At 40.4% G+C, this 576,716-nt stretch overlaps 2 protein-coding genes and 1 pseudogene across 13 annotated transcripts; 1 reads left to right on the top strand and 2 right to left on the bottom strand.

The window, feature by feature from the left end:
• Positions 1-6,365: 6,365 nt before the first annotated feature.
• Positions 6,366-215,399, bottom strand: LOC134349352 (actin filament-associated protein 1-like 1). 3 transcript variants are annotated; one of them, XM_063053532.1, is made up of 20 exons: positions 215,280-215,399; positions 116,119-116,247; positions 111,605-111,682; positions 91,731-91,825; positions 90,529-90,640; positions 82,348-82,446; positions 78,166-78,377; positions 73,593-73,772; positions 65,389-65,469; positions 60,565-60,658; positions 54,771-54,920; positions 43,463-43,674; positions 40,603-40,748; positions 38,263-38,344; positions 25,746-25,857; positions 22,865-23,029; positions 19,769-19,822; positions 17,166-17,356; positions 9,764-9,877; positions 6,366-9,036 (listed from the first exon to the last, which is right to left on the bottom strand). In XM_063053532.1, the coding sequence occupies exons 1-20, from the start codon at positions 215,293-215,295 to the stop codon at positions 9,010-9,012; spliced, it is 2,349 nt and encodes a 782-aa protein (XP_062909602.1). In that variant the 5' UTR covers positions 215,296-215,399; the 3' UTR covers positions 6,366-9,009. The 3 variants fall into 3 exon arrangements, with proteins under 3 accessions (XP_062909602.1, XP_062909600.1, XP_062909603.1); XM_063053530.1 differs by lacking the exon at positions 215,280-215,399 and adding an exon at positions 123,531-123,675; XM_063053533.1 differs by lacking the exon at positions 215,280-215,399 and adding an exon at positions 117,670-117,804.
• An 18,107-nt stretch (positions 215,400-233,506) lies between these two features.
• Positions 233,507-564,794, bottom strand: ablim3 (actin binding LIM protein family, member 3). Of its 10 annotated transcripts, none has more exons than XM_063053520.1 (23): positions 563,889-564,794; positions 477,651-477,791; positions 407,794-407,977; positions 386,376-386,491; positions 363,407-363,533; positions 358,044-358,137; positions 317,562-317,649; positions 302,633-302,691; positions 299,741-299,815; positions 296,025-296,180; positions 294,865-294,894; positions 289,930-290,059; positions 280,667-280,756; positions 278,276-278,329; positions 267,856-267,975; positions 263,493-263,569; positions 255,599-255,746; positions 246,266-246,295; positions 244,446-244,504; positions 238,255-238,315; positions 237,398-237,454; positions 235,219-235,299; positions 233,507-234,263 (listed from the first exon to the last, which is right to left on the bottom strand). In XM_063053520.1, the coding sequence occupies exons 1-22, from the start codon at positions 563,899-563,901 to the stop codon at positions 235,253-235,255; spliced, it is 1,956 nt and encodes a 651-aa protein (XP_062909590.1). In that variant the 5' UTR covers positions 563,902-564,794; the 3' UTR covers positions 233,507-234,263; positions 235,219-235,252. The 10 variants fall into 10 exon arrangements, with proteins under 10 accessions (XP_062909590.1, XP_062909591.1, XP_062909593.1 ...); XM_063053521.1 differs by having other exon boundaries at positions 477,651-477,788; XM_063053523.1 differs by lacking the exon at positions 280,667-280,756.
• Positions 468,261-468,362, top strand: LOC134349987 (U6atac minor spliceosomal RNA; annotated as a pseudogene).
• Positions 564,795-576,716: the final 11,922 nt, after the last annotated feature.

The following is a 576,716-nucleotide window of genomic DNA, read 5'->3' as shown; positions in this document are numbered from 1 at the left end:
TGACAAGCTTAATCTCTTAGCCTCAGGACGTTTGTAAGACAAAATGTCTCATGTTAAGGATGCAGTGAATGATAACAAATGGTGAAATGCAAACAGTTTGCTAAGTAATTTTCAGGAGGATGAAAAACACTTACTCGCATATATGATATTGGGGTATTATAACATGTGGATGGTTTATCAATTCTGAGTGATGATCTTTACATGTAATTCTGGATGGTAGTTACTCGCAGAATGTTTGATGGCCAAGCTCAATTCTCTACCGCACTTTTGCTATGATTTCTGGGAGGGAAAATGGATTTTTGCTGAGTAGGCCATCCCGGCCCATTAAGCCACACCACCCCAGCAACCACTGACAATCCCAATTAAACCTAACCTAACCACAGGAAAATTTACAATGATCAATTAACCTACGCGGTATATCGTTGGACTGTGGGAGGAAACCGGAGCACCCGGGAAAACCCATGCATTCCACAGGGAGGACATACAGAGACTCCTTACAGAATGGCACCTGGACTGAACTTTAAACTCTGGTACTCCCGTGATGCCCCTTTCTCCTCTTCTGCCACGGGTACTTCGACCAGATTGTGGACATTAATAAAAGATGACTTAGAAAATTCTAGAAATGCTCAGCAAGAGTGAAAAAACCAACTGTTAATGTTTCAGATTGAAGACCCTTCATCTTTGTTTCCCTTTCCACAGACGATGGGTATTTCCAGCCATTTGTGTTTGTTTGAGAATTATAGAATATTTTTGCTTTTCATGAGGTAACTCGATTCAGATAAGAGACAGAATTTTGCAGATTGCAGAGTAACCATTCTCAACTGAAAAAAATTTGGGAGCTAGTTTTATACTTTTGAATTTTCTTTGACATGCGGCATTTGTAAATGAATTTCACTGTTAAAGACTCATCCAGATAAACGTTTTGGCACCCGATGATGAAAAAAAAAATCGATCAGCCAAAAGAAATAAACAGTGTATGTGTTCACAAGTGTAGAAATAGTCGTGATTTACATGATGTAAATGAACAGTTTAGCACGAGTTACTGGATTGTGATCTTGATAGATTATAAATTAGACAGCAATAATGCAAGGATAATGTTTCCTTCTGGTCTCTGCATTAGTATTATTTTGATTTCACGTTGCTTGAGTTTGCCCCTCTGATTCAAAGATTGAGCACATATTTAAAGTGGAGGAATCACCTGCTGCAAGTCATCCACTTGCATTGCAATGAGCTGGAAATTCAAAAAAGGTGATCTAATGGAATTGTGATATTCCACACCTGGCCTCCAGTTCAGGCTTGGCTGAAACAAGGTGCAAATCTTCAATCAAATTGTATGTGTATGCACACACACATGCACTCCAGAATGGTTTTATTTGAGCCTTGTTAGCTCAAAAGCAAAATATACTTCTCGCCATGTGAAGCTAACTAATATAGTACAAATTACAAATTGAAGCTAGGCAGCTTGCAAATTCCTTTCTGATCTTACAAATTTTCATTGTTCTGCTTGTATGGCCTACTCTTCACATCCCCTTAAATTGTCCTAGATAACAGAGGCTTGCGATGTTCTAAAGCACGAAGCAGCATAGGAAGTAATTCTGGAGTTTACTCATTGGCATTTTAAGAGAATAATGCCTGCAGCCCACAAGCAGCATTTTACAAAAGACAAGATTTTTTTTTCACGTTACTGCTTGTGGAATGGAGACATTAGGATCCCATTGTTCAAAATAGTGAAAAGGAGAATTGTCAGCATGTTGCCTGGGATGTAACATTTCAGTTATGAGGAGAGACTAGATTGGCTGTTTCTTTTCCCTTGGAACTGAGGGATATTTGATCAATGTATACAAAATTATGAGGTGCATAGATAGGGCAGATAGTAAGAAACTTCTGCCCCTGGTAGCGGTGTCTATGAACATGATGCAAAGGTTTAGAGGGGACTTGAAGATTTTTTCCCCCACACATAGGGTGGGTGCAATCTGGAATTTGTTGCCTGAGGAAATCTTGGAGGCACATATGGTTTTAACATTTGATCAGCATTTGGGCTAGGATGTTAATTGCCAAGTAGGAAATGCACCACATGCTGTGAAATGGAATTGGTATAGGTTGGTATGGACCTAGTGGATCAAGGGGTTTATTTCTGTGTTTTATGATTACAACGGAAGGGCCACAGCACCTTTTGCCTCCCATTTACATAAGATATAAAATAGATCGTCAGTATAAAAATGGAATTCAAATATAGAGCTTGAGCAAAGGTATGAATAATTTTGATTACAATTTAATCTTTCGTCACTTTTGAGGCAATGCACTTCATATGTTCATAATTTGGTTCTTTATCTTGTTCCTGGTTATCAACCATTTTACCAGGGAAAAGTTTCCATTTATTTACTTTAACAAAACTCACTATAGCTTTGAACACTTATATTAAATTTTGAAACTAATGTGAAATGCATTAACTTGCAGAATATTTATAAAATCTGGGGTTCTTAAGAATAAATTTAATGAATGAAACTCAAGACTCTTCATTTGGGGAGAAAGTACTTGTCTACTTACCAATGCGACAGGCTATTGAAAACAAATTATAATGCATTAATGCTTACTCAAATGTATTTTCTTGGTGTGGTATCTCTGGATCTTCATTTCGCCGATGGCTGTTATTATTGGATAAAAATCCGGGCACTGTATTGAAAGATCTCTGACTAAATTTGATACCTGAGCTGATGAACTAATATCAGTTTACAAATCATGGAAATGTACACTGAAGCATTTTAGATCGTGCCTGGTAGCTTAGTCTCTAGCTGAAGCTATGCCAGGTTTGGTAAAACTTAATAAGCTAACAATTGTTACAATAATGTTTCCAAGAATAGGCACATTTCATCTGGAAAGTTAAGATAATGTGTGTTACAGGACTTATGTATGTTCATTTTACACGTGCAGACATCCAAAGATACGGATGTTTTTATATAACCGATGAATTTCTTCCACTTAGTGCAGTCACTGACCCGGTGATTAGCTCACACCTAGTATAGCAATCATATTGCTGCCATGTTTTGACCATCATAATGTAGCATTGAGCTTGAGGTCTCTGTGAAACTTTTGGATATAGCATTAACTACATAGTTTTAACTATCACATAGCTACCTAACACCAATATTGTTTTATTGAGAATTCCAACATCAACATACTAATGAATGCTTTTACTTGAATCGTAGTTTTAGTTTAGTTAACCAAGCAGCTTGTTGTTCTATATTTACTATATGTAAATTAGTTAAGTGAATGTGTCTATTTTAATTGGAATGGACAGCCAAGAAGATATGGTCATCCAGTGCAACTATGGAAGTCCCAGTTGTGACGACTACTCCTACCACTGGACCCAGACTTCCGAGGGCAAGACAGTGGAACTGCCCCAGTGCAAACACAGAATACTCTGCAGATGCTGGGGTCAAAGCAATACTCACAACACGCTGGAGGAACGCAGCAGGTCGGGCAGCACCCGTGGAAACGATCAGTCAACGTTTCAGGCCGGAACCCTTCATCAGGACTGAAGAGGGAAGGGGCAGAGGCCCTATAAAGAAGGTGGGGGGAGGGTGGGAAGGAGAAGGCTGGAATGTTCCAGGTGAAAAACCAGTAAGGGGAAAGATAAAGGGGTGGGGGAGGGGATAGGCAGGAAAGGTGAAGAAGGAATAGGGGAAAACAGAATGTCGAGCACCTCCACTCCGTCCTCACTACAGGCAGGATCTCCCGGTTGCCACCCACTCTAACTCTGCTTCACATTCCCATTCGGATATGTCCATACATGGCCTCCTCTACTGCCATGATGAGGCTAAACTCAGGTTGGAGGAGCAACACCTCATATACCGTCTAGGTAGTCTCCAGCCCCTTGGTATGAACATAGAATTCTCCAACTTCTGGTAATTGCCTCCCCCTCCCATCCCCTATCCCTATTTCACTCTGCTCCCTCCCCCAGCTGCCTACCACCTCCCTCTTGGTTCCGCCTCCTTCTACTACCCATTGTGCTTTCCCCTATTCCTTCTTCACCTTTCCTGCCTATCCCCTCCCTGCTTCCCCTCTCCCACCTCTTTGTCTTTCCCCTTACTGGTTTTTCACCTGGAACTCACCAGCCTTCTCCTTCCCAGCCTCCCCCCACCTTCCTTATAGGGCCACTGCCCCTTCCCTCTTCAGTCCTGACGAAGGGTTCCGGCCCGAAATGTTGACAGATCGTTTCCACGGATGCTGCCCGACCTGCTGCACTGCCCCAGTGCAATAGCTCTTCCACTTAAAAAACTCTCCCACAGATTTCTTTGTGCAGTTCACATCATCTAAATCAAGCTCTGTGGCAATGGAGGCAGGTAGAGGATAACCACAGGCTTTCATAGCTGCAATCTTGCATGTAGGCAGCCTGCAGAGCTTGGTTGATCTACGCTGAGGCTGGAGCAACAGAGGAGTTTAGTGCATCCCAGGTGACTGCACAGCTCTTTTTAGAATCAGCACTGCTTGCTCTCAGATGAGGAAGGGGACTAGAAAAGGTGTCCTAAATCTTGCTTGTTGCAGAACAACTGGTCAGCAAAGCTGCAGCTGGCAGTTTACCCCACACAACAGAAGAACTGCAAAAATCTGTTGTCGTGGGTTACGACGGACAACCAATCAATCAATCATGGTAACCTATTCTACAACTGCAGTGAAGAATTGTTCTTTAAGCCCTGAATTGCTTCCTACTGGCAATGATGTGGCAACTGTAAATATCCTGTTTTAGAATCATTCTTAGTGCAAAATGTTGCAGTTCTTTTTAACACTTTACCTTATTTCACACATTTGTTTTTAGAGAGCTGCTTGGGTATTAGTGACATATTTAACAGATATTTAGTCTATTAAAATAGAGCAAATATAATTTTTGTGCAACTAAATCTTTACCCATTCATCCCATTTTACCTTTTTAATACAGTTTGAGCACCCCTTATCTGAAATTCTAAAGTCCGAAAACCTCTGAAATCTGAAAGGTTTTTGAGTGTTGACATGATGTCACAAACGGAACTCTCCCCAAGGCACTGGGAAGGTTCCCAGGCGATGTCCAGGTCTCTGTGCACCGCAGACAGTTCTGCAAAGTGACCTCACATCCAGTTAGTGAAGAATTGAAAAACACCACATAAAGCAAAAATGAAGATCTCACTCGTGTACTGAAAGAGTGGATTCGTCAGCGTTGGAGTGTACATATGCCACAACGATGAGCTGATTATGAAACAAGCAAACTGAAAATTCAAGGTAATTGTGAATATTCAGCAGGCTGGTTGCAGAAATTTAAGAAAAGGCACGGTATTAAGGTTTGTGGTGATAAAGTGTCTGCTGATAATGAAGAAGCAGAAAAATTCATTGGTGAGTTTGCCAAGATCATCGCTGAACATGCTGAATGGCCACATCAGTACATATGCGTGATGAACAAGTGTAAAAGAAAGACTGTTTACTGGTAGCATATTAATTCACAGTCGGGAATGATGGTGATGCCAAACAGCCACAGACTGTACACCTGGGTGGCCGAGGTAGTGATAGCTTACCTTTCTGATGGTTCAATGTACACATTATTGTTTCATGCACAAAATTATTAAAAATATTGTATAAAATTACCTTCAGGGTATATGTATAAGCTGTATATGCAATGTAAATGGATTTCATGTTTAGACTTGGGTTCCATTCCCAAGGTATTTCATTACATAGATAAAGATATTCCAAAATTGGAAAAAATATCTGAAATACTTCTGGCCCCAAGCATCTTGGATAAGGGGCTCTCAACCTGTAATAATCTGGACCATACAGTTTATTTTAATATTCTCTGCCTCACTTGTCCTTTGTGGGAAACTATTCCAAACATCATTAACACACCCCCAAGTACATGTGGCTGATCCAACTTGATCAAATTAGCAAGACGGGGATGGATCCATCTTGGGTACTAGCCTACAAAGCACCCAGGACATCTTCAAGGAGCGGTGTCTCAGAAAGGCAGCGGCCATTATTAAGGACCCCCAGCACCCAAGGGGGTGTTCACTGTTACTATCAGGTAGGAGGTACAGAAGCCTGAAGACACACACTCAGCGATTCAGGAACAGCTTCTTCCCCTCTGCCATCTGATGCTTAAATGAACATTGAACCCGTGAACACTACCATACTTTAAAAATATATATTATTTCTGTTTACACATGATTTTTTATCTATTCAATATACATATACTGTAATTTATTTGTTTTTTTCCTTCTTCTATATTATGTATTGCATTGAACTGTTGCTGCTAAGTTAACAAATTTCACGACACATACCGATGATAATAAACCTAATTCTGATTCTGATACATTCACAACTTACACTCGACAATGATGATCCTTGATACAAAACTTTTTTTTTTATTTTTTATGGTTTGGAGAGGGAATGTGTATAATTAACAGTTGGACATAGATCATGTTATGAGAAATGAGAAATATTCATTAATCCTTAAATACATGTGGAATCTATCCCTTAAAGTGCTTACAAGTTAAACAGTATTTTGTTGCAAGTTAAAAATTACTGTCAATCAAATTATACATGATTTCATTGTCCTTGGTTGGACAGAAAACAAAAATCCTGCAACATTGCCCTCTAATTCTGTAAATGTACACAGTAAAGCAATAATAAGAACAAGGACTGAATAAAAAAGATCAAACACTCAAAGCTCTAGGCTTTTTGAGAGTATCATTTGGAAAGTTCTGAGTCGAGAGTTAGAAGGAGAAATACGGTAAGTTTTTGAAACAGTCACAGTGAAAATACAGATGGATTCCACCTGTTTGTTAGCTGTTTTTGGATTTTTTAAATAAATACTCAATTCACTCATCAACACTGAAATAAACAAGGTTTAGTTTGTTTAAAAATACCTTGTGGAGAGGGGAGGAAGTCATTATTCATTTAATTCACGAATTACAATTCCCAGGAATTATGCATTCCAACACATATGAAGGCTGCAATGTAGTCTTGAATACAGTGGCATCTTAACAGCATTCAGCTTCTATCTATTCAATAAGATTAAAGCTAAAGTGTTTGGCAGTGAATATGAACAGCTAGATCTTGCTCAAAGTTCATTCTCAGTTTGACATTTTTTAATTTGTAAATTATCATCATTCTAAGTTCAAAGTGACTCCTGGCATTTATTGAACTGTGGATTTAAAGAAAATCTTCTTCATCCAGTTTAGTCCAAAGTGCAAACTTTAGTCGAACAGTTTTGGAAAGCATTCGAAGCAATGTAGCACTATGACTATTACACAGTGTAAAAGGATCTAGTCTCCGTTTAACTTTGGTTAGTTAGCTTTAACAATCTCCATCCCATGACTTCCCTATCACCAATATTATTTAAGTGGTGAATTCCAATGTCAAGGTATTGTCAAAATGTTTTTGATTGAATTTTGATCTTTGTTTTATGGGACTACTGTTAAGATGGTGATGGAAATAAAAGGTGTTATTGTCTTTATTAATTGTATTTGTTGTGATTGCAAGACTCTGCTGGACATTAAGAACTTAAAACCACTGCAGATCTACCCCATCACTGAGTTGCTCGTTGGCGGAGATACTAGGGGAGCTGGACCTGGTGTGGATCATGCTGTGGCTGTGTCAGAGGCATCAGTATATGAAGGCGGTGTGCAGTCTCACAGCGAGTGATTGTCTTAGTCGCTTATCTTGTGATTGCAAGACCCTGTTGGACGTTGGTAATGTGGAATGCTGCAAGTCCAATTCGCTGTTTTATTAGTGAACGGTTGGGGTGGACAGCGGTGGAGCTGCATGGTATCGGTCGTAGTGGTGAGTAGGCCTCAGACTGTGACGTCGCCTGTTTGCAGGAGAATGGCATTGGTGTTGGTACACACCACTAGAGGTGGTGCTGCCCCTCAGTGTTCGTTCGGCAGAAGACAAGATGTATTGTGTTCGACTGCAGACTGCTGCAACATTCATGGACTTGGGGAACTGGACTATATTTTTTTGTGTGTGACTGTATTTTACTGCTGTTTTATTTGTGCTATATGTGCCTTGTGCCGTGAACGACTGTTGGTATTGTGATTTGCACCTTGGCCTCAGAGTAACACTGTTTCATTTGGCTGTATTCATGTGTATTCACGTATGATTGAATGACAATTAAGCTTGAACTTGCTTTAGTGACCTATGCTTCTTGTTGTTCTATATTGATATAACTTAATTATATAGACCATTTTAAGTGAATTTTACTCTATTTTCATCAGAATACAGCAAATGCAGAGGTGATGGGATATCAATATAGTGAAAGTAAGCAGGTACAACTTGGTCAGTAAGTGTAGAATAGGATGCATATTCAGATGCCTGGAATGAAATTGGCCCTTCGTTTTCCATACAGCTGCATACTGACCATCAGAAAGGTATCCCCCCACCCCTTTAGTTAGTGGCAGAGCAGACTCGATGGACTGAATGGCCTAATTCTGCTCCTTTGTCTTATGGTCCCCCAGAGTATCATGGATTGCAAAGAATTGGCTTTGCTGTGGGAATTGGCATGGAGAAATATTATGAAGAGATAGTCGTGCAAGGTTGTGCTTTAATAACGGCAAGTGGCTTTTACTTCAGCCCAAGATTTGTTAAAGTAAATTGATTTTGACCATCAATTGAGAAATGCTGCTCTGGAGAATGGAAAAGGAAATGAAGTCACAATTTAAATAATCAGTGTTTCTGCAATCTAGTTTAAAGATGAATTACAGTGTTGTTGCTGGAAGATAAGGTCAGTTTGTCTTTTTACAGGCATGAGAAGCTAAAAGAATTCATGCTTTTTAAATATAACAACCAGGAAGTTAAGACAAACCATTATTACCCATCTGATTGCATTTACTTTCTTTATCTGTCCATCTGATTTGCAACTTCTGTTTGAACAGGAGGACACACCAATTTCCCATTTCTGAAAACTGACATGCTTTGATAAAATCCTGAATCTGTTACATATTTTCCAACTTAATAAATAACTTCATGTTCCGTCTTCAATGGATTATTTCATGTTCCTGTCTTTTTCTCCCATTCCTAAAGTAAAAACAGAAAAGAAACCTGACATTAGAGTTTGTTTTCAATCTTCATGAAAAAGAAACTGATTCATACTTTAATCTGTTTTTACAACTGAGTAATTTATACAGTGTTAGTCTGAATAGCTTTGCTACTTTATGTTCCTCCAGGGTTCCACTTTGATTTAATTATGATACCAATTTGGGAATGATCTTCTCCCTCTTTAATTTTGCATGCAATGTATTAACAAGTCACATATACATGCACAACAGGAATCATTACAAATGAATTCAAGCAAATGGGGAGTGATGCAGAAGGCGAAGAATTTAACAGTGCTCAAAACACATTTAGGGGAATGTTATGAAGTTCATTATTTCTGTTTTCTGTGGGGAATGGAAATCTTTACAAGACTTTGATTATTCACAGCCAGAAGTTAACTCTCAGATGAGTGTTAGTACCAACTCCTGGAACTGAAGGAAGCATACTCATCTTGAACATCAATACTGGAGCAGTCTTCTCCATTACAGAAAAATGTATAATAGAATTAAATTCATGCTACATTTATGAAGCAGAACTCACTTTCGCAGGATGATGTATTTTATATATGCCTCTTTCCACTAAACTCTGAGCAATGGTAAAGCAACAAATTAATTTAAAACTTGGGTGGAAAACGAGGAATCACATTAACATACTTCTAAGTGTCAGTTCACTATCGATTAGGATCAAGCAAAGAAAACAAAGTTGATACCTTAGCTTTCTGTAAAACACACACTTTACTGGAGGGTATAGTGGTGGGAGTTTTTCTCTTTTCTGATGCACAGTTTACTGGAACGAAATGATGCTTTGTGTAACTGTTTTCAGTCTATGAAAAATACAGGACATTATTTTGTTAAGTGAACAACTCATCCACACAATCTCAAAGCAGAGCTCTATAACCTACGTTCTATATACCTTCACAAACAAGAGAAAATCTGCAGATGCTGGAAATCAAGGGGTTTCTTCTCTTATGTTACTGCAAAAGTTAACAAAATGGTTTCTTTGTTATATTATAATAAAAATGGCTTTTCTGTAATAATAACTGCAATGTAAGGAGTTTTCTCTCTCTCTCTGCTTGTTTGGGTTATATTATTGATAAGAGAGGGAACGGACCAATTGGGATAGATGTTATTCTTTCTTGTGTGTCTGTAAGCTATTGTTTTCGCGGGGTTTTGGGGCAGAAGGTACGATGGGGACAGAGAGAGGAGATGCGATGCTGTAAGCTGGCTGACGGAACGGACCCTGAGCGGGAGTCCGAGGCCCAGGGTCTTTGGTGAGGAGAGGAGACGAAGGCAGACTCGTGTGGAGCCTCTGGTCGACCACTGTGGTTGGTTCCAGGTGGCGGGTCGAGGAGGTCAGAGGGGATCGAATGGTGGAAAGAAGACTCAGTTAATTGAGCTCCAACTGTTGTGCACAAAGTGGTTGAACTTTGATAAGTTTGGTGCCTTTTACTTTCCTTTTATATTAGTTCCAGTAAGATCTATAAGGTGTAATTATTTAATCACATATGGTATATTGTCTGTTATTTGACGGGGTGGAGTACATCACACAGCATCCACACAAACTTGATTACCCAGTTTGGCGGTGCTGAAGGCTGCTCCCCTGGATGGAAGCGAGCTGAGCGAGCCTGAGGCTTACCAGGGGGCTACACACACAACACACACAAAGTGCTGGAGGAACTCAATAGGCCAGACAGCATCTATGGAATACAGTTAATGTTTTAGGCTGAGACCCTTCATTAGAAAAAGAGACGAAGAGTCAGAGTAAGAATGTGGGGGTAGGGACAGAAGAGACACAAGGTGATAGGTGAAACTGGGAGGGGGGCGGGATGAAGTAAAGAGCTGGGAAGTTGATTGGTGAAAGAGATACAAGGCTGGAAAAGAGGGAATCTGATAGAAGAGGGCAGAAGGCCTTAGAAGAAAGAAAAGGGGGAGGAGCGCCAGTGGGAGGTGATGGGCAGGAAGGAGGTAAGGTGAGAGAGGGAATACTGTAACACTCAATGTGGCTAAAATGTTGCATCGCTTCACTGGAGTAACAGAATTTGACAATGGAGATTTGGGGACGATTGGTCAAAGAAAAATGGAATAGAGGACTTTGGCGAAGGAATGTCAGAACTTGGGGCCATTCATTCAACATCAGTTTGTTTATTGCAATAAATGATAAAAATGTAAAACACAGCTATCAGAGATGACCAGTAAATTTCTACCCTGCAGGAACTTATTTGATTTGACTCAAAACTCGAGGTGTGTTTCCTCCACCGAAAATCTCATTGCAAATGTTTTTCCATCATCGTCTACCAGGGAGAGGGAGATTTGTAAGGGCCACCACTGAAATACTCCGTACAGTTTTGGTTACCACACCAAAAGGAGGACTTGATTGCAATGTAGAGAGTGCAGGGCAAATTCACCAGGATGTTGGCTGGGATGTAGTGTTTCATTATGAGAAGAGGTTATGGAGGCTGTGTTTGTTTTCTCTGGGGATAGGGTGTGGAAACACAACCTGATTTGAGGTATACAAAATGATGAGGGGTAAAGACAGGACAGATAGTAGGAAAAAGAAGATGAGGGTAAATGGCAAGAACTTTAGGACGTTCTGAAGAAGATTTTTGTCACCATAATTGTGCTTGGATTCTTGAACTCAGTGCCTGAATGTGTATGGAAACAGGTACTCTCACAGCATTTTAGTACCTAGCGGGGCTCTAGAATTACTAAGGTGTAGAAGGCTGGTAAATGGAATTTGTTTTGGATGGCATGAAGATAGTGGGCTGAAGGGCCTGATCCTGTGCTCCATAATCCTCACTTCGTGACTTGACAGTACCATGTGTTTGTAGAATAAAGTTTTGCAATTTTTTTCTTGTTTTCACCTGCAAGTGCTGACTTTCATTTCTGTATATTGTTGAAAGTTCTCATGGACTTCATATGAGGCCAGGTGTGAAATGGGGTAATGTATTCGTGATCTTAAAATAAAAACTTCTAGAGACATTGCAGCTAAATGAGAAAGAGAGCTCATGTGAAATTCAGACAAGGACAATCCAAATCACTGACTGGACTTCTTTTCTGCTTTAGTCTAACTAACTTCAATGTCTCATCTTGGCTCCAGTTAAGATCATGTAAATGAGTGTAACAGAGGTCAAGTGTTGGATCCAAATCTGTCCAGGGGCTCATTTTGTAGAACATATTTTAGCAATCACGCTGTTGGAGAATATCTGCTATAGACGTAGCCTTTTGCATTTTGTAGAATAGAATATAGAATATAGATTATTCAGTGACTTTTTGAGATACAGTACTGTGCAAAAATCTCAGGCATGTATATACAGTTAGGGTGTCTATGACCTTTCCATATACTGTAGTAATTCTATGTATTGCACTATACTGCTGCCACAAAAAAAGCAAATTTCATGACATACATGAGTGATGATAATCCTGAGTCTGATATGAGTCTCTATTGTGGACTGAGATTGGGAAGGGACAGGGAGAGGGGAATCATGGTTGAGAAAAGGGGAAGGGAGAGGGGAGGGAGCAGGGTGCACCAGAGACATTCTGCAAGGACCAATTGCTTGGAATCAAATGACGCCCTTGCTTGGAGTCCCGGCCCTAGATCCTGTTCCCTAGGAGGGGTCCTGACTCTGTGTAAAGCCACGGCCCTATGTCTTGTTCCCAAGGAGGGGTCCCGGCTCTGTGTTCTGTGTTCCTGTGTTCCAAGTTCCAGGTGCCGTGTTCCAGTCCTGTCCAAGTCAAGGCTTCATGTTCTCATCCAGTATAGGAGCTCCCCCGTCCAGTCCAGGAGTCCCTCGGAAGTTCACCTCGGCAGTTCCCTTGGCAGTCATCCCGGCCCTGCGTCCTAGAAAGGGTCCCGACCCTGTGCTCCAAGGAGGAGTCCCAGCTCTGTACTGAAGAGCCTAATCAAGCTGAGTCCAAGAGTCAAGCCAAAGCTAGTCCAAGAGCCACATCCTGCCCTGGAGTACCTCATCCAGTCCATGTCCAAGGCTCTGAGCGTCCAGTCCATGTCCAAGGCTCTGTGTTCCTGTGTTCCAAGACCAAGTCCTGGTGCCGTGTTCCAGCCCTGTCCAAACATGAGCTTCATGTCCTCATCTAGTTCTGGTGCCTCGCCCAGCCTGGTGCAGGAGATTCCTCGTCCTGTGCTGGAGTACCTCGACCTGTCCTGTAGCCACATCCTGTCCTTGCCTAGACCTGGGTTCTGGTTCTGAGGCCCAACCAAGACCCAGGTTCCAGGTCCTTGTCCAGGCTCTGGTTCTGGAGTTCCGTGTTCCTAGTCCAGGCTCCTCGTTCCAAGTTCCCTGTCCGGGTCCCGTGTCTCTAGTCCAAGATCACCTGGTCCTGAATTTTAGCCTCGTTCAGGGCCTGTGTCAATATCCAGTGTTGTTTCTTCCTTATTCACCTCGCTATCTCGATAAACCTAGTCCTCTTCCTAGTACTTCAGTGCCTGTGTCTTGCATTTGGGTCCGCCATCAACGCCCCCTATATAACAGAACAGTCCAGCCATACATGGACCCAGCGACGCAGACACTGTCGTTTAACTGTCGCCATCCTGGGTTCCCTCCTGTTGAAGACCCTCCCACTTGCCTGGATCATCCATAGTCCAGGAAAGACTGTTAGGTCACCAGAAGGCTCCCATGGGGGGGCGGGGGGAGTGTACTGTCATAGTCCAGTCCGTGAAGTCTGATTCCGGTTCACAGTATGGTCCGTCGATTCCTTATTCCGGGTTTTCCTGTTTTCCCTTGTTCCATTGGGTGCCTTAATTGAGGCACTTGATTCTCGTTTTGGGCTGGCACCTCTCAAACCAAGGATTCCCTGTTGGACTGTTCCCTTCCCCTTCCTTCTGAAGCCTTGTCAAGTTCAACCGCTGGAGTGAGACTGGAGCCTTGCCAAGATAAGGAACTATCTTTTTGTGTCCCTGTGTTTAGTGTCTGTGTCAAAGAAGAGTCCTTGCCCTAGATCCTGTTCCCTAGGAGGGCTCCTGACTCTGTGTAAAGCGCTGGCCCTATGTCCTGTTCCCAAGGAGGGGTCCCGGCTCTGTCCTGTGCTCTGTGTTCCAAGTCCCAGGTGCTGTGTTCCAGTCCTGTCCAAGTCAAGGCTTCATGTTCTTGTCCGGTCCAGGAATCCCTCATCCAGTCTAGGAGTCCTTTGGCAGTTTACCTCGACAGTTCCGTTGGCAGTCGTCCCGGCCCTGCGTCCTAGAAAGGGTCCTGGCCCTGCACTCCAAGGAGGAGTCCTGGCTCCATACCCAAGAGCCTAACCAAGCCGAGTCAAAGAACTGAGCTAAACCTAGTCCAAGAGCCTTGTCCTGCCCTGGAATACCTCGTCCAGTCCATGTCCAAGTCTCTGTATTCCTGTGTTCCAAGACTAAGTCCAGGTGCCATGCTCCAGCCCTGTTCAAATCTGAGTTTTGTGTCCTCATCTAGTTCTGGTTCCTCGCCCAGCCTGGTGCTGGAGATTCCTCATCCTGTGCTGGGGTACCTCGTCCTGTCCTGTAGCCACGTCCTGTCCTTGTCAAGATCCTAGTCCCGATTCCTTGCCTAGACTCGGGTTCTGGTTCCAAGTCAAGACACAGGTTCCGAGTCTCAAACAAGTCTCAGGTTCCGGGTTCTTGTCCAGGCTCTGATTCCGGAGTTCCGTGTTCCTAGTCACGGCTCCTTGTTCCTAGTTCCCCGTCCAGGTCCCGTGTTTCTAGTCCAAGTCCTAGCCCAGGCCCTGAATCCTAGTCTCGTCCAGGGCCTGTGTCAATGTCCAGCGTTGTTTCTTCCTTCTTCACCTCGCTATCTCGATAAACCTAGTCCTGTTCCTAGTACTTCAGTGCCTGTGTCTTGCATTTGGGTCCGCCATCAACGTCCCCCATTTAACAGAGGAAGGTTTTTCACTCAGAGAGTGGTTGGTGTGTGGAATGCACTGCCTGAGTCAGTGGTGGAGGCAGATATGCTAATGAAATTTAAGAGTCTACTAGACAGGTATATGGGTGAATTTAAGGTGGGGGGTTATAATGGAGTCAGGGTTTAAGGGTTAGCACAACATTGTGGGCCGAAGGGCCTGTACTGTGCTCTACTATTCTAAGTTCTATTTGTGTCAGTAACTTGAGTTCAATCCTGTACTGTATGTGTAGAACTTGTACATTCTTCCTGCGATCACGTGCATTTCCCCAGGGTTATCTAGGCTCCTCCCACTTCCCAAAGATATGCAAGTTTGTAGGTTAATTACCCCGAGTGTGTGGGTAGGTGGTAGAATCTGGAGAGGGTTACTGGAAATATGGGATTAGTGTAAGACTGCAGCAAATGAATACATGTTTGGTCACAGAGCTTGCTTCTGTACAATATGACTTTAATGGAATAAGGAAACACTGGACGCACTTAGCAAAGACTTGCTTTTGCCTTCACTGTAGAAAATGTACAATGTACCAAATAAAAACAATTTAATAAGAGTGGGACTCTTTAAGTATTCAAGTGTTTAAAATAAGTTATCAATTTAGTACAGATAAAGTACGAGAGAAATTTATGTACATTCCACTTTAAAAAGGTGATATTATGGAAGCTCAAGTGGGCTTGGGTACAAGTGCCTTTTCCTGGAACTTGTGGAATGTTTCTGATCAATACACCTGTTATCAAAGGAGATAGCCATCGAATAATATGTGGTCCTTGGCTCAACTCATCCGTGCTGACCATGGTGTTGATCAAGCTAGTCCCAAATCCCTTGCAACCCTTATCCAAATGTCTCTGGAGAAGGGTGATTGTGGATGGTGTTTTAATTGGCCTCCATTCAGGGAAGAAGTGGAGAGCCCTCAGAACATCCTTGTGAGGAGTGAAAGTGTATAGAGATTGCACAACCTTTGTAAAAATGAGGCATGGGAAAAATGGGTGCAGAATATAGATCTGGTCTGTTGTCCCTTATTGCCGAATGATTGTAGCTCAATGGCAAGAAACCAGAACATTCATTTTAAAGGAACTGCAGCAAAAAAAAAACACTACCTGAATTCCCAGGTATCCATAAAGTATCAGAGCATCATTTATAGTACCCCCTTTAGTACTACACAAACCCATTAAAACTACATGTCCAAAGTCTGAGAAAACTCTTCAAAAGAAGGTTGTGAATCAATGGAATTCTTTAGCCTAGAGGGCTCTGCTTATATATTCAGGAATGAAATGGATATAGTTTTGATTTAAGGGAAAGGTGCCAGGCATTGATTTGTAAAGAAAGGGCATCATATCATTTGCCTCGATTCAATGCTAGTATATCAAGCCTATCTCTTTAGGCAAAAATAAAATTTGAGTTGTAATGTTCCTGGAAGCTTCCAGTTGCACATAAAAGGACTTGCTTTAAATAATAAATTATAGTATGTTTTACCTTGAGTAATTTTTAATGTATTGCATTGTACTGCTGCCACAAAACAACAGATTTCATGACATACGTCATTGACGATAAACCAGTTTCTGATTAAATTTCCTGTAAATGCCTCAAAACACTTCATATGATGAATTACAAAGAAAAGTTTAATGATAGTGGTTATACAAACAATTTGGAGAAACTATTTGTTTACATACCATAGGAATTAATGGTTGCCTGAATCATCTGTTTCAGCTGCTCCGAATGAAAGCCATTGCCCAGAAGACTATTATAGCTTATGCTGATGTGCAATACAGAAGTATGTGTGCTCATGCAGGAAATAACTGGGGCAGTGAAATTAACAAGATGCACAGGTTTTAGCTGCTCTTTGTACCTCAAAGTGGTTAAACAAATTCATGATACTACACACTACTAGAGTAACTGAACACACATCTTCATTTAAACCAACAACTCCTACTGTGTTATCAATAGCGTAATGGAAATTTAGATGCCCATCTGAAGAGGCATCTGGGATATTGACTAACTTATCCTCTGAAAGACCCATTTCCAAAAATGCAACACTGCAATGGTGTTTGAACCCAATTGTGACTTGGGCATTGGACTGGGTCCTAACTTTACAACCTTCTGATCGAAAAAGGAACACTCTAAACCAAACTGGAGGTGTTATACTCATTAAACATTAAATTTGGCTGTTGTAATTTTCAGAACTTATCTCCTTATAAGTAATTGTAATCGTAAGAATTGTAATTGTTTCTCAGGTACCTGTGGAGCACTTGACTCAGCTTTGGAGTCAACAGATAAACTAATTTCTGCGCCCCGTGCAATTGTTTTCTTCAGATTCTCCTTTACTTGTGTTAAATGGAGCTCCAAGTTCACTCGCTCAGTCTCTTTAAGTTTGCATTTTTCTTCCAGTATTCGTATTTTCTCCTCCAGGACAGATTGGGATTTTTTACCTATGGAAAAATTACATACATTAACGCATGTATTTTCTAGTTGATGTTTTTAACATTATTTTAATAAAGGATTTCCAATCACTTGGGCCCAGGAATCCAACAGCACCTGAAAATACCTTCTGAGGCAATGCTATAGGGTGGATATACGTCAGTTTGACATGAAGTGATTTCTAAAGTGCTCAAGGTTCAAAAGATTGCCCGTGTTAGTACTGGTAAACTTTGATATGGATGCACACTGTGCATAGGACCAAATTCTTGTCTTTACAATCTCCTTTCAAATGGAAACTCTGAAGAATTGGTGCTTAACATACTGGGGCTTCTTCTGTGGCTGCCTTCCCTTGCACTAGGGGAGTAGAGAGGCAGTGGTTGGCTAGGTACTTACACCGTTTATGTGTGAGAGAGAATAAGCTATAAGGGTGCTGAGAGATAAGGAGAAGGAACTAGGACTACTGGAATTACTTCCCAGCTGAATGTCTCATTATTAGAAAAACATATGAGGCAAGTTTCACCACATATATATTGACTATTGGAGGTGGATATGTGGGCTACGTATGACATGGTTTGGACCTTTAAAATCCTAGGATACAAGAAAATGGGAATTTAATGAAAAACACTATTTTGTTGGTCTCTTTGCTGCTAGAACCCTTGATAGTAGCCCAGGTAGGTTTGGGTCCTTGCAGTACAAGGTCTTAGTCCTTCAAGTAAGGTCCTTGTAGTGTCACACACACAAAAGGCTGGAGGAACTCAGCAGGTCAGACAGCATGGAGGGAAATGATCAGTCATCGTTTTGGGCCAGAACCTTTATTAGGACTGAAATGGAAGGGACAGAAACCAGGATAAAAATGTAGAGGGAAGGGAGGAGTATAATCTGGCAGGAAATAAAAACTGAGTCTAAGTGGGGGGAGTGGAGGTAGGTGGGTGAGGGAGAGAGGGACAAAGGGAAATGCTGGAAGGTGATAGGTAGAAGAAGTAATGGATTGAAGAAGGTGTTTTTGGAAGATAAAAATATCTAGATCATCTCAAAATTTCAATCATGATTGAATTACTGTGCATGTGCCAAATGCACACTGTACCCAGTTATGCTTCATAAATGTTCTACTAAAGTTGAAATGCCCTAAATTGGACCAATTGCATTTGACGCAAAACATTAACGTTAGGCTTGGTCGCAGCAATTAAAAATGGGTATGCCTGGGCTTCAATACTTTCAGTCCAAAGTTAATGCCTTGCTTTTAAAAAAAATCTTCCTGCTGGTATTCTTTCCTTTTCCATCAAAATCCTAAATGGGATCAAGTGATAATGTCACCAGACACTGCACATCACCATCTTGCTCTACAGGCAACACTTCCTCAGCCTCAACATCTCTCCGTGATAGAAGTTATGTTATTGCCACCAGGAAGATAATTGAGAGTTGTACCTATAAAATTGTTGGCTAGTTATTAGTAAATCTGTCTATGATTTTGTTACCATCAATACACACTTGTAAATACACACCAGATGTTCAAATACAATTATTCCCACAGATAACAGTATGGTACATTTTACTTACTTGCAACTTAATGCCAGGTTACATGGACAAGATTTTGTTCTTGTCATCATTCCAAATGATACCTAATGTAACATATTCAGGTAATACATGAATTTGTATGCTACCTTGATTTACCAGCAACCAATTCGCAACTACCATTGAAGGGGCCAGCAGATGGCATGATCCTGATTTCTGCCAAGGACACTTTTCAGATTGCCAGGAAATTTGCAACATTTGTATGGTTATTTTCCATTTCAAACAAAATATACAATGGAAGCTTCTTCATAATGATTGCTGGGAAGAGCTTGGTGAAATGGATTGTAATTCACTTGTCCCTTCATTTTGTGACGCTGTATACTGGTGCTACAACATAAAGGAACTCTGGGGATTCTCAGACTTTCTCTAGTATATATTAACTCCACTGGCTGTCTGGTACCTTGATTTTATTGAAAATTTCACTGAGTAAGCAGATTTATGTTTTGGAAGATTGGTACATTTTGTTTTGTTAAGCAAGGGAGGCTAAGAGGTGCTGTTATGGAGACGTAACAGGTTTAGATAGGGTAGGTAGTCAGTATCTATTTCCCATGGTAGATACAGTCTAAAACTAGAGGACATAGGTTCAATGTGAGAAGGAGGAGGCTTAAAGGGGATCTGAGGGGTAAATTTTTTCACACTAAGCATAGCTGTATCTGGAATGAGCTACCAGATGAGGTGGGACAGGCAGGGGCAGTGACCACAGTTAAAAGGCATCAGGGTAGGCACTCAAATGAGCAAGGGACAGAGGAATGTGGAATGCAGGTGATAAGTACAAATAGACACAGAAACAGTGGCTGAAGGGCCTGGTTCTATGTGTACAACTCTGTGAACGAATGATTCTATTTGCATACCTTTTTTTGTTTTTTCCAGTGACGTACATGATGATACTGCTGCATCTTCATTAGCTGAAATACACAAAAGACTATTGTATGCTTAAAAGACATTGGCACAGGGATCAAGCAGCATTGCATGGGACAGTACTGGAATGGGAAAGCAATGTAAAATAACTTCCATCCAAACTACAAGGATGATCCTGAGCTTACAGTTAACTATCACTTGTATTCAATAATAATAATAGTAATAATTGGCATCGGTTAGTCTCATGAGACCACGGATTTGCGCCTTGGAAGGTTTCCAGGGCGCAGGCCTGGGCAGGGTTATATGGAAGACCAGCAATTGCCCATGCTGCAAGCCTCCCCTCCCCTCTCCACGCCACCAATGTAGTCCAAGGGAAGGGCATTAGGACCCATACAGCTTGGTACCGGTGTCGTTGCAGAGCAATGTGTGGTTAAGTGCCTTGCTCAAGTACACAACACACTGCCTCAGCCAAGGCTCAAACTAGCGACCTTCAGATCACTAGACGAACGCCTTAACCACTTGGCCACGCACCAACACTGTATTCAATAACAACACAAACATTAACACTAAGATCTTCTATTACATTGAATTTACAACACAGTCATAGGCCATTCACCCCAACCTGCCAATACCAGCTTATGTTTCATTTGAGTTCTCACATTGTTTCTCATCTGAATCTATCCTTTTCTTTCTTATGTGCCTGTCTGTCCTCTGCTTAAATGAACCAACCGCCACCTGGGGTACTGAGATCCACATTCTCACCTCACCACCCCACCCTTCTCGAGTAAAGAAATTTCTTCTAAATTTCCCATTGTATTTCTTGGTAACCCTCTTGTACTGATGGCTTCTAGTTATGCTTTTCCCTATATGTGAAATAAATTCTCTCTTTAATTGGTTTGTCAAAGCGTTCATAATTTTACATATTCTTTCAGGTTCTCTCAGTCTTGTAAAAAGGGCCCCAGTCCGTTCACCTTTTTGCGATCTAGCTTTCTGCCACTAGGTGGCAATAGAAGCTTTAGGAAAAAGCAATTGAAACCGAACGGTTTGTCCGAACATTATACCTTTTTCATCTTCTGTGTACCTCATTGCAAAAAAGTGTGAGCTGATAACATTGGGGATCTGAATAGGGAAAGTGAACTCCTTGACCAATCCACTTCAAGGAATATGACAAATCTTGCAATTAGAGTGGGTGAGTTCAGTGTCTAAGGAGGTACAGATTTTTAAATTTCTAAAATCTCCAAAATAAAAACCACAGTGAATGTGTTTCCATTGGTATTTCCAGTGACAATATTTCTATTTACTAATCCAGGGATACTGACGTTGATTGTGGTGGTGTGGGAGATGGGTTATCTGAGATCAGTTGACTTAAAACAAGTCAGAGGTTGAACATGCCTCCTTCTCATCTCTCTCCCATCCCCCATCTCCTTCTCCACAGGATGATTTCTTAACAAATTATTGGAGAGCTTATCATATTTTTTTTTTCTTTCCTGTTGTATCAGGCCACTTCCTTCCTGGAACAAAACTAAAGCTACAGAAACTAATTGCATACAAATCTACTCGCCATCTCCATATGAAATGTTTTGGAAGATAATTGTCTTCTACGATAGGCATTAAATAAATATGATACACTCTGTTGTGACTGTGTACGAAGTCACCACAGAGACACTGAAGCTGGAGGATATAGAAGTCTTTATCCAGCAAAACAAACAGGCATCATACTGGAGACACTCTCAGAAGTGGAGGCTCCCTGTTGCAATATTGCCTGATATTTTTATATGCTAAGGGGCAAAGATAATGGCAGGACAATTCTATAGTCACAATGCTTCCTTTGAATTACATATAATTTTCAGACACCTAAATCTTCCCACGTATACTCCAGACAGCCAAAATGAACGTTAATCACTGATGTCTCTGAGCTGCATGCATGCATATGTGGGGATGTTGTGGGGATGGAACTGGACTCTCTGACGGTGGTGTCTGAAAAGAGGATGCTGTCCAAGTTGCATGCCATCTTGGACAATGTCTCCCATCCACTACATAATGTACTGGGTGGGCACAGGAGTACATTCAGCCAGAGACTCATTCCACCGAGATACAGCACAGAGCGTCATAGGAAGTCATTCCTGCCTGTGGCCATCAAACTTTACAACTCCTCCCTTGGAGGGTCAGACACCCTGAGCCAATAGGCTGGTCCTGGACTTATTTCCTGGCATAATTTACATATTACTATTTAATTACTTATGATTTTATTACTATTTAATTATTTATGGTGCAACTGTAATGAAAACCAATTTCCCTCGGGATCAATAAAGTATGACTATGACTATATGCAGACATCTCAGGTCAGTGAGTGTTTCTTGCTTCACAGTCACCCTAGTTTGCAACTTCAAGAACACTATTGTTCTGGGCATTTTAAACTCAATCTATCGTTCACATTCAGATCTGAAGTCTGGTTGCTATTGAAATTAATATTTGCTATATACCATAACTCCAGAATGTACCCTAAAACACTGGTCTACATGGTTTCAATTCCAGCTTTACAATTAAGTTCGGCTGAAGCTTATTTCTAACTAAATCTTTGACTCAATGCAGCAGAATAAGAACATTGATTTTTTTTTTGAAAAAGAATAATCCTATGCATAATGTTTACTACTTTCACTGTTACCTACTCAGGCTGTTACAATGATGCAGCAGGTGGTACTGCTATCTCACAGTTCCAGCTATCCAGGTTTGGTGCTATCTGTGTGGAGTAATCAATTTTTCTTTGTGACAGTGTGGGTTTCCTCCAGGTATATTGATTTCCTGTCATCACTTTAAAAAAAAACTGCTGGTTGCTGGGTCAATTACTTACTCTAAATTACCTCTCGTGATGACATGTGAGAGAAGAATCAAAGCGTAGCTGATGGCCATGTGAGTGAGCATAGGCTTCTGGGATACAAGCAGGGGAAATAGGTTTGTTCATAGACTCAATGAACCAAATGGCCATCTTTGTTGTAATACTAAAAAATATAATTCACTAAGTGAATGATACCAGTACTCACCTAACACCGAATAAGCAAGCATTTGAGAAAGTATGTTTTAAGCTGTACCTATGCATTCTTTCAGAGCCCTGCGGAGATCCTTCTTTTCTTTTCGGAGCTGCATCAGTTCTTTACGAATTGAATCCTTCTGATTCTCGAGTGATTCCTGTTCGGACAGCCATCTCTTTGCATCCTCCTCTGCTCGAGTCTTCCCATATTTAGACTGATTTGCATCTAAGAAAGAAGAATGGATTAAAGCTACAGGTGGGCCAAGTTTCAGTTAAAGGATTTTGATTGCAAAGTGCATTGTGATTCTGAGTTGCCAAGGACGATACTTCTGCTTAGATTCTGATCCCTAATATGATTTGTATTCTGTTTAGTTAATTTGATGACATTTTAACATTATTGGATAGCTGGTGGTGAGGGGAGTGGGGAGAGGGGATGCACATCAGCAAGAGAAGAATTTAGAAAAATATTACAGAAAAAGAAATCTCCTTCAAAACTGTGAAAAAATATTGTACATTGACAATTCTCCCCAAAGATACATTAATTTAGTAGCAGTTAATAATAGGGGAGCAATCAGATACTGTAGATCTGCAATTTTAGCTAGTCAGATATCAAAGATAGCTATCTCGCATTCTAACAAAACATTGAATGAGCAAATTCGTTACTGTTCAACGAGCTATTAACAAAGTAGGAAGTAATAGGTAAGACATATACATTGAACATCTGCTGACATTATATATTAATCAGGTGAACTCAGTTTGTTTCTTTAAACATTAAACAAATGACCTAAATAATAGCTTTGCTTTTAGTATTACTTAGAGATTCAAATACCTCTCGGAGGATATTTTTCACTTCGATGCAGTACTGTATTAAACAGGTTTATGAAGCTAATTTATCCCAAAGTCAAGTTGCAAACTGTGCAACCACTATATGTAAATGAAATATTCCTTCCTAAATTAATAATAATGCCATTCACTCACAGATTGGAATTAAATTAATTTAGGATCTCGAGTTATTTGAGACAAATGTTTATGTGCATTGCTAGATTTCTGGGAAAGCAAAGATGCATATTAACAAACTTAAAAATATTACTTATTTTGTATCTGAAATGCCAGCTGAGCTACTGTGCAGGTAACAGTGAAGTCTAACCACTGAGTTGGCTTCATAATAAAAAACCTTTACTACTATTATTGTTATGGAAAGCAACAAATTACGAGCTCCCTTATGAAGTAATTATAATATCTCATATGACACACCACAGCTTACAGGGGCTGTAAATATAACATTAATTGTGCTGTTTATCTACTCAAGTTTTGCTGTTAAATGGTTATTAACAGCTCATAAAAGTGAAATTCCTTTCTGTGCACTGGCATTGGCCCTTTGTGTCCATTTTGATATTCTCACTGGCAAAGGAAAATACAAGTCCCAGGGACTTTGAGAAGATTTATTCCTCCATTTTCCCGTTAGCCTTGAATTTCTGAGTGTGGTAGATATTTCCCTCTACAGAAAGCAAGCTCACCAGCTGTATGACTAGCTACTACCGAGACATGGATGTTAACACAAGCCTGGTGTGAGCCTGTCTTTAATCTCAGCACCTTGTCATCATGTGATGATGGCTGTGTGGCCACAGGAAATGAATGTGGCTGTGTACAGCTCTTGGTTCAAATATTTCAGTCCCATATTAAATGCCAATATTTTCTCAGTGACAGTTGCTTTTGAGTGACGAGAGCAAAGACCCAGCTCTCATGTTTTTACAAATGGTTTTACTTGTATTGAAACATTTTCTCTTATTTTTACAAGGGTTTGCTTTGGGTATCTAGTACCTCAGTTGATTCAGATGTGAGTTTAGATCACCACAGTACCCTCCGATACATCCAAGGCATACAAAAGGAATGCTACTTACCTTTCGGAGGAGAGAGAAAGCAGGAGGTTTACACAGAGTTTACCTCAGGCATCCTCACCAGTTGGCAGTAAAAATAAGGATCTGGACAAGAACCAATTACATAGCTCTTCCAAAGCCTTGGTGCATGCACAATAGAATGAAAGAATCCCTCTATTGCATGATTCTCCAAGCATTCAACCCAATGGAAATTAATTCAAGTCTAGCTAAATAATTAGGCACATAAATCTAGAAGTGACACAAAATAATATTGGGCTACTTCAAATTTCATCCCAGTAAAACAATTTTTTTAAATTAACACTATTCTCTTGTAATAAATGGTATCTCCTGGTTCCACAGGAATGGTCATAATAATCAGTAGAAGAGTCACAAGAAGAGCCTTATCTCTTCCTGCATATTATCAGGTTTAAGGCATTGTCCAGAAATCTAGCCACACCCGGCTGGCAAAGTGCTGTTTCACCACAGCCCTGGGAATATGGAAGTTCCTTTAGTTGGAAGCCAAGCTCCACTCCTCTTGAATTTTAAACAACCATCACTGCCATTGCTGTTTACAATATTACTACAGGGTGTACTGTTTCTGCTCAAGAAGAATTTAATTTTCTTTACTATTTTCAACTCCACTAATGTAGACCCATTTATATATTAAATCTCTATTAAAAAGGATCGAGCAAACTGAAATTCCTTTTGCTTTAACTGTAGCTAATACCCTCATACAACAGAACATGTATTTTTGGCAGAAAACATTTTAAATTAAAAGCTTAATTAACATTGTCTTAATTTCCTTCATGTCAGTTGTGATAACAGAGACTTATCCTGCTGAAGCTTCTATTTACTTGACATTCTGGAGCTATCAATGGCAGTGGGAATTTCTTCATTTGAGAACAACTCAGGCAATGAACCAATGATCCAATGAATTAACTCAATACATTTAAAACTTTAAGTACAGTCAGTTGGTATAGAGTTATTTTTACATATTTCTAACGGAAAGTGCCAAAATTTAATAAGACTGCAAAGGGATAAGTGAGAACAAAACTGTGTGCTTACTTGAACCCTGACGTTTAACTTTGTTTTGAGAATTTGTTTTATTTGAGGCATCATTTGATGTGAAAGCTTGGCGAGTTACTTGCGAGGTGAAAGGCTGCTTCTGTTCTTCAATCTGAATAACACAAGACACAATTGTGAAGCAACAATCCCCTTCAAGCTGCAGAGTTGACACTTGTTAACTACTGAGGCATAGCTGGTTTCGTCAAGATCCATGCAATGTATTACCAAGAAGTACCAAAACGCTCGATTGGCGCAATCTGACTTCCACTGAGATCCGAATGGAGTTCCTACTCCTTGCTGTGTCCTTGTGTGTTCACCACAGGTGCTCCAATTTCCTCCCACATCCCAAAGATATACTGGCTAGTAGGTTAATTGACTATTGTAAATTGCCGACTGTGTAGGTTAGGTAAGGATTGATGAATACGTAAAAGAACATGGGCTACAGGAAAATAAGTGAGGGAACAGAACTGATAGAAATTTTGAGAGCCAGCACAGGCTGGATGGCCTTCTATGATGTCATAAGAAATGTAGAAGGATAATTGGAGAAAAATTGCTTTTGCCACATGGTCCCAATGCTGGTCTGGACCCTCTGTACTTTGCTTGTCTCAGACATCTACTGAAAGAAGAGGCAAAGCTGGGGAAAAGAAACCATTTTTTTTGCGGGGGGGGAGAGTCTACTCTTCTCTTTTCACCTTGTTGTTAATGTAATCAAAAGAATTTACCACAATAAGTGGGGCAGCAGGTCTGGAAGGAAAAGCAGTTAACATTTCATGTGGAAGACTCTATAGGCTGATTTATACTTTTGCGTAGCGCTACACCGTAGCGAGCATGCGTAGTTGTGTCTGCGTCGCTCTGCAATTCACCGCCAAAATGCTAGTTGGTGGTGGCGTTTCTATGCCACTGTGTTGAGTTTCTTTGTGAGAGACATGGACGAGGAAATGCATTTCAAATATTTTCGGATGTTGGCAGGTAGATTTGACGATTTGGTTCATCGTCTCCAACCATTTATTTCACATCAGTTTACAGACATGGCGGAGAAAAGCAACCAGAAATGCGTATGAGGAAATGTGATGCTACCAAGCTGACCAATCACAGTTGTTGCGGTCTGCGTCGCCGGACGTGTAGTTACATTTTTGGGGAGGTGCACGTCACCTAATGCGTAGGGTACGCAGTACCTATGGCGTAAATTTGACGCACAAGTATAAATCAGCCTTTAGCCACAACCAATCAATGCTCTTTCTCGTCTCGCAGTTTTTTCCCAATCTGTTGAGCCCTTCCAGCATCTGTTTTTTTTTGCTTCAGATTTTCAGTATCTGCAAAGTTTTGATTTTGAAAGGAAATTTGCCATCTGGCTACTTTCATGACTGTATTAGCATCTGTAGCACCTGGGATAAGAAAAAATAGGAGTTGGTGTTGGTACAGTATTCAATTGCTATTTATCATTTTCAAGACCATGTAGAGAAATGGGAGGTTGGGGTTTAGTTAAATACCTAAATATCTGACCAAGTGTCACTGCCTTTGAGAGGGAAAATGCAAGTGCAGTATGTTCTGATACCCTGTGGGATCTTGCCATGCACAATTGGCGGTCATATTTCCTTCAATTCCAAAAGCTGTCACACTTCTGAAAGTGTTGCTTTGGTTAGATATAATAAGATGCAATATGAAGAGTCTTTAATTCTTTCTTTTGGGATCTGTCTGAGAGAGGAAACCAAGTAAAGACCCATTTGTTACATATTACATTTTTTCAAAATACTTTCCATCTGTTTGAATGCTTATTAAACATGTCCACACACCAGTAATAATCAAAAGCTAAAGGAATGCAAAAACAGGATGTTTTGTTCTATTCAGATAAAAAAAGAAACTCACTATGGTGTATAAGTGGAGAGGGGTAGGCTTTACAAGATTTCCTCTTTATAGGTTATCACCCTATTGACAAGAAACTTTCGTCGACTAAGTATTATGCATTTGTGAATCTATTGTGTATTACTGTGCCTACTGGGTCTTTTCAGCATTGCAGCTTCAGGAACTCACTGAATATATGCATGGTGGGGGAAAGAACCATTGATCCCATGAGAGTCCAGCAATCACATCCTTGCTAGTCTACCACAATTAAGAAAAACAAAGGCAAAGCAGGTTTATGAAACAGATCTTGTGAGGAAAGGCATTGAAAGCAGCTGTTTTCTTTTCAAAAGGCTCAATTCCCACTGTATTATTGCCCCTCCCCCATCTCCCCCCCCCCCACCCAACCCACCCTTCCCTCAGTCTGGGAAGTACTCTCTGGAGACAAAAGTGGGAAAAGCATTTGTTCCTGTGAAAGTTTATGGGAATAGCTTCTCAGATCAGAGGTGGACCTGTGGTAGTCATAAATTATATGAGGCTCATAGGAAACTGGAGGCCTGCAAAGGTTAAATAGTCTGGCTTTTATGTCACACCTGTCAATAGCTTCCATGCTCATGCTTAAAGTTTGTTGGAAGAACACAAGTTTTAAAGACTGCTATAAATTTAATATGAAAATAGATAAGTAGTGAGATCTGTCAATGGCATATCTGAAATAGAATCAAAGAGTGGACGGAATCAAAGAGAAACAGAAAAAGGCTACTGAAAGTAGTGGATATAGCCGAGTCCATTACAGACTGAGGCCTCCTCGGAGTACATTGGCGTGGAGTGTTGCCACAAGAAAGCAGCATCTATCATCAGAGACCCTCAGCATTCATGCCATGCCCTCTGCTCACTACTACCATTGAGTAGAAGGTGCAAAGTTCCAAGTAAATTTATTATCAAAGTACATATATATCACTATATACTATCTTGAGATTCATTTTGTCAAGGTCAGAAGCCTTCAGCCCCACATCACCATGTTCAAAAACAGTTATTATCCTATAACTAGCAGGCTCCTGAACTTGCATGGATAATTTCATTTAACACTACTCTGAACTAATTCTACAATCTACAGATTCACTTTCAAGGACTCTTTATGACTCATGTTCTCAGTATTATTTTTATTTGCAGCCTACCTTTGCCCATAAGTGTTTATCAGTCTGCCTGTTTTTTGTAAAATCCTATTATTTCTTTTTTTCCCTTGTAAATTCCTGCAAGAAAACGAATCTCAAAGTAACAAATATAGACTTTGATAAAAAAGAATTGGTTTGAACTTTGAATGATTGAGAACGTAAGATCATCCTAAGAGTGATAATTTCTTGTGCAGTCACTATAAAATCTGTTTAATTTCTATTTTTTAAATGATAACCATTTCTCTTCAGAACTTTGAGTTAAATTTTAATCACCCACCTTGTCCCCAGCCAATGAAATTGGCCTGTGGGTGCAGATATTAAAAAAAAATTATCTGCTCTCTGGGCATGAATTTTTTAACCTCTCTGCTCCACAATATTTTACTTCTTCAATTTTTGAAGCTGGTTCACACCCTGATGTAAATGGTTGTTGGCACCCCATTGCTAATTTCAGAAAAGCATTTGAATGTACAGTATGACAGATCAGTTAATTCAGAAAGGGAACAATGATGAGGTTGAATGATGTGACGTAAAGCTGTATCAGGAAAATCTAGAACCTAAAGAAAAAATGCCCGGCTTTCCTTTGTTCTTTCTTCTGAGAGGAATGTGTTAAAGCATAATAGTTGGCCAAGGTGTTCCCCTCTGTCATCCTCCACGAGCTTGCCCTGGCCACAGCAGTATGGAAAACAATGTTCTGTGAGTTTTTAATTACCATTGTGTTGAGATGTAGTTGAGATTGAGTTTGTCAGTGGCTGCTGGAGGAAACATCTGTGAAAGTTTTCAGCAGCAGACCACTTTCTCATTCACCAGGAAACTAATGTGAAGTTGCTACAAAGTAAAGGGAAATTGCATTTAACATACGGGTGTGGGGATGACTGAGGCCTGTCTTCATATTTCTTAAAAGGCTTCATAAGCTAAAATTTTACATTCATTGGGGTTTTGGATTAAGTCACATTAGCTGACAACAACTCACTGGTATCGTGTAAAAGGGGTGTATGAGGTCTCCAGGGAGAGATGAGCACCTCTGGTGAAAGGGCTTGTCATGTCCATTCCAGACTGGCTCACTCACTTTTGGCCCCCACTGGACACTAGGATCTCAGCTGTGGCTCCAAATAGCTGTTTGCAGGTGACAGTGGCCACAGCGCAGTAGACAGCTTTAGCAGGCATGCTAAACCAGCTGAGGGTAGCCGGAAGCCTCACATCCCAGTGAGATAGAGACATGCATGTCCCAGCATACAAAGTCAGCTGGGCTGGGTGGATGAGATCTACAGTGAGATCCATTGGCCAGGAAGGTGGTTCTGCAATGCTCCGTGGAGAGCGGAGGGCACGATGAGGCACAGAACAGTGGTCATCCACTGCAACCAAGGAAGACCTCAGCTTGTGACACTTTTTTGTACCAATGAAAACTGACTCCTGAGATCGAGAGAGTCGAACAGACCCAGTGAACGGCTTTTCCACTTTAAAAACTCTGTCATCATCAGACACGATGGATAACCACCTCATTATGTAAAAATCACAGTTTGACTTTTAGTAGTTTCATAGCAATTATGTGAAGGTGTCCAAGAATCCCTGCGATGGCAATGAGATGTTAGAAAGAAACTGAAGTGAATTCAATTGCTACATAAGGGCACATGAATCAGCAGTCACAGCAAGCCGTTCTACCCCCTGAGCCTGCCCGGCCATTTAATAAGATCATATTACTTCAACTCCCAAGGTTCCAAGGTTGTCAAGCTGAGGAGTGGTAGTGGGGATAAGCTCCCACTACCTAAAAGTGCTCCTCACGGCGTGCGCCTCAAGTAGCCTCCGACAACCAAGTCCAACTCCTGGCCTTCTCGTGTGGCTTAGCCTCTAAGCCCTGCAGAACTATTTCTACTGACCAGAGAAGGGGCGAATGCGGGTCCTGGTGCCTTAAAATCAGTGCTTCAGGTAGATGGAGCTCGTCAGCTTGGGAAGGCAGTCCATCTAAGAGAGGGAAAACTCTGATTTCAAACCTCCGCTGCCTTGCGGCCGTACCCACTCATGGGAAAGGCTTCGGGAGTAAACCCTGAGGACAAATCCAGAGCTGGAGTCCCTAAGACAGTCCGATGTTGCTTTCAACCTCGCTCTGGCAACTCCTGCGACGACACTATCGGCCCTTGCCCTTCCCTTGGACAACATCAGTGTTGTGGAGAGGGGAGACTTGCTGCTAGGGCAACTGTTGGTCTTCCATACAACCTTGCCCAGGACTGTGCCCTGGAGAGACTGAAGGCCAGACTTTCCAGGCGCAGGTCCATGGTCTCGCGAGACTAACGGATGCCATCCAGATTACTTCAACTCTCATTCCATTCGACCTTGATGACCTTTCATTCTCTTGCTTATTAAGAATCTGTCTACCTCTGTCTTAATCATTTTACAGATTACACTTCCATTGTCCTTTGAGAAAGAGTCCCAGACACTCATGACCCTCTAAGGAAATACTTTGTCTCATTTCCATAGACGACCCTTATTTTTATATATTGATTCATTGATTGAGATGCTCAGGTAAGTAGAAACCTTATTTGTCCACCTTTATTGCTGCAGGAAATAGAGAGCAGCTATTTTTAAAAAGCAGTTATGAGAAATTGTCTCATTTGTAAATATAGCGCTCACACTTTTTGGAGCCTTCAACCAAATCACTTAAATTGCGTAGAAAACATTGAAGTCTCAGTACTGATCTCATTTATTACACCTTGTTAAGTGAATAAAGACCTACTTATTGCCTATTACTCACCCCATCTTCTATCCATGCTAAAACTGGTTAAATGTATATTTTTCCTTTTATAAAACCACATTGACATTGTTTGTTACATTAATTTTTCTAGTCCCTTATTATAACACCTTTTATTATGGCTTCCTACAGGGATGTCTTAACTACTTGCATTGAATGATATCTCCACAGGTCCTTCTCTGGGATAAGGTTTTAATGTGTTAGAAAAAGTACCAGATGAAATCTTGTTTAAAGTATGTGTTGATAATATAAAACCCATATAGTTAAAAATGGGTTTAATCAGAACCACCACAAAAAGATTAAAATTAGCTCACTGTACTGTATTGTACATGAACCTTTGCTCTCCTGCCCCACATCTCAGAGAGTTCTGCTCCCACCATGCCACTGAGCTCTTCTTCCGCTGCCTCCGTCTCTTGGCCTACTTCTTCGGCAAGGACTCTCCAGCCTGCACTGATGATCTCTTCTCCCATCTTCAACCCTCCTCCTCTTCCTGGACACCCCGCTCTGAATCTTTTCATAGTTAACTGCCAATGGACCATCAACTGTCTCGAGCTCACCACTCCTCTCTCTAATTCCAACCTCACTCCTTCCGAACACACTGCTCTCTGCATTAATCCCGATCTCACCATCAAACCCACAGATAAGGGGGATGCTGTAGTAGTCTGGAGCACTGACCTCCACCATGCTGAGTCCCAGTGACAACTGCCAGACACTTCCTCTTACTTACCTCTTGAACACAACCCCACTAAGGAGCACCAGTCCAGGTAGACCTATTGTTTCTGCTTGTTCCTGCCCTACTGAACTTGTATCTGTATACCTCGACTCAATTTTATTCCCCCTGGTCCAGTCCCTTCCTACCTACATCTGTGATCTTTTCAATGATTTCAAGTTCCCTGGCCCTGATCATTTTATTTTCACCATGGATATCCAGTCCCTATACACCTCCATCTCCCCCACCTGGAAGGCCTCAAAGCTCTCTGTTTCTTTCTGGACACCAGACCCAACCAGTTCCCCTCCACCACCACTCCCCTCTGTTTGATGCACAACTTGTCCTCACTCTTAATAATTTCTCCTTTGGCTCCTCCCACTACCTTCAAACAGAAGGTGTAGCCATGCACACTAGCATGGGTCCCAGCTATGCCTGCCTGTTTGTCAGCTATGTGGAACAGTCTATGTTCCAAGCTTACAGTGGTATCGCTCCCCAACTTTTCCTTTACTACATCGATGACTGCAGTGGTGCTGCTTCTTGCACCCACGCCGAGCTCGTCAACTTCATCAACTTTGCCTCCACTTCCACTCTGCCCTCAAATTTACCTGGTCCATTTCCGACACCTCCCTCCCTCTCTGTCTCTATCTCTGAAGACAGCTTACCTACTGATACCTATTATAAACTTACTGATCCTCACAGCTGCCTGGTCTATACCTCTTCTCACCCTGTTATTGTAAAAATGCAACTCTCTTCTCTCAATTCCTCCATCTCTACTGTACCTGGTCTCAGGATGAGGCATTTCATTCTAGAACTAAGGAGATACCCTCCATCTTCAAAGAAAGGGGCTTACCTTCCTCCATTATCAACGCTGCCCTCAGCCAAACCTTTTCCATTTCGCACGCCTACCCTCACTTCATCCTCCCGCCACCCCACTTGTCTTCACCTACCACCCCACCAGCCTCTGTGTTCAGCGCATAATTCTCTGTAACTTTCACCATCTCCAGCGAGATCCCATCACCAAGCACATAATTTCCTCCCCCTCACTTTCTGCTTTCTGCTCCCTACGTGACTCTCTTGTCCATTCTTTCCTACTCCCTGATAAACTTCCCGGCATTTATCCTTGCAAGCGGAAAAAAGTACTATACTTGCCCCTACATCTCCCCCTTCACTACCATTCAGGGCCCCAAACAGTACTTCCAGGTGAGTCGACACTTCACCTGTGAGTCTGTAGGGGTTATCTACTGTATCTGGTGCTCCCGGTGTGGCCTCCTGTATATCGCTGAGACCTGATACAGATTGGGAGACCGCTTTGCTGAGTGCTTACAAGCTGTCTGCCAGAAAAAGAGGTATCTCCCAGTGGGACACCCATTTTAATTCCACTTCCCATTCCCATTTCGACAAACCAGTCCATGGCCTCCTCTACTGTCGCAATAAGGCCACACTCAGGTTGGAGGAGCAACACTTACATTTCATCTGGGTAGCCTCCAACTTGATGGCATGAACATCAATTTCTCAAACTTCTGGTAACGCCTCCCCTCCTCTTCTCCATTCCACATTCCCATTTCCCTCTCTCCCCTTATCTCCTTACTTGCCTATGACCTCCCTCTGGTGCTCCTCCCTTTTTTCTTTCTTCCATGTTCTCTATCCTCTCCTATCAGACTCCCCCTTTTCCAGTCCTGTATCTCTTTCACCAATCAACTTCCCAGTTCTTTACTTCACCCCTCCCCCCCTCCTGATTTCACCTATCACCTTGTGGTTCTTCTTTCCCTGCGCCCTCTTTCTTACTTTGACTGCTTATCTTTTTTTCCCGTCCCAATGAAGGGTCTCAGGCTGGAACGTCAACTGTACTCTTTTCCATAGATGCTGCCTGGCCTGCTGAATTCCTTCAGCATTTTGTGTGTGTTGCTTGGATTTCCAGCATCTCTACATGAATATTTTATTGGGAAATTCATTCATTAGTGATTCTCTAACATGACATCAATATTCACTTACGTGGAGAGAGAATGTGTGTGGGCATGTGGCCAAGTGGTCCAAGTGGTTAAGGCATTCGACTGGCGAGCTGAAGGTCGTGAGTTCAAGCCCCAGTCAAGGCAGCGTGTTGTGTTCTTGAGCAAGGCACTTAATCACACATTGCTCTGCAATGACACTGGTGCCAAGCTGTATGGTCCTAATGCCCTTCCCTTGGACAACATCGGTGTCGTGGAGAGGGGAGACTTGCAGCATGGGCAACTGCTGGTCTTCCATACAATCTTGCCCAGGCCTGTGCCCTGGAGAGTGAGACTTTCCAGGTGCAGATCCATGCTCTCGCAAGACTAACGGAGAGAGAATAACCTTTTCAGAATGGCAGGCGGTGACTAGTGGGGTACCGCAAGGCTCAGTGCTGGGACCCCAGTTGTTTACAATATATATTAATGACTTGGATGAGGGAATTAAATGCAGCATCTCCAAGTTTGCGGATGACACGAAGCTGGGTGGCAGTGTTAGCAGTGAGGAGGATGCTAAGAGGATGCAGGGTGACTTGGATAGGTTGGGTGAGTGGGCAAATTCATGGCAAATGCAATTTAATGTGGATAAATGTGAAGTTATCCACTTTGGTGGCAAAAATAGGAAAACAGATTATTATCTGAATGGTGGCCGATTAGGAAAAGGGGAGGTGCAACGAGACCTGGGTGTCATTATACACCAGTCATTGAAAGTGGGCATGCAGGTACAGCAGGTGGTGAAAAAGGCGAATGGTATGCTGGCATTTATAGCGAGAGGATTCGAGTACAGGGGCAGGGAGGTACTACTGCAGTTGTACAAGGCCTTGGTGAGACCACACCTGGAGTATTGTGTGCAGTTTTGGTCCCCTAATCTGAGGAAAGACATCTTTGCCATAGAGGGAGTACAAAGAAGGTTCACCAGATTGATTCCTGGGATGGCAGGACTTTCATATGAAGAAAGACTGGATGAACTGGGCTTGTACTCGTTGGAATTTAGAAGATTGAGGGGGGATCTGATTGAAACGTATAAGATCCTAAAGGGATTGGACAGGCTAGATGCAGGAAGATTGTTCCCGATGTTGGGGAAGTCCAGAACGAGGGGCCACTGTTTGAGGATAGAGAGGAAGCCTTTTAGGACCGAGATTAGGAAAAACTTCTTCACACAGAGAGTGGTGAATCTGTGGAATTCTCTGCCACAGGAAACTGTTGAGGCCAGTTCATTGGCTATATTTAAGAGGGAGTTAGATATGGCCCTTGTGGCTACGGGGGTCAGGGGGTATGGAGGGAAGGCTGGGGCGGGGTTCTGAGTTGGATGATCAGCCATGATCATAATAAATGGCGGTGCAGGCTCGAAGGGCCGAATGGCCTACTCCTGCACCTATTTTCTATGTTTCTATGTTTCATAAAGGAGAATACATAAAGAATTTCAGTATGTATATTGTATGCATTTCTCTGACATTAAAGGTGCCTATTGAAACCTACTGAGTTCAATGCAATTGCTTTGATCTCAGAGATTAAAAGGCTGGTTGTAATTGAATGTTGTGTCACTTGCATCCACAGAAAAGGTCTTTAAAAGGATTACTTAAAAAAATCAACTTTGCAAGTAACTGAGCTTATAATCAGCCAGTGATGATGTATTCCGTAGAAGGACACCTTTTAGTCTGAATGCAATAGGAGATAATACAGTGTAAATCAAGGCAATAGATGGGAAAAACTTATTCCGTAATAAAGTTTACCTTCTCCAGTGCAGTCAACTGACAGAATCGAGTTCCCTACATTCATTAATGGGAACAGCATCACTTAGGTTTCGAGCAACTTCCACTAAAAACATAAAAACTGTCACACCTGCAGCTCCAATATTCTGTGTCCATTTAATCAAAGCCATTCTTAATTCAGTAACTTCCTGTTTCTTATATAGTTTTGCCATCTGGAACAATGCTCTTTTGATGTGGAAATTTAAATGGAAAATTAAACATCCTGTTCTGAACCAGAACAGGACCTTACGTTAGGCTCAATTACAATTTTTCAAATCTTTCTATGCTTACATAGAAATGAGCTATTTGGAAATGAGCTTATATAGAGATCAGCTATTTATCCTGGTGACAGCTTTACATTAATGTAGCTCTATTGTTTTACTGTTTAATGTAAATACCCCAAAGATATCACAATCTCTTATGGAAAGCAGATGAACCTGAATGCACTATGAGTTAGTTATTATTTTATAACCCATCTGTGAATTTACAAACTTTAGCACAAATAAGTGCCCTACTGCAACAAAGCCTGGGGAACTGTTTTATTCTGGGTACAAATTAAGAAGGTGACTGTGGCACAATGCTGGTCAGACACGCTCAGCGAGACCTACACAATCTTGATGTTGTGACTTCCTTTGAGTTGAATTGGCACACTGTGCAATTAATTTCTGTGCTTGGCATTCTGGAAGGAAGAGGACTGCAGAACCTTAAAGGGCAGGACGGAATAGACAGTGGATGTCAATGGGTGGCAAACAAAGAGATTAGTTTAAATAAAAACTGTTGAGATTATGCATGTCAGCAGGTTCGATTCTGGGTTACTGTGAATAATAAGGCGAATTCTTCATATGGAGGGAGAAATTTAGGGCAGTAATAGAAGAACAAAACATGGAATGTTTTGAATGGTGGATGTAAATGTATTTGAGTTTTGGAGATTAAAATCTTTTTTTGGAAAAGAGGAAACAAACATATACATCAAGAAGGCAGGTGCTTAAAGCTAAGACTTGGAAATTCTTCAAGTAAGTGGTTATATGAGCTACAACTAGGTAATTTTTGTGATGAGTAACTAAGCAACAGTGCTTGTTCTTCATCTCACTGATAACTGCCTTAGTATTTCGAGATCAAGCATGTTCTAATCAGTTATTAAGATCTAGCTGGGTGCCCCCTGCAAGCATCTACAAGCCATGAGAGCAAGCAAAGCAAGAAAAGCAGAGGGCTGTAAATCATTCATGAAAACATGTGCTAAAGTGGCACTGCACAATGGCTTTCCTTGGCACAGATGATACAAGTGCTCATGCAAATGAATAAAGTGATACACATCTTACCCATTTTCTTTCATACGCTTTCACCAGTCTACACTTTGTATTTTATTTATATACTTTGACAGGTCAAACGCACAACAGCAAATAAACTTGTCCAAATTAGATATAATGGCTGGACCTCAAAGCAGACTGCATCTGCTGTTATAAAACTGCTCAGCTTGGGTGAACTGTTTGGAAGCTTGGCTTGGCAGTAATAGTGGAAATATTGAACAATTTATTACAACTCCGATGACCCCAACTAATGCCTGCACAGTGACAGATGTAACTGCTGTGTGGCCAGACTGTTTCAACAAATGCACGTTATCCACATACTGTACGTAGATCCACGTGAAAGATTCAATAATTTGCCCACAAGCCCTGAAAGGTTTTTAACATATTGAGCAAAAGATTTTGCATACAATTTTATCCTGTGGCATGCTCTAAGATTATAGTAAGGACAAAGCAGACACCATTTTAAAACTAATGTACGTTAAGTACTACAATAGACGTGTGACTATGGCAGAGAGACAAAAGTGAAATAATAACACTAGATTTTTAAAAATAGCTGGTACTGACTTTCTTCCGAGCAAATAAAAATAAATTTTAAGAGCTGATCACATTGATTATTTATCACATCATTTAAAACTCTCATTTTTGAATGTATGGAATCCAAAATTTTCACCTATATTTTTAGTACGAAGCCAGTTTGCCTCAGCATTGCCTTGTTAGATTCAGTTCAATGTGGGCTATAGGCAACAACTTTGCATCTTGTGGAGGAGTGCAAGGTCCCTTATTGGATTTTTTTGGACCCGTGCATTAACTATGCACATATATACTGTACCTGTACTTCAGAAGTTGGAATCTGATTTGTCCCACTACCATGTAGTACATTGTTGGCTCCAAACACAAAATTCAGAACATTGGTAATTTTAAAAATATCTGCTAGAGATAATCTTCTGCATCATATGTTTGATTTCTATCTGAGTGCATCTTTAGGGTACTGCTTACCACTAAACAGCTCACCTGTACTTTTTCATATGGAACGTCATCATATGTTCTGGAATCACACAGATAAAGTGCTGAGTTATTTGAGGAAGTAGCCCACCTGCGTAATGAAGTAAAATAGATCCATTTAATAAATGTGATCATATTCCACTCTGAGAAACAAAAGCATGCCAGTATATTTTGTCATCCAGAGGCTAAGGAGGAAAGTTCTTTTTGCTTCTAATTACTACCTAGAATTGTTTTAGTTTACAAGTGGCACCTTCTTTAAATAGCTTATTTGCAGTCACAGTCCAAATCCACAAATTATAGTCCATGTAAGTGGGCCTTTATGAACTGAGTAGACCGCAGTAGCATAGCACGATGTTATTACAGCTTGGTGTGTCAGAGTTCGGAATTTAATTTCTGGCACCATCTGTAACAAGTTTGTGTGTTCTTCCTCTGACTGTGTAGCTTTCCTCCAGGTGCTCCGGTTTCCTCCATAGTGAAAAGATGTACCGGTTAGTAGGTTAACTGGTCAATGTAAATTGTCCCGTAGACTTAAATAGGTGGGTTGTAGGAGAATGCAGCACGTTGGGCTGGAAGAGTCTGTTCCACGCAGTACCTCTAAATAAACAAATGTGATATGATTTTGATACACTCTTGTACATGCTTCTGGTGTGAGTTAAGACTTGCTTTATACTTACGACTGTGGGCCTAAGTACAGCTCTAATACCATTTTTAAGCTTGTTGGTGACCCCACTGCCGTTGGCTGAATCAAAGGTGGTGATTAATCAGCATGCAAGAGGAAGTTTAAAAATCTGGCTGAATGGAGCCAAAACAACAACCTCTCATTCAATGCCACCGAAACCAGTTAATTATTGACTACAGGAGGAGGAAACTGGAGGTCCATGAGCTAGTCCTCATCAGGGGTCAGAGGTGGAGAGGGTTAGTAATTCGGGGTTACTAACTCAAAGGATCTGCCCTGGGTCCATTATAAATGCCATTATAAAGGATACATGGCAGTGCCTCTACTTTCTTAGAAGCTTGCAAAGATTTGGCATGTCATCTAAAACTTTGACAAATTTCTATAGACGCACAGCGGAGAATGTACTGACTGGTTGCATCATGACCTGGCATTACCCTTGAACAGAAAAGCCCACAAAAGGTTGTGCATATAGCGCAGTCCATCGCAGGTAAAGCCCTCCCCACCATTGAGCACGTCTACAAGGAACACTGTCACGGGAAAGCAGCATCCATCATCAAGGAGCCCCACTATTCAAGCCGTGTTCTCTTCTTGCTGCTGCAATCAGGAAGGAGGTACAGGAGCCTCGGGACCCACACCTCCAAATTCATGAACAGTTATTACCCCTCAACCATCAGGCTCCTCAGCCAGAGTGGACAACTTCAAATCTATGGAATCAGTTTCAGGGACTCTACAAATCATGTTCTCAGTATTATTTATATATTATTATTATTTTCTTTTTCTTTTTTTAAATTGCAAAATTTGTTGCCTTTTGCACATTTGTTGTTCGTCTGTGTTTGAGTTTAGTTTTCCTAATGTGTTTCTTTCCATTTACTGCGAATACCTGCAAGGGTAGAATATGGTGACATATATGAACTTTGATTATACGAACTTTGCTGCCTTCAGTTAATTGCTGTACCTCTTATTCAAAGAGTAACATGAAAAAGCAAGACTGACATGATATACATGTAGAACCTTCAGGAGGCTGTTGGGAAGGAGAGGTATTAAATGGCACTACCCCAGCGTAGTCGTTAGTGCAACACTATTTCAGCTTGGGGTGTTCCAGAGTTTGGGGTTAAATCCAGAGCTGTTCTGTAGGTAGGTTAAAGGGTCATTGTGAATTGTCCCGTGATTAGGTTAGGGTTTATCTGAAATATGAGAAAATCTGCAGAAGCTGGAAAACCAAGCAACACACACAAAATGCTGGAGGAACTCAGCAGGCCAGGCAGTATCCATGGAAAAGAGCAAACAGTCGACATTTTGGGGCTGGGACCCTTCATCAAGACAGACTGTTTACATTGACTGTTTACTCTTTTCCATAGATGCTCCCCGGCCTACTGAGTTCCTCCAGCATTTTGTGTGTGTTGCTCGGGGTTAATCTGGTCTGGCGGTGGTTTGCAGGGGCGGCAAGAGTTGAAGGACCTACTCCGTGCTGTATTGCTGAATTAAGAATAAACAAATAACAGCAGCTCATAAAATTGGCTAAATTCCTTCAGAGCTTTTCTATTTTAATACTGGTTTCCATTTTTAGATGGAGTAAAGCGCGGTTTGTCCTTCTAATATAACATAAAACTGCCAACAGCAACAAAAGAACAGTTTTCTTTTTTCATTTTGTACATTATGGATAGAGTTCTCACCAGAAGGAATGTCTGACTGCATCCACAATGTTGGCTATTGTTTCCACGTCCACATAGTCGTAATGCAGAGCCTCTGGTTTTGTGGTGGAGCCTGTCTCAGCCAGCAGGAGCCCCAGCCACCTACCCATCTCTTCGGAAGAGCTAGTCTGTATACGACATAAAAGATGAAAAACAAACAACACTTCAGCACAAGTTATTAAATTCATATGGCAAAATGAATCTTACAATATCAATTGGAAACTTTATTCATATTTATCAACCAAATCACCAGTGCCTGAGGTACATTATTTCATATTGATTTTAACTTCAACTTCCACTAGAAATTATTTTGTCCCATTGTGCTCCTTTATCGATAGAAGCACATTACTTTTACAAAGCGCTCTCAGACACTGATTGAACTCATAACATGAAATTATTTTAAATCACAAAATATTAAGGATTTAAATATTATTTAAAACCTAAAACATAATTTCATATTTTACTACAGATTATTCTTGAAAATACACTTGAAAATCACATTTGGATCATATAATCATCAACAAAAAAATTAATATTATTTTGTTTTATTTTGACAATTTTATGATTTTTTTTTTGTTTCCTGAAGGGTGTTGACTTTTTAAATATTTTACCTGAAATGTTATTGTTTATGAGTGAACACTGACAGTAAACATCAGAAGCTATTCAAGCACAAATGAGCCCTTACTGTCCAATAACAGGCTCTTTCTTGTACATTGGTCCTCTATCAAGTCTGCATTTTCTCATTTTCCTATTGTTTGTTTGGCATTTTGGAAAAGAGAGCAAGTATTGAAAGTTGACCTTAGAGCTCTTCAAAGTTATGAAGAGGTTCAAGCAGAAAAGGTTATGAACCTGATTGACACCTTTAAAATTACACAACGGAATTGTTGTGAGATGCGGCAATGATTGTCTTGGACAAGCAGTGGTAATATTCATAATACCAGAGCCTAAGTGTTGGAGTGGGCTGGGTGATTGGGGATCCGGGGGAAGGAGTGAGGGTTTACATTTCAGATAAAATGTCCTACTTCTTCTGGAGGTGTGGCTCCCCTTCTGCCGTAGTGGTGCCCTCACACACATTTTCCCCATTTCCACTTGTCTGCTCTAACCCTGAGGAAAAGAGTCGAGCAACAGCAATTTGGAGATGAAGATCATAGGGATCGTTTAAGATGAAGTCAAAGGAAACCTGTGTGAAGCACAAACTCAGGAGGTAGATCTGCTGGGTCGAATGGCCTGATTTTTGTGCAGTAATGTGTCATGTTGTTTTAATTCTAAACAGCCTGAGTCATTCTTCACCTCCTCTTTACACTTCTAGCAAAGATAGCAATTAGGATCAGGAGATCCATTGTAATTAGGAGATGTTAAAATCAATTGTAGCATTACTTGCAATATTCTGGTTGAATTCAGCTAATGTAAAAACATGTAATCAAATCTGAATTTGTTCATTCTGGAACAAAAGACCCCATCAGTTCCTCTCCATGAATACTCTTATCCACTTGACAGAGCTTGTCCTTGCCCGCGGTGACTTCAGTTTCGATTCCTCCCACTTCCTACACATCAAAGGGCCAACCCGCGCCCCAGCTAGACTTGATGTTTTGTTGGTCACGTGGAATAGCTCTCTTGCAAACCTACTGAAGTACTTGCCTGTACCACAGCTTTCTCCTCTAAATCAACAACTGCATCAGTGCTGCCTCCTGCAGAAATCTTCAGTTTTATCACCTTTGCCACCCGTTTTCAAAATCACCTGCACAATCTCTGACACTTCTCTTCCTTTTCTGAATTTCTGTGTATCCATTTCAGGAGATAGGCTTGTTGCTGATGTCTTAAATAAACCGACGGAATCCCACAGATACTTCAAATATACCTCCTCCCACCCTGACTTCTATAAGGATTGCATTCAAATTTCCTTTTCTCTGCTGCATCTGTTCTCATGAGTATGTCCTACCTCTTCTGGAAGTGTGGCTTCCCCTCTGTCTTAGTGGAGCCCTCCACTTGCCTGCCATCACCGTCCCCCCCGTCCGAGGAAAAGAGTCAAACAACAGCAATTTACTGAGCACTTGCACCCTGTCTCAACAGCCATCTCAAGCTTCCAATTGCATGTCATTTTAACTCTCCATCCCCATCCCACACTCACCTGTCTGTCCTCAGCCTTCTGCACTTCTACTAAGAGTCCATATAAAAGCATCTCTTTTCCCAACTGGGTTGCTTAGAACTCAATGCTATGAATATAGAACTATCCAATTTCAGGTAATCCATACCCTACTGTTCTTCGACCAGACAAAACCACCCGTCTACCCAGATTTCATCTCCCTTTGATTCATCCCTCTCTTCCCCTCCCACCACTTGGTTCCATCTGCCCATCAAACCTCCACGTCTGGTTTCAGTTATCACCTACCAGCCTCTAACACAAGCCCAATGTACTGGTATACACTAGCAATCTTTTCTCTTCCTATCAGTCCTGATGCAGGGTCTCAACTGGAATCTTGACTTCTTCCTACTTCCTATACAGGTGCAATGTGACCTGCTGAGTTCTTCCAGCCTTCTGTTTCTGTTCTATATTCCAGTATTCATAGTCTCCTTTGACTTCTAATCAAATCTAGAATATTTCTGGTCTGTGCAGCTCCTCTGAATGCTATGTTCACTTCACGGGAATGTTGCATTAACTGACTGAGCCTCTCACAGAGCAATTCTCCTAAATTCAGGCGAGCTGAAATGGATGATAATAAACACGAGAGGTAGAATGTTCACTTTAGCTAATCGTATTTTTAAAGCTTATTTTTTAGAAGCGTAACTAGCAAATGGCTGCTTCAGAATTAAAAAACGAATTGCAATTCATAATAAACTGCACCTCTAGAACACAAATGTCCTGTCCACTTCGAAGGATCCGGAAAGCGAAGGGATGCTTTGGCCCAAATCCAGGAACCACTTCACAATCCTGCAGCACAATAGAATTTACATGCGTCCGTAGATCTGTCCTGTCCTTGTGTAAGTAGAGCGCGTTAGCTTTCAGCCGACACCAACGCTCTCTCCAATAGTTATTAACCATTACATTGAGGTAACCTAGAAAAGGGTTAAGAGCAAATGGCATAAACTAGATTGTTGTAAACACTTTCCATATAATAACAGTTTGAGCACAATGGCCAGATTATGGAGAGAGAGGGGGGGATACGTTCCCCTCACAAGATCAAGCTTGTGCTGTATGCAATCCAGCTGCACATTAAATTTCATAAACTTAATCTCGTTGGCCACTGTTTTAGGTATCAGCAACATTTCAGGATCTGAGATTGACTAAAGCACACTTTTGAACCACAAATCTGCCAACTTATTCTCAGAAAATTTCAATGTTCTTTTTTTAATAACAAAAATGAACAAAATAATCTCACAGTTTTTTTCCTATGTTATTATTAATTAATGGATTCCTGGAGAAATATATACTGTAAACAGGTCCTCTATTCACCAAATCCTTGCCAACCAAGGATGAGAACCTGCTGAGAAACACATACCGCTGTTGCCTTGTAGCAGTCATCAACAAATGAGATTCCTTCATGTATTCTTCTTTGAGAGAAAATGCCTATCCCACACTTCCCATTGTGATAGAGATGAAAACCACACACAAAAAAAAAACCCGCTGATGCTTGAAATCCAAAATAAAAACAAAAAATGCTGGACCTAATCAGCAGGTCAGGCCGCATCCAGGGGAAGAGAAACAGTTATCATTTTGGGTCAAAGACCTTTTCATCAGGTCTTCAACCTGAAAAGTTAACACTGTTTTTCTTTGCACAGATGTGTCCTAACCTGTGGGATGCAGCTGAATTTAGATAACTGCATTCAAAGCCTAGTTTGCATTACTCTGTGGAGCCACAACACTAGTTGCTGGCCTCTCAGTCAGCAGGTCATATGTTCATGTTACATTCTGGAAACATAATTTCTAAACCATGCTGACAGTTCTGTATGGAATTGCCATAATTCTACATTACTGGGGCTGCTGCCTTTGAGTAATATATTAAAACGAGGGCCTGCTTGCTCTCTCAGATGGACACACAAGATTCTACAATTCCAGAGGATACTCCCAAAAGGGCAGCTTTAGGAAATCAATGCTTATAAAAATAATGCCTCAGCAAAAATCCTTAAATCACATATGGTGAGTTACAGTGTGAAGCTTTCGTAGTTTTACTGTGAGTTAAAAAAAAAGGTTTTGTTGGTGATCTTTTGATCCAATTTCTGTCAGCTATTTAAGAAGGTGCACCACACATCTTAATGATAACATCATGCATCAAAAAATGATAAAAAAAAAGTAATAAGGTGAATTTTGACAAACTCAAACAAGTTCCAGATGACTAGAACTCCATGAGAAATGGGTGCAAAGGCTCTAATACCGGAATAAAATATATAGCATTTGCAGTTTATAAATAAAAAAAGGGCACAATAGTTTTTTTTAAAATTGAAATTAATTGGCTTTCATTTCATATTTGATAAAATTGTCTCTGATTATAGTGTCTGTAGTTAGTTTCTGTTGGGATGGAGTGGGGCTTATCAAGTTCCTATAGAAGGGATGTCTCTCATCTATCCAAGGCCCTGGCCAGAATTTAAAGATGCATGGGCGTGTGGGTGTGAGAGAAAAAGCCCAAATGTGAATCATTAGACAATAAATAAATGTATAAGATCACACTTGGTGTGGCAGCCTAAGGGAAATACTCATGGGGAGGTCATACCCAATGGAACTGACCTCATAGTAAACTACAAGAGAACAAAACCTGTGTGGTGGCTAGAAAAGGAAATAAATAAATTTTTAAAAATCCACACCAATGTTTATTTTGGCAGTATCTGAGGTGCTATTACATCTGACAATAATTAATTCTGCTCCCCTATACCAAACCTACCACTGTAACTCAGTTGAAAGGCAAGTCTACACATTGCTAAAGTTTATACAGGGTTATTTGTTTGTGGGTTTCATAATACTTGTGTCATTTTAACTTATGAACCCCCAAAGTCTAGTTACCTGCACCCCTTAAGTGTTAAATTAGTCCTGCCACTCAGTAAACCTCTCTATACAGCATGACTATAAAGTTATCTGTTTTAATTACTCACACACCCATTTAATTTTTATATTCATTGTAAAAGCAAAGGAGAAACACACAATCTAACCAGATGGTGCAGATGTCCTTGATAAGTGTCTGGCTGATGGAGATACATGAAACAGATCAGACATGTGGCAGGCAGACACACATTCTAACCTCTGCTGGAATTTAGAATTGGAACTGTACTGGCCTGTGATTGAGTGCGTGTTGATATACAACTGGGGTGTGATTCTTTCCCTGATGGGTGGTGTTGGACTTAACAGCAAGTTTATCAGTGGAATTACCTCCATTGCCAGAAAATAAAGTGTTCCTTTTGGGAGTGGTAGGAAATTAATGCAAATCTGCAAATATTTCTTGATCACAGGTTGGTATTTCTGCATAATGCCGATAATTTATGTGAGTATTGTTTTTCTAAACTCCTATTTTTGAGAGTTAGAGTTATAGACAGATACAGCAGGGGATCAGGACCTTTGGTCTGCTAACTCCTTGCCGATTATCAAGCTTTTATTTATACTAATCCAGTATTAATCCCACTTTATAGAATGTCTCCGACATTCTCCTCAACTCCTCCCAAACTCCACCTCTCACCCCACACATGAGGGGCCAATTAACCTACCAACCTGCACACTTTGGGAGCACTTGAAAGAAATCCACACAGTCACAGGGAGAACGTGCGAACTCCACACAGACATCTACTGAGGTCAGGACTGAGCCCAGATCTCTGGTGCTAAGAGCTAGTAGCTTCACTACCCATGCCCCAGTGCTCCCCACAATTGTGTCTTCTGTTAGTCATTCATATGTTGTGAAGAGTTCCAACCAAATCTTTTCTGTGGGGCTAATACCCAACATAAACTTATTATTTATGGCATCTACTTAGCTAAATTCACACAGCATGCCTGTGCATAGTGAAAATTAATATTTTAGCTTTTGATACCAAGTAGGAGTTGATTAATTCAAAAATCATACTTGGTATCAAATACTAAAATATAAAACTTTACTCAATTTTAGGTCACAATAAACTATATACATACAAGATGGCTAAAGTAGAAATGAGATCAAAATAGGTAATCGAGAGCAAATAGTTAATGAATTAATTGATTGGTTAATCAATCTGCAATTAATATACATAAGTTTTGATTAGAACACTGCACATTCTTCCGAACCCAGCCTTGCCTTTTCAAAGTTTTCCTAAATCTGACAATTACACTTCCCATGATAGTCATCATTGTGTATACCTTGTTGGCTGAAAGGCCTGCTTCTACTCTGTATGACTCCATTGCAAATGAGTCGTTCATCTGTACAGGAACATTTAGCAGTAACTGGAAGCTCTTTTCTCTGCATGATCTGCAAGCACCCCCCCCCCCCCCAACTTCTCCCAAAAAGAACTATCTCCAGGGCCTCAACTCTGAATTAGTTGGTAGCACATGTACCACTGAATTGCAAGGTTCTGGGTTCAATACCCTCTCCAGTGACATGAGGGCAAAAATTAGTTTGAAGCTCCAGGTCAGAACTGTGCCTGTACAGTTTTGATTACACTGAGGCAGGCTGGGAAGCTAATCCCATTGACTAAAGGGAAAAGAAGCAGGAGGCCCATGAGCCAATCCTTATTAAGGGAACAGAGGTTAAGGGGGTCAGTAGCTTTAAATTCCTTGGCATGAACACATCAGAGAATCTGTCCTGGGACCAGCACATTAAGTATCATTACAAGAAAGGCACGATAGCCCTTCTATTTTCTTAGAAGTTTGCATAGATTTGGCATGACACCAAATCTTTGACAAAATTCAGTAGATGCACAGTGGAGAGTATGCTATCTGGTTGTATCACAGCCTAATATGGAAACACCAATGTCTAGGGATGGAAAAATGCTAGAGAAAGTGGTGGACAAAGCCCAGTCCATCACAACAAAACCCTCTCCGCCTTCATTTACATGGAGCGCTGCCACAAGAAAGCAACATACACCATTAAAGACCCTCAGCATTCTGGCCATGCTCTCCTCTCACTACTACCAACGGGCAAGAGGTGCCAAATCTTCCTACAAGATTCAGGAACAGTTGTTCCCCTGCAACCATCAGGCTTGAACCGGAGTGGATGATTTCTCTGAACTGATTCTGTGACCCAGTGCAGGAGCTCCCAATCTTCTTTTATGTTATGGATGAACACTGTTAAGCCAGGGGTGGGCAACCCTGACCTAGAGAGTCACTTAGAAGTACTTTTTACAACTGAGAACTCATGTTCTTAGTATTATTTTTTATTAGCATAGCTTTTCTTCTTTTGCGCCATTGGTTGTTAGTCTTTGTCTGATTATGTAGAGCTTTACTTCTTTTCTATTACATTTCTTTTTCGCCTGTAAATGCCCACAAGACAATGAATCTCAAGGTAGTATATGGTAACATGCACACACTTTGATAATAAATTTACACTGAATTTTGAACACCGACCCTGGTTTTGGAGCCAATAATTATACCTCAATTTTACAGACCTACAGTAAAAGAAACATTACTTGGTCAATGTCATGCTGTGAAAGTTTGCTGTATGTAAATTGCCTCCTACACTTCATTCATTAGAATAGTGCACCACTTCAAAGAAATTACTCCTTTGGCTACGTGGTTGGGATAACATGAAGGGCCCTCAGTGTTTATGCAAGATAGCACTTCTCTTAAGCACAAGGAAATCTGTAGATGCTGGAAATCCAAAGCAACACGTGCAGAATGCTGGAGGAACTCAGCAGGTCAGCCAGTGTCTGAGGAAATGAATAGCTAGTCGACGTTTCTTCAGCTCTGAGGAAAGAGGAAAGATGCTAGAATAAAAAGGTGCGGGGAGGGGTGGGGAGGAGAAGGCGGCGGCTCACTGGAAGGTGACTTCTCTTCTCTGCCATTTTCATAGTGAATGAGAAGTGTAATTAATCCCGAGACAAGTCAGTAGACCCTAATTGTCTCAGCTGATGGTCAAGTTCTGAGCTGCAATAACCCACAAAGTGCCTTGTATTAATATGCATCTTCAGAAATTGCCTTCTTTAAAAACATAACATTTTGTATCAACATCAGTATCGTGTGACTTGTACCACTAGTGTGTTCATCTTGGATTTAAACACAATGCTTAATGAGTCCCAAAAAACAAATCTTTTGAGTAAAGAAACACATAGGAGCTCCATTAAATACATAATTCCATTTAGATTAGTATTAGCCATGAACTGGACTCAATACCCAAAATAATATCCTATCCATCAAGTTGTTGTTTATAAAATTATAAGCAGTAAAATATAACATTATAAACGATAGCTGCAAAAAATGTTATTATAAATCCTAGATGAGATAACAAAAGTCATATAACAGCATGGAATATCGTCACATGCTAAGGCATTATTTTCAATATTGAATAGTGATCATAGTTTTTTTAAGATAGTTCTCTTGGGACCTGCACATCATGTAGTTACAATAACTACCTATCTCTGCTGAATGTTTTTGTAGAGATGGACTACTTGCTAGGAATGGAATCAGGCCTTCTAGTCCACACAGTTTGCACCAACCAGCAACTACCCACTTAAGCTAACCTCATTTTTATACTAAACCACACATTCCAATCAGCTCCCCCCAGAGTCTCCTACACACTTACACAGTAGGAACAACTTACTGTGGCCAGTTAACCGACCGATCAGCATGAGTTTGGGAAGGAGGGGATACTGGAACATCGGAAGGAAGCCCATGTTTTCATATGGACCACGTGCAAACATCACACAGAGAAGCACTAGTGGGCAGGACTGAACAAGTACGATGCCTAGAGAAGGGCTCAGAGGACAGATGTTTGCAATCAGATTTTAAACAGAATATTTAAAGATACTGTATATTCAAACTATCAGAAGCTAAATGGCACAAAGAAAGATTTTGCAACAAGCTTTTTTCCCTGGAAGGAAAGGTATACGCACAATAGAAACTGACTTTTTTTGCCTTATGTAGGTGGACAGACAGTTTCTACATTTTCCGGTGATCCTATTGGTTGTTTTTTCTTGTTTAATGTCCCCTTCCTCCAGAAATTTAATGGTTGCTGGAATGAGTTAGAAATACCCAGTTGTGATACTTCAGGAGTACTTCCGGGACCTCCATGGATTTGACTTAGTGTTTCCAGCAATTCACAATTAATGGCCCTCAGGTGAACTCAGGGTCCCTAAAAGCATCCAGGCATCTCTCAATCTCTGGCGTCTGTGCTGGTCGCAAACATCCCAAGGTGTATCCAAGCATCGTGAGTAGTCCGAGCTGGTCATTCATATGATCACAGGTAAAAGATGAATGGAACATGTTGTAGAAACTACTATTCTCCTTTACCAAGGTGAGAAGTGAAGATTGATTACAGCAAATAAGATTTGGTTGCAACTATTAATTTGTATGATCATTGACTGTTTGGCTACACACAGCTCTAATACCATCTATAAATTCATGTTTGATACCATTGTTGTTGGTCGTATGGCAGGTGGTGATGAGTGTACAGGAGTGAGATAGAACATCTGGTTGAGTGGTGCGGTAAACAACAGCCTCATACTCAATGTCAGCATGACTAAGGGACTACTCATTAACTTCAGAAAGGAGAAGTTGAGAGACCACATGACAGTTCTCAATGGTGGATCAGAGGTGGAGAGAGCAAGCACCTTCTAATTCATGGGTGTTAACAATGACTTATCATAAACTCTAGACACAGAACGTACTGTAGATGCAATCATGAAGAAGGTGCGTGGGCACCTCTTCTTTCTTAGAGGCTTAGGAATATTTGACATATCACCAAATACTCTAACAAATGTCTATAGATGCCCGTCTGAAAGTATCCTGTGTGGTTACATCATGGCCTGAATTCTGATTCAGCAGTATGCAAGAGGCTGCAGAGGATAGTGGACACAGCCCAGTCCATCCCAGACATAGCCCTTTTCTCCAAAACAGACACTACCTTAAAAATGTGGCAAGGATCCTCACCATCTGGGTCATGCCGCCTTCTTGCTCCTCCCACAGGCAGGTGGTACAGAAGCCTGAAGAGCAACACCATCACGTTCAAGAACAACTACTTCCCCACAAATATCAGGTTCTTGAACTGACCTGTACACCCTTAATTCTATTTCAGCAATGGAACAGCACAGGCCTCCTCTTGCTCTACTATTGACTTGTCTCTGATTGTATTTTTGTTTTTTTACATTAGAGACTTGTTTTTTTCTCTCTCTTTTCACTGTTTTGTATAGTTTAAATATAATTTATGCTCTGTCTATACCTCTGTGCCAAAGATGCTGCTGAAAGGAAGTTTTACATTGTACACCTCATTGTGCGTGTGCACATGAATATAAACTCAACTGACTGACTTACTCTACAACAATAAATCTTATCTGGTCTCACCTCACTGAACATGCCTTGAATGGAAAATTCTACAAAGGGTAAAGCCTAGTCTATCATGGATAAAGCCCTGCCCACCACTGAGCACATCTATATGTCACAGGAAAGCAGCATCCATCATCAGGGACCCCCACCACCCAGGCCATGCTCTCTTCTCACTGCTGCCATCAGGAAGAAGGTACAAGAGCCTCAGGATTCACACCACCAGGTACATGAATAGTTGTTACTCCTCAAACATCAGGCTTCTGAACCAAAGGGGATAACTTCACTTGCCCCATCATTTAAATGTCCCCATAACCTATGGACTCACTTTCAATGACTCTTCATCTCATGTTCTCGGTATTTATTGCTTATTTATTATTACTATTTCTTTCTTTTTGTAACTGCACAGTTTTTTGCCCTTTGCACACCGGTTAAACACCCAAGTTGGCGTGGTATTCCATTGATTCTGTTACAGTTATTTTTCTGTAATGGATTTACTGAGTATGCCCGCAAGAAAATGAATCTCCAGGTTGAATATGGTAACATATATGTACTTTGAACTTTGAAATGTTTTAGGCCAAACATCCTTCATCAGAGTGGCTCCAACATTTCTGCTTTTGCTTGTTTTGACGTGATTTTTTTTTTGGCTTATCTACTTTAAGACGAAGAACCAAAATATTTCAGGGAAGCAAAAGCTGAAAATAAGAATACAAAAGAAGGCATGCAGAAAAGAAGGAAATGTAGTATTATAAAATCAGATATTTGCTAGCAAATGTACTCTTCTGAACTTCAGACTGAGTTTGAAACACTTTGACTATTTACGGTCATGCAACATAAGGATTTTACTTTGGCTCATTATTGTAAACATAAGGATGTAAAAATATGGGTGTGGTTTAAATCAGAGAGAGTGACACAGGTCACATCTGGTGCTCTCCATTCAATTTTGATAATGACATGGCTGGCAAATCGTAGGATTATTGGTGGAAATCAGGAGAAGAATCAAACAGTAGATTTATAAACTGATAGCTCTGAGTTACAGTAAGATTGTTTGGTCTGTGTCTTGACTCTCTGGAGGAGTAAACAAGAAGAGACAGATAGAGATCTTCACAATTTTCTTGGATATCAAAACTTTGATCAGGAAAGCTTTTCTGCCAAACACATGACTTAAGGATGTAAGATGCACATTTAGTTCAATGATAACATAAACACAATGGCAAAATTTCATTGTAAGTTATAGAAGTGTGGAAAAAACTTGCAAGAAAAACATGATTAGTGTTGAACATTCATGCTTTAAGCGTGAGTGGCATGGTAGCATAGAAGTTAGCTCCACACTTTACAGCAGTCAGTGCAACATTTTACAGCAGTAAGTTTGGGTTTTGATTCCAGCCACTGTCTGCAAAGAGTTTGTATGTTCTGTACATTTTCCCCATGACCGCGTGGATTTTCTCCTGGTGCTCTGGTTTCCTCCCACATACCATAAGTGTAGCTGTCCAGTACAATCTTTGCTGATTTGATTTGTCACAAAACAATGCATTTCACTGTACGTTTTGATGCACATGCGACAAATAAAGCTGATCTTTATCTTTATACATGATTAAATCCCTCCCAATAACGTGGCTTGGTTCCAGTAACACGAAAGAAAATTGACGGGAAGCTTGGAAGGATGGATTAAAGGAAACAATATTTCTTACTTGATCATATCTTCAGTGTAAAGACACCAACATTGGAAATGCATTCATGTGAAGTAAACAAAAAGCTTTGTAGAAAACCTCTATTGGCTTGGTGTAGGGACAAAGAGTTTCCAGTGGGAGCTCACACATTCTCTACAAAGGACATTGTAGGGTCTGGAAGAGGTTCCCAAAGGTTGACTTCTAATTTCTGGGAAATCTATGTGTTAACATTGAAATACCAATATCCGGGATGGTCTCATCTCTCAGAGACAAAAAATTCTGGCTTCCTTAGATCTCTTCATAATGGAATGATACTCATTGGTAAAGAGTCAAATTATTATAATTTCTTGTAGTCAAGCTTGCAATTCCTCGAGTGATGATTTCCCCAGGGTTACCAATGCCAAAGCTATGCCTAAATAATTTGAGATTCTGGGTAAGGTAATGATGTTGATAGGTAATGGCTAGCTTGATTCGTGTAGACTCACTGTTCTCATAGGCCAAGTGGATACAGGTCAATGGCGTTGGGCAGGAGCTGTCACATTGAGGGGCCAGGAGGAGTAGTAATTTATACACGTACTGGACCACCTCAGACAGATATCTAGCTCCCCTTCTTACAAAGTACTGAATGGCTTCAGTGACCATGCCAGTGTATTCCAGACTTTTGTACCTGTACAGTGCAATGCAGAAGTACAAAATAGACAGGAGGTCAGACCAAGGCACATTAAACCTTTTGTTTCCTCTCTCGTCCTGCTAGGCAATCTCTTAGGATCAAGGATGACTTGATAGTTTGTGAGGCAGACTACTCCTCAGGCTATCTACACTGAACTTTTGTGTGCTCCTACCCAGTTCCTCAGTGCCAGTTCCTGCTGTCATCTATGCCGAGCTGACATAGCCTATTGCAGAGCCCTCAAAGTACAGGAGAGATGATTCACACACATACTGAGATGCAAACAGCGTACGTAGATGCCTTCTGACTTCACACACGGGAACACAGATACACAATCTTATCCACACATTTCCTCCCGCACCTTCCTCACACCTAATCTACTCACTCTGTACATCTATACCTCCTCCCCTAAATGCCTTCCTCATCCCTCCTCTAGCTTGGCACCCCTTACTCACTCACCTACTTCCTTCTTCTCTGACATTTTCATTACTAATTCTACAGAACCACTTTCTATAGGTCCAACACTCATTTTGTTAACTCTTCTTTCTTTAACATCTTTTAAATTTCCAGCTTGCTTTGTCTTATACTCAGCCTTTTCACTCATTTGTTTTCCCATTCTGCACTGCCAGTTTTCTTTGGCAACGATATGCTTTTTCGTTGTTTGATACAATCTTTAAACACTAAAGGTGGTTCCACCTTTGAATTATCCTTTCCCATTGGAAAGCATTGTATGAATAACCTCAATTATATCTATGGCCCAGTTTGAAGTCAAGGGGCAGTTCCTCACTGCACTTCATTGAGGATCTGGATGCACTTTATACCTGGCCCCTCAGTTTCATGCCAGCCTTATTCATATATCTAACCTTGGCTCCGGTCATTGAACCTGGATAGAAAAGGCAGTAAACTTCTTTATTTTCCCCAATATAAATAAAAAAAATTCATGTTTGTGAAGATAAATGTTTTGTTTTAAAAGACGCGAAAATCTGCAGATACGGTAAATCCAAGCAACACACACAAAATGCTGGAGGAAGTCAGCAGACCAGGCAGCATCTATGGCAAAGAGAACAGTCGACATTTCAGGCCGAGACCCTTTGGCAGCACATTGCTGCATCCTGCTGAAGAGTTTTGGCCCGAAATGTCGACTGTACTCTTTTCCATAGATGCTGCCTGGTCTGCTGAGTTCTTCCATTATTTTGTGTGTGTTTTTTAAAAGAGGCATTATTTAAATTTCACTCAATTTTATTTTATCTGGCAAATAGGACTTATGGATTTGCAGTGGAAACATTCTCAGGACGAGGGGTACCTTGTGTGAAAATTAGCCTATCACGTCAAACACAAATAATAAAGCATCAGGCATGTTTATTAAAGTAGTGACAAGCAGATGAATACTAACCACAGCATGGGATGTCCTCCTCAGTTGAAGAAGTCTGCTCTTCTGAAACCTGTTTCTTCTTCGCCAAACTCATGATGCGGGTAATCTTCCTCCCTGCAGCCTTGCTGACTGTGCCTTTTAGCTCAGCCAAGCCACTTCTCTTCCCTTTCCCTATTTGATCATGAACAACGAAAGACATTACTTGCAGGAAGCAGAGGGAATGTGACATGATTCCTCGTGGAATGCTGGGGAGGATCATTTGCAAGTCAGGGAGTGACTGTTGAATAGCTCAGTCCCAGCTCCCCCTTCAGAATATGACAGACATTTAAAGAACATCATGAAAGCATCCCATACATCTGTGGCAGAGTCTGGATTGTGTCAAGCAGATGTTATTCCTTTTAAAGTAAAAAAAAACATTTTATCTGGTTTACATGTTAGTATTTTTCACATTAATAATGAAGAGTTTTGCAGATTTCAACAGAGCATTTATAATATATCAAGCACAATTAGGGAGGGGACAACAGTGTAAAAAAGATTAATGAACATGATGGATAATACTTAAAATGAATAAGGAAGACATCTACGGACATAAATTTGATTGGCCCCTGCAATGGTTGCTGGGGTTGATTAATGCATGCTGCTTCAGTGTAACATATAGCAACATGGCAACCATGTTGCTTGTGAATTATAAGTTTCATAAGATAGAAGGAGAAGGCCAAAGAAATAATGCTGTCATTCAAAATGTTTATGCCAAATTCCTGAACTCAACTGCACTTTCCTAAATTGGCTTCATTTGTCACGTGTACATTCAAACATAGCGCGAACTGCATTGCTTGTGTCAATGACCAACAATGATGCACTGGGAGCAGTCTGCAAGTGTCACCCCACTTCTGGCATCAATATAGCAACTTACTAATCCTAACCCATACGCCTTTGTCATGTGGGAGGAAACCACAGCGCCCGGTTGAAACCCACGTTTTCATGGGGGGAATGTACAAACTCCTTACAGACAGCAATGGAAATTGAACCCCGAATATCCAGTTGCTGGTGCTACAAAGCATTACGCTAACCACTATGCTACCATGCTGCCAATTTGGCAGACATTTTACAGTCGAGGTTGATCTTGGAAACACTGAAGAGTGGTGCAACAGGAAAGAAATTGGACTGCACTGGAAGTCTTGAACGAGGAGAGGGCAGGTCCTGGGAGCTGGGAGCTATGCACATTTTACACAAAGCAGAGCGCGCAGATAGACCAGGAAGTTAGTGGCAGGAGTTGCATCTAAGGACTGGGATGCAATATTCCAAGAATTTTGATCATGATACATAAGTGTACGCCTCTTCAAAGAAGACACAGATTTACCCACGCCCTGTCATTCACCTATCATTAAGCTTGTTTCTTTTAGAGGCTTTAGTACCACTAAATGTCTCAGCTAAGTTAAAGTCTGTCCCGGTTTCTGTAGCATAAGCCCCCCTCCCGGATAGGACGCCAGTCTATTGTGAGGTTAACCCCCAGCATTTTCAGCTGGATGGACTGGAGCAGTGTGTGGTTAAGTGCCCTGCTCAAAGGCACAACACACTGCCTTGGCTAAGACTCGAACCCACGATCTTCAGATCGTGAGCCCAACGCCCTAACTACTTGGCCACGCGCCACAAATGTCTTAGTGCTGTAGCATAATGATCACGGCAGTGGTGCAAAGGAGATTTCAAGATGACTCAGGATTCTAGAAATTTCTTCTCAAAGTCTTTTCCTGCAGTCATATTGCTCCTGCTGTGGGCAAGAGCTCTGCCTTTATGACTGAGCATAAAGCAGAGGATAGTGTGAGAGTTTCACCGGAGGACACAAGGAGAGTTGGGATCGATTTGTGAAGCACAAATTGTGTCTGACTAAATTAAGAATTTTTAATAGCTCTAGTAACAAGATTGATGATGAGTGCAGTGTTGCTAATATAATCCATATGGATTTTAACAAGGCATTTGAATTAAAATCTTCTTAGTTGTAGAAAGCAAAGAGTAATGGTTGACAGATATTTCAAGGCCTACTGCACTGTGCACAGCAAAGTTCTGCAGGGCTCAGGACCAGGCCTCTTGCTTTTTGTAGACTAATGATATGGACTTAAATGCATGGACCATGGTTAAGAAGTTGTTAATAATAACAAAATTAGCAGTGTGATTGACAGGGAGGATGCAAGTTCTAGGCTACAGTAAATTATAACTGGTCAGATGGACTCAAAAGCAGCAAAAAGACCTAGAGGAAAGTAGTAAACACAGAAACACTCCAATTGGGTGGTAATTATGGAAAGATAAACAGAATATTTGGTCAAAGGTCAACAGAACTCTGTTTCACTTTCCATAGCTGCTGTCTGACCCACTAAGTCCCAGCAGTTTCCAGTTTTGGCTCAGATTTCTATTATCCGCATTTTGATTTTCAGTTTGGAGAAGTTTGAGGTAATGTATCTGGAAAGAAAAATCAAAGCATTGTGAATACACAATAAATGGTAGAATAATAAGTATAATGGAACCGGGCACCTTAGGTTGCATGACAATGATCCCTGAAGTAGCATAACAGGCGGTTGTCAAGAAAGCACAGGAGAATATTGCCTTTGATAGTCGGGGCATAAAACGTGACAGTAGAAGGATCATTTTAAGACTGTATAAATATTGGTTAAACCACAGCTTGAGTACCACAAACAGCTCTGGCAACCACACTACAGAAAGGATGTGAGAACACCAATCTCCATATAGTGGAAACTTCTAACGATTTTGCTAGGTTTGGAGAGTTATAGTTATGAAGAGTGACAATGTAGGCTTGGGTTACTCTTGTTGCCGTTTGGCACGATTTTTCTTGTGTGTGTGTGTGTGTGTGTGGGGGGGGGAGGGGTTTCTTGATCATGTTGCCATTCTTCCTTCTTGCTGTTTGGTGTAATTTGTTAGTTTTTTGATGTTTTTCCTTGAATAACTTCTATCGTTTTCTTTGTTTAGTGGTTATCTGGAGAAAATAAATCTCTGAGTTGCATACTGCATACATACTTTGATAATAAATGAATCTTTGAACCCTTTTTTCCCCCCATGCCATTGACCAGAAGGATTTCCACTGATACTTGAATATTGCCTGCTAGTCCAGGAGGTGATTGACTTTGTGTTCAAAAAGATCCCTGGGTTCAGCTATAAAACCTGGAGTGCTATGTGTATGAATTTTCACTCACTGATCCTTCAGGAAGCCCTCAACCTTGGCAAGACCCGCTCCTTAAGTTGACAGCAACCATCATGTCCTGTATACCATGTGAACTAAAAGCAATGCAATGAGGCAGAGATCGGCTATTGACGCCTGCAGCAATCCAGATACTAACTTCAGGACTTTCTACCTAATGCCTCAGTGACTCTGCTTGCAACGGCCATGTGGCTGGACATCAGTGTGAAGAAGGTGACCACTTTCTGAAACAATACCAAGGAGAACTTTGGATGTGTTGATACCCAGACAACTGGAGGTAGGAGCATTGTATTTGGAAGGCAGTAATTGGGACTTTCCAGCTCCAGATCATGCTGCTGTCTCAAAAGAATCAGCAGTAAAGCTCTCCCTATAAACAGCACTGAGAAGCAGCATTTACTCAAACTTGCTGCATTACTTTTAAATGGAATTGTCTGTGCTTTGAAAATGATACCCACTGAAAATGACTTGTAAACCAATGAATAATTTCATTGTAGGGGCAGAGATCAAAGTTCAAAGTGCATTTAATATCAAAGTATGTATACAATATTCAACCAAGATTCATCTTCCTGCACGCAGCCACAAAACAAAGAATCATAGAATCTATTTAAAGAAAAACCCACATAACCAGACCATCAAACACATGGCAAAAAGAACAATTTGGGCAAGCTCAAAAAAGTGAGCAAATAACTCACAGAAAATTAAACATCAAATCACAGAGTCTTCAAAAGTGAAGTCACAGCCACAAGCTGCTGATGCAAGTGAAGCTGGTCCAGTAGCTGATGGCCGCGGTCACAGCCACCGAGTCAGTCAGTTCAGTGCAGTGTCGATGCTGGCTGTAGGCCACAGCCACAGATTCAGTTCTGCACCTCAATCAGATTGTGCAAACAGTAAAGCGCGTTCAGCGCTGAGGACATTAAACATCAAACCACAGCCTAATGTTAGTCTACAGACATGAGCTGCTGAGGTGATCGAAGCTCACAGCATGGGACCTAAGACTCTTGCACCTTCTGCTGACAACAATGAGAGGGAGACCGGTTGAACGCAGACACACTGCACTGAACACCCATTCACTTTCCGCTTTCGTCCTTGTCGATTTTAATCCCGCTTAATGTTTTAATTGGCAGGGAGTAATGGAGCCAACCACGGGTTCGTCTTCCACCATTAGGGACTGCTGCAGCGTATAGCCATAACTGCACCCACATGCCGAATCCCCCAGGAGATCACAGAAGAGCCAGGTCTTTCAGTTGGCATAAAAATATATTCAACGCAGAGAAATTACAGGCTGCAATCAATCGCAGTTCAGAAGAATAAGCAGAAGAATGTATAGTTAGAAGAGTATCCAGTATTTTTGTAAGCTGTCTGCAAGATATCGCCATTGGTCACTGAAGTCATCTCCTGTGTGTGGTGCACACAAGGCATTATGGATCTCCAATTTAGCTTTGTCATCAATAATTGGTCCTTGAATGTGGTTTGACATTCGTCTAATATGCTGCATGGGAGACACAATTTGCGCTGACTACTAAAGGACCCAATCCTATTTCATGATCAATTGTATTTTTAAAATCAATCACAGTGATTAAAGAACATGCTCTATGTGATTGAATTTCTGAGCAAATACAGACATTTTTTCAACATGGCTCATCAGTAATGTATGCCTTATGTCATCTGGATCTACTGTAATTAACACTTGAATGTCAAGCTGGTAACATTATTAATGTAACAGAGAAACCTGATGATAGCATTGATTTGTAATGCTTTCATCTTCAAATTTTAATGGTACGCAGCCTTTTGTTTTTATGAAGGCTGCCCCAGAGGTGGTCTTCTTTTGAAACTGGCTTTGGTCTGATATATATAATATCCAATTATATGAAATAATGGACATCAGACTTGGATCTAATCAACAAATAAAACTAGTACAAGGAAGCCATAAGACCATAAAACGTAGTATATGAGCAAAATTAAACAATTTGGTCTATTGGGTCTGCTCCACCATTTGATCATGCCTGATTTATTTTCTCTCTCAACCCCATTCTCCTGTCTTCTCCCCTTAACCTTTGACACCCTTATTAATCAAGAAACCATCAACCTCCACTTTAAATATACCCAAAGAAGCTTTAACTTCTTGAAATCCTAATTTTACTTTGCTCCCCTGCACATTTTATTTTATTAGTAAAGAACAGGCTTGTTTTAGAAGTGCTGCCCTGAGGTATGAATAAAACAGATGACTTGAAAATGGTAGAACGGAGAACTTGCTGGTATATATCCAGGAATATCCAGAAAGGTGGGACAAGCAATTATTAGCTTAACAAGTAGTGAGCACGACCATCCCGGACTGGCACTGTGTAAATTTTCTACAGCCACTATCCTCAATGTCTCTGTTTATTCCAACATTAAAAAAAAAATAGGAATGGGGAAAATCTTTAGGACAAATTAGGCAAAAAACTAGAACCGAGTGAAGTGATATTTGACTCTTGTGTTTGGATACACTTCACTAGCATTGACACCAGAATGAAATGGAGAATACCTTTCCCTTCACAGATTGCTTAAAAAAGATCTACTAGAGCTGGTATGTAAGATGATTGTTTACATATCAATATAGAGGCTTACCATGTTCTCTACTCTCTCGGCCATTAACTGGAGATCCGCAGTCTCCTGTTACTATGCTTTCGCCATCTGAAGCCTGTTTTTCATTTGATAATCTCTGTCAAAAAGCATGGAAATGAAGCTTAATCTTTTTTTTCCCCAAAGTAACAGAAAACTTTGCACTTATTTTCACAAACATATGCCACAACCATTTTAATTTGAGTGGAGTACCAGCAGAACCAGGACTGAAAATTCCTGTGGTTTTCTAATCTTACTTCAAAAAAGCAGTGAAATACTAATCTTAAGCTTTTAGTTTTGCTTGGGTTTTCACAAAAACAAGCATCTTCTAGAGTAAACAGGTTAGATTCATATCTCAGTTTTTCATATGCAGCTGAACTTTCAGAATACTTGAGCTCTCAGTGAATAGCCTAAAAATCAAAATAACTGCTGACGCTAGACATCCAAAATAAAAGCAGAAAATACTGGAAATACTCAGCAAATGAGACTGAATCTACAGGAACAGAAAAGAGTTAACACTTTAGGTTACAAAGGTTGCGACACAAAGGTTGTTGGTGTTGTAGATAGTGTAGAGGATTGTCGAAAATTGCAGAGAGACATTGATAGGATGCAGAAGTGGGCTGAGAAATGGTAGATGGAGTTCAACCCGGAGAAGTGTGAGGTGGTACACTTTGGAAAGACAAACTCCAAGGCAGAGTACAAAGTAAATGGCAGGATACTTGGTAGTGTGGAGGAGCAGAGGGATCTCGGGGTACATGTCCACAGATCCCTGAAAGTTGCCTCACAGGTGGATAGGGTAGTTAAGAAAGCTTATGGGGTGTTAGCTTTCATAGGTCGAGGGATAGAGTTTAAGAGTCGCGATGTAATGATGCAGCTCTATAAAATTCTGGTTGGCCACACTTGGAGTACTGTGTCCAGTTCTAGTCACCTCACTATAGGAAGGATGTGGAAGCATTGTAAAGGGTACAGAGGAGCTTCACCTGGATGCTGCCTGGTTTAGAGAGTATGGATTATGATCAGAGATTAAGGGAGCTAGGGCTTTACTCTTTGGCGAGAAGGAGGATGAGAGGAGACATGATAGAGGTATACAAGATATTAAGAGGAATCGATAGAGTGGATAGCCAGCGCCTCTTCCCCAGGGCACCACTGCTCAATACAAGAGGACATGGTTTTAAGGTAAGGTGTGGGAAGTTCAAGGGGGATATTAGAGGAAGGTTTTTTACTCAGAGAGTGGTTGGTGTGTGGAATGCACTGCCTGAGTCAGTGGTGGAGGCAGATACACTAGTGAAGTTTAAGAGACTACTAGACAGGTATATGGAGAAATTTAAGGTGGGGGCTTATATGGGAGGCAGGGTTTGAGGGTCGGCACAACATTGTGGGCTGAAGGGCCTGTACTGTGCTGTACTATTCTATGTTCTATGTTTAGGTTGAAAACTCTTCATCAGAACTAGGAAGGAGACAAAAGCAACTTGTTAAACTGCAGGAAGGGTGGGGTGGGGTGAGTCTTTGAGAGGGTAAAACAGGAGTGGCCATGGAGATACTGTAAGTTGTAATCAGGGTTATATGGTCAATGAGTGAATGGGAGCAGTTAGAGAGTGAGATCATAGATGTAAGAATGAAGGAGTTATGAAGTGCAGAGCAGGGAGTCATATCTACATGATTCTGTTAGTTATGTTTTTCACTTTCCAAGAATAAAAGGAAAAAGAAAACAAACAAGCTGAGTTGATATCACAGATGGATGTCTGATTCAGGCAGAGAACCTCCGGCACCCTGAAGTTGGAGGATTCAAAACTGAGTCCAGAAGGCTATAACGTAACCAGACACAAGATAACATGCCATTCCAAAAGCCTGCATTGGGCCTCATTGTGACAGTTGAGGAGCCACAGAGTGATAGCTCAGAGTGGAAATGGGATGGAGAATTAAAGAGTCAGGCAATGGAAAACTTGGGTTGCCTCTGCACGTTGAGTAAAGATGCTCTATAAAATGATTACCAAATCTGTATTTGGTTTCCTCAATTGCGCGGTCACCCCTGCTGGATTTTAGTCCCTTGGGTAAGCCTCAGGTTCTATTGAAACTCTAGCAGTTGGTGAAACTGTGACCATAATGGTCAATGATATGCTGTACGTTGACCATATAGTGTCTCTTTAACAGAGCACTACACTCTGTAAAACAGAATATGCAGGCTGTCTATTCATCAACCATGTCTGGAAAACATCATTTTTGTTTACGTATAACTGGTTACTCTCAGCTTTTCCTACAGTCTTGCTGTTCTATGAATGCTTTTATTGTTTTATAGACATATGCATTTTTTTGAAAGAAATTAATTAATTCTCCCAGTTCAGCACGCATTCTAGAATCCCACGAAGAACCTGAGCAAATGTACTCTTTCGATTCTGTTGATGTTACCTGTCAATCAGCTATAAAATAAAATGGAAGGGATGAAGTCAAAAAGGTTTTATTTCCCTCCTGTATCCTTCATTCCAACAGTAAATCTACAGCTACAACTTGATCTGAACAAAATCAAATTTAATAACCAAAATTGTACCAGGCGATGTACCTTAACACCAATAAAGCAAAGGTCTGTGAAACTTAAACCTTCTTTGTTACTTCATGAGGTGAATCCTGTTGCATTGCCCTGCCATGTTCACAATATTGCTTTTCTTTATCTTTTAAGTGTCAACCAGGCATTCCATCCCGAAGCTAAGCCTATCTTTGTTGGGAATCTCTGGGAACAAGGAGTAGCAATACCTGTTGGACCGTTCTCTCCCTCCAGCGGGCAAGGCTGAAAGAAATTTCCTTCATGCAAAGCTGCTGCTAAATCTGTATGATGAGCTGTTCTGCATTTACCCACTGAGCCCTATGTGTGTATTTTGAAATTTTAGAAGTAAGCTTCCCAAATGTAAACTTATTTAAATTTACCCGCGTAAGTTTATTTATTCTGATACAGGTTTCCCCCGCCATCCGAAGGTAGAGCGTTCCTATGAAAAGGTTCGTAAGCCGGAATGGCATAAAGCGAAGAAGCAATTACCATTTATTTTTAAGGGAAAATTTTGTGAGCGTTTGCAGACCTAAAAGTAACCTACCAAATTATGCCAAATAACAGATAAAACCTAAAATAACAGTAACATATAGTAAAAGCAGGAATGATATGATAAATACACAGCCTATATAAAGTAGAAATACTTTTCCACAGTCTATATAAAGTAGAAATACTTTTCCACAGTCATTGCCTGAACTGTTCTCCGTAGCGAAAATCTCACCCAAACGCCGTCGGCAAAAACACGGCGCAAGTGCTCTCCAGTAACCTTTAAGCTATGAAGCTGCCAAATCATACCAAATAACACGTAAAAATACACAGCTGATATAAAGTAGAAATAATGTATGTACAGTGTAGTATCGCTTGCCGGAATTGGGAAAGCGCAGAGCACATTGATGATAGTGTGTTAGACTTGTCGGAGTTTGGGTGGTGCAGTGGCCCCCCACCCTCCAGGCTGCCAAGCGATACATTGCCCCAAAGCGGTACAGCGGTAGCCGGGAGGCATCCAGCACATCTTTAAGAAAAAAGCCAAAATAAACATGCTAATTAATTAGGTGCCTCCTGGCACGTAACTGTTGGCCTAGATCAGTACCAATTGCCGATTGCGTTGCCTCTGATCTGGGTTGACAATTACGTGTCGGGTGGCACCTAATTAATTAGCATGTTTATTTCAGCTTTTTTCTTAAAGATGTGCTGTGTGTCTTCCGGCTACTGCTGCATTCTCCACGAATCGGTATCTGTCCGCAGCCTGGGTGTTGGGGTGGTGGGACACTGGGGTGTCATCTTGTCATCTGTTTCCATGAGGGCAGGCAGCTCATCCTCTCCTATGACTGCCCGCCTTGATATCGAAGGTCGAGGTTCGTCGTCTGCTGTGGCTGATGTGGAAGGTTTGCTTGACTGCTGAGCCTTGCGTAGTTTTAGATCATACAGTTCCTTGTAAGCACTCAAACCATCCTGCAAATATCCCCTAAACCGACGTACCCTTTCAAAATTAAAGTCGTACTTTATCATTACTCATTCGGTTTCGATTGTTACCCTTTCCTCTTCTAACTGCATCAGCTCTTCATCTATCAGTTCTTGGTCATGGGATGCCAAAACCTCTTCAACATCATCTTCGTCAGCTTCCACAAGCCAAACTCACTTAGTCCTTACTTGGTTCACCACGATCAAAACGCTTAATTATGTCTAGTTTTACGCTAAGTGTAACACCCTTACGAGCTCTTTCAGGCTTTTCCAATACTATAGAACTCATCTTGCAAACGGCTGCTCACAGACACGTGTTAAAGCAATGCCGGCGAGAATGCAGTTCCGAATCCAGGGGAGAGCGGCTGCTTGGGGTGTGCGCTGCCTTTTTATTGCACATTGATTTTTTTCGCGCGCTGCTTTTTTCATAACAGTGAAAACACCTTCTGTTAGCAAAAACAGGGTACTAAGGTCGGTCTTTCGTAACAGTGAGGTTTCGTAAAGCGAACGTTCCAAAAGCGGGGGCACCTGTATTTATAATTTAGCCATTATATTTTAAAATCAATATTTTATTTTAAATATAAACAGAAACTATTGGAAACACTTACCTTGTTAGGCAGCATCAGTGGGGTGAGAAACAGATTCAAAGTTTTGAATTAAAGATCCCTCAGTTAATGTGGAAAAGCTGAAAAAAGTGTGATTTAAATTGCAGAGAGGTGAAAAAAGCTGAGGGAATGTCTGTGATAGGGTGCAGACCAAAGTTGTCAAGATAACAATTACATTAAGCATGATATCCATTAGTTCAAGCTTAAATATATCCTATAGCTTACCTTTTCCAGTTCTAATTTTGGTAGAAGAGGAGACGTTGATCCTTCTATTCCAGTGACGTGGCTGCACACCTCCTTAATTATCTAAGTAAAAAAATGCAACATATCAGAGATTTGGCATATTATTTTGTTTTATATCTCACCTATTTAAGTCTAACAGAAATTTACCTTTAACTACAGCTGAGAGTGTTCGAGCTCCCATTGACAGGAACACCAAATGGAAAACACAGAAAAAAATATTAAACTTCTTTGGCAGTTTAAATTAGGACACCATATGAATTGACAACACCAACGCATAATATGGAGATAAGTGTATTAGGGCAACTAGCAGAGCAGTTGAGGTAAGAGTACAAACACTGAGACAGATAATTGTATAAAACGTCAGGGGACAGCAAAGATATATCATTTTATTATGTTGAACAATGAACAGTTGGGCTACACCATCACACTATGCAAAGTTTAGACTTGAGCAGGTTTGAGTTGTTTGTGCATACGTTATATCACTTTATTAAGATGGGCTTTCACTTTTTTCTTTGGTGACTTAGGGCCTCTCTGTGGTCAGAACTGCTGAGGTTATGTCTGGATCTGTTGTTCTGCTTCATGCATTTGTCAAAAGATTTAACACAGAAATCCACGTGTGAAACAATTGAAGAATAACTGTAGAAGGATTTCACAACATCCCACAGTCCTGCTGAGGGAACACACCATCCAAAATGCTCATGGGTGGGGGTGGTGGGGTAAGCTTTTTCTAACTAAAACAACCTATTACCCTGATTCACTAGGAGAAGCTGTGAATAATCAGAGGAAAACCGAAGTGGAAATTTCAAACAAATCTGATATCAGACAAAAATAATCAGAAGTATAATCCGTACCAATAAAAACAAGATTCACTCCAGAGAGGTTGTCAATTTTCTTTCTCAGTTTCTTTCAGCTAAGGTTCAGACTGCCAGAAATCAAATCTCCAAGACAAAGGCTTTTAATTTGGATGATCCATGGAAATACCAACGGACTTAGTCAGAATATAAATGTGAACACACAAACGTGTGTGCAAATCTAATAGTTACTCTTTTGAGTAATTCTTTTCAGTGCTCTCCATTAAGTTTGCTTTGCCATTATTTCGTCAAAGAACAGCCTTCAATGAACTTGTTTAAATTAAAATTTAATCTGACATTTAGAATTCCAGTAAAAGTAATATACATTGTGTATTCAACATTAAATAATGTAGTGATAGGCTCCCAAAGTCATTCCTTTGTTAACATCAGCAACTTGATTTGGAAGTTCTAGACGTGAATGGCACAACCAGTCTTGTGTTATGTCATACTACAATCTGGAAGCTTGACAGCACATTTAAAGACTAATATTCCAGTATGTATCTGAAGGAATGCTATGTCCTCAGAGGCATAGGCACTTTCAGGTGAAATGTAAAGCTGAGGTCCTGATTGGTATTTAAGTGGTAGAGATGTGCTGGCACCATTTTGAAAATGGGAAGGGAAATTATCCAGAGAGTCCATGCAAGTACTTGTTCAACAATCACCCTTTTTAAAATAGATTGTTTAGTCATTATCACATTATTGTTTTTAAGAGTGAATTGATTGAAAAGGACTGTCACATACTCTGAATCAGAACAGTGTCGTTAACCTCCATGGTTGTCAAGTGCTTTGGAAAGTCTTCAAGGAAAGAGAATTTTATTTAATTTTTATTTTAGCGATACAGCCCGGAACAGGCCCTTCTAGTCCAATGAATTGCAACGCCCAGCAATCTATCTACCTAACGCTAGCCTAATTACAGGACAATTTACAATGATGAATTAACTTACTAACCGGTACATCTTTGGACTGTGGTAGGAAACCAGAGCACACAGAGAAAGCACACGCAGTCATGGGGAGAACATACAAACTGCTTACAGACAGCACTGGCAATCAACTCCAAAACTCCAACAATAATAGTGTCGGCTAACCACTACACTGCTTAGGCGCCTATGTGAAACCCAATGGTTTATCTTGATCCATTTGTCTTAGTTAATATCACATTTAGTTTTTTGGTCTATTATTAAACATTAAACATTCCAATTAGGCATTTTAATCACACATTCTATTAATAATATTTTATCATTGCAATATAAAAGATTGAAACCCCATGTCAATTTCATGAATATCTCAGGAGGGTGTGCAATACTAAGTTAAGGTAAGGGTAGGTTCTTATTTTTTTCTGCAAAGCTTTTAAGTCATAACAAGTGAACTCAGACCCGTGTCATGCTCTGCCTGTGCAATGTGGAACTCAGGGAGTTTGCCAGAGTTCCCAATGGCTGCATGTGTAGGAAGTATATTCAGCTGCAGCTCCTGACACACTACATGATGACCTTGCACTAAACATGACTTCACTTTGGAGCACCCATGATTGTAAGGAAAGAGCCAAATGTGATTCTTCTTTGGTATATGCTAAAATAAAATGGAAGTCTGTAAGACAAAATGGTGTTTGCTTGGAGTGAAATTGTTTTGAGAAAGTACAAGAGAGCCAGTTTACAGCAATGTTTTGAGAAAGTCAAGGAGGTTAAAGTTTGCACCCATAATAGTGAAAAATAGTGAAAAACATGTTTGTCTGGGATGGAAGTTAGAAGAGATAAGTGGGGAAGGGGTGCAGTTGGTACCATAAGGGATGGAAAAGTACCAGTGTAAGGGGTTTTGAAGGGTATAAAAAGGGCACTTACCTTGTCTTAGATGTCTGGTCATGGCTGGTGCTAGTGCTAAGAATTGAAGAGGATAGGGCAAGTTCGTCGAGTCAGAGTTGGAGAGAGCAAGAAAACAAGCTGTGTGTAAGATGGTTGGATTTGTTGCTCTCCTCCGACATTGCAGAGGTCAGCTTGTTTAGTGGATAAGTATCACTTTGATTTGTGTATTGCATTTGTGCTAGATCCAGTAAACTGTTTTCTTGTGGCTCTGAATACATCAGTTCAGTGGTTGCAAATGCATATGCAAATACCCTGAGCTGAATGAGGAAAGAACACAGAACGAATATTAAAATAATTTTCATTAAATAATCAGTGTAGTCAGCTGGACTCAACATAACAGGCGCTATCTTTTGCGAACAACAGGACATACCTGAGGATGAGACTGAGACTGAAGTTCTGGGGTCTATGGCTTTGTAGCAGTGGCTAATGTATTGCCTGTGTGTTGCCCTCCCAGATGTTGGAGGGCGCCGGTGGGCTTGGCTTTGCTGGAAGAGGATAGTTTGAGGGGTTTCCATCAGAATAGTGGACAGGTTTAGATGAGGATGAGGAGATTTTGAATCAGCGGCATGGAAACAGGATTGACGATGTGAAGCAAAGACCTCAGAGTTTTGAAGTCAATGGAGAGGATGGGAAGCACTTTCGGGGAATGTCGAGTAGAAGGTTGGACACAGGTACTGAACATTTGGTTATAAGGGGAAACCCTGACTGGCATCAGGGGCCTCTGGTGTGAGTGGAGGGCTCGGGAGGAAATATAACAAAAGCACAGGAAAGGCAGTCCGATTGGGAATTGGGGTGGGACAGCTGATGGAAGCCTGGGTACTGATAGCTGCATTACCTGAAAATATTATTGGAATGAATGTGCTGCAGGGACAGATGGTGCAGACAAAATTGCATGTGATATTTGTCAGCAAGTTAAAAGACGAGCACTCCCTGAGAAGCTGACTACCCATATTAAAAAGGGGGCTGGTCCGGCCCAGGTATGGCAGATTGATTACACTGGACCCTCACCATAGCAGCAACAATTTAGATATTTGCTTACCATGGTTGACACCAAGTCTGTTAATGGCAATTCTTCATTTAAAAGTTGACCAAGATCATATTCCGAAGGGATTGCAGAAGTTAATTAGTTATTATGGGGACCCTCAAGAAATACAACTGGATAATAGGTCTCATTTCTCAGGACAAACTGTGAAAGACTCAGCTGCCAATAAAGGCATTCATCGGGTATATCAAATACCTCATTACCCTCAGCATCAGGGCTGACTGACAGAATTAATGACCTTTAAAACAACAGATTTGTTTATTGACACCAACTCACACTTTACAGGGGTGGCATATTATCCCAAGCCTTGTATAACCTGAACAACCTCAAGGATAGCTGATGACCAAGATGATCAAATGTACCCCAGAACCAGAGGAGGGAACAGACTCTGGAGAAGGGGCCACCATGGTAGGAAATAAAGTACAAGTGCACATTTCATATTCTTCATTTTGCAAGGAGGAGATTGTAGCAAATGGAGACAGTAATACTTACTAGATATCAGTACAAGGGAAAAACTATCTGGTGTGTTTAAACAAGGAGAAATTGACCAAAGAAGAATGACTTAAATCTTGGTAAGGCTGATAATAACATATACTCTGTTTTCTCCCGAGAAAAACAACAGCCGTAGAATTAGTCTTGTCAACAGCATGGACCCTCTCCTGAGTAGAGGTCACCGTGTGGACATGCGAGAAGAATACACAAAGACCAGATATAGAAGAAAACGCATTTTGTCACAATACACACCCTCATGAAATTTAATCATGATTAATTGCAATTCGGCTTACATTATTCAAAATAATGTGTGGTACTGGGGAACAAATAATGGACGTGAACTAATCATATTAGTTTGTGTTTATAGTGCAGTTTATTTTAACTTATTGCTTAGATAGGATTTGTATTATAATCCCATAGTTTAACTATGCTATAATAATTCTGGTTAATTTGTACTTATCGTAATTTTTGTGTAGTACACCAATGAGCAATCAAGGAGTGGAGTGCAAGGAAAAAATTAAATGTGATTCCTCCTTGGTATATGTTAAAATAAAATGGAAGTCTTCAAGACAAAATGGTGTTCGCTTGGGGTGGGATTGTTTTGAGGAAGCACAAGAGAACTAGTTCACAGCAACTTTTTAAGAAAGTCAAGGAAGTACAAGTCTGTAGCCATAATATTGGAAAAAGGTGAAAAGCATGTTTGTCTGGGCTGGAGGTCATAAGGGATAAGGAGGATGCAGCTGGTACCACCAAGGGGTGGAAAATACTAGTGTAGGGGGTTTGAAGGGTATAAAAAGGGGCACTTCCTTTGTGCAACTGGGAGAGTTTTGCGTTAGGCTAGGTCACAGCTGGCACTAGTGCTGAGAAGATAGGAGAAAGTACATTGAATCAGAGTTAAAGGGAGAGAAAAAAGGCTCGTGTGAGGTTGTCAGATCTGTAGCTCCCCTCTAACATTGCAGAAATCGGCTTGTTTAGTGGATGATAAGCATTATTTTGATTTCTGTACTACTATTACTGTAGATATTTGTTTTCCTTTCTGTATTGCATTTGTGCTACTTCGAATAAAGTGTTTTCTTGTGGCTTTGAATACATCCGTTCAGATTGAGAACAACATCTCCATGATCTCCATCAGCACAGATGCACTACAAGGCTGTGTGCTTAGCCCCCTGCTCTACTCGCTTTACACTTATGACTGTGTGGCTAAGCACAGCTCCAGTGCCATATTCAAATTTGCTAACAACACCACTGTCGTAAGTTGAATCGAAAGTGGTGATAAATCAGCAAATAGGAGGGAAATTGAAAATCTGTCTGAGTGGTACCACAACAACCTCTTACTCAATGTCAGCAAGAACAAGGAGCTGACTATTGACTTCAGGGGGAGGAAACCAGAGGTCCAGGACCTGGTCCTCACTGGAGGATCAGAGGTGGGGAGGGTCAGCAACCTCAAATTTCTCTGTGTTATTATTTCTGGGGACCTGTCCTGGGCCCAGCACTTAAGTATAATTACAAGGAAAGCAGAGCAGCACCTCTGCTTCCTTCAGAGTTTGCAAAGATTTGGCATGACATCTACAACTTCCATAGATGAGTAGTGGAGAGTGTATTGACAGGCTACATCACAGTTTGGTATGGAAACACTGATGCCCGAAATGGAAAATCCTACAAAAAGTAGTGGATATGGCCCAGTTCATCAAAGGTAAAGACCGCCACTACTAATAATTATATTTACATGCAGCGTCGTCACAGGAAAGTAGCATCCATTATCAGGGACTCCCACCGCCTTGGACATGCTCTCTTCTCAATGCTGCCACCAGGAAGAAGGTACAGGAGCTTCAGGAGCCATACCACTAGGTTCAGGAACAGTTATTATCCCTCAGTCATCAGGCTTCTGAACTACAGGGGATAACCTCACTTAGCTTCACTTGCCCCATCATCAATGTTCCCACAAAGTGCGGACTCACCTGCTTCGCTTCAGTGGGGCCTGGGTCCTAATGTGAGGCACGATCTGCTGTTTGGTCAATCTAAACCCTGGCCCAGATGGACTGGAAAGGTAGGGTTTTGGGACCAGAGGCAAGATTCTGGCCTATTTTGCTCACTCTCCTGTGATATTCACTCCTCTCTCCATGATGCCAAGGCTGTGAGACTGCCCCGGTTGCCGTGATTTGCCCTGCTAATATGATGAAGTCAGACTGAGGCTTGGGCTTACTCTGGGGAATCGGATCTAAGGGCTCAATTTGGTTCGCAATGCTATCGCTCACGCCTATTGTTTGCATTTGTGTTTTTTCCTCTTTTGCTGTGCATTGGGTGTTGGTCTTTTTTTAAATTAGTTTCTTTCTAGTTTCTCACTTTGTAGTTGTCCGTAAGCAGACAAATCTCAAGGTTGTATAATTTATACATTCTTTGATAATAAGTGTACTTTGAATCATTGAATCTTGAATCTTTGAAATAAGGATTATGGGGAAAAGACAGGTAGGTGGAGCTGAGTCCACAACAGATCAGCCATGATCGTATTGAATGGCAGAACAGGTTCAATAGACGAGATGCCCACTCCTTGGCCTACTCCTGCTCGTATTTCCTACGTTCTTATATTTAAATATAGTTGCCTTTTGTTCTAGTATTTTCTGTTTTATTCAGGGGCAGGTATGTCATGGGCTGGGAGCAACAGAGAATAATGAATATATTCCTTTACATCAAGTGGACATTACGGTTGCTGATTAAAATGGATCCACACTTAAACTGTTAATTAATTTCTTTCTTTTAATAGGCAATAATCAACATTTTTGCTAAAATTGCTGACTGCAGAATATTACGCGAACGCTCAAAGCATGTGTCTTAGAATGGTGGCAACAGTAATTTAAGCTTGATAAAGTGACATGAATTTTATTTGTTCATGTGACATTTAGTGGTGTATTTATTGTACTCATTTTCATTTTGTCATGGATCATTTAATTAGATTCGCACATTGAACTTTTGAAATCAGCTGAAACATCAGCAAAGTAAAAAGTCACTGTTGCCCATTGAGGATTATTCTAATCTGAAGTCATTAGAAAGTGAAAGAGGTAGGGAAATGGATGCTTCAGTCACTATCTTTTGGGCAAGGAATTGCTTCAGTTATTCATTTCCAAACAAAATATATGCAGCTCTTAAACACTGAACATTGACATACGGAAGAAAACTGCTACATGAAGAGTCATTGTCAAAGAATATGACAGCACAGAGACAGGCCCTTTGGCCCATCTAGTCCATGCCAACTGGATCTTTTCCTAGTGCCATCGACCCACACCTGGATCACATCCCTCCATACGCCTCACATCCATGTATGTATCCAACTTCTCTTAAAAGTTGAAATCAACCCCACACCCAGACTTCCACTGGTAGCTCATTCCACACTTGCATCATCCTCTTCCAGAAGAATTTCACCTTCAGGTTTCCCTTAAACATTTCACCCTTTGCCCTTAACCTATGATCTCCAGTACCAGTCTTACCCAAACTCAGTGGAAAAAACCTTCTTGTATTTACTCTATCTACATGCGCCATCATTTTGCATACCTCTATAAAATCTCCCCACATTCTCTTCAACGCTCCAGGAAAAAAAATCTTTCTCAACCTTTCCTTAAAACTCAGGTTCTTAATTCCCAGCAACATCCTTGTAAATCTTATCTGTACTCTTTCAATCTTATTGATATCTTTCTTGTAGGCGACCTGAACTGCACACACTACTCCAAATTTGGCCTCATCGATGTCTTACACAACTTCAACATCCCAATTCTTGTGTAGAGATCCCTCCTTGTCATGATCACTAGTAATGTAATAGTGGATTAGACATGCTTTAGCCAATCAGAAGCATCCTCTGATGATTCAAACTCTATTGACCACGTGAGGGCATATTGAAGAGTCAAAGATTTGGTAGTCCTAATTTGCATACATACTATAAATTGTTGCCAGTACCTTTAACCATTCCTCTGCTTGTTCCTTGCTTTGTACTGCTAATACAAGGGCTTCAGTTCCTGGCTGCGAGAATCTTAGTTCATGTTTTTTGCGTCGACCATCTTTAGGCACATAAATAACATGGCACGTGTTCAGTGGCAGCTCCATGTGAGGCTGATGGTCCTTGGAGCTTTTGTAACACTGAGGAAAGGGAAATGTACATTATTTCTTCTTTGAAGGAAACCCTTCAGCATAAAAACAACACATTTTCCTCAACATATGCACCAAATTAACTATTAATGAATAACATGACTTAATGGTGTGCTTTTTGGTTATTTAATACAGCAGCAATTGCCAAGTATGCCAAATATATTCATGCATCCCATCAGTTTTCCCAAGATGATGTCTGGAAAAAGCTGTAGGAAGTTTCCCATTAACAGAGTATTACCTTCAGACACTAAGTTATATCCTCTGAACTGACGATGCAACAATACTACTTATTTCGAACAGAGGTAATGCCATGTGTGACCGTCAATGTGATTTTAACGTTATTCAAAATATTTAAAAACCTTGTAACAAATGCTAAGAGATAGAATAATATTACCTTATTGATGTGTTCAAACAAAGAAGAGTTTTATTTGCTGACTTTATGATTTAATTGGAGTATATTTATACTTAACAGAAGTGTCTAACTTATTTTATTAAAATAATCTTTATTCATAATAAAACTATATACAAGAATAAACCATGCAAAGACTTTTCATTTGCAGATAATGTATACGTAGTGTTAGCACTAGACACTAGAATACTACAGCACAGTACAGGCCCTTTGGCCCTCTATGTTGTGCCGACCCATATATTCCTAAAAACAAAAGAAGTACTAAACCCACACTACCCCGTAATCCTCTATTTTTCTTTCATCCATGTGCCTGTCCAAGAGGCTCTTAAATACCCCCTAATGTTTTAGCCTCCACCACCATCCCTGGCAAGTCATTCCAGGCACCCACAACCCTCTGTGTAAAAAAACTTACCCCTGATGTCTCCCCTAAACTTCCCTCCCTTAACTTTGTACATATGCCCTCTGGTCTTTGCTATTCGTGCCCTGGGAAACAGGTACTGGCTATCCACCCTGTCTATGCCTCTCATAATCTTGTAGACCTCTATCAGGTCCCCTCTCATTCTTCTACGATCCAAAGAGAAAAGTCCCAGCTCTGATAACCTTGCCTCATAAGACTTGATTTCCAATCCAGGCAACATCCTGGTAAATCTCCTCTGCACCCTCTCCATAGCTTCCACATCCTTCCTATAATGAGGTGACCAGAACTGAACACAATCCACTTATTAATGAAGCATAGCATCACATGGGCCTTCTTAACTATCCTATCAACCTGTGCGGCGGCCTTGAGGGATGTATGGATTTGAAACCCAAGGTCCCTCTGTTCATCCACACTCTTAAGTAACCGACCATTAACCCTGTTCTCAACTTACATTTTTAAAACTGATTTTTAAAACCCTCCAAACTAATCAACAAGCTTCAAAACCCGGGTCTCTGTACCATCCTCAGCAAAAGGATTCTTGACTTCCTTATCAGGAGGCCACAGTCAGTATGAGTTAGTGATAACATCTTCTCTTCACTGACAATCAACACAGGTTTACCTCAAGCACGAGTGCTTAGCCCGCTGCTCTAATCTGCCAACATTTCATGCCTGTGTTGCTAGGCACAGCTTAAATGCCATCTATACATTTGCCAGCATAAACATGCTGTTTTTGGCAGAATGTCAGATGGCAATGAGGAGGCATATAGGAGCAAAATAGATTCACTGGTCAAGTAGTGTTGCAATAATGACCTTACACTCAATGTCATCAAGACCAAGAATTGATTGTAGGCTTCAGGAAGGGGAAGTCAGAACACCCACCAATCCTCATTGAGTGGTCAGTGGTGGAAAAGGTGAGCAGTTTCAAATTCCTGGGTGACATCTCAGAGGATCTATCCAGGGTCCACCATACTGATGCACATCAGCGCTAATGCACCATTAGGAGTTTGAGGAGATTTAGTATGTTATCAAAGACTTTAGCAAATTTCTACAGATGTACTGTGGAGAGCATTCTGACTATTTGCATCACTGTCTGATGTGGAGGTGCAATGTACAGGATTCTTAGATGCCTCAGAGGGTTGTAAACTCAGCCAGCTCCATCACGGGCTCAAGCATCCCCACCATCAAGGACATCTTTCAAAGGCAGTGCCTCAAGATGGTGGCATCTATCGTGAAGGAACCTCACCATCCGGGACATGCCCCCTTCTCATTACTATGATCAGTGAGGATGTGCAGGAGCCTGAGAAAGCTAAACTCCATGTTTTAGAAGCAGCCTCTTCCTCTCTGCCGACAGAATTCTGAATGGTCAATAAATCCATAAACACAGCCTTGCTATTCCTCTTTTGCATATTTATGTATTTTTATTGTAACATGGTCCTTTGTGATGCCTGCATTGTACTGCTGTGACAAAACAACATATTTCACAAATTGTATCAGTGACAATAATTCGAATTGCACTTTTGCCACTCAAGTTGATTTTCAATTTTTTTTATACAGAGAGATCAGGACTAAATACTAAATAATGCATTTTACTGTCGTAATGGAATACACATGAGTGAAAATTGTAAACAAAATTCAAAGATTTTAAGGTTGATAGGTTAATTTGATCTAAAGATTAATTCTTGTTATGTTCACCTTCAACCTAGAACAAAGTATACTTCGTTGTCTTAACATGACTGGGTCTGACTATATTATCTCATTAGCTTCCACTGCCTAACTAGTCAGATTAACAGTCACTTGATTAGCTATTTTACTTTCATGTTAAACACAATTTTGCTTTGAAGCTTTGCAAATTGCTGCCCCATACACCAATGTTTTTCTTGTTTTCCTTTTCTTCCCTATTTCTGTATTTAGTGAAGTCGTAGTAGAATGGTTTTGGAGGAACAAGTGGAGTTGACCTGTATGCATTAAAAGTTTGTTAACTAGGGGTATCTAAAAATATACTTCTGTACCGTACTACTAAACATATTACAGTAGTTGTATCTATCGTTGCAATCCAAAATTAAATCTGCTAACTATTGTCACCTATACTAAAATTATACGTTAACTAAAGCAATGTTCAGAAGCCACAAATTTTGTGTTCTTTCAAGAGAAGCAGAATCAAGAATCAGGTTTGATATCACTGTCTTCTATGATGTGAAATCTGCTGATTTGTGAAGCCAGAAAATTACTATAAATTACAAAATAAATAAATAGTGCAAAAAGAAGGAATAATGAGGTAGTGTTCATGGAGTGTTCATAGTGTTCAAAAATCTGATGGCAGAGGGGAAGAAATTGTTTCTGAATGGCGTGCGATTCTTCAGATCTCCTCAGTAATGGTATTTGACACCCAGAACTTAAAGCTGCTCATTCTTTCCACTGCCGATGCCCTCAGTAAGGACTGGTGCGTCTTCTCCCGACTTCTCCTTCCTGAAGTTCACAATCAATTCCTCTGTATCGCTGACGCTGAGTGTGAATTTGCTGTGCAACACTACTCAATCTCACTCCTGTATGCCTCCTCATCGCTATCTGAGATTTTACTGACAACAGTGGTGTCATCTGCAGACTGCTTCCCCACACAGTCATGAATGTAGAGAGAGCAGACAAATGGTTTCACTTTCAAAATAAAAATATTGCTTTGACACGTCTAGCTGAAATTAGATTTAGGCAATCTTGTTATTACGATCTGAGTTCTATCTAAATCTTAAAGGCCTATATTGGCATATAACTTGGGGTTGTATTCAGTGCTATTGGTGCATTATATCGAGCCTGTTTCCTTCTGAGCATAACCATGTAGTTCTTCTGTGGCACTGCTGACAGATCCAACAGTGAACTGATTCATTATTACATCTGCATCCTAATTGACTGCTCCATCATCACCTCCAATTAAATTCATATGTTCAGGAAGTGCATGTTTTTACAGTTATGCGATCTTTGAAACTTGTTCAAAACCTAATAAGGTAAAAATGATGTATTTTCAGAACACAGGGTTTAAAAATGCACATAGGTTATTTATCTACAGTAATATTCCTGAACGCAAACACGAGAAAATCTGCAGATGCTGGAAATTCAAGCAACACACACACAAAAAATGCTGGTGAATGCAGCAGGTCAGGCAGCATCTATAGGAAGAGGTACAGTTGACGTTTCGGGCTGAGACCCTTCGTCACGACTAACTGAAAGAAGAGATAAATCGCTTCTTTCTATCTCTTCTTTCAGTTAGTCCTGACGAAGGGTCTCGGCCTGAAACATCAACTGTACCTCTTCCTAGAGATGCTGCCTGGCCTGCTGCATTCATCAGCATTTTTTTTTGTAATATTCCTGATGTTAGCAATCTTCCTCTTAAGTAATATAGACTGTACTTTAAATTACATTTCAATTATTTTTCCCTGAAAAATAAAGGCATTTGGCTGCTTTAACCTCAAAAGAACATTTGATAATGACTCAGTAGTTAAGTGGTTAAAATGCAAAAATGTGCTTCCATGGTAAGGTGTCCCATTAAAAGTTTGACGTCATCTTACCAGTAGTCGGTTTTCCTTAATGACACAGAGCTGCTTGGCCCACTGCCCAAAGCGTTTCTTTCTCAGCAGGAAGGCACAGATGCTGCAATCTTTCACCAAGTCCATGGAAGCTTCCTCTGATGGCCATTGGTGGGTTAGTTGTTGGCCTTTTCCGTCTTCCTCTTCATCATCATAAGATTCATACGAGCTGCTCATTACATCTGAGTCATTGTCTAGGTGAAGTAATTGGGGCATTTTGTTACAACCTATTAGGAACTCAGTAACACTGAAATGGCATGAAGAACTTCATGTTCTGTTCACATTCTGGATTTTTATTAACCACATTCTGATCAAATAAAACAGAAAATGATGGAAATATCCAGCAGGCCAGGCACCGATCACAGAGAGAGAAACAGCTAAAATTTCTGATTAATGACTTTTCTTTAGTACCAGAAAAAGTTAGTTGTAAAATCAGTTTGAAGTGATGCAGAAGGACACCGGAGAAGAGAGAACAAAAGAGAAAATCTTTTATAAGCTGGAGACCAGGAGAGAATGAATAAGTGATGGATTAACTTATTGAAAACCGGAAGGGAAACAGAATTGGAGATGTCAAGATGAAAGAAACCAATAGGAATCTAGTCACTAACACTAACGAGTCCTGATGAAGGGTCTCAGCCTGAAACATCAACTGTACCTCTTCCTAGAGATGCTGCCTGGCCTGCTGCGTTCACCAGCAACTTTTATGTGTGTTGCTAGTCACTAACACTGCTACTTTTCTGTTCTTCTTTATTCCTTTTACATATTTGGGACTCTTACTCTTTTAACCCATCTTATTTAACCATTGATGAACCATACTATGGATTACCATAGTACATTCCAGAGTCATTTTATTCTATTACTGTCAAATGAACCCAATTCTTCATTCCATCTGTACTGAAGGAAATGGTTACACCAATTATACGTACTTAGTTAATTTCTTAGTTTTATTTACTTCTCTTGCTTAGATGAATGAATAATGCTATAAACAATATCAAAGTTCAAAGCAATTTTATTATCAAAATAGATAGATGTCACCATATACAACCCTGAGGTTCATTTTCTTGCAGGCATGCACAACAAATCCAAGAAACACAATAAAGTTAATGAAAGACCACACCCAACAGGACGGACAAACAACCAGTGTGCAAAAGACAACAAACTGTGCAAATAGAAAAGAGAAAAAATATGATAATAAATAAATAAGCAAAAAATGTTGAGAGCATGAGATGCAGAATCCTTGAAAGTGAGTCCATAAGTTGTGGGAACACTTCAGTGATGGGGTGAGTGAGGTTTGGTATTGGTAAAAGTGACTTTGAATTGTCAAGACAACAAATGAATAGAAATATACAGTACATCTGGGAATGTAATTTACAGATATTATCTAGCTTGACTGCTAAGGCAAATAGTCTCTCAAAGTTTGCACGTGATTAATGTCCACTGAGGGAATATACTGGGAATGGCGTAGATAGGATCATGACCCAGAAGAGCGCTTAGAAGAGTAAGAAGAAAATGAACAAGAGTATGAATCAAGTTCTTGTTATGAGCCCGCTGACTGCAACACCAGTTATCCTGCACAGAACAGGGTAGAATCAGGCTGAAAAAAACCAAAAACCCTGTCCACAGGGTCCCCACTCACAGCTTTAATCCATCTTTTACTTCAGACACCTTGATGCCTCTTCTCAGCAATTTTAATCTTTTGGAAAATTGTAGTTATTTATAATTTTTTAGTTTGATAAATATTAGTACCAATCATCACGCTCCAACACCACCTCCACAGCAAATGTACAGATGCAAAGACCGGCAAGGCCGCATCTAGAGCAATGCATCCAAGTACCTGGAGTATTGCAGTTAAATTCTAGCATCCTATTACAGGAAGAATGTGGAGTCTATTGACAGGGTGCAGAAAAAATTTACCAGGATGCTGCCTGGATTAGAAGGCATGTGCGATGCGTAGAATTTGGACAAACTAGCATTGTTTTCTCCTGAGTGACAGAAGCTGAGCAGAGACCTGACTAAAGTTTATGAGATTTTGAGAGGCATATTTAGAGAAGACAGCCAGTGTCTTTGTCCCCAGGGTTAAAATGTCAATCACTAGGGGTGAGAGGAGGAAAGTTCAAAGGAAATATGAGGGCAAGTTTTTTTTTTAAAAAAAGAGTATGGTGGGTGCCTGGAATATACTACCAGGAGTGGTGGTGTTAACAGAATCAACAGAGGAGTTTACAACATGAATATGCACAGAATAACCACGTGGCCAAGTGGTTAAGGCATTGGACTAGCTACCTGAAGGTCGTGAGTTTGAGCCCCAGCCGAGGGAACGTGTTGTGTTCTTGAGCAAGGCACTTAATCACACATTGCTTTGCGACGACACTGGTGCCAAGCTGTATGGGTCCTAATGCCCTTCCCTTGACAACATTGGTGTCGTGGAGAGGGGAGACTTGCAGCATGGGCAACTGCTGGTCTTCCATACAACCTTGCCCAGGCCTGCGCCTTGGAGAGTGAAGACTTTCCAGGCGCAGATCCATGGTCTCGCAAGACTAATGGATGCCTAAAATGCACAGAATGGAGCATAAAGACCATGAGCAGTTAGAAGGGATTGGACGTCATTAGCCTGATTAGTTTGTGAGCTATTAGGCCTGTTCCACTGCTGTACTGTTTAACAGGTCAATAGCAGATGCCATTTGTTTGGCTCTTCTCTGAAATAGCTCTGAAATATCTGGTCAAAGAAGAGGCAAATGTCAGGATGCTCTTCATTGATTACAGCTCAGCATTCAGCACTATCATCCCCTCGAAGCTCATCACTACTGACCGAGACTTGGGCCTCAGTGCCTCACTATGCAACTGAATCCTACATTTCCTCACTGGAAAACCCTATTTAGTGTGGATTGGAAACAAGATTTCCACACTTACCATCAGCACAAGTACACCACACCCATTTCCACTTCCCTCCTTCCCACTGTGTTCCTCTGTAAATGTTTTTGACAGTGGCCAAATTTTAGGAAGGGCCAAAGCTTTGTAAATTTAATGAATGCTCATCAACAATGTCACAGAGACAAAAAAACATATCAGTTAATTCTGTTCTGATGCTTAAAGCTCTGAATTTCAAAACTAGCACATTTTAGTCACAAGTTGGATCATCTTACAGAATAGTTTCATTGGAAAGACTTTCTTGGTAGCAGATTTTTGAAGGCAACACTCACAACACGCTGGAGGAACTCAGCAGGTCGGGCAGCATCCGTGGAAAAGATCAGTCGACGTTTCGGGCCGGAACTCTTCGTCAGGACCTGCTGCCCGACCTGCTGAGTTCCTCCAGTGTGTTGTGAGTGTTGCTTTGACCCCAGCATCTGCAGATTATTTTGTTTTTAAGATTTTCGAAGGCTTTAGCTTCAAGCACTAATTTTGCGACTCTCTACTGTATGTGGAATCTGAGTTTATGCTCTCCGTTATAAGAATGGGAATATTTGGTTCGAATAAATGTGCAGCCAATCTACGTCACTGGCATCTTTTGGACTAAACACTTCCTTTTCACTAATACCTATCCCCTCCGCTGGTCAGAATTCTGAATTGGCAACACAGTGTTTGGCTAAGATGAGGTTTGACCTATTGGCTGAGATAAAAATTCTTTATGGATGGAGCTGAATGAAGTGAAAACTTCCTTCTAATACATCAGAAATGAGTTATAGAGTGTAATATAGGTCACTTCCAGGTTGCAACCATGTTCTGTTCAGGGTGAACTGTTTGTAATCTGGACGGTACTCAGGTCTGAAGTTGTGGACCGAGTTCTCAGGGAGAAGTGGCCAAGAAATCCATCTTGTCGGTCTCCCAAACTTATATTCACACGTTCTGTAATGGATGTGCACCAGTCAGATGCTTGAAACCTGGGGAAGACCTCTGCTCTGAAACACAGCTTTACTTATGCCGGGGCTATACCATGCAAATGAACAATAAAGAAGGAGCAAACACTGAAAAGATGAAAAGACTCAGTCAGTCAAGCAGTGTTTGTAGAAAGAGAAGGAAGAGCCCCTGATCTGAATTGTTGACTGGTTTCCCTTTCCACAGCTGCTGCTTCACTGGCTGTGCACTTCCAGTATTTCTTTTCTTTGTTTCAGCTTCCTGCATCTACAAATTCACTTGTTTTCAGTTGAAGAGGAATGATTGTCTAATTACATGAATGCTTGTGTTCTCCCATAATCCTGGTGATTGGGTAATTACTGTCAGCATCTTCATAATATCCATCCTCAATAGAATTTGGTGGACTGGAACTGTCTAGAAAAGAAGGAAAATACAGTAAGCTAGAAAAAGAACTTTCAATTTTTTAAAAACTTAAAATATTTTCCAACCAGATTAAACAACAGAAAAGAAAAGTTATAAAGTGCCTTTTGCAACCCAAGATCTCCCATGTTTTGCAGTCAATGAGGTTATTCTGAACTGCAGACTTTCTTGGAATATGTGCATAGCAAAGTTCCACAAACTACAATATTATAAACTCCTACACCAAATTTATTTGGTTTTAAATTTGCCTGCAATCTTTATTTCTGAATACCAGATCAAATAATTCATGAAATGCACTGGATTTTTCCAATTTCCTCAACATCAGTCCCCAAGGGAGCACTTCAAAATTACCTCCATCGTTACTCATTGTCTCTTAACCGCCTCCTCAGATCAAGTTGACTTTTTGCCAGAGTGTATACATACGAGTCACATATGAATATGTTGAAAACAGTCAGACTGCATTAGCTTGTTTGGTTTTGATAAGCTATTCTATACCACTGGGGATGAGAGGAAATCACAGTACAGCAAATTAATCTCCTGAACTGGTATCTAGATCCACATTCTTATAATTATCAAGCCACTGGCTGAAAATCAAGAGTAGGAATGATTCTCTTGCCTGAGTGAAAAGCAGTTTTTTTCCTTCAGTTGAGATGAGCTAAGTATCACAGACTGGGAATTAAATTTTCATCTTGTTGTGGCTCAGTCACAATGTATAAGCAATTTTAACCATGAAGTCAATTCCTCTGTTCATGGTTCTATCCAATTTATACCTTAATGAACATTATGTCATAAAAGGAACTTGCTTTTTTAGCTGCAATTAATAATTCTAATTTTTGGAGTATCATGTAGTAAATGCGCATTTTGATTTGGCTACCTGACAATTGCCTAACTTGAATATAGCTTTTAACCAGTATGAGGCATTGCAAAAACAAGGAATTACTGGCTTGAGATTTTATTGCAGAATCCTAGCTAGCAAACAATGAAACAAATTACTTGCTCTTGCCTTGAAATAAGGATCAATTTTTGTGATAGATACTTCCCTACCTACTTGCTACTGTGCTTCTTAATGTCTATTTATCCCATTCTAGGGTAGCGGGGTGTAGATATGTCTCCACCAAAGGAGGTGTAAGGTGCTCCTTTCCTCAGCTAGCCTGCAACTGACCCTTGGATAAGGTGTAGCACCTGCTTAGCTCCCCCCCCCCCACCCCAATCAGGGTCATGTGAAGCTATGGGAGCAGGTTGTGGATGGTCGTATGAGCAGCTGGTGCATATCACAAGTCCTGGTTATGTGACCACTGACGCCAGACAGACCATCTCTGAAGAGTATTGATAGTGGCTTTGGTCACCAGTCTTTTAAAGACACTGCCCAGAAGGCGGCAAAGGCAAACTACTTCTGTCGAAAAATTTGCCAAGAACAATCATGGTCATGGAAAGACCATGATCACTTATGTCATACGAGATGGCACATAACAAATGAATGAATGATCCTACCCTGCAAACAAAAATTTAAGTTGAAAGTTCCCTTTTCCAGCTTGGCACATTTTGCCAATTGAAACATAACGGAGTACAAATTCTAAAAGCAGCATGAATAGTTTTACCATAGTAACCTGCTATTAAATTCTCATCTCAGATCTCATCTGGGTCCAGCACATCATCCCTTCAAGCTTTACTGTTATTAGCATATCATTTGTGAAATGCTGCAAATACTTGAGATTACATTGATTACACAAACACATTATAAACAGTATTTTTAAGGCAGACAATAATATTAGAAAGACAGAATTTTCAGATGGGGAGATTTTTTATGCCGACGAAACAAAATGATTCTCTTGCCAATAAGAACGGCATTGTAAAATCAATGTGTGTATGTGGTTGCTATCTTATTCTCTCTCCATGAGCAACTTGAATTAAATTCTTCATTCTGTCGTGAATTTATTCATTTAAAATCACAAGTGCTTCTTTTGTGATATCTGAAGACACATTCCATTAAAATAGATATAGTATACTGAACTTAGAAGGCTGTTATAATAAGAAATTATTTAAACCACGACTCACTCTATCATTTGCTTTGGATTATATATACACACACACATACAAAATCTATGTGTTTTCTGAGATGTTAAGCTAGAAAACTTGAAAATCAGGTATCTGACATGAAGGTCACATGAATCATCCGAATTCAATATCACTGAATTTCAGCTTGAGTTACTGCACCTAACCAATATTGACAAGAAAGAATACACAAAGCTCCAAAGGGCAAGGGAAGGATTCCTTCACACAGGTAACTGTTTTCCCCAAACACTACAATGCCAATATTTCACTTCCTAAATATTTTATATAGTTAACATAATAGAAAACAGGGCAAAATAGTCTGCACCATTTAATACTGTTATAGCTCTTGCATTTTAATCCAGCATATTTAAAATTATTTAGTGGATTAATAGGTCTAAAAACCCTCAAAAATCACATTAAAGCTTTTTTGAAAATAACTTTTCAGCAGGCTATATCAACAAGTCGTTCCAATGTGTTTATCTAGTTCTTGTTGTATTTCGTGTGCGGGGGGGGGTTTGGGGTTGATGCTCTTGTTGCATTTTTGTTATTTTTTTGTGCAAGGTGGAATTTGGGGGTGGATGTTCTTATCATGCTTCATGTGGGCGGAGTGGGGGGAGGTGTTGATGATCATGTTACTGTTCTTTTTTTGTGCGGGGGAAGGAGGTAGGTTTGCTGCTTCTCTCTGAACTGGCTTTCATGGTTTTTCTTTGTTCCGTGGCTATCTGAAGAAGAAGAATCTCAGACGTGCATAGATACTTTGATAATAAATGAACATTTGAACCTTTGATTTAGTGTTCAGTAGCGAGTGAGAGAGTGACATCTTGCAGGGTGGGAGCCATTTGTACACTGCAAGTCTCATCGGGAGTGAGTTTTAGTTGAGCCAATGAATGGAGCGGAGCGACTGTTGTTGGCGTGGGCCAGTGTTAGAGTGGTCTGGCTTTGGCTCAACAGGCTTGCGCAAGCACAGGCAGACGTCCTAATTAAGTTTCTACTAAGTTCTTTTTCTGTAAGTACATAGCTAGTGTGTTGAGAACGGGTTCAGAGCTAGTGGTATGTATCTTGAGTGAGAAGCGAAATCTTTGGGAGACCACCAGTCTCCCTGACAACTATATCTGCACCAAGTGCACCGAAATGCAGCATCTTAAAGACCGTGTTAGGGAACTGGAGTTGCAGCTTGATGACCTTCGGCTCATACAGGAAAATGAGGTGATAAATATGAACTACAGGGAGGCAATCATCCCTAAGTTGCAGGAGGTAGGTACCTGGGTAACTGTCGGGAGAAGGAAAGAGAATAGGCAGCCACTGCAGAGTACTCCCGTAGACGTTCCCTTCAGTAATAAGTATACCACTTTGGACACTATTGAGGGGAAATGAACTACTAGGGAAAAGCCAAAACAAGAAGGCCTCTGGCACTCAGAAGGGAAGATGGGAGAAGAGGCGAGTGGTAGTAATAGGGGATTCATTGGTTAGGGGAAGAGAAAGGAAGCTTTGTGGACAAGAACAAAATTCCTGGATGGGTTGTTGCCTCCCAGGTGCCAGGGTCAGGGACATCTTGGACTGAGTCCACAGCATTCTTTATTGGAAGGGCAGGCAGTTAGAAGTCATGGTCCATGTTGGTACCAATGATACAAGTGGGAAGAGTGACGAGGTCCTGCCAAGTGAATTCAAGGAGTCAGGTGCTAACTTAAAGGACAGGACATCAAGTGTTGTGATCTCAGGATAGCTATCCATGCCACGTGCTGGTGTGACCAGAAAAAGGAAGATCGTACAGTTTAACATGCATTCAAGAGTTCAAGTACACTTATTATCAAAGAATGTATAAATTATATACCTTGAGATTTGTTTGCTTACAGGTAGCCACAAAGCAAGAAAGCCAAAAAATTCAATTAAAACAAGACCATAAAAGAGGGAAAAACACACACACACGCATCTTTCAAACAATAGAAGTAAACAACAGCATTCCAAACTGGATTGAGCCCTTAGATTCGCTCCCCGGGGCAGCCGGCGTAGGCCCAATTATGAGGGGTATAGAAAGGGTAAATGCAAGAATGCTTTTTCCACTGAGGTTGGGTGAGACTACAACTAGAGGTCATGGGTTAAGGGTGAAAGGTGAAATGTTTAAGAGGAACAGTGAGAGTGTGAAATGAGCTGCTTGTGCAAGTGGTGGATGTGTGGTCAATTTCAACGTTTAAGAGAAATTCAGATAGGTGCATAGATGAGAGAGGTATGGAGGGCTATAGTCCAGGTGCATGTTGATAGGACTAGGCAGATTAATGGTTTAGTACAGACTAGAAGGGCTGAAAGGCCTGTTTCTGTGCTGTCGTGTTCTGTGACTCTATTTGCCACTATTCAAATGGCTGTTTTGAACAAAAGCCTGAATCACTGGTTAGTGGTTTACTATCTGTGCAGAGAGATTCTGTTAAAGTTCAGAAACTGACAACACAGTGAAGCCAGACTTCAATTTTCCAATATTAGAAATGATGCAGTGGTAAGGACAAACCAGGGCAGCCTGATCATATAACTGAGTCATATAACTAACTTACATTTCCTCTTCATAGAGTACTAGAGTTGTCAGTTCCTTGGGCAGTGCAGCAGTTAGCCATGTGTCAAACTGCACTCAGGGTAAATGGATCCACCAAAATACAGAGTTTTAAAGGAATTCCAACTACATCTTCTCCTTGTTGGTAGTATCACAATTTCAAACCCGGCATTGTTCATTCTATTATACTTGAGGATATTCAGAGGTAGTAAATATAGTTACCAGGTCTGTTTTCTTCGGACCGTTGGAAGCAGAGGGGAGACCTGATAGAAATTTTAAGATTATGAAAGGCATCAATAGGGTTTGAATGTCACTTGACTGTTCAAGAAGGAAGGGAGGCAAAAGACAGGAAGTTATAGTCTGGATAAGTCTAACTTCAGTGGTTGTAAGATTTTTGAGTCTGTTACTAAGAATGAGGTTTCGGATATGGTTTTGCTAAGGAGAACCTTGCCCGACAAATCTGTTGGAATTATTTGAGGAAGTAATAAGTAGGACAGATAAATGGGAGTCACGGGATGTTGCTTACTTGGATTTTCAGAAGGCCTTTGACAAAGTACCACATATAAGGCAGCTAAACAAGATGAGGGTGAATGTTATTACAGGAAAGGTACAAACATGGATAAAAGACTGGCTGACTGGTCGAAGGCAAAGAATGGGAATAAAGGGGGCGTTTTCTGGTTGGCTGTCTGTTCCTACATGCTGGTGTTGGGTCCACTACTTTCCACGATATATGTTAATGAACTGGAGGATAGAATTGGTGGCTTTGCAGCCAAAAAAAACATAGGTAGGCGAAGGAACAGGTGGTGTTGAGGAAGCAGGGAGTCTGCAGAAGGACTTGGACAGATTGGGAGAATGGGCAAAAAAGTGACAGATGGAATGCAACAAAAGGAAGTTCATGATCCTTCGTAGAAGGAATAAAGGTGCAGACTGTCTATGAAGGCTGTCAGTCATCCAGGTCATTGTACATCAAGCAGTAGTAAATTAAGGCAACTGGACTTGCTGTGCTGTCTGGAAGACATTTCGCCATTCATCCTAGAGGCCTCTTCAGTTCTAATCCATGGTGGGTAGTTTCCTGGCTCATAAATTCTGTGAACTGTTTAAAGGTATAGCAATTGCATGAGGGTCATTAAGAGCCACAGAGATAATAAGAGGCTCATTAGTCTTTGCCAAAATGGAGGTGTGAACTGTTGTGGAAATGCCAGGGTAGAGATGTTAGGACTGCACTGTATGTAGCTGATAGGTGGTGTCGTACCCAACTCTCTCTCTTCATGGATGGGTTTTCCAAATTGACAAAGATGGCTTCTTTAAAAGAGGGGTTAAGAGGGGAAAGACCTATTTATATTTGATTAATTTAAATGCAAATTAACTCCACCTGTGTTTTGATTACATTTGAATCATTCTCCCAAGTTGCACTATGTCAGAAAAGAAGCTGGCGAAGGATTCTTAACATGAAACATTAGCTCTGTTTCTTTCATTTCAGCTGCTACCTAACCAACTGACTACTTTCATCATTTTTATTTCAGATTTCTAGCATCTGCAGATCTTTGCTTTCAGATCATAAATATTGATACCGGTATGGCTAAGAATTCATAGAATATTGGGCCACTGTGTGGAATATGCTTATCTCAAACCTGCATACATTTAAATGTGACTGCCCTAAGAAGAAGAAATAAAGGACGCTCCCTTGTCCAAGTAACACCTACAACTGAAAAGAAATATTAGGAACAGGCCACACACATAAAAGTTGCTGGTGAAAGGCAGCATCTAAAGGAAGAAGTACAGTCGACGTTTCGGGCCGAGACCCTTCGTCAGGACTAACTGAAAGAAAAGCCAGTAAGAGATTTGAAAGTGGGAGGGGGAGGGGGAGATCCAAAATGATAGGAGAAGACAGGAGGGGGAGGGATGGAGCCAAGAGCTGGACAGGTGATTGGCAAAAGGGATATGAGAGGATCATGGGACAGGAAGCCTAGGGAGAAAGAAAGGGGGAGGGGTGAAGCCCAGAGGATGGGCAAGGAGTTTAGTGAGAGGGACAGAGGGAGAAAAAGGAGAGAGAGAAAAATAATATATATATAATAAATAACGGATGGGGTATGAGGGGGAGGAGGGGCATTAACAGAAGTTAGAGAAGTCAATGTTCATGCCATCAGATTGGAGGCTACCCAGACGGAATATAAGGTGTTGTTTCTCCAACCTGAGTGTGGCTTCATCTTGACAGTAGAGGAGGCTGTGGATAGACATATCAGAATGGGAATGGGATGTGGAATTAAAATGTTTGGCCACTAGGAGATCCTGCTTTCTCTGGCAGACAGACCGTAGGTGTTCAGCGAAACGGTCTCCCAGTCTGCACCGGGTCTCGCCAATATATAAGAAGGCTGCATCAGGAGCACCAGACGCAGTATATCGCCCCAGCCGACTCACAGGTGAAGTGTCGCCTCACCTGGAAGGACTGTTTGGGGCCCTGAATGGTGGTGAGGGAAGAAGTGTAAGGACATGTGTAACACTTGTTCCACTTACAAGGATAAGTGCCGGGAGGGAGATCGGTGGGGAAGGATGGAGGGGGACGAATGGACAAGGGAGTCGCATAGGGAGCGATCCCTGCGGAAAGCAGGAGGTGGGGGAGGGAAAGATGTGCTTAGTGGTTGGATCCCGTTGGAGGTGGCGGAAGGTATGGAGAATTATATGTTGGATCCGGAGGCTGGTGGGGTGGTAGGTGAGGACCAGGGGAACCCTATCTCTCGTTCGGTGGCAGGAGGATGGGGTGAGAGCAGATGTGCGTGAAATGGGAGAGATGCGTTTGAGAGCAGAGTTGATGGTGGAGGAAAGGAAGCCCCTTTCTTTAAAAAAGGAGGAATCTCCTTCGTCCTGGAATGAGATCAACCTGATGGCATGAACATTGACTTCTCTAACTTCCGTTAATGCCCCTCCTCCCCCTCGTACCCCATCCGTTATTTATTTATTTATTTATTATATATATATTCTTTTTCTCTCTCTCCTTTTTCTCCCTCTGTCCCTCTCACTAAACTCCTTGCCCATCCTCTGGGCTTCACCCTTACCCCTTTCTTTCTCCCTAGGCTTCCCGTCCCATGGCCCTCTCATATCCCTTTTGCCAAACAACTGTCCAGCTCTTGGCTCCATCCCTCCCCCTCCTGTCTTCTCCTATCATTTCGGATCTCCCCCTCCCCTTCCCACTTTCAAATCTCTTACTAGCTCTTCTTTCAGTTAGTCCTGACAAAGGGTCACGGCCTGAAACGTCAACCGTACCTCTTCCTATAGATGCTGCCTGGCCTGCTGTGTTCACTAGCAACTTTTATGTGTGTTGCTTGAAATTCCAGCATCTGCAGATTTACTTGTGTTTGCGATCGGGAACTTGCCAGCAGTTTTATCAATAGCTTAAAATTTGAATCCCAATCTTTCTGCTTTATAAAGGTTGTTTGATTAGCTCATTGTATAAAAATATTTAGATGTGTCCTCCTCAAGGTACTTACTGCGAGAAGTAATGTACTCTGGAGCTTTCCCTGGACTTAAAGGCACAGCTTCTTCATAATAATCCTCAGGTGGAGGAGTTGTGGGGAGAGGGGGTGGTATATCAGATACTCCCTGAATACGAGAGAAACTTGTATTAGCCATCAGAATCTCATTAATCAAATTTCAATACAGCAAGGATCCACAAATACAAATGAGATAGTGGCCAAATAACTTGTTAAAATGAAACAAAAACGGAAAATGTTGGAAACACTCAACAGGTAGGGTAGCATCTGTGGAAGGAGAAACAGAGGTAAATTCTTCACAACAGGGTCAGAGGTTCTTCACAATCATTCTGAGTGTTTGCAACTGTTTTTGTTTTAGATTTTCAGCAACTGCAGTCTTTTAAAAAGCTCTCAGTTTGTTAAAAAATATAATAATTGAAATGGCAAGACACCGGGGAATACAAACAAGGAACAATTTGTATTCAGTTGAGTGGCCAGTGTTGTCTTCGTGTAACATCTCAAACTAAAGTCCATTGAACATTGATAAAATTTGGTCAATGTCAGCCACCAAATAAAATAGATGATAAGCTGCCAAAAATTAGATTAAGTCCTGAAATTCAATACGACACAAAAGATTTTCAACTTATTACATCACTCTGTGGTCAAGTACTTCATATTGCTTTTCAGTTCTACACTTCTTTTTGAGTTCTCAGCTGCTCAAGGGTGTGTTTGGAAGTTGCCATGTTTACAGGACTCAATCGCAGGAGAATGAGCCAACTGAGGGGGTCAAGTCACACTGCAACTTCAACACTCAACCAGATGGTGCCTTAAGCTTTGATTAGTTCTGCGGCTTAAAAAAAGCACTCATCAGCAGTAACTTTACACTCCCTAATAAATAAAAACATTGCTCATTAATTAAAAAGATCTGGAACAGTTAACATTCCTTCATTTACCATAGCTGGCCAAGAAAAATTAGCTGATGTGAGCTAATATAAATAAAATGTCAACTTCTGCACAGAAGAGTACAGCACCTCACGGGCTGCTCAGTCCTTTGTCTACTCAGGCACTTCTTTTTCATCTGTGGAAGCATCCTTGGTTACCACATTCAGTTACCTCAGAACCCATAAACTAGATTGAAAGCAAACCAACCCCAATAGTAAAGGACTACTCAAGAAGGGTTTCTACAGAAGAAATCAAATATCCAAATATACAAGACTCACTGATTTGGAATGTGGCGTTTCAGGTAGTGGCAATTCAATACAGCCTCCATCCTTATAATCCTCCTGCATGTCCTTAAGGCCATGTAATTCACAATCTGCAACAACACGAATGAGATTTATACTTCAGTAGTTACAATTATACAATGGATAGGAAGCATTTTTATTTACGCTCAGGGTTATTTGAATAAACTTGATAGAGCATGTGCTAAAGAAGTACTGGAATGGGAGTCAATTGCTGAAAAATAGCTTGGTGATGATTCCCTAGTACTGACGCTGCTGAAAATTTGTAATAGATTTGACATCCTACACTTTTTTTTTACTTTCTTTGTTCCCTTTGGAACACTTATTTACAGATGGTGAAAAGCATTCTTTTCTGTAGTACTTTATAACTTCCTTGCCTACATTTTCTTCTCTGTATGTGGTCCCATGTGCAGCATCTATAGGATGTTAAATTATGTCCCACAGATGAAGCACATACAGTTTGTCTGAATAGTACACCAGAGGGAAATTTGAACTGTTTGTTTTTTTTTTGAAACGGCCGCATTCATCATCATGATTTTGATACCAATATCTGGAAAATTGTGCTTAACACAGTTTGTGCAGTGGAGTCCTTGAAGCAGGAGAGTATTTAAAAGGCTGGAATCATTTTCAGTACTGCCATTTGATACTACACTGGGAATTTGAAGTGTGTTTTTGGATCAATAAAATGATATTATCTGAATGATCATCTATGATAATGTGAAAAAATCCAATCAAGAGTTAGACCCTGGCATAAACAACAATTGGTGTAGAAACATAGTACCTCTCAGACGATTTTATGTTTGAATCTGGAGAAAATTAGAAGTAACCTTTATGATTCTTCATTTAAATTTGAACAGATTTGGGGACCTTTTATTCGATATTTTCATTTAATGTAATATTTACCCTTCTTGTTTTTTCTTCACTGTTTTAATGGAGGTCGGGATTGAGGACGTGATTTTAAGTTTAACTCTGTTTGGTTTCAAGTTAGCCCATTGCTTTGCTTTGCTTTTAGTTAGTTGCACGGTGGGTTTTTTTTTTGGGGTTTTTTTTTTTCTTTTTTTTTCCATTGATATATATAAAATCTAGTATACTATTATGTTATCTTGGTTTCTTATGCTTAAATTACATTGTTTGTAGTATTTTCTTTTTGGTATTGTTATCTTTTGGAATTTTATTATACTTTAACATTGTATTAATGTTTATATGGCTTACCTTTTTTGTATACTTACTCAATAAAAAGATTTAAAAAGAAACATAGTACCAAAGAATAAAGTTGAATTTACTACAATTATATAGGGTCTTAGCAAGACCATGCTTGCTAATTTATTACCAGTGCCAATGCTACAGGTATGGTCTTGCTAAGGCCCTACGTAATTGCAGTAAGCACAAGATCACGGAAGGGTCCTTTGGCTCATGATTGGTTTACTATTGTCACATGTACTGATGTACAGTGAAAATATTTGTTTTGTATGCCATCCATACAGGTTATTTCAAAAAATAAGGACATTGGGGTATAACAAATGTGAAAAGCAGTAACAGAATGCAGAATACAGTGTTATCGTTGCAGTTACAGAGAAAGTGCAGTACAGGTAGATAATAAGGTGCAAGAGCCATGACAAGGTAAATTGTGGCATTAAGAGTTCATCTTTAACATTCAAGTGGTCTGTTCAAGAGTCTTCTGACAGTAGGATGAAAGCTGTCCTTGAAACGAGTGGCTTTCAAGCTTTTGTATCTTCTGCCTGATGAAATGGGAGAGAACAGCAAATACCCAGGGTTGAAAAGGTCTTTGATGATGATGACTGTTTCTGAGACAGCAAGATGTAGACCAAGTTCACGGAAGGGAAGCTGCTTCTCACGATAAATTGAGTTGTGTCCCCAACTCTGCAACTTCCTGTGGTCTTGGACCAGGCAGTTACCATGCTAAGTTATAAAGCATCTGAATGGGATGCATCCATAAAAATTGGTCAAGTTCAATATGGATGAGCTGAATTTCCTTAGCTTTCTGAGGAAATCGAGGTACTAGCGTGCTTTCTTGGCCATAGCATCTACATGCTTGGACCAGGACATGCAATCAGTAATGTTTACACCTAGGAATTTTTAGCATAAAATCCTTACCTAAAAAGTTATTCAAGGAGTGCAATGAAGATTTACTAGAATAGTTCCTTGGATGATAGATCTATATGCGAGAAATTGAGTAGATTTCCTTAAAGTTTAGTGGAATGATCAGTGATCTCTCTGGAAGACAGTCCTCAGAGGGGTTGATGGGGCGACCTGTAGAATATTTTCTGTGGCTGTGCAGGCTAGAACTAGGTTCACCAGCTTAAAATAAAGGGTAGGTCATCTAGGAGAGAAAAGTTCACAAATTTCTCCATGCCCCTTGGTGTGCAAGATTCCAAAGATTCACCACCCTTTGAGTGAAAGATTAGTTAATGCATTTAAATCTGAGGTAGATATAATTCTGGATATTGGAAGAATCAATGGATATGGTGGACATGGAAAGATAATGACCTTGAACTAGAAGATCAGTCATAATCTTACTCAATAGCAGAGCAGCACTGAAGGACAAAATGATTTATGCCTGCTCCCATTTCTCATTTTCTTATAACCACATACTTTTTCTACCATTGGTTGTATTACTGTTGTTATGAGTCTTAATACCTCTGTTGGCCATTCACTAAAATTTATTTTGGGCTCAGTTATGTTGAGTCTGACCTACTGGCCAGAGTTATCAAAGAATCATGAAGCCACACAGAATGGAAACAGGTCCTTCAGCCCAAACGGTTCGTGTCGACCGAGAATCCCAACTAACCTGGTCCTATTTGCCTGCATTTTGCCCACATCTCTCTCAAACTTTCCCATCCATACATGTTGAGGAAACTTTTAAAAGTTGTATCTGTCTCAACCACTTCCTCTGGCAGCTCATTCCATCTACTGACCACTCTCTGGGTTCAAAAACAAATTGCCCAAACTTTATGACCTCTAGTTCTCTTGAAACTAGCTATCACCAGCGCCTGACCGTTGTTACCAGTAATCTCTGCTGTAGTCTCATGAAGCTCGCAGGTTCTCTGTACTCTTTTCTTGGCCAATGAGGCTGCAGCAGGTTGTTTTGTGCAGAGGCCTCTTCCCCCGTACACCTATGACAGACTTTGACAGAAGGCAAATCTGGGAGCCAAGCTTTACTATCTGTCAAAGCCAATGAATGATTTTAACAGCCTGAAGTACTCCTAACATTTACAGTCCATTTGCAGGTAAAAATATTAAAATCTAAGTAAATGATTAAAAGAACAGATCAATTTTGAACATGTAAACAATAAAACGGCTAAACCGAGTAATTACTATCATTAGCTTCCTACATCTCCGAACCTCCTGGCCAAGAAATTCACAATAAAATCAAGCATCTCGGCTTCTGTGCCAGGTCAAATTAGCACTAGGAGATTCTGCAGTAAACTGGGAAATCTTAGCTGGGCTGGTCTCTGCTATTGGATTCCACGTGGAATCCAATGGGATGTGTCACTTGATTAAATATTGGACTTCTGAGTTTGACAGCACATATGCAGAAGAGCTTAAGTCACTGCAGCTGAAAGTTATATGGCCAATTAAGAACTACTGGTTTCCACTGCCAAAATTCTCCATTTTATTCATCAAATTATTCAAAAGTTGATCTGTCTGAACATATATACACATGCGCACGTTTGAGACATTTCCCTCACTTACCACTATGAAAATTTCCTGAGTGCTGATCTTTCCCAGGAAGGAAGCAAAAACCATTCACCACATCTAAATTCTGGTGCTGGAGAAATTTCAGCTGAAGTGTGCTCAAGAACAAGTAGCTAAATGGTAACATTTTTTTAAAATGAGCTTTTATTTCAGCATGAAGCTATTATAAACATTATTTGCAAACACTTCACTGTGAATAACATCTGCTTTTAGCAACCAGGGGTATTCAGCTCTACATGCATACCTTCCAACACAATATGGGTAATGCTGTGAGTAACATGTAAATGTCTCGTTAATGATATAAGTTGATGAATAACAATATTTTAAATTACAACATGCAAATCCCCGTCACGTGAATCCCAGAAGCCAGATGTTGTGAATGCGGCTGAGTCAATGGTGCTGGTATCAGTACCAACACAAATTAGTTTCTTTGAAGCTTTGTTTATGTATCTTCACCATTCACCTCTGTTTTTCATGTGAAGTTCTGTGACTGCAAGGAAGCCCAGGACAAAGAACAGACATCAGAGGCAAGAATACACAAAGCACGTAATCCCGAAACTGATCTCCGCTGTGGAAATTTGAACTTCTTTAAACCAAACAGAATTGGAAAGAAAATTCTGACAGGCAGATTTAAACCAATTGTGAGCAACTGAAATGTTTTTTTAAATTAATGTAGTTCTGGATTAAAGATTGAGGAGAGTTCTGTCATGGATAATCTTGCACAACGACTTTTTTTATTTATCTTATCAAATATCAAGTTTATGTGAAAGTTTTTTGGATCAGTGAGGTTTTTGCTGCTGGCTTAGTTAAGGAATTTTGGCAGTAGTTTTAAAATGAGCTGATCTATCTGACATTCTGTTAGACTCCTGCAATAACACATTTCTTTGATCTACTTATTTGGGCTCTATCATATTAAAAAAAATCATGACATATGTGAGTGATGATAAACCTGATTCTGATATGGGTCTCCATTGTGGGAAGGGGGCAGGGAGAGGGGATCATGATTGAGAAAAGAGGAAAGGAAAGGGAAGGAGGCAGAAATCACCAGAGAGACAATCTGTAACGACCAATAAACCAATTGTTTGGAATCAAATGACCTTGACTGGTGTTTCAGTGCTAAGAATGTCTGCACCCATGTCACACTCCCCCGCCCCACCCTGCTTCTGGCACTCCTTCTCTGCCACCTGTCCGCACACCCCTCTCGCAGTGCTCCACCCTCACAATTTCCAACACCCTTTGCTCCAGTAAGATTTACAAACACGCTCTCTGCTCCACGTTGGCAAATGCAGTACTGTGCAAAAGTCTTATGCACTCTAGCTATATATACAGTATGTGTCTAAGATTTTTGCACAGTACTATATATGTATATTATGCAAAATGACGGCGGAGCTACAATGGCACTTAACAGGGACTCCTTGGAGCTCATCTGCGGAAACAGCCTAATTTCTTCGTTTGAAGTCTCTCTTTGTCCTTTTCAGGGTGGATGGGATTCTGTTGAAGGCCCTGACCTAGACTCACACTCAGACTTCAGTTCTTTGCAGTGGTGGGACCTGTTTCTGGGGGTCACAACCGACTACTTTTCAAAATCCCAAGGCTTTTCAAAATCCCAAGGAGATAGACTAGAAGACAAGCACGCCTTTGGGGTGCTTGTCATGTGGATGATTAGTTTTTTTGTTGTACTACAGATCATGGTCTTTCTTGTGGGTTTTGTCATTGCTTGCTTGGAGGGTGGAAGGTGCTGATGCGTTTTGATGTAGTAAGTAGAGGAGGAGAGCAGTGTTGCCTTGTTGCTGTTTACATGTGGGGGGGGAGTAGGGAGGATTTGGGGTTCTAATGTTTTTACTGTCACTCATTCTTCGGTGCACTCTTCTGTTTTTGTTGATATCTGTGAAGAACAAGAATTTCAGGATGTATATTGCATACATTTACCCTGATGTTAAATAGAACTATTGAAAAAGAGACAAAAAAAATGAGGTAGTGTTCATAGGTTCATTATCCATTCAGAAATCTGATACCAGAGGGAGAAAGCTGTGTCTGAAGCATTGAATGTATCTTTAGGCTCCTGTACCTCCACCTTGATGGTAGCAATGAGAAGAGGGCATGGCCTGTGTGATGAGGGTCCTTAATCATGGATGCTGTCTTTTTGAGGCATGGCCTTTTGAAGGTGTACTAGATGCTGGGGAAACTAGCGCCCATAATGGGATTGGCTGAGTTTACAACTTTCTGCAGCTTTTTTTGATCTTGTGCAGTGGCTCCACCATACCAGATGGTAATACAACTGGTTAGAATGTTCTCCACCCTACATCTGCAGAAATTTGCAAGCATCTTCGCTGACATACCACATCTCCTCAAATTAGTTATGAAATATAGCTGTTGTTGTGCCTTCTTTGTAACTACATCAATATGTTACGCCCAGGATGGATCTTCAGGCAGTGACGCCCAAAATCTTGAAACTGCTTACCTTTTCCATTTCTGATCCCTTCGTAAGGACTGGTGTATGTTCCCTTGACTTCTCCCTACTGAAGTCCACAATCAATTCCTTGGTCCTTCTGACACTGAGTGCAAAGTTGTTGCTGTGACACACTCAACCAACTGATCTATCTTGCTCTTCTCCATTTCCTTGTCACCATCTGAAATTCTGTCAACAATAGTTGTATCGTCGGCAAATTTATAGATGGCCTTTGGGCCGTGCCTGGCCACACAATCGTGGGTGTAGAGAGAATGGAGCAGTGAGCTAAGCACACATCCTTGAGGTGTGCCAGTGTTGACTGTCAGCAAGTGGACGTTATTTGCAATCCACACTGACCCTGGTCTCCCAGTGAGGAAGTCAAGGATGCAGTTGCAGAGGGAGGTACAGAGATGCACGCTTTGTAGTTTCTTGATTAGAACTGGGGACATGATTGTGTTTAACGCTGAGCTGTAGTCAATAAGCAACAGCCTGACGTAGGTTCTACTATTGTCCAGATGATCCAAGGCCGAATGGAGAGGCAGTGAAATTGCATCCACTGTAGACCTATTGTGACGATGGGCAAATTGCAGTGGGTCTGGGTCCTTGCTTGGGCAGGAATTGATTCTAACCATGACCAACCTCTGAAAGCATTTCATTTAATTTCCACAGTTGGTGCAATAAGTGTAACACTTTAGTCAATATTATTAGAAAGCTCAACGTGATTAACAAAATGAACGCAAAGGGCCAGAAGGAGCACAGGTATCTTGAAAATTTCACTTGCAGCCTGCAAGCACTGAGCTTGTGATGGGTATTCACTTTCGATGGCCCAAGAGGCTTATTGATAAACTCAGCTTTCTAGCCCAGCTGCATAACCTTTCCAAAGGGTCAGAGTTGTTGGTGATAAAGTTAAACTTTTAACAGATAGTCTATGCTCAGCTTTTTGTTGTAAACAAGGTAGTTTTTAAAGTAAATTGCAAGTAGCAATCAGTTTGTACTTGGAGATATAGGTTTATAAAGTAAAGTGACCAGTAGAGTTGTATCCATCAGCCAATCGTAAGACAATGGGGTTAAGTCACTTAGCACAAAAAACATGGCTACAAGTTTGGATGTTAGTGTACTCAGGTGGTCAGACCTCACAGCATTAATTGTGGAGGTTTGGGCTCTCTATTGCCATAAGTTTTTAAGACAATCTGTGTGAGTTACTTGTTCCAGCAAAGGTATCTGGAAAATATAATATGTAGATGATGTTGTCAAAAAGAAAATAGTATAAATACCAAACAACAGGAATTCTGCAGATGCTGGAAATTCAAGCAACATACATCAAAGTTGCTGGTGAACGCAGCAGGCCAAGCAGCATCTATAGGAAGAGGCGCAGTCAACATTTCAGGCCGAGACCCTTCGTCAGGACTAACTGAAGGAAGAGTGAGTAAGGGATTTGAAAGCTGGAGGGGGAGGGGGAGATGCAAAATGATAGGAGAAGACAGGAAGGGGAGGGATAGAGCCGAGAGCTGGACAGGTGATAGGCAAAAGGGGATACGAGAGGATCATGGGACAGGAGGCCTAGGGAGAAAGACGGGGGGGGGGCGACCCAGAGGATGGGCAAGAGGTATATTCAGAGGGACAGAGGGAGAAAAAGGAGAGTGAGAGAAAGAATGTGTGCATAAAAATGAGTAACAGCTGGGGTACGAGGGGGAGGTGGGGCCTAGCGGAAGTTAGAGAAGTCAATGTTCATGCCATCAGGTTGGAGGCTACCCAGACGGAATATAAGGTGTTGTTCCTCCAACCTGAGTGTGGCTTCATCTTTACAGTAGAGGAGGCCGTGGATAGACATGTCAGAATGGGAATGGGATGTGGAATTAAAATGTGTGGCCACTGGGAGATCCTGCTTTCTCTGGCGGACAGAGTGTAGATGTTCAGCAAAGCGGTCTCCCAGTCTGCGTCGGGTCTCACCAATATATAAAAGGCCACATCGGGAGCACCGGACGCAGTATATCACCCCAGTCGACTCACAGGTGAAGTGATGCCTCACCTGGAAGGACTGATTGGGGCCCTGAATGGTGGTAAGGGAGGAAGTGTAAGGGCATGTGTAGCACTTGTTCCGCTTACACGGATAAGTGCCAGGAGGGAGATCAGTGGGGAGGGATGGGGGGGACGAATGGACAAGGGAGTTGTGTAGGGAGCGATCCCTGCGGAATGCAGAGAGGGGGGGGAGGGAAAGATGTGCTTAGTGGTGGGATCCCATTGGAGGTGGCGGAAGTTACGGAGAATAATATGTTGGACCCGGAGGCTGGTGGGGTGGTAGTTGAGGACCAGGGGAACCCTATTCCTAGTGGGGTGGTGGGAGGATGGAGTGAGAGCAGATGTACGTGAAATGGAGGAGATGCGTTTAAGAGCAGAGTTGATAGTGGAGGAAGGGAAGCCTCTTTCTTTAAAAAATGAAGACATCTCCCTCGTCCTAGAATGAAAAGCCTCATCCTGAGAGCAGATGCGGCGGAGACGGAGGAATTGCGAGAAGGGGATGGCGTTTTTGCAAGAGACAGGGTGAGAAGAGGAATAGTCCAGATAGCTGTGAGAGTCAGTAGGCTTATAGTAGATATCAGTGGATAAGCTGTCTCCAGAGACAGAGACAGAAAGATCTAGAAAGGGGAGGGAGGTGTCGGAAATAGACCAGGTAAACTTGAGGGCAGGGTGAAAGTTGGAGGCAAAGTTAATAAAGTCAACGAGTTCTGCATGCGTGCAGGAAGCAGCGCCAATGCAGTCGTCGATATAGCGAAGGAAAAGTGGGGGACAGATACCAGAATAGGCATGGAACATAGATTGTTCCACAAACCCAACAAAAAGGCAGGCATAGCTAGGACCCATACGGGTGCCCATAGCTACACCTTTAGTTTGGAGGAAATGGGAGGAGCAAAAGGAGAAATTATTAAGAGTAAGGACTAATTCCGCTAGACGGAGCAGAGTGGTGGTAGAGGGGAACTGATTAGGTCTGGAATCCAAAAAGAAGCGTAGAGCTTTGAGACCTTCCTGATGGGGGATGGAAGTATATAAGGACTGGACATCCATAGTGAAAATAAAGCGGTGGGGGCCAGGGAACTTAAAATCATCGAAAAGTTTAAGAGCGTGAGAAGTGTCACGAACATAGGTCGGAAGGGATTGAACAAGGGGTGATAAAACAGTGTCGAGGTATGCAGAAACGAGTTCGGTGGGGCAGGAGCAAGCTGAGACAATAGGTCAGCCAGGACAGGCAGGTTTGTGGATCTTGGGTAGGAGGTAGAAACGGGAAGTGCGAGGTGTGGGAACTATAAGGTTGGTAGCAGTGGATGGGAGATCCCCTGAGCGGATAAAGTCGTTGATAGTGTGGGAGACAATGGCCTGGTTCTCCTTGGTGGGGTCACGATCGAGGGGTAAATAAGAGGAGGTATCCGCGAGTTGTCGCTGTGCCTCGGCAAGGTAGAGGTCAGTACGCCAGACTACAACAGCACCCCCTTTATCAGCGGGTTTAATAATAAGGTTAGGATTAGTGTGGAGGGAGTGGAGAGCAGAGCGTTCCGAAGGAGTGAGGTTGGAATGGGGACAAGGTGCGGTGAAGTCGAGACGGTTGATGTCCCGTCGGCAGTTGGCAATAAAGAGATCCAGAGCAGGCAGAAGACCAGAGCGGGGTGTCCATGAAGAAGAGGAGGGTTGAAGACGGGAGAAGGGGTCATCGGTGGGGGTGGAAGAGTCCTTGCCGAAGAAGTAGGCTCGGAGACGGAGACGGCGGAAGAAAAGTTCCGCATTGTGGCGAACACGGAACTCGCTGAGGTGTGGGCGAAGGGGGACAAACGTGAGGCCCTTACTGAGAACAGAGCGTTCTGCCTCCGACAGTTGAAGGTCGGAGGGGATGGTAAAGACCCGGCACGGATGAGAGCTGGGATCAGAGGGGGGAGGGGGGAGGCTGGGGGTGTCAATGGAGAGGGGAGGGTTGGGGTGAGAGGAAGATGGAGCCTCTGAGGGCCCAGGAGCTGACGGTGGGATCCTAGGAATAGGGTTCCCCTGGTCCTCACCTACCACCCCACCAGCCTCCGGGTCCAACATATTATTCTCCGTAACTTCCGCCACCTCCAACGGGATCCCACCACTAAGCACATCTTTCCCTCCCCGCCTCTCTCTGCATTCCGCAGGGATCGCTCCCTACACAACTCCCTTGTCCATTCGTCCCCCCCATCCCTCCCCACTGATCTCCCTCCTGGCACTTATCCGTGTAAGCGGAACAAGTGCTACACATGCCCTTACACTTCCTCCCTTACCACCATTCAGGGCCCCAAACAGTCCTTCCAGGTGAGGCATCACTTCACCTGTGAGTCGACTGGGGTGATATACTGCGTCCGGTGCTCCCGATGTGGCCTTTTATATATTGGTGAGACCCGACGCAGACTGGGAGACCGCTTTGCTGAACATCTACGCTCTGTCCGCCAGAGAAAGCAGGATCTCCCAGTGGCCACACATTTTAATTCCACATCCCATTCCCATTCTGACATGTCTATCCACGGCCTCCTCTACTGTAAAGATGAAGCCACACTCAGGTTGGAGGAACAACACCTTATATTCCGTCTGGGTAGCCTCCAACCTGATGGCATGAACATTGACTTCTCTAACTTCCGCTAGGCCCCACCTCCCCCTCGTACCCCAGCTGTTACTCATTTTTATGCACACATTCTTTCTCTCACTCTCCTTTTTCTCCCTCTGTCCCTCTGAATATACCTCTTGCCCATCCTCTGGGTCGCCCCCCCCCCCGTCTTTCTCCCTAGGCCTCCTGTCCCATGATTCTCTCGTATCCCCTTTTGCCTATCACCTGTCCAGCTCTCGGCTCTATCCCTCCCCCTCCTGTCTTCTCCTATCATTTTGCATCTCCCCCTCCCCCTCCAGCTTTCAAATCCCTTACTCACTCTTCCTTCAGTTAGTCCTGACGAAGGGTCTTGGCCTGAAACATCGACTGCGCCTCTTCCTATAGATGCTGCTTGGCCTGCTGCGTTCACCAGCAACTTTGATGTATGTTGCTAGTATAAATAGCATCCCAGTTTTGGATTTTTAGGAATGATGAGAAGGAAGGAGGAAGGGGGAAAAGTTACTGAAAGTTGGAGAAATCAATGTTTCCTGAGAGTGGCTTCATTGCGGCTGAAGAGGACACCATAGACTGACATGTTGGAATGGGAATGGGATTGGAATTTCAATTCAACCATTTCAATTCCAATTCCCATTCTCTTTCCGACTTGTCGGTCCATGGCCTCCTATTTTGCCACATCAAGGCCACTCTCAGGTTGGAGGAGCAATACTCAATCTAGGTAGCATGAACTTTGATTTCTCCAACTTCCAGTAATTTTCCCCCCTTCCTCTTCCTCCTCCTTAATTTCCCCACTCTGCTCCCCCTTACCTCTTTCCTCACTTGCCTTTCACCTCTCTCTGATGTCCCTCCTCCTTTCCTTTATCCCATTGTCCACTCTCCTCTATCATATTCCTTCTTCTCCAGCCTCTTACCTTTCCATCTATCACCTCTCAGCTTCTTACTTGATCCCCATCCCTCCCCCACCCACCTAGCTTCACCTGTCACTTTCCAGCTTGTACTCCTTCCACTCCCCCCACTTTCTTATTCTGGCATCTTCTCCTTTCCTTTCCTGCCCTGATGAAGGGTCTTGGCCGGAAACATTGATTGCTTATTCGTTTCCATTGATGCTGTCTGACCTACTGATTTCCTCCAGCAATTTGTGGGTGTTGCTTTAGATTTCCAGCATCTGCAGAATCTCGTGTTTAGTTTCTCCTCATTGGTACGGAGGTGTGACCAACCATTCAAGCATTGGGTATTGGCAGCTAAGCTTCACCACATGATAGGTGGATACAATACTATGTAACTTCCCTGTAGTGAAGGTACTCATAGATATCTATATTGGGTAGGGCTTAAAACCTTCTTTGCAATTTAGGGCTTTATGGACAGGGTGCCAATACCATCACAAGCTACTGAGGGATGAGGCAAAGGAGGAATTTGAAAGTTGGGAGAATCTTAAAATAAAGCTGTTGGTAAATGAGAAGCCAGTGCAGGTGTACGGCCGCTAGGGTGATGTGTGAACAGAACTTTGTTTGAAATTGGACAAGGGCCACAGAGTTTTGGATAATTATATTTAGAATAGACCAGGGGTCAGCCAAGAATGTGTTGGATAAGTTTAGCTAGAGGTTACAAAGGAATGGAAAATGGCAAAATAGTAGAGCTGATAGGTAGGAGTCACACTGGGGACTATAACGGAAGTAGAGGCAGATAGTCCAGTCGAGCGTGAAGTTGAAAATTACCTTCAGTGCCAAACATGACAGAAAGGTTGCAACAGCGAACAAGAGGAAAAGGTTGCAACAGTGTGCTTCAGCTTCAGAAAATCCCTGGGATAGGATGGAAACACTGGCTTCGATCTTCCCAATGTTTAGTTGGTACACACAGTGTCCATCCATTCTGGATGTTGATTATGCCTTGTGACAGATCAGGGAATGTGAAAGGGGCAAGTGAGATGACATGAGATAGAGATGAATGTGCTGACTATATACCTGAAATCTCGCATGCCTTAGTTGACGTTACTGAGTAACAGGAGGAGCGATAGGAGTGACCCTACCTGGATAATAGAGCAGGGCTGAGAAGAGCAATCTTTGCTGCTGGTTCTCTGACTTCAAGTGGATACACGAGAACAGAACTAGGCAGGTACATTCCTGCCCAACAAGGCAATAGTGGAAAGGCACTGTAGGAGTACAACTGTGTCAAAAACTGCAGCCATTTTAAGAAGCATGCTTATGGAAGTTTACTGCAATCACTGTCATTTGTCATTAACTTTGCTATGTGCTGGTTATCACAAACAAGGGAAAATCTGCAGATGCTGGAAATCCAAGCAAGACACACAAAATGCTGGAGGAACTCAGCAGGCCAGGCAGCATCATTAGAAAAGAGTAAACAGTCGATGTTTCAGGCTGAGACCCTTCATCAGGTCAGTGTGTTGCTAAGTGCTGGTTATGAAATGGTGGTGTAATAGCTAAGTTAATGGATTTGCAATCAGAGTTGTGGGCCTTTGATTCAGAGACACTGGCAGTTGGAGAACTTAAATTCAAGTAGATGGAAATTTAAAAATAAAATCTCAGTAATGGTAATCAAGAATATGTTGGATTACCATAAAGAACTATTTAGTCCCTTCAAAGAAGGGAACCAACCATATTTATCCCCCAACTGATTTACATATAGTGTTGAATCTATCAAAATGGTCGATTCTTAATACTCCTGAAGTCGGGTCGATTCAGGGTGGACAATAATTGCATAGATTGTTAGCAAGAGGCATATTTTTGGGGGATGTGACAAAGCACATTAAGGAAGAGTAGTAGATGTAGTGTATATGGATTTCAACAAGGCATTTGATAAGGTACCTCATGCAAGGCTTATTGAGAAAGTAAGGAGGCGTGGGATCCAAGGGGACATTGCTTTGTGGATCCAGAACTGGCTTGCCCACAGAAGACAGAGTGGTTGTAGACGGGTTATATTCTGCATGGAGGTCGGTCACCAATGGTGTGCCTCAGGGATCTGTTCTGGGACCCTTACTCTTGGTGATTTTTATAAATGACCTGGATGAGGAAGTGGAGGGATGGGTTAGTAAATTTGCTGATGACAAAGGTTGGAGGTGTTGTGGACAGTGTGGAAGGCTGCCAGAGGTTACAGCAGGACATTGATGGGATGCAAAATTGTGCTGAGAAGTGGCAGATGGAGTTCAAACCAGATAAGTGTGAAGTGGTTCATTTTGGTAGGTCAAATATGATGGCAGAATATAGTATTAATGGCAAAACTCTTAGTAGTGTGGACGACCAGAGGGATCTTGGGGTCTGAGTCCATAGGATGCTCAAAGCAGCTGCGCAGGTTGACTCTACGGTTAAGAAGGCATACGGTGTATTGGCCTTCATCAATCGTGGAATTGAATTTAGGAGCTAAGAGGTAATGTTGCAGCTATATAGGACCCTGCTCAGACCCCACTTGGTGTACTGTGCTCAGTTCTGGTCGCCTCACTACTGGAAAGATGTGGAAACCATAGAAAGGGTGCAGAGGAGATTTACAAGGATGTTGCCTGGATTGGGGAGCGTCCCTTATGAAAACAGGTTAAGTGCCTTTTCTCCTTGGAGCGACAGAGGATGAGAGGTGACCTGATAGAAGTGTATAAGATGATGAGAGGCATTGATAGTGTGGATAGTCAGGGGTTTTTTCCCAGGGCTGAAATGGTTGCCACAAGAGGACACAAATTTAAGGTGCTGGGGAGTAGGTACAGAGGAGATGTCAGGGGTAAGTTTTTTTTACACAGAGAGTGGTGAGTGCATGGAATGGGCTGCCGGCAATGGTGGTTGAGGTGGATACGATAGGCTCTTTTAAGAGACATTTGGATAGGTACCTGGAGCTTGGAAAAATAGAAGGCTAAGGGTAAGGCCAGTAATTTCTAAGGTAGGGACATGTTCGGCACAACGTTGTGGGCTGAAGGGCCTGTATTGTGCTGTAGGTTTTCTATGTTTCTATTCCAACAGTGAATTAAAAAAACAGGACTGTTATAGAGATAGAAGCTTGATCAAATGAAGTTCTGGAAATGGTGGGGGGCATAGGACATATTTAGAAACTCTGGAGAATAGAGACTGGGCAGTAGGCAGCAAAGGTGAGGAGTGAAAGGCTTTTTTTTTCAATGAAAGGTTTTACAAAAGGAAAATATAGGTGGAGAGAGGCTATTAAAAAAAGAACATTAACATGAGGAGAAGAAAAAGAATTTGAGTCGTCAGTTCAAAAGAAAGAACAGATAGATATCTTGGTTAGAGATTGGATTGCAGTTCTTTTTTTGGCACACCAAAGCATTTTGGCCCCCCCACCCCCACATCAGAAACTGCTTCAAAATATATTGGAGAAAAGTGTATTCATCATTCACAAGGACATATCAAACGCAATCTGAACGATTTGTTGATAAACCTCTTAGATGGATGAACTCATGCAGAGCCACCTTAAAGAGTTCCTGTCCAGCATAGTGAAACCAGCACATCTCAAACAAGACACTTGCTTGACTCATCATGGACAACATTGCAGACTAAAGAGGAAAGGGAACAACCTTCCAACAGCCGCAAAAATGATGCCTTGATGGAGCACAAGGATTTATAATTCACCTGCAAGAGTGTGAAATGGGAAAGGCAGAAGAGCGTGGAACATTTTCCCCGTTGTGATTTTCTGACATTCTTGAGCAAAAGCTTGATTTATTTGAGATGGTGAGTGATGCTATTCATTAAAATGATTGGCTTATTGTAGTAGAGCACATGATGGTGATGTGGTCTGACTGATGCAATAGCTACCAAGTTATTCTGGCAAAGGTTGTTAACGATCTTCAATCTGACGTTGATTCAACTTGGAATTCTTTTCATCTGCTTGTTTCTCCACTACAAAATTTATCACGACAAACTCTGAAGAGGATCTCTTATGAGAGGATGAGGAGATGAAGTAACAATCTCTGTCACAGGAGACCAACTTGAAGTTCTAAAGAAAGCAATAAATTATTAAAGAAACTGAAATACATCATTGGCTCTATGATGCCTGCTTCCTTTGGAATTGAAAATGACAGCAATACGTGAGAAAGTATTGCCAAGTGATTCTGTTTGCAAATGACAGTGTGACTATATTGATCATACTTAATTGTGCAAGCTGAGGAAAACATAGCATTGGTTCTTGTCACTGTTCTTATCCATTGTGTACCTTAAATGGTCAACAAGTACTGCCATTTCAAAGGAATATCACTTGGAGTTCTCAGAGTGCTTTTCTGGATAAATGAGATATCTCATCAACATAACCTCCTGTATCAAATTTCCACCTCAGTATGGATTAGCTTGGAGCCCACTTTTTATCTTTTCCCATAACAGAGTGACTAACGGCACCTGTTGCAGCCCCCAGTCCTTCCTTAACCAACTTTATGTTGTGAAAACAACTAACAAGGGAATATTTGTCCCATGCTGAGATGACGACATACGTCAATTGTATTAATTAGCCGTCACATCAAAATTAGTTTGGAATTGATGGCTGCTGGCTCACCCTGCATCACCATTGATAAAACTATTTCAAATTTGGTTCTTCACAGATTACAACCGTCACCATTAAAGTGAGTTCTTTATTAATGAATGATAGCAAGAGGATTTGAGACAAGGATAGTGGTAAACATTTCAATCTACAGATTACAATCTGTTGAAGATTTTCAATAAAATCATTACAACATAGTAATTCACATGCAGTCCATTTTTTCCTTATTTTACCCCCATGAACTACAATTTGTTTTGAATTTTGTTTTGTATGGATTTCATTCTCTTATTAATCTGTGATATCTCCAATTTTAAGGTTCATTCTATTATGTCTGTAATTACCGACTGATTTCTTTTTAAATTGAAGATGAGTTGTACTGAGCAACACACAAAATGCTGGAGGAACTCAGCAAGTCAGGGCAACAGCTACGGAGGGGAATAAACAGTTGATTGTTCGTGCCGAGACCCTTTATCAAGACTCTTCAATAAGGTCTCAGCCCAAAATGCCAAATGGTTATTTCCCTCTGTAGGTGCTGCATGACCTGCTGAATAGCTCTGTCATTTTGTGTGATGCTCTAGATTTCCAGTATTTGCAGAAACTCTTCTGTTAAAGAGCTGTACCGAGATAGTTTTCATTGTTAATGCCTCTAGTTATATTGAATTTATCTTCTGACATTCTAGTTGATGAATGGAATTTGTTCATTTATGGACTCTTCATTCCCTGTAGTTCACGTTTGTTGAAGTATTCTTAATGGGACACGAATGGAAAATATAAATGTCCAGTTTGAAATAACTGCAAACATGCACAATGTTAACTAAAATTGAAGAAGCATGAATGATATTCAGAGGGTTCTTTATAATCTCCAGGGCTGCAGTGCAGTGCAAACAAACCATAGAAATAAAATATTTTGTTTTCTACAATGAAGTCAATGGCTACTCAACAACAATAAAGCTATTTTTCCATTAAATATCAGATAAAAAGATTGAAGTCTTAGACTGGGACAAGTTTAGAAGTTGGAGCTATTTGAATTAGATTGAGAATTACATGACTAATGTCCTAAAATGGACAGGCAGTGGTAATGGGGATGAGTGGCAGGGGGCAGGATGGTTTGAGTGAATGCCATCAGAGGGACTTTTTCCACCAATTCTTTATTCAAGCTATACTTTGCTTTATTAATCAGAAGATGGTTGATTAGAAGAGTTGTTTTTTAGTGCTATGCTTTGCTATATTATGTTTCATAGTGTTACTTACAGGAGCAACTGCATTGCTGTCAGTTGGAAGACTTTAGTCCCACTCAACATCATATCTTTCTTTGATCAATCTACAGCATCCAGACTCCTCTATTTACTGATTTCTCCTCACACTAACTGTACTGTAATTTGTCATATTTTATCTCAATCAAAATGAAATAGGAATTGGTCAAAAAGCCAGGAATTTTCTTCTATTACATTTGAATACCACTTACATAGGGTTAAAAAAAGATCTGCTTTTAGTTACCTTTTCCAAAGCATCAACAAATACATCAATAAATTTGAAGTTTGACATGCCTGTATGTCGATGGTGGAGTGAGCATTTGGCTTTCTAAGAAATGTATGTCTCTGTCAGTAACTTGATTAAAGCTAAAGTATAATTTGCAGTGGACAATCAGGCTTTCAATATTGAAATAACAGAATCATTTCAATTCTTTTTTAAAAGCAATATATTTATCAAAAGTTTTCCAATCCCATTCTCTATTACTAATTCTGCATTTATAATTGGGACAGGTTTTATAAATCATCACACAATAACTACACCTTCTTACTCACAGTACTACTGTAGGAATAGAATCTTTAAAAGCATAACCCTATGCAGATTTTGCCATCAGTTTCACAAGAATAGCAACAAAAAAAAATGCTAGATGACCTCAGCAAGTCAAGCAGCATCTGTGGAGCTAAAAAGTGTAAACTGACATTTTGGGTCAAAAACCCTGCATCAGGATCGATAGGAAACCGAAGGGCTTGTTTGTATAAAGCTGTACAAGGGGCATAGTGGTTGGATGAGGTAAAGACTGATGGGTGTTGGGTAAAATAAGATAGAGGGCAAGTGATGGGCAGATGGAACCAGGAGGGGGATTAGGTTTGGTACAGATTCTGGTTAGGTTATAGGTAGAATCAGATGGGGAGGGGATGGTAGGCAGGTGGAACCAGGTGGGGAGGGGATGGGAAAGGTAAACAAAGTGAGAAGAAAACTAGATGGGCAGGTGGGGTGTGTGTGGGGAGACAATCCCAGAGCTCTGAGTTGGAACAACAAACAATTTGCTGGAGAAACTCAGCAGGTCGAGGTGCAGATCGAGTTCCTCCAGCAAACTGTTTGCTGCACCAGGTTTGAGTATTTATGATCAGTTGTGTTTCTAGGGGGTGTGGGTTACCAGAAAATGGAAAATTCTACATTTATACCTAAATTCCTACATTTAGAGCAAAGGCAAAAGCAAATTGGAAGAACAATATCTCATTTTACCCAAATGAAATGAGATGTTGTTCTTCCAATTTGCTTTTGCCTTTGCTCTAATAATGCAGTAGGCAGAGGACAGATAGATAAGTATGAGAGCGGAAGGAGAGTTAAAATGCACAAAACCGGAAGCTTGAGGTGGCTGTTGCGGTCGACCACTGGTAAACCTCTACCTTACTTGGAAGACCGAGTTTTGAGTTATTCCAAGTGAGGCAGAGGTTCACCTGCACCCCTTCCAACTCGGTCTGCCATTTAATGCCCACAGTGTGGTCTCCTCTACATTGGTGAAATAAAGCGTAGACTAAGTAATTATTCTGCAAAACCCTTGCACTCTGTCCACAGTGGCTTCCAGTTACATATTATTTTAACTCTCCTTCCCTCTCCCACACCAACTTGTCTATCCTCGGCCTGCTCTAGCCTTACAATGAGGGCAACTGTAAAATGGAAGAAAGAAATCTCATTTTTTGCTTGGGTAGTTTACAATCCAATGTATGAATAATGAATATTCCAATTTCAGGTAACCCACACGTCAGTGTTCTCCTGTCTGCCCAGCTTTCTTCTCCTATTTTGCTTCTTCCCTTCCCGCATTTGATTCCGTCTGCCCACCTCCCCACCTGTTTCCACCTATCAGCTTCCAATCTCCCTCTACCCCATCTGCCGCTCCCCCACCCTCCTCAACCTTAAACTGCCAAAATCTTTCCTCTCAATCCTGATGCAGGTTCTTGACACAAAACGTCAACATACACCTTTTATCTCACAGGTGCTGCCTTACCTGCTGAATTCTCTCAATGTTCTGATTTTTGTTTATAAGCTGTTAGCATTTAGAATAACACTTAACTATATAACTTCATGTCATATTCCACAGAGGTAGCAATTACTCATGCCGGGACATGCAGGATTTTTTTGACAACAACTTATGGACTGCTACATTTCACTGTACATTTGCAGACACAAGACATTTTATTTTACATTTTACATTTTATTTTACAATTGCAGTGCATACTGGCAGTTGTGCTTCTATTAAAACAACAAATCTGGGCCCCCATAGTTCTTAAAAGTTAGAATTAGCCTTGAACTTGCATTTGCTTACTATTAAAGCAAAACTGCTACATTACGTACCAAACTCCTCAAATAGGGATTCCACAAAACTTGTGCCATTCCGACAGTCTGAGGTATTCATGTACATGTAGCTTTTCTCTGAAACAGAGGAAAGAGATACGGCAAGATCTAATTATAACAAGTGAAAACTAAAATTTGGAAACTTTGCACTCCAATTCTCTCACTTTCTTCCACTGATTAACTATTACAAATATTGGTTTGAACAACTGTCACGATATCAGTTTCCAACTTGAAACCATATTGCTTAAGGAACCACCACTCTATAGCTTATATGCTGGCAAATCAAAATCCAACTTTTTGCTGCTTAGCTTGTGCTGTCAGGTAGAAATTTGTCATTGAAGCATCTGTCGCATACAGTGATTCAATATTTCTCACGACAATAATTAAAATCTGTGAATCTCCTGGATGGAAAAGAATTGGAGTATTCAAAGATATAAACTGTGATTTAAACAACACACATCAAAGTTGCTGGTGAACGCAGCAGGCCAGGCAGCATCTGTAGGAAGAGGTGCAGTCGACGTTTCAGGCCGAGACCCTTCGTCAGGACTAACTGAAGGAAGAGTGAGTAAGGGATTTGAAAGCTGGAGGGGGAGGGGGAGATCCAAAATGATAGGAGAAGACAGGAGGGGGAGGGATAGAGCCAAGAGCTGGACAGGTGATAGGCAAAAGGGGATACGAGAGGATCATGGGACAGGAGGTCCGGGAAGAAAGACAAGGCGGGGGGGGGGACCCGATGCAGACTGGGAGACCGCTTTGCTGAACATCTACGCTCTGTCTGCCAGAGAAAGCAGGATCTCCCAGTGGCCACACGTTTTAATTCCACATCCCATTCCCATTCTGACATGTCTATCCACGGCCTCCTCTACTGTAAAGATGAAGCCACACTCAGGTTGGAGGAGCAACACCTTATATTCTGTCTGGGTAGCCTCCAACCTGATGGCATGAACATCGACTTCTCTAACTTCCGCTAAGGCCCCACCTCCCCCTCGTACCCCATCTGTTACTTATTTTTATGCACACATTCTTCCTCTCACTCTCCTTTTTCTCCCTCTGTCCCTCTGAATATACCTCTTGCCCATCCTCTTGGTCCCCCCCCCCCCATCTTTCTTCCCGGACCTCCTGTCCCATGATCCTCTCGTATCCCCCTTTGCCTATCACCTGTCCAGCTCTTGGCTCTATCCCTCCCCCTCCTGTCTTCTCCTATCATTTTGGATCTCCCCCTCCCCCTCCTACTTTCAAATCCCTTACTCACTCTTCCTTCAGTTAGTCCTGACGAAGGGTCTCGGCCTGAAACGTCGACTAGACCTCTTCCTACAGATGCTGCCTGGCCTGCTGCGTTCACCAGCAACTTTGATGTGTGTTGCTTGAACTTCCAGCATCTGCAGAATTCCTGTTGTTAACTGTGATTTAAAATTGTGATCCAAATTTCCACCGTCTCTTAATCTTTGTTCAGTTGACCTCAACCTACTTGTGACTGTCTCTGGTGTATGAAAGAGCTGCTCCTTAATAGGTAGTACCTCTTCAATATTTTCCTTTTTGATTTTGATCAAGTTAACTTAAACAGATTCTGGAAAGAAACTAGCTCCAAGCCAGGGACATCAACACCAGGCTCAGGTTTTTGAATAAAACCGTAAGACACAGGGGCAGAATTAGTCCATTCAGCCCATCGAGTCTACTTCACCATTCCATCGCGGCTGATTTAATTTCTCTCTCAAATCCATTTTCCTGCCTTCTCCCTGTAACCTTTGATGCCTTTAATAATTAAGAACCTATCAACCTCTACTTTTAGAATATTGTTTCGTCATATGTAATTATGAACAATATTACCCCTGATTCTTATAACTTTGGAAACCTAAAGCTTTAAAATCTCCTCCTAGTGAGAATTTGTAAGTCAGAAATTGTTGCAATTTCAGATTTAATATTTTCTTTTTGGTACTAGTAGCAATATGCTATATGTCTCAAGTACGGTACTTAACTTATCATCCAAATTGCCTGTAAAGTGACAGACTTTACTGTAATACACACAGATCAAACTATTCTTTACAAACTACAGCCCAGATTAACAAACTAAAATCAAGGACTGTACCACTGGCTTCACTGTTTAAGTGGCAGTAGTATATAATATTTATGTGCCTATTGTTGGGCATAATTAAATTCCATGTGCCAATGTGTTTATTACTAGTCTACAGAATGATGAAACATACCCTAAAACACTTCTGACACTAAGTGGTGACGAATTAAATGCAGCACACTTTCAAATTTCACAATAACCCTAAAGGGGCACCCATGTGGTCAAGTCACAGCTGGGCGGCTAAACTTCAAAGCCAGTAAACCACTTGGCTCTGTGTTCCTGGAAATTGCTGGACAGCAAAATTCTGTTCTAATCACTTTGAAGATGTGAAGCAACTGTTTGCTCATTTTGCATACCCACATATGATGAAAGGAAAAATGCTGATTACTATGCCTTATCATCTGCGAACAGGCACAGCTAGAAACCTTATCATTACTTACCATCAGGCCATCTTGATGGATAACAAAATTTGTTAACTAATTGGCAATGCAGGCTTGGCAACAAATAGTTAAAAATTACAGATCTTCATAGTTAAATTTTGTAAAACAGAAATGCATAAAAATGTCTGAAAGAAACACTTTAAGTTGTGGAAACATCACTGCGAGTCTCGTAGCACAGTTTATTTTAGGTCCAAGCAATTTAAAATGGAAACGTGCTTGTGTGAAATAGGATAACAAATATTTTCAGGTGGCTCCATGTAACACCAGAAATTAAACTAGGCTTGCATTATCCTGGCACGTTGTGATGTCTACATGTAGTATAGCAGGGGACAAGCTCTTTGGCCTATGATGTTGTGGCAAACTAATTTAGCTTATGACATCAAACTTGTGGGTCTTATATTGCAAATACCATCAGCACCCAGGAGTATCGGAGGTGCCAAACAGTTATTGCAAATTGTTCTTCATTTGCAAGTGAACAAAGTGAAATAATGGCATTTGGAACAAGAAAGAAGAGAAAGAGAGAAATTGCCTTTCCACGAGAGAGCATAGGCCATGAACTTTTGCGGTTGATGTTTCTGTAGCAGGCAATCTGTTTTTTACGAGGTCGAGTTGCTAGCTCGATGCTCAACCCTGCATGGATGGAAAACGTGCATAAGAGCCGGCTGGATTCCAACTCGGGACCTTCCGCCCCAAAGACCAGCGCTGATGCCACTACGCCACCAGCCAGCATTTGGAACAAGGGCCGAGGCCTATGTCTCAGGGAAGGGAGAGGGTGGTAGTTACAGATCTATCTGAGACTAGGAAGTGTCATTCATGTTTCTGGGCCTTCTATAGAAGGGTGCAGGTCTGTGGTGATGGCTTAGGACTGGAAGGCAGGAGAATGGAGCTCGGGACAGTTCTGGGGTGGTATTGGTGCACAATGCGGTTCAGTCAAATGGAAAGCCCAGGGTCTCATTTTAAATACATGGTTGATACCCAAGTAATCACAGCTGTTCCCTGGGGTAGGCAATCTGATTTCCCTTGCAATGCTTCAAAGAAATATTGTGTGGGGAATGAGGCTCATTGATAGTGAATTGTTGTCCTGTGAACTTTCTAAGTTTATTCATAGCAGATAGAGACAGCGGAGAAATATGGATATGTATAGGCAAAAGGGATTAGTTTAATATGGTGTCATCAGCTGAATCAGTTTGCCACAACATCACTGGCCGAAGAGCCTGCTCCCCGCTATAGTGTTTTATTTTACATGTAGACATCACATCGTGCCAGGATGACTCAAGTTGGGAAGTGCCTGGTTTAATTTCTGGTGTTACATGGAACTAAGTGAAAATATTTATTATCTTATTTCACACTGGAATATATCCATTTTAAATTGTTTGGTCCTAAAATAAACAGTGCTTACAAGACCGCATTTTTAGAGTAGTACGGGTTTTGATATCTTGGGCTTAATAAAGTGAGGAATGCTCCAATTAAAGGGAGTGAATCAGGTTTGATTCCTTTCTGATTAACCTGAGGTTGGTGGGTGCTAGAACTACAGGACCGCAGTTGCTGCTGAACCAGAAGAAAAACCAGCTGTGCCTTCAGAAAGCCTCAGCCTCAACCTCCCAAGAGCACCTTAGTGCCATGGTATCACATATTTTTGCAAACTCTTATGTCTGAATGAACTTGACAATTTAGTTCAAGAGTTTTATACCACAAAAATATCATAACTCAAGAACCTGGGATTTTCACCTTGGGAGCAACCTCCCACAAGGCATACTTCCAATTAACTAGTTGTGGTCTGGCATGGATTGCATCTGTGGCAGGTTGTAGATAGTGCCCCATTCACTTATTACAGAAGGAAATCATATGGTAAGTGAGACAATCAGCTCCTAAACTGGTAAATACACATGAGCACTAAACTCATTGTTTCATAAATAAAGAAAGAGACTGGAAATATGACTCTATTCTGGTTAGAGCTCCGTCAAGTGGATTGAGTGCAAAGTCACTGAATTTCCATCACTAACCGGAGGCTGGCTGAAGCCGTTGCAGCATGCTGCTCACTGTCATAGTCTTCTCTCTGGTTGTAGCACTCAGATACTCATGGTCCAGTAATTTTAGTAAGAGATTCAGTTCTGGGATCAGCTGCTCCACCACTAGAGAAAGAAAAGCAAGTTGTACAATTAGCCCATTACAGAAGTTTGAGTGTGAACAGTAGGAACTGCTACAACTGAAACTAAACCAACAAGCATTTACAAGTTTCTCAGATGCAGACAAGTGCCTCGTAGCACTTTATCGAAACGATTATAATCTTGGAGTATGAAAAAGAGATGCGGATCCTCCAACGGAGAACTGCCAAAGGCAATAATGTTAAAAGCAGTGCAGGAGTTATGTTGGTGTCGTGCCTGAAGGAGCAGCTGAAATAATAAAGAGAAATGAGGTGACGAAGAGATAACAATTCACACAGGGTTAGAAGAAATCAACAGAAGAACTGCTAACTTAATTCATTACTGCACATTTACTGAGGGAATATTTACTTCAATGTTGTGCTGATAAGCTTTTACACTGCCCTCAATTCATAACCTCTCATTCCTCTTACTACCTATGACAGATTTGGTTCTATTACAAATGAACAGAGTGGTATTGCAGTAAGTAATCTCCCAATTTCAGGAGTACAAACTCAGCACTGAACTCATTCTGATGAATTAAACATGTACGATAATTTGACCCTTCGACAGGAAGGGTCTCGGCCCGAAATGTCGACTGTATCTCTTCCTATAGATGCTGCCTGGCCTGCTGCGTTCGCCAGCAATTTTTGTGTGTGTTGCTTGAAATTCCAGCATCTGCAGATTTCCTTGTGTTTGCGATAATTTGACAGTTTCTTTGTATTCGGTCAGAGCATGAGTTCTGCACTAAGTGAACTGCAAAGCTGAAAGCACATTTATTATCAAAGTATGTATATATCATACAACTTTGAAATTTGTCTCCTTCCAGGCAGCCATGAAACAAGAATTCCAAAAGAATCCATCAAAAGAAAACAAGAATGTGCAGAGAGAGATAAAAAAAACACAAATTTTGAAAATAATGAAAGCAAGCAACAGCGTTCAGAACGGAAGTGAGTCCATAGACATGAAGCGAGGAGCAGCTGCAGCAGGCCCAGAGCTTCAGCCCGAGTGCGGCAAAGAGTGGAGTAAACGTCGTAGAGATCAGTCTGACCTTCGTCTCCAGTCCCCACACCCTGCCTTTTCAATCCACCCGGCCCAGTTTAAGCCCAATGATCATACAAGCCATCCGTCAATCGAGCAGGTTTGAGGCGAGGCCCACTGTTTGTCCTATTTCTTATGTTCCTGTGTTCTTATTCCCCTGAATAGGGAAGCAAAATACCACTCCTGGTTCTAGTGTGAATACTTCCAAAATACCATTAATGTCCAAAACTGACCACTACAATAAACCAATGCTTTGCCGTTTAGTATTTTAATCCAATGTTTATTTACCATTTTTTTTTGTTGCCAGCTTAAAATGATCCATTGCATCTTTTTGCTTGTCATATTTAAGTAAATCTAAAATCAGCTGCTTACCAATGAAATCAAGAGTTTACCACAGCCAATGATGAAATATTTCTAGGACATTTTCCTTGCTGTGTTTCATATTCACACAACTTCCAGCCTCCACAAGCAGTGTCTCTTCCGCTCCCCCTCCTCCTCTCCCTCTTGGGCTTACCATACCTCATGGCTAGATCAGAGGCCAAAGCAAACTTAAGATAAATAAGTCAAACTATCAGCAGGGGATATTTTCTTTGTCAATAAATAACAGTGCTTCCACAGAAAGCACTCACATACTTTTTAACCACAACTTCCTGTGAACTGGAACAGCATAAGACCCACTGAATTACACAAAACCAAGTTAAAAAAAACTCATTAGTACAATATTCACTTAACATTATCATTAATTTTATATAGCATTTAAAATATAAGCTCCCCTACTAAATTGTTGTGGCCTACTGACTTCAGAAAAGCAGATAAAAGGAATATGGACAAAAATAGGTCTATCGTTAAGTGTTTCCATGTTCTTAGAACTGTTGATTTCTGGTAAATGACTTGGATGGTAAAACAAAAACATGTAAGCTGTAATACAGTGAAGAAATATGACATGTTCATGCTGTATTTCAGAGATTACACTGAACTCTAAACCACCCGAAAATCTCTTGAGTCTACTATTTCTATTGGCAATCCAGCTGATTAAAAATGAAAAAAAACCCCACTCTTTTCAAACTGTTCAGCATGCTCCTCATACTATTATTGATTAGAGAGATTCAGCTTGTTCGGGCATATTCTGGAGTTATGGTAGGCAGTAAACACTAATTTTAACAGCAGTCAGTCTTCTGATCTGAATGTGGATTACAGATGGAATATAAACTGCAGCTCTGTACATTGGACTTTCTGGAGCTGCAGGTTGGGGTCAATTGCAAACAAAGAAACACTCCACTTAGATCTCAGACACAGGCGTATGCATGAATGCAGGCTAGAGTCAGCGGGGATTAACATCCATTTTGGGTGTCTGGAGTGTGGGTGCAAAGAAGGAGGTGTCTGAAAACTACGTATAATTCAAAGGAAGCATTGTAGGTACATTGTAACTGTATTATCGTCCCGCTGTTACCTTTGATCTCTAGTATATGAAAAAATGTCATGTAATATTGGGTAGACCAGGCTTCTTCTTCCAAGAGCATCTCAAACATAATGCCTGCCACTCCTTTTTGCTAAATAAACACTTCAGTGTCTCTTTGTGCACATCACAACACAGCTCTTAACATGAGCTGTTTTACTATTTTGCCCAAATATATCACCAAGATATATTTGGTTTAGTGGAACAGATGATCTTTTAGTTCGCATATTCCCGTGTAGGATATCGAAAATTAAGTTCCTTTTCCTTTTACTGCAACTTTTTGTTCTTTGAAAATTCCTTTCATTTGGAGGGCTTCAAGGATACTTTGACTTAATCACCAATACTTCTACATAATTAATACAAAATTAATTCACTCTGTCAAGAAAGGATGGAGAAGTTTCTGAAAGGTTTTGTAGATTAAAAAGTTCAAGAAATCAGAACAGCTATTTTTATGCTCTCCTAAACCTAGATAAATGAGAGGTCTTCATTAAAATATGCAAAACTCTTACAAAGCTTGAGAGGTAGAAGCAGAGATGTTTTACCTCCTGGCTGAAGCTCATAGAGCCAAGGGCCATGGGTTCAAAATAAGAGGTTGCGCATTAAGGGATGAAATGAGAAGATATTTTGTAACCAAGTGGGTCAATGAATCTTTGGAATTCAGCACTTAACATTTGCTAAGTACGTCCAAGGTGAATGTAAAAAAAACTGTAAATTTTGGATGTTAAGAAAACAATGGATGTGGGTTAATACAGGAAAGCAGTTCTAAGGTGAAGTATCTGGACAGTGAGGGAGGCCCAAAGGGAAAAATGGACTTATTCCAACTTCTATTCTTCAAATGTTTGCAAGACTTTGTATTATTACAAGGTTACTTCAAGATTTGGTGCTTTCTGCTTTACATTAGTTTTTGAGTCTACGCACATATAAAGTTGACAACTGCAAGTATTTAACAGATTTTTAACTACCGCAACCAAGGTGGTGACACAGTCACATGTCAAAACATGCTTCTGTTTGTATTGGAGTTTAGAAACAGACTATTAACCATAAGCTCTAACTATAAACTGGGCACTCTCTGGTACTTTATAATACTTGAGTACAAACTAAACTCATGAGTTTAAAGCAGCAAAAGTCAGTCCAAAGCAGAGTGTAGGATGATTCATGGGGGCAGGTTAATAGGTTACTTGTTACACTGGAATTCAAACCTGTTGAAGGAATTAGGTCACAGTGGATTTAAGTGAACAAGCTCCCTTCTTTATCTTAGCTGTCAAGACTTAGCAGAGATTTTCAGTAATCAGTGCTGACATTTAAAAGATACGCTGCCTGAACGCAAGGCAACACAGGTGGCTCTGCCAAGCATGATTTTCTTCTTATGAACTAAACACCAAATGTTTGGTTTGTAGCTTAAGGCTGTGCACTTAATTTTGCATTGTGTCAGTTAATGTTTTTTTATTCAGAGACACTATGGAAAATACATTAGTTAACTAAGTTCTATTGCCTAACAGTTCAATTCCATACAGCTGTTTTTGTTTTGGGGTGACGCACTTGAAATTCAATTTTATTTCTAGAAAAAAGACAACTCTTACCACTTACGGTTTTTGCAATGCTATGGAAATTTAACCAGGCATTGTTGGTTAAGTTACTCTTGTAGCCTTGACATAAATTCTGTTTTTGGGGCAGATGAGATGAACTTTATCCCCATGTAAAGCTGCTTAATGGAGCTTCATAGGAGAACTTAACCAAGCTACAAATATTGTTGGACTTACTGTGGAGACCTGGTCTTCAAGTGTAGCACTGGATAAGGCTCTCTATCAAACAGGTCCTTTACATAGCCACCATTCTTCCAGCTCTCCCTTCAAAGCCAATTACAATCATGACCTTATCTCCACTGCTTTCATAACCTTCTGAAGCCCAGGCTCAAAAACCTTGACCAATGCACATCACAGTCCCCAATCACCACTCATCAACACTCTGATCCATCTCTTTCCCTTTCTGTCCATCCATGACATCACTACCATGCATCACTTACAATCACTCTCAATCCCTGACCTCTACATCAAAACTCCCTCCCTAACCCCTGATCATTTGTTTGTGTCAGCTTAGATACCACCCTTCCCTCCGCTCCCAATGCTCATCCATTTTACAGATCTCTGACTGGAGCCATAGCCACCACTATCCCAGTGAATAAACTGAGATCCACACTGAGTTGAGGGAAGGATAATGCTACATAAGTAATTTGTGCTGTACTAGTTTTCCCTTTTGAATGTAGGAACACGTGGAGATCAGGCATACTTCTGTTCTTTTCCCTTTTCCTCTGCCATTGAAGGGGAATATAATATCCAAAACACTCATCCCTCATTTCCCGTCTCCCTTTTGTCGATCAAAGTGAAAGTTGGACCTCAGCACTTACTAGACTGTGTGGTTACTGGAGGTATGTTGCCATCCCCACCCCCTTAATTACAACAGGATAATCTCATACAAACATCGAGCATGGAGGTACTGTTTGATGTCAGTACCTCTGGGACTTATCTCAGTCTGTAACCATCCCTCAGAACTTGGTGAGTGCAAAGAACAGAGAACAAATGGCCTGTGCAGAAAACCCCTGCTCTTGCAAAGTCAAGGGGCTGGGCTAGAGAGAATGCAAAGGATCAGAAGGAAGCCACAAAAAATCAGAAGTAAGGAACATGAAATTGAGTAACAACAACTTGTTAATTTTAGGCTGGTTCCAAAAAGACATATAGATGGAATGTTTTAGACTCAGTTCTTACAGAAGTAGTTTACAAGCCTGTACAGGCTGTCCCCAGATAATGAATGGGTTCTGCATTTGCAGATATTCATAAATTGGAAAATATAGAAATCCTCAATATAGTAACTATACTTACATAATGTTTTAAGGAATGGTATCAAAAGCACACAAGACTGATAAGATAGAACAATTACTAAAAGTGAAGATAGAAAACCAGTTCTGTCATTTGTATGAACAAATGCTAGACTCCTGAAATGAATATTATGAAAGTTTATTCATGTGTAGGGGTATCCATAGGTTGGGCATTCATAACCAGGGAATGGCTTGTGGTAATAATTCAGGTAGAAAGGAAAATGAAATTATTTTTCCACCAGACTTCTGATTTAACTTGTGGTTGCATACAGTTAAACATTAAGAGTGCATTGACACATTCGAATGTTTATTATTAAACTAACTTCTGAGGTCTCCTAAGAAAAATGCAGTTTCATAGATTTATTCTCCCAAAGTTTCACACATGCCACAAATAAAATTTCCCAATTTTACACATTCACATGGACTGACATCGCCCTGCTTGTGTGTTCCATTTGATAACAGTTTAAGACTGGTATTAATTTGTGAAGGGAAGTTTTAAATTATATTGATATTTAGAAATTATTGATTGATGGAGACAATCCTGCTTCAGGACAAGACAAAGATTCTGTTCTTCAAAGATAGTGACACAATAGTTTTGTATCCACATTAAGTTTAATGTGAAGTGATTTTGGGATATCTATACAAATGGAAGTCTTCTGTTTCTTCCTTATGGAAAAGCAATTATCTTCCAAATTGGTTTGGGATTACTGTACTTTCTTTTTTATATGCTGTTGGGATAGGATGTATGAGCTGAAACAGACACACCCCTGCAGATGCCAGCTGTGCTTACAATAACTGTGACTCTCATCAAAGCAGACGTGAACATGAAATAGGCCAAAATTATTGGACTCAAAGAAAACTCTGAACATGATGTTCTAATTCTGTAGTTTTAAAGCTTCAATACATTTAGACACCTAACTCCTATCAGTAGTCACATGCAGTTGGGCAAGATTTTCAATTATTAATTCAAGGTGAACTAACATCATAAAACTCCACTAAAAGTAACAAAAACAAAACAGGGTAGACATCAGTGAGTATAAGTAATTAAAACTGCTTCAAAATTACCAAAAAAACCAAGATTTTTTTTGCTGTCTGTAATTTGATAGGGTCCCAGCTCCTGCAGCTGTAAGGAGCTCACACATGAGGCTCTCTAAATGGGAGGCAAGGCATTCTAATAGGAAACAAGCAGGAGAACTGGCCAGCAGCTGCAACTGATGTGGCAAGTTGTCTCTGTATATGTATGTAGCTTATATGCAAAATTCTGCAGACTTTTGAGCCACATTTGATATACACAACACACAGCCGCACAAAAAAAAGCAGGAAATCCCCACATCACAGAATATAAATCAGGATTTGAGATAAAACTGAACTTTGGAGCAAGGTGGAATAATTCCCTTCATACAGGTAATTTCAATCCTTTTCATTCTGGTGTTAGATCATCGACTTCAGATTCAAGCCACATTCAAGGCAACTACAATATTGAATTAAAAGGTATTCATTTCAACCTATCTTAACTTCCAATGACTGCTGCATCTACCGTCAGTTATTCATAACAGTGCATGAACTGCTGAAAAGTACCAAATTCCAAGCCTTCATGACCTGGAGGCTTACTCTTTAAGTATAGTGCATAGTAGGATAACCATAAATTTACTGTTTTATAAGCATATCATTTGGGTAAGCCACACCGTAATGTAATTTAAACTTTGCCTTATCTATTTATACAAAATATGATGCAAGGCAAATCTGACAATCTCTCGATTTAAATAAAATACTTATTCTACATTAATTCTGCTTTTTAAAAACAGTTATCAACTTTATTTCCACTACAGAAAGAGAAAATAAAAACCCCAAACTGGAAAAACCTCTTTGTAGTTAAACTGAATAACCAAAAATATCAGAACTTACGATTTTCAGCAGCTTTGTAAGGATCAGACAACATATTTAATTCCAAATCTGGCAAGCAGTTCCAGTAAATGTTTTATATCCAATTGTTAAATTATCCTCTTCAGCTCCAGACCAGCTATTGCAGTCAAGACTCTCACTCAGTTGAATGAATTCTGCTGTTGTGTTTGAGCACCCCTCCTTAATCCCTCCCTCAGCGACGTGTCCTGCCTCATTTTCCACCTGTAACTTGTTGCTTTGGTTTCATTGGTTCAACACTCCTCTCTTTTATGATTGCTACCACAAGCTCAGTTAATCAGCAGGGTTACTCTACTGGCACCAGTGTGTCTCATTGCTGTTAGTATGTAACCTCCAGCTTCCTACTATGTGACAATATTGAAGCATTTACAACTCCTAAAGGATGAACTTAAGTATTTGAAAATTAAATTTCATGTTATTTTTTTAATACCTGCTTTATATCCAATAATAGGAACTGCACTTTGGTGCTGATAGTAGTACAATTAAGAATACAGTCATCAGAACTGACTAAACATTATGCTGAATGTTCTTCCCCCCCCCCCCCAGTTTCATTTTTTCCTTTTCTCTCTTGAACATTCAGACAGGATTTATTTTTTTAAAATCAGACAAAATGAGCCAGACCTTCTTAGTGCCCTGGGCTATGTAACAACTTGTATTGTTGCTCTAACTTAGATCATCGGGCTTAGCATTGACTAGAAACATGATATTCTCTGAAATTAGAAAAATACAAATTATGATTAAAAAAGGCATGTAGTTTCTTGAAAAAGTTTCAATGACTGCTCTCTTCCAAAATATATTCCTTCTCCTCCCCTCTTCTGACCTCCCACTCTCCCAACCATGTGTAGACTTGTCCTCCCTAACCACTTTTACAAACACCCCATCCTATTCCCACCAGGATCTCTGGCCTCAGTAATCACCTATCCCAGTACCATAGGAACTGGGAGGGGAATCGGTCTAAACGCACACACACTTAAAAGTTCAAGGAATCCAACATTTTTCACCCCTCCACCTCACCCTGGAGCACCAACCCTGAAACTTGGCGGTCACGAACTCCCATCTCTGACTTTACAATTCCCACCTGACCGGCTGAATACTTCCAAGCACATTTCTGCTCTGTGCGAACCGGCTGATCCAAGTTGCTGCGGCAGCTGCTGGGATATTACCCTCCACAGTCCTGGACACAGGAGGGGAAAGCTATGTTCCAGGGTTTCCAGTCCTTAGTGCTAACCAGTGACCCTTACTGGAAAAGATGTGTATGGACTTTGGGTGAAAACAAATCAGGCTATGATTGAAAAGCCCATTGGTACAGTATCACACACACATGAAATGCTCCCTTGGGTGAACACTTGAGGAATATTGGCAAGAGCAAAAGGCAGTACTACAGAACGAAGGCCAGAAATTAAAAGCCTTCCACATGAGTTCACAATTTACTTATTAAACAGTGATTCAACAGAAAACTGAGCTCTTTCAGCGTATGTTTTTAGATACTTTAATCACTTATCATTAACTGATCAGCATGGAATCACTGATTTTTTAAAAATAAAAACACTTCGATATTTAATCCTCTTCATCCTTTTACTCCAAATGTACCTGCACCATTTGTTGCTTGTTTTGCAACTTGAGAGTTTTATTATTTAAGTAACACTGTTAATATAGATTCAAAGATTCAAGATTCAAAGCACATTTATTATCAAAGAATAAGTCATACACCTTGAGATTTGTCTGCTTACAGGCAGCTACAAGGGAAGAAACCTGAATAATCCAATTTTAACAACAGAAGGTCCAACAGCCACTGTGCAGAGTAAGAGAGAGAGAAAAAAAAGCACAATCATGTAAACAATAGAAGCAAACTAAGCCAACAGCATTTAACACGGCTTAAATACGTTGCACCTCGCAATGCCCCAGCATGGCTGATCCCTCGAACCAGCCTTGCCTCCTCACTGTTTGTGGCAATGGTTCACCACAATTTGCTTCAGAAAAGATATTATAAGTAGTGTTTTTAGTTGAATCTCTTGCCTTTTGATCTACCAGTAAGCTGTCGCATGTTTTCAGATGCACTATCTTAAACCGGCAGGTTTTTTTAATGCTTGGTATTATGATATACTTGGTATTACAAAAACCAACCTTCCCTCCAATGACTAATCTAGACTCGCACTGTCCTGAGAAAGTAGCTAGCATGATCAAGGGCCTTTCACAGCTGTTTATTCTCTCTTACCCCTGCCATCAGCTAGAGAACACGTACTACCAGGCTCAAGGACAACTTCTACCTGGCTGTTATAAGACTCTCGGATGGACCTCTTCTATGATAAAAATAAACTCTTGATCTCTCAGTCCATCCCATCATTGCCCTCACACATCATTTGCCTACCTTCACTGCATTTTCTGTTTAACAACAACACCATATTCGGCATTTCTTTCCTTTCATGCTATAGGTTGAGTATCATTTATCCTAAATGCTTGGGTCTGGAACTGAGTCAGATTTCAGATTTATTTGGATTTTAGAATATTTCCTTCCATATACGTAATGAGATACCTTGGGGATGGGACTGGAGTCTAAACACAAAATCCATTTATATTACATATGTGCAGCTGGTGTGAAGCTCACAAAGTGAACAGTCCACAGTGTGATGTGATGGAGCTGGGAATGTTGGAGTTGAATGACCACCCCCGACCGTGTCTATTACTAGGTTCCAGCACTGCGATTGGCTTCATATCCACCATCAATTTCAAACAACTGCCAGATCCACAGCAACTACAAAAGGAGGGGGGTAGTTTTATATAATATTTTAATACTTTTGCACGTGAAACAATTACCTTTAATTTTCAGTTTAACCCGATAGATCTTTGCTTGTTTCATAATCAACATACTGTTATGTGGCATATGTTCACTCCATCACTGACGAATCCACTCTTTCAATGCACATTCAGGATCTTCATTTGTTGCATTATGCAGTGTTTTTCTATTTTTCACTAACTTCTGTTCATTACATATGTGAGGTCACTTCCCAGAACTGTCCGAGGTGTGCAGTGATGTGCACATTGCTTGGGAACCTTCCTAACGCTTTGTGGAATTTTCTGTTTGTGATGTCATGTTATCGCTCAAAAAATTTTGAATTTTAGAGGCTTTCAGATTTTGGATTACTGGATAAGAGGGTGCTCAGCCTGTAGCTTGATGTACTTCTCTATGGAATGAACCATTTGGAAGGCATGCAAAGAAAAGTTTTTCACTGTACATATGACAACAATAAACCATTTAAATCATGTAGTTAAGGAGTAACAGCAGTGAAGATGAATTCCTAGACTTTCAGTAATGCTACCTGTGAATTGTCTCTTGCACCTTTCTGAGCGGGGGTACAAGACTGTTTCAATTTTCCTTCATCCTCTGTATTAAAATCAAAATCAGAATCAGATTTGATGTCACTGGCACATGTGTGAAATTTGTTGTTCTGTGGCATCGGTACAATGCAATACATAATAATTTAAGGAAGAATAAATTATAATAAATATATAACATTAAATTAATGTTAAATTAAACATTAGGGTGCATTAGGAATGCAGGGTGATTTTTTTCTTGAAAATCATAATTTCCCAAAGATGTTGGTGTTTTAGTGTTAAAACTAGGTGGATCCAGAAGCAGCATTTAAAAAAAAATTACATCTCTGCTTGTCACCTCTAGACTTCTGCTAGTTTTTAGCTCCCAGGGACCACCCTAAACGTACTGCCACCCATATTTGGTCTTGCTTTTTTTCTGGACCATTCTTCAAATTCCAAGGTCTTTTAGAACTTAAGAGACAAAGGAAAGATAATTGTGCACGGATTCAGTGTTATAAGTTGGATCTGCAGTGAGTGATTAGGTGGGTGGCCTTTCCAACCTGTTGTATTGTTTTCCTTTTCCTACATGGTATCCCATTTCTAACCTGTGCTGTATACTAAACATCAATTTCCCATGACTCATGTTATGTTGAAACTCAAGGCAGGAAACTTTTCTTGCAGACACACTGCAGGTTCTAAGCTAATTCCTGCTTCTTATTCAAGTGGCATTGAATTTCCCAAGACCTTTAGAAGTACTGCTGAAGAGACTTGTGCTGCCTTGACGACCACCTAGCTATAAAACACCAAGTTAAACTACATTATTATCTATTTCTATTTGCAATCTGCAGGGAACAGTCAATTGGAGATCAATTTAAATTTCTGTGACACCTCAAGTATAACATTTCAGAACAATATTGTAAATAATTCCTGTTCTTTCTTTGCCCACATGCAATCTTTCTCTTGAAAGTCACCTTTTTCTTAAGCGCTGATTATTTCCAGATGTTGATACCGATAAATGAGATTTTTCAGAGTAGTAATTGTAAATTTTAATTTAAGAGGCACAGATATTGTTCCTAAATTGTCCACAATGCTTAAATTGGCAAATCAACCTTTACAACAATCTGTTTATTTAATCCATCCAAAGAAAGTATAATTACACCCCCAGCTGACCTTGGACTGGCTTCAGGAGAATTTAGAAGTTTGAGTTCTGCTTGGAAGGATTGCACCCTTAATATAATCAGAAATCTGCCTTGTTTAATGTAATCATAAATCCACCTTGAAGATGAATACATTTGCCTTGGTCTCCTCTCTTTCATACACAGGGCAGCTTACTCCCCTGCTGGGAAGATAATAGAACATGTGCTAACTATTAAGCAACCTCTAATAGTACACCAGGAGTGAGAACTGCTTCGACAGACTCAATATCCTTTAATTGTTTTATTGAATTAATCACCCTTAACTTTTGATGTGGCTACAGTATTCTGAAAATTATACCATCCAAAATTATTTGAATTTTAAACAAAAAGCATAACTTATTTTATTGTGCGTACCCCTTTAGGTTGAGTTTCATATCCTTAAGGTTTTGATACAGAGTAACCTACGTCAGACTGGTCTCAAGGCTCTCAATACAATTGCGTGATATTTCCCATCTACTAAATCTTATTGATTCCACCTGCAGCCTAATTGCACAGTACAAAGCATCCAACACAGCTTGCTATGGTAATTGTTCTGCCTAAGACCACAAGAAATTGCGGAGTTGTGAACACAGCCCACTACATCACATAAATTGGCCTCCCCTCCATTGGCTCCATCTACATTTCCCACAGCCTCAGGAAAACAGCCAACATATTAAGGACCCCTCCCTCCCTGGTCATTCTCTCTTTTTCCCTCGCCATCAGGCAGAGATACAAAAGCTTGAAATTATTTACTGCCAGGCTGAAAGACAGCTTCTATCCCACTGTTATCAGACTCCTGAATGGACCTTTCATACGCTAAAGATAAAGTCTTGATTTCACAGTCTAGATCTCTATGTCTACCTCCACTGCCCTTTCTCTGCAACCACAATATTATATTCTGCAACACACACAAAATGCTGGAGGAACTCAGCAGGCCAGGCAGCATCTATGGGAACGAGTAAACAGTTGACATTTTGGTCCAAGCCCCTTCATTAGACAGTGAAGGGTCTTGGTTTAAAACACTGACTGTTTATTTCTTGACTGTGTTTCTTAAATTTCTAGCATCTTGAGATTTTCTCTTGTTTATGCTTATATTCTGCATCTTGTTAAATTTTTCACTACCTTGACGTACTTATGTATGGAATGATCTGCCTATTACCAACTGTATCTCTACGACATGACTAAACTAATAACAATTGGCTGTCTTCTAATTACAGTTATGCAATTATGACATCAACTGTACTCAAATTCTTCGCCGAATTATTTACACATAATACCTCTGAGGCAAAAACTAAAAGCTGGCCCTTTATTGCCTACCTATAATAGAATGAAAATAATTCCTGATAATTTGAAGGAATAATTGCCTAGAAATTGGATTGTACCCATTTTTAGCGTATTCAAACATTCAAACTCGTAAGAAATTATGAAATTGGTCAACAGCAAATCTACAATGGTGTTAAGATGTTTCCATACAAAAATACATGTTAAAAAGAAGCACATGGATCTCATCAACGTACCCACATTCAATTGAAGACAGGTGTCGGTACTTTGCTAGACCGCAATCAGAGCAGGGCAGAAACCCATTAAGCCCCATACTCATAGCAGCAAATTACAGTTGAGAGGGAGGGTGCAGAGGAGAGGGAAAACACTCTCAGATTTCAAAAGGGACATTGATGCACTCATAAGGGCACTGTACACCAAGGCAGCAGTCCTGTGTTCTGCTCTTAGACAGGAGTGGGGCCGAGGAAGCAGTGATGGAGGTGCCACAAAAAGAGTGTGGTAGAGGTGGTTCAACTTGAACCTTCCAGGAAGGAGAATACCATAATATCACAAGAAATTTCATGACGAGGTAAGCCACAGACCACAATAAGCTACTGCTCTCTCCCATAAATCACACACACACATACCAACACATACACTGATATTCACGTCATCACTGCCAATTCACGCTTACTCCCTCTCAGCACTACAGCCAGATGTCAAGCCCCCAAAGGGCAGAATAATGCAAAGGTTATTCAATTTTTTAAAATCTTCTCCATTTAAGCTAAGATACCAAGAAATAGGAGGGAGGTTATATACATGACAGGACTTAGGTTTCTTCTTGCTGAATTTTACTCGGACAGCTAATGCACTTGGTTACATTGAAAAGAAATAATAAGATTATCTGAGCTGGCAAAGTGGAAAATTTTAATTTAAAACTTGTCCAATTCAGATATGCAATTTCATAATTGGAAATTGACCATGATTTAAACCCTGTTGGAAAAGGATCAAGATTTCTGTCAATGACTTGCAGAATTTGGATCAAAAGCGCTCTCTGCAGCTGTGAATTCAGAAGAGTTTTATGCCAAGAAGGTGTACAAGCTGTCCGGCATCACCACTGTTCTTCAAATCCTGACAGCACCCAATGCCATTTTTAAGATGAGAGTGGAGGTGTAATTTTTTTAAAATCAAACTGATTTCATCAGGCTAAATAATGAGATTGGAAACTGTGGAGAAATTTGTGTTTTAGCTGCATTGGGACTTCAGCTAGTATTTTGGAGCATCATCTTACTTCAGTAGTCCATTAACTACCATGAAAGATGCACAAAAAATTTAAATACACTAATTTTGTCATGTGCTAACCACAACCTGAATGATAAATTTTAGTATTTTTGGTTGCGGGATTTTATTTTAAACAAAAGGGTTTTTACGAAAGTGAAATATGGATTGATAGTGCTATGGTTTTTTGATAATTCTCCAATTTACAACCTAATTGGGTCTACTATATCAACATCCTGGGCAAGATGTAAAACTGCATCCAGGCGCAGGGCTACGAGCATGATGGAGTGCTTCTTAACTGGCACTGGTACTCCCAGGTGTCCCTTGGGCAAGGACTAGCACCTGTCAGCCTCCCTTACAAGGGTTACGGTGAAGACACAGGCAGCAGGGTGTTGGATGACAGCAATGGTGGGGGAACTCAGCAGGTCAACGGCAATAACGTCAACTGTGCAGGCGGAAGAATGCCATAATGGCATCAACAGCTGGGCAATTTGATCAGTGAGCGACCACTGCGCTGTGAGAAGGACGTGGAGGACCACTCACAGAATCTTTCCTCCAAGACAACCACTTTCACTCTACGATAGGACCAATGAATGACAAAACCCTTTCCGTGGGCAGTGGGACCTGCAGGCTGTATCACGGTAACAATGCTACTGGGGAAGAAGCTGACAGCACTTCAAGTACCTCTGGTCATAATGACGACTCTGGGGGAAATCCTCTTCCAGGAACCCCGGAATCTGACACAACCAGTGCTGGAACGAGACACTCAGACTTAACAAAGATTATATCAATATTGGCACTTGGAATGTTCGCACTCTAGGAAGCACAGGGAAACTTTACCTTCTCATCGCTGAAATCGGCAGAATCGGCTGCGTTATCATTGGAACAACAGAGATCAGATGGTCTGACAGAGGCCATTTTACAACAAAAAACACCTCCACAATGTACTACTCCGGGTCTGAGAAAGGAGGAAGAGCAAGTTTTGCGTTCATCTTGAAGCAAGAAATAGCTAAAGCAGTACCAGGCTACAACCCATTGAATGAACGACTAATCTACATACAATGCAAGCCCTTCCCAATCCCACTTGTTGTCAACTACTCAGCAACTAGCGATGCAGAGGAAGAAGAGCTTGAGGGACACTACAACAACCTGCAAGGCCTTATTGATGATACTTCGAAAACTGATGTTGTGCTCATTTTAGGTGATTTCAATATAAGAATAGGTCAAACATCTCTGAATAAAGAAGTCATGGGAAACAACGGTTTAGGAACACCAAATGAACGGGGGACACAGCTACACACACAAAATGCTGGTGAATGCAGCAGGCCAGGCAGCATCTATAGGAAGAGGTACAGTCAACGTTTCGGGCCGAGACCCTTCGTCAGGACACGGCTAGTTCAGTTCTGTCAAGAAAACCACCTCTGTATAATGAACACAATGTTTGATCAACACCCTTGGCGCAAATACACATGGACAGCTCCTGATGGTAAAACCAGGAACCAGATTGATTATATCCTTACCAACAAAAGATGGAGACCAAATATTCTGAAATGCAGGACATATCTGGGAGCTGACTGTGATACTGATCATCAACTGCTGTTGGCCAAGATGAAGCTCAGCGTTAAGAATGTAAAATGAACAAAACCACCAGTCAGATATGAATTCTCAGACATACCAAACTCTCTCAGCATAGAGGTTTGCAACAGTTTCGAAGCCCTGCTGAACTTAGAAGAAGAGGTCGAACCAGAAGAACTTTGGAACGCAACAAGAGATGCATTGACAACAGCAGCAGAGAAACACATTCCAAAGGACGCAAGCACAAAGCACAGAATGGATCTCTAATGAAACGCTGTATGCAGTAGAAAAGAAGAGATTGTTGAAAGATCAGAAAGGAACAACAAGTAAGGAATACAAGGAGCTGAAGCGTGAAGTACAACGATGCTGCAGGCTTGTCGAAGAGGCATACCTACAACGCATCTGCTCCAACATGGAAAATGAAGCCAACAAAAGCAACAGCAAGAAAGTTTATGCTGCAGTAAAATAACTTACTGACACCTTCACACCAAGAATTGGTGCAATCAAGAATGACGAAGGAAAAATTTGCCAGAAGATGCAGATGTGAGGGAAGGGTGGCTCGAGTACACCAAGACACTCCATGAAAATCACGAGAATGAAAACCGTGACAAAGCCATTGACTGGACAACACTAGAACATGAATCAGAGCCACTACTGTCAGAAGTAGAAAGAGCAATTGAGAAGATTAAAAAGAATAAAGCACCTGGTCCAGACAACATACCAGCAGAACTACTGAAAGCAACAGGCACCTCAATGGCCCACATCTTGCACCGCATTGTCTGTACCATCTGGAAGACTGGCATAAGTCCAACAGACTGGTGCAAATCTGTCTACATTCCAAGAAAGAGGACCTCCTGCAGTGCAGTAATTACAGAACATTTGCATTGATATCACACGCCAGCAAGGTTCTACTCATAATCATCTCTGAGAGACTAAAGAACTACGTAGATAGAGAAATTCCACTCGAACAGGCTGGCTTCAGGAGTGGCCAAGGTACCAGGGACCAGCTCTTCAACATGCGCCTAATAATGGAGAAAATGAGAGAGGTCAATACCCCCCTGTACGTCTGCTTCATAGACTACTCAAAGGTGTTTGGCTGTGTCCAATACACAAAACTGTGGACGACAATGATTCAGCTGGGCGTGGCACCACACCTAGTGGCTCTTCTAGAAACACTGTATGCTACACAATCCTCCAGCCTTTGGACCACATCTGGTGAGATTGAATCATTCTGCAGTGGGAAAGGAGTCCATCAAGGCTGTATCCTTTCTCCACACCTTTTTAACATCTATACTGAGATGATCATAAAACTGGCAATTCCAGACAACGCTGGCATTAAAATAGGAGGAAGAACCATCAGTAACTTGAGATTTGCAGATGACACAGCCCTGCTAGCCACAACAGAAGACCTACAAGCACTACTCAATAGTGTTGCACAAGTCTGCTGAATTTGGATTGCTGACAAATGGCAAAAAGACCAAGGTTATGGTGATAAGCAAAACTGCAACTCAAGCTGACATCTACATCAGAAACGACAAGATCGAACAAGTGTCCCCTTTATATACCTTGGTGCAGAACTAAGTGACATAAATGAATGCAGCAAGGAAATAAGGTGAAGGCTAGTAATGGCACGCACAAGCACTACCAAACTCTGGAACATCTGGAAAGATAGATCTGTGAGCACTGACACCAAGGTACGCCTTCTCAAGAGTCTCGTCTGGCCAGTAACCCTATGGCTGTGAAACATAGACTCTAAAAGCAGCTGATGAAAAGAAATTGACAGCATTTGAGATGTGGACATACAGACGGATCCTCAGGGTATCATACATTGAAAGGAGATCCAACAATTTCATCCTAGAAAGGACTGGCATGAAACCAGTACAGGTCCACAATCCCTGATCCGAAATTCTGAAATCCGAAAAGCTCCGAAAACTGAAGTTTTTTTCATGGAGTGTGGAGCATGTCGTAACAAGGCTTGTTTGGCACGCCAACAGCTGACGTCACACAGGTGTGACGTGGCAGCACTAGCAGAGGCCGCCAGACGTCAGTTGTGGCTCAGCGCTCATACTGGTTACACGTGCATTTGCTGTTCGCTGATATTTTGTGTTCACTTTTGACTTTGTGTTTAATTTCACTATGAAAATGTCAAAAACAGCTGCAGATACCCCCATGGGTAACAATGAGATTATGGCAGTTTGCTCAGTTAAAGAGAGATTGCTTAGATATAAACCTATGTTAATGAGACAGATGACACTTGAAGAAGTCTTTAAAAACGCCGTCTGGCGTAGTGCTGCTTCATGACTTGAGAATCCTGTTCCTGGCTCATCAGGTACTGTACCTGTAGAGTATTTAGCTTAGTTTGAACCTGTATATGTCCTAGAGTATTTACGTTCTACATTTATTCCAATAAGTCAAAAAGAGCGTGGATCGGGAAAACCTGGAAATTCTCTCTCCAGCACTTGTTGTTTGAGCATGTACAGACTTTTTTTCTTGTCATTATTCCCTAAACAATACAGTATAACAACTATTTACATAGCATTTACATTGTATTAGGTATTATAAGCAATCTAGAGATGATTTAAGGTATACGGGAGGATGTGTTTAGATCCGGAGCTCCCCCAGGTCCTAAAGTCCACCTGCTCTGAGAGAGGTTAATTATCAATATAATTATCAATTTTCTGAAATCCGAAAAATTCTGAATTCCGAAATGCAACTGGTCCCAAGGATTTCAGATAAGGGATTGTGGACCTGTACTTCTGGAAACCATTATCCAAAGGAAACTTTGCTATTTTGGACACATCTCAAGAACTGATGACACACTGGAACGCACTGTGCTTGAAGGCAGGGTAGCAGGAAGCCGCTCCCGAGGCAGACAGAGGACAACCTGGATCGACAACATCAAGGAGTGGACAGCCTCACCGCCAGAGATCCAACAGGTTTGACTGCCGACAGATCGCAGTGGAAGTAAGTGGTGGCCGAGGCTCTGGCAGAGTATGGCACATGATGATGATGTTATCAATTTATTGCATTCTAGATCATGTCAAAAAAAATAGCCATCTCTTTTCTGCTTTTCACCATCATTGCAAGAATCAACCTGATCTTCAATACAAAATCTTTCCCATTTATCTCCAAACATGGGGTAAGTTTCCACATACCCAGCTGCGCATTAAGACCAACATTCATGGCACTTTTTTTTTACCTTTGCTCATTGGACTTCCTTTCCAACATTCAGGTTTGATGTAAAACATTATTCCCTTCAACTAAATACTTGAAGACCCAACTCTTTATCCAACATTGGACTCCAGCTAGGACTTCATTCCTCTTTATAGAAAATCTATGTTCTATACTTTATATCTCAATGTCTTCTAATTTTTGACAACTTTTCCAAATAAAGTAGCTCCATCTTATTTACCATAACAAATTAGCCTCCTCTCAAGAGGCCCTCTTGACACATCTTTCTATTCAGGCCAATAGGCATCCATTAGTCTCGTGAGAACATTGATTTGTGCCTTGGAAGGTTTCCAGGGTGCAGGCCTGGGCAAGGTTGTATGGAAGACCGGCAGTTGCCCATGCTGCAAGTCTCCCCTCTCCACGCCACTGATGTTGCCCAAGGGAAGGGCACTAGGGCCGATACAGCTTGGCACCAGTATTGTCGCAGAGCAATGTGTGGTTTAGTGCCTTGCTCAAGGACACAACACGCTGCCTCAGCTGAGGCTCGAACTAGCAACCTTCAGATCACTAGACTGACGCCTTGGCCACGTGCCAACACTATTCCGGTCAGGCAGTCAGCATAATCTAAGACCCTACCCACCCTGGACACTCTCTCTTCTCCCCCTTCCCACTGGGCAGAAGATACAAAAGCCTGAAAGCTCATACCACCAGGCTCAAGGGCAGCTTCTATCCTATCATTATAAAACTATTGATCAGACCTCTTGTATGATAAGATGTAGTCTTGGCATCATAAGCCACCTTATCATGGTCTTACATCTTATTGTCAGCCTTTCTGTTCCTTCTCCGTAGTCTGCATTCAGATATTGCTTTTATCTGACACCACCTCCATGTATTGATATAATGAAATGATCTGTACAGCTGGCATGCAAAATAAAGTTTTTCACTGTGCACCAGTACTTGTAACAACAGTAAACCAATTTACCAAATTTGACAATAAAAAGGCCCCTCATTGTGTTATGCTCCTCAATTATGTTTCCCCTCAGCCTCTTCAGATGCACAGGAAATAAGTATCAGCCGCTTTCTTTGGCCAAACACTTTCTGATAAAATCTTGGCATTCAGTGTCGTTCTGAGTTGATATTTCAACCTCTGAACAACTTGAGGATTTTTATTTAATTGTATTACTTTATTTATTTAGAGATACAGTGTGGAACAGGCCCTTCCGGCCCAATGCGTAACAACGTCCAGCAACCCACCTATTTAACCCTAGACTAATCACAGGACAATTTACAATGACCAATTAACCTACCAACTGGTATATCTTTAGACTACAGGTGGAAACCAGAGCACACAGGAAGAACGTACAAACCTTCTTACAGAGTTTGCTGGAATTTAAGTTTGAACTCTGACACCTTGAGCTATAAACGCGCCGTGCTAACCTCCAGGCTACCGTATGCACCCTACACTATGCTACGCGAACACCATCATCTCACTGTTTCAAAGGGCAGTAAACCTGCCAATGATAAACACTGAGCACATGCCTGCAAAAACTGCTTCAAAATGACAGCTGAACAGATCATGAGGAGGTGGTGAAGGAAGATATGGTTTAAGCAGAAGGACTTTACTGAACAAGTGGACAGGAAAATACAATTATTTCTGACCATGTAAGTTTTGCCACTCAATAACTTCATAGGCTGGTTATGCTGCACCCTGTAATGTTCATCAGTAATAGTTGGATTTATCATTGATGAATGCCAGGAAAATTACACTGGAGTCTTAAGACATTCACTGGAGTCCCAGTACATTACAGTACCCGGTATATAGAAAAGTACAGCACAGGAACAAGCTCCTCATCCCACAATATTATGCCAAGCTTATTGAACTGGTAATTAAATACCCGATCAAACTAATCCCTTCTGTCTCTACAATCTCCATAACCACCCATTCTCCACACATTCAGTTCCTATCAAAGACACTCTATCATATTTGTTGTAATGAGACTGCTGCCTATCTTGAGCAGAAATGCTGACGCAAACCAAGTCTAGACCTGGTCTAAACCCAGGTGGAGGACCTTGAGTAGGCAAAGGACGGGAATCAATGGAACGTCTAACTTTTAACTTGTACATGCTGAAAAACAGCCCTGTCAAAACTTGTTGCTCGGATAGAGTCACGGAAAATTAGCAGAGTTCCTGGCAGTTCTTGTAACTAAACTAACTGACATCTGCCTGTTCCTGCAATGTTTCCTTTAATACGTGTGGCACTAAAAACAAACCTCATCTCATCTTTGCCTGTACAGGCATGTCACTGTCTTCCCAATGCCAACAAGTAATACTGTGGCATAGGATTCTAAAATAAATAGCCTTTGCTTCCAGGTTCTCAGTGATTGCCTTTTATTCTGTAACAGATGGTCATGCTCTCTTCTCGCTGCTGCCATCAGGAAGAAGGTACAGAAGTCTCGGGATTTACACCAACAGGTTTCGGGAGCAGTCCATGCCTCCTCAACCATCAGGCTCTTGAACCTCAGGGGTGTGTGCTTAGCCCACTGCTCTACTTTCTATATACACATGACTGTGAGGCTAGGCATAGCTCAAATACCACCTATAGATTTGCTGACGATACAACCATTGTTGGTAGAATCTCAGGTGGTGACAATAGGGTGTACAGGAGTGAGATATACCAACTAGTGGAATGGTGCCGCAGCAACAACCTGGCATTCAACGTCAGTAAGACGAAAGAGCTGATTGTGGACTTCAGGAATGGGAAGACGAAGGAACACATACCAATCCTCATAGAGGGATCAGAAGTGGAGAAAGTGAGCAATTTCAAGTTTCTGGGTGTCAAGATCTCTGAGGATCTAACCTGGTCCCAACATATTGATGCAGTTATAAAGAAGACAAAACAGCGGTTATACTTCATTAGGAATTTGAAGAGATTTGGCATGTCAACAAATACACTCAAAAACTTCTATAGATGTACCGTGGAGAGCATTCTGACAGGCTGCATCACTGTCTGGTATGGAGGGGCTACTGCACAGGACCGAAAGAAACTGCAGAAGGTTGTAAATCTAGTCAACTCCATCTTAGGTACCAGCCTACAAAGTACCCAGGACATCTTCAAGGAGCGGTGTCTCAGAAAGGAAGCATCCATTATTAAGGACCTCCAGCCCCCAGGGCATGGCCTTTTCTCACTGTTACTATCAGGTGGGAGGTACAGAAGCCTGAAGGCATACACTCAGCGATTCAGGAACAGCTTCTTCCCCTCTGCCATCCGATTCCTAAATGAACATTGAACCCTTGGACACCACTACACTTTTTTAATATACAGTATTTCTGTTTTTTGCATGTTTTTTAATCTATTCAATATACATATACTGTAATTGACTTATTTATTATTATTATTTTCATTTATTTATTTTTTTCTTCTATATTATGTACTGCATTGAACTGCTGCTGCTAAGTTAAGAAATTTCACATCATGTGCGGACGATAATAAACCTGTTTCTGATTCTGAACTTCACTTGCCCCGTCATTGAAATGTTCCCACAACCTATTGACTCACTTTCAAGGACTCTTCAGCTCATGTTCTCAATATTTATTGCTTATTTATTTATTATTATTATTTTTCTTTTTGTTGTTGTACAGTTTGTTGTTTTTTGCACACCTGTTTACCACCAAGTTGTTGTGCTCTTTCACTGATCCTATTATGGTTATTATTCTATTATGGATTTATTGAGTATGCCCACAAGAAAGAAAATAAATCTCAGGGTTGTATATGGTGACATATATGTACTTCGATAATAAATTTATCTTGTACTTTGAACTTTTGAACTTTGAATCAATGCCTTTGTAGAAGTATCTCGTTGAATACTATACTCGTGTCTTGAAATTGGAAATAACGAGTATGTAACCTGGAAAGCACTAAAACCCTTGCCAAAAATAGTTTGCAATTTTCATACATGAAAAGTTATTTTAATTAATAAACACAAGAGATTCTGCAGACATAGGAATTCCAGAGTAACATATAAAAGTGCTGGAGAAACTTAGCAGGTCAAGCAGCATCTATGGAGATGAATAAACAGTCAACGTTTTGGGCCAAGACCCTTCATCAGGAGTGGAAAATAAGAGGGGAAGGGGATGGAGTACAAGCTAGAAGGTGATAGATGAAGCCAGGTAGATTGGGGGGGGGGGTGGTGGTGGCTGAATTAAGAAGCAGGGACGTGAGAGGTGGAAAAGGTAATGGACTTGAGAAGGAGGAATCTGAAAGAAGAGGAGAATGGACCATGGGAGAAAGGGGAGGAGAAGGGGCACCAGATGAAGAGAAAAGAAGAGGTAATTTACATCTGGCTATCGCTCACCTGTGTTGATGATTGAGGAGGTGATGCTGTCACTAATCCTCACTGACTGAAAGTCGGGTATCCATTTACAGAAGGAGGTGTAAATGACTGGGTAATGTAGCTTGGTGAGCTTGGATAGGGTGATTGTGTTGAATGCTGAGCTATAGTCAATGAGTTCCTTTTATCACAATGGTCCAGAGCAGAATAAAAAGCCAGAGAAATTGCATCTGCTTTTGACCTATTGTGGTAGTAGGTAAATTGACGTGGATCCAAGTAACTTCTAAGGCAGGAGATGATTTGCACCATAATCAACCCCTCAAAGCACTTCATTACAGCTGATGTAAGCACTACTAGATATTACTCTTTGAGGCAGATCACGACACTTGGACATCAGTACAATAGATGCCAATAGAACTTCTACAGTTCTGGAGCCTTTGCCTTTATAAGGGAAAAAATGAGCTTAGCAACTCGACTCAGGATTGAAAAGAGGCAAGGAGGGCTGTGAATGCCTTATTCAGGGATGGGACCCTTGTAGCTCAAAGTAAAAGTACATATAACGCCCCATATGCTATCCTAAGATTCATTTTCTTGCAAGCATGCACAGTAGATACAAAGAAACACAATAAAATAAGTGAAAAAAATGCACGCCAAGACAGACAGACAGTGACATTGTGGACATTTTGCCAATGACATACTTATGGGCATCTTTGGATTAGTTCATCCAGGAATCCATTACTATATTCAGATAGGTACAAGTGGAGTCTACAAAATGCAGTCTCAGTAGCCAGCCAAATGTGTGAGAAGTGACAGAACAGGAGGAGGAAGATGCATGCCAGATGAAGACAGACAAGAAGTACAGTAACACATTATGATCACCCTCTTAGACACCAGCAAGGAGAATGTTAGTGTGCTACCTTTACTACAAACTAGTAGATACAAAAGACAGTTTGAATTCTTTAATTGAATTACCATCCCTTATTTCAACTTAGTGCATACATGGATTTAGGACTATTAAAGAACACATCTTAGTTCTACATTTCTCCATTGTTGAATGAGCCACTAAAAATCTTGATCTCGGCTCATAGGTGATGGCACTTCAGCAAGGAATTAAGCAACTCTTGGTGCCAAATGCTGTGGTCTATGAATTATTAGTACCATTAGGTAAGAGTAAAGTGGGGAAAAGTTTTTTATTAGAGAAGCTTCAAAAGTATTCATTGGGATGCTTTGTGCTTCATACACACAGACCCAACTTGGAGTATTGTCAACAGTTTTGGGCCCCTTATCTCAGAAAGGATGTATTGTTATTGGAGAGAGTCCAGAAGAGGTTCACGAGGATGCTTCTGGAAATGAAGGGACATATGAGGAGCATTTGGCAGCTTTGGGCCTGTACTCACTGGAATTTAGAAGAACGTGGGGGGATCTCATTGAAACCTACCAAATGTTGAAAGGACTAGATAAGGTGGATGTGGAGAGGATGTTCCCTCTGGTGGGGATATCCAGAACTAGAGGGCACAGCCTCAAAACTGAGGGGCGGCCTTTTAGAACAGAGGTAAGGAGGAATTTTTTTAGCCAAAGAGTGGCGAATCTGTGGAATGCTCTGCCACAAACTGCAGTGGAGGCCAAGTCTGTGGGTAGACTTAAGGCAGAAATTGATAGATTCCTGATTGATCGGGGCATCATGGGAGATGGTGAGAGGGCAGGTGTATGGGGTTGAATGGGATCCAAGATTAGCCATGATGAGATGGCAGAGCAGATTTGATGGGCTGAATCGTCTAATTCTGCTCCTATGTATTATGGTCTAAAAATCAGTGTATTACTGCTCTATAAATGTCTTGGATGTTTTTCTTGCGATCACAAGACCCCATTGGACATTGGTAACTATAAGTTCAGTTCACTGGTTTATTGTCGAAACTGACGTTGGAGCTGCAAGGCCTCAGTTGTAGCAAGGAACAGATCTCACACCGCAGTGTCACCTGTTGCAGCCGCCAGGAGGGGAGATGCCAGAGGCGGCATGGCACAGCATGCAAGTTGAACTGAGGACAGGGCCTCCTGTCGGTACTGCCCTCCAGTGTTCGCTTGGTGGAAGGCAAGGTGGATCCTGTGCGTGTGTATGTGTGTGTGTGTTCTCCTCGGTGGAAGACAAGGTGGGTCGAGCGTGTGTATGTGTATGTTCGCTTGGTGGAAGACAAGGTGGATTGTGTGTGTGTGTGTGTGTGTGTGTGTTCTCCTCGGTGGAAGACAAGGTGGATTTGTGCGTGTGTATGTGTGTGTTCGCTCGGTGGAAGGCAAGGTGGATTGTGTGTGTGTGCGTGCGTGTGCGTGTGCGTGTGTGTGTGTTCTCCTCGGTGGAAGACAAGGTGGATTTGTGTGTGTGTATGTGTGTGTTCGCTCGGTGGAAGGCAAGGTGGATTGTGTGTGTGTGCGTGCGTGTGCGTGTGCGTGTGTGTGTGTTCTCCTCTGTGGAAGACAAGGTGGATTTGTGCGTGTGTATGTGTGTGTTCGCTCGGTGGAAGGCAAGGTGGATTGTGTGTGTGTGCGTGTGTGTGTGTGTGTGTGTGTTCTCCTCGATGGACTTCTGAAGGCTTGTTCTTGCCAACAGTGGGACTTGGGCTGTATTACACTTTTTGTGTGACTGTATGTTTACTGCCATCTTATATGTGCCATGTGCTGCAAATGACTGTTGATCAGACACAGCACCTTGGCCCCAGAATAAGTGTTTCATTTGGCTGTGTTCATGTATGGTTAAATGACAATTAAACTTGAACTTGAACCTTTACTCCATAAAATGGGAAATTCTTGGTAAAATCCTAACCCTTAGACTTAATAAAAGATTAAGAGCTTTAAAGTATGGGGAACTTATTTTGAGATATTCTCATATATAGTAATTTAGTTTTGAAATAAGAAGGTTAATTGTCACCATTACCAAATAATCAAGTTCGATGTCTTGCATTAAAGATTTATTTCCCTTCACATACACCATGTGGTCAAAGTGAAATGCATATTCCTGGCCAAATTCACAGCCAAATACAGAAAATTAAATAATTTTAATGCAACTATTGAAAAGTTTACTTGTGTTTATTATTTCAATTTCTGTGGTCCATTAAAATCAAAATGCAAACAGTGCTTTAGAAATTAAATAAAAATAAAATAATATAGTCTGTGACATTCTCTATTCTGTGAATGGATAGGCTTTGTCGACAGTTTCAAACTATTTGACACTGCATTGCTAGTCAGGATACGGCTTGCAGATGGCCTTTCCTGTAAACCTTGGGTGTTGTTATATCTGCATTGCCTTCTGTTTCCTTTTCATGCTGTACTCACATCCATTTGGCAGCAGAGCATCTAAATCGCCAGTTTGAAAGGAACTGCATCCCAAGGTCTTGGCCTTAATCCGAAGCTTCGAAACTCATTCATAGCAAACCTTTATATTAAACTTTTCTGGGGTCAAAAAGGATAAGTTCTGTAATAAGCTAGTGTAACTCTAAGAATACAGAGACTTTTCTATGTTATTAAATCTGATTAAGATTGAAATCATTATTAAGGTTTTGAATTTTAATCACTCTTCAAATATAGGCACACTCAAAAATTCATCAAGCTAGTCGACTAAAAAGTTCTCAGCTACAGGTGATTGTATGTGTCGGAATACATTGACAATTCTAACTCAAGCAACAAGTGAGCAATGACATGGAGTGTGGGGATTTTCATTAATTATTGATCAAGTACCTTTTAGTGTGGAGCTGGAATTGGGTATCATGTCTGTAGAGTGGGCTGGGACATGAAAACTGGAGGTTTGCAGCTGTTGGTGGAATTGAAACAGAGCAGGATTTGGTTAGGAAGAAATAGCACCAATCTCCACAGGAGGCCATTTGGCCTATTTTTCTTTCACTGGCTCTTTGAAAGGGCATTCTGATACATCTTTCTCATTTGCCACATTGCTGAAAAAGTTTCCTTCTACATTTAAGAATCCACGGAAACAAAATAATTTACAATAGCAGAATGAGAAAAGGAACAATAGAGACAGACAGAGTGAGTGAGTGAGTGAGAAGGAATGGGAGAAAATACAAGAGGAAGAAGTTTCTTTCTACAGAAAATTCTCTGAGCAGGAGTAAGGCGTTGTGTTGGGGATTGGGTGCTGGATTTGGAAGAATGGGAATTTGAATTGTTCACTGACACTCAGTTGCAATGTTATGCCAGATAAGTCTGAGGAGAATTTATTCAGTAAGATTGCATTTTCAATTATGCTACAGAGTCTGAGCTCTTCTGGTCTCAGCATCCATCAGATAGCCCCTGGGCCACAATTAAGCAGTTCCAAAATTCATGCTACTTGCTTGTTCATCTTTGGAAGGAAAAATCATAGGAGCCAAATTCAGGACATAAGTCAGAGCTACTGGAGCTACACGATTAAAAAAACATCGAGGGACGCCTGTCACATGAGCTCCTCAAGACCTTCTCTTTTCAAAGTGGGACAAGCTTGAGTAATTTCAAAGTGTAAACCAGAGTGAGAACCAATATTTCAACTGTTTAATGGACTCACGTGTTATACAATTAACATAAACAATATTCTGCACTTGGATATTTTACTTACAAAATTTCCAAGAATTATTATCAAACCTTTTTCATAACATGGTTCCATTCATGGAATAAACATTGCCAAAGGTTACGGAGAGTTACACTTGCAATTATGCATTTCTTTTTGTGTCTCCCCTTCACCATATGTCCCTTTCTCCACTTGCACTTACAGCACAAGTTTACACTGCATGCACTATATAACATGCACTTTGCAAGAGTTGAGGAGTTTAGAATCTAGTGAGTTGATTTTTAATTTGTAAAGCACCTTAACAGCACTAACACAGTCAATGCTGCACCTACCAGTGGAAATCAACCCTAATATTCTACAATGCTGATTATGTTAGTTTAATTTCTCACAGTTCAGTTGAAGCAATTATGTTAGGTTACTTTTATTCTTGTTAATTCCCACAGTTAATTATTCACTGCCTTTCCACAAAATAAATGTGAATAAATGGCAGAACTGCCAAAAGGCTGATTTAACCTGGGCACGCTATTCAAGACCTTTGTGTTTAATGAAGGCAGTGAATTGTTCTCTGAGTGAGATGGATTATTATTGACTTCACAGGGTTTCCCTACTCATTTGAAGCAGACTGGTTTTATATTTGGAATATATCCACACAGTGCAATGAATTTACCTTTGTAAACAAAGAAATCCTAATTAGCTATGTTCTTTCAAAAGTCATGATAACGGAATAAATTACAGTTTATCCTTTGAAGTCAAATTGCACTCAGTTTGCACTGAAATGAGAAAGATAATGAAAACTCTTTTAAACTAACATCCGGAGAATTGTTACACAGAACTTTACAATTCCAAATCTATTTGTATCTGGAATAGCAGAACTATACTTTTTTCCTAATCCCTTTACAGCAGTAGTGGTAACAATTCACGTAACATAGGAAGAAAGACTTCCTTTGGAAAAATGATTCAAGCCAACTAGATGTCTCTGTGGGAACCCATATAATATTCCAGAGGTAATTGTATTAGATAATTCTAGCACTCTGCTGTAAGTATATACAATTAATCAAAAATATGGTTATCTATATTCTGCATCAGTTTGATGAACTTACCCTTTTGCACCTAAACTGAAGTCAAAGGACATTTAAGAACCAGGGGGCCCCTGTTCTGAACTTACATTTTCCCCAAAAGTGGATTTTATACCCCTTGGCTTCTAGAATGAAACTTAAATAAAATCAATCTACCCTTTCAATATTGCCCAATAAAATGGTTCCCACTTCCTCTGTATCTCTTGGTTGTTTTGGTTAATGCCTTCCATCATTCCCTGATATTCATAACTATTCAATACACAGAGGGTGGGGAGATCCTTCAATCCTTTAGCTCAGTCGGCTCAGATTCTTATAGAGAATGAAAGTTCTCAATATCAGCAACATGGGGATAGTGCAAGACAATAGACCAGTGAAAGATCAGCTATGATCTTGATGGTTGGTGTGGTAGGATTAAAGGGCGAGGTGACCTATTCTGGTTCCTGAATTTTAGCTTCTTATATATTGTTGAATCCAAGAATTGAATAGTTACCAACAAAATTAATATACACTGCAGTTATATTATTTGTTGCTTTTGACAGAAGATTGTATCAGGAAATTTCACACTATCCATCAACTGTCACAGAAACTTGTAAGAGAAAGCTTGGTTGAAGAAAAAGATCATCTCCACTCACAGGCCAGTTAGGTGCTGCTTGTAGTCACTCACACCACCTGTTCTTCCACAACATCCAATAAAATAAATCGGAAACCATTTCAATGAAAATAATTAAATATCAGATTAATTAATAAAGGAATCCTGTAAAAAAATATGAAGCTTAATTTTTGTCTTTTCTTCACAAGGTGCAAAACTGCTTACTATCCATTCAGCTTAATCTAAAGCTGCACTCAAACTATGTTCTTCATGGCAGTATGTCTCACTGTTCACAACTCACCAAGCGGCTTGCGTTTCGGGATCTCCAGGAGCGGCTTGGAAGACATGCGCCCTCAGGGTACGGCCCTGTGGACGACACGATTCCTCACTGACTGAAAGGTCACGGGAGATCGAAACATCGAGACGGGGGGGGGCGCAGCTGTCCGAGACCTCTGAACTCGACAATTGCGCTCTTTCGCTCTCGCTCTTTTGTGATGGCGGGAAAGAGTCTGCAGATTGTGGGAACTTGAAATAAGCAATGCTGTAGACTGCAACATCGAGACAGAGAGCTGTTAGCATCCCCTCTCACTGTGGCAGGAACGCTATCTCTCTCACTCTCCCTCGTTAATTAGAGAGAGGGCCTGTTGAGATGTCAAAGTGTTGGGATGGACAGTAATTTTTGATAGTCTACAGATCATAGTCTCTTGGGGCTTGCTGTTGCTTGCTGGGTGGTTGGGGGGCTGTTGCTTTTTACTGGGACAAGTTGGGGGAGAGGGGAAAATTGATGCTTTGCTGCTGCTTGTGTGTGGGGAGGGGCACTTTGGGGCTCTAACATTTTTCTGTCATTTGTTGTTTGGGTTTTCTTTCTCTCTGTTTCGTGGATGTCTGTGAACAGTAAGGATTTCAGGTTGTATACTGTATACATTCTCTGACATTAAATTGAACCATTTGCTAAACTGCTGAACCGTTGAGTAGGCCTCTGTGTGAAGGAGCCTGGTTGTGGCCTGAACAGTGAAGCCCCAAGCAATGCAGGGGCTCACTGGCCATTGGTCCCACGGAATGCTTAGACAGCTGGTAAAACCATGACCCCAAACCGCAGCACTCTGCACTGTGAAGCTCACAACAAGCTACTTAAACGTTGTAAGCTACTCTGACAGTCACAAACATTTGAAAATATCCAAGAGCTGCTAAAATTAAACAAGCAACACACATCAAAGTTGCTGGTGAACGCAGCAGGCCAGGCAGCATCTCTAGGAAGAGGTACAGTGTTCACCAGCAATTTTGATGTGTGTTGCTTGAATTTCCAGCATCTGCAGAATTCCTCGTGTTTGCGTAAAATTAAACAAAGTAGTTTAAACAATGTTTAAAATATTAATAGAACTACACCTAACACGTTAGCCAACCCTTAATACAATTAAGTGTATTCAATTAGAAATATAAATTACTTATAACTTTCCCTTCTCCCTTGCATATATTTTTCTTCATTGAAATGAGTAGAGTCCATATAAGTGTGTGAATGCTTATGGGGAATGGGTCACAGTTACCTAGAGTGAAATAGTCTCACAATATACAGTCACTAAGTTATCAGAATCAGATTTAACGTCACCGGTCTATGTTGCGAAGTTTATTGCTTTGTGGCAGCAGTACATTGCAATAATAAAAATAAATATATATAAAAATAAATTAATAAGTAGTGCAAAAAGAGCGGGAAAAATACTGAGGAAATGTCCATGGGTTCATTGTCCATTCTGAATCACTGGGTGTTGAGTAGCTTTCGTTGGAAAGTGATCAGGAACAGATGCATGACAGCTCTTTGCTTCCTGTTACACAATGACATAGAAGAAATAATTTTCCAGAATTTTCTTCCACGTCTCAAATGAAATGATCGTACCTGGGTACTTGGTCAATGAAGTATAGACTAAGATGAACTACTATGTGAACAACAGAGTCAGATAATGCTGTCTTTTCCACATGACCAAATAATCGGCTGACTGGACTTCAACTGGCTTCACAGCTTTAATCCTGCTGAAGGGCCTCACCCCGAAACGTTAACTGTACTCTTTTCCACAGATACTGGCCGGCCTGCTGAGTTCCTCCAGCATTTTGTGTGCGTCGCTTGGATTTCTAGCATCTGCAGATTTTCTCTTGCTTGTGATTGGACTATAATACGATGTCAGATTTTTTTCGCCTCTACATGCAAAGTACAGAAGTGATTTTGCTGTCCTGAAGTGGAGCACTAAATTACTGGATTAACAATTGTGCAGATCAAATTTCTAACTTTTGTCCTGAGTGCAGCTTTGTTTTGCTCAACCAATTCCTAAAGTGTAACCTCAACATACAACCATATATAGAAGCACAATAAACCTCTTCTACTTTGAAAGCATCACTTTCTGCAATATCCTTCCTGTACCAAAATAAAAACATCACAAATTGCATCAATATCAAAGTGTTTTGCTTGCTTGAGGAAACAACTGGAAGTGCAAAGTTATTTTTGAAATGTACTGTTTTTCATATTTGTATTTGATGGAGGAAAACCCAAGCTACTTCCACTTTCCTTTTTATTCCACATACACGTTCTGGGAATCAAAACTTTTCTTGACATGCACATGGTCCAGTCATGCAATAGTGACACACAATAAAAAGTTTCCATTCTGAAGGCAATATCATACCTTTGAATATTTGCTGGAAGTTCATGATGACTGAAAAACATCAGACCGATAATCAGGTTTACAGTAAGTAACCATCACCTAGACCGGTTATTGATGCTAAACTCATGAGCTGTACTGATTGGAGATTCACCTATATTTTCCAATTGATTCAGGATTATTATAAACACCAATGCTCCACAGGGTTGCTTTCTCAGGTCCCTACTTCACACCCTGTACACTCATGACTGTGTGGCTAAATTTTGCTCTACCTCCATCTACAAGTTTGGAGATGATAGCACCATAGTGGGTCATATTCCAAATACCGATGAGCCAGATTACAGAAAGAGATATAGAACTGATTAACGTGGTATCATGACAACAGGAATTGGTGTCATTTCATCAATGCCAGCAAAAGAGCTGGCCATTGACTTTAAGAAGGGAAGCAGTGCACATGCTGTTGTTTGTTTCAATGGTGTTGAGGCTGAGAGCTTCAGGTTCCTTCACCAAGAGGTTGTCCTGGTCCAACCACACAGATGCCACAGCCAAGAAAGCTCACCAATACCTCTCCTTCCTCAAGAGACTAAAGAAATTTGGCATGCTCCCATCAATATTTACCAATTTTATCAATGCACCATACAAACCATCCTATCTGATGTAAAATGGTGCGATATATTAAATTTAAAGCATCCGTTAGTCTTGCCAGACCATGGATCTGCACCTGGAAAGTCTTCACTCTCCAGGGCGCAGGCCTGGGCAAGGTTGTATGGAAGACCAGCAGTTGCCCTTGCTGCAAGTCTCCCCTCTCCATGACACCATTGTTGTCCAAGGAAAGGGCATTAGGACCCATACAGCTTGGCACCAGGGTCGTCGCAGAGCAATGTGTGATTAAGTGCCTTGTTCAAGGACACAACACGTTGCCTCGGCTGGGGCTCGAACTCCTGACCTTCAGGTCGCTAGTCCAATGCCTTAACCACTTGGCCACGTGATATAACAACCGCTCAATTTGCTTGGAATTTACATTGCTCTGCATGCGATTGCAAGAAACTGCTGAGAGTTGTAGAAACAGTTCAACACATCACAGAAACCAGCTTCCCCTCCATGGATTCTGTCTACCTTTCTCACTGTCTCAATAAAGCAGCCAGAATAATCACACCACACGCACACACTCTGCACATTTTCTCTTCTTTTTGATTTGGTGGAAGATACAAAAGCCTAAATGCACATGTCACCAGGCTCAAGGACAGCTCCATCCCCTCTAACAATACTATTAAGTGGCTTCCTAGAATGATAAAATGGATTCCTCACCTCACAATCTACCTCATTCTGATCTACCTCATTGTTTACCTATATAGCACTTTCTCTGAAGCTGTTACTTAATTCTGCATTATTAATCTTTTACCTTGTTCTACCTTAATGCATTGTATAATGACGATTTGTTATGAACAAGCTTTTCACTCATGACACTAATAAAATAATTCCAACTTCAACTTTAAGAACAATACTAGTTAAGCTCATTCATTATGTCTTAAGATTTTAATACCATAGTATTTAATAACTTTTTGGTTCAGTTATTTTCAAAAGAATAAAATTTCCAATATCAAAACAAGAAATGTAGGGATTGTTTTGAAATGCAAAACCTAAGTTCATGCAGATGACAGACAAGGCCTGACTTCCCTAATATTAATCCCTCATATTTAAGTCATTTGGTGGATTAGTTACTTCTCATCTCTTAACCTAGAGTGAAGTTATTCCTCTAGCTCTGTCTTCTGCAACCCCCTTTTCTGTAATATCACCACTGATATCAAGCAGTAGTGGATCAAGGCAACTGAACTCTCTGTGTTGTCTAGAAGACATTTTGCCACCCATCCAAGAGGCTGTTGCAGTTCTGATCCATAGTGGGCAGTTTTCCAGCTTATAAACTCTGAGTTGTTTAAAGGTATAGCAATTACCTGACAGTCAGTACGAGTTGCAAAGGTAATGGGAGGGTCATTAATCTTATCTTTGCATGAATGGAGATGTGAACTGTTGTGGAGACGCTGGGGTAGAGATGTTAGGACTGCATTGTAAGTAGCTGAAAAGTGGTGTGGTACCCCACTTCCTCTGTTCGGGGATGGGTTTTCAAGTTTGACAAAGATGTCTTCTTTAACCCCTCTTGACGTAGATGATTGAGAACCTTCATAGATATCACCACTGATAGCCATATTTTCACCTATCCACGTCCCCTATGATTCAGAAATTACTGAGTGAACAGCAACACCAGTTTTATGGCCAAGTCAAGTGGGTTTCGTATTCCCACAGGAATAGAATGATTAAATAGTCAAAATACTTCTTACATATTCCCTACGAGTTATCAAAGTGAATGATTTAGAGTCCATTAAATGTTACATATCTGCTTGCTTGTTCACTGATCATTTGGAGCAAGGCTGGAGCACTAGAATGTGACTGGATGAGGTCGGATGGAATGAAGTTTGCAAACTGAGCAAGGAGTGAAAAAAAGAGATAAAAAGATGTACCTGTAGTAATGTTTAAAAAGGACTATCTCATAGAATCACCATCTAACTGTAGACAGAAGGTGTCTGTGGAACTCTTCCTTATTGCTTAACACTTTAGGGCGGTCTATCTTGGCTGGAACATTATCTGTAAGGCATTGTCTCGGGACTACTTTTATAAGGCCAGCATTTTAAAAGGTGCACCATTAATTTACATCCCAGTGCAGACAACTTCATGTGTACAGACACCCCTTCTCATTATGAAGTATGACACCTTGCATACTAATATCAGTGACACCTTTTATGCGGCTGGTTCTTTTTCTGTCCCAAATTACCTGGTTAATTTTGATAAAACCTAGTTAGCTCTTATGAATCATTTGGGCACTATAATTCGGGATTCATTCCACAACAATTATTCTTTTCTCACATAAATATTCCACTTCTGTATTTTATTAAAATGATGTAGCATCACAGAGGCCCAGCCATATAAGGCAATAGCACTTAATCTGTCATGGTTTATGATTAAAAATAGGGGAACCATGGAATGCAACTATAAATCACACAAGGAAACAGTAGTTCAATGTTTATACATTCAACTTCTTTTTGAATCCCGTAAAAGGCAAACAACTGAATTCTTTTTGAGGGTGTTGTTGACATTGTTTTGCTAGTAATAGTACAAAACATGCAGTATCACATCTGTGAAAAGCTTTAATGCAAAAGCAGCTTATATAGGGGCACACTACAGGGGTTGTGCTTAATACAAAGACCACAAGTATAGTTTGTGTCCTTTAAATAAGAAAAATCCTTCAGCCTCAGAAGTAACTTACTTGTTTTAAAAATATATTTTATTTTTAAATTACCTGATTTTAAAATAGTATAATTACACAATAAACTCATCTCCCACCAAACTCACATTGCTCACCCTAACACTGAATTAACTCAATGGGTCAACTTACTCTCTCCCACCCACCCAAATTCTAGGCATTCTATTTTTCATGACTCTCTGAACCAAAGCCCATCTCTGAATCTTCCCAATTTCTGTTGTGTGTCCCACATTATCAGAGCACACAAACAAAAAATTCTTCTAGTCATGACACCTCACATGAATCTCTCAACAATAGGACATCAAACCAAATGCCCAGCGCTTCTGCACAATCTAACCAAATAACACAACTTTATAGGCAATTTTAGTTTTGTACTTTATTTGAATAAAGTTTGAAAAATTATGAAATTTGATAGCTTCAGTGTCCATAGGGTCAAGATTCAATGTCCTACATTTCAAACAGGGTGCAGGAGAAACTAATGAGTTCCAGGTATTATGAATTCATTTCCAGAGTTAATGAATGAGACAGAAATCATGACAGATCAGAGAAATGAAAGGAAAACAATGATGGAATACAGGAGCAAGAAATGTGCTTAGACCTATTTGTTCGTGAGGAGAAGGAGTATCTTTACGGACAAGTTTGATTAAATAACCCGCACCTATTATACGAACTTTGCATTTCTCTGCATTTTTGATCTAAATTACCTATAACATTTGTATTATTACTGAAGAACAAAGTAAACTTTATATCTCCAGATTTTCAAATAAGAAATGGAAGTAAAATTGTAAGTCTAGTTGGTTTATTGCAGTGATGAAGAATTCCATCTCAAATGGATGAGTAACCAATCAGAACAACCACCTAACACCAACATTCTTGATGTTAGGAACCTATGAAGTACTGTATCTTGAATTTAATTTCTTAGAGCAATACAAACATAAACATACTACTACTCATAAATCTATGCTCAGAACTTTATTTCCAGCACCATTTTTCAGCAATAAAGCTGGCATTTTTTCACATCATGAAATAAAAAAACGGAAATTGGTGGAAACACTTTACAGGTTACCCAACATCTGCAGAGAGAGCAACAGTAAAATGTTTCAGGTTTAAAGTCACATAAATTCAACATACTCCCAACTACTATCTTTCTATCTGCAGCCATAGAACCATAGAACCATAGAAACTACAGCACAGAAACAGGCTCTTTGGCCCTTCTTGGCTGTGCCTCCTGCATTGTTAAAAAAAAAGCTTGAGGAACAGCACTTCTTCCTTCTAGGCAGTACAGACTTCTGAACTCATTATCGAATTCTCCAACTTTTTGTAGCTCACTCTTTCGAAAATCAGAACTCATCATTTTGGTTTATTTTTCATTCTCTATTCATATAAAATAGCATGCTGGGTTGTCAGAAAACTCACAACACATGATGTAGAGAAACAGCTTGATGTGCTTGTAACTGTACCTATTTAGATATTTCCAATAGTGCAATTCCCTTTGTTCCAGTGTTGTGCAAAATCAGGTTCGCGGGTTCAATGAGCGGGGACAGAAGACATTCACTACCGGTAAGTAATTACAGGACAAGACCAACACAACCATTCAAGTTACACTCAGTTACAAATACTTATCCAAAGCGTGCACACGTGCCTCCTCTTACTGCAGCACACTTATAGGTTTACTGTTACCATGGCACTGGTTACAAATCCCTGTCTGTGGTGACCCAGAAAGCAAAGAGAGCACATACTTTCAGTGCACTAGAATTATACTCTACCGGCACCATGACATCATCAGCTAAACAAAAGCTACTGGGAGTGGCTACAATGATCCTTAAACAGGCCAATCCCCAGCTAGCACAGAAGAGCGGCTTTCGATGAACAGGCAAGATGGACACGAATTGTAAAAGCCATTCATCTCTCTACCATTTTCTTCCCACTAAAAACTAATCATTTTTTTCCTTTCCCTATTCTGACAAAGGGTTCTAGACCTGGAATTTTAACTGCTTTCCTCTCTATAGATGCTGCATGACCTGCTGAGCATGTCTAGCATTTTCTGTTTTTATTTCAGATTTCCAGCATCTGCAGTTTTTTGCCATTCTTACATTGAACAGTGTTTGATGACACAAATAACTGGGTTTGAAATTCCAATTGAAAGTTGGCATGAATGTTGTATTACTTATAAGCATGGCTGAATAATCAAGAGTTATTGATGAATGAACATGATATTAGAAAATGCCAATGCAACTATTATATCCTGTATACTTGGTCTGCTGGTTTTTGCTAATGCCCATCATCAAGTCTCTTTGGAATATACACATTTTAGATGCTGGCCAAGAAATTAAAAGCCACACCTAGCATAAATTGTGATGAGTGATATTAATATTGGATCTGGACTTCCAGTAATTTAGAAACAAATTTGATTTCAGTTAATTGAAGATAGAATTAATTCAATGAAGCCTCTTTGATCTCTTTTTGTAAGCATCCTAAGTAGAATATTTAAACCACTGAACTTTAAACTCCCCATTATTATGGGATTAAGTGGTGAAATAAAGATAATATTTTCTAATACCATTCAAAAATAGCAGAATATAAAACAGAACTTGGCTTCTGAGGAAGTGCTCTAGCTTGCTTGATATATATTTGGAGACAAAATCTACCATTTATATGAACCAAGGCTTCTGACAAAATAAGAGCAAGGAAATGAACACCAGCCCAATTCAATTCAAAATAAAGCAAGTTTCACTTACACTTCCCTTACTCATTCCCAGCCATTAAAAACTTTTGTAAATTTATCTATATAAACTTTTTCACTAGATCTTAATCTGAAGCTTTCAAACAGTTAGATTGAAATGAAATGTAGTAACTTCCTTCTAATTTTTACAATGGCAGTAATCTATAAAAGTTTTAAAATAAGTAACAATACTGGTTGCTCATACTCTTCCAGCCTGCAGATTTAAGAGCCTATGTGGAGTACTTAATAGTAATACACAAACCACTGTAGAATAAATGGTTTCAAAATAGTTTGCAATAAGATCATGTGACAATAGTACAGTGAAATTCTTAATTACTATGCATAATTACAATGGGTGTTGATGAATCAGCAGTCAGGAGGGAGATTGAAAATTCGGCTGAGTGGTGTCATAACAACTACTTCTCACTCAATGTCAACAAAGCCAAGGAACTTGAGCAGGGGGGAAACCAGAGATCCATGTGCCAGTCCTCATTGGAGGTTCAGAGGTGCAAGGGTTAGCTATTTTAAATTCCTGGGCATTACTATTTCTGAGGATCAGTTCTCAACCCAGCACGCAAGAGCAACTGCGAAGAAAGCATGGCTGCACCTCGACCTCCTTAGGACTCTGCAGAGAATCGGCGTGGCATCCAAAACACTGACAAACTTCTATAGATGTGTACTGGATAGTGTATTGACTGCCTGAGTCATGGTCTGATATGGAAACACCAATGAACAGAAACTCCTACAAAAGGTAGTGGATTCAGCCCAGTACATCATGGGCAAAGCCCTTTCAACCACTGAGCACATTTACATGAAATGCTGTCCTAGGAAAGAAACATCTGTTGTCCGAGATCCCCACCGCCCAGGCCTTGCTCTTTTCTCGCTGCTTCCAGGTAGCGAATGTATCAGAGCCTCAGGACTCATACCACCAGGTCCAAGTACAGTTACTATCCCACAACAATCACGCACTTGAACAAAGGGGATAGCTACACTCCCTTGCATATCCATTGAGATATTCCCACAACCAATGATCTCACCTTAAGGACTTTTAATCTGTTATCTAATGTTCTTGTTATTTATTACTATTTACTTACATTTGCATTTGCAGTGTTCATTGTCTTCTGCACTCTAGTTGATCTTTCTTTGATCCTGTTATAGTTACTATTCTATAGATTGGCTGAGTATGCCTGCAGGAAAATGAAACTCGGGGTTGTACACGATGACATATATGTACTTGGATAATAAAATTAGCTTTGAACTTTCATTGCATGATTCAACATTGTTTATAAAACTTTCATTGTTCCTGCTGTGAATATGGTTATATTTGATAGTAATGTTTTGAATCAAGCAGTCTTCAATGTAGCATGAGATTCTAAAGGAACCCAAGGACATACATTAATGTTGCTGGCTTGTTTGGACTCCATATTGGGGCTATCTTCAGTGTGGAACTGGAACTGGAACTGAGCAGAATCTCCTGTGCTTAAATGATAAAAAAACTCTGCTATTCAGTAAAATCAGCTCCCAGGAACCACTGTCCACCAGTCCCAACAACACCTTTAAAAGAATAAATTGTTCTTGGGCATCCAAGTGGGTACAAGTATCAATTACAACTGACATTTCAATGACAAACTCCACTGTCTTCATCAGGGATGGAGAGGGAAGATAGTCAGAACAAGTTGGTTGGGTCAAGGAATGTTCAGTAATAGAACCAGGTGAGGTGGGGGATGATGGGCATAAGGGAAGAGGTGAGAGAACTTAGATGCAGAGATGTGTGAGTAATAGATAAAAACAGACAAGGGAAAGAAACATTACCAGATGGTGCCAGATGAGATTGAGGGCAAGTAGAGATAGAGACTGGCAGGTGATAAGTGGAACCAGATAAGGGAAAGTGATGGAGCCAGATGTGGGAGAGGATATGAAGGCTTGGTCAAGCAATCCTGGTGTTTAGATGTGATGGGACAAATGGAAGTGGAAAAGGTGAACAAAGGGAGAGAGGACCCAGTGGACCAGTTGAAGTGAGAAAGGAACACAGGAAGTGTGGGCTAACTGAAATTAAAAAATTCAATATTTATACCAGTTGGTTGGACTGTAGACTATCCAACTCAAACATGAGGTGATGTTCTTCTAGTTTACATTTGGACTCACTGGCACAGTGGAGACAGACAGGTCAGTGTGGCAGTGGGAAGGGAAATTGAAGTGACTTGCAACTGGAAGCTCAAGATGACCATTGATGACATGACCATAGAGGAGAGTAGCCTACATGGACTTCAAATGCAAGTCTTTAACTAACCTCTTTGAACTATTTGATGTCATAACAGAGACAGAATAATGCAACTTACATAGATTTTCAATTGATTTTATTAAGGTAGCACACACTAAACAGATGACAGATATGCCATGGAACATCTAATTGAATGGATAAGCACATCATTTTAAATCAGAAAGCAGAAAAAAGACATTCAGCAGGGCAAAACACGTAAAATTGAGATATTGAAATAAAAAATTATGACAAAACTGGATAAAATTGAACTGAAGAGGTAATAAATGATGAAAATAATAAATTATAGGAGACATTAATAAGCAGTGGGTCACAAGCCCAGAATGCATTGCTGCAGCAGGGCCTGGGTCCTGATGCGGGGAATGGTCTAATGTTAGGACGATTTAAACACCGGCCCAGATAGACTGAAAAGGGAGGGTGTCGGGACTGGAGGTGAGGGTCGGGACAATTCCATTCACTCTTCAGCGATGCTTACTCCTCTCTCCGTGATATTGGTGCTGTGAGGCGGAGTTAAGATGGTGCTAAATGGCAACTCCTTTGCTTGCATCTTCGGAAACAGCTCTATTTCCATCTTTAATATCCTTATTTTTCCCTCTCAAGGTTCTTCTGAAGACCCTGACCTGGAGTTACACACTGACTTCGGTTCTTTGCGGGAATGGGACCCGTTCTCGGGATATCAGGACCGGCCATTGTTCAGCACACCAAGGCTAGGCCTGAGTGGTGGCCTGGTGTTTTGAAGCCTAAGCTATCGGGGCTCTGAAGACGGGTGGATTGAGAGTCGGTGTCACAGCAGGAGACTCGTGTGTTGTCGGGAAGGCTGGAAAATCTTTTGCTGTGGGCCCAAAGACCCGAGATCTTTGCGATCTTCAGGCACAGAGCTCGTAAAAAGCGACTAAATGGACTTTTTAACATCCTAAACCAGCGGGCTGTTGTTATGTCTCCCGTTCACTGTGAAAATGGGGAACACCTCCCTCTCCCTTATTAGGGAGAGAGAGAACGTGTGGGTTGCCGAATGCCGGATGAATTGCGATAGCCCCTGAGGTAACTGCAAGGTCTGTGTCTTTGTAATCGCTTAGCTCATGCTTATGCTCGGTAGTGGGTGCGCTTTTTATTTTTGCCGGTGAGGGGAGGGGGTATTATTGCTCGCCACCGCTTACACGCTGGGGAGGAGCTGGGGGGGACTTTGGGGTTCTCACATTTAACTGTCGTTCCTTCTTTGGGGCACTTCTCTGTTTTCGTGGATGTTTTGCGAAGAAAAAGCATTTCAGGATGTATATATACATACAAAATATATACATTTCTCTGACATTAAATTGAACCTTTGAACGTCGTGGTGAATTGCCGCACTGTGTGATGAACTGAGAGTGATGCTGCTCCGTCTGCTCTGGGCTCTGGGTCTATGGACTCGATTTGGTTTGGAATGCTTTTGTTTGCTTTTATTGTTTGCATGATTTGTGTTTTTTTTCTCTTTCTCTGCATATGGAATGTTGGTCTTTTTTTTGAAGTGGGTTCTTACAAGTTTCTTGCTCTGTAGCTGCCTGCAAGCAGACAAATCTCAAAGCTGTATAATTTATATATTCTTTGATATTAAATGCACTTTGAATGTAGTTTAGACATTCAGTCATAATTAATTTGAAACATGCATACTATAGAGCATAGAACAGTAGAGTACATTTCTGGTTCTTTTCATCCATGACGTTGCACTAATCTTTTAACCTATTCTAAGCTCTTCCTCCCACAAAGCCCTCTTGTATTAGCCATTTCTGCCTTGGGAAAAATATTTCTGGCTGTCCACTTTCTTATCATCTTATACACTTCTATCAAGACACATCTCCTCCTCCTTTGCTCCAAAGAGAAAAGCCTTAGCTCAGTCTTTCCTCATAACACACGCTCTCTAATCCAGGCAGCTGCTCTCTAATTCAGGCAGCATCCTGGTAAATCTCTGCCCCCTCTCTAAAGCTTCTACATCCTTTCCAAAATGAAGGGACCAGGAATAAACACAATATTCCAAGTGTATTCTAATCAGAGTTTTATAGAGCTTCAACAATCCCTCCCAGCTCTTGAACTCAGTCCTCTGACTAATGAAGGCCAACACACAATATATCCTCTTAACTAAAGCTGCATGAAAACTTTGAGGTATCTGTAAAAGTGGATCTGCTGCTCCTGTAAACTGCTAGTATTCCTGCCACTAACCTTGCACTTTGCCTTCAAGTTCTACTTTGCAAAGTTCTATTTCACACTTTTCTGGACTGTTCTTCATCTGCTACTTCTCAATAATTAGGCATGCTGTGGGATAAACTTTTATAAACAGAAAACAAATGATTTTTTTTCAGCATGGCATCACAAATAACATGATTTTCCTTTCAAGACTTATGTCTAATGTATAGAAATATCCACTGACACACTGATACCCAATAGTGTACAATGTATGCCTAAAAGCCACTTCCATTTGTATTTGTGTATGGATGGCCCTCAACATACTTGATTTACCTAAAAATAAAGGGAGCCCTTCTGAGTAGACCCCAACTCTAGAGTCCATTATAAGCAAGCAGTTTGTGACCCTGACCCCATCTGCCCATTGTATGTCCATTTTTTTTAACTCCCAGCTGAATCAACCCAACTGTTGAAGTTCTGATCCTAGATTCCCCATTACTGACTTGCCCCACGTGTCTGCATCTGGCACAATCATCTGAACCCACCTGTTTCTTCTGTGCTCTCAGCACTGGTGTAGTGTATTGAGGTAAGGTTTGGAAATGGGTAAGTTTGCAAGACCTATTACTTTGAGTTTAACAATATAGGCTTGGTCATTATGATGATAGAAAAAAACATAAACACGAGGAAATCTGCAGATGCTGGAAATTCAAGCAACACACACAAAATGCTGGTGGAACGCAGCAGGCCAGGAAGCATCTATAGGAAGAAGCACAGTCAACGTTTCGGGCCGAGGCCCTTCATCAGGACATTAGTTTGCTGCATAGCACACATTTAAAGTAGCCTTCCAGGTACCAAAGAATGTCAAGGCCTAAGAATCAGGAGCAAGTGCAGTGATGCAGTCAGAAACCCTGGTTCAATCCTGACCTTGGTTGTTGGCTGTGAGGAATTTGCCCATTCTCTCTGTGTCTGTATGGGTTTCCCCTGGGTGCTCCAGATTCCTCCCACAGCCCAAAGATATGCCAGTTGATAGACTGATTGGTCATTATAAGTAGACCCTCCTGTTGGTTGATTGGTAGAAGCTGGGCAAGTTGATGAAAATGTGGGGAGAATAAAAACTGGGAGGGAGGAGAAGATGGCGGCGTGACGCAGTGTGCGCGGCCGTTCCGAATGAATATCCATTATGTGTAACTAGAGGGCTGTGCACAATCTGGATTTGATGGAGACAGCCGTGAGAAGTGCAGAGGAACATCTGGAGAAACTTCTGAAATGCCTGCTTTGCTGCCGCTGCTACTGTGCGATCGAGAATCTCCGGAGACGAAGGCCCCAAATCCTCAGCTTTGCGTATCGCCTGTTGATGGGGCCGGGGTTGAAGCGCTCGGCAGAGATGGTGCTCGGTGCTCAGTGTCGAATAGGTGGTCGGAGGCTCAGAGTTTTTCAGACGGACTTGGAGTTGGACTGTAGTCGGATGCTTCCAGGATGCTGCACCGGCAAGTTGGCGGTGCTGGAGGTTTACCGTCTGTGTGAGATGATGGGACTTTTGAAAGACTTTGAGACTTTTACTGTGCCATGGTCTGTTCTTATCAAATTACGGTATTGCTTTGCACTGTTGTAACTAAATGTTATAATTATGTGGTTTTTGTTAGTTTTTAAGTTGGTTTGTCATGTGTTTTTCGTGATATCATTCTGGAAAAACATTTTATCATTTCTTAATGCATGCATTACTAAATGACAATAAAAGGGGACTGAGTGTCCTCATAATCATAATCATAACTGGGATTACAAGATCAATATGGATGGCTGGTTGATGGTTGGTGCAGACCCAATGGGCTGTAGGGTCTGTTTCAGTGTTATTTCTCTGTGTTTCTAAACCAGGGGTCCCTGACCTGGGGTTCACTGACCCCTCGGTTCATGGTAAAGCTCCATGGAATAAAGAAGGCTCTAACCCAAGTATGCCAAGGAGCAAAAGGATCTTGCAGCATCAAAATACAAGTTACTAAAATTACCTCATAATTAAAAAAAAACAGAACTCAATTCTTCTCGGCATTATTGAAAAGAAGAGAAGTTGTCAATTTTTATCGTATGATTTTTAGACAACATATGGAATTATGCTTATAATTTGGTCACTGTGTGATAAAAGGTGTACACAGAAACCAGAGAAGGTGCAAAAATATATTTACAAGAACGGCTCTAGAAAGGTGAGATTGTATCCATCAGAGTCTCTCTTCCCTTGAAAGAAAAGGATTAGCATATTAAAACTCAGAATTCTAAACCACAATAGCCTTAATGCATATGATGGCTACACCTCCTTTAAGTAATATTCATCATCTGTCTGTGGGATCACTCCCTAGCCCCTTCTACCATTTTGAACCTTCCCTGGTTTCTCTATACACCATTTATTACACAGCAGACATCCCACCTCTCCCGGAAGATCCAGGAGTCTCCCGCATATCGATAGTGGCTCTCTGATGCCCGGAAATTATATACAATATCCCAGAAATAGATTTTTTTTGAGAGGGAGAGGGAGAGCGAGCATCCTGATTGGTCTCTCTTCATGCTAAGAGTGGTCCCCAACCACTGGGCCATGAGGAAACAATATGATTTGGTGATATGAAACGATATGAGTCATTTGTACCTTTCCTCATTCCCTGTCACACGCTGTTGAACTAGAACGCACGCGAGGTCATTATGCACGTGTCATCCATGTCAGCGCGGGAAGAAGATCAACTCCTCGAGCTTGTAAATGATAGCAGGCTGAAAAGTATGTTTGACATAACATCTCTGCCGGCATTCTGGATCAAAGTCAAGGCTAAATATCCTGAGATAGCCACGAAAGCACCGAAAATGTTGCTTCCATTTCCAACAACATATTGCTGCAAAGTGGAGTTTTCTGCAATGAATGCAACGAAAACTAAACTGCGGAATAGACTGGATATAAGGAACCCCCTTTGAGTATCGCTGTCTCCCCTCACCCCTCGATGGGACCGTCTTGTTGCAGGAAAACAACCCCAGGGCTCGCAGTGATTCAGTGATATTGGTGTGTTGCAATGATTTTTTATGTTCATACAGGGAAAATATGAGCTGTGTGTTTAATATCCAAACGTTACTTAAAATGTTATGATGCTATTGACTTATCACCTATATTCCGGTCGTGATTAACAGCCCTTCGGTTGGCCGGTCCGCAAGAATATTGTCAATACTAAACCGGTCTGCGGTGCAGAAACGATTGCGGACCCCTGTTAAGTAGACCTATCAGTTTTCTCTGTGGGCGGGCTTTACAGTCGACCTCAAAAATAATGACAGTGTTGCTCGCTACACTGTTTGCAACAGTGACTTTTCTATTGCCCATGGTGGGTTAAAATGTAAAAGACATGCTGAGGTGAGTTTAACAGGTGTCATTACAGCATAGCTAACGTTATTTAAACTAGCTGGCTGGCTGCCAAGGAGCTACGCTATTGATGTCCTACGTGATGAGGCCAAACTCCCTGTAGACTTGCTTAAAGTTGTAATAGAATAAACATAATAATATAATAAAAGTACATATTTTAATGTCACATTTGCTGCATATACCCAACTGGGTTTACAGATTAGACAAAATCACTAAACAAAGTATTACATACACCCTTGGAGGTCAACGGGCCGGGTTGGGGGCGTGGAATATGGTGTTGCGGGGAGGTGGGGGTGCTACCTCCCTGAAATGGTGGTGATACCTCCCTGAAATGAGTTTTTGCAGGGTGGGATGTCTGACACAGTGACCATTAGTAGCACACACACATACACCTGTAGATGGAAGAGCATTGCTTTTATTGTGACATAATCCTTTATCAATAAGTGCATCTGTTGTGCTATATGTTGGCAATTTTAAAACTTGCAACACTTCCATATGCTTCTGTTACAATGCAGCATTATACATGGAAACAAGCAACACACACAAAATGCTGGTGGAACCTCGATGAGGGCTCTCGGCCTGTAACGTCAATTGTTTAACTCTCTTCCATTGATGCTGCCTCTCCTGCTAAGTTCCTCTAGCATCTTGTGTGTGTGGCTCTGGATTTCCAGCATCTGCAGATTTTCACATGGAAACAAAACAAATGGTGTGAATTTTTTAAGGCTCTTGCTGCTTTTATACCAGAAAAAATGGTTAAAATTATATGCTTGTGTATTTTCAATGTACTATCCAATTCAGAAATGACTTCCTCATGTTTCTAGATGCTGAATCCAAGAATGTTGCTTTCAGAGTTTGCAGTTTGACGTTATTCTTTTGATAAAAGTGGCAGAAAAGTCCCATATATCAGAAAGACCAGCTCCTTCCATATCTGATCATCACCCTTTGTGCTTTGCTTCCAATAAACACTGGGTATTAAATCGTTCAAATGAATCAAGGTAAATTTGAATCTCCAAGAAATGCAATTTTAGTCAATATCATAACTGCAGGGCACAATTATTCCATGAAGTCATTTCATCCATATAAATACTATTAATCATTTTAAACCGACGGTTAGTTTTGACATTCATTATTTTAAGTGGAACTGAAAACAATACATTATTGTTTTGTCTGGTTGCAGAGTAATGAACAATGCAATATTTCATATTACTGGCTGTTAACTTGGTCATTAAAGCTAATGCGTCTGTTTGCCTTGACAAAACAAATGCAAGATTCTGCAAATTCTGCGCACTGCCATTTCCCTTGATCCTTGATACTGTCAATCATATATTTTGCAGCCAAACCAATAATCCTGAATGGAACCACTCTATGCTGCTTCAAAATGCTAAGTAGCAAATAGTTTTCAAAACATTTAAGTAAGCTCAATTGAATTAAATATATTAATCAGCTACAACACATCTGTGTTCTACATAGCTTTTCCTATAGCAGCTATATTTCATTAGGAATTTGCGGAGATTAGGTTTGTCAACTAAAACACTTGAAAACTTCTACAGATGTACTGTGGAGAGCTTTCTGACAGTCTGCATCACAGTCTGGTATAGAGGTGCTGGTTGCGGGGTGGGGGGGGGGGACTAATGCACAGGACAGAAAGAAGCTACCCAAAGTTGTAAAGTTAGTCAGCTCCACCTTGGGTATTAGCTTCCGTAGTATCCAAGATACCTTCAATGAGCGGTGCCTCAGAAAGGTGGTGTCCATTATTAAGGACCTCCATTACTCAGGAAATGCCCTCTTCTCATTGTTACCATCAGGAAGGAGATACAGAATCTCCTCAGCAATTCAGGAACAGCTTCTTCAACTCTGCCATCTAATTCCTAAATAGACATTAAACCCATGAATGCTTTTGTTGTTGAGTCTGACTCTTTGTGACCTCATGGAGCATAGGGTCCATAGGGGTTCTCATGGCAAGATATGGAAGTAGATTGCCAGGCCTTTCTTCCACGCAGATGCTGCTGCTGTCTAGGTTGGGACCCAGCTGGGTTTGAACTCAGGACTTCTGCCTTGAAGTCCAGTGCTGATGCCACTACACCACCAGCCAGACCCCAAGAACGCTACTTCACTTTTTAAATATTATTTATGTTTTTGCACTATTTTTAATTTAACTATTTAATATACATGTATATACTTACTGAAATTGATTTTTTAAATTTTTTTCTGTATTATGTATTGCATTGTACTGCTGCTGCTTTTTCACAACATATGCTGGTGATATTTAACCTGCTTCCGACTCTGATTCTCAATTGAAATGAATGGACTCACTATTCAGACTCTGGGTTTGAATTGGTGCACATTCAGGTATAGAAGAAATATAGAATTCGTCTACCTGGTGGTGGCAAACTGCAACAAATCTGTGCTCTTCCATAGGTCTCCATAAAGACCAACAGAAGGTACAGACTATTTCCTAAATGGGGATCAAATTCAGAAATCATAAGTGCAAAGGGATTTAGGAATCTGAGTACAGGATTCCCTAAAGATTAACTTTCAGGTTCAGTCAGTAGTAGGAAAGGCAAATGCAATGTTAGCATTCAATCTGAAAAAATCAAAATATAAAAGCAAGGATGTAATGCTGAGGCTTTATAAGACATTGGTTAGACTGTACTTGGCAGGAGGTGAGCAACTTTGGGCCTCTTAACTAAGAAGGGATGTGCTGGCTTTGGAGAGGGTCCAGAGGAGGCTCAAGAGAATGATTCCGAGAATGAAAAACTTAATGTATCAGGAGCGTTTGATGCCTGTGACTGTACTCGCTGTAGTTAAAGAGGTGGTGGGAGAATCTCAGTTACTGAAAAGCCTAGAAACAGTGGATGTGGAGAGGATGTTTCCTATGGTGGGGTAGTCTAGGACCAGAGGGCACAGACTTAGAACAGAAGGATGTTACTTTAAAACAGAGATGGGGAGGAATTTCTTTAGCCAGAAGAGTGGTGACTCTGTGGAATTCATTGCCACAGGCAGTTGTGGAGGCCAAGTCATTGGGTATGTTTAAAGTATAGGTTAATAGGTTCTTGATGACTAAAATTGTCAAAGAAGAAGAGAAGAGAATGGGGCTAATAAATCAGCCATGATGGAACAGTGGAGCAGACTTGATGGTCCAAATGTTATAATTCTGCCTCAATGTCTTATGGTCCTATGGACATTGGTTTAGATATTTGAGGCTCCTTAAGTAATTGCACCATGAACTTAAATTCTGTGCATACATACTGCTCCATTGTGGCAAACCTATCGTGCTTCTGTGGTAGTATTTTGCACGTGACATCGATTGCCCTTTGCCATCACTCTGTTCACCAGTGGGTTTAGTGCTATGTGCAAGAGGACCAAATCCAATATCTGAAATTTCACAAAGAACCTGATCAATATACATCCAGAGTGAAAGTTCTGCTCCAATTTTTAAACTAACATTCTACTTTTAAGAGTGCTGATGTTTAATACACTAAAAAACATGAATACCGCTAAATCAAACAGTTTTATTTTATATGAGGTACAAATTAAATTCTGCTGTTCAATCTCAAAGAATCTAATGAATTAAATATTCACCTGCGGCAGGATTGCATCCTTATAGTTTTACTAGGAACATCCCATTTATTGGTACAAGGCAATTGCTTAAGGGTGTTTTAAGTTAATTGATGTGATTGACAGTAGGATTGTTAACATTCTCAGACTGCCACGAGCAAACTCCCATTTGGAAAAATGTAATTAAAAAACAATAATTCAAGCTGGAGTAATCTGGACATGGAGGAAGCAATGGCAAACAGAGGTGGGATGAGCGATCTGCAGCTGTGCAGTCCCACCCACCCGAAAGTTCTTTCTCTCTCCCAGTGAGCAGATGAACATGATCCTCACACACATGATCAACGCCCACACTGGCTCCATCGGGCAGGATAGAGCTGTAATAAAATATCAGTCAAAAGTATCTCTGTTCATTTTGCTTTCATATTTGGGAAAGTTCTGTTATTATCCCCTCCCCCCCACCAAATCTCCTAGAATTTACAGTGCCAAGAAAAAGTATTTGGCCCCAAAAACTATTTTCACATTTTACTGTCTCATTTAAAAAATACTGTAGAATGTCTTGAGCTAGTATACAAAACATTGAACACTGTGCATCATGTCAAGTCAAAAGAAAATTTCCAAAACCTGTTGACAGTCTGTTAAAAATTAAAAACCAAAATTGTGAGGCTGAAAAAGTATTCATCCCCTTTACAATTACTACACTAACTTTCCTCAGGTGCAATACTGTATATTACCTCACCTACCGCCCAATTTGTTGATGTAGAATGTTGGAGGATCAGCTGTTTTCAATGAATTCATAAAATTCATTGATCTCTCTCATAAGACCATTCATAAGACCCCTCTCTCTGTAAGGTTCAATAGTATGGTAGATTTTCAACAGACCAAACCAAAATGAAGACCAAAGAGCTTTCAAGACAAGTCAGGGAAACAATAATAGAGAAAAACAAATCTGGGGAAGGGTTACAAGACCATCTCAAAGGCACTGAACATACCTCGGAGATATGTGAAAAAGTGGAAAAAATATGAAACCACAGCCACCTGCCTCGGTCAAGCTGCCCCTGCAAACTTAATCGCCAAAGAATAGCACTTGTAAGAGAGGCCACTGTGACACCAAAATTTACTCTGAGTGACTTGCAGAAGTCAGTGGCTGCAATTGGAGGTCAAATTCATGGCTCCACAATCTCTAATGACTTACACAAGAAGGGTATTCATGAAAGAGTGGCTAGGAAGAAGCACTGCCTCAAAAGAAAGCATATCCTTGCCCATAGCAGCTTGCAAAGCGCCATTTAGAAGATAATGTAAAGATGTGGAAGGAAGTCTTGTGGTTGGATGAGAGTAAAGTGGAATATTTCAGCCTCAATACTAGGCAGTACGTGTAGTGTGAGTCTAATAATGTGCATCACCCCGGTAAAGTATGGTGGAGGTAGCATTATGCTGTGGGGAAGCTTTTCAGCAGCAGGGACTGGAAATCTGGTCAGGATTGATGGGAAGATGAATGCTGCTAAATACAGAGAGATCCCGAATAAAAACCTGCTAGCCTCTGTCAGAAAGTTTAAACTGGATAGGAGGTTCATCCTTCAGCAGGACAATGACCCAAAACACATCACCAAAGCAACAATGGAGTGACTTCAAATGAAGAAATTTGATGTCTTTGAGAGGCCCAGTCAAAGTCCTGACCGTAACCCAACTGAATATCTCTGGCAAGATCTCAGGATTGCTGTCCACCGCCACTCTCCAACTAACCCGGTACAGCTTGAGCAATTTTGCAAGGAAAAATGGGCAAATCTTGCTCCATCATGTTGTGCAAAGCTAATGGGGACTTATCCAGAAAAGACTACTGGCTGTGATAGCTGTGAGAGGCGGTTTAGCTAAGTACTGAGCAAATGGAGATGAATACATTTGACCTACTGACATTTCAGTTTGTGATATTTTAGTTCTTCATGCTTTACAACTTTCCTTCCTTTTGGGCTCTACTCTGAAAAAGAAAGTGTGCAATTCACAAATAAAAATTCTCAGTTAAATTGATCAAAATCCCTGGTTGTAATACTCATTTATGTGAACAAAGGGTTGGGGACCGAATACTTTTCTAAGGCACTGTATAGCTTCTATGTTTGGTGATATTACTCTTAAGCCTCATTACTTTAAGGATTTTTTCCCCCCAAAGCTAATTCTGCAAACACCAACCTTAGAACATCAGTGCCCCCACAAAAGTCTACTACTTCCTTTGATCCTGGTATAATTAAAGAACACTTCTAGAATTACAGAACATTAAGATATTCTCTTCAGTCAGGTTGACTCATTTAATGGAAACCTGATGATACAGTGATTCAGTAATTTGTGACATTTGAGCTAGGGGCAGATAACAGAACTACTGCTTCTCAGCTCCAATGGCTTAGTTTCGATTGTGCACCCCCCCCCCGCCCCCCCAGTGTTGCCTGCACGTTGTTTAGACATTTTCCTGGGTGGCTTTCCTCTGGATGCTCCAGTTTCCTCCCATATCTCAGGGCAAACAGACTGGTAGCTACAATGGTTACACAATGTGTAACAAAATGGCGACAAATTTTAATTTCACGTCCCATTCCTGTTCTGATATGCCTATCCATGGCCTCCTCTACTGTAAAGATGAAGTCACACTCAGGTTGGAGGAACAACACCTTATATTCCGTCTGGGTAGCCTCCAACCTGATGGCATGAACACTGACTTCTCAAACTTCCACTAATGCCCCACCTCCCCGTCGTACCCCATCCGTTATTTATTTATATACACACATTCTTTCTCTCTCTCTCTCCTTTTTCTCCCTCTGTCCCTCTCACTATACCCCTTGCCCATCCTCTGGGTTTTCCCCCCCCCTCCCCCTTTACTTTCTCCCTGGGCCTCCTGTTTCATGATCCTCTCATATCCCTTTTGCCTATCACCTGTCCAGCTCTTGGCTCCATCCCTCCCCCTCCTGTCTTCTCCTATCATTTCGGATCTCTGCTCCCCCTCCCACTTTCAAATCTCTTACTAGCTCTTCTTTCAGTTAGTCCTGACGAAGGGTCTCGGCCCGAAACGTCGACTGTACCTCTTCCTAGAGCTGCTGCCTGGCCTGCTGGGTTCACCAGCGACTTTTATGTGTGTTGCTTGAAACTCCAGCATCTACAGATTTCCTTGTGGTGGCTTAAGTAGTTACCATAAATTGCCACTCCTCCAAGAGGACCACAACCTTGTCATGGTTTGGGGGCTTGCATGCCTCAATGACCCAGGGAGCTATGTTGGCTTTTTGCTTTGGCTCTTACCCATGCTAAAATGGTCAAAGGGTAGAGGCCAGACTAAGAGTGAACCACAAGTCCTCCACGGGGTTCAGTTAAAGGCTAACAACCCAGACTGGTCAAACAAAACTGTTCCGGAAACAGCAATGAAGAATCCCTCTCTATCTGTGTGCAATGGTATTCCTGAGTCTCTAGCTGGGACGTGCATGGCTGAAGTATTGAAAACTGAGAGGAAACTGCTAGCACGATGAAGAAAGCCCTGAACACCAGCAGGACCAGAGACAGGCTAAGTCAGACAGAGATGGAAGACCTTCATTGCTGTCCTAAATGCAAGTGGTGTAACGGGCCGTAAGTAAATACAAATTGCCTCTAGTGTGATAGAATCTCAGCTGGAGGTGAGGAATTGATGAGAACGAGGTGAGAATAAAATTGGAGTAGGCTGATATTAGGGCAGTTGGTTGGCCTTTTATTAGTGTGCTGTTTCTTTTTTCAATGTTACCTGAATAACACAACTGCCAAGGAGGAGAACAAAGATGAGAAAATCTTCAGACGCTGGAAATCCAAGCAACACGCACAAAATGCAGGAGGAACTCAGCAGGCCAGGCAGCATCTATGGAAAAGAGCACAGTCGATGTTTTGTGCCAAGACCCTTCTTCAGGACAGATGAAGGATCCTGATGAAGGGTCTCAGTCTGAAACGTTGACTGTTCACTTTTCTTCATTGTTGCTGCATGGCCTGTTTCCCTCCATCATTTTGTGTGTGCAGTGGCACATATTTCTGTTTCATCATAGAGATGGAGAGAAGAGACGGAAAACTAATGTGAAAAAGCTGAAAGCTGGCTCCAAACCACAACATAATAAATGTTTCATGGCACTAATGTTTTCGATGCATGGAAATGTTGATTTGTCTTAAGGTGATTATAAATTAGAATTATGGATAATGAAAATATAATGAAAAACTCTTTAGGAATATTATATAACATTGGCCAATTGCACCAATGTCTTAGGCAGCAGTTTCATTAATTAGCTACTTTCTTTCACTCTAATATGTCTTTAAAGTAATCCAAGCCCATTCAAACAACTGAAATATAGAAGAAAGCATTTCTTTTATAAAATATACCCGGGACACAAGAAAAAAAAGCATTCACGTGATCAATAGGGCATGAAAGGTTGAAATCATGCAGACAAAAGCCACAAAGCCATTGGAAGAACCGATTCCTTCTTCTTTTGCAAATACTCACAGCTTTGATTGTGAATGATTTTGACTGTGTAATTAAACCAGATCATCTTCAAAAAATATGATTCAGAACATTCTATGCATTAGTTGAATTTTGTAAAGCAATTTGGGGAAATGCAATTCTGGGTCAATTACTAATTGATGCCATAAATTCTCAGAATCAACATAAATCAGTTATCAAACACCTAAACATTTCTCAGAGAGGTAAAATTTAAATATATTTGTTTAGTCAGCAACTGGTCCCCAGTTTGGGCAGAGCAGTGGCTAGTGCAATGCTTTACAGTGTGCCAGCTAAAAGATTGGGCTTTGATTGCTGCCACTGTCTGTCAGGAGATTGCATGTTCTCCCCATGTCTATGTGGGTAGCCTCCAGGAGCTCCAGTTTCCCCCACATTCCAAACAGGTACAGGTTAGGGTTAATGAGTTGTGGACATGCTCTATTAGTGCCAGAACCAAGACGGTATTTTTGCAGGCTGCCTTGCACAATCCTCGCTCAATTAATTTGATGCAAACTGCGCATTTCGCTGTATGTTTTGATGTACATGCGATAAATAAAGCTAATCTTTTATTTTGTCGAGTATTTTACTACAGCTGTATTAGGTAGTTAGCTCTTTGTGATATATCAAGGTTGTGAAGTCTTGCTATGTAAGCGCAAATTCATTTCCCTTTAAGTGGTTTTGGTTCTCAGGGCTTTCAATGCCAGATGATAAGATACTATATACTGAAATCCATTGAAATACAAAAACACTAGGGTCTGGGTGGGAGAGAGGGTGTGATTTGTTGATCTTCCTGTCATAGGAAATATCCAGCAATTCAACACAATAAAGACATGAATAATGAGAGAAGGAAAATCATTTCAGCCAGAACCTTTTTTTTACAAAATATATATTTATTCTGGAGCTTTGTGTAGTGCTCTTTGAATTTTAACCAATATGATAATTTTGTAAGTCACTCTGCTCTGTGAACTTGCACTCAATCAATTGGATTAACAGGCTCAGTTCTCACTGTGGTACATGAGAAATGGGGTACGGACGATCAGAAGCCTGAAATTTCTGCAAAGTCCTTCAGTACTAGAAACACAGTCATTCAACTTTCTGCTAAATCCACTCTTCAGCTCATATATCTGCAAAGACCCAGCTTCAGCCTGACTGGTGTGCATGGGACTTGTCCAACAGAAGTGCAGTGAAGATACTTGTGTCCCCTGGCTGAATCAGCTGTCAAAAAACTCCAAAGTTTGTGAGAGAGTATCGATGACATTCAAAGGCATTCAAGAAATATTTAGAAAAGCACTCAAAACTTAATGAAACATTTAAAATTTGAAAACATTAAACACTAAGAAAGCCTTCAGAACAATTAAATTGATTTGAGTTAACTGACCTGTGCAAAAAGATTGTGACTGATATAATTGTGATCTTAACTCTGTCTTCCCATCTACCTCAGTAACCTTTCACACTTTTACTTACTAATATTGTAATGTATACTCTTATTGAACAGTGGAGTCTCGAAGGGGCTTACGCCCGGCTCCTTCTCCTTGTTTATATATTCGTACAAATTAATTTACATGCAGCACATCACAACTGTGGGCATCAATTCCATCTGGCAAAGTTCCACACAGCTTCTATTTGATCTACTGTAGGTCCAGCTCTACGGGTATTTCTATTTAATAGACTATTAACAGGCCTTATGAATAAATGTAAAGCAATGGAAAACAATGATAATTTAAAAATGACTAAGTAAACAGAGAAAAACAGAAACCCAAACAAGTTTAAACTGCCCGTTTATCTGAAACATTTCTCCCTTGCTACCTGTCACAGGTTCAATAGGCTGTCCTTCCAGATTAACAGCTGTGAAGCTACAGAGTGTTTGCTTTACCCCAAACTCAGCAGTAATCAGCTATGTAGTAGCTCAGGGCATCCATGTTTGTGTCTGGTCAGGTAGAAGCCTGAAACTTGTTCACGGTCACGGTGTTAATGTTAGCAGTTCCATGCAGAACCGGTAGCCTTTTTGTATGAATTTAATGCCAACAATTATTCTACTAAACAGGAGAATAGTATTCTTATTGAACACAGTTACAGTTTAACATTATGCTTCAATGAGTTTTATCAATCAAAAGACTGTAGAATCAAACTCAGCAGTTGGAATGTTTAAATGGACTGGAATCTCAAGACTGACAGAAAAAGTGTCAGCGTTCCAACTCAATCACTAACACTTGACCGGGTTAGAAACTCCATTTGTAAGGACTTTTGCTAAGGATCTGATGCACTTTATAGAACATTGTAATCGAACAGACCGTCCACCTTTGCCCACACTCACACCTCTAGAACAAGCATATTAATAAGCAGCACAGGGGCTCAGAACCTGGGGTTGTATCTTGAAGTCACCAACAAAGTTACTGTATTGAAAATTAAGAAACTGGTGACTATGGAATTCTGAAGCAATAGAAAGCAACGGAACTTCAAAATATGTTGGCATTGCCAGTATTTTCTGTATTTAAGATTTTAGTACATTTTGTACCCTGTGGGAGGTGGAGAATTTTGGAACAAAATATGAAGATAATATTACAGGAAGGAACACCATAAATGCTTTCTGTGGGGAAAATTTTAAAGCATAGAAGGCATAATTACCTTTTGGAAAATTCAGTTTAAAATAAATTGCAGACATGAATTGTTTTGTACCACCAGAGTGAAACCTGCTTAGATTCTGGCAATAGCTGACTTCTGAACCAGGTACAGGCTGGGACTGGTTTGGGCAACACATCGTATAGCTTCAAGCAGGTATCTGCCTGCACTCACCCACAAATAACCCCGATGCACGCATACCGTTCCTTGGTAGCAGAAGTGTCCGATTACAACAAAAACGTGAAATTGGATGTTTTAATGAGCTTAGGCTACATTAGAGAAGCCCCAAGTCAGAAAAATGCACCCTATTTTATTTAAACCATCCAACTATGAAATAGTATCATCATGCCATGACCAGAGGATTAGTGTTATTACTAATGAAACTGAGATTCACCTGCTGAGTCATTTAATTGCTTTGATGTAGATTTGCCTCTCCAGCCAAGAGAATCAAAATTTTGATATAGGCCTGGTTTCCATTTCAAGGTCATGAGGTTTACAGCCAAATCTAATTGTGCTGCCGAGTCTTCTCCGCTTCAGCAGAGCTGATTGCAGACAAATGTTGTTTTCAGGCTCACACTGAAATTTACCCCAAATTCAGGAATCAGTCTTTCTTCACTCATATTTTGTTAAAAGATCAAGAAAATATTTTCTGATCTGCTATATATCCACAAGGAATCGATTCTATTACTTTTTATTATACTATTTCACTACGCAAAACTTACTGGGGATTATTCTTAGTTATTTATTGAGATACAGTCCAGAATAGGCCCTTCTGGTCCTTCCAGCCCTGCCACCCAGCCATCCCCTTATGTAACCCTGAACTAATCACAGGACGGTGTTGGCGCGTGGCCAAGTGGTTAAGGCATTCGTCTAGTGATCTGAAGGTCGCTAGTTCGAGCCTTGGCTGAGGCAACGTGTTGTGTCCTTGAGCAAAGCACTTAACTACACGTTGCTCTGCGACGACACTGGTGCCAAGCTGTATGGGCCCTAGTGCCCTTCCCTTGGACAACATCGATGGTGTGGAGAGGGGAGACAACTGCCGGTCTTCCATACAAACTTGCCCAGGCCTGCACCCTGGAAACCTTCCAAATCCATGGTCTCACAAGACTAATGGATGCCTAAATCACAGGACAATTTACAATGACCAATTAACCTACCAACTGGTATGTTTTTGGACTGGGGGAGGAAACCGGAGCACCTGGAGGAAACTCACGTGCAGAGTTGAACCTGTACTGTAAAGCATTGTGCTAACCACTATGCTCTGGAAAAACTATCTAATTCATACTTACGCAACACACATCAAAGTTGCTGGTGAACGCAGCAGGCCAGGCAGCATCTCTAGGAAGAGGTACAGTCGACGTTTCAGGCCGAGACTCTTCATCAGGACTAACTTCGTCAGTTAGTCCTGACGAAGGGTCTCAGCCTGAAACGTCGACTGTACCTATTCCTAGAGATGCTGCCTGGCCTGCTGCATTCACCAGCAACTTTGATGTGTGTTGCTTGAATTTCCAGCATCTGCAGTATTCCTGTTGTTTCAATTCATACTTAACAGCACTGATACTGACATCCTATTATTATTTTTTATGACCTGTACATGGGGTTTATAACATTAATAGAATTAAAATAAGTTAATATACTTGCCTTTAAAAAAAACTGTATTTTCATCAGCTCTGGTCTATGCCTATCCAAGATTTACAGACATACAGATACATGAATGTATGGTTGCTGCCAAGTTACCTAGAAGCCACTTATAGAAAACTACCCCAGAAAGTCTATCTTGCTTTTAGGAGCAAAGACTGAAAGTGGGATAATTGTATTTAATACAAAGTGATTTAATATTGCTAAGTTTAAAAGCACTTCCATATAGCAATTCAGATGATCATTTAATCCTAACATAAATAAAATCTGCCAGCTTGCAAATACTATGTAAAAGATACTTTTCTCATATTTCTAGGAATAGGAAAAGACCAGAGTAAGATTGACAGCAACTAAAATTTAAGTCAGGGAGTAGATAATGCAAATCTCCAAGACTTCTGAATTTTCTAACTCTAGTCTCTTATGAGTCCTGAATTTTTATTCTTCATATTCAGCTGAAGATTTGCTGGAATTTCCTCATAAAACTCTTAAACCCTCTTTATACTTTATACTTTATTGTCGCCAAACAATTGATACGAGAACGTACAATCATCACAGCGATATTTGATTCTGTGCTTCCCGCTCCTTGGATTACAAATCGATAGTAAATATTAAAAAATTAAATTATAAATCATAAATAGAAAATAGAAAGATGAAAAGTAAGGTTGGGCAAAAAAACCGAGAGGCAGGTCTGGATATTTGGAGGGTACGGCCCAGATCCGGGTCAGGATCTGTTCAGCAGTCTTGTCGCAGTTGGAACGAAGCTGTTCCCAAATCTGGCCGTACGAGAAATGCTCTCTTTTTCATTAATCTTTTAGTGTCCTCCTAGTGTCTTCTAATGTGGCTCAGAGTCAATTTTTGTTTGATAACACTCAAGTAATTCAGCTTGCAACTGCATTACAATGAGAAAGATGTTCCATACTGTGGATGAAAGTGATTGCTGTTGTCTTGATGAATGAAAAGTTCCCGTGCAGCATGGATTGGAATATTTAGCTGTCTGTTGCTGCTGAAGCACACTCCAAAACACTTGTGGCTGTAGATTAACTAGGAGAATGTAGTGTTTGCACAGAGTCAATGTTACATCCTACCAAGATGTTTCTTCTACGTAAATATAATGAAGTAGTTGTCTCTGTGGCCTCAGTTACAGCTTTTCAGTACTAAAAGTAGCATGGTGATTACTAAATTGGCAATTTTATTCTGTTTGCAGCTCATCAAGGAGATGTTTCATGGGCTTCATGAATGGAGCATTTTATTCTTTATAAATCAAGCTCTTGGTATTGTAAATTTACTAGCTGGTACTCCCTCTACATTCCTTTAGACCAACAATATTAACGGCCAGACAGAATAGACTGAGGATGTGAAATCATTCAACTGACCAGCCTGTACAAGGTTTCTTTGATTTTGTTCAAGTTTGGGGAGTAACTAATTAAAAAAAACAAAGATCTCCTTAGTCTTCTAAGAAATACTTTCCACAAATATATAGTTCAGTGTTCCAAACTGACCATTTTAGCACAATGACATCATCAGTGAACCATTTCATAGAACAAAGATAACAGATCACTGCACATTCCATCTCTAAACTCCGAACTGCTCTTCACTTAATTAGGCTGCTGGTTGAAAGACAATGAACTTGTGTTTGCAGACTGCACGCAGACAAGCTGCAACTGTACACACAGTAGTATTGGTCTCCTTGTCTGAACTGAGCGTTGTGTGATGCGAATTCACTGCCAAAAAGCCCAGACATAATTGTAGCTGCTACTGAGTGGTAACATTGTTTGTTTTAAATTTCCATTGTCCTCTACAGCAACAAGTGTAACAATACAGACAGCATTTCAAGCAAAAACATTCTCTTCTTGTAAAGGTGAACTTGACTTTTACAGCTTCACCATTTAAGTAGCCTGATAAAAGTTTGGCTCGTGATGGATTTAAACCTGGTGAACCACAAGTACAATTATGCACTGTGACAGTGATCAGTTTCATTTTAATATTGTTGGCAGGCTTTCAATAGTGTTTGCATCATGTGTCAAAAGATTTTGTCACTGATTAGGATACAGGGTTGTAGAAGCAGGCCGCTGCCTCAGGTGGAAGAAATGAATCAATGTCAATGCTTCTTTAAGGGAATTCCCAGTTAGAGGCAGGTTCGATTTTGTCATTTAAAAAAAAATTGGATAGGTATATGGACAGGAAAGGAATGGAGGGTTATGGGCTGAGTGCAGGTAGATGGGACTAGGTGAGAGTAAGCGTTCGGCATGGACTAGAAGGGCCGAGATGGTCCGCTTCCGTGCTGTAATTGTTATATGGTTATATGGTTATCACACTTTCACTTTCTGTGTAAAGCCAAATCATGATAAATTTAGTGAGACGAAACCTACTCCAAAAACCTTAATTTCCCCATTTACTGAGCAGCTTTTGAAAACTCAAGTAACTAAACAAAGTACATTAACTAACAAAAATAATAGACAAAGCTAAAGAACTGCAATAGGCAAGAAAAAATGGAATGACAAATTATTTCTGAATGCATGATAGACTGCTCCTTTTGAATTTTCTACTTCTCTGCAGTAAATAATGTTGATTTTTCAAATGCACTCTAATTAAATGTATAACTGTCTTAAATACATTTACAATCTACTTAGTCTGTTCAGGCCCTCCTCAAATGAGATTCACTTCACAAGTCTGCACAAAATGCCAGCGGGAGGAGAGAGAGTATCGCACTGCGCGTGCGCAGCCCTCCGGTGAAAATGATATCATATCTGTTAAATGGGGGCCGTGGACAATTCTGATTTGATGGAGAGGGACGTGAAGGCACAGAAGAACATCTGGAGAAATTTCTGAAACGCTCGTTCGCTGTTGTCATTACTGCGTGGCCGGGAATCTTTCGGAGGGTAGGCTTCAAAATCCCCAGCTTTGCCTGCTGTTGGCGACCGAGGTTGAGGTCGAATCGTTCGGACAGAGATGGTGCTCAGTTCTTGGTGTCGGACAGCTGATCAGAGCTCGAAGTTTTCGGGTGACTCAGAGTCGGACTGTGGTCGGCATGGCAGGGAGAGTTCTTCCTTCTCCCATCTGCGTGAGATGTGGGACATTTGAGAGACTTTGAACTTTTACTGTGCTCATGGACTTCTTCATCAAGTTATGGTATCGTTGCACTGTTGTAACTATATGTTATAATTATGTGGTTTTGTCAGTTTTTTTAGTCTTGCTCTGTCCTGTGTTTTGTGATATCACACCGGAGGAAATATTGTACCATTTCTTAATGCATGCATTACTAAATGACAATAAAAGAGGACTACGTGTCTTCATAATCTAAAAACTAAATCACCTTTAGCCTGCCTGTAGTTCACATTGATAAAAGGGAAAATGAAACTTTAAAAAAGCTATTATTTTGTACACTTTTCATACATTGATTTTTGTTGCATTTACCATTTGTTTTAAAGTAACTTAAGATACTTCAAACTTAAAATTCAAATTTAAAATTTAAAACTACATTTTAAATTTGCAGTTTGAAATGATCTCCGCAAATGGAGGTTACTAACCATCAGGGATTACGGTTTTCTGCACAGATTTCCTATTGCTAAGTTGTTATGATACGAGTTCATATTGTCCAGATCTATACCAAGTTCCATAATAGTTTTCTTCTAACCATGAACTGTGGCACAAGGACTGGCAAAATGTCTCCACGAGTTATCTAGTTATCATTTGTCACTAAAACTATATAGTACACACTGGGAGGGATGACACTAGGAAAGGCTATATCATGTTGAATGAGAATTTCATACATTCTTAAACTGTGGAGGAGCCAGTCGTTGAAAGAGATTAAAGTAGAGCTCTTTCACTCCTGAGCTCTACGTTCGAATCCCAAAGTGGCAGACTTGAAAATGTTACTTTACCTTGAAGATTACCCACAGTTATAAATAAAATGAATTTGGACAATCACAACCCAGCTCACAGAGGATGAGGCCAAAGGTCAGGACTAACGAAAGGTCCCGGCCTGAAGCGCCAACTGTACCTCTTTCTATAGATGCTGCCTGACCTGCTGCGTTCACCAGCAGTTTTTGTGTGTGTTGCTTGAATTTCCAGCATCTGCAGATTTCCTCGTGTCTGTGTAATTCAGTACTAACTTGGGATTCTTGCCCAAGGAGTCATGATTAGGAAGTGAAAGTGTCACATTCCTTCAGTGGCTTATGATGAAGTACAGCACCAAGGAGAATTGTGAATTTTCATTACCCCTCCCCAATGTCCAATCAATATATTATTAAATATATGAAAAATCTTCTCCTTTCTGCATTATCGTTCCACAGAGATTCTAACCAGTATGACAAAAAAGAGAAGATGATCAATTAAGCATGAATTTATAAGCCCAAAGAGGAAAGTCAAGGCTGAAGTACAGAGGAACAATTTGGGTAAAATGAGGCAAATTTTGTCTGAAGAGGTCAGATAGTTTCACAAAGGTTATGATGACTTACCAGGCAAAAGTAATACAATCCAATTTGCAAAATAGCTGGAACTCTGTAAAGGACACCTAACAACCACCCTGTTCAGACTTTAATAAAATCACCTAATGCAATAAGTGGAATGAATATGCAAAGAAAAATGATTTGAGTAGTATTTTGCTGTGAATAATTTAAAATAACAGCATCTGAATTATTCAAGAGCTATAAAATAAAAGTACATTATTAATGCTTCTTAGAAATGCTACAGATTAATAAACTAGCCAAAATCATGCAATACAAAGAATCATGTAAATAAGTCAATGAACATTAAGGACCAGCCAATATTGGTTAGATGTATTTAATTCATATTTTCAATCAAAAGACCAAGCACTCAACTTTACCAAAATCTGAGATACTTTTATAAAGACAATTCTTATTTCTTCTTAGAACAATAGGCATCAATATCATTACAGAGCCACTCTAAATAAGGATGCAGGTGTTAGAATTAGTATTCGCATAACTTTTAGTCAGAGCTCTTATTCTAATGAATGGATAGCTAGAACATTAAAATAGGAACTGGGTGCTTAATCAACACCTTGGTTTTGATTCTAATTATGGGAATATTCCTTTATGAACATTCAATTCACCTACTGTTCCAATTACTTGAATAGACTCAAAATTTCATGTGGAATCTTATTTTACTTTGAGGTCTACTGGTTGTATATCTGCTCATTTATAAAATAAGTAATGCTGGTCATGAACCTTCTTCAGTTACCATGCAACAGGTTTCTGGAGCTTGAGATGAAGACCACAAATAAAAACAAATTGGGATAGAAAGTTTGGTTTGAGATAACTTGGAAGCTTTGACTATAATGTTGACCACATCATTCAACTATTTGTCTGTAAAATATAGGAAATCACTTTACTGATCCCTAAATAAAGTATAATTATAATTTCATAGAACCATAGAACCATAGAAACTACAGCACAGAAACAGACCTTTTGGACCTCCTTGGCTGTGCCGAACCATTTTCTGCCTAGTCCCACTGACCTGCACACGGACCATATCCCTCCATACACCTCCCATCCATGTATCTGTCCAATTTATTCTTAAATGTTAAAAAAGAACCTGCATTTACCACCTCGTCTGGCAGCTCATTCCATACTCCCACCACTCTCTGTGTGAAGAAGCCCCCCTTAATGTTCCCTTTAAACTTTTCCCCCCTCACCCTTAACCCATGTCCTCTGGTTTTTTTCTCCCCTTACCTCAGTGGAAAAAGCCTGCTTGCATTCACTCTATCAATACCCACCATAATTTTATATACCTCTATCAAATCTCCCCTCATTCTTCTACGCTCCAGGGAATAAAGTCCTAACCTATTCAACTTTTCTCTGTAACTGAGTTTCTCAAGTCCCGGCGACATCCTTGTAAACCTTCTCTGCACTCTTTCAACCTTACTTAAATCCTTCCTGTAATTTGGTGACCAAAACTGAACACAATACTCCAGATTCGGCCTCAAATTTCAGATACTATCAAATATTTTAAAACTGGATTGTTTTTTTCTTTTGGTAGGCAGTAAAGTGCAAATATCTTGGTTAGTAGTCAAATATCTTTTGTTCTGAAGTTTGAATCTATTTGTTCATGAGTAAATACATTAATCTTGGCTAATATGTTATTGAACATAAATCTTTCCAGGATGATTTTCCAGAAACCCCATTGAACTGATTAGAATTACAGACTTGAGAAAACAGGTTTTCATCATTCAAGTACGTCGTCATGAACAGAACTTTGCACATTTCTTAACTTTAGATATTTTTGTAAATTTAGCTCTCTTTTGGGAGTTCATTTACAGTTTGGTCAACAGTATTACTTTGCTATCAGCTTTCCAGCGAACCAAGTGGTCGAGAGGGTGGTGCACTCAAGAAAGGCTAGTAGTTCTGACGTTCAAATCTGTGTTTGGATATTCCTGAAATTCAGATACATTTCCTTCAAAAGCATTCATTATGTAAGACAGCAAATAGTAGAACATTTCTGATCCATCAGGGAGAAAGAATAGTTTCAGAGAAACAACTTCCATAAAAATTCCCAGAAAAAAAATCTTGTAAAATTTGATTTTAAACAAACACATCATTAGAACTTCTCCGGTAACTTTTGTTATGGTAAGATGGAATTTGGAACATGGCTGCAAGAATTGTCAGCTAATTTGGACTCTCCTATTAAAGGAACTTGCTTAAATAAACTCTGCCACAATGCAGGTATAACCATCTGTTTATAGCACCTCTGCTGTGCTTTGTACTTTGAGATATTAAAATGAACTTCACTTTTCCACGTCAGACCAATTCAAAGATCCTATTGGCTCGTAGTACAAGTATGGAGATAATCCATTGTCCTGGTTATGACTTCTTCCTTTAATCTGTGAAACAACACACATCTATTACTATTGATAGGATATTGTTTTCAGTAAAATGAATTCCTGATTACTCTACGTAACCTCAAAAAGATCCCTGGCAATAAGGAACATTGGCATATTCTGAAAATATGCCGTAGTACCTAAATGCATATTGGTTCTGCCCTCACTCTTTCAGGAAGGCAAGTATGGTCATTGGTAATATTTTATCAGGATATGGGTGAACTGTCACCATAATCCCACTCCAGACACAAAATTACTCCTAGAGTTCATTGTCCCAGCATCCTACTGGATTCATCATCATTGCCCTAGCTATAAACTTGAGTTGGGTCATCACTATCTGTGAAAACAGTCAGAAATAAATAATCCATGAAAGCTTTGGTGCAGCTGCCCACTCTTCCAGCTGGAGTTTGTTAATTAGGATGCGTGCTGAACTGCTGAACCACTTTAGTTTGCGAAATTTCCCCAAGTTGTATTGCAGGCTATACAACAGTTATATTTATTGCAAATATAGAAACTGGTGGTGCTGTGGATAGCAAGGAGAATTGGCAAAGGATACAGCAGGATATATGAAGGGTGATTGATAAGTTTGTGGCCTAAGGTAGAAGGAGATGAGTTATTAACTTCAAACTTTCTGCATAATCAAAGAGTTGTAACAAGAACTGTATAAATCATCTCCTTCTACCTTAGGCCATGAACTTATCAATCACCCCTGCTGTGGACACTTTCTGGGTCTAAGATCCGTATGCTCCATGACCGCTAGACTAAGTGTGTAAATGTAGGAAGGGACTATGTTGAAAAATAAATGTGCTAGGTTTTCTAAAATTGACTCCTTCTATCTTAGGCCACGAACTTATCAATCACCCCTTGTAGATCATCTGGAAATTTAGGCTGCGAAATGACAGCGGAGTTTGACATGTTGGAAGATCAAATGCAAGAGGAAAGTATATAGTGAATGGCAGGAACCTTGGGAGCATTGCTATAGAAACATAGAAAATCTACAGCACATTACAGTCCCTTTGGCCCACAATGTTGTGCCGACCATGTAACCTACTCTAGAAACTGACTAGAATTTCTTTTACCGCATAGCCCTCTATTTTTCTAAGCTCCATGTACCTATCCAAGAGTCTTTTAAAAGACCCTATTGTATCTGCCTCTACCACCATCACTGGCAGTGCATTCCACATACCCACCACTCTGTGTGAAAAACTTACCTCTGACAATCCCCTTGTACCTACTTCCAAGCACCTTAAAAATTTCCCCTCTCATGTTAGCCATTTCAACCCTGGGAAAAAGCCTCTGACTATCCACACGATCAATGCCTCTCATCACCTTATACACCTCTATCAGGTCACCTCTCATCCTCCATCGCTCCAAGGAGAAAAGGCCAAGTTCATTCAACCTATTCTCATAAGGCTTGCTCCTCAATCCAGGCAACATCCTTGTAAATCTCTTCTGCACTCTCTCCATAGTATCTACATCCTTCCCGTAACGAGGTGACCAGGAGTCCAGTACTCCAAGTGCGGTCTAAATAAGGTTTTATATAGTTGTAACATTACCTCACAGCTCTCGAACTCATTCCCAAGGTTGATGAATGCCAACACACAATATGCCTTCTTAACAACACTGTCAACCTGTGCAGCAGCTTTGAGTGTCCCATGGACATGGACCCAAAGATTTGGCAGATCTTCAACACTGCCAATTAATATATTAATATTATATTTTGCCTTCAAATTTGACCTACTGAAATGAACCACTTCACACTTATCTGGGTTGAACTCCATCTACCACTTCTCAGACCAGTTCTGCATCCTATTGATGTCCCACTCTAACTTCTGACAATCCTCCAGACTATCCATAACACCCCCAACCTTTGTGTCACCAGCAAATTTACTAACCCATCCTTCTACTTCTTCATCCAAGTCATTTATAAAAATCACAAAGAGGAGGGATCCCAGAACAGATCACTGCAGAACATCACTGGTCACCGTCCTCCATGCAGAATACGAACTATCCACAACCACCCTTTGTCTTCTGTGGTCAAGCTAATTCTGGATCCACAAAGCAAGGTCTCCTTGGATCCCATGCCTCATTACTTTCTGAATCAGCCTCGTGGGGGAAAACTTATCAAATGCCTTACTCAAATCCATATACACTAAATCCATTGCTCTACTTTCATCAGTGTGTTTTGTTACATCCTCAAAGAATTTAATCAGGTTCGTAAGGCATGACCTGCCCTTGACAAAGCCATGCTGAGTATCCCTAATCAGATTATGCCTCTCCAAATGCTCATAAATCCTGCCTCTCAGAATCTTCTCCAACAACTTGCCCAGAGGAATCTTGGATGTGGATCAGTTGCTGAAGGCAGAGTCTGGTATGCTTACCTTGTTGGTCAATGCATTGAATATAAAAATCAAGAAGTTACATTGCAGCTGTTTAGTTTAGGAGTATTGAGTCCAGTTCTGGTCGCCACATTATAGGAAGCATGCGCAAGCTTTGGAGAGAATGCTGAAGAAGACGATCAGGATATTACCTGAATTGGAAAGTATCAGCTATAAAGTTGAGGTTGAACAAACTTGGATTGTGTTCACTGGACTACTGGATGTTTAAGGGCGATCTGATAGAAGTATACAAAATTATTGGGAGAAATAAATATTGTAGACAATCAGAGTCTTTTTTTTCCCCCTCGGGTATAATGGTCACCTTCCAGAGGTGTAGAGTCGTAGAAAAGTACAGCATGGACACAGGCCTTCGACCCATCCAGTCTATGACAAACCACTTCACCTGCCTACTCCCATTGACCTGCACCGAGAGCATAGACCTATCATTCATGTACCTATGCAAACTTCTCTTAAATGTTGAAATCTAGCTTACATGCACCACTTGTGCTGGCAGCTCATTCCACACTCTCACGGCTCATAATTTTGTATACCTCTAACAAATCTCCCCTCAATCTTTTACGTTACAAGGAATAAAATCTGAATCTGTTCAATCTTTCCCTATAACTTAGGTCCTCCAGAGTTGGCAACATCCTGCAATTTTTCTCGGTACTCTTTCAACCTTATTTACATCTTTCCTGTAGGTAGGTGGCCAAGAGTGCACACAATACTCCAAATTAGGGCACACCAATGTCTCGTACAACTTCAACATAACATCCCATCTCCTGAACTTAAAGAGTACCATAGGTTTAAGGTGAGAGGAGAAAATTTAAAGATGATTTCTGAGGCAAGTCTTTTTTTCCTTACACAAAGAATGGCAGGTACCTGGGAAGCACTGCCAAGGGAGGTGATTGAAATAGCTCTGATAGTAATGTTATTGAGGCAGTTAAGACAGACATTTGGACAGGCAGGGAATAGACGGATACAGACAATGAGTGACAGATTAGTTAGACTGATCAATTTACTCAGTGAGATGAAGAACCTGTTCCTGCATTGTACCGTTCTATATTCTATGAACTGTACAACACATTTAATGCCTTCTAATGTGTCTTAATATTCTGCATTGACTGTGGAGGTGCATCCTCCATAACCTTAGATAATTGAGAGTTACATGAGGTTAGATCTGGAACAGGATTCACAAGCTGATTCATTAAAATGGTAGGAAGAAAGGCAAATATAGGTTATGATTTAAGGAGTGGACGGAGCTAAGGATGGCGTCAGACAGCGACTTTTCCCAGCTCATCAGTGAAACGGTTAAATGCTTTCTATTATAATGTCTCTATTTTCCTTTTCAGCGTGGCTGGAGCCTTGTTGGGATCTTTGATCTACAGTGGTACTCAAACTGTGGTTCTGTATGGTGATATGTTCCTGTTCTTGGAGCTCGCTGATTGGTAGTGTTTCGATATGTCCAGGTGTGGCCAGAAGTCAGGCGCCTTTGGGGTGCGGCCTTTCGTGGCCCTGTGGATATGAGTTCTCGCCAGTGTTGTGAATTGAAGCATCGTGGGAGCTGGAACATCGAAGAGAGTGTGCCTCGCTGTCGGAGGGCTCTGGACTGAGTGATTGATCACCCTCTCTCTCGATGGTCAGGGAGAGTTTGCTGCAGATTCTCGAGGTCGGCAATTGGAAGTCAAAAGCTTCAGACTGACCGTAACATCGAAACAGCGACCGCTTGTCTCCACTTTCACTTTGGAATGAGCAATATCTGTCTCTCCCTTGTTAGTGAGAAAGAGTGCCTGTGGGTTGTTGAAATGTTGGAGTGAAAAGTTAGTTTTTGATGGACTATGGGGCTTTGCTGTTGCTGGCATGGTGGGTAGCAAGTATGCTGATGCTTTATGCTAGAATGAGTAGGGGCGGGGGAGGAGTAAATCGTTGATGGGAGGGTGCAGGGGGCTTTGGAGTTCTTACGTTCTTTCTCTCATTCACTTTAGTGTCAAGGATGTCTGTGGAGAGTAAGGATTTCAGATTATGTATTGTATACATTCTCTGATATTAAATGGAATTCACATTGACTTTAAATGGAAATTTAAGTAATTGTAACTTAGTTTAATTTTACTTTTCTTTCTTGTAGCTGTTCAAGCAACAATCATATGAGTGAGCTTGTCAACATTGTACCAAGTCCAACCTCGTCAGAAAACTACAACAGATTCACCAGTGCAAATTCTGGAGCATTCCAGCAGGTTCTTCTTCCATGGTTTGACTCCAGCAGTGGAATCCAGCTGTGAACCTGCATTCACAAAGGAGACCAGAAATATCTAATGTTTGCCCAACTGGGTGCCAATAGTTCATTGGCTAATTCCAACAAAATTCACTGGCTAATTCCAACAAAACCTGGACCTCGACTTCAGACAAAAAACACAAAACGAAGTGAAAAGAGAAAATGCTGGAAGCAGTTAAGATTTTTAATTGGAAACGTTAATTTTGTTCCTTTTTTCACACATGCTACCTGTCCTGCTGAGTGTTGACAGCATTTTCCATTTTTATTTCAGAATTTCAGCAGTTTCAGTATTTTTGTATGAAAATCAAGTCGCTCTTCAGCAGACTGTAAAGATTACTCAAGTTTGCATTAATGTCACTTGCAAGTGTAATAGTTGAGCAGGTTACAGTATTTTGTTTTGGGACAGCGCAAAGGGCAGAAAATTAAACCACACAAAGATGAAAAGTGATGACGATAAAAAATGTGTTTAAATAATTATATAGCAATTTCAACTCAAATCATGTTGGTGAATTAAATCTAGCAGGATCTGATAATTTTCACAGGGTGGTGTACTCATCTCACTAAATACTGATGTGTGGAGCAGAATGGATTTTAAAATTCTCAGCCATGTTCAGTCAACTGATTTGGTGGCGAGTGAATATGCAGGCAGGTGTTGGGCGGGCTGTATAATTAAACCAATAAAAGATTTATCTTTAGTAATCCTGAATTTAAAAATGGTGATTAATAATTGGTTCCTTAAGGTTGTTATAGCCAGGGATGTTAATGGAGACAAGCTCCCACTACCTATTACATGCTCCCAATGACGTGCGCCTCAAGTAGACTCTGATGACCAAGTCCAGCTCCTGGCCTTCAAGTGTGGCTTAGCTACTAAGCCTGGTGGGACCATTTCTACTGACAGGAGAAGGGGCAAAGATAGGTTACTGGAGCCTTAAAAACAGTCACTTCGGGCAGATGGGGCTCATGAGCTGTGGTTGGCAGCTCAACTACGAGAAGGAAAACTCTGATCTCAAATTTCCGCTACCTTGTGTCTGTACCCTCTCATGGGAAAGGCTTCAGGAGTAAACCCATAAAAAGTCCAGAGCTGGAGTCCCTAAGGCAGTCCAACATTGAATTCAATGTTGACTGAAAACTCCTGCGATGCTCCTGGTACCAAACTGTATTGGTCTCTGCTGTTCCTTTGGGTTCATCAGATGCGTGGAGAGGGGAAGCTTGCTACATGGGCAACAACTTGCTCTCCATATTGTACTGCCCAGGCTTAGACCATAAGGCCATAAGACATAGGAGCAGAATTAGGCCATATGGCCCATCGAGTCTGCTCTGCCATTCAATCATGGCTGATCCATTTTTTTCTCCTTCTCAACTCCAGTTCCCAGCCTGTAACCCTGTAACCTTTGATGCCATGTCCAATCAAGAACCTATCAATCTCTGCTTTAAATACACCCAATGACCTGGTCTCCACAGCTGCACGTGGCAACAAATTCCACAAATTCACTACCCTTTTGCTAAAGAAATTTCTCTGCATCTCTGTTTTGAAAGAGTATCCTCTATCCAGAGGCTGTGCACCTTGTCCTAGACTCTCCCACCGAGGGAAATATCATTTCCACATCTACTCTGTCTAGGCCTTTCAACATTCGAAAGGTTTCAATGAGATCCCCCCTCATCCTTCGGAATTCTAGCGAGTACAGACCTGAAGCCATCAAATTTTCCTTGTATGATAACCCTTTCATTCCTGGAATCATCCTTGTGAATCTTCTCTAGATTCTCTCCAATGCCAGCACATCTTTTCTTAGATGAGGGGACCAAAACTGTTCACAATACTCAAGGTGAGGCCTCGCCAGTGCCTTATAAAGCCTCAGACTCACATTCTTGCTTTTGTATTCTGGACCCTTGAAATAAATGCTAACATGGCAGTTGCCTTCCTCATCACCGACTCGACCTGGAAGTTAACCTTTAGGGTGTTCTGCACAAGGACTCCCAAGTCCCTTTGCATCTCAGATTTTTGGAGTTTCTCCCCGTTTAGAAAATAGTCTGCACATTTATTTCTACTATCAAAGTGTATGGCCATGCACTTTACAACATTGTACGAGGGGTGATTGATAACTTTGTGGCCTAAGGTAGAAGGAGATGAGTTATTAACTTCAAACTTTCTGCACAATCACTCAAAGCGTTGAACTGCATGTGTATGTAATGAGAACTGTATAACCCATCGCCTTCTACTGTAGGCCACGAACTTATCAATCACCACTGGGGTGGACACTTTCTGAAGGTCCAATATCTGTATGCTTCACAACCGCTGGACTAAGTGTATAAATGTAGGAGGGGACTATGTTGAAAAATAAATGTGCTAGGTTTTCTAAAATTGACTCCTTCTACCTTAGGCCACGAACTTATCAATCACCCCTTGTATTTCATTTGCCACTTTCTTGTCCATTCTCCTAATCTGTTTAAGTCCTTCTTTATCCTACCTTTTTCCTCAACACTACCTGTCCCTCCACCAATCTTCATATCATCTGCAAACTTGGCAACAAAGCCATATATTCCATACAGCATAAAAAGAATTGGTCCCAACACCAACCCTTGTGGAACACCACTAGTCACTGGCAGCCAACCAGAAAAGGATCCTTTTCTTCCCACTCACTGCCAATCAGCCAATGCTCTAACCATGTTAGTAACTTTCCTGTAATACTATGGGCTCTTAACTTGGTAAGCAGCCTCACGTGTGGCACCTTGTCAAAGTCCAAATATACAACATCCACTGCATCCCTTTTATATATCCTACTTGTAATCTCCTCAAAGAATACCAACAGGTTCGTCAGGCAGTATTTTCCCTGAAGGAAACCATGCTGATCTGTGCTATCTTGTCCCGTGTCAACAAGTACTCCATCACCTCATCCTTAAAAGTTGACTCTAACATCTTCCCAATCACTGAGGTCATACTAACTGGTCTATAATTTCCTTTCTGCTGCCTTCCTCATTTCTTAAAGAGTGGATTGACATTTGTAATTTTCCAGACCTCTGGAACGATGCCACAGTCCAATGATTTTTGAAAGATCATTTCTAATGCCACCACAATCTCTAACACTACCTTTTTCAGAACCCTAGGGTGTAGTTTATCTGGTCCAGGTGACTTATGTACCTTTAGGTCTTTTAGCTTTTTGAGCACCTTCTCTCTTGTAATAGTAACTGCACTCACTTCTCTTCCTTCACACATTACAACATCAGACATACTGCTACTGTCTTCCACAGTGAAGACTGAGGCAAAATACTCATTTAGTTAATCAGCCATCTCCTTGTCCCTCATTATTATTTCTCCTGCCTCATTTTCTAGCAGTCCAATGTCCATTCTCATTTCTGTTTTATTTTTAACATACTTGAAAAAAATGTTACTATCCACTTTGATATTATTTGCCAGCTTGCTTTCATAGTTATTCTTTTCCCTTCTAAAGATTCTTTCAGTTGCTCTCTATAGGTTTTTAAAACTTCCAAATCCTCTATCTTCCCACTAATTCTTGCTTTGTTGTATGCCTTTTCTTTTGCTTTTACAATAGCTTTGACTTCCCTTGTCAGCCATGGTTGTACTATTTTACCATTTGAGTATTTCTTCATTTTTGGAATACATATGTCCTGCACCTTCCTCCTTTTTCCCAGAAACTCAAGCCATTGCTGCTCTGCTGACAACCCTGCCAGCAGCTTCTTTCAATTTACTTTGGCCAGCTTCTCTCTCATACCATTGTAATTTCTCTTACTCCACTGAAAAACTGCTACATCAGACTTTACCTTCTCCCTATCAAATTTCAAGTTGAACTCAATCATATTGTGATCAATGGTTCCTAAGGGATTTTTTTTTACCTGAAGCTCCCTAATCACCCCTAGTTCATTACATAACACCAAATCCAGTATAGCTGATCCCCTAGTAGTCTCAATGACAAACTGCTGTAAAAAGCCATCTCTTAGGCATTCAACAAACTCACTCTCTTGAGATCTATTACCAACCTGATTTTCCCAATCGACCTGCATGTTAACATCTTCCATGACTACCATAACATTGCCCTTTTGATTCGCCTTTTCTATTTCCTGTTGTAGCTGTGGTCCATGTCCCACTACTGTTTGGAGGCCTGTATATAAATGCCTTCAATGTCCTTTTATCCTTGCAGTTTCTTAACTCAACCCACAAGGATTCAACATCTTCCGATCCTATGTCACATCTTTCTACTGATTTGATGCCATTCTTTACCAGTAGAGCCACACCAACCCCTCTGCCTACCTTCCTATCCCTCCGATATAATGTGTAACCTTGGACATTCAGCTTCGAACTACAACCATCCTTCAGCCATGATTCAGTGATGGCCACCACATCATACCTGGCAATCTGTAGTAGTGCAACAAGATCACCCACCTTATTTCTTATACTACGCACATTTAGATACAACACCTTGGGTACTGTATTTGCAATCCTTCCTGATTCTGCATCCCTAATGTTTTGACACTCAGCCTATTGGCTGCAGCAAAGTCCCATCACCTGTCTGCCCTTCCCGACAGTCTGGCTGCATGCTATCTTTACTTTATTGGCATTCGTCCTATCCTGAGTCCCTTTAATCTGGATCCCACCCCCCCCCCCCGCCAAATTAGTTTAAAGCCTCCCCAAAAGCACTCACAAACCTTCCTGAGAGAATATTTGTTCCCCTTGGGTTCATGTGCAACCTGTTACTTTTGAACAGGTCATACCTCTCTCAGAAGAGATCCCAATAATCCAAGAACCCGAAGCCCTGCTCCCTGCACCAGCTTCTCAGCCTCACATTTATGTGCCAAATCATCCTGTTTCTACCCTCACTGGCAATCCAGAAATTACTACCCACGAAGTCCTGCTTCTCAGCTTTCCACCTAGCCCTCTAAATTCTCTTTTCAGGACCTCATTGCTTTTCCTTCCTATGTCATTGGTACCAATATGCTCCCCCTACCTCTCCAAAATGTTGTGGACCCGATCTGAGATATCCCTGACCCTGGCACCTGGGAGGCAACACACCATCTGGGTGTCCTGTTCACGTCCACAGGATCTCCTGTCTGTTCCCCTCACTATTGAGTCCCCTATCACTACCACTCCCTTCTTCCCTCTCTTTCCCTTTTGCACCACGGACCCATGCTCAGTGCCTGTAACCTGGTTGCCATGGTATTCTCCCAGGAAGTCATTCCCACAAAAGTATCCAAAGCGGGATACTTGTTTTTGAGGGGAATGGCCACAGGGCTGCTCTACTCTGACTGCCTATTTCCATTTCTCCTGACAGTCACCCAGCTACTTGTCTCCTGCAACTTCGGATCTAGACAGCTAGGACATGGCCAGCTCTGACTGACGGAGGCCTCAAAGCCTCAGACGGAGATGAAAAATACCCAATAATCCATAAATCATCTTCAATTGGCACCCTCAGACTAACTGAAAACCAGTAATCTTACAAATGGCAGAATGTGAAAAGCAGTTAGGTATAATATACATCAACTTGTGATTCGTTAAGCATTGCAGTGATGGACCCTCTATTAATATGATTTTATATTTAACTTATCCTCATTTTGTAATTTCTGTGTCGAGTTTAAAAAGAAGAGGGAAAAAGTAGAAGCGGAGAATGCCATCACACAGGAAAAGACCATGTAACCCACGAAGTTTGGAGGAGTTGTTCTTTAGAATGATATGCAGTTTGGAAAAAGTTCAGAATATGGGAATGTGATCAAGCTGGGATTATGAGAGTACCATCACAAGATGACGCTGTGATAGTGTAAGAGACTTTCAGGAGAAGAAATAAATCATTCGCAGAGTTGTAGTCATAAGTCATAACTATAACAGTTTGTTATTTTATCTGATTCATTTAATGTTATGTTATGTTATTTTATTGATGGACAGTAGAATTGCTTCTGGAATAATCTTTCAGCGCATCATTTCTGGTAAAACAGAAACGAAAGGACCAGGAAGTGAATTATGCAACAGAATTTTTAATGCCAGTAAGGAAGAGAAATGATTCCTTACAAATGAGTCAGAAACAAAAGGATGGAAGATGGTTATGGTATACTGTTTTTCAGTCAGTCCTACTCCTAATGCATGGCTGATCTGATCTTTGACCTCAACTCCACTTCCTGTCTGCTTCTCATAGCCCTGGATTTCCCTAAGATACAAAAAGTTTATCATAACTCATCATCTGCAACTTTTAAAATAGGCAGTGCCAAACAGTCAAAGTCTCTAAGAAAAATATTCTATCCTCAAATTTGTGATTAACTCCTAATCTGAAGACAATATCCTCTTGCTCTAAACTCCATCACTGGGAGAAACTCCCCTAGAGTATCACAACCCTGAGATTTTATCAATTTCAACAGGAAATTATCACTGATGGAAATTCCTGCACTTAATGGCCATTACTAATTACCCTTGAATGGAGGAAGTAGTGTGAATCTGTAACCAGATATATTTGGCTTGATAGGGTTAGAATAGCAGATTCATCTCTTGAAAGATAGTGATGACCAGATAGATTTTAGGACAATCCGGTAGTTTTGCGGACTCCATTAATAAGATTAGACTTAATTCTAAATTTAACTACTCAAATGTAATCTTCACCCCAGTTGTCATGATGGCATTTGAAATCATGTCTCTGAATCAATACACATTTTTGCTGTTAGTCTAGTAACTTAAACCAGTTAGCCTCTCAAGCTTCTCAACTCTTAAAAGTGTGGGCCTAATCCTCACAATTTTCTCTAGAGGCGAACCCTTCATCCTAGCGAGCAATCTACAAATAAAATCTTCACTGCACGATCTTCAAATATATTTCCCCTTAATTTAAACAAACAAAATACGATGCAGATAAATATCACATACAGTTACAGCGAGCATCCTTACTCTTCTACTCAATTTTTCAAGTAATAAAGCACAACATATTATTTTTAATGGTTTTTTTGCATCTGTATTTACTCAGAGACAGACACAGAGTCTATAGAAGTGAGGCAAAACAGCAGTGAGGTCACGGACACAAATTAGGGTGGACCAATCTCAGGGCCAGACGAGGCGTTCCCTTGGACCTTGTGGGAGGCTCATGTATAAATTGCAGGATGCTAGCAGAGATATTTGAAATGTCCTTAACCATGGGTGAGGTGCCAGAGAATTGGAGGATACCTAATGTTCTGCTACTTAAGAAAAGCTCTAAGAATAAGCCAGGAAACTGGTGAGCCTGATATCAGTAGTGTGTAAATTATTGGAAGGTATTCTTAGGGACCAGGTATACAAGTATTTGGATAGACAGGGACTGATTAGGTATAGTAAACATGGCTTTGTCCAGCATAGGTCGTGTCTAACCAGTCTTATGGAGAGTTTTTTTGAGGAAGTCACTAGGAAAGTTGATGAAAGCAAAGAAGTGGATGTCTCTGACATGGATGTTAGCAAGGCCTTTGACAAGCACCCGCATGGGAGGTTGGCCAAGAAGTTTCAGTCGCTTGATATCCAAGATAAAGTAGTAAACTGGATTAGACATTGGCTTTGTGGGAGAAGCCAGAGAGCAGAAGCAGATGGTTGTCTCTCTGACTGGAAGCCTGCAACTAGTGGCGTGCTTCAGGGATCAGTGCTGGGCCCGTTGTTGTTATCATCTGCATCAACAATCTGGATGACCTTGTGGTAAACTGCATCAGCAAATTGTAAACACAAAATAATCTGCAGATGCTGGGGTCAAAGCAACACTCACAACACGCTGGAGGAACTCAGCAGGTTGGGCAGCATCCGTGGAAAAGATTAGTCGACGTTTTGGGCCGGAACCCTTCGTCAGGAACCTACCAGCCTTCTCCTTCCCATCCTCCCCCCACCTTCTTTATAGGGTCTCTGCCCCTTCCCCCTACAGTCCTGACGAAGGGTTCCGGCCCGAAACGTCGACCGATCTTTTCCACGGATGCTGCCCGACCTGCTGAGTTCCTCCAGCGCGTTGTGAGTGTTGCATCAGCAAATTTGTGGATGACACAAAGTTTGTGGGTGTAGTGGACAGTAAGGAATGCTATAAAAGCTTGCAGCGGGATCTGGACCAACTGGTAAAATGGACTGAAAAATGACAGATGGAATTCAATGCAGACAAGTATGAGGTGTTGCACTTTGGGAAGACAAACCAGGGTAGGACTTACACGGTGAAAAGTAGGGCACTGAGGAGTGCGGTAGAACAAAGGGATCTGGGAATACAATTCTTTGACAGTGGTATCACAGGTAGATAAGGACGTAAAGAGAACTTTTGGCAGATTGGACTTCATAAATCAGAAGTATTGAGTACAGGAGTTACGTTGAGGTTGTATGAAACATTGGTGAGGCCCAATTTGGAGTACTGCATTGTGTGCAGTTCTGGTCACCTCCCCACAGGAAAGACATCAATAAGATTGAAAGGGTACAGAGAAAATTTACAAGGACGTTGCTAGGAATTGAAGATCTGTGTTATAGGGAAAGATTGAATAGGTTTATTCTCTAGAGCACAGGAGAATGAGGGGAGTTTTTTTTTGAGGTATACAAAATTATGAAGGTATAGATAGGGCAAGTGCAATCATGCATTTTCCACTGGGGTTGGGTGAGATAAGAACTAGAAATCATGGGTTAAGGGTGAAAGGTTTGAAGTAAATTTATTGTCAAAGTACATTTACGTCACCATGTACAACCCAGAGATTAATTTTCTTGCGGGCATACACAGCAAGTCCAAGAAACGCAATAGAATCGATGAAAGAACACACCAAAAGGACAGACAAATAACAAATGTGCAAAAGAACTCTGCAAATACAAAAAGAAAATAAATAAATAAGCAATAAATAACAAGAATAGGAAATGAAGAGTCCTTGGAAGTGAGTCCATAGGTTGTGGGAATAGTTCAGTGATGGGATGAGTGAAGTTGAGAGAAGCTTATCCCCACTGAGTCAAGAGCCTAATGATTGAAGGGTAATAACTGTTCCTGAACCTAGTGCTGTGGGTCGCAGGGCCCTTGTTCCTGATGGCAGCAGCGAGAAGACAGTACAGCCTGGATGATGGTGGACCCTGATAATGGAAGGTGAAAAATTTAGGGGAAACATGGCGGGAACATCTTCACTCAGATGGTGATGAGAGTGTGGAATCAGCTCCCAGCAGAAGTGGAACATGTGAGGTCGATTGCAACACTTAAGAGAAAATTGGATAGGCACATCGATGGGCAGTGTATGCAGGGCTAAGGTTCAGGTACAGGTTGATGGGCCTATGCAGATTAATAGTTCAGCATGGAATAGAAGGGCTCAAGGACCTGTTTCTGCGTGGTAGTGTTCTATGACTCTATTCCATTCATCTTTCTGAATATTTGCATCCTAACATTTCGTATTTTTTGTGCAATTGCATCTAGAATTTCTCTAAATGTTTAAATATTATCTTAAGGCTGTTTTATAGGAATCCTATTTTCTATTCAGAGTGGATAATCTCACATTTCTAAATAACACACATCTTCAAGAGGTAACTACAACTATGGAAAGCCGTCTTTCTAGTACAAATTGTGTTACACATATTCAACATTTCTTCCTCCTCGACACCACGTTGTTCTTACTGTGAAATATTCCGCCAAGAATGATAGAATTAATTGTCTACTCATCCTATGACTCAAATTCATGAATGCAGAGTGTGTAAATTTTCCACATTATGCATACTTCGACCTTGGCATCAAGAATAAATTGCTTAATGAAATCCCTTAATCCTGTTCATAATCTGTTGAATTAAAAAGTCATTGCAGCATAATACTGGAGCAAAATTGGAGTGATTTTTCAGCGTCCAGTTATTTTTCATTCTTTACCCCACCAATATTGCAAGGTATTTGTTGTATCTCCCAATTCAAGACCTAATATAACCAGAAGAGTTATTGTCTGAAAGTTGATTTTGGTTTTATCATGGTTTCCCCCAGAATGCTTAAAATCTGGAGATGCTCATCATCCAAGTATAAATTAAGTCTCCCTAGCAACCAGGTAGCATGAACTTCATGAGTATTTCATCTTCTAAAATCAAAGTTGAGATTGACAGATATTACATTAAGATAGCCCAGACACTTGTTTTCTCCTTTGTCTCACACACTAAGTCTTTGATGGATGAGATGCTGCAATGAAGACATGATTACCTTGCTTAATGAAACATTCTTTATCGTGCTGAAGTAAATGTGACTGCTGTTTCTAGACTGCCGGACAGGAAGCACTTATTTAGGAGCAGAACATTCCCAAAGCCTGTCCTTCACCCAGATTTTGAGAAGGGAAATTTGCGCAAATATGCTCTGTGAGGAAGGAACTAAGATGATGTCAATCAAAGAAAGCGGATGCTTTAGTAAAGGATACTGGGGAAGCTGCAATGCTTTGGATCTCAGCAGAGGAAGCAATTCAGGATTGTGGTCACACCCACATCCAATGGGTCTTGTACCGATATTAAAGAATGCTTCTGCACAGAATGCTTGAAGGGCTACTATTCCAAGGAATATCACAGATAAAGCAAGAGGATGAAATTCAGTTTTAGAGATCCGATAAGTGTTTAAACACGAATTCTTTATGAATGTATTACTTAATAACACTCTAATTTACCACTAGGGTTCAGAAAATGTGGATGTTCTGTCGAAAAACACCTGGTTTTTCCACAAACATGAGAAAAATTGTAGTCTCTGGCATAACATATCCTGTGCTACAGCATAGGAATTCAGGATGGCCTATACAGGAAAGCCACCAGATGTAGGAAGAAAGATGTTTCCCTGTAAAGAAGAAGTCAAAATGTAGGTCAACTCACACTGCTGGTTCAAACCTCCATCAGTAATTGCACAGCAACATTATTTGCTGCAGTGTTACCTGAATGAGATAATGTAATCCATATAGACCAATGACCACAAAGAACACCAGTCAGGAATGATACAGGGTATGTAACCTCCCAGGCCTGCTCTGCTTTTCAGTGACAATATGGCTGCTTTGAACCTCATCTCCATGTTCCCAATTCTCTGTCTGCCATTTCCTTGTTTAATACTTTTCCCTAATATCTCCTTGATATCCTCACAGTTCCTGCTTTTTGAATAAGAACATTAAAAAATTCTATCTCTACTCATGCAGAATTCCTTTTTTGATTCCATTCTTTAATGACTTTCTATTTGAAGATGATGACATATTGTTCCAGGTTACCTGCTCTAAATCCAGCCAAAGGAATGATTTTCTTGCTTAGTCATTTTAACCAGATCACCTCTTCATTCTGCTTTATTTGGGGGAAATAAACCTAAACCATAGGATGATCTCTCTGTGTTGCCTTCCACCTAATATACCTTTACCCCAATGGCCGGTACCCAACACTGGACATGGAATTCAATTACATTTTGAATAAGGTTCAAGATAACTGAATGATTGCTTTTTCATTTCTGTATATCAACACTGAGATAACAAGCCAACCCTCTAATTGTGTAGCAAGCAATCAAAAATAGCTTTATTAAGCAAGTTCCTTTGCTCTTAATAATTTGTGTAGTAGGATTTCAAAAAATACTCTTTAGTCTAGCCTCTCACTATTTAGAAAGAACTCCAGCTTTGACTGGAAGAGTGACACACCTGCCTCTGTAGGACTCAGCCTTCCACAGATTTCCCTCCCCACACACAGTTAATCTGCTTATGTTCCTTTGTAACTTCATAATTCCATCCACCTATTATAGTCCCTCCTAATTCCATGTCACCTACAAACACAACCACAATAAATATAAACAAACCACAGGGTCTGACACTTAACATTTTAGGTTAGCCAGGATAAGGTCAAGAATTGTGCATTTGTGAACTTACGATGCACAAAATAAAGCAAAAATTAATCATTCTATGCACCTTGGAAGAATCCAGCCTTCTTCTTGTGGAAATGTTGTTGTATACCAAAACAACCAGAAAATTCCACCTGTAATAAAATCTAGCTCAATCAAACCGTTTAACTTCACATCCCTTACCCAACTGCTTCATCCACTTTAGCTTCTCTTGTCCTAAATAGTTTCTTTTAGGTCCTTGGACAATTTATGAAAGCTTTGTGGAATTACTTTAATTCATTCCACATTTACTCAAGAGTTATATTAATAATGTTTTTGCATCAATTGAGCCAATAAGTCATTCATGTCTTACTAACTTGGAGTTTCTTGAGGAGGTGATGTAGGTGCTGGATAAAGGTAGAGTAGTGAATATTGCCTCTATGGATTTTAGTAGGTCCCTCATGATAGGATTATCAGAACATTAAGAATCATTAGACCATCTTGACCATTGATGTTTAGAATTGGTTTGCCCATAGAAGACTGAGTATTGGTCAATGGCTCTTACTCTGGTTGGAGATCTGTGACTTGGTAAAAAAAAATAGATTTGTGCATTAGTACGTTTGCAGAGGACACAAAGACTGGTGGCATTGTGGCTAGTGTAGAAGGTTGCTAATGAATATAACGAGATATAGATCAATTGCAGATATGGGTGGAGAAGCAGTAGATGGAGATTCATCTGGACAAGTGTGAGGTGTTGCACTTTGGGAAATCTAATGCAAATGGAAATTGCACAGTCAATGGCAGGACACTTAAGAGCAATGATGTCCTGAGGGGCCTCGTGGTCCTGGTCCATAAATCCCTGAAAGTGCCGTAGAGTGGTAAAGGCAGTGTATGGCATGGATGCCTTTATTGGTAAAGGCACTGAGTTCAAGATTCAGAAAATTATGTTGCAACTGCATAAATTCTGGTTAAGCCACATGTGGAATATTACATTCATTTCTGGTTGCCTCATTGCAGGAGGTAGAGACTTTGGAAAGGATGCGGAAGAGGTTTACCAGATACTGCTCGGACTAGAGGGCATGTGCTGCAACGAGAGGTTGGGCAAACTGGAGTCGCTTTCTCTGAAGTGATAGAGGCTGAGAGGAGACTGATAGAAGTTCCTAAAATTATTTAAAGCCTATAAAGAGTAGACACCTAGTATCTTTTACCCCAGAGTCAAAATATCTAATAAGACAGGGCATGCATTTAAGTTGAGAGGGGAAAGTTCAAAGGAAATGTGTGGAGAAGTTTCTATAAAATTGAGAGTGGTGGGTGCTTGAAATACATTGCCGGGGTGGTGGTGATGGTAAATGTAATTGAGGCACTTAAGGGGCTCTTAGACAGGAACACGTATGTACAGAGAACGGAGGGATATGGACAATGTGCAGGCAATGGGGATTGGCGTAATTAGGCATCATTCGCTTAATTGGTTTGGTATTACATTATGGGTCAAAAGGCTAGTTTGTCTGCTGTATTGTACTCTGTTTTATGTTCTATATTCACTTATTCATAGAGTTATAAAGAAGTACATCACAGAAACAGATCCTTTTGTCCAGCATGTTCATGACAATCTTTGTGCCCATCCATACTTATTTCATTTACTCATATCAGATCATCGGTATCCTTATATGCCTTGCCTACTTAAGTGCCTGTTTCTTAAATGTATCGACTCCACTACTTCCTTTGCAATGTATTCCAGATATCAACTCTGTGTAAAAATACTTGTCCCTCAAATTCCCTTTAACACTCCTTCCTCTCAATTTAAACCTATCTTCTCTTCTTCTTGATATCCCTGCAATGGGTAAAATATTTGTACTGTCTATGCATCCTATAACTTTACATACAATACCTCTATTAGATTACCACTCAACTTCATTCACTTCAATATTTTCTCCGTTACAAGAGAAAACAGCCATAAAATAGGAAATATTAATGAAGAAGTGAAGAAATTGGCTGTCTGTAAGTTAGCTTCCCTGAATTCTTCATTTGAATCCAAAATAATTTTAGGGTTTTAGGCTGTTATCCTGTGACACACAATGCAGCTCTGTCAAAATGCTTCTTATTTGTTCTTCCCATTTATTTTCTACAAACACCACTCACTGTTTTGATTCACTGATAAATCTAAATTAAAGCAAATCTGTATTATCTAACATCAAGATCAGATGCTTTGCAATTCCTTCCTTTCTTACACTGATTAATAATTTTGCTATATAGAGATTTTTTTGCATGCAATCCAAATGCTTATGCTAGGAATGAAAGTCCCAGAATAGAAGCACTCATTCCTGTCTGCTGCTGTCTCTGTCACTTCCTGGCTAGCATGGTGTGATACAAGTCCATACTGGATGTAACTTGTGCCATCAGCTCACGTATACAAATTGACAAACAAAACCTATCAACCTATGCTTCTTCGGCTATTTTTGCTTCAAAGTTGTTGAGGCAGGATGGTACCCCTGTAAAAGAACAGTGCAGGAAATACTCAGCCGGTTAGGCAGCAGAAGCAGATTAACTTTCAGGTTAATTCATGTCAGAGATCATTGAATGAGCTGATTTTAGAAAGCTGTAATCCAGTCAATCATAAGACAGGTAGCTGATCCTTGGAAGTTATGAACCAGCAAATCAGGTTTATTATTACTGACATGTCATGAGATTTGTTGTTTTGCACCTGCACTGCAGTACAATACAAAAATAAACTATAATGTAATGTAATAAAATATTAAATAAGTAATGCAAAAAAGAACAAGAATAGTGAGGTAGTGTTCACAAGCCCATTGGCCATTCAGAAATCTTATGGGAGAGGGGAAGAAGCTGTTCCTAAAAAGTTGACTGTGTTCCTTCAGGCTCCTGCACCTTCTCTCTGATGGTAGCAATGAGAAGAGGGCCTGTCCTGGGTGGTGGGGCTCCCTAATGATGAATAATTGATACCGCCTGTTAGAGGCATTGCCTTTTGAAGATGTCGTTAGCGGTGGGGAGGCTATGTTAAAATTGCATCTTTCGTGTATTCCAAGGATAAGGATGTCACAGTAAGACAGAGTAAGAATTACAGAGATCGTGATGGTGAAACTGTCAAATTCAGAGGAGGGAATCTACAGAGTTTTGCAAACACTTTGTGGAGAGAGTGCCCAAGACTTTTGCACAGTACGGTAGTAGTTTTATGTATTGCACTGTATGGCTGCTACGAAAAAAACATTTCATGGCATACTTGAGCGATGATAACCTGATTCTGATATGGGTCTCTATTATAGACTGAGAATGGGAAGGGGGCACTGAGAGAGGTTGGGAAAAGGGGAAGGGAGAGGGGAGGGAGCAGGAAACACCAGGGAGACACTCTGTAATGATGAATAAATCAATTGTTTAGAATCAAATGACCTTCCCTGGTGTGTCAGGGCTGGGTGTGTCTGCACCCACACCACGCCTCTACCCTGACATCCCTTCTCTGCCATCTGTCCCACACCCCTCTCACGGCACTCCACCATTGCCATTCCCAACATCCATTGCTCCCACCAGATTTAAAAACTCACTCTCGACTCCACGTTGACAAATATTGTACAGTGCAAAGTCTTAGGTATATTATATATAACCATGCCTAAGAGTTTTGCCCTGTACTGTAAAAGCAAGAGAGAGGAGTGAGACAGAAGTTGGTAAGTGGAAATCAGTGAAGGAAAGAAGATAGGGAAACAAAACTAGCTGGGGGAAGAGACAGTAAAGGTGAACCATGGGAGAGGTATGTGGGTGATGGGCAGATGGAAATGAAGTGGGAGGGAGAAAGGGGTGAGAAGATTTGGGATGCAAAATGTAAACAAAGGGAAAGTGAACCTCAGTGGACAGGTGGGAGGGGAAAAGAATCATAGAAAAGTCAGTGATCGCACCATTGGGCTGCAGGCTCCCCAAGCAGAATGTGAAGCTCTGTTCTTCTAATTTGTATTTGGCCTCAGAGTAGAAAAGGTCAAGAACAGATAGAGAGTGGGAAGGGAAGCAACCAGAAGCTCAAAATGTCTGATGTTTTCGCAGAGAAGCTGCAAGCTGTCTTCAGTTGCCTAGTTGCTAGGTCTTGCCAACATAGAGGAGGTGTGTCACAACCACCAATAGTACAGACAGGTCAGATTGGCCAGTTGCTCAATGGCCCAACTGGCCCGAATGTGTAAGGCCAGATACTTTTCCAACCATTCTTTGCATATAAAGTACTGTATAAAAGTCGTAGGATACATAAAAATATTCTGTAAAGTGAAGATGCTTTTATAAATAATAAAATAAAAAGTTTCTAAACATTAAAAAAATTGTAAAGAGCAGTAGACAGTAAAAAAATGATATCAAATCAATATTTGGTATGACCATCATTTGTCTTTATAACTGCATCAATTAGGTATACTGTCATGGAGTTTTATAAGAAAATTGGCTGGTAGGTTGTTCCAAGCATCTTAGAGAACTTGCCACAGTTCTTCTGCAAACTCTCGCTTGATCTGGTCTCTCCAGGTAATCCCAGACGGCCTTGATAATGTTGAGATCAGAGATCTGTGGAGGCCATACCATTTGCTGCAGAACTCCTTGTTGTTTTGCTGAAGTTAGTTCTTTATGACCTTGGCCACGTGCTTGGGGTCATTGACCTGCTGTAGAATGAAGTTAGGACTGATTGGACCCCTTCTTGATGGTATTGATCACCAACTCCATTTTCAGAAATGCAATCCCAAACCTACAGGGACCCTATACCATGCTTCATTGTTGGCTGCAGCTATTTAACCATGCAGCACTCTCCAGCTCTTCTACAGATAAACTGCCTCCTTTTTCAGCCAAAAGTTTCAAATTTAGACCCATCAGTCCAGAGCGTTTGCTGCCATTGCTCAGCAGTCCAGTCCTCGTGTTTTTGTGTGTACTCGGCTTTGAATCTACTTCGGAGGAATGACTTTTTGGCAGCAACTCATCCATGAAGACCACTTCTGACGAGATTTCTCCAGACTGTATAGAGGTCTACTTGTTTTCCAGTGGTTTCTGTGAGTTCAGAGTTGATAGAAGTGCTGGATTTCTTCTGATTTAGTAGGGTTGTCAGTTTGATGTATCTCTCGTCTCGTTTTCCATGGCCAACCACTGCATTTCTGGTCCTCAACATTGTCCGTTTCTGTGCTTCTTCAGAAGAGCTTAAACAGCACATCTTGAAATTCCTGTCTGCCACGAAATATCTGCTTGTTAGAGACCTTGCTAATGCAAGATGACCACCTTGTGTCTTGTTGCTATGCTCGCTCTTGCCATGGCGTAAGAATTGGTGATTTGAAGGTCAAACTGCCACATCTGCCACACACTCAACTTTTAGTTTAGTTGTCCTACATCAAGTTTGATTCCTTCTACACCCGTTTTTGTTTCAGTTAATCAATTAAATTTATTCATCTCATTATGTCTTTGATCATGAACATTCTGTTTGTTGCTTTCGTTTAATCATGCACTGGGTCTATAATGTAATCAAGTTCTTATTTAAAAAGTGTCTATAATTTAATCTGTTACTTTATTTAACAAAATATTACAAATTCTCTCTAACATTTAATATTTTGAAAAATGAATACTTGGAAATCTAAAGTTTTCTCTTTTCTACTGACATATGAATGTAGAAGACAAAAAAAGCATTAAAACAAAATTTATATAAAAAATCTAGGGTGCCTAAGACTTTTGCACAGTACTGTATGAGATACCAATATTAATTACCCCAATGGTTGTATAGGTCTGCACATTGAACATCTAATTTGAGCTTGGAATATTGGACAGCCGGACATGTTATGCCACATGGAAGGGAAGCTGAGGATATACCTGGCAGCTATGTAGCCAAATCTGATGGGCGTGGGATGCTCAGCAATAAATTAATGATTCCTCTGAACCACCTGCAGTTTATCCTTATGGTGCTTTGGAAGCAAATAGAAAAACAAGGAGAAACCTATTGAAGTTGCAAGGCCTGTATATTCTTGTAAGAAATAACACTGAACTGGGGCTCTTCCTTCAATCACTGATCTCCCCATTACAAAGAAATATCAATGCAGCATCTAGGCCAGGCTATAATCAGTGATTTCATAAATAATCATTAGATAAAGAGTGAAGATCCTCACTGATGACTCACACTGTTCAATTTTATTCAAAACTCCTCAGATAATAAAGCTGTATGTGGCCATGGGCAGTTCAACCTTGGCAACTTTCACACATGGGCTGATATGCAGTAAGTGATATTTAATCCTTACAAGTGCCTGGAAATGATCCATCTCCTTTTCAAAGAACATCAAACCACCTTCTCAAAATATTGCCAACACAAAGTCCCCTTTCATCTACATCTCAGGGGTTACTACGACTGGCAATAACAGGAGAAGTCATGTAACTGCTATGGTTGGAAGAACAGATTATCTTGAGGTGAGTAATTCATCTATTGACTCTATGGAGCCATTTTACTATCCCCAACCAGCACAGGTCAACAGCATGATGGAATACTTTACACTTTCTTGAGTAGCTATAGCTCCAGTAATATCAATAAATTTGACAGTATCCATGAAAAAACCACTATGATTGACACCTAATTTGCCACAATAAATGTTATTTCTCTCAGAAACAGTACACCATGGCAATACTGTTACATCTACACAATGCATTGCAATCACTCAAACACTTCTCCAAAGGCACTACTCAATCCCAAGACTTCTACTACCAGAATCAAAGGGAGCACCTGCAAGTTGTTCTCCAGCTCAAATGTTATCCTGACTTGGAAACATTGAAATTCTTTCATTATCACCACAACTACTTATCTTTACTATAAAGTCTACAATAGATCAAGAAGGAGGATTTCCATTACCCACCATTTGAAGGGCAACATGATGGGCAACGAACACTTGCATCCTGCTAATTAACAAACAATACTTATATGGCAAAGAAGCTAATTTTGGCAATGGAAAGATTCTGCATTTGATGGAAATTATGATTTAAAAAAGTTGAAAACGCTGGTAGTACTCAGTACAGAGAAGGCAAATCAGACTTAACACTTTATTTCAATGACTTTTGATCAGAACAGTTGAAAGATCAATGTTTTCACAATTGCCACTGTTTCCCACTCCACACATGTTGTTGAACAATTGAGTATTTCTACTTTTTTCCAGGATTTGATGAGCATCCGTCATACTGCGCTGTTTTTTGGTTCAAGGATAATCAATTCATTCACTTACATACCTACTTAGAATACCCATGAAATAATTCCTGAATTTTGGTTGCTATTGTTATATATTTAGGATTTTTGAGATTTTATGTGAAGCAGTCTAGTGAATACTTGTTACTTACTGCACACCATTCTGGAAAAACGTTATTACAATGATTACTGGACTCTGTCCCAAATTATTGTTCTTTGTTTATAAAGTTGGTTGAAAGTATACTTTTACAAAAATAAATCTCAGATATGAATGAAAAAAGATGCTTTCATTCAGGCATGACAGGAAAATAAATTAAACATTACCAAAAAAATACAAACAAGAGAAAATATGCAGATGCTGGGAGTCTAAGCAACACGCACAAAATGCTGGAGGAACTCAGCAGGCCAGGCAGCATCTATTAATATAGTTAACATTTCAAGCCAAGACCCTTCAGCAGGACTGGAGAAAAAAAGACGAGGAGTAGAGTTAAAAGATGGGGAGGGGGGGGAGTGGTGAAGTAAAGAGCTGGGAAGTTGATTGGTGAAAGAGATTCAGGGCTGGAGAGGGGGGAGTCTAATAGCAGAGGACAGAAGATCATGAAAGAAAGAAAAAGGGGGTAGGAGCACCAGAGGGAGGCGATGGGTAGGCAAGGAGATAAGGTGAGAGAGCGAAAAGGGAATGGTGAAGTGAGGGGGGCATTACCGGAAGTTTAAGAAATCGATGTTCATGCCATCAGGTTGGAGGCTACCCAGATGGAATATAAGGTGTTGTTCCTTCAAACGGAGTGTTCCTCATCACGACAGCGAGGAGGCCATGGATTAACATATCGGAATGGGAATGGGAAGTGGAATTAAAATGGGTGGTGGCCACTGTGAGATCCCTCTTCTTCTGGCGGATGAAGTGTAGATGCTCAGTGAAGTGGTCTCCCAATCTACGTTGTGGCTCATCAATATATAGGAGGCCACACCGGGAGCACTGGACACAGTACATGAACCCAAAAGAGTCACAAGTAGTACACCTGCCCCATATACCTCCTCCCTCACTACCATTAAGGGCCCCAAACAGTCCTTCCAAGTGAGGCGACATTTCATCTGTGAGTCCTTTGGGGTCATCTACTGTATGCGATGCTCCCGGTGTGGCCTCCTGTATATCGGTGAGACCCTATGTAGATTGGGAGACTATTTTGCTCAGCATCTACGCTCCATCCGTCAGAAGAAGCAAGATCTCCCAATGGCCACTCATTTTAATTCCACTTCCCGTTTCCATTCCAACATTCTCCGTGGAGGAGAAGATGGCGGTGCAATACAGCTTGCAGCAGCCACTCTGGTGAATGATATCTGTTATCTGTCAAGTAGGGTGCCGTGCACAATCCTAATTTGATGGAGACAGACGTGACAGCACGGAGGAACATCTGGTGAAACTTCTGAAATGCCTGGTTCGCTGCCGCTGCTACTGTGTGATTCAGAATCTCCGGAGGGCAAGGCCCCAAGTCCTCGGCTTTGCTTGTTGCTTGGCGACCGGGGCGGGGTTGAAGCACTCGGCAGAGATGCTACTCGGTGTCGGAGGGCTGGTCGGAGGCTCGAGGTTTTCAGATGGACTCAGAGTCCGCTGCGGTCGGGTGCTTCCAATGCATTGGCAAGTTTGCGGCGCTTGGAGGTTCATGGCAGGGAGAGTTTCTCCCTTCTACCGTCTGCGTGAGATGATGGGGCTATCGGGACTTTGAGACTTTTTTTACCGTGCCCGTGGTCTGCTCTTTATCAAATTACAGTATTGCTTTGCACTGATGTAACTGTATGTTATAATTATGTGGTTTTGTCAGTTTCAGCCTTGGTTTGTCCTGTGTTTCTCTGACATCTTTCTGGAGGAACATTGTATCATTTTTTTAATGCATGTATTTCTAAATGATAATAAACGAGGACTGAGTGTCCTCATAATCTAATCTAATCTAATCTAACATGTCAGTCCCTGGCCTCCTCTACTGTCACGATGAGGCCACACTCAGAGAGAAAGAACACCACCTTATATTCCGTCTGTGTAACCTCCAACCCGAAGGCGTGAACATCGATTTCTTGAACTTCTGGCAATACCCCCTTTTCCCCTTCACCATTCCCCAACCCCTTTTCCCTCTCTCACCTTATCTACTTGCCTCCCCTTCGCTTCCCTCTGGTGCTCCTCACCGCTTTTCTTTCTACCATGGCCTTCTGTCCTCTCCTTTTAGATTCCCCCTCTCCAGGCCTTATCTCTTTCAACTTCCCAGCTCTTTGCTTCATCCCTCCCCCCACCTTTTAACTCTACTCTTTGGCTTTTTCTCCCCAGTCCTGCTGAAGGGTCTCAGCCCGAAATGTCGACTATACTCTTTTCCACAGATGTTGCCTGGCCTGCTCAGTCTCTCCAGCATCTTGCGTGTGTTACAAAAAAATACATTTCTATTATCAGTCACTGATAGTCACATAAATTCTTTTTGGCCTATCCAGTGTACTCCACATTACAGTTATATTTTGGGTATCACAATATTTTTACATGCATTAAAAACTGAAAGTTCAAAGTATAAAGTAAATTTATTATCAAAGTACATATATGTCACCATATACAACCCTGAGATTCATTTTCTTGCGGGCATCCACTATAGGAAAATAACCATAACAGAATCAATGAAGGACCACACGAACTTGGTCATTAAACTAGTGTGCAAAAGACAAGAAATGCAAATACAAAAAGAAAGAAAGAATAATAATAAATAAAAATGCAACAAATATTGAAAACATAAGATGATGAGTTCTTTAAATTGAGTCCATAGAATGTGGGAACATTTCAAAGAAGGGCCAATGAAGTTGAGTGAAGTTACCCCCTTTTATGATCTCTTAGGAGATACTAAAAATAAAATACAAGGAGATATTAAAAATTAAATACATTTTACTTAGGGGACACAGTGTATTATTAGATTATGAGGACACACAGTCCTCTTTTATTGTCATTTAGTAATGCATGCATTAAGAAATCATACAATGTTCCTCCAGAATGATATCACAGAAACACAAGACAAACCAAGACTGAAAAACTGACAAGAACCACATAATTATAACATAGAGTTACAACAGTGCAAAGCAATATTTAGATTATTTAGATTATGAGAACACTCAGTCCTCTTTTATTGTCATTTAGAAATGCATACATACATTAAGAAATGATACAATGTTTCTCCGGAGTGATGTCACAGAAAACGGGACAAACCAAAGACTAACACTGACAGAACCACATAATTATAACACATAGTTACAACAGTGCAAAGCAATACCATAATTTGATGAAGAACAAACCATGGGCATGGTAAATAAAGTCTCAAAAGTCCCCGAGTCGATTGACTCCTGAGTTCCCAATAGCAGGCGGCAAAAGGGAGAAACTCCCTGCCATAAACCTCCAGGCACCGTCAACTTGCCGATGCCTTGGAGCAGCTGACCACAGCCACTTCCATCCATCCATCCGAAAACTTCCAGCTTCCAACCAGCCTCTCTGATACAGCCTCCCAAGTGCCATCCTCTGCCGAGCGCCTTCAACCTCGCCCTGGCCACTAAAACATGCAAAGCCGAGGATTTCGGGGCCTTTTGCTCCGGAGATTCTGGTTACCACACAGTAGCAGTAGCAGCAAAGCGGGCATTTCAGAAGTTTTCCTGATGTTCCTCCATACTCTCACGTCTGTCTCCATCAAATCAGAATTATGCACGGTCCCCTACTTGACAGATAACAGACATCACCACCGAAGTGGCCGTGCGCGCTGCTGGCCTGTCGCCATCTTCTCCTCCTACCGTAATTTGATAAAGAACAGACTATGGGCACGGTAAAAAAAAGTCTCAAAGTCTCTCGAAAGTCCCATCTTCTCACGCAGACGGTAGAAGGAAGAAAAACTCTCCCTGCCATGAGCTTCCAGCACTGCAAACTTGCCGATGCAGCACCCTGGAAGCACCCGACCACAGCCGACTCTTGAGTCTGTCCGAAAACTTAGAACCTCCGACCAGCCCTCTGACACCAAGCACCATCTCTGCCGAGCGCTTTGACCCTGGCCCCGTCAACAGGCAATAGACAAAGCCGAGGATTTGGGGCCTTCCCCTCCAGAGATTCTCGATCGCGCAGTAGCAGCAGCAGTGAAGCGGGCATTTCAGAAGTTTCTCCAGATGTTCCTCTGTGCTTCTCACGTCTGTCTCCATCAAGTTAGGATTGTGCACGGTACCTACTTACAAATACAATATCATTTCGGAGCGGCCGTGCACGCTGCGTCGCACCACCATCTTCCCTCCCCTCCTGTATTGGGAAATCTGCTCAATTCCTCTACAGCACAGCATGGAAATATCTCTAACTGGAACTTCCAGCGGTACTTTTTGTAGAAGATGCAATCTGCCTCAGCCAGAAGCACGTCCAGACCTTGCTTGAAGGAACTCAGTTGAATATGGTTCAACCTCATACGAAGTCCACCATTCTCTGAGAAAAGAATCAGCTCCTAGACCAAACCTAAACATGGCCCAATACTACTTCAAATGATGACCCATGATCCTCTGCCAGCCTATTCAATCGGAGCATAATATCTTCACTTTCGCATCCCACAAACCTATATCTAATCAACCCCTTGGCTATATGGGAACATATTTTTTATATTAGAGATGACTATGTTCACCAGTAACTTCATATTTGTTTTTAGTTGATTACAAGAGCTCCAAATGTGTGCATTCCTGAGGCTTCGTCTCCCGTGAGTAACGACTAAAATGTTTTGTATTGGAAATTAGCCTGGTGATTCTCTTTGTCACACATTGTGCAAGCAGCCCAGAAAAGAACATCACATTCTAAGTGAGGCCCAATTCATGTTTTATATACTTCGTTTTGGATGATAAAATGTTCAGTGGATACACCACAATCCATTCTATGTGCTGGTTCACAGCAATCTCTGACTTTGATACTTTACCCTGAAGGGTATACATTGCTCAGGGTTTGTATAGGTAAACACAGCACTTTTCGGATTAAGTATTATTCGCTAGTCATTGCTGCGTATATTATCCTGACCTTAGGTGCTGTCTGTTTGGAATGTGGCCATTCTCCGTGTGACCATGTGAGTTTCAGAATGCTTTGGTTTTCTCTCACAAAGCAAAGATGCATTGGTTGGTAGGGTAATTGTCCATTGTAGACTGCCCCTTGTGCGTAGATGAATGATAGAATTTGGGGGGGGGGGTTATTAGAATAAAAATCAGTGTAGGATTAGTGTAAATGGGTGCTTGACAGTAAGCACGGACTTTGTGGGCTGTATGACTTAATCACTAAATTACATATGCTATTGACTTTCTTAATAGACATTTACCACACTTAAAACAAATGTAGCTCTTATGTTAAAGCATGTTAAATGTAAATAGTTAGAATCTCTGAATCAATTTCCATGATCTCCTGCAGTAAGCATGGCAGGTCTATGGAATCCGTGGAGAACAGAAATGTTGTTGCTGCAGATTTCCTGCCACAGTTACAAGAGACACTGAGAATCTCACTCTCCCATTACACCCACCTCATCTCACTTACACTCATCATATTCAAGTTCTAAGTAGATTTATTATCAAAGTACATATGTCACCATAAACAACCCTGAGATTCGTTTTCTTGCACGCGTACTCAATAAATCCATAGTATAATAACCATAACAGAATCAATGAAAAATCGCATCAACTGAGCGTTCAACCAGCGTGCAAAAGACAACAAACTGTGCAAATACAAGAAAGGAGTAATAATAATGTATTAAATATCAAGAACATGAGAAGAAGAGTCCTTGAAAGTGAGTTCATAGGTTGTGGGACATTTCAATGATGAGGCGAATGAAGTTACCCCTCTGGTTCAAGAGCCTGATGGTTGAAGTGATTCAGGTCTAAGGAAAGGCAATTCCAAACCACAAGTCGCCAGCTGCAAGACACACGCACCTAATAGTCTGAACCTCAATTACTCATCAAGGCCAATATAAATTAGGAATCTGAGACTGCGCTGCAGAGCTGTCCATCAAAGAGAACTATAGCAAGCCAAGGACGCTGCTTCCTACTCAAAGGTTTCTAGCAAAGCTGACAAATAATCTCATTACCCAGGCTAGCACTAACCTGAGTGAGTCAGAAATATAGAGAACTCTACATATATATATGTACACATACTCACCTACATTACTGATTCCTCCTCTGTGATGTTATACAATAAAATACAGCATATACATAATTACATCATAGATCCACTGAGAATAAGAAATATTGAATGATCAACCAAATGTAACGAGGATGAATTTTAAAAAAATAATTCTTACTAAGTAAACAGTTAATATTTCAGTGAATGCATCCTTCTTCAAGAAAGCTTCCAGTTTATACCAAATTTATTTTGAATCCCATGGAGCATGTGGAAACCTTCCAATACCCAGGCGGCTCTCTTTTTTTTTTCTCTTTCTTTCTTTTTAGGTAGGACCATATATGGGAGGGGGGAGGGTTAAGGGGGGGTGGGTAGATTTTATCTTTTCATGTATTTTTTTTGAAAATTTAATAAAAATTATATTAAAAAAAGAAAGCTTCCAGTTAGCACCTTTGTTGTCTTGTTGCCTCTATCATATAAAGTTCAAGCATATTTTCGTCATAACCAGCCTGCACAAGGAATAACCATACTGACATTGTTTGACAATGGTCAAGAACTTGCCTTTCAGTTGTAGTTCAATTTTATACAAAATACTGCTCTAAATTATATCATATAATATTACATTCCATTCTATTATCCTTTTATGGCATATTAGAGATTAGTATTTTGCTTTTCCTTGTATCAACAACAGAGTTGACTGTTAGGTGAGTGGAAGTGACTGTAACATTCAAGGTGGGGCTCAAGTCCAGTACAATGATGAAAAACACTTGGCTAAACTTCCAGCATTCTCTGCAATTTGTTAATTGTTGTTTTCTCTCATCTCTAGGCTCTGTAGAACCTATTTCTTCCAGATGTCTTTTCCTGCCCAACTTAACACAATTTAGTGTTATTTTCATCTTTACTCACATACATTTTCTTAAAAAATGCTCACCACATGAACCTACTTTCAACACTTTCCCCACATTCACTGACAACAGACATCATACATTTGGCTCCTGGCACCTCAGGGAACGGTGCCGGTGAAGTGACAAGTCACCAGAGTAGCACAATAGAAAACTGAATTTAAACCAAATCATAAGCAGCTGTGGAATTTAAAGACAAATAATTAATGTGAAATTAATAAAACCGAATGCATCAACTGTAATGGTAACACAAAATATCCAGTGTTGTAAACACCTATATGGTCCAGTAATATACTTCAAGAGAGGAAGTCGCCAGTTTCCTTAGATATACATTGCCGAATAGGCCCTTCAAGCTGCACCACCCAGCAAACTCCAACAGCAGCGATTTCAAAGTTCAAAGTAAAGTTTATTACCAAAGTACATATGTCACCATATACAGCCCTGAGACTCATTTTCCTGCAGGCATACTCAGCAAATCAACAGAATCATAACTATATACAGGATCAATGAAAGACAACAAACTGTGCAAATGGAAATATAAATAAATAGTAATGAATAAACTTGAAACATGAGATAAAGAATCCTTAAAGTGAGATCATTGGTTGTGGAAATGTTTCAATAATAGGGCAAGTGAAGTTGAGTGAAGTTATCCTCTTTTATTCAAGAGCCTGATGGGTGAGTGATAGTAGCTGTTGAACCTGGTGGTGCGAGTCCTGAGGCTCTTGTACCTTCTATCTGATGGCAGCAGTGAGAAGGAAGCATGTCCTGTGCGGTGAGATTTCTGATGATGCTGCCCTTTGACGGCGTTTCATGTAGATGTGCTCAGTGGTTGGGAGGGCTTTACCCGTGAGGTACTGGGCTGAATCCACTACACTTTGTAGGACTTTCCATTCAGAGGCACTGGTGTTCCCATACCAGATGTGACGCAGCCAGTCAATACACTCTCCACTACACATCTATAGAAGTTTGTCAGTGTTTTAGATGTCATGCCGATTCTCCGCAGAGTCCCAAGGAAATAGAGGTTCTGCCATGCTTTCTTCACAATTGCACTCATGTGCTGGGTCCAGGAAAGGTCCTCTGAAATAGTAACACCCAGGATTTTAAAGGTGCAAACCCTCTCCACTCCTGATCCTCCAATCAGGATTGGCTTATGGACCTCGGGTTTCCCTCTCCTGAAGAGTACAATCAGTTCCTTGGTCTTGCTGACATTGAGTGTTGTTATGACACCACTCAGGAAAATTTTCAATCTTCCTCCTGTATACTGATTTGTCACCACTTTTGATTCAGCCTACAGCAGTGGTGATATCAGCAAACTTAAATGTGGCATTGGACTGTGCTTAGCCACACTGTCATAAGTGTAAAGCAAACAGAGCAGGGGGTTTAGCCCTGTGGTACACCTGTGCTGATGGAGATAGTGGAGATGATGTTGCTAATCCGAGCTACTGGGGGCTACAAGTAAGGATATCTAGGATCCAATTGCACAAGGAGGTTTTGAGGCCACGGTCTTTGGTGTTTATTGATTAGGTTTGAGGGGATGATGGTATTGAATGCTAAACTGTAGTCAGTAAAGAGCATCCCAATGTACGCAACTTTGCTGTCCTGGTGTTCCAGGATTGAGTCAAGAGCTAATGAGATGCCATCTGTTGTGGACCTGTTGCTGTGGTAGGCAAAATGCAGCAGATCCAAGTCACCTCTCAGACAGAAGTAGATAAGTTTCATTACCAACCTCTCAAAACACTTCATCACCGTCGATGAACTCTAATCTAATCGCAGGACAATTTACAATGACTTATTAACCTACTCGGCAGGTCTTTGGACTGTGAGAGGAAACCGGAAGACCCGGAGAAAACCCACGCATTCCACGGAGAAGTAGGGCAAAGACTCCTCTCAGAGGACACCAGGATTCAGCTCCGAGGCTCCGAAGTGTAATAGTGTCACGCTCCCCGCTACGCTACTTTGGCAGTGACCTCAAGCCTCCCACTGTATTGATCTAAATATTGGTCCATCAGCAGTTCGGGATAGGTAATAAATGCCTTCTCAACAATGAACTAGGAGCGTCAGTTTAGAGTAGCGGTTCCGCACTGCATCCCCAAATAAGTAAATAAATTAAAACTATCACGGGGATTGTTAGATTTCCATGTGAAATTCTGCTCTGTCTGAATGTCACAACAGAACAAAACTAACTCTCCCCCAACCCCCATACACTTAACTATTCTAGTTTATTTCACTCATGCCTACTGCCAGCATACCACTAAACATGAACATCTGGATGGGTGAGCAACCCTCTGCAAATGGGACCTGGCTCAGCTGGCCGGGGTTGTGCCGCGGCCGCACCTGGGTGTTGGTCAGCAAATGAGAGATCAACTCGGGGCGCTGAGGATGATATCATCAGCAGCAGCGATATCCCACTCGTACTTGCAAGCAAGGTTCAAGTATTTGTCACTGTAATGAGATCTCAACATGTCAGTTCAACAGATCAACCCCAAATGTCATTATCGCTGTTTTCACTGGCAAAGTGAAGGCGAGGGCTTTTGCTTCGTAAGTGAGTCAAAATCGTGGCATGCAGGGGACGACGGGGAGATGCTTATCTACTAGCCAAATAAAATATACAGATTGCTACAGTAGTCAGTTACAGCATCAGACATGCATTTTCTGGACCTTTGATTGTATTTCTTTTGTTTATCCTTCTATTCGACTTTACAGGAATCGGGAAATGGAAATAAATAACATACTTTCCGAGAGGGCCAGAGGAGACCAGTTTTGAAAACAGACTTTTTATCATTTCCCTATCGTGAACTCTGAGGCATCAAGAGAGAACTCGAGAGAAAGATGGTATATAAATCTGTGCTTTCGGATGGACCCCAGGTGTTACACAGCAACGGCATCTGGAATCAAATCGATTTCCACCGTGAGCTCCTGAAGATGCAGTGTAACAGGAATGGGAATTACAATCATCCGGTCCTCTTTAAGGTAAATTGCACGCAAGATGTCTAGGTGCACACATTTTAGTGTCTGGAGAACTTAACAACAGGGTACCCTCCATTTCACGAAGTCGGCGCAGCTTCTGATTTCAAGACCAGTCAACCGTAGCACAGTGATTACTTAAAAATTGCTGCACATGTGCGCTTTGAATTAAATGTTCAGTCTGGTTCTAACTGCTTCAAAACACAAGAGTACTTGAAAGTTAAACTTACCACTCTTTTTCTCCATGGTCAGTTAAGGGTCACAAATGAAAGAGCATGAAGACGGCAGTCACCAGGACACAGCAAAGAGCAACGCCGCCTCCGTCCTATCGGGGACACCCGCTTGCTCGGACTCCAGGACAATGAGCATCCCGCTAGTTTCTTTGGTCTCCCCAGTGCCACGGTTAGAAAGAAACAACCGCCCAGGGTCCTAGCGCCCTCTACCAATCAAATAGATACAAGGACAGCTGCTACTCAAGATTAAGATTTGAAATATTCGGGTTTTATTTTATATTCAGTTGGGAGGTATGCCCCACTCCCAGTTATTTGTATTTAGTTAATTCTGGATTTTCTGTTAAAATAGGAAAGTGTATCACAGTGCATGTTTTCTATCACAATGCAGCTACTTTGGATAACTATATCCCTAGCTAAATACATTTGCAGCTTGTGTTGAGTGTTGGCCTACCCACTGCTTCACACATTGTCTTTGTTCAGGACACCTGATCCAGAGAGGAGAATGAGACAGTGCAAATAAAGCAATTAAGAGTGGGAGCTTGTAAAGGGATATGAGCAGACTCCAGCGACTGTCAGAGAACTGCATAAGCATTGGGTGATGGGATCTGTGTACAAACGTTTTGATGTGTTAGTTCACCCTATCATTAGGGATCAGTACACAGACTGGTGACATTCCTGTGGTTGTCCATATTTCCACACACTGGGCGTAGGCGGTCACCTCCCCCAGGTTACCACAGCCCAGTGCTTCCTTGCTCACTCCCTTGTCCTTTCTGAAGCAGGATGGTTGATTCCCAACAGGAGCCACAATGAAAAAGTTTGGTTGAAGCAGATGTTTGTCCCTGAAGAATTGGATCTGCCATATAATTATTGCAAATTACTATTGTTAAAAAATGTTTCTCCCATTTTATTTATCTTGTCCATAAATCAAATATATTTTATAAGATTCATCCTGGAATTTAGGTAGTTTTAGGAATGATAATAAATTATGCCTAAATGATAATAAATATAAATAATAAACATAAATGATAAATGAAACAAATTGTACATTTTTTTGTGTTCTGTTGCTGAGCAGCAGTGAACCATCTGATTGGCCTATCAGCACTCTTTTTGGGAACTAGTTGACTTGATCAGCATTTCTGATCTGGCCATTGTTCATGAATGCACTTAATAAAAAAAATGCCTGTTTGTTCAAAGTTATTTATCACTATTCACATTTTTACTAATGCTTAATTGACCAGCCACTACAGCACAGTACAAGCCCTTCGGCCCACAATGCTACACCAATCTTTTAACTTACTCCAAGATCAATCTAACCCATCTCTCCATTTTTCTATCATCCATGTGCCTGTTTAAGAGAGTTTCTTAAATGCCTGTAATGTATCTGCCTCTACCACCATCCCTGGCAAGGCATTCCACGTGCTCACCACTATCTGTGTAAAGAACTTACCTCTGACACCACCGCCCCCAGAGTTTTCTCCAATTACCTTAAAATTAAGCCCTCCGGTATTAGTTATTTTCATGCCGGGAAAAACTCTGCGGCTATCCACTCAATCTATACCTCTTGTGATTTTGAACACTTTTATCAAGTCACCTCTCATCCTACTTCATTCCAAAGAGAAAAGCCCTAGCTCACTCAATCTATAGTATTTATAAGACATGCTCTCTAATCCAGGCATGCTCTCTAATCCAACATAGTTTCTAAACTTATACTCAATGGCCACTGAATGTCAGTTCGTGATCTGCTGCTGCACTCCAGGGTTCAATGTGTTGTTCATTCAAAGATGCTGTTCTGCACAACATTGTTGAAATACATGGTTATTTGAGTCACTGTTTCCTTCCTGTCAGCTTGAACCAGTCTGGTCATTCTCCTCTGACCTCTCTCAATAATAAGGCATTTTCACTCAGAGAGCTACTCATCAGATGTGTTTTGTTTTTCCACACCACTTTCTGCAAAGACTGGAGACTGTTCTGTGTGAAAATCCCAGGAGAACAGCAGATTCTGAGATACTCAAACCACCCCGTCTGGCACCGACAGTCATTCCCAGTCAAAGTCACTTAGATCGTATTTCTTCTCCCATCCTGATATTTAGTCTGAACAACTGAACCTTTTGACCATGGCTGCATGCTTCTATGTATTGAATTGCCGCCACTTGATTGGCTGATTAGATATTTGCATTAACGAGCAGGTGCACAAGTGTAGCTAGTAAAGTGGCTGCTGAGTGTAGAACTTATTAAGTTGGTGTCATAACAACAGCCTTTCCCTCAGTGTCAGCAAAACAGAAGAGCTGGTTTCTGGAAGTGGGGGTGGTGCAGATGCTCTTGTCTACATCAACAGTGCTGATGGTGCGAGTTTCACATAGCTGGGAGTGAATACTGCCAATACCCCGTCCTGGTCCAATCTATTAGACACCAGGAAAGCTCACTGATGCCTCTGTTTCCTCAGGTGCAAAGTAAATTTGGCATGTTTCCATCTATCTTACCAGCTTTTATGGACAAACGCATAGAAAGCATGACAGAAAACAGCCTCCCCTCCAACTTCTTGTTGGAGCCAACATAATCAAAGATCAGAATCAGAATCAGGTTTATTATCATCGACATGGGTCATGGAATTTGTTAACTTAGCAGCAGCAGTTCAAAGCAATGCATGATAATATAGAAAGAAAAAAAATAAGTAAATCAATTACAGTAAGTATATACATGTATATTAAATAGATTAAAATAGTGTAAAGCAGAAATAATATATATTAAAATGTAAGTCCATTCACTTCAGTTGAGAATCAGAATCAGGTTTAATATCACTGGCATATGTCATGAAATTTGTTAATTTAGTGGCAGCAGTACAATATAATACATGAAAATATAGAAAAAAATAAATAAGTAACTCAATTACAATAAGTATTTAGATGTATATTAAATAAATTAAAAATAGGAAAAATGTAAATAATATTTAACAAAAGTGAGTTATTGAAAAAATGGGTTCAATATCCATTTTGGAATCAGATGGCAGAGGGGAAGAAGCTGTTCCTGAATTGCTGGCCTTCTGTGTGCCTTCTGACTTCTGTACCTCCTTCCTGACACTAACAATGAGAAGAGGGCAAATCCAGGGTGATGGGGGTCCTTAATAATGGACGCCGCCTTTCTGAGGCACCGCTTCTTAAAGATTTCTTGGATACTATGGAAGCTAGTACCCAATATGGAACTGACTAAATTTTCAACTTTCTGTAGCTTCTTTCTTACCTGTGCAGTAGTTCCCCCCCCCCGACCACACCAGACAGTGATACAGCCTATCAGAAGGCTCTCCACAGTACATTTATAGAAGTTTTTGATTATCTTAGGTGACAAACCAAATCTCTTTGAACTCCTAATGAAATATAGCTGCTGTCTTGCCTTCTTCATAGCTGTATCAATTTGTTGGGACCAGGTTAGATCCTCAGTGATCTTCACACCCAGGAACTTGGAATTGCTCACTCTCTCCACTTCTGATCCCTCTTTGAGGATTGGTTCATGTTCCCTCATCTTACCCTTCCTGAAGTCCACAATCATCTCTTTCATCTTACTGACACTGAGTGCAAGGTTGTTGCTATGACACCACTCAATTAGCTGGTATATCTCACTCCTGTACGCCCTCTCGTCTCCATCTGGGATTCTGTCCACAACGGTTGTATCATCAGCAAATTTATAGATGGCATTTCAGCTATGTGTAGCCACATAGTCATGAGTAGAGAGAGAGTAAAGCAGTGGGCTGTTCATAACCCCCTGAAGTGTACCAGTATTGATCATCAGTGAGGAGAAGATATTATCACCAATCCAAACAGATTATGGTGTTCAGGCTAGGAAGCTGAGGATCCAATTGCAGATGGGGGTACAGAGGCCCACGTTCTGTAGCTTGTCGATCAGGACCGTGGGGCTGATGTGATGGTGTTAAATGTTGAGTTTCCTGACATAGGTAATGTCCAGGCGATCTAAGCCGTGTGGAGAGCCGTTGAGGTTGCGTCTGCCATGGGCCTATTGTGGCGATAGGCAAATTGAAGTGGGTCTAGGTCTTTGCTGTGGCAGGAGTTCATTCTAGTCATGACCAACCTCTCAAAGCATTTCAATCGCCGTAGATGTGAGTGCTACAGGACGATGGTCATTAAGGCAACTCACTCTACTCTTCTTAGGCACTGGTATAATTGTTGCCTCTTTGAAGCATGTGGGACCTTCTAGCTGTAGCAGTGAGAGGTTGAAAATGTCCTTGAATACTCTCGCCAGTTGTTTGGCACAAGTTTTCAGAGCCTTATGAGATACTCCATCAGGGCCTGTTGCCTTGGAAGGGTTCATCCTCCTTAAAGACAGCCTGACAACAGCCTCCAAGACAGAGACCAGAGGGATCCCATGAAATTCAGACATTCTCTCTTTTCCCCTCTCCCATTTCCCACCAGGATTAATACAGCATCTACCCTGTTGTTATATGACTATTGAATGTTTCCCTAGAATGATAAGATGGACTTTTGACCTCACTGAAATGTTCCCATGACCTATGGACTCACTTTCAAGGACTCTTCACCTCATGTTCTCAATATTTATCGCCTACATATTTATTATATTACTTTTTTTTGTATTTGCGCAGTTTGTTGTCTTTTGCTCACTGATTGAATGCCCAAGTTGGTGTGGTCTTTCACTGATTCTAATACAGTTATTATTCTATTATAGATGTATTGAGTATGCCTGCAAGAAAATGAATCTCAGGGTTGTATATGGTGACATATATATACTTTGATAATAAATTTACTTTGAACTTTTGAACTTTGAATGTGCATTATCCTTTCATTTCCAATTTAAGAGCTTCTTGACTGCCTCTGTCATCTTTACCTACATCAACCTCACAGGCACCACAGTCCACTTCAAACAAAATTTGTCCCACACATCTCCTTTGAACTTAACCATTCTTACATTAAATGCATGCCCACTGGTATTAGACATTTCTCACTGGGGAAAATGTACTTACTGGCTGTCTACTCTATCTGTGCCTCTCATAATCTTATAAACTACTATCAGATCCCCCCTTAGCCTCTGCTGCTTTAAAGAAAACAATCCAGCTTTGTGCAACCTCTCCTTAACGAACAGATCTTCTAATCTAGGCAGCATCCTGGTAAACCTCTTCTGCACCCTCTCCAAAGCCTTGACATCCTTCATAAAATGGGGCAACCAGAACTGAATGCAATCCCCTAGAATGGTATAACAAACAAAACTTGCCAACTCTTGAACTCAATTTTGAGTAATAAAAGTAAACATGCTATATGCCTTCTTTACCATCCTATCAACCTGTGTAGCCATTTTCAGGGAGCCATGAATGGGACAAATATCCTTCTTGACATTCACAAAGTACTTACTATCCCTTTAGATACGATCTCCCAAAGTGCAACACCTCACATTTTACCCTATCATTCACCCTGATGGGTTAAACTCCATCAGCTATTTCTCCACCCAGATCCACAACCTATCCTGCTGTATTCATTTCCAGTCTTCCATACTATTTACAACACCACCTTGCTTCATATTGTCTCCAAAACTACTAACCCACTCATCTGTGTTTTCATCCTGGTCATTTATATATATCAAGCAGCAGATGTCCTAGGTCAGATTCCTGTAGAACACCACTAGTCACAGACCTCCACCTGGAATAAAATCAAATACTACCCTGTCTTCTATGAGCAAGCCAGTTCTGAATCCAATAGCCAATTCACTAATTCATCATGTATCCCATACATCTTAATCTTTTGTATGAGCCTCCCATGAGAGATCTTGTCAACCATTTCATTAAAATCCACATAGGCAGCATCCACAGGTCTACCTTCATTAATTAGCTTCATCACCTTCCCAAAAAGCTCAGTCAAGTTAGTAAGACATGATTGGCCCTCATTGAGCCATTCTGACTACCCCCAATTAAGCTTTGGGTTTCCAATTGATCATTATTCCTATCCTTAGGAATCCTCTTCGGTAACTTCTCTATTACTGACGTGAGACTTATCAGCCTATAGTTACCAGGACTACCCTTTACCCCTTGCAAGGCTCACTGAGAAAGTAAGGAGGCATGGGATCCAAGGGGACATTGCTTTGTGGATCCAGAACTGGCTTGCCCATAGAAGGCAAAGAGTGGTTGTAGACGGGTCACATTCTGCATGGAGGTCGGTCACCAGTGGTGTGCCTTAGGGATCCGTTCTGGGACTCCTGCTCTTAGTGATTTTCTATAAATGATCTAGATGAGGAAGTGGAAGGATAGGTTAGTATAGGGATAAGCTGATGACACAAAGGTTGCGGGTGTTGGAAATAGTGTGGAGGGCTGTAAGAGGGCTTGCAGAATATAGTATTAATGGTAAGACTCTTGGCAATGTGGAGGATCAGAGGGATCTTGGGGTTGGAGTCCATAGGACACTCAAAGCTGCTGCACGGGTTGACTCTGTGGTTAAAAAGCATATGGTGCATTGGCCTTCATCAATCATGGAACTGAGTTTAGGAGCCAAGAGGTAATGTTACAGCTATACAGGACCCTGGTCAGACCCCAGTTGGAGTGTTGTGCTCAGTTCTGGTCGTCCCACTATAGGAAGGATGTGGAAACCATAGAAAGGATGCAGAGGAGGTTTACAAGGATGTTGCCTGGATTGGGGAGTATGCCTTATGAGAATAGGTTGAGTGAACTCGGCCTTGGAACTACGGAGGCTGAGACGTGACCTGATAGGGGTGTACAAGATGATAAGAGGCATTGATCATGTGGATAGTCGGAGGCTTTTTCCCAGGGCTGAAACGACTAGCACGAGAAGGCACAGTTTTAAGGTGCTTGGAAGTAGGTTCAGAGGAGATGTCAGGGGTAAGTTTTAAAAAAAAAACGCAGAGAGTGGTGAGTGCGTGGAATGGGCTGCCAGTGATGGTGGTGGAGGTGGATACAATAGGGTGTTTTAAGAGACTCCTGGACAGGTACATGGAGCTCAGAAAAATAGAGGGCTATGGGTAACCCTGGGTAATTTCTTAGGTCAGGACATGTTCAGCACAGCTTTGTGGGCCAAAGGGCCTGTATTGTGCTGTAGGCTTTCTATGTTTCTAGTTTCCTTTTTGAATAATGGAACAACATTAGCTACTCGCCGGTCCTCCAGGACCTTGCCTGTGGCTGGAGAGGACACAAAGATATTGGTCATGGTCACAGCAATCCCATTTCTGATCTCTCCCAATAGCTTGTGTGTATGCTATCAGGCCCTGGGGACTTATCCACCGTATATTTTTAAAGAGACCAAACAATAACTCCCTGTTTATTTAGAGATACGGTGTGGAACAAGCCTTTCCAACTCACGGAGCCGTGCAGCACAGCAACCCACTGATCTAACCGTACCCTAATCATAGGACAGTTTACAATGACCAATTAACCTACTAACCGGTATGTTTTTGGACTGTGGGAGGAAACCAGAGCACCCAAAGGAAACCCAAGTGCACACGGGAAGAACATGCAAACTTTCTTACAGAGGATGCTGGAAGTGAACTCCGAACTCCGATGGCCCAAGTTGTAATAGTGTCGCACTAGCCACTATGCTATTGTGGCACCCCAAGTTAATCATTCTTTATCAAAATTCCAGAGCAAATTAGTATGCTCCACACTGATCTTGCCATCCTCAATGTCCTTTTCCTTGCTTAATTCTGGTGGAATGTACTCATTTAGGACCTCACCACATCCTCTGCCTCCAAGCACATAATGCCCACCCCCCTCATCCTTTAGTGGTCCCACCCACTCTATAGTTATCCTCCTGTTCTTGATGTACAGAATACCTTGAGATTCTCTTTAATCCTACTTGCCAAAGACATCTCATGACCTTCTGGCTTTCCTAATTCACCTTCTTTCATTCGTTTTTGGGTTTCTTATAATCCTCAAGGGCTCTACTTGATTTTTGCTTCCTAAATCTTATGTATATTTCCTTTTCCTTCTTGACTAAACTCGCCACCTTTCAACTACATCCCATCCTTTCACATCCTTCTCTGTTTTTGCTAAATTATCAAAACGCTGGAACACTAAGCATCCTTTACTGCCTTCCCTCAACCAAGTGTCTGTAATGGCCACATGTACTAATCTATACTCTAAGGTCATCACGCTTACCTGTAATACCCCTAGCTTTAAAACCCACACACTGCAACCCAGTCATCCCATTCTGTCAGTTACCTGCCTGTCCCTACTGGTCATGTCATCCACCTTCCTCTCAATCCCTCCACATTCTGACCTGGTGCTCTGGTTTCCATTTGCCTGCCAGACTAAATCTCCTGAGCAGCACCAATGAACCTCCTAGCTAGGACGTTCGTTCTCCTCCTGTTAAGGTAAAACCAGTTCCATTTGTACATACGGGTCACTCCTGCCCCAGAAGAGGTTTCACTGATGTTAGTACTTGAAACCTTGCCCCCTACATGAGTCCCTCAGCCATCCATTTGTTCCATCCTTCTATTCCTGCCCTGGCTAGCACGTAGCACCATGAGTAATCAAGAGATTGCTATCTTTGAATTTCTGCTTTTCCGCCTCTTTCCCAACTCCCTGTGCAAAATCTCTTCCCATTTCCACCTACGTCAATTATGCCAATGTGCACCATGACCTCTGGTTGCTCACACTCCCACTTGAGACCGTTTTGCAGCTGCTCTTATACATCTTTCTGGTGCCTTTTCATAGCCACAGAATTACCTGTCTGTCTTGCTAAGTACAGAGCATTGCATCACTATTGCTCTGCCTGGCTTTAGCCTTCCCTGCTGAGCCTCAGAGCTCATCGCAGTGCCAGTGACTTGCTGCAGCCTCTATGCCCCGATACCCAGCAGAATCCAAAGGGATATACTTGTTCCTGAGAGGAATGGCCACAGGTGAACCCTGCAGCGACTGCCTACTCTGCTCATTTCTCCTCGTGCTCACCTTAGGCTTAGACCTTAAGACATAGAAGCAGGATTAGCCATTCAGCCCATCGAGTCTGCTCCACCATTTCATCATGGCTGATCCTGGATCCCACTCAACCCCATTCACCTGTCTTCTCACCATATCCCTTGATGCCCTGACCGATCAGGAAACGCTCAGCTTTTGCCTTAAATATACCTATCGACTTGGCCTCTACTGCAGTCTGTAGCAGAGCATTTCACAGATTCACTACTCTCTGGCTAAAAAAAATTCCTCCTTACCTCTGTTCTAAAAGGTTGCCCCTCAGTTTTGAGGCTGTGCCCCTTAGTTCTGGATACCCCACCATAGGAAACATCCTCTCCGCATCCACCCTATCCAGTCCTTGCACCTTGAGTGAACAACAAAATAAAACCATACTTATGACTTCTCATTGAAGCCTTTTTTAAGAGCTGTTCTCACTTCCCAAGCATAGGCAACTTACTCAGCCTCTTGAGTTAGTTGCCAGCTTCCTTTCTTCCTACCTTCCTTCCCTCCATCCCTCATTCCTCCTTCCTTCCCTCATTCCTTTCCTCTCTCTTTCCTTCCTACCCTTTCTGCCCACCCCCTTCCTTCCTTCAGTACCTCGTCCCTTCCTTCCAAGGCTCCAGTGGTATCTCACAAAAGACCCCAGCAAATTTCTACAGATGCATTGTGGAGAGCATTCTAACCGGTTGCATCACGATCTTGTGTGGAGGCACGAATGCACAGCATCAGAAAATACTGCAGAGTGTTGTTAATTCAGTCAACTCCACCATGGCATTCGCCTCACCTCCACTGATACATCTTAATATGGCGATGCCTCTAAAAGGCAGTATCCATCATTAAGGACCCTAATCACCCAGAACATGCCCTCTTCTCACTATTACCATAAGGGAAGAGGTACAGAAGTCTGAAGTCACACACTCAGCATCTTAGGACAGCGTCTTCCCCTCCACCATCAGATTTCTGAACAGTCCATAAACCCATGACTACCTCATTCTAAAAGTGAGCAGCCAGAAGTCTTGGCACATATTGGTACCAAAGAGTAAGCAATCGTTGTTTCGGGCCGAGACCCTTCATCAGGTCTGGTGGCTGAATCATGGGTTTAAGAAGGGTCCTGATAAAGCATCTCGACCCAAAATGTTGACTGTTTATTCTTTTCCACAGATGTGCCTGTCCTGCTGAGTTCCTCTAGCATTTTATGTATGTTGTGTAAGAACAAGATGATTCACCAGATGAAAGTGTGGCAGAGGAACTGGTGTAGGAGGCAGGGGTTCGGATCTCTGGATCATTGGGATCTCTTCTGGGGTAGGTACAACCTGTATAAAAGGGGCAGATTACACCAGAACCTAAGGGGGACCAATATCCTTGTGGGCAAGTTTTCTAGAGCTGTTTGGGAGAGTTTAAATTAACTTGGCAGGGGTATGGGAATGGGAATAATAGGGCTGAGGATGGGTTAGTTGGTTGACAAACAGAGGCAGTGTGTAGTGAGACTGCAGGTGAGGAGAGGCTGATGATAGGGTAACATTTCAGTCAATGTGATGAGTTGCAGTGCAAAAAGGGGACAAAATCAAAAAGGGTGATGAATACAGGACTGAAAGTTCTATATTTGAATGTATGCAGTACACAGAATAACTTGTACAGAGATGAACTTGTAGCACAATAATGGATTGGCATGTATGATGTTGAGAGCATCACTGAATTGTGGCTGAAAGAAGATTATAGCTGGGAACTTAACATCCAAGGATACACATTATATTGAAGGGACAGGCAGGCAAGCAGAGGGGGTGGGGTGGCTCTGTTGGTAAAAAATGAAACTGAATCATTAGAAATGGGTGATATAGGATTGGAAAGTATAGAATCATTATGGATTGAGCTAAGAAACTGCAAAGGTGAAAAGACCTTGATTAGAGTTGTGTGCAGACCTCTGAACAGTAGCAAAGATGAGGTCTACAAATTACAATAGGAGATAGAAATGCATATTAAAAGGGAAAAGTTAAAATAATCATGGGGGATTTTAATATGTAGATAGATTGTGAAAATTAGCTTGGTACTGGATCCCAAGAGGGGGAGTTTGTAGAATGCCTGTGAGATGGCTTTTTAGAGCAACTTGTCATTGACCCCACTAGGGGATCAGCAATTCTGGATTGGGTCTTGTCTAACTGGAACTGGAATTGTTTAGAGAGCTTAAGGTAAAGGAACCCTTAGAAGGCAGTGATCATAATATGATAGAATTCACCCTGCAATTTGAGAAGCTAAAATCAGACGTATCAGTATTACAGTAGAGTCAAGGGAATTATAGAGGCATGAGAGAGGTGCTGGCCAAAATTGATTGGAAGGGAACACGAGCAGGGTTGATGGTGGAGTAGCAATGGCTGGAGGCTCTGGGAGCAATTCAGAAGGTGCAGGAAAGATCCACCCCAAAGAAATAGTATTCTAAAGGCAGGATGAAGCAACTGTGGTTGAAAGAGAAGTCAAAGCCAACATAAAAGCCAGAGAGGGCATATAACAGAGCAAAAATTAGTGAGAAGTTAGAGGATTCGGAAGCTTTTGAAAAACTAACAGAAGGCAACTAAAAAAAGTCCTAAAGGAGGAAAAGATGGAATATGAAGGTAAGCTAGCCAATAATATTAAAGAGAATACCAAAAGTCTCTTTAGATATATAAAGTGTAAAAGAGAGGAGAGAGTGTATATTGGACGGCAGGAAAATTATGTTGGAGAGGTAGCAATGGGGGACCCTTAGGAACCAGTGATCTTAATATGACTGAGGTCAAAGTTACAGGGAAGTAGTCACCCTGTAGTTGCAGGAGGCGAGTAGCTGGGTGAGGATCAGGAGAAATGGATATAGGCAGTTAGAGCAGAGCACCCATGTGGCCATGTTCCTCGAAAACAAATATACTGGTTTGGATATTTTTGTGGGTGATGACCTTTTGGGAGAATGCCACGGTGACTGGGTTACAGGCACTGAGCATTTTTGTGCAGAAGGGAAAGAGAGAGAAGAAGGAAGTGGTAGTGATAGGGGACTTAATAGTGAGGGGAACAGACAGGAGATTCTGTGGATGTGGATGAGACACCCAGATGGTGTGTTGCCTCTCAGGTGCCAGGGTCAGGGATGTCTCAGATTGGGTCCACAACATTTTGGAGATGGAGGGGGTGCAGCCAGATGTCTTGGTACATATTGGTACCAATGACATAGAAAGGAAAAGCAATGAGGTCATGAAAAACGAATTTAGAGAGCTTAGTAGAAAGCCGAGAAGCAGGACTCCCAGGTAGTAATTTCTGGATTGTTGCCTGTGCCACACGCCAGTGAGGGTAGAAAGAGGATGATTTGGCAGATAGATGCGTGGCTGAGAAGCTGGTGCAGGGGACAGGGCTTCAGGTTCTTGGATAATTGAGATCTCTTCTGGGGGAGGTATGACCTGTCGAAAGTGATGGGTTGCACCTGAACCAGAGGGGGACCAATATTCTCACAGGCAGGTTTGTTAGAGCTGTTGGGGAGGGTTTAAACTAACTTGGCAGAGGGTTGGAAACTCGAGTGAAGAGACTCAGGATAGGATGGATGGTAAAAAAGTAAGATAGCATGGAATCACATTGTCAGGAAGGGCAGGCAGGTGATGGGACTTAATTGTAGCCAGCAGGCTGAGTACCAAAACATTAGGGATGCAGAATCAGAAAGGATAGCAAACACGGTACTCAAGGTGTTGTATCTAACTGCGCGTAGTATAAGAAATAAGATGGATGATCTTGTTGCAATATTATAGAATCGTGGCTGAAGGATGGTGAACATCCAAGGTTACACATTATATTGGAGGGATAGGAAGGTAGGCAGAGGGGGTGGTGTGGCTCTACTGGTGAGGAATGGCATCAAATCAGTAGAAAGATGTGATATAGGATCAGAAGATGTTGTATCGTTGTGGGTTGAGCTAAGAAGCTGCAAGAATAAAAGGATGTTGAAGTGCTCAAAAAGCTGAAAGACTGAAAGGTATATAAGTCACTAGGACCAGAAGAACTGCAGCCTAGGATTTCGAAAAAAGTAGCGTTAGAAATTGTGGTGGCATTAGAAATGATCTTTCAAAAGTCATGGTGCCTGAGGACTGGAAAATTGCAAATGTTACTCCACTCTTTAAGAAAGGAGGAAGGCTGCAGAAAGAAAATTATAGACCAGTTTGTCTGACCTCAGTGGTTGGGAAGATGTTAGAGTCAATTGTTAAGGAGAGATGATGGAGTGCTTGGTGACACAGGACAAGATAGTACAAGTCAGCATGGTTTCATTAAGGGAAAATCCTGCCTGATGAACCTGTTGGAATTCTTTGAGGAGATTACAAGTAGGATAGGTAAAGGGGATGCAATGGATGTTGTATATTTGGACTTTCAGAAGGCTTTTGACAAGGTGCCAAACATGAGGTGGCTTACCAAGTTAAGAGTCCATGGGATTACAGGAAAGTTACTAACATGTTAGAGCATTGGCTGATTGGTAGGAAGCAGCGAGTGGGAATAAAAGGATCCTTTTCTGCTGGGCTGCCAGTGACTAGTGGTGTTCCGCAGGGGTCAATGTTGGGACCACTTCTTTTTATGCTCTATGTAAATGATTTAGATGATGGAATAGATGGCTTAGTTGCGACGTTTGCAGATGATACAAAGATTGGTGGAGGGGCAGGTAGTGTTGAGGAAACAGGTAGAATGCAGAAGGACTTAGACAGATTAGGAGAATGCACAAGAAAGTGACAAATGAAATACAATGTTGGAAAATGCATGGTCATGCACTTTGGTAGTAGAAATAAAAGTGCAGACTATTTTCTAAATGGGGACAAAATCCAGGAATCTGAGATGCAGAGGGACTTGTGAGTCCTTGTGCAGCACACCCTGAAGTTTAACTTTCAGTCTGAGTCAGTGGTGAGGATGGCAAATGCCATGTTCGCATTCATTTCAAGAGGTCTGGAATGCAAGAGCAAGGACATGCTGCTGAGGCTTTATAAGGCACTGGTGAGGCCTCACCTTGAGTACTGTGAACAGTTTGGGCCCCTCGTCTTAAAAAAGATATGCTGACATTAGAGAGGGTCCAGGGGAGGTTCACAAGAATGATTTCAGGAATGAAGGGGTTATCATAAGAGGAACGCTTGATGTCTCTGGGTCTGTACTCGCTGGAATTCAGAAGAATGGGGGGGAGGGCGCGGAATCTCATTGAAACCTTTCGAATGTTGAAAGGCCTAGACAGAGTAGATGTGGAAAGGATGTTTCCCATGGTGGGAGAGTCTAGGACAAGAGGGCATAGCCACAGGATAGAGGGGCGCTCTTTCAATACAGAGATGTAGAGACATTTCTTTAGCTAGAGAGTGGTGAATTTGTGGAATTTGTTGCCGCATGCAGCTGTGGAGGCCAGGTCGTTGGGTGCATTTAAGTCAAAAATTGATAAGTTCTTGATTGGAGATGGCATCAAAGGTTATGAGGAGAAGACTGGGAACTGGGGTTGAGGAGGAGAAAAAAATGGATCAGCCATGATTGAATGGCAGAGCAGAATCAATGGGCCAGATGGCCTAATTTTGCTCCTTTGTCTTATGACCGTATGAACAAGGGAAAGGCAAATGTACTGAATAAAAACCTTTGCGTCACTCTTCACTGTGGAACACAGGAGCAGTATGACAGAAGTTCAAGTGTCAGGGGACATAAGTGAGTGGCCATTACTAGGGAGACGGTGCTTGGGAAACTGAAAGGTCTGAAGATATATAAGTCACCTGGACCTGATGGTCTACACCCCAGGCTTCTGAAGGACTTAGCTGAAGAGATTGTGGAGGCATTAGTACTGATCTTTGAAGAATCATGGTTCCAGAGGAATGGAAAATTGCAAATCTTTCCTGACAAATCCGTTGGAGTTCTTTGAAAAAATAACAAGCAGGATAAACAAAGATAGACAATTGGTCGATGTTGTATACTTTGATTTTCAGAAGGCCTTTGACAAGGTGCCACACATGAAGCTGCTTAACAAGAGCCGATGGTATTAGAGGAGAGATACTATCATGGATAGAGCATTGGCTGGTTGGCAGGAGGCAAAGAGTGAGGATAAAGGGACTCTTTTCTGGTTGACTGATGGCGATTAATGTTGTTCCACAGGGTGGGGACTGCTTCTTTTTACATTATATGTCAATGAATTGGATGAAGGATTCGATGGCTTTGTGGCCAGGTTTGCAGATGATACAAGGATAGATGGAGAGTCAGGTAGTTTTGAGGAGGTAGAGAGGCTATAACAGAACTTAGATAAATTAGGACAGGCAAAGAACTGGCAGCTGGAATAGGGTGTCGGGAAGCATATGGCCGTATACTTTGGTAAAAGAAATTAAAGTGTTAACTACTTTCTAAAAAATGGAAAGAAAATACAAAAACTGAAGCGGAAAGGGTCTTGGAAGTCATCATGCAGAATTCCCTAAAGGTTAATTTGCAAGTTGAGTCAGTGGCGATGAGCGCAAATGCAATGTTAGTATTCATTTCAAGAGGACTAGAATATCATAGCAAAGATGTAATGTTGAGGCTTTATAAGGCATTGGTGAGGCTTCACTTGGAGTACCGTGAACAGTTTTGAGCCCCTTCTCTAAGAAAGGATGTGCTGACATTGGAGAGTGTTCAAAAGAGATTCAAAAAAATGATTCCAGGATTGAAAGGCTTATCATATGAAGAATGTTTGACGCTTCTAGGCCTGTACTCACTGGAATTCAGAAGACTGGGGGTTGAAGGTGGTATCTCATTGAAACCTATCGAATGTTGAAAGGTCTCAACAGAGTGGATGCGGAGAAGATGTTTCCTAAGGTGGGAAGTCTAAGATCAGAGTCACAGCCTCAGAATAGAGGGATGTCCACTTAGAAAGGAGATGAGGAGGAATTTCTTTAGCCAGAGAGTTGTGAATCTGTGGAATTCATTGCCTCAGGTGGCTGTGGAGGCCAGGTCTTTGGGTATATTGAAGGCAGAGGTTGATAGATTCTTGATTAGTCAGGGCATGAAAGGATACAGGGAGAAGGCAGGAGAGGGAAATAGATCAGCCATATGAAATGGGCCAAATGGCCTGATTCTGGTCCTATACCTTCTCCTTTGCTCCTTCATTCCTCTCCTCCTTCCCCTGGTTTGCCACCTCTTTCCCTTTTTTCCATGGTTCACCATCCTGTACTATCAGATTCCCTCATTTTCAGCCCTTTGTCTCTGCCACTTATTACCCCACAAGGTTCTTACATCAACCACACTTCGTGCACCCTCCACCACCTACTTTTGGTGTCTCCTCACCTTGATTCACTTATTAACTTCCAACTCATGCTCCTTTCCCTGCACTCCCCTGTCCCCGCATCCACTCTCTTATTCTGGTTTCTGACCTCTTTCTTACAGCCCTGATGTTGGGTCTCTTGCCTGTGCTACATACCTCAAGGAGATCTTGTGACTTTCTTGTGAGAATGATGTAATGGTCTTTTGGAGGTCACCTGATGTAATTTTCCCGCCGATGTGAGGTCACATTATGACATGTTCACCATGGTTATAAAAGGGAAGATCCCTGGTGACGCAGTTTGTTTTCCAGCTAGAACGTTAGTCAGAGTCTCCGTTCCGTTGCGTATTTGCTTTATGACGCAGTTTCATTTTTAAAACGGAATGTTACGTTCCAGCACTAACATAACGGAAGGTTATGTTAGTGCTGGATTGGCAGTTTACCCATTTCTGCCAGATTTGTTGATGTACCTTTTCAGTAATATTGGAGAGTGAAGACCTTATCGAAGTACAGGACCTGAAGGATTAAGAGAAATTGGTATCGTTCCACAGTTTAACAAAGGATCGACCTTATTGAGTCTTTGTTGAAGAAGTAGCGACCTGCATCGAAGATAACTCCTGCCAAAAGGGAAAGGTAGTTCATGTAGGATTTGCTCGCCAGAAGAAAGGGCAGTTGTTTTAAGCCGTTTATTTCCTTCGTTGTGAATCTTTTGGACAGAACCAGCAGGAAAGTCACGTCTATGAAGAAATCCTTCTCCAGAGAAGTCTCTCCCAATTGAATGTATAAATCTGGTGGACTTTCGAATTCACCATTTTAAGAACTGTATTTGACTTTACCGCTTTAAGAACTGTTTTCACATTTATCGCTTTAAGAACCAGTACCCAGAGACGATTTGTTGAATGGCCGCATAGCGGTTAACTTCCAGTTAAGTTTTTTGTTTGTTTTTTTTATTGTTTATCCGTGTTTAATAGATGTTTGGTTGTTTTTATATAACCTGACTCGATTGATATTCATTGTGGCCAGTTAAGTAACACCTGAAATCTTGACTCTTTAAGTGTCTCCAACAATTTTTCCTCCAGCACTTTTGTGTGCTGCTTCTTATTTCCAGCATCTGCAGACTTCCTTGTATTTCAGGTTTTGATTTGCGAGCTTTACAATCATTGTGATCTAGTTAACAGATTTTCCCATGGCACTCACTCCTTCCTCTACATGTATTAATTAATCATTTTCAACCAATGCATTTGTCAAGTCATTTATTGAGCTCCTATTTATACTGTGATGCCGATTTACTATATTCTTTACTAAGATTTTATTTTTTGTTGCAATAAAAATCTAATGGAATATTCTTCTACATTGGGTTGTTGGCACTATTTACTTTGCACCACATATTAGCATCATGCCTTATCATTTTTGCATTAATTCTGTATTTGAAATTATACCCATTAATCAATAAATAAATCAGATTAAACCAAAGCAAAAACAACAAAAATATCATTCATTTAAATAATTTCATTTTTTAAACACACTGCACTATTCAGATGATTGATTGTGTTGTATGTATATTGCATTCTAAAACAAAATGATTTCATGATCAGTTTAGTAATGAAATCAGTTCAAGTAAAGAGAAAAGGTTTTCATTCAACACTTTGCTCAGCAATGTGTTAAACTTCATCTTTGTTTTCCATAATCGTTTCAGGGCTGATGAAGAAGACTCTGAAGGAGGATGTTCCTACAACTCAAAAAGATAATCAGTTATTTCTAAGTTCATGTATCCTTCCCAACTTTCAAAACAAAAGCTCCATTATATTTTGTATCCCACTGGCTCAACTTCCAGCAGGTGGAGTGTTTCAATGGTCCCTGGAATTCTAGGGAACTGCCCAGATATCCTTCTTCAGCATTGATGTCCTACCTGTTTAACAGAACAAAAGCTGAGTATAATAAAAAGCAGAGCAAATTCCTGACCCAAATCTGCCTTTGATCTGGGCTGGAATACTGACCTCCCAATCTCTATGATGTAGTTACCAGCTAAGTTCTTACACAACATTACTGAAGTGAAACAAAGACAGATCAGTTTAAGTCAATTTTCCATCATTTATTTATCAAACAAAATGCAACAATTATCAATGAACAAACATATATGGGACTCTATATCAGCTGAGAAAAAAAGGTTAATAATCATTAAAGTAAAAGTAATCATTTACAGGTGTGTTTGTCTGTGACATTATCAAAACTCCCATTTAGGACAACAGCTACTTCAGTAATATATTTAGTTGACAGTTTTCTGTTCTATGGAGCTTTGACATTCAGCAATTCTATTTGTATATTAACTAAAAAGTTCAAAGATAAAACAATGCATAGAGAATTGATATGAAAAATCTCATCTGAGTAAGAGAAGGAAATCAAACAAAAAATAAATGATAAGAGATAGATAGCAAATAATCTTAGTTTATTCAAAAATCCAAGTTTTGAATATACTGTGTATCAGGGCCACTGTAATTTTACTCCCAAAAACTCTTGATGATTAGTGGATTATATCACAAAATTTGCAAAATATGGAAATATGAGCCCACAGCTGATAGACATTTGCAGAACATCCATAGATACATGTAACTTTCTTAACATTATATGATTGTAAAACACTACTAACAGATTGTGTGAATAAATGCTTGTATACTTGGGTAGATCATTTTCCTTTCTTTAACAGGATACTTATATTTGTTTAAAAGAGCCTTGCTTGCTTTTTCAGTTCATTTCTTTTCCATAATGCAAGTCGATCAAACTCTGCGAGTGTCATTCCAAACACCCGGTAGAAATCTTCTGGTGACAAATGACGCTGTGAATAAAACAAAGACCTATAAATCTGTTGACAATTGTAGTGCCTTCTACACGTTGTTAATGTTTAACATAGCTGTTTTGCACTAACATAATATATTGTGTACTCAACATATTAGGAAGTAGATACTTAACCTAATTCTAATCATCTACATTTGTAATAAGTCATCAGTTCTTTTCTGTTCTGAATTGCATAGAACTGATATTGCAGAAGCTCTTTATCTCTGTTATTAGCCAATGAAATGTGAGAATATGGAGGCTACCAGCTCTCTACAAAATAATAAATTACAAAGCACTTTATAGACCAGAATCTTTAACTGATCTGTTCAAAGAAAGTGATTTAGAAAAGCTATGACAAAATGATGCACCTACCCAGTCTGAACATCATTTGGATGATCAGAATGCGGATAGAAATATGGACGTTAAAAGCATTAAATATTATTCTGAAGCATGTTACGAAAATGTTCAATGGAATGTGATACACAGAACAAACTTCCATGAAACATACTGTTTAAGAAACACAAATAGAAGAACATAAAGACATTACTCTGCATTACTTTATCCCAGTACAGCTACTAATGCAAAGAAGCTGGGAGAATCAATTCAAATGCTACCATTGGAAGTGAGGTATTGTGGAACTAGCTTGAGGGAATTTGATACATGTTCATTCTGTACAAATAAGTAATCCATGGGCTTTTTAATGGAAATATTAAACAACAGTATAAATTAGTTTATGAGTAGAATCCTGCCATAAAAACATTTTGGTTCCATACTTAACTTGAAGGTAACAATTCAAGCAGCTTTCCTTATTTCACTTTTACATATTGATGTAAAATATTTTTAGCCCATACGGTTTTCTGTTTGTTGTGGCATGGCTGTGCACCTGGTTACATAGAACTATACAGAAACAGTGGCTTACTGAAGTAACACAGCCTTAATTGGTCCACATCACATACCTCTAATCTTGTCCTGTCAACATCTTTTGGCAATTTATTTCGACCTCTGGTGGTTACCATTAGCAGATGAAATGGATAAATCTAGTAAGTAAACAACAAAATCAATGGTACTCAATCATTTTAAGTCTACTTGTCTTGGAATTTCAACAAGAACTACATAAATTGAATTTATGTAGACAACAGTGGAAAGTGGTCTCTAAGAACGCTTGACCCATTTGTATAAATGGAGCCAATGTCAGCAATTCCTTTATGTTTCCATCACAGAAGTCCTAAAGTGAACAATGTAATTCTTCAGTGCTATAGTGCGCTACAAGGAATAATAATAATAATAATAATAATAATATTAATAACTTACTAATCGAGCACCTTTCATGCAATGAAGTTTAAAGTACTTTACGATAGGATAGAGTGCAAAAGTCAAAATAAAATTAAATAATAAATAACAATAAAAATAAGCATGAAAATACAACTAATTTCATTACTTAGCCTAATAGGTTAGATTTACCACAGTACATAATTATCTATTTAAATGTTTATTTTGCTTTTATATCATCTGAATGTGTACTTAAGAATGTATAAATAATTGTAGTTTTATACATATAAAAAAATGGAAAAGGTTATATGTGTGAAAAAAGTACATGATAATTGTGAACTCCTTATCCAAATAAAAATAAAATAAAATAAAATAAAAAAAAAGAAAATAAAAGTCAAAAAGCTGTTAGTTAAAAGCAAGGTTAAGTGAATAGGTTGTGAGCTGGTGTTTACAAGTCTGCATCCTCTATAGTTTTAGGTATTGAATTCTACAGCTTAGGAGTACAGTTCAAAAAAAGCTGATCTGCCAATTATCTATTGAGGAAGATAGTTTAAATTTAAGAGACCAGTGGAAGAAGACTTGAGAGCACGAGCAGGATTACAAAACAAAACTGATTCTGTGATGTACTCTCTTTAAGTGTGAAGCATCAATATTTTAGCAGAAGAAACATTTACCTAGAAAACATTTGGTTGGAGATAAAAAAAAATGATCTTGTGACATAGGTACAAGAATTAAACCTAGGTGCTAAGATCCAGTTCAGTAAACATCAGGGACATTAGGGGCCAAATGATTATCTTCTAAGTGTACATTCAATTATTTTAGGCAGTAAGCACCAAAAATGTCCTTAAAGCTTAAACACTTTGCTATAATTTAGGTAGCGTGCTGAGTATCAACCTTGAATAATATAATTCCATCACAATTTCAAATATAAAATTAAGGTTTGTTTTGATAAATCAAAGCGATGAATTTAATTTGGATGTATTTTCATGGAGAATAATACATCATCAGCACTAATTCTCTACCAGCAATGCAAGTCTCTATAATGACCAGTTTCATTATTCCAAGTATTAATAAGATAATGGACTATTAATGGCCATAAAACTATAGATGTTCACCATCATCGCTCTGCAAAACTGAAAGCAACTCTGCGATTTCTGTGCATGTGTATTACGGTGTAGAAAGCCTGAAGATTATTTCAGTAATTCATTGCCTCCTTGCATGTCATTTTGTTTACAAAATTCTCCCATGCAATCAAGAAAAAAAATGACAGGATTTTTAGGTATTTATGGAAACAAAATTCATACTTTGTTTTTCTCTGTTGAGTTTTTAATGGGTAACTGAAACATAATTGTTGCCAATCAAACTATCTGATTCTAAAAGTACAGAACTCCCCTCATGCACATTTCAAAATGTGAGTGCACTTAATTCTTTTATTTGTTTATTTATGATATTTCTGACTCGGATCACATGTGCAGAGTAACATTTTTATTCATCACTCTGAAGATAATTTGAAGCATTAATTAAAATGTGTGCTCTGCTCATTGGTATATGCTCAATGGAATATTTTAACGTGATTCATTACTTAGCCAACTTGAAGATATTTCAGCTACTGGAGTTCAGACATCCTTTAGACACTACATAGCATCAATATAAAGATGTATACGAGAAACACCATCATTGTAAACTTCTCTTATGTGATCTTAGGAAGTTGTATAATATTATCATACAAGCTAATTTCTTTTCCTTGGAACAATATAAATACATATCTACAGATAATATAGAAGACATTGGTAAATGGTCAAGTGCTCCTTATAGGTACAGTGCTGGAATCAAGCAGCTCCTGAGCAAAGCATTTCTTTTTCTCACTCATTGTTGCTGCACTCCAAGGCCACAGGTTCAAAGCTGCAGTTCTCACCTTGTATTCTGTAAAAGAAAGAGAAGAAATTTTATTTGATGTAGTACTGTAAATGAAACAATGTCCGCATTATTGGAAATAACCATGGCCTCTTCTACTTCCTTGGTTTAAAATTCACCATCACTGCTGCAACACAGATCCTCTCCAGCTTATGAATACCCATACATATGAGCACGTGCCTGGAAGGCTGGTGAAATAGATCTGCTGGCTGCTACAGGCATCTTTCACTGTGTGGGAACCTGACTTACAGTCACATTTCCAACTTGCAAACTGTTCAGGTTACAGTCAGAAACATAGAACCATAGAAAACCTACAGCACAATGCAGGCCCTTCGGCCCACAATGCTGTGCCGAACATGTACTTCTTAAGTTCCGAAGAATAGAACCCTGTTGTAATCAATGGACAAGCAGTCCAGTTTTGTACTTTTGAAGGAGGTAAGAAGATATCCACAGTGGAATACAAATGTTAAAATGTAGTAATATTACATATTATATAATCATTAAAGGTTATGCAGTCTTTGATGTTTTGCAGTTCCAAAATAGTGCAGTTTCCCATCCTCAAAAATTGCAAAGCAACATGGTAAAATTTTCCTTGAGCTACTCTTGAGAGTGGAAATGTTCTCAGTTGCCATTTTGACTTTTGATTATGTTGACAGCAAAGCGAGGGGAAAATTGTTATTCAATTGATAATGGTGTTTGTGCCTATTGCATTGACAGTACTTTTAACAGATTAAAAGAGATTGTACAGTACAACACGAGTCCATGACTGAAGCAGTTTATTTTGAGTGCAGCCACTGAAATCACCTTACCTCTCATTCCCCAGTTAACAGAACTGTCATCGTCATATTGGAAAATATCAGCACTCTGGGGCTAAATGAAGTGGAAATAAAAATACCTGTCAGTTATTTGCAATTTCAGATACAGTTCTTCCAGTTATTTCTTAGAATCATAGATAATTATGTTCATGCCAGCTAAGAATAGATCTTAGATCAATCCTACTTCTCAACACTTGCTCTGTAGCAAGTTTGTGGCTCTTCAAGTACTAATCAGAATATTCTTTGAATTCTTGGGCAATGAATAATTTCCCCTTGTAATTGTATAGTGCAGAATTCTTGAAGTTCCTTCCACTAATCTTCCAACAGTTAACAAATCTATGTTCCCAGTTCCTCACCTCTCTACTGAAGAATGTACTTACTTTGGTCAGGCCTCTTAAAATTTTATAAACCTATCATTTAAATCTCTCCCTCACTCTTCGTTTCAAAGAAAGCAACCATGGCCTCAAACTCAGACTCAGAATTCTCCAAACTGGGTAACATCCTCACAAATCTTCTCTCAGTGATGCTAGCACATTCTTCCTGTAGTGTGGCCACTGGGCAGGACGCAGTACTCTATCTGCAGCCTAACGAAATGTTTTGTGCAGTTGGGGCCAGGGCCCTGGTGAGTAGATGGGGAGCTTGGGAAACATAGCCCTCGTGAGCAGGCAGGGAGCACAGGAGCCACTACTGTAATTCTGCTTCATTGTTTCCCCCTGCTTTCTCCTACAGAGCCAATTTTTTAAAATCCAATTTTCCACATTTACTTGGATACCACAGACTTTTACATTCTGGATCAATCTGCCATGTGGGGCTTCATCATATTCCTTTCTAGAATCCGTACATACTTCTATACCAAGTACTCTGCTAGTCAACACTATCTGTTATCTCCTTGAAAATTTGTATTCTTAGTTAGATGATCTAGGCTTAGCAATGTATGCAGACTGTCCTTGATCAACCTGTGATTCTTGAACTAGTTTCTTATGTCATCGCTTAGAACTTCTCCCAACAATTTTAGCACTACCAATGTTAGACTAAGTAGCCTGTTGTAACTTATTCCATCCTTACCCCTTTTTTAAGCACCAGTATTACATCAGCAACTGTACAAGGAATAGGCCACCAGGTCCCTTCAATATGATCATGGCATATCTTTGCTAACTGCATCTCCTCATCTGTGCAGACATCCCACCCTGCAAAAGACCCTGGATGTCTGTCATTTCAGGAAGGTAGCAACACCATTTCAGGGAGGTAGCACCCCCGCACCCCCCCCAAACTCCATATCCACGCCTCCCCCCCCACCCCGTCAACCTCCAAGGGTGTATGTAAAACTTTGTTTAGTGATTTTGTCTAATCTGTAAACCAAGTTGGGAATATGCAGAAAATGTGACATTAAAATATGTACTTATATTATCATGGAGTTGTTTTTTTATTCTATTACAACTTTAAGCAAGTCTACAGGGAGTTTGGCCTCATCACATAGGACATCAATAGAGTAGCTCCTTAGCAGCTAGCCAGCTAGTTTAAGTAATAGAAACATAGAAAATAGGTGCAGGAGTAGGCCATTCGGCCCTTCGAGCCTGCACCGCCATTTATTATGATCATGGCTGATCATCCAACTCAGAACCCCGCCCCAGCCTTCCCTCCATACCCCCTGACCCCTGTAGCCACAAGGGCCATATCTAACTCCCTCTTAAACATAGCCAATGAACTGGCCTCAACAGTTTGCTGTGGCAGAGAATTCCACAGATTCACCACTCTCTGTGTGAAGAAGTTTTTCCTAATCTCGGTCCTAAAAGGCTTCCCCTCTATCCTCAAACTGTGACCCCTCGTTCTGGACTTCCCCAACATCGGGAACAATCTTTCTGCATCTAGCCTGTCCAATCCCTTTAGGATCTTATACGTTTCAATCAGATCCCCCGTCAATCTTCTAAATTCCAACGAGTACAAGCCCAGTTCATCCAGTCTTTCTTCATATGAAAGTCCTGCCATCCCAGGAATCAATCTGGTGAACCTTCTTTGTACTCCCTCTATGGCAAAGATGTCTTTCCTCAGATTAGGGGACCAAAACTGCACACAATACTCCAGGTGTGGTCTCACCAAGGCCTTGTACAACTGCAGTAGTACCTCCCTGCTCCTGTACTCGAATCCTCTCGCTATAAATGCCAGCATACCATTCGCCTTTTTCACCACCTGCTGTACCTGCATGCCCACTTTCAATGACTGGTGTATAATGACACCCAGGTCTCGTTGCACCTCCCCTTTTCCTAATCGGCCACCATTCAGATAATAATCTGTTTTCCTATTTTTGCCACCAAAGTGGATAACTTCACATTTATCCACATTAAATTGCATCTGCCATGAGTTTGCCCACTCACCCAACCTATCCAAGTCACCCTGCATCCTCTTAGCATCCTCTTCACTGCTAACACTGCCACCCAGCTTCGTGTCATCCGCAAACTTGGAGATGTTGCATTTAATTCCCTCATCCAAGTCATTAATATATATTGTAAACAACTGGGGTCCCAGCACTGAGCCTTGCGGTACCCCACTAGTCACCGCCTGCCATTCTGAAAAGGTCCCGTTTATTCTCACTCTTTGCTTTCTGTCTGCTAACCAATTCTCCACCCACACCAATACCTTACCCCCAATACCGTGTGCTTTAAGTTTGCACACTAATCTCCTGTGTGGGACCTTGTCAAAAGCCTTTTGAAAATCCAAATATACCACATCCACTGGTTCTCCCCTATCCACTCTACTAGTTACATCCTCAAAAAATTCTATGAGATTCGTCAGACATGGTTTTCCTTTCACAAATCCATGCTGACTTTGTCCGATCATTTCACCGCTTTCCAAATGTGCTGTTATCACATCCTTGATAACTGACTCCAGCAGTTTCCCCACCACCGACGTTAGGCTAACCGGTCTATAATTCCCCGGTTTCTCTCTCCCTCCTTTTTTAAAAAGTGGGGTTACATTAGCCACCCTCCAATTCTCAGGAACTAGTCCAGAATCTAACGAGTTTTGAAAAATTATCACTAATGCATCCACTATTTCTTGGGCTACTTCCTTAAGCACTCTGGGATGCAGACCATCTGGCCCTGGGGATTTATCTGCCTTCAATCCCTTCAATTTACCTAACACCACTTCCCTACTAACATGTATTTCACTCAGTTCCTCCATCTCACTGGACCCTCTGTCCCTTCCTATTTCTGGAAGCTATGTTAGCTATGTTAACGAACGAATGACACCTGTTAAACTCACCTCAACATGTCTTTTACATTTTAACCCACCATGGGCAATAGAAAAGTCACTGTTGCAAACAGTACAGCGAGCAACACTGTCATTATTTTTGAGGTCGACTGTAAAGCCCACCCACAGAGAAAATTGATAGGTCTACTTAGCACGAAGAGAGACCAATCAGGTTGCTCCCTCTCGCTCTTCCTCTCCCTCTCAAAAAAATTGATTTCCGGGATATTGTATATAATTTGCGGGCGTCAGGGAGCCTCTATCAATATGTGGGAGACTCATGGAGAGGTGGGATGTCTGTCTGTGCCAGTTTGCAATAACCATCTAATCCTTTATCTTTTAAATATTTATCTATTTCCACCTTAAAAATATCTGATGATCTGGACCCCACACCACTGGAGTCAGCGAATTCCTGAGGTTTATTAAATTCTGAGAGATGCCATTTCTGTGTACTTCAGTTTTAAATTAAGTACCCTCTTATTCTGAAGCTATGGACCATTGTTTGTGAATATCCCATTGGTTAAAACATCTCAAAATCTGCCATATCAAGCTCCCTTAAAATCTTATACGCTTGAATAAGGTCACCACACATTCTTTTAAACTCTAAGGAATACAGACCGAAATAATCTAGCCCCATTGCTGGACACTGTCTCACCCAGAAATTAGTCTAGTAAACTTAGCCTGCTGTCGGCCTTCATTGGTCAAGGGATTGAATTCAAGAGCCGCAAGGTAATGTTGTAGCTCTATAAAACTCTGGTTAAACCTGCAATATTGTGTTCAGTTCTGGTTGTCTCATTATAGGAAGGATGTAGAAGCTTTACAGTGATTTACCAGGATGCTGCCTGGATTAGCGAGCACATTTTATAAGGAGAGATTGAGCTAGGGCTTTTCTCTTTGGAGCAAAGGAGACTGAAAGGTGACTTGATAGAGGTTTATAAAGTTATAAGAGGCCTAGGTAGAGTGACTAATATGAAAGGGCATAATTTTAAGGTGATTGAAAGGGAAGTATAGAGGAATGTCAAAAGTAGTTTTTTTTTACACGGATAGTGGTAAGTGTGTGGGATGTACTGCTAGGGCTGGTGGTAGAGGTGCATACATTAGGGAGATTAAGAGACTCTTGGATATGCAAATGGCTGAAAGGAAAGTGGTGGAAAGCGTTTAGATTGATCCTGGAGTAGGTTAAAAGGCCTGTACTCTGTTGCACTCTTCTATGTTTCATGCTCTAATCCTCTTTTGGACTGCTTCCAATACTCTACATCCATTTTACTTTGCTAAGGGAACCAGAACTGTGCACTGTCTTCCAAGTGTGGCCTTACCAATGCCTTGTGCAACTGTAACAATATCTCCTTGTACTTAAGTTCCCAATTCTTCACAACAAAGATCCACATTCCATTTGACTTCTTAACTACTGTTGGACCTGCTTGCTAAATTTTTGTGATCCATGCACAAGAAAACCTAAATCCCTCTGAATTTCATTCATTGCAGTCTCTCCATTTAGATTATTATCCTCCTTTTGATTCCTCTCACTAAAGTCCATGACCACATATTTCCACACATTAAACTTCAAATGCAAAGTTTTTACCCTGTCACTCAATCTATCTATATCCTATTGCAGATTCACATTGACCTCATCACCATACGCCCTTCCACTCACACTTGTATTATCATCAAACTTTGAAACCCTATATTTTGTTCCTTCCTCCCAGTCATTACTGCAATCGATCCCTGGAATAATCCATTAGGTTGTCACATTTTACTTGTCAAATTCCACCTCATGATTCACTATCACCACTCTTTCATTTCCTCTTGATTTATTAAATGTCCTATGCTTGGAGCCCTCCACTTCCTATTTAGACCAAAGCTCTGTGTACAACCTAGTTATGGGGTTTGTCAGGACACATATCCCATCATGAATTAGGTGAAGTACATCCTAGTGGAACAGCTCTCTTCTCCTCCGGTATTGTTGCTAGTATTCGATGGATTGGAGCTCGTATCCTTCACATCAGGCTTTGAACTCTCTAATCCTATTAAATTTTGCCAATTTGCACATGACTCACGAAATAATCTGAAGATTATCCACTAGCGTTTCTGCTTTAAATTTTGCCTGACCTCCATATAATCTGTTAGCAGTAACACCTTCATAGTCCCACTACGTCATATGTCATTAGTGTCTATGTGGCCATGGCAACAGATCCTTTCCCTCCCATTCTTTCCTTCATGTGATGTCATTAACCCAAGCACTAGGCAGGCAATAACACCTTTTGAAGTTTTTGCTTTAGTCGCAGGGAACAGAGTCAGTTCCTGTAACTATGACATTTCAGTTTTTCAGAACCACATGCCTGACCAAAGAAAATTGTAAAACAGTCAGAGCTTGTGCTATATTTCCCTTGCTTCTTTTAGTGTGATGAAATGTACCTTATCTTGGCCTCATGAATTATCCACATGACATTTTCTTCAAGGAAATTTACCATGGACCCATTGCAAATTTTCTTTCCCCATTCAGCTGATGCAAATGTACAATTATAAATTTAGATATAGCTTAAGGTTTCCCATGTTAAGATAATGTTGTAATGCTTGAATGATGTAAACTGACAAAAATCTGGCCATCTGTCTTTCAAATCTTAATATGAACCAAATATTAGAGTCAGGAAGTTACATGTCAAAAGAACATCTTCAAGAGAGAGGGAGAGAGGGAGATAGGGAGCAGACATTTATTCATAGGAGATTTTGCAGATGGTTGAAATCCAGAGTAAGACATATAAAAAGCTGGAGGAACTCGTCAGGTTAGGGAGCATCTGTCGAAGGGAATAAACAATTGACATTTCGGGCCAACACCATTCATCAGGGCCTGATCCTGATAATGTTCTCTGTGAACACCCTCACCTTCTAGTTTACTTCTTTTTCAAAGGAGAAAATTCAGAATAAATTGATTGAAATCTTACCCTGTGCATTCCATTTCTCATGTAGGCAGGAAGAGAAGCAGACTTGGAAATCAGTGGATCTGTGATACACAATATAACAATTCTATCAGCTAACTACATGTATTACTGGTGGCAAAAGTAAAACCAAACTGTCTTGGTGAACCAATGACAAGGGCCTGGCATGCATGAATGGAAAATACATTTTTCTCAATGTCTGAATTTCAGCCCACCAGTGCCTTGAACAGGTACGTTTCTGTCAAACAAGCTTCCCTGCATGTGAGTTTAAGCACCACAGTTCTGCCTAGAACCACAAGATGGCGCTTATAGTCAAAGAATAGAATAATTCTGCAGGGACAGGGAGGATGAATAGATGAGAAACTTCATTAGACTTGGTTAAGATAGAAATGTCTTTGCTCAATCTAACAACATATATATGCAATTTAATACGATACACTAGAATCATATACAGATGATGAAAGGTAAATTAACTTCTTAAAAAATGGAAAAGACTTTGCTGTGTGAGCAGATTTACTGCTTATAGGAAACTCTTGTATGTGTTCCCGATGTTGGGGAAGTCCAGAACGAGGGGTCACAGTTTGAGGATAGAGGGGAAGCCTTTTAGGACCGAGATTAGGAAAAACTTCTTCACACAGAGAGTGGTGAATCTGTGGAGTTCTCTGCCACAGCAAACTGTTGAGGCCAGTTCATTGGCTATGTTTAAGAGGGAGTTAGATATGGCCCTTGTGGCTACAGGGGTCAGGGGGTATGGAGGGAAGGCTGGGGTGGGGTTCTGAGTTGGATGATCAGCCTTGATCATAATAAATGGCGGTGCAGGCTCGAAGGGCTGAATGGCCTACTCCTGCACCTATTTTCTATGTTTCTAAGTTTCTATGTTTCTTTATATAGGTTATAATTGCCCAGCAGAGCTTTCCCTCCCCAACCCCATCAGCATTCATTCTACCATCCTTTCCCTGTGTTAAACAGATGCATGTCATATCTGGGCAGGGCACGCTGTGAAGAACAGCAGATGTAAGCAGAAACTGTAACATGTGCAATACCAGCTGGAGAGAAAGGATCTAGATAGCAAATAAAGGGAGGCATCCAGACCAGAAATATGTACTGCACAGGATAAGGAATGCAACAGCCTTGCCAACTTATTTCACAATATCAGAATTACATTGTAATTTATAGTTAATGTAAAATGCTGTGTAAGTAATATCTGAGTTATATTATTTTATTGACACCTGACTTCTTTAGAGAGAGATCAGAAAAACATAATTGCGATTTAAATAAAGCTACAAAATGGATATACTGTCATCAAGAAACTTCTGTAAATAAGCTACATAAGGGCCAGTGGCATGGCAGATCTCAGCTTTTAGATTTAGGAAAGTAATCTATCATTAGAAATATGTTATTTGTATGATGCTATACACAGTACAGAACTATACAATGGAATGAAATGTACTTTTAAACCAAGCAAAATGTATTGCAGAATGATGTGAAGAAGTACAAAGCACAACAATGTAAGACTGCGGTTAGGTACAGTGCTCTCTCGTCAGTGCCTCAAAGCAACAAGGGAGGAATTTCATTATCCAATTGCCCGTGTTGTGCAACAACAATAAAAATTAGCTACTCAGTGATTCCAACCAGATGCTGCACTGGTATAATGAAGCATCTCAGATGTTGAGGGATTTTAAAACTAGCAGAATGAGTTGGTTTTGTAAAGCAGTGACTGGAAAATGAGGGTTGACTAAAATGTGACTACAATGGATTTGCCCTAATCTAACCTGTCCTTGGAAATGTTAAAATTGGTGTTCAACAGTAAATGGATTTAAACTCACCGCTGTCACCCATGTGCAATCCTCGTGGAGCTGTAATCAGAGGTTAAAATGCAAATTAGAAGAAGGCAGTGGAGTTGGTGCTCTTGGAATCTCACTCTTACCTAAATTGGCCCAAATACTTTACCAATGAGCTCCTCTCATCTAACTCAGCAAGGATGTCAATCACAGAAAATAGACTTGTTAATCACAGTCTGTGATGGTGCGATTGATTGCAATTGAAATTACCAAAATGTACAGCCTGGGGAAAATAGTTGCCAACAATTTCCTGATGGTGGTTACAATCAGCAGTTACTTTTTTCTAACAGAAATATGGAAGCAGTAATGTATGCTTGAAAGACCAAAGCTGATGACATTACAACAGGGATTAATCTAATTTGAGTGAATTTGAAAGTACTTTCCTTCAACTAAATAATGGTAGGGGAAAACAGCAATATAAAATGAATATAAATGCACATAGCAGGTTATTCTGGCCCAGTGACTTTACTGGTTCAATGTCATCATTGGAGTTTCTGTTTTTACTTCTCTTATAACCAGTTCTTTAACAATGTTCTTCAGAGTGAGGAAAACTCCTCTCATCTCTTCTCTAATCCTTTCCCTCTACCTCCTCAATTCAGACATAGAGAAACAAGACACAACTTCCCCTGTGTCACAAATTTTCTGTAATTGCTTTCCTACTGTTCCACATTTAAAGTTTATGCAGCTTCCCACATAACTGACTCCAATTCATTTACGATTGAGATGAGGAGAAATTTCTCCATTCAGACGATGATGAATCTCTGGAATTCTCTCCCGCAGAGGAAAGTGGAAACTCAGTCATCAAGTACATCTAAAACTAAGGTCGATAGACTTTTCAATATTACAGGAATTACAGCCATAGAGTCATGGAGCACCACAGCACAGAAGCAGGCCCTTCAGCCCACCTAGTTCATGCCAAACCATTAATCTGTCTCGTCCCATCAAGATGCATCCAGACCATAACCCTCCATACTCTCCCATCCATGTACCTATCCAAATTTCTCTTAAATGTTGAATTTGTCTCCACATCCATCACCTGTGCTGGCAGCTCATTCCACACTCTCACCACCCTCTGAGTGAAGAAGCACCCCCCCCCCATGTTCCCCTTAAACATTTCACCTTTCACTCTTAACCCATGACCTCTAGTTATAGCCTTAGCCAATGTTAGTGGAAAAAGCCTGCTTGCATATACCTTATTTATATCCCTAATAATTCTGTATACCTCTGTCATATCGCCCCTCACTATTTTATGTTCTAGGGAATAAATTCCTAACCTATTCATCTATTGCCTATAACAGGTCCTCAAGTCCTGGAAACATCCCTGTAAATTTTCTATGTACTTTTTCGATCTTATTTACATCTTTCCTGTAGGGACATGACCAAAACTGCACACAATACTCCAAATTAGGCCTCACCAACATCTTATATAAATAACATCCCAACTTCTGTATTCAATACATTCATATATGAAGGCTTATATATATCATATATGAAATGTCATAAGCTTATGACCCTATCTAGCTATGACACAATTTTCAAGGAATTATGGATCTGTATTCCCAGATCCCTTTGTTCTACTGTAATCCGCAGTTCCCTACCACTCACTACGCAAGATCTACCCTAGTTAGTCCTCCTAAAATGTCTGCATTAAATTCCATCTGCTATTTTTAGCCCATTTTACCAGCTGGTCCAGATCCCACTGCAAGCTTTGACAGTCTTCCTCACTGTCCAGTACACCCCCAATCTTGGTGTCATCTGCAAGTTAGCTGATCCACATTATCATCCTGGTCTTTGATATACTGTAGATGACAAATAACAATGGATGCAGCCCTGATCCCTGTGGCACATTACAAGTCACATGCCTCCAAAGAGGCAACCATCTACAACCACTTTCTAGCTTCTTCCACAAAGCCAATGACTAATCCAATTTACCAACTCATCTTGAATGCCAATTGACTGAATCTTCTTGACCAACCTCCCATGTGGGACCTTGTCAAAGGTCTTGCTGAAGTCTATGGAGATAATCACTGGCTTGCCTTCGTCAACTTTCCTGGTATCTTCTTTGAAAAACTCTTTAAGTTGACGTGTATGGCAATCTGGTAGGATAATTGTGCTGAGGAAGATCAGCTGTAATGAAATGGCACAGCAGACTTGAGGTGCTGAATTGCCATGTCCTGATCCAATTTCTTATGTTTCTTTGGGCCTTCTTATTTCTCCAGCTCCTTCAGTGGTGTCAAGAAAACAACCTCTCCCTCAATGTCAAAAGTACAAAGGAGCTGGTTGTGAACTACAGGAGGAATGGAGACAGGATAACCCCTATTGACATCAATGGATCTGGGGTTGAGAGGGTGAACAGCTTTAAGTTCCTTGGCATACACATCACCGAAGACCTAACTTAGTCTGTACATACTGGCTATGTGGTGCAAATGGCACAACAGTGCCTCTTTTACCTCAGATGATTGAAAAAGTTTGGCATGAGCCCCCAAATCCTAAGAACTTTCTATAGGGGCACAACTGAGAGCATCCTGACTGGCTGCATCACTGGCTGGTATGGGAACGGCACTCCCCTCAATCACAGGACTCTGCAGAGAGTGGAGCGACAGCCCAGCACATCTGTAGATATGAATTTCCCACTATTCAGGACACGTACAAAGATAGGTGTGTAAAAAGGGCCTGACGGATCATTGGGGACCTGAGTCACCCCAACCACAAACTGTTCCAGCTGCTACCGTCAGGGAAATGGTACCACAGCATAAATGCCAAGACCAACAGGCTCTGGGATACCTTCTTCCAGCAGGCCATCAGACTGCTTAATTCATGCTGATGCAACTGTATTTCTATGTTATATTGACTACCCTGTTGTACATAATATTACTATAAATTGCACCGGAGACATAATGTAAAGATTTTTATTCCTCATGTACATGAAGGATGTAAGTAATAAAGTCAATTCAATTCAATATATGTATGTACTTTGATAATAAATTTAATTTGAATCTTGAACATGCATACACACACATTTTTATTTCTATCATTTTAGTTCTCCGCCATATTCTTTGATACTTTGTGATCCCCTGGTCATTGACATCTACTGTTGAAAATACTTACCTCCTTAGACTGCTGAAATCACTGGCCATACAGTGGGTCATGAACATATCCCAGATGAGCCCCCAAATGTTGTAACTGTGATCGAATTTACTGGAGAGACACTGACGTTGGTGATATAGAAGTCTTCATTCAGCCCAACAAGGAAGAATTCTGGAGATACTCTTGGTAGAGACTCAGAAACCCACCAGTATATCACATTTTTATTCCCTTAATATCAAAGCTAACAGTAAGTGATTCAATATAATTTCAATAGTTACAATGACATCCTTTACATTCAATACTTTGAGTTGACAATCCTCCCTTTGAATTGCATATCTGTAGTGCAGGAACAAGGATGTGGAGAATTGCATATCTCTGAATCTTCAAATACCTTTGTTAAGTGCAAGCTTCCTTGGACTTATTTACATGCTAATTACTGAATCCCATAGTTGCCCGTATTGGTGCAGGGAAATTAACACAACCCCATTGTTTCAAATTTTGGCTGCTGGATATGCAATCTTTTAGTTTGTGGGACAGCCTGTGCTTTTAACTCCAATTTGCTGCTTGCAGTTTACAATATGTACTGAAGATACTAATTCTTGCTTGAATTAATATCTTTTATATTCACATAACTCCAGAATACTCCTTGACAGCCACTGCCCTGGCAAGCCCAGTAGCTACACAATGCTTTTGTGGGTGTGTCCTTTCCAATACCATGGTAGACAGGCTGCTTTGGTTTTTCTGTGATGTGCAGGGGCCACAGGAAATACCCGGGCTTGATTAGTGGGAAGAAAGCCCTGTTCATGGTGACCTGATGGCATCTGGCTCCTTAATTTCATAAGACCACAAGACCATAAGATAGAAGGCAGAAGTAGGACATTCGGCCCATTGGGTCCGCTCCACCACTCAACCATGGGCCGATCCAATTCTTCCAGTCATCCCCACTCTCCTGCCTTCAGCCTATACCCTTTGATGCCCTGGATAATCAAGAACCTATCTATCTCTGCCTTAAATACACCCAATGACTTGGCCTCCATAGCTGCTCATGGCAACATATTCCACAGATTTACCACCCGCGGACTAAAGTAATTTCTCCACACCTCTGTTCTAAATGGACGTCCTTCAATCCTGAAGTCATGCCCTCTTGTCCTAGACTCCCCTACCATGGGAAATAACTTTGACATATCTAATCTGTTCAGGCCTTTTAACATTCGGAATGTTTCTATGAGATCCTCCTCATTCTCCTGAACTCCAGGGAATACAGTTGAAGCGCAGCCAGACATTTCTCATATGGTAACCCTTTCATTCCGGAAATAATTCTTGAGAACTTCTCTGAACCTTCTCCAATGTCAATATATCCTTTATAAAATAAGGAGACCAAAACTGCACACAATACTCCAAGTGTGGTTTTATGAGTGCCTTATAAAGCCTCAACATCACATCCCTGCTCTTATATTCTTTACTTCGAGAAATGAATGCCAACATTGCATTCGCCTTCTTCACCACCGACTCAACCTGAAGGTTAACCTTTAGGGTATCCTGCACAAGGACTCCCAAGTCCTTTGCATCTCTGCATTTTGAATTCTCTCCCCATCTAAATGATAGTCTGCCTGTTTATCTCTTCCACCAAAGTACATGACCATACACTTTCCAACATTGCATTTCATTTGCCACTTCTTTGCCCATTCCCTTAAACTATCTAAGTCTCTCTGCAGGCTCTCTGTTTCCTCAACACTATCCACTCCTCCACCTATCTTTGTATCATTGGCAACTTTAGCCACAAGTCCATTAATCTTATAGTCCAAATCATTGACATACTGTACATCGTAAAAAGCAGTGGTCCCAACACCGACCCCGTGGAACTTCACTGCTAACCGGCAGCCAGCCAGAGATGGATCCTTTTATTCCCACTCTCTGTTTTCTCTGACCAGCCAATGCTCTACCCATGCCAGTAACTTCCTTGTAATTCCATGGGATCTTATCTTGCTAAGCAGCCTTATGTGTGGCACCTTGTCAAAGGCATCCTGAAAATCCAAGTACACCACATCTACTGCATCTCCTTTATCTATCCTGCTTGTAATTTCCTCAAAAAATTGCAGTACATTTGTTAGGCAGGATTTTCCTCTCAGGAAACCATGCTGGCTTTGGCCCATCTTGTCTTGTGCCCCCTGGTACTCCGTAATCTCATCCCTAACATTCGATTCCAACAACTTCCCAACCACTGATGTCAGGCTAACAAGTCTATAGTTTCCTTTCTGCTGCCTCTCACCCTTCTTAAATAGCGGAGTAACATTTGCAATTTTCCAGTCATCCGGTACAATGCCAGAATCTATTGATTCTTGAAAGATCATTGTTAATCCCTCTGCAATCTCTCCAGCTACTTCCTTCAGAACCCGATGGTGCATTGCATCAGGTCCAGTATATTTATCCACCCTCAGACCATTAAGCTTCCTGAGCACCATGTCAGTCATAATTTTCACTGCTTCCCTGACACCCTTGAATGTCTAATATACTGCAGATGTCTTCCTCTGTGAAGACTGATGCAAAATCCGCATTCAGTTCCTCTGCCATCTCTACATTTTTCATTACAATATCTCCTGTGTCATTTTCTATTGGCCCTGCCTCCTACACCAGTCTCTCAGCCACGCATTAATATGCTGGATCATGCTAGTCTTGCACAGGCAGCAATCCTGAGATTACTACCCTGGAGGTCCTGCTTTTCAGCTTCCTAACTAACTCCCTGAATTCCCTCTTCAGGACCTCCTCCCTTTTTCTACCTATGTCATTGGAACCAACATATACTAAAACTTCTGGCTGTTCACCCTCTCCCTTCAGAATACTCTGCACCCGATCCAAGACATCCCGTACCCTGGCACCTGGAAAGCAACTCACCATGTGGGTATCTCTATCAGGCTGACTGAACCTCCTGTTCTCCTAACTTCTGCATTGCAGTACACAGTTATAGAAAATTACTACATGCACTGCAGTTGTCTTTCAGTTCGCAGTGAAGAAGTGCATATCGTGAGTGCCAAAACTGAACAATTTACTTTGATTGTGAAAGGAATACTAAAAAAATGCCTTTTAAAAAAAGTCTCTATTTTTACATTTAGTTTTCTTCTGCCACAGCTGTCCTCCTCCTTTACATCTTCACAAAATCTATTCCAAGCATACAAGGCTTTGCAGAAAATGCCTACGTCAAATATCAGGAAGTATATGAGATAAGATTAAGGCAGCAAAACAGTTCATTACTATCATTCTGCTGTGAAAGTAACTTTGTTTCTGCTCGGCTGTGCTCTTTGACAATACAAAAGATTTACATATGGGATTGCAAGGGAACTTTATACAAAACTTGAAGTCCTGCACATAAGAGAATGTGGCATGTTTACCCCACAATTCCCTGTCCCTTATTCAAAAACAACCGATCTACAGTGTAAAATGTAGCTACTATAAATTAATTGGAAAATTGTCTATCCACTACAATTATTTAAATTATTAATTTTGTGGGTGTTTTCTGTCTCTCTCTCTTTCAATATCTCAATATTTTACTATTCCAATGATTCGTTACAAATTTGTTTTCAAATTTTTGCCATGAATAATGTTCTGGATTTTATTTCACTCCGTTCAAAAATAAAAATGCAATATAACTGGAGACTGGTGAGTTGTCTTACATTGTTTGTGAATATTATTGATTTACAAACGTTTGTAGTTTTGATAAGTTCTTAAGTTTGTGCTTCAAAACCTATGTGCAAGTCATTCACGGCCTCTTCTGCTGCCCATGCTCAGTTTCGGGAAGTGGCCCCTCATGTTCCATCAGGGCAGCCTCCAACCTGATAGCATAAATGTCAATTTCTTTGGATTCTGGTAATTTCTCCACCTCCCCGCTCTCTTTTTCCTTTCCATATTCTGGTTCCCATCTCACCCATTCTCTTCTTCTCACCTCCCTCTGGTGACCCTCCTCCTTCCCTTTTTTCCCTAATTCCACTAGCCCATCCTATCAGGTTCCCTCTTCTTCAGCCCCTACGTTTCCCACCTATCACCTCCCTGCTTCTTACTTCATTCCCCCTCCCTCACTTACCCATCTTACCCTTCGCCTGGCTTCACTTATCACCTGCTAGCTTGTACGTTTTCCCCTTTCCCTACCTTCTATTTCTGGCTTATTCCCCCTTCTTTTCCAGCCCTGATGATGGGTCTCAGCCTGGGACATCAACTGCTTCCCCCCTCCCCCCCCCACCATAGATGCTTCCTGACCTGCTGAGTTCCTCCAGCATTTTGTGGGTTGCTCTGGATTTCCAGCATCTGCAGAATCTCTTGTATTCAAATACAATATTGCTGCTAATTTTGTGAATAAGATATGGGGAGTCCAAATTGTTCATGACAGACAATCTTCAAATATCTGAGCTGTCAGGTTTATAATTGCTTGTAATCAATTAAAGTGCCAGCATCAGATGTTTATTATCTGTGTATATTTGTCAAAGGAACCAATCAGCAAGTCTCCATAAAGTACTTGTGAAGTTGATTTGCATTTCTAAAATAAAAATCCTATTCAGCAGTTAACTCTTGCCAAAGATTGGTATGACCACTCTTTACACCTGTGTTGTTTATTTCAAGGCTGGTACAATAAAGGAACAGGATTTAACTGATTTCCAATCAGCTACAAGTCAAATGACACAGTGATGTCATTTTATTTTGTCTTTATAAGCTAAAGATAAAGATACAGAGCTGCCCATAAAATAATGTGGCATGTTCACCCCAGAGTTCAGTGTCCCTTATCCAAAAAGAACAACTGAGCTACAGTGCAAAATAAAACTGCTATAAATTAATTAGTAATGGTGCATCCACTGTAATTTTTTCCAGGTCAAGATGGCACCAATGTACAACGCTCCCTTGATCCACATCTTCCAGATAGCCTATTTTACTTCTTTTACGTCTGTTTTTCACGATAAATGTTTTTCTGGAACTGCCAGAGCCTGTGATTTACACTTTGGAGATCGATTGAGTGATCCAGGACTTCGTTGTCTCCGAGAAGATTCTGGGAAGTGAGCACATACTTGGACAGCCATGATGCGAGGAAACTTAAAGATGGGACGCGGGCTGATGTTCGATTCCATTTCACTGGTTGAATGTCCGTTAATCCTTGAGGAAGGTTGAGTCATCGAGGTGAATGTGAAAGGCGAGTGAGAGTTCAGTGCCAACTGCCTACCATCTGTTTGCTGCCAGAGAAGTGGTCAGTGAGTGGCCTATCGCTGTGTGGCTTGCTGTGGTGGGCAGGTAGGCATCTCTGCATTTGTGTGGTATCCCTCTCTTTTGCTGAAATCGGAGGATGTTACCCTGTTTCTGCGTTTATGGATTGGACTATTGCATTTATGGACTGTGGACCTTTTCAGACTTATGGTTTTTATGTTCTGTGTTTTTTGTCCATTTCTTTTCCGTTTTGTTGTGCAAGGGGAAGGGGTTTGGGGGTTGATATCTTTGATGCGTTCTGTTAGTTTTTGTGTGGGGGAGGGGGTTTGGGGGGTTGATGATCGGATTGCTGTTTTTTTGTGTGTGTGGGTGGGTAGGTGGGTTCGATGTCTTCCTCTGAATGACTTTCATGATCTTTCTTTGTTTCATGGCCATCCACCTGGAGAAGATGAATCTCAGAGTTGTATATGGATACATACTTTATTAAATGAACCTTTGAATCTGTGGACCTTTGAATTTATTTATAGTAATAGTAATTAAAGCTAATAAACTATATAAGTAAAGATTTTGACTCCCTTATGTTATGAGATGGATGTAAGAGATACATAAAAAATCTAATTCTGATAGTTAGCTCTGAGCTGTCAAAGAATGGGTCTGGAAGCTTTCCAGCTCCTTTGCTCATATAGTCACTGTGCTCACTTGTCGGGTATTGTTAAGAGTTTCTCAACATCTTTCAAAACATACTGTGCATCATAGACCTCATTTGCACTCTGCAAAGTCAGAGTGAAAATCACAGTGCATTTTTCACCTGCTCATTTTATTTGTATTTTAATAGTAGTCCCTTAAAATCTGGATATTTATTGAACAAATGATGAATTAGCTACAGTTCTAACATGTAGATTTACTCAAGTACACCAAAAGCTTGGGCCTTTATTCTGGACGAAGATTGCAAGATTATAAGAAACGAGAGTTCATTAACTATGATTGAGTTAGGGAGATGGCAGAGCTTGCATACAGAAGCTACTGAAGGAGGGTTTTGCTGTTACTTACATCCATTAAGTGGAGAATCAATGCCTACATTTTGTAGGTATTCCCTACTTGTTGTAGAACTTCGTGTTGTCCAGGGATCATTGTCATAACTCCCCGATCTAGCCTTCATTTCCTCCTTCAGAATTAATCGATTAATACCACTCTGTATCTAAATTAAGGGAAGCAAGAAAATCATATTGCACCTTTGCCAAAACAAGAAACTATCCCAGAGGCATAATTACACAGATCTTGGTAACACACAGGTAAACAACAAATAGGACTTTATGACCAATTTATATGCCTTGAACAGATTGACAATGTACACATCATTAATATCAATTAGTTTAAAATGCAACTCGTTGTATTATGTTAGAAGCACCCACAAAATGTGATCACCCACATGAAAGCATATAAATAGCATATGCATTGACAACTTATAATCCGATTCATGGTCCAAAAGCACTTGACTCGTTTTACCAACGCCTCATGAAAAGTGTTAACTATGTCTTATTGTGAAAGTGAATTTTTGCATGCTATGGCAAGAGCACAATGACTTTCAGCAGCCATTATTTCTAACAGCCAGCACTGCTGCATATCCTGTTGGCCTACAACCTCTGCCTGATAAGGAGGTACTGTCAGGTTCCAGGACTAATTAGATAATCCTCTCTAAATAATTTGTATTCAAAACTAATGTACTGTGAATACAGAGGAATGCTTGTGTTAACAACTAGCAGATGGCCATGAGATATCGTCAAGAACATTAATGCCTGTTGGCGCGCACGGCTTTGAAGTAGACCAATGTGCCTTAATAAAAAGTCACTGCTATCCTGAAAGTAAGTTGTCACATAATTTATTTAATTTGGAGATACAGCACGATAACAGGTCCTTCTGGCCCAGTGAGCCTCTGCTGCCAAATTACACCTGTGTGACCAATTAACCTACTAACCTGTATGTTGTTGGAATGTGGGAGGAAATCGGAGCATCTGGAGGAAACACACACAGTCACTAAGAGAGCATAAAAACTCTTTATAAACAGTGGCATAATTGAACCCGGGTCGCCGACACTGTTAAAGTGTAATGCTTTGCTACCCTGCCACTCCAATATATATAAATATTATACAAAATAAATGCGAATTCACCAGAGAACATACTGATTTGCTGTGCATTGCTGTCTGAAGAACTTTAACTGGAATGAAATCCTAAGGGCTCTATGTTTCCCACACATTGAGACTTTATAAAGCACTGGTGAGGCCTCATTTGGAGTATTGTGAGCAGTTTTGTGTCCTTTTATCTAAGTAAATCTGGTGATATCACGTGCAATGATATGCCAGTACATGATTGGACAGAGCACTGAGCAAGTGCGGGATTGCCAGAATGTTTCAGCACGTGGCTGGGTTAAGATGTGTTTGTTTATTACTGTAAATAAAAGTTCTCTAATTCTTCCAGAATATGATTCTTTACTGTTAATTCACGGTACGTTTAAACAGAAGTAACATAACATGGTGTCAGAAGTGGTTCTGGAAGAATGATATGGGAGAATGGAGAATCGAAGATAATTGGAAAAAAAAAGAGAAGAAGAAAAATGTTCGAACTGTAAACGGTAAAATGGAAGGTTTACAACCCCCACCAAACCTTCAGCTGACTGGCAATGTAGCTGAGAATTGGAGGATGTTCAAACAACAGTTTGAACTGTACTTATCAGCGATCGATTGTGAAGGAAGATCAGAAAAAGCCAAAGCTGCACTTTTGCTCCATGTAATGGGGAATGATGCAGTAGAGGTATATAATAATTTTGGCTTTGAAGATGGAGATAATTTCAATTTAAAGTCGATAATGGACAGATTTGAAGTATTTTGCATACCTAAACGTAATTTAATGTATGAGTAATATAAATTCTTCACACGTGTGCAAAGAGCCACTGAAACAATTGATCAGTATGTTACTGAGTTAAGAAAGTGTAGTAGAACATGCAAGTTTGGATTGCTCACGGACTCTCTCATTAAAGATAGACTTGCTTGTGGCATTCGACATAATGCTCTGAGAGAAAGGCTGTTGAGAGAACAAGATTTAAATTTTGAAAAAGCTTTGGTGCTTTGCGAAGCTTCTGCGACTGTGATGTTGCAGGATGAAGAGCTTTTTGTCGAAAACTGCAATGTAAGCACTGTAAAAAAGTGTGAATACATCAAGAAATATAATTATACATCGACGAAACTGACAGCAAGACGGCATTGGAAAGAAAAAAGTCATGTGATCGCTGTGCACGGGAACATTGTCCAGATCAGTGTCCCGCATATGGCAAAATTTGCAATGGCTGCGGTAAGATTAAACATTTTTTCACACTGTTGTAAAAGTAGAAAGAAGGAAAATAAAATGAAACAAGTAAATGCTGTGCTTGAAGATGAACGTGAGGAATTTTATATGGATGTGCTTTGTGAAAATAAACAAAAGTAAGAATGACTGGACTATTCCGGTGCAAGTGAGTCAAAACAATATTCTGTTTAAACTTGATACTGGAGTGCAAGTAAATGTTCTTGCAGAATCTGAGTTTAATGCTTTAAAGCCAAGACTGAAGTTACATCAGACAAATATAATAGTGACTGGGAATTCAGGTGCAGACATTCCAGTTAAAGGAACATGTGTGGCAAAGGTATCACACAAAAATATTGTGCACATGCTTTCATTTGGGGTCATACCAAAAAATGTACAGTCAATTCTGGGTTTATCTGCCTGTGAAAGACTTAATTTGGTGAAAAGAATTTATGTCTTGGATGGTGACACAGAGCTGAAGCGACAGTCGGCAGAAGGTGATGTAACTCGACTGCAGGTCCAGATCACGGAGGCAAATGCTGACATGGAGAATATAAAAGCAGTAGCTGCAGTGTCTGAGACGACCAAACAGGAGGCAACTGATGATATGAAAAAGCAATGGCAGGAGGAAGTAGCTTCAATGCAAGTATAAGGGGTTTCTTCTTTTATGTTACTGTGTAGGCTAATCAAAATGGCTTCTTTGTAATGTTATAATTAAAATGGTTTTTCTGTAATAATGACTGCAATGTAAGGAGTTCTCTCTCTGCTTGTTTGAGTTATATTAGAGATAAGAGAGGGAATGAACCATTTGGAATCGATGTTATTCTTTCTTCTGTGTCTGTAAGCTATTGATTCGCAGGGTTTTGGGGCAGAAGGCCAAGGGGGACAGAGAGAGGAGACGCGATGCTGTAAGCTGGCTGATGGGACGGACCCCGGGCGGGAGTCCGAGACCCAGGGTCTTTGGCGAGGAGAGGAGACGAAGACAGACTCGTGTGAAGTGTCTGGTCGACCACCATGGTTGGTCCCAGGCGGCAAGTTGAGCTGGCTGGAGGGGATCAAATGGTGGGAAGAGAACCCCGTTACTTGAGCTCCAACTGCTGTGCACGAAGCGGTTGAACTTTGATAAGACTGGGAGACCGCTTTGCTGAACACCTACGCTCTGTCTGCCGGAGAAAGCAGGATCTCCCAGTGGCCACACATTTTAATTCCACATCCCATTCCCATTCTGACATGTCTATCCACGGCCTCCTCTACAGTGGAGATGAAGCCACACTCAGGTTGGAGGAACAACACCTTATATTCCGTCTGGGTAGCCTCCAACCTGATGGCATGAACATCGACTTCTCTAACTTCTGCTAATGCCCCACCTCCCCCTCGTACCCCATCCATTATTTATTTATATACACAATTCTTTCTCTCACTCTCCTTTTTCTCCCCCGTCCCTCTGACTATACCCCTTGCCCATCCTCTGGGTTCCCCCCGCCCTTGTCTTTCTCCCCGGGCCTCCTGTCCCATGATCCTCTCATATCCCCTTTGCCAATCACCTGTCCAGCTCTTGGCTCCATCCCTCCCCCTCCTGTCTTCTCCTATCATTTTGGATCTCCCCCTCCCCCTCCCACTTTCAAATCTCTTACTAACTCTTCCTTCAGTTAGTTCTAACTAAGGGTCTCAGCCTGAAACGTCGACTGTACCTCTTCCTAGAGATGCTGCCTGGCCTGCTGCGTTCACCAGCAACTTTGATGTGTGTGCTTGAATTTCCAGCATCTGCAGAATTCCTGTTGTTTAAGTTTGGTGCCTTTTACTTTCCTTTTATATTTTATCTCTATTAATTACATAGTTCCAGTAATATCTATAAAGTGTAATTCATTTAATTGTACATGGTGTACTGTCTGTTATTTGGCGAGGTGGGGTACATCACACAGCATCTGCACAAACTTGATTACCCAGTTTGGTGGGGCTGAAGGCTGCTCCCCCTAGATGAAAGAGAGTTGAGCGAGCCTGAGGCTTACCAGGGGGCTACACAAGCGATAATGAGAGAGACACTGAGAGAATATGAGATTCAGTTTCATCACCGTCTAGAGCAAGAACGCTCACAGTGGGCACAGCATAAGGAAGAAGTGAAAGCACAAGTGAAGGAATTGAGAAGTATTATTGAAATGATGAAGTCTCAGCATAAAAAAGAGATTACACAGTTAATGAATGAATTAGCTGAAGAAAAGAAAATTCGTATTTCATTACAAATGGAAGTGGAACGTGAATTGACTGATCTAAGGAGATGTTTGCCTGAAGGACAAGGAGACAAAGTGAGGATACAAGATAAAAGGAACACATGAACACAGACCAGATCACGCATGGTCCAAACAGAGGAGGGGGCGGTGTTAAGAAAGAATCGCAAAGGTCTTAAGAAAGAGCCAACTTAAGAGTTTCAGTTATCTGATATAGATGTGTCTTGATAAATGTTGTTAATTTTTTTTCTTTTTAAGGAAAGGAAGATGTGGTGACATCACCTGCAATGACGTGCCAGTACATGATTGGACAGAGCACTGAGCATGCGTGGGATTGCCAGAATGTTCCAGCATGTGGCTGGGCTAAGATGTGTTTGTTTATTACTGTAAATAAAAGTTCTCTAATTCTTCCAGAATATAATTCTTTACTGTTAACCCACGATATGTTTAAACAGAAGTAACATAACAGTAAGGATGTGCTGACTTTGGAGAGGGTTCAAAGGAGGTTCATGAAAATTATTCCGGGATTGAAGGGCTTGTCATATGAGGAGTGTTTAATGGCTCTGAACCTCTGCTCACTAGAATTCAGAAGAATGGGGGGTGACCTATCGAATGTTGAAATGGCTTGATAGAGTGGATGTGATGAGGATCTGGAGAGGATGTTTTCTATGGTGAGGGAATCTAAGACCAGAGGACACAGTGTCAGAATAGAGAAATGTCCATTTAGAACAGAGATCAGGAGGAATTTCTTTAGCTAGAGAATGGGAATTCATTTCCACAGGGGGCTGTGGAGGCCAAGTCATTCGGTATATTTAAGGCATATTTCTTATAAGGTATATTTCTTGATTGGTCAGAGCTTGAAGCGATACAGGAAGAAGGCAGGAGACTGGGGCTGAGAGGGAAAATGAATCAACCATGATAAAATGGTGGAGCAGACTCATTGGACCAAATGGCCTAATTCTACTTCCATATTTTATAGTCTTATATTATTGTACACATGCTGCATATTATAATAGAAATTTGCTCCATTCACTCCAATCACATTTGCCTGCATTAGGTCCATATTCTTCAATACCTTGCTTACTTAAGTACCTCTTAGCTATAATGATTGTATCTAGCTCCATCATCTCCTCTGGCAGTGAGCACCAGGTATCAACCACTCGTTGTGTAAAATGTTTTCCACTCAGATCCCTTTTAAAAATCCTTCTTCACAATTAAGCTTTTGCTCTCTTGTTTCGGTACCCCTATCATGAGAAAAGCTCATACCTATGCCTCTTAAAATTGATATACCTCTATCAAGTAATCCTTAAAGCTTCTGCTCCAGGGAAAATAAGCACTGCTTATCCACTTTTTCTCGATAACCAAAGCCCTTGGATCCAGACAATACCCTGGAGAACCGATCTGCACCATCTCCAACATAACCGACTCCTTCCTATATTCCTTATCTAGCGACTGTGACTGATTGTGAGGGTGATGTCAAAATGGATTGAAAGTTCGGAAGTGATCAAATACTTCAAAGTCCTAGAGGTGCTGAATTGATCCTGATCTCTGACGTTAGCTGTATGGACTTGCACATTCTCCTTGTGTCATGGTGTATTTCACCAGATGCTCCCGTTTCCCACCTAGGTCCCAAAGACACAGTGGTTGGTAGGTTAATTGGCTAATAGTACCGTAGACGGGTGGCAGAAGATTTGTGGGAGAAATGTATCAGCGTGTGACTAAAAATGGGTTGCATGAGGAAATGGGATTGTTCTCAGAGGTAGCATTGACTGGATGGGATATTAGAGACACTGTGGTGACAGATGTATCCAACAATTAACTTACAAGAGAGGCAAAATTTAAAATGGCACATGTAGGCCACTGGATCACACTGCAAGCCACACAAGAGAAGAGCAATAAAAATCCTGATTTTGAACATACTCCTGGAGGGAGCTATCTAATTTTGAATGAATTTATGAAGGATAGTTATTGTATTATTTATAATATGAAGATTACAATGCAATTATCAGAAGTGACTAGTCCTTGAAATGACCAAATTGCTGCTACTGGATTATGGTACTACTGCTGCAGAACTAAGAAAAGACCAAATAATGTTGTGACTAACCAAAATTGAGCGGCACAGAAGCTGTAACTGGGCACTGAAAGTAATTCCCCAGTGTGATGTGAGCTTTCTGAAGTTTGTACTTTGCTGTAGTGAAGGTAAACGACTATCAGTTCTCACAATGATAATGTCAGAAATCCTAACTGACTTGTATCATTCCAAGCATTTCACTTAATCTATTAGTTGTGAGTCTTGTCGAATGCTGGATGATGCTGAGATACATCCTAGGATGCACTGGGACACATTATCAATGATGTAACCTGGGGTCTTCGGGTGTATTGTGTCTTTCAACATCAGACACACTCACCCAGGTGACCCAGCCAGGGTTGATCGGGTCCTGGTTTGTGTCCCAGCAGCACTGGTCCATGGGTCACACCTCTTGATCCATAGTGATCTGGAGTCTCACTCAACAGCTTCTGTGACAGTCCTGATGGCTCTTTTCTTTGCAACCTCCATAATGCCATGAAGAGTAGGTTCTGCACAGTGAGCAGCCAGAAAAACCTCTACAGCCCACCTCTATAAGCTCACAATGTGCCCTCCACCCCTGTCTCTGGTACTGCTCTACCAGCTCCTGGTATTTGTCTTTCTTATGCTCAAATGCCTCCTCAATCCAGTCTTCTCAAGGAACTGTCAACTCTAACATGACCACCTGCTTCGGGGTTTCTGAGAGGCTTCAGTGATGATGATGCGATGAAATCAGGGAACTTTAAGTGCTTGCCAAGATCAACTTTGAAATAAGCATGCATTTAGATGATCTGTTTATCTACAATTTAGGATTCTTTGCTTTTCCTTCATCAATATTGACTGCAGTGAACATGCCAAATATCTATCCACTGATATTACTGAAAAAATTGTTATTGTTTATGAATATATAAAGTACCTGGAGATGTTGACTTTTGTGGAACTACACCACAGGTGCAAAGCATAATCTCAGAATAGCACGGGAAGAAAATTATTGGTGTGTAGGGACATGAACAATGTCAAGATGTCATTAATGTATATTTAGATTTGATATCTAAACATTATCAAATGTCATCTTATAATTGATACATGCTGATTTTCAATTTATTAATGGTTTTACTTAATTATCTGAATATACAATGTAAAAAATGCTTGGGATTGACTCAGAAGATGTTCAGACCAATTGGATCTGCAATAGTCTTCTAAATTAGGCATCGTCTTGGTGTTTACATAAGGATTGTTGTTTGAAATGCATTGTCTAATCAAGAACTGGGATTACCTACTGTAGTAAATTTTGAATCATTTGAGATAAAGTTCATACCCTCTGAATACCCTGGTCCCAAATATTTTGGCCATCATCTTCAGCACCAGAAGAAGATCTTCGACTCCATCTTGAGGCTAAAATAGAAGACCGATCTATCACAAACAATCTTCAGTTATCAGTAGATCAGTGGGTGAACTAAAGCAGAATATTTTCAGCTACTAGGCTGACCATATTGTCCTCCCAATTTTGCCATTTAAAAAAATTCAACAATTGTCCAATTTCTCTTAAGCTGTTGTCATAAGAACAGCACTGGGTGGTGACTGAATCCATTATTCTGAATCAATAAAATAGTTAATTCAGTTTTTTTTTTGCAAATCAGTTATGTTCACATTTTACCTGTTTGCTGCATCAATTCAGAATTCCTTATTAATATTTTTACTAACAATCTCTTGTAGCTCCCTTCATTCTGCTGTGAGGAAAAGTAAACAAACTCTATGGATCTATCAGTACAATTATTGGAGCCGTGCTCAATGTCATATATCAATGTCCACTTTATGCTTAAACTCAGATGATATTGCTATGTTTAGTTTAAAATAATCTTAGTCTTACTCTGGACAATGACATAAATTACTTCAAAGGGTACTTACCTTTGTGCATAGAAGCTATAAAAAGCTTATTGTTTCCAAATGATATTTGAATTACCTTTGTCTTAAATATGCTCTTGTAAACTAAGCGTTAAAATTAAAATTCATTCTGCTACATATTATATTTAATTATAACTATGTCATTTTGCTCTGATGTAAATGTTTTGTTACGAATGATTAAAAGAAAAACAGTGGAAGGCAGTTGGCTTTCAAATGAACAGTATATATTTGACAAAAGTGTAGCATATTTTATTATTAAAATGAATTTATCATTAGAACATAATGGTATGATTGATTTAAAATGAGATAAAACACACTCTGAAAAATATAACAATTCACAATTTGAATTAAATATTAATGTTAAGGATATAGAAGTGAAATTTTCAGCAAAATTTCTGATCTTAAGCCTGTGTAGTCATTCTAAGGTTCCTGCATTCACCTAATTTGATAATTTGATCTTTGTAATCTTAAACACAATATCATTTTGAACATACATAGCAATAGTAGGAATTATAGACAAGAATGGCATCTGTCTTTAACCACTACAGATACTTTTGTTTCTATTATATTTTCTTTTTCGTTTCAAATACCATATAATGTAATGAAAATTGTCACTCTGGTGCTTTGCGAATCATTGGAACTTGAATGCGCCCGCGCACCTATGAGAAAGTTTCATCCTTTATTCATCAATAATCTAAAAGTTTCAGCTGTCCTGTTCATCACCAGAATTCTAGCTCCTCTGTCTGCAAGCTGCGGTTTCACAGATGATACCATTGCTACGTTTTCTCAAAACTTCACTTATATATGCCACTTATTTGACTTAACACCAATATAAGAAAGTCAACCCTATAAGGGGGATATTAGAGGAAGATTTTTTAATCAGAGAGTGGTTGGTGCATGGAATGCACTGCCTGAGTCAGTGGTGGAGGCAGATACACTAGTGAAATTTAAGAGACTACTAGACAGGTATATGGAGGAATTCAAGTTGGGGGTTATATGAGAGGCAGAGTTTAAGGGTCGGCACAACATTGTGGGCTGAAGGGCCTGTACTGTGTTGTACTGTTCTATCTTCTATGTTCTATAATATTTTCCTGGAAAGTCTGGGCAGTGTTCTTTACTGGACACAAGCAATATTTAGCAAATAACTTTGACTGATTTAACTCAGATTTTGATTTAACTAAGCAAGGAAAATCTGAATACTGTTGCAGTTAACAAGGCACAAAATATACGTGGTATATAGATTTCAACACAGCACATTCTGATTAACAGAGAAATGGAGCTATTACCAAAGCCTGTTTATTCTTGAATTGAGTTCACTCTTCCACTCAACTTTAGCTTCTTAATTACTTAATTTATTTTAATGCTTGAAGGTTTATTTTGCTTCCATTAATTTTCTTCCCAATGAGGTAGCAATTGTGAAACAGGAAGATAATGTCATACCATTCTTTAAAAAATGACCTAGGCAAAAAGTGGGTAACTAGAGCTAGTTAACTTAACATTGATAGTTTGAATACTTCTTGATACTATCATTAAGGAAAAAACAGTGAGAAATCTGGCTAGGAGAGGTTCATCAGCCAGGCACAGCATGGATTCGTGAAGGGCAAGTTCTGTTTGGCAAACTTACTAGAGTTCTTTGAAGATATAATAAGCACATTGATAGAGGGGAACAGGCGGATGTTTTATACTTAGATTTCTAGAAAGCATTCAATAAGGTGCCACATAAAAGATTTATCCATGAGATAAGGATGCATAGAGTTGGGGGTAAGTATTAGTATGGATGGTTAACTGGTTAACCAATAGAAGGCACAGAGTTGGGATAAATGGGTGTTTTTCTGGTTGGCAGTCAGTTCTGCTCCTATATCTTTTGGTCTTATGGGTCAGGACACAAATGTTCACGATATACTATACATTTTATAATCTGGAAGAGGATACTTGAGTATAATGTATCGGAGTTTGCTGATGACAATAAATTGGGTGGAAAAGCAAATTGTGCAGAGGATGTGGAGAGCCTGCAGGGAGATACAGTCAGGTTAAGTGAGTGGGACTAGTCTGGCAGATAGAGTACAATGCTTGTAGATGTGAGGTCATCCACTTTGGAAGGAAAAATAGAAAATCAGATTATTATTTAAATAGTGAAAGACTGCAGTATGATATAATGCAGAGGGATTTGGGAGTGCTTGTACATGAATCATAAAAGGTTGCTTTGCAGATGCAACAAATGATCAAGAGCACAAATTGAATATGTTGGGCTTCATTGCTCAAGGGAGAGGGATTGAATCTAACAGCAAGGAGGTTACGCTGCAATTGTACAGGGTGTTGATGAGGTCTTACATGAGGAGAGATACAGTATACTGACTTTGGAGGTGTTGAAGAGGAGGTTCACCAGATTGATTCTGGAGATGAGGAAGTTAACCTAGAGAGAGAGGTTGAAACATCTAAGGCTATGTAAGGGGTTTCTTCTTTTATGTTACTGCTACGGCTAATAAAATGGCTTCTTTGTTATGTTAACTGCTGAGAAAGTGCTTCTCTCTCGCAGCTTGTTTGGGTTATAATTACTGATAAGAGAATTGTATTCATTTGCTAACCAATTGGGATAGATGTTATTCCTTCTTGTGTGTCTGTAAGCTGTTGTTTTTGCGGGCTTTGGGGCAGAAGGTGCGATGAGGACAGAGAGAGGAGATGCGATGCTGTAAGCTGGCCGACGGAACAGACCCTGAGCGGGAGCCCGAGGCCCAGGGTCTTCGGCGAGGAGAGGAAACGAGGACAGACTCGTATGTAGCGTCTGGTCGACCACCGTGGTTGGTCCCAGGCGACGGGTCGAGGGGGTCAGAGGGGATCGAATGGCGGAAAGAAGACTCCGTTATTTGAGCTCCAACTGTTGTGCACCAAGTGGTTGAACTTTGGTAAGTTTGGCGCCTTTTACTTCATATTCTATCTCTATTAATTACATAGTTCTAGTAAGATCTATAAAGTGTAATCATTTAATCGCATATGGTGTATTGTCTGTTATTTGACGGGGTGGGGTACATCACACAGCATCCACACAAACTTGATTACCCAGTTTGGCGGGGCTGAAGGCTGCTCCCCCAAGACGACAGCGAGCTGAGCGAGCCTGAGGCTCACCGGAGGGCTACCGCTGTAATCGCTGGAACTCAGAAGAATGAGAGGTGAATCTTTTAAAGCTGCTTCCACCAGTAAATTGGACTAGACATAACCTCCAGATTTAGGGGAATATATTTAGGACTGAGATAAGGAGAAAAACTGCTTTTCCTAGAGAGCAGTGAATCTATGGAATTCTCTGCTCAGGGATCAGTAGAGGCTACCTCATTTAAGACACAGTTAGATAGACCTTTGCATAATAGGGGAACTAACAGTTATGGGAAAAGTCAGGTAGGTGGACCTGAGTCTGTGACCAGATCTGCCATGATCCAGTTGAATGGAGCAGGCTCAGTGGGGCAGATGCCCTGCATCTCTTCTTATTTCTTATGTATTTATGAAATCATATTTCTATTTTTATACTTTTAATAGACTGCAAACACTATGAGAAATACTTTTTTTTTAATTTTCAGGTGGTGTAGTGGGAATTCTAGCTTCCAACTTTAAGTTCAAGATTATTGTCATTTGATTATACATATATACAACCAAATGAAACAACATTCCTTCAGACCACTCCCCAACAACGGATATGGATACTGATTACACGTTTCCACTAATATAATATATGCATTACTTATTAAATAAAATACTCATTAACATCTGTCTATTTGGATGCTTACCTTTAGGTGAAGTTGGGTAATGCCAATAGTCTGGCTCTGTCTGCTGGAATATATCTGGAGAGTAAGCTGCAGGATATCTTGCAGACTGTACAATATCTTCGCTGGTTTTGCTTTTTGTTGCTATGTACACATATTCTGAGAAATAAATGCACCACAGTTAGAATACTATATACATAATTTGTTTCAATGCCTTTTCCTCCTACTGTTCACCAATAGGGGGAATAGATTTCTTCCGTTCTATTGTTCTTTCTCTGAGGGCTAATTCATTGATCCAATTCTCACTTCATATTAACACAGAAACTGAAAAGCAACGAGGTGCAGCCCCCAGATGATCTTCACTTTCCAACTGTTGCAAGGTAAGCTGTGGAGAAAGCTAGTTATCAGTTGACTCAGCAAATTTACATCAAACCTATAACCTTCTTAATGTTATGGCAGGCAATAGTTTCCCTACAAGTTCATCTGTGGAGATGAAAATGAAATTTCATTGCGTCTTGTTGAATGCAAGAATAACAAAAAAAAATTATTTCCAGCAAATGACATAAGTGCCAATACAATGAAGGAGAGTTAAATTATATACATTGCCTTCCATTGTCCATCCTGCACAAATTGCTTCAGCAAAACTATGTAGACTGTATTCAAAGAAGAAATTAAAAAAAACAATAATAAAATTACAGTGCAGGTAAATTTTATGCCTGTATATGTTTTATTCAAAGCTATTCAGAACATCATCATCATCATGGCTTGGCTTCATGAGCGAAGATTTAGGAAGGGGGCTGCCCACGTCTGCTGCAGGCTCGCCAGTGGCTGACAAGGCCAATACGGGACAGACAGGCTCGGCCACAGCGGCTGCAAGGGAAATTCTGTTCTGGGTTTGGTGCTGCTGTGTCATGGTTCTTCCTCCTTCTCCTTTTGTCCTCAATGCCAGCCCTGCATGCGTTCTCGAAGGAGGAGACAGACTGGTGAGTGGTGTGTCGCCAGGCCTCGCAGTCAGAGGCTACGTTAGACCACTGGTGATGGTCAATGTGACAGACACCAAGAGATTTCTTCACAGAGTCCTTGTACCTCTTCTTTGGTGCCCCTCTGTCATGGTGGCCAGTGGACAGTTCGCCATACAGCACAATCTTGGGCAGGCAATGATCCTCCATCCTGGAGACGTGCCCTGCCCAGCGCAGCTGCGTCTTCAACAGCATGGCCTCAATGCTGGTGACCTCCGCCTGTTTGAGGACTTCGATGTTGGTGACGAAGTCGCTCCAGTGGATGTTGAGGATGGTGCCAAGGCAGCGCTGGTGGAAACGCCTCAAGGAGTCATTGGTGGTGACGGTAGGTGACCCACGACTTGGAGCTGTACAGGAGAGTGGTCAATACAACGGCTCTGTACACACTGATCTTTGTGCCTTTCTTCAAATGCTTGTTGTTCCAGACTCTTCTGTACAGCCTGCTGAATGCGCTGTTTGCCTTTGCCAGTCTGTTGTCAATCTGTTTGTCGATCTTGGCATCTGATGAGATAATGCACCCCAAGTAGCTGAACTGGTGGACTATCTTCAGCTCTACCTCACCGATGGTGATGCGGGGAGGGTGGTAATCTTCCTGAGGTGCGGACTGATGGAGAACTTCTGTCTTCTTCGAGCTGACTTCCAGTCCGAAGAGCTCGGCAGCCTCTGCGAAGCAGGATGTTGTACGCTGCAGGGCTGTCTCTGTGTGGGCAACAAGGGCAGCATCGTTTGCGAAGAGTAGCTCTCGGGTGAGTTGCTCCAATGTCTTGGTGTGGGACTGTAATCACCTCAGGTTGAACAGGCTGCCATTGGTGCGGTATCGGATGTAAACACCGTCCTCGTCATCAAGGTCTTCTGTGGCCCTTTCGAGCATCATGCTGAAGAAGATGGTGAAGCGAGTCGGCGCGAGGACGCAGCCTTGCTTTACTCCGTTGCCGATTGGAAAGGGTTCTGAGAGGTCGTTGTTGTGTCTGACTTGGCCACACTGATCTTCATGTAGCTGGACGACCATGCTGAGGAACTTTGGGGGACATCCCAGTCGTTCCATGATTTGCCACAGACCTTCCCTGCTCACGGTGTCGAACGCTTTGGTAAGGTTGACAAACGTCACGTATAATCCCTTGTTCTGTGCCCTACATTTCTCTTGGAGCTGCCTGAGAACAAATACCATGTCGGTGGTGCTCCTGTTGGCTCTGAAGCCACACTGGCTCTTTGGGAGGTGTTCTTTTGCAATGATGGGCACCAATCCGTTCAGAAGTACTCTTGCGAAGATTTTTCCCACAATAGAGAGCAGAGTTATCCCCCAGTAGTTGGAGCAGTCGGACTTTTCCCCCTTGTTCTTATACAGGGTGATGATGACTGCATCACGAAGGTCCTGTGGTAGTTTACCTTGTTCCCAGCAGCAGACAAAGAACTCATGGAGTTTGGTGTGTAACACTGGGTCCCCATGCTTCCAAATCTCAGGTGGGATTCCATCAACTCCCACTGCCTTGCCACTTTTCAGCTGCTCTATGGCCTTGACTGTCTCTTCTAGGGTTGGAATCCTGTCCAGTTCTGTTTTCTCTGGCTGTTGTGGGATGCGATGAATTGCTGAGTCTTGGACCATGTGGTTGGTGCTGAAGAGAGTCTGGAAATGTTCCGACCACTCAGAACATACCTGTCTTTATAATATATTCATCAAGCAATGGTGGCCATCAATGTTCTTTCTGGCCCCACCAATAGCTAAACATATTTATTAACTAAAATAAATTAGAAGTGCAGTAAATTCCACTTGCTTTAAACTGGCTGGGTGAATGTTAGCACAGATGAAATAAATGGTATCAGCTTAATATACTATCACTATGTTCTATAGTATTTACTGTAACTGGAACTGAATTTCATTGTTATGTTACTTTATTGACTTATCTAGGCATTGGATAAACAACATCAGATAGAAAGGAGGGAAAATGGGCAGCTGCTCAAATTGGTTGTACGACGTTATTAGCATCCTGCGTAGATTTGTGTTGGGGTCTCAATTTTGGTGATGGCAGTGGAAGCCACATATCCAAGCTTGCCAAAAGGTCAAAGGTAGGAAGAAATGTAAAGTCTGTAAGTAGAAATGTTAAATGACAAGGAAATAACAGGATCAAATTTACACCAGCAGCAATGCTGCTGCCTTTCACACATCTTCTGGTAATCACCCCAGCAGGAGTGTGCAGAATCTACTGGGAAGGTCCTTCATGGTGAGGCCTCCATGTATCAAAAGGGCCCTTTTTATCATAAGGGGGAATCATGTGAGCAAGTCCCAGAATGTCAAATCCAAAAATCTGTTTTTTTAAAAAATACTCAATATATTTCTAAACCCTTCAAATGTGCTTCTACATGCTGTGGACATTCAGAAGCAATCAGAAAGATTGGTACGTAGGGGTCCTTGATGATTGGCAAGAATATAGTGGCTTTTTTCTGTACTATATGACTCTTTGGGTCTCCATTTTGAGGGGAAATTGTCATTCCTTCACAGAAACTTACAACATCTTTTCATGATATGTTTTGTACAATGTTTAACAAAATAAATCAAATCAGAAAGATCATATTTATTTAACTTATGCAAATGAGGAAATGCTGCAATTCAAATCACAAATTGAACAAGCGACAAGATTTGGATGTCATTTTCAACAGGATAGCTAATTGATATTACTCTCTGGTGTTGAGTTTCTGTGAGCTCAGTGTCATAGAGGCTGCTGGAGGAAAAAGAAAGGGAAGAACACATAAACAGAAGAGAGAGTTTTGTGAGGATGTGAGAGTGTTCAGGATCACATTGCTCCTCCTCTTCCTCAACGTACAAGTGCTTACCCTTTCAAGCCAGGTCTTTTCACAAACAGGTAGCTAAAATGTTGTTAGAGCCCTATGCAAATCATAAGACTCGAACTTATAAATGAGTCTTTTGTCTGCTTTGAACAGGCACCTTACCTAGCCAGCAGAAGGCTTTAGAGAAACTTAAAGTAAAGTAAGGGATGAAATTGTGAAAGTCCACCTTAACACTGCTCTGTGCACAGAAAGTTAAAATCTCTTCCAAAAGTTTGGTGCTGATTTTTTAATAAAACTAGTTTAAAAATACATCAATCATCATCAGTGCATTCATATCTCTTGGAGAACTTTGATGCATAGGACGACCACACATATGGCTGCATATAAACCTCAAATTCAAGAAAATGGTTACAGCAGGCTATCACTTGTATTGGAAGGGTCAGAAAACCAGTCTTGTCTTTGTTACTTCACAATGTTTTCTCTCTCAAATATGATGGCGACTAATACAGCTTAATTATGATCATGCGGATGAAACCTGAACACATTTAATTACTTAGCTTGGAAGGTAAACTTACTAATTATCCATTTCTGCACTCAGCACCTGTTCTGAGTGTTTGGGCATTTACTGAGAATTTTTTTTTAGCCTTACAAATATGGTTTGTTTAACGCAAATGTCACAATACAGGAGGCAGGTACTGCAAAGTCCAGGTGTAATTTCATTAAAAGGTCCTTTAATTTACCTTAATTGATTTAGTAATTGCATGATTGCCAAAATTCTGACTTCAGTTTTAAATTTCACGAAGGTATCATTCTGTCTTTTCCTCATCAGTATGACCTGTTCTTCTGAGAATATTAACACCAGCAAGTCTACTTACACACAATATACAATGGGGTCAACATAGACTATCTTATTAGAGCCGTGAGGAAACACTGATTAGTATGCCATTTTCTGTCTCTGCCTGATAGGAAATGTTACTGGAGCCAGGAATGAATCCCACTGAATAACATTGCAATGTCAAACACTAAGTGTTTACCAGAGCATTGATCAGAGTATCTCTCTAACCCAACTGGATCAGGTTTCTCACGTGAATACTGAGAACGTAATCACTAGGCAAACCAAGCTGCTTATCTATGTCCTATTAATAACAGTTATCCGAATTTATAACACTGGACAAATTTCCCAGTGGATTGGGTTGTTACAGAGAAATAGGATAAGCACACAGGCAAAATGTGAACTGCAAGTACTGTGAAAGGACACACAGACCAAACAAACAGTATGATGCAGCTTCCAAAACTGAAGTTTCCACCATTAGGAGTTCATCTTGTTCTGCTTACATAAAAGGTCAGCTAACTCAAATCCCAATAAAAGTGGCCAAATAAATCTTTGTGCAAGCAGATATAGAACATCTGACGGGAAAAGAAGTCACTACCAATTATCTGAGGTCAGGATTTTCCCTATAAGAAGACAATGATAAAAAGATTATCTTTATTTGTCACACATACATCAAAACATTCAATGAAATGTATTGTTGGCACAGTCTGAGGACGTGCTATGGGCAACTCACATAGTTACACAATGTCCTTTGCGTCTGGTGCCAACATAGTGTCCCTACAACTTACTAACCCTTATGAACCATTACATCTTTCCAATGTGGGAGGAAACTGGAGCAGCAGAGAAAAGCCATGTGGTCGCAGAGAGAATATATAAACTCCTTATAGGCAGCAGCAAGACTTGAACCTGATCACTGGCACTGTAAAGCTTTTGGCTAGTTGCAATGCTACCCTGCCACTAACACTTATAATATCTCATTGAAGACCAATTCAAGTTCCAGGTGTCTTTGCAACATAAGCAAACTGCTTTGTATGCCATCACATACAAATATTAGAGAGGAAAAGAAGCCACTCTTCATTGTCTGAAAGAGGGATAGGGATTGAATGAGAACATAATGGCAGTAGATTATGGGAGCATTCCTCATAAGGCAGGATGCCTCTCAAATGGGGCAATGTTATTTCTATCATCGTCATTCACATATCAGTAACCATCAATATTAAAAAAAAAGACACAAGAAAGCCAAAACAAAGCAAGAAATGTTCAGAGCGTTGCAGTGATTGCTCTCACAAAATTACCCTTTATTCCTCCAGGTAGTAAAGGACAACCAATGAACACCTCATGATATGCACAAGCTTGAATGTTTGTAGCTATTCTGTTACATTCATGACTTGTAATCTTGGTCTACACTGTTTGGGTGATTTTGAACTTATTCTCAAAGCACATAAAAGAACATTGTGTAACCATGTAAAAATTTGGTATAACAGATAATCCTCACTTGCCTTTCAACTAGATTTAAACACAGTAAGTTTCTCTTTTTGGAAAAAATTATATTCTACTTTGCTTTGGTGCAGAGCCCCTGAGTATATAAAGCTTTCCTACCAGCGTTCAGTGCTATTGATTAATTGCATTTATGTGAACTGTACTTTTAAATTCTGCTGTTGAATCTTGTTCACAGTAGCAGAAACATGGCCCTTAAGGTTATTTATTACCTGTAGTAAACGTTAATTTAAATTGGATGTTAAAGAAGTAAATACTGCTCGACAACTTTGCCCCACGACATGCAAATCATGGGCTCCAATGGTTTCAAAATAGTAGGTAAGAAATGCCCCATACTCCAGCCAGAGGTACACTATCCAGGAGATTAATATGTTTATTGTCCTTCACTTCTGTACATAAGGTGTTGAATATTGGATTAAGGTGCTAAAATTATTTCGGCTTGAGGCAGCTTTTGCTGGTGTGCCCAGAGATTCAAGTACATTACTCTCTAGACACATGCTTTCTAAATTTAGTCGAACACGAATCAACTGAATGAGCCTGTCCAAATATATATTAACAGTAAATTCTCCATATTTTTGCAATCTGAGCTGGCTCCTTTTCCTGCCTCTAAAGATAGCCTTTAAGCTAAAAGTGCATCTTAAATTTAGCACACTTTAATATCTCTGCTCGAACAAGCACAACTGACATACCAGGCAAAAGCAAGCTCAACTTAAGCGGCTTTTTCTGATTTTTAATTAGTTTTCTTCTGATCAACTGTATGCACTAACTTAATGCTAACACCACATAATGCTCAATGAAATTTTATGAAAAGACTATGAGGAATAGAAATATTTCTTGAATAAACACTCACAACATGCTGGAGGAACTCAGCAGGTTGGGCAGCATCCATGCAAATGCTCAGTCAACGTTTCGGGCCGGAACCCTTCGTCAGGACTGTAGGGGGGAAGGGGCAGAGGCCCTATAAAGAAGGTGGGGGGAGGGTGGGAAGGAGAAGGCTGGTAGGTTCCAGGTGAAAAACCAGTAAGGGGAAAGATAAAGGGGTGGGGGAGGGGAAGCAGGGAGGTGATAGGCAGGAAGGGTGAAGAAGGAATAGGGGAAAGCACAATGGGTAGTAGAAGTAGGCGGAACCATGAGGGAGGGGGCAGAGTGAAACTGGGATAGGGGAAGGGAGGGGGAGGGAATTACTGGAAGTTGGAGAATTCGATGTTCATACCAAGGGGCTAGAGACTACCTAGATGGTATATGAGGTGTTGCTCCTCCAATTTGAGTTTAGCCTCATCATGGCAGTAGAGGAGGCCATGTATGGACATATCCGAAAGGGAATGTGAATGTCTCCAGCCCCTTGGCATGAACATTGAACTCTCCAACTTCCGGTAATTCCCTCCCCCTCCTTTCCCCTATCTCTATTTCACTCTGCCCCCTCCCCCAGCTGCCTATCACCTCCCTCATGGTTCTGCCTCCTTCTACTACCCATTGTGCTTTCCCCTATTCCTTCTTCAGCTTTCCTGCCTATCCCCTCCCTGCTTCCCCTCCCCCACCCCTTTATCTTTCCCCATACTGGTTTTTCACCTGGAACCTACCAGCCTTCTCCTTCCCACCCTCCCTCTACCTTCTTTATAGGGCCTCTGCCCCTTCTCTCTTCAGTCCTGATGAAGAGTTCTGGCCCAAAACGTTGACTGGTCATTTCCACGGATGCTGCCCGACCTGCTGAGTTTCTCCAGCGTGTTGTGAGTGTTGCTTTGATCCCAGCATCTGCAGAGTATTTTGTTTTTAATATTTCTTGAATAATTGGATGTTCTCCTATTATTAATGTGATATTGCAAAGAATACCTTAGAAATATTTAATGTATTATATGAGAAAAATATTTAGAGCTTGTCAATAAGTATATTTCCATTATTCAACAAGTTCAGATATTCAAGCCCAAGTTCTCGTTGACCGCTCATCCAGTGAATGTTGCTATAACTTGTGACAATTTGGCTGAGTCATGGGAGGTATTATTAGAGGGCTGGAATAATATAATGAATACTAAGAGATGCTTCTCTTTGGGTCAAAATAATTATAACTTCCAAATGCCAACTGCTATTCTTGCATCTTATATGACAATTATTAAGATTATGAGACCTGTATATCTTATTGGTGATAATAGTCACCTTCTGTTATTTAGTAATAGTATTGTGCTGTGCAAGCTTTTTATGTGCTGCTGAGTCAATCGCTGAAACTCACCAACATTTCTTAATGCACACGATGCACAATGGAAAATTAAATTGTAAACATCTACGTGGCTGATGCAGCAGCATACAAGTCTGTTGATATTAGAGCAATCTGCATGCAAAGCACATTGTCATAGGATTTGGAATGTGTGGCAGGATGGAGTTCAGCCACAGAAGAAAGGAAGACTGTCTGAAGGTGTCTATCTTGCCTGCTTTGTTGCTATGATGTCCACAATTGAACGCTGACTCCTTCAAGGCTCCCACCATGCCAAGAGGTCACGTAAGTTAACTTGTGGCTTCTGATGAGATCATCAGAATGAGATTATGTAAAGTTATTGAGCACAGCAGTGGTAAAGGCCCAGCAATTCTATCCTTGACATGGATGGTTCCTTGTACGCCATGTTCAAACAATCATCAACTTCAGTGAAAGTGCATATGCATATGTGGTATTAGTTATTAACCATCGTAATTTTTGTAGATGCACTGTATTTCTTTCTATAATATGTGACTAATTATCCAATTATTCACATGAAATTGATAGCCAATAACATAACACATTTTAAGCTAAGAATTCATCTTCCTACCAGTTATTCTAGCAAATAACACTATTTTACATAAAATACCTGCTAGAAATATCTATTGTCCCAGTAATAAAAGATGCACAACTATTACCTTTATTTGACAAATATAAACAAGGATGCAGAAATATAGAACGGAGTTCATCATGGTATGAACCTTGTATTTGCATGTAATTAAAGATACAAACCATGTTCTTAAAATTAATTAGACTTGGATTAATTACATAGTCTAGATAGATTACAATACTGGTGAGACATTTGTTTTAGATATGAGTTAGTTGCTTCGATGTTCCATTCTCAATAAAGTAAATCTTAGCATCTTTGCAACCATAATTGCATTCCTCTTAATGATACAAAATGGAAGACATATTGTTGATTTTGAATCTCTTGTTTTTCTAAGAGACATACATTGAAATTCACAGATTGAATAACTATATTAAAGTAACCAAGATTACTTACAGCATATTGATGAGCCAAAGCCCAGTTAGCAGGCAGGAAAAGAAACAAGCATCAGAGTGAGGAATGTAAGCAACAGGATATGGAAAAAATATATATATTGAAGAGAAAATTTTTCTTTTTCAGCACGGTGTGGAGGGCAACAAAGTGCAAATTTATGTCTATTTTATTTATAGTTCAATAGTGAACTGCAGGTTTTAAATTGTCTGTTTCAGAAAAGTACAAACAAAGTCTTTTTCCATCACAATCACTGTAATACTGTATATACGTACAGCAGCTACAGTGATGTATGTATGTTCAAAGAATTATTGCTTATTTCACCTGGGGGAAGAAATCAAGTTACATGTTTCTAATATTTATTTACTATAAATAATAACAATCAGTCTCCTTCATTATTAAGCATGAAGAAAATGTTTAATAATGGAAAACTGCTACTGTGCATAATGAGCCTGTCAATTAAACTGGTGCCCAAACAATTGAATGATACAGGGTTTCTTCTTTTGATTCAAATTCGGTGAAATGATGCTCATAGACAAGACTGTAGGAGAAATTGCCTTCTCAAATACATAACAATTGTTTATTTTTCTTATAGGCTGCAAACCAGATTGAATTGGTGATTGCTGCAAAAAAAAAACAGGAACCAGAAGGCTCACTCAAAATATGATCTACATGTTGGTAATCAGTTTGAAAAATTTCTAGGAAACAAACAAAAACAATAATTTCCTCGGGTGCAAATAGGTCTCAGTAAAGTATGTTTATCATAAGGTTGCTTACTATTTTCTTTGAAATGGCCTGAAAGAGTTGTGTGGAATAGTGATGCAGGATAATGTATGAAAAATATCTTTTTCAAAATCTAGGAGAAAGGTATATTTACTAACTGTGCAAACTGAAAATTTAAGTACAGAGAAATTCTCTGCATTAGAGTCACTTGATAATTTACAAAGAATTATTCTTAAAACTATTTAGCTCATAAGCCTTAGTTCAACTGTATTTTACTGAACAAACTCTACATTTAAAAATACTGTAAACATTAAAAGACTTATGTGTAAGAATCATGCAGATAGTACCATGTCGCTTATAGATAGGGGGCTTCCGGTAGATATTAGAACTTTCTCCACTAGCTGAAGAAAAAGAGAAGAAAGCAAGGATAGCAATTGTTAATACAGCAAAATACAATGTACTGACATAGTGCGTCATATAGAATAGTACTTCATTCTGACATAGCATTAATTAAGAAGGTTTTACTTCAGTTAGCTATTGAATCATAATAATATGCAGTAAATTACATAAGATTTCATTTTAGTCCTGTAATTTATCTTAATTAGAGTGTAAATTCAATGCTGAATCCAATCCTTGTGTTAACTTGATACTTCCTGAATTGTAGTAATATCCAAAACTTCAGATACCTTTAACTAAGTCTATACTGTGGATTAATTCATTTTACTTGCTTTGTTTTGAGACACTTTCTTTTCAAGTTTATTGTCATCTGACTGTAATATATACAACCACATGAAACAAGGTTCCTCTGGGCCTTGGTGCAACTACAAAACATATATCACATATTTTTGCATGTAATATGCCATGAAAGTGGCCTTATAAATAAATGAAGCAAATCCAATGACTGTTAACAGCATGAAGACATGATCCTGAAGCATAGCATTGCATTGCAGTAATGGTGCTTGCCTCTACAATTACACATCATGCCAGTTCCATTGAAAAGAAAATCACCAGAAAGCCAACAGAAAAATAAATGATGCAAAGTGTTGGCACATTCATGGCATAAACAAATGCTGCATATTTGTTTCATAAAGCAATTGTCACTATTTGGAACCTATTTGAAGCAAACTTATGCCTGATCATTAATATGTCACATTCCATTGGTTGTGTATCACAAATTAGTAGGTAAAAATGGAGAGTTACTAACAAGTTATTGTGAGGCTGTGGCCCAAAAGTAGAACTGACCCTTCCTTAAACACTAACATTCTACATAGATTTTCCAAACTTGCTGTTGGTGTTGGTTTTACTCCAGAAAACAAATAAGTGAGCCATGCAACTATCACAATCATTTCTATCTATTTAGCAATATACCACTGGATTGTGTTCTCACTTCCCATCTGCTGGGACTTGCTGTGTAAAGCTAATTTTTTATGTATTCTGGAAGTACGGTAAAGTGCCAATGGGATGCACTTTTTTGTTGCCTTTTGAAATGTTCTGACATAATGAATGAGACATACAGAAACAGAAAAGGTGTCTTTGGACATAGTACATGTAAAAATATCACGAATGTCATTGTACATGTAGGAAGCAGTAACTTATTTTATGCACCCATATGTTCTTTAAGAATACAGAGTTATCTCTAAATGTTCAGTGCAAACCTTGTTCAGTCATGTGAAAAAAGCTGCTTTAGTTCTTTTAAGAGTTATAAACTTGACAATGTATTTATTTCTAAATAACATTATAGATCTGGAACAGTTAAGAAATGGGCAATCATGGGGACCTTGTGTACAACATCGCTATGAATGATGAAAGAATTAAAAAGCAGTTTTCTTCTAATTAGGAGTTCTGTGAGAAAATTTAAGTGCCGCATGTACAGCACTGGAATACTCTGTCTATCTTTCCATATGAAGCCTTTACCCATGAATTTACTAAACATAATCATCTCCATTTCTAAGTTCAATGCACTATAATCTGCAAGAATTCTGATGAATGAATAACTCCATCTATTTGTCCTTTGAGAAATATTGCACAGCTGTTCTATTACTTTGTGTTCCCCAACTCCTCTTGACTGAGATTGGGGATTTCTGATAACAGAAATATTTAAAAAATCATTTTATGGAATTCTGGCAACATTTGGATGGTCTTCCCCCATGTGCCCTTGAGAAAGTAGAAGATTTTGCCTTCTTAAACTGTGGTTGACAACTCTCTTGAATAGAAGTTAGCTCCACAGTGCTTGTGGGTAGGGAATTACATGGTTTTGACCCAGCATTGATAAAGAAGTGGTAATAAATTTCCAATTGAGGAGTGGGTGTGACTTGGAGAGGAACCTGATGCTAATGGAATTTCCTTGTGCCTCTGCACTTGCATAGACCTCATGTACACCATTTGTGTTGTCTGCCAAAATATTATTTTCTACTAAGTTGCCACACATCTCTATGTAATTCTGCATTTGTCAGCAGTCTTGTGGCACATGGGATCTCTCTCCAAATAATTTACTAAGGCGAACATGTAAGCATCTATTTATTGGCAATGTTTAATAATTGATATGGAACTTTATAACTGAGAATCAAAATGGTTAAGTTGTTTCCCACTGAGCTTGAATCTGCATGTCTCTTTGCAACAGCTATTGATTTTTGCTGTGTGCAATTCTACATTTGAAACTATCACCTTAAAGTAAAATAGAAATTCTGTTATTTGGTCTAATGCATTCAAGCCATGCTGGTGAATGCGTAAGCTCCTACCTGGTATATGGAAATGTATAGGAGTCTGGACAGGACTTGGCTTGATGTCTAGCTGGCTATAATAAGGTGAACTCCGGCCGCTTTCAGTGCCTCCAAAGAATTGCAAAGAAAGCAGCAGAAACATGAATAAATAAATAAAGGCGAAGGCTGTGAAGCAAACAAGAATGAGTAATCGGTTCACAGTACCATGCTTTTCCAACAAGGAGCTTCACTGTCATTGATTTCTTTTTGCTTTTTTCTAAAGTGCTCTGTTTATACTGTCAAACTTTCATGCAAAGAATGACAGGCACATTATCTATTTAGATTTATCCATTTTCTTTTATTTTTGAGCTTTAATTTGATGTCAATATATCATGAAATTAATCAAAAGTTTTCAAATCTTGAGTGCTAATTCCATAATCACTCAACAGAATGACAATGGGATTTTCCCTCTAATTCCCCACTGCTCCAATACAGGATTCCTCCCTACCAATCAACTCCACCCTGCCCTACTAGTGGGAGTTTTGTGTAAGTATATGCCACTTGTGACCTCCTTGCCAGAAAATATGGTAAATTAAACTCTTGGCCAGATTGCTTGCATCTTGCCACATGACGTGCCAATTGAAGGTTCTCACTTATATAAGTTCTTGAACACACAATCAACGTTTACAAAGAAACAATTGCAATTTCTTCTTTCAATTGTAATGAAATGGAATTTTCTGACAAACAGAAACTAAAATAATCTAAGCTGTATTGCAACATTTGTCAATGAACATTTCACATACCAATTAAAGTTTCTTTAGAATGGTAACAAAATTATATTTTTTCAACAAATAAGGCTACCATTTCCATTATTTTATTATATTTCATTGGTATGAAATAGATTCTTTACACTTAGATATTTACTCAAAGTAAAGCAATTTTAATTAAAATATTTTCATATTTAGTAGAATTATTCATTAGTAACATTACTTTCCATTGAAGATCTTTGGGGTGAGTCAAATCTTGTAAATCAAAGATTTATGAGTTAGCATATTACACTCTGCCTCTGAAATTCACTAATATGGCTGATCCTATACTATAACATAGATACCATTCTGACCAGGGATGAATTTCCAGGCATCAATATTTTACTCATTTATTTACTTTTCGAATGAATATAATATTTAAATAATTCAATAATTTTTCATTATTTTCAAATTCTACATCTTGCCATTAACCCCTTTGGACAACATTTAATATTCCACAATTATTTTCTAAGCCAAAATTTGTTCAAATGCTATTAAAGAGTTAAAAATATTTTAAAAGGTATGTTTTTACTGTAGCTTTTTCTTCTCTGGAAAACAGGACACCACATCTATCCTGCTCACTAATTCAAAGGCGAGAACTGCCCTTAATATCATGCGCAGATTTTCAAATCCCTGATGTGCATTTAAGATGTCATACCGACAGCTAACAAGAATTTGCACTAATTGAAAGGAAAAGTTATATCTACAAACTCAATTAATCAGGAGAATGAAATCAAAGAAGACGCGTCCGCAAGAGAACTACTTTAAAGATATTCGATCTTTTTTTCATTGATATTATTCCTATGCAAAAGCAGTAATAATTTACCTAAACCCCTGCCTAAGATCAAATAGCTGGGATAGCACCAGGAATCTTCCAGATACAGATGGATTATTCATGAAATAAAATCACTGCTCTAACAAGAAAAATAAAACTTCCATTTTAACTTAATTTCATTTTTTTCTCTGTAACTCATGTTCATCGTGAAAGTGGTTTCATCGCACTAATTGCCCTTCAGTATTTTACTAAAGTCAACATTCTTTACTATATTGTGTTAGTAAGCTACTCATTGATAGAAACATTTAGCAATTTGGACTGAGACTGTTCAACCTTGCTCTATTCTTTTTTGAGCAAAGGCTTATCATGGCACAGTTACCATTATTCCTGCTGGGAATCACACTAACCTAGATCATAATGAGCAGTACATTACTGAGAGGACATTCCTCACCTTTCTTATTATCACCGAGGGAGCAACAAGATATGAATGCAGTGTATCATATACATGATATGAATACTTTCATATACAATATGTTTGATGTTTCACATCAGTGTGTAACTTAAGCACCCAAGTTTTTTTTACATATAAGAAGCTTTGGTTAAAGAAAACCAGAGAATGATGTTGTGTTCTAATAACTTAATCAATCAATTAATGCAGTTATATGGTAAATTTCATAAATTGTCACCTGCAGTGCTGGAACAGCATACGGGTGGGTTATTGTTACACCTTTTTATTTTACATATTACACAGAGATAGAATACATTTTCCAGAGTATCTGATGTTTAAAGAGAGCAAGAAATCCGCAAGCACTCTGGACCTTGATTCCATTTGCAAACTTTTTCATGTTCCTAACTATTGCTGTTCTGGCCTCCAATTTCGGCTTTGGTTGCACACTAAAACCCAAAATCTGATCCCTTGGCTCACACTCTGAACTAATGAGTGAGCCAGATGCAAGAATATCAGGATTTCTGAACAACCGGATGCTGGATTAAAACACTTGTGGATTTCAGTAAATCGGTGATCTTTATCCCATGACATCCTAAAGGCGCATGATATTCCAAGTAGTTCCATGTAACTCAGTCAAATTTATTCTGCTGTTTTTTTCAGGTGAATTAATAGATAGAAACCTGCATTTTTAATAAGCTATTAATTTGGAATGAATAGAGAATTCTATAGCTTATCTCAAAGATATTAACACCAGTAAGAACTTGAAAATAATTTTTTTATGAATCATGCAAAAAGAAAGGTGAACAACAGGAATTCTGCTGATGCTGGAAATTCAAGCAACTCACATCAAAGTTGCTGGTGAACGCAGCAGGCCAGGCAGCATCTCTAGGAAGAGGTACAGTCGACGTTTCAGGCCGAGACCCTTCGTCAGGACTAACGAAGGGTCTCGGCCTGAAACGTCGACTGTACCTCTTCCTAGAGATGCTGCCTGGCCTGCCCTGTTCACCAGCAACTTTGATGTGTGTTAAAAGAAAGGTGAATCTGTGATTATGGAAAACAGAAACTTCTTTTTCTAGTAAACACATAATAGGACTATACAGATCAGGGCCGGATTAAGCTAGTGTGGAGCCTGTAGCATATGTTAAGAAGGGGCCCTAAATTTAAAAAGCACATAAGTATTAAACCATAAATTATTTACTTGCATAGTAAAGTAATTCAATTTTTTCATTTGCTATACAGCCAGATAATAGGACAAATGTCTGACACTTCAGCAATAGTATTACTTAAATGTAGGTATCAATTTCAAATGTCAAAAGTAACAAAACTACAATTTAAAAGTTAGATTTTCTAGATTTAGCTTGAGCATATTTGTTGATGATTTGGAAATGTCTATTTCATGCAGAAATTCATGTTCAGTGCTCATTAGAGTGAGATTGTTCAATCTGTTTTGACCCATGGTGCTCCTTACTTCATTTTTAATTCTTTTCAGTTTTGAAAATGAGCGTTCTCCACTGCAGTTGGTAACCATGAGTGACAAATAGATGCGCAAGGCATTTTCTACATTTGGAAAATATGACTCCAAAGAATTGTCAGTTATCAAACGGTACAACTGTAACTCTACAAGTTTTTGTTTGGCGCCAATATGAGAAGCAAGATCAGTTCTCAACAGTTCAGTAAACTGCACAAATTCTTCATTAAGACTTTCTTCCAGATCTTCCGGATATGATTTAATAAGATTTGGTGGCCTCTTTACAATCTCTTCAGGTGTAAATGACTGTAACTGATCAAGGAATCCAAAAACACCATTCACCTTCAGATAAGCTTTCTGCCTTTTTGACAGGGCAGAAAGCAAGCTGTCAATAATGGCAAGAAATGCTCAGTTTGAGAAAGCATTTGAGATTCAACAAGTGGATCAAGAGTGCTGGAACCGCTGAAATCATCATACGCGCGATTTTGCTTGTGTTTTCTTCGAGCTTGCTGTTGATAATCTTCACACTTAGTCAGATCCTTGCCTTTTTGCTCAATGTCTGAAAAAGTAGACCACATAGCTTGAATATATCCATGCAAGGATTCATAGAGTGCACAAGCTGTGTTCAAGTTTTGGCCAGAAGATTGCAAAGAAGCACTGGTCATTTGAAAATGCTGTATGACCATTATTCCTGTTTCCAACTTCATCATAGTTGAAAATAGTCTACAAGCCTGTTGTTGACACTCTGCCTTCTGATCATAGTTATTTGAAATGTCATCTAAGATTTGTTTTATTGCAGAAAAGCTGTGTAAAAGTGCTTTTGTTGCATCTGCACGAGCTGACCACCTGGTGTTTGACATTCTTTTCACAATGGGCAAATGAGCACCACCATCAGATAATGCAGCAGAAAGGAGATCCCACCGATAAGTAGAAGCAGAAAAAAATGTGTACAGGTTTTCTACAAATTGAAAGAAAATTAATGCTTCTTGACAACATTCAGCAGCACATTTTCCAACCAAATTTAGTGAATGTGCAAAACATGGAATGTAATCCGCAAACTCGTTCAGCTCTTTAATTCGTGCTTGTAAGCCACTATACTTACCACTCATGTTGCTGGCATTGTCATAACTTTGACCACGGCAGTCTTTTATATCAATGTCATTTTCCTTTAAAAAGTCAAGTAAACTTTGAGCGAGCTGTTCAGCGCTATGACCTTCCATATCCAAAACTTCACAAATCTTTCAACTGGTCCAGATGGCAAAACATAGCACACAGTCAAAGTCAGCTGGTCCACATTAGATATATCTGGAGTAGAATCCAATGAAACAGAATAATACTTGTATTTCTTCACTTCACCGATAATGTGATCCAATATGCTGGATCCAATCAGATTGATGAATTCCTCACATGTTGTTTTAGATAGGTATAATTTATGTCGCCTTCCTTGGTTTGCATGAGCATTTATACCACGACACAGCAAGGAGCCAACACACGCCTGCACACACATACTGTACCATGCAGCATGTAGCTCCCCCGACATGAAAACAACAGCGTTGCCAGATCGTTGTTGTTGTGGCGTGGATGAAATCACAGCGCGTTGCATTACCGGTAGGTACAAGGCAGTTTCTTTATTCGACAAAACAAGGTTACAGCAGGCAGAGACCCCCAGTAGAACAGGTCTAACCGCCTTGTGATTGAGGCTTGATATGTATTTGCTAAACATGAAGGACATTTCATAGTTACAAGTATGGATATTCCTTTGAAGTTTTCACATCTTTTAATTAAATTCGTTCTACCGGCACCAATATGCCTAAACTGGCATTCATGGCCTTTAGGAATGCAAGTTAAAATCCAAAATACATTATTTGGTATGGTACGTGCTAACACAGAGGACAATTCCTATTCAAAAAGCATAGATATGGTGTCTTCGCAACTACCTGTAAACTTAGCATTCTTGTCTCAGAGGCGTCAGAGATGCATTGGTACAAATGAAACTGGGTTCACAGTTTTTAGAAAATGCATTGTTATGAACTCAATCTGCAGTACTTTGTCAAAGAACAGAAGACTGATGGCTGAAGTCATTTATTTAAGAGTAAATGAATTGTCTACCCAAAACTCACTCTAACAGTCGTGAGAATACAGTGAGATGCCAATTTCACCAGACTGCAGTTTGCAAGCATTTAGTGCAGGCGGGGCCCTCGAAAATGCGGGGCCCGTAGCATATGCTACTTTTGCTACTAGGTTAATCCGGCCCTGATACAGATCAGAAGATAAACATAACAGCAGCAACAAAACTCTCAATGTGAAAGTAGAAATGAAGTCTTCTCTTTCTCACTTTGAAACTCAATGCATTGATAGCTGCTATTTTGTAAATTGTAAATACAAGGAATGAAGAATTGGTGGGAAAATAAATAAATTGGAAGATGCTGGACATTAAAAAAATTTCAAAATATTACTCTATGATTCATAATAAATGTATCTTGTCATGGTCATTATATAAAATTTTAGGTAAGATAGGGTTAATGTTTATACTGGACTATAACCACATCTTCATAGATTACTTTGAATTATGAATCAAATCTAGAACAGAGGAAGGTGAACAATAACTACTGCAGAATTCCACTCCAACATTTTAAATTGCTCCTTTTAACCAGCCAATGCTCTAATTTTGTAGAACAAAATGTCATAGGTCACACCATTGAATCTTCCTTTTGAGAGCTTCAGAGAGGTTTACCGGATTGTGAGTAGTAGGTACATACATAAAATGAACATAACAAGGGAAAATATAGCTAACTTTTTAAAATCACCTGTTTAATCAGCTGAGAATAAATTTTGTAACAAATATTATTGTAATCAAATAGAACTTCAGATTATCTCAATACCTAGAAGGTTGAGTCATGAAAGAAAATTGAGTCATGATGTGCTTGTACATGAGTGTCCAACAGTGTTTCACTTTTGAGTCAAGGAGGAGAATTTATTCAAGTAGTTAACCTAGAGCTGGCATTTTTAAACTGTATGTAGCAGTGACTCAATTGGAGAAGTGTTAAAAGAGGATTAAGGAATTACTGCACTTCAATAATCTTTACAAGAGATTTTAATTATTATAATAAAACCTTGATATCTCAGCATATAAATCACTAAAATCAGCAAAGCAGATTAATAAAGCCATAAAAATTCAAGGCAATTACCAGTGGTCTTTGCTAGAGTCAAGCAAATAGAGAAGGGATTGCCCTTGGTGAGATCATAATAGACAGCTGTATATTACAGAGAAAAATAAACAGAGATGATACCACCTGTAAGCAAATGCTTAAACAAGGAGGGAATGAGGCACCTTCTGTAAAGACAGAGGGTAATGTGTTAAAAGATTTTCAAGAAAGAGCTTGATATATATTGAAAAACTATTTTTCCTGCACTAGAATTCAAAACCATATAATAAATAGTAATTAATAATTCCAAAATTGAATTCAAACATTTCTCTGCAACATACACAAAATGCTGGTGGACACAGCAGGCCAGTCAGCATCTATATGAAGAAATACAGTCGACGTTTTGGGTCGAGACCTTTCGTAAGGACTAACTGAAAGAAGAGATAGTAAGAGATTTGAAAGTGGGAGGGGAAGGGGGAGATCCGAAATGATAGGAGAAGACAGGAGGGGGAGGGATGAAGCTAACAGCTGGGAAGTTGACTGGCAAAAGGCATATGAGAGGATCATGGGATGGGAGGCCTGGGGAGAAAGAAAGGGGGAGGGGAGCACCAGAGGAAGATGGAGAGCAGGCAAGGAGTTATTGTGAGAGGGCCAAAGAGAGAAAAAAGAGAGAAAAGTGTAAATAAATAAACAAATAAATAAATAAATAAATAAATAAGGGATGGGGTAAGAAGGGGAGGAGGGGCATTAACAGAAGTTAGAGAAATCAATGTTCATGCCATCAGGCTGTAGGCTACCCAGACAGAATATAAGGTGTTGTTCCTCCAACCTGAGTGTGGCTTCATCTTGATAGTAGAGGAGGCCATGGATTGACACAGCAGAATGGGAATGGGACGTGGAATTAAAATGTGTGGCCACTGGGAGATCCTGCTTTTTCTGGAGGACAGAGCGTAAGTGTTCAGTGAAACGATCTCTCAGTCTGCGTTGGGTCTCACCAATATATAGAAGGCCACATCGGGAGCACCGGACGCAGTATATCACACCAGCCGACTCACAGGTGAAGTGTCGCCTCACCTGGAAGGACTGTCTGGGGCCCTGAATGGTGATGAGGGAGGAAGTGTAAGGGCATGTGTAGCACTTGTTCCGCTTACAAGGATAAGTGCCGGGAGGGAGATGGGTGGGAAGGGATGGGGAAGACAAATGGACAAGGGAGTCGCGTAGGGAGCAATCCCTGCGGAAAGCAGAAGCGGGGGGGAAGGAAAGATGTGCTTGGTGGTGGGATCCCGTTGGAGGTGGCGTCTGATGGTCCATCTGGGTAGCCTCCAACCTGATGGCATGAACATTGATTTTTCTAACTTCCTTTAATGCCCCTCCTCCCCTTCTTACCCCATAATACCATTTTGATAGATAATGGCAATGCAAAGAAATGTGAATCTCATGAAAAAACCTGAGAAATCAACAGCTCACATTACACATTTGTATGTTCCTCATCAAAACTGCCAATAATAATGGAATGATGAATTTTCATACAAGGCACTGTGAAGTATCTTTCTCCACCTCATATCTACCAATTCCAGTCAGTGGGAGAGAAAGCAAAATTGAAATTTCTGTTTGATTCTTCAGTTCCAAACTGAGAGAACCGTAGTGCTAATGCTGTAAAGATAAGCTACTCCAGCATAATTTCAAGGCCATTCTAGTGAATAGTTTATAAATTGCAGCTATTCACAAAATCAATATACTAAGTCCTCGATCGCATGTCAACAACCGTTAAACAAATTTACATTTTCCTGGTGATTACTTTCTTTGGAGAAAACAACTGTTGCCTCGAACGTACTTTTGGTAATTCATTAGAATATATCTATGCCTCTTTCAGTGAATACGTTTTTATCATACTCAGTCATGATATCATATGCAGAGAACCATACAAAAAATTATGTTTGACTGAATGCCATTGTGAGTGAATGTTTAGCCTAACAAAACATGAAACAACATGGATGATTTCTAGTTGTGGCAACATCAAAGTTATATTCCTCCTGCAGTTTCTTATTGAAACTGGCATGATGACATATTCAATGATGGTAACATCAAAAATGCTTGACTTCTTACATTCACTTTCTTGTCTACGGGCAAGAAAGCTGAATGCTTAAATGCTTTAAGAAACATAATTACAATAAAGTTAGTTGGCCTTCCTTTATTGTTTTCTTGTACAGCCACTTTTTTTTCTATTTGAGCACTATGCCACAGCTCGGTTTCTGTGGGATAAACTTTGCATGGGTAGTTTATTTATCTTCAAATACCTTGTGAAACCACAGTCCAATGTCATATATTTGATATAATCAATTTGCTTATTTGTCCATCTATAATGCTTAATCATTGAAACATTAACCCAGAATTAACTTCCTTTGTTCTACACTTTTGAGCACTTCTTTCTCCTAGGGTCAACATTACATGCATCTCATATAACTCTCGACACAATTATTGAACCTAAGATATTCTGGATAGACCAAGTTATATTGCAGTTCAGTTCAAATGACAGATAATACAAAAACTGTTTCATGTGTTGTGTTTATTTTCCTATAATAACAGAATATTACTTCAGATTGTTACATGTAAAAATGAATTCACCAAATCAATCTACTAGTTCAAACTCATTCATTACCTGGTCTGTGATATTGTTGAGGTGATCGAGGCATTGTGGGAGACATTCCCTGTCGACTGTATGTCGGTGAGTCAATGTATCCAGGACTAGACGATCTTCTCTGTCTTAAATCAATCCCATCATATATGTCCTATCACAAGTCAACAGGAACATCTTTAGTATGATATCATGCAAATTGATTGTTTGGTAACAAGTTAGCGGTTCATTACGTATGCTGCTTCTAGTACGGTTATTAAGGAAATGGATGCTAGATTCCTGAAGAGAGGTTGAAAAAAAATTCATAAGAAAATTTGACTCAAATTTCCACTTAATTAAGGTAAGATGTATTAAACAGGTCATGTGACATCAGTTTTGTTGCATGACTTTACCTTGAGCAGATCTTTTATTCCCCAAAAGTTATTGAGGTCCATACGAGAGAAGTTAAAAACATAATCTTTGCATTGGAACTATTGTAGAATTCAATGAGCTGAATAAACAGATGTATAAAACACTAATCTTGGTATATTTTGATATGCAAAATTATAATATAAATTGTAGTTTTGAAACTCTTAACACTTTGCAATGGAGTCAGACACATTTCTGATGTCTAAAGCAATATAGCTTGCGGGAGAAATTATTTTTCAGCTCAGCCTGTTTCTAACAGATGAACCAATGCAAATTATTTGTTGCAGTAAAGATTTCCTAGCTACAGCAGATGCACTGTTAATCTAGAAATGCATTAGAATTAGATCTGTGTTCAACTGCAACCTTCAAAGAGCAGAATTACATGTATTTTAAAGTGACAACTGGTTCCATCTGTGATTCATATCTTCGTTTAATCTGGCTGGCACAAAACAGTCACTTAGCAGAGTTGGGAAGCATTTTACAGGAAGAGGGAAACAATTGAAGATAAAATTAACTCGCATGATGGTCCAAGCAGACAGTAAGTATTTGCAGTTGAGGATTTGGTGGAAATGCCCCACCAGCTCACTCAGCAAAGGAATATTGTGAGGTCAAAGAAAAAATGTATTACATATGGCAAACAAGAATCGCAAGAGGTACATTAATTGTACATAATGCCATCAGTCTGATATGTTACCAATCTAATTAGTGTATGCATCCATACTTTATAAAAATGCATATTGTTTTCTGTCAGATTAGAGACATATACAATATTTCAAACAGTGAATATTCTAGATATTATACTGCAGCATACCCTCTTATTATCAAGAAATTATGTTTAAACTCTATAAACACAGGCTAGGCCACAATTGCATTCAGTTCTGTAAAGACTGTGGACAAGGGCAAAAAATATTTAATAGAATAATTCCAAAGATGAGGGAGTGCATCTAATTTTTTTAACATGAGAGCAATTATGTTCCAAAACTTGGTGAGGTAAAAGGTAATGGAAAAAGAGTCAGAGCTTTTGAAAGGAAACGTATACACATCAGAGGTAGAATAATGTGCAGGCTCCAAAGGGAGAAAGGCAAAATGAGACTTACAGGATTGAGCTAACAGGAGCCTGCACAGACTTGATGGCTGTACTGTCTTTTATGCTCTAATGATTCCATAACTCCTTATAATAAAATTAACATAGCACTTCAAATACACGTTGTCTTGAAAGTTGCATCTTTGTTTTGTAGTAAATTTAAATGTAATCATTAATTGAAATTGACAGATTAGAATATATGATTGTAATTTATAACTTAATTATTAATTTCATAATTCAAATCATGCAAAATATATTGTGGGGTGCAGAGAGACAGGTAGGAGGGTGATTATATGAATACAAGGTTGTAAAAAATAGAAGCTATCTGTGAGTTTCTCAATCCATTTTGTTTATTGACAAACATATTTAATTTTTTAAGAGAGGCTCTTCAAAAAGCAGAATATTACTGCTTCCATCTGCTTTTCAAAATGTGCCATAATGTTTCATCCTGCTGGTCAAAACTCTCATTACTAAAAGGCACAACAGGATCGCTCTAGAGTTGCCATTTAGCTGGAGATATTGCAGTTGAGGATCTAGTGAACGTTTTTAGGGTGCGATGGTAGCCTAGCAGATAGTTCAACACTACTACAGCTCAGGGTAGTGGAGTTTGGAATTCAATTCTGACGCCATCTGTCAGGTGTTTATACATTCTTCTTGTGGCGGTGTGGGTTTTTTCCGTAGTCCAAAGATGTACCAGTTAGTCGGTTAATTGGTCATTGTAAATTGTCCCATGATTATGCTAGGGTTAAATAGGTGGTTTGCTGGGTAGATTGAGTCTTTGTGCTGGAGGGGCCTCTTCCTCGCAGAACCTCTAAATAAATTAATAATAACTTTTAATGTGACCGCCTTTCCACACCAAACAAGTTTCTCTACAATAACTGCAAGTTCCACATTACTTATTAAACTAGACATCTGCCTCTTTGATTGGATGTTTATTTTATATATTTCACTTTGCTGGATGTCCATGTTTTAGACAAATAGACACCAAATGATGGTAGATTCTACCTTTAGGTTGCTAGTGTACTGTAGAAAGCAGAAGACTCTTTTATAGTCTCAGCTGGGTAATCGGAACCAATGATTATCCCTTGCCGATTAATATTCTTTGTGTACATTTCCACAGATGAATTTGAGGAGAAAACCAGATTGGCTTGCAATGTAAACACGAGGAAATCTGCAGATGCTGGATTTCAAGCAACACACATAAAAGTTGTTGGTGAACACAGCAGGCCAAGCAGCATCTCTAGGAAGAGGTACAGTCGACCTTTTGGGCCGAGACCCTTCATCAGGACTAACTGAAAGAAGAGCTAGTAAGAGATTTGAAAGTGGAAAGCGGAGGGGGAGATCCAAAATGATAGGAGAAGACAGGAGGGGGAGGGATGGGGCCAAGAGCTGGACAGTTGATTGGCAAAAGGGATATGAGAGGATCATGGGACAGGAGGCCTAGGGAGAATGAAGAGAGAGAGGGGGGAAAAAGCCTAGAGGATGGGCAAGGGGTATAGTGAAAAGGACAGAGGGAGAAAAAGGAGAGAGAGAAAAAGTACGTATGTATATAAATAAATAACAGATTCTGCCCCATCTCCCCCTCGTACCCCATCCGTTATTTATCTATATACACACATTCTTTTTCTCTCTCACCTTTTTCTCCCTCTGTCCCTCTCACTATACCCCTTGCCCATCCTCTGGGCTTTTCTCCACCCTCCCCCTTTTCTTTCTCCCTAGGCCTCCTGTCCCATGATCCTCTCATATCCCTTTTGCCAATCAACTGTCCAGCTCTTGGCTCCATCCCTCCCCCTCCTGTCTTCTCCTATCATTTCGGATCTCCCCCTCCCCCTCCCACTTTCAAATCTCTTACTAGTTCTTCTTTCAGTTAGTCCTGACGAAGGGTCTCGGCCCGAAAGGTCGACTGTACCTCTTTCTAGAGATGCTGCTTGGCCTGCTGCGTTCACCAGCAACTTTTAAGTGTGTTGCTTGGCTTGCAATGTACTGCTCTTTTAGCAGTGCTTTAGTGGAGAAATACCTACAATGCTTTCTTTATGAGCTGACCTGCCTCCAACCTCCACAACTGTGTATTAAAACACAGACATCAGAGACTGAGCTGGAGATCTGATGCCAGCCCTTCAACTGTTTTGCTGTAGTGCTGAATTCAGCTTCAAGTCCAGGGTGGAGTGCAAACTATCTCAGACCAGAGAATGGGTGAACTTTTGGTTAAGTGAACCTAAAACTGTGAGGACACGAAACACAAATTTAAACTGAAAGGGGTATTATATTTATTTATTTAGATACAGTGCAGAATAGACTCTTCAAGCCACACTGCCCAACAATCTCCTGATTTAATCTGAGTCTAAACACAGGACAATTTACAGTGACCAATTAACCTATCAACTGGTATGTCTTTGGACTGTGGGAGGAATCTGGAGCACCCAGAGGAAACCGACTCGATCATGGGGAGAACGTACAAACTCCTTACAGGCAGTGGCTGGAATTGAACCTGCGTTGCCGCTTTACAACTGTAAAGTGTTGTGCTAACCACTATGCTACTGTGCCACCCCAATGTAAATGGGACCCAGTAGGAAATCTTTTAACACAGAGGGTGATGGATAAATGGAGTGAGATTCCATAGGAAGTTGTAGAGGTAGGTCCAAATATGATAGTTGAAAGACATTTAGATAGGTACATGTTTGGAAAAGATTTAAAGAGATATGGAACAAATACAGGCAAATAGGACTAGCTTAGATAGGTGTCTTGGTTAGCATGGATGAGTTGGTCTAAAAGGCCTGTTTCTGTACTATCAGTGATGCTGAACATCTGTATCACAGCTTCATTTACCTGACCTTAATTTAAAGATACGTGCAGTTAGGTTTTTTGTTTTGTTTTATCTTCATACGATTAACTAATATCATGCTTTAAAATTATAATATTAATTTTATTCCTTTTTAGTTTTAATTAATATTATTTGAATCTACCTAACTTGCTTTTAGAGGCTTTTTAGTATCATAGACACTTTAAACTCTTCAAAGAAATCTCTGACGAGCAATGAGCTCTCAAAGTTGTGCGGGGTCTCAGAATATGCCATCTAAAATCTAATTGTACTTGTGGCATGTTCTTCAGAAGGCGGCTTTCCAGGAACTTGAGCAGCATCTGTGGTATTGTCAGCATTTCAAGTTGCGGCCCTGCATCACAACCTGACCCTTTGCCTCAAACAGATGCTGTTCAACTTGCTGAGTTCCTCCAGTGACTTGCTTTTTGTTGCTACCTTTCCCAGCATTTGTAGTCTCTCGTTTCTTCAGGTTTCCAGGATGACTGGGCAAATACAGGGCTGCATAAAATTCACTGAGAATCGGAAGGGAAGGAGGAAGCATGGCACTATGCTGGGCATCTGGCCCAGTAATACTGATCACTTTTATCTGTCTGTACACATGTCTCTAAATACATTGCACCTTTATAACAAACAAGAAGATTGGAATTACCTGCGAGTATGGTGACAGCATTCCAAGAGACTATAGCAGGGGAATAATAAAAGATGGCACTTAGGGTATGAACAAACCAATGTTATAGACATTACCTTAAAGGCAAATTTCACAGCTGAGTGCTAAGTGATGGATTACTAAATGATTTTGTGCCCTGGTACTATAGTTAATTGCTGTGGAATACATAATTTGCTTTACATAATTTCCTCACTCATCATGAGATCAGAGGCTCTACTACAAATGAGTTGAAACATACTTTTATTTGCTTTGGATGAGTAGATTGTTAAAGTAACAGAAGTCATACAAGAGGTTAGTGAAAAATAAGTAATGTCGTCTTGCAGAAATCAGCAATGATGAGTAAATGAATGCAGATTAAAAATGACGTAGAAGCTACAATTACTATTCATTTAAGATACAATTACTGAAGCGCAGTTGGGTCTTTAACTTATTATGACTGAGGGCACTGACTAATATACTGACTAAAATCCTTCTTTTTGCTGCTGACAATATTTTAATGAAAAGATAATACAGTATATAAAAACGTTAGATGTTTATTTCTTCACTTTTCTGCTATAGCTCTCCTGGAAGTGTAACCCAGTTCTTTGTGAAGTTCTGTGAATATTTGAATGATTTCTACAAGTGCTTAATGCTATTAAAAAAAAGTTCCACATAAGTTCATACAGCGCCCAATCATCAGATGAATTCTCAAATCTATATTACATTTGGATTTTAGATATTCTTAAGGAAATATGATTAGTTAAATAGCTGTTCACCAATGCTTTTGAGAAGTTTGACAAAACATTAAAAAGGTAGATTTTTAAAAAGTGCCTTCAAATTCAGCCTGTTGTGACATTCAATTATCTTTATACATTTAATGAATGATGTTGGTTATGTGAAATTAAGATTTATGTTTTTAAACTTTTCAAGCTATTGCACAGATTTGCATAAAGGCATCACCTTTTTAACTGATGCGCTTCAGAATGCCATGAGCATGCAGAGAAGGAATTATCATTCCTCCTTTCCCATCCCATCAAGGTAGATAGGAACAAAATGAGAGCAAGTCATACGCTTAGCTTGTGTAATGTTTAAATCAAAAAGTCTTTAAATGATGTGGAGAAATGACCATTCCATGCGAAGCAAATTGGTAAGTTGCACAGTACCTCCCCAAAACTGTATCTTTCAAGTCTGTCTTCTGATGCAGATTTTTGATATTGTTCATAGGAAACCAGATCGGGACGTTGAACGTCATAGATAGTTTTAACTTTGGGAAGAGCGGCCAGATCCCTATAGTCAAGTATTTCATTATCCACTTTTGCCTAAGATAAGGATAGAGGAAAGAGGACAAAAGAAGGAATCAAAAGAAGCTGTCAGATACAAAGAAACAATCATTTCAAAGGAAACAGTTCAAATTGATTTTTGAAGTTACAGGTATTAGTTCCTGAAACATACACAATGAAGATATTAAATACTGTCTATGCACAGATAAGAGCTTGAGATCTTAATGACAGAGAGAATGAAGAGACTTGTTAGGGTGGCCATAACTAGCACAAGTTAAAAGACACTAGCAATGCTTATTAAGCATAGGAAAGAGGTATTTGTAGGTTGATGTTCTTGTGTTATATGCAGTGGGGGTGGCGGGTGGGGGTTTGGGGATTTGATGATCGTGTTGCTGTTCTTTTTCTCTGTGTGAGGGGGGATGTGGGTTTGCTATTTCTGTCTGCACTGATTTGCATTTTTTTCTTTCGTGGCAATCCGGAGAAGAAGAATCACAGATATTATAAAGGATAATCAGACTATTGAGAGAGAATTTTCTCTCAGAAGCTCCTTTCAAGCCTGATAAGAGTTTTTTGAGGAGGTGACCAGGCATACAGATGAGGGTAGCGCAGTGGATGTGATCTACATGGATTTTAGTGAGGCATTTGACAAGGTTCCACGTGGTAGGCTTATTCAGAAAGTCAGAAAGCATGGGATGCAGGGAAGTTTGGCCAGGTGGATTCAGAATTGGCTTGCCTGCAGAAGGCAGAGGGTGGTGGTGGAGGGAGTACATTCAGATTGGAGGATTGTGACTAGTGGTGTCCCACAAAGATCTGTTCTGGGACCTCCTCTTTTCATGATTTTCATTAACGACCTGGATGTGGGGGTAGAAGGGTGGGTTGGCAAGTTTGCAGACAACACAAAGGTTGGTGGTGTTGTAGATAGTGTAGAGGATTGTCAAAGATTGCAGGGAGACATTGATAGGATGCAGAAGTGGGCTGAGAAGTGGCAGATGGAGTTCAACCCGGAGAAGTGTGAGGTGGTACACTTTGGAAGGACAAACTCCAAGGCAGAGTACAAAGTAAATGGCAGGATACTTGGTAGTGTGGAGGAGCAGAAGGATCTGGGGGTACATGTCCACAGATCCCTGAAAGTTGCCTCACAGGTAGATAGGGTAGTTAAGAAAGCTTATGGGGTGTTAGCTTTCATAAGTCGAGGGATAGAGTTTAAGAGTCGCGATGTAATGATGCAGCTCTATAAAACTCTGGTTAGGTCACACTTGGAGTACTGTGTCCAGTTTTGGTCACCTCACTTTAGGAAGGATGTGGAAGCATTGGAAAGGGTACAGAGGAGATTTACCAGGATGCTGCCTGATTTAGAGAGTATGGATTATGATCAGAGATTAAGGGAGCTAGTGCTTTACTCTTTGGAGAGAAGGAGGATGAGAGGAGACATGATAGAGGTGTACAAGATATTAAGAGGAATAGATAGAGTGGGTACCACTGCTCAATACAAGAGGACATGGCTTTAAGGTAAGGGGTGGGAAGTTCAAGGGGGATATTAGAGGAAGTTTTTTACTCAGAGAGTGGTTGGTGTGTGGAATGCACTGCCTGAGTCAGTGGTGGAGGCAGATACACTAGTGAAGTTTAAGAGCCTACTAGACAGGTATATGGAGGAATTTAAGGTGGGGGGTTATATGGGAGGCAGGGTTTGAGGGTGGGCACAACATTGTGGGCCGAAGGGCCTGTAATGTGCTGTACTGTCCTATGTTCAATGTCTGCGTTGTGGAATGACCTCCACAAATTCTACTTTCACACTTTCAAGATCATAAACTTACAGATCACTCTGTGGCTATAAGGCTCAGAATTGGTCTCAGCAGCACGGCAATGGATAACTTGAGGCAATATAGTGTTCTAGATAGACCACATAGACTGATTCTTGCATCTATTTTGTTCACCATTGACAAATTTCCAGCTCGGCCTGAAACGTCGACTGTAACTCTTCCTAGAGATGCTGCCTGGCCTGCTGCATTCACCAGCTACTTTGATGTGTGTTGCTTGGATACTAAAAAGATTGGTTAGGCTTTTAAATGAAGACAAATGGAACCCAAGTACTTGCTTTACTTGCTTGTCGTCGATACTTGAAGACACATCAGAAGCAGTGTTGAGGCTGTGCATCTTTCAGGCCCTGGGTGTAGCCCTGCAAAATTGATTCTTTTGCCTCTGGCAGAACACACAATAGAACTTCATTGCCTAGATTTCTGACTGTGGCTTCAGGAAATGTGGTTGATAACATCAGTATGTTACTGGCCAATTTGATCCTCTTCATGCGTATAGGATGACTTTGTTGATAGTTACAATTGCAGATGTTTACAGATCTCTACTGGGCTGTTTACAGTAAATCAGGATGCGGAACATGAATGAACGCTTCATTAGTTCATGTTCCAAGCCTCACTATTGTTTTCCAAGTGTTCTTTGAACTCCTGAGAAAGATGTATTTCAAACTTCACAGGCTTCAGAACAATCCTTCAGACCATCCTTTGGGCTTACCTTGACTGTAGCCTGTCCTACAAAATGAATCTTACAGCTCAAATATTTGAGGTTTTATCCTGACCATGGAGGTCAGGTATGAGGAGTTAACATTCTCCAAGGTGCTTCAGTCTCTGCTCATGTGTCAAAGATATGCTGATAAAGGCAATTGACTATTGTAAATTATCCCTATGTGAGTGATTACAGGGAACTAGAAGAAGGGATGAAGTTGATGAGAATGCTCTGAGAGCTAACATGGAATCCACATGCCAACCTGGCTCCTCCTATGTTCTGAGAAATGATGAGAAATATGAAATAATTTGTACAAGGTTTGAGGGAGCAGACTGCCTTTAAAGTACGTTGAGATAAAGCATATGTCTTTTATTAGTCTGCAGGTAGAGACTGGCAGATCCCTTTTATTTAACAACTCATATCAGTCCATTTTTCAAAGTAGACTTAATTTTTAAAACAAAAGAAATTCTGCAGATGCTGGAAATCTAAAGCAAAACACACAAAATGCTGGAGGAACTCAGCAGGTCAGGAGAATGGACCGCAGGAGGAGGGGACTATAGCGGAGGTGGCAGATAGGTGAGAAGAGGAAAGAGGCCATAGTAGGGAGTAGAAGAAGTGGGGAGGGGGAGGGAATTTTTCAGGTTGGAAGTTACACAGACAAAATATAAAGTGTTGCTCCTCCACTCTGAGGGTGGCCACATTGTGGCATAAGAGGAGGCCATGGACTGACAAGTTGGAACAGGAACAGGAATCAGAATTAAAATGTTTGGCCACTAGGAAATTCCGCTTTTGCCGGATGGAGTGAAGGTGCTCAACTAGGCGGTCCTCCAGTTTACGACGGATCTCACCAGTGTAGAGGAGATCGCACTGGAAGCACTGGATACAATCGGTGATCCCAGTAGGTTCGCAGGTGAAGTATTGCCTCATATGGAAGGACTGTTTGGGGCTCCAAATGGAGGTGAATGGGCAGGTGTAGCATTTTGGCTGCTTGCAGGGTTAAGTGCTGGGAAGGAATTCCCTTATTTATTTTTAAATCTTGGTTTTGCCACAGGAGAGTTTTCAGTAGTGCACAATATACTTACACAGATAACGCGATTCGGAGATCCTGAAATACTGGATCCTGGAGGAGAGATTGAGGCTTCTGAAGCACGCCTGTGCTGTAAAGAAGTCGATAAAATTCATTTTGACATGTTTTCATGCAACCAAAACTGTCGTATACACAGACAAAGCTTACAGTGTTAACAGGCCAGTACAATTTTCTTTCATGCAACTTTTATTATTTGGCCCTTCCAAAGACAATGCTGTGCTGGGGAATTTATTAACTTTTTGAAAACTGATACATTAAGCTATGTTATTTGAGCAGTCCCCGTTCGGGCTCCAGTTGCTTCTACACAAAGCCTTTCCGGTCTACACTGAAACCTCTCTGACCTCTTACTGAGCTTTCTAGCCAAGCCAGTGAGCCAGCTCTACCGAAGTTAAGTACGGCTGTCCTCTATATAGCTTGAAAACTACAATACAGCAAAAAACAAATTTACTCTAATCTACCATTCTTCAGCTCACCAATAAAGACACAGCAAATTACGCAAATTATGATTCTCTGACTTGCAGCCTAACTATATTGCATTTTGTGGGGAAAAAAGGGCAGAAGGGAGGGGGGGTGCTGTTGTTTGGGCTTTTTGCATTCACTGGAATACATTTTCTCAGACATTAGGAATTCTCTATATTTGCATTTTATGTGACTGGATGGTACAGACTATCTGCATGGTCTAGGCATGCAGCTTTCCTGAAGCTTTGGTGATGATTTTGATAAAGGAAATGGCTGCGGCTGCCTGACTCGTTACAATAAAGCTTTTGGTGTTACAGAAACACTATCAATTTCTTTCTCACAACTTTTCAGTTCTGTACAGGTGGCTAAGACGGTAATGCCCCAGATGCTTGTAAATTGTAAGGTAATCCATCTGAACATAAAGATACATATCAGACAGACTCTCCAATGTACATTCACCTTTATAAAGCCTACAGTGATTGTTTAGGACTCCAATATTTAAACAAAAGGATTAAAAAAAGAGAACTACACTGCAGAATTATTAAAAATGATGCAATATTAAGAAGTCTGAATATGACACAAAAATTGGTGGTGTTGTGGACAGCAAGGAAATTTTTCTAAGCCTACAGCAGGATATACTGTAAATCAGATGGAAAGTTGGGTTGAGTGTTGGCAAATGGAATTTATCCTAACAAATGCAAGGTAACGTACTTTGGGAAGTCAAAAAGGGATGGGACATATACAGTAAAAGTTAGGGCACCAGGGAATGTTGATGAACAGAGGGAGGATCTTGGGGTTCAAGTCCATAGGTTCCTGAAAGTAGAATACAGATAGATACGAGGCAAAGAAATCATTAGGCATGCTTGCCTTTATTGGTTGGGGTATGGAATGTAAAAGCTGGGATGTTAATGTTGCAACTTTACAAAACACTGTTCAGTTGGAGTATTGTGTACATTTCTTGTTGCTACACTATAGGATGAATATAACTTCACTGGAAAGAGTGCAGTGTAGATTCACAAGGATTCTATCTGAGTTACAGGACGTTGGTTATGGGGACAGATTGGATAGGCTGGGTTTGTTTATCTTGGAATGAAGGACACAGTACTGATTTAGTAAACGTATATAAAAATTATAAGAAACAGAGAGTGTAGGTAGAATTTTTTCCCCATTATTCAGGTATCAAAAACAAGAGGGAAAAAGCTTGGTGTAGAAGGAAGGAGTATTAAAGGGGATTTGCTGGGGGAAGTTCTTTTACACAGAGAGTAGTTGATATTTGGAACTCATCTGCCTGTGAAGGTGCTGGAGTTGGATACAATTACTACCATTAAGAGACACTTAAACACGCATATAAGAAAACAAACTAAATTGGGTAAATAGAATTAGTGTAGATGGCAAAAAGATTAGCACAGTGGTGGTAGAAGGGCCCATTTCTGTGTTGTACAATCTTGAAAAAACATCAAAGGTTAATTTGTAAAACACAGAACAATATAACCTATGGGAAGTCTGGAAACCATGCAAGTACGAGGGGTGATTGATAAGTTTGTGGCCTAAGGTAGCAGGAGATGAGTTATTAACTTCAAACTTTCTGCATTACCACTCAAAGAGTTGAAATGCATGTGCATGTAACGAGAGCTGTATGACTCATCTCCTTCTACCCTGGGCCACGAACCTATCAATCACCCCCGCTGTGGGGACTTTCTGGAGGTCCAAGATCCGTATGCTCCACGACTGCTGGACTGTGCATGTAAATGTAGGAGGGGACTATGTTGAAAAATAAATGTGCTAGGTTTTCTAAAATTGACTCCTTCTACCTTAGGCCACGAACTTATCAATCACCCATCTGTGGACACTTTCTGGAGGTCCAAGATCCGTATACTCTACGACCGCTGGACTAGGTGTGTAAATGTAGGAGGGGACTATGTTGAAAAATAAATGTACTAAGTTTTCTAAAATTGATTCCTTCTACCCTAGGCCACAAACTTATCAATCACCCCTCTTAAGTGCCTAATGTCCTAGGTATCAAAGATTTCTGGATTTCAAATGTGTTGGCATAAGGATGTTTTGTTCCTTCAAATAACTGGCAGTTACCAGTGCTTTGAATGGAATGCAGATGGGCTTCCTTGACATGTCTGCCTGTTGTGCCTACAAAAAACTAAAATGCTTATCAGTTCAGAAAGCGATGTAAGATGCCTTTGCTTTTAATTGGCGGGAAAAAGAAAAAGAAAACTTTATCAGTAAATCTTATTTTAACTATAGCTGTCTTTGATTATATCAGGACCCAAATTCCTTACACTGAATTAACATTTCACACAGAAAGCATAGGTTTAACTAGCAAATATTTCCGTCTTGCAGGTGTAACTTTAGAAATTAGTAGGTCATTTCTGTAGTAGTATTTGTGATGTTTAGGTAGCCAGTGTGCTATACCTACCCGTAGCTTCTTTTCCATTCTAGCAGACTGTTTACAAAGGGGATGCCATACTTCGCAGCCTGAAATAGAAAGGGAAACAAATCACGCCTAATATGTACAAATTTATACAATTTTGTCACTTTATGATCAGGCAGTAATCCAAAATGAACGGTGCCTTTCCCATCAATTGAATACTCTACAGATTGATTTTGTAGGTTCCAGTTCAGCCTCAACAAAAGGGATTAAGACGGAACTCATGTCAATATAGCCTGGGAAATCCCTGAATTTTTGGCAATGGCACAGCATCTGCACTTGGCACTGTGGAACAACTATCTGAACATATAGGAAGTTACTTTATAATGTGCACTCTAATAGAACGCTATGGGATTTATTTTCAAAATTATTAAGTTTTTGCTACTATAATGTTGATCCAACAAAGTCACAAGCTCCTTATTACTTTTAGGAATTCATAAGTCTTGCAGTTACAATTTTCATAAAACTGTTTGAAACATAATGCACTTGGTGTTTGTTTTCCTAGTACAAAATATCTTCGAAGTTCCAAATGATCGTGTGTGCAAGAAAGGTGAGTAATCCCTGGACATGCTTTAACAAAGCTTGTACCCTGCAGCAAATTTATGAAACCACATTCTCTGGGAAAGCGGTTGGTACAAGTCTGAACAGGTTATAGAAACTGCTAAACCAAAGAAGAAAGATTCATAAATAAACTGGAAAATTTTTGAATCAATGCACAATTTATACTTGATATTTCCAATTAAAAATTTACACCATAATGTGTACTCTTCTTGCTAATACTGATTTTCTTTTTAAAAAAATTTACCTGGTTGAGGCAAATTATGAACAAGTGTTATTACAACTTCAACAATCTTATCTTCTTCATTCAAAGTCTCTGGTAGTAAATTACCATGTCAACAGCTTGCATTAATCAGGCATTTTAAACATAGTGTAGCAATTATCAAATACCAAGCCTTGCAAAGAAATGTAATAATAAGTGGGCAAACACTTCGGCAAATGGATAGATTCCAAGGTACATCTTGAAAAAAAAAGAATGGTAAAGAGGGAAAATAGGAAGAAATTTCAATAATAAAGGTCTGGCAGTTGACAGCAATTTGACAAAATAAATTATGAATTAAAGAAGAAATGTCAGAAGAGCGTAAGGCTGGAGGAGGTAGTTACAAAGTTAGAGAGGACTGGCAGAACCATAGAGGGATCTTGAAAGGACAGAATGATGAGAATTTTAAAGTGGACATTCTGGTATACCAGTAGCTGAGGTGGGTCCGTTTGCACAAGAATGAATAAAGGATAGGACGTGGTGTGAATTAGGACCTATATGTTAAAGTTTTGATGAGAAACTGCAAAACCAAGGAAGACAAATTCATAAACAAAATAAATAATTCAGAAGAAAAGAAAAACTTAAGAAACGTTCAGAGAGCTAGGTTAGAGATCTAAAAGATTATAAGGCTAACAGGAAGGAGCTTAAGAAGGAAATTAGGAGAGCCAGAAGGGGCCATGAGAAGGCCTTGGCGGCAGGATTAAGGAAAACCCCAAGGCATTCTACAAGTATGTGAAGAGCAAGAGGATAAGACGTGAAAAAATAGAACCTATCAAGTGTGACAGTGGGAAAGTGTGTATGGAACCGCAGGAAATAGTAGAGGTACTAAATGAATACTTCAGTATTCACAATGGAAAAGGATCTTGGTGATTGTAGTGATGACTTGCAGCGGACTGAAAAGCTTGAGCATGTAGATATTAAGAAAGAGGATGTGCTGGAGCTTTTGGAAAGCATCATATTGGATAAGTTGCTGGGATTGGATGAGATATACCCCAGGCTACTGTGGAAGATGAGGGAGGAGATTGCCTAGCCTCTAGTGATGATCTTTGCATCATCAATGGGGACGGGAGACGTTCTGGAGGATTGGAGGGTTGCGGATGTTGTTCCCTTATTCAAGTAAGGGAGTAGAGATAGCCCAGGAAATTATAGACCAGTGAGTCTTACATCAGTGGTTGGTAAGTTGTTGGAGAAGATCCTGAGAGGCAGGATTTATGAACATTTGGAGTGGTATAATATGACTAGGAATAGTCAGCATGGCTTTGTCAAGGGCAGGTCGTGCCTTACGAGCCTGATTGAATTTTTTGAGGATGTGACTAAACACATTGATGAAGGAAGAGCGGTAGATGTAGTGTATATGGATTTCAGCAAGGCATTTGATAAGGTACCCCGTGCAAGGCTTATTGAGAAAGTAAGGAGGCATGGGATCCAAGGAGACATGGCTTTGTGGATCCAGAACTGGCTTGCCCACAGAAGGCAAAGAGTGGTTGTAGATGGGTCATATTCTGCATGGAGGTTGGTGACCACTGGTGTGCCTCAGGGATCTGTTCTGGGACCCTTACTCTTCGTGATTTTTAATAAATGACTTGGACGAGGAAGTGGAGGGATGGGCTGCTGATGACACAAAGGTTGGGGGTGTTGTGGATAGTGTGGAGAGCTGTAAGAGGGTTGGCAGAATATAGTATTAATGGTAAGACTCTTGGTAGTGTGGAGGATCAGAGGGATCTTGGGGTCCGAGTCCATAGGACGCTCAAAGAAGCTGCGCAGGTTGACTCTGTGGTGTATTGGCCTTCGTCAATTGTGGAACTGAATTTAGGAGCTGAGAGGTAATGTTGCAGCTATATAGGACTCTGGTCAGACCCCACTTAGAGTACTGTGCTCATTTCTGGTTGCCTCACTACAGGAAGGATGTGGAAACCATAGAAAGGGTGCAAAGGAGATTTACAAGGATGTTGCCTGCATTGGGGGGGGGGGCATGCCTTATGAAGTGAACTTGGCCTTTTCTCCTTAGAGTGACGGAGGATGAGAGGTGACCTGATAGAGACGTATAAGATGATGAGAGGCATTGATCATGTGGATAGTCAGAGGCTTTTTCCCAGGGCTGAAATGGCTGCCACAAGAGGACACAGGTTTAAGGTGCTTGGGAGTAGGTACAGAGAGCTGTCAGGGGTAAGTTTTTTATGCAGAGAGTGGTGAGTGCGTGGAATGGGCTGCTAGCAATGGTGGTGGAGGCGGATACGATAGGGTCTTTTAAGAGACTTTTGGATAGGTACACGGAGCTTAGAAAAATAGAAGGCTATGAGTAAGCCTAGTAATTTCTAAGGTAAGGACATGTTCAGCAAAACTTTGTGGGCCGAAGGGCCTATATTGTGCTGTAGGTTTTCTATGTTTCTATATTTCTATAAGATGGAAGTTATGTTAACAAATACAAGATTTATGTAATATAGAGGACGTAAGGTTGAAGTGGAAGCAATAAGTGTGAAGATATTTAAGATAAACTGGTTTGGAAATTGATGACCTGAAGTAGAAGCAGAGTCAGATGGTACTATAGATTTGTAAACATGTTGCTTACTGATTGTCAAATAGAAGATTAAGAATGTAAATGGAGTGGTTCAACCATAAGTACAGCCTAGAGAAAGAGATTAAGATTCTGGTAGGTACTAAAGACAATGACTTTTGGCTTTTCAATAACTTGTATGCCTTCTTTTGCACTACTATGGAATGTCTAGCAATTTGTCAAGTTCAAAGGGACACTGAAAAGATTCATGTAAAATACTTCACTGACCCATGTGGGAGAAACAAACTTACCAAATTAGTTTTATTTTTGACTTGGATACTAACTGTGAAAAGGATCAAGTTCTAAGGCAAATTTCTCACCAAGTTGTCAGGATAAGAAGAACAAATGAGCTGAAAGTTCATCAAGCAGATCAGAAGAAGAGCAAACCAGTGAATAATATAATAATGAATCCTGACGAAGGGTCTCGGCCCGAAAAGTCTACTGTAACTCTTCCTATAGATACTGCCTGGCCTGCTGCGTTCACCAGCAATTTTTATGTGTGTTGCTTGAAATATATAGGGATGTTGCTTAATTAACCAGTAGGTCCTTTCAGTCAGATGCAAATTTGATTTAGATAGTCCATCATTTAATATCAAACAACAGGAATTCTGCAGATGCTGGAAATTCAAGCAACATACATCAAAGTTGCTGGTGAACGCAGCAGGCCAAGCAGCATCTATAGGAAGAGGTGCAGTCGATGTTTCAGGCCGAGACCCTTCGTCAGGACTAACTTAGGAAGAGGTGCAGTCGACGTTTCAGGCCGAGACCCTTCGTCAGGACTAACTTAGGAAGAGGTGCAGTCGATGTTTCAGGCCGAGACCCTTTGTCAGGACTAACTTAGGAAGAGGTGCAGTCGACGTTTCAGGCCGAGAACCTTCGTCAGGACTCCTGACGAAGGGTCTCGGCCTGAAACGTCGACTGCACCTCTTCCTATAGATGCTGCTTGGCCTGCTGCATTCACCAGCAACTTTGATGTATGTTACCATCATTTAATATAGTCAGTTGTGAGCAAGTATCTTGGTTCCATGACTTCATCCATATCTGCTGAGATGATGTGACACATAGAAAGTTTGTGTCATTAATCTATATTTATGCATTCAAACTTCTGGACACTCTAACTTTCCATAAACTTTCAAGAAAACTTTCTGTTGCCCTTATCTTCATATGTTACACTTCAACAGTGACCATGAGCAAGAAAAATTTGAGACACAGAACTCATTTAAATACCCAACAATAAGGCTCCCAAGTTTTCACCAACTTTAAAAGGACATTAGTGAGCTCTGAACAGGGTATTGCTAGATACAGTATGTGACAACTAAGACATTGCTCTGCCTAGTGAATGTTGTGACCCAGATCAAACCATGGACCAGATCACCCGAATTTGCACTTACTGTAAACTTGATGGATATAATCAAGATACACTCTTTCTCCCATTAACCCATATAATAGCTTATTTAGTTTTACAGATGTTCCTCTGGTTGTATGCAGGAAGACTTATCAGAAGATTAAAGGGGCATCAAATATGAATAGAAATGATTTATTCATAAAGCAAAATGTCTTTATAACCACTTGCATTTGAATTCTACATAATGAACTGTATTATATTATTGAATATATTTTGAAAGCGAAGCAAAGTCCATAAACTTTAAGACACCATAAAAGTAGAATTATGTGATATCACAGGTTAGGTCATTGAAGTTTTTCAGCACTTTCAAGTGATAGATATTAAAATGTTCCAGTGAAGAGGCATTTTCATTTGCAAGGCAAGGAAACAGAGAATGAACAGTAATCATTATCATGGAACTTAAGATATTCATACAATTCCCCAAAGAGGAGGAATGGCCACAGGCAGGTTTACAGTCAAATTTCTCTCTAACCCTCCCCAATGTACAGAAGGATTCCAGAAGGATTTCAAAATACATTTAATGCACTTAACATTAATTATCCTTGACCGGTTACTTCTATTTAGGTGTACATTCAGCGTTTCAACAGAACCAGAACAACATTCTGTCACACTCACTTGGTACTGATGCAATGAAATTAAACTTTTCTTCTTTAAAGGACAGGTCATCATTCTCTCCACTTATCTGAATAGTGAAGAAAATAACCACGCTCTGCCAGTTCAGTGTTCAATTACTTACATCTTCTCTTATCTCGATTTTAAGTACACTTTGTATAGGAATTCTTACAATTCAAATGGACATGTGATGAAAATGCAATTGGTGATCAGAATCTGGAATTCCATTCACATGAAGTATTCTAATAAGGGCCCTGTCATTAAATTTTCCTCGGTTGACAGTAAATCTGCCTTATTAACACTGGATAGCAAAAATATTGCTCTTCTGTTCCACTTGAACTGAAATATGAGTGGCAATTAAATGATCTGCTGTTAGTCAAACACTATATGCTTCACTGGCACCGTAAAACAACAAATTTCACGACATCTGTCAGAGATAATAAACCTGATTCTCAATCTACCATAAGGAATTATTATCTGGAAGCATTAAAAAAAATCCAAAGAAAGCTTACACAATATTAATTGGGGTAACCAAATGTTATTCTTAAAAACTTAAATGGGAGGGAGCTTGATGTACTAACTTGCCCATGAAATGAATCTAACATTTCTACTGGACTTGTTTATTGATTGCAATTACAATGTTCAAAGCTGGAAGACAGAAGGGTGTGCAGGACACGCCTGTCTCATTTTTCCCTGGAGCTGACAGACTCTCTGGGTCTGCTAAATCTTTATCAGGTTCTTCTCCTATCCCTAAAGCCCGATTCCAGCCTGACCTACCCATCGGCGGTGGATATTTTTCATCCCACACCAAACAGCAGCAATGAGTCAACTTTATGTTTATGGTTTAGGAGGAAATACTGTCATTCTGTGCTAATTTAAAAACAAAAATCAGTCAGAGACTTCCGATTTTGGAATTTAGAGCAACATAATCTGCTGGAAGATCTCAGCAGGCTGAGCAGCATCAGCGGAAGGAACAAGATTGTTGACATTTTGGGCTGAAACCCTGCATCGGGACCAAGAGTGGAGAGGTGAGATGGCCAGAGGGAGAAGGGAAGTGACACGAAAGGACTCCGAGGTGATTGGTACAATTAAGATGATAGATAGGCAGGTAGCACCATGTAGGGGAGGTGAGTGGGGTTGAAGTTGGAGGACTGTGGCAGGCGAATGATAGATGGAAACAAAGAGAGAAATGGAAAAAAAATCGATGGAGCAAGGTGAGTGGAGTGGAGTGTGAAGATAGGAGACAGCTGCTGGAGGGGAATAAGTAGAAACAACGGTGGTAAATTCTGATATCAAGTATAAGTAAAAAGAAATAGGAGCAGGAGTAGGTCATCTAGCCTCTCGAGTCTGCTCCACATTTCAATAAGATCATGGCTGATCTGCCATGGACTCAGCTTCACGTACCTGCATTTTCCTGATAATCCTTAAATTCCCTGCTATGCAAAAAAAATCTAACTGTGTTTTAAATATATTAATATGGTAACCTCTACTGCTTCCTTGGGCAGAGATTTCCACAGATTCACCACTCTCTGTGAAAAGCAGTATATTCTCATCTATGTCCTAAATCTAACCTTCAAATCTTCAAAGTTCAAAGTTCAAAGTCAATTTATTATCAAAGTACATATATGTCACCATATATAACACTGAGTTTCATTTTCTTGCAGGCATACTCAATAGGTCCATAAGAGAATCAATGAAAAACTGCACCGACTTGGGCATTCAGCCAGAGAAGAGAGCACATGAGTGGTAGGGATCCCTGATGACAGATCTGCTTTCCTGCGACAATGCATCATGTGGATGTGCTCAATGGTGAGGAGGGACTGGGCCATATCCACTGCTTTTTGAAGGATTTTCCATTCAAGGCCATTGGTACTATCATACCAGACTGTGATACAGCCAGTCAATATACTCCACACATCTATAGAAGTTTGTCAAATTTTTAGATGCCGTGCCGAATCTTTGCTAACTACTAAGGAAGTGGAGGCTTTTCACATAATTGTACTTATATGCCAGACCCAGGACAGATCCCCCAAACTAACAACACAGAGAATATTCAATGTTGCTGACCCTCTCCACCTCTGATACTCTAGTGAGGACTGGCTCATGGACTTCTGGTTTCCTTCTTAAGTCAATAATCAGCTCCTTAGTCTTGCTGACATTGAGGAAGAGGTTGTTGCTGTGACACCACCTAGCCAGATTTTCCATCTCCCTCCTATACGATGATTAGTCACCATCTTTCATTCAGCCTACAACAGTGGTGTAATCAGTAAATATGAATATGGCATTGGAGCTGAGCTTAGCCACACAGTCATACGTGTAAAGTGAGTAGAGCAGGGGGCTAAGCACACAGCCTTGTGGTGCACTGTACTGATAGAAATGGCGGAGGAGACGTGTTGCAAATCCTAACTGGCTGAGGTCTGCAAGTGAGGAAATTGAGGATCCAATTGTACAAGGAGGTATTGAGGCCAAAGCCTTGAAGCTTATTGATTAATTTTGAGGGGATGATGGTATTGAATGCTGAGCTGTAGTTGACAGAGGACATCCTGATGCAAGCAGCTTTACTGTCCAGATGTTCTAGGGTTGAGTGAACACCAATGAGATGGCATTTGCTGTGGACCTGTTGCTCCAGAAAGCAAAATGGAGATGATCCAAGTCACCTTTCAGCAGGAGTTGATAAGTTTCATCACCAACCTCTCAAACCATTTCATCAGTGGTTGTAAGTGCTACTGGATGATAGTCATTGAGGCAGATTATCACACTCTTCTTAGACACTGGTGTAATTGAAGCCTACTTGAAGCAGGCAGGTATCTCAGACTGCTGAAGTGAGAGGTTAAAAATCTCAGCGAACACTCCAGCCAGTTGATCAGCGCAGGTCTTTAGAACTTGGCCAGTTTTCTCTTCTGGGCCAGATGCTTTTCGTGAGTTCACCCTCTTGAAGGCTGCTCAGACATTGGTCTCAGAGACTGATTATTAGGGGCTGCGAGAGTTCCTGATGGCTTCTCCAGGTTTTGATGGTCAAAGTGAGCATAGAAGGCATAGAGCCTATCAGGAAGCGGAGCCTTGATGTCACCTCTGTTACTTGATTTAACTTTATAAGAGGTGATTGTATTCAAGCCCTGCTGCAACTGTCAAGCATCCTTTGTTGACTCAAGTCCAGAATTGCCACTTCACTCATGAGATGGTTTTCTAAGGATCGTACCTGGACCTCTTGTAATTTTCTTTGTCGCAAGATTTGATAGCCTTTGACTTGATCCTCACCAGGGCTTCTGGTTGGGGAAGACTGAATGATTTTGTGGGGACACGCTCATCTACAACCATTTTAATAAAGTCCATGACAACCATTGTGTATTCATTCAGATCCACAGATAAGAGTATAGATATATAAATCTTATTTTCACCAGTGGAAACAACTTCCCTGCCTCTGTCTTATCTATCCCTTTCATATTTTCATATGTTTCTATAAGATCCCCTCTCATCTTTCTGAATTCTAGCAAATATAGTCCCAGGCAACTTGATCTCTCCTCACCACCTCATCTCCAGAATAAATCCAGTGAGCTTTCTCTGCACCACCTCTGAAGCCAGTATGTTTTTGCTCACGTAAGGCGACCAGAAATGCACACAATATTCCAGATGCGGTTTCACCACTTCCCTGTACAATTGCAGTATAACCTCCCTGCTCTTAAATTCAATCTCTCTACTAATAAAGGCCAACATTCCATTTGCCTTCTATTTGTACCTGCAAAGCAAGCTTTGGAATTCATGCACAAGCACTCCAAAATGCCTCTGCACAACAGCGTTTTGCAGTCCTTCACCATTTAAATAATTACCTGTTCTTCTATTTTACAGTTCTGGTCGCCTCACTACAGGAAAGATGTGGAAACCATAGAAAGGGTGCAGGGAGCAAGAGGCTGAGTGTGAAGGAGTAAGGAATCTCAGAGAGAAGACATTAAAAAAAGACCACCATATACAGCGGGCAGTGGAGTAAGAGGTAGCAGAGTGGGAGGGCTTTGGCTCAACAGGTTTCAGCGTGAACAGGCAGAGTTGAGTGTAGGTTCTGGTAAGTTTTGTTCTGTTTGTTTAGAGTAGAGAGAATGCCAGGCAGGATGTTGGAATGCTCCTCTTGCAAGATGTGGGAAGTCAGGGAGACCGGAGACCTGTGGCCATTCCCCTCAACAACAAGTATATTGATTTGGACACTGTGTGGGGAATGACTTACCTGAGACAAGCTGCGGCAGCTGGATCTCTGGCACTGAGTCTGGTTCTGCAGTGCAGGAAGGAGGGTGGAAGAAGAGGAGAGTGGTAGTGATAGGGAACTCAATAGTTAGAGGTACAGAAAGGAGGTTCTGTGGTTGTGACAGAGACTCCCGGATGGTTTATTGCCTCCCAGGTGCCAGGGTCAGGGATATCTCTGATCGTGTGCTCAGCATTCTGAGGTGGGAGGGTGATCAGCCAGATGTCATGGTACACATCGGTACCAATGATGTAGGAAGAAAGAGCGAAGAGGTCCCAAAAAGTGAGTATTGAGAGTTTGGTAGGAAGTTAAAAAGCAGGACCTCGAGGGTGGTAATCTCAGGATTGCTACCTGTGCCACGTGCCAGTGAGGGTAAGAATAGGATGCTCTGGCGGATGAACACGTGGCAGAGGAACTGGTGTAGGGGTTTCAGATTTCAGGATCATTGGGACCTCTTCTGGGGCAGGTGGGATCTGTACAAGAAAGACGAGTTACACTTGAACTACAAGGGGACCAATATCCTTGCAGGGAGGTTTGTTAGTGCTTTTGGGGAGGGTTTAAACTAGATTTGCAAGGTGATGGGAACCAGAGTGCCAGAGCAGATAGTGGAGCGGGGGTGAAAATAAATGATGTTAAAAGTTCATGCAAAGTCACAAGTGGAAGGGTTGTGTGTGGTGGTAATAATCTTCTGAGGTGTGTCTATTTCAATGCAATGAGTATTGTGGTGAAAGCTGATGAGCTGAGGGCGTGTATTGACATTTGGAATTATGACATTATAGCCATTAGTGAAACTTGGCTGCAGGAGGGGCAGGACTGGCAGCTTAATGTTCCAGGGTTCCGATGTTTCAGATGTGATAAAGGCAGAGAAATGAAGGGCTGGCATTGCTAGTCAGGGAAAATGTTACAGCAGTGCTCAGGCAGGACAGATTAGAGGGCTTGTCTACCGAGGCCACATTGGTGGAGCTGAAAAGGTATGACCACATTAATGGGGTTGTATTATAGACCACCCAATAGTCAGTGAGAATTGGAGGAGCAAATCTGCAGAGAGGTAGCAGACAACTGCAGGATACATAAAGTTGTGATAGTAGGGGATTTTAATTTTCCACATATTGATTGGGATTCCCATACTGTTAAAGGTCCAGATGGGTTAGAGTTTGTAAAATGTGTTCAGGAAAGTTTTCTAAATCAATATATAGGGGCACCAACTACGGGGGATGCAATATTAGATCTCCTATTAGGAAACGAGTTAGGACAGGTGACAGAAGTGTGTGCAGGGAAAAAGAAAGAAGAAAAGGGAGCAGGTTTTAATTAAAATTAGAAAACTCAATATTCATGCCATGGAGTTGTAGACTACCCAGTTGGTATATAAGGTGTTGCTCCTTCAGTTTGTACTGAGCTTCACCCTTGAGGTAGACTTATAGGTCAGTGTGGGAATAGGAAGGGGAATTGAAATGGTCAGCAGCTGGGGAGCTTGGGATAGTTATTATGGATTCCACTTTGTGTTTTGTGAAATGGATACCGACTCTGTGCTTGGTCTCATGGATGTGGGGGAGCAAATGCAGTCAACAAGGTTGGAGGATGTGTATATGAACCTTTGCCTCACCTGGAAGGTCTGCTTCAGTCTCTGGATGGTGGTGAGGGAGGAGGTGTAAGGACAAATGTTATATCTACTGCAAGGGCAGGAGAAATGCTAGGGGTAAAGGAGGGATTTGATGTGGAGGGATGAGCCAGGGATTAATGGACGAAATGGTTCCTGTAGAAAGCAGAAAGGAGTGGACATGAGAAGATGTGGCTAGTGGTGGGATCATGTTGCAGTTGGTGGAATTTTAAAAAAATTACTTATTTACGGGATGTGGGCGTCGCCAGCAAACCAGCATTTATTGTCCATCCCTAGTTGCCCTTGAGAAGGTGGTGATGAGCTGCCTTCTTGAACCACTGCAGTCCCTGAGGTGTAGGTACACCCACAGTGCTGTTAGGGAGGGAATTCCATGATTCTGACCTGGCGACAAATGAAAGGAACGGCGATATGTTTCCAAGTCAGGATGGTGAGTGACTTGGAGGGGGATTACCAAGTGGTGGTGTTCCCAGGTATCTGCTGTTCTCGTCCTTCTAGATGGTAGTGGTTGTGGGCCTGGAAGGTGCTGGCATAGGAACTTCGTTATGTTGTTGCAGTGCATCTTGTAAATAGTACACACTGATGCAACTGTTCGTCGATGGTGGAGGGATTGGGTGCTTGTGGAAGGGGTACCAATCAAGTGGGCTGCCTTGTACTGGATAGTGTCGAGCTTCTTGAGTGTTGATGGAGCTGCACTCATCCAGGTGATTGGCGAGTATTCCATTACACTCCTGACCTGAACCTTGTAGATGGTGGACAGACTTTGGGGAGTCAGGAGGTGAGTTATACACCGCAGGATTCCTAGCCTTTGACTTGCTGTGGTAGCCATGGTGTTTATATGGCTTGACCAGTTCAATGTTAACCCCCAGGATGTTGATAGTAGGGGATTCAGTGATGGTGATGCCACTGAATGGCAAGGGACGATGGTTCGAGCCTCTCTTGTTGGAGATGGTCATTGCCTGACATTTGCATGGCTTGAATATTACTTGCCACTTGTCTGCCCAAGTCTGGATATCGTCCAGGTCCTGCTGCATTTGGGTGTGAAATGCTTCACTATCTGAGGAGTCACAATTGGTGCAGATCATTATGCAGTCATCTGCGAATATCCCCACTTCTGATCTTATGACGGAAGGAAGGTCACTGATGAAGCAGCTGAAGATGGTTGGTCCCTGAGGAACTCTTGCAGTGATGTCCTGAGGACCACCAACCACCACAACCATCTTCCTTTGTGTCAGGTGGCAAGCTGGATGGAGGGGATCGTTGGGTGAAACATAAGGACCAGGTGAGTTCTATCTCTGTTCTGTCTAGAGGGTGTGGGTCGAGAGCAGAAGCATGAGAAACAGAAGAGATGTGAGACAGGGCTCCGTCAACCAGAACATAAAGGAAACCACACTTCCTGAAAAGATGGAAATCCGTAGCTTGATAAAATGCGATATTATGTAGCATCTCTTATGACCAAAGTGCTTCACAGGCAGTCAAGGTTATCTTAAGTATAATTACTGTATCATGGGAATGTTAGTAACATGGCAGCCGATTGTGCACTGCAAATTCCTTGAGTAAATGATGTGTTTATGATCACATAAGATTTACTAAATATTGACCAGAGCATTTGATTTTATCTCAAACTCTACTTCAAAACATATTCACTGCAAAGGGAAATATTACATTTTGATTGACATATGCTATTTATATGTTTTAAAATTCTGTATTATGATTTTGTACTTTCATATCACCAAATGTAAAGAGGCATATATTATAGGGATGAATGAAAATAAAATTAGTTTGGGTGGCAGTAGAATTTAACGTATATTGATTATCACTCAATCAGCAATTATTCCTTATGGATTCCATAGCAAACCTAATAGTACTAACACATTAAATCACAAATGACAAATTGTGCAGTAAAGAATATGGTGGTCACCTATCAGAGGGCTTAAGAGCCCAGTAAATTGTTACGGAATTTGTTTCGGCATGGCTCACACTTATGTCAGGGCTTAGAAAACACCCAGTCAGAAAGTGTAGCTTGAGAAACCCATAACAAGTTGGACTAAATATGTATCGGAAAGTGATGGAAAAATTTGTTAACTTCAGTTTTGGAAAGGTAAGAGTATATTAAACACCAAGATTTAAAAGTGATACATGAGGGGCAGTCTTTCTCTGTAAGTATCACCCAGAAGGCGCCAGAAGATGCAGCACTGACACAAACCCCAAGAGGTGGAGGAAGTCTTGCCATATTCTTGCCTATAACATAACTCCCTAGGTTTGAAATATGCACAGAGAAAGACACACAGCAGAAACTACCTTGAATATTTCATGTGATAACATGCTATTAAGGGACACTAAGTGTTGACCACTAAAACGATTTATCATCTGTGCTGCTCGGTAAGTAGTTACTACAGTTTCCTACCAATGCCAAAACAAATCAAATACCTTGGTTAAAAATCACTCATGAGAAATTGTACAATGGAAAATGTGGTGGTTACTTATTAGAGGAGTGTCACGAGTCCAGAGAAGGGCTGAGTGGGTTGCAAGAGGATTTGGTTTAGGAACAGCTCTGCATGGATATGAAAAAGATAAACACCTGGAGAATGGAACAAAATTTTTGAACACTTGGCCAGATCAATTAGTTAATTAGCATAGGACAAGGCAATCAGATCACCACAATGCAGCACTATGTTGATCCTGAAATCTGTCTTGGAAGGTGGAACCTCCTTTGTGAAGTGGCTGGAAGAGAATAGAGAAAATAAGTATCTTTATGAGAAGCAACACACATCAAAGTTGCTGGTGAATGCAGCAGGCCAGGCAGCATCTCTAGGAAGAGGTACAGTCGACGTTTCAGGCCGAGATCCTTCGTCGGATGAAGGGTCTCGGCCTGAAACATCGACTGTACCTCCTCCTAGAGATGCTGCCTGGCCTGCTGCATTCACCAGCAACTTTGATGTGTGTTGCTTGAATTTCCAGCCTCTGCAGAATTCCTCGTGTTTGCATCTTTATGAGAAACTGTGATGCAGGTACAGGGTAGGGAGGCTTTCTCTTTTCTTCCAAATGATAAAAAAGTAACAGTTGTGAATTGGACAATTGGGAAGGGTGTATTTTTTTTATCCCATGGTTAATAATTGTTTATTTCTTTTAATAATCTGTGATATTTTATAAAAAAATCATTCATGGAATGTGGATTTTGCTGGCTAGCCCAGCCTTGAACTGACTGCCTTGCTAGGTTACCCAGAGGACAGCTACGAGCCAAAATTGCTGTCAGCAGGATCTAGTCCATTGTGATCAGCAGCAGAATATTACATACTCCATCATGTTTAACACCAGCCAAGTTCAAATAATCATTTGTGATGCTTACATTTTGAGTGACCTTCATAGCAAATTTCCTAAAGTTGTTTCTTTTACTGTGGATATATATATTTTTATGCCACTCTAACAGACATTTTTCCTAAAATATGATAGGAAATACAGAAGTAAGTTCTTTACCAAGGAAATGTTGTGAATTTGTAGGGAGTTTTTGAGGCAAATAGTATGAATCATCTTCAAAGGGAAGCCTGATAATCATGCAAGGAAGAAAAGAACTGAAAGAATTGTATAAGGAAGGATAAACAAGGCTTGCGAAGACCATAAACAACTTGGTTAGGATGAATGGTCTGGTTTTGTGGTCTTTATTCCATACAAGTCTCACATACCTGTTAGATACATTTCTTCTCCCTCTGTGAACATCTGGTGGCATCTGACACACCTCGCACAAGTTGGGTGGTAATGTTTGCCTCCTGCCTAAAAGAAAAGCACACTTTTACAACAAAGCTTGCTGCCCTATTGCAGATGTAGGGAGCACCATACCTGATTTCCTTCCATGCACTGCCCTTGGATGATGTTTTATGCTGCAATAACTTAGGAAATATCTCCCTTTCTATGTCATTTTATTTCAAATGAATCAAATGCTTTTACAAAACTGAATTATTATTGTTTTTCTTAAAATTCTGCAGTGGCATGTATAATCCACATCTCAAAGACCCAACCACTTTTAATAGTGTGGCATTCTGTCTCCTTGTGAGCATCACCATAATGCCACAGGCAGAATTGTCTTGCTTCTAGTTAATTTACATTGTCAGTGATGGAAGTAGAGACAGGATGCAACCGGGAGGTAATATAGCCTTTCTTATTCCTCAAAATATGTCTAAGCACTTTGATTGCCAGAAGAAGCAACCACAGTCTGGAAAGAAACTGCTTATCTGGTTTGATCTTTAAAAAATTAAAGCAGATATGATCTTGGAAAAGATTAAAAAAAAGAGAATAATTGATAGCCTAACACATACTCTTGGAATTTGCATTTGTTTTGCGTAAAGGGGTAAATCTGGAGTTGCTATCGGTAACCCAATATATCTCAAGCAGCTGCACTGCTTTCTTCCACCTCAGCACCATCTCTTAAACTGATACAAATATAATGCTTTTACAAATTAGCTTCAATGTCATATGCCCTAAAAACTTTTAGTTCCATGAGATCTAAGTGAATTCTTAGTTATTGCTTGGCCATAATTATTGCTTCATTAGCTAGCTGGTTCTAAAAATCTAAGTTTATGAAAGTATTTTGCAATTTCCTTGCACTAATATTTCAAAACATGAGGAATTTTAATATCTGAAAACATTAGAGAAGTTGACTTCAAGTTTTGCTTTCCTACAATGGATGTTACAATCTATCAGTATTTAATACTTAAGAAGTTAATTAATAATGCTTTTCTGCAGTGAAAACTTTCACTTCTTTGACAGCTCAATGTCACAGCTGTTGGGGGTCAGAACCTAATGACTGACAGCACTACGGACTGAAGATGGGGACATTTTCACAAATGGTGTACAGGCATTGATGAATCACAAGCAATTACTTCTGAAGCTTGTCATTTAGAATGACTTATATCAGCTCACATGTTAACACATGCATTTAAATTTTCTCAATGTAGAACCGGATTTTATTAAATAAATAGCTCACTAATTTGTAAAGTTTATGTGCAATGGCATTCAATGAATTCAGTCAGTTGTCACATTTTACCATAATATTAAAGGCAGATAATGATCTATTGAATATTAAACCAGAAAGCCCATCATTGTGTTAAATAATATTGCAATTAGATTCCACTCCAATAACTTTTCACCATTCTTTTATCATACTATCATTACAAATTTGGGTTTGCAGTACATTATTCTCTCAGTTCAGTATCATCAGTGTACTCATTGCTACTCTACTATGTAGCGTACATCAAATTACAGGTCTTATAAATTAATTTGGAGTAAAGATTATTCCTTGACACAATGAGGAAGGTTTAAGGTTTATTGCAATAACTGCATTAAGCTTTAGCACTGTAGTAATAATTTGTTATAATTCTTCCAGAGGTTATACATATTCAATAAACTGTTAGCAGCAGCATGTCACTTAAAAAGACTTATAGTGGTCCACACGTTAATGCCCAGACTTTTAATTTAACACCGCAATGATTGGATAATATTACATGACCTAATGAATCACTGACCAATCTGTAAATTTTATGAGAGGTGGCACTCGATGAATTTAGGCAGTTGTCATATGTTCTGTTACATTATTAAAGGCAGATAATGATCTATTAAATGTTCATTAGGGAAGGCTATTATCTTCCAAAGATATTGTTATTGCTGTTCTACACCCATAACTCATCGCCATAGTTGTCATCAACAGGTTAATTTATTCATTCATAAAATCAATCATATATCAAATATCAATGCTTACACCAAGCCCACACACACTTGAAATATACTTCAAATCTGAGGAGAGCTTTGACAATACTGCAGCCTCTTCAGAAGGCAGGCAGAATCTTTGATAGCTTTGGCAGTTATCTCTATTTATTTGATTCACATTTTACAGATGTAATCATTACCTGTTCAATCAAATAAGAGGTCAAGGGGCTCCTCTCAATCAATGGAACTACTCTCTAAGGCAAATGACAGTATTTCTGAACAACAATCAATTCATCTCAAAGTAATTCAATTTTATCAGCAAAATCTCTTATAATAGAGTACATCCAAAGTGAAGTCACACAATGTCACTCAGGCAAGTCCCAGGACACCAGTGAGCTGGTGGTTGTAATTGGTATGAGTATGGCACCAAGGCCATAGATTACAATTGCAAGCAACATGGCTCTTCACTAGGACAAACATCTCTAATGAATTGATTGGAAAAAATGTGAATCAATACAGAAATTAATACTATCTTAAATCTGATAAGGAAAACTAACAAAAAATAATTCATTGAGAGATAAATAGTTCCTAAAATTGATATTTTCTTATTCAGGGCAACACCTTATTCCCTAAACCTTCCTCATGATTGTGGCTTATTAGATTTTTTATCTTTTAAATAACTTGAACAGATAAAATGCTGTGCATTTGTTTTGAATTTTTATTAATTAGAATCTGAGGCATAAAACAGATTATATAACTATATAAATTCTTCCTATCATCACCCCTAAAATATATTAGAAGCAATTACATAAATCAAGCTTGCTCAAATTAATTGGGCTCATCTGGGTGTTAAATGCATTTGTAGGAAAATAAAATGGATGAATATTAAAAAATTCAAGTATTTTGCTGCAATTAATTCAATTCTAAACAAGTGAAAATCAGTAATTCCATTTTCTAAATGTGGATGTTTGTGATTTTATAAAATGCTGTAATGATTAACTTGGAAGAATTAGAATTCAAATTTATAATGTAAAATGCTAACATTCAGGAACTACCAAGCTTAAGCACTGTCAACTTTTATATTTGTAGTGTTTAATTTTTAATTCATTGTTAGCAATTTAAAAATACATGCACAAGGTGACTTGTTGCAGACAAAATTGTCACTGACAAATAGAATAATGAAGTCTTGATGTGAGCATTCCACTTATCAAACTTATATATAAAATGCATCATGAAATTTATTGTGTTTTATTGTCCTAATAATACTCTTTTATCTGAAGTATTAGGATAACATATCTTTTTGTGTATCTTTTTTATTATGTAAGCTAGCTTGAAAAATCTTTTTGAAAGAGAGAGCTCTTGATAGTGAACTGTGAATGTGTTTTATATTTTCATCAGCAGCCATCAGAAATCAAGTGACATTACCTCATATGTATTTAATTTCAATCTTTTAAAAATATGCACTGAACTATAGAACAACTAGCATGAATGTCCAGGGACGTGTTCATCCCTTGATATTGGAGATGGATGTGAAATACCATTGTACTCTGCTTCTGAATGAATTTCTAGGTGAAAAACCTTTATTTAATTAGTACTAGTTGGAGCCAAAAGCCAAATATTTAAGTCATGGTGATATTTTTCTACTTACTAGCAAATCCATCTTGCATCTAATGGCTACAGGTTCTAACTCTGAAATTCTCTTTTTTTTCTGGATCTGTCACTATCTCAGGGGCCAGGCTAGTCACAAATCTATCCATCTCTTACCTTGACTGTATTTCCTCCCACCGTATCTCCTGTAAGGGATTAATTCTATTTTTCCATTCTACCATCTCTGGAACTTTCCAAACAAATGCCTCTGAGATGTCTTCCTTCATCATAACTTGTGGCTTCCCCTGTTCCTTGACCACAACTCACTGGACAGAGAAAGGATCGTGTTCTCCTGATTCTCACCAAGCATCCCACCAATTTCTATATTCATTGGATCACCCTTTGCCTACATCAAGATTCTGCAACCAGACATACCTCACTCTTCCCAACCCTTTCAGTACTTAGAGGGGGCTGCTCCCTTTGTGACTACCTGCTCTGCTCTCCATTTCCACCACCATTTCTTTTCTTATGGCTCTGAATACATCCAACTGCAGTGTTGCAATACTTGCCCTATTATCTCTTCCTTTCTAATTACTAAGGGCCCAAGAAGTACCTCAAGCTGAGGAACAGATTCACTTGCAGTTATGCTACACCGTTCTGTTTATTCAGTATTCACAAATAGGAGGAAAAAATGGATTTATTTTTTGCAGAGAACCTATGTTCAACCTGCAAGATTGACAGAGCTCCCTGTTAGCTGCCACTTTAATTCTCCATCCCTCTTTCACTCTGAACTCCCTGTCTCTGACCTCCTGCACTGTTAGAATGAGGCCAAATTTACTTGAGGAAGAGTAGCTTACCCTTCTTCAGGGCATATTGCAGCCTTCCAGAGTCAGTCTCAGGCTCTGCAGCTTTAGGTAACATCAACATCATAGAATCCAGAACATTACAGCACAGTACAGGCGCTTCAGCTCAACCTTTTAAGCGACTCTAACATCAAAGTAATCCTTCCCTCTTACATTGCCCTCCAGTTTTCTATCAACCATGTGCCCATCTAAGAGTTTCTGAAATGATCCTAATCTATCTGCCTTTACCACCACCCCAGTCAGTGTGTTTCACACCCCATCACTCTCTGTGTAAAAAATTTACATCCCCTATACTTTCTTTCAATCATATTAAAATTATGCCCCCTCTTATTAGCCATTTCCACTCTGGGAAAAGGTCTCTGGCTATTCACTCAATCTTTGTCTCTTATCATCTTGTATACCTCCATCAAATCATCTCTCATCCTTCTTCGCTAAAAAGATAAAAGCCATAACTGATTATTTTTTCTGTGTCATCCATGTGTGACATTGGTTCAGTTTTTCTCTCTCGAAAGGCAGAACCTGAACTTTTGGGCATGTCCCACATATTTGGACTGTGTAACTTGTGTGACTTTTGTTTTTATTTTTACTCTCTAACTAGCTTCATTTATGGCCTTGGTTCATTTTCTCTTTCTTCTGCAACTCCCTTTAATCCAGGGGTCCCCAACCTTTTTTGCACTGCGGACCGGTTTAATATTGACAATATCCTTGTGGACCGGACGACTGGGGGGGGGCGGGGTATGGTTGCCAACGGACAAGAGTACAGTCAAATATGTTGTGTTTACCCAGAGAAAGACTACAATGACCATGAAGCCTTGCGCAGGCACCAGTGCACATGCGTGTCGTGACCTGTCGATTTTCTTTCTACAAATCGCTTTTGCCGATTCTGTTCGGGGGTGGGGGGAGTGTTAGTCACGACCGGAATATAGGTGATAAGTGGCTAATACACTCAATTTCATTTCTAAAAGAGTTTATTTAATGAATTTAATATTAAACATACAGCGCATATTTTCCTCGTATGAATATAGCGATAAGTCAATTATCAGGGGAGCTTGAAGTAAGTGCTGAATGAACTTCCAGTAGAAGTGGTAGACGCAGGTTCGATATTATTATTTAAAGAAAAATTGGATAGGTATATGGACAGGAAAGGAATGGAGGGTTATGGGCTGAGTGCAGGTCGGTGGGACTTGGTGAGAGTAGCGTTCGGCACGGACTAGAAGGGCCGAGATCCCCTGTTTCTGTGCTGTAATTGTTATATAGTCATATAAGTCACTTATCAGTCAATAGCATCATAACGTTTTAAGTAATGTTTGGATATCAAACACACAGCACATATTTTCCCCGTATGAACATATAAAATAATTGCAACACACTAATATCGCTGGATCAGTGGGAGCCCTGGGCTTATTTCCCTGCAATGAGACAGTCCTATCGAGGGGTGATGGGAGACAGCGATACTCAAAGGGGGTTCCTTATGTCCAGTCTATTCCGCAATTTAGTTTTCGTTGTATTCATCGCAGAGATATGTTGGAAATGGAAGCAACGTTTTCAGTCAGTCGTGGCTATCTCAGGATATTGAGCATTGTCTTTGATCCAGAATGCCGGCAGAGATGTCATGTCAAACATACTTTTCAGCCCACCGTTATTTGCAAGCTCGAGGAGTTGATCTCCTTCCCGCGCTGACATGGTTGACGCACGGGTAATGACCTCGCATGTGTAATGGCTCATCAGTGGCCGTGACAGGGAATGAGGAAAGGTGCAGCTGACCCCTATCGCCAAACCATATTGTTTCCTCACGGCCCGGTAGCACATGCTTTGTGGCCCGGTACCGGTCTGCGGCCCGGTGGTTGGGGACTGCTGCTTTAATCCACTGACTGGATGATGTCTACAATTTATGTGTAATTTCTGCCTTTTCCAGTTCTTCTTCCTGAAAATGTAACTTTATTTCTCTTTCTACGAATGCTCCCTGACCTGCTCAGTGTTTCCAGAATTTTCTATATTTATTGAAATTTTTATATATGTGCAGTTTTTTTATTTATGATTACGAATTACATGTTTCACAACATTTAAAAACTCTCAGATAGCATTCTTAACTGACTTGCAGCTAGAGTTACATTGCAACACTTTAAAACGTGCGCAGTTTTTCTTAGTTGTCATATTGGAATTGTGCTATTTGGTTTCATGAGAGTCTCGGCTATTTCCTCGTAATTGCAGTTTATGAGCTTTTCAAAAGCATTCAATCTTCAAAGTGGGCAGTTTTAATTTCACAGACTTCATGAGTCGTAATGTTTTCCCAAATCAGAGTCATTAAGATTTGCCGGTGCTGACAGTCTAGTTTTTACTTTTATATACTAGGAAAAGTAATTAGGTTTCAAATGAACTAAATACAAAATACAGTGTCAATTAGTAAAACTGGGGCAAATTAAAACCTTTTTAATTGCCAGTTTTAATTTTTTTGAGCATTGGTCTGCTAATTTATTTGTCTTTGCACATTGAGTATCATGGAGTTCCATCATCTTGATGACAAGCTGACAGGTCCATTGAGAACCACTTCCTGAGCGTGATACATCATCTATGCATTCTGGTCTTCGGCTCACTGTATTGTTGAAGTACTAAGTGCTTTGAAGTATGCCTATCAAGGCTGCCATATCTGATCTGGCCCCATTCATTTGAATAGGCTACCAACCTCCATTAAAGAGGCATGCTTATTTTTAGACTGTTTTTTCAATTAACAACATTTTAATGAATTCAAGTCAAGTGAACAAGTCAAGGCACCACAGCCCCCGGCAGGCGCCCAGCCCAGATCGATTCTGATCAGATTTCTCAGTTACAGAACGAAGGAAGTGGTGTTTAAAAGAGCATGGCAAAAGAAAGGTTTCATGTCGAACAACTGCAAAATCAGTTTAGACCACGACTACGCACCAGGGATTCTTGCCAGATGGAAGGAATATACGGAAACACGGAGGGTCCTGAAGGAAAACAACATCAGATTCCAGACCCTGCATCCAGCTCGGCTGAGAGTCTTTTACGACGAAAGGACAAAAACTTACGCTACGGTGGAGGAGGCAATGTTGGACCTGGCGGACCGGGGACTACCTATTAAAGTTATCACCCAACCGGAGTCGCTACTGGAGAGGATTCGGCAGAAGTCGTGGCAGTTAGTGGGGCGAGGACGCTCCACTCGAACCAGAGTGTCAAACTACAAGGAAAAGCTGCAAATATTCAGACGTGAATGTACAGAGAATACAGATTAATTAAGAGAAATGACTGAAAAGAGTAAATCGGACTTAAAAGTAAAATGAAAACTGGTAACTGAAAATAAACTAGGCGGAATAACTTGAATGATAGCAATATGGTCGAAACATAAATAGGAGAAAATTCTCTATGATTATTCAAACTGCTGAGGGCCCTCTAACACAGGGTGAAGATAGAGGTTATCCCTCTGAACTGAGGCGGGTCGGTGCTCAGGCCTCACTGTGGGAAGTCGGGAAAAACTTTCAAATGTTATACGTTCAGAAATGTCTAGGGTGTGGTTATATGTCTTGGTTTACTGTTGAGAAGGGATTGCTTACTGTTTGGTTGGAAAAGGAGAGTGCTTTTTTTCTACTAGAGAAAAATGCAAACTGAATTGGTAAAAATAATTTCCTATAATGTTAATGGGGTTTTGAATCCAATTAAAAGAAATAAGATTATGTCTAAATTGAAAAAAGAGAGGGTACAAATAGCTTTCCTCCAGGAAACACATATGAGCCAATCTGAACATGGAAAATTAAAAAGAATGGGCTTTAAGCATATATTTTATTCATCATATAAATTGAGTCACAAAAAAGGGGTAGCTACTTTAATATCAAGTACTCTTAATTATGAACATATTTCAGAGACTAGAGACAAAGAAGGACGGTTTGTAAAAATCACAGGAAGAATAGAAGGTACAGAAATAACATTGCTGAATGTTTATGCTCCTCCAGGTAGTGAATGGTCATTTTATAGACACATTTTTGACCTAATGGTCAGTTCTCGAGGGGTAGTAATTTGTGGAGGGGATTTTAATATTAGATTAAATCCTATATTAGATTCTTCAAGAATAGTTACTCAGAAAAAACCTCTGACTCGGAAAGTGAATTCATTGATGGAGGAGTTGGGAATTATAGATGTTTGGAGGGAATTACACCCTACTAGTAAAGATTATACATATTACTCTTTCCCTCATTCAGCCTATTCAAGGATAGACTATTTCTTTATCTTTAATACAGATAGACTCAGGATAAAAAACTGTAATATTGCAACAATTGATCTGTCGGATCATAGCCCAGTCTCTATGTCTCTAATCCTGGAAAGGAAAATGAGGAAAGCACTATGGAGGCTAAACTCACATATACTCAATAACCCGAAAGTAATGGAGAGATTAAGGGGAGAAAACAAAGAATATCTAGACCTTAATGACACGGGAAAAACATCACCAGTGATATTATGGGATACATTGAAAGCTGTACTGAGAGGGAAAATTATTTCCATTACTACTCACATGAAAAAAATCAATGCACAAAAATTAGCAGACCTTCAAGGAAAATTAAAACAACTTCAAGTTGTAGATAGCAACAAAAGTAATTCAAATCGAAAACAGGAAATTAGGAAATTGCAAAGTGAAATTGATGATATTTATACGTTGGAAACGCAAAGAAATTTTCTTTACCTGAGACAAAAGAATTATGAAGTAGGAGGTAAATCAGCTAGATTATTAGCATATAAATTACGAAAACAACAAGCAGACAATACAATTCATAAAATAAAGAATCCAAAGACAAAGCTTGCAGAGAGTACAATAGGGAAAATTCAAGAGAGTTTTGAAACATATTATCGAGAGCTGTACTCTCAACCCCGGGCCCCCAATGAGCCATATATAGACAGTGTATTGAATTTTTTAGATATACCTAAACTTACAGATTTACAAAATGAAAGTTTATTAGAACCAGTAACTGTCAAAGAACTGAACGTGGCCATCTCTAGGTTAAAGGCTGGAAAGTCCCCGGGTTCTGATGGGTTTACCTCAGAGTGGTACAAGTCCCTGAAGACACAGTTAGCCCCATTACTACTTAACACCTTTAATTGGATCTTGCAGAGAGGAGAAACTCCACCTTCCTGGAGAGAAGCGATTATTTCAGTTATTCCTAAAGAGGGTAAAGATAAACTAGAATGTGGCAATTATCGGCCAATTAATGTTCTTAATTTAGATTACAAACTATTTACATCTATATTAGTGTGCAGATTGGAAAAGCTTTTACCTGGCCTAATCCATTTAGACCAGACTGGATTTACTCAACAAAGACAAACACAGGACAATATAAGGAGAACTCTGCACACATTAGAACAGGTTAATAAGAACGAGACAGAGACAATGGTAGTAGGATTGGACACCGAGAAAGCTTTTGATTTGGTTAGTTGGGCATTCCTATACAGAGTGTTAGGAAGATTCGGCTTTCAAGAAAGGTTTATTAAAGTAATTCAGACTCTATATGACAGCCCTACAGCCCGAATTAAGATAAATGGGGACCTCTCTGACTCCTTCATTTTAGAGAGAGGCACTAGACAGGGATGCCCAATTTCTCCTCTCCTTTTTGCGCTATATATTGAACCACTTGCCCAACTAATAAGACAGAGCGAACTCGTAAAAGGTATCAAGGTGGCAGGGATTGAACAGAAAGTGGCGTTATTCGCAGATGATGTTTTGGTCTATCTGAGTGAACCAGAAAAATCATTTATAGGATTGTTTACACTGTTGGATGACTTTGGGAAAATATCAGGTTATAAAATAAATGTAAAGAAAACGCAGGTTATGTCCCTAAATTATACACCATCCAAAAAATTGCAGGATACATACGATCTTAAGTGGGAAGCTAAATCATTAAAATATTTAGGAATAACCCTGCCGAAGGATCTTTCAACACTGTCACAGGTAAATTATGGGCCATTAATCTCAGGGATAAAAGCAGATATGCATAGATGGAATCTTATCCCCTTTTTAAGTTTAAATTCAAGGATAAATACTATAAAAATGAATATTCTTCCTCGGTTATTGTATCTTTTCCGTACTTTACTGGTGGAGGTGGATGATAATCAATTCAGGGAATGGGACAAATGGATTTCCCGCTTCATTTGGCAAGGACGGAAACCTAGAATTCGATATAACACCTTACAGTTAGGGAAGGAAGGAGGAGGTATGGTTCTTCCTTGCCTGAGAAATTATTTTTATGCCTCACAGATAACCCCTCTGTTATATTGGTGTAATAGGGAATATAAGGCTAGATGGAAGGAAATAGAATTTGGATTAGTTGACAGTTTACCTCTTCAGGCCTCAATAGCTGACAAAGGATTGATGGTCCAGTTGGAAAAATTTAATAATGCTTGGATAAATCTTACATTAAAAGTATGGCAGAAGGTGGTTAATTCATGTGGAATTAATAACATGTTAAAACTCTTTAGATGGTGTGCATATGATACCGAATTCCTTCCCAACAGAGGAGATAAAAGATTTGAGCTATGGATAAAGAAAGGTCTTACAACCTACCTCTCATTTATAGATATAAGAGTATTACAAAGTTTCCAAATCCTGCAGGACAAACATGGCCTAGAACATAATGACTTTTTTAGGTACCTTCAAATACGAAACTATGTTAACCAGAGTTGTAGATATACAGACCTATCAAAAGTAGAATTAGAATTTTTCAAGATTCTGAATTCGGCTTGCAGTTCAATACCTAGTAAATCAGTTTCTCGCCTATATAATGCACTCTCCCATGCTAAAAATGTAAATACACTGTACATTAAAGAGAAGTGGGAGAAAGAAGCGGGGTTGGTACTTTCAGAGGAGGCTTGGGGGAAAATCTGCAGCTTTCAATGGTCCTCGACTAATTCTTTGACTTGGAGAGAACATTGTTGGAAAAACATTATAAGATACTTCAAGACCCCATATCAGGAAAAATATAAAGATACAAATGTGATGTGTTGGAGAAGGTGCGGCTCCAAGGAAGTGAATCATTTTCATATTTTCTGGGATTGCCCTAAATTAAGTCTATTTTGGGAAGGTATTCATAGAATATTAGTTAAGGTACTTAGGTCCCAGATACCTCTGAACTTTGAGACGCTCTATTTGGGGCATGTATTGTTCCTTGAACAGAAGGAAGATATAAAGTTGCTGCAGGCCCTCTTAGCGGCAAGTAAGAAATCAATCACTAGAAAATGGCTAAATTCAATACCACCTACATTAGAAGATTGGTACGAAATTATCTTGGAAATATTTAAAATGGAAAAGTTGACTTACTCCCTGAGAACTCAAAAAGAAACATTTTATCAAATCTGGAATAAATGGATTGAATATATAACCCCAATGCGAGCAGACTTTAGATGCCTCTCCTAATGATTTATATTGCTCTTCTCATCAACACAGTAATATTGCTAACGTAAGCACACCTAGTCTAAATGTTTGTTGTTTTTTTTTGGAAAATAGAGAATTAACACAAGTAAAGGGAAAGATTTGGGAAAGGGATAAAAAAAAATGAAAAAATTAAGTAAATAAGTACATAGGGATTGGATAATTATGTCTGCGGGCAGGAACAAGCATGAACAAATTGGGGTATAAACACCTACAATGGTTGGTATATAGACTTGTATGCAACATTTTGGACCAGTGGAAATGGTCCAGAAGGGTTGTATGGAAAATATTATTACCATTTTTCTTAACAACTAATTTCATTACTTAGCCTAATAGATTAGATTTACCACAGTACATAATTATCTATTTAAATGTTTATTTTCCTTTTATATCATCTCAATGTGTACTTAAGAATGTATAAATAATTGTAGTTTTATACATATAAAAAAATGGAAAAGGTTATATGTGTGAAAAAAGTACATGATAATTGTGAATTCCTTATCCAAATAAAAATAAAATTTAAAAAAAACTCTGAAGACAGCTTCTACTTTGGCTGTTTTTGAGAAGGTGCTTAACTCACTGCATATCTTTGTACATAGGCACTATGAAGGCAGTAGAATGAAAAGATAAGTCATCTTCTAAGATACATGACCTATGTCTGAACGACCATAAAGTCAACTTCTAATCCAGCATAAAGCTAAGGCTGCCTCAGCAGATGCAAAGTCGTATGAAGCAGAAGATGACTTACGCATAGTGAGTCATATAACCAGAATCAGTCATGCTTTGCCATCACAACAGCCAATTCAGCTTACTAAAAAATATGTCCGAACGCATCTTGGATAGAAAGAAGATGGTGCACTGGTTGTATGAGAAGAAGCTATCCACACCACACAGCCAACTTGCCTTTCACACTGTCCAGGTATTGATGGTCAAGGTCTACAGCAGCAAATACCCACAACACCTCATCTACAGTTCCATCACAGCAAAGACTTCAGTCAAAAGTTACTATGGATGCCAATTCCATCTGCACAGACATGGATAGTCTGAACTTTCATCCATCCCAGAACTCACATTTGGCAAACCAGTCTCTGCAATGCTCTCAAGCAGGAGCTGCAGGAGCATTAGATTTGGTTTGGTGTCTGGCTCGTCGAGACTTAGTCACAGCAGGGACTAAAAGTGTTTGCCAACCAGTCTGCCAGTTATCAAGCTTTCACAATGCCTTAGAAGGACTAATTCTCAAACCTAGCAAAGAGCTAGACCTTCTCTGTACGTGGCTTTATGGGGAGTCACTTCAAGAAGGATTAGAGCAGTTCTGATTAATAATCCAGCTACTGGTTTACAAATGTTCTGGCAGAGGCTGGACAAATGCTATGGCTCTCCAGAGGCAACTGAAGAATCTCTCCTCAGAAGACTAGGTAATTTTTTAAAGCTCTCACACAAAGAATTGTGCAAGTTACTGGAGCTTGCAGATCTGTTGTCAGAATTGCAAGCCACAGAAAACGTGGGTTACCTCTAGCCTCTGTACAAGGACTGAGTTTCTTGGGCACAACAAAAGGAATAAACCCTACAGTGGAGGAACTACTGAACAATATCCAAGAGCAGTGTATAACTGAAGGTTTCAAGTATAAAATGAAATATCGTGCCCTCTATCTGTCAATTCCATTCTTTGTGGAATTTATCTGCCGTCACACAGAGATATGAAATGACTCTAATTCTGTTCTCTCAACTTCCGGCGACACCTCATCCAAAGAGAGGTCTCCAGCAAAAGCATGGTAAACCAAAACCTTTAACAAAACTGAAGTAGAAAACTCAGTAAAGAACCACAATAGAAAATGCCCTGTTCACAAGAAACCTCACCCTTTAAGAAAATGCAGAGGATTCAGAGAAAAAAAACACCTGCAGACCAGAAACACTTTCTAAAAGAACACACAATGTGTTTCAAATGTTGTGCTTCAAAAGCACACCAAGTAAAATCCTAACTCCTGAAGCTGCACGTGGTTATTCACATCCTAAGGACATAGCTGACAAGACATCCTTTACCTTTCCCACCCACTTGGCTTCAACTATCACCTTCTAGCTTGTACTCCAGCATCTGAAGAATCTCCTGTGTCTATCATACACTGCACTGAGTATAGTAGTGACCAGCACAAAGCAGCAGTTTATTCAGGGCCTGCACCTTGGGCTACTGCTGGCTCCAGCACATGCACAGCAGAGAATGGTGAGGAGCCAGCTGAGCACCCGCCAGATGTAGCTACTTCCTGGTGCACAGAAGTATGCCGGAAAGACTTCTTAGGCAAACCCTGCACTAAAATACGTCCAGTCAACATCTACCCGAAAGGATATCTCAGCAAAAAATAAAGCCATATGTGATTTTGGATGATCAGAGCAATGTGCCTTTGGCAAAATCAACATTCTTTGACATATTCAGTATTCAAAATTCAGGTTCCCCCTACACCCTAAAGACATGTTCTGGAACATTGTAATTGCCAGATGAAGAGCTAATGGATTTGTCATGGAGTCAACAGGAGCGGAGGTCTAATTAACCTTGTCAACCCTCATTGAATGCGACCATATTCCCAACAACAGGGATTAAATCCTAACTTCTGAAGTTGCACGCAGTTATTTACATCTTAAGGACATAGCTCCCAAGATTCCCCCACTTGACTCTTCTGTTGAGATTCTACTGGTGTTTGGCAGAGACACCATCTGTCCACAAAAGGTATCTAAACAGCGCAATGGTCGGCTCAATGCACCTTAGGCCCAATAACCCGACCTGGGATAGGTCATAGTGGGTGAAGTCTGTCTTGTTGGTGCTCATCTGCCCACTGTCAGCATATTTAAGACTAATGTCCTGGAGAATTGGCGCCCAAGTCATTTCAGACCCTGTGAGAGTAGTATCTATGTGAACGAGAAGACTGTCGGTAAACAAAGCTGGCCCCCTATCATACATAAATCTGCTCAAATAGGTTAAAGCAAGCTTGTCTTCTTTCATTCAGAAGATGATCATAAGCTGGCGCCTTTCATCGAAGATGAGGTCTTCTTTCAAATCATGAACAAAGAGTTTAGCAAAGACGAGTCAAACGGTTGGGTAGCTCCCTTTCCTTTTCACTCGCTACGGCAACTCCTATCAAATTATAGGGAGCACACTCTCACTGACTCATGACCCTCGGTCACACATTCAGAAGGAAACAAGATATGAAAAATTATTATGCAGAGTTCATGGAGAAACTTTTCAGGAACAATCTTAGTGCCTCCACCAGATTCTAACAAAAAAAACTGGTATTTGCCCAAATTAGATGTTTACTACCCACAGAAAACTCCACAAATATGAATTGTCTTTGATTCAAATGTGGTGTTCAAAGGCATATCTCTGAACAATGTGTTGTTGTGGATTCTAGACCTCAGCAACAGCCTGCTTGGGTCTTCACGCGCTTACGAACTGAATCCATTGTATTGATTAAACAAATGTTCCAGTTTCACATTCAGAGAGGATCATCAAGACTACCTCATATTCTTGTGGTTTTGAGACCGACTAGACAACGAGATTCTGGAGTACCACATGAGGGCTCGTGTATTTGGTAACTTCCCCTCACCAGTAGTAGTAATCTATGGCTTTAAGAGGACAGCTATCGAGGGAGAGAATGAATTTGGGGCTGATGCACAGAAGTGCATAAGAAAGGCGTTTCTATGTTGATGATGGCCTGAATTCATTTTCTAGTGCAGAATGAGCAGTCAGAATGCTGAAAGCAGTACAAGGTATGTTGATGCAGTCTAATCTCAGACTGTATAAGACTGCACCCAACAGTGTGGAGGTCATGCAACATTTCCCAGCTGAAGGTCTGGCCAAAGATCTACAGAATCTTGATCTTGGACAGGACCTTCATCTTATGCTCTGCAGTCTGGGCCTTGGGTGGGAGCTCATTACTAACACCCTTACTTTCCAGGTCACTGATACGGAAAGATCCTTTATGTGTTGTGGCATGCTATCAACAATTAACAGCCTATTTGATCCTCTTGGATATGTTGCTCCAGTCAGTGTCCAGAGACCTTTCATGTTAAGAGAGTTGACCTTGGACATTTGTGGATGGGATGTTCTACTCCCTAACGAGAAACATAAGCAGTGACAGCAATGGTATTCTTCCCGTCAGGATCTTAAAGGTTTGTAGATTCCAAAAACCTGCACAACAATTCTTCTATCTACAGCTCAAAACAAAAAGGTCTGCATCTTCCAGGGTGCACCAACTACAGCTAATACTGCTGAAGTAACAGATGCTGCTGAGTATCGTGAAGTTGGATTCAAGACAAAGCGTGCTCCCAAACCATAACAAGGCTTGAACTTGGTGCTGCCGCTCTAGCAGTTGAAATGGTAGTGAAGATAACTGAAGAGCTGGACAGAGAGGCAGATGATAACAAGTTTTTTTACTGAAAACAAAATTGTTCTTGATTGTTCATTATATATAATGAAACAAGGAGATTCTATGTTTATGTGCATAATGGGATCCAATGTATAAAGCAACCAACGAAGAAGAGCCAATGGAACCACATTCCTACTGATCGCAACCTGGCTGATCATGCCACAAGAGGGCTCTAAGCTAATCAATCCACCTTCTCCACATGGCTGACTGGCAAAGCATTTCTTGTTGATCCCCACCAGGAACATTATCAAGGTTGGTCTTTTTGAAGTGAGAATGGCTAAAGGCAATGTAATAAGACCATTCTCTGAGACTATCCTTCTTTTGCCCAAAGACTTAATAACCCGGATCTGGGCCGTACCCTCCAAATATCCGGACCTGCCTCTCGGTTTTTTTGCACGACCTTACTTTCCATTTTTCTATTTTCTATTTATGATTTATAATTTAAATTTTTAATATTTACTATCTATTTGTAATCCAGGGAGCGGGAAGCGCAAAATCAAATATTGCTGTGATGATTGTATGTTCTAGTATCAATTGTTTGGCGACAATAAAGTATAAAGTAAAGTAAATTAGCATTTGAGTTTTAGTTTTAGAAGTTAAGTTTAACATTCTATGGATGCCATGCAGGGAGTGTTCTGGCCTCTAGAGGTGCAATTTGTTTTGTATGCAAATACTTTACTCTATTGTCGCCAAACAATTGATACTAGAGCGTACAATTATCACAGCGATATTTGATTCTGCGCTTCACACTCACTGGTGTACAAATCGATAGTAAATATTAAAAATTTAAATTATAAATCATAAATAGAAAATAGAAAAGGGAAAGTAAGGTAGTGCAAAAAAACCGAGAGGCAGGTCCGGATATTTGGAGGGTATGGCCCAGATTCGGGTCAGGATCTGTTCAGCAGTCTTATCACAATTGGAAAGAAGCTGTTCCCAAATCTGGCCGTACGAGTCTTCAAGCTCCTGAGCCTTCTCCCGGAGGGAAGAGGGATGAAAGACGAAAAGTGTGTTGGCTGGGTGGGTCGTGTCCTTGATTATCCTGGCAGCACTGCTCTGACAGCGTGCGGCGTAAAGTGAGTCCAAGGATGGAAGATTGGTTTGTGTGATGTGCTGGGCTGTGTTCACGAACTTCTGTAGCTTCTTCATTTTGAATGAACATCACTTTCTGTATGAAAGCTGTTTTTTAACATCATTTCCTGTGTAGGGTAATTTGGATTAAGTTTGAAGCACATGGTGGAAAGACATTCATCTCCGTCCTCTCTTTATTTGCCCTTGAAACAGCAATATCTGTGAGTCTTAAGTTTTTGTTAATATTGGTAAATATTTAGTAGATATATTTTTAAGGAAGTATTATGGTTGTTGTTTATCATTAAGTTGGCATTGTACCACAAGTTTACTCATTCACTCAGCAGAGTTATGGGGTGTTGTATTTGTGCATTACCTTGGATAACACTGTGAGAATAGTTAACAGCATTGGAATATCCAGTCACACGACAATCCTGTATTAAATTTAATAAGCATTTTTCTTAACTTTCTGTAGTTTCACAAGTAAGATCTCATTTAAAAATCCTGAAGAAAGCTTCTATCTTGGTTGAATTTTGAGGTTTTTAACTGGGCAGTAGACCCAGAGTTACAAAAGGTGAGTGTACTGCAGGGACGAGTGTGCATGGTGACTATGAAAAGAGGGCTGGTTCCAATGCAATCAAGCCTATTGATTTCAATATGGACAGGCGAGCATAACAGCTGTTTGAATTTCCAACTTGTGTTTAGCACTAGCAATTGAGTATCTTTCAAGTCCTTTATAATTGTGATACAATCACTATAATGGCATAAAAGAGATGATAAGTGGGCAGGAAATGCAAACTACTGAATTGGAAGGCTTTAAGCACATGAACTGATAAATATCACAAATAGATTAATATTCTCCAGATATCTGCATCTGACAATACTGGAGCAAAATTACAGTCACCAGCAAAATGTAAGTAATAATTCTTTCTATGCTCCTCCATATTTATATAGAAAAACTACATATTTTGCTTCTACTGAAAAACTCTACAATAAATTTACACATCCCTAAAATGTTTGCTTGTTTTTCATTATTCAAACACTTCCTTGTACTTAACAATGATATACTGAATATGAAGGGATTGTTATTTAAGTCAAAACTTAGTAATCAATTGAGAAAATAATCACGTAGAAAATCACAGCCTAGATTGTTAGGTTATGAGCAAGAAATGAAGTCACCACTCTTCAGCCCTCCCCAAACCCTTCCCCCAAACTCCTGGTACATTTTAGTGTTTTCTCCATGTTTGACACTGCCAGAACAGTCACAATAGCTTTGTGATCCGTTTTTTCTGATGTCTCCTGCTATATTATTAAAGAATAGGAGCCTTAAAGAAATAGGAGCAGGGGAAGGGTACTTGATCCTTCAAATTACTCCACCATTCATCAAAATTATGGCAGATTTACCCCAGTCAATTTTTCTGCACAATCATCATAACCCTTGATTTCCTTAACACCCAAAAACCTATTTTTCTCTGTTTTGCATGAACTCAATGACTGAGTCTCCACAGCCCTCCGGGATAGAGAATTCCAAAGACTCACTATTCTGCGAAAGGCACAGATTCTCCTCTGAAGTTTAATCTGGACAAGTATGAGGTGTTGCGCTTTGTGAGGTCAAATGCACAAGAAGAGTATACAGTAAATGACAGGACCCTTATGAGCATTGATGTACAAAGGAATCTTGGGATACAAATCCACAGCTTTCTGAAAGTGGCCACACATGCAGATATGGTGGTAAAGGCAGGATTGGGTATACTTGCCTTTATTGACTGGGGCATTGAATAAAAGAGTTGGTAAGTTATGTTGCAGCAGCACAAAACTTTGGTCAGGCATGTTATGTACAGTACTGGTTGTTGAATTTCAAGAATATTAGTAAGGCTTTGGAGAGGGTGTAAAAGAGGTTCACCAGGATATTGTCTGGATTCGAGAGTATTAGTTATAAGAAAGGGATAGAGAAAGGTGGATCATTTTCTAGGGAGCGTCAGAGGCTGAGGGCAGACCTAACGGGTTTGTAAAAATATGACAGGGAAGATAGCGTAGAGAGTCAAGAGTCCTTTTCCCCAGGATGGAAAGACCAAACACTACAGGGTATAGATTTATGATGAGGGTGAAAATTTACAGGAGATTTTTGTGGGTGAGATATTTTTAAAGAAAAGGAGTAGAACGCCTGGAACCCACTACCAGGGGAGGTGGTAGAAACATATATGACATCAGTGTTTAAGAGGGATTCAGGCAGGCATATGAACATGCATGCAATGGATTGACAAAGACCAAGTGCCGGCAGAGAGGATTAGTATATATTGGCATGACATTCAGAACAGAAATGGTGTGTCGATGGGCCTTTCCTGTGCTGCAATATTCAATATTCCTCATTATAATCCCACTGCTTATTCTTAAACTGTGAGCCCTGGTCAAGCACACTTTAGCCTTGGGAAGAAATGCTGGAAATAAATGCAAATGAACCATTTATGTTTGTAAGAAATCAAATATGCTGAATGACGTAAAAAGCTTGAATTTTGAAATAATTATCTTTTACTTAAACATTCAAAACAATATGCATGTCTACTCTTCACTGAACCAAATACTTGAGAAATTCTTCAACATAAGCAAAATCTTTTGGCAGAGTAGAAGAAATGTTTTTCAGTTGCAATTTTACCTTTCTTAGCCAAGTATTAAACTTATGCTGATAGTTAGAATATAAGCACAAGGAGATAATGCTGAGACTTTATAAGATGCTAGTCATACCACACTTGGAATATTGTCAATATTTTTGGGCCCCTTATCTCAGAAAAGATATGCTATCATTGGAGACAGCCCAGAGGAGGTTCACGAGGACGATTCTGGGAATGGAGGAGTTAACATATTAGGAACATTTGCAGCTTTGTGTCTGTACTCACTGGAATTTAAAAGAGTGCGTGGGGAACTCATGGAAACCTACCAAATGTTGAAAGGAGTAGATAAGGTGAATGTGGAGAAAATGTTTCCTCTGGTGCGTGTATCCAGAACTAGAAGGCACAGCCTCAAAATTGAGGGGCGACTTTTTAGTAAAGAAGTAAGGAGGAACTTTTTTTTTGCCAAAGAGTAGTGAATCTGTGGAATGGTCTGCCACAGACTGTGGTGCAGCCAAGCCCATGAGAATATTCAAAGTAGAAGTTGATAGATTCCTGATTGGTTGTGGCATCAAAGGATATGGCGAGAGAGCAGGTGTATTGGGTTGAATGGCATCATGCAATAAACCATGAAATGAACAATATGGTATTATCATGAGCAAGGTAGCAACTTTAAAAGTTAATGAAGAAGCTTCAATTGTTAATAAAATGTAATTCTCCCTATGTTAAAGGGGTGAAAAAATTACAAGACCAATAATTGCATCGATTTAATTTTAAAATATTATTCAGATTGTAAACTCAGATAGCACATCTAACTTGATATAAAGTGTGAAGTAATAATGACTTCTTGATCATGTGCTGAAATGAAGAGAAACCGTAAACTTCACTAGAGGCAACAGCCTGGAATAATTTGTTGTGCATGCCTCTAAATACGAAACAGCACACAATTACTTGTAAATAGTCAATGAGAACTGAACAATTTTAAGATCACACTAGAGCCTAGAAAGGTCAATTCAAATCACAATCAAGAACTTGCAGAGGCATAAAGCCAGTGGCAACAATTATCACCTACTTGTGTGAGTTAGTTGTAAATTGTTAAGAAATGATGCTCCTCTCAGAAGGGCAGTAAGTTTTCCTAGCAGCCCTAAACTTTGTGAATCAACACCTAATTGTTCACAGGTTAAAGGTATGTCTCGAGGCATACATTGAGTATGTAAACAACATATAGATTGATTTAAAAGGATAGAATGGATTTAAAAAGTGTGATTCCATTTGAAAACATTTTAACAGCATTTCAGAAACATTAACTATTTTTGGATATGGATTAAGCAACAGGATTAACAAAATGTAATGTAAATTCAAGGTTTAAATTTGAACCTGGTAGAATATTCTGGAGAAGCAGCTGAAACCTGTTTAGACTTTTGAAGAGTAAGTAACATGATAGCTGCTAAGATGTGGCAATGCTGTAAATAGATGTGAGGAGGCCTTCCATTTGTGGCATCTCATACGACCAATCCCCGTACTGCTCTGGCTATGCCTGCCTGAAGGGAAGGCAATAGGGGGTTCAGTTTCCTGCTGCAGTTGACGCGTGATATCACCTAATGCAGCAGTCCCCAACCACCGGGCCGCAAAGCATGTGCTACTGAGCTGCGAGGAAATGATATGATTTGGCGATAGGAGTCAGCTGCACCTTTCCTCATTCCCTGTCACACACTGTTGAGCTTGAACGCATGCGAGGTCATTACCCACGCGTCATCCATGTCACCGCAGGAAGGAGATCAACTCCTCGAGCTTGCAAATGACGGCGGGCTGAAAAGTATGTTTGACATAACATCTCTGCCAGCATTCTGGATCAAAGTCAAGGCTAAATATCCTGAGATAGCCATGAAAGCACTGAAAACGTTGCTTTCATTTCCAACATTTTTCTGCGAAGCGGAGTTTTCTGCAATGAATGCAACGAAAACTAAATTGCGGAATAGACTGGACATAAGGAACCTCCTTCAAGTATCGCTGTCTCCCATCACCCCTCGGTGGGATCGTCTTATTGCAGGAAAACAAGCCCAGGGCTCCCACTGATTCAGCGATATTGGTGTGTTGCAATGATTTTATATGTTCATACGGGGAAAATATGTACTGTGTGTTTAATATCCAAACATACTTAAAATGTTATGATGCTATTGACTTATAAGTGACCTATATAACCATAAAACAATTACAGCACGGAAACAGGTGATCTCTGCCCTTCTAGTCCTTGCCGAATGCTACTCTCACCTAGTCCCACCGACCTGCACTCAGCCCATAAGCCTTCATTCCTTTCCTGTCCATATACCTATCCAACTTTTCTTTAAATGATAATATCGAACCTGCCTCTACCACTTTTACTGGAAGTCCGTTCAACACTTACTTCAAGCTCCCCTGTCCTCCCCTGATAATTGACTTATCACTATATTCATGCGAGGAAAATGTGCGCTGTGTGTTTAATATTAAATTCATTAGATAAACCCTTATAGAAATGAAATTGAGTGTATTAGCCACTTATCACCTATATTCCGGTTGTGATTAACAGCCCCCCCCAGCCCCGGACAGAATCGCCAAAAACGATTTGCAGAGAAAAAAAATCGACAGGTACACGCATGTGCACTGGTGCCCGCGCAAGGCTTCATGGTCATTATAGTCTTTCTCTGGGTAAGCCGGTCCGCAGTGTAAAAAAGGTTGGGGACCCCTGACCTAATGTACGAGCTCTGTGATGCAACTTTCCTGTGCTTGCAATAAATAATATAAACTTGCTCCTAGCTCTCTTCAGAACCCTTCAAAACAGGGAAAGCCAATTAACAGGTGATAGTGGCCTAAAGTCTAGTAAGTGTACATTGTCATTCAGGCCTTAGTGGATGATGATAAAATTGCTTGCCTCTAACACAGTACCATGCTGCTTAGGGGGCTTCCATACAATCAGCCAGCATAAATAATAATGCCTTTCTACAATTTTTCCTGACTATGAAGATTTGTTTTACACTAATTAGCAAAATGAGTGATGAGCACCTCCATTCACTTGGGCATTTTCTATCACTTAAGTAACCTGACCCTGCTGGTGTCTCCTCAATAATCTTCTTCCTTTACTTCATATAACCTGAATTAATTGAGTTTTCCATTTGGAAATCTGTAAGAGTCTGTCATGATGGCTGGCAGCAAAGAAAAAAAGTTCAAAAATAACTGTTCAGATGATTATGAAAATCTAAATGCTTAAATCTCTCAGTTTTTTCCTCTTTACTTTCAACCTTGTTAGTGCAGTGCATACCTACCCAGATGTCTACTTTAAAGAATGAAAATCAGAAGGATTGGTCACAATTTGATCACAAGAATATGATACATTACATTTCCTAAGTAACATGCGTTCCCACCCTCTGCCTGTGTATAATGCAATTATGAACAAAAATTGTGTATATGTCTCTGTATTCACGTCAATTGACATGGTAAAATTTAAGGCCTAAAACAGAGAAACATTCACCTTAGTAATTCTAATCAAGCTGGCATCTTCCTTTTAATGCCATTAAATTAATGACAACATTTCCATATTCAATCAATGAGCTTCTATTAAATCCTATTCCATGATCGAGATCAGCAGCAGTTTGCACATGCAGGCTGTAAAGAACCTCCCCTGTCATTCTGTATGCAGCTGGGAATTTTAATATAATTAGCTTGTTGGATTGTTTTAATGAATTGTGAAAATCATTAATTTTTTTATATGCAGCATGTTCATGATCAGTATCAGGAAATAAAACATTTATGGTGCCCAGATAAAAGCACATTGTCATATTGAGCTTTGTTTTCTTAATTCAAATATTGCAAAACTCCTTTAAAAAATAACAGGCAGAGGAAACATCTTTGCAGCCTTCACCTAATTTAAGAAAAACTAATTATAGGGAATTTATTCTCCACCTTTTCAGATCACAGCTTTTTATTTTGTTTGGGCTTTCACTAGAAGAGAAAAATGAAATAATTTTAACTAATTTATGAAGGACCTTATTCAGATCCTATCTACACCAATTCACAGGTCACAAGCAGGACTAATGAAAGCCATTTGTTTGGTTTTGGTTTCCTTTTCTCCTAATAAAATACGGCTCTGTGATTTAGTTGCACAATTTGGAAGGCCAAGCCTGTTACTCCTGTTCTGCTGAATCAGCACTGGAAGATTCCTTACATTAATTCGCACTGTCTCCAACTCAGAAGATACATTTGTCTTCTATTTGCAACTGACAAGCAATAATTTAAGCACTCGTGTATACATGCAGATTCAAATATTGTCTGATTCTTGACTACTGCAACAGATTTTGCTATGAATGGTAAGCAACTAATAATTACTCAATATATTTTGAAGAGTTGAATTAATAGGCAATTAGAAATGTTGCTGGTAGATTTCAAACAGAAATTAATTACCGAAACGTCGATTGTACCTCTTCCTAGAGATGCTGCCTGGCCTGCTGCGTTCACCAGCCACTTTGATGTGTGTTGCTTAATTATTTTAAGTTTATTTATTTGAAAAAGTATTAATTTGGTTTCTAACTTCTGCCCTATTTTTATTTGTTCACTGAATGCCAATATTGACTGTCAGGCAGCATTTATTTTTCATTTGCAAATTAAATTGGGAATGTGATGAGGAGGTCCTTTCTTGTATTGCTGCATTTTACGTGGTGAAGGTACACAAGTTTATTTGGCAGAGAGTTCCATGATTTTGACTGTAATGATGAAATGATGGCAATATATACTCAGTGGTCTCCTGTACTTAATCAAGTGGCCACTAAATGTATGTTTGTGGTCTTAGCTCTTCCACTTCAAGGTTTGATATATGTGCCTTTCTGCACACCACTGTTGTAATGTGTGGTTATTTGAGTTTCTGTTGCCTTCCTGTCAGCTTGAAACAATCTGGCCATTCTCTTCCGACCTCTCTCTTTAACAAGGCATTGTTGCCCACAGAACTGCTGCTCACTGAAGTCTTTTTTGTTTTTCGCATCTTGCTCTGTAAACTCTAGAGATTGTTGAGTATGAAAATCCCAGGAGATACACCATTCCTGAGATACTCAAGCCACCTCATCTGGCACCAACAATCATTCCACTGTTAAAGTTATTTAGACTACATTTCTTCCACATTTTGATTTTTAGTCTGAACAACAACTCAACCTTTTAACCATGTCTGCATGTTTTGTGTATTGAGTTGCTGCTACATGATTGGTTGATTAGATATTTGCATTAATGGGCAGATACACCTAATAAAGTGGCCACAGAGTGTATTTGAAATATAATGCCAATACGGTACTTTACAGTGATGGCGTTCTTGTTTATCTGTTTGTCCTCCTATGTGCTAGCGATTACAAGTGTGTGAGGCACTGTGATGGAAATTTCCCTAAAATTTGAGTTTGTGTAGAAAAATAACCTCCCTCATAAAGTGAGAATATTTATATGAAGCAAAATTATTATCAGGAGATTGAAGGACATCACAACATATAAAATATGTGCATGAGTAGTCCATTAGGTTCCGTGAACTCGCTCTGCCATTCAACGATATCACAGCTCAGATCTTCAACTTCCTGCCCTATCACAATAATCCTTGACTCCTCAAATTCAGAAATCTATCAATTTCTGTTTTGAACACAATCACTGACAGAACCATCACATTTTTCTGGGGTACAGAATTCCAAAGATTTTTGACTTTTGAGTAAATAAATTTCTCATTTCAATTATAAATTGCCCCACCTCTTACTTCGATGCCTTCCAGAATCCTTCACCAGGGGAAACATCCAACAGCAGGCAATTTGTTGTTTTCCAATTTACATTATGATAAAATCAAGATGAACCCCTCGGATTAATTCTAAATATCCCGTAAAACATTGCTGAAATAACAGTTGTATCCGGAAGACCAGAATTTTGCTCTGAACTCACCATGATTTTCATAATCCCATAACCACACCATTTCAACAACATTTTCATACAAACTATTCTACCAGACTATAGAAGTGCAAACATTTAGAAATGAGATATAAAGGATAATGAGATGTAATATTTCAAAGTAAATCTGCAATAATGAATGTAATTCATGACACCACACAATGTTGTTATTCCCTAGCAACGGTGTTGCTACAGAATGCCAACTGTGAAAATGCATTTAAATCACTGATGCAGACAAGTGCAAAAATTAAACAATTCCTGTAGCAATTTCAGAGGCATTTAAGTCCAATTTTATTCCATCAAACTGTTCTATGTTTCTCATGTAGTAGTAGCTGTACTACTACATGAGAAACATTGTACCCCTTCCAAGTGATGAGCTCCAAATTGCAGAAAACAATGCTTCCTGAGGGTTTCTCTAAAAGTTTTAATTAAACTGACCCAGAATATTTGCTGGAAGCACCACCAAGTAGGTAGCACTCTGCTCTGCTAAATCTACGTCACTGGTTGCCTGAACACAGAAAATGCAGCCTTGATACGATATTTAATTTTGAGTAGATTACAATTCCACCTTGTCCTTGGCCAACCTCTGTGTATGCTGCTTCCAGGACTAGTTCCATCCCAGGACAGCAATATGAATGGGAATTACAGCCAGTCTTCACCTTCTCTTCCCTGAGAAGAGAAGCATTAGCTGCAGCATCACTATTGTTACCTAAGAAATGACCAGCTAACTGGACAGTACTGAAGAACAAATCTGTCATTATCGACAGAGTGCATTTATCAAACATATAACTGCAGGAGCTAATAGATGGATGGAATATAAAAGCTGTATTGCATTTCGCTAGTCTCCCTGCTGCATTAATCATAATATAGTACAGCTTTTCTTCAGTACACTACTGGAAAAGGAATTAGAGTTGACAGAATTATTTTATTGTAATGTTATGAACCCTGACTTTTTCTTTAAAACGAAGATCATACATACTTTGACTTTCTTACATTAGTAACGTTATCTCAGGAATTGTCCATATGCTCCTAACCCAGTAAGATTGGGGGAGATTTCAATGCAGTTTAATTAATTTCTTTGCAAACCATCTCCATAAAATATACATGAAGGTCAATACAACATCATCGAAAAATCCTACACTGTATTCCTGTGGTGGAAATGAGAATTCAGGACTTGCATTAGTTAATCTCATGGTTAAACATAGGGAGATTTATATATTTCACTGCACAACACTGGCTGTGTTCAAGAATGATAAAATGTATTTTAGTAGGGTATTTGCTTGAAAAACTTTAATTTAGCTAGCAGTATTTGGAAATCTCTTTTATACTGTCCTGAAATCATATTTGGAAGATTCTTTTCCTGTTCTTTTCACAAGACGTATGTGTGTGTCACTGTATTTAATACCTACCCTGAAATGTCTTTCAAGTGAATGAGTTGCTTTATTATTTCAAGCAGTAATGAGTCAACCATTACTGTAGTAAGTTTTATTGCAGTAAGTTTACTATCATGTAGTAGTCAGATTTAGGAATAATGAATTTTCTCACCACCATTAAAGATCCTAGTTTTATGCCAGAATTTATTTCAGGAACAATTTAAAATACTCAGACTGTATTGTAAAATTGAAATCATAGCACCATAAATCTAGTTCTCTCGAATGCTTATCCATAATGCAGTCAATATATCAATGTACGGTATGTTTCCATGTTTCGATGTATGTGACAAGTAAAGCTAACCTCTACCTTTATCTTTGACTCCCATATTATGGCCATTCTAGTTAAGGAAATTCACCCTCAGAGAATTCACAACTCACAACCCAAAATCAGAGATATAGAATAAAATTCACTCTTAGAGAATTTATGTGAGGAAAAAAATAAAGATAATAAAGACAAATCCGTTTTAACTATTTTAAAATTTTTTGCAACTTGCACTGTAATAGATTTTTTGTAGCACCATAGTTCATTTTGCTGTCCAGCAGATTTTTCCTTAAGAGTTTTCCATATTATTTAACTCCCTGATGTTTTAAAGAGGGCCAGCAATTTAAGTGAAAGTTGAAAACCTAAACAGAAGGATGTAAAGTGATAAACAGAGACACAAAACATGGCAGATAATGAAATCTTATAAGTAAGGGAGGTTGTAAGCTGAACCCATGGTTAGTGAATTCCTTATGTGACTTTATCAGCTTCCAGTCTTCAGTTTAATTTTTGCTCCTGATTAATACATCTGCATTTACCTATGTCTCCAAGTGCAGCTGTGGCCACTTAAGAGATTTGCTTTGGAAGCTGACAAGGCAGAACTGAAGAACTTATTAATGTTGCCAGCTAGGTCATCTGCTACCATGATTATGACACCTTTCCAAATATCCTTGATTATGAATAATTTCTTCCTTTGCTATTTGGACAAATGTAAGCTATCAGAATTCACCAGATAAACATTTGCTATTTATGGACTATGGTTTATTGACTGTCAGGAGAGGTAAAAAAAGAACTGGCCAGCTATTAATCATCTCTTTCACATGAATGTTTTATTGTGATTGGTAAACTGAAAAGAATTGTAGTACAGGTTTATGACAATACAAGTTGCATGTAAGCTATTTTAGGCCAATGGGGAATATGACTGATGTCTAATAGAAATTCAGATGATATGCGCACATGCTCTGTGGCCAAGTAGGCAGCCTCATAGCAAACAAACAGCTGTATTAATCCTGATTATCTAACAAGCATCCTTGTTGCAATAATGAAACAGATAGCCTCTTATTATCCCATGAACTTCCTGTCAGGTATAAGAATGCTTCTGCTCCTTTCGTCAGAATGGAAATTGAAAAGGGAGACAGTATTTTACATCAGTGTCAGGGAGACTTTGCATTTGCAATATGGAAACACTTACTGATTGTTTACAAATCACTCAAGGTCAAAGCCATTACTCAGTAGGGAATCATACTGGAATAATCAGAAACTACAGCTGTCAGATTCCATATCAGCCTTGTAAATATCAAACTTCAAAGTTCACATTAAACTTATTATTATAGTACATCTACCTGTATGTTGTAATATACAACCCTGAGATTCATTTTCTTGTAGGTATACTCAATAAATCTATAGAATAATAACCATAACAGAACCAATGAAAGACCACCCAGCTTGGCATCCAACCACAGTGCAGAAGACATCAAACTCAGCACATACAAAAAGAAAGAAAGAATAATAATAAATAAATAAATATAAAATAAATACCGAGAACATGAGATAAAGAGTCTATGAAAGTGAGTCAGCACAATAAATGAGATTGATGAGGCAAAAGATTAAACAGATTCTGTTTTATTTTGTGAACACATGTAAGGAGACTCCATCAAATCTCTGAGTGCTTCTAGTAACAGCAAAAATTTGGTATGCACAGGAGCACTGCGATTATTGCAGGTCAAACCAGAAGTTTCAATCTGACATTGTAACTTATAAACCAATCCAAGCTTCACTGATAAAGGCATTATTTAATACTGTGGCCACACTACCTTCTCCTTTATCAGTCCACAATAAAGTGGGCAGTGGTGAGATTCATGATGAAGAAACATTTCGGTGTATATGATGGAAGAAATTTTTAAAAAGGATTGTATAACTAAATTAACTCATAAACTGGCCTTCAGAGATTAGACTGATCAGATTGGTCTCCTTTAAGTTGGGCTGAAGCAAGGCACACGTACATTGACAAAAGTGATGAGCAGTATTCAGGGACCAAACAAGAGCAATATAATTTAGTGGGTAGTGATATCAAAACGTGCATGAATGCCATTGTGCAGATTTAGGTCTCCCTGTGCATAAACACGTCAGGCATAGAAGACTTGGAATCAGCTTGATATGTTGCAGGAATGATTAAATGAGTACCTAATTGCATTTAGTGAGAAGCAACTAAACTATTGTCTGAAATAAAGGAATTTCTATGTCAAGCCCTTTCCTGTTTCTATAACAGAATCTAATGCACAAACTTCCCAAACCAGTAGTGTGTCAAGTTACTCTCTCCATTGACAACAAAGTCTTTGAGTACCATGACAGTACACACGGGATGCGACATTCTGAACTCCTTCAATATCTCTCCAAATTTTTGAAAACCTGCTCTAAAAACATAATTCCTTCAAATCAAAGATGTAGCCATGGTTACTTGCATGGGTCCCAGCTATGCCTGCCTTTCTGTCAGCACGTGGAACAGTCCATGTTCCAAGCCTACACTGGTATCACTCCCCAACTCTCCCTACACTTCATTGACAACTGCATTAGTGCTGCTTCCTGCACCTATGCTGAGCTCATTGACTTTGCCTCCAACTTCCGCTCTACCCTCCAATTTACTTAGTCCATTTCTGACACCTCCCTCCAGTTTCTTGATCTCTCTATCGCTATCTCTGGAGACAGTCTACCTGCTGATATCTTTTATAAACCCACCAATTCTCATAGCTACCTGGACTATACCTCTTCCCATCCTGTCATTTGTAAAAATGCCATCACCTTCTCTCAATTCCTCCATCTTCACTGTATCTGTTCTCAGGATGAGGCTTTTCATTCCAGACGAAGGAGATGTCCACTTTCTTCAAAGGAAGGGGGAAAGGGGCTTTCCTCTACCATCAACGTTGCCTCCACCTGCATCTCTTCCATTTTGCGCATGTCTGCACTCATCCCATCTTCCCTCCACCACATCACGGATAGGGCTCGTCTTGTCCTCACCTACCACCACAGTAGCCTCCACATAATTCTCTGTCACTTCTGCCATCTCCAACAGCATCCCACCACCAAGCATGTCTTTCCCAGCCTCCCCCCCGCCATTTTCTACTTTCTTCAGGAATCGCTTACTACGTGACTCCCTTGTCCACTCATTCCCCACCCCCGCCCCCCACTGATCTCCTTCCTGGTACTCATCCTTGCAAGGAACAAGCACCACACCTGCCCTGACACCTGCACATGATCATCCAGGGCCCCAAACAGTCCTTCCAGGTCAGGCGACACTTCACCTGTGAGTCTGTTGGGGTCATCTACTGTACCCAGTACTCCCCATGTGGCCTCCTGTAGGTCAGTGAGACTAGACATAGATCGAGAGACCGCTTCACTGAGCAGCCAGAAAAAGCAGAGTCTCCTGGTAGTTACTCATTTCAAGTCTAGTTCCCATTCCCATTCCAACATACAGTTCATGGCTTCCTCTATTGCCATGATGAGACCACACCCAGGTTGGAGGAGCAACACCTTATATTCTGTCTGGGAAGTCTCCAACCTGATGGCATGAACATTGATTTCTCGAACTTCTGGTAACTGCCCCCTCTCTCCTTCGCCATTCCCCATCCCTTTTTCCCTCTCTCACCTCCCATTGCTGCTCATCCTCCTTCCCTTTCTTCCATGGACTTCTACCCTCTCCTATCAGATTTCCCCTCCTCCAGCCCTTTATCTCTTTCACCAATCAATTTCTCAGCTCTTTACTCCATCCCCTCCCTCTCTCCAGTTTTCACCTATCACCTACTATCTTGTACTTCTTCCTCCCCTCCCTCCACCTTCTTACCCTGACTTCCCATCTTTTCTTCCAGTCCTGATGAAGAGTCTTGGCTCGAAATGTCGACTGTTTAAATCGTTTCCATAGATGCTACTTCGCCTGCTGAGTTCCTCCAGCATTTTGAATGTATTGCTTTCAATTTCCAACATCAGCCGATTTTCTTGTGTTTGCTGAACATAATGTTAGTGTTGCTACTGCAGCTCATCGTACCACTTCTTTTCACTCTTCACTGAGACTAGTGGCATTTTCTTTCAGCTGTAGGTAGGGCAGAGAAACGGCAGATGGAGTTTAATTTGGGCAAGTGTGAGGACTCACATTTTGGGAGAGCAAATGTAAAGGGACAGTGTATAGGTAAAGCAGGATGCTTTGCAGCATTGATGTATACAAGTATCTTGGGTCCAAGTCCATTACTCTCTGAAAGTGGCCATTGATAGAGGTGGTAAAGAAATGACCTACATGCCTTTGTTAGTTGAGATGTTGAGTTTAGAGTCGGGAAGTTATGGTGTAAAACTCTGGTTAGGCTGCATGTGGAGTGTTGCAATTAAATTCCCATCACCCCTTTGTAGGAAGGATGAGGTGGCTTTGGAGGCATTGCAGTAAATGTTTACTAGGATGCTTCCTGGATTAGAGGGAAAATGCTATATGGAGGGGTTGGACAAACTAAGGGTGATTCCTCTGGAATGGAAGGGGCTGACAAAAGAGCTGGTAAATGTTTCCAAAGTTATATCAGGCATAGATAGACAGTCGATACCTTTTTCTCAAGGTTAAAATATCTCATACGGTAGGGCATGCATTTAAAGTGAAGAGGGAAAATTTCGAAGGAGATGTGCAGGGCAAGTATTTTTACCAAGTGTGGTGGGTCCGTGGAATGCAGTGCCAAGGGTGATGGTGGAGACAGAGATGGTAGATATTTAAGAGGCTCTTAGATAGGCACATGAATATACAGAGAATGGTGGATACGGACCATGTGCTTTATTAGTTTGGTACAACACTGTGGGCTGAACAGTCTGCATTATGCTGCACTGTTCTTTTACTCCATCAAAGTGTCAATCTAATTCTGATAACACACATCAAAGTTGCTGGTGAATGCAGCAGGCCAGGCAGCATCTCTAGGAAGAGATACTGCCTGGCCTTCTGTGTTCACCAGCAACTTTGATGTGTGTTGCTTGAATTTCTAGCATCTGCAGAATTCCTCGTGTTTACGAATCTAATTCCGATGGCTGGTATATATACGCTTTCTTTAACTTGCTATTGGGATGCTGCTGGCAATGCACCATTTATTATTCATCACTAATTGCTTCTGAACTCAATCCAGTGTCAACCACATTGGTGGATCTGGAATAAATCCAAACTGTTGGAAACATTCAGCAAGTCAGGGCTGCATCACAGAAAGAGGGACTGAGTTAATCTTTCAGGCAGTTTTTAAGTTCTGAGCTGTCAAATGTCTCCAGCATTATTTTTAATTTGTTTTTATTTTAAATTTTCAGCATCTCCCATTTATTCGTTTTTTATTTAGTGGCTTGAGAATCACATGCAGGCCACTGCAAATATAGGCTGCAGACTTCCTTCATAAGTGAACCCGATGGGTTATGTTTTGTCCCACTTTCTCCATCATAGTTTACATCAATCTCTGCAAAAAGATTCTTCCTGATGATTTAACATCACATGCTCTCTGCAGTAAAAGTTATAATGGACAGACATTGCAATGAAACTCAACCTGAATGTTTGAAGTCCTTTCTGAATCTCATTCAATTCTCTGTTGTCTTCATGGAACTGGGAAGTGTGCACATGCAAGACCGGTATGTCAGCAAACACCAGTCATTCGATTCAAGATGTGCATGCCCACAATGTACAACACACACATGCAGAAAAGAGAACTGGGGCCAGCTGAGTACAAAATTTTTGTAATCCTGATGTTTGGCTGTGAATGTCAATATGTAGACTGTGCTCCGCAAACACTACCTGGTTATTCAGAATTCTAGCTTTGATATATGATATACATGTTTTGATATATCTTGGAGTTGTATACCACAGAAACAGGCTCTTTCATTACCAATATCCACAATAACTTATCTACACTTATCCCATTTGTTAGCATTTGGTCCAAAAGACTTCCATGCTTTGGCAATTCATCCAGAATCTACTTAAATGTGACAATACCCCTCTCCATCCCTCACTCAGGCAACGTTTTCCATCTTCCGGGCAAAAAAAAAAATCTCCAGATCTCCTACACACTAAACCTATATACTCTTGTTTCTGACTCTTCTACTATGAGGAAAAGTTTTCTATCATTTTCGCTAAGGCCCGAAAAGTAGTATATACTTTAATTAGGTACCCCAGCCTCCTCCATAAAGAATAAACTCAGCCTCTACAGTCTTCTCTCATAATGTTCCTTTCCAAGCAACATCTCCTCAGCACCTTCTCCCAACATAACAACTGTACAGAGTACAGTACCCCTGCTGTAGCCTAACCAATATTTTCTAAAAATGTTTGGCTGGCTCCAGGTTGGAAATTATTTCTGTTCTTTTTTGATTCTTTCCTTCTGATCAATTCAATAAGTAACTTCCCTCATAAGTAACAAACAAAGAGCAAATGTTATATTTCTTACCTGCTACTGACAGCCAGCCTGATCCAACCTAAAACTTAGAAAGGAGATCTGGCAAAGGCATGTTTAGGAGGGAAATGCAGGTGTCATGGGAAATGACACCATTTTATGTGGGCTATTAATTTTAATGAAGAAAATGGTATTTTTAAATCACTGTGTTACCAGCCTATGCAAGAAAATGGAGAAGCTTTCTTCTGACTGAATCTGCTAATGAAGCTATTAATTGATTTCATTATTCCAGCATCATGACCAGACCTTATCTCCCACTATGTTTACAATACTGTCAAAACAGAGTAACTACAAGAAATACCAGCAAATTATTTCTGGACTTCATTCAATATACAGGTACAAGATCCACTGCAAAGTAAATTTTGATTAAAAATACATTTGAATATGTATTGTAATTTCAAGCCATTGAGCAAAATCTGCTCTCACAGTGTAAAGACCTTCATGACTGGGAGTGAATCTAGTCTTTGTTACACTTGATTTCTAGCACATACTTCACTGTGTACAGTAATAAAAACAATAGATATGATGCCCAAATAAAACATGTCTCTTGGATTCAGTTAAAACTTTTTTTCTCTTTTGCTCCTTGTGGGTAAAGATTAAACAGAAATAATATTTCAGAAGCTAACTCCATTAAAACCTAAATGCACAAAACATACATTTAACTGTACAAATGTTTGATGTTTAAACTTTAAGGCTGATTTATACTTGTGCGTAGGGGCTATGCCACAGGCTTGATTTATACTTTTGCGTAGCCCTACGCCGTAGCGAGCATGTGTAGTTGTGTCTGCGTGGCTCTGCAATCCACCGCCAAAATGCTAGTTGGCGGTGGGGTTTCTATGGCACTGTGTTGAGTTTCTTTGTGAGAGACATGGACGAGGAAATGCATTTCAAATATTTTCGGATGTTGGCAGGTAGGTTCGACGATTTGGTTCATCGTCTCCAACCATTTAGTTTGCATCAGTGTACAGATATAGCAAAGAAAAGCAACTGGAAATGCGTAGGAGGAAATGCGATGCTACCAAGCGGACCAATCACAGTTTTTGCAGCCCGCATCGCTACGACGTGTGAGTTACTTTTTTGGGGAGGTGTACATCACCTTACGGCGTAGAGTACGGTGTAGGGTACGCAGTACCAATGGCGTACATTTGATGCAGAAGTATAAATTAGGCTTTATACTATTGGTGGTACAACACCACTGTGTATATAAGTTACCATAGAGAAATAAATTTCTGTCAAAGTGTTTCAGGCAGTGATCCATTTGTTATGCTAAACAGTTGTCAAACTAGTCCTTAAGATAAGAAAAATCAAGCCTGCACCTTGATTCTGCATTCCTCTCCACCTTAGAAGATATAGCACATTACAAAGTAGTTGAAGAACTAATTTGATTTCATTTTCCAAAAACAGCTTAATTTGTTTCAGGCAATAATAAATACATTCCCTTAGATATTTTCTTCGCACAGCTCTTCAATGAAATTGTTTAATTTCTTTGCGTTTCCATGATCTTATCACAAGTAAAATTGCTGCAAGATTTAGGAAGGTTATGGTAGAGTTTTATGCAACAAAAATTAGGCTGCAATTGGAATACCGAGTTGTAGCCTAACTCAGTCAGTGCAGAGGAGATTCACCAAAATGTTGCCTGGGATGGAGTGCTTCATTCCTGAAAGGATACGAGAGAGGCTGGATCTATTTTCCTCGGAGTGGGATATGTTGCATGTTACAAAATTAACCTCAGAGAAAATCCTTTCTAGTTACTAACTGTAGCAAAATCAAAAATAGATTTTTTCTTGTGGGCATTTTTGATTTCAGTGATTGTTGCTTAGAGTGTTCTCTCCTGTATTTGTGTATAAAGGTTTGCACAAAGTAATTTTAGTATCTCCCAATCTACGAAAACAGATCATGAAACACAAAATAATGCTCCCAATCAATGTGCTATAATTCTGAAGAAGTTCATTTGGAAAATAAGTAAAACTACAAACAAGAACATTATAAGTGAGTGGTTTAAGAGAAAGGTTTTACCAGCCATTATTTCACATAGAGTGTATAAAATGAATAGATGAATACAATTACTGTTTTAAAGTATCTTATGTTTTGCTTTTACATGATAGATACATTTAATACACGTCTTTTACTACTATTACATTGAAAGCTAAAGTGTGCTTTGGTTGTTCAAGTTATGGAAAGTTTGCATGTAATATGCTGAAAGTTGAGTTAGTGAGGTATACATATCTTACTGTCACTATCCTTGAAGTACTTAACCTTGTGAACTGGTTTGTTCATTTGTGGACTTATTAGCCAAACTGAAATGATCTGATTGATGCCATTACATTAGAACAATACAGGAATTCGCATCTGCTCTGTCTGGGCTTTTCGGCATTTGGTGGGTTTCGATGGGATCCAGCATTATCCTTCTGGGTTCTAGCAGGTGCAGACCCAGAGCTGCCAGGCGCTCCTCATATGATGGCCCTTTCATTTCCGGAATCAATCTTGTGAACCTCCTCTGAACCCTCCCAATGCCAGCACATCTTTTCTTAGATAAGAATCTCAGAACTGTTCACAATACTCAAGATGAGGCCTCACCAGTGCCTTATAAAGCCTCAGCATCACATCCCTGCTCTTAAATTCTAGACCTCTTGAAATGAATGCTAACATTGCATTTGCCTTCCTCACCACCGACTCGACCTGCAAGCTAACATTTAACACTTAGTCCCTTCCAAGGGACTTGGGAGTTCTTGGGAGAAGAACTCCCAAGACCCTTTGCATCTCAGATTTTTGGATTTTTTTTTGCCCATTTAGAAAATAGTCTGCTCACTTATTTCTACCAAGTGCATGACCGTGCATTTTCCAACATTGTATTTCATTTTTATTTGGCACTCTGTTGCCAATTCTCTCAATCTGTCTCAGTCCTCTGCAGCCCACCTGTTTCCTCAACACCACCTGTTTCTCCACCAATTTTTGTATCATCTGCCAACTTGGCAACAAAGCCATCTATTCCATCAACTGAATCATTGATATACAGCATAAAAAGAAGTGGTCCTAACACCAACCCCTATAGAACACCACTACTTACCGGCAGTCGACCAGAAAAGGATCCTGTTATTCTCACTCACAGCCTGCTAACAATTAGCCAGTGCTCTAACCATGCCAGTAACCTTCCTGTAATACCATGGGCTCTTAACTTGGGAAGCAGCCTCATGTGTGGCACCTTGTCAAAGGCCATCTGAAAGTCCAAATATACAACAGCCACTGCATCTCCTTTATCTAGGGGTGGGAAGTTCAAGGGAGATATTAGAGGAAGGTTTTTTACTCAGAGAGTAGTTGGTGCATGGAATGCACTGCCTGAGTCAGTGGTGGAGGCAGATACACTAGTGAAACTTAAGAGACTATTGGACAGGTATATAGAGGAATTTAAGGTGGGGGGTTATATGGGAGGCAGGGTTTAAGGGTCCGCACAACATTGTGGGCTGAAGGGCCTGTACTGTGCTGTACTGTTCTATGTTCTATGTTGTATGTTCTATCTATCCTACTTGTAATCTCCTCAAAGAATTCCAACAGGTTCATCAGGTGAGATTTTCCCTTCAGGAAACTATGCTGACTTTGTCTTATCTTGTCCTGTGTCACCAAGTACTCCATAACCTCATCCTTAACAATTGACTCCAACATCTTCCCAAACACTAAGGTCAGGCTAATTAGTCAATAACTTCCTTTCTACTGCCTTCCTCCTTTCTTAAAGAGTGGAATGTAATTTGCAATTTTCCAGTCCTACGGCACCAGGCAACAGTCCGATGATTTTTGAAAGATGATTTCTAATGCCTCCACAATCTCTACAGCTACCTCTTTCAGAACCCTAGGGTGCAGTTCATCTGGTCTAGGTGACCTTTGTACCTTAGGTCTTCCAGCTTCTTGTGCACCTTCTCCCTTGTAATAGTAACTGCACTCACTTCTCTTCCCTCACACCCTTCAACATCTGGCACACTGCTAGTGTCTTCCACAGTGAAGGCTGATGCAAAATACTCATTTAGTTCATCTGTCACCTCCTTGGTCCCCGTTATTATTTCTCCGACCTCATTTTCCAGTGGTCCTATATCCATTCTCATGTCTCTTTTATTTTTTACATACTTGAAAAAGCTTTTACAATCCACTTTGATACTGTTTTCTAGCTTGCCTTCATATTTTCACTCCTAATGATTCTTTTAGGAGTCTTCGTAAGTTTTTAAAAGCTTCTCCATCCTTTGTCTTCCCACTAATTTTTGCTTTGTTGTACGCCCTCTCTTTTGCTTTTACATTTGCATTGACTTCTCTTGTCAGCCACGATTGTACTATTTTGCCACTTGAGTATTTACTGTATGTCAGGGGTAAGTTCTTTACACAGAGAGGAGTGTATGTGTGAAACACCCTGCCAGGGGTGCTGGTAGAGGCAGGAGTAGAGGCAAATTCATTAAGGGCATTTAAGATGCTCTTAGATAGGCACATGTTCCTTTAAGTTGCCATAGCCCGGGGTGGGAGGTGTGGTAAGTAGTGGGGATGAGGTCCCACTACCCATTAAATGTTTCCAATGGTGTCTGTCTCAAATAGCTTCTGTCAGCCAAGTTCACCTCCTGCCTTCACATGTGGCTTAGCAAGTAAGCCTGGCGGAAGTGTTTCAACTGACAGGAAACGGGGAAAGGCAGTTTACTAGCACCTTAAAACCAGTCACTCCAGGCAAACGGGGATCTTCAGCCATAGTTGGCAGCTTATCTCAGCGAAGGAAAGCTGAGACCTGAAACTTCTGCTGCCTCGTGGCTGTTGTCGTTCATGGAGAAGACTCTAGGAGTAAACCCCAAGGAAAAATCTGAAGATGGAGTCCCTAAGGCAATCCTTGGTTGAGTTTAATGCTGACTGGTAACTCCTGAGACACCGCTGGTACTAAATTGAATTGGTCTCTGCTGTTCCTTTGGATTCATCAGCTGTGTGGAGAGGGTCGGCCTGTTGCCTGGGCGACAGCTTGCTCTTCATATCATACTGCCCTGGTTTGCATATTGGTTCACGTATTGAATTCAACAGCTTGGATGCAACATCCATGTTTGACCCTGACCAGCGGAGGCCAAGGAGATAGGTGCAAGGATGATAAAAATGAACAGATATATAGGAGGGAAGGGTTAATCTTACAGTGGGTTATAAGGTTAACACAACATTGTGGACAGAAGGGCCTTTAAGTGCTGTAATATTCAGAATTAGAATCAAGTATATTATCTCTCACAAAATATCATGAACTGTTTTACAGCAGCAGCATAGTGCAATACATAAATATATTTGTACTCTAAATTATAATATAAGAAAATAAGTAATGCAAAGGGAGAGTAAAAATTGTTCATTTTCTATTCAGAACTCTGATATTGGATGGAAAGAAACTGTTACTAAAACATTTAGTGTGTGACCTCAGGCTCCTGTACCTCCTCTCTGATGACAGCCATGAGAAGAGAACAGGCCTGGGTGTTTCATGTTCTGTGTTCTAATTCAGTGAAGAGCTGTGGCTCTGAGAGAAGGAAAGTGTAGAATCCTGCTCATCTGCAAGTTTTGAATTAATTGGTTTGTCAAAGTCTTTCTGGGTTGGTAAGGCCAGTTACAACACTGAGTGAGGGTGATGCAAAGAAGCATTAGTACTGATGTAACAGAGCAGCGAAGGGTTCTCTCTGTCTGAAAAATGGCCCAGGGTAGTGAGCCAGAATACCATAACCTTGTGGGATCTCTGTGCCAGCTGACAATGAACTTGTCCAGCATGTAGTTAGAAGACCGCATTTTAAGCAGTTTGGTGGCAGTAATCGGAAATGCATTGATTTTGAAGCTGCAGGAAAACATATTGACCAGTATATCAATATGTACACCGATATGGCTGCTGACTGCTTGAGACTTAGCAAGGTGTCTTCAGCAAGAAACATGTTGAATATGAAGGCTCAGAAAAGCCTGTGTCAGATGGCATGTGCAGTTTCTCATTAAGAAAGGTGAGAATCTGCCAATCCTCGTGACTGGCTATGCAGCTTGATCGACCCTATTAGGGAAAGATCTAGCTCAAAGAATTACAGGTGGACTAGAGGGATTTAGTCAGTGTGAGTACTTTGTTAATGCAGCTAGATAAGTTTCCAGAGCTGTAAGCATAGTTATTTGAAAACCTGTTTACTGGTATTTGTAGAAAACAAAATGCACAAACACACGTGATGCATGAACACTGAAAAATGGAGGGCTATGTTGGAGGGAAGGGTTAGATTAATTTTAAATTATGTTAGAAGGTTGGCACTTCATTATGGGCCAATGGGCCTGCACTGTGCTATAGTGTTCTATGTTCTCCAATTAAGGAAATGAACCCTGGAGAACTGAACAGAAATCTAACAGCAACATAATTTCCATCATGTCCACTAAAAATCTATCTATTCTTGTTATAGAAAACTTACCTCCAGTACTCTTCCACTGATATATCTATCACAACTCTCACACTTGATGCCAAACCGAGAATGGTAATCTGTTTCACAATAAGGAACACCATCCCTTAGAAAGAGAAAAAAATCAATACTGAGCATTTAAACTGAGCTAATGATCATACATTTTCAGCCCTTATAATTTTCATCAAAAGTAAAAGGTACTGAAGCTCCATTTCAAATTATTAGTATTTATAGAATTATTAAGTAATTTCATGACCCTATATATTTGGTTCTACAGTTAGAAAATCAGCATTAAAAACTGAAATGTGTTACCATTTTCAAAATTGTGACAGATTAAGCAGTTCCAATGCTCCTGTTGCAATAATAAAATACACCTGTTCACAAGTAAATTTGCTGCACGATTTAGAGAGGGTATGGTTAAATTTATAAAACATTAGTAAGGCTACAAATGGAATAGAGAGTGTAGCTCAGATCATCATTTTGCACACAATTGTACTGGAGAGGATGCAGAGGAGATTCACCAAAGGACTGAGATGCCTGGGATAGAGTGTTTCATTTATGACAGGAGACTAGAGAGGCTGGATTTATTTTCCTTGGAGTGGAGGAGACCAAACCTTGTTACGTTTCACAAAATTAATCTCAGAGAAAATTTGTTCTGGTTATTATCTGTAGCAAAATTGAGAAGTTTTTCCCTGTAGCCATTATTGATTTCACTGATTGATGCTTGCACTGTTCTCTCCTGTTTTGTAACTTTAACTTTAGCAATAATGCATGAACTAAAATGGCTGGCTGGTGAATACCAAAACATCCCTAAAATCCAACATTGCTTTCCTTCATGTCAAGAAGTCTTCAGAGCTTCTGCTTGTTTTTATATACCAGTGGGATTCAGAGTTGGACTTCAAATGTCAGAAACTTTCTGCATGATTCATTAACTGATCTATGAAGAAGGCTTTTAGGTGAATCAGAGAGGGAACATGCTATGTTCTCTTTCGTTTCTGCTGTTGGGTTGTTCTGTAAGGTGTAAGGAGAACTCTCTAGCACCCAATAGGGAAGTCACATCTAATAGAGATAACCTTAAAGATATTTCTAACAAATTATTGATAGATGTAGACTCTTAAACATTTTAAGATTAAAAAAATAAATTCATGCAAGTTCTCAGTTTTGTAGGAGTAAAAACACCAAATCAGTAAATTATGACTAAAGACCTTCCTTCTGAGACAGGAACACCTAATGTGGACCCACATCAAGTTAGTACTCTTGAACTAGCAGCACCATCCGTAGCTTATTGACATCGTGACAGAATATTAAACATGGGCAATTAACTGACAAGCTAGAGTTCCTTGTGAAGAATGTGTACTATTGGGGAAGTAAAAGTCCACAACATAGGCAAGAGTTAGTAAATGTAATGAAAGGGATTACAGGAGACACAAGAAACAGATGATGCTGGAATCTGGGGCAAAGAGCAAACTGCTGGATAAATGCAGCAGCCCAGGTAGCATCTGTGGAAGGAAATAGATTGTGATATTTTGGGTTGAACTGAAATATAGAGGAGAGATTGCCAGTATAAAGGGTGGAGCAAGAGCTGGCAAATGATAAATGGATCCAAGTGAGGAAGGATGATAGGCAGATGAAGGAAGGAAAGTGGAAATAGCAACAGAGACTGGGTGTTGATAGGTGGCTGCAAATGATGGAACATGTGATAAAAAGAAGATGGAAAATGGAACCAGTAAAGGGAAGTGAACAGATAGGAATGGGGAGCCGGGATTTGGGGGCGGGTGGGTGGTGAAGAGACACAGTGGCAAGGGTATCTGTTGGTCAAACTGATAGGAGTTTTTTTGATGGAATAAGGTATAGAAGGAGATACCAAAAGGTATGTCATATTTGGATTTCCAGAAACTATTTAATTAGGTTGTGGGCACAAGGTCGTTATACATAATTAAACCTCATGGCATTAGGAAAAGCAAATTATGCTGAGTTAAATTGAGGATCATTAACATGGAGAATATTCATGTAAATGGATCATATTCAAGATGGCAGTCTGGTGAAATGTCAGGTGGATCATCTAATTACAACCCTATTTATAGTGTAGGTAAGAGACTAACTGTAAAGGATGCAAGTTCGCTTCCATTCAAAAACATGGTGGGCAAATGAGTTGTGGGAGAGCATTTTCTGTCATACCTCTGAATTCCATTGATAAATTCTCCTCCCAACTCAACCTCTGTGCAGATCACTTTCATGGACTCTACAACTCATGTTCTCAGTATTATTTATTTTTTATTATTATTTGCACAATTTGCCTTCTTTTGCACATTAGTTGCTTGTCAGTCTTTATTTATGCATAGCTTATCAACTAGTACGCCTTCACCACCACCCTCCTCCTTCTGGTAGAACTGGTTCTCACCTCAACAATTTCTTCTTCATGTCCTCCCACTTTCTCCATGCTCAAGGGGTAACCATGGGCACCCACATGGGCCCCACCTATGCCTGCCTTTTGCTGGCTACATAGAACTGTCCATGTTCTAAACCTTCCTTGGTAATGCCTCCCAACTCTTCCCGTGCTCATTGATGACTTGTTAGTGCTACTTCATGCACACCTGCTGAGCTCGTCAATTTCATCAACTTTGCCTCCAACTTCCACCATGTTGTTGGTTCATTTCTGACAATTCTCTCCTCTTTCCCTATCTTGCTGTCTTCATCTCTGGAGACACACTGCCTACTGACATTTTTTATAAACCTACCTATTCCCACAGATATCTTGACTATACCTCTTCCCACCCTGTCTCCTGTAAAAATGTCGTTCCCTTTTCTTAATTTGTTTGTCTCTGCTGCATTTGTTACCTTTCAAGACATCAGGGATGTCCTCCTTCTTCAAAGATTGGGGTTTCCCTTCATCCATCATAAATGCTGCTCTCACCCTTATCTCCATTTTCCAGAAAACAAGGCTCACCCCATCTTCCTGTCGCCTTAACAGGGATATAATTCCTCTTGAACTCATCTACCACCTTATGAACTTCAGCATCCAACACATCAGTCTCTGCAACTTCGAACATCTTCAATGCAATCCTACAATTAAACACATCTTTATCTACATCCCCCACTCTCTGCTTTCTGCAGGAGTTCCTCCCACCCTGATTCCCTTGTCCATTCATTCCTCCCCAGTAATCTTTCACCTGGCATCTGCCATTCACCTCCTCCCTGAACTCTATTTTAGGGCCTCAAAGAGTCTTTACAGGTGAGGCAATACTCTACCTGTGAATCTGCTGGGATTGTTTATTGTTTCCAGTAATCCGACAGGGCCTCCTCTACTTTGGTGAGACCCGTTGTGAATGGGAGGACCACTTTGTCCAGCACCTCTGCTCCATCCACCAAAAGCAGAATTTCCCAGTGGCCAACCATTTTATTTCCTTTCGCCGTTCTTGTTCTCACATGTTGGTCCTTGGCCTCCTCTTTTGTCATGATGAAGCCACTCTCAGCATGGAGAAGTTGCATCTCATGTTCCATCTAGGTAGTCTCTAACCTGATGGCATGAACATCAATTTCTCCTTCCTGCAATTTTTTCACTCCTCCCTTCCCTCTTTTACTATTCCCCACTCTTGCCTCTTACCTCTTCTCCCCACCTGCCTATTATCTCCCCCGATACCCGTCCTTCTTCCCTTTCTCCCATGGTTCACTCTCCTTTCTTGCCAGATTCCTTCTTCTCCAGCCCTTTACCCTTCCCAGTCACCTGGCTTCACCTATCACCTTCCAGCTAGTCCTCCCTCCCCTCCACTACTTTTTTATTCCGGCATCTTCCCCCTTCCTTTCCAGTCCTGAAGAAAGGTCTTGGCCCATAATGTCAACAGTGTATTCATTTCCATAGATGCTGCCTGACCTGCTGAGTTCCTCCAGCATTTTGTGGGTATTGCTATGGATTATCATAAATTCTATTGCATTTCATTATTTTCCTGTAATTGCCCGCAAGAAAAAATAACCTCCAGGTAGTATATGGTGACATATACATACTTTGACAAAACATTTACTTTGATGTTTTGAAGATTGCTGTCAAACATTATCACCTCAATACTCTACTCAATTTTTATCACTGCAATGCCACACACTACCTCTTACCCTCAGCTCTGTTGGAGTGAAGCTAATCGAAATGACAAAAGGAAAAGTTGTTCAACAGATATTACCTCTGCTCTAGAACCACAGTCACCACAGCTACAGTTAGTGAACTGCAGTATATAGGGAAATGGACTTTACACTTCACATCTGCAAAACAAAGGTTTCAACTAACTTGCTCCTTGGAGCTGTTGATGGTTCCATGTACAAGTTGCATTAGTTCTTGTTGGTGGTAAGTGCATTGTGTCAAGTTAAGAAATCAAGTTTTAGGACTTATGATGGGGAGAAATTTAATTGTTAAGCAGCCCATGAAATTTAGAAGTTCTTAACCCCACAAGGATGTATCAGTAGCTGGTCATAATCAACACAGATTTTGAAAGATCTTGAGCACCATGCAGCAGGAAGGTAGGGTAGGAAAGTGGTGCTGATGTAGAACTTTGGCGACATTCTTACTGAGTATTGTGGCAGGCTTAAGGATCTGTAACTACCATCACTGCTCCTAAGAGTGCAAGTGAACTCAGAAGATCTTACGACAAAGTTTACTTTTTATGAGCCACCATCACTAACGCAGAATCACTAGTTGTCTATCACCTCCCTCTTTGTAGGACCTCATGTGCATACAGGCTGTTGAATTTCCCTTATTACCACTGTAAGAAGCATTTAGATGTGATTTCATGGTTTGGGATGTTACTTACCACTTCATCAGAGAATTCTACCTAATATGATGAAGTGAATAAAATGGACTGGTGCAGAGAACACTAAGGAACAGCAGAACGTAGTTCCATATTCCTAGTCTCCCATACATTCATCACTTTGAAATAGTACTGTCAACACCTTCCACAAGGAGAGTGGAAATTCTGAGATGTTTGGACGTCTTAGTCCTAAGAATAGGTGAGTTAGTTTTTTAAAAACTCAACCCCCAAACTTTTATGTACATATCATCAATATTCCTTTGATTTTGGACTATGATTTCTATGCTGAGATTACAGAGCAAACTGAAAAATAGTCTGTTGTATATATTTACACATTGGCGAGATTTTGCAGGAAAGTGACTTTTTATGAACTGATTGTGAGTCAAAAAATTCAAGCGGGGTGGAAGAAATCCAAAGAAATACTACCTTTCTCCTAATAATCTAATGGTAAATTGAAGTTTGTCCATTAGGTAAATTAATTATAGAGTAGAAATCAGCTCATCCAATTTGGATGGATGCATTTAGTTAGAAAGAGAGTATGGGTTATTCTTTCCAACCTATATCCTGAAGAATCGTACATACTTGCTGATATATTCTCCTGTCAGGACAATGCCACAGGACTGACATTTGAAGCAGCTCACATGCCACTGCTTCTCTAGGGCCAGCAGAGACTGTCCGTGTCTGATCTCATCCCCACAGCCAGCACACTCTGGAAAAAAAACAGTAGAAAGTTGCTTATTGTTAAATGCTTTGACAATGCAGTATATCAAAGTGTGATGATTTTAATTAAAGATGTAACATTCCATCAAATATGGTACTTCAAAAATAATCCTGAGCCATGACAAGTAAACTACTAAGAGCATCTTCACAATAAAAGAAAAATAATTAATTTTTTCCCTTGCTTTATGATGTTGCTTGATGACATTTCCCTTAACAGCTGATTAAACCAATTTCCGAACTTTTCTAATTCAGTATTTCTCTTGGGAATTCAGTTATCAGGCACATGTTGCAGACCTCAGATACATTCTAATCCACTCACCATTGAGAACATTTATTTTCTAGGTTAGACTGAGAAATTGTGGATGTTTTGATGATTGTAATGAAGCGGGAGCCCAACTTTACATTTCAACAGACTTCCTTTGAATATATAGCATTCAGTGTCATATCTTCTTCACTTCACTGAACGATTATATCACAGCATCTTTTGCTCTCATTCACTCGCTGAAATAAGCTGATTATTTAAACTAATGAAGTGTATTTTACATAAATAACTTAAAAAAGAACCTGCTACTTTTATTTACTATGTATCTACCACTAAACAGGTTGGCAGCTTCTTACCAGATGGAGGTGATGGGCATCAACAGAGAATTGTTGGTGAAATGACAGTTTTTGAAAACATACCAATGAAAATTATATATGCAATATTTATTATAACTCTCCTTTAATTAAAATGATATAGACTTCGTGTCCATATCTTGACAGTTAGTGATTGAAAGTAATGTGGGTAGTTAATAACAGAAAAGATTGCATGTGAGTGAGTGAGTGAATGAGTAAGTGAGAGTGAGAGAGAGAGATAGAGATAGAGAGAGAGTGGGGGGGGGGGAGAGAGAGAGAGAGAATTGCAAATAATGTACAACAAAAATTATGTTTCCTCATTGTCTTGATCAGGGGCCACTGCACTTGTTCACAGTATTGTGCCATCCTTCTTTTACATTGTGACAAATGTTATTTAGTTCAAGTATTAGTCCTTGAACATTTACCCGACTTATACCCCAGCAGGTAAACCCATGTTTATCTATGTTCAGTGCATATCTTGAAAGACCCATAATCCACAAAGGCAGTCACATCAATCTCTATTAGCATAACCACTATATTATGAAACTGTGTGTCCAATAATAGATGCACAGCTGTGAGTCTGTGATCATGCCTGCACATATGTTGGCCTTTTTGCCGTGCTGTGCTCCTCCATTGATTGCTGACACACTGACCACATCAGGACCAATCCCAAAATAAACTTGCAGAATCCACTAGGATGTGTCACTGGGAAGAACAGTGAGCCCCTGAATTTTCTCCAAGCTGCTGCCACGAATTCACGAGTTCACCACGAGAGGTGGAAGCAATTGTTTTTTTAACACAAAAAAGGGAGAAGATCGCTTCTTAATCCCTGACATAAATTACTGAAGTGGATTCGGAGGAGCTCCCTGGAATTTCTTGGTTCTTATTGTAGACAGCTGGCAACAACACAAACACAGCTTGAAGTTAAGCAGCTTAAACTAAAGATAACTTCGGCAATCCAGGATGCTTACAGATAATTTTTAAAGATACAAATTTACTAACAAACTTACACAATCCACTGGAATGTTATAGAATGGGGCGGCAAGGGAGCTTAGTGGTTAGCACAATGATTTACAGTACCAGCGACCCAGGTTCAATACCCCCAGCTGTTTCTAAGGAGTTTGTATGTTCTCCCCGTGACTGCATGGGTTTCATCTGGGTGTTCTGCTTCCCACCCACAGTTCAAAGATGTACCAGATGGTAGGTTAATTGGTCCTTGTAAATTGTCCCATGATTAGGCTAGGGTTAAATCGGGGGTTGCTGGGCAGCGTGACTCAAAGGATCAGAAGGGTCTACCCTGCACTGTATCCTAATAATAAAAATAAAATAAAAAGTTTATGGGATAATTTTCATAATACTTTTGTCATTTCACTCAATTTGTTTGATCTGGGCTATTCATATTAAATATTAAACACAAAACTTACACTGTAGGCGTAATGCTACTAGGCAGACAGGAAATGCCATTACCGCCCAGGATGTCTAATACTCAATTCACCCTTGTTTGTTGTCTGACCATATTATTAAATGACATCTGGAATGCAAGAACTGCACCCTAAGGTTTAACTTTAATGGGGTATGTGCTACATCGAGCTCCCCTCACTATTGTTGAGCAATTTAAATTAATTTAAATATTAAAAAAATGATAAAATGCTATGATTACCAATGGTAACTAAGAAACTTCTGGTTGGTTGTAAAAACGTTTTTGGTTTTTGCAGTAAGCAAATCCATCATTCTTATCTGGTTTAGTCTTCCTGCCTCTATAACATGGTTGACATTTGCTAGTGCTATTGCAGAGTTAGCAATGTCTTAATGTCTGTCCACATTTGACTTCATCTTCAAGGTTCATTGTGAGCCATCATATCATGCACCTTGGAGGTGTGGAATATCCATCAACAGATAGCATTAAGTCATGGATCAAGCAAAGCCTTACTGAATGGTAGAAGCTTCAAAGGGCCAAATGGCCTATTCCTATTTACATGTAATTAAAGGAGAAACATAGGCATAGCACCAACATGGATCACTGAGTTACAATACATCTGTTGAAGCAGAGGTTCAGATAACGGGACAGCTCTAAGATTAGGTATGATGGAAGTTACTTAGAGGTTTTCATTCTGTCACAAAAACAGTTCTCTTTCAATTAGGAAAATTAAGGGAAAGATCAGGAAACTACACTAGACACAATTCGCAGCATCATCTTGATCAAGAATAGTGATGTGGTTGACCTGTTCTTTGCCAATCCTGAATGCATACACAAATCCTGGCTGCGTTAACAGTCTTTGCTACATAGCGCAACTTACTTAATCTTGCATTAAAGAGCATTGAAGCTTCATAGCAAGCTATTACATTGACAAGGAAGGCCTGGGGACTGAAATGGAAATACAGTATAATTGAAAATTAAATGCCAATTGTAATAAGGGTGATGAAACACCCCCCGATACAATAATATATTTTATTCATTTCTCTCCCTTCCCCCTATACCTTAATCCACCGCTACTTTCCAAATAAAGCAGCTGTCTAATAATCCTGCAAGGTGATCCGCTGCTGACCTCAGCAAAGCTGGTGGAAAGCTACGATTGCTCATCTGGGAATCCTTGAGGAACTTGTACCTGGTGATTCCTGGCTATTTGAGCCTATGAAGGACTGACTGTTGGTTTGTCAACACCAAACTGGATTCCACTGTATACTAGCTTAAATGGTGGCAAGGAAGATGATTTGATGTTATCACTGATATGGCAGCAAATATATCCTCTTATTACACACAGAACTGGAATTCAATCTGTCTTAAGAAACTGCAAGCTTAATTAAGAGGAGGATACCCATTTTTAGGTCAGGTGTTAGAGGTTCCTGAGTAATTGCTGATAATCAATCTTTTTTTGAATGTGATTTTGTGCACATAACCATACTGAAATGAAGTTTGGGAGTCTGGTTTATCCAGGACTCTTGATTGCAACATGACATACTTCTATTCAGCAATTAGAGTTCACTTTCCAGTGTAAATAAATAGCTTTTCCAGTGACCCAAAATGAATCGAGAAAGGAGGCTTCACCCAGGTCGGGATGAGAGATTTAAAAAGGACTGTTTGTGGGCTTTCCGCTTTTACTGGCGGCCCAGTTGAATTGAGAGAGGAGACTACACACAGGTCAGTACGAGAGATTTAAAAGGAATGCTCACAGGCTTTTGGCTTTTTCCTGCAGTATAAGCAAATCATGATTCATTTGCGAGGGAAAATAAAAATAAGGTAGGGTTAAGAAGAAAGGCCATTGTTGGAGTGCACCAGTGTTAGAATGGGAAGGTTTTAGCTCAATGGACTCAGGGTAGAACAGGCTTGGGCAAAGTAAGTTTCTTCTGCATTCTTCATCAGTTAGTGAAGTGAGAATACTCCAGGAGATGTGTTGTGTTTCTTGTGTGAGGGGTAGGAATTCTGGGAGACTTATGGCCTACTGGATAACCACTTTGCCAGCAGGTGCACCAAGCTGTAGCTCGATGACCTTTGGCTTAGTTGGGAAACTGAGGAGGAGAGAGAGATAGGAGCTACATTGAAGAAGTCACCCTTAAGTTGCAGTTGTTAGGAGTGGGAAAGGAAACAGGGAGCCAATGCGGAGTATCCCTGGGACCATTCCCCTCAATGACAAGTATATCATTCAGGATGAACGGCCAAATGGGGGGAGCTATAGCAAGCAAGTCTCTGGCACTGAGTCTGGCGCTATGGCTCAGTAGGAAAGGGGGGAGAAATTGACTGTAGTTGTAATAGGGTTAGAAGAGTATATACAAGATTCTGTGGACATGAAAAAGACACCTGGATGCCTCCCAGGTACCAGGGTCAATGACGTCTCGGATCAGGTCCATGGCACTCTAAAGGAGGAGGGTCAGCAGTCAGAAGTCTTGGCAAATATTGGCACTAATGACATAGGTAGGAAAAGGGTGGAGGTCCTAAAGAGAGAATTTAGGTAGCTAGGTAGAAAGATGAAAAGTAGGAGCTCCAGGGTAGTAATCTTCAGATTGCTGTCTGTGCCTTGCGGCAGTGAGGGTAAGAATAGGATGACTTGGAAGATCAATGTGTGGCTGAAGAACTAGTGCAGGGCAGGGCTTCAAATTTCTGGATCACCGAATCTCTTCCGGAAAAGGTTACACCTGAACCCAGTTGGGACCAATATCCTTGCGGGCAGGTTTGCTTGAGCTGTGGGGAGGGTTTAAACTAAATTGGCAAGGAGATGGGAACAAGAGTGATAGGGCTGAGGATGGGCAGGAGTATACAACTAGATGCAGTGTGCAGTGAGATGAGGAAGGACAGGCAGATGATGGGGCAAAATTGCAATCAGTAGGATGGTTTGCAGCATAATGTGGGGACAATACAGAATTGGAAGTGTTATATTTGAATGCACACTGTATACGAGAAAAGGTAGACAATTTTGTAGCGCAGTTAGAAATTAGTGGGTATCATGTTGTGAGCATCACGGAGTCGTGGCTGAAAGAAGGTGGGAGTTTAATATCCAAGGATACACACTGCATCCGTCGAAATGACAGGCAGGTAGGAAGATGTGGTGGGGTGGCTCTGTTGGTAAAAAATGAAATCAAATCCTTAGAAATAGGTGACATAGGGTCAAAAGATGTAGAATCCATGTGGGCAGAGATAAGAGACTGCAAGGGTTAAAAGACCCTGATGGTAGTTATATAGAGGCCTCCAAACAATAGCTTGAATGTGGTCTACCAATTACAACTGGGATATAGAAAACACATGTCATAAGGGCAATGTTATGATATTGATGGGGTTTTCAATATGCAGGTAGATAGGAAAAATCAGGTTGGTACTGGATCCCAAGAGAGAGAATTTGTAATATACCTACAAGACAGCTTTTTAGAGCTGCTTGTGATTGAGCCCACTAAGGGAATGGAAACTGTGGACTGGATGTTGCACAATGAACTGGGTTTGATTAGGGAGCTTAAGGTAAAAGAACCCTTAGGAGACATTAATTATAATATGATAGACCACCCTGCAATTTGAGAAGGACAAGCTAAAGTCATATGAATCAGTATTACTGTGGAGTAAAGGAAATTATAGAGCTATGAGAGAGGAGCTGGCCAAAGTTAATTGGAAATAGACACTAGCATGGTTGATGGCAGAGCAGCAATGGCTGGAGTTTCTGGGAGCAATCTGTAAGGCGCGGATAGATACATCCCAAAGAAAAAGAAGTATTGAAAAGGCAGGATGATGCAATTGTGGTTGACAATGGAAGTCAAAACCAGCATAGCATCAAAAGAGAGGGCACCAAAGAAATGGAAAATGACAAATATCACTCCACTGTTCAAGAAGAAAGTGAGGAAGAGAAAGGAAATTATAGGCCAGTTAGCCTGACCTCAGTGTTTGGGAAGATTCTGAAGTTAATTGTTAAGGATCAGGTTTTGGGGTACTTGAAGGCACATAGTAAAATAGGCCAGTCATCATGGTTTCCTTAATGGAAAGTTTTGTCTGACAAATCTGTTGGAGTTCCTTGAGGAAATATGAAGCAGGGTAGACAAAGGAGCACAAACACGAGAAAATCTGCAGATGCTGGAAATTCAAGCAAGATACACAAAATGCTGGTGGAACGCAGCAGGCCAGGCAGCATCTATAGGAAGAAGTAGCCAACATTTCGGGTCGAGACCCTACATCAGGACTAATGGAAAAAAGAGGTAGTAAGAGATTTGAAAGTGGGAGGGGGAGGGGGAGACCTGAAATGATAGGAGAAGACAGGAGGGGGACGGATGAAACTAAGAGCTGGAAAGTTGATAGGCAAAAGGGATACAAGGCTGGAGAAAGGAAAAAATCTTAGGACTGAAGGCCTTGGAAGAAAGAAAGGGGGAGGGGAACACCAGAGGAAGATGGAGAACAGGCAAGGGGTTATTGTGAGAGGGAAAGAGAGAAGAAGAAATAAATAAAATGAAAATTAGGGATGGGGTAAGAAGGGGAGGAGGGGCATTAATGGAAGTTAGGGAAATCAATGTTCATGCCATCAGGTTGGAGGCTACCCAGATGGAATATAAGGTGTTGTTCCTCCAACCTAAGTGTGGCTTCATCTCGACAGTAGAGGAGGCCATGGATTGACATATCGGAATGGGAATGGGACGTGGACAAAGGAGAACTGGTGGATATTGTGTACTTGGTTTTTCAGAAGGCCTTTGACACGGTGCTGCACACGAGTCTGAATGACTTTAATCAACTCTGAACCAATGCTACTATGGAGAGACACATTTAGAAAATTAGAAAATGGTGCTGTTGTTGCGTTCTAACAGTTTTGTGATTGACTAAGGAAACTGGTATCTATGCCTAGTATATATTCTGCTTTCATTTGTCATGTTTGTAGCAAGGAATTGGATAGAAACCATGGATTGGTTAAGCAAATGTATGTAGGGGATATCTAGTAAACTTCAAGTGAATGTTCTTAATGATGCAGTAGACAAGGAATCCCAAACCTATATGATGCTGAGGTGGGCTCCCCTTTCCAGTTACTGTCTTACTGCCTGGGTATGCAGCTCAAAAGAATATCCAAGCTACAATGTTCAGATGGAACTTCACTTGGAAGTAGCTCCTCCATAGTTTGCCTGCTCCTCCTCCTCAATGTTGGATGCCATCAAGCAAGGGTTGAGCCCTCAGGAAAGCCTAGCTGTGGAGTATAAACCTTGGCTTCAAAAGCTTTAGCCCTTGGATATAATTCAGCTTGGAGAACTGAAGATAACAATGTGGTTCCCAGTGCATACTTGGTGTGATATTGTTTGTGGGTTGACCCCTCCTTGCAATGACAACCAAACTGTGAATTTCCTTCATCTTCATCTCTCAAACCCAAGACTGCCACTGAGGAGATAATTGGAGCAATAAATATGCAGCTCATTCAGTGTTTTTATTACAAGTTGGACTCTCGTCTATTGTACTCTGGCAGAACTTATCATTTGCAGAGCATGCTAAGCAAAAAGAAATAGTGAAATAACTATTTAATCACCACAGCTTCAGTGTATACAGTCCTATGGAAATCTGCTCCATCTCAGATCCTTAATCTGAGTAAGGTAATCCAATTTCAGATGGGTGCTGTAGAAAGAGGTGTTGTATGCCAATTGATATCATCCATGTGTTCAGCATGTGTGAAAAATCTGGGTAATCATGTGCAATTCCATGGGTTCTGCAGATCAAATGTGTTTACCATATTTGCATGTTTTACAGCTGAAACCTCAAAATTCATTCATGTGACATGCAAACACTGGTCCTTCCATATGGAACATTTTCTTGCCACTAAAACTGACAGTTTCCTCTCTGTAAAAATCGGTGATTTGGACCAATTCGTCCCTTTAAATGTTACTTGTGTGTTTTCTAAAAATATCTCTATAGGAAAGCTGTAGTGCCACATCTACTGTAAGAACATTACAAAGTGTGCTTGTTTCCTTTTATAAAGTCAGGAAAATTTACATAAACACAAAAATCTCTGCAGATGCTGGAAATCCAGAGCAACGCACTCAAAATGCTGGAGGAACTCAGCTGGTCAGGCAGCATTTGTGGAAAGAAATAAACAGTTGACATTTTGGGCTGAGACCCTTCTTCAGGTCTGGAAAGAAAGGGGGAAGAAACAAGAATAGGGATGTGTGGGAAGGAGAAGGAGTACAAGCTAGAAGATGATAGGTGAAGTTGGGTGGATTGGACACTGAGGATGAAGTAAGAAGCTGGGATGTGATAGGCGGAAAAGGAAAAGGGCCGGAAAGGAAGGCATCTGATATGTGAGAAGGGTGGACTAAGGGTGAAAGGGAAGGAGGAGGGGCACTAGGGGGGAGATGATAGGCAGATGAGGAGAAAAGAAGCTGTAAGAGGGGAGCCAGAATGGGGAATGACAGAAGAGGGAAAGGAAGGGGGAAAAGTTACCAGATATTAGAGAAATTGATGTTCATGCCATCAGGTTGGAGGGTACTAGACAGAATATAAGGTGTTGCTCCCCCAACCTCACAGTGTCCTCGTTATTGCAGTAGGGGAGGCCACGGACTGACATGCGGAATGGGAATGGGGATTGAAATTAAAATGGTTGACCATAGGAAAATCCTGCCTGTTGTGGATAGAGCAAAGGTGCTCAACAAAGCGGTCTTCCAATCTACGTTGGGTCTCACCAATGTAGAGGAGGCTGCTTCAGGAGCACTGAATATGGTAGGTGATGCCGAAGATTTGTAGATTAAGTTTGTCTCACCTGGAAGGACTGTTTGGGGCCCTGACTGGAGATGAGGGAGGAGGTGAATGGGTAAGTGTAGCACTTCTGCTGCTTGCAGGGAGGAAGATTAGTGGGGAGGAATGAATGGAGAAATCACCAAAAGAGTGATCCTTGAGAAAGCAGAGAGTGGGAGGAGGGAGGTAAAAACGTGTTTGGTGGTAGGGTCCCGTTGCAGATGACAGAAGTTGTAGAGAATGAGGTCCTGTATGCAGAGGCTTATGGTACATAAGGACAAGAGAAACTCTATTCTTGTTACGATGGCAGGAAGTTTGGTTGAGGGAAATTGTCTGGGAAATGGAGGAGATGTGGGTTAGGAGAGTGTTAATGGTGGAGGAAAGGAAGCCCTGTACTTTGATGATGGTGCTAGAGGGCAACTTCTCCCAGCCCATCAGTGAAACGGTTAAATTCTTCCTCTTTTAATGTCTCAATTTTTCTTTTCAGGGCAGCTGGGGTCCTGTCGGGGGTCTGTGACCTACAGCAGCATGCAAACTGCAGTTCTACATGGCAGTGAGCTTCCATTCTTGGGGTTGGGGCCTTGCGCGGCCCTGTGGACATGCATTCTTGCCGGTGACATGAACTGAAGCGTCGCATAGTGCCGGTATATTGGGACAGCGCGTGAGTTTGTCAGGGGCCCCTGTACTCGGGTGATCACTCTTTCTGTCTTTCGATAGTCAGTGACCGTTTGCTGCCGATTCTCGAGTCAGGGAACCTGAAGTAATAAGCAATGCTTCAGACTGTGACTGTAACACTGAAACAGCGACTGTTTGTCTTCCATTCACTGTGGAAGGAGTGATAACTGTCTCTCCCCTGTTTGTGAAAGAGGGAGCCGACAGTTATTTTTTGATGGACTATAGACCATGGTCTCTCTCTGGGGGTTCGCATGGTGGGTGGTGGGAATACTGATGCTTTCTGCTAGAATAGTGGGGGTTATGGGGGGGGAAGGGTTGATGCTGCTTGTGCGTGGGGGTGGGGCAGGGGTCTTTAGCATTCTTAAGTTTTTCTGTCATTATTTCTTTGGGTTCTATTCCATCTGTTTCAAGGATGTCTCTGGAGAATAAGAATTTCAGGTTGTATATTGTATACATTCTCTGATACAAAATGGAACCATTGAAGAAAAAGGACACCTCTGTTATCCTGGAAGTAAAAGACTCATCCTGGGAACAGATGCAGCAGAGATGAAGGAGCTGAGAACAAGGAATGGCATTTTAACTGATGACAGGGTGGGAAGAAGTGTAGTCAAGATAGCTGTGAGAGTCTCTAGGTTTATACAAGATATTAGCATATAGTTTGTCTCCAGAGATGAAGACAAAGAAATTGATAAAGAGAGGTGTCAGAAATGGATCAAGCAAATTTAAGGGAAGGGTGGAAGTTGGAGGCAAAGTTGATGAAATTGATGAGCTCAGCATGGGTGAATGAAGCAGAACTAATGGAGTTGTCAATGTAGTGCAGAAGAGTTGGGGATCATTATCAGCGATAATTTACGTTATCATTGATTAAATTAACACTTTAAATTACCATTGTCTTATGTTAGTTATAGTATAATATTATCTGATATTGTTGTAAAGAATAATAAAAGAAGAGTTAGCTCAGGCTCCACATATTTGTTTTTGTAGTCCAAGATGGACAATCATTGAATCATTAGAATGAACAATGCAGCACAGAATGAGATCATTTGGGCTGATGCTAGCTTTATGGTAGAGCCATCTAATCGGTTCCAGTTCCCTGCTTGTTCCCCTTCCCTGTAAATGTTTTCTTTTCAAGACTAAACCCAAATAGACTTTTCAAAGTTATTTTTGAATTTGTGTTTGCCCCCCTTCATGCAGTGCATTCCAGATCATAACAACTTGCTGCAAAGGAAAATGTTTCCTTATGTTGCCTTTGATTGTTTCACTGCTAATTACTCTGAATTTGTTTCCTCTGGTTATCAATTCTTCTGCCACTGGAGACAGCTTTTCCTCCTTTTACTGTAACAAGGCCATTTCTGATTTTGAACACATACACTGAATATTCCTTTAATCTTTTCTACTTGAGGAAGAATGGCCACAGCAACACAAGAAAACAGGAGTAGAAGTTGTCTACCAGGGCCCTTAGGCTTCCCCTCCATTCAATATAATCACAGCTGATTAACCTTGTTAACAATGGTTGATCAGCTAATAAATTCTATCATGTGTGTTACACACTAGAATTTTATTTAAAAAAACTATGATCATCTGTGACCAGTAATGCAAATGTTAGCTCACTTCCAGATTCTTATTTGTAGTTCTCCACGGTCGTGACTTTGAAGCTGTCAGTGCGATTATGTAATATGCAATACTCCTTCTGATGTCGTGTCCCTTTCACGGAACTGCTCTTTACATAGCAAGCTGCCAGGCAGTGTGTACCTCAACAAGCCTTTACTGGAGACAGCATTAATTAATTAAAGGAGGCAAACAAGATGTCCCCGTCCCTTCAAGTATTTTCATTAATAACCGCTCAACACCAATTCATTCAATGTAGCTGACGTCCTCCAATCACAATCACCTATCTGAATGACACCTTGACCTAATGTACTGAAATCACCATCTCATCCCCAATCCCCGAGCCCAATCTTATCCCTAACTCCCCAGTCCTCTTCCCTTCTGAGTATCATCCTCTGTCCCTTGCAAATTCTATCCCTTCTACTTTTCTTTACCCTCTTCACACTTTCATCTCTACAATCCCAATCCACTGAATTCCCATAACCTTTTCTATGTCTGAACCTCTCTCTGATCCCAACCCACTTCTCACTGACTTTCTCACCAATCTGTCAAGCAGTGCGTTCCATGCACCCAACACTTTCTGTGTGAAAACTTACTTTTGACATCCTTCTTGTACCTACTTCCAAGCACCTTAAAACTATGGCCCCTTGTATTAACCATTTCAATCCTGGGAAAAAGCTTCTGGTTATCCACACGACCAATGCCTCTCATCATCTTATACACCTCTACCAGGTCACCTCTCATCCTCCGTCACTCCAAGGAGAAAAGGCCAAGTTCACTAAACCTATTCTCTTAAGGCATGCTCTCCAATCCAGGCAACATCCTTGTAAATCTCCTCTGCACTCTCTCAATAGTATCTATGTCCTTCCTGTAGTGAGGTGACCAGAACTGAACACAGTACTCCAAGTGGGGTCTAACTAAGGTCTTATATAGCTTTAACATTGCCTCATGGCTCTTGAACTCAATCACACGGCTGATGAAGGCCAACACACCATATGCATTCTTAACAACACTGTCAACCTGCGTAGCAGCTTTGAGAGTCCCATGGACACGGACCCCAAGATCTCGCTGATCTTCCACACTGCCAAGAGTTATACCAATAATATTATATCCTGTCTTCAAATTTGACCTACCGAAATGAACCACTTCACACTTATCTGGATTGAACTTCATCTGCCACTTTGCAACCCAATTCTGCATCCTACTGATGTCCCACTGTAACGCCTGACAACCCTCCAGACTATCCACAACACCCCTAACTTTGTGTCATCAGAAAACTTACTAACCCACCCTTCTACTTCCTCATCCAGGTCATTTATAAACATCACACATAGCAGGGGTCCCAGAACAGATCCCTGGTCACTGTCCTCTGTGCAGAATACAAACCATCTAAACCACCCTTTGCCTTCTGAGGGCAAGCCAATTCTGGATCCACAAAGCAAGGTCTTCTCAGATCCCATGCCTGAATAAGCTTTGCATGGGGAACCTTATCAAATGTCTTACTGAATTCCACATATACTACATCCATTGCTCTACCTTCATCAATGTTTTTGTTACATCCTTAAAGAACTCAGACAGGTTTGTAAGGCATGACCTGCCCTTGACAAAGCCATGCTGACTATCCCTAATCAGATTATGTCTCTCCAGATGCTCATAAACCCTGCCTGTCAGGATCTTCTCCAACAATTTGCCCACCTCTGAAGTAAGACTCATTAGTCAATAACTTCCTGGGTTTTCTCTACTTCCTTTCTTGAAGAAGGAGACAACATTTGCAATCTTTCAATGCTCTGGTACTTTTCCTGTCCCTATTGATGATGCAAACATCATCGCCAGAGGCTCAGCAATCTCCTTCCCTGCTTCCCACAGTAGCCTGGGGTATACCTCATCTGGTCCTGGCAACTTATCTAACTTAATACATCAATATCCTTAATACTTAAAAATGTGCTCCTCTAGATCTCATTGACTATTGGGTTGTCTATAATAGAATCCTATTAATGTGGTCATCCCCTTCTTATTCCTCTGTTCCACCCATACAGCTTCAGTAGATGAGCTCTCCAGTCTGTCCTGTCTGAACACCGCCATGATATTTTCCTTGACAAGTAAAGCCATCTATCGCCCTTTAATACTTCCTCCTTAATCATGCCCTAAGCAACAGAACCCTGGAACACTGAGCTTCCAGCCCTGTCCTTCCTGCAACTAAATCTCACTGTCAGCTACAGTATCATAATTCCAGGCTGATTCATGATCCAAACTTATCTGCCTGATCTACAACACTCCTTGTATTGAAATAGAGGCAACTCAAAACTCAGAGTTTGTTAATATCTGCTTTCCCCAAAACCAAGCCATTGCCTGTCTTGGCACTAGGGCTCCCACCTCCTGCAACTAGTTTAAATCACCTCACCAACCACTCCCCAACCCGTCACCCCACAGTAGCACTCGCAAACATCCCTGCAAGGATATTGGTCCCCATGCAGTTCAGCTGCAAATTGTCCCATCTGTACAGGTCTCACCTTCCCTAGAAGTGAGCCCAATAATTTGCAAATCTGAAGCCCCAGCTCCTGCACCATCTCCTTAGCCATGTGTCAAACTGTATTAACTTCCTGTTTCTAGCCTCACTCGCACATGACACTGGTAGCATTCCTGAGATAACCACCTTGGAAATCCTGTCCTTTAACTTAACAACTATTTGCCTGAGCAACACACATCAAAGTTGCTGGTGAACGCAGCAGGCCAGGCAGCATCTCTAGGAAGCGGTACAGTCGATGTTTCAGACCGAGACCCTTCGTCAGGACTAACTGAAAGAAGAGCTAGTAAGAGATTTGAAAGTAGGAGGCTGAGGGGGAGATCCAAAATGATAGGAGAAGACAGGACGGGGAGGGATGGAGCCAAGAGCTGGACAGTTCATTGGCAAAAGGGATATGAGAAGATCATGGGACAGGAGGCCCAAGGAGAAAGAAAAGGGTGAGGGGGGAAAAGACTCAGAAGATGGGCAAGGGGTATAGTCAGAGGGACAGAGGGAGAAAAAGGAGAGAGAGAGAAAGTATGTGTGTATATCGTTTCGCTGAACACCTACGCTCTGTCCACCAGAGAAAGCAGGATCTCCCAGTGGCCACACATTTTAATTCCACGTCCCATTCCCATTCTGATACGTCTATCCACGGCCTCCTCTACTGTAAAGATGAAGCCACACTCAGGTTGGAGGAACAACACCTTATATTCTGTCTGGGTAGCCTCCAAACTGCTGGCATGAACATTGACTTCTCAAACTTCCTCTAATGCCCCATCACCCCCCCCGTACCCCATCCGTTATTTATTTATATACACACATTCTTTTTCTCTCTCATCATTTTTCTCCCGCTTTCCCTCTGACTATACCCCTTACCCATCCTCTGGGTCTTTTCCCCCCTCCCCTTTTTCCTTCTCCCTGGGCCTCCTGTCCCATGATCCTCTCATATCCCTTTTGCCAATCAACTGTCCAGCTCTTGGCTCCATCCCTCCCCCCACCACCCCCCGTCTTCTCCTATCATTTCGGATCTCCCCCTCCCCCTCCCACTTTCAAATCTCTTACTAGCTCTTCTTTCAGTTAGTCCTGACGAAGGGTCTCGGCCCAAAACGTTGACTGTACCTCTTCCTAGAGATGCTGCCTGGCCTGCTGCGTTCACCAGCTACTTTGATGTGTGTTGTTTGAATTTCCAGCACCTGCAGAATTCCTCGTGTTAACTATTTGCCTGAACTCACTTTGCAGGATCTCGTCACCCTTCCTGCCTATGTCATTCATACTGATTTGGACCATGACACCTGGGTGCTCATCCTACCTCCTAGGAATGCTCTGGACTCGATCCAAGATGTCCCTAACCCTGGCATGTGGGAGACAATATACCATCTGTGAATCTTGTTTTTGTTCACAGAACCTCCTGCCTATTTCCCATATTAAGAATCCCCTAATGTTACTGCTCTCCTCTTCCCCTGCCTTCCCTTCTGAGCCACAGAGTCAGACTCAGTGCCAGAGATCTGGTCACTGCTGACTCCCCCTGGTAGGTAATCCCCCCAACAGTATCAAAAGTGGTATACTTCCTACTTAAGGAAAATTGCACAAGTGTAATATGCACTATTTACCTATTTCCTTTCCCTCTTCTTACAGTCACATTGCTACCTGCTTCCTGCAACTTCCATGTGACTACCTCCCTGTAGCTTTTAACTATCATCTCCTCATGCTCCTGAATAATCTGACGGTGATCCAATTCCAGTTCCAGTTCCCTCATGAGGTCTGTAAGAAGCTGCAGCTGGATGGACTTCTTCCCTGTGTAGTCGTTAGGGCGACCGGAGGCCTCCTTGTCTTCTACCTTCCACAGAAAAGTCACTTCACTGGCTGTCATTCCTATACTCTAACTATGCAATAAGAAAGAAAGAAAAACGTGATAGCAACCTCACCCTAGCCTCTGCCTTTCCTTGTTAATGTCTCAGTTCCCCAACCCAACAACGGCTGTTCTAATTAAACCTAACTTCTTTTTATTGGCCCTTCCCTAATAACCCAAACAACCTTAAGTGCCGCAGAAAGTCACGACAGTGCCCGCTTACATTTTAATACTGGAATATACACTCCACAATTGAGACATCGATAGCAAGATCCTGCTTAAATTTATTCTGACATAGTTGATATTTTGCATCTTTCTTTGAATAAATTACAGCTTGTATCAACTAATTATAGTTCTGCTTGAAAACAAATCATTTAGAAAACATGAATTGAAATTGCAAATGACTACATAAAATGGGTATGTTTTGCAATAAAGTGCGGATAAACACTACTCTCTTTAGTTTTGTTTGAAGTGAGCCATTTGGTGCTGTTTTTAAGCAATAAATGGAATGAACTCCTTCATGGTAGTGTGCCAACTTTTTATTATTACCATAGACCCAAAAGGAGGAATTGTATTTCTAAAAGTAGTGGAATTTTGTATTCACACATATATCAAAACTCATTAATGACTACTATCTTTTTCAATAACTTTAAATGGCCAACATAAGTTATTGATTGTACCCAGAAAGCATGTTTTCATAACTTATATTCCAATTCAGAATATTCAAATAAATCCTTTAGCTGTCGATGTAGTCAATTGGACATTGGCCTTCCAATCAGTGCAACAGGTCCAGATACTGACAGATTCTCTCCTACATGTAAGTTAAAGGAGATGGTGCTACTTTCACTGAACCAAACATTTGACATATACTAAAGTTTAATACAATCAGTACCTCAAGTAAGCCTCAAGTTCTCTTTCTCTCTCCATTTCCGGCTATGGGGATGACTAACACATAGGAAAATGGAAAAGGTGCATTGATACAATAGGAGACGATTTTCCAAAACTTGTAGATAAGCGCTGATCTGAACTTGTAATCGTTCTTTCTGGCATGGGAGTTTTTAAATAGCTGCATAACTGTATAAATGGATTAACAAATTCCCCAGTTTTAAAGCACATGTCTTGCAATGTTTTCTTTCTTGTTGCCAGGACATAAAGAGTTCAGTCTTTGAACACTTAAAAGATCAAAATAAAAAATACATCTAATATACAGGAATCTTAATGAAGAGAAAGTGTGATAGTTCTCTCACAAAACTTGATTGAGGAAACAATGGCAACAGCTGTATCCTGTCCTGGCCGCAGCACACCTTATCAGTGCATGATCTTCACATGACCAAGAACATAACTGGCCTTTCCTTGGTTTCAGTTGTTAGGCAATGCAGGAAAATCCTCTCGCCAAAATCAGCGTTGAACGTTTCATTTGAAAACAGTCAGCATTTTTTCCCTGTACTCAGGAACTTTAAAAGTAAACTAAGAATACGTTATTATAATTTATTTCAATGTTGTTCTTGGGAAATGAAAACTTTGTATAACCTTGCCTGAATTTCCATTCCAGTTCATGCATTGTTAGGACCATAATAATGTCTTTCCTTCACAAATTGTATCATGTTTTCATGTTTTTAAGCAAGATAATTATATAAATGCATTTTAAACAAGTAAACTAGTGAATCTACATACTTTAATAGTTTCAATGTTATTCAAACTACTAATTTGATTTATTTTAAAATAAAAACGGCTAGAAGCTATTTTGGGCATTGTGGTGATATGCCATGCCAGAGCGTGATTGGAGAGAGTTCTGAGCATGCGCAGAAATGATAGAATGATCAAGAACATGGTACTGTAAAAATATGGTTTGGTTGTTGCTGTAAATAAAATTTCTATATCTTCCAGAATATGATTCTGTATTAGTAACCCATGCTACATATTAATATAAAGAACACAACATGGTGTCAGAAGTCAGTCTGGAAGACAACTTGGAGTTAGAAATTGGTCCAGAAGAATAATACGTTTCCTGACACGGTACAATCGAAGATAATGGAAAAGAGCTCAAACTGTTTTGGTGCTTGCTAACAGTTTTGCAAATGGAAGGTTTTCAGTCTCTACTGACACTTCAATTGTCTGGGAACGTAGCTGAGAACTGGAGAAAACTTAAGTGGTGTTTTGAAATGTATTTATCGGCGATTGATGCTGATAATAATTTAAGCTGAGAAGAGGTGTATAAGAGAGAGGTATTGATCGTATGGATAGTCATAGGCTTTTTCCTTGGGCTGAAATGGTTGCCACAATAGGACACAGGTTTAAGGTGCTGGGGAGTGGGTACAGAGGAGATGTCAGGGGTAAGTTTTTTACGCAGAGAGTGGTGAGTGCGTGGAATGGGCTGCTGGCAACGGTGGTGGAGGTGGATATGATAGGGTCTTTGAAGAGAATTTTGGTTAGGTACATGGAGCTTAGAAAAATAGAGGGCTATGGGTAATTTCTAAGGTAGGGACATGTTTGGCACAACTTTGCGGGCTGAAGGGACTGTATTGTGCTGTAGGTGTTCTATGTTTCTATGATGGAAAACCTGAAAAAACAAAAGCTGCACTTCTACTCCACGTAATAGGTGATGACGCAATTGAGGTATATAATCATTGTATTTTTGAAAATGGAGATAATTTAAATCTAAAATCGATAATGGACAAATTTGAAGCATTTTGTATACTTAAGTGTAATGTGATGTATGAGAGGCATATATTTTTTACATGTGCACAGAGAGCTGGTGAAGTAATTGATCAATATGTTACTGAGTTGAGACACCAGAGTAAAACATGTGAGTTTGGAGAACTGACAGACTCTCTCATTAAAGACAGAATTGTTTGTGGCATTCTGGATAATGGTCTGAGAGAAAAACTGTTAAGAGAACAAGACTTAGGCTTGGAAAAAGCCTTGATGCTCTGCAAAGCTTCGGAAACCATGCCATCACACGCCAAAGACCTTTGCATTGAGAGTTGCAATGTAGACGCTGTAAAAAAGTGTGAACATATTAGAAAAAATAATAAAACAACAACGAAACTGACAGAGAGCAAGATGTCATCTGAGAGAAAAAAAGCTATGTGATTGCTGTGGGTGGCAGCATCAGCCAAAACAGTGTCCAGAGTATAGGAAAATGTGCAACGACTGCAGTAAGAGTAATCATTTATCACACTGTTGCAGAAGTGGAAAGAAAATAAAACAAGTAAATGTAGCGCTTGAAAATGAACTTGAGAAGCTTTATATAGATGTGCTTTGTGAAAACAAACAAAGTAAGAATGACTGGACTATTCCACTGCAAGTGAACCAAAACAATATTTTGTTTAAACTTGATACTGGAGCACAATTCTTGCAGAATCTGAGTTTAATACATTGAAGCCAAGACCAAAGTTACATAAGACAAATATAAAAGTGACTGGGTATTCAGGTGCAGACATTCCAGTTAAAGGAATATGTGTGGCAAAAGTATCACACAAAAATATTGTGCACACACTTTCATTTGTAGTGGTGCCAAAGAATGTACAGTCAATACTGGGTTTATCTTCCTGTGAGAGACTGAATTTGGTGAAAAGAGTATTACTCCTGGACAGTGACACACAGTCAGAATATAGTGACTCGATGAAAGAGTATGAGGACTTGTTCAAAGGGCTTGGTTGTCTTCCAGTACAGCACATGATTAAAATTGCCACCCGTAGAACATTCATGTAGAAAAGTGCCTTTTGCATTACGTCATCAACTGAAAACAGAGCTTGACAGAATGGAACGGCTAGGAGTCATAAAAAAATTAATGAACTGAATGAATGGTTCAATTCGCTTGTCATTGTTGATAAGAAAAATAGAAAACTGAGGATTTGCTTAGATCCAAGAGACTTGAATCGAGCCATTGAAAGAGAGCATTTCAAATTGCCTACTCATGAAGAAATTATGTCACAGTTTGCTGATGCAAAGTGCTTTAGTGAATTAGATGCATGCTCTGGATTCTGGCAACTTAATCAAGATGAACCGAGTTTAAAGTTGTGTACCTTTAACACACCTTTTGCCAGATACTGTTTTCTTAGGCTTCCATTTGTAATTACATCAGCTCCTGAAGTGTACCATAAAACCATTCACATGCTATATGAGCACATTGAGAGTGTGCATACTTCCATGGACGATATTATTGTTTGAGGATCAACTAAACAAGGGCATGATGCCAGACTCAGACAAGTCTTTGAGGCAACATGCAAGGCAAACCTGAAGTTGAATAAAGACAAATGTCAGCTAGGAGTGACTGAACTTACCTTTGTGGGTGATATCATTAGCAAGGAGGGTGTGTGTCCTGATCCATTGAAGGTTTCTGCTATTGAGAACATGTCAAGACCACAATGTAAAAAGGTTGTTCAAAGGTTTATGGGAATGGTCAACTACATGGGAAAATTCATACCCAATCTTTTGGAACAGCTTGCTCCATTGAAGCAGCTAACAGAAAAGAGAAACGAATGGAGCTGGAATCAGGAACAGGAGAAGGCATGGCAAAATCTCAAGAAAGTGCTCACTGAAGAACCTGTGTTGAAATTCTATGATGCTGAGAGACCCATCGAAATCTCATGTGATGCATCTCAAGCAGGCTTAGGGGCAGTATTACTCCAGAAACATGATAAGGAATAGCTATCAGTGGCATATGCATCTCGTTCATTATCTGATCCAGAAACAAGGTATGCCCAAATTGAAAAAGAATTGCTCAGCATTATGTTTGCTTGCGAGAGATTTCATCAGTTTGTGTAGGGGCAATCTATTGATGTTGAAACTGATCATAAGCCTCTGATTGCATTGTTTAACAAACCTTTAAGCGACTATCCTTTACAAATTCAGTGAATGATGATCAAATTGCAAAGTTATGCATTGAATGTGTCATATACACCTGGAAAATTCATGTACACGGCTGACACACTTTCCAGAGCTGTGGATCCAACAACAAAAGACATTCACAGGGATGCTGTTGATGTTCAGGCATTTGTTGATATGATCATAGAGACTGTACGTGTTTCTGCTGAAAAGTTGGAATTGCTGTGTCTTTAGACAGAGAAGGACAAAATTCTCAGTCAGGTAATACAAGTGGTGATGGATGGAAGGCTAGATAATAAGCATGACTGTACCTCAGTAGTACAAGAATATTGGAACCACAGATCAGAACTTTCTGTTGTGGAATGGATATTGCACAAAGGTAGCAGAATTGTGATTCCTAAAAGTCTCCGAAAAGAAATGCTTGAGAAAATTCATGAAGGCCACCTAGGTATTGAAAAATGTAAGAGAAAGGCTCGGGAAGTGATGTTTTGGCCCAGGATGAATCAAGAAATTGCAGAATTTGTTCTTCCAAATATACCTTAAATACCAACCTAGCAACCCTAAGGAGCCACTGCATCCACATTCTAGTCCTCAGAGACCTTATCAGAAGGTAGGCATTGATCTTTTTGTAACTGACAACAAAGATTATCTATTAATAACAGATTACTACTCATTGTATCCTGAAGTGTGTGGCCTGAGCAGAACAACTGCAGAGAATGTAATTACATGCATGAAATCAGTTTTTTCCAGACATGGTGTACCTGATGAAGTTTTTACAGACAGTGGTCCACAATTCAATGGTGAATGCATGAGACATTTTGCTCATGAATGGGGCTTTGTCCATACAACATCTAGTTCATTTTTCCCTCAGTCCAATGGATTAGTTGAGAAGTCGGTAGGAATTATCAAGAAACTGATGCACGAAGCAGAAGATAGTGGATGTGATTTTTATAAAGCCTTGTTAGCCTATCGCAGTACTCCACTTGAATGTGGATTTTCACCTGCTCAGCTCTTGATGGGATGCTGTTTGAGATCCAATCTGCCAAAAGATGAGAGCCTTCTGAGAACAGAGGGAGGTGAACAAGTGAAAAGATGGGAAGATGAACACAAAGCAAAGCAGAAAACATACTTTGACAGATGTTCTGGTCCATTACCTGAACTGCACCAAGGAGATGAAGTGAGGATACAAGACAAAATGAACACATGGACACAGAAAGCTACAGTACTTGAAGAAGTACAACCCAGATCATACATGGTCCAAACAGAGGAAGGAGCAGTGTTAAGAAAAAATCGCAAAGACCTTAAGAAAGAGCCAACTTCAGAGTTTCAGTTAACTAATGCAGACCAGACAAAACATGAAAATAACAATGAAACACAAGAACTGTGTGAACCACTTAGAAGGTCTACTCGTGTTCATAAACCCCCAGAGAGACTGATAGAGACATGTTAAATTATGTATTTGCTCTGGTCAGTGCTGCTAATTGTTTTTCTCTTTAAGGAAAGGAAGATGTGGTGATTTGACGTGTCAGAACGTGATTGGAGAGAGTTCTGAGCATGCGCAGAAATGATAGAATGGTCAAGAACATGGTGCTGTAAAAACGTGGTTGGGTTGTTGCTGTAAGTAAAAGTCCTATGTCTTCCAGAATATGTTTCTTTATTAGTAACCCACGGTACGTAATAATATTAAGAACACAACAGGCATGCAACAAAATGTTGCTTAATTTTCTCTCTCTTTGCTGATCATTATGATTGTAAACATAAATGATTTAAAAAGTGCAACAATCGAGAAAGGAGGCCAATTACTGCATTCCTGCTTGTGGCTCCTGTTTCAACAGAGCTTCCCTTCACCGCACTGTCACAGGTGTGTGTGTGTGTGGTGCACTGCGCGCACAGTGGCTATGCAATGTGGTGGGATTGGGGCACTTGTAATCTTCTACCAAGATAGTTCTTCCAACTACTAGGTTGTGGCAAGATGATGCTTCATCTGCTGAGTATTTTCAGCAGTTCTCGCTTTATTTTTGCTTTTCACTAATGGTGCTCCACTCCACAGGTGTTACTGTGACAGGTAGCGGTCCCTGCAGAACAAAGCAAATGTCTCCATATAGATGTAATTGGTACAGTTTGAGAGCTGATGCTTTCTCCATTGTGTTGTTACATTGTACTCATCACAATAAACATGATTAGAATACAAGTGGGAAATATCAGAAAGACTGATATATAGATTCTACATGAACTATGGAAAGTACCCAACAGTTTGGAGCACATTCCTGCAAGTGATTACAACACAGAGACAGACAATCCATGGAGAAGCACTGTGTTCACAGTTAGTTCTGATAAACTGCTTTCATTTTAAAATATTCATATTTTCATGCTTGTTTCTTTAACTACATTTTTAAATCAGTTTACAGTCCAAGGCAAACTCAGTGAACATATTACTCCAAATGCTTTCTTGAATTAATGGTTCTGTGTAACTGGAGAGATTTCCAGATGCAGAAGGAAAAAATGTTTAGTGAGATTGTGAAAAAATAAGATTACAAAGGAAACTAAATAAGCCAAAATGAGAAAATAAACTTACGACTTGGTCCATGAATCTTTATCGGCTCAGAGGCTGTAACCAATGTATGAGAACACTGCTGACAGACACAGTCCTTCCCACTGAAAGTAACACGGTCTCCAACTGGGAATGGCTTCCTACAACAATGACATTAAATACTGGTGAATGGAAGTCCATACTTGCTGGAATGCCACTCTTTTAAAGCACATACTGACAAAAGTATTTCATCCCAAAATGATTTGAAGGTACTTACTCTCTTGCCATAACTACATTGTGCTATTTAACAAAATATTTAAAAAATTACTTTGCCATGTGCATTTTTCATTGAGTATATGAGTAATTAACATGTTAAGTATCCTGTTCGTAGATCACTTAAAACTATAGCAGTATTCATTCTGATGAAATCTGGTTGTTGGTCTCTTATGCAGAATTTTACAGTAAAGTGGAGTAATGATAAGCATACCACTCATACCATTCAATGTATGTGTTATCAACCTGTATCTGTAAATCAACCATTTATTATAGAACACATTCATATCACATCTACATCATCACAACAGAATCCACATCAGATGTCAGTTATTTGTTTTAATGTCTCCCAGTCATGTCCATTTCCCATTTTTATCTGCCAGAGGAATCACTCTCTGAATATATTAGCTCCTATCATTCAGTCCAAAGAGCCTTTAGATTGGAGTAAAGTACAATATATTCATCAAATTTACTTTTATCATTCCTGCATTATCACTGAGTGTAAATCCAGGTTCAGCAGCACTGTGGGAGTACCTGCACCAGAAGGCTGCTTTGATTTCAAAAGGCATTTAACCACCATTCTCTCATGAGTAAATAAGGGATAGGCAACAAACAGTGCCAGTTACATTCATGTGGGAAGCACCACCCACAAACAGAATGTAAAAAAATCTTGTTTAGTATTAAGACATCTTTTAAAGCATTGAAAAGAAATTATCTACTGCAATCAAACAGTCAAACAGTCTGGGTTTAGAGTATGTTTATCTCAGCCACTCATTTACTCCATCAAGTAGTAATCTATTCCTTAAGTTCAATTTAAGCTATTCCTTAAGAACTCCTTATTTTACAAATCTGTCAGTGCTATGATGTCACAAATGAATTGCTCTTTATTTGATTTTAAGTATTTTTTTTCCTAACAGTTTTGAGCTCTGTAGTCTGCAAGATAAAAATTCTTTCCTGCAGCACATAACTGTTACTTACCATTTAATAGTTTAGAATTAAAAAAGAGGTGTTAACTGTGTCTCTGTGCATATGTTGTCTGGTGCTCTATATCGTCACGTACTTTTACTGAAGGGATCACGTACTTTTACTGAAGGGATGCTTGCTGTTTAGCAGTGATGTTAATTAATGTGCAACAATCAGTATTTGAGTGCAATAAGCATTTCCTGCACAATGTGCACTTTAAATGTTGGGGTAGGCATGAAACTGAGAGCAATATAAAGGAGCTATCCCTTCCTGGACTGCTGTTGTATAGTGGTGAATAAGTTCTCCTGAACTCATCCATCCCCCAGGTAATACTTCCTCTTGTTGGTCAGATATAATGATCTCTGACAGCACAAAGTCCTATTAGCTAATGAAAGAGTGTGGCACCTGTCAATCCATAATCTGATTGGAAATATGGCCTAAAGTATCAAATGATCATGGAACAACAGGAGATTATGCAATATAATCTTGCCTTTCACAAATTAGCAGTAATGTCACAGATTTGGAGAAGCCTAGGATTCATGAAACTTTCATGCTAGTTCACTGTACACAGTGTGCATTAGAAGATCATATGTTTATGACCCTGCCCCAAACTGGAGTTGCAATGAGAATTGGATTAATACTGTTACATGTATTGAGTTACCATGAAACGTTTGTCTTGATGTGATCCCCTGCAAAATTAAATTTTTTACATGCAAAGCAATTTCCAGATTTATTTTTCTTGAATAACGTTTTCCTTCCAATTTGTTTTAAGGTTTGCCTTGGTAATCATGTGCAGCCAAGTTTGTAAAAGGACTATACCAAGAGAAGAATTGGGTACACGAGAAAGCTCATGACTGGAGGTAATCTCTGTTGCTATTTACAGGTGAATCTCAAAATCTCAATTACATTTTCATCAGTAATTAGCAAAATCTCCATCAAAAGATTTAAAAAGGAGTCAACTTATGTCCTCAGGAACAAATTTCGTTTTAGTAGGTGGTTTCCCCTCTACTTATATTACCTCTCATAAATCTTTGATAGTATAGGATGGGAGATGGGCACTAACTTGTTGCTTCAAGTGATTCTGGTTATTCTTAAGCTGTGATCTGGACAAGATGAATACAAGTTTGGGGCTACAAATGCAATTGATGCAGTCTGAAATCGAAATTTTATTTAAATATGATCATTAGGTGCAATTAAGCACCAATGAAAAACTGCATTTATGGTTTTCCTAACTGAGTCTTTTTAATTTATGATTTGTTGTGTATGCTGAAACACATTAGTAGACTGGTCAAAATTAAACTCTACTTGTATTTCGACTTCCCTTATAAATTCTTCTCATGTTTTGGATTTACATTCCTTATTTGAACAGCCTTTTAAAATATTTCTCATGCTGACTAGAAAGCTGTAAAAACTAGACTTATTAAATTATAATGAAATCCAGCAGCATACCACAGTAAATCATCATCTGGAAATATAACAATACTGCCTTTTTCAGTGATATTATTTCTGTATAAACATTTTAATGAGACAAACAACTCAGAGCCATGAATAAGAAACCGATAAAGAGCTTTTCAGGAGAGGCTGATCTAAATCCTAAACTGGGCGGGGGGGGGGGGGCAGTCTAATCTGAATTGGACCTATTCCAAATCTTGTTTACTAAATAAATATGATTACACCAAATTCTTTCCAGCTCGTAACTCACAAATATATTGTGTTTAATTCTAAATGTTTAAGGTATGCTCTATTGAATATAATTTTGTGACATCATCAATCTAGATTACTTCCAAGTACATATTTTACAATGTACTATACATTTCCCCCCCACCCCCATTGGCTCATGTTGATACTGAGGTAACATGCAGAATATAGAGAGTAAAGAGAGGAAACAGAGGGCTCCAGAAGGTGTGTGTGATTATTCTTTTTTTTATTATGCACACATAAATATATCAAGCAGTATTGTCACATTGACAATGTAATGGGTTTCTCTTTTAAAGGGGAAAAATAGTGAAATGAGTTCAACACTTAAACATTTGCCAAATTATCTGATCATCCATTAGGAAGGTTGTTCTTCAAACTTTATAACTGTTCAGCTGATCTGGGAGCCAGAAGAGATGTTGAATTGTATTCTGTAACTGGACTCATTTAATATCTCACTTGATGCCTTCTTAGTCTTCTTCAACATTTACATAAAGAGCATTTTCAAATTCAAAACCTCCCTGACCATTCTATTGGGGCTTTGTGCTGAGATCAATTGGTGTAAGTGAACCCTTGTGAATCTTCTTCCTATTCTTGAGACAATTTTTGAAGTTCTTCATTCTACAATCTCTGATATCTCATTTCTCAACTCTAACCAGTTGGGTAGTCTCAGCACTTCAATCTTACAGATAATCTGACCTTCTCCTTTTGAAATGTTATCATGTTTTGCTTCAACTGCTTCCTTTCACTTCCCCTTCCAGATTCAGCTGAAGCAGAATCCGACATATCATGAATCTTCTATGCTTCATCACTTTTGAAGGAACGTGTCATGGAGTGCAGCTCAGAAGAAAATCTGCAAGTTTATGATTCACAGTGAGATCTTATTTGTATTCCATGACTTTTTTTTGCAGGGCCTCATTCACTGTACCTACTGATTTCCCAGTTTCTATGTCTGAGGCTAGATAATAAGGCAATTACTGACTCCATTTTATTTTACAGAACATTCGAAATATAATAACAAAGGTTGAGGACAAAGTTCCAAGATGATCTCAACATGGGATATTGTAGCATACCCTCTGCGGTGCCGTCAGTGGTAGGCATGACTCCATAGTCATTATCGTTATTTTGAAGGGCTCTCCAGTAGTACCAGGAAGTTGACTGCACTGCTGTCATAGTAGTCTGTGTGGATATGCTGGAATAGCTTAATGAGCCACTTCCACATCTGGCTCTCAATGGCTGCTTCTGCAGATGTAGCAAATATTGGACATTTTGGAAATCTCTTCCAGATCGGCATTCATGGCAGGCCAACAGACAGATTTGCTAGCTACTATTGTGAATTATCAATATTGATGTATTAATTTGTAACATTCACCTTGCATTTGAGATTGCTCCTTTTTCAACTGTTGTTGCCAATGCATTAGTGCTTCACTCTCCATGCTGTTCAGCAGTTTCTAAGTATTGTAAAAGTCTCTCCTTTGTGGCTTTCATTGCTGTTTCAACATTATGAAACTTAGTGACCTACATTTTTCTAGCCTGCAGTCCTGCATCCAACCTTGCACATTGATGCTGTACGTACTTTATTTTGCAGTGGAAACATTTCCCTGCTTAAAATGATATATACATAAAGTGATCTTGGTCACCTCCAAACTAAGTTCCCCTGCATGTTCTATCTTTTGTGACAAACCGATTTGTGTAATTTGGACTCTTGTAAACTGTACCAGAATTCCTCCTTTGCTATCATCATTTGTTCATGTACAGCATTAACACTCAAATCGTGCACCCACTGGAATTCTTTGGTGATTTTGGAAGGCATCCTGTTGACCTTGCATATACACATATCAATTGTTAGATTTTTGCACTTAATCATATAGATTGAATTTCCTTGTCTGTTAAATTAGATACAAACTTGCCTGCATTACTTGATTTGGGAAGGTTTCAAATATATAACTTTGAGGCAGGCTCTTCAATACAACTACAAAATCTCTATTGGTCTCATCTATATTGTTCAGTTCAGTTCAGTTCAGTTTTTGTTTACAGGTTTCCCCCCGCCATCCGAAGGTAGAGTGTTCCTATGAAACGGTTCATAAGCTGAAATGTGGTAAAGCGAAGAAGCAATTACCATTTATTTATATGGGAAAATTTTGTGACCGTTTGCAGACTCAAAAATAACCTACCAAATCATGCCAAATAACACATGAAACCTAAAATAACAGTAACATATAGTAAAAGCAGGAATGATATGATAAATACACAGCCTATATAAAGTAGAAATACTTCTCCACAATCATTACTGAACTGTTCTCCGAAGTGAAAATCTCACGCAAGTGCTCTCGGCAGAAAATCTCACACAAGGGCTGTTGGCAAAAACACTCTCTCCAGTAACCCTTAAGCTATGAAGCTGCGAAATCATACCAAATAACACGTAAAAATACACAGCCCGTACAAAGTAGAAATAATGTATCACTTACCGGAATTGGGACAGCGCCAAGGTGGTGTATTCACGGAGAATGCAGCAGTAGCCGGGAGGCACACAGCACATCTTTAAGAAAAAAGCGAAATAAACATGCTAACTAATTAGGTGCTGCCCGGCATGTAATTGTCGGCCCAGATCAGTGCCGATTGCCCATTGCATTGCCTCTGATTTGGGCTGACAATTACGTGTCGGGTGACACCTAATTAATTAGCATGTTTATTTCAGCTTTTTTCTTAAAGATGTGCTGTGTGCCTCCCGGCTACTGCTGCATTCTCCGTGAATTGGTATCTGTCCGCGGCCTGGGTGTTGGGGTGGTGGGACAATGGGGTGTTGTCTGTTTCCATTAGAGCAGGCAGCTCATCTTATCCCATGACTGCCCGCCTCGATGTCGAAGGTCGAGGTTCGTCGTCTGCTGTGGCTGATGTGGAAGGCTTGCTTGACCGCTGAGCCTCGCGCATTTTTCTATCATACAGTTCTTTGTAAGCACTCAAACGATCCTGCAAATATCCCCTAAACCGACGTACCCTTTCAAAATTAAAGTCGTACTTTACGTTGCTTCACGTTCATTTCGCTACTGCATTCGGTTTTGATTGTTATCCTTTCCTCTTCCAATTGCATCAGCTCTTCATCCATCAGTTCTTGGTCATGGGATGCCAAAACCTCTTCAACATCATATTCGTCAGCTTCCACAAGCCAAACTCACATTGTTCTTACTTCGTTCACCACGATCGAAATGCTTAATTATGTCTAGTTTTACGCTAAGTGTAACACCCTTACGAGCTCTTTCAGGCTTTTCTGACACCTTAGAACTCATCTTGCAAACGGCTGCTCACAGGCATATGTTTCAGCAATGCTGGCGAGAAAGCTGTTCCAAATCCCGGGGAGAGCGGCTGCTCGGGGTGCGCGCTGCCTTTTATTATGCGCTGATTTTTTTCGCGCACTGTTTTTTTTCATAACAGTGAAAACACCTTCTGAAAGCGAAAACAGGGAACTAATGTAGGTCTTTTGTAACAGTGAGGTTTCGTAAAGCGAACATTCGAAAAGCGGGGGACACCTGTATTGTCATTTAGAAATGCATGCATTAAAAATTGATAAAACCTTCCACCAGAATGATATCACAGAAACACAGGAAAAACCAAGACTAAATCTGACAAAACCACATAATTAGAACATATAGTTACAACAGTGCAAAGCAATACCATAATTTGATAAAGAGCAGACCATGGGCACGGTAAAAAAAAAAGTCTTAGTCCCGATAGACTCATCATCCCACGCAGGCAGCAGAAAGGAGGTACTCTCCCTGCCATGAACCTCCAAGCGCCGCCAACTCGCCGATGCAACACCACTGGAAACACCTGACTGCAGCAGACTCTGAGTCCGTCCGAAAACCTCGAGCCTCCGACCAGCCCCTCCAACACAGCCTCTCCGAGCACCATCCTCTGCCGAGTGCTTCGGCCCCGTCCCAGCCACTGAGCAACAAGCAAAGCTGAGGACTTGGGGCCTTCTCCTCCGGAGATTCTGGACCACACAGTAGCAGCAGCAGCGAAGCAGGCATTTCAGCAGTTTCACCAGATGTTCCTCCGTGCTCTCACGTCTGTCTCCATCAAATCAGGATTGTGCACGGCACCCTACCTGACAAATAACAGATGTCACCACTGGAGTGGCTGCTGCGAGCTGCGTCGTGCCGCCATCTCACCACCTGGTGTCAGATTCCAACTTCTTAGCTTTTCATGATCTCCAAAGGTGCTGGATTAAAGTGATTCTGCAATTTTTTTTTATCACCTCATCAAACGAAATATTTGTCTTGCAAGATGCCAGGATAATTTGGCAAAGTGGCATGGCTATCCTGCCATCTCCAGGATAAAATTGTTTTCTTGCACTCTGTTATGACTTCATTTTGAGTAATGACCCTCAAATTCAGCAACATTGCTTGTCCTGAAGAACAGCTTTGTTGGAGAACAAAACAGCTTAGTTCAGTAACATAAATACCCAAGTTCCCATTGTAGCCAAATTGGGTCTCAGCTTCCACCTTGTTTCATTTTCACTTCAATGATTCCAAGTCTTGTATCTTACAACTTCTGCACCTGTATCAGAACCAGAGCCCTATCACTTCAAAACATGCAGGTTAACTGCATTATAATTAATTGTGTGGCTTCGACTCACCTTAAAACCACAAGCTTGTGGTTATTCAGGAATTCAATTATTTCAATACCTTACAGATTCAATTCTTTTCCACCAGTGCAATATACTTGCCCCTGTGTGTTCCTGTTCTGCAATGAAGTACCATGCAGAGTATGCAAAGTGGGAAACTTGGACAGATTTAGCAGATATATTTGTTTTATTCAAAGATCTTCTCAGATGCACACAATGTAAATATAATCTATGTATCATTATAAATATCAGTTACTGCCTATAATTACCACTCAGATTGATGTTTATTCACTTAATGTTGTTATTTTCTGGGAAACATTATTTTTTAAACACTCAATTCATGCAGGTTGTGTCAAGCTATACTTTGTTAGGAGTTTGAGGATATTTGGTATGGCACCAAGTGTTCTTGCAAGTTTCTATAGCTGCACAGTTGAGAGCATTCTGACTGATGTGGAGGCTGCAATGCACAGGATTGCAAGAGGCTTCGGAAGGTAATCGACTTTGCCAGCTCCGCTATGGTCAGCACCATCCCAACGTCAAGCACATCTTCAGGAGGTGTTACCTCATGAAGGCAACATCAATCATTAAGAACCCCCATTATCTGGGACATGCCCTCTTCTTGCTACTATCATAGGGAAGAGGTACAGAAGCCTGAAGACCTACAACCAACAATTTAAGAACAGCTTCTTCCCCTCTGTCCTCACATATCTGAAAGGTCCATGACCAGCTCCACATTATTTTCTTTTTGTATTATTTATTTATTTTGAAACTTATATTAATTTTATGTCTTTGCACTGTACTGCTGATCCAAAACAGTGATAAAACATGCTTCTAATTCTGATTCTAACATCAGCCTTATAGCAAAGCACACCACAGTGCAAATGATATGGTTCTTGGAGCTATAACCTAAATTTATCCAAAATTCTGAGCAAATAATTAAAATGTTTGCAAGTTTTAGAAGGCATGCCTTTATATTTAATTCTGCATATTTATAAGACCATAAGATATCAAAGCAGATTTAGGCCATTCAGGCCACCAAGTCTGTTCAGCAATTCCATCATGGCTGATTTACTATCTCTCTCAGTGCCATTCTTCTGCCTTCTTCCCATAACCTTCGCACCCTTACTAATTAAGAACCTATCAACCTCCATTTTAAAGATACCCAATGACTTGGCCTCCAGAGCAGTCTGTAGCAATGAAATCCACAGATTCAATGAACTTTGGTTAAAAAAAAAATCACCCTTCATCTCTGTTCTAAAGAGATGTCCTTTTATTCTGAGGCTGTGCCCTCTGGTCTTAGACTCGTCCGCTATAGGGACCATTCTCTGTACAACCACTCTTTCTAGGTCTTTCAATATTTGGTCGATTTCAATGAGATCACTCTCATTCTTCCAAACTCCAGTGAATACAGGCTCAGAGCCATCAAACACTCATATGTTAACCTTGCCATTCCCAGGATCATTCTTGTGAACATCCTCTGGATCCTTTCCAATGCCAGCACATCCTTTAATAATAGGACCAAATCTGACCACAATACTCCAAATACATCTGGCTAATGAAGCGTAAAACCTCTGCATTACATCCTTGCCTTTATACTCAAGTCCTCTTGAAATGAATGCTAATATTGTATTTGCCGTCCTTACCACCAGCTCAATTTGCAAGTTTACATTGAGGGTATTCTGCACAAGGACTCCCAAGTCCCTTTGCACCTCTAAATTCTGAATTTTCTCCCCATTAAGAAAATAATCTATGCCTTTATTCTTTATTCTAAAGTACATGATTATAGACTACCCGGCACTGTATTCCATCTTCCACTTCTTTGCCTATTCCCTTTATCTGTCTACATCATTCTGCAAACTCTCTGCTTTCTTAACACTCCCTACTCCTCCACATATCTTCGTATTGTCCTCAAACTTGGCCACAAAACCATCAATTCCATCTTCCAAATCAATGACATATAAAGTGAAAAGCAGCGAGCAGTCCCAACACCAACCATTGTGGAACACCACTAGTCACTGGTAGCAAACCAGAAAGGTCCCCTTTACTCCCAGTCTTTGCCTCTTGCCAGGCAGCCAATCTTTTATCCATGCTAATATTTTTCCTGTACGACACATGCTGTTATCTTGTTTAGCAGCCACAGGTGTGATAGGTTGTCAAGAAGAAGAAGAAAGCCCTTAACTCTGAGTGGAGCCATCGGGATGCTATCATGACAGCGCTTTTTTTAAGCAGGCTTTCTTATTTTTACGAGGCCAAGTTGCTAGCTCAACACTCAACCCAGCACGGATGGAAAGTGTGCAAGGGCGTCAGCTGGATTCGAACTTGGGAGCCTTTGCTCTGAAGTCCGGCGCTGATGTCACTAAGCCACCAGCCGGCTACAGGTTGTCAAAGGCCTTCTGAAAATCCAAGTAAACAACATCCACCAACTCTCTTTTGTCTGTCCTATTTGTTACTTCCTCAAAGAATTCCAACAGATTTTCAGTCAAGATTTTCCCTTAAGGAAACCATGCTGACTTTGGTTTATTTTACCATGTGCCTCCAAATACTTCAAAAATCTCATCAATAAAATCCACTTCAACATCTTCCCAACCACAGAGGTCAGGTTAACTGGCCTAGTGTTTCCTTTCTTCTGCCTAGCTGTCAGGACGCAGAAGCAGGGACCCAATCACAGACCAAGTTCTGTGCGCACTGTGATATTTATTGAGAAGCAAATCCAGAGGGGCAACAAAGTTGGCATCAAAGTTCAGGCAGAGATCAAAATATCCAGAGAAATACAAAAACCAGAATCAGCAAACAGACAGAGTCAATACTCAGAAGGACAGAGTTCAGATATGAATGCTGGAAAGGCTCAGGAAAACTCACTGGCACAACCGGGCAAAACACAGGTGAAAACACAGGACTAAAATACACAAAGCAATAAACAGAGAGGCAGATGATAGGTGGAGCACAATAAGACACAGGTGGCAGGTAATAATAGGAAACCAGTGAAGGGTGGAGTAGTCAGTGATACAGTGGCAGGAGTAGAGCAGGGGTGGGGACAGGAGCACATGGGGCATGAAAACAAACAAGAGCACATGTCAATACAAAACCACAGACTGATGGCTAGGGGGAAAAACACAAAAAAACAGAGTTCAGCTGGAGGTACTGACACCAACTCCATTCTTGAACTGTGGAGTGCAATTTGTAATTTCCTAGTCCTCCAGACCATTCCAGAATTTAGTGATTCTTGAAAGATCACTTCTGAGGTCTCCATATCCTCTTCAGCTAACTCTTTCAGAACCCTGATGTCTCACAGAGACAGGCCTTTCAGTCCATCTAGTCTGTGCCAAACCATTGATCTCCATAATCCCATCGACCTCCTCCAGGACCACAGCCCTCCATATACATCCCACTCATGTAGAGTACCTATCCAAATTTCTCTTAAGTGTTGCAATCAACCCCATATCCATCATATCCACTGGCGGCTCGTTCACACTCTCGCCACCCACAGATTGAAGAAGTTCTCCCTCGTGTTCCCCTTAAACATTTCACCTTGCACCCTTAACCCATGATCTCTAGTTGTAATTTCTCCTACTCTCACTGGAAAAAGCCTGCTTGCAATTTACTAATCTATAACCCTCATAATTTTAATACCTGTATCAAATCTCCACTCAATCTTTTATGTTCTAAGGAATAAAGTCCTAATTTATTCACCCCTTCCCACTAACTTCGGTCCTAAAGTCTCTCTATACTCTTTCAAACTTGTTTACATCTTTCCTGTAGGTAGGTGACCAAAACGGCACACAATACTTTAAATTAAGCCTCATCAATGTCTTATACAATTTCAAAATAATATCCCAACTCCTCTGCTCAATACATTGATTTATGAAGGCCAATATGCCAAAAGTTCTCTCTATGGACTATCTACCTGTGAACTCCAATCTACGTGTGATGATATTTTCAATGAATTCTGGATCTGTATTTCCAAATCCCTCTGTTCCACATCACTCCTCAGTGCCCTATGCGCACTATTTAAGAGTTACCCTGACTGGTCCTCACAAAGTTCAACACTTCACACTCACCTGCACTAAATTTCATTTGCCATTTTTCAGCCCATTTTTCCTGCTGGTCCAGATCCAGTCTTTCTCACTGTTCATTACACACCCAGTCTTGGTGTCATCTGCAAATTTGCTGATCCAGTTTACTGCACTATTATCCAGATCATTGATATAGATGACAAACAACAATGGACTTGGCACCAATCCTTGCAGCACACGGCTAGTCACAGGCCTCCAATCAGAGAAGCAACTATCTACTATCACTGTCTGGCATCTTCCGTGAAGCCATTGACTAATCTAATTTACCACCTCATCTTGGATGCCAAGTGAATGAACCTTCTTGACCAATCTCCCACGTGGGACCTTCTCAAAGGCTTGCTAAAGTCCATGTAGATAACCTCCACAGCCTTGCCTTCATCAACTTTCCTGGTAACTTCCTTGAAAAACTCTGTAAGATTGTTTAGACTCGACCTACGTCACACAAAGCTATCCTTGTTGACTATCCTTAATCAGTCCATGTCTATACAAGTACTTATATATGCAATCCCTTAGGATACCTTCTAATAGCTTTCCCATTACTGATATCAGACTCATCGGCCTATAATTTCCTGGCTCATTCCTAGAACCTTTCTTAAACAACAGAACAACGCTAGCTATCCTCCCATCCTCTGACACCTCACATGTGGTTAATAATGTTTTAAATATCTCTGCAAGGGCCCCTACAATTTCTGCACCAGCCCACAAGGTCAGAGGGAACACTTTGTCAGGCCATGGTGATTCACCTACCCTAATTTGCCTCATGGCAGCAAACACCTCCTCCCTTGTAATCTATATATGGTCCTTGACCTCACTGTCGCTTTGCCTCACTTCTGTGTCTGTCTCTTGAGTAAATACAGATGTAAAAAATCCATTTAAGATCTCCCCATCTCTTTTGGCTCCTTGCATGGATTACCACTCTGATCTTCCCGAGAAGCAATTTTGTCACTTGCTATACTTTTGCTCTTATTAGATCTGGAGAACCCCTTAGGATTCTCCTTCACCTTGTCTGTTAGAGCAATCTCATGTTTTCATTTAGCCTTCATGATTTACTTCTGAAGTGTTCTCTTGCAGCTCTTATACTCAAGTATACTCAATGTTCCTACCTGCCTATACCTGCTATGCAACTCCTATTTCTTAGCCAGAGCCTAAATACCTCTTGAAAACCCAGGTTGAATAACCCAGGTTATTCTTGCCTTCTATTCTAACAGGAACATACACACTGTACTCCCAAAATTTCACTTTTTAAGGCCTCCCACTTTCCAAGTACACCTTTGCCAAAAACAACCTGTCCCAATCTACGCTTGCCAGATCTTTTCTGATATCATCAAAACTGGCCTTTCTCCAATATAGAATCAGACGTATCCTTTTCCATAGTTACTTTTAAACTAATGGCACACCGATCACTATATGCAAAGCGTTGCCTTACACAAATTTCTGTCACCTACCCTGTCACATACCCTAATAAGAGATCTGGCATTGCACTCTGTCTAGTTGGGACTTCTATGCACTGATTAAGGAAACTTACCTGCACACATTTGATGAACTCTTTCCCATCCAGCCCTTTGACAATATGGGAGTCCCGGTCCATATGTGAAAAGTTAAAATCACCTACTATCAAAATCTTATGTTGCTTGCAGCACTCTGTAATCTCTACAAATTTGTTCCTCTAAATCCGTTGGGTGGTCTATAATATAATCCCCATAAGGTGGCCATATCTTTCTCATTCCTCAGTTCCACCTATGGAGTCTCACAAGATGAGCTTTCCAGTCTGTCCTTTCTGAGCACTGCCATGCCATTTTCCCTGCCTAGTAATGCCACCCCCTCCACTCGATCACATCTAAAACAACAGATCCCTGGAACATTGCGTTGCCAGTCTTGCCCCTCCTGCAACCAAGTCTCACTAATGGCTACAATGTCATCATTACATGTGCTGATCTATGCTCTAAGCTCATCCACCTTCCCTGCAGAAATCCTTGCATTGAAATATACGCAGCTTAGAACATTAGCTCCATCATGCTCAACCTTTGATTCCTGACTTTCTAAGTAGGCTTAAAAACGTCTGTCTCCATAACCTCTCCACTATCTGTTCCGGCACTCTGGTTCCCATCCTGCTGCAACTCTAGATTAACCGCCTCCCCCGTGCAGCATTTGTAAAATCTTTCTGCTATGATATTAGTGCCCGTCCAGTTCAGGTGCAAACTGTCCCTCTGTACACATCCCACCTTTTCAAAAATCTGAAGCTCTCTCCTGTGATCTGCACCATCTCCTTAGTCACATGTTAAACTGTATGATCTGCCTATTTCTGGCCTCACTAGCACTTGGCACAGGTAACAATCCTGAGATCGTAACCATGGAGGTCATGTCCTTTAACTTAGCACCTTACTTCCTGAATTCACTTTGCAGGACATCGTCACCCCTCCTACATGTGTCATTTTTACCAATGTGGACCATGACATCTCCCACTTAAGAATGCTGTGGACTCAATCCAAGATGTTCCTAATGCTCTGATATCTTGGATCGATGTCAGGGACATCAGGAAGCAACATACTTCACTCTTCACTTGGCCTTAGGTCACCTGGACAATACAGACACCCTTGTCAGGATGCTGCTTGTTGACTATAGCTCGGCGTTTAACACCATTATTCCTACAGACCTGATCGAAAGGCTACAGAACTTGAGCCTCTGTACCACCCTCTGCAATCGGATCGTCAACTTCCTAACCAAAAGACCAAAATCTGTGCAGATTGTTAGTAACATCTCTCCCTTGGTGACAATCATTCAACACTGCTGCATCTCAGAGATGTGTGCTTAGTCCACTGCTCTGCTCTCTCTACACCCATGACTGTGTGGCTAGGCATAGCTCAAATGCCATTTATAAATTTGCTGATGATACAAGCACTGTTGGCAGAATCTCAGATGCAGATAAGAGGGTGTACAAGAGTGAAACATACCAGCTAGTTGAGTGGTGTCACAGCAACAACCTTGCACTCAATGTCATTAAGACCAACAAGCTGATTGTGGACTTCAGAAAAGATAAGACAAAGAAACATGAACCAGTCCTCATAAAGGGACCAGCAGTGGAGACAGTGAGCAATTTCAAGTTCCTGGGTGTCAATATTTCTGTGAATCTGATCTGATCCCAATGTATCGATGCAGCTATAAAGAAGGCAAGACAGCAGTTATATTTCATTAGGAATTTGAGGAGCATTGGTTTGTCATCTAAGACACTCGAAAACATCTTCAGATGTATCACGGAGAGCACTCTGAGAGGCTGCATCACTGTCTGGTATGGGGGGAGCGGGCTACTGCACAGGATCGTAAGAAGCTACTGAAGGGTGCAAACTTAATCAGCTCCATCATGGGTACTAGCCTCCGTATTATCCAAGATATTTTCAAGGAGTGATGCCTCAGAAAGGTGGCGACCATTCTTAAGGACCTTCATCACCCGGTTCATGTCTTCTTCTCATTGGTACCATCAGGAAGGAACTACAGAAGCCTAGAGGCACACACATCAATTCAGGAACAGCTTCTTCCCCTTTGCCATCCAATTTCTAATTGGACATTAAATCCATGAACATTACCTCATTTATTTGTCTGTTTTCGTAATGTTTTTAATTTAACTATTCAATATACACACATATACATTTTGCAATTTATTTATTTGTTAATTTATTTATATTTATTGCATTGTCCTGGTGCTGTTGAGTTGACAAATTTTAGGACATATACCGGTGATATTAAACCCAATTCTAATTCTGAAAATGTGCCAACCGCCCTGCTCATTTCTTTTAAACTCTCTCCTTCTACACAATCCAATGTCTCCTTGGAAATTATGGTGTGCAAAACTGTGGCATCCATCTGTTCCAGGTGACTTATCTGCCTTCAGACCTTTCAGCTTCCCAACCATCTTCTCATTTGTAATAGCAACTATACTCACTTCTGCCCCAAAAAACACCCTTGAATTTCTGGCATACTGCTGGTGTTTTCCATGGTGATGCAAAATACTTATATAGTTCAAAGACAAGAAAATCTGCAGATGCTAGAAATCTAAGCACCACACACAAACTGTTGGAGGATCACAGCAGGTCAGGCAGCATCTACGGGAAAGAGTAAACAGTTGACACTTCGGGCATTTTGCTCTTAAACATTGACTGTTTACTCTTTCCATGGATGCTGCCAGGCCTGCTGAGTTCCTCCAGCATTTTGTGTGTGTTGCTTGTATTTATTAAGTTCGTCTGCCATTTCCTTCTCCCCCATTACTACCTCTCCAGCATAATTTTCGAGCAGTCTGATAACCACACTTTTTATATATCTGAATAACTTTTTTGTTATTATTTAGCTTATCTACATATTTTATCATTTCTCTCCTTCAGGCTTTTCTTTTAGTTTCCTTCTGTTGCCTTTTAAAGGCTTCTCAACCCTCTAGCTTCTCATTAACTTTTGCTATACCTTCTCTTTTGCTTTATGATATCTTTGATTTCTCTTGTCTGCCATGGTTGCCTCATCCTCCCTGTAGAATACATCTTCTACTTTGTTTTGTGCAGTATCTTTTCTGTATTTTCTAAATTGCCCCCAGAAACTCCAGCCATTAGTGTTCTGCTGTCATCCCTGCCAATACCCCCTTCCAATCAACTTTGGTCAGCTCCTCTCTCATGCCACTGTAGTTGTTTTTAATTATGTCTATTCCATGGCATAAAGAAAATAACACTACCCTGATCAGAGAGGAAACTAGCATTATATTTAACATTAAACTATCCATCATTTCACTGACATCAGTAAGATTTTGCACACAATTTTATTCTCAGTACGTCAGATAGTCTGGATTTTGTTTGCTGGTGACAGTGGCTACTGAGTTAGTTCAGAATTGAAAAGCATGACTGATGTCAAAATGCTATTTGAGGAATAATTGTCATCCACATGTGTTATCTATAATAAATGGCACAGATTTCATGCTTGGAATAATATTGCCTCACTCAATGTTATGTGACCAATGCTCTGACTGAGCAAAATCTGTTCCAGTGTGAACAGGTGCAGCTGTTGTTGCTGGTTCTTGTGTCTGACACAGGCAGACAGCTGCACAGGGGCCAGGAACCCAATCAAGACTACAACAAATTTCTGAAGAATATTGTGCCAGATACTCTTCTGTGCAGTTATCCAATAAATCCTTTGACCCCACCATCAGATATCACTGCAGAAGCTTCTCTTGAAAAGTAACAGTAGAAAAGACACAATTTCTGCACTAAGTAACCTAAACCAATTCCATGTCTATTTCATAAAGTTTAGTTTAATCACAAATTACTGACTTACATTACAGAAGCTTTTGCAATAAGCCAGTGAATATGTATTCTCCTAAATCAAGATGGAATAAATATGATTTGTGTAATACTTGCAGAAAGAATGACAGGTAATCACGACCTAACACTTCTACAAGGAGAATGAGGGGCTATTGTGAACTTATTCCCAACAACTATAATATATTTTGGGACTTTCTGAGTGTAAAAGGTTCAGATAGGGCAGAACTTGTTAGGTGCATTTAGGAGTGCTTCTTAGTTCAATATGCAGAGAGTCCAACAAGAGCAGGGGCTGTACTGGACCTGATGCTGGGTAATGAGCCTGAGCAGGTGACTGACCTTTCAGTGGGAGAGCAGTAAAAGAACAGTAATCACAACTCATTAAGTTTTAAGATAGTTATAGATAAGTATGGGCCTTGCTGGAGAGTATTAAATTGGAGTAGGGCAAATTATGAGAGCATTAGGTAGGAACTATGGAGTTTTTTTGGAACAGTTGCTTTTGGGAAAGTCCACATCCAACATGTGGAGAGTTGGTTTAAAGTTCAACTGCACAGAGTACAGAACAGATATGTTCCAGTCAGAAAGAAGGACAAGGATAGTATGGTTAAAGAACCTTGGATGTTGAGAGAGATGATCATTTTAGTCAAGGAGACAAAGGGAAAGTATGTAAAGCTTAGGAAGCTAGATTCAAACAGAGCCCTTGAGGATTATAAGGAAGTCAGAAAAGAACTCAGGAAGGGAATAAGGAAAGCCGGGAGGGACCATGAGAAGTTCTTGATAAGTCGGGTTAAGGAGAACCCCTAGGCATTCTATACATACATCAAGAGCAAGATGATAACCTAAGGAGAGGATAGGACCACTCATCTATAAAGGGGGGAGCATTTGCTTGGATGCAGAGGATGCGGGTCAGGTCCTTAGTCAGTACTTTACATCATTATTTAGCAAGGAAAAGGACATGATGGATAGGGAGACCAGTGCCGAGCATATTAATATGCTTGGGCATTTCAAAGTAAAGAAGGAGGTGATGTTGAGTCTCCTAAAGAGCATTAAGGTTGATAAGTCTCCAGGATCTGATGGGATATACCCCAGGTTATTGAAACAGGCAAGAGAAGAGACTGCAGGGGCCTTGACCAATATCTTTATGTTTTCTCTAGCCACAGGTGAGTTCCAGAGAAATGGCAAGTAACTAATACTGTTCCATTATTCAAGAAAAGAACAAGGGTTAATCCTGGAAAATATAGTCTGCTAAGTCTCATGTCAGAGGTAGTGAAGTTACAAGAGAGAATTATTAGGGATAGGATTTATGAGCATTTGGAGAACCATGGTCTAATTAGGGACAACCAACTTGGCTTTGTGTAGGGCAGGTCATGTCTTACTAATTAGAATTTTTTGGCGAGGTGACGAGGGTGATACATGAAGGTAGAGATATGGATGTTGTTTATATGGAATGGTGTTTGACAAGGTCCCTCACGGAGGGTCATCCAGAAAATTAAGAATTGTGGGATCCATGATGAATTGGCCATTTGGATTCAGAACTGGCATGCTTGTAGAAGACATAGTGCAGTAGTCAAAGGGTCTTATTTTAGCTGGAGGCCTGTGATTAGTGTGTTCCGCAAGGATTTGTACTGGGACCTCTGTCATTTGGGATGTATATAAATTACCCAGATGAAAATGCAAATGTGTGAGTTAGTAGGTTTGGAAAGATTAGTGGTGTTATGTATAGCGTAGAAGACTAGTAAAGAATAGGGCAGGATATAGATCAGATGCAGATATGGGCAGAGAAATGGCAGATGGAGTTTAATCCAGACATATGTGAAGTCTTGTACCTTGGTAGGTCAAAAGTAAAGAGACAGTACACTGTTAAGGGCAAGATCCTTAATAGTGTTGATATACAGAGGGATCATGGAGTCCAGGTTCATAGCTCCCTAAATGTGGCTACACAGGTTGATAATGTGGTTAAGAATGTAAATGGCATGCTTGCCTTTATTGGTCGATGCACTGAATTCAAAAGTCAGGAAGTTATTTTTCAGCTTTATAAAGCACTGGTTAGGCCATATTTGGAGTACTACGTACAGTTTAAAGGGCTGATCTTCATTATAAGAAGGATTTTAGAGAGGATATAGAAGAGGTTTACCTGGATGCTGCATGGATTAGAGGGCATGTGCGATGAAGAGAAGTTGGACAAAAGTGGGTTGTTTTCTCTGGAGCAGCAGAGTCTGAGACAAGATCTGATAGAGGTTTATAATATTATGAGAGGCATTGATAGAGTAGACAGCCAGTATCTTTTTCCCAGAGTTGAAATGTATAACACCAGAGGGTAAGGGAGATGTAAGGGGCAAGTTTTTTCACACAGAGTGGTGGGTTCCTGGAATGTGAAGAAAACACAACAGTGCCTGTATTTCCTTAGGAGTCTGCAGAGATTTGGCATGACATCTATAACTTTGACAGACTTCTATAAATATGTAGTGGAGAGTGCATTGATTGGCTGCATTGTGGCCTGGTATGGAAATGCCAATGCCTTTGAACAGAACATACAACAAAAAGTAGTGGATTTGGCCCAGTATATCATGAGTAAAGCCCTCTCAACCATTGAGCACATCTAAATGAAGCACTGTCATAGGAAAGCAGCATCTGTTATCAGAGATCCTCAAAACCAAGGCCATGTTAATTTCTCACTGCTGCTATCATGTAGAAGGTACAAGGGCCTCAGGACTCGCTCCACCAGGTTCAAGAACAGTTACTACCCACAACCATCAGGCTCTTGAACAAAGAGGATAACTACACTCACTTGCCTATCTATTGAGATGTTCCTACAATCAATGATCTCACTTTAAGGATTCTTTATCTTGTTATTTCATGTTCCCTTTATTGATTGCTATTTCTTTATATTAGCATTTGCAGAGTTTGTTGTCTTCTGTACTCTAGTTGATCTTTCATTGATCCTGTTATAGTTACTATTTTATAGGTTTGCTGAGTATGCCTACAGGAAAATGAATCTCAGGGTTATATGTACTTTGATAATAAAACTTACTTTGAACTTTAACGGGAGTTGTGGTAAAGGCAGATACATTATAGACTTTAAAGGGATATTTAGATCGCCACATGAATGTGAGGAAAATTGAAGTATATGGACATTGTGTAGGCAAAAGGCATTAGTTTAGTTGTCCATTTGATTACTAACTTAACTGGATCAGCACAACTCCGTGGATCAAAGGACCTGTTCTTGTACAGTTCTATGTTCAATATTTGATGTTCTAACTCAAACCTTATAGCTTTTGTGCTAAAATTAGAAATGCATCCACAGCAAAATGATAAGAGTAAGCAACAGCTGGGAAAGGAGATTTATTTAGAAGGAAATATCTGGAAGTAACTGAACTTGTAAAGTGCTGTAACATTTTAATTGTACATGGAATAATTTGGTGAAACAGCTCTCCACTCCAGGTGTGTATATAGGGCACATAATTCATGACATGACAGTTCTAAATGGTCAAATATCCAATGCATTTTTTGAATCAATGGACCATCATCTGTACCCACAGAACACAAAGCAACTTATAAATATGAGAAAAAAACTTCCAGAGGATGAAGTAGCATAGATGCTGCTTGACAAGGTGCTAAGAAAGAGTTCCACAATGTTAACGATGTAGAATCAGCAATGTATTGTGCAGGGATATGATTATTTTTAGAACAGGGAACTTCAGCAACCGTTCTTTTGCCACCTTGTAAATAGCAGTATCCAGCTATTTGGGTAGTATGACAGAACGAGTAACTCACACTTTAGGTGTAGTAGGAATCTGCCTTAATTGAATAATCAACTAATTCACATATATAACTAGAAACCCAGCACTTAAATTAGGACCCTTGAGAAACTGATGCCTGTAAGTGTTTGAACTGTTGATATTTAATTATACTCAAAAAAATATGGTAAGAGCACTCATAAATTACAAACAAGCATTTTTTTCATGTGCTTCCCATCAGCATTATGGAAAATCTCTGGATAATCATTTTCTAGCTGCTCTTGCCAAGTTTGGACAAGTATTCTATAGCAAATAGCTGCTGGAGAGCTGTCTTTTAGTAGCAGCTGTGCTTTGTGACTTCGGAGGCAGCAGTGGCGCTGGATTAAATGGAAATAAAGCATGAGAGGATGATAGTGATGGAGACAAGCAGTTACCCTGCTGCAAGACAAAATGAAGAACAAGAAACTAGCGTGCACACAAAGCCACCGAAGGTCACAAAGGCGTCATCAGCCAACATCAATCAGTTTGGTTCTACAATGGCCATCAGAGGATGTCCTATCTGTAGAGGAGAGCAGCACCCGACTTTACCGATAAAACTGAGCACTGCTATCCTCTATTGATATGACATGAGCCTTTTCCACTGAGCTATGGACACCGTCACCAGGGCATTTCATTACATTCTCACAACATATTCGACCTAAATATTCACAGAGCCATAAATATTTAAAATTTGTTGCTAATGCTAAAATTATTTCACAACTTGAACCCTTAAAACACAATTTTCTAATTTGACTGATGCTATATTACCTGCAGGCTGTGCAGACAAAGCATCTTGGATGGAATGTCCTTCCCAGAGCTGAGATCACCTCTCCCCCGATGAACTCCTTACAACTGTCACAGCGTGTGCCATAGAGCCGTTGATAATCCAGCGTGCAAATATACTCTCCATTCTTGTAGAAGAAGTTTGCTTGGGCTAAGTCAGAGCCGCACACTGTAAAACAGACCAAATTATACCAGGCTGATAGAAAATGACACAAAGCGGATAATATTAGATTTTAATGAGAAGGAAATAATGATCACCTAGCAAACAGAATAGGTGATACGTGGAAATTAGTAACCACTCCAGGGTCAAAGTCAGGAGAAGCCTTCATTCAATGATAATCTGACTAACAAAATGATTGAAAGTCTGTCTTGTAATAAAGATTATGGCCAGAAGTATGTACTTAATCGCATGGATTTTATTGGTGCAACTTGGTTAAAATAGTATTACCAACACAATTTCCGTTTGGTACAAAACAAATTTCTGCAGTCCTCTGCTCTGGAATTCAAAAGCCAGGCCACAATAACAAAGCAAGGATGCCTATAGGGTGAATTTACCAATATCAAAATGCCCTCATTTGCAAACTTTCTGAAAGGTTTAACAGTTGAATAGTTTTGTTTTCATGAATAGGCTCTAAAAATTACATTTGAAAACTTTAATCTTTTTTATTTTGCTACAAGTAAGTTGATTGCAGCATTCTTGACACAATGGTTTTATATATATTTCTTATGAGATATTTTCAGTAACTTTGTATTTAGAGGCAATGGATTCATACAGTATTTAAAAGTGCTTATTTTTGTGACAAGGGTTTCAATAATCTTGCTGTTTCCATCAGGAAGAAGATATAGGAGCCTCAGGTCTCATACCACCATGTTCAGGAACGGTTATTACCCCTCAACCATCAGGTTCTTGAACAAAAGTGGAAAACTTCACTCAACTTCACTTGCCCACCATAGAAATGTTCCCATAAACTATGAACTCACTCTCAAGGATTTTTCATCTTATGTTCTCAATATGTATTGCTTGCTTGCTTATTTGTTTGTTTGTTTGTTTGTTTGTTTATTTATTATTATTATTATTATTCTTTCTTTTTGTACCTTCACAGTTTGATGTCTTTTGCACACTGGTTGAATGCCCAAATGGTCCTTCATTAATTCTGTTATGGTTAAAATTCTATTATGGATTTATTGAATATGCCTGCAAGAAAATGGATCACAGGGTTGTACATGGTGACATATATGTAATTTGATAATAATTTACTTTGAACCTTGAATAAAACAATTTCCCTGGCTTATGAAACACTGCCTACCCTCAGATCTCAGAACTTGTGACCCTCCACTTTGTTTCCTTGCCCATGACTTTGCTGAGCCTGTAAACCACTGAGTTTCGGTTAGTTCCATACATGGTGGCACAAAAGAGTCCAAAGTCAAATCAGCATGTATCTGATGTCCTGATTTGCAGCTCTTGACATCTATCTCACCAGCCTTTCACCCATTTGGTGCATTAACTGCAGCACCATGCAGAATGGTAGAAAAGTTAAAAGTTAAAAATTAGGCACTAGAAGTCTGCACAAGGATCATTTTGTAGACTGGTTATGATGACATATATAAATGCATTTTTCACTGTTCAGTACCCAGCCTATGAAGGACACTTTAAAAAAGTAATTATATACCCAGCAAATACATTTTATGGCCATTTTCATTTCCCATGATGTTGACGGTGCAGAATTGGGGAAGAGTAACATTACAGTTTTTGGGATCAACAGGGTAGATGCAGTGAGGTTGTTTTCCCAGGTCAAGGAATCTAAAACTACGAATTATAGTCTCAGAATAAGGACTGAAATAAGAGGCATCCTGATTGGCTTTCACTCCATTCCAGACAGAAACGGACATGTTTCAGGAGGTTAGGGGAACAATGTGTATGGGGATAATGCAGGAAGATTGAGGTTGAAGATCAGTCATGGTCTTAATAAATGGGGAGTAGATTTGAAATACCAGATAGCTTACTCTCAATCTTAATTCTTATGCCAATAAATTAGCAAAGCAAATTAAGTTAAAAAATATTCCAGCAAATTTCACAGTTGCAATTCAGTCCCAAACAGATGAAAGAAAGGGGCACTGTGTGGTGGATGCAGTAGGTGAACATGGGTGGTATATCTAAGCTGTGCAGAAATGTTGCACCATATAATTTTATGGGTGATGTCCCACAGTGATGGTCGAGGCATCTGACCTACTGTATAGCACAGGGAACAAAGTCATAAAATCAATATAATGTAATTATTGGAGATAAAACATAGACTTGCAACTCACACTGTAACCCTATCATAATCTTAAAGAGAAATATCTTTTAAAGAATGCCTTTCCACCAGGGTTCCTATCCTGGGGTCCGTGTACTTGGATGGGAAAAAAACTTGTATCTTTATTTTCACTAATCTTTAACTGAAATTTAGCATTTTTCCTTCAGTTATGAATGTAGGCAACAAAGCACAGTGGTATTAGCGGTACCTGTGACTTTTTCACCAATAGAAATCACAGATAGTTTCATGTCATATTACAGCTGTTAGAAATATCTCACAGTATCTTTTGCAGCATGCTCATTACTACTTTGAAATTACGGTAGCTATTAGACCCGCCACAAGATCAAACATAACTGCAGCCTTCCTGACTGCAGATGATCCCATCACTTAGCTGGCCTAACTATTGGGCGGCCCTGCACCTGGTAGACATTCAGCCAGCAAACAGTGAAATATCGCACATTTGTGACCCAGACATCTACGTTGTTCTCCATTATTTCCTATCTACAATTGCTTTCTGATCAATGTGTGGAAGGGGGTGAGTTGTATTTTTGTTTGTTATTGTTGTTTGCAAAGCTGGACAGTTCAGATGAGAATTCCTAACTCTCTGTAAGGCCACGTGGCCTTTTGTAATACCACGTAACTCCATGCGCAACAATAGCTGAATTCCAGGAAGAATACGATGCCTGAGCTACTGCTGTAATCCTGTGTCTATCCAAATATCTAAAAGCCATTAAAAGTGTTAAAACTTTGGATAAATTGTAAAACCTGTCTTATTTTACTTACTTTGCATACAAATTTCTCGAGTATCTTACCTTTCTCTTAATTAACGTACATATTACTTATTTCTTTGCTGATTTCTCAAACAAATTACTTAAAAACTTAATATTGAGTTTCAACACTTGTAATCATTAAAACAGAAAATTGAAATTGTTTGGATGTTCAATGTGACATGCATGTTGCTTTGTCAAAGCCCACCCCACAGTTCAATGTTATTATTCAAGCAAAGCAACAAAAGCCTTCACACTGATGTCTTAAAAAAGTACAATTTAGTTTAACTTGCCTGTATTTTAAATGTATAATCTTGTTATTTAATGCGTTAATAAAGAAGCACATATATTACTGTATTACAAATTTTTATTTTGTTAATATTTTGATAACTGTATTTCAATATAATTGGTTTCTTTTGTAATCCTATGTATTTTATTTTATATTTTTAATTACATTATTCTGAGAAGGGGTCCATAGGCTTCACAGGACTGTCAAAAGGGTCCATGGCATAAAGAAGGTTCAGAACCCCAGCCTTGCACTAATGGGAATCATTATTTTTAAGCCTGAAAGGTCAAGTATTTAACAATTTATCTTTTCTATGTCCGATACAATGCGAAGTCTTAAGTTAAAAAGACTGGAAGATAGGTAACAGAGAAGTTCATTCCTGCCTTCAAAATCACATGAGCTTGCCTTCAGTTGCAAGTAAGAAAGTTCATGCCCCATTTCTGAAGACTGAGAATGATGCTTTGGTGTAACAATGGAGAGAGTGCTGCCTCATCTCACACAATATGATAAACTGAAATCCAATACACTCTTTTAGAACGTCGAGTCTGAGAGGTGGCACCCAGAGCATTATCTGTAGTTTTGGTCTTGATACTTAAAGGATATACTTGCCACAGAGAAAGTGCCCTGAGATTTCAGACAATAACAGAGGGGTTGTATCTGTTGTTCCATCCAGTAAATGACAAACCATTTACTCAAGTGGAAGGAGGAGGTATAATTAAGGTTCAGGAAGCAAAAATCCTGAGAGATATAAGGTAGCCAGGAACATTAAGGTGACTAGAAGGGTACATGAGAAGGCCTTGCTGAACAGGATTAGACAACCCCAAGCCATTTTATGTGTACCGTAGAACAGGAGAATGTCTAGAGCAGGGATAAAAGCGGAGTTGTGCCTGGAGTTGGAAGAGGTAGGAGAGGTCCTTAATGAATGTTTTACTTCAGTATTCACAAGTGAGAGGGACCTTGATGAATTTGCAGTCAACATAGAAGAGGTTAATGTGCTGGAACATGTCAAAGTTAAAAAAGAGGATGCACTAGAGCTTTTGAAATAAAAATATTAGGATAGATAAGTCCACAGGGCCAGAATGGAAGAGATTGCTGAACCATTGATCTTTAAGTAATCACTGGCCACAAGAGTGGTACCAGAAGATTGGAGGTTGTCAAATGGTTTGATCAAGAAAGGAAATAAGGTAATACTGGGAATTACAGACCAGACACAAGGAAATCTGCAGATGCTGGAAATTCAAGCAACACACATCAAAGTTGCTGGTGAACACAGCAGGCCAGGCAGCATCTCTAGGAAGGGGTACAGTCGACGTTTCGGGCCGAGACTCTTCGTCAGGACTAACTGAAAGAAGAGCTAGTAAGAGATTTGAAAGTGGGAGGGGGAGTGGGAGATCCAAAATGATAGGAGAAGACAGGAGGGGGAGGGATGGAGCCAAGAGCTGGACAGGCGATTGACAAAAGGGATATGAGAGGATCATGGGACAGGAGGCCTAGGGAGAAAGAAAAGGGGGAGGGGGGAAACCCAGAGGAGGGGCAAGGGGTATAGTGAGAGGGAGAAAAAGGAGAGAGAGAGAAAGAATATGTGTATACAAATAAATAACAGATGGGGTACGAGGGGGAGGTGGGGCATTAGCTGAAGTTAGAGAAGTCAAAGTTCATGCCATCAGATTGGAGTCTACCCAGATGGAATATAAGGTGTTGTTCCTCCAACCTGAGTGTGGCTTCATCTTTACAGTAGAGGAGGCCATGGATTACAGACTAGTGAGTCTTTCATTAGTTGTATTTAAAATATTAAAGAGGATTCTTACAGAGATAGAATTTATGAACATTTGGAGAAGCATCATCTGAGTAAGGATAGACAGCAAGGTTTTGTAAGGGGCAGGTCATGCTTCACGAGTCTGATTGACCTTTATTTATTTATAAATGGCTTGGGAAAATAAGTAGAAGGGTGGGTTTGTAGATGACATAAAGGCTGATAATGTTGTGGACAGTGCAGGTTTGCCATGGTTACAATGGGACATTGACAGGATGCAAAGTTGGGCTGAGGAGTACAGATAGAATTCAGTCTGGAGAACTGTGAAGTGAAGTTTGTAAGGTCAAACTTTTAGGCAGAGTACAAGATTAATGGCAGGATTCTTAGCAGTGTGGAGAAACGGAGGGATTTTGGCGTCCACATACACAGATCCCTCAAATTAGCAGCACAGTTTGATAGGGTGTTTAAGAAGGTCTATGATGTATTGGCCTCCATTAGTTTGGGGATTGCGCTCAAGAGCCACAAGGTAATGCTGCAGTTCTATGAAACTCTGGTTAGACAACAATTGTGTTCAGCTCTAGTTGCCTCATTATAGATAGGATGTAGAGGCTTTAGAGAAGTGCAGAGGAGATTTACTAGGATATTGTCTGGTAAGATCATGTCTTATGAGGAAAGGTTGAGCAAGCTGCGGTTTTTCTCTTTGGAAAGGAGGAGGATGAGAGGAGACTTGACAGAGGTGTATAAGATGATAAGAGGCATAGTTAAAATGGGCAGCCAGTATCTTTTTTCCCAGAGCAGCAATGGCTAATGTGAGAGGACACATTTTAATGTGATTAGAGGAAAGTATAGAGGGGATGTCAGAGGAAATATATTTTAACAGAGAATGGTGGGTGCATAGAATTGCCAGGGACGGTGATAAAAGTGGATACGTTAGGGATATTGAAGAGATACTTAGAGAGACACATGGATGAAAGAAAAATGAAGGGCTATGTGGGTGGGAAGGGTTAGCTTGATCTTGGAGTGGGTTAAAAGATTGGCACAACATCATGGGCCAACGAGCCTGCACTGTGCTGTACTGTTTTATGGTTACACACTAATTATGCCTGAATCAACATAATTTAAAAGACAAATTTTGTTCATTGAGATATTGCTGGCTAAGGGAGGTTGCTGCACAGTGACTATCCTTTAAAAGTAATTTGTTAACTGTAGAGTGTTTTCAGATAACCTGAAGTTGTGAAGTGGCCAATTTATTTTGTTCTTTCCTCCCTCTCCCCTTTGTTCTTTCTTTCCTTCTTTCATTCTTTATTCCCCTCATTCACTGCAGCTATTGCTTAAAGTTTCAAATATAATGGATAGAGTGTTATGTGAGCAGAAACTCAGATTTTGTGAATTAAATCCAAAATAATTATTTAAAAAGATAAAGCAAAACAATCACTTAATTGTACATACAAGAGACTACCTAAGGCTACGTCCGCACTAGACTGGATAATTTTGAAAACGCCGGTTTCGCGTAAAAACGATAGGTGTCCACACCAGGCGTTTTAAAAAATATCTCCATCCACATTAGAATGGATATTTGGGTGAATCTCCTCGTACTGAGCATGTGCAGTACACACAGAAAACAAGCGAAGAGGAAACGGCGTACTTGGCGAAAAACCAGAAATTAAGAAAAACATTGAAGGTCCAAGTATTTTAAAATCTGAAGTTCATAATGCAATAAATAAGATGAAGAAAGGAAAGGCAGCAGGTCCTGATGAATTAGTACTAGAACAAATTATTGCCCTTGAAGATTATGGAATTGAAAAAGTTACTGATTTAATCAATGACATTTATGAGACTGGAATAATACCAGAAGAGATGAAAAAATCCATATTTATCACTCTTCCTAAGAAACCAGGAGCAATAGAATGTGAACTACACAGTACCATAAGTTTAATGAGTCATTTCACCAAGATACTTCTAAGAATTTTGATGACAAGAGCTAAAAGCAAGATACAAGCTGAAATAGGCAAAGAACAATGTGGTTTTGTGAAAGACAAAGGTACAAGAAACACAATATTGATGTTAAGGATACTATCAGAAAGAGCTATTCAAGTGCAAAAAGGTTTGTTTGCTTGTTTTATCGACTACACAAAAGCATTTGATAAAGTGAAGCACAATAAGTTATTTTAAATATTACAGAAAACTCTAGATCTAGATCCAAAAGACCTCTGCCTAATCAGAAATCTGTACTGGGAACAAACTGCCGCTGTAAGACTAGATGGAGAAGTGAGTCAGTTTATGAAAATCAAGAGAGTCGTTAGACAAGGGTGTGTTTTCTCCCCTGATTTATTTAATGTGTATAGTGAAACAATATTACAAAAAATAAAAGACATCTTGGGAATCAAAGTTGGCAGTGAAAAGATCAACAATTTTAGCTATGCAGATGACACTGTGTTAATTGCAAGTACGGAGGAAGAACTACAAAACTTGATTGATATAATTGTTGAACAAAGTGCAAAAATGGGTCTATCTATCAAATGCAAAAAGACAGAATGTATGGTGATATCCAAAAAGAAGGAGAATGCTATCTGCAGGCTGAGAATAAACGGGGAAGACATAAATCAAGTACTGAACTTTTGCTACTTAGGAAGCTGGGTGACATCAGATGGCAGGTGAGACTTGGACATCAAAAGAAGAATAGGGATGGCAAAAGACACCTTTACGAGAATGAAGGGTATACTGACCAATATTAAACTAGGCATGACAACCCGCCTCAGAGTACTGAAATGTTATGTTTATCCAGTTATGTTATATGGCTCAGAATGTTGGACAATATCTAGTAAAATGAGGAAACCAATTGTAATAGCAGAGATATGGTTTTTGAGGAGGATGCAAAGAATATCATGGACGAAACGAATATCTAACGAAGATGCCATGAACAGAGCAAACACAAAAAGAGGAATAATGTATGAGATCATGAAAAGGCAACGTAAATTCATTGGACATGTGATTATGACAGAGGAGTTAGAATGCACGGTAATTATGGGAAAGATTGAAAGGAAGAAAGCAAGAGGAAGACAAAGACAAATGATGATGGAGACAGCAGCCAGAGAACTGGAAATGAATACCAATGAATAGATCCACTTGACCCGAAACAGGAGTGTGTGGGCCATGGCAGTCAAAGCTCAAACTGGGCATGGCATCTGATGATGATGATACTTGGTGCGTGTTTGTCCAGTTACAGATTAGAAAAACTTAAAAGGACTTGCTGTTGGCTCTCGTGCAGGAGGACTTAAAACTAAAAAAACAAATTCTGGAGCGTATGGAGGCAACCGACAGGGAGTTCACGGACAGTATGACCTGGCTGACGACGAACATTGAAAAACTGACTAACTCTGTTGCATTAATAAAGCACCTTGTTAAATGTATAAAACATGTCTGCATCAGTGTTATCTTGTATTTCCATACAAGGTTACATTAGGCTGTTACACATCTATTGTCAGAGAATTACTTGCATAAATAGGTAAGCCACCTTCATACAAGCAAGGACAGAAAACAGGGCAAAGTGAGTATAGTTATTTATTCAGTAAGCAATGGGTCAAAGTATTTGGTGAGTACATTTCTAACTCTTCTGGCTTCAGTCTCGTTGCTGTCTGTTCTGATATTGTTGGGTTGTGTGGGGGAGTTGCGTTCAAGAAAACAATGAAATGCCGCGCTGCCGCCATCTGTTCCAGCACGTCATGACAGCGTTTCTAAAAATATCCGTTTACCCCCCCCACACACACACACTGCTCTGCACAATCAGTGTTTTCAAATTTATACACTCTGGAGGGCGTTTCAGAAAAACTCTGTTTTCGGGGGAGGAAAACGCTGTTTCAGTGTGGACAGAGGATCAAAATGAAGAGAAAAAGCTCCGGTTATGGATTTATCTGGTCCAGTGTGGACGTAGCCTAAGTCATCACTGGTTTTGTAACACTTCCAGACGTTGGGAAGTCAATTCAACCAACTGTGTTAACATCATTATTCAATATGATAATCAACTAATTATTTCACCTTGAATCTCTTGCAATGAGAGTAGTGTGTACCCATTGAAAATTAACAGTAAAAGGGAAAGCAGAGTTTACTTTGCTGTGATAAATTTATTTACCTCTAGTGGAAGCATGCCAGAGGCTCTCAACTATATTTAGTATCTACTTATTTATTAATTAAGCAGTAGTACTGCTGTATTGCACATGTTATTATATGGTACACTAGGATCTGTAAAGTAAAATTATGAACCTGAGACCATCCAGAAGAGAATGTAATCTCTCTCACTTAAACTGTCAATACAGATAGATGAAGTGAAGTCTTTGCTAGTGTCTTATTAAAAAAAGGTGATAGCTTCACTCATCAGCTTTCAAATATAACTCAGTGAAAATGAATTTCTTGAAGCAATCAAGGTGCTTTGTGGTTATCAAAAGCAAGATAGTCCTCAAAGGCAGGAAATAAAGAGTTCTGTATGACTCAGGATTTAGGAGCTGAAGACACAATGCAGTTGCTGGAACAGCATTATTAAATAATAACTTTTCGCTGTGCCAATATTTTTCATTAAGCCATCTAACGGGACTTATTTCTATTGAATGTCATGATGCCATCAATGCAAGCACTGGGAATGGCAGTTGTCCTTATTTTTCATTCTGTCTTCTCTGAAAATAATTTCTTACTGCAAGATTCTATGTTCAATAGCTGCATCCATTGTGAATTCTGTTTTTTTTAAAATCCTGCTTGAATTAGATTTCCATTCAGTATTGGAAATCTCACAGTTATTATACACTCAGGCTTCAATGCAGATCTGTCCTTGTATTGCAGAGATAGAAGTATTGTTGTGAGGATTAAATGCTAAAAGACAGTTACGCTCTGTCAAATAGGATTAAAAGGGTGACACTGTTGCATATATGATATCACATGTAACATCCAACAGGATGGAGGATGTTGCCTCCAGCAACAGGAGGAAGTTCAGTACAGCAGTGAAATGCCAAGCAACACTGCATTTTGTAGTTTGGAATGAATATTGAACACACAGAATATGAGTTGTAGTGAAATGTTTAAAATTTGGTCCAGAACGTGAGGTTTGATGCCAAGAATGCACTTTCCTGCATCTTACACTCATGAGCACTCGATTACTAAAGTGTCCTGTAATGTATTAGATACAGAAAGGAAAACTCCCACAATACTTCATCCTAAATGTGTCATAGCCATGGTTATTCTTAAAATTTGAATGCTATTTTTCTTTTAAGATCTCATTCTTAATGAATATCTCATTCAAGTTATTAGGAGGTTAGAACAACTCTAAGTGCTCTCAAAAGATTCCATTTTTATCAAATTGGAGTAGACGGAGCCAAAATTCATCCATTTCTGCTTCTCATCATTAATTCAGCTGTTCCCTGTAGATAATGTCCTTTGAATAATGTAATTGTTGAATTGGGCAACATGGAAACAGACTAGTACATCCCATACATGCTGACCAGTGGGCACCTTTCTGTGTTAACCCCATTGTCTGCACTTGGTCTGTAGTCCTCTATCCGTCAGTATCTATCTGTCACTATCTATCTGTAGTCTGTCAGTGACCCAGCATCAACCACTCTCTCAGGCAGTTCATTCTAGGTACTTATCACACTCTGGTTGAAGAAGGTCGCCCCTGTATCTCCTCTGAATCCCTTCCTTCTTCCCCTCAACTTATGCCCTTGATTTTATTTACGTTATGAAATGGGGAGGAAATATCTGCAGTCTACCTGATATACACCCCTCATCATCACTGGTCTCAGATGGTGACAAAGAGTGAGACAGATCAGGAGTGGTGTCACAACAACAAGCTCACACACAATATTGGCAAGCCTAAGGAAATGATTGCAGACTTCAGTAAGGGGAATTGGAGGTCATACACCAGTCCTCATCAGGAGGTCAGTCATTGAATGTAAGCAGCTTCACATTCCTGGCCCTTAACAAATCAGAATATCTATTCTAGGCCCAACTCATTGATGCAATCACAAAGAAGGCACATGAGCATCTGTACTTTGTTAGGAATTAAGATTTGGAATGTTACCAAAGGCTCTGGAAAATTTATACAGACATCTAGTGGACAGCATTTTGACTGTTTGCATTTCTGCCTGGTGTAAAGGCTCTAATCACAGGATCAAAAGAGGGCGCAGAGGGTTGTAGGTTCAGGCAGCTAGATTATGGGCACAACCCTCCCCACGACTGAAGACATCTTCAAAATGTGGTGCCTCAAGAAGGTGACATGCATGACAAAGGACTCCCACCATCCAGACATCCCTCTTCTCCTCAACCAATCTGAAAGGAGTTACAGGAGATGAAGACTCACACTCGACAATTCAGAAACAGTTTCTTGCCCCCCCCGCCCCCCCCAATCAAAAGATCCACAAACTCATGAGCACTACTTTGGTGTTCCTTTTATCTTTTTTTTTGTAATTCAGAATATTCTGTATCTCTGCACTGAATTGTTGCTGCAAAACAGCAAATTTCCCACCAAAGTTGGTGATAATAAATCTGATTTTGAATTTTATATACCCGTCATGTGCCTTCTTGACCTTCTCTACTTCATTGAGAACTGACCTGGAAACTGCAGTTTGTCCTCCCAAGCAATATTCTGGTAAATCCCCTTTGCACTATCTTCAGCTCTATCACATTTGTCCTATGCCACAGTGACCAGAATGGCACTCTTGTTGAGGTCTAACCAAGGTATAATAAAGTTAGAACATAATCCCCCCATTTCTGTTGTCAATGTCTCAACTAATGAAGGCCAGTATCCCATATACTTTCCAAACCATGTTGTCTGCTTGCATTGTCACCTTCAAAGATCGATGGGCTTATATTCCTGAGATCTGTCTGTTCTTTAAAACTCCCTAAGTCCCCATCATTTTCAGTGTGTATCCCAACCTCATTAATGCTCCCAAAATAGATCACCTCACATTTGTCTGAATTAAACTCCATCTGTCATCTGTCAACCCAGTTCAACAACACTGATTGTTTTTCTGCAACCTAAGACTACCTTCTACACCAGCTTTCTTGTCATCTGTTAACTTAATAATTGTCACTAATATCTGCATCAGTGTCATTGACCTTTATTAAAAATAGTCACTGTCCCAGCACTGATCCTTGTGGGATACCACAGGTCACTGGCATCCAATGGAAAAAAAAACATCCTTTATTATCACTCTCTTTCTATTACAATTGCCAGTTTTGGATCCAGTTTACCAGCTTATCCCGGATCCCATAGGTCCTGACTTTCTGAACCAGTCTCCCATGCGGAAACGTGTCAAAAACTTTATTAAAGTCTGTATAATCAGAATCAGAATCAGGTTATCATCACTGACATATGTTGTGAAATTTCTTGTTTTGCGGTGGCAGTACAGTGTAATGCATAAAAAATATACTATTAATTACAATAACAAATATATATATGTGTGTGTATATATATTTAAATTAGAAGTGCAAAAAGAAAGCAAATAGAGTGAGAACATTTACTGCCCCACCCTCACTGAGTTCCTTGGAGTGGTAGAATTTACTCTTGACAATGACATGTTGACTGTTTCTAAATAATCCCCACCTTTCCAAGCGTTCATTCATCCTCTCTCTCAGAAGTTTTGTTTTCCGCTCGTCTCTTCCCTGATGCCAATATCTGGATTCAAGATCTATAGTTTCCCGACTCTTCCCAGTTACCTTTCCTGGAAAGAGGGACCTCGTTTGCTGTCCTCCGGCACTTTTGTGCCCTGCAAAGATTTCAGAATCTCAGCCAGAGCCCCAGCAACCTCTTCCTTTGCCTTCCAGAGCAATTCGAGACAAACCTCATCTGGTTCTAGGCCTGCCAAAACATCAGGTACTCTACATAATTCTCTTGTCAACTCATCCCTCTCTACTGAGCTCTCTCCAGACAAGTGGGACAAATGCTACACCTGTCTCTCACCACCATTAAGGGCTCCAACCAGTCCTTCCAGGTGTGTCGACCCTCCCCCTACAAGTTTGTCAGGGTCATCTACCATGGCCAGTGCTCTTGGTGAAGTCTCTTCTACATTGGTGAAATCCAATAGAGATTGGGAGAAATGCTTCATTGAGCACCTTCGCTCCATCTGCCACAAAAGAATCGGATTTCTCAGTAGTCACACATTTCAATTCAACTTCTTTGGCCTCTTCTATTGCTACAATGAAGCCACACTCAGGTTGGAGAAGCAACCCTTCATATCCCGTCTGCGTAGCCTACAATTGGATGGCATGAACATCAATTCCTATAACATCTTACTTCCGCTTCTCTCTTTTCTCATTCCCCCTTCTGATCCCTCTCTCACCCCTTCTCCTCCCCTGCTCATCACCTTCCTCTCGTGTCCCTCCATGGTCCCTTTCTTCCACGGTCCATTGTCCTCTCCTATCAGGTTCCCTTTTCTTCAGTCCTTTACCTCTTTCACGAAACACCTTCCAGCTTCTTACTTCAACCACCCTCCTCCACTCTCACCTGTTTTCATCTCCTTCCCCTCCTTCTTATTCTACCTTCTTCCAGCTTCCTTTCCAGTCTGATGAAGGGTCTTGGTCTGAAATGTCAAATGTTTTTTCCTCTCCATAGATGCTGCCTGATGTGTTGAGTATCTCCAGCATTCTGCATGCGTTGCTCATGATTTCCAGCATTTGCAGAATCTCTTGTGTTTATAATCAGGTACCTCCTCTTTACTTAGTGGAGGCCTGCAATAGATTTACACCCATACATTTACTGAATTATCCAACTACATGTCTGTTTCCTTTGGGAATACAAGCTGTTTCTGTATAATTCCTATATCAACGAGAGAAACAACATTCTACAATCAGGACTGACTCCAGTTTTGTTGTACATGTGGATTTGATGTTTGTTAGGGCAGTGGTTCTCAAACTTTTTCTGCTCACAGCACGCTCATGATTTCCATTTACCTCTGTCCACTGTCCACAGTCTTCATTAGTTGCTGAAGTTTTTTTTGGTCAGTTGTACTAATTATTCTAAGGTAAGTCAATATTTATGTTTCAATAGGTTCTGGATAATATTATATGCTAAATATAATGTTACAGGTGTATCTGAAAAATAAAACAATTTCAAAGCTCTGAATAAGATACTTTAGTTATAATTTATATAATATTCTTCCAACCAGCAACAAAAAAATGCTTAATATTTTTACTTTGAGTACTTAGTGAAATTCTTATGACTGTTGCAAACTAGTGAGTTTTTGAAAATATGGTTTCAATTTGGATAGAGGTAATTGAAGACCACCTCTTTTCGCAATATCAAGACGTATACAAGCTGTTAACAGCAGGTGCGGAGCTTGATTAAAACCACATTCTTCTAGATAAGAGGTAGAAAATCCAATTAAAAACAACTTTGCTTTCCCCCAGAGCTGTGGAAACATATTTGAATGTCACTAGTTATCCACAAATTTTACTTGCTGTGTTTGAATTTTGCTTGAGCTGTTATATCACTCTGCAGCTCAGTAAGACATTCTTGCAATGTGGTGTCAACATCATTCACATTCACTCCAAATGGATCCATCACCCAATCTGGAATATGCAACTCCAGCAGGTCTCCGAACCAAAATTCCATATCAGTGGGCAGTTGTTTCAAATGATCAAGCTAAACAATCAGATCATTATCTTGCAATTCTATTTGAAGAGTGGCCAATGAAGGGGTTGGCATAAGCTTGCCACTTACAGTATCGCTGCTGATAAGTTTGAGTTTTCCAACGAAAGCTTTAATAGCTTCTTGTTATGAAAATGCAGGGTTTTTTCTTTGTAACTGTTAGTTTAATTTGTTTTTTTTTCCCAAATATATCTGGCAGGTAAAATATATCAGTTGTTTTGCTGCCTTATTTGCATCATCTAGCATATTTTCCCATTCATTTCATTCATGGTTCCAAATAAATTATATATATTCATTTCTGTTTTATTTATATATTTTAGTAATTTCCATTGAAACAGTAAACTTATCATGATTCATTCAGAAAATCCTGTGGCTCACATTAAGAACTATTATATCGGGATACAATATTCACAGTTCAAGCAACTGGTTGGCAACCATCAATTGTGTATTAGTAGAAAAGGAATCCAAGGTAGGCAACAATGTCTGATGAAATACAATGCTGGAACTGAATATTGGTTGCATTGTTGGTCTTAATTCTATGGGAGCCTTCAAATATTAATACATAAAAATATTGTCTATTGCTTGTCATAGTCTTCTATAAATTAAATTGTCATGAATTTACATGTGCTAGTCCAAGTTACTGGGATAGTCCATGAATGAGAATATTTATATTTGACAAGTTCATTCAGAGAAGTGACAATGCATGCTATTTATAATGATGTACTACATGCATGAATTAAAATCAAAACCCAATCTGCTTTTAAATTATGCCCTTCTAGTCTTTGGAAAGCCTTGAAGCTAACAATTGATTCCAAGATATAAGGAACATTTGGTTCTACTAACATTATCCTCTTCTGTCTACAGGTTGTCAGAGTTTGTAAATTTCTATAAATTACATTAAACTGGAACAGCACAGTCAATACTTAACAATTTGCTCTGAGATTAATTGTGTGCAAACATGATTTTCATGAGAAGAGAAATTCAGATTAAAATACAAAGTATCGGCAAAGCCAGTGGAACCACATTCCCTGCCTCTGGGCATTTTGAAAACAAGCTAGGAACATAATTCTCTCAACAAGTATGGCAATGTCCCTTCTCTGTAATTTACAACTGCAGATTTGCACCCAGTTGTTTAGTTAACAAGATTGTTTCTTGTTGCTTAAACAATCTGATGTTATTTCATAAAACTCCGAGAAATGGCATTCTCTCAGCTGTCTACAACAGAACTTAGATTTCGTGGATCTTGACAAAAATGCAAGATTGTTAGTTTGTGGCAGATACAGGGGAAATTAGCTGGTTTAGAACACATATCTATAAATGAGCCCACAGACTTTAATTCCATTAATGATAGATCACTATGCCCAATTAGAAAGGTTCTTACCCATTTTTTTTAGCTCATCTTAAAAGTGATACACACTCTATCATGATACTGTATATTTGAGTGGCCACATCGTTAGCTCAGGGAGCTTACTATTGCGCTTGTCACCGCTGTCTATTTAACTCCCCCCATGAGTGCTCATGCCAAGGATGCACTGGGAGAACTCTACAGTATCATCAGCTCTCTGCAAAACAAGCATCCGGATGGTCTCTTCATAATTGCAGGAGTCTTCAGTCACATTATTTATTGTGTCTATTTTTGTTCTTATTCACTGTGTTCTTTATTCTCTTTGTATTTTGTATGCCGCATCACCCAGAGTTAGAATTATTTTGGTCTCCCTTTACACTTGTGTACTGTAGAAATGATAATAAAAAAGCTTGAATCTTAAATTTCCCCTTATTCACTCTTGAATTATCTCAATTTTATCTAAGGCAGACTTTGGAGACTATATTCCATGAGCATTAAAAAGGACTGTGTTTTCAGAAAAGTCAGTAACCTGTGGCCGTTAGTTACAGTGGGTAGCACACCAATTAGGTGCTGCCTGTTCACATCAATTATTTCAATGTGCAACCAGCATGAAGCATGCCTTTGACTGGCTGAATTAATCACCACAGGGCCAATGTCATGAATGGCTAGTTCTTGCACGTCGTGTTGAAGTTTCCAAAGTATTAACAAAAAGGCAAAGAAATTAGGTAATTCCCTTAACCTAATAACCTTGCATTTTCCAAAGGCGATGCTACACTGCACAACAACAAGCAGCTGAAGATTTCAGCTTGAAGCTTGCTCACGTAACACTAACCATATGAAATTCAATTTGTATCTTGGTGGGAGCACAATTATGTGGCTTCCAGCGTGCCTTGGCTGCAAGAGTTAGCGAGTTTACGAACGGCAGGCAGAACAGGCCCTTCCGGCCCAACAAGCCACACCACCCAGCAACCCACCTATTTATCCCTAGCCAAATCACAGGACAATTTACAAAGACTAACTAGCCCATCATCAGTACGTCTTTGGAACGTGGGAGGAAACTCATGTGCTCACATACAAACTCATTACAAATGGCATCAGAACTGAATTCCAAACTCCGCCGCCCTAAGCTGTAATAGTGTCCATCATGCTAACTGCTACACTAATGTTGTCCTAATGTTGATAGTATGCCATATGAAAATAGATTAATGTGTCTTTGTAAGGGCTGAAGAATTATTATGGTATAGTTCTGTTCCAGATGCAGACTGAAGGTACCAAATAGGCTAAACACAGCTGCCTTGTCCACTGGTGAACTACACTCGCTGCCTAGTAATTTCCCTTTTGCTTTAAACATATATTTTGTTTATATGTAAGTAATTCAACCAGAACATGCCTATATAATCACTAAAAAAAACAACAGGAATTCTGCAGATGCTGGAAATTCAAGCAACACACATCAAAGTTGCTGGTGAACGCAGCAGGCCAAGCAGCATCTATAGGAATAGGCACAGTCGACGTTTCAGGCCGAGACCCTTCGTCAGGACTATATAATCACTAATACCACCCAACTAATTGTAACCCAGGTTAATTAAACCCAAAATTGTAATGTTAGAAAGTTCTACCTGTGGAGGGATGAAGACAAGGTTTACTGATTTAAAAAAAGGAATTTGGGAAAAAAAACGCTATGCAAGGGAGAGGTGAGCTGGACACAAGACAGACAAGAAGAAAAACACAGCAATGATTAGAAGCTGAAGACATAAGCTGTTAAGAGTGGAATTGGTAGTGAGTATCTTTACCCTACTAACTTGAAATCCTCAGGGTGAAACCCTTGGAGGAGAGACAATAGTGATAAAAGATTTATTGAAGCTACAGCTATAACATGCAGCAGCAATAACGGGACAATATCGGTAGAGACCAATGTCCAAAATCCCTGCCGTGTAGTTGGGAATTAGTTCTGTAAAATCAAACCAAGGGATTTGGTCAAATTTTGGTACAAGTTTGTAAACTGACCTGTGGATGATGAACTATTTCATTCCAATGAACCAAGAAACAAAGATGGCGAGCCACCCAAGATGAAGGACCAGTGCAGGAACGAAATGTGTAATGACGCAGAAGACTTAATATGGTTGGATGCATAAGCTTATTTTATTTTGAAGAATCCGAATTCAATTTTCTGCAAGATCTGATTATTTTTGCAAAGACTTTAATAAGTTACTGAATGAGATTTACTTTGTTTAAGAGTTGTGATTTTGGAGAATTGTCATGAAAGGAGTTAAACTGTGTATATATAATTTTTGAATTTGAATTTAAACTTGTAGATATACTGCCTGGAACTGAAACTGAACTTAACTATAATACTTGAGTATAGGAATTATATTTGGTTTTCTAACTAACTAGGGATAAGTAAAAAGGAAAGTTTAGTCTGTAAACTTTTAAATAGGGAATAACACTAGATCTAATTAGTTAGATAAATTGGAGTAGCAGAGATTATTCTAAGGAATATCACTGATTCTACTAAACAGGAATTTGGCTTTTGTTGATATCTAAGATTTGGAACCTAAACAGAATGTTGGAATTTTGAATTGTTCTTGCTCATGTAAATATTTTGTACATATTGTTTTTTCCCTATAAACAAAACCTTACTTCCAGAAGTGTGCGGTTTCTATTTACTTCCTCCTTCCGATACCTGGAACCTTCTGATGGCCTACTAGCACCTAGTGTAATTTGGTTTTCTCAAAAGAGTGCGGTGACTAGTAACACACGATTAGACAGGTGTTACATAATACCTCCTCATAAAATAGAACAACACGACTTACATTTCAATGCAAGATCTAGCACATTAGTGCCCAGTGGCCTCAGGACTGTAGATTGTGGCCCTTCTCCACAGAGCCTTTGCCTAATCTGCACCGGGCTTTCCTGTCCCTCACCACGTACTCCTTTGCTCTAGAACATACCAGTTGGCAGCATTTGTTTGCAGTCATCTACTTAAACTGGAAGACCAACAAGTTTCAAACAAATCAAAGTGCATCCTTCCCTGAACTGATGACCTTCCAGCAGAAGATGATGTTTATCTAGTATACTTCCTAAGGAGCAACCAACCAAGCACTGAGTTCTGTGTTATGCAACTTTGCACATAAGTACTTTCTGAACTTCTGCATTAATGCACTTCAGAAATATAACTTGCCTCTCTGTTGGATTTGCCTTTGATTCCAAGGACATTCCATAACTAACTAAGCTGATGATAGGCCACAATCACTTTCATTGAACATTTTGGGTCATTTATTTCAACAATTAATAATGTTTTATTCAATTTGTGAATTTATCATTTTGCATTAATGATTTTAAATTAGTTAACTGTTTCCACATGTCTCCGATGACCCGAGGTGTTTAGAGACAGTAGAAAAGTCCCCTGACAACGTCAGAAGAGCGTCAGGATGGTCAGGCTTCTACCATCTATGGACCTTTCATCACTCATAAGCGGCTCTTCCTCAGGCTGTGGTGGAGAGAAGACACTGAAAGTGATATGGTCATAAAAAGCCAAGTGTGACTGTGGATCCAATATGATCCAGACCATTGTCATAGTAAATAATGTAGTTAGAATTACACACAAGCAAGAACTAACAGCATAGCAAACATGCACCAGGAATACTCTGTGAGCTCTCAATAAGTAGTGAACAATATTTTTGTAGGTAGTAGGGAAATGGGAGCAGAGAGCAATGTAAGAACTGCTCCCATTTTACCTGCAATATGTTTAGGGTAAAGCGATCAAACTCAGGTGAAGATAAAACCAGCTTCTGGCTATGCAGCTCACACTAGACAATGGGAAAGATGACTGGTCTTGAACCAGAAAATGTGATCGGTTTGCTGCTGTTGGTTTTACACTTCTCAAGATGTGGGATCTGTATTTTGTAGTAGGCTTTGCCTGCATTCAATAATATAATGCAGGTGACAGTTAGATGAAGGGTAGTTTTACATCAATACTGATTTTTATTTGAATTGACTTTAATTAATTTGGCCCTGTACTACTTTCTTAATGTGAAACAGATTTTGGCACTGCATTGTGGTTAAACATGCTCTGTGAATAAGTCTCCAGTGCTTGGAATGATGTAGAGGGATGTCAGGCTTGGGTTAATAATTATCCATAATATACTTAGATTCCTGAAAGTAAATTGAAGCAAAGTTTGAATCAATAATCGTATGACTTTTAAATATATGCTGATGAAGTCACTCCACTATTTGCAATTCCAGATATTTATTTGTGGCAAAATGAATATTCATCCCGTGACTTGCTATCAAAATATAATTCTAGTGTAAATTCTAGAATTAAAATTCTAGCATAATTCCAAATTAAATAACTGTAGATGCCAGAAATCTGACACAGAAAATCCTGCAAAATTGTCAAGCAGTTAAAGCTGCATCTGTCGAAAGAGAAACAGGATTAATCCTCTGAAAACTTGAAACCCTCTTTTCATAGGTGGCTTAATTGTTAGGTAGAGTATTTGCAGCATTTTGAGTTTTTATGATTTTATTTCTAGCTTTGCACTAATAAAATGATAGGTCCAGGATTATCAGCACAAGGAATTATTATTTGCAAGGTGCTTTTTGTTAAAATGGATGCTATTTCTTGCTATCGATCCTTTTAGTGCACTTGTGGTTCCTAGAACCTATACTTTTTTTTTATTATATTCTTTCTGAACTGAGGACCAATGATGATGGTAATGTACAGACCTATAGTTACACTCTGACACGTCCGTTCTGATCTGAGATCTGAGAAATAAGAGAGCAGTTGACGAGGGTCACAATACAAAGGACTTACAACACCTATCATCTGGACTGGAAAGAAAGGCGGAGATACCTATTATAAAAAGGTGGAAGGAAGGGATGGAACAAGAGATGGTGGGTGATAGGCAGATAAGGGTGGGAATGATGTCAGAAACTGGGAGGTAATAGGCGGAAGTGACGAAGGTCTGAGATTGATGGAATATGACGGAACAGGACGGTGGACCATAAAAAGGGAGGGAATTGTGGCAGGTCTGTGTGGTTGATGGGCAGATGGAGAGGGAAGAGGAGAAAATAGAAGGAGGGGCAGAAGGTAGATGAGGGGAAGGACATAGGGTGATGCTGGCCAAATAATTCAGGAGGAGAGAGAAATAAAGAAAAGAAAAATAGAGAAAAAGTGACTCCAGTTGATGGTAGTTGGTGTAATTGCCAAGTGGAATCCTTTGCTTATACCAAGCCTTAACATTGCGACACAGTGAGGCCAATGAATAACAAATGAAACTTATGGATTATTTTTATTCCTTTGACTAGTATGACTGATGAGTTGTGACTTCCTGATTGTTGTTGATGACAAACAGCCTGGCCGTGGAGAAGTATTTGTCCATGGGAGTCTCATAGAATCCCAAGCCTCAGTATCGAATGCAGCATTTATCACTTGTATCTTAAATTTTAAACAATAGAAAGCAGAAAAAATATATATCAAGATATTATTTGGCTTTGGTGTTTTCTATGTCTGAAGGAACAAAGATAAGCCGTCTTTGGAGAGAACCCGTCTTTGGAGAGAAAGGAGAGCTGGGTATTATAAACTGTTATGATGTTGTAAATAACTGAAGCTATGCACTGACAGGATAAATGTTTTTGATTGTATGTACACAGTGTTACGTACCCTATAACTGGGTTGCCAAACCAGCAGAAATGGATCACTCAGTTGGAGTCTGGATTACTAGAACTAAGAAAGTTTTATTAAAGAAACAAGCAACACAGTAATCGAAAGGATAATAAATGCAACAGTTCAGCAATGATAAACACACGTGCACAGAATTAAGATAACAGGATCAATCAAGCTCTATCGTTGTCTAGGGGTAAAGGACCAATTTCAAAGTGACACAAAGTTCAGTCCAATTTAGTTCAGTTTGCAGTAATGGTTGCCGTGGCGATGGACAATGTGGGGGGAAGGAGAGAGAGAACGAGAACGACTGATCATTCAAAACGGCTTCCTCACACAGACCTGCGATATTGCTCACAAGCAGCTTTCGGGCGAGTCCTTTGTGATGTCACCTGAGGTCACCAACTGTGACCCCTCCTCCAGATGCGGTCGATCCTCTGCAGTGAACCTGACACCCAAGCAAGGGCGGACACACACCGGATTCCCGCTGATCGTACCTTTCCACCCTGTGCGTCTAAGTCTTGGTTCCGCAACCAGCCTTCCAAACGACTCCTGCCGACTTGCGGGGGGGGGGGGGCACTGCTTCCAGGGTCTCGTTACCTCGTGGTGTCGTGTGTCTCCTGCCTTAGCGAACCTGTCCCTTTTTATCCCCCTGCTGGGGTATCGCCTGTCCATCACTTCAAACAGTTCAGGGTTCAAAGGGGGAGCCGCTCTAGACAGCTCTCTCTCTCGGCCCTTCATTACACATCTCCAGATCGCCTGTCCATCACTTCAAACAGTTCAGGGTTCAAAGGGGGAGCCGAACTTGACAATACCCAGACTGATGGCTCCTTCATTAACACCTCCAAATGCTGCTTCATTGTTCCTTATCTCTCCCTCCCCTGAGGACAGGTGGCAGACCAACTGCTGATGCCACTGGTGCTATCCCAGGCCAGCAAACATCTTAATTTATGTGTATTCTCGTCACAATAGACAAAATAATTTGCTAGGCATATTTCTAGGAGGCTGTTTTGATGTTATTTCTTGTAATCTGGTTACTCTTCATCAATTTTTACTTTATCCTCACTCCTCCCATCAATCCTCTTTATTGAGGTCTGTCTTCAATTGAAAAGGTTAGTGACTTAACTATTGGATGACAGGCAAATAAACTGTGTGCATACTTCAGGTTCAACAAGCAATATTCCAGGACATTACATCTTACAATATCATATCAACAGATTACTGTGTGCATCAGGAGCCATCGTGTCATTGCGATGGATGATTTGACAGTGATTCATCTTCTCCTAAAGGAGGGAGTGAATATAGTGTCCCAATGTTGTCCCAATTCCAAGACCACACAGCTTGGACCTATGCAGGATGAATGCACTAACAACCAACTAGCCCGGGAAAATTCTCAAATAAATACCTATTTGAACAATTTTGATAATTGAAGCATGATTCATTCTTACAGATTAAACTTTGGAATCCAAGGGAAGGAGGTAAGTTGGACGGAGTACTGAATCAGTGGCAAAAAGTAATGGCAAATTCTTTAAAACTAATACAAGTACAGTTCACTTTCTTCTTGTCATTTGTTGCACAGAATGAATTACAGCACAGACTGCTGTTTGCAGAATTAATGAAATGCAACACACTTATCTTTTTAATTGTTATTACAGCTGCATCAAATTGACTGTACTATGCCTTCAGTAACCATGGATCACGGGAGCCTGACTGCATTGAATTGTATGGTTTATTTGCTTATAATTGGTAATCTTTCAATTTAATGATCCAAAACTATGTTCTTGTAGCATGAATGTCACATGTTGGTGTTAGGGCTAGTTCAATGAAGTACAGATGATTTTTTCAATAGTTTCATACGTCAGTGCAAATTCTGAGCTAGTAAATGGAGAGTAACTGAGAAATACCTTGGTGCTCACAATAGCACAGTAAACTGTTGAGCAGCTACCAATGACCACTTTGCTTGGGGCTCACCAAGAAAAAATCAGTAGTACCCAAAGTCCAAGGCATCTGGGTACCAATATCTTTCCTTTCCACAGCAGAACAGGAGAAACATAAATTCATGCCCAGCAGCTGGGTTTAGGAGATGCTGCAAACTGGACCAAAGTAAAACAAACTGCTGAAGGAGCTCTGGTGAAATGGTGATGAACAGAACTTAAAATTAGTAAAAAGTGAGAAGTATCCTTCTAGACCAGTTGATATTTCTAAAGAACAGAGTTCAGATGGATGAAAATTGCTGTAAAATGTTTAACCTGAAACTGTTAAGGGTTGTGGGTATCCGGTGGGTGTGAAACTGGCTGAGATGGCTGATATTATGTAGGTGGAAAATATAATTCTGTTGCCAGATAGAATAAATGATTGATGTACAATGTTAAATCAAAAATGTGAAAGATTGCATTAAAATGCATTGCACACAGCAGTTTTTTGAATCTGCAACTCTTGACAGACAGCACACCCGTTCAGATATCCATATCATATTCTAAGCTAGGAGTAGGTACTTAGATTTTGTGTTAAAAGAAACCATTTCCAATCACTCTTTGCACTTCTGCTTATTATAAACTGGATGTCCAACAATTAGCTCCATAGACAATGACATTTTGTTCTGTATTTTAAATTCTGTTTTACGTGCTCAGACATACGAAAGATAGGCAGAGCGATGTGATCTTTCAGCTGCTTCTTCTATTAATGCAGAATCAAGATGACATTTTACAGGTCAGAATAAATGGCAAAAGTTTAGAGAGAAATACAAGAGAATGGTAACAGTGTATAATACCATAAGCCTGAATGGTAATCCATCAACGTTTCATCTCTCTGGATCAATTTACTTGGCTTTGTAATTTTTTGTATGAATTATCACAACAAACATGGACTCCAAATTCCTAAATGACAGAGCAGTCTCACTTTAAAAAGCTGTAAAATGCTTTGAGATACCCCAAGGCAATAAATATTCCCTATAAATGCACCATGTTTTTCTTCCTGTAATATGTCATCATGGCTCCGTCTGTCTAAGTAGACAATGGATGCGCCCGTCCAGGGCGCAGACCTGGGCGATGAATATGGAGATCCTGGGTTGCCCAGACGTCAAGATACCCTTCTCGGCCTCACGGATGTGGTCTAAAGGAATGTGAAGCAGTATGTTTGGCATCAGCTTGGCTGCAGGAGCTGCCGGGAGCTGACATGATATGTCACCCAACCGCCTTAGGGGCTCCACTCCGGATTTGTGTAGGGTTTACTCTTTAGCCTTCTCTTCTCCTGAAGATACCCAGAAGGCAGTGGGATCCGTAACCCTGGATAGGGGCCCATACTGGGTACTGTCAGCCGGAGCCAGCTGAGCCCAGGACTCGTGTAAGGCAGGGTTGTCACGCCCTGTAGTAGTGACATATGGAGCCACTACCCACTACCCAACATGTAGGGACAGTTTAAAGACCTGAGTTTAGTGAAGGTATCTGACACCACATTTTTACCTGAACACTTGGGGGGCCACTGGACTATAGTTGTGGGAGGTGGGTGAATCTCAAACTTGAAAAGATCAATAGCAATTGTAGAATTTGTGATAGTTAAAGATGAGCGAGTGAAATTGTCATAGAGGAGATGACATAGTAAATCTAGTATAGCTGAAAAGTCATAAGGTCATTACAGCAATTCAGTACTGAAGGAATTTAGAGTTTCCACTTGACTATTGGTTATATTGGCATAAATCAGCCAGTTAGTTTAGCTATAGTAAATAATTGCTTGAGCTATGTGGGTCAAATCTTCAGCCCTAATTTTAGAAAAACCCTCAAAGCTGAAGTAAAATTTATTAACCATGTTACCATATAATACCTGGAGATTCTTTTTCTTGCAGGAACTTACAGAAGAAATAAAGAAATACGATAGAAGTTACAAAAAAAAACTATACATAAACAAAGACTGACAAGCAGCCAAAGGAATGTGCAAAGGAAGACAAATTAATAAAAAATAATACAGAGAACGTGAGTTATAGACTCCTTGAAATTGAGTCTAGGTTGTAAAGTTACGATAAGTGAAGTTATCCATGCTGGCTCAGGAGCTTGATGGTTGTCTAAATGTTCTCGAACCTGATGGTTGTCTAAATGTTCTTGATCCAGTAGTGTGGAACCTGAGATTTCGGTACCTCCTGCCTGATGATGGTAGTGAGCAGAGAGCATGGCCTGGATGGAGAAGATCCTTGATAAGGTGCTCAACGATGGGAAGGACTGGAGAATTTCCGGAGAATCACTTTCTGGAGAATCTTCCAATCATGGGCATTGGAGTTTCCCTACCAGGCCATGATGCAACTAGTTAGGATACTCTCTAATGTATACTTATAGAAGTTTGACAAAGTTTTAGTCTGGCTTCTTCCTCCTATCACCAATAATCAGCTCTGTGGTTTTGTTTACATTGAGTGAGAGGTTGTTGTTGTGGCACCATTCAACCAGATTTCAATCTCCCTCCCATATGCTGATTTGTCACCACCATTGATTCAGCGAACAGCAAAAGTCATTAGCAATCTTAAATACAGTATTAGAACTGCACTTACCCACACAATCATAGGTATAAAACAAGTAAAGCAGGGGGCTAAGCACACAGCTTTGTGGTGTACCTGTGCTGATGCTGATAATGGAGGCAAAGTTGTTGCCAATACATACTGACAGAGGTCTGCAAGTGAGAAAATTGAGGATCCAGTTGCTCATGGAGATATTGAGGCCAAGGTCTTGGAGCTCAGTAATGAATTTCAAGATGATGATATTGAATGCTGTGCTATGTGCAATGAAGTGCATCCTGAGAAATATATCTTCATTGTCTAGATTTTCTAGAGCTGCACGAAGGGCCAATGAATGAGCATCTGCTGTTGATCCATTGTGACAGAAGGCAAGTTGGAGCAGATCTAAGACACTTCTCAGGCAGGAGTTGCTATGCTTCATGAGAAATCTCTTAAAGTACTTCATCACAGTAGATGTAAGTGCTACTGGACAATAGTTATTGAGACAGGTTACCACATTCTTCTTGGGCACTAGTATGATTGAAGCCTGCTTGCCTGCTTGAAACAGGGTGGGTGCTTGAAGCTCTGTTTCCAAACTGGGGTACTTACTCAAAAGTGAAGCTCATGTATTCACTCTATTTTGCCCTGTTTGTCTGAGCTGCTGAGAGAATTGAGGACCACTGTTCTTCAGATCAGGCCTTTGATCTTGTTTACTGAGGGTCTTGAGAGACAATACTGCCAAACCTCTAACTTTGGGCGTAAGTGTAGCCCCCTAGGGTCGCTCGGCTCGCTGTCCCGCCTTCTCCCCCAAAACCCCGCGCATACGGTATCTTCAAATACACCAAAAACATAACAACTATCCCAATTGGTTAATAACGTATTTCTTATCACACTCTAAACGACAACAAGCTGCTAGCGCAAACTTTCTCAGCGTTTAACACAACAAAGCTGCATTCCCCAGATTAACATAACAAAGACGCCATTTTAATTAGCCTCCGCAGTAACATAAAAATCGAAACTCCCTTACATAAGCAAATGCAAATTGTACTAAAATTGTGCCTGTTTTGAGGCAAACATATTGTATGGTATGGCTACAGGACGGAAATAGGCCATTCAGCCAATCACATTGGAGTGTGTAAAAGAACAACTGGCCTTTCCTCACAGGAATGAAAATTCTTTTCTTGCAAAAGCGTATCCAGCTTTCTTTTGAATCTTCCTCCCTCACTGTTTCAGCAACACATTCAAAATCTTCATCACTCATTGCAAGGAATAAAGAAGCTCTGTACACTTCTGTTTTTGATGTTGGCAGATGCAAAATCAGATGTAATGTATTTGTACGAAACGAGCAGAAACACCACCCAGGTTTGGAGTATATTGACGAGGTGGACCTTGACTAATGGAGCTAAAAAGCAGATAAATCACAAAATAATTATTAATCTGAATGCCCATATAATTTTGAGAATGATCAAACTGACTTCCAACAACATAAAATAATTAACTAATGTGACTGGACAGCTGTTGTAATTTCCTTGGTAAAACTATTCTTTCATGTCCAGCCTAAATTTTAAAGTACCATTGAAGGAAAATCATTAGCAACAATGCTCAATGGTGATTAATTGATTCCACCTGTGAGTGTGGCCAACATGTGGCAGCGTTTGCCCTGAGCATACGGCTTTTTTTAAGATCACAGAAACTTAATTTTAACTGAACATGAATTGATCTTAAAATTTCACGATCATTTGCATTGATCATATCAGTGGCATGTGGAATATCACAAAATAAACAGAGCCTAATCAAAAGGAAGCTCCAGGCCATGTGTAAGCTCTTCCTCTGATCAATGGAACTGCCTGCACCACAGAGACAAGAAAATAAACTCGAAGTTGGACCAGTGCCCAAAAGTGCAGTAGGTCTTTCTTTTCCTTTTACTTAAGCTAATGTTTGATGGAACTGAATTTTTGAAATAATTGAGTAAACAGAGCAGTAGATAACTACTTACCCAGCACTTAGGCCCATGTGTCTTCACAATTTATTAATTTTTGTAATTTATAAAATTTGATGTTTTTGCATTGTACTGTTGCTGCAAAATCAACAAATTTCACGTCATATGTCAGTGATAGTAAATCTGACTTTGATTCAGATTCAGAATCTGAAGGTGCAGACCACTGCAATTCCATTGCCGCCTTTCAAATTCAGGGATGTGTTTTGAAGTGAATCCATATAATCCTATTAAAATCCTTGTTAATTGATTTGTCCTAAGATCATTCAGAGCCGGAGACTTCCAATTTTTGACTCAAGCATCCATAAGTGAATAGGGCATTGTGAACTATTTGTATGCGTCATAATATGAGATGGTAATAAAGCTCAGTAGCTTGGTTCGAGACAAGTAACAAAGGAGCTGTTTGTGGTGTTATGGAGAAGCAGAGGCAGTAGTTACATTCTCTCTCAGGTTACACTGTTGTTTTTGTTGAAACCAGTACTGGCAGAAAGCCCCTGGCAATACTTGTGCCAATAGCTTCCACTTAGAAATGAAGGGATGGGCAGCAATTTGGAAAATTACATGCCAATCACTGTTCTTGAAACCTTAAGGGGTTCCTTTAGATTCTGCTTATCTTATTTTTCTCAGTTCAGACCATTCTTGGTTAGATCCAGAACATTCACTTTCATTCCACATTGTGCATCTTTTCCTGCAGTTCATCAATATATGAATTAATTATCTGTTCTTTGTGCCTAACTAGATGAGCAGTCACTTCAGTTATAGTGCAGTGTGTAGGAACCAACAGACAATGATAATGGAGCCTAACACCATAAGCTATTTGATGTCCTTATCTCTCTGCTCCATTAAGCAAGAGATCTGATGGATGGCAATGCTTCGTCACTGAATTATTGGTGATTGTTCAATTTATCATACCACAAGACGACAATAAGATATAGGAGCAGAATTAGGACATTCGTCCCATTGAGTCTGCCCTGTCATTCCATCATGGCTGATTTATTTACTCTCTCATTTTCCTCACAATCTTTGATGCCCTTACTAATCCAGAATCTGTCAACCATCCTCTGTAAATATACCTAATGACTTGGCCTTCACAGCCATCTACTGCATATTCACCAACCCCTGGCTAAAGCAATTCCTTCTCATCTCCTTCTATTCTAAGTCTGTGCCCTCTGGTCCTAGACACTCCCACCTTTGGAAACATTCTCTCCACGTGCACTCTGTCTAGGCCTTTCAATGTTCAGGCGGTTTCAATGAGATCCTCCTGCTCTTTCTTCTAAACTTCAGTGAATATAGGTCCAGAGCCAAAAAATACTTCTTATAGAAACATAGAAATATAGAAAAACTACAGCACAATACAAGCCCTTCAGCTCACAAAGCTGTGCCGAACATGTCCTTACTTTGTAACTACCTAGGTTTACCCACAGCCCTCTATTTTTCTAGGCTTCATGTATCCATCCAGGAGTCTCTGAAAAGACTGTATCATTTCCACCGCCACCGCACCCCATTTCATGCACTCACCACTCTCTGCGTAAAAAAACCTACCCTTGACATCTCCTCTGTACCTACTTCCAAGCATCTTAAAACTATGCCTTCTCATGCTAGCCATTTCAGCCTTGGGAAAAAGCCTCTGACTATCCAAATGATCAATGCCTCTCATTATCTTGTACACCTCTCATCCTCTGTTGCTCCAAGGAGAAAAAGCCGAATTCACTCAACCTATTCTCATAAGGCATCTTCCCCAATCCAGGCAACACCCTTGTAAATCTCCCCTGCATCCTTTCTGTGATTTCCACATCCTTCCTGTAGTGAGGCGACCAGAACTGAGCACAGTACTCCAAGTGGGGTCTGACCAGTGTCCTATATAGCTGCAACATTACCTCTCGGCTCTTAAACTCAATCCCACGATTGATGTAGGCCAATGCACCCACCATATGCCTTCTTAACCACAGAGTCAACCTGTGTAGCAGCTTTGAGTGTCCTACGGACTCGGACCCTAAGATCCTTCTGATTCTCCCCATTGCCAAGAGTCTTGCCATTAATGCTATATTCTGCCATCATATTTGACCGACCAAAATGAAGCACCTCACATTTATCTGGGTTGAACTGCATCTGCCACTTCTCAGCCCAGTTTTGCATCTTATCACTGTCCCACTGTAACCTCTGACAGCCTTCCGCACTATCCACAACACCCTCAACCTTTGTGTCATCAGCAAATTTACTAACCCATCTCTCCACTTCCTCATCCAAGTCACTTATAAAAATCACAAAGAGTAGGGGTCCTAGAACAGATCCCTGATGCACACCATTGGTCACCGACCTCCATGCAGAATATGACCCGTCTACAACCACTCTTTGCCTTCTGTGGGCAAACTGGTTCTGGATCCACAAAGCAATGTCCCCTTGGATCCCATGCCTCCTTATTTTCTCAATAAGCCTTGCATGGGGTACCTTATTGAATGCCTTGCTAAAATGCATATACAAGTCAAGTCAAGTTGCTTTTTATTGTCATTTCGACCATAAACTGCTGGTACAGTACACAGTAAAAATGAAACAACGTTCCTCCAGAACCATGGTGCTACATGAAACAACACAAAACTACACTAGATTAAGTGAAACAACACAAAGCTACACTAGACTACGTAAGACAATACAAAAACTACACTAGAATACAGACCTACACAGGACTACATAAAGTGCACAAAACAGTGCTCGGCAGTACAATAAATAATAAACAAGACAATAAGCACAGTAGAGGACAATTACAATATAATAATAAATGATGTAGATGTCAGTCTATCCTCTGGGTATTGAGGAGTCTGATGGCTTGGAGGAAGAAAGTGTTGCACAATCTGGTCGTGAGAGCCCGAATGCTTCGGTACCTTTTGCCAGATGGCAGGAGGGAGAAGAGTTTGTATGAGGGGGACGTGGGGTCCTTTACAATACTGTTGGCTTTACAGGTGCAGCATGTGGTGTAAATGTCTGTAATGGCGGGAAGAGAGACCCCGATGATCTTCTCAGCTGACCTCACTATCCGCTGCAGGGTCTTGCGATCTGAGATGGTGCAATTCCTGAACCAGGCAGTGATGCAGCTGCTCAGGATGGTCTCAATACAACCTCTGTAGAATTTGGTGAGGATGGGGGGGGGGTGGGTGATGGACTTTTCTCAGCCTTCGCAGGAAGTAGAGACGCTGCTGGGCTTTCTTGGCTATGGAGCTGGTGTTGAGGGACCAGGTGAGATTCTCCGCCAGGTGAGCACCAAGAAATTTGGTGCTCTAAACATTCTCTACGGAGGAGCTGTCAATGTTCAGCGGAGAGTGGTCGCTCTGTGCTCTCCTGAAGTCACCAACCATCTCTTTTGTTTTGTTCACATTCAGAGACAGGTTGCTGGCGCTGCACCGGTCTGTTAGCTGCTGCACCCCCTCTCTGTATGCTGACTCATCATTTTTGCTGATGAGACCCACCACGGTCGTGTCATTGGCGAATTTGATGATGTGATTCGAGCTGTGTATTGCTGCACAGTTGTGGGTCAGCAGAGTGAACAGCAGTGGACTGAGCACACAGCCTTGGGGGGCCCCGTGCTCAGTGTGATGGTGTTGGAGATGCTGCTCCCAATCCGGACTGACTGAGGTCTCCCAGTCAGGAAATCTAGGATCCAGTTGCAGAGGGAGATGTTCAGGCCCAGCAGTTTCAGCTTTCCAATCAGGTGCTGAGGAATGATTGTGTCGAATGCTGAACTGAAGTCTATGAACAACATTCCAACGTACATATCTTTTTTGTCCAGGTGGGTGAGGGCCAGGTGGAGGGTGATGGTAATGGCGTCGTCTGTTGAATGGTTGGGACGGTACATGAACTGCAGGGGGTCCAGTGAGGGGGGCAGCAGGGTCTTTATGTGCCCCATGACGAGCCTCTCGAAACACTTCATGATGATGGATGTGAGAGCAATGGGACAGTAGTCATTGAGGCAGGACACGGAAGACTTCTTTGGCACGGGGACAATGGTGGCGGCCTTGAAACATTTTGGAATGACGGCGCTGCTCAGGGAGATGTTGAAGATGTCAGTGAGAACATCTGCCAGCAGGTCTGCACGTCCTCTGAGCACTCTGCCAGGAATATTGTCTGGTCCAGTAGCCTTCCGTGGGTTGACCCTGCGTAGAGTTTTCCTCACATCGGCCACGTAAGACACTGCACCTGGTCATTGGGAGGAGGAGTGATCTTCCTCGTCACCACATCATTTTCCACCTTGAAATGAACGTAGAGGTTGTTCTACACACCTGGGTGGGAGGCATCACCAGCACAGACAGGCGGTGTTGTCTTGTAGTTGGTGACGTCCTGAATGCCCTTCCACATGCGCCGCGTGTCGTCGCTGTCCTGGAAGTGGCTGTGGATTCGTTGGGCGTGTCCACGCGTTGCCTCTCTGATGGCCCGGGACAGTTTGGCCCCTGCTGTTGTTAGAGCTGCCTTGTCACCTGCTCTGAAGGCGGAGTCACGGGTCCTCAGCAGCGCATGCACCTCCGCGGTCATCCATGGCTTCTGGTTAGAGCTTGTAGTGATGGTCTTGGACACAGTGACGTCATGAACGCACATGCTGAGGTACTTAGTCACTGATGCCATGTACTCCTCTAAGCTGGTGGAGTCGCCATCGGTTGCAGCCTCCCTGAACATGTGCCAGTCAGTGTGCTCAAAGCAGAGTTGAAGAGCAGAGATGGCTCCTGCTGGCCAGGTTTTCACCTGCTTCTGAGCTGGTCTGAAACGCGTGACGAGCGGTCTGTATGCTGGGATTAGCGTAACAGAGATGTAGTCTGATTAACCGAGGTGGGGGCAGGGCTCTGCCCGGTATGCGTCGGGGATGTTTGTATAAACAAGGTCCAACGCATTCTCCCCTCTCGTTGCAAAGTCTACATGCTGATGGAATTTGGGGAGCACTGACTTAAGTTTCACGTGCTTAAAATCACCGGCGACAATAAACAGTCCATCAGGGTGTGTGTTCTGCAGTTCGTTAATAGCCCCATACAGTTCACAGAGCACCTCCTTAGCATTAGTGCTGGGGAGAATGTACACACCGACTATAAGGACAGTGGTGAATTCCTGTGGTAAATAAAATGGTCTGCATCTAACAGTCACAAACTCCACTAGCGATGAGCAGTAACTAGAAACCAGCACAGAGTTCATGCACCATTCCGTGTCGATGTATATACCACAAGCCACCACTGCAAGCCTTACCGCACAGAGCTGCATCTCTGTCGGCCCAAAACAAAGCGAGCCCGTCTAGCTGAATGGCGGCGCCCGGAACTCTGTCACTAAGCCACATTTCCGTGAAAACGAAAGCGCAGCAGACTCTGAACTCTCGCTGAGTAGTCCGCTGGATCTACTGCTCTGTACACTACATCTACTGCTCTACCCTCATCAACGTGTTCAGTCACATCCTCAAAAAATTCAATCAGGCTCGTAAGGCATGACCTGCCTTTGACAAAGCCATGCTGACTGTTCCTAATCATATTATGCCTCTCTAAATGTTCATAAATCCTGCCTCTCAGGATCTTCTCCATCAACTTACCAACCACTGAAGTAAGACTCATTGATCTATAACTTCCTGGGCTATCCCTACTCCCTTTCTTGAATAAGGGAACAACATCCGCAACCCTCCAATCCTCCGGAACAGCTCCCATCCTCATTGATGATGCAACGATCATCACCAGAGGATCAGCAATCTCCTCCCTCGCTTCCCACACAGGCCTGGGGTACATCCCATCCGGTCCCGATGACTTATCCAACTTGTTGCTTTCCAAAAGCTCCAGCACATCCTCTTTCTTTATATCTACATGCTCAAGCTTTTTAGTCCGCTGCAAGCCATCCCTACAATCGCCAAGATCCTTTTCCATAGTGAATACTGAAGGAAAGTGCTTATTAAGTACCTCTGCCATATCCTGCGTCTCTGTACACACTTTTCCACTGCCACACTTGATTGGTCCTATTCTCTCATGTCTTATCCTCTTGCTCTTCACATACTTGTAGAATGACTTGGGGTTTCCCTTAATCCTGTCCGCCAAGGCCTTCTCATGGCCCCTTCTAGCTCTCCTAATTTCATTCCTAAGCTCCTTCCTATTAGCCTTATAATCTTCTAGCTCTCTATCATTACCTAGTTTTTTGAACCTTTCGTAAGCTCTTCTTTTCTTCTTAACTAGAGTTACAATAGCTTTTGTACACCATGGTTCCTGTACCCTACCATCCTTTCCCTGTCTTATTGGAATGTACTTACGCAGAACCTCACGCAAATATCCCCTGAGCATTCGCCACATTTCTTCTGTATGTTTCCCTAAGAACATCTGTTTCCAATTTATGCTTCCAAGTTCCTGCCTAATAGTCTCATATTTCCCCTTACACCAATTAAACGTTTCCCTAACTTGTCTGTTGCTATCCCTCTCCAATGCTATGGTAAAGGAGATAGAATTGTGATCACTATCTCCAAAATGCTCTCCCACTGACAGACCTGACACCTGACCAGGTTCATTTCCCAGTACCAGATGAAGTACAACCTCTCCTCTTGTAGGTGTATCTACGTATTGTGTCAAGAAACATTCCTGAACACACCCAATAAACTCCACCCCATCTAACCCTCACTCTAGGGAGATGCCAATCAGTATTTGGGAAATTAATATCTCCCACCACAACAACCCTGTTATTATTACCCCTTTTCAGAATCTGTCTCCCTATCTGCTCCTCGATGTCCCTGTTACCATTGGGTGGTCTATGAAAAACACCCAGTAGTGTTATTGACCCCTTCCTATTCCTAACTTCCAACCACAGAGACTCTGTAGACAATCCCTTCATGAAATCCTCCTTTTCTGCAGCTGTGACACTACCTCTGATCAACAGTGCCACGCCCCCACATCTTCTGTCTCCCTCCCTGTCCTTTCTGAAATATCTAAAGCCTGGCACTTGAAGTAACCATTCCCGCCCCTGCACCATCCGAGTCTCTGTAATGGCCACAACATCATAGCTCCAAGTGCTGATCCACACTTTAAGCTTATCCGCTTTATTCATAATCCTCCTCACATTAAAATAGACACATCTCAAACCATCGGTCTGAGTACGTCCCTTCTCTATCACCTGCCTATCCTCCCTTTCACGCTGTCTCCAAGCTTTCTATATTTGTGAGCCAATCTCCCTTTCCTCTGTCACTTCAGTTTGGTTCCCACCTCCCAGTAATTGTAGTTTAAACTCTCCCCAATAGCCTTTGCAAACCTCCCTGCCAGGATATTGGTCTCCCTCAGATTCAAGTGTAACCCATCCTCTTTGTACAGGTCACACCTGCCCCAGAAGAGGTCCCAGTGATCCAGAAATCTGAATCTCTGCCCCTGCTCCAATCCCTCAGGCACACATTTATCCTCCACCTCAATCTACTCCTACACTCACTGTCACGTGGCACAGGCAGTAATCCCGAGATTGCTACCTTTGAGGTCCTGTTTCTCAACTTCCTTCCTAACTCCCTGTAGTCTGCTTTCAGGACCTCCTTCCTTTTCCTACCTATTTCGTTGGTACCAATATGCACCACGACCTCTGGCTGTTCTCCCTTCCATTTCAAGATATTGTGGGTGCAATCAGAAACACCCACGGCACCTGGGGGACAAACTACCATCCGCGTTTCTTTCCCGCATCCACAGAATTGCCTGTCTAAAATCCCCTAACTAAAGAGTCCCCTATCACTGTTGCCATCCTCTTCCTTTCCCTACCCTTCTGAGCCACAGGGCCAGACTCTGTGCCAGAAGTGCGACCACTGTTGCTTCCCCCAGGTAGGCCGTCTCCCCCAACAGTACTCAAACAGGACGTACTTATTGTTAAGGGGGACAGCCACTGGGGTACTCTCTAGTATCTGCTTCTTGCCCTTCCCCCTCCTGACTGTTACCCACTTCTCTGTCTCCTCAGGCCCCGGAGTGACTATCTGCCTATAGGTCCTCTCTATCACCTCCTCACTCTTCCTGACCAGACGAAGGTCATCGAGCTGCAACTTCAGTTCCCTAACCCGGTCCCTAAGGAGCTGCAGCTCAATGCACCTGGCGCAGGTGTGGCCGTCCGGGAGGCTGGGAGTCTCCAGGTCTTCCCACATTCGACACCGAGCACAGAAAACTGGCCTCACACATGTACTTTGTGTCTGTATTCTAAACAGATAACTTACCTCACCTCAACCCCTTATCGCCGAAGCCCTGTTGAGCCAAAGCCTTCCTACTTGGTCTCCCTCTACTCCACCACCCATTCCTCCAGCACCCGCTCTGTAAAGCTGTCTTCTTTTTAAACTCTTCCCACTGTTCTCACTGGCTGACCTCCACGCGCTTGTGCAGTCATGCCCCGTTCAAGCTGCTGAAGCACTACATTAACCCTTTCATTTCTGGGATCAATTGGTCTTTGGAAATTTCCCAATAGTCTAGCTTCCAATTTTTTGCTGCATTGTATGCTGTCTTTGACAACCCTTGTCAGCCAAAGTTGCCTCATTCTGTATGCAGGATGCTGCTTCTTCTATGGGTTGAACCAGTCCTGTGTTTTTATCACTTATGAAAGCACCAGAGTACTGCCACCAAATACAGTTTGAAATGACTGTTCAATTAACACGTCTCCGTGATCATATAATTGTTAGTTAACTTATTCTGAGCTATTCTTGAGAAATGAGACACAAAATAACAACATAAATCACATCTAAGGGAGCTCACTACCAAGTGTTTTACTGGGGAAAAAAAAGATCTCTTTCACATAGAAGCCTGGGAAGAGATAATGCCACCAATTTTTAAAATGTTTTTTGTTACAAATTTGAGCAAGTCATTGAAATTAAACATCTACAGCTTAAGATGTACTGTCGCTTTCTCAAATGTTGTTCACACCACAAAAACAGCAAAAGATATCTCATTCAAACTTGGAGGCTTTTTCTAGAATGACACAGAGGTGCTGAAGTCTTAATTCAATGCTGGATTGAAGATTATACGCACACTTCTATTGCCAGTGACTCATGCTCCACTGTTGGCGTAGGTCTTGACATGCATTTTATAACTGCCTCCTGCACTAGTGCTTCAGAACAGGCACCAAGTTTCATGGCAGTAGCTTCCTAGTAATTAGTAACTTTACGGGACAATACATTAGGTGCAGTTTCTTCATGTTTCACTTTCATTGTGATTTCATTGAAACATTCGCACCTCCTAAGCTACGTGCCGGAACGTTACCTTATCTTGAAATCAAAAGAATAAGCAGTGCAGGTCAAATTTCAGACCACTTAGCCCGAAACCAGAACCAAGCAACCCCAGTGGCAGGCAGGCCATGTGCAAAAGCAGTAGCTTTCTAACTGCTGTTCACTAAAGAGTTAATAAAATGCATGAGATTGCCGCATAATCTAATCCATCAGCACTTGAAGTTTAGAGCATTGTTACTGTCCACCAGCACTGTACTTTCTTTGTAACTGTAACACTATATTTTGCTTTTGTTATTGTTTTTCCTTTCACACAACCTTCATGTAATTTTGATTGAAATGATCTATCAGGATGGCATGCAATGCAAACCTTTTCACTGTATCTCAATACTTGTGACAATAATAAACCATTTACCAAAATGTCAACAGGCTAACTAGTCAAATATAAAAGCATGAGAAACAGGAGAAGACATAAACTATTCAGCCCATTGTGCCTGCTCCGCCATTTAATAAGACCAAGGTGGATCCTTTGCATCACCACTATTTTCTTATTCTAAACCACTGAATTAATCCCATAAATCATGATTATTGTGAAGAATATTATTAAGATTAGACCATCAGAAAATAATTGTTATTCAATTCTTCTTCAGGTAGCTGTCGGAGCAGTCCTGCTTTCATTCTATAAAGTGAGTTCATATTATCGCAGCATAAAGAGGAATTTATGTACAGTTCCATTACCTCTAACATCACAACAGCCCTTTGCCTACAAATCAACTTTGAAATTAAGCTAATTATTATATAGATAACAAGGAGGTCATTACCTCTGACAAAAAGTGATCAGGCTTTCATCACTAACTGAATTCACAGTACTAGTGGGATGGGTTTGAAAAGGGAGGGATTATATTCTTGTTATATACTTGACTTTCTCACAACATTACTATGAGACACCTTTGGTCACCTCACTAGCCAGAAGTTTGGAATAATATTACACTTTTAGCTGTGCAACAGTGGAGAGATTGGACTGACACAAAGAGGAAAGAACATGGAAAAAGCCCAGAGTAGCAGCCAATCTCCAGTTTACTGTCCATGATACACCAAGCAACATGCTGCTCTTTTTCTTCCCTATCAGTGCATAGGTTGTGGATGATGCTGGTGTGACCAACAATACCTATTCATCCCCAGATGGTCTGCTGAACCGTTTTAGAGATAATCAAGCATCAAGCACATTGGTGCTTGGATGCAGATCATATAGTCTGGCTTAAATAGGAATGGCAGATTTCTTTCCTTGTAGAGCTTCTGGAGAAGGCCACAGGACCACTCTTGAGATCTGTCCTGGGCTCAAATTCATACTGGTGGGAATGACTGAGTTTCAGTAAATTGGAAAATGGAATTCATTTCTGAAAAATAAAATTCCATTTAGTAGATTGTATCAAATCATCTGAGCAAATTTGAACTGTACAATATCATAAAATCATGGTTAATCTAATACATTAGCAAATTTAATTTTCTCAAAAGCAATAAGTTATTACATAAATTTTAATTACTTTCTAATGTTATCTTGTTTGATCCATTAATACAAATAGGCTAAAGTTTTCAGAACAAAACTCCATTCACTGAGTGTCTTTTAATCAGCTCTGATTAATGGATTTCAGTCTTTGTTTTGGTTAATCTTTATCCATGTAGATTTGGCATATAATAATGCCATGTGACAACTAAAGCTTTCTCTCCAGATGTGTTGCTAGTTAATTTTCTGAAAATTCTTTCAATTCCCTTTAAGGGAAACCCTTCAGTGGTGGCACAGCAGTTAAGTTACCAATTAAGTAATTCAGGGACTTGTCGAAATGAATCTGAAATGAGAGTTCAAACTCTACTTCTGAAACTATGAAACTAGAATTTAGATCAATAATCTGGTATTTGAAAAAAACTATAGAGTATGAATCTTGAAGGTGGTAGTTAAAAACTACCTGGTTCACTGCCACCCTTTAGAGGATGAAATTAGCTTTTCCTCTCTGTAGCCTATATGAGATTCCAGATTTGTAGCAATTTTAACCATCTTGAAATAGTTTAGAAAACCACACAGTTGTTCACTGTTCAAAATAAATTTATTATCAACTATAAATATATATATAAATAATAACAATAATAGTAAATAAGCAAATAAACTTAATAAATTAATAAATAATAAATATCGAGAGCATGAGATGAAGAGTCCTTGAAAGTGAGTCCTAAGGTTATGAGAATTCAGGGCTGGGAAAGTAAAGTTGAGTGAAGTTATCCCCACTGGTTCAAGATGATTGAGGGGTAATAGCTGTTCCTGAACCTGGTGTTGTGGATCCTGAGGCTCCAGTACCTTCTCCTGATGGCAGCAACAAGAAGAGATCATGGGCTGGGTGGTGGGGGTCTTTGATGATGGATGCTGTTTTCTTACAACAGTGTTCCATGCTGATGTGCTCAATGGTGGGGAGGACTTGACCTGTGATGGACTGGGCCATATCCACTACTTCTTGTAGTTTTTTTTTTCCCCATTCAAGGGCACTGGTATTTCCATACCAGGCCATGATGCAACCAATCAATATACTCTCCATCTCACGTCAAAAGAAGTTTGTCAAAGTTTTAGATGTCATGCCAAATCTTTATGAACTTCAAAGGAAGTAGAGGCAATGCCATGCTTTCTTTGTAATTGTGATTGTGTGCTGTGTCCAGTACCGATCCTCTGAAATGATAACGCTGAGTAATTTAAAGTTGCTGATACTCCAGGAAGAAGTGGCTCACGGTCCTCCAGTTTCCTCCTCCTGAAGTCAATAATCAGCTTCTTGGTCTTAATAATAATAAATACTTTATTGATCCTGAGTGGGAAATTCCTGCTGACACTGAGCAGTTGTTGTTGTGGCACCACTCAGTCAAATTTTCAATCTCCTTCTTATATGCTGATTCGTGTGCTTAGCCTCACAGTCATAAGTATAAAGTGAGTACAGCAGGTGACTAAGCACACTGCTTGTGGTGCACCTGTGCTGATGGAGATTGTGGAAGGGATGTTGTCAATCTGAACTGACTTGGGTCTGCAAGTGAGGAAATCAAGGATCCAATTGCACAAGGAGGCCTAGGTCTTGAAGCTTAATGATTAGTTTTGAGGGAATGATGGTACTGAATGTAAGCTGAAGTCGATAAAGAGCATCCTGGTGCATGAATCTTTGCTGTCCAGATGTTCCATGGTTGAGTGAAGAGCCAATGAATGGTATCTGCTGTGGACCTATTGTGACATTAGGCAAATTGGAGTAGATCCAATTCGCTTCTCAGGAAGGAATTGATATATTTCATCACCAAGCTCTCAAAGCACCTCATCAGAGTAAATGCAAGTGCTACTGGACGATAGTCATTGGGCCAAGATACCACATTCTTCTTAGGCACTGGTATAATTGAAGCCTACTTGAAACAGGCAGGTGCCTCAGATTGTTGAAGTGCGAGGCTAAAGATATCAGTGAACACTCCAGCCAGTTGATTAGAACAAGTCTTTGGTACTTAACCAGGTACTCCACCTGGGTCGGATGCTTTCTGTGGGTTCACTCTTCTGAAGGATGCTCTCATGTTGGCCCCAGAGACAGAAATCACAAGTTCGTTAGGGACTGTGGGAAGTTGTGAAGGTTTTTCCATGTTTTGATGGTCCATCTGAACAGAGAAGGCATTGAGCTCATCTGGGAGTGAAGCCTTGTTGCCACCTATGTTGCTTAGTTTCACTTTGTAAAAGGTAATAGCATTCAAACTCTGCCACAGCTGTTGAGCATCCTTCGTTGATTCAAGTTGGGTCCAGAATTGCCACTTTGCAAGTGAGATGGCTTTGCCAAGACGGTAACTGGAACTCTTGTGTCTAACTTAGTCACCAAACCTGAATGCCACTGATCTGGTCCTCAGCAGATTGCGGATCTCATGGTTCATCTAGGGCTTCTGGCTAGGGAAGTCTCTGAATGATTTTGCACAGACACACTCGTCTACAACTGCTATTATAAAGTCCTTGACAACCGTTGTGTATTCCTTCAGATCTACTGATGAGTCCTTGAACACAGACTAGAAGCAGTTCCATAGCTTCGGCCTCCCTTGACCACCTCTTTTTTATCCTTATCTCCGGAACCTTGCAATTTAGCTTCCTCCTGTATACAAGGTTGGAGAAGGATAACTAAGAGATCAGATTTCCAGAAATGTGGTCTAGGCATGGAAAGGAAGGTATTCCTTACTGAAGTATAGCAGTGGTCGAGTGTGTTGGGACCCCTGCAGTTTATATGCTGATGATAATTGGGCAGAGATTTCTTCAAACCAGTCTGATTAAGGTCCACAAGTATGATTTGAAATGAGTCGGGATGGGCAGTTTCTTGTTTGGTGATGGTAGCATTCAGCATCTCTAGTGCCTGATTAAAATCAGCTTTCATTGGTGTGTAAACTGCAGTCAGGATCATGGAGCAGACCGTCTTGGTAAGTAGAACAGTTGGCACTTAATCGGTTGATGTTTCAGGTCAGGGGAACAAATGTACAACAAAACCACCAAGTCCGAGCACCACAAAGAGTTTATCATGAAACACCAACCCCCACCTTTTGCCTTCTCCATACTGGCAGTTCAGTCCATTCTATGTAGTGAGAAACCTCCAGGTCTTACCAACATATCTGGCATATCCAGAGTGAGCCATGCCTCTGTGAAACACAGAACTCTGTAATTCCTCATTTCCCTCTCATACAGCATTCTTGCTCTTAGGTCCTTAATCCTGATCTCCAGTGACTGTAAATTTGCTAACAAGATATATAAGCTGGGTGGAGCTTAGGAGTATGATGGTGCCTAACAGCGAATCCTATGCTTGCATCTTCGGAAATAGCTCTATTTCTATCCTTGATATCTATTTCCTTTTCAAGATTCTCTTGAAGACCCTGACCTGGAGTTACACGCTGACTTCAGTTCTTTACGGAAATGGGACCTCCCGACCGGCCGCTTTTCGATATGCCAAGGATGCGGCCTAGAAGACTAGCGCGCCTTCAGGGTGCAGGATTTTCATGGCTCTGGAGGTGGGTGGATTCAAGGCTGGTGCCACTGTCTGATACGTTGTGGGAGATGGAAGATCGTAAGCAGCAAGCAGCGAGCAGGCTGCTGGCTATGTGTCCAGAGACCCGAGTTCTTTGGACACAGAGCTCGGAAAAAGCAACACAGCAGATTTTTAACACCATAAATCAGCAAGTTGCTTTGTTATGTCTCCCCTCTCGCTGTGAAACGGGGACACCTCTTTTTCCCTTATCAGGGAGAGACAGAGAGAGAGAGAGATCCTGTGGTATGTCAAATACTGGGTGAAAGGGTAGTTGTTGGGGTCCTGCAAGTCTGTGTCTTTATTGATGCTTTGCTGCACACTTGAGTGTTCGGTGGGGAGTGCCAATGCTTTTTTTTGCTGGTGGGGGGAGGGGGGGATTCGTTGCTTTGCTGCTGTTTATGTGTGGGAGGGAGGAGCCAGTGGGGGGGGCGTACTTTGGGGTTCTAACATTTAACTGTCGTTCATTCCTTGGGGCACTCCTCTGTTTTCGTGGATGTTTACAAAGAAGAATTTCAGTATGTATATTGTATACATTTCTCTGACATTAAATGTATCTATTGAAACCTATTGAGATGCTGGGTAGAAAAAAGAACTTCTATGGCTTGGCATTTCAGCCTGGCTTAAAGTCCTCCCCTCCTCCCTCTCTTCTGGCATACCGATGTACCTTCATCTGCTTAAAGGTGCCGTACCTGCATGCTTGAGAGTTAAGTCCGCTGAGAGGATCGTGAAATTACTAGTTCGCTGAAACAGTTCAAAAGTACGCTGCTTAAAGAGAAATTACAGGCTGTTGATTGCAGTGAGAGTAATTCAGAAGAAGTATATTTATAAATTTTGTAAGCAGCTTGCAACATGCCGTCTTGGTCACTGGCACTGTCTTGGTAGCTAGTTGTATTGTATTGGATAGGTTAAAACAGGAAAAAGATAAAACCAGTTGAATCATTTGATACTGAACCAGACACTGAATTGCAACACAGCAAACTTGATCCTAACCCCAGCAATCTTGCAAAATCATCCCTATAAAACGTCAAAGACTGGTATTTAGATGAGGGTTGCTCTTCCACAGACCAGTGAAGTGACAACCTTACATAGAAGTACTCACAGAATCATTGCGACAGACAATGTGCCAGACTCCTTTCTCAAAATCCCATCTCAACTGCATGAGAAACCCACAAGAATTAGAAATAGTGATATTTAGGCATGAGGAAGTAGCCCTGCAAATCCTTAAAATTGATTCTAAGCCCTAGAGGTTTTATGGCATCAGGTCAAAATGGGCAACAAAATCTCCTCCTGTTGACCACCTACACCCTCTATGAATCAACGCTTCACCATAGTGAACAATGCTTAAAACCAGCGTATGGAATGCTCAACATGGAAAAAATTAGAATTATTCAAAGCAATACCTGACCCAAAACGTGGACTAATAATTCCTTTCCATCAATGCTGCCTGACCTGCTGAGTTCCTCCAGCATTCTGGGTGTGTTTCAACATTTGCTGAATCTCTTCGGGTTAAACATAAATTAACTTAGAACCTAAGTAACCCTTAAAAATGACCACTGTTTACCTTTTCAAATTAGTTTAGCATTATACCTCATTAAAAGCCCTTGTGCGATATTTGCACTGAATAGTCAGAGGTAGTGTTTCTCAAATTTCAGATCAGCCCAGCTGAGTTTCAATGCTGGTACAGCAGCAGAGCTTTGGGTCAGCATCTGGCCTTCAGTACCCTTTAGACTTCAGTGCTGTGGCATTTTTGTGTGCAGGTCGGATTATACTGATCCATTTAATGTTGCTATTCAATGGTGGTAATTCCTTTTAACTCAATTTCTAATACCTTTCCTGTTCCTAACACCCCTTTTCATGTGACATGTCAATCCTGTTGCCAACAATCGCTCTCCGTCATTCTTTCCTTCCCTCCTTTTTTTCTGGCCTCCAGTTTCTTTCAGATTTCCTCCAGTCCACGGACAGTATTTATCACGTGTCCCAGAATGAGAGTTATGTAGAAAGCAATGCCTAAACAGTCACTTTTGTCAGGTCTAACAGAATTAGAAGATCATTCATTCTGAAATATCAACTCAGAGATAATGTTGATAAAGAGACCAAGGCTCCCAACCCCATAAAAATATAAAAAAACACAAACCGAGGCTAATCAGCAGATCTGTCTGCTGAAACTCTGTAGAACATGTTTTCAGTTCCAACATGACAACCAGTATCTGATGACTATTTTAGGATTACCTAGATGAAAATGGTTGAGTATTAATTGCAGTTAGCCATTTTCAACTTCACAAAAGGACTGGTTTCTGCATTGTTTCTAATTAACACATTGTTACCAGTATTATATCCAGTGTTAGTTCACCTTCTTCCCACTCCACTGCCCTCCCTCTAACAAACCACACCCCCACCCCACCCATTTTTTCTCGAGCATATTTGCATTTCTCTGTGTAATGTCTATTAGGAACTGGGTTAATTCCACATAATAGGATGCATGTATACAAAATAAATATTCCTTGAAGCAAGAGATTTTTCCATATTACTTCCTTCACTTCAGTCCTCTCTTTCAAGAGAGTTAGTATCCCAACAACATCTGGAAATGAAGTTTGGGAGAAAGCCTTTCTCCCTTATTCTCAACAAGGAAATCTACAATAGTTCTGTGGTTTGTGGCACTTGGATTCAGTGGCCATTGATAATTATACTTCTTCAGCAAGCATTCACCCTGCAATAAAAAAGGCCATGCATCATTAACTAATTTTGATGTGCAGCACATTTTTTGCTATTTAATTCCCTTGCACAGAAAATCAGTTAATGCACACTTATTTCACCAAAGATATTTGACTGTCTGGACAAGATTTAAATGAAACACTGAGACATGTAAAACACTGATGGACGTCCATAAGGATTATGCAAATAATGGAAAGGATTCGCTCTTGACCTTATGAAAAGAAACTCAAAAAATTAGTCTCTACTAACACTTCAGATTTCATATACTGTATTTCAACACTATTATCTAAACTATTCATTTCAGATTCATTTCAATTACTTATATATCACATGCACCTTAGAAAATATTTATAAGGCAAATATTTGCAGAGAAGTTTTTTTTTCTGAATCATGTCTTCTGCTGATCAGGAGTAAAAGGTGTACTAAAGTAACACACAAAATGGTGGAGGAACTCAGCAGGTCAGGCAGCATCAATGAAGAGGAATAAATAGTTGACATTTCTGGCTGAGACAGAACTGTTGATGAAGATCCTGATGAAGACTCTTGGCCCGTAATTCCTCTCTGCCTGACCTGCTGAATAGCAATGCGTGGCACTCTAAATTTCCAGCATCTACAGAATCCCTTATGTTTAGGGACCCTGAAATATCCAATGAATGGCATATCAATGTTTTACAGCATGTCACATTCAGAGGTATGAAATCTTGTTTTGTTTTCCAGTTTGGGTGTAAGATTTTCAGCCGTCAGTTGTACTCAACTCCACACATTCAGTTCACTTTTACGTGAACATAAGGAATAGAAGCACGAATGAACATCAATCTCCTCAAGCTTATTTTGCCATTAAGATCAACATTTTCCTGCCTGTTCTCGATATCATTTAATAATTTTTAGTGTTAAAAAATCTGTTAGACTCAGCTTTAAATATATTCAGTGACTGAGAATCCATGGGCCTCTGGGACAGAGAATTGAACACTTAGGTCCTCTGTGTAAAGAAGGTCCTCTTCATCTTTGTCTTAAATCTTTGACCCTTTCCCCCGAGACTCTTGCTACAAGGTTCTAGATTCACCAGCCAGAGAATATAGCCATCTGTAATCCATCTCAGAAATTTGTATGCCTCAATGAATTCACCTCTCATTCTTCTAAACTTAAGTGAACGTAGACCTGTCTTACTTTCTCTCTCCTTGTAGGATCACTTTCTTTACCCAGAAATCAACCAATGAATCCACACTACTCCAACAATACTACAAGTTTACCATTCTTTTGGTACAGAAGACAAAATTTTAGCCAATGCTGAAAATCAGTTCTCACCAAAGCCATCCTTACTTTTGTTTTCCAGCACTGAAACCATCTGCCTTTTTATTGCTTATTCTATTGCCAAGCTCTGAAATTGTTTGAGCTATAGTTATTTTTTGCTGCATTTTTGAGCTATATTGATATTGAGATTACTCTGCAATAAAACATGAATATAATTTAGACTGAAACCAGGGATGCTCAGATTCATATTGAAAGCTACTAATTAAAAAAAAACAACTAGATAATCAAACTGTGCAATGCATTGGCCAGGCTGCTGTCGGAAGTGTGTCCATCCCTGAAGAGGGATAATACTAGTTACTAAAAGGAAAGAAAACAAAATAGGTCTCATGATAATAATGAATTGATTTAGTTTTGCAGGGCACTCTCTTAACTGGTTAACAAAAGATTGAAGGAAGGTAGAAACAGAATTGCATGAATAGATTTGAGGAGCTACACAGTGAAAGACCACTCCTACTTCAATGAATTATTAAATAGACGGCATTAATTAAATTGAACCTTATATTTTGTAATGAACTGCACTTCAGTGTTCAATTGTCCCTCAATATTGAAATGCCTTTAATTTAGATTTTGTAATTCAATTTTGATTCTAAATTAATAGTTTAATATAAAGATATTCAAGACAATTGGAAAGGATGAGCAGGTGAATGGGATTAGATTACATTGTTTACATGATCCAGAGACCATAAGACCATAAACTATAGGAGTATTATAAGGCCATTTGGCCCATTGAGTCACCACTGTTCAAACATGGCTGATTTATTTTCTCTCTCAACCTCATTCTGCTGCCTTTGCCCTGTAACCTTTGACGTCATTACTAATCAAGAACCTATCAACCTCCACTTTAAATATACCCAATGACTTGTCCTCCACAACTGTCTGTAGCAACGAATTCCACAGATTCACCACACTCTCGCTAAAGAAATTCCTTCTCATCTCTATTCTAAAGCAGGGGTCCCCAACCTTTTTTGCACCACGGACCAGTATAATATTGACAATATTCTTGCGGACTGGCTGACCCGGGGGGGGGGGGGCGGTGGTGTTCATGTAGGGTTAAACTCACCTCAACATGTCTTTTACAGTTAGGGTTGCCAACTTTCTCACTTCCAAATAAGGGACAAAAGTAGCAGTCAAATCCCGGGACACTTTACCCCAAGAAAGAGTACAATGACCATGAAGCCTTGCGTGGGCGCCTGTGCGCGCATGTCTGACGTGCGCATATGATATGCGCATGCGCATACGTGCCGATTTTTCCCCACAAATCAGTTTTGCCTTCATTTTCCCGACTATACTGTACATACGTTATTTCTACTTTATATAGGCTGTGAATTTATCATATCATTCCTGCTTTTACTATATGTTAGTGTTATTTATTTTTGGTTTTATGTGATATTTGGTATGATTTGTTAGGTTATTTTCTGAGTCTGGGAACGCTCAAAAAAAATTTCCCGTATAAATTAATGGTAACTGCTTCTTCGCTTCACGCCATTTCAGCACGAAAGGTTTCATAGGAATGCTCTACCTTAGCGGGGGAAATATGGGACAAGATCGGTCTCATATGGGACAAACCAATTTTGCTCAATATACAGGATGTCCCAGCAAATACGGGACAGTTGGCAACCCTATGTTGAAGTTCAACAGTGCGTGACAGGGAATGAGGAAATGTGCAGCTGATTCATAATATTGTTTCCTCACGGCCCAGTACCGGTCCGCGGCCTGGTGGTTGGGGACCGCTGTTCTAAAGGGGCGTCCTTCTATTCTGAGGTTGCGGCCTATGGTCCTAGACTTTCTCACTATTGGAAACATCTTCTCCACGTAAATGCTTTTGAGACCTTTCAATATCTGGTAAGTTTCAATGAGTTTTGCTCTTATTTTTCTAAACTCCTTTGGGTAGAGTAAACACAAAATACTCTGCAGATGCTGGGGTCAAAGCAACACTCACAACACACTGGAGGAACTCAGCAGGTTGGGCAGCATTCATGGAAACGATCAGTCAATGTTTCGGGCTGGAACCCTTCGTCAGGACTGGAGAGGGAAGGGGCAGAGGCCCTATAAAGAAGGTAGAGGGAGGGTGGGAAGGAGAAGGCTGGTAGGTTCCACGTGAAAAACCAGTAAGGGGAAAGATAAAGGGGTGGGGGAGGGGAAGCAGGGAGGTGATAGGCAGAAAAGGTGAAGAAGGAATATGGGAAAGCACAATGAGTAGTAGAAGGAGGCGGAACCATGAGGGAGGTGATAGGCAGCTGGGGGAGGGGGCAGAGTGAAATAGGGATAGGGGAAGGGAGGGGGCAGGAATTACCGGAAATTGGAGAATTCTATGTTCATACCAAGGGACTGGAGACTACCTCGACGGTATTGCATCCGGTGCTCCCGGTGCGGCCTCCTCTACATCGGTGAAACCCGACGCAGATTGGGGAACCGCTTCGTCGAGCACCTCCGCTCCGTCTGCCACAACAGACAGAATTTCCCAGCAGCCACCCACTTCAACTCTGCTTCACATTCCCATTCAGATATGTCCATACATGGCCTCTTCTACTGCCATGATGGGGCTAGACTCAGGTTGGAGGAGCAACACTTCATATACCATCTAGGTAGTCTCCAGCCCCTTGGCATGAACATTGAATTCTCCAACTTCTGGTAATTCCCTCCTCCTCCCTTCCCCCCATCCCTGTTTCACTCTGCCCCCTCCCACAGCTGCCTACTACCTCCCTCATGGTTCCGCCTCCTTCTACTACCTATTGTGCTTTCCCCTATTCTTTCTTCACTTTTCCCACCTATCACCTCCCTGCTTCCACTCCCCCACCCCTTTATCTTTCCCCTTACTGGTTTTTCACCTGGAACCTACCAGCCTTCTCCTTCCCACCTTCCCCCTACCTTCTTTATAGGGCCTCTGCCCCTTCCCTCTTCAGTCCTGACAAAGTGTTCCGGCCCGAAACGTTGACTGATCATTTCCACGGATGCTGCCAGACCTGCTGAGTTCCTCCAGCGTGTTGTGAGTGTTCCTGTGGGTACAGGCCCTGAGCCACTGAGTGCTCCTAACACATTAACTTTTACATTCCTGGAATCATGCTTATAAACCTCCTCTGGACCCTCTCCAATGCTCTCCTAGATATGGATTCTAAAACTGCTCACAAAATTCCATATGTGGTCTGACCAACGCCTTATAAAGCCTCAGCATTCCATTATTGTCCTTACTGCACTAATTTTGTTGATTCTGCAGTTTTTACTTTATCTAACTCTGTTTTCCTTCACAGCTGTATCAGTTTATCATAATTAAAAAAAGTCAGTGTAAGGAGAAGCGATTGAGTAAGCTGATAAGATCTTGTACAGGAAGGGAACCCCCCCCCCTCCCTCCCTTGTACAAATTGTATAAAAAGAATAGTTATTGACCTTATGAGAAGATAACTTAAAATTCAGTCCTCGAGCTCAGACTCCACAAACAATCAGATTGTTATAGTATCTTCTGTAAATGTTTTAACACTATCATCAAATAACAGAAGATTGGGCCATCAGCCAAAGCAACCGATGGCCATGTCCTGCAGACAGTTCACGAAGCTACTTCTTCTTCCTTTAAACATGCCTCTACTACAATCAACCGCATGTGATTGGATCCTGCATTTTACATTTTGGTGATGTATTTTTGAGCTGACTGAGCAATCCAGAGCTTTGTCTGTCTCCGGTGGAATTCAGCCAGGTTGAGGGCAGAGTATGCAGCCTAAAGGTGGAGCACGAACCCATGTGCGGTTCCATTACTCACCGATTAAAGCGTCGAGCAAGATTGAAATCGGCCAGGACAAGTGTAGAAGGCTGGTCTCCCTCTCCCACTTGTTCACTGCTACCAATGGGAGGTGCAGGAGTCTGCCTCATGTTGCAAGGTTTGATAGGTGTGGCTCGTGGCTGTGGACTTGTTTTTGGAGAACTCTGTGGTTCACATTACATGTGTTTCTGGTGCCTGATTACTCTTTTTATGCTATTTTTCATGATTTGCTCAGGGTGGTTCAGGGGCACTCCTATCTCTTATGGCCTTATGGCTCTGTGGTCTGCAGTCGACGAATAACGAGCGCTAAACTGATCTGAACTGAACTAAACTGAACACTCCCAGACCGCTTCAATGACGCTGCAGTTTGATGTTTTAATACTCTGTGTTATTCGCTCACTTTTTGCCGATTACACGATTTGTTCTTTTTTCCGCATGATGGGTGTTTGATATTTTCTTTGAATGTGGTTCATGGTGTTTCTTTGTTTTGTGGCTGCCTACAGCAGGACTAATCTCAGCATTGTATACTTTGATAATAGATGTACTTTGAATCTTTGAACCTTTGAACTACTTGATTTATAAGACAAAATAATTGCTGGAAAGTTTTTTTGAGTTATGTTGTCTGCTGGTCAAAATTTAGAAAAGCATAAACGAAATCTTCAGTTGTGTATCTAAGTCAGAAAAAGGACTTGCATGTGGAATGAAGCCAGTTGTGGTCCAAACATTTTTAATGAGTTCATGGTGCAGGCAGAATCAAATTATGGTTTACTGGGCTCAATCAAATGTGCAGTGCATCTCAGCAATGAAGTATGTGGAATAAAAATCACTATTGTATTTACTCCAGACATACTTCTAGTCTCATTTCCAGACCTTGCAACTTATCTTTGCCAAAATTATAGAATAATTGAATGAGGCCACTTGGTCCTTAGAATCCAAATGTGTAAGACTATCCAGTTAATCATATTATGCCACCATTTTAGCATTTCAAATTCTTTTCTTTCAGAAACATACCCCACCCACTTTCAAATACTACAACTGAAACTCCCTCCACTATGTATGGCAGTGCATTCCAGTCCTTAACTGTTCACTGTGTGTGCGTGCTTGTGAGTATGCATGTATATTGATAACACAAAAAAGATCCTTACGTCTTCGTTGAAAATTCTGCCCTGTACACTCACATCCAAGTTATTAGAAGAAGCTTCGGGAAGCTCCTCCGTACATGTCCCTCCATATTTAGAAGTTAGCTTTCTCTGCCACTCAGTGACCTGTTACTGAGATGGTGTCCTTGCTACCGCAGCTTCTTTTCTTCATTGGCCTTCAATCTTGATGACAAGACTTTTATGGAGCACCTGATCAAACACTGTCTGCATGTCCATGTATACCCACACCAGTCATATTTCCCCCAATAGCTCTCTCCATTCCTTTAGATAGAATGACCTACCAAGATAGTTTGGCATGATTTCCCTTTAAGAAATCCATGCAGGCTTTCTCTAATCTATCCATATTATCTCTAATTCTACACCTGAATATTATTTCTACATCTGCCCTTGTCACAGAGGCTGAAGTCGTCTGGGTAATTGGGACAATCAGGATACTCTGTCTATAATCAAGAATGGAACAATGGCAATTTTTCATTTCCTAGACACCATCCGAAATGCAAGTATGCTTGAAAGATTATATCCAGGACTTCTGCCTCAGTGCTGTGAAGAGTAAAATGAATTTTATTAACCAATTATGAAGTTCAAGCCAGTCAAAATCCCAAACAATGATTTCATAAAATAGCAAAGTGAAATATACCTTGTTCTCAGTTCTTTTTGTAAAAGTATTTTGTATTTCAGCAGGACATACAATAAAACACTACATGGAGAAATCTGACTTGTTTGTGTGGGCAATATCGGCAATATCAGCACTGAGATTAAAGGCACCCTGACAAATTTGTAGAGATGTACGTTGGAAAGCTTTCTGACTGATTGCATCATAGCCCGGAGCAGAGGACTGCAAGAGGTTGTCGAAGGTTGTAGAATCAGCCGGCTCCATGATGGACACAACTCTGCCCATCGAGGATATCTTTATTTATTTAGCGATACAGCCTGGGAAGCTGCATCACCCAGCAACCCACATATTTAATCCTGGCCTAATCACAGGACAATTTACAATCAGCAATTAATCTACTAACTGGTACATCTTTGAACTGTCGGAGGAAACGGGAGCACCCAAAGGAAACCCACGTGCTCACAGGAAGAACATATAAACTCCTTAGAGATGGTACCAGAATTGAACTCCGAACTCTGGAACACCTGAGCTGTAATAGTGTTGTGCTAACCGCAGTTCTGCCATATCTTCAAGAGACTTCAAGGAGGTATCATCCATCAGTTCGGACTCTTACCATGTAGGACATACCTTCTGCTTGTTACTAGCAGTGGAAAGGATGCTGCGTAACCACATTCAATAATTCTGAAGCAGCTAATTCCTCTTCACAGTAAATGGTTCATAAACCCATGAATATTTTCATTGTTCCGTTTCAGCTATTGTCAGATGATGGATTTTCTGATTTTTATGTAGCAAGATAGGATTTTCTCACTGCCAGATTTTCATTTAACAATGCTATATTTGGTAATGACAAAGTCTAAGACTGTTGCTCTCTCCCCATACCAATCTTCTCCTTAAACATGATAGATTCTTGCCTTTTGAAGACAATTTAAGAATCATTCCACTTTCCTTTTGTAAACCACCTCAAAAATGCCAAATATGGTCATCACAGAATAGAACTGTGAGCAATGCTATGGCAACAATGTTACTGGTGTGATTAGACAATGACAATATAAGATTTATTAGCTGCCCTCTTTACTCTTCATCAGTGACAGAGTATTACAATCAACGTTTTTAATTTCAGCCGGAAACTATTTGAGCAGAAAAGAATACTCTGCACTTTAAGCCTTTTTGTCTTTGCTCTCAGTGGAAAAACGGTTTGCAGTATTTTCATCCTCTTCTCTCAATAACCATAATGCACATTAAATATACATTTTTGGTAATATTATTTTGTCTGCCCTCAAGATACCTTTTTTCCCCAAAAAAGATTAGATCTGTTTAACAGTACACACAAACTTCCTTAATAGATGCCACTACAGGTGTCCCCCGCTTTTCGAATGTTCGCTTTACTAAACCTCACTGTTACGAAAGACCTACATTAGTTACCTGTTTTCGCTAACAGAAGGTGTTTTCACTGTTACGAAGAAAGGCAGTGCGCGGTGAAAAGCAGCGCGCGACAAAAATCAGCGTACGATAAAAAAAGCAGCTGCGCCCCGAGCAGTCGGTCTCCCCTGGATTCGGAACGGCATTCTAGCCGGCATTGCTTAAACACGTGCCTGTGAGCAGCCGTTTGCAAGATGAGTTCTAAGGTATTGGAAAAGCCTAAAAGAGCTCGTAAGGGTGTTACACTTAGCGTAAAATTAGACATAATTAAGCGTTTCGATCGTGGTGAACGAAGCAAGGACAAAGTGAGTTTGGCTAGTAGAAGTTGACGAAGATGATGTTGAAGAGGTTTTGGAATCCCATGACCAAGAACTGATGGATGAAGAGCTGATGCAATTGGAAGAGGAAAGGATAACAATCGAAAACGAATTCAGTAGCGAAAGTGAAGTCGTCCAGGAACTGAACGTGAAGCAACTACGTGAGATTTTCACTGCAATGATAAAGTAGGAGTTTAATTTTGAAAGGGTACGTCGGTTTAGGGCATATTTGCTAGATGGTTTGAGTGCTTACAAAGAACCGTATGATCTAAAAATGCGCGAGGCCAAGCAGTCAAGCGTATTGTCGTTTTTCAAGCCTTCCACATCAGACACAGCAGACGATGAAGCTCAACCTTTGACATCAAGGCGGGCAGACACAGGAGAAGGCGAGCTGCCAGCCCTAATGGAAATAGACAACAATGAGATGACACCTCAGTGTCCCACCACCCCAACCCCAACCCCCAGACAGATACCGATTCGCGGAGAATGCAGCGGTAGCTGGGAGGCACACAGCACATCTTTAAGATAAAAGCCGAAATAAACATGCTAATTAATTAGGTACCGCCTGGCACGTAATTGTCGGCCCAGATCAGAGGTGATTGCCGATTGTGTCGCCTCTGATCTGGTCCGACATTTACGTGCCGGGCGGCACCTAATTAATTAGCATGTTTATTTCGGCTTTTTTCTTAAAGATGTGCTGTGTGCCTCCTGGCTACTGCTGTACCCCTGCATGCTTCGCGGATTGGTATTGGTCAGTGGCCCAGAGGGTGGGGACCATTGCACCACGCAGACTCCAACGACTCAGTCTAACACACCATCATCAGTGTGCTCGGCAAGCTGTCTTCCCGATTCCCGTAAGTGATACTACACTGTACATTCATTATTTCTAATTTATATAGGCTGTGTATTTTTAGGTGTTATTGGGTATGATTTGGCAGCTTCATAGCTTAAAGGTTACTGGAGAGAGTGTTTTTGCCAACCGCGCTTGCGTGAGATTTTCGCTACGGAGAACAGTGCCGGCAATGATTGTGGAAAAGTATTTCTGTTTTATATAGACTGTGTATTTATTATATCATTCCTGCTTTTACTATATGTTACTGTTATTTTAGGTTTTATGTGTTATTTGGCATGATTTGGTAGGTTATTTTTGGGTCTGCGAATGCTTACAAAATTTTCCCAAATAAATAAATGGTAATTGCTTCTTCACTTTATGACATTCCTGTTTACGAACAATTTCATAGGAATGCTCTACCTTCGGATGGCAGGGGAAACCTCGTCGAGAAGATGGTGGCACGACGGCAGCGCACGCGGCCTCTTTGGTGATGCATATCTGTTATCTGTCAAGTAGGGGACCGTGCACAATTCTGATTTGATGGAGACAGACGTGAGTGCATAGTGGAACATCTGGTAAACTTCTGAAATGTTTACTCTGCTACTGTCTGGTAACCGGAATCTCTGGAGCTGTAGGCCTCAAAATCCTCGGCTTTGCGTGTTTCAGCGGCCAGGGAGAGGTCGAAGGCGCTTGGCAGAGGATGGCGCTCAGGAGGCTGTATCGGAGAGGCTGCTCGGAAGCTCGTAGTTTTCGGACGGATGGACTGAGAGTCAGCTGGGGTCGGCTGCTTCCAAGGTATCAGCAAGTTGACGGTGCCTGGAGGTTTATGGCAGGGAGTTTTTCCCTTTTGCCGCCGCTATAGGGGACTCGGGAGTCGATCGACTCGGGGACTTTGAGACTATTTTATTTACTGTGCCTATGGACTGTTCTTCATCAAATTATAGTATTGCTTGCACTGCTGTAACTATATGTTATAATTATGTGGCTTTGTCAGTGTTAGTCTTTGGTCTGTCTTGTTTTCTGTGATATCACACCGGAGAAACATTGTATCACTTCTTAATGCATATATGCATTTCTAAATGACAATAAAAGAGGACTGAGTCTTCTCATAATCTAACCTGTATCTTGTTATTATTGTAAAGAAACACACAATTAACCTCTGGAGAAAGTCTGTTTCTTCATAATAACTTCTTCCAGCTCATTTCTAGAGGAATAGAGTATAGGAGCAGGGATGTGATGTTGAGGCTCTATAAGGCGCTGGTGAGACCTCACGTGGAGTACTGTGGGCAGTTTTGGTCTCCTTATTTAAGAAGGGATGTGCTGACGTTGGAAAGGGTACAGAGAAGATTCACTAGAATGATTCTGGGAATGAGAGGGTTAACATATGAGGAACGTTTGTCCACTCTTGGACTGTATTCCTTGGAGTTTAGAAGAATGAGGGGAGACCTCATAGAAACATTTCGAATGTTGTAAGGCATGGACAGAGTGGATGTGGCAAAGTTGTTTCCCATGATGGGAACATCTAGTACGAGAGGGCATGACTTAAGGATTGAAGGGCGCCCATTCAGAACAGAAATGCGAAGAAATTTTTTTAGTCAGAGGGTGGTGAATCTATAGAATTTGTTGCCACGGGCAGCAGTGGAGGCCAAGTTATTGGGTGTATTTAAGGCAGAGATTGATAGGTATCTGAGTAGCCAGGGCATCAAAGGTTATGGTGAGAAGGCGGGGGAATGGGACTAAATGGGAGAGTGGATCAGCTCATGATAAAATGGTGGAACAGACTCGATGGGCTGAATGGCCAACTTCTGCTCCTTTGTCTTATGGTCTTATGGTCTATAACTCTCAAAGGTATCTGCCCTCTTCCGATTTTAGATATTCCCAATCTTAATCATTCCAATGAATGGTAAGCAACCCTTCCTAACCTCTTGAATCCCTTTCCTGCTTTAAGAAAACATTAAAGCTAACTGGTTCATCAAGCTCAAACAAAACATTCAATGATGAAAGCACTCATCAGGTCAAGGAACATTATTGAGGAGGATCGGCGTCAGGTAAGTAGTTTTGACTTGCAATATCTTTCTTTCCACTGATGCTGCTGAGTGTGACCAGCAACTTTTGTTCTGCTTTGGAGTTCCTGCATCTAAAACTTTTGGCCCAATTAGACTGTTATGTTACCTATTTCTGTCTCGATTTAATTTAAGGTCACCCTCTATCTCCAATGCTCCAGGGAAAAGAATTCCAGCCTATTTAGCCTCTTCCTATAACCCAACCCATCTAGATAACATCATTGTTCACCTCTTCTGCACCCTTCCAGCAAAGTGACATCCACCCTATCAATGGATGACCAGAACTGCACACAATACATCAGGATATGGTCTCACTAATCACTTCATAGTGGAACACTGGGTCTCTGGCACTGAGTCTGGTGCTATGGCTCAGAATCTGTAAAGGTTCCAGAATATCACCCCGCTCTTCAAGATGGGAGAGGGACAGAATAACAAAATTACAAGCCAGTTAGTCTGACCTTAGTGGTTGGGAAGATGTTGGAGTTGATTGTTAATTATGTAGTTTCAGGGTACTTGGAGGCACATGATAAAATAGGGCATAGTTAGCATGATTTCTGTGAGGGAAAGTATTGTCTGACAAATCTGTTGTGATTCTTTGAAGAAATAACAAGCAGAATAGACAAAGGAAACTTGGTGGATGTTGTGTTCTTGGATTTTCAGAAGGCCTTTGACAAGGTACCACACTTGAGGCTGCTTAACAAGTTCAGAGCCCACGGTACTACAGGGAATATTCTAGCATGGAAAAAGCAGTGGCTGATGGGCAGGAGGCAGAGTGGGAATAAAAGGAACTTTTTTCTGGTTGGCTGCTAGTGACAAGTGGTGCTCCACAGGAGTCTGTGTTGGGACTGCTTCTTTTTACATTATATGTCAATGATTTGGATGACTGAATTGATGGCTTTGTTGCAAAATTTGCAGAAGATACAAAGGTAGGTGGAGGAGCAGGTAGTTTTGAGGAAGCAGAGATGCTACAGAAGGACTTAGATTAGGAAAATGGACAAAGAAGTGGCAGATGGAATACAGTGTCAAGAAGTGTATGGTCATGCACTTTGGTCAAAGAAGTGAAAGGGTAGACTATTTTCTGCATGGACAGAAAAATCAAAAATATGACGTGCAAAGGGACTTGAGAGTCTTTGTGCAGGGTTCCCTAAATGTTAATTTGCAGATTGAGTGGTTAGTGAGGAAGGCAAATATGAATTTAGCATTCATTTCAAGAGGACTATAATATAAAAGCAAGGATGTAATGTTGAGGCTTTATAAAGTACTGATGAGGCCTCACTTGGAGTGTTGTGAGAAACTTCGGGCCCTTTTTCTACGAAAGGATGTGCTAAACCTGGAGAAGGTTCAAAAGAGGCTCAGAAAATGATTCCAGGATTGAAATGTTTGTCATATGAAGAGCATTTGATGGCTTTGGGCCTATACTCACTGGAATTGAGAAGAATGAGCAGTGACCTAATTGAAACCTATCGATTATTTAAAAACCTTGATTGAGTGAATGTGGACAGAATATTTCCTATGGTCGGAGAGTCTAATGCCAGAGGCTCAGAATAGAAGGGCGTCCTTTTAAAATGGAGCTGGGGAAGAATTTCTTTAGCCAGAGGGTGGTGAATCTGTGGAATTCTTTTCAATATGCAGCTCTAGAGGCCAAGTCTTTAAGTATACTTAAGGTAGAGGTTAATAGATTCTTGACTGGTCAGGGCATGAAGGGATATGAGAAGAAGACAGGAGGTTGAGGCTGAGAGGGAAAATGGATCAGTCATGATTGTCATGGTCCGGTCCGTAAAGTCCGCATTTGGAAAATCTGGTTGGTGCTGGATCCCAAGAGAGAGAATTTATAGAATACCCATGAGATGGCTTTTTTGAACAGCTTGAGGTTGAGCCCACTAGGGGAAAGGCGATTCTGGATTGGGGGCTGTGTAATGAACTGGATTTGATTTGGGAGCTTAAGGTAAAGGAACTCTCAGAAGACAGCAATCATAATAGGATAGAATTTACCCTGCAATATGAGAGGGAGAAACTAAACTCAGATGTATCAGTATAACAGTGGAGTAAAGGGAATTATAGAGGCACAAAAGATGGGCAAATTGGATTGGAAGTGACACTAGCAGGATGATGGTAGAACAGCAATATCTGGACTTTCTGGGAGAAATTCAGAAGATACATCCAAAGGAAGTATTCTAAAGGCAGGTTTACACAACCATGGCTGACAAGGGAAGGAAAAAACAACACAAAAGCAAAAATGTGGGCATATGATAAAGCAAAAATTAGTGGGATGTTAGAGGATTGGGAAGATTTAAAAAACAAAAGAAGGCAACTAAAAAAGCCACAAGAAGGGGAAAGATTAATTATGAAGGCAAGCCAGCCAATAATATCAAAGAGGATACCAAAAGTTTTTTCAGATATACAAAGAGAAAATCAGAGATGTGAGTAGATATCGGATTGCTGTAGAATGATGTTAGAGCGGTCATAACACGGGACAAGGAAATGGTGAGAGGTAGTAATGAGGGAGAAGGAAATAATGGATGAATTAAGTAACTATTTTGCAATATCTTCATTGTAGAAGAGATTAGCAGCATGCTGGATGTTCAAGAGTGTCAAGGGGCAGAAATAAGTGCAGTTGCTAATACTAAGGAGAAGGTTATTGGGAAGCTAAAAGATCTGAAGGCAGTTAAGTCAACTGGACCATACGGATTACATTCCAATGTTTTAAAAGAGATAGCTAAAGAAATTATGGAGGCATTAGTAATGACCTTTCAAGAATCTCTAGACTCGGTCATGGTTCCTGAGGACTGGAAAATTGCAAATGTCACTCCATTCTTCAAGAAGGGAAGGAGGTAGAATAAAGGAAATTATAGCGCAGTTAGCCTGACCTCAGTGGTTGGGAGGGTGTTGGAGTCCAATGTTAAGGATGAGGTCTTAGGGCACTTGGAGGCATATGATAAAATATGCAAAGTCAGCATGGGTTTCTTGAAGGAAAAGCTTGCTTGACAAATTTATTGGAATTCTTTGAGGAAATGACAAGCAAGATAGCCAAATAGTGGATGTTTAATTAGATCTTCAGAAGGCCTTTGACAAGGTGCCGCACATGAACCTGCATAACAAGATAAGAGCCTATGGTATTAGAGGAATGATATGAGCATGGATGGAGGATTGGTTGATTGGCAGGAGGCAAAGAGCAGGAATAGAGGGAGTCATTTCTGGTTGGCTGCTGGTGACTAGTGATGTTCTGCATGGGTCGGAGTTGGGAACACTTCTTTTAACTTTATGTGTCAATGATTTAAATGATAAAATTGATGGCTTTGTGGCCAACTTTGCAGACGATATGAAGATAGGTGGAGGGCCAGAGAGTGTTGTGGAAGCAGGGAGGATGCAGATGGACTTAAGACAGTTTAGCAGAATAGACAAAGAAGTGGCCAATGCAACATAGTGTTGGGAAGTGTATGGTTAGGCACTTGGTGGAAGGAGCAAAAGCATAGACTATTTTCTAAGCGGGCAGAAAATTCAAAAATCTGAGGTGCAAAGGGACTTGAGAGCCCTCATGCAGGATTCCCTATAAGTTAGTTGCAGGTTGATTTGGTGGAATGCAAATGCGATTTCATCATTCATTTCTGGAAAACTAGAATATAAAAGCAAGGATATAATGCTACCGCTTTATAAGGCACCGGTGAGGCCTCACTTAAGAGTATTGTGAGCAATTTTGGTCCTCTTACCTAAGAAAGGATGTGCTGATATTGGAGAGGGTTCAGAGGAGGTTCATGAGAATAATTCTGGGAATGCAATGGTTATCCTATCAGGAGTGGTTGATGGCTCTGGGCCTGTACTCACTGGGCCAAATGGCTGTATGAAAGGAGAGAAGGTTAGCACTCCCGTTGATATGTATAGAATGGACCCTAGCGGCCTTCTGCTCTGTGCTCCTATCTCTTAACACAATGTTTCAACCTCTGTCCTAATGCAGGCAAGTCTGTCGAACATCTTCTTCAGCAAATGTCTATCTATATCTCTACTTTCAGGCAACTATGTACTCGTATCTCCAGGTATCAATATCCAATAACATTCTGCATAACCCTACCAATCATTTTGTGAGTCTTGCCCTAATTTACTTTAACTATAACTAAATTATTGTTCCTACTACATCAATATATGCTATGGACCCAGCTTAAAGACCTCAGTTGAAGTTTATTTGATGTAAAATATCAATGTTCCTAGTTGCTATATTTAAGGAAATGTAGATATCACCTTTAATAATCTTTAAATTGCCAAGCAATTTGTAGTCTCTCATGCATGCACCTATAACAGATATCCCAAAAACCTTTGAATAAATGAACAAATAGCCTAACTTTTAAAATGGTTGCCATCAGGGTAAACATCAGTGAGCACTTAGAGTGATCTTCCATTTACGGTACATCTTTAAAATGATTGTTTTGTTTATATGTTCATACAAGTCCTTAGTTTTACCATCTTATGTGGGGAAAATGTGGTATCCCAATAGAAATACAATTCTTAAGAGCAAATTGAAATATTGAGCCATTGATACATTGTTTATCATGAATGCTTTTAAGCAACATAGAACTGAAGAATAGTTTGCAAAGATTTTACAAAATTGAAACTTTAACAAATGAAGTTTTTGCTCAATATTCTGAATTGTAACATTTAATTCTTGGGAAGCTTAGAATAGTAATATAAAATGCAGAATATTTGTTTCCATAATCATTACAGCAGTATTAAGGTGTTTCAATCTGTTAAACTTGAAAATTTTTTCCTTCACACCTTGGTTTATCTGGCCATGCAGCTTTGGGGTACACTGTAAAGCCACAGTAACGATGCCCTTGGCAGAAGGCAGTAATAGGTGGAGCTACTGATGATGCCAATCTGTATTTGGACATTTCTTTGGTATTGTTTCAGCTCCGATATTATGGCCACGGGTCTTGTTAATGTGAAACTGATGGTTACAATAAAGCAGAATGTTGATGAGGGTAACAATCCTACAAGTGAAAATACAGCAAAATGTAAGGCAAGTGAACCATTCAAATTCTATTACTCCAAGTTCCATTTGACATACAGCCAGAATGAAGACTAGATAAACGACTGGAAACAAAGTCTGTTTATCCAGTAGGGCCTATTGGAGATGGTTCCTGACAAACAAGAAACTTGAAGTAAGAGGTAAAAGCAAGGGAAAGGTGGGGGGGGGGGTTGCAAATAAGAGGGAGAGGGAAGGCAGAAGAGAGACTGGGGGTGGTTGGGTTAATCGGACAACTGAGAAGAAGGTGTCATCTCAGAGCAGATTCAGTTTGATGTTACCAAAAAGCATTCCTGCTTTCCTAGCCACACCAACAGAGCCACATTTTAGATGTAATGGATTCTTGCTCCCTACAGTTCTCGTCTGGGAACTGTTCAAGTCATATTGCTACCAAATGCTGAAGCACAGACCTCAGGTAAATCCATCTTTGATATTTTTTTCAGATCAAATTTTTTCAGATAAATTGAATATCACCATTCATTCACTATACAGTAAATCAACATTTGCACATGGCACAATTAAGTATGGAACTCAGAAAATTTCTGCTTGATATGTCCTAATCCCAATAAGATTAATTTAGTATTTCCCACTGGCAGGCATGATTAAAAACAAATGAAAGATGGGATGTTACAATACTTATCCACTAGCGCACTAGTAAACATGCCAGAAAAGGACTATGCTGGCCAACATATGCCAAACAACCTCACTGACATTAAGAGTTTCTCTTAGCAACTGTGGAATCTCATTAATGCAGATATTAATTATTGTTATATAACACAATCCACAATCCCTTATCCGAAATTCTTGGGGCCAGTTGCATTTTGGAATTTAGAATTTTTCGGATTTCAGAACCCCCACCCCTGATAGCAAAAAACACGTATGCTCAAGTCCCTTATTTAACCAGTCTGAGTGCGGTGGACTTTAAGTCCCAGCGGCGCACCAAACCCATGCACATCCTCCCATATACTGTAAATCATCTCTAGATTACTTATAATACCTAATACAATGTAAATGCTATGTAAATAATTGTTATACTGTATTGCTTAGGGAATAATGACAGGAAGAAATTTTATTTCCAACAAGAACATTCAATAAAACACAAAAATATACAGCATCAAACAAATTGAATCAAACACATGGTAAATGACTTATTGGAATAAATGTAGAATGTCACTGCCACTATAAAATTTCAGTAACTTGTCTTTCTGTTTATTTAAATCATACACAGTGGTGGTTCCGACACTATTTTCTTCAGTAAGACACCGCACAGACACGCTATTATCAAGCTTCTGCAATAACTCCACTTTCTGCATTATTGATATAGAAGATTCCTTCTCTTTTTCTCATTGTTACCCATAGGGGTATCTGCAGCTCTTTTTGACATTTTCACAGTGAAATTAAACACAAAGTCAACAGTGAACACAAAATATCAGCAAACAGCAAATGCACGTGTAACCAGTACGAGCGCTGAGCCACAACTCTGGCGACCTCTGCTAGTGCTGCCACGTCACACCTGAGTGACATCAGCTTTTGGCGAAAAAAACTTCGTGTTTTCGGAGATTTTTGGATTTTAGAATTTTGGATAAAGGAATGTGCACCTGTATTTAAAAATAAAACTAAAATGTTTTAAGTGACACACTGTCTCATTTAACTTGTTTTAATCCCTTCCTTACTTCTTGCCTTTGTGTTTATCTCAATACATTTCTAAGTTTGGACTTAATCTGCTGAGAAATCTCTAGCAAGGACATATCAGTCTTCTTGCCTAATGGAAATTCAACCCAGAAATTTATTGGCACCAGGAAGATTCATTAAAAAAACTTGCACTTGGCCTTTAAGATTTTCCTTACGTGCTGCATTATAGTTATCAGCTAAATCTGGGATTGAGTGTATGAGGCCAGTGAAGAAGGGTGGGAGGCAGCAGAAAGGAAACTACAGACCTGTTAGCCTGACATCAGTGGTTGGGAAGTTGTTGGAATCCATTGTTAGGGATGAGATTACAGAGTACCTGGAGGTACATGACAAGATAGGCCAAAGCAAGCATGGTTTCCTGAAAGAAAAATCTTGCTTGACAAACCTACTGCAATTCATATTGAGGGTATGTTGGTGTTGAAAACTGAGCTGTATTCATTAAACAGTAGCCTGTTGTAGGTATTGCTACTGTCCACGTGATCCAAAGTTGAGTGAGGTTGTAGCTGCTGTAGACATATTGTGATGATAGGCAAATTGCAGCAGGTCCAGGTCCTTTCATAGGCAGGGGTTGATTCTGGCCATGACTAATGTCTCAAAGCATTTCATCACAGCAGACGTGTGTGCAAGATGACAAGAGTCATTGAGGCAGCTCACCCTGCTTTCCTTGAGTTAATTGTATGATTGTCACCTTTTTGAAGCCAGTGGGCACCTCCAACTGCAGCAGTAAGGGATTGAAGATGTCCTTGAACACTCCTACCAGTTGTTTGGCACAGGTTTTCAGTACCCTACCAGGTCTATCATCAGGGCCTGATGCCTTTTGAGGGCTCACCCTGATGGAAGATGTTTTGACGTCACCCTCTGAGCCAGAGGTTACAGGATTACCAGATGCTGGAGGGATCCTTACACTTGTACTTTCATTATCCCTTTTAAATCATGCATAAAAGATATTTAGTTCATCTGGGAGTGAAGCATCACAGCCATGCATGATGTTAAGTTTCGCTTTGTAGGAAATAATGGCATGCAAATGCCAAATGGCTGCCAGAACTGACATATATCCAATTCTGTCTCTAACTTCAATCTTCGCCATTAAAATAGTTTTTCTTAGGTCATACATGGACAACTTGTATAGTTCTGGATCACTGGTCTTGAATGCCACAGATCTAGCCCTCAACAGACTACAAATCTCCTAATTCATTCTTGGCTTTTGGTTTGGGTCTGTCCGGCATGTTCTCGAAGGCATAAACTCATCCACATGGGTCTTGATGAAGTCAGTGACAAAGGTGCCGTATTCAATCAGTTCTGAAGATGATTCCCTGAATATTGTCCAGTCCACCAACTCAAAGCGGTCTTGTAAGTGGTCCTCCACCTCCCTTGGCCATACCTTCCTGGTCCTCACCAATGGCGCTGTGTTCTTTAGTCTCTGCCTAAAAGCTGGGAGTAGAAGTACAGCCAAGTGATCAAACTTTGCATAGTATGGGCACAGAATGGCACAGTAAACATTATTAATGGTGGTGTAACAGTGGTCAAGTGTGTTGGCTCCTTTAGTTTCACAGGTAATATGTTGGTGGTAATTGTTCAGACTTCTTCAAGCTGGCATGGTTGAAATCTCCCACAACAGCAGGGAAGGCGTCAGGATGCACTGCTTCGTGACTTCTGATCATGGTGCTCAGCTACTCCAACACTTACCTGATGTTGGCCAGGGGTAGAATGTACATGACTATCAGGACAATGGCAGAAAACTCACTTGGCAGATAAAATGGGTGTTACTTGAGTGCTAGATAGTCCAGTTGGATGATCAGGACTAAGATAAAAATAACACATACATGTACATGAGTTAATCATGAAGCATACTCACCTTCCTCTATCTTTAAAAGATTCAACTGACCTGACTTTGAGGAAAATGGTGAATCCACTGAGCTGCAGTGCTGCATCTGAAATGGCAGGGTGAGCCATGTTGCTGTGAAGCAACATATAAAGCATCTCTCATGTCCCTCTGGTATGGCAAGCTTGATCTGAGGTCTTCAATTTTATTTTCCAGACACTGTACAGTACATTCACCAGCAGGATAGTTGTGAGTGGGGGGGTCTCAGGTTTCTGCACTTCAATTGCACCTGTAGCCTAGCGCAGGTTTCCTACTTCCATTGTGATAAAGGGAAACCACGCTCCTGACCTGAGTCTGCCGTCCGGGGTCCATTGATTTTGGGGATCAACAGATTTTTTTAAAAGGCAATGTTACATATTGAAATACCCAGGCCTTTGGTTCTGGATTTCAGCTTAGTAGTTCTAAATGGGAATATTTGTTGATTCCCATCGAAGTAACATACAAAGAGTCACCACTTAGCAGTGCCATCAAAGAAAGTACCTGAGTGAGATCTCACAACATGTGTTATGACTTGTTGAGGCATTAATGCTATGAAAACACAGCTGTTTTGAGAGCACCAAACCCAGATGCAGTGTATCACTCAAAAAGGTTGCAGCATAAGGAACTGCACAAGCTAAATTCCCAACCAGAGGACTATTCAAGGTGGAATATTCTTAATCTGAATATCATTGCAATCAGGTAGGAAACAGTTAAATTTCACATATATAGTTGTATTTATTGCTTATCTTATTAACATGGGTCCCTGTAGAAGGCACTGCACTGAAATGCATCTTTAATTATTTTAAATTTTGCTCAAAACATTAGGGAAATGTAGTAGGCTGCTGCTAGTGTGGTGCATGTAGATTGCCATCCTTTTGCAGCCACCTGTGCAGTTACTTGAGTGAGTTATCTGGCTGTTAGGCTCTGACCCCAAACTCAGCGCAGACAACCCACAAATAAACACATTCAAAGCTAGGGGGCAGGGCAAGCATTCCTTTGCTGATGATTTAAAGCAATGCCTCTACCTATCCAATCCGAGAAACTGCCATGCCAGTTGATTTAAACACACTTCTCTACACTAGAATAAGTCTAGTCATGTTAATTATATGTGAGAGAAATGTAACCAAAGTTCTTAAACATGTACCCAAATAACATGGTCTACACTAGAAACGTATTTCACACTAACCTCATTTGCAATGCAAAACAAGAATAGAATCAAAATAACATTTTGATTTACAGATAATCTCAAATAAAACAAAGTTTTAAAGATTTATTTCTGTGATGTGCAGGGATTTCAAAGTTGTTGAAGTACTAGCTACCAGCAATCGGCAATTTAATTACCATTACTCATACAGGGGTACCTTCATGACCTTGGGTGAGGTCAATTTGTTGAAGCTGAGAAGCTTATCAGAGCATTATCTCCTACCCTCCCAATTTTATTTCCTCGCAACACACACAAAATGCTGGAGGAACTCAGCAGGCCAGGCAGCACCTATGGTAAAGAGTGAACAGTTGATGTTTCAGGCCAAGACCCTTCATTCTTATTTCCTCTTCCTTTTCTGGATGCAATTTAATTTAATAGTTCCCCACAGTCTAGCATCATTGTCAAAGGATTTGGGGTTGTGAGTCTGTGAAGGGCAGTGAAATGAAGAGTGCTTTCAGAATGAGCAATTTGCTGACACAAGCCTTTTATTCAGCAAGTAAAGGGGGGCATACACCTTGAAATTATTTGTCGGGTTTGTCTGAAATTAATCCTAATTATGCTCTCAATGGTATTAACATGTTTAGCTTAAGTGGATGAATACATCTAATAAAATCGCAGAGAGAGCAATCTCATTTGAGCCTGTTACGCATTCAAAAACTAAATCCACAGTGTAATTTCAAACTAATTTTCTACAGTAGCTGCTTGCATATAACACTTAAAACCTGCCATTTACTTGGACAAAATTACTTCTGAGTTATAGTGGGCTTACTTTTGTTTTAGTGTTACTGGCTCCTATTGTGTGAATTTTGTACAGCCAAGATACCAAACAGAAAAGCTGGCCAGAACCACAAAGGCCAGCTGTGAAAACTGGTTCAATGCATTTTCCAAAATGGGCAGCATGATCAACTGGCACTCTTTACTGGGACCCTGCCTCAGGCTTGCACATCCAGCCAGTGCCAAAAAATCTGAAACAAATTCACAGTTGTGCAGTGAGTGTCAGTGAGGGGACTGGGCAAAAGCTGAACCCATAGGAACAGGAGAAGTAAAAGGACAAGAAGTCCATTCAGCCCTTTTTGCCTACTCCAGTATTCAATAAGAACATGCCTTTAATCTCAGAGCCACCTCCCTGAATTAACCCCATACCTTTTATTCCCTTAATATCTAAAATTCTAAAAAATACACTTGTAACTGTCTCCAGAGCCTTCTTGGGTAGAGAAACCATAGCATTCTCTTTCCCATGGATAAAGAAATATATTTTAGCTCATCCTTTATTCTGAGACAATGCTCCTGTTGGTAAACAGCTTCCCATACCGGCACCCCGCCCCCCAATCTGACTAAGCTTCATTTCTGTGTCTGCCCTGACAAGACCTGTATGGATACTTTGTATCAATTAAATCATTCCTCATTCTCATGAACTTTCAGAGAGTATCAGCTCAATCTCGTTTACCTCATATGATAAACCTGGCATTTCAGACATGTAAGTCGCTCTAACTCCAACACAAGTATCTTCTTCCTTAGATAATATGAGCAGCACTGAGCACAATATTCAAAGTGTGGTTTCACCAGGACCCAAAATAATTATAGGAAACATCTTTACATTTGCATTATTTTTTCTTACTATAAAAGCCATCATGCCATTTACCTTTCTAACTGCTTGCTGTACTTGCACGTCAGTCAGTATTTCCCTTTAATGAATTCATGAGGAGACACTATTTCCATTTTATAATTCCATGTTGACCCTTCTCAATATAATTCTATATAATTCTTATATAATTCTAAGTGAACCACTGTAACTTCCTTAATGGTTGATCCCAGAATTTTCTTTTCTATCAACATCAGGATAATTTACCTCTAATTCCTTGTTTTCTTTCTCTCACTTTTTATAAATAATGAAGTTATATTTGCTTCTTGCCAATGTGGCATCAGTGGTGTTTTGATATATTATGGTACATGCATAATCTCAAGAGCCATCTCTTTCAGGGCCTGAAGTTTATTATCTTTTTGTCCCTTTATTTTCTGCAGTACTACTTTTATAAATGCTAATTTCATTTGTTTCCCTTTTGGAGGTTTTATTCACTATTTCTGAATTTGTTCATGTCTTTAGTTACCAAAACAATTACTCTGCATATTCACATTTTCCATTCCTTTGTTTTCTATGTATGGAAGCTTACTCAGTCTACTTATATGATTGTCACAAGTTTTTTTTCTTGTATTCTACATACCTCCTCTTTATTACCATCTCTGTCCTTCATTGCTCAATTCTGAATTTTTCACAAATCTCATGCTTAATGCTTAATGAATTTTTGATAATATTATATGCCTTTTCCTTTGATCTATCATATCTTTTTAAGTACATTTTTCTCATTGGATTTCTGGGCTTAAAGAAAAATGTGTTTATTGTTAACAGTATATTAATTCTTTAGTTTTTAGCCATGCTAATTTATTATTATACCTTCTAATGAAGTTTCCCAGTCTGTTGCCAACAAGCACCTCACACCGCTCTGAATTATCATAGTGTCATTCAGTACGGAAAAAGCCCTTTAATCCCACCAAGTCCATGCTGACCAAGTAAGTATTTATACAAATCACATTTGCCAGCACTTAGTCCCACAGTCCTCTATACATTTCCGATTCAAGCAATTATCTGGATTTGTTGCTTTGTTTATGATTTAACTAAATAACCTGTAACCTTAATATAAACTTTGATCATATGATTCATGCAGGTAATGGGGACTTCGTAAAGTCCCCATTACCAGTTTTTATTTAACAATATTAGATCGAAAATAGCCCATTCTTTAGATGGTTCATCAACATACTGATCATGAACACACTCTGTCTGGTCTCTGAATTCATTCTCCATATTATTACTGCTAAATTGGCCCACTGGGAATCTTTGGATTGTTAATTTATGGAGGAAAGAAAATGTTTCTCTCTTTATCTAGCCACCAGTGGATTGCCACAATTGGAGTGACTGATTTGAAGCAACAAATACACTTCAATGTATGATGCTATGTTTCCCATAACAAAAATTAACGGTAGGTTCTGTTGAAACATCGTTCTGTATATGGTTGAATGACCTTCAAAAATAGTTTATATGGGCCCGGACAACTTCAATTTCAGCCTTGTAAAGCCCTATATTTGTGGTTATCCCATATAATTGGATAAAAGCTATGCCTTTTACAAAATAATCATGGGATTTCACGGCAGGTTGGTGTCTATGATATCTGCGTCTTGAGTTAATTTGCAGTAAATCTGCTGAATTTTTATTGGAATAATAAATAGGAGTATATAGAAAGGACCCCAAGTTTGTAATCAGTCAGATCAAGATATAGAATTCAATCAAAAGGGAACTCCTCAAAAATATTAAGTACCTGGAACAAAAGCAGGTTTGTTTTTAAAAATAACAAAAATGCCTTGCTTTGTGGATTCTTCAAAAGCATAAAGGGCACTTACATTGGCAGGTGAAGCATTTGACGTGGAAATGGTTATTGTGTACGCGCACCACCTCTCCTTTGCACACTCCGCCACATCTATAGCAGCGGATAGTTCCGGGCTCACCTCCACGGCTGTATGAATTCTGCTGATAGGGTACTGCTGAAACAAAACAAAAACAAATCTGGTTAGGAACCGTCTCTATACAGTATCTTCACTAGCTCAAAAGTTGCAAATGCAACAGTTTCATATCACTCACACCAATGGCAACGGGCCTTGATAATGATGTATTTTGTCTTTTTGATTTGTGTTGAAAGTAAGTTAAATTTAACCTGTTGTTGGTAAGGAAGGCAAACCCCAGTTGCTTTACCCTTGTAGGAGGAAGGAGAAAAAACAGTCATAAGCTGTTACAATGCTATTATGTGAACTTGTCACACTATTGTCTGCAGAGCCAAGGGACCAAGCCCCGTCTTCTAACCTTAAATGGGGAGACTTTCCATGTCAGGGGAACTCTAGTATTAGCATTGGAGGGGAAAATACTTACTATTAGAATTTGTAGTCTTTTTTTCCTCAACTATGATCATTTAAGACTATAATTGCCTGGGAAAAGTATAACTGAATCTATTGCATTTAAAACAAGCAAATAGAATGGATTTCAAAACACACAAGGCTGAACAATCCTTTGAAGGGTTTACTAGATTCATTGTATCTAGTTCTCATTGTAACACCTGGTAACAAAGTGCCATGAAGATCAAAAGCTTTAAGATTGTTTGATTTATCACTGTTTCTTACGATATAATGCATTTAACATAAATGAATAATCTGAAGATGCTTGGAAATTGCCAACTAGTGAGTCTTATGGAGAAAACGTTGACTGTTTATTCCCATCCATAGATGCTGCTTGATTTGCTGAGTTCCGCCAGCATTTTGTGTACCACATGTCTTTGCATTTGTTGGGAGAGTATCCTGAATCCTTAAATTATTGCCCTCCTGCATTTAAAGTTCAAAATTCAAAGTAAACTTTAATTAAAGTACATATATGTCACCGAATGCTACCCTGAGATTCATTTTCTTGTGGGCATTCACAATAAATACAAAGACACACAATAGAATCAATGAAAGCTACATGCAAACAAAGATGGGCAAATAACCATTGTGCAAAGAACAACAAATTGTGCAAATACAAAAAGAAAAACAAAATAATAACAACAGATAAGTAATGAATAATATTGAGAGCTTGAGCTTCAGAGTCCTTGAAAGCGACTCTAATGGTTGTGTAACCAGCTCAGTGTTGGGGTGAGTGAAGTTCACACTGATTCAGTCCTGTTCCACTCTGGTTCAGGAGCCTGATGGTTGAGGGGTAATAAAGGCTCCTGAATCTGGTGGTGTGGGTCCTGAGGCTCCTGTACCTTCTTCCTGGTGGCAGCAGTGAGAAGAGAACATGGCCTGGATGGTGAGAGTCTTTGATGATCCCTGCTGCTTTCCTGAAACAACAATCCTTGTAGATGTACTCAGAGGGGAGGGCTTCACCTGTGGTGGACTGGACTGTATCCACTACCTTTTGATGGTCTTTCTGTTCAAAGGCTTTGGTGTTGCCATGATGCAGCTAGTCAGTATTCTAAAAACAGAGATGCGAGAGGGTGGTGAATTTGTGGAATTTATTACCACAGGCAGCTGTGGAAGCCAGGTCATTGGATGTATTTAAAGCAGAGCTTGATAGGTTCTTGATTGGACATGGCATAAAAGGTTATGGGGAGAAGGCCAGGGAGTAGGGCTGAGGAGGGAAAAAAGGATCAGTAATGATTAAATGGGCCAAATGGCCTAATTCTACTCCAATGCCTTATGGTCTTATTCTCTACACCACTTACCTATAGAATTTTGTCAAAGTTTTAGATGATATGCCAAATCTGCACAAGCTCTAAGAAAGTAAATGCACTACCATGGATTCTTCATAATGGCACTTACACACTGGATCCCGAACAGATCCTTTGAAATGACAGAGCTGAGGAATTTAAAGTTACTGACCTTCGCCCTCTCGGACTCCCTGATGAAGACTGGCTCATGGACCACATGAAGAGTTTCCTCCTCCAGTAGTCAGTAATCAGCTCTTTGATTTTGCTAACATTGAGAGAAAGGTTGTTGTTGTGGCACACAGCACTTAACACCATCATTCCCACATTCCTGATTGATAAGTTACTGAACCTGGGCCTCTGTACCTCCTTTTGCAGTTGAATCCTCGACTTCCTAACCGGAAGACCATAATCTGTGCGGATTGGTGACAATATCTCCTTCTCACTGATGATCAACACTGGTGCACTTGCAGGGGTGTGTGCTTAGCCCGCTGCTCTACTCTCTCTATACCCATGACTGTGTAACTAGGCATAGCTCAAATATGGTCTATAAATTTGCTGATGATACAACAATTGTTGGTAGAATCTCAGATGGAGACAAGAGGGCGTACAGGAGTGAGATATGCCAACTAGTGGAGTGGTGTCACAACAACCACCTTGCACTCAATGTCAGTAAGACAAAAGAACTGATTGTGAGCTTCAGGAAGTGTAAGACGAAGGAATACATACCAATCCTTATAGAGAGATCAGGTGAAGAGAATGAGCAGTTTCATGTTCCTGGGTGTCAAGATCTCTGAGGACCTAACCTGATCCTAACATATCAATGCAGCTGTAAAGAAGGCAAGAGAGTGACTATATTTCGTTAGGAGTTTGAATAGACTTGGTATGTTATCAAAAACACTCAAAAACTTTCTTCTATATTATGTGTTACATTGAACTGCTGCTGCTAAGTGAACAAATTCCACAACACATGCGGTGATAGTAAACCTGAGTCTGATTCTGACTCTGTCCACTCAGCCAGATTTTCAATCTCCCTCCTATATGTTGATATGTCACCACCTTTGATTTGGCCAGTGACAGTGGTGTTATCAGCAAACTTAAATATGGTTGTGGAGCTGTACTTAGCCTCACAGTCATGAGTATGGAGTGAGTAGAGCAGGGAGGTATGCACACAGCCTTGTGATGCACCTGTGTTGAGGAGATGTTGTTGCCAATCCAAACTGACTGGGATCTGCAAGTGAGGAATTCGAGGGTCTAGTTGCACAAGAAGGGACTGACACCTAGGTCTTGGGGCTTATTGATTAATTTTGAGGGGATGATGGTGTTGAGAGCTGAACTATAGTCAATGAAAATCATCTGCTGTATACATTTTAACTGTCCAGATGTTTCAGGGTTGGCTGAAGAGCCAATGAAATGGTATCTGCTGCTGATCTGTGGCAACGGAAGGCAAATTGCAGCAGATCCTAGTCACTTCTCAGCCAGGAGTTGATACGTTTCATCACCAGCCTCTCAAAGCACTTAATCACTGTGCTCTTCATGTAAGTGCTACCAGTTAATAGTCATTGAGGCTGGTTATCAAGTTCTTCTTGGGCAGTGGCATGCTTGAAACCTGCTTGAAGCAGGTGAATACATCAGACTGCCTAAGCAAGAGATTAAAGGTGTCAGCAAACACTCCAGTCAGTTGATTAACACAGGTGTTTAGTACTTAGCCAGCTACTCCGCCTGGGCCAGATGCTTTTCGGGGATTCACCCTTCACCCTCCTGAAGGATGCTCTCATGTTGGCCTCAGAGACTGAAATCACAGGGTCGTCAGACGCTGTTGTAGTTTCTCCACGTTCTGTTGATCAAACTGAGTATAAAAGGCACTGAGCACATCTGGGAATGAAATCTTGTTGTCATATATGTCTCTTGGTTTTACTTTGTAGGATGCGATAGCGGTCGAGTATTCTTCTGTGATTCCAGTTTGGTTCTGAGTCTTCAATTGTTGTCTTAATTCAGTGCTGCCAACAATGCAAGGTTATCAGTAAGTGTTTAGAGATTGAAAACTAATCCCTTTGATACCGCTTCAATTAATCTAGGGATACATTAACAGATGTAATTTTGTTGATTAGTTACAGATACATCGATAATGCGAAAAAGATGATCAATTGGGTGAACATCTGGCATCTTTATGCAAAATGATGAATCCTCTGGCGATGCGTTTAACCTGAAAGTGCAACATTATAATGGAGAGGTGGAAAGGGGTCATGTAAAAAGATCTTAGTATCCTTTTTGATATGGCAATAAGGTCCTGATGTTTGCGGGCTTAACTAGAAGTGTCCTGGCATGAAACATCCACATTCCTTCAGAAAGCCTATCCTGGCAAAGAAGCTGATCAGAATCAGAAGAGATCAGAAAGGTAATTTTAAAGAAGTGTTCCTTTTCAGACCGTGTCATAGAAGGTATCCTTAGACCATGCTATAAGTTCACCACCCCCTACTAATTACTAAGTTCTCCGCAAATAGCCCCAGTAGCAATTCAATTGCTTCAGTAGGGTGCCTCTCAGCACAACTCTCAGCTAACTTCCTGCCTGCTGAGATTTAAGAATCAGAATCAGGTTTAACATCACTGGCGTATGTTGTGAAGTACGTTAACTTTAAGGCAGCAGGAAAATACATGATAAATATAGAGAAATAAACTGAATTACAGTAAGTATATACTGTATATTAAAAAGTTAAATTAAGTAGTGCAAAAATAGAAGTAAAAAATTAGTGAGGTAATGTTTATGGGTACAATGACCATTTAGAAATCAGATGGCAGAGGGGAAGAAGCTGTTCCTGAAGCGTACAGGGTATGCCTCAGGCATCTGTATCTCCTTCCTGATGGTAACAATCAGAAGAGGGGATGTCTTGGAGGTAATGGGGATCCTTAATGATGGACACTGCCTTTCTGAGGCACTGCTCCTTGAAGATGTCCTGGATACTATGGAGGATAGTGCTGACTAAGTTTACAACTCTTTACGGCTTACTTCGATACTGTGCAGTAGCACCACCCCCACCCCCCGCCCCATACCTGATGGTGATGCAATTAGTCAGAATACTCTCCATGGTACATCTGCAAAAGTTTGAGTGTTTTAGGTGACAGTCCAAATTTCCTCAAACTCCTAATGGAATAAAGCTACTGTCTTGTCTTCTTTATAGCTGCACTGATATGTTAGGACCAAGTTAGGTTCTCAGAGCTACTGACATCAGTAACTTGAAATTGCTCACTCTCTCCACTTCTGATCCCTGTATGAGGATTGGTTTGTGTTCCCTCTTCCTACCCTTTCTGAACTCCATAATTAATTCTTTTCGTCTTACTGACATTGAGTGCAAGGTTTGCTGCGACACCCCTCAACTAGCTAGTATATCTTGCTCCTGTATGCTTTAGTCTCCATCTGAGATTCTGCCAACAATGATGGTATCATCAGCAGGTTTACAGATGGCTTAAGCTATGCCTAGCCACACAGTCATGGGTGTAGAGAGAGTAGAGCAGTGGGTTAAGCACACACCCCTGAGGTGTGCCAGTGTTGACTGTCAGTGAGGTGGAGATGTTATTACCAATTTGTACAGACTGTGGTCCTCTGGTTAGGAAGTCAAGGATCCAATTGCAGAGGAAGGTAAAGAGGCCCAGATTCTGTAGCTTTTCAATCTGAACTGTAGGAATGATGGCATTAAACACAACACTATAGTCAATAAGCAGTATCCAGACATAGGTATTTGTATTGTCCAGGTGATCCAATGTCACATGGAGAGCCAGTGAGATCACGTCTGCTATAGACCCATTGTGGCAAAAGGCGAATTGCAGTGGGTCCAGGTCCTTGTTGAGACAGAAGTTGATTCTAGCCATGACCAACTTCTTAAAGCATTTCTACACCATAGATATGAGCGCTACTAGATGATAGTTGTTAAGACAGCTCACACTGCTCTTCTTGGGCACTGGTATAATTGTTGCCCTTTTGAGCATGTGGGAACTTCCAACTGCAGCAGTGAGAAATTGAAAATGTATTTGAATACCCCGGTAGTTGGTTGTCACAAGTTTTCAGAGCCTTGTCAGGTACTCCACTGGGACCTGCCACCTTGTGAGGGTTCACCTGACGTTGGCCTCCAAGTCAGAGATCACAGGGTCATCGGATGCTGCAGGGATCGTCACAGCTGTGGTCTTATTCTTCCTTTCAAAGTGAACATAAAAGGCGATGAGTTTGTCTGGTAGTGAAGCATCACTTTCATTCACGATGCTGGGTTTTGCATTGTAGGAAGTAATGGCCTGCAAGCCTTGCCAGAGTTGACAGCCAACCGATGTTGCCTCCAACCTCACTTGGAATTGTCTCTTCAGTCTTGAAATAATGCTCCACCAGTCAAAGCTGGTTTTCTTGTACAGACCTGGGTCGCCAGACTTAAATGCCACAGATCTGGCCCTCAGCAGACTATGAACCTCCTGGTTCATCCACAGTATTTGATTTGGGATTGTACAGTAAATTTTCACAGGCACACTCTCAACCACACAGGTTTTAATGAATTTGGTGACCACTGTGGCATACTCGTTCAGACTTGAAGATGAATCCCTGAATACAGTCAGGTGTACTGATTTAAAGCAGTCCTATGAGTGCTCCTGTACTTCTCTTATCCACACCTTCATAAGAGCCATGAATTGAAGTATTCTTTTTGTTGCATAGGGTAGATTATGTATAAAGATCAAAAGTTACTCACAACTAAATTATGAGAAGTACTACACCTTCCTAAAAGAAAACAAGGGCAGTTAGTTTTATTGACACCTGTATATTTTGGAGTTCCTATTGTTAATCATCTAAATAGCCTTCCAAATACAACATTAATGGGGGATTATCCAAAATGACTGGAAGCTGTTTCATCATTTTTCTCAATCATGAAATGTTGCAGAAAAATTCTCAATTATGCATCTCATGTTGCTTTCTATTCATTTCTAGCTGTTTCCCACTGTCATACTACCAATAATTTACATTAATTGTTAACGACCCAAAAGTGATCTGGTGAAGCACAGTAGAGTAATGGTCAGTGTAATGCTGTTACAGTACCAGTGACCCAGGTCAAAGTCCCACCTCTGCCTATAATGAGTTTGTATGTTCTCCCCATGACCGCGTGGGTTTCCTCTGAGTGCTCCGGTTTCCTCCGTTAGTAGGGTACGTTAATTGGTCATATGGATGACACCGGGCAGCCAGGCACATTGGGTCTGTTACCATGTTGCATCTCTGAAAAAAGCCAATATTCTGATCTGATACTAGCTTTAAATTATTTACAGAGGTTGATTAAACTACACAAGTTTGGGACTGTGAACTTCAAAGAATTGCTGTAACACCGTGATGTGATCCAAGAGGCACTCAAACTATAGAGCACAATATCCTCACACAAAATGACCAGTGTTGAGAGGATTTCCAAAGTTGCCAAGAAACTAGGCTCATACCGGATTAACAGCTACAATTCCAATATGGAGATGATGAATTGGTAGCCCCTGATCCATTTGCTGGGAAGATGAATGAAGATATGCTGAGGAAGAGAAACAATTAAGAGAAACAATTCTCTGTGGAATCTAAGGCAGCGATCACAGTATTGACTGTATTCTGACTGTGGACTCATCATCGTTGGCATAACTAGCTTGGTCCCATTCATCTGAATGAAGTCACAGCCTTCACTTAAAAGATAAGCAATACTCAAGGAGATGGAGGGACTTAACAGGGACTTAATACTTGTGTAGAGTAAAAGTCGATTTTCATATTGAGACCATTCATCTAGACTAGAGAACAAGAGGGAAAAAAGCCAGTATGAAAAAGTGGGACAGAAGGGGAGAGACGTGGGGAGGGGTTATAAGTAGATTGAGAGGGTGATAGGGCCCAGTTGCATCAGGAGGGAAAAAGTAGCTCAGGTGGGTGACCTTGGCTGACATAGAGTAGTGGGGCTGAACACTGGTTCACTTTCCGCTCTTGGGGCTTGATGCTTTAATCTGTCTCTTACAAATCTCCCTCCTATCTGCTAATTCGTCACCACCTTTGATTCGGCCTGGTGTCATCAGCAAACTTAAATAGAGCATTGGAGCTGTACTTAGCCACACAATCATAGGTATAAAATGAGTAAAGCAGGGGGCTAAGGCAACGGCCTTGTGGTGCACTTGTCTGTGACGATCAGAAGCAGTTTGGGAAAAATGAAAACATAAAAAGATCAGAAATGATTTTTTTTTCAAATGACAATTTTATTTTGAGGTGCTTGAAATTGTTGTTAGTTGCACACATTTTTAAAACTATAATCTCTTGAGATTTCTGTTGCTAGGAAATGGTTACACAATACAGTTTAATGTTCCTATTTGTATCACTGGGTATTTTAATGGGATCATAAGTGTTATATTGCTGTGATGACCATCAAATGGAGACTGTAATTGTTAAACTACCAGAATTTTAACCATGTTTTTGAGCTTGGAACGACCCAAGCTGTAATAGCATCATGCAAACTGCTATGTTGCCATGACGCCCCATAGCATGTTGTAAAGAAACTTAAATTTTAAAATGGATAAGAAGACAAAGGAAATAAATTAGATTCCAAACATATCCATGATTACTGTTGAAAAATCTAAAAGTGATGTCGGAAGCGTTTCAGAAATAACAAGAAGGTAATCAACGTAATTATTTCCTTTGAACCATTTGGTTGTTGAACTATCCTGCACAACTATCCTTCACTGCTACCTCAGATTTAAAACAAGAGCAAAATAATGCAAAACCTAATGTAAAGACAGACAATACTGGATATACTTGGCAGACAGATTTTATAAACTTCCATCAAAACCATGATTAAATGTATACCGGAGAGATGGTTATGGATGGATGTTTGAGATATTCTTTATATCTACCATGACAACTAGTTTACAAATATAAAAATCAAATATTAGGAGTCAGCTCCATTGACCAGACTCGGAGTATTGTGTTCAGTTCTGGTCATCTAATTATGGGAAGGATGTAAAAGCTTTAGAAAGAATGCAGAGGAGATTTACAGGATGCTGCCTGGATTAGAGAGCACATCTTGTGAGGAAGAGTTGAGCAATTTTCTCTTTGAAGAGAAGGATAATGAGAAGTGACTTGATAAACGTGTACAAGATGATAAGAGGCATTAATAGAGTGGATAGCCAGCACAATTTTCCCAGGGTAGAAATGGCTAATATAGCATGGCAAAATTTTAAGGTAACTGGAGGGAAGTATAAGGGGAATGTCAGTGGTAGGATTTCTTTTGACACAGAGAATGGTTGGTGCATAGAATGCACTGTCAAGGTGGTCGTAGAGGCAGATACATTAGGAACATTTAAGAAACTCTTAGATAGACACAAGGATAAAAGAAAAATGATGGGCTATGCTGGAGGGAAATGTTTGATTAATCTTAGAGTAGTTTAAAAGATCAGCACAGCATCCTGGACCGAAAGGCCTACACTGTGCTGTCTTGTTCTATGTTCACTTGCCCCAATACTGAACTGTTCCCACAACCTAAGGAGTCACTTTCAAGGAACCTTCATCTCATGTTCTTGATATTTATTATTTATTTATTATTATTTATTTCTTTTTATATTTGCACAGTGTGTCATCTTTTGCATATTGGTAGTGTGCCCCATTAGTGTGCTCTTTCATTGACTCCATTATGGTTATTGGACTTATTGAGTATGGCCACAAGAAAATGAATCTCAGGGTTGTATATGGTGACATATATATATTTTGATAATAAATTTACTTTGGACTTTTGAACTTTGAATATTCTATTACTCTCTCTCTCTCTTCTGTATTTTCACAGCAAACTGCAGCTCATCATGTTTGAGAGCAAGTGTGAATTCTTGAAATATTCTCAATAATTGCAGTCCTACAATGTTCTAATGTAATTAGAAATCAGTATGTTAAACCATCAACTTTAACTTTTCCTCTTGCACACACTACAATCACTAATTAATGCAGTACAATATTCCTCAGTGTACTAATCAGACCATTGGCTTAACAATAAATTATTCACGACAGCCATTACAAATTTATCTGCAGTACCAACAGGATAATGTCTTGTGCAGTCAGAATTATTGTGGTATTTTTGAATTTTAAAATCTACTACTTTCTATCTTGTAGCAAGAGTAATGAATATTCTGTTTAATCACTGAATGTAAGAAAATACCTCCTTTGGGAAAAATTAGTTCACACTGTGATTGTAAACCTTTACTGTAGCTCGTACGTGAACAGGCATTGCACAAGTACAAGGCCGTATGCTCAAATATGGGGTGCCATACGGGGCAGCACGGTAGTGTAGCAGTTAGCGCCACGCTTTCCAGCATCAGCTGAAGGATCAGTGTTAGATTTCCACCACTGCCTGGAAGGAGTTCGTACATTCTCCCTGTGACTGTGTCCCCCTGGGTGCCCCAGTTTCCTTCCACATTCCAAAGACGTACATTTAGGGTTAGTAAGCTCTGGTGGTGCAGGAAGCGCGGCAACACTTGTGGCCCCCCTGTTGATTTGATTTGATGCAAATGACATACTTCACTGTATGTTTCAATGTACATGTCAAAAATAAAGTTAATTATCAAAAACAGAGTCAAATATTTTGCTATATGTTGTATTATGGTGAATGTCTGACATGATGCAAACATACATTTGAAGTGTGTATTAATTTGAAATGATTTTCCTCTGATGAGGTCAAGGATCTTGTAGTTTCTACAATATTATTCAAATGATGGTAACATCTATTGATAGACCTGACTGAAGGATGCCTGAGTATCAAAATGCTGACTGGAAGTATTTGTAATCCTAAAAATAATCATGGAATTCTCAGAAGTAACTGAAAAAGTGGAAGCAGAGAGTGTAAGTAATCAGATGAAACAACTTATAGTGAGGCAATATAGCTCAGGATGGTAGTTCAGAAAGAAGCCATTTTAGAATGAATAACTATGGTTAATTCTACCATATCCAGCTGTGAGCAGTAAGGAATAATAATTTGTATTGCTGGTATGGTTGTATGGAAAAATAATCCCGTCTATAAAAATCAGTTGAGAAACTCATCAGTTGAGGTCCTGAAGAAGGGTCTCAGCCTGAAATGTTAACTATACACTTTTCGATAGATGCTGCCTGGCCTGATGAGCTCTTTCAGCATTGTGTGTGTGTTGCAGTTGAGAAACAAAGTTGCCAAAATTCGGCTTGTTTTAAGGTGATTTTCAGTACAAAAAATAATAGTTTGATAAAATCTATTCAAAATTCGTCATGCATCTCAGAAAGTAACAAATATATAATGTGGGTCCATTAACATTAAAGTACACGTTAAAGAACCACTGTCCATAAATTAATGCTAATCACCACTCACTCATCTATTAAAGTGTATGGAACAACCACATTTTGCACTTTAAAAAAACTTTCATCACTTTACAAAACCCAAAGTGCTCTAAGAGCATGAAATACATTAAGAATATAGTATATCAACACTGAAAAGAGAATAGAAGATCCATTTATATATTATCCTTCATTTACACTGAATAACCTGAAACTTTACAGCAATTACACATTTCTTGCAGTTGCAAGTAATATAGCTCCCAAACTGCACACGGCAATCTCACAACAGCAATGCAATAAGGGCAAGACAATCTGATTTGGTACTTTTTTCTTGATGGATAAATATTTGTACTATATGTTTTTTTTCCTCCCCCTCCTCTTATTGCTCCTTCTGTGACTGTAACCCAAATAGGTGAACTGTGTAAGAACTAAGATTATTTTACTGTTTATCAGTGTTAAATATATTTTGCCTGAAGTAAAAGTATTTTAATCAAATACATTATTTCTTCTGATGAGCTGTAGGGGAAGTATCCTATCAAGGACTCATTCAAGCATGCTCAAGTTCTCATTGCCAGCAATCGGTCACAAATATAACTTCCAAGTGGTAAATGTCTGATTAGTTTCCTTGACTTGCGAAAGTTATGGATCAGTGCATATTTGTCCTGTGCAGACTCTGGAAAATAAATACTTAAAACCTGAAAATCAAGAAATGCAAATGCAGCAAAACTAAAAGAAAAAATTGAAAAATGCTCGGAACATTCATCAGGTCAGACAACAACTGTGGAAAGAGTGTTAGAATTAACATTTCAGGTTCAGGGTCCTTTTTCAGAACTGGAAAGGAGATCAAATAAGTTCCAGTTCAAAGGTTTTGCAATCTGAAATGTTAACTCTGATTCACTTTCCACAGGTATTGTCTGACTTTTGAATGTTTCCATTATCTGCAGTTTTATGCTTTTCCACCATTTCATTTCATGGTAAAGAAAGCCGCCTGAATTTCCATGTTGCACTTCAATGAGGTGTTTGATCCCAAGTCTAGGCAGTGCATGTGACATTGAATTTTTGCATTATTTTCTGTCTCAATATACAGATTTACAGAAAAAATAATAGGATGGAAGGAGGCCATTTGGCCTGTCAAGTCTGTGTGGATTTATAGTAAGGCAACCCAGCTCGGAACATTCTTCCATCCCTTCCCAATTTCCTGTAAATTCTTTCATGTCAGGCATTTATTAAGTTCTTTTTTGATACCACTTGAATCTGCTCTCCCTGGAGTGCATTCCAGACCTTAATCACTTTTATGTTTTCCCTCACATAATTTTTGTTTCTTTTGTAAATTATCCTCATTCTCTGTCCCCAGTTCTTAGCACCTCTGCCAATGAAAACAGCCTCTCCTTTTCTACTCTGTATGTACCTTTCATGATTTTCGACAACAGACTTCTTCACAATCACTTCTGCTACAAGGAAAACAACATGAGCTTCTCCAGTCTACCAAATCAACCACATTTCCCTATTGACCCTCTTCAATGCTTCATTAGAAAAATCTCCAGCAAGTTTGTTAGACATGATCTGCCAAATCCATGCTGCCTTTCTCCGATCAAACCACATTTGTCCAAAGGACTAAAAGCTTCATCCCTGATCATTATTTCCATATCTTTCTTCAGCAGTGAGGTAAACTGAAGGGTCTGTATTTTGCAGATTGATCACTTTTTTAAAGTAAGTGCATGACATTTCCAATATTCCATTCCTCAGGTTCCTTAGTCTACAAGTGTTTGAAATTGTCGTAGCTTCACTGATTTCCTCACTTCACTTCAGATTCCTAAGATGCATCCTATGATGCAGGTAATTTATCCATTTTAACTGCAGCTAAACTTTCCAGTGCCATCACTGCACTGATTTTTTTTTGAACTCCAGTAGCATCATCATCCTTGGTGAAGACTGTTTCACTCATTTAATACTTCTGCAATAAGCAAATTTCCTTTTTTGTCCTCTTACATCTCTGTTCCCGTTCAAATGTCTACAGAATTTTTTAGAATTCCCTGTGTATTTGTTGCCAGTTTACTCTCATGTTGTCGTTTTGCCTCCTTCATTTCCTTTTTGAATTTCCTTCTGAATTTTCTTGCAAACCGTCTGGTTTTCTTCTGTGTCATTGATTTGTCATATGTTCTTGTCTATTTTATTTTACTCTTGCTCTTTTTGGTAATCTACAACATAAAATCTTTAATTTATCCACTCTTTCACACTTTTCCCTCATGGCTATGTACCTAGACAACAGCTGAAACTTTTCTACTTTAGAGGCCTTACATTGTTGGGTTACAATTTTGCCTTCCCTCATTTGGTTGCAGTTTATGCAGGCTTATCCCATTTGAAGTTGGCACATCACCATCAATGTTTCATTTTTGACTTTGTGATAGACGGTATCTTTTTCCAAAGCTTTTGTAAGTCTTATGAGTGCTGTTCCTTACATGTTCCCCACCTGAAACTTGTTCCACTTGGCCAGGGAGGGGATCCTTGATTATGTTGGTTGCATTCCCAAGGGAATGGGAAATGTAAACACCAAAAGGAGGAGAGGTAATTAACAGTCATTAATTACCCCAATAACCAGTATGTCGTTTGTGCTTTTTTCAGGAAGCAGTAGCGCTTGAGGGAAGCCCAAATGATTAGAAGTAAAACAGCACCAGAAATCGGAATAGAAGCTGAGTAACTGGAGCTATGGAATTGCAGCACTATCTACAATGTTAATATGCTACCTACTCTGCCTCTTGCTCAATAGTAAATAGACAGATGTTGTCCTTATAGATACATAGATAGATAGACACTGGCAGAATCTGAGAAGGCATACAGGAGTGAGATATACCAGCCAGCTGAGTGGTGTTGCAGCAACAATCTTGTACTCAATGTCAGTGAGATCTAAGAGCTATTGTGGTGCTCAGAGAGGGAATATGAACCAATCCTCATTCAGGGATCAGAAGTGAGCAATTTCAAGTTCCTGGGCGTCAGTATCTCTGAGGATCTTACCTGGTCTCAACATAATGATCCAACTATAAAGAAGGCAAGACAACGACTATAGTTCATTTGGAGTTTGAGGAGATTTTGTCACTTAAAACACTCAAAAACTTTTACAGATATGCTGTAGAGAGCATTCTGACAAGCTGCATCACTGTCTGGTATGGGGGAGGGGTGGTGGAGGGCTACTGCACAGGACCGAAAGAAGTTATAGAAAGTTGTAAAATTAATCAAGTCCATCTTGGGCACTAGCCTCTATAGTATCCAAGATATCTTCAAGGAGCAGTGCCTCAGGAAGGCAGCGTCCATTATTAAAGACCCCCATCACCCAGGACATGCCCTCTTCTCACTGTTACCATCAGGTGGGAGGTACAGAAGCCTGAAGGCACACACTCAATGATTCAGGAACAGTTTCCTCCCCTCTGCCATCCGCTTCCTAAATGGACATTGAACCCATGAATACTACCTTACTTTTTAAAATTATTTCTGTTTTCCCACTATTTTTAATTTAACTATTTAATATACAGTACATTTATATACTTGGTGTAAATTGACATTTTTCTATATTTATTGTGATGGGATCCTGAATTATCCCTTATGGACTGTGCTTTTAAAAAGGGAGAGAGAGCGTGCAGCTGGTGGCAGCACAGCTGAGAGCTGTACAGCACAAACAACTTGTTATTGAGAGAGAGAGGGAGAGGCGAAGACTGCTCACAGTTTGTTTGGGATTTCTGCAAGGACACTGCCAGCTTCTGAGTTCCCACAGAGAGAGAAGGGAGGAGCTACTTGATGGACAGTTGGTGTTCAGCACAACAGTATTTAAGCTAGCGTAATTGCTTGTTTCGCAGGACATGCAGACGCACTAAGGTGTGGTGAAGTTACCACTATTCTGTTCAGGTGCCCACGAGTGTGGGACTGAGGATCGATAGTGAGGGATCGATCTGTGATTATTGGTGTGTGAAAGAGTGATCCTGTGGAGTCTACCAGTGTGTCTAACCTTTGCCTGGGTTGGTAGACTATCACTTGAAGATGGTGCTCTTATGTTGGTCAAGTTTGACTAACTTGGAAGTTTCAGAGGACAATGGGAAGAATCGATGGCATTGGCTTACTCGGACAACCACAACACCTCTCTATCCCCATCATTACTCAACTAAATGCCACAAACTGAAATGATTCCCTTTACTCATCATCGTAAGGCTGTAGCCATTTACCCCTAGGCTTGAAGAAGCTTGGATTTTGTATTTCCACACATATATATAATATTTGGTAATCTGTTTGATATATCTGAAGTTATATTACTGCATTGTGTAGTTACTAATAAATAGCATTCGTTAACAGAAATACCAGACTCCAAGGTGTTTTCCATTTCTGCTGGTTCTATAACCCGTCACGGGGTATGTGACATAATTATATATTGAATTGTATTGCTGCTGCTAAGTTAACAAGTTTTGTGACATATACCAGTGATATTAAATCTGATTCTGATTCCCTTATTCATTCCAGGACATCCTCTCTCGCCGGCACTGCAAGGTTCTCCAGACAATACTGAGTCTCTTTATTGCTGCATTTCCTTATCTCTCATGAAAACCTTGTAACCTGCAACGATTATGTCCCTTTCTTGCCTTTTATCAAGCCATTTTTTCTTACCGGCATGACCTCTGAATGCTACATGATTCATTGCTTTTGCACTGCTTGTTCCGCTGCTACCTATGTCTCACAATCCTTTTCGCACCTTTCGCCATTGTTTCAATGTTACCTTCCTGTGCCTATCCCCTTGACAAACTAGGTTAAACCACCCCCTCACAGCACTAGGAGAGTTTCTGTGGGACACCAGTCCCTGTTCTGCTGAGGTCCAGTTCATCCGGATTACCTCACTATTTATGGAGTTGAATTTTCATGGCATCTTCAACCATACTGAGTTCATTTAAAGTATAACCTGTTCGTATTAGGGCAATTATCTGGTGAAGGTATGGTAAACATCAGTGACTGTACCATGGCATAATTAGCTAAGTCAATATTATATTCATAGACACTGTTTAATAGATTTTCTAATTTTAACTAGTCAGTACGATTCACTCTTATTTTGTGTGCTAATTAAGAACTCAACAGCTTTCAATGGTTTCACCAAAGGAAGTATAATAATTACTACCTTGGAGGAAAATTAACACTGAATGTGATTAGCTTTCACAGTTGAATAGGATGGGAAGATCTTGCCTGGGGTTTGCTTGTGTCATTGATGATATAAGGGGCTTTATTCCCTATCATGTTTCAGTGTGCTTCTCGAGCACTACTGGGTACATTTCAAGGAGATTAAATGTTTAATTTGAATGCTTCGATATTAATTAATTATTAACATTTATAGGTTGATTTACACATTGGAAAACTAGAAGCTGCAATAGCTGCTTTTGTAAATTCTCCGTCCAAATGTGAATAATGTGTGGTCTTGACAAAAGTAGAGAAAGACAAGCTGAAAGAGATCCAAAAAAAAAGAATTATGTTAAACATTAACATTTACAATTTTACTTGGCAGTCAACAAAATCAAAGCACTGGTCATAGATTTCCAAAGCTTCCTGAGCCCAAGCAAGACGATTGTGGCTAAGAACCATACAAGGGAATTATGACCCATTACATCTGTTGCATATGTCACTCTCCTCATGTGCTGGAATTCCCCTGCATTATCTTTTCCTGATGTGAAAAAGATTCTTGATTTGGAAATTGGAAAGCCAAAAGCTTAATTCCTAATTTTGTACTCACTTTATTTTAAATTTTCACTACTTTATTTTTAAAGAAATGTTGCTGTAATAATCATTTTCCCTTATTTGAAGGAACTTTTATCTTTTTAAATGGCCTCTAAGACAACAGGCTGTTATAGGAAATAAGAGTCTGACCTAGCCATGCCAGCTTTCAAAGGCTTCCAGGGTGCTTCAAGGTGTGGATCTCTGTACCTCGCTCTAGGAAAGGGAGCTCAGGACATGACCCGGGCATCAGTACGGCTGTGAGATCCTCATGAGTATCAACTTCTGGTGGTGTGCCAAAAAGAATATCATTCCTACCAATACCTTAATGTTTTTCAACTGCATTTCCTTCAGCTTCACTTCAGAAAGCAGAAATCAGCTCAAAAGTGCTGATGAAAACTTGCAGCATCTGAGATGCTGGGTTTTAAATCAAATATAAGCCAAGGCTCCGTCTGAATTACTCTGAATGTAGTACACCTCCCTGTATTATGCAATGAATAATGAGTTCTCCAGCTGTTTAGACCATTGGGAACTTCGTACTAATCAAAAATAAATCAGATAGTAATATCACTCAATGTCAGCGAGACCAAAGTGCCAACAAGTATTGACTACAGGAGGAAGAAACTGGAGGCCCATGAACCAGTACTCATCAGGGGATCAGAGGTAGAAAGGATCAGTCGCTTTAAATTCCTCGGTGTTCTCACCTCAGATGATCTTTCCTGAGTCCAGCATATAAGTGTCATTTCAAAAAAAGTACAGCAGCATCTCTCTTAAAAGTTTGTATAGGTTTCGGCACGTCATCTAAATCACTGACAAACTTCTCTAGAAGTGGTAGAGAGTATATTGACTGGTTGTATCATGCCCTGGTATAGAAACACCAATGCCCTTGAATGGAAAAGCCACCATGAAGCAGTGGATAGACAGCAGTCCATTACACATAAAACCTTCTCCACCACTGAGCATATCTACAAGGAGTGCTCTTCCAGGAAAACAGCATCCATCAATTGGGACCCTACCACCCAGACCACGTTCTCTTCTCGCTGCCTCTATCAGGAGCAAGGTACCGGAGCCTTAGGACTAATACCACCAGGTTCCGGAACAGTTATTACCCCTCAACCATCAGGCTCTTTAACCAGAGGGGTTAACTTCACTCACCCCAACATTGAGCTGAACACAACCTATGGACTCACTTTCAAGGACTCTTCATGTCACGTTCTCAATACTTATTGCTTATTTATATACTTATTATTACTATTTTTTCTTTTTGTGTTTACAGTTTATTGTCCTTTGCACATTAGTTGGTTGTTCATCTTGTATACAGTCTTCCATTGATTTTATTGTGCTTCTTTGTATTTACTGTAAATGGTGCAAGCAAATGAATCTCAATGAATCTCAATGAATCTCAAAACCCTATACAATTTTTAATTGACTCATCACAAAACAATGTACTTCTTGATGGCAAATCTGTTCATTAAATACAAGTTATTTTGCTGGAAGGTATAGTAATTCTTGAATGTTTATCTATATCCACACTCACACAGTCTCAGAAGAAGACTTCTCACTTTTGAATCAGAAGGTTCTGGGTTCAAGTTCCACTACAGAAACTTGAGCACATAATTAAAATCCAGCAGATTAGATGAAGCTGTGCCTATCCTTTCATGAGGACCAGAAAAGATTTTTTGGTGCTATTTTGAGAAAAGGATGGTAAAAATCTCCAGTATCCAGGAAACATTTGTCAATGTTGGATCACTGATTTAAGAGGTAATCTGGTTAATTATTTTAATGCTGTCTGAGGACTGGTCTTTGTGCATTTCCTACTTGATTACCTTCAGAATGTAACTGCTGTAGCAGGTCATTTGATGCCCCCCTCCCCATACTGCCTACTCTGCTATTTAATATCATGGCTAATCTCTTACCTCATCTACACTCCAACCTTATCCCCTTATTTCCCCAACTCATTCAAGTTTACTGTCATGCAACCATACACATGTATATCGCTAAACGAAACAGTCTTCTTCGGACCAAGGTGCACACAGTACAGATAGCTCACACAGAAAGTAATATTACCACTAGTAAATCAGAAAATAATAAAGTGCATTTACAAGTTAAAAAGTAAACAGTATAACACTTCTGGTGCTTCATGCATGACTAGTGACAAGGAGTTCAGTAGTCTTAGGCATGGGAAGCAGTTTTACATCCTAATGCTACAGTACTTCCTGTCTGAAGGTAGGAGGTCAAAGAGATTGTTGGACACGTGGGAGGGAACAGTGACCATGCTAGGGGTGCTGTGAACACAGCACTGCTGATAAATAGCTCTGATGGGTGGAAGAGGACCCCAAAGATTTGAAGTCAAATGCCTTGCAATTCACGCACCAGATGTTGCTGCCTTGCAATTCACGACCAGATGTTGATGCATCTAGTCAGAATACTCCCGGTGTGCTCCTGTAAAAGTTGGTTAGAATGGGTTGTGGAGGGGTGGGTAGCGAGGGGAGAGAAGCTTCACTCGCCTGAATCTCCTCAGGAAGTGGAGACACTGCTGTGTTTGCTTGACCAAGGGCAGTCAAGAAAGTTCAGAAACCTACAACCTTCATTCTTGAATATGCATAATAACTGCAGGCCCAGTGCTCTTTGGGATAAGGAGTCTCGGAATTAACAACTTACTCTCTTTAAATAAAACTCTGTATAACATTGTTAAATGACCAAACCTATCTCCTGAAAACAATCCTCTTCATTTGAGATTCTCTAGCATGAGGAAATAATCTTTTCCAATAAATTAATTGTTTAATTGGTGTGAAGCACTCTGGTGCATTTTGAAGATTTTAAAAACTCCCACGAATATCTAAGTTCTTTATTTGGTTGAAATGCCACAGGGAAGCAAACCAACTGAAAGAAATATTTTTAACCATTACTTTTAGCTCAGAATAATAGATTAATTCTGTGAAACTCATTATTATATCTGTAATTAGAAACGTTTGCATATAATGAAAGGCTTCGCTGGCACAAGTAAATCTCTTAACTGACACCATAATCAGTGGAGGTACTGAGTTCACAATAAGATAAAATTACACTTTTAACCTTATAATTGCAGAATAAAAGCGCCAAGAAAAAAGAGGCCTGGAATCAAGTGTATATTTGTACATTTCTCTATCCAAGGCCTGAGTTTTAGAAAATAAAAATTTCATTGTCTCCAATAAAATGCATCTCATGGTAGTATATGTTACTTTGATAGTCAATTGACTTTGACTTTGAAAGCAAGCGAGAATGTCAGAGGTAAGTTTTTTTTTCACACAGAGGTTGGAGAGTGCATGGAATGCCTTGTCAGTGGTGGTGGTGATAAAGACAGAAGCATTTGGAACATTTAAGAAACTCTTAGACAGCCATGTGGATGATGGAAAATGGAGGGCTATGTAAAAGGGAAAGGTTAGATTGATATTGAAGTACTGCAGATTAAAAGGTTGACACAATATTGGTCTGTACTGTGCCGTTCTTTCCTATGTTCTATGTTCTACCTTCTGTGTCTTTAGCCTTGTCCAAATTTCTTATTTTTTAAAGATTTTCTTATGGATGCCTGCAAGAAAGTGAATGTCAAGGTTGTATACCGTATACATATTTAGATAATAAGTTTACTTTGAACTTTAAATATGTTAGATGAATTCTCAAAATATTCCCTAATTTATTTGCACAGAACACAAACAATGAAAGCATTAACCCTGATATAGAGAGCATATTAAACTCATTTTAATCATAGCATAGAGATTGAACATCACTGTTTTAAAATTTAAACACCAAAGTGACGGAAGCTGTTGTTGATAATATTATCAAATGACACCTATTCAACAATAACTAGTTCACCAACTAACAGTCTAGGCAACTGGGCAGCAGCCTGGACAACTGGACTCTGGTTCCCATAAAGGAACTGCTCAAAATGGCTGTACTCCAGAGGTAACAGACCTTGAATAAGTCAGAAAAGAGCTAAAATATCAGAGACATAATTATCTTGAATTCTTTAAATAAAATCTGTCCTATGCATGGTTGGCAGTGGCTATCTCCAGCAAAAGGAGGCCGAACCACTTGGAGTATTACAAATAACAATATCCATTGACCAGACACTTAACTGGAGTCGATGCAAAATTCTCTGGTTGCAAGAGCTGGTCACAATGACCAACACTGTGCTTGAAGACGTACTTGAAAAAGGCTTTTGTGTAACTATCTGGGCATGAATATTGAACCAGTGTTGCTACTCTCACTCTCACATCTAGTCTAAGCACCAGATACAGATTCTGAATTATGTTATAGAGTGATGTCACCAGCTTAGCTTTTATTTGAGAAAAAAACAGTTACAGCCATCCCGAGATTGTGAATGACACTATTTAACAACGCCAGTATGGTTCTGTTCAAAAACCTGAACCTGAAGCTTCAAATTCTTTGTTAAAATGGGCAAACCATGACTTGCTGTAGTAACTCCATGAAATTATCACCTTTCAAGCAAGTAAGATCCTGACTTGTGTGGATTTTTTTAGTTTTGGACTAAATGGACTAAGTGATAAATGTTAATAGACACTGTTACATCATTGGAATCCAATTTCCCATCTCTAAACTCAGAAGATAAAAGTGACTTGTTATTTACAACTTAATTTATTTGAAAGTTTCAACCATTTTTTAATGTTTAAATATGTCAATTTTTTATTTAAAGAATATTGTTAGATTATATCCATTACTTACAGCAAATATAATGTTTGTGTAAAGATAACTAACATCAGGTACATTTGGATACAGTTAATTAATTTCTAAAAGGAGAGAAAGATCAGCTTAAAACAATAGACTAGTAGCAGTGAGACAGCAAATATTGTGTCTTATTGTGGCACCCATGGAATCTCAGTATGCTTGGCTGCTAATAAGGAAAGATATTATAAAGACATGATTTTACTTAATCAACTCACATAGCAGGCAACACTCGTTCATGTCAGCATGATGTCAGCAAGGAGTGAAAAACGATTGGGTGATAAATGATCACTTCTAACATGTTTTTTTAAAACTTGGCAGTTCTAATTCATGCCTTTCCTCATCACAGTGTCTTCAAGAACCCCACAGAGTCCAGGGGGAGGATGAAAACTATTTAGAGGAGGTCACAGGCTCCTTCAGGGTACAAACACACCACTCATGCAGCCTATGCACCAGTTCAGTTATTCATATCTTCATGAGTCTAGGAAGGCAGATGATTGCTCAGGGTATTAGTGTTACCAACTTGGCAGATTTTCCTGACTACTGCATGTTGCAAATAGTTCTTTAATTCACTTTCCTTAGGTATTACACAGTATAAAAATAAATTTTCCAGTGAATTACCTTAGTGGAAAGGGAGTAAGGCAAACCATTGGGAACTTCAGATAGCAGATTGTCAGAATTTTACTGTAAAACTCAGAAACAGCAGATGGTGGAGACAGGTACAACAGCTCACTGTTTGTGTCAGCAGATGTGGGATGTTAAAACTCTGCTCTGCTGGATGTGATATTGGATGTCTGTGACTATCTTTGAATAAGACCATAAGACCATAAGACAAAGGAGCAGAAGTAGGCCATTCGGCCCATTGAGTCTGCTCCGCCATTTTATCATGAGCTGATCCATTTTATCCTATTTAGTCCCACTGCCCCGCCTTCTCACCATAACCTTTGATGACCTGGCTACTCAGATACCTATCAATCTCTGCCTTAAATATACCCAATGACCTGGCCTCCACTGCTGCCCGTGGCAACAAATTCCATAGATTCACCACCCTCTGACTAAAAAAATTGTTTCGCATTTCTGTTCTGAAAGGGCGCCCTTCAATCCTGAAGTCATGCCCTCTCGTACTAGACTCCCCCATCATGGGAAACAACTTTGCCACATCCACTCTGTCCATGCCTTTTAACATTCGAAATGTTTCTATGAGGTCTCCCCTCATTCTTCTAAACTCCAAGGAATACAGTCCAAGAGCGGACAAACGTTCCTCATATGTTAACCCTCTCATTCCCAGAATCATTCTAGTGAATCTTCTCTGTACCCTCTCCAACGTCAGCACGTCCTTTCTTAAATAAGGAGACCAAAACTGCCCACAGTACTCCAAGTGAGGTCTCACCAGCGCCTTATAGAGCCTCAACATCACATCCCTGCTCCTATACTCTAGAAATGAATGCCAACATTGCATTCGCCTTCTTCACTACCGACTCAACCTGGAGGTTAACTTTAAGGGAATCCTGTACGAGGACTCCCAAGTCCCGTTGCATCTCAGAACTTTGAATTCTTTCCCCATTTAAATAATAGTCTGCCCATTTATTTTTTCTGCCAAAGTGCATAACCATACACTTTCCAACATTGTACTTCATTTGCCACTTCTCTGCCCATTCTTCCAATCTATCCAAGTCTCTCTGCAGACTCTCCATTTCCTCAGCACTACTGGCCCCTCCACCTATCTTCGTATCGTCAGCAAACTTAGCCACAAAGCCATCTATTCCATAATCCAAATCGTTGATGTACAATGTAAAAAGAAGCGGCCCCAACACTGATCTCTGTGGAACACCACTGGTAACCGGCAGCCAACCAGAATAGGATCCTTTTATTCCCACTCTCTGTTTCCTGCCAATCAGCCAACGCTCTATCCACATATGTAACTTTCCCATAAGTCCATGGGCTCTTATCTTGTTAAGCAGCCTCATGTGTGGCACCTTGTCAAAGGCCTTCTGAAAATCCAAATATACAACATCCACTGCATCTCCCTTGTCTAGCCTACTGGTAATTTCCTCAAAAAATTGTAATAGGTTTGTCAGGCAGGATTTTCCTTTAAGGAATCCATGCTGAGTTCTGCCTATCTTGTCATATGCCTCCAGGTACTCTGTAACCTCATCCTTGACAATCGACTCTAACAACTTTCCAACTACCGACGTCAAGCTAACAGGTCTATAATTTCCTTTTTGCTTCCTTGCTCCCTTCTTAAATAGCGGAGTGACATTTGCAATCTTCCAGTCTTCCGGAACCATGCCAGAATCTATTGACTTTTGAAAGATCATCGCTAATGCCTCCGCAATCTCCACAGCTACTTCCTTCAGAACACGAGGGTGCATTCCATCTGGTCCAGGAGATTTATCGACCTTTAGCCTATTCAGCTTCCTGAGTACTTTCTCTGTCGTAATTGTGACTGCGCACACTTCTTTTCCCTGCCACCCTTGAGTGTCCGGTATCCTGCTGCCTTCCTCAGTGAAGACTGATGCAAAATACTTGTTCAGTTCCTCTGCCATCTCCTCATCTCCCATTACAATTTCTCCAGTATCATTTTCTATCAGTCTTATATCTACTCTCACCTGTCTTTTACTCTTTATATACTTGAAAAAGCTTTTAGTATCCTCTTTGATATTATTTGCTAGTTTCCTTTCATAGTTAATCTTTTCTCTCTTAATGACCTTCTTGGTTTCCTTTTGTAAGGTTTTAAAGACTTCCCAATCCTCTGTCTTCCCACTAATTTTTGCTTCCTTGTATGCCCTCTCCTTAGCTTTAACTTTGGCTTTGATTTCTCTTGTCAACCACGGTTGCATCCTTTTTCCACTCGAAAATTTCTTCTTTTTTGGAATATACCTGTCTTGCACATTCCTCATTTCTCGCATAAACTCCAGCCACTGCTGCTCTGCCGTCTTTCCCGCCAGTGTCTCTTTCCAGTCAACTTTGGCCAGTTCCTCTCTCATGCCACTGTAGTTTCCTTTACTCCACTGAAATACCGACACATCAGATTTCAGCTTCTCTTTTTCTAATTTCACAGTGAACTCAATCATGTTATGATCACTGCCTCCTAAGGGTTCCTTCACCTCAATCTCTCCAATCACCTCCGGTTCATTACACAATACCCAATCCAGTACAGCCGATCCCCTAGTGGGCTCAACAACAAGCTGTTCTAAAAAGCCATCTCGCAGACATTCTACAAATTCTCTCTCTTGAGATCCAGTGCCCACCTGATTTTTCCAATCTACTCGCGTGTTAAAATCCCCCACAATTATCATAACACTGCCCTTCTGACAAGCCTTTTCTATTTCCAGTTGTAATTTGTAGTCCACATCCCTGCAGCTGTTTGGAGGCCTATAAATAACTGCCATCAGGGTCCTTTTACCCCTGCTATTCCTTAGTTCAACCCATAAAGATTCTGCACCTTCCGATCCTATATCACCTCTTTCTAATGATTTAATATCATTTCTTACCAATAAAGCCACGCCTCCCCCTCTGCCTACCTTCCTATCCTTCCAATACACCGTGTATCCTTGGACGTTCAGCTCCCAGAGACATGTATCCTTTAGCCAGGTCTCAGTGATGGCCACAATATCATACCTGCCAATCTGTAGCTGTACAACAAGATCATCCACCTTATTTTTTATGCTGCGTGCATTTAAGTACAACACCTTAAGACCAGTATTTGATACTTTTTGCTTTGATTTCACTACAACTCATCCCAATGGCTACACATTTGCCCCATCACCTGAATAGGACCTTTTTACGGCAAGCGGTAAAGAATATGTGATGCATTTCCAGGTGACTCTGCCACACTATTCATGTCCTCAGGGAAATTGGAGAAACGCACCTGCAACATGACTGACATGATCTTGGAGCTGACTGTAATGATATTATTGACCATGCAAAGAGTTGACCTTTCTTTGCCAATTAAGCTAGGACTTTTTAAAAGGGTTTGCACACTTTGTTACTATTGTTTATTGCCTTAATAACTTGTTGGAAAGTGTTCTCCAGCGGATTATTAAAAGAAAGAGTATATTGGCCATGAAGGAGATGGCCGTAAGAGTTAGCATGAAAATGAGAATCAAGATTTGCACATTTAACTGATGCTGCTCTTTTAGTCAAAACCACAGTGACTGACTCATGCCTTAGACCGCCGTCTCTTCTCTCGCACAGTGGCAGGATTGTCTCTAGCAAGATCACCCCAGGCTTTCAAGAACATGAGCAAAATGCAGTTTAAGTCAGAGCAAGATTCTGATTTGGAGCCTCCTGTGTTGCACCATGGAGAAAAGCCAAGAGCTGGAAAGATTTGTAGTTGCAGTGGGAATGCACACAGATGTGTTACATAGTACAAGGCTGGTAAATTAATATTTCTGACCCACAGAAATAGTTTTTATTTCTACTTCTTTACAATTTAGTCCATTTTTGATTACTGCCTGGTGGGTGGTCTTTCAAATGATGAATCGCCAGGCAGAATTTGACACTGTGCAGTTGGCTCTGTGAAAGGAAAGCTTGTCTTCTTCAGCACTGCTCTGTGTCAGAGGAAAGGGAGTGATGCGAATTTTGCAGGCAGATGTCAGAAATCAACCTGGCAGTAGAAGGGCCTCCTGGTTAGGAATGTGCGCTGCTGGTTGTACTCTAACTTGTTCTGCCTCCTCTTTCTTGCAATTGTTTGAACGTACTTGCATCTTGTTCCTCATGTGGTTCATCGGAACATAACAAGATATGAATTAGGCGCAGGAGTAGGAAACACAGCCACTCCAGCCTGTTCTGCCATTCAACAAGATCATGGCTGATCTGAATTACCTTTTTGCCTTCTTGCTGATAAAGAAAGTGTCTGTCTTACCAGTCTCACCCTCATGCCAGCCTTTAAAGAACAGCATTCCAAAGGCTCACAGCTTGTGAAGAAAAAACATCTCATTTCTGTTTTAAGTGGGCCACCCCTTTTTTTAGACAATGACCTCCCCCTACTGTAGATTCACCTGCAGAAGAACACGTCCTCTCTATTTCCACCCTCAACTCCAGCAAATAGTGATCCAGGTTGGCCAGTTTTTCCACACAATAAACACATCCACTCCTGCTATGAAATGAAAATGAAAAAAATACTGCAGATGTTGGAAATCTGAATCAAAAACATAAACTACTGGAAACAGTCTGCAGGCCAGAGAACTGCTATGAACAGTGAAATAGTTAGTGCTCCAAAGATAAGAAGAGAATACTGTATGGAAGAATGCCGTGTGTGTTCTCACCAGAAACAGTTGAATGTTGCGCAGCAAAACCACTCCAGGTACTGTGGCTGAAACACACAGGTATGTAAAAACCTGAAATATATTTACCACACTGCAAAGACTTATTCCAGTGATTCACCATGGGGGCATTAGGGGAAATAGAAGTCATCAGGTGGCGTTCAAGATTCTTGTGGGGGGGGGGGCATTAAGTGGCACCAAACTTGAGGCAAGAGACCTGATCAAGTGTGTCAACTCGCTGCCATTGTCAATGATTTGTGCTACTTTTTCATCATAATTTAGCCCCATTAATGATGGACAAATGAGGCCCACTTCAGGGGTGGCCCACTTAAAACCGAAATGAAGCGTGGTCTTTATGAGACTAAAGGCTGTGAAACCTTGAATTCTAATCCTGCTAAGAAGCAGAAAATACAGAAAGTGTGTCAATACAATGTTACGTACCTGGAATATGGTTTTATTCTGTTCCCGTCAGATCAGCGATGCCCCATGTGTCTTATTTGTAATACTGTACTGTCTATCGAAGTCATGAAACCATCAAGTTTGCAGGAATATTTCTGTAAAAGTTAGCCTGACAAGGCTACTTATGGTATTACTCAATTCCAGAGGATGAAAGAAAAGCATTGCACACTTGAGTCATTTACCAAGAAACCTAAAAATGACCTTGATTGTGGTCTCTTTGCTTCTTATAACATTTCCAAAATGATAGCAAAGTGTGGAAAATCTCATACAACTGATGAAAGATTGATAATGCCTGCTGTATCAGAAGTGCTCACCACTGTTCACAGAATGGATTCCAGTATTCTAAAATCAATTCCTCTGAGTAATAAAAAAACCCCACAAACAAGAGAAAATCTGCGGATGCAGGAAATCTGAGCAACACACACAAAATGCTGAAGGAACTCAGCAGGCCAGGCCGTCAAAAGGAAGACTTAAACTTCTTCAGGGTAGGCATCCCTGGAAGAGACTTCACAGAGTAGTAATCAAACCACAAACAAACGAAAATCTGCAGATGCTGGAAATCTGACCAACACACACAAAATGCTGGAGGAACTCAGCAGACCATTCAGCCCTGCCAAAGGGTTTCGGCCCAAAACGTCAACTGTACATTTTTCATAGATGCTTCCTGGCCAGCAGAGTTCCTCCAGCATTTTATATGTGTTCCTCTGAGTAATAGCTAATCATATTGATGAAATAAGTGAAGACATTGAGTATCAACTATGCACAGAGTACAAAAAACAGAATTTGGCATACAAATGGATGAATCAAATGTGCTAGACTTCGAGGCACTGCTAATGGCATACGTGCAATGTATCGAAAGTGGAAAAAGTTAATGAAGAGATTCTCTTTTGTAAAAAATTAAAACCTATCAATGAGGTATTTATGATGAGCTCAAAATGTATGTTGAGGATAAAAGTATTCAAATTAGGAACATGTTTTCTGTGCAACAGATGGAGCACTATATAGGAATGGTCACCATGCTGGTTTAGCAGTATTTATGAAAAGGATCTTCCAAATCTATTTGCAATCCACTGTATAACTCATCTTCAACATCTCACAGCAAAACACCTCAGCCAGCCACCTTTTACAAGCATGACTCTTGTAATATCTGCTATTAACAAAAGCTCATCCATTAACTAGCCGAATACTTTGCTAGTTATGCCAAAGTAACGATGAAGAGTTTGAACACTTACTTCTTCACACTGAAGTGCATTGGCTGTCAAAAGGCTGCTGCTTAAGATGGTTCTTTGATCTTTTTGACACTGTGGTTGAATTTTTGCTCAAAGTTGACAAGAGTTCGGAAACAAGATTGAACTTCGACATGGAGATGTGACTTGCCTGGCCAATCTATATGACAAAATTAACATTCTAAATATGAAACTACAAGGAAAGAATTTTAATTTAATCCATGCAAAATGTACTGTGTCCACTTTTATCAGAAGATTGGAAATATATCAGCAAAACATTAGGAGAAGAATGTTCTCACAGTTTCCCTGTATGGAGAGTATGGCAGTTCCATTCACAGATGGTGATTTGCAGGAGTACTGCTTACACCTGCAGTCACCAAAGAAGGAATTTCAGAATTGATTTAATGATTTTAATGATCTGGAAATTCGAGACTAGGTAATTATCCCATTTCTCTGCAAGGTGGAAGAACAGGAAGAGAGCTTGAAAGAAAAAATTATCAAAATTCAGAATGATGAAGCAAAATTCCTTTTGGAAATGTCAGCTTTTTTGATATGTGTCTACGCTATCATACAAAGTTTCCTGGTCTTTGGAGAAGAGCCAAACTACTCTTCATTGCACTTTCTTTATTCTACCTTGTTGAAAGAGGCTTTGATGCTGTTAACCTCATACTCACAAAATACAGAAACCACTTGGACATTGTTACACGTGGGGACTTCAGGGTTTTGCTGTCACAACTTGAACCAGATATTTCAACTCTTGCTAAAAACCAGCAAGCTCAAGGATCACATTGAAATTGAAGCTGCTGTACAGTGCACAGATACTGTGTAAGCTAGGGTTAAAGACAAATAATAGTTTAAAGCAGAATCATTTTTCTCATGTTAGCATATGGTAGACATGTTTTTACACTATGGAAACATTGGAAAGTATATTGTGCCTAAGGGGGATGTTGGCAAGTATGAAGGTGCTTTAAGGGGGCATTTGGCTAAAAAAGGTTGGGAAACACTGACTTAGTCAATGACATATTGGCCTGTAGACGTTTGTACCCATTTGGTAGTGCACTCCTTGGTACTTCGTGATACCAATGGCTATGCAGCATATATAGACTGACTGGGGTGGGCACTAGTTGCCCCATGGATTTTGATACACCTCCAGCATTTCATTGGTTTGCTATAGCAGATGTTTTCAGCCATGTATTAAGTGTGAATTCCTCATCTAGGAACAGTAAAAAAAAACAATGTTTCAAGGACTATAGAAATCAGTGAGGAGGTAGGTGGAGCTGCAGATGCTGGAATCTCAAACAAAAGAAAAACAAACCACTGGAGGAACTCAGTGGGTCAGGGCAGTGTCTGCAGAATGAGGAGGGCATCTGCCTCAGAGAAAAGGAATTTTTCACGTGCCTGAAGATATGATTAGGTCTGTGCCAAGCTGCACAGTAAACTCTTGCAAGTGATGAACAGGGGTTGCCACTCGTGTGAAGTCAGTGTCACCTTGCAAAGGAGAGCGGCAGCTGGAGCTGTAAACCGAAGCAGAAAGGATCTACAGAGAAAAGATAACATTATAAATCTGTCTTGAAAATAAGCTAGATCTATTCATTTTAAGAAGGTAATTATAAGGAACTGTAACTATATCTGACAGAAATCTGGAAGAATTCATTGAAGTTAATGGCGATGACAAAGGCCCACTACTTAGCAAACCTTGGGTTCCAGCAGACTTCAAATGTTTGCCGATATCAAGCAGCAGATACTGAGCCTCTTGCGAATTAGGGTTTTGGCACTGTGAAGGTGCTTGTTCTCAGAATGTGGAGGGTACGGCCTCTGGAGAATTGTTCCTCTTACTGATCAGCTCTGTTCTCTAAATAGCAGCCAGTGTCATTCCCATGTGCCCAGCTCCCCCACACAGCTCCATGCAGCTGCAACTGGAACCTGTGCTCCGGTAACTGCAGGTCCTGCTGCTGTTCCTCTCGATCCGCTTCCGTGAGGCCCAAAGCGACACCGCAATGTGCCACCCGCATTGAGCCAATAAATCAGAGCTCCAAAGGAGAGATCAGACTAGCAGCTCTCCAAAGTTTACAAAATAACCCCTCAGCCAAAATACTGTGAACAAAGGCTTGCACCAAAGGAAAAAGGAAAACAGATGTGAGGTTACACCATGTTTTGGCAATATTCCCCATCAATTCTTTAGCCTCTTCAACTCCTGGATCTGTTTTCACTTTCACTGCAAATTCCAAGCACAGGAGAGCTATAACCTCACATCACTGTTAAACGGGAATGTCACCATAATTAATGAGTTAGCGTATTGAATTTGACAAGTTTTTCTCAATGGGGTTGTTTGGTAAAGACCAGTGTCTTGAAGTTAAATACAGAAGATGGCAATTGGAGGCACCGATCCACACTCAGTTAATTTCCTTACAGTTAACCCTCCATGCACTGAGGTATGTGCTCTGGGAAATGAAAAATTGCCTCCTTCAGGTTTGACCTTATGCAATATTATGAAAATAGGATCCAAGTCAATTTTATGCTACATATAACTTCACTTGGGAGTATATTAAAACAACAACCAACTCAATGTACACCAGCATCTCCTTTACCCCTTCCAAAATCATAAATATGAACTGCGTCAGTAGCTTGGTCACCCTTGATCATATCTGGTCAACAACTTGCGGTTGAGAATGAAAGAAATGTAGATAAACTTATAGCAAAACTTTGTATTAACAGTTTATCTTATTTTTGGAAGACTTTATGTGGTCCAGTTTGGAAAAGAACCCACTTGATATCAGTGTTCCATATGCACAGGTTCCAATAGAACAGAACAACAGTGGACTTATAACAAAACTTTAAGTTTGCTCTTTGGTCACTGGACCCTTACATCATATTGTGGCTACTGTAAATTGTTGTGATGTTATAGAGACACCATGAAGCAGCCTGCAGTAATAGTCTAATAAAATGTTGTTCTACTTGTTCCAGATTAGTCAAGAACTATTGATTTACGGAGTGCAAACACAAAGACTGACTGTAAACTCTGGGTGTGGTTACAATAATTCTTAACCTTACACGAGTAGAGCACATGGGAATAATTATTACAGCTATGACCTCTGATAGTTGAATGACACTTTAGTCCTGGAATACGACCATGAAATCAAAGGCTTCCACTTAGTTTGAAGCATCATAGGAGGGAAAAATCAATAATATTGTAGTGTGACCCCTACTGTTTGCAACTCAATAGTGAGAGGTTTCAGTTCATGAAATTTGATTCTGCAAAAGGGCATCTTCAAAATCAACAGAGTGAACTATGTCATGATTCTACTTTTTAGAACAGTTATCTAGTTTATAGCCTGTGTCAGTATTCTAGCTTTGGACAGTCTCTTGACTTTTTCTCACTTTAATTTACAAAGCAATAGCTGGGTTACATTGTTTTATATATCCTTCTACTACTTCTAAAAGGAAAACAAATCTAATGAAATTTGTTGAGTTTCAATTAATTCTCTACACTTGTCTCTTAGTCATATAAAAATGGCATTTGGACTTTTACATCCACACTAAGCGTTTTTCAAAATATCTCTGTCCACACTAACACGGATATTTGGGTGAATCTCCTCTACTGGGCATGCGCAGGACACACAGTAAACAAGCGAAGAGGAAACAGTATACTTGGTGCGCGTTTGTCCAGTTACAGAGTAGAAAAACTTAAAAGGAATTGCTCTTGGCTCTCGTGCAGGAGGACTTAAAACTAAAACAAAAACAAACACTGGAGCGTATGGAGGCAACCGACAGGGAGTTCACGGACAGTATGATCCGGCTGACAACGAACATTGAAAAACTGACTAACTCTGTTGCATTAATAAAGCACCTTGTTAAATGTATAAAACATGCCTGCATCAGTATTATCTTGTATTTCCATACAATGTTACATTAGGCTGTTACACATCTATTGTCAGAGAAGTACTTGCATAAAAAGGTAAACCACTTTCATACAAGCAAGGACAGAAAACAGGGCAAAGTGAGTATACTTATTTATTCAGCAAGCTATGGGTCAAAGTATTTGGTGAGTACATTTCTAACTCTGGCTTCAGTCTCCTTGCCGTCTGTTCTAAAATTGTTAGGTTCTGCAATCATCACTGTGATGATTGTACGCTCTAGTATCAATTGTTTGGCGACAATAAAGTAGTAATAATAATAAGAAGAAGAATATTAAGAAGAAAACAATGAAATGCCGCGCTGCCGTCATTTGTTCTGGCACGTCATGACAGCGGTTTTAAAAAGCTCCGGTTACCCCGTACACACTGCAACGGATATTAGGCATTTTCAGATTTATTCACTCTGGAGACCATTTCTGAAAATCTCTGTTTTCGGGGGCTGAAAACGCCGTTTCAGTGTGGACGGAAGGTCAAAATGAAGAGAAAAAGCTTTGTTTTCAAAATTATCCGGCCTAGTGCGGACGTAGCATTAGGGTAAGATCTGTCAAACTGAAAGCCATTTACTTCTATCTGTTCAGGATGCCTGTGTGACACATACATAACTTGCTTTGAATATGCAAGTAAGGTTCTATGCACAGATTTCATTGGTCTGGAGTAACTCAACAAAAGGTTCCTAAATTCACAACTGGAGGCTATAGACAAACATCGGTTAACAGTCAGTTTGTGCTTGTCAATGTTATGCAGATGAGATTCAATGCCTAATTTCCAAATCAGGTGCTGTAGTTGGATGGTCTTAACATCAGTTTTCAAACCTTGCAAATATCTTACATTCAGTAAAGTTAACCTACAATAGTTCTACATGTGCTTTGTTCTTTGTCTGTGCAGGTATAAACTGGATTAAACCATTTTGCTGCCTCATTATTCCCTTTTTTGCACTTTATTTGTTTTTGTAATTATATTTATGTCTTTGCACTGCAATGCTACCTCAAACAATGATATGTAGTCTATATTCAGCGGCCACTATGTTAGGTCCATACGTACACCTGCTTGTTAATGCAAATAATTAATCAGCCAATCATATGTCAACAAATGAATGCATAAAAGCAAGAAGACATAATTAAGAGATTCAGTTGTTCAGACCAAACATAAGAAAGGGGAAGAAATGTGATCTAAGTGACTTTTACCATGGAATGATTGTTTGTGCCAGATGGGGTGGTTTGAGAATCTCAGGAACAGCTGATCTCCTGAGATTTTCCACATACTAGAGACTTTAGAGTTTATAGAAAATGGTACAAAAAAACAAAAAAAAGCATCCAGTGAGCAGCAGTGCTATGGATGAAAACACCTTGTTAATGAAAGAGATCAGATGAGAATGTCCAGACTGGTTCAAACGGACAGGAAGGTGACAGTAACTCAAATAACCATGTGTTACAGCAGGTGTGTGCAAAACAGCATATCAGAATGTACAACATGTCAAGCCTTGAAGCAGTTGGGCGACAGCAGCAGAAAACTACCTTACAGGAGGTACAAACGTTTGTAAATAATAAACCTGATTTTTATTGCAGTAGAAGTGAGAAAGAATAAAGTGAATTTTGCTAGGGAAAATCGTGTGGAGAAATAAGAATATGGTAAGCAATTGACCTCTCAATCTCATTCTCACTTTGTTTGGTCAAATGCTTATTTGGACTATTTATGAACCCTGAAGGCCAATCAGTAGTTAAAATCAGAAGGGCAAATTAGTTTTTTTTGGATTTTCCAGGAACTCAAGGGGAAGTATTGATTGATAAATCAAGTAACTTCTACCGTAACCATGCTGCTGCAAGATAAAACATGACACAATGGGTCTGAAATTAAACTAACACCGAAAAGAACAAACAGGCAGAATCCACTGTCAACAACCCTCCCCACTATCCTCAAGAGGTGTTGCTTCAAGAAGGTAGCATCCACCACTGAAGGCCCTCACCATTTGGGACACACCCTCTTCTAGTCACTACCGTTAAGGAGGAGGTACAGGGGCCTGGAGCCAATGTTCCCTCTAATTTTTAGTAGTCAGCGTGCGCAAAAATCTTATGTCGTGCAAATTTTTTCCTGTGACAAAAGTATGCGCACACTGAATGCACACATGGCACAGTTTATGTAGGTTTACAAAATATTTGACATAAAACTGCACAGAATAACAACAAAATAACATACATATTTAAGTCACTCAGTTATTTTTTTCTCTCTCCTGTCTTTGGCATTTACCCATTCTTTGTAAACTCTGACTAGACTAATAGAACTTCCATCCAATTGATAGCTTTTGATTCTCATTAACGTATCCAAATAACATTCACCTAAATGGTTTCTCAGCTTGTTTTTGAGTTGATTCATTAGGCTAAAACCTCACTCACAGTCCGCACTAGATGCAAGTAAGTTTCCCCCAATGTCCATCAACTGTGCAAGGTCACAAAACTGTTCATTTTGAAGTACATTTGCACAAATGCCACCATTTGAGCAAAGTTTGAAATCAGTTTGGATTTAATTTTTTCTTGCACAGAAAATTTGAAATCATTAAACTAACTATTACAGTATTTTCAGCTAGAAAATCATGATACTTTAGACATAAGGTATTAACTTTTTCATCGCCAAATGTGAAGTCACAATCTGCAATTGTGGAGAAATCAAAAGCTGACCATTCTTGTACCTCATCTTCAGGAAACCTTTCTTCTAAATGAACACAAAGACTATTTATAAAAGTCAACAGTGAACTTGTTTCTTCACATTGCTAGCTTAGCAAAACTTTAACTTTGTCACTCCAGGAAACATTGTTTCCCAGATACTGCTTTCTTATCTTGTTAATTTTCCCTTGCGCAAAATAAAGTGAATCAATCGGTGTCAGGCCACTCTTTTGCAGAATCTTGCACAGTGCAGCCAGTTCATCAAAGACGTCACTTAAAACCTGTAAAGCTACTTTGGATGTGATGTTTATCAATTTCTTGCGACAGTATTTAGTCACAGGGTCATTTGACTGATCTTTTTCAATAAGATCTTAGTAAGTTATCTACAGGATTTGAAACAGATCTTTGTAAACTTTACAATATGAACACTGCCCACCAAAGATGCCTGCCGTCGTGATGCAGCTGTACAAACCGGAACAGGAAAGGTGAGGTGACGTAAATCAGTGTCGTGCATTGTGGTATTTGAAAAACCGACTAACTAGTTAACAGAAACATTTAGCTAAAAGATTATTTTCAATAATTACTACATTATTTTAGGTAACTAACCTTTTGTGCGCACATTAATTTCCTTTGTGCGCTGGTTGAAAAACGGGTGTGCGCGCACACGCGAACAGCTTAGAGGGAACATAGCTGGAGACTCATACTCAATGATTTAGAAACAACTTCTTCCCTCTGCCATTAGATTTCTGACAGAATTATTTATATCAGCTTATAAAAACATTTCTTTTGATGTTCTATAAAACTGATGATTGTATAACTCATTTTTCAAATATTAGTTTTTCACATCTACTGATGTCATATGGCAACAGAAAACATGTTCCCAGGGTGTAACCCATTCCTGGGCTTTGAACCACTGAATATTGCAAAAAAACTTGGGAAAAGTTCTGCTCAAACCAGCTTCTGAACATTCTTTCTGCCTCTCCAATTGTCCAGGTGTCTCTCTTTGGAAACACATTGTCCAGTGGTATTTGCTGAAGTAGGAAATTTACCTCGACTTCTTCTTTCCCTGATTTCTATTAATCATCCAAAAGGGGAAAAAAAAGATTCTTGCCATTTAGTGTTCTGTTTTATCTGTTAATGCTTTTGATCCTACTGGTCTTGTGTCGAACATCTGAATATTATTTGAATAATTACAATGAAAGGCTTTCTTTGAAAACAAACTGGCCCAACTTCAGTCAATGCTTTCAATTTATCCAGTACAGACTGCAAAGCTTATATTGAACAGACAAGAGAAAATCTGCAGATGCTGGAAATCCAAGCAACACACACAAAATGATGAGGAATCCAGCAGGCCAAGCAGCATCTATGGAAAAGAGTAAATAGTCGATATTTCTAGCTGAGACCCTTCAGCAGGATTCAAGGTTTGTTCCCACATTACAGAAGTGCCTGTCGCCCTGCAGCCATCAGCAAATCCCTCCTGCTGGTCTCCCAAATGCTTGATCATAGATGCAGACTTTACATATTGTGTGTGAGGTGTTCATAACCTGTACTTTTATATCTAGGTATCATGTCTCCATTTTCTTGTGGGTTAAAATGTTAAAATACCACAGGGCATAGGAGGAGCAGAATTAGGCCATTCAGTCCATTGTGTCTGCTCCATCACGGCTGATTTATTACCCCTCTCAACCCCATTCTCTCCTGTCTTCTCCCTGTAATCTTTGATGCCCCTGATTAATTGAGAATCTATCAACCTCTGCCTTTAATACACCCAATGACTTGGCTTGCACAGCCATCTGTGACTATGAGTTCCACAGATTCAGCACCATCAGGCTAAAGAAACTTCTCCTCATCTCTGATCTAAATGGATGTCGCTCTAAACAGAGGCTGTGTCCTCTGGTCCTGGACTCCCCCACCATAGGAAAATCCCTCTCCACGTCCACTCTGACTCAGCCTTTCAATATTTAATTGTTTTCAATGAGATCTCCCCTCGTTCGTCTAAACAGCAGTGAGTACAGGCCCAGATCATCAAAAACACTCCTCCTTGTCAATCTCCTTTGGACCCTCTCCAATGCCAGCACATCATTTCTTAGATAAAGAGCCCAAAACTGTTCACAACACTCCAGGTGCGGTCTGACCAATGCCTTATAAAGTTTCAGCATTACATCCTTACTTCTTGTATCCTAGTTCTCTAGAAATGAATGTGAACATTGCATTTGCCTTCCTTACCACCGGCTAAACCTGCAAGATACCTTTAAGGGAATCTTTCACGAGGGCTCCAGGTCCCTTTGCACCTGTGATTTTTGAATTTTCCTCCCGTTTAGAAAATCGTCCATGTCTTTATTCCTTCACACAAAGTGAATGACCATGCACTTCCCTACACTATATTCCATCTGTACAAATAGCAGAACTAACACAAAAGTCTCTTGCTTAGTTTTCAATGCGTTCGTAAGTACTATATAATTCACTTGGAAAATTATTTCTTCTGCAGTCAGTGTATTTGGATGAAAATCTAGTTGATGAATATCTGTAGCAATAAAGTAAACTTCAAATTTTACAAGCAATGGCAAATAGGAGGAGAGAAAGGGCATTTGATCATTCTGGCCTGATTCTCTGTTCATGGTGGCATGGTAATGTAGTGGTTCGTGCAGTCCATTACAGCCTCAACGACCACCAATCTGGATTCTCGTCCAGTTGCTGCTTGTAAGGTGTCTGCACGTTCTCTCCATGTCCACATGGGTTTTGTTTGGGTGCTCCTCTACCCTTCCATCTTGCAAAGAGGTACGGTTAGGATTCGCAAGTTGTGGGCATGCAATGTTGGCGCCGGAAGCAGAGTGACGTTATCCTTGCAGATTTGATATGCCAAATGACACAATTCACTGTATGTTTGAACTCAATCTCTCCTTTTATGACAGACCCACCACGCTAGGCATCAGTCCCATGAATTACTACAGCACTCAAGTTCAAATTTATTGCCGTCTGGCAGTAGAACCAAATGAAACAATATTCCTCTGGTCTATGGTGCACCTACAAAACATACATCACAAACAGCACATAAAACAAAATACTGTGTTAAATATGTTAATAAAATATAATCCAAAATGCACGTAGTTCATAGCACAAGTAAACAGTAAACAACTTGCTGTCCTAGTGACGAGACCTTGGACAGGGTATTCATTAGTTCAAGGTATTCATTAGTCTCACAGCCTGAGGGAAGAAGCTGCTACCCAGTATGGCAGTCCTAGTCCTGATGATTTTGTACCATCTTCCTGAAAGCAGTGGGTCAAAGAGATTGTGGGATGGGTGGTAGGGATCCTCAACCATGCTTTATGCCCTTTGTCGCAATGTTCCTGGTAAATGCCACAAACAGGGGGGAGGGAGATCCCGATGATCCACTCTGCAGTTTTTACTTTTCTCTGTAGGGTCTTGTAGCTTCCTCACCACACAATAATGCAGCCAGACAGGATACTCTCGATGGTGCTCCTGTGGAAAGTTGTTAGAATTGGAGCAGACAGCCTTGTGCACATCAATCTCATTAGACAGTATAGATGCAGCTGTATCTTCTTGACTAGTGAAGAACCGTTGTCATCCAGGTCAGATCATGAGTTATGTGCACACTAAGGAACTTTGTACTCTTCACTCTCTCCAAGGCAGAGCCATTGATGTTCACCTGTGGTTGACCTGTGTCTTCCTGAAGTCCACAAGCATCTCTGTTGTCTTGAACATGTTGGAGACAAGCCTCTCTACTTTTCTTCGTATGCCGACTCATCATTGTTGCTAAGGGTAGTGTTGTATCATCAGCAAAACTGATGATGCGCTTTCTGCTAGATCTGGCACTGCAGTCGTGAGTCAGCAGTGTGAGCAGCAGTGGGCTGAGCACACAGTACTGGGAGGGCACCACTGTTCAGTGTGATGGAGTTTGAGGTGTTGGTGCCAACTTGGATTGACTGGGGTTTTTCCGTCAAGAGGTCCAAGATCCAGTTACAGAAAGGGAGTCTCAGTGAAGACAATTTACCCACCAGTCCCTGAGGGATGACTGTGTTAAATGTTGAGCTGAAGTTGATGAACAATATCCTGGCATATGAGGCATGGATTTCTAGATAGGATAAGACAGAGTGGAGGGCCGAGATTATGGCATATTTAGCTGGAATGTTGGTGGCTGCTTTGAAGCCTGCAAGGACGGTGGACTATTTCAAAGAGATATTAACGATGTTGGGGAGGACCTCTATTAGCGGGGCCACACAGGTCCCTCAGCTAGTGAACCGGTATATTGTCTGGCCCTGCAGCTTGGTGTAGATTTACCCTGGCTAGGATCTGCCTCACCTTGGCTGTAAGCCAGACAGAGTGCCTGTTCCTCAGGCAGAGAGAGGGGCTCTCCTCGATGTCATTTAATAATATGCATTATTTTATCAGTGCACTTTCCAATGTAGCCAGTCACCGATACCGCATATTCATGAATATTGACGTGATGATAGTAGGTAGCAGCCCGCTTGAACATGCTCCAGTCTATACTTTTGAAGCTGTCCTGCAGTGCTGAGGTGGCACCTTCTCACCAGGTCCAGATCTCCCTGTGAACTAGTTTGACTCATTTAACCAGTGGTCCCTATGCAGGGATTAGCAAAATGGTCTGAGTATCCAAGGTGAGGGCACGAGACTGCCTTTTAGGCTCCATGAACATTGCAATAGAACAGGTCTAATATATTCTCTCCTCATTTTGTGAGTTTGACATGCTGGCAGAATTTTGGCAGGACTGTTTATAAGTTGGCATGATTGAAGTTCCATAATAGTAAATACATATTTATCCGTGTATATGTTGTCTCATCAAGACCCTGTATAGCTGTATTTCGACTCTTTACTCTTAAGTGCTTATCTTCTTGAAATAACATGCTGTCAGCCTTCCTAATTGCTTGCTGCACCTGCACATTAGGTTTCAGTTGCTTGTGTACAAGTACATAGATCCCTGAGAACATTAATTTTTCTCACACTCACTATTCAAAAGTACTCAGTATTTCTATTTCTTTCACACTGAAGTGGATAAGCTCACATTTTGCTCCATTGTATCCATCTGCCACATTGTTGCCTAGTTACTCAGCTTGTCTTTTTGCATCTGAATTGCTATTCATATTTCCATTTACTTTTCCATAATCAGCAAACTTGGAACTATTACAATTGACCTTCTCAGCTAAATCAATGACAGGGATTGCAAACAGTTAGGAACCAAGCATTGATCTCCTTAGTATCCTAGTGGCCACAGCCTGACAGCCCAAGAAGAACCTATTTATTCCAACTCTTTGTTTTCCATTTTTAAACCAATTCTCAATCCATGCTAGAATATTATTCCTAATTTCATATATAGTATTGTAATGTTGCTCATCAACCTTTTGCAAGGCACTTTGGTCAAAGACGTCTACACCTCTAAATGTACCACATTCACCATTTCTCCTTTATCCACTCTCCTTGAAAAATCCTCAAATACTGTAATTCCAATATACTGGTTAAACACAGTACTTGTATATTCCTTTTAACATACAAACAGAAACTCTTGGGATTTTTGCTGGTGAGCTCTCACATTTTATTTCCCATTCCTTTATTAATTACTTGCTCACCTTTTTATGAACTCTAAAACATTCCAATCCTAAAATTTATAACTTTTGCTGGCAATTTTATAAGCCTTTTTTCTTTGGTTTAATAGTGTCTTTAATTTCTCTAGTAATCCTTGGTTACACCACTCCTCTTGCATTCTTGTGTCTTAAAGAAATATATATTTGTTGCACCTGTATGTCAACAACCAAAGATAATCTGCACATTTTGAACAAGCTATCCAAGCTGAAGGTATGAAAGCAAATATGCAGCAATATTGGGGAAACCTAACATCACCTAAAGTATAGAAAGTTATTGGAATGTTATCCAATTCCCATTGATCCACTCTTGCTGTAGGGTGTACAATCTGCTGCCTCTAGTAACTCACAATGGCTAAGACCTTTAGCAGTTACTAGGATAAAGGCTAAAGGAGTAATTGACCTCCAGGTCAATCACCATTCTGATTTTGCATTCTTCTTGGTGTTCCTTTGTCATCACCATAGGAATACAATCACAAGAAGACAGCTCCATTAATATCTTCTGGAAGACAATTAAGAAAGGGCAATACATTGGTATAGATATGACAGCAAATACATTTGGTATTCTTAAAATGCCAACCCAAACTGAGAATGACAAAAAGAATGAACCTTTTTGAGACCACTTTATATTCCTGGTGGCAGCTGATACTCTATAACCATGACTCCTTCAAACCATTATAATTCAACAGATGAATGAACACATCATTATTCACGAAAGCACTGGTCATGGGTACACTTTTGTGCTTCTGTTTAACTAGTAACAGTGAAAACACAAAACACTCCCTTCCTTCACTAGAAGGAAATACATTGGAACAAGGGAGAATAAAATGACATTTTGCATATTTTTATCAAATGTAGCTCCTCTTGTCATTAACAGCCACAGTTGTAGGATCTATCAAGCTAAGTTAAAGCAATGCTATTATTGTTAACTAATAATATGACTTCTTTATGTAACCCAAAATAACTAGAATTAATATCACACTTTTGACATATAAAAAGATTTTGTAGATCTTCATAGGGAGAATAACTAGACATTGACACCAAGCAGAAAGAGACATATTAGAGCATGGAATGTGGCAACATTCAAGTAATTTTTCTGGTAAGTTAGTGTTATGTTTTGTAACTCCAAAACAATAAACTAATTGCAAAAAAAAAACCGGAGCCCAAGAGAACCATTAGAGCAATTTTTGGGTTAGTACATTTACATTTAATAAACGACTTCAGCCACCAGTGTTCGGGTCTGAGTATAAATTGTGGATTTAATTTGGAGTGTAGCTCTGAACAATGGATTCTTAAAAGCCATGAATCTCAGACGAGACAATGCTGATTAAAATTTATTTAGATGTCTGTGGTGTGCGTGCATATCGGGAGGTGTGAAGTTTGTGTGCAGTTTCAAAGAAAGCATTGTTGATACATTGTGAATATGGAATTATCCTTTGATGTATTGCACATAAAATATTGAGCCTTACGTTGGGCCAGCCAGACCTTTTGACTGAACGCGTCTCCATATGATGCCTGCTGTACCTTGTGTTGTCGAATAAAAAAGCTGCTTCGTACCTACCAGTACCTTTTTCTGGTGACTTAATTCACAGAACAACAAGAACAGGTCCTAGTTTTGTTTTCATTTTAAGCAAGGTATGTACATATGTTATGGTGGTGACATGACATATGCAGTTTACTTATTTTTACATAAAACCCATATTGAATTATTTAACCCTTACATACTGTTCGGGTCAAATTTGACCGATTTTGACATTTGACAGCAGTAAAAACACCTTAAATGCCATTTTTAAGCCAATTTTGTTTCATTTTTTGCACATTTTGGGTCACTTTAGGAAACGTCATCAAATTTCGGCTTAAGAAATGGCATTTAGAGTGTTTTTACAGCTGTTAAATGTCAAAATGGGTCAAATTTGACCCGAACAGTAAACTGCATATGTCATGATGCTACCATGTTTAATACAGGCAGAGTAGATACAGGTTCTTTATATTCACAAAAACCAAATGTTTGCAAATTTCCTGAAGCTCCTTGACCTCACTTCTGGTTTAAAACCAAGCCACATTTCACAAGTAGCTGCCTGATTAACATATCAGAAGCTTTCTTGGATATGTTGCCTACAGAAACTGTTGAGGTTGGACTACTGCTTTCATCACTTTCACGAATCCTCTGAGCAGCATGAACCTTCTTTGGTTCAATATGCTTTCCAACCAGAAACACAGAGGCTGACACCAATACTTGTTTGCCCTCCGTTGGGCAATATTTCATGGTGTGCAGCATGGAGACAGTTGTGGCTTTATTCAGTACCTTTCTTAATTTACTTTCAGTTGACTCCAACACAGGGCATGTGGCATGCAACTTGCAGATGGATCTCCAATCAAATTGCAGTTGCCTCAGCTACTCACTTCCCCATAATGCTGGCCCTCCTGTTTCTACCACACACAAGCCCAATGTGACTTGCTGGTTGTTGTATTTCACTGTTACTAATGTCATTCCCGCAGGAATAATCTTTTCTCCAGTATAAGTTCTTAGTTGGACATCTGCAGGCTTCAGTTTAGTTTCTTCAAAATGCTATTCAAACTCATTTTGAATGAAACAGCCAAGTCCGTGCCCAATTGCATTTTAATTAATTTGCCCTTCACCTCTGGTGTAAACCCTATTGCTTGGCTATTGTTAGTGTTCACATTGTAAATCTCAAGGCTACTCAGTCCTGGGTCATATTATTAGATTCTTCATCAACAGCATGCAGATTATGCTCTTTTTGAAACTGAAACTTGACTTTCTATCTTAATCTCTTCCCTGTGCAGTCCATTTATTTTTGTCTGCCTGACAAGCTCTTTGTATGTGTCATAAGTTCTTGCATTTTCTACAAGCTTTGCCTTTAAAACTGCATTGATCTGGTGTATGTTAGCTCTTTCTACAATGGTCGCACAATTTGTTTAGCCAGGCTGCTTTCTGTTTAGACACTTTAATTTTGTTCATGCTCACTTTCATTCCTGACTGCAACTCAACTGTGTCTCTATCTGCTATTTCCATTGATACAGCTATTTCAACTGCTCTTTTAAATGTAAGTTGTGCTTCAGTTAGGAGCCATTTTTGAATACTCTCTTGTGAGATTCCACAAACTAAATGATCTCTCCGTGTATCAGTGAGCTCATTACTGAACTGACAATGCTCAGCCAACTTCTTCAATTCAGCCACTTACGCTGAAATGGACTCCCCTTCCTTTTGATTCCACTTATGAAACCTAAAGTATTCTGCAATGAACAATGGTTTTGGTTCTAAATGTTCCTACATTATTTTCATGATATGAACAAACCTCAGTTCGGCTGAATTTCGACAGTCAAACTTCTAAGCAAACTGTATGCCTTTAAATCCAATCCACTCAGCAAACTTGGTACTTGTTTCTCATTGGCTATTTCATTTGCTTCAAAACACAGTAGAATTTGCTCCATATACATATTCCAGTTATCTCTTGAGCAATCAAACATGTCTATCTTTCTGATGTAGCCAGCTGCTTAGGTTCTTATTTATGATTATTATCACCTGATACTCACTGTTTATGAACCGCTGAATTTGACCATTTCCTGACTTTTTAAACTTGATGCCTCTGTCCGCTTGCAAAGAAAGCATGCTGCAGTGCTTTTTTTAAACTCAAATACCTTGCTGCGCTTCATCGGGTAGATAGTTGTCTCAGGTTCATTTAAAACTTCCTTGTTTCCACTGTTATGTTTTATAACTCCAAAATATTAAAACAGCCACTGATCTGGAAGAAGATGGTGCTAGAAAACAAGGCTACCAAAGGAGACATCCTCAATATGGTTCACAAAGCAATTCCTTTCACTTCTTTTACAGCTTCTTCTTATTTCAGATATGGTTCTGCTACTGTTAGACCCTGTTATCCACATTCTGGCGGGTGTGTTTTCAGGGTGATCAGGTGATCTGCTACTTTGCTGTCTCCGGGAGTGTTTCCTGAGGCTGTGAACAAAGCCTGCTGCATGGAGGCCGGGAGGCCAGTAGACGGGGACATGAGCATATGATCGACTCCATCTCTCACCGATCTCTCTAAGCACCGAGGAAGACTGGAGCGCGTGTTCAGTGCCATCTTTCAGACTCTCACCTTCGCAATCTTGCACTCTCGCTGCTCCCAAGGGAAAGTCCTTATGTTCAAGTGATCTCTCTCTCCTCGGTTCTGTCAGCGGATGGTGCCAGAGTAAGGTTTGATCGACACAGATTGTCGATTTGGACCCAAATTCAGTTTTTATGATGTGTTCTAGTTCTGGTCACTGTTTTTGTGTTACTACTTTTGGGGGATTTTGAATAGGGACAGCTTACAGATAATGAACACTGAGCTGAACTGAACTGAAATCTGCCTTTAGATTCTGTGCTTTCACTTGTTTTTTTACTGCCATCTGCGAGATCTTTTTTGTGCATAGGGTTTGATGTTTGATATTTGAATGGGTTGGTTCCATGGTTCTTCTTTGTTTCCTGACAGCCTGTGGAACGACAAATTTCAGGGTTGTATACTGCATACATGCTTTGATCATGAATGTATTTTTAATTTTTGAATCTCTGTAATTGCAAGAAAAGATGGAAGTCCAAGAGAACGGGTCTTAGTTTCGTTTTTACTTCAAGCAAGTCGAGTACGAATGATGTGGTAGCGTCATGACATATGCAATTCTCTTATTTTTACATATAACCGGGAAGGAATTATTTAAGTGAACAAGAATGCTTAATCAAACAACATATTTACAATATTACTCAAACTACTGAAGTATCAAATACACAACAGTAAGGTTCTTTGTGACTAACTTTAGAGAAGGTGGTAAATACAGAAGCAGAATTGGAAGGATTCAAAGTTCAAAGTAAATTTATTATCAAGTACATACGTATCTGACACTATATACTACCTCCTAACGGTATACATAGCAGAAGAGAAAGATATCTATGAAAATACAATAAAATCAATGAAAAACTATTAGGGCTGTAACTGTTTCAGAGATAAAGAGAGGTGATACTCTGGCTTGAGGAAAATACGTTTTAAACTTGGGCATTAATATACGCACATCAGAAGTTAAGCCAGCGAGGGGCAATAGATGAATGATGCTACAAAGTAGTCAGCAGTGGTTGGGAAAATCTGGGCAGGAGAACCCTGGAATAATTAAATCTGGAGATGATATTAATGTAGCTGAGAATCTGGCACACACAAAATAACTATGCCAAATGTTGTCTCTGATAGTTGCCACAAGCTATACTTGGAGTAATTCCTTCTGCAAGCAGTTGTTTTAGATTATGTCAATACAGAATATGTAAATATAAAATGAGGTGGTATTTGCAAACTTTCAATAATGTCTCAAGCTTTATTATTAGCATTACAGATTTTTTACCTTCAGTGCAGTTTTAATATTTGAACCTGCAATAATATGACGAATCATGGCTCTTTTCTTAATGATATGTTCTATGCTACTGTGTCTCATTGCTGGCCAGCTGCCAATCCCAATCAAAGTTGAATCTCAAATGTTGGTAAGGAAGGTCAACTCATTGGCACTGCTTTGTTATTTACAATAAATTAACAATGTGACAGATGAAAATCTTGCAGTTTGTTTTGTGTAATGCACAATGAACAGACAGGAGAGAAATGTGAAGGATTCTGTTCACACGAGATGCTGAAATATGCTTGTGAATGCTTTGGCATTTTGTCAATACTCCTTTTCTGTCAGGTGTACTGGGGTTTTTAGGACAAACCACAGATGGAAATTAGCATGATTTTTCTAACAATTGTGCACAAAATAGGTATAGATCAGATGAATTAGGTTGTGAAAATGGAAGATGGTCATGACAGAGCTAGCGAACAACGTTACCTTGGGTGACATCTTCTAGATAGTCCATGAAACAGTTTCTTTCACTTCTTCTGCATCTTCTTTTTATTTTAAATATATTCCTGGTACTGTTAGAGTCTGAGATCTACAGCTTGAAGATTGATTGAGTGATCTGGTGCTTTGCTGTCTTCGAGAAGATTCCAGAGGATGAGTGGCCATGAAGCCTGGAAGCTTAGAGATGGGGTGCAAACCCATGATCAACTCCATTTCTCACCGATCTTGCCGATTAAAGCATTGAGGAAGATTGAGACACTGAGATGAGTGAAGAAGGTGAGCGAGTGTTCAGTGCAGTCTGCCAGCCTCTCACTCACTGCTGCCGGAGTAGAGTGGTTACATGTGATGCTCTCTCACTTGCTGCTCCCAGGGGATGGCCCCTGCATCTGGGTGGTTTCTCTCTCTCTCTGTCCCCCACGGTTGGAGGATGGAATCAAAGTTCTGGGTCCGCGATTTATGAATTGGACCATGGTTCTCTTGGTTTTCAGTTTTGTGTTTTTTATTCTTTGTTTTCTCTCGCTCTTTCTTGTTGTCATTTGTTTTTTGTTTGTATGAAAGGAGGTGGTTTGGGGTTTGATATTCTTGTGGCCATTCGCGCAATTTGTTTGTTTTTGTGTGTGGGGGATTTGGGTTTGGGGTTTGATGTTCTAATTGTCGTTTGCATGATTTGTTTTTGCGTGAGGCAGGGTTGAGGTTTGTTCTTGTTGCTATCTGCACGATTTGTTTTTTTGTGCATGGGAAGGGTGGAGCTTGATATTCTTGTTGTTGTCTGCACAATTAGTTTTTTTTTTGTGCATGGGTGAGATTGATGATCTTGTTGGCATTTTTCTTTGTACCGCTTCCAGGGTTTTCTTTGTTTCATAGCTGTCTGGAGAAGATGAATCTTAGCGTTGTATGTTGCATCATATTTTAATAATAAATGTTCCTTTTACCTTGAACCTTCTTATTTCTTTAACAGCACCCAAATCCCATGGAACTGAAGCAGATTATTTCCTAAACAGCGGTACACTTTATTTGCTTATTAACTGCTATGGTAGAACAAACAAGCTTCATGAAAGATATTCCTAAAAGATGCTGGGTGCTGGGCAGCACGTTCAATCTATAAGTTTAATCTTCATCAAACCCACTAACACCAATACCAAGTCCTCAACACCACTGAAGGTTTTACACCATTGCCTGATTTTCTATTCCATCGAGCTGTAGAAACAGTACATAAAGTTTTGCAGCACCTCAACAGTACCTTCACCAGCGTACTTCAGAAGTTAAAGTTGACCAGAATCAAATGAGTTATTGGATAGTTACAGCAAATATTAAGATAGACATTTTAAGGAAAAGAGCTAATAGGGAAACAATTCCGGAGTTTACGATTGAGGTATATGATGGGACAGGGTGAAGATTATCAGAAATACAAAATAACTGAAAACTAGTATGGTAGTTTCTTAACCTTAGCGTTATGTTCCCCCCCCCTCCCCGAGTGAGCATTTGTAATCGTAGCTTACTGGCCAATTCAAGTCGAAATACTTCCCTGTCCCTTTGTTGGAATGGATGGTCAGTAAACATGCACTGTCCAAATGTTAGAATTAAGACAGCTTTTGCAGCATTCCTCATAGTCATCTATTCTTAGCAACTTAAATAAACACACAGATTCAGCTGCATCAGTATACCAGTTAGCTTAAGACATAACACAACACGTATTTCAGTCAAACATTGGAAAAATATCTTTTAGATCAAGTAAAATGCATAGCAAGAGCTGTCAAATATCCCAGAATTAAGTAAACTCAAAACATATATGTTTCCAATGAAATCTTGCTCGTAGTCTTGCTTATAAAAGGGACAGAACAGAAAACATTTGTTGAAACAGCAAATTTCAGGACACATGCCAGTGATAAAGGATCTGGTCCTTTCCTGGCATATATGACAAATAAACTCTTCTCAGTCTTCAAGGCGAGTACAGGTATCAATTCTAACTGAGGTTTCGATGACATCTTCTTCAGGGATGATGCCCAGTCATGCCTTTGTCTGGTGGTTTTTATACCCTGTGATCCATCCCTCCTGATTGGTTAGTCCTCATCCAATCAGGTTTCACCTCTCCCACCATGTTTACAATCAAATTCCAGTTCTTACTTAGAGTGAGATCTTTGTCTTTGTTAACTTTCTTTTTGCTGATTTTACCAGTGGACAAGGGAAATGTAATAGTCCTGATGTTCTCCGAGGAATAGCACAAGAAGTCCATCAGATTCTGGACAATTCCTCCTACAGAGTTCTACAGCGGGATCGCATGGATTTGATTGTGAGGATGATCTCTGCTTTACTGAAGAAATCTGGTCTGTTAGCAGACGTATGTAAGACACTTCTGCCTCAGGTGGCAGTACAACCAAGACTTTATGGGCTCCCTAAGACAGACAAGGAGCAATGTCCTCTATCATTAGTGGGATAGATTCTCCGGCTTACTACCTCACAAAGCATTCAACGACCATGCTGTCTCCCCTTTTTGGGGGCTGTGAGCATCATACCATGAATCACCATTCTTCATTAAAACAACATCTAACATCAGGCTTGACCCTGGAGGAAATAATGGTCAGTTTCAATGTGCGTCCCTGTTCATAAGAGTTTATATTGAGGACAGTTTGGTCCTCCTGCGGTCAAAGTTTGATAAGGGTACCATACAACTTTTTGAACACACCTTTACATCGACACACTTCCTCTATAAGGGGAACTACCCTGAACAAATGGACAGAGTGGCGATGGGATCGCCATTGTCACTGGCTATCGCTAATTTCTACATGGAGGACTTTGCAGAGAAGGCTCTGCGTTCATCGTCCTTATGCCCCAAATGCTTCTTCAGATACGTTCATAGTGTGGCCTCATAGATTCCAGGCACTCCAACAGTTCCGCGACCATCTGAATAGTATACATCGAAACTTTCCATTTATGATGGAGATGGAGAAGACTAGTTGCCTCCTGTTCCTAGACATTCTAATACGAAGGAAACTGGATGGTAGCCTCTGACATGGCATCTATTGGAAACCCACTTGCACGGACTTATACCTCAAAAACAACAGCTCCCATCATGCTTCCCAACGTACAGTGATTCTTTCCTGACCTGATTAACCAGACCCCGAGAGTCTCCCAGAAGATATAAGACGATTACACACATTCCTACAGAATGGCAGAAAGGAAGTTAATCGGGCCCTTAAGAGGGCTGACAGAAAAACCAGGAAACCTAACGACGAGAGGAACTCATCACTACTGCTTGTCTTCTTTATATTTTCATGGTTTCTGGAAGGATCGCCAGGATTCTGAAAAAATACCGGATTAATACCATCTACAAACCCATAAGGAAGCTCAAGTCACAGTTCATGTGGGTCAAAGATGACCTGGGAGTTAGGTTGGCTGGCGCTTACAAGATTCCCTGTGAACGCAGAGTAGCGTATATCGGCCAGATGGGTCACATAGTGGAAACCCACGTCAAGGAGCACAGGAGGTGTATCCATTTGGGTTACCCAGAGAAATTGGTGATAGCAGGTCATTGCATTTTCAATAGCGATAGGATTGAGTTCAACGGCACAAAACTACTGTGCCATGCCAGTGGGTTTTGGGATTGCTTGGTTAAGGAAGCCATTGAAATAAAACTAGAGGAAAAGAATTTTAACAGAGACAACGGTCTCGGTCTAAGTAAGAACTGGAATTTGATTGTAAACAAGATGGCAGAGTGGAAATCTGGTTGGAAGAGCACTAACCAATCAGGAGAGACAGAAAAAGGGGGTACAAATACCACCAGACTAGACATGCACAGGCATCGTCCCTGATGAAGAAGACAAGAGTTTGTCATCGAAATAGTGGTTATAATCAATACCTGTACCCGGCCTGAAGCCTGAGAAGAGTTTTGGATCATAGGCTTCAATAGCTTCAACAGCATAATAATTTTAAAAGCTTGAGTGGAACAGGTATCCATTATTAAATTCCACAATTAAGGACTTTAGATGAATTTCCACAACCTGAACACAAGACAGGAGCAGGCACATATTAAACTGCAATCATGTAGACATAAGAACAACATAAGAACATAAGAAATAGGACGGGAGTAGGCCATCTGGCCTATTGAGCTATCTTTATCTACCTGCCTTTTCCCCACAACCCTTAATTCCCCTACCATGCAAAAATCTATCCAACCTTGTCTTAAATATATTTACTGAGGTAGCCTCCACTGCTTCACTCGGCAGAGAATTCTACAGATTCACCACTCTCTGGGAAAAGCTGATCTAAATCTACTCCTCTGAATCTTGAGGTTATGTTCCCTAGCTCTAGTCTCTCCTATCAGTGGAAACAACTTTCCTGCCTCTATCTTATCTATCCCTTTCATAATTTTATATATTTCTATATGATCCCCTCTCATTCTTCTGAATTCCAGCAAGTACAGTCCCAGGAGCCTCAATCTCTCCTCATAGTCTAACTCCCTCATCTCTGGAATCAAACTGGTGAACCTCTGTTGCACCATCTCCAAAGCCAGCATATCCTTCCTTGGGTGAACTCAAGTCATAGAAAACTGAAAAAAGCCTAAATGAAGGGCTATAATATGAAATATGCTTGGTTAACTAGTAAAATTCAGACAAGGAAGTATGCTTTCCTCACTGAATCTGGTCTATGCCTGACTCCAAATCACCAATATAGTTGAATAACTGTTCCTCAATTAAGGAGCAATGTATACTGATATTCAAAGTTCAAAGTAAATTTATTGTCAATGTACATATGCATCACCATATCAGACATTTATTTTCATGCAAACATTCACAGTAGGACAAAGAAATACAAAAGAATCAATGAAAATCTGCATACAGATAAAAATTGACAACAAATGTGCAAAAGGAAGATAAAATGTGCAAATTTAAAAATAAATAAATAAATAATACTGAGAACGTGAGTTATAAAATCCTTGAATGTGAGTCTGTAGGTTGTGGAATCAGTTTCGTATTGAGATGAATGAAGTTATCCATGAAGTTGATATAATCATATTGATATAGATTCTTTGAATATATTATAAAATTTGATCCTACTGTAAATCTAAATCATCAAAATATTTAGTTTTAGTTTTGAATCTATTTACCTGTTTTAAAAAATACTCAATGTTGTAGTGTCAAATCTACAACAGCTCAGGATAGGTTTTCAAAGTCTCAACTTCATATGAGCAAAAAAAGTAGTATGCAACATAAACCATGATGAAATTAAAATAAGTTAAATTTTCCTGGATGGCACTGGATAGCTGATTAGATCTGCTGTTATTATTGTGTTTCTTACACCAGAGATACAATACTGGCATGAAGTGCAAATTCAGTTGGAAATGGACATCTCAGCAGGAATCATGATCAATTTCGTTGGTCAGACCTCATTTAATTCTACTGGGAAAGTTGCCAGCACTAAATGCATTGCTTATAAAGCAGCTTGCTGTTTGGGACAGTGGATGATTATTATGGGCTTGCAGCAGCAACTTAGTGTGGATTGCTTGAATCACTTTACACAGCAGCAGATTTCTGCAACAAAGGGAAGCTTGTAAAGATAACTGACAGATTGAAGAAAATATGAATTACAGTGCTGTTTCTAATTTTAATACACTGCTCCTTAGAATTAATTTGAAATAGTGCTGTAACTGGTAGACTCCCAGTCTGTACCATGTATGGTGTGTGAGGAAAATATGCCTGTTTTGAGAAACTTCATATTGGCTCCCATTGCCAATCCTGGTTCACTTAATCAATATCACCAAAGAAACAAAATTGACTTAGTTCTAGCACTATATCAGTGTATCTCCACTCACCCCCGTACCAACTTCCATCTCAGAACTGCCTAACTTATGGACTAAATATAATGGTAACAAGATGAAGATTAGCACTATGACATTGGAGCATGAAATCACTTGGTCTTGCTTCAGCTAACATCACAACCATTCTCAGTTGCTCATTAATTCTGCATTCCAGATGACATGAACCAAAATCCATGTGAAAATACATTTTGTTTCAATATCATATCTAAGTAAGATAAAGGTTGATATCAGAACTTCTGTCAGGATGTGATTCTATTTTTTCTTTTTCCTTTCAAGAAGTATAATCTAAACAAATTTTGGGGTTAAATAATACATATGACTGCAATTTTCTACAATGACAACCCATGTGAAGACTTATTTTTGAACATACTTTATATTTAATATTATACAGGATGTTCCAATTGCATCACTATTCAGTGCTGTGAAAATTTGAATTGATTATCAAAGCCGAAGCACACTCCAAGTCCATTTTGCCTCTCGTTGAGTTAACGGCATTAAAGAAACAGATTACAGATATTCTTGAAGTATAAATGTCTTCAGTATTTAAAATGCATGTCATGCTATGTATGCAAATTAGAATTCTCATCCTATCAGTCCAAATCCATAAAACACAATTCATCACTATTACTTCTGTGGGGTCAATTTCTACACAATAGTATGGACTTTCTGTTAAAATGCTAGATCTAAGTGTAGATTCTGTAATTTCCTTTTATTATTATTTAAATGCAAGCACCTTTAAGGGAGTTTGCAAGACAATATAATAATCAAAAACAACAGGAATTCTGCAGATGCTGGAAATTCAAGCAACACACATCAAAGTTGCTGGTGAACGCAGCAGGCCAAGCAGCATCTATAGGAAGAGGCGCAGTCGACGTTTCAGGCCGAGACCATAATAATCAAGACAGCTTTTCGTTCAATATTTAGTTATTTTGGGACATAATTAATTTCAGTCCTTTTCAGAAAATATATTGAATTAGAGTACACAATAGCTGATAAAATTAAACAAATTAGTGGGTATTCTAATCAATAATACGTTGCATTTGCTATTTAACATTTCTTCTCTTTTTGTAAATGAAGAGGGCGAAATACTAGCAGGACAAAAAAAATTAAGAACTCAAAAGAATGTGATTAATGCATGCAAACAAAAACAAAAGTTACTGAGAATATATTTGGGAATAAGTTAAGCAATTATCTAGCACCCGATACTTTCTACTTTGGAACATTAAAGAAAACAATGGAGAAAATGTAAATTGAGTGGACATTTATCTGAGAACCTCTCTGGACTGGTGAAAGGTGTCAGTTAAGCACCAGTTTTGGGAAGTCAATATGAATAATTGTCAGGGACTATACAATTGAGCATTTGAGCAATCATGAACTTATTCATGAGAATGATTATAAATTTGTTAGTGGTAATATCATGGTCCCAACTGAACAGCAGCAGGCATCCAAGTTTTGGCACTCCAATTTCCTGGAATTTGGTTAGCTGCCCCGTCCCTTTAAGACTCAGATTACCAATTATTGCCTGTCGAATTCCTTCATGGGAAGTCTGAACTTAAAGGCCTGGTGCTGAGCACTCAGTGCTTAATTGTAGGAGTTTCATTTTGTCTGTTGGTTTGCTTTTGGATTTTGTTTATTTTGAGTCTGAGTTAATTCTTGACCTTATTTTGCACTTGGGTTCACTTGTTACAGCATGATTGAGCCATCACAAACCCAGCAGAGTATAAATGTCGGTGAACTGCTCTGGCCTGCCTGTGAGCAATTGTAGGCAGTCATGACAATGTTCTTCAGGAGACCCTTATCACACTTCATAAACTCCCTGCTTCTGGTAGGCAGGCTCTGAGTTTGGCTGGAGTGGATGCCAGTTCTGAGCACGTTCAAGTTGGAGACTCTTGTCAATATGTGTGTGGGATTACTGTATCTACTGACTCCCTGATGGTATGGTGGTAACCCCCAAGTATGCCGAGGATTCCTGGTACAATCTTTTGAGTTACAGTTTCTAGGTACCCATTGGAATGCAATAAGGCGATCTATCATCTCAGACCTTTCTGGGCCACCACACTCTGGGAGAAGGATTTGCCTGTCTGTGCCAGTGCATAACTCTTTTTCAGAGACTTTCAGGAGGGTGTTCTATCAACTGCTGGAGGACATGGGTGAGTGATACAACTCCTCCATCCGCACCAGGGGAATCATTCAGTGGCCGATTATTCCATGGAATTTTGTAGCTTGGCTGCACAGAAGGGTTGGAATATGGAAGCACAAACAACTCTGTTCCACAAGGGACTGAGTGACGAGCTAAAGAATGTCCTTGTGCCCAAGATCTGGCGGAGGATCTAGAGAGGCTTATGGACCTGGCAATTCAACTTGATAACTGATTAATGGAAAAGAGAAGATATAGATGAAGGGGATTATTCTGAAGAGACTCTCCCCCTGACTATACTCGATCCTCTTCTATTCCCTGTGCTGGGAATTCTCCTCAACTGCCACTGACCCCAGTCTCCGATGAGCCTTTGTAAGCATGCCGACTAGGCTCTCCCGAGTTGAAGGAGAGAAGAAGGAAGAGGTGCTGTGTTTACTATGGAGGCTGGACATTATCAGACATCTCGACCAAGCTGCAGGGAAACTCCTGGAACCATCCAGTGTAAGGGCTAGTTTCACTCCAGACTGAGCTCCTTCTGGAGTGGTGCTTCCTGTACTGCTTTCATGGGGAGAACATAAACATTCCCTGGATGCCTTTTTTGACTCTAGTGCAGTGGGTAATTTTTTTGGACCTTGGACTGGCCAGAAGTTTGACAATCTCCTTTTTGCATCTCAACCAGTGACTCATGCAATGGATCTGGATGGGAGACCTTTGGTGCTGGGGCAAATCAAACATCAAACATCGCTGTTCAAGCTCAAGATTGGCCAGAATGTGGAATCAATCCAGCTCCATCTTGTTTGCTCTCCGGAAATACCACTCATTCTGGATCATCCCTGGCTGTCATCCCACAACCCGAGAGTCAACTGGACTCTGGCGTTGTTCTGGCTAAGTCAAACCAGTGCAAAAGGGGGCCTAAGACTCCTTCCAAGACAACCTTTGACTTGCCTCCTGAATTACCTGTTGAATCGTCCACCTCTAACCCAATTGCATCTGATTTGCCTAGGGTTCCTCTAGAATGCTCAGAGCTGCTGGAGGTCTTCAGCAAGAAAAAGGCCACCACTGTACCACCTCACCAGGATATGACTGCACCATTGATATGCTACCAAGTACTTGTCCTCTTCGAGGATTGCTCTACTCTCTGTCAGCCCCTGAGAGACTATATCCACGAAGCTCTGGTGTCTGAGTTTATTCAACTGTCTACATCTGCTGGGGCTGCATTTTTCTTTGTCACCAAGAAGGATGGTGTCTAAGGCCCTGTATTGACTATAGGGGGCTAAACCACTATTCAAAAACCAGAATCCTCCCTCCCTCCCTCCCTCATGAACACAGCCTTTGAGGTTCTTCAGGGAGATGCAATATTTACCAAACAGGACCTCTGTTGTAGCTACAACTTATTCTGTATTTGTGAGGGAGACAAATGGAAAATGGCATTCAACAAATCTAGGAGCAACTATGAATACCGGGTCATGCCTTATGGGTGAGCAAATGCTCCAGTGGTATTTCAAGCCTTCATCAATGATGTTCTCTGGGAGATGCTATACCACTTCATCTTTGTTTACCAAGACAATACACTCATTTTCTCACAGTCCACTAGAGAGCACATTCAGCATGTCCGGCAGGTTCTACAATGGTTTCTCAAGAATCAACTATCCATCAAGCTTGAAGATTGAATTCTATGCATCCAGTCTCCTTTCTTGCATTTGATCTATCTCAAGGCAACCTACAAAGGGGCCCTGATAAGACACAGTCCTTGCAGAATTGGCTTCGACCTACCTCCATGAAACAATTCCAGCGGTCTCTAAGTTTTGCCAACTTTTAGAAGTAGTTCATTCACAACTTCAGTCCAGTGGCGGTGCCGCTCACCAACTTCACCATGAAATCTACTGGGCTGTTCTGCTGGATCCCGGATGCTGAGGCAGCTACTGCAAAGTTAAAACTAAGGTTCATGTCAGCACCTATCCTAATTCTGCAGGATATGGTCTTGCCTTTCATGGTGGAGGTCGATGCATCAGACATGGAAGTAGGGGCCATCTTGTCCCAATGGCCTGCCTGGACCACAAACTGCATCCCTGTGCCTTCTACACAAGGCATCTTTCTCCCACGGAGGCAAACTATGGCAGTTAAGCTGGCAATAGAAGAGTGGAGGTACTGCTTGAAGGGGTCCAAACATCTATCTGTGATATGGACAGACAACAAAAATCCAGCTTGCATCCAGGATGCTAAATTCTAAGCTGGCACATTGGTCCCTATTATGTAACAGGTTCAACTTCCTTATTACTTACCTCCCAGGATAAAAAAAAAATCAAAAACCAGATGCCCTCTCCCAGCAGTTCGACACACCTAAGAGGGAAGCGAACTCTTCAGCTGTAATTCCCAGTTCTAGAATGGTGGTGCCTAGCTACTGGAACATAGACTTGATAGCGCACTGAGCCCAAGACGAATATGGGGCAGATCTGGGTAATGGTCCTACTGGTGGTATCTTTGTTTCCAAACCTGTTCATTTGGAGGTGCTCAACTGGGGGACATGCTGCAAACCTGGCTCGGCTTCCCAGAGCTGGCTCACACCTTGGAGTTTGTCAAAAGATGTTGCTGGTGACTGGGCAGGACTAAAGATGTCTGGGAACATGTCTTAGTGTGTGATATCTGCACACAAAATAAAGAACCCTGAGCACGTCCTCAAGGGCTGCTTCAGCCTCTCCCCGTTCCTATTTGCTCTTGATCCCACATTTCTACGAACTTTGTCACTGGTTGCCCTGCTTCTCGGAATAATCAAGTAACTATGGTGGTTGTTGACCAATTCTCCAAGGCCTGCCTCTTTGTACCCCTTCCCAAACTACCATTAGCTTCAGAGATCGCTAAGCTCATTACAGCACATCTTCAGGATTCACTATTTTCCCCCAAGTCATCATCTCCAATCGTGGCCCCCAGTTGGCCTCCAGATTTTGGAAGACTTTTGAGGGCTCACTGGGGCCTCTGCAAGTTTGTTGTCTGGATTCCATCCATGTACCAATGGGCAAATGGAGTGGATCAACCAGGACCTAGAGAGAACACTCAGATGTATAGCCTTGCAGAATCCTACCACCTAAGTGACAACCTGACCTGGGCAGAGTCTGTGCAAGATACAATTCCGCATTCATCTATCCAGATGTTCCCTTTCGAATGCCAACTTGTGTACCATCCTCTGCTGTTCCTGGATAAAGTGGATATAAGGGTTCTTCTAGCAGACAAGCTGGTCCAGAGATATTGCCAGAAATGGGTTAAACTGAGAGTGACGTTGTTGGCCACTTCATGGCAACAACAAAGCCAAGCCAACCACCGGAGAAGATGGGGACCTGGACTTCTTCCCAGTCAACATGTCTGCCTCTCAACTAGAGTTCTCCCTATGCAGGTGAATACAAAAAATTGGCCCCTCATTACAAGGCAGTACCTCGTGAATTAGAAGGGATATGGCCCAGAAGAAAATGGACATTGTGGACACCACCTTGACAGAGGACTTTCACCAGCACTATTCTGATCACCCTGGGCCATTAGGAACTGGCTGTAGGAAGGCTGGGGTGTTCTGTCATGCACAGTGGCAGGCATCCAAGTTTTGGTGCTCCCATTCCCTGGAGTATGGTTTACTACTGCTGTCCCTTCAAGACTCAGACTGCCGTAATCCTTCATGGAAAGTAGGTACTTAAAGGCCTCATGCTGAGCATTCAGTGCTCGGTTGTCAGAGTTCCATTTATCGTACTACTGTTTGTGATTTTACCTTTGGACTTAGTTTGTGTCATCTTGTTTATTTCGAGTCTGAGTTAATTCTAGACTTCTAGAATTCTGACCTCGGGTTCATCACAATCCACAGCTCTCTAGCCTGGCCAATCTAGTTTTATTTTCTTTGAGATAATTATGACTGCATACCATTAGCATTAGAAATAAATTTGTAATGTGGGCTGCGGCAGATATATAATCTAAGGCCCACATTTAGCATCAAGGCTTTGAAATATCTCTGGACTACAAATGACAAGAGATGGAATGTTCCCTGGAGAGCTAAATTATGGTGGGGAACAATGGTTCACTCTTCCAGATATTTACAGTACATTTGGATGTAGTGCTTCCCCAAAAACTTGAGGTCAGACAGGGGAGAGATCCTGAAAGATGGTGGGATGAATGACCTACCAGTCAACAATGCAGGACGAGAAAATGACAGTGTACTCAGAAGATTACTGAGGAGCAGCAGCAGCATTTCAACGAGAAATCGGGACCAAGTAAACATCAAGGGTGGATAGTAGCATGGCAGCTGGCTCGATGTTATTACACCTCAGTGTGTTTTGGAGTTCAGGGTTTGTACGTTCTCCCCATTGACCATATGTGTTTCCTCCAGGTGCATTGGTTTTCTCCGATAGTCTAAACACGTACTAGTTAGTAGGCTAATTGGTCATTGTAAATTGTCCTGTGATTAGGCTGTACTAAATGGGTGGGTTTCTGAGCCATGTCGCTCTCTGGGCCGGAAAGACCTGTTCTTCACTGTATCTCTAAATAAATGAATCTCCAGCATCATCAGAGGAAAGAGCACAAGAGCAAAAAGAGAGCACAGCAAGTGATTTTCTCACTATGATCACATGGATGAGAATTCTGAGTGATAGTAGCAGGCAAAGAAGAGAATGGTATGAAGGCAGAGACAAAAAGAAAACTTATTTATTTAGCTATAGCACAATAACAGGTCTGTCCAGCCCAATGAGTCCACGTGGCAAAGTACACCCATGTAACCAATTAACCTGCTGCCCGTACACCTTCGGAGTATGAGAGGAAATCACAGCATCCCAAGGAAACCCACACAGTCACGAAAAGAATGCAGAAACTCCTTGCAGACAGCAGAGATGATTGAACCCTGGTTGCTGGCATTATCCTGCCACACCCAAAGTCCAAGGAGGGATAGATCAGATTGTCACAAGACACTTTGAAAAGAAAATGTTGTGCTTTAATAGCAAGCTGGAAACCTGATCTGAAGTATTCAAACAATCTGAAAGATTTAGGTACACATTTCATAGAATGTGACACACCTGTAAAGCACTGCAGCTGGGTTGGTAGAGGCAGGCACCCTCACAAGATTTAAAGAGTATCAGGACAAGCAGCTGAATTACTAAGATGCAGGTCAAGTGCGGATAAACAGAATCAGTGTAAAAGGGTATTTGATGGTCAGCATAAACACAGTGGACTGATGGGCCTTCTTTGGTTCTGTTAATCCTTATGACTATGATATTCATTGAGGAATGAAGGGTGAAGATGGATTGATGCTTTGCTTGAACATGCCAGCCAATGATGTCAGATTATTTTGAGGAAGCAGTGCTAACAGGTAGATTTGATGGTGGGCCAAGAGTAGACAGCTTAAGCTAAACTGGGGACCAGTAAGGGAAGCTAATCAGGAGTTTGGTAGGGCATGTGTAACACCTGTGTAGCACCGGTCTTATCACGTGTGACTAGTCGCTGCACTCTGAGAAAATGAAATAACACTAGGTGCCACTAGGCCATCAGAAGATTCCAGGTATCGGAAGGAGGCAGTAAATAGAAACCACACACTTTTGGAAATAAGGTTTTGTTTATAAGGAAAAAACAATATGTACAAAATATTTACATGAGCAAGAACAATTCAAAATTCAAACATTCAGTTTAGGTTCCAAATCTTAAATATCAGCAAAAACCAAATTCTTGTTTAATTAGAATCAGTGATATTTTTATTAAAATAATCTTTGTTACTCCAATTTCTCTAACTAATTAGATCTAGTGTTATTTGTTATTCCATATTTAAAAGTTTACAGACTAAATTTCCCCTTTTACATATCCCTAGTTAGTTAGAAAACCAAATATAATTCCTATTCTCAAGTATTATAGCTAACTTACATCACAACTCTTAAAGTAAATCTCATTCAGTAACTTATCCAAGTCTTTGCAAAAATAATCAGTTCTTGCAGAAAATCAAATTTAGATTCTTATACATCCAACAGTATTAAATCCTCTGTGTCATTACACATTTCATTCCCACACTGGTTTTTCGACTCTTGGGTGATTTGTCAGCATGTTTCTTGGTCCATTGGAATGAAATAGTTTATCATCTACTGAAAGTCAATTCACAAACTTGTACAAAACTTGACCAAATGCCTTGGTATGATTTTGCAGAGCTAAATCCTGACTACACGGTAGGGATTTTGGAAATTGGTCTCTGCCAATATTGTCTTGTTATAGCTGCTGTGTGTTACAGCTGTAACTTCAATAAATCTTTTATTGCTATTGTCTCTCCTTCAGGGGTTTCACCTTGAGGGTTTCAAGTTAGTAGGGTAAAGATAGTCACTACTGATTTCACTCTTAACAGTTCATGTCTTCAGCTTCTAATTGTCACTGTGTTTAGAAACATAGAAAGCGTACAGCACAATAGGGGCACCAGTAGTGAGGACCAAGAAGGTATGGAGAAGGGAAGCACAGGAGCACCTACAGGACTGCTTTGAATTGGTGGACTGGACTATATTCAAGGTTCCATCTTTGAATCTATATGAGTATGCTGCAGTTGTTACTGACTTCATTAAAACCTGTGTGGATGAGTGCGTGCATACAAAGACTTACTGTACATTCCCAAACCAAAAGCTGTGGATGAACCAAGTGGTACATAGTCTGCTGAAGGCTAGATCTCTGGCATTCAAGTCTGGCAACCCAGGCCTGTACCAGAGAACCAGGTATGACTTGTGGAGGGCTATTTCAAGGGCGAAGAGACAATTTTGAACGAGGTTGGAGGCGATATCAGATGCACAGCAACTCTGGCAGGGACTGCAAGACATTACTTCCTACAAAGCGAAACCCAATAGAATGAATGTCAGCGATGCTTCACTACCAGATGAACTCAACGCCTTCTATGCACACTTTGAAAGGGAGAATACAAGTACAGCTGTGAAAATCCCTGCTGCACCTGATGACCCTGTGATCTCTGTCTCAGAGGCCGATGTTAGACTGTCTTTAAAGGGAGTTAACCCTCGCAAGGCAGAAGGTCCTGATGGAGTACCTGGTAAGGCTCTGAAAACCTGTGCCAACCAACAAGAGGGAGTATTCAAGGACATTTTCAACCTCTCACTGCTATGGGCAGAAGTTCCCACTTGCTTCAAAAAGGCAACAATCATACCAGTGCCAAAGAAGAATAATGTGGGCTGCCGTAACGACTATCGCCCGGTAGCACTCACATCGACAGAGCACTCAATGAAATGTTTTGAGAGGTTGGTTATGACTAGACTGAACTCCTGCGTCAGCAAGGACCTGGACACATTGCAATTTGCCTATCGCCACAATCGGTTTACGGCAGACGCAATCTCCATGGCTCTTCACACGGCTTTAGACCACCTAGACAACACAAACGCCAGGATGCAGTTCATCGACTATAGCTCAGCATTTAATACCATCATTCCCACAATCCTGATTGAGAAGTTGCAGAACCTGGGCTCTGTACCTCCCTCTGTAATTGGATCCTCGACTTCCTAACCGGAAGACCACAGTCTGTGCGGATTGGTGATAACATCTCTTCTTCGCTGACGATCAACACTGGCGCACCTTGGGTGTGTGCTTAGCCCACCACTCTACTCTCTGTATACACATGACTGTGTGGCTAGGCATAGCTTAAACAAATTGGCTGACGATACAACCATTGTTGGTAGAATCTCAGGTGGTGACAAGAGGGCATACAGGAGTGAGATATGCCAACTAGTCACAACAACAGCCTGGCACGCAACATCAGTAAGAGGAAAGAGCTGATTGTAGACTTCAGGAAGGGTAAGATGGAGGAACACATACCAATCCCCATGGAGGGATCAGAAGTAGAGAGAGTGAGCAGCTTCAAGTTCCTGGGTGTCAAGATCTCTGAGGATCAAACCTGGTCCCAACATACTGATGTAGTTATAAAAAAGGCAAGACAGCAGCTATACTTTATTAGGAGTTTGAAGCAATTTGGCATGTCAACAAATATGCTCAAAAACTTCTATAGTTGCACCGTGGAGAGCATTCTGGCAGGCTGCATCACTGTCTGGTATGGAGGGGCTACTGCACAGGACCGAAAGAAGCTGCAGAAGGTTGTAAATCTACTCAGCTCCATCTTGGGTGCTAGCCTACAAAGTATCCAGAACACCTTTAGGAAGCAGTATCTCAGAAAGGCAGCATCCATTATTAAAGACCTCCAGCACCCAGGGCATGCCCTTTTCTCACTGTTACCATCAGGTAGGAGATATACAAGCCTGAAGGCACACACTCAGCAATTCAGGAACAGCTTCTTCCCCTCTGCCATCCGATTCCTTTGAAGCTTTGAAGCTTTGGACACTACCTCACTTTTTTAATATACAGTATTTCTGTTTTTGCACATTTTTAAATAATCTATTCAATATATTTAATTAATTTACTTGTTTATTTATTATGTCTTATTTTATGTATTATTTTTTCCCTCTCTGCTAGATTATGTATTGCATTGAACCGCTGCTGCTAAGTTAACAAATTTCACGTCACATGCCGATGAAAATAAACCTAATTCTGATTCTGAAAATTACCTAGGGTTACCTATAGCCCCCTATTTTTCTCAGCTCCATGTACCTATCCAGGAGTCTCTTAGAAGACCCTACTATGTCCGCCTCCACCACCGTCGCCAGCAGCCCATTCCACGCACTCACCATTCTCTGTGTAAAAAAAAACTTACCCCTGCCATCTACTCTCTACCTACTTCCAAGCACCTTAAAACTGTGCCCTCTCATGTTAGCCATTTCAGCCCTGGGAAAAAGCCTCTGACTATCCACACGATCAATGCCTCTCATCATCTTATACACCTCTATCAGGTCATCTCTCATCCTTTGTCGCTCCAAGGAGAAAAGGCCAAGTTCACTCAACCTATTCTCATAAGGCATGCTTCCCAATCCAGGCAACGTCCTTGTAAACCTCCTCTGCGCCCTTACTATGTTTTCCACATCCTTCCTGTAGTGAGGCGACTAGAACTGAGCACAGTACTTCAAGTGGGATCTGACCAGGGTCCTATATAGCTGCAACATTACCTCTCGGCTCTTAAATTCAATCCCATGGTTGATGATGGCCAATGTACCGTATGCCTTCTGAACCACAGAGTTAACCTGCATAGCAGCTTTAGGTGTCCTATGGACTCGGACCCCAAGATCCTTCTGATCCTCCACATTGCCAAGAGTCTTACCATTAATACTATATTCTGCCATCATATTTGACCTATCAGAATGAACCATCTCACACTTATCTAGGTTGAACTCCAACTACCACTTCTCAGCCCAGTTTTGCATCCTATCGATGTCCCGCTGTAACTTCTGACCCCCAATCTTTGAGTCATCATCAAATTTACTAACCCATCCCTCCACTGCCTCATCCAGGTCATTTATAAAAATCACAAATAGTAGAGGTCCCAGAACAGATCCCTGAGGCACACCACTGGTCACTGACCTCCATGCAGAATATGACCTATCTACAACTACTCTTTGCCTTCTGTCAGTAAGCCAGTTGTAGATCCACAAAGCAATGTCCCCTTGGAGCCCATGCTTCCTTACTTTCTCAATAAGCCTTGCATGGGGTGCCTTATCAAATGTCTTGCTGAAGCCCATATACACTACATCTACTGCTCTACCTTCATTAATGTGTTCAGTCACATCCTCAAAAAATTCAATCAGGCTCGTAAGGCATGACCTGCCTTTGACAAAGCTATGCTAACTATTCCTAATCATATTATACCTCTCCAAATATTCATAAATCCTGCCTCTCAGGATCTTTTCCATCAACCTACCAACCACTGAAGTAAGACTCACTGGTCTATAATTTCCTGGGCTATCTCTACTCCCTTTCGTGAATAATGGAACAACATCCGCCACCCTTCAATCCTCCGGAACCTCTCCCATCCCCATTGATGATACAAAGATCATTGCCAGAGGCTCAGCAATCTCCTCCCTAGCCTCCCACAGTAGCCTGGGGTACATCTCGTCCGGTCCTGGTGACTTATCCAACTTGATACTTTCCAAGAGCTCCAGCACATCCTCTTTCTTAATATCTATATGCTCGAGCTTTTCAGTCCACTGTAAGTTATCCCTACAATTGCCAAGATCCTTTTCCGTAGTTTCTCTCCTTGTCCGTCCTGTGTCCAGCCCGCCTCTCCCTCACATAGCGTTTTTCTTCAAATTATTTTTTTAAATTGGTAAACCTCGTGTTCATCCCGCCATAGGTAGAACTTTCTAACATTGCAGCTTTGGGTTTAATTAATGTGGGTTACATATGGCTGAGAACATACGAATTGGAATTCATAGATTAAATGAGCTCAGCTAAAACAAGACGCAAATTCATTGTTGTGTTTTGGTGGATAGCAGCTGGGGTGCAGGAGGGATATAGTGCGTCTTAATGCCGTTGTGGCAGCTATCAGACTGATAAGCTATGACCACAACTTCAAGCAGCAGAAAAACTGTAGTAGGAGCTTAAATGATGACTTCAACTGAATGTCAAAGAAGTCCTTGACTTTGCAGATGAGGACGGAGGAAATGGGAGAGAAATGTTAAAAACTACGGTTTGCAGTGAGGAAGTATGTTTCAGTTTCCCCAAACACACATTACTAAAGGACACTGGGTGGGTGCGATATGTCATCAAAATGCTAATGGGCTGTTGCCATCATCTCAATGTGACTTGACTTTAAAGAGAAGGAAACATCACGTTAGTTGCATAAACCGTTTCTTAGTCTCTATCTGAAATACAGAATTGGGTGTTGGGCATAAAATTTCCACAATGATATCGTGACCGTGACCTTGACCTTGACGTTACTACAAGAGTTTGGAAACGTATCTATCTCCCATCAAAGATGGGAGAGCTAACAATTTTGGGTCAATTGATATTTTTAAAAGCAGACTTTTCCTTAGATACCAAAGGATATGGATCAATGACATGTAAATGGAGATAAGGGATTAATCAACATGGTTAAAATAAACTATAAAAACACAATTCCATAAACGTTCAAGCTACACAAGTAAAGCAATTAGGATTCAATTGCTTTACATGCAAGAATACTTAGTTTTATCATGCCTATTGATAAATAATTATGGATAAAAATAGAGTTAAAGGTACCCTATAATTTTGGATTGAAGATGCACAATAGCCATGCCATACTGAAACTGGGGAACTGGTTAAACCTGTCTTGTGCATAGTTGTGTGCCACCCACTAAGACTTGCTCAGCAGCACAAATTCACCATGCCTGATCCTCTAATGATCAATCAGTGCCCTTGTAAAATATTTAATTACAGTTGCATTCTACTTCTAACTAATGTAAGGTTAACTTAACATTGCAGGCATATAACTGAGCTGTCAAATATGGGAATTGCAAACTAGCAAACATAAAATCAAACTGTTGTACATAAACCGTATAATTATAGTAGTTGAATACTTTCTGACCTCATGATAGTGATAAAAATACCACTAGTGATGGTGGAAAAATAGAACTATCATCAGAAAAACATCAGAGGGGTGATACCAGCCAGACATTGCCTTATGTGATAGGTAGGTTTCTTGGCCAGTGTTCTTGGCTTATTATATGAATTTTCTGCCCATTTTTGGGCACGCAATGGAAGCTTGCCAATCAGTGCAATTTTTTGAGATCCCTTCAAGAGCTGCTGGTTACCTCACTTTATGTTCCATTCCATCAAGACATCTAGACAGCACTTGCCCAGAGATGGGTCCACTTCTGACGGGCAAAGGAACAGCACAATGGTGATGAGTCAATATAGCTGCCTCATTTTTTTATTTATAGGCATATTGTTTCTAAGGCCCAAACGTCATATGGTCTAAACACAGACAAATAGGATTAACACAGATGGACAATACAGTCAGCATGGACGAGATGGAACGATGGCCCTGTTCCATTCTGTATGACTCAATGTTTTGAAAATTTAATCATTTACAGTATCTTGAAACACTTCCAGAATTTATTGTTCTCTCTTAATGAACAAGTTAAAAACCTCTTTCAGAATCTAATGATGGATGGAGCAGGTAGGGGGGGAAAAAAAGCAGGGGCAGTTAAACTCCATTCAGTGCCGTCTCCCCACTCACATCAGTTTGTCTGTTTTAGTGATTAATGAACACTATCCTCATGAGAATTGATGCCTGCAGAATGGCACTCTAATAAAGCCTTTTGTTAAAAAGTATGCAAGATAAAAAGTTATCCATTTTTCACTCAAAAAATCTCTGAATATCACAAGAAACAAATATGTTTGCTTATATGAAAACTTGAGGCTTGATTAAAACATAGCTAGAGATTACTTTATTAGACAGGAAAATAGTAGTATGCACAGAAAGTGATTAGGTCAACAGGTAATTATTATCCATTTTTTTTGGCTGACATCTCATTACAGTTAGGGTCAACTGTAATAAATAATAAGGAGATTTTAACGTTTCCCATGAACAAAGTGGATATATCAGGGTTTAATTGGAGAGGAAAAGAAGTGAAAACTGTCACAGATTTCATCAATATTGTTTTGTATGTGTGAAACTGGAATTAGGTCTGGTGGTGTATTAAAATTAGTGTCCAAGAGCCTCCTTGTACTGATTAGTAAACTGAAGCTGAGTGAACCCCTGTGCTCGGTTGCATGGGATTCATTCATAGAAACATAGAAACATAGAAACATAGAAAATAGGTGCAGGAGTAGGCCATTCGGCCCTTCGAGCCTGCACCGCCATTTATTATGATCATGGCTGATCATCCAACTCAGAACCCCGCCCCAGCCTTCCCTCCATACCCCCGATCCCCGTAGCCACAAGGGCCATATCTAACTCCCTCTTAAATATAGCCAATGAACTGGCCTCAACGGTTTCCTGTGGCAGAGCATTCCACAGATTCACCACTCTGTGTGTGAAGAAGTTTTTCCTAATCTCGGTCCTAAAAGGCTTCCCCTTTATCCTCAATCTGTGACCCCTTGTTCTGGACTTCCCCAACATCGGGAACAATCTTCCTGCATCTAGCCTGTCCAATCCCCTTAGGATTTTATACGTTTCAATCTGATCCCCCCCTCAATCTTCTAAATTCCAACGAGTACAAGCCCAGTTCATCCAGTCTTTCTTCATATGAAAGTCCTGCCATCCCAGGAATCAATCTGGTGAACCTTCTTTGTACTCCCTCTATGTCAAGGATGTCTTTCCTCAGATTAGGGGACCAAAACTGCACACAATACTCCAGGTGTGGTCTCACCAAGGCCTTGTACAACTGCAGTAGTACCTCCCTGCTCCTGTACTTGAATCCTCTCGCTATAAATGCCAGCATACAATTCGCCTTTTTCACCACCTGCTGTACCTGCATGCCCACTTTCAATGACTGGTGTATAATGACACCCAGGTCTCGTTGCACCTCCCCTTTTCCTAATCGGCCACCATTCAGATAATAATCTGTTTTCCTATTTTTGCCACCAAAGTGGATAACTTCACATTTATCCACATTAAATTGCATCTGCCATGAATTTGCCCACTCACCCAACCTATCCAAGTCACTCTGCATCCTCTTAGCATCCTCCTCACAGCTAACACTGCCACCCAGCTTCGTGTCATCCGCAAACTTGGAGATGCTGCATTTAATTCCCTCATCCAAGTCATTAATATATATTGTAAACAACTGGGGTCCCAGCACTGAGCCTTGTGGTACCCCACTAGTCACCGCCTGCCATTCTGAAAAGGTCCCGTTTATTCCCACTCTTTGCTTCCTGTCTGCTAACCAATTCTCCATCTGCATCAATACCTTACCCCCAATACCGTGTGCTTTAAGTTTGCACACTAATCTCCTGTGTGGGACCTTGTCAAAAGCCTTTTGAAAATCCAAATATACCACATCCACTGGTTCTCCCCTATCCACTCTACTAGTTACATCCTCAAAAAATTCTATGAGATTCGTCAGACATGATTTTCCTTTCACAAATCCATGCTGACTTTGTCCGATGATTTCACCGCTTTCCAAATGTGCTGTTATCGCATCTTTGATAACTGACTCCAGCAGTTTCCCCACCACCGACATTAGGCTAACCGGTCTATAATTCCCCGGTTTCTCTCTCCCTCCTTTTTTAAAAAGTGGGGTTACATTAGCCACCCTCCAATCCTCAGGAACTAGTCCAGAATCTAACGAGTTTTGAAAAATTATCACTAATGCATCCACTATTTCTTGCATACAACAAATACTGCATACAACAAATTCAACAATTTGACAAGTGTATGAAAATACCAGAATGGGTCATTTGGAAAGTTGTATGGATGTGTTGCACTTTGGCATGACCAACTAGGGTAGGTCTTACACAGTGGATGGTAGGGCACTGAGGAGTGTGGTAGAACAAACTGATCTGGGAATACAGGTCCATAATTCATTGAAAGTGGTGTCACAGGTAGATAAGGTTATAAAGAAAGCTTTTGGTACATTGTCATTTATAAATCAAAGTATTGAGTACGGGAGATGGGATGTTATGTAGAAGTCGTACAAGACTTTGGTGAGGCCTAACTTGGAGCATAGTGTGCAGTTTTGGTCACCTACCTGCAGGAAAGTTGTAAATAAGGTTGAAAGAGTACAGAGAAAAATTACAAGGATGTTGCCAGGTCTGGAGGACCTAAGTTTTAAGTAACGTTTGAAAAGGTCAGGACTTTATCCCTTAGAATGTAAAAGATTAAGAGGATATTTGACAAAGGCATACAAAATTATGAGGGGTATAGACAGGGTAAATGTAAGCAGGCTTTTTCCACTGAGGTTGGATGGAACTACAACCAGAATTCATGATAAAGGGTGAAAGGAGAAAGTTTATGGGAAACATGAGGGGAAACATCTTCACTCAGAGGGTCATGAGAGCGTGGAACGAGCTGCCAGCACAAGTGGTGCATGTGAGCTCAAAGTTTAAGAGAGGTTTGGATAAGTACATGGATAGTAGGGGTATGGATGCCTATGGTTCCAGTGCAGGTCAATGGGAGTAGGCAACTTAAAGGATTTGGCATGGAGTAGATGGGCCAAAGGGCCTGTTTTTTTGCTATATGACTCTAACACAAAACAACTTTCAGGCAGAATGTACGAATTTTGGACCTTGCATATTCCTGACTTCATAAAGATTTCACCTAATTAATAGCCATTTCTGTCATCACAAGTAACTTTTCTATAAAGAAAATAGAAAAAATGAAGGGTAGAGTGTGGAAATGAATGTGATTTATACTCAACTTTTCTTTACTATCCAAGGGAACCTAATTCATTTGAAGCAGCAAATTTCCAGAAGGATTGGGCTGACAAATAACCAAATGAGAGTTTAATAAAATGAAAACAGCCCTTTCTTAATAGAAAATCTGGTACAGAATAATTGGCTTGACAAAGAATTCTTCTTCTTGGTATTCCAACAGGGTTAGGGCAGATTGTTTCCACTCCAGCTGTGAAGCAGCTGATGAGGCCCAAACTCATTTCCTGTTATTAATAGATACTCAAATATTAAGCGCTTGCATTACTTAGAAGCCATTGTAAACTTCTGATCCCACTAAATAGCTAAAATTAATGGATTTGCTCAGGAAAAAATGAGTACACCATTAGTAACTAAAAGTAATTTCATTTCAATTAGGATACAGACAATAATGCCCCATTAAGGTCACAAGTACTACCTTCTTTACGTAAGTACTATTATTATTATTCATAATTTGCTTAGAATGATAACAGTGAGAACTCTGCACTCAGAGTTTGGCAAAGGATAAAAATCATCAGCCAAGTTTCCATATCTGATGACCCTTGCTAAGCACTGAAAGAGTGCTAGCATGCAAGGATGCCGTTATTTTGAACATCAAATACTTCACTGTCACTAGCAGGATGGTGGTTATGGATGAATGGAAACTATCACATAAAACAATTAGAGGAGTTTTTATGAGCTGTTAATTCAAAATCAAAGTTAAATTGAATTTATTGTCATATGCACAAGTCCATGTTATGCACAGGTGCAATGAAAAACTTGCATGCATGCAACAGTACCACAGGGACATTGCAGCATTTGTAAGAAAAAATGTAAATTAAACATAAATTATACACAGTTTTTACAAGAGAAAAAAAACACAATTTGAACAAAGTCTAACTCTGCTCCTATGTCAGGTGGTTTAAAAAAAATATAGTCCATATTAATATAAATTGATCAGAGTTGTCATAGTATTGTAAACTGTAGTGATTAGGGTTTTGCTATTGGTTCAAGAGTTTGAAGGGGAATAGATGTTTTTCAGCCTGGTGGTGTAGGACTTCAGTGCCCCATAACACCATTGTTCTTGTTTCCATTGAGAATGGATTCAAGGTAGAGCTCCAAGTTCTTATTTCAGTAGCCAGAGATCAGCCTTCCCTAATCATTTGAGTAATGTAAGCTAAACTTGGCTCTTTCCATAATCATTAGATGTTTTATAATTTGTATGAACTTTATATGTAAAACAACTTAGTATTGCTGTTTCCAATGCTTGGATGTAAAGCCATCCAATACCTTACCTTGTAATTTTTTAAAACAACTTTTATTATGTAGTAGATTGGTTGGAAAATTAAAATGCAAACAGAGGTCATGTCTTTGCTAGCAAATGCACATTGTAATTATGTGTAATCCAATTTATATAATCTTAATTACGTAAGTAACTCAGTGTAGGACAAATTACAATGCAGAAGATAATCATTTATTTATAGAGTGATCAGAGCTAAAGATATTCTGTAGCATTTCTGAATCAGTTTTACTTTATACATATATTACCTTCTTTATGCAGATTCTTGGTTGTAAATAATTATTTTTGATTTTGATATCTTTAAGGTATTGTTAATTTTGTAAAACAATGGAATACTTTACAACATTGTTGCTTCAGACAATTTTTTAAAATATATATTTGCCAGTTGTCCTTCTGAAGATAACAGAGCAAATTTTGCCTTCCTATGTTTGGTTCAGGTGTTTGGAGCAGAAATAATTTGTGTAGTCTCATCGTGGCTACACCCAGCGTTTGCATCCTAGCAAATGGTTTTACTAGCTAGCTTCTTCTGCTCTTCATACTGCTTCAGAATCATCCTCAAATGCAAAGATAAACCCAACTACTTTTCTACAGTACAAACCATCTTTCCTTTCATAACAAATAAGCAAAGCTCCTGGTCTTCATTGTCCACAAGACTCAGACCTTTTAATGGCCTGTGTCCAGTACTTCCCTTCCATTCCCTAGGCAACTGGGATAAATTATAATGTTTCCCCTTGGCCTGTCCGAACTTAGACCTTTCCACGCATTGCATCTTTTCTCCTACTTTTCAAAGTAACCTTAAATCTCTAATCAAACTTTTAATCCAAAAGCAGTATCATTACCATCAACAAAGCTTGTCCTTTTATCCCCTTTTCTCAATGTCCAGTGTAAAACAATGATTTACTTCAAAATACTGCATTCACTGTTAACAATGCAGTCTCCTCTACTGTGGGGAAGCCAAACATGTACATTTTGAATGACCACACTGTACAAATCAATCTACAGGCATGAGCTCAATTTTCTGTTCAACATACTACTATAAAGTTAATTATCCATTATATTCTCACTCCCACTTCTGTGTCCTCTGCCTCCTTCACTTGTGAAGCTCAATATGAGCTCAAGAAACAGCAACTTGTCTTTTGACTGAGCACATTACAACCTTCTGGTATGTATGATTCCTGTATAAGATCAATCTCACTTTTACAACACACAAGTCAAAGTTTATTCAATATATGTACACTGTTATTTATTTATTTATCTATCTATTTATTTATTTTGCCTTCTATATTATGTATTGGATTGAACTGCTGCTGCTGTTAACATATTTCATGTCACATGCCGCTGATAATAAACTTGTTTCTGGTAGTTTATTGTCGCATGACCAAGAGCATGTATGCACAGATGCAAGGGCAAACTTACTTGCAGCACCATCACAGGTACATAACATCATGTAAGCAACATTCATAATAAAAAAAAACATAAATAATACGGAAATTTTTACAAGGAAGAACACAACTGGAAAAAATAGTGCCAAGTGATCAAAGTATTCATAGTCGCAAACATGAGGAAATCTGCAGATGCTGGAAATTCGTGTAGCTCAAAGTATTCATAGTTTTTCTGTGCCGCCAGGTTCAGGAACAGTTATCATCTCTTAACCATCAGCACTTGAAACAAAGGGGATAACTTCACATGCCCCATCTTTGAACTGTACCCACAACCTATGGATTCACTTTCACGGACTCTTCATCTCATGCACATTATATCTATTGCTTATTTATTATTGTTTCTATTTGTCCTTGCACAGTTTGGTGTTTTCTGCACTCTGGTTGAACACCCTAGGTCTTTCATTGATCCTTTTATGGTTATTATTCTATAGATTTACTGAATATGTCCATAAGAAAATGAATCTCAGGGTTGTATATGGTGACATATATGTACTTTGATAACAAATTTACTTTGAACTTTTCAACTTTGTTTCTATGCTGAGGTACTGATTAGAGTTGTGAAGGCTAGTTAAAGAAGTGAACAGCTGAGGAATGTAGCTCTTCTTCAACACAGCCATGTGTGGACTTGAGGCTTCCGCACCTCCTGCCAAAAGGAATGGATTAAGTTTCAGAAGGAAAAAGGCTGAGGCAAGGGTGGCGTCAGGCATTGTTATGGAAGTGGATCTCGGATATCTTAGTGATGATGCTGATATGGAGAATGAATCTCACCTCAGGGTTACAACTGATACCAACACTGTGAATGGCCTTATTACACTTCAAGTAAGTTATGCTTAGGACTTCAAACAATGGTTTGAAAAAATACTTGGCTCCTCTGATGTTGGGGCAGTAAAAAGTTCTCTCACAACTTCGTTGTTTTGGATTTAAAGTTCATTGGGAGTCAAGTTTGTTGCATTATGCACAGGAACATCACAGGGATACTGCATCATACAAGCATACAAGCAGTATTCACAAGTATTCAGTCTGACCTGCGTGAAGTCTGCACATCCCTCTGTGATCACATGGGCTTTCTCTGGTGCTTTCGTTTTGCCACACATCAAAAACGCATGGATTAGTTGATTAACTGGCCACTGCAACTTGCCCTTAATGTAGTAGTAGTAGTAGTAACAGAAACCAAGAAGAGCTGATATGAATATGTAAAAAGAAATGTACTTTATGGTTGGCATGAACTTAGTGGTGGAAAGGCCTGTCTTCATACACTAGGAATGACTCAGTGACGATAAGGGTCAAAACAGGCTCTACTGGGTACAACCAGGGATAACATTGTTTCTGTGGAATTTGTACTTTCCGACATTGCTATGAGCCAGCATACAGATTAGCAAAAGGAAAAGCCCAAAAATTGATCCTTGAGATAAGGTACATGCCATGGAAGAGAAGCTAATGTTGTTGACTTTTTTTGCCTGCAACAGTAGATTGCAATCGAACCAGGTCAGTGCACTGGCCATTGACAAGTGGGAATGGGAGCAAGGCATAGGGACAGATTACATGCTCAACCCAGTCACAGGCTTCCAGTAAATTGAAAAGGATGAAGATGAATTGATCACCTCTATCACAATCATATATGATATAAGCAGCTTTGACAGAAAGTTTTGTTGTCATGTGTGCACAGAAATCTGACTGGAAAAATTCTAGTGAATTTCAACATAACTTAGGTAGAAGGATAAATTGCTACAACGTATTTGAGAACTTTGGAGAGGAAAGTGAGATTGGAACTGATGATGGAGACTTAAGAGCCAAAGTTTGGAATTTTAGTGACAAAGAGAGTGCAGAATCTGGAATTTGAAACTACAAATGACACCTTGGCTCAAAATATCTATTTATGCCTTTTGCCTCCATAGATGCTATTTGACCCTTGAGTTTTTCAAATATTCTGTTTTATGTTTTAGATTTCTGGAAGAGAATGACAATGGCAGGTTTGAAGAAGAGTATGTGTTTATAAACTGCAAAGAAAATGGAACAGTATGTGGGCTCAAACATGTTGAGGCGAGAATTGACTTACCGGGCATCTGTAGACTCACTAATTCATTCAATAAACATTATGGGGAAATCTACTTTTCAGTCTTGAAACTTCAGCCAAGAATGGTTAACAATTTTGGTAAAGTGGTCAGTGTTTTTTTTCAGGATTATGATCAAATTCAGTATGTTTTTTGCCAAAAACACATAGCAGGTCCTGTAATCATTCATGATTTTAAGTAACAAGGTGATTTCACTTTGTTTATCAATTCTCAGAGGGAGTTTGAAAGAATTACCTATATCCTTAAATTGATCCTGAATCTTTTAATATAATTTCAGTTTTTCTGACCTTTGTTATTGAATTGTTGTAATTACTTTGATTCAAGCAACTTTCTTTAATTGTCATCTGTTTCAATGCTTCCAATGATAGCTTTGAGGTGCAAGTTCTATCATTTTTATGTCTAGACACATTAAGTTGAGGAATAATCTCTTAGGTACCTCTGTTCTTGCCCTGATATCATGATACAACATTTTTGTCTTTGATCTCATTTTTATTTATCTTTTTTAGAGTTATTCCCTGCAGTAAAACAGTTAATCCCTACTGCTGATTTTTATTGCTGTAACTACAATGTTTCCGATGGAAACCATATACTTTATTATTTGTGAGAGAAGAGGAAGCGAAAACCCACTACTCAGCTGTATTCTGAACATAGTATTGATTTTCACATTCAATATTTATTTTGTGAAGCCTACCTGCACTCACAATTCCCAACAATCAATTAAAAACTTGGAAATACCTGTATAATAACGAAATGACCTTTCTAATGACTGATCTAGAAAGCATTACATGTACTAAATGTCAGGCAGATTATTTGATAGTCATCATTTCCAAAAGCGAACAGCAAGAATCTAATAAAACTGAATTTTTTGCATCAAATAGTTGTTACGTAAAAAGTAGGGCTGCTGCCTCACAGGCTGGGTGATCCTGGTTCAATGCTGACCTCAGGCTCAGGAAGTGTGGAGACTGTATAGTCTTCCTGTGATCATGTGTATTTCTTTTAGGTGTTCTGGTATACTTTTACTTCCCACATTCTGAAAACACTTTTATCAGACACCGTAAAAAAAAAGCCTCTAGTGTGTAAATTGACTGGTAGAATCTGGGGAGAGCTGATAGAAATATGGGGGATATAAAATGAGTTTGGATAGGATTAGTGTAAATGGGTGCTTGATAGTTGGTGTGGACTCACTAGCTAAAGGTCAATTTACTCTGCTGTCTCTCTTTGACTGGATATATACTGTGTGCTTGAAATTGAATCATTGTGTCTTAACAATGCTCATCATAAAATCAGATAAAAAATAAAGATTATTTCTTTTTGGAAAGAGATGAATCTAATTGAACAGCATAGGCATGACGAACTGAATGATTTTGTTCTCTATTGTATCATTTTATGATGTCATGGCTTGCACCACCCTACCCTCCACACCCACATCCACACACACACACACACACACACAAATTTTTTTTTCAGAGTTTGGTTCCCCAGCAATTTTTGAATCCCATATGTGCACGGAGTTCAGTAGTCAGTAGCTCTGATTATTATTTTTCTGAAAGATCTCATCAATGACCAAATTCATTGAACTGCACTGTGATTTGATCTCACAGCCTGTGTTATGAGCCCAAGATTATAATCATTACAGAATCCTTACAAACGCTTCATGCTTTACTTCTATCAGCATTATATTTTCTGCACTGATAGTTTTGATGCAGATGGAATTCCCATGGTTACTGTACACATGAATGAAAAATATTTCACCATCAATCTCTCCCACAGAGCACATAAACATAGATATTTATGTATGTGTTAAATTTTCATATTTGGAGAAATATATTGTACTTTGACAAAACTATAAATGTATAACATAAAACAGTATATCAGATGATACGATAGTGCAGAGTTTTAACACAGTGCACTATCATATCATCAGTTCTGCAACACTTGATGCTTGTGCTGCTGAGGAATATGAATAAATGGATAACTTTATATACGTTACATAAATTGTTACAGTACAAAAGGAAATTATTAAATCCACTGTCACTCGGTTGCATTGCTGATAAAGTTGTCCATTCATTCTTATTCCCACACTGCTTAACATTGCAATATATTGCATTAGTTTTCATTTAGAGCATAAAATCTTGCTTCCCATAAACTTTCCATCAGGTTAAACACAACATGTTGCTGTCCATAAAACATTCAAGAAGCCCAGCTTTTGCAACAAAGCATCTTGAACCTAAAGAATTTGGCAAAGCTATTGTGCATCTCCTTAACATTCGCAAGAATGACAAGTTCTTCATTAGCAATGCATAGTTGGAATAGTAAGTTCCATGCCAATCCAATTACAGAAAATTAAATAATGAAAGACGAACATTGAGGAAGGCTAAGAGAAATAAACAAAATATTTCTCAAACTCTCCAGCAAAATATTCGCAAACTGAAGGAATAAGAATCCACTCAATATCAAAGAGATAGCTGGTCAGCAGTTAATCCTAGTCATGTTATAAAGTGTGTACTTGGACTACAATAAACAAACATTAACATTTTTGATTCATCTTGTTTATCTGGGATAAGTACAAGAATATTTGACCATTCAAAATGTTTGATTGTAAGTTGTTGGTGGAATACTGTTCCCTAACCATCGAGAGAGCAGATGATTTCAGAAGCTATACTATGGACTTCTGTTATTAACAGCATATGGATCTAAGGAAGTTGCTATCCAATTTGCACACAATGCCCAGCGTTGTTAACTTCTACTATTTGGAAAAACAATTCCAACCCATTCAGTTTTCTGTTTCAACCATGATGTCTGAAGACTTTTCATAAAAATAACTCAAAAGAGAGAAATTGAAGATAACATTTTCTTATCTTCCAGCACTGAACGCAATTCCCACGGTATTCAGTCCCAGGCAACAAAATTACTTTAACATTTCATAGTCATCTACAGTGGTTTAAAACCAGAACAAGATGTATAAAACAGTCAACAACAAAATGCATAGAGTGAAAAGATCATCGTTGGGCCCTAGTATTACAGACAAGTTGGTTATATCATCTCCGGAAAGTTATATGTATGGTGCAGAGCTGAGCAAAACTGGCAGCAATGAACAGCCACATTCAAAGTATTAAAGACTGAAATCTCTTCATATACCCAGGCTTCAGGTATGTTCATTTACAACAGACATGCATTTAAGGCTTCAAGGTTTGAATTGTTTTACAAGTGGGATAATTGTTTCCATGTCTAATTGTGATCCATTAAAAAGTCAATTATTTTCACAATAATCTTTCATCCTCATTTTCAAATCTGTCCACTGTCTCTTCCCCTCACTTCCTCTGTAATTTTCTAACCCTGTAACCCATTATGGACTCTGAATACTTCTACATTAGGCTTGTTGAAGATACTCGCGTTCTTTAGTCCCTTTAGTTAGCAGCCAAGCCTTTATCTGTAAAACATCTGGGCTCTGGAATTAAACTTCCCTAACTTCCTTTAAAGTGCTTCTTGAAACTTACTCTACATAAGCTGTTAGACATCTGTATGAACTCTAAGTGGCCCAGTGACAATTTTTGTCTGTTAATATTGATGTCTAACAGTTTACATCTTTACAGCTTTCATTGCAAAATAGATTCATTTTTACCCACCAGCATTTAACATATGCTGTGCTCAAGATTCAGTGGCTCCACGTAATGGATGTAAATGAACAAAAGTGAATGCAACTGCCTGCTAATCTTTGCACATTGACAACAAGGGACCAAAGAGGTTGACCTTTTTAAAAAAATTCCTGCCTGATCTGTCTTGATGACGTTTCACAGCACTAAATGATTGTAAAATGTTAAGAGATCACCGTCTCTTGGTAACAAGAATCATTGCTACTTAAGCCAGGAAGGCAGGTCTTGTGAAACAAGTTGGTCAGCTTGCCTTTGCGTTGTTTGTTTTTCAATTATAACCTGTACAGTGCATTTTACTGTCCAATTTTAACATGTTTTTACTCTCTTTTTAAAGAATCATAAGACAGAGTTGTTTCAAGGTTAAACAGCACACTACAAACATTCAAGAATAAAATGAATTCCATTTATAATGTCAGTAAAGGTCATGTTTACAGCCAATTCTATCATTTCCAATCCTGTTTGGTGACAAGTTTTCCAACTATCAGTTCAATTCATGGTCACTTGAAGTTAGGTATTTACATACTAAGTTGTTAGTGAAATTACTTATGGAAAGGTCAAATGAAACCTTCATTTTATGGCTTTTCATTTTGTTCTAAACAGAATGGCTCTTAAGGGAACACCAGATACAATACTTAAGAAAAATGGAAGAGCAATCAGCCAGAAGTAAAGGGATCACTCAATCTCATGTAAAATCAGAAGTATCACTGTCATCACCAATCTGACTGGAAACACAAGTTGAGCTAATTATCCACCCAATGCCTGGAATGAAAAATGCGAATCTGCTGCTGCAAGTTATTATCAAATTTCATTTCACTTAAGCAAAAAAGTAACAAGAGCAAGGATTGGGCAATGGAGAAGGTCGAAATACACATCCATTTAAATCTGTGCTTATTTGATCCCAGTTCTGTACTGATTTCTGACTAATTTCATTTAGAGTCTTTGTTTATACAGTTTGCCCAGAAATTCACTGAATTCTGATCAAAGTTCACCATGCTTTCCACAACCATGAATGCTTTGAGCATGACTAGGAGGGTTGGAATTTCAATGTATATATGCTAGCCGTTCTTGGAAAAGCCAAACAGGATATGACCCTATTTTCTCCATTCATGATTCCACAGAGCAAACGCAAAATGCAGGAGGGACACACAGCAGGTCATGTAGCATCCATGGAAAGCAGTAAACACTCGCCGTTTCGGGCCGAGACTCTTTAACAGGATTGGAAAAAAAATAAGAAGTCAGATTAAGAAGATGGAGGAGTGCAGGAAGAAGTACAAGGTGGTCAGTGATAGGTGAAACCGGGAGCAGAGGAGGGGAGTGAAGTAAAGAGCTGGGAAGTTGATTGGTGAAAGAGATAAAGGGCTGGAGGAGGGGGAAATCTGTTGGATAGGGTAGAAGATCATGGAGGAAAGGGAAGGAGGAGGAGCACCAGAGGGTGGTAATGGGCAGATAAGGAAAAAGTCGAGAGAGAGAAACAGGAATAGGAAATGGTGAAGGGGGAGGGGCAATCACAGAAAGTTTGAGAAATCAATGTTCATGTCGTCAGGTTGGAGGCTACATAGCTGGAATATAAGGTGTTGCTTCTCTAATCTGAGTGTCGCCTCATCATAGCAGTAGAGGAAGCCATGGACTGACATGTGAGAATGGGAATGGGAAGTGGAAATGAAATGGGTGGCTACAGTGAGATCCTGCTTTTTCTGGCAGACGTAGCAGTCTCCCAATCTACGTCGGGTCTCACAAAAACTGAGGAATTTATCTGGAGCTTAGTTCTTCAAATGAAATACTTACATACTGTAAGTGTCTAGGAATGTGTTCATTCAAATATATAATTCAACATTTATAGTACCCAGTTTTATATCCAGAAATCATGGGAAAACAGCTATAAATTTGAAGTTAGTGACATGGTCTGGTCCATGAAGTCCGCATTCTGGTTCACGGTCCGGTCCAGCGACCCTTGCTCCAGGTTTTCCTGTCTACCCTGTTTCTGTTCCTGTTGAGCACTAACTGAGGCAGCCGATTCTCGTTGGGGCTGCATAAATACCTCCAGAGACCAGGGCGCGGCTGCTGGAATGTTCTTGTCCTTTCTCCTTGTTTCCTTCCCCTGCCTTCTCATTCCTTGCCTGAAGCCTTGCCTTGTCTTGCCGGTAACTCTCGCCTCGCCTTGCCTGAAGTTCTTGTCTCGCCTTGCATTGTCTGAAGCCTTGGCTAGTCTTGTCGGTAACTCTCGCCTCGCCTCGCCTAAAGTCTTGTCTTGGAGCCACCTGGTACCTAGCTCCCTTTCTGTCCCTTGCCTCTGCTGGGTAAGCCAGGCCATATTGCCGTTACCCTGCGGTTGGTTCTGTCCCTTCCTGTCCCTTGTCCCCGTCGGGTGGAGTACCACACCCTGCCCAGGAATACCGTGCCCTGCTCAGGAGTACCGTGCCCTGCCCAGGAGGAGCTTCAAGACCCCTAGCCTCGAGCCGCGCCCCAAGGCAAGCTTCAAGGCCCCAAGCCTCAAGTCTCTAGCCAAGTCTCGCCTCAAGTCTTCAGCCTCCAGCCTCACCTCAAGTCTCTAGCCTCCAGCTTTGCCTCAGGTCTCCAGCCTCCAGCCTCCAGCCTCACCTCAAGCCTCAAGCCTGAAGACTCCAGCCTCATCCTGCCTGCCAGCCAAGTCATGTCCTTGCCTAGTTCTGGGGTCTGAGCCAGAGGCGAGACCTAGGTTCTAGGTCCTTGTCCAGTCTCTGGCTCGGAGTCCAAGCCTGGGCTCCTAGCTCTCTTGTCCAGTCCTGTTCGGGTTCCCGGTTTTCATGTCCATGTCCTAGCCCTCACACTGTATCCTAGTCCTGTCCCTAGTACCTCAGTGTCTGTGTCTTGCACTTGGGTCCGTTCCCAGCCACCTCGGTATGACAGTTACCTGAGAAAGTTATTGCCTTGAATCCATCTCTGCATAAAGGAAATGTAGAGATCACGATACCATGAAGTAGATTTGTTTTATTTATTAGTTCATGACAAATGGCCATCAGGGGCAAGGCTAGTACTTGTTAACAATGAGAAGCTGGCACTGAGCTCCTGTTTTGAACAACTGCATGATATTTAGCAAATTTAGGATAAAACATAATCAGCAATAAGAAAGCTCAAGATAAAATTGGATATTTGATTTAGTGTGCATTCTGAGTACTGCTATAGTTTGCTGTTAATAGAACACAACAACTGAAATACAATCAGGATTGCAGTGCAGGTGCCCTGTGCTGGAAATTATACTGGCTGTGACGTGATTCTGATAATTTTGTCTTGACAAGCATACTTTTTTTGTAATTTGGTACATTTGTGCAACTTTATAGAAGATAATCATATTTCTGTTTTCATTCAAACATATTTCTTGCATTTATAGTGGCAAATTATAAACAGTTAAACATGGGTTCCAGATTCTACCTGTGACCAGCATGATTTAAAACCACAGAGTGACTTTAGACTATGTTCAACTATTTATTACTTTCAAATGATAAGTACTAGTCATTTTCATAATGAATTAGACATCTGTTGATAACAAACAAAATCAGTTATGCCCAACAAAAAAAAAAGCAATCTGAAGAGTTTACTCATCAGTTGAATCTCATCATGTGGACTCGGACACGAGGATAGTTTTGTGCACAGTGCACACACTAAATCTTGAACCGACACCAAAGATTTCATTAAACTCAACAGTAAGTGGTCTGGGATGTATCTCATTTTGTTAGTGTTCCTTGATTTTGTTTGCGCAGGTATGGTTGATTCCACAGGGATTGCAATGATAGTGTAGAAGCTACCCCAATGTTTCTGTCTATACCATGTTATTTTATAATTATAAATTATGCTGAAATTGTACTTTATTTCTGCAATATTTTCGCTGTTTTGCTTTAACTAAATGTGGAATTAGGCATTAGCATTGCCAGACAATAAGGAGTTGGAGAGCATGGCAGTAAACCAAGAAGAAATCTTAAGAAATTTACACCTGGTGCAATTGCATCTTCTCTCAAATTCTACCAGTGGTAGTCATCACCACTCAGTAGCTGAATAAAAAAAAAGTCAAAATAAAGCAAAGCTCTTTCTTTTCTGTTTACTTCACTTCAATTAATCAGTATTCCTTGTTAACAGTGCTTAAAATGGTATAGTTTAATAAATGGTTAAGTGAAAAAAGTTATTAACAGTGATTAAGATGTGAAAATGATAGATCTATACAGAAAGCAATTTCTCTTAACTTTTCACTTCTTAGCTTCAAATGTAATTTCAAATGAATGTGGCTTCCCTCTTGTTCCCCAAATAAAGAAAAAAAGTTTTTCTATATTCATAGAAATCCTTTGAAGTTTTAGACATATCTACTAAATTGAATTCTAGCTTCTTTGTTTCAATTATCTCCCCATTCCTCATGAGCATATTTTCTCATCCAAGTATCAACCACCTGAATCTACTCCCTTCTCTCTTAAAGGCTCTGATATACATTCCATAATTGAGTGCTTGTCCCGTTTCTGAATATTGGATATCCTTTTAAATGATCAAATACACAAGGATAAGTTTTCATTCTGATTTCTGTGGTGCATATAATGTATGTTATTAGTAAAATAATGAAATACTGAGTGAAACTAAATACAACAGTATCTCTTGAAACTTGCTGTCTATAGATATGTTTATAGATTTGTATTGCAATATGCAACCAGATGCAAATTCTGTTGTGAAAATAATGGCTTTGGTTTTCTGTCCTTAACGAACTAGTTTGAGTGGTGTTTAGGAAATACATCAAGTACTCTGAAAGAAATAAAGAACACATGGCACGACTCTTTGGTGCTATCGTGGAAGGGACAGAAAAGGCCCTCTGGACAGTGTGTCTCAAATGGAAACATCTGATATTCAATGACTGCTTTCTCTTAGTACTTTTGGTTGTGTATGTGGCAACTGTATTGAGCCATATAGGTGCAGCTGTCAATGGTTGGCATACTTTAAATACATTTGCTGCCAAAAGTATTTTTTATTTGCCATTGTGACCCACTAAATGCCACATCATGACAGCTTATGGGTAACTTAAAATAAATTTCCTGCTTTTCTATATCCATGCCCAACAAACTTTGTTAAACTTTGACTAAACCAATTGCATTTACTATATGTTTTTGACAGGGTGCCAAGAGGGAGAAGTATGGGTGATGGATTAAGAGGGTAGGGTGAACATGAACCATATTGTGTGGGTGGAAAGAAGAAGCAGAGAAAGATTTCAGAGCGATGACGAGAAGTAAAATGTTGCAGGTAATCTAAATATAAATTGTGAGGTCCTGGGGACACGAATGAGATCACGATCTGACATGTACTGACCTTCTGTTAGAAGTTCTTGGAAGCTCTATAGGGAAGGGCTGTTCAGGTTGTTTAACTTCAAGTCCATGCCACAGGTGGAGCAAGAGGTGTTTGGGTGGGCTGTGGGGTGACAAGGATTGGGCGCAGGTGTAATATAGTTTTGAAGGTGATGTGCTCCGTTGACCACATAAAGTGAGATTTAGCTGCAATCCCAACAACTTGATTTCAGGCACAAGAGATTCTGAAGTTGTTGGAGATGGACTACAGATTCTCAATACCATTCTCAATGCTCCTTTTCCACTTTGAACACTATAGTCTGGAATTCTGATGAACTTATAGGGATATTATTTATTTTCATAGTGAATTTTAAAATATCCATGAATAATTTTCTCTTGAAACCTGATTTGTCCTTTCTATAATAGAGCTTAGAGTGTCTGTTTTGGGCTTCTGCAGTTGGGGTGGGAATGATGTTACCCTTCCATCTAACCACTGGAGTTGGCTGAGTATAGTTATGACATCTGTGTTGGTAATATCGCCTGGGAGAGGATGCTGATATTGGTCACTTATCCTTCCAGTGTACTTGAAAGATTTTGCAAAGACATTATTGATGTCATCTCTCCAGTTCCTTGTGTGGCCTGCTGTAGACAGCCCATATCTCAGTGTACAGGAGAACAGACATTACATTATCCAGTAGATTATGAGCATTGTGCCTGTCTGATGTCTTACACTCTTCTCAAATAGCCAAAGATTTGTTGGTGCACTGAAAGAAGTCAGCAAATTTAATCAGAAAGTTCTGTCATCTTTGAGATATGGCTTCCATGATAATGGGAGGCTGTCCACGATTTCCATCATGTTGTTGGGGAGGGTGAACTGTAGCATTGTGTACCCTAAACTGCTGTGTAGAGTACTATTCTTTCGCATTAGTTATCTGGAAGACCCATTCTCTCATATTCTTTAGTGGACAAATGGGTGATGATTAGGAGCTTGGTCTTGGGGCATACGTGTACATACTCTGTGTATGTTGCATATTAATGACTAATGCTGAGGGGAATATGGTTCTGATTTGGAGGTGATAAAGGCTGATAGTTTTCCTCTGGACCTGTATAGCTGCTCAACTCCAGAAGGGAGCTTTTTGGAGGCTGGTACATCAGTGCGTCAAGGAAGATATAGAAATGTTGGAGCCATTATTCAGCCTTGCTTGACACTGCTCTGCACTAAGATTCTGCTCTGAACCCGCAGGTTAGGATCTGAGCTTGTATGCAATCATGAAGCAACATATGAGAGGGAGATGATTATTTTGCAGGCAGCAAAATTTGAAAAAGCTGCTCCATAGCCCCTCTCAATAACATAGTTGAAGATCTTGTGCAAAGTTAGAAAAAGCTATTGGTTGTTGCAGCTCCCTACATTCCCCTTGGAGTTGATGCTCTGTGAGAATCATGTCCCTGTGGCTCTAGATGATTGGAATTCACACTGTGGTTCAGGGAGAAGTTCTTAAGCTACTGGGAGGAGATAGTTGAGGAGGACTCTGACATGAATGACTCTCCTCATGCAGATAACATGTACTTGCTGAAATCAGATTTCTCTCTAGTATCTGAAAACGGTTACCATAATGATTTCTCTAATATCTACTGACATATTCACACCACAATTACAGGGGAGTTGCTGTGCATCATACTGTCATGGGTGGGGTAATGCAGACTCATTGCGTTTTCCCATTCAGAGATGATATGTGTTAGCTATGCAGCAATTAAGTTTTATAATTATATTTGATGAAACGGAGTGTTGATTATGATAAAGCCATGTTCCAGCCATTTTGGCAGGAAGAGTTGGCTCCCTCTACTTGATTCTTTCTAATCATATTTCTTGAAACAAGAACTTCTCCCTTGAAGTCACATTTTGCTCGAACTGAATCAAATCAGATTCCTCAACTTCCTTCAGCAGATTCCATTTAAATACTGAATACACTTGAAGGGGATGATGGCCTCTCATACTGTACGCCAGGAATAATCTGCCCTCACTCATCCCTATTTTAAACCCAGGGAAGATTTCAAGACATTAACGCTGTCCAGCGCAGAGCAGAACTGCAGGGGCACTAGTAACAAGGTGGTCACACCTTGCTCAAAGGAAAATGAGCATTAGTCAGCTATTGTAAAAGGTTAGTTAATAGCATAACTAAATTAGTTTTAACGTAGGTAACTAACTATTGCAATTTCAAATGCGCAGCGACTATTTCCAATCTTGACAGAAGCATAAATATTGAATATACCTCAGTGGGAATTTTAAACAGTTGAAAGAAAACACACTTTAGCTGCGAATAATTTGAAAGGGAGGCAACTGAAAAATGTGGAAATGGTTCTCACTGGCACGCACACAAAAAAAGCACTTCAACCTGAGCCCTGGCAGGTCTGTACAATCTCGATGAGTCCTGTCCGTTCAATGGTATGTCGACTCCCAGCAACACATTTATTCAAGCACAGTGCCTTAAGACAATAAGAATCTAACACAACGCGACATTAATTTATCAACATGCAAGCAAATGCTCAAGGAAGAATGCAGCTGAGATGAGTGCTTTTAAAATCTATTTCAAGATCACTATGTATTCTTTGTTGAAGTCTGCAAGTCATCAGATCAGGGATATTCCACCTGACTGCGAGACTGGAGAATGGCCGTGGAACAGGGCAGAAAGCCAGACTTACCGCTCGTGTTCATAACGCAAACCTCCTTCACCCTCCTCCGCACCGAGATCACCAGTCACCTTACAAGTGTCAGGTCCCTGACGCTGACAGTCTCGGTGCTAGACGATAGATAATAGTTCCCTCTGTGATTTTATCATTTGTTTAAGGTGATAATCGTTCGAGCACCCGATTTCTCTCCCAGCTCCAATTTCTGGCTGTCAAGAGCCAACGGGATCTTTCTCTGTACAGTAGGGTGATGGACAAGGTCAAAGACTTGAAATAACCACACTGGGCTGGGCGTTCCCTCGTTGCCGATGATTTTCCCGACTCTAATCACAACACCGACACACAGCTCCTCGCCAGCACTGATTTGGAGACAACCTCCGGTTAATCCACCCACACACAATCATTAAGGATGTGCTCAAGACACAATCCCACAAGTGATCGTCTGCTGCTCGCCCTTCCTTGCAGCTATGCCGACCCGGCCGTTTCGCAGATGCACCGCAGCAGAATGGAGCTCCCCATCACATGCGAGCGGTCCGCTGTGCACGGAGTCATTGCTGGAATCGCCGTTGCCAAATCGTTGGGGGAAAAAAAGGCTTTTCAGTGAAGCTGAGGGAAAATGTCAGCACCGGGGAGAGGCGGCGAGCAGCGAAATACTGCCACCTGCTGCCTTACAGTCTTAAAACAACAGCGCGCTCTCACGTTGGAGCAGAGAGAGACATTCCGAAGCTCTTCTCGGCAGAGGTGAGCGTTTTCTGGTACCACCCACCAGTTAGGCACTGGCCAGGACGAAATGGTTAATCCGCAGTTTCAGCATGCCGGTGAGAAATTGAAATCACGGGCAGACACTAACCAGCGGCAAACGGCAATGAAAGCAAGACAAATTAAATTCTTGAACCCACAGATCGTCAAATGGACAAGCTTTTTCCAACTGTGGTAGGACATTCGCATAACGACTTACATGCGAACGAGCAGGAGTTGGCCATCCACCACACATCAACATCCTGGCTGATCTTCTACCTCATTGCCCTTTTCTTTCACCACCTCTTCTGATTTCTGTAATATGGAGAGACCACTGCACAGGATTGAAAAGAAGAAAGCAGCAGAGGGTTGCAAGTTCAGCCAGCTCCATTGTGGGCACTACTCTCCCCACCATAGAGGACTTCTTCAAAGAGTGATACCTCAAAAAGGCAGCATCCGCTATTAACGTGTGATTTTAATGGGTTTGCTGAATGCAAAATTCTCAACTCAAAAGAAAATCTTAAGCCCTAACTGATATGGATAGCTATGGGTACCCTCACTAAGTTGAGATTATACTATAGCTACCTACTTTTCAAAGGTTGTCACTTCACCGTTAATTCTCCATGGTGAGTTTAGCTGTCAATACCCACTATTTGAGTGATGGGTCCCCCTTCTCTAGCAAGGAGGTGGTACTTCCAACTAGCAAAGTAGTTTAAACACAGTCCATTTAGTTTTAGTGGCATACATTTAAATTTAGGTAAAATTCTTAAAAAGCATCTAAAACTGGCAGAAGTTTTCCATCTCATGAAAGATTTCCAAATTGCAAGCAATTTCTAAAACACAAAGAATTTCTAGGACACAGGTACATTCCTATAAACTAGAATGACATACCAATGAGTTGCAAGTGAACAAGTCATTCATCACAGAAATCAAAGGTAAAGGAATGGATTCTAGTTCACCCAAACTTTGTCATTCTTCTTGTTTTTCATTGACCATTCCTAATAAACCTAAATGCTGTCTTATACCTGTACTGTTTCTGCCACTAAGGTGACTTCACACATACAGTATGTGATTTTTTTTTCAGATACTTTTTTTACACAGGGTTTCTCGAGTTTCCAAACACCGAAAATTAATGCTGTGAAGCTGACTCTCTGAGTACATAAATCCTCCAATTATTGATCATATCAGTTGCCTGGTGTGCTAAGTGATGGTATCAATCTGGACTGCAAGCTTGCTTAAACTAAATAACTTAGCTACTGTTGTCTGGTTTGATTCAGGCCAATTACCATAACTCCATTGTCTTACACTGCATCTCGAGCAGCCGCATGTTGTGTGCCAGCAGTGGGTGCTCTATAGAAAGTGCTGTTTGTTTGCAAAGCTGTCATTTTAACTTCAGACTGATTATTACTTTCCATTTACATTAAGAACTGTAGGCTGGTTCTTGTTTATGACAATAAGCTGTACAAAGAATATTGGTTGGAAGTTTAACTTACTCAGAAACAACTTCTTGATCTCTCTAACACCTGCTGTGACAGAAAAGGCCACCCAAACCTGAACACTGAATACTCATCACAAAAGACCCCCACCACCCAGGACATACCCTCATTGCTACCATCAGAGAGAAGCCTGAAGACACATGGTCAACATTTTAGGGACTGCTTCTTCTCCTATACCATCAGATTGCTGAACGGATGTACCTATGAATACTACTTCATTATCCTTGCTCTCTTTTTGCACTACTTACTTAATTTGCATATTTATATTTTTTCTTATCATAATTTATAGTATATTCTATGTTCTGCGTCGTACTGCTGCTGCAAACCATCAAATTTCATGACATATGTCAGTGGTAATAAACTTGATTCTGATCTCCCGAAATTTAATAATACGCAACAGCAAAGGTAGAGAATTCAAAGATTCGTCATTCTCTGAGTGAAGAAATTCCTCATCTTTGTTCCAAACAGCCTTATCCTTGTGACCAAACCAGAACCACTAATTCTTGACTCCTCAACCTGGGGAAGAAGTCTCCCTGCATCCAGTCTGTATATCCCTGTCAGAATCTTGCAAGCTTTGATGTGTTGTGGCAAGTACTACTGTAGCAACTTTATAGAGTACCTTCATCCTCCCCATATGTGTTCACTGATGCTTGTTCAATGAAAAACGGAAATACGTCTTGCAATCATATAATAAAGGCACAAGTGGGATGGCAAGGCTGCAATCTGGAGCAAAAGCAAATGGCCTGAGGGACTCAGCAGGTCAGGCAGCATCTGTGGAGTCAAGAAGAAAAGCAGACTGTCTACTTGCCTCCAAGGATGCTGCTTGACCGGTTGAGTTTCTCCAGTAGTTTGTCTTTCCAATCCTCACATTTATATAAGATCTGCAACCTAATGAAGTGTTTCATGTAAAGGCATTGTACCAGTACCTAAGCAAGGAAGGAGTGAAGAATAGGAAGCTGCTAACCAGCCAGCCTGATGTCAATAGTGGAGAAAACGTTGGAATCTATTTGGAAGGGAGTGCAAAAACATAATGCAATAACAAGGTCGGGAAAAGTAGACTTGCATATAAGAAAGTGAAATGATATTTGACATTCTGCATTAGAGGTTTTTGAGATTTTCATTAACAGGACGGCTAAGTACATATCTGTTGATGTGGTGTATTTGGCGCTGATGTGATCTTCACCAAGATGCTTCAGAAGAGCTCATTAAACAAAATTAGATCACTCACTGGAGACATGTCTTGATGCAGGATTATGACCCAAAAGATCAAAAATTCCCTTCCCCCAACAGATGCTACTCCATCTTCTGAGATCTTCCAGCAGATTGTTTGATACTCTGGAACACTCAGAGCGGGGGCTAATATATGGGTTTAGATCAGAGATTATTTAACAAATTGAAAGTAAAGTTAAAACAAATGGATCGTTTTCATGTTGGGAGGCTGATGTGGGGATCAGTGCTATGGCTCAGGTTGTTTGCAATCTATGTCAGTGATGCGTAGGCGGGAACCAAGTGTGAAATATCTCGCTAGTGATAGGTGGTAATGTGGGCTGTAAGGCTTCAGGAGGATACAGGCTGCTTCTAATGTAGATGAAGAAATGGCAGATGCAGTATAATATGGAAAAATGTGGAGTCATCCATATTGATGTAGAAAAAAAGAATGCATACTATTCTCTTTAATGGAAAGACATTGAACAATGTTTGAGTGCAGAGGGACCTTGGAAACCTTGTACATGAAACTAAATATACAACTACATTAAGCAATTAGGAAGACAAATAGGTTATTGTGAGAACCTTTAAACATACATGTAAAAATTTCCTATTCTAGTATATAGTGTCTTGTTAGACCCAAATCTGCAATATCGTCTACAGGTCTGTTCTCCCTATCTAAACAAGAATACTCAGTGATAGTGGGACTGCAATGGAAGTTCATAAGATTGATTCTTGAGGTGGAAATTTTATTGCATGAGAAGAGATTAAGTAGACTTGGCCTGTAGTCTTAGGTTGAGAAGAAATGTGCAACATTTTTACAGAGCTTGAAAGGGGGCCATGTTTTCCCTGGCTTCAGATTCTACAATGCTGGGTCATGGTCTCATATTAAGAATAAGACATTGGCATAAAGATAAGAAGAAATTGTTCCAATGAAAATGTAACGAATTTTGGATTTCTCAATTCATACGCGGTCACTGAGTGCATCCAATAAAGAAATCGATAGATTTATAGATATTCAGGAAATTGGGGGATTTGGAGGATGGTGATAGAAATTAGAGTTGGTTTAAAAGAACAGCCTCTGTGTGACACAGCAGCCAGGAAGAATGGTCTGTTCTCATCTTCATTTCTTAATATTCTTAATGGATGTTTAATAGATGTAATATTAAATAGTGACATCCAACCTCAGAGTTAGATGTCACTCTTTGATATTACATCTATCCACCCCACCAGGACTAATTTGTAGTGCTTAAATGACAAGGAGAGCACAAAAGGTTAAACTCAAGGGTTTAGTCAGCTTGTGAGGTAGGAACAAAAGAAATGGGACCCGCCATAATTGCACATTATTCAGTATCACAGCTGAACCTTGGCTTGAACATCCCACTCTGCTCTTCACGGCCTTTGATTCCATCTCATTCTTCAAAACACATGAAGGCTCAGCGGCCAGAGCTCTCCAGATTGCAGAGAGGAAGGTGGAGTGGTCTTGAGGTGGTTCTTCCCCGATGCCTTTAAAGCAAAAGAGTAGTCTCTGCAAGGAATTGCATAGTAGGGAGATTAACTGCTGTAAACAATGATGGTTGTGGCAGACCAAAGTAAAATCTGTGAGCAAAAACAAAATGATTTGTTATTCTGTCCAAGTTAATCTGTTGCTTTAATTTAATGAAGGTATAAAGGTATGAATGAAGGTATTTCCAGAACAAAGTACAGACTTGGAAAAGGATTTTTTTAAATCTCTTTTCCTCGATCCAGACTGCTGACTATTAATGCTATATGCAATCTGCAACAAAACACTATGATTTATTAATGAATTTTTTTATTCTGTTCATTTAAAAATGGGTATCTACTCTGAACATAATAAATATTTTTTACAGTAAGCAAAAACTTGAATGCTATCTACTTCATTAAAAGCTGTGAAATGTCCTAAGTGTAATGGAATTTATCTCAGGGGGAAAAAAAAAAGTGCCACCACATTGAACTTACTATAGTGGTTTCAAATTTATGTGAGCATTATTAGTGAATGAATGTGTTATATTTTAAAGATAAAATATCTGATCCTTCTTGTGGGTTTATATCTGCTTCTTTTCCTCTCCTCCTTTAGAATACTCATCCAATCCTTAGGTCAAATGTCTTTCAATCTCCTTCTGTGGCAGATGGTCAATATACAGTATTTATAATATTCCTTCTTAGCACTATAGAAAGTATTATTATGATAGAGCCACTGTATAAATACATATTCTTGTTATGGAAGTAACATGCAACAATATTGCAACAAAAGCCTGCTAATATCATAATTACTGGCCTGTGTTTCTCCCACTGCTCTGGTAAATTAAACACAGCTGCATCATATTCAATGGCTGGAATACCGTAAATTGCACAAACTCTCAACGTTATTTACTTCAGCAGTAGGCCTGCTGTTTCCTGGCCTCAGCACTGACCTTCCTGCCTTCTGGCCACATTGGAAAATTCCCTGTTTCCCACAACCCTGACACCTGAGAGGAAAATTATAGCTTCCTTAACACTGTTCAAAGAGCTTTTTCCTTCAGAAAATATTTTAACATAAGGATAAGCTTTCATTTAAATCAAGACAACGGAAAATAATACATTAGACAGAAAATCTTGAATAACTTGGAAGCTGATGAATGTTAAAGTGTGAATTGTGCCTGTGCTTTCTCATTTTGAATACAGCTTTATACAGTTGAATCCAGTTTACAAAATTACCAATTTTATAATTTCCACTTTTTTTAATCATTCCTTTAAGTCTGGTGGGTGCTTTTAGGTGCTCATTACTGACTAGTTACTCCAAATACAAAATATATTTGTCTTAATTTTGGTGATATCTCCTAAAACATTAATTCTGTATCTACAGTATATGACCACGTGGAATCTAGCCAAGAAAATGAAAATTGTCCTGTTGATAACAAATTGGACAAATCCATTCCAGCTAATTACTATCCAATCAGTCTATCACATTCACCAGCAGAGCAATGTTGTCAATCATGCCATCAAGTGCCATTTACCAATAAGTCACTTACTGATTCTCAGTAAATAACCCAAAGAACTGAAATTCTGATGTGACTGCTCTTAACATTGCAGCAGCACTTGACTAAATAAGGCATCAAGGAGCCCTCATAAGTCCAATTGTGTATGATGCTGCCACAGTTGTTAAATTACTAGATAAGTAATTCGAAAATGTGGACTAGCAATCTGGAAATTGAAGTACAAATCTCACCACAGCAGCAATGGAATTTTAATTTAACTAATAATCTGAGACATAATAACCATGGCAACTGCTGGATCGTCATTGAAGCCTACCTGGTTCACTAATATTCTTTAGGTGAAGAAATCTATTATGCTTACTGGCTCTAGTCTATATGCAGCTTGAGACCTATCTCAAAAGTTGGCTATTAAATGCCATTTGAAGTGACCTAGTAAACAACTTAGTTGTACCTGTAATACTACTTTAAAACAGAGAAGGAATAAAACAGAACAGAACACCAATCCAAACATTGAACACAGAAAGCAAAGTCAGTCCTAGTCCAGAGAATGATATAAAGTACACAACATCTGGGGATTGGAAACACAAGAGACTGCATTTTCTGGAATCTGGAGCAAAATATCTTCCTTTCCACCACATCCAGTAAATACTGATACATGGTACTCATTAGCACCTCACCCACATCCTCTGCATTCAAACAACCGTTCTACCCTTTATCTTTGAGTGGTTCTACCCTCTCCCTAGTTATCCTCTTACTCTTGATGGATGTTGGTGCTGGATACCAAGAGGGGGGAATTTTTAGAGTGCCTATGAGATGGGTTTTTAGAGCAGCTCATGGTTGAGCTCACTAGGGGATTAACTAATCAGGATTGGGTGATGCGTGTATTGAACTGCAATTGATTAGAGAGCTTAAGGTAAAAGTGATTAGGAACAAGTGATATTGATATGATGGAATTCACTCTGAAATTTGAGAAGGAGAAGCTAAAGTCAGATGTGTCATTATTACAGTTGAGTAAAGGGAATTACAGGAGCATGAGAGAGAAGTTGGCCGGAACTTATTGGAAAAGCACCCTGGCATGGAAGACAGCAGAGCACCAATGGCTGGAATTTCTGTAAGTAATTTGGAAGGCAGAGGATATATACATCCTGAAGAGGAAGAAATATTCCAAAGGAAGGATGACACAACTGTGGATAACAAGAGAAGTCAAAGCCACCATTAAAAGTCAAAGAGTGGGCATATAATAAATCAAAAATTAGTTTGAAGTTAGAGGATTGGGAAGCTTCTGAAAAACAACAGAAGGCAATTAAAAAATGTAATTAAGATGGTAAAGATAAGGGGCACATTTTAGCCAATAATATTAAAGAGGATACGAAATGTATCTTCAGATACATAAAGCGTAACGGAGGGGCGAGAGTGGATAACGGACCACTGGAAAATAATGCTGGAGAGGTGGTAATGTGGGCCAGGAAAATGGTAGACGAACTGAATAAGTATTTTGCATCAGTCTTCACTGTGGAAGATAGGAGCAGGATGGTGGAAGTTCCAGGTGTCAGGGGTCATAAAGTGTGTGAAGTTACCATTACCAGGGAGACGATTCTTGGGAAACTGAAGGTAGGTAAGTCACCGCAACCAACTGGTGTACACCCCAGGGTTCTGAAAGAGGTGGGTAGAGAGATTGTGGCGGCATTAGTAATGATCTCTCAAGAATCCATAGATCATGGAAGACTGGTGAAACACTTTGGTTCTGTTGGCTGTGTAAGTCTCAGGAAGACAATCTCTGGCCCCACCAAACGTGGGAGACTGAAGTGCGAGCCCTCCCCAAAACCCCCTATTTGTGTGGATGCTGCGTGATTTGTTACCCCGTTACAAATTAGTATCACAAAATAACAAACAGTACACCACATACAATTAGACAATTTAGCTTTTTAATTCTTAACTTGACTAAAGAGTTAGCAAAGAAAGAGCAAAAGAAGAGAAAAGGGCCCATTTTAATGAATCAGTCTAATGTGGACAAGTTGGAGCTCACAGTTTCCCCTTTGCTGATCTTCCTTTGATCTCCCTGGGCTTCGTCGGATCATGGCCCTGCTCTGGGTTGAATCCTACGACCTCTTCTCTCTGGCATCTTCTCCCTTCATCTCCCGCCGAACAGAAGACCCAGCTCATCCCGGTGTAAAACACGCAGCACAAAAACACACTCCCTCCATTGGACAGCTCACATTCCAAAGCACCTGCTATCTCTAACCATAACCCAAACACTGCTTCTACAGAAAGACCATTACGTTAGCAGTGAAACCTTTCCCAGGGTGTTACACTGGAAAATTGCTCCACTTTTCAAGAAAGGAGAGAGGCAGAAGAAAGGAAATTATGGGCCTGAAGTTGTTGGAGTCAATTATTAAGGATCTGGTTTTGGGGTACTTCAAGGCACATGATAAAATAGGCCATAGTCAGCATAGTTTCCTCATTGGAAAATCCTGCCTGACAAATCTGTTGGAATTCTTTGAAGAAATAACAAGCAGGATAGGCAAAGGAGAATCTGTTGATATTGTGTACTTGGATTTTCAGAAGGTGCCATACATGAGGCTGCTTAACAAGTTATGAGCCCATGGTATTAAAGGAAAGATTTTAGCATGGACATAGCAGTGGCTGATTGGCATGCAGCAAACAGTGGGAATAAAGAGAGCCTTTTCTGGTTGGCTGACAGTGACCATTTGTATTCCACAGGGGTCTGTGTTGGGTTTGATTCCTTTTACACTATATGTCCATGATTTGGATGATGCAATTGATGGCTTTGTTGCAAAGTTAGTGACAATATGAAGATGGGTGGAAGGGCAGGTAGTTTTGAGGAAGTAGTGAGGCTACAGATGGACTGATTATAAGAATAGGCAAAGTAATGACCAATGGAATATAGTGTTGGGAAGTGTATGGTCGTGCATTTTGGTAGAAGATATGAAAGGGTTGCTATTTTCTAAAAGGAGTGAAAATACAAAAAACTGAGTTACCGGGAACTTGGGAGTGCTTGTGCAGGATTCCCTAAAGGGTAATTTGCAGGTTGAATCTGTGGTAAAGAAGGCAAAAGTAAAGTTAGTATTCCTTTCAAGAGGACTAGAATATAAAAGCAAGAATGTAATGTTGAGACTTTATAAATCACTGATGAGGCTCACTTGGAGAATTGTGAGAAGATTTTGGCCCTTATCTTAGAAAGGATGTGCTAAAACTGGAGAGGGTTCAAAGGAGGTTCACAAAAATAATTCCAGGATTGAACAGCTCGCCATATGAAATATTTGATGGCTCTGGGCCTATATTCACTGGAATTCAGAAGAATGGGGGGTGAACTAATGGAAACCCACCAAGTGGTGAAAGGCCCTGATAGAGTGGACATGGAGAGGATGTTTTCTCCTGTGGGAAAATCTAAGAACAGAGGACACAGCCTTAGAATAGAGGGGCATCATTTTAGAATGGAGAGGCATCCTTTTAGAATGGAGATGAGGAGGAATTTCTTTAGCCAGAGAGTGATGAATCTGTGGAATTCTTTGCCACAGACAGCTGTGGGGGCCAAGTCTTTATGTACATTTACGGCATTTAAGTCTTTACGTATATTTGTGCTTAGTTAGGGCATGAAAGGACATGGGTGGAATGCAGGAGATTGGGCTGAGAGAAAAAATATATTAGCCATAATAAAACAGTGAAGCAGACTCAGTTGTCCGAATGGCCTAATTCTGCTCCTAAATATTGTGGTCTTATGGTATAGAATGCCTTGGGATTCTCTTTAATTGCCAAAATCTTTTCAGCACCTCTTATGGCTTTTCTAATTCCCTTTTTGATTTCTTTTTGGCTTCTTTATAATCCTCAAGGGATCTGCTTGATTCTAGCTTCCTAAGCTTTACCTACTTTTTCTTTTTCATCTTGACTAAATTCATTGCCTCTCTCGACATCCAAGGATCCCTTTTCTTCCTTCTGACAGGAACATACCTACCCTGGACTCTGTGCAGTTTGTCTTTAAACACCCTCCATATATCAGATGTGGATTTGCCCAAAAACAGCTGTTCTCAGTAAACTTTCCATAGTTCCTGCCTAATGCTCACATAATTTGTACTGCACCAATTTAATACTCCCTTGCAAGGTTGACACTTATCCTTATCTATAGCTATCTTAAAATTTAAGGATCCGTGGTTCCCTAACTGCTCATCACTGAGAGGTCAGTCACCTATCCAAGCTCTTTACCAAACACCAGGCCCAGTACAACCCCTCTTCTTGTTGAACTATCTACATATTGAATTAAGAAACCTTCTTGGATGCACCTAACAAATTATAGTCCATCTAAACCTCCTGCACTAAGGTCCCAGTTTATTAGAGAAGCTAAAGTGCCCCATGACAACAACCAAATAGCTTTTACACCTTAATTTGCTCTCAGTGTCCTGGTGGCTAGTTGGGGATTTGTAGTACAATCCCACCAGAGGCATTGAACCCTTCATATTTTTGAGCTCTACCCATATAGAATCAGTGGATGTGCCCTTCATTATGTCCTTTATGAATGCAGCTGTGATATTGTCCCTAATTAGTCATGCAACTCTTCCTGCACCTCTGTTTCCTCCCTCTCTATCTTTTCTAAAACATTGAAGCCCTGGAACATTAAGCTGTCCCTCTTTCAACCATATTTCTGTAATGGTCTGGTCATAGTTCCATGCACTGATTCATAGTCTAATTTCTTCACCTTTATCCATAATATCGCAAGCATTAAAATGCACATACTTCAAACACTCCATCCCATCATATCTAGTACTTTTCTCCTGCCTATATCTACTGGCTATGACATCTACCTTCCTCTCCAACCCTCCAGTTTATAACTTTGTGCTTTGGTTCCCATCTCCCTGCTAAAGTAGTTTAAATCTTCTTGAGCTCTAGCAAACTCCTGACCAGGGTACTGGGTCCTACCCAGTTCAGGTGAAACAGTCCCTTTTTATGGGTCACCCCTGTCCCAGAAAGGGTTCCAATGGTCCTAGAACCTGAAACACTACACCTGCACAAGCTCAAGGTCAAGTTTCTCAGCCACACATTCATCTGTACAATTGTCCCATTTCTGCCCCAACGAGCACGTGGCACTGGGAGTAATCCAGAGATTACTACCTCGGAGTTCCTCCTCTCCATGTTTTTTCCTAACTCCCATACACACTGTGCAGGATTTCTTCCCCCCTTTCTACCTATGTCATTGGTGTCAATCTGCACCACAATCTTTTAACTATGGAGTAACTTCCACTATCTTTACTCTTCCTTGTTAAGCCTCAGAGTCTGCCACTGTGCCACTGGCCTGGCTGCCGCTGCTGTGTCCTAATAGATCACCACCCCTCCATCAACCCCCACCCCCCACCACCACCAGCAGTATCCAATGTGTATTTGTTGTAGAGGCAATGGCCACAGGGAAACCCTGCCTAAATGCCTACTCCCATGACTTCTTCTTGTGGTCACCTATCTATCTGAAGTCTGCACACTGAGTGTGACCACCTCAGTGCAAGTTTCATCTATGAAGTGTTTGGCCTCCCGGATGCTTTCGATTACATTCAATTCCTTAGCCTGATCAGCGAGGAGCTGAAGTAGGGTGAACTTCCCACAAATTTAGCCATCAGGGAGACTGTTAGTCATCCTGAAACTCCACATCTTACAGGAGGAGAATTCCACCATCCTGACTACCACCCTGCTTTCACTGAATTAAGCACTAAGGATTTGCAGACAAAAAAAAAAGCTTACCTGTGCCTGCCAGAAGAAGCTTAACCCAAACACAGAGCAGCAGAGATGATTTAGTGGGTAGAGGTCAACTTCACTAATAAACTGCAAAATAACAAGCCATGAGGGGGTCACAAAACAAGGGAGAAATGATACTTACCTCAACAAGGCAACAAGGTAACAGAAGGCTAGCTGGTTTGTATGAGTGAACAAGGGCTGCAGATAAGACCTGGGTTTAATTAGGCTGCAGTTGATGAGATGGAAATGAGTGCAGGTGACTACTGTTAGCTGGGTGGAGCCGGGAACTGGCCGGCACCAGTTGGCACAGAATGATCCAGATGGGTCTTGTGGAACTCCTCAATGAGTGATGGATTCAAGGTGAAACTAGCTGGCACCCAGGACCACTCCTCCAGGCTGTACCCTTCCCAGTCGACCAGATACTGCACACCCTGCCCATGACATGGAAATCCATCAACTGGCGAACTGTGTACGCAGGACAGCCTTCCACCATCCTAGGTTCTGGAGACGCAGACTCAGGTGGGTTGAGTGGTCCGCGGATAATAGAGTTGAGGCAGATCACGTGGAAGGCAGATGTATTCTTGAGGGACAGAGGCAGTTGGAGACAGTAACTGACTAGACTAATGTGATGGGTAAACAAAGGGAAAATGAACCTGGGCAAAAGCTTGCAG

Source organism: Mobula hypostoma, chromosome 7 (genome assembly GCF_963921235.1).
Source record: "Mobula hypostoma chromosome 7, sMobHyp1.1, whole genome shotgun sequence".
Classification (NCBI taxonomy): Eukaryota; Metazoa; Chordata; class Chondrichthyes; order Myliobatiformes; family Myliobatidae; genus Mobula; species Mobula hypostoma.
This window is presented reverse-complemented; position numbering and strand designations above follow the sequence as displayed.

What these genes read in the sequence shown, in the direction of transcription:
- ablim3 (XM_063053529.1), bottom strand. An exon ending in AAAGATTCATGGACCAAGTC is followed by an intron (nt 363,534 to 386,375) that starts GTAAGTTTATTT and finishes TTTTTTTTCCAG; the next exon opens with AGTGTGCTGGCTGTGGGGAT. An exon ending in CCCTATCTATAAGCGACATG is followed by an intron (nt 267,976 to 278,275) that starts GTACTATCTGCA and finishes ATGTGTACATAG; the next exon opens with CAACAAAAAGCAAAACCAGC.
- LOC134349352 (XM_063053530.1), bottom strand. Translation starts at nt 123,564, where the DNA reads ATGTTGTCTGATCCTTACAAAGCTGCTGAAAATC. An exon ending in GGGAGAACACAAGCATTCAT is followed by an intron (nt 78,378 to 82,347) that starts GTAATTAGACAA and finishes TACTTCACCTAG; the next exon opens with ACAATGACTCAGATGTAATG. An exon ending in TTAAGGAAAACCGACTACTG is followed by an intron (nt 73,773 to 78,165) that starts GTAAGATGACGT and finishes CCCTTTCCTCAG; the next exon opens with TGTTACAAAAGCTCCAAGGA.